The sequence below is a fragment of the Muntiacus reevesi genome, chromosome 2 (genome assembly GCF_963930625.1).
Source record: "Muntiacus reevesi chromosome 2, mMunRee1.1, whole genome shotgun sequence".
Lineage (NCBI taxonomy): Eukaryota > Metazoa > Chordata > Mammalia > Artiodactyla > Cervidae > Muntiacus > Muntiacus reevesi.
Genome location: NC_089250.1, coordinates 192,681,844 through 193,185,505, shown reverse-complemented (window position 1 = coordinate 193,185,505; position 503,662 = coordinate 192,681,844). Strand labels below are relative to the sequence as shown.

At 44.8% G+C, this 503,662-nt stretch overlaps 6 protein-coding genes, 1 long non-coding RNA gene and 1 pseudogene across 20 annotated transcripts; 4 read left to right on the top strand and 4 right to left on the bottom strand.

Annotated features, from left to right (window-relative positions):
* Positions 1 to 16,811: 16,811 nt before the first annotated feature.
* On the bottom strand, positions 16,812 to 17,736 carry LOC136157370 (craniofacial development protein 2-like; annotated as a pseudogene).
* A 32,875-nt stretch (positions 17,737 to 50,611) lies between these two features.
* CEP20 (centrosomal protein 20) lies at positions 50,612 to 65,119 on the top strand. 2 transcript variants are annotated; one of them, XM_065924401.1, is made up of 5 exons: positions 50,612 to 50,699; positions 55,067 to 55,264; positions 57,398 to 57,482; positions 61,261 to 61,397; positions 64,314 to 65,119. In XM_065924401.1, exons 1-5 carry the CDS (start codon positions 50,672 to 50,674, stop codon positions 64,388 to 64,390), a joined length of 525 nt encoding a protein of 174 aa, XP_065780473.1. In that variant the 5' UTR covers positions 50,612 to 50,671; the 3' UTR covers positions 64,391 to 65,119. The 2 variants fall into 2 exon arrangements, with proteins under 2 accessions (XP_065780473.1, XP_065780474.1); XM_065924402.1 differs by lacking the exon at positions 61,261 to 61,397.
* A 6,556-nt stretch (positions 65,120 to 71,675) lies between these two features.
* On the top strand, positions 71,676 to 197,603 carry MYH11 (myosin heavy chain 11). Of its 3 annotated transcripts, XM_065924384.1 has the most exons (43): positions 71,676 to 71,996; positions 88,408 to 88,769; positions 98,232 to 98,388; positions 120,523 to 120,550; positions 131,070 to 131,172; positions 132,742 to 132,762; positions 134,984 to 135,076; positions 136,034 to 136,097; positions 139,121 to 139,219; positions 142,756 to 142,899; positions 152,327 to 152,422; positions 154,312 to 154,430; positions 155,565 to 155,717; positions 156,756 to 156,929; positions 158,063 to 158,236; positions 159,769 to 159,883; positions 162,145 to 162,338; positions 163,707 to 163,828; positions 163,956 to 164,025; positions 164,190 to 164,350; positions 165,722 to 165,830; positions 167,908 to 168,039; positions 168,135 to 168,341; positions 169,645 to 169,782; positions 170,969 to 171,092; positions 171,531 to 171,702; positions 173,152 to 173,364; positions 175,202 to 175,346; positions 178,986 to 179,192; positions 180,728 to 180,832; positions 180,919 to 181,071; positions 181,277 to 181,525; positions 183,505 to 183,717; positions 184,046 to 184,258; positions 184,477 to 184,638; positions 185,473 to 185,601; positions 185,904 to 185,992; positions 186,398 to 186,521; positions 187,001 to 187,209; positions 188,489 to 188,597; positions 188,677 to 188,849; positions 193,661 to 193,699; positions 196,873 to 197,005. In XM_065924384.1, the coding sequence occupies exons 2-42, from the start codon at positions 88,425 to 88,427 to the stop codon at positions 193,689 to 193,691; spliced, it is 5,838 nt and encodes a 1,945-aa protein (XP_065780456.1). In that variant the 5' UTR covers positions 71,676 to 71,996; positions 88,408 to 88,424; the 3' UTR covers positions 193,692 to 193,699; positions 196,873 to 197,005. The 3 variants fall into 3 exon arrangements, with proteins under 3 accessions (XP_065780456.1, XP_065780454.1, XP_065780455.1); XM_065924382.1 differs by lacking the exon at positions 193,661 to 193,699 and having other exon boundaries at positions 71,678 to 71,996; positions 196,873 to 197,603; XM_065924383.1 differs by lacking the exons at positions 132,742 to 132,762; positions 193,661 to 193,699 and having other exon boundaries at positions 71,679 to 71,996; positions 196,873 to 197,603.
* Positions 197,604 to 198,438: 835 nt separating this feature from the next.
* On the bottom strand, positions 198,439 to 237,672 carry NDE1 (nudE neurodevelopment protein 1). Of its 4 annotated transcripts, XM_065924394.1 has the most exons (10): positions 233,809 to 233,888; positions 224,358 to 224,484; positions 222,422 to 222,575; positions 217,902 to 218,050; positions 205,460 to 205,596; positions 203,996 to 204,175; positions 202,699 to 202,790; positions 201,043 to 201,194; positions 200,107 to 200,219; positions 198,439 to 199,580 (listed from the first exon to the last, which is right to left on the bottom strand). In XM_065924394.1, exons 2-9 carry the CDS (start codon positions 224,438 to 224,440, stop codon positions 200,126 to 200,128), a joined length of 1,041 nt encoding a protein of 346 aa, XP_065780466.1. In that variant the 5' UTR covers positions 224,441 to 224,484; positions 233,809 to 233,888; the 3' UTR covers positions 198,439 to 199,580; positions 200,107 to 200,125. The 4 variants fall into 4 exon arrangements, with proteins under 4 accessions (XP_065780466.1, XP_065780465.1, XP_065780464.1 ...); XM_065924393.1 differs by lacking the exon at positions 233,809 to 233,888 and adding an exon at positions 237,556 to 237,672 and having other exon boundaries at positions 198,439 to 200,219; XM_065924392.1 differs by having other exon boundaries at positions 198,440 to 200,219.
* Positions 237,673 to 238,957: 1,285 nt separating this feature from the next.
* On the top strand, positions 238,958 to 305,769 carry MARF1 (meiosis regulator and mRNA stability factor 1). 6 transcript variants are annotated; one of them, XM_065924389.1, is made up of 27 exons: positions 238,958 to 239,040; positions 243,375 to 243,576; positions 245,606 to 246,289; positions 247,075 to 247,249; positions 248,148 to 248,374; positions 249,167 to 249,284; positions 249,857 to 250,029; positions 251,874 to 252,299; positions 252,532 to 252,689; positions 252,778 to 252,936; positions 254,231 to 254,420; positions 255,124 to 255,302; positions 256,899 to 256,979; positions 259,198 to 259,434; positions 259,564 to 259,683; positions 260,364 to 260,542; positions 261,937 to 262,157; positions 262,880 to 263,022; positions 263,194 to 263,327; positions 264,420 to 264,622; positions 265,121 to 265,348; positions 268,552 to 268,782; positions 270,678 to 270,890; positions 271,837 to 271,897; positions 271,982 to 272,107; positions 273,415 to 273,588; positions 305,285 to 305,769. In XM_065924389.1, exons 2-27 carry the CDS (start codon positions 243,433 to 243,435, stop codon positions 305,353 to 305,355), a joined length of 5,055 nt encoding a protein of 1,684 aa, XP_065780461.1. In that variant the 5' UTR covers positions 238,958 to 239,040; positions 243,375 to 243,432; the 3' UTR covers positions 305,356 to 305,769. The 6 variants fall into 6 exon arrangements, with proteins under 6 accessions (XP_065780461.1, XP_065780463.1, XP_065780459.1 ...); XM_065924391.1 differs by lacking the exon at positions 305,285 to 305,769 and adding an exon at positions 275,434 to 278,004 and having other exon boundaries at positions 245,606 to 245,755; XM_065924387.1 differs by lacking the exon at positions 305,285 to 305,769 and adding an exon at positions 275,434 to 278,004 and having other exon boundaries at positions 254,258 to 254,420.
* Positions 289,085 to 435,242, bottom strand: BMERB1 (bMERB domain containing 1). Of its 2 annotated transcripts, none has more exons than XM_065924397.1 (6): positions 435,031 to 435,242; positions 351,918 to 352,041; positions 308,227 to 308,300; positions 300,187 to 300,301; positions 298,789 to 298,871; positions 289,085 to 289,208 (listed from the first exon to the last, which is right to left on the bottom strand). In XM_065924397.1, the coding sequence occupies exons 1-6, from the start codon at positions 435,134 to 435,136 to the stop codon at positions 289,204 to 289,206; spliced, it is 507 nt and encodes a 168-aa protein (XP_065780469.1). In that variant the 5' UTR covers positions 435,137 to 435,242; the 3' UTR covers positions 289,085 to 289,203. The 2 variants fall into 2 exon arrangements, with proteins under 2 accessions (XP_065780469.1, XP_065780468.1); XM_065924396.1 differs by lacking the exon at positions 289,085 to 289,208 and adding an exon at positions 294,695 to 296,229 and having other exon boundaries at positions 435,031 to 435,241.
* A 115-nt stretch (positions 435,243 to 435,357) lies between these two features.
* LOC136158496 (uncharacterized) lies at positions 435,358 to 438,787 on the top strand. The gene is made up of 3 exons (XR_010661348.1): positions 435,358 to 435,489; positions 436,207 to 436,249; positions 437,745 to 438,787. It is a non-coding gene; the product is annotated as an uncharacterized lncRNA (long non-coding RNA).
* A 43,263-nt stretch (positions 438,788 to 482,050) lies between these two features.
* MPV17L (MPV17 mitochondrial inner membrane protein like) lies at positions 482,051 to 488,602 on the bottom strand. 2 transcript variants are annotated; one of them, XM_065924398.1, is made up of 4 exons: positions 488,244 to 488,602; positions 485,023 to 485,093; positions 483,138 to 483,167; positions 482,078 to 483,056 (listed from the first exon to the last, which is right to left on the bottom strand). In XM_065924398.1, the coding sequence occupies exons 1-4, from the start codon at positions 488,551 to 488,553 to the stop codon at positions 482,877 to 482,879; spliced, it is 591 nt and encodes a 196-aa protein (XP_065780470.1). In that variant the 5' UTR covers positions 488,554 to 488,602; the 3' UTR covers positions 482,078 to 482,876. The 2 variants fall into 2 exon arrangements, with proteins under 2 accessions (XP_065780472.1, XP_065780470.1); XM_065924400.1 differs by lacking the exon at positions 485,023 to 485,093 and having other exon boundaries at positions 482,051 to 483,056.
* Between the last annotated feature and the right edge of the window lie 15,060 nt (positions 488,603 to 503,662).

The following is a 503,662-nucleotide window of genomic DNA, read 5'->3' as shown; positions in this document are numbered from 1 at the left end:
AGTGAACAGAACAAAGATCTCTGCCTTCGTGAGAAGCAAGCAGGACAGACCAAACAAATGAGGTTTCTGTTTTCAGGGAGCAGAAACTGGGGGTTAGAGGGATGAGGTAACTTGCCCACGATCCCACAGCTGGGATGTGGCAGAGAGGAGACCCAGGCCTGCTCTTAACTGCCAAGCCCTCCCCACACTTTTTTTTCAGCCACAAACTCAAAAGTCTTCCCCTCCCCTTCTTTCCAACCCCCTTCCTTCCTCTCTGCAGCCCTGGAGCAGTAATGAACACCCTCAGACCCAGAGGCTCTGGGCCCTGGGCCAAACCCGCCCAATGAAAGCTAACAAAATAAATTGACGGTGAAAATGCAGGATCTGAATTTCAAGCATCAGCTGCCCTGGTAGACCATGAGCTCAGTGAATCATATATGAAAAAGGTCAGAGAGATCCTTTTTATTTTCCTCTGGAATCGGAACCTCCTGTTCCTGTTCATTTATTTCACAGGACTTTTAATTATTTGTAATCATCTGATTATTTGCACCGTAGAGGCCTCCCCAGCCATACTGGAAGCTTCCAGCTCCTGCTCTCTCTCACCTGGACTGCTGTACCAGCCTTCTCCCTGGTCTCCCATCCCTGTCCCTCCCCGCTGTGATCAGAGCTCAACACAGCAACTGGGGTGGGGGGGAGGTCCCATTAAACCAAGAAAGCAACACCCTTGCATAAAGTCTCCCTGGCCTCCTATTGTGCTTAGTACAAAAGTCTGTGGGATGTGATCCAGAAATTCCATTTCTGGGTAGACACCCAAAAAAGTGAAAGCAGGAACTTGATATTCACACAGCCATGGTCATAGCAGCATTGTTCACAATAGCCACGAGGTAGAAGCACCCCAATTGTCCATCAACAGATGAATAAAGAAAACGTCATCTACAGGCAATGGAATATTATTCAGCCTTACCAAGGAAAGAAATTTTGACACATGCTATAGGGATGAACTTTGAAGACTTCAGTTCAGTTCAGTTGCTTAGTCGAGTCCGATACTTTGCGACCCCGTGGACTGCAGCACGCCAGGCTTCCCTGTCCATCACCAACTCCCGAAACTTGCTCAACTCATGTCCATCGAGTCAGTGATACCATCCAACCATCTCATCCTCTGTCCTCCCCTTCTCCTGCCTTCAATCTTTCCCAGCATCAGAGTCTTTTCCAGTGAGTCAGTTTTTTGCATCAGGTAGCCAAAGCATTGGAGCTGCAGCTTCAGCTGAAGACATTATGCGAAGTGAAATAGGACAGTCAGAAGAGGAGAAATATTGGATGAGTCCACTTACATGAAGCTCCCAGAGTAGTCAATCTCACCGAGAGAGAGAACGTGAAATGGTGGTTGCCAGGGGTGAGGGATGTGATGGGGACTTGATGTTTAATGGGCACTGAGTTTCTATCTGACAGTTGGGCAACAATATGAGTATAATTAATGCCACAGAATTAACCGTACACTTAAAATGGTCATAAAATTTATCATTTTATGTTGTGTACATTTTACTATGATTAAAAAAAATGTGAGAAAAAGGAACAAAAGAATAATTAAAAAAAAAAAAATCTTGAAATTCCCTGGTGGTTAAGAATCTCAATCTCTTCTAGTAGTTGAGAATCTGCTTGCCAGCACAGGGGACTGTGATTCAGAAATATTCCCCATGCCATTGGGCAACTAAGCCTGTGTACCACACCTCCTGAGTCCAGGCTCTAAAGTCTGTGCTTCTCAACAAGAGAACCCACCACAATGAGAAGCCCGCTCACCTCAACTAGACAATAGCTCCTGCTCGCCAGAATTACAGGAAGCCCATGTGCAGCAGTGAAGACCCAGTGCAGCCAAAAATAAGATAATAAAATTTATTTTAAAAACAGAAAAACAAGCCTACTAGGCCTCTGTGACCTGGTCCTTACCCATCCTTGTCATCTTTTATCTTTTTAAACTTTTGTTTATTTCTGGCTGCACTCTCTGTTGCTGCTCAGGATTTTCTCTGGTTGCAGTGCGCAGGGTTCCCTTGTTATGGTGCGCACACTATCAAGGGTGCACGGGCTTTAGTAGTTGTGGCACGTGGACTCAGCACTTATGACTCCAGGCTCTAGAGCCCAGGCTCAATAGTCGTGGTGCATGGGCTTAGTGGGATGTGGGCTCTTCCTGGATCAGGGATCGAACCTGTGTCTTTTGCATTGGCAGGCAGATTCTTTATCACTCAGCCACCTGGGAAGCCCCCCAATGTCATCCTGAACCCCTTTGTCCTCAGTCACTGTGCTTCTGCAGTCACACTGAGAGCTTTCTGTTTCTTGAACTCCCCACCAAGCTAATCCCACCTCCAGATCTTTCCCCTGGCTGACCCCTCTGCCTGGAACCCCCAGCCTCTGGAGCATCAAGAAGCCTGGGCTCCCCTTAGACAGGCTTAGCCACCATCCCCTCATCTCACCCCTGCTCTAACGCCATCTGAAATTTGTCATTGGTTCTTCCTTCTCCGACAATAAGAGCATGACTTCGTCTTCCTTCCCATTTCAATCAGCAAATATTTATTCCCAGGCTGTGTTCTGGGCAGGAGGTAACAAACTACCGCTAGCCACCTGTTTGTGCAAATAAAGTTTTATTGGAACACAGTCCCACATGTTTTCTTATGGCCATTTCATGCTACAACCCTGGAACTGGGTAGTTGTAACAGAGCCCACGTGGTCATATAGTCTAAAATGCTTACTGCCTGGCTCTTCACCTGAAAAATTTTACCGACCTCTGTTCTAGGAGTTTGGGCTGCATCGGAGAGCAAAATGTACCAAAATCCCCCACCCATACCATGGAGCTGAAATCCTAGTGGGAGAGAGAAGGAGATTTACCTATTTACAAGGCAAATGGGACAATATAATATAGATGACTTAGGATCGTTAAATGCTAAGAAGAAAAATATAAAGTATGGGTCTGGAGAGTGAGTATTTAGATGGAGTGATGCAAGAAGGGGCTTCCCAGGTGGTGCACTGGTAAAGAAGCCACCTGCCAATGCAGGCGACACAGGAGATGTGGGTTCAATCCCCGGGTCGGGAAGATCCTCTGGACGAGGAAATGGCAACCCACTCCAGTATTCTTGCCTGGAAAATTTCATGGACAGAGGAGCCTAGCAGGTTACAGTTCATTGGGTCGCAAAGAGTTGGATGTGACAGAGGAAGCATGATGTGGGAAGAGGGGCCAAGGAAGTGGTATTTAAGTAAATGTACGAAGGGAGAGTGGACATGTGGGTAGCGGTGAATCAAAGGTCTGGGCTGAAGCATGACAGCCAGGGAACAGCAGAGAACCAGTGGGGTTGGAGTGAAGATGAGGCCTGTTCACAAAGGGCCTCAGAGGCCCCAGCTAGGACTTGGGTTATCCTTGGAGTGAAGCAGAAAGTCACGGGAAGGAATTGAGTGGAGGACCTGGAGTGACTTGATTTTTATCAGCATCACTCAGGCTGCTGGGTGGAAAATAGACCGTGATGAAGAATGTCAACTGTCCTATTAGTAAATAAAAAATGTGTGGTCATCGAGCCATCAGCTACTGCAGCCACCTCCAGCTGTGTACCTGGGGGTGGGGGTGGCATTTCAGGGTGGCAAAAAGCTGAATACTGACCCTATCAGTATCCTGTTAATTAAGGTGCCTATCAAAGGAGTGATTTCAAGGAGCCCAGATTCTTGCATCTTCCCATACATAGAGAAGCACTAAATCCCTTAACTTGGGATATCTAGTTTTCTTTAATTTACAGTAATCTTCTGATGTTCAGACTACCTGCCCTTTGTAGCTAAACTTCTATATAACCTGGCTCCTCCCCTGCCTCCCAGGAGCAGTTCTCCTAGGGTTACTTGAGATCTGAAAAATTTCCTCCAAACAAACTGTAACACTCAACGTTGAGACTGCGTGAATTTTTTCCAGTCAACAACTCAAAGAGGTCAAGGAATAAAGGGGTTAATATCAGCCTGGACAGCCAAGTAGACCCGTGGGCCTGTTTTTCTGAAGGCACAGAGTTGAATAATTGTGGACCATTGTATTCAGAACATTTTTACCTGAAGCTCTGTACCTGGCTTGGAACTCAGGGCAGCTCATTGTCTGATTTCTGGAAGAGAGAAAGGCAGGATATTGGTATTCACAGAATTTCAGACTGCGAATTTTCTATAATTTTAGAAAACAGTTTCTCAGCTAGTGAGAAAGTAGCGGTCGCTCAGAGCAGGAGGTCACTATGGCACTCCACAGCTGCAAGTGTCCTTGGAAGAAAAATTATTTCCTGTTACCTCGGCAGCCAGCTTTATCCTGTCTGTTAGCCCAGCCTAAAGAATGACCTGGCTGAGTTTTCCTCTCCCAGGCCGATCCAATTTTTACTTTCTCACAATGAAAGATCATGTACTACATTTAATATTTCTGGCTCTTAAGTGTCTGTTAATCTAGAAGAGTCCCCACTCTTTTATATTAATGAGGGCTTCCCTGGTGTTTCAGACAGTAAAGAATCTGCTTATAATGCAGGAGACCTGGGGTTCAATCCCTGGGTTGGGAAGGTCCCCTGGAGAAGGGAATGGCCACCCGCTCCAATAATCCCATGGATAGAGGAGCCTGGTGGGCTACAGTCCATGGGTTTGCAAAAAGTCAGGCATTACTGAGTAACTAACACTTTCACTCTTATATTAATATACATAAATATAGGTGTGTGTAACATTGTCTTGTTAAAAAGACCAAGACAATTATACTGTAGAATACAACACAGTATTGGATTTCTCCTTTTTCATTTCTTCATTGGCATGGTTTAATGTGTTCCTCTGTCCTTTGTATTTTCTGTAAACTTACAATCTAAAGGAATCAGGTTATTATACATTCTTCCTGGAATAGGAGCTCCTGGGTGAGGGACTATTGACACAAAGGAACACGAGGGAACTTTATGAAATAATGGAACTTTCCTGTGCCTTGAATGCAATGGAAATTACACAGGTGTATATTTGTCAGAACCCATCAAAGTGGATACATCATATGGGTACACTCATATTAAACTATTTATATAATCTGTATAAAAACATCCTTATGAAGTTAGATCTCAATAGAGGAGAAAGAGAATCTGCTTAAAACTCGGCTTCTGCGTGTTCTCTCTCCTAAAACTAAGATACCTAAGAAAGTGCCTGCCTCCAATGTGTTCCCACCTCCCCAATTCTCTTTTTTCCACTGCCGGAAACAAGGCAGTGCTTCTCACTCATCTTGAAACTTACTGAGGTGTGTTGTGAGTGGTGTAAAATCCTGGATGCCGAACAAAGGCATAAAGATAACAGATAACAGTGTGCAGTTGGAAAGGACAGCACCCCCGAGGACCGGATAACAAATCCTTCTGCAATTTAGATGATTTGTTATTTGCTTCCAACCAAGTGAAGGAGGCACTGCACAACTTGTTGGATAATAAATTGTTACAAATAATTTGTGATAACTTCTCATAATGAGATATGTGGCAAATTACCCAGGCTTTCAAACATGGGTGACCTTGGATTACTTAGCTGTTACAAAATTTCCATTCAGGTCTCCTGTTTATGTGAAAAACATTTCTCAGAATTTATTTTATAAAAGCAAAAAAGGGGGGAGGCAATGGCACTTTTTCTAAACTCTGTCGCTTTTCAGCAATAAATAATATCAATCCAGACATGTGTGCATGCTTAGTCGCTTAGTCATGTCCCACTCTTTGCAACCCCATGGTCTGTAGCCCACCAGGCTCCCCTGTCCTTGGGGTTCTCCAGGCAAGAATACTGGAGTGGGTTGCCATTCCCTTCTCCAGGGGATCCTCCTGACCTAGGGAGCAAACCCAGGTCTCCTGCAGTGCAAGCAGATTCTTTACCACTGAGACACCAGAGAAGCCCCTTTTCCATGGACAGATGGACCTAAAATTACTCACCAAAAAATAACTAGCCCATCTCTCTCTTTTAAAAACTCACTAAGGACAAAACATTCTTCTCAGTGTATAACATTACTGATTATAATGTAGTATATTTATGTTAATTTGATCAGTTATATTCCAATAATAGTAGTAATGATAATTTAGAGAAAATTTTTAAAACTTAGAGCCTTATAAACACTGGATAATCTTCAAAATTCTAGTCTTGGGGAAACAGGACTTTAATATATATATTAGCAAATATATATATACACACATATATTAACATATCATAAGCATTTTGTTGCAGGGAAGTTTGATCTGGTGATTAATTTTAAAACTTTTCAAGTATATTATATTAGGATAGAAGTCTGTGAGAGAAATAGAATGGAAATACAAGTTCAAGGAGAAAAAACCTAATAAAATTTCCAACTAAGAGCCTGTTCTTATATTTTTCCCTATGAAATTTTCCATTTATTTCCATAATGCTGTGTGATTATGCTCACGGATTTTAAAAAATAGACAATGATAGATATATTTAAAAGTATGAAGTAAAATTATCTTCTAAAATATCATTTATAATAACTGGGAAATTAAGACTGCAACTGTTTAAACTTACAAAAAACAAATTTCAGACCTAAAGTAAAAATATGCAAGGGGTAAAGAGTTCTTAGAAATTCTTTAAGAAGAAACACATGTAAAATACTTGAGGATCTCTAAACAAGACCTTCTGTCCATCTACTGAGCAGAAACCATGGGCAGGCAAAGTCCTGGAGATCAAGACTGACAGGTTCCTGCTCTCACAGAGATAACATCAAGTAATAAATATAAACAAAGTCAGAAAAACAGCCAGTTTCAGGATTGATACTTTGAAGGGTGCAATAAGTATAACAGACTGTTCCTTGGATAAGGATGAGGGTGGGGTGGAGAGGGAAAGATGGATTGGTGAAGATCTCACAAAGGAACTGACATTTGAACTAAGACCAGAGAAGGGAGGATGTCAGCAACCAGAAAATCTGGGTAAGAGAGATTCACGCTGAGGAAACAGCAAGCGCAGAGGCCCTGTGGCAGAAACAAGCTTGGTGTGTTCCAGTAACAGAGCAGATGCTTGTGGCTGAAGCATGGCGAGCCAGGGAGAGTGTGGGAAAGGTCGGCTGGAGTGTTGTAAGCTCTGCTGAGGTGTTTGAATTTTATTCTGAAGACAACAGGAATCCTTTAGAACAGAGTTTCTCCATTTCCGCTCTATCGACGTTTGGTCCGGATAATTCTTTGTTGTGGCGGCTGTCCTGAGCATCGCAGGATGTCTGACAGCATCCCTGTCTACTACCCACTTGATGTGAGTAGCCCCCTCATCTCACAACCCGTTGTGACAATCAAAAATGTCTCCAGACGTTGCAGACATCCTCTGCGGCAGTGAGGGTGGGGTGGGATATATCCATATAATGTGGTGCTACACAGCCACCAGAAATGGTTGTGCTGGTCTAGAGCTGATGAACAGAAAAACATTCATGACCCCAGCGAGTCATGCCAACCGAATACATTTTATCTCTGCTACCTTCCATTGTCGTTGTTGTTCAGTCGCCTAGTTGTATCTGACTTTTTGTGACCCCATGGACTGTAGCGCGCCAGGCCTCCCTGTCCCTCACCATCTCCCGGAGTTTGCCCAAGTTTATGTTCATTCCATTGGAGATGCCATCGAACCATCTCATCTTCTGATGCCCTCTTCTCTCCTTCTGCCCTCAATCTTTCCCAGCATCACGGACTTTTCTAAGAGTCGACTGTTCGCATCAGATGACCAAAATACTGGAGCTTCAGCTTCAGCATCAGTCCTTCCGATGAGTATTCAGGGTTGATTTCCCTTAAGATTGACTGGTTTGGTCTCCTTGCTGTCCAAGGGACTTTCAGGAGTCTTCTCCAGCACCACAGTTCGAAGACATCAATTCTTTGGTGCTCTGCCTTCTTTACAGTCCAGCTCTCACAACCATACATGACCCCTGGGAAGACCATAACCTTGACTATACAGACCTTTGTCAGCTGAGGAATGTCTCTACTTTTCAACCCACTCTCTGGGGTTGTCATAGCTTTCCTGCCAAGAAGCAATTGTCTTCTGATTTCATGACTGCAGTCACCATCTGCAGTGATTTTAGAGCCCAAGAAGAGGAAATCTGTCACTATTTCCACCTCTTCCCCTTCATTCGCCATGAAGTAATGAGTCCGGATGCCTCCCATAACCTCCCTAAAATGACCACCAAGGAATAAGAAAGGCTTAAACTAATGAGTGAGTGAATTCACTCAGTCGTGTCTGACTCTTTGCGACCCCATGGACTGTAGCATACCAGGCTCCTCTGTCCATGGGATTTTCCAGGCAAGGGTACTAGAATGGGTTGCCATTTCCTTCTCCAGAGGATATTCCCGACCCAGGGATTGAACCTGGGTCTCCCACATTGCAGGCGAATTCTTTACCTTCTGAGCCATCAGGGAAGCCTTAAACGAATGAGGAAAAGGAAAATAGGAGAGGAAACATTAGATGAAAAGTGCTGGCAGAATTTCAGAAAACAGGTGGTAAGTGAATTAGCTGAACACAGAGATGAAGGCCAAGCTAATTTCCACTACAGAAACCAGAGTAGCCTGGGAAACTAAAATGCCCATCACCTATGAAAGCTGGGTTGAGTTGGGACCAGAAGCTGAAGAATTGTGTGGAAGTTGTCATGAGGAGAGGGTGGATTCTTACCACCCTCTGGAGCGGGTGACTTTATCTTTCCCAGCCACAGCATAAAACAGGAAGTTTAGAGAGTCTAGATTTGGGAAGGGACACAGTAGAGGATGAAGTGAATCATGAAACTGAAAACGGGGATGAAGAAAGAGGATACCTAGGAATGGTAAGATTCCCAAGTTCCCATCCCTCCTTGCTCCCACAATGATGACAGGCTTAGACCTCTGAAATAGTCAACATAGGCTCAGTTGTGCTGCAGTAACAAGAATCCCTCAATCTCAGTAGTTTAAAACAGTGTTAGTGTATTGTTTGCTTAAGCTACATCTCCATGTGGGCTGTCTTCACTCCATTTCTTGGAGCAGCCATGATCTGTAGGTGGATGATCACCACGCCAAAGGGAAAAGAGAGCTTCAGGGTCCCACTTAGAGTCATACATGTTTTTTTTTGTTGGGGGGGGAGGATGAAATTTATATGACATAAAATTCACCATGTCAGAATGAACAATTCACTGGTATTTAGGATATTCACAGTGTTGTGTAGCCATCAGATCTATTTAGCTTCAAGCCATTGCCCAAAAGGAAACCCACCCAGGCCCCTCACCCCCTGTCTCTGCAACCATCTGTCTGAATTCTGTGTCTATGGATTGACCTATTCTGGATTATTCTATGTACAGTGTTTGTGCTCAGTTGCTCAGTTGTGTCCAACTCTTTGCGACCCCATGGACTGTAGCCCACCAGGATCTGCTGTCTATGGAATTTTCCAGGCAAAAATACTGGAGTGGGTTGACATTTCCTTCTTGAAGGATCTTCCTGACCCAGGGATCGAGCCCGTGTCTTTTACATCTCCTGCATTGGCAGGCAAATTCTTTACCACTAGCACCACCTAGGAAGTCCTATATACTGTGAATGTTCCTTATATGTAGATTCCATATTTCTGAACTTGTCTTACTAAATTAATTTTATTGAAAGTCGATAGGACTTTCAAGGTCATTGGTGGAGACGAATAGAGTGGCAACAAATTTGAGTTGCTCTACATGGGTGTTCCCAGCTGAAGAGGAAGAAGGCATTTCGGCTCTCACTATAAACAAGTGTCCATGGTATATTTGGTGCCACATTTTGCATTTTCATGCTTTTTTGTTTGTGATTTCGCTGTTTAAAGACTCCTGAGAGTCCCTTGGACTGCAAGGAGATCCAACCAGTCCATCCTAAAGGAAATCCGTCCTGGGTGTTCATTTGAAGGACTGATGCTGAAGCTGAAACTCTAATACTTTGGCCACCTGATGCGAAGAACTGACTCATTTGAAAAGACCCTGATGCTGGGAAAAATTGAAGGTGGGAGAAGGGGACGACAGAGGATGAGATGGTTGGAAGGCATCACCGACTCAATGCACATGAGTTTGAGTAAACTTCGGGAGTTGGCAATGGACAGGGAGGCCTGGCGTGCTGTAGTCCCTGGGGTCGCAAAGAGTTGGACACGACTGAGTGACTGAACTGAACTCGCTGTTTAAAGTGGCCCCAAGTATAGTACTGAAGGCTGCCTAGTGCTCTGAAAAAGTAGATGCATTAGTTAAGCTTTGTCCAGGCATGAGTGCTGCTGGCCATGAGTCTAATGTTAGTGACCCAAAAATATGTATTAAATAAGGTTTCTTTAAAAACAATTGTTTTTAATTTTGGCTACACCATGCAGCTTGCAGGACTTTATTTCCCCAACCAGTGATAGAACCTGAGCCCTCAGCAGTGAAAGCATGGAGTCCTAACTACAGGACGGCCAGGGAATTCCCTAAATAAGATTTCTTTAAAGAGGAACACATTTAAATCAAGATTATGTGTTGATTGGTTCATGAAAATGTTGTGACCAGAGGTTCACAGGAACTGTGTTTCCCTAGGCTCCCAGAGACATTGTAAGAGCCATGAACAATGAAAATCATCAAATGGAATTTATAAATGGAATCATACAATATGTGACCTTTTGCCTGGCTTCTTTCCCTGAGCATGATGTTTTTGAGGTTCACCCACATTGTAGCAAGTGTCTGCATTTCATTCCTTTTGGCATCTGAATAATATTTCATAGCACAGAGATGCTGCACGATGTTTATCATTCATCGGTTGAGCATTTGGACTGTTTCCATCTTTTGGCTGTTGTGAATACCGCTGCTGTCAATGTGTGTATACACCTGTTAGTTTGAATGAGTGTGTGCTAAGTTGCTTCAGTCGTGTCCAACTCTGTGTGAACCTATGGACTGGTGCCTGCCAGGCTCCTCTGTCCATGGGGATTCTCCAGGCAAAAATACTGGAGTGACCACCACAATATTGTAAAGTAGTTAGCCTCCAATTAAAATAAATTTTAAAAATAAATAAATAAGTAAGAAAAAAAAGAAAACAAAACAGCAACCACAGAAAGAATACTGGAGTGGGTTGCCATGCCCTCCTCCAGGGAATCTTCCTGACCCATGGATCGAGCCCCTGTTTTGTGTCTCCTGCGTTAGGAGGTGGGTTCTTTATCAATAGCGCCACCTGGGAAGCCCTTAGTTTGAATACCTGTTTTCAAATATTTTAGGTATATATCCAGGAATGGACTTGCTGGGTCATATGGTTACATGGACATGAACCTGAGCAAACTCTGGGAGATAGTGGAGGACAGGGAAGCCTGGTGTGCTGTAGTCCCTGGGGTCACAGAGTCATATACAACTTAGCGACCGAACAACATGGTACTCCATGTTTAACTTTCTAGGAAACCACAGTTTTCCATAACAGCTAAAACACCTTACATTCCCAGCAGCAATGTTTGAAGGTTCTAATTTCTCCAAAGCTTCATTGTGTGTGGGTGTTAGTGGCTCCAACGTGTCCAACTCTATGCAACCCATGGACTACAGTCCCCCAGTCTCCTTGGTCCATGGAATTCTCTAGGCAAGAATACTGGAGTGGGTAGCCATTCCCATCTCCAGGATCTTCCCGATCCACAAATCCAACCCAGGTCTCTTGCATTGCAGGCAGATTCTTTACCATCTGAGCCACTAGGAAAATCCCATAGCCTCTTTGGTCTCTGGATTTTTTTTTAAATTGTAGCTATCCTAGTGGGTATGTTTGTATTTTCCTCAGTGACTAATGATGTTGAGCATTTTATTATGTGCTTGTTGGCTATTTATAGCTATGTTTTGGAAGAATGTCTAATCAAATTCTTTGTCTATGTTTTAGTTGGGTTGTTTGCATTTTTGTTGCTGTTTTAAGTGTTCTTTATATGGTCTGGATAATAGACCTTTATCAGATAAAGGATTTGCAAATATTTTCTCCCATTTTGTAGGCTGTCTTCTCAGTTTCTTGACGATGTCCTTTGACGCACAAAAGTTTTTAATTTAATGAAATCCAATTTGTCTCTTTTTCTCTTGCTGCTTATGTTTTTGGTGTCATATCTAAGAATCCATTAGCAAACCCAAAATCATAAGGATTCACCCCTATGTTTTCTTCTAAGAGTTTTATAGCTGCAGCTCTTATCTTTAGGTCATTGATCAATTTTGAGTTAATATTTGTATATGGTGTGAGAGAAGCATCCAACTCCAATCTTTTCACATACATATCCATTTGTCCCAGGACTATTTGTTGAAAAGTCTGTTCTTTCCCTCAGTGAATGACCTTGGAATCCTTGTCAAAAATCAGTTGGCCATATATGTATGGGTTTATATCCAGATTCTCAGCTCTATTCGATTGGTGTATATGTCTATACATGGTGTAAATGTCTACTCAATTGGTGTATATGTCTATGTGGTTGTGTCAGGACCACATGGTTTTGATTACTATAGGTCTGTGGTGTTTTAAAAATCAAGAAGAGTCCCTCCTCTTTGTTCTTCTATTACAAGTTTTGATCATTTGTTGCTATTCAGTGTCCTTTGCAATCCCCTGTGAATTTGAGGATTGGCTTTTTCAGTTATGCAAAAAAAGTTCATTAGGATGACCATAGGGGTCACATTGAATCTGTGGACTCTGCTGGGTAGCATTGCCATCTTATCAATATTAAGTCTTCCAATCCATGGACATGAGATGTCTTTCAGTTTATTTAGGTCTTCTTTAATTTTTTCAGCAATATTTCATAGTTTCCAGTGTACAATTCTTAAACCTGCTAAGTTAAATTATTCCTAAGTATTTTTTTTATGCTCTTTCAAATGAAATGGTTGTCTTAATTCTTTTCTCAGATTGTTCACTGCTGGGACATACATTATTTTCACTCATAGCGCCTTGGTTATAGCTACTGACATGGTATAGTCCAACCTCACATACTGGGTGTAGTTGGAAGGAGAGAGACAGAAATATTTTTTTTGTATTTTTTATAATTGCTTTACAATATTGTGTTAGTTTCTGGTGTACAATAAAGTGAATTAGCTACATGCGTACATATATCCCCTCCCACTTGGACCTCCCTCCTACCCCCCCATCGCATCCCACCTAGAGGTCATCACAGGCACCAAACTGAGTTCCCTTAGCTATAACACAGGTTCCCATTAGCTATCTATTTTAATAACACATGGTAGTGTATAAATATGTCAATATTTACTGAGCAACACCAATGACTACCAAGCCTTCAAGGAGGAGATTGCAGAATTCCTCTCCAGGAAGCTGAGTAGCCAAAGAGAAAGACCTACAGACACTGATGTTTGGAGCTCTCCAAAGATGTGGCTGGGTCTCTCTCACCCATCTACAGCAGAACTTGTGTGTGTGTCTGTGTGTGTTGCTCAGCCGTGTCTGACTCTTTGCAGCCCCTTAGATTGTAGCCTACCAGGCTCTTCTATCCATTGGATTCTCCATGCAAGAACACTGGAGTGAGTAGCCATTCCCTTCTCCAGGGAATCTTTCTGACCCAGAGATCAAACTCAGTCTCCCACACTGCGGGCAGATTCTTTACCATCTGATCCACCAGGGAAGTCCCTACAATAGAGCTTATCCGTCTACAAACTTCTCTTCACAGCAGAGCTTTGCATAAGCTTTCAGTGCCTCACTGAAATAAGAACAGACAGCCAGACTCCAACCATCCGAGAAAAGCTTTGATTATAAAAGACAACTCCCAATCAGGAAAAGCAGACTTGAAGAAACAGTGACAATGAGAAGAATGAAGTAAACTTCTAAAAAGCTGCCATAAACATCTTAGAGAGATGATAGATGGTATAGCATTCCCAGAACGGTGCTATCTTTTTTGGGGGTGGGAATTAAAATTTATTTACTATTACTTCTGGTGTTACTATAATATAATTGATATATAGCACTGTATAAATTTAAGTTGTAAAGACCAAGATATCTTTTAATATTCAGGGAACAACAACAACAGAAAGCTCTTGGAAAATCAAGAAACTAAGAAGTAAAAAATATTCAGTGAAACAAAAGAAAGAAAAAAATTGAGGACGTCTTCCAGAGAGAAAAGGAAATAAAGAATATTAGAAGACCACAGCAGAAAGTCCCATATCCAAATAATAAGAATTTGAGAAAAATAAAATTGAGAAAACAAAGGGGAGGAAATTATCAAGAAAATAAGAATTAAAAAAAAAAACTTTGAGACTTTGCTGGTGGTCCAGTGGTTAAGACTCTGAGCTCCCAATGCAGGTGGCCCAGGTTCAATCCTTAGTCAGGGAACTAGATCCTACATGCCGCAACTAAGACCCAGTGCAACGCCTCTCCCAAAAAAACTTCTCAGAACTGACTAGTGACCATTTTTCAGAGTGGTATACTGGAGAGTTTAGGGTGAAATGTCATGATCTCTGTAACTTACTTTAAAATTGTTCAGCAAATCATAATGTGAGAAGTGAAAGTGAAAGTCATGTCTGACTATTTGCAACCCCATGGACGATACAGTCCATGGAATTCTCCAGTCCAGAATACTAGAGTGGGTAGCCTTTCCCTTCTCCAGGGGATCTTCCTGACCCAGGAATCAAACCCGGTCTCCTGCATTGCAGGCGGATTCTTTACCAGTTGAGCCACCAGAGAAGCTACCACATTACACACATCAGAATGGCTGTAATAAAAAGACAATGTCAGAAACAGATATGGCTTGTGGTTTGTCTTTGTTCTTTCCAATTCGTGTCTAACTTCACCCCTGCTCCCCCAACTGCTGGCCTTGCCTGATCGCCAACAACTTTTCAGTTCAGTCGCTCAGTCGTGTCCTACTCTTTGCGACCCCATGAATCGCAGCATGCCAGGCTTCCCTGTCCATCACAAACTCCCGGAGTTTACTCAAACTCTTGTCCATCGAGTCGGTGATGCCATCCAGCCATCTCATCTCTGTCGTCCTCTTCTCCTCCTACCCCCAATCCCTCCCAGCATCAGGGTCTTTTCCAACAAGTCAGCTCTTCCTGTGAGGTGGCCAAAGTATTGGGGTTTCAGCTTCAGCATCAGTCCTTCCAATGAACACCCAGGACTGATCTCCTTTAGGATGGACTGGTTGGATCTCCTTGCAGTCCAAGGGACTCTCAAGAGTTTTCTCCAACACCATAGTTCAAAAGTATGAATTCTTCGGCGCTCAGCTTTCTTCACAGTCCAACTCTCACATCCATACATGACCACTGGAAAAACCATAGCCTTGACTAGACAGACCTTTGTTGGCAAAGTAATGTCTCTGTTTTTTCATATGCTATGTAGGTTGATCATAACTTTCCTTCCAAGGAGTAAGTGTCTTTTAATTTCTTGGCTGCAGTCACCATCTGCAGTGATTTTGGAGCCCCAAAAAATAAAATCTGACACTGTTTCCACTGTCTCCCCATCTATTTCCCGTGAGGTGATGGGACCAGATGCCATGATCTTAGTTTTCTGAATGTTAAGCTTTAAGCCAACTTTTTCACTCTCCTCTTTCACTTTCATCAAGAGGCTTTTTAGTTCCTCTTCACTTTCTGCCATAAGGGTGGTGTCATCTGCATATCTGAGGTTATTGATATTCCTCCCAGCAATCTTGATTCCAGCTTGTGCTTCTTCCAGCCCAGCGTTTCTCATGATGTACTCTGCATATAAGTTAAATAAGCAGGGTGACAATATACAGCCTTGATGTATTCCTTTTCCTATTTGGAACCAGTCTGTTGTTCCATGTCCAGTTCGAACTGTTGCTTCCTGACCTGCATACAGGTTTCTCAAGAGGCAGGTCAGGTGGTCTGGTATTCCCATCTCCTTCGGAATTTTCCACAGTTTATTGTGATCCACACAGTCGAAGGCTTTGGCGTAGTCAATAAAGCAGAAATAGATGTTTTTCTGGAACTCTCTTGCTTTTTTGATGATTCAGCGGATGTTGGCAATTTAATCTCTTGTTCCTCTGCCTTTTCTAAAACCAGCTTGAACATCTGGAAGTTCTCAGATCATGTATTGCTGAAGCCTGGCTTGGAGAATTTTGAGCATTACCTTACTAGCATGTGAGATGAGTGCAATTGTGTGGTAGTTTGAGCATTCTTTGGGATTGCCTTTCTTAGGGATTGGAATGAAAACTGACCTTTTCCAGGTCTGTGGCCACTGCTGAGTTTTCCAAATTTGCTGGCATATTGAGTGCAGCACTTTCACAGCATCATCCTTCAGAATTTGAAATAGCTCAACTGGAATTACATCACATCCACTAGCTTTGTTCGTAGTGATGCTTTCTAAGGCCCACTTGACTTTACATTCCAGGATGTCTGGCTCTAGGTGAGTGATCACACCATTGTGATTATCTGGGTCGTGAAGATCTTTTTTGTACAGTTCTGTATATTCTTGCCACCTCTTCTTAATATCTTCTGCTTCTGTTAGGTCCATACCATTTCTGTCCTTTATTTAGCCCATTTTTGCATGAAATGTTCCCTTGGTATCTCTAATTTTCTTGAAGAGATCTCTAGTCTTTCCCATTCTGTTGTTTTCCTCTATTTCTTTGCATTGATCGCTGAGGAAGGCTTTCTTATCTCTCCTTGCTATTCTTTGGAACTCTGCATTCAAATAGGAGTATCTTTCCTTTTGTCCTTTGCTTTTCGCTTCTCTTCATTTCACAGCTGTTTGTAAGGCCTCCTCAGACAACCATTTTGCCTTTTTGCTTTTCTATTCCACGGGGATGGTCTTGATTCCTGTCTCCTGTACGATGTCACGAACCTCCATCCATAGTTCATCAGGCTCTCTGTCTATCAGATCTAGTCCCTTAAATCTATTTCTCACTTCCACTGTATAGTCATAAGGGATTTGATTTAGGTCATATCTGAATAGTCTAGTGGTTATCCCTACTTTCTTCAGTTTAAGTCTGAATTTGGCAATAAGGAGTTCATGATCTGAGCCACAGTCAGCTCCCAGTCTTGTTTTTGCTGACTGTATAGAGCTTCTCCATCTTTGGCTGCAAAGAATATAAACAATCTGATTTCTGTGTTGACGATCTAGTGATGTCCATGTGTAGAGTCTTCTCTTGTGTTGTTGGAAGAGGGTGTTTGCTATGACCAATGCGTTCTCTTGGCAAAACTCTATTAGCCTTTGCCCTGCTTCATTCTGTACTCCAAGGCCAAATTTGCCTGTTACTCCAGGTGTTTCTTGACTTCCTACTTTTGTATTCCAGTCCCCTATAATGAAAAGGACATTTTTTTGTGTGCTAGTTCTAAAAGGTCTTGTAGGTCTTCATAGAACCGTTCAACTTCAGCTTCTTCAGTGTTACTGGTTGGGGCATAGGCTTGGATTACAGTGATATTGAATGGTTTGCCTTGGAAATGAACAGAGATCATTCTGTCATTTTTGAGATTGCATCTAAGTACTGCATTTCAGACTCTTTTGTTGACAATGATGGCTACTCCATTTCTTCTAAGGGATTCCTGCCCACAGTAGTAGATATAATGGTCATCTGAGTTAAATTCACCCATTCCAGTCCATTTTAGTTTGCTGATTCCTAGAATGTCGACATTCACTCTTGCCATCTCCTGTTTGACCACTTCCAATTTGCCTTGATTCATGGACCTAACATTCCAGGTTCCTATGCAATATTGCTCTTTACAGCATCGGACCTTGCTTCTATCACCAGTCCCATCCACGACTGTGTATTTTTTTGCTTTGGCTCCATCCCTTCATTCTTTCTGGAGTTGTTTCTCCACTGATCTCCAGTAGCATATTGGGCACCTACCGATCTGAGGAGTTCCTCTTTCAGTATCCTATCATTTTGCCTTCTCATACAGTTCATGGGGTTCTCAAGGCAAGCCAACAACTTTAGGCCCATTGAATTCTCCACCAGCTTCCACAGTTTATAAAATTTAATCCCAATAATAAATCCCTTGTTATGAATGGTAAGGACTCTCTGGTTCTGCTTCCCTGATCAAACTCTAATTGAGGGAAACCCATGGGAGCCCAGTGGTTCAGACTCAGAGCTTCCACTGCAGGGGCATGGGTTCAGTCCTTGGTCGAGGTACTAAGATTCCGCATGCTGCATGGTGTGGCCAAAACAAAACAAATTTATAGCACTAACCATCCAATGAAAGGTGGCTGTTTATGCATAGATGCTACTGCTAGCAGACTCTCTGACAGGCCTCACCAGCCACTAGTAATAGGAGGTATTTGGAGGGTGGGGTGTGGAGGTCTAGTGGTAGGGAGACTTTTTACCTATCTGTTTGCATTATTTTTTACCTTGTGATGTGCACATTTTAAAAAACATGCTAGTGGTTAAACATAACATGCATTCAGAAAAAGTGCTGCATGTAGAATTTATGGTGGTATCTCATTGTGGTTTCAATTTGCATTTCCCTGATTACAAATGAGGCTGAGCACTCCCCCAGCCCCCCACCATTTATTACCCATATTGATTTCCTCCTTTTTGCAAGAGCATCTTAAAGCCTCTTGCTATTTTCTACCAACTGTACTTTTCTTAATGATTTGAAGGAGCTCTATTCAGTATAGGCACAAATGTGTTGCTTTTTACATATATTTCAAATATCTTCTACTAGTCCACGGATTTTTTTGACCCTTTTTTGAAGAATGTGTATTTCCTCTTGATAGAGACCCCCACCCTAAATTCATATGTTGAAACTTGAATCCCCAGTGTGGTAGTATTAAGAGGTGGGGCCTTTGGGAAATGATTAAGTCGTGAGCATAGAACCATCATGAATGAAGTTAATGCCTTTATAAAAGAGAAATCCCCACCCCCTGCAAAAAAAAAAAAAAAAGCTTAACTTTAGAATTTCCCTGGCAGTCAAATGGTTAAGACGCTGAGCTTTCACTGCAGAGGACACCAGTTTGATCCCTGGTTGGGGAACTAAGATCCCACATTCCTCACAGCTTGGCCAAAACAAAAATTAAAAACAAAAAAGATTAAACGAGGCCCCAGAGAGCTCCCTTGCCCCTTCCCCCACGTGAGGACACAATGAGACTGTACCACCTATGAACCAGGAAGAGGACCCCTACCAGAGCAGGACCATGCCGGCACCTTGATCTTGAACTTCCCAGCCGCCTGCACTATGAGAAGTCAATTTCTGCTGTTTGTAAGCCACCCGGTCTGTGATATTTTGTTAGAGCAGTATCTGAAGACCAAGACACCTCTTTTCTCAAATGCCACAGACTGTGCATCTTTTTTGACAAACTCTCTCATGAGACTCTAGTAGTCCAGGTGAGAAAGCATAGGGCCACTTTTGAACACAAGTGGCTGTGTTGCTTGTGTTTAGAAGAAGCTGAGTCTGCAAACCCACAGGCACTGATAAAGAGGTCTGTGGGGGAAGCCTTCTCCAGTGCCACACTCTGTTCTCTGCACAGTCCTTTTCTTTTTTTAAATTTGTGGTCATCATTTGTTGTGGTTGTTCAGTCGCCCAGTCGTGTCTGACTCTTTTGCAGCCCCATGGACTGCAGCACGCCAGGCCACTCTGTCCCTCACCATTTATTAAGTTGCAAAGATGCAAGCCCAGTGCTAAGAACTTCATATACTTGGCCTGCTTTCTCTTGTTCACTCCCCCCAGTGACCAGAGTCCATGTACCCATCCAAAGAAGGCACAGTGCCTAAGGCCAGGATACATTGATGGCCTCGGGAAAATGTTTTCATCATTTTAAAATTAGAAGAAAAATAAATATAACCCTGCCTTTATTGTATTTGTCTTTATACCAATTCCATCATAAAATATAGTTTTAGGTTTTTTTTTCCTTTTTTTTTAAATGGAGGAATGTGGCCCAGACAGCAACCTTACAAGGGGGTCATTATTGTTACGCAGTTTACTCAAGGGAGAAAACTCAAGTCTGAGAAGTGACTTGGCCAAGGTCAGACAGCTGGAAAGTGTGGGAACAGGGACTTGAACTCGAGCTCAGGGAACCCAAAAGCTTTCACACTTGGCCACTACCTAAAGGGTCCCCAGGTCAACATTGTCACACCCAGGGTGTGTGCTTGGCTGGAGCTGGGGTGGTATACCCAGGGAAGAGAAGACTTAGAGGAGATTTGATACAGTCTTCAAATATTTGAAAGGCTGTCACGTGGGAAAAGGATTAGCCCTGTTTTTGTGGCTCCTGAAAATGGAGCCGGGATCGGTGGGGTATGGTTGCAGAAAAGCAGATTTCCATCCAGTCACCTGTCAGTAGCAATTTATCCTGAAAACCACAGATGGGAAGTTTGACCCCTGTCCCTGACAAGGAAAGAATTCAAAACAAGGCTGCGTTGGAGAGGATTATTGCCTTGGGAAGGGAGGAGAACAAGATGAACTTTTAGATTCTACATTTGCAGATATTAGAGCTTCGGCAAGTGTAGGTGAGTTGGCATCTTCCCCACTCCTACCCCAATTTGGCCAATCCTTACTGAGGCCTCTCATGCACTAATAGAGGGAGAATAAAAGGAAACAGTCTTTTCAGAAAAGGTATTGACAACATCTGTCAACACTGAGACTGTTCAGACCTTTTAAGTAGCAATACTACATGGAAGAATCTATGCTATGACATAAATGCACGAATATACGAAGACACTTGCTCAAGGGTGTTCACCACAGTGTGTTTATAATAGCACAGTGTTGACTACAGCCTAAATGTCTATCGGAAGAAGACTGGTTGGGCCTCCCCCGGTGGCACGGTGGAGAAGAATCTGCCAATGTAGGGGACCCACAGGTTTTATCCCTGGTCCAGGGAGATTCCACGTGCCTCGGAGCAACTAAGCCTGTGTGCCACAACTACTGAGCCTGAGTGCCTAGAGTCCACGCTCTGCAGCAAGAGAAGCCACCACAATGAGAAGCCCATGAGCCATAATGAAGAGTAGCACTCAGCTGCTGCAACTAGAGAAAGCCTGCTGGAAGTAACAAAGACCCAACACAACCAAAAATAAATTTAAAAAATTGTAAAAAGAAATAATATTACGACAAAAAGGAAATAGACTGGTCAAATAAATGATTATATATGTGTGTGTGTGTGTGTGTGTGTGTGTGTGTGTGTGTGTGCCATACACCTGAAACTAACAACAGTGTAAATCAACTATACTTCCATAAGAAATACACAATTTTTTAAATTAAAAAAATAAATGAATGATGATAAATGATTCATGGATCATACAATTGCATTTAATGCAATACACCTGAAACAAACACAACTATAGTAAGTATAGTAAATCAACTGTACGTCAATTAAAAAAACTACACAGTTTTTTTTTAAAGTTTAAAAAAATGCATGATGATAAATGAGTCATGGATCATACATTGCATTAATGATTCAGTCTCTGTCGTAAGCCCAGTGCTGTGCTGTGCTTAGTCGCTCAGTCATGTCCAGCTCTTTGCGACCCCATGGACTGTAGCCCTCCAGGCTCCTCTGTCCATGGGATTCTCCAGGCAAGAATACTGGAGTGGGTTGCCATGCCCTCCTCCGGGGGATCTTCCTAACTCAGGGATCAAACCCAGTCTCTGGCATTGCAGGTAGATTCTTTACCAGCTGAGCTACCAGGGAAGCCCAGTTGTAAGCCCTAGGGATCCCCAAATGAGCCTGCGTGACAAAGACCCCCTACCCACCCTATGGTGGTCTCCTTTGTGGAGAGTGAGAGGAACACCAGACAATAATCAGACCTATTTAATAAGTAAGTCAAACTGCATGTTAGAAGGTGGTGAGGGTTATGTTGAGAACGTAGGTATATGGGATGGAGGTGGGGAGGGTTGCAGCTTTAAGAAGGTGACCTTAGAGTAATGCTGGAAGCTCGATGGGACAGCTGTCACTTGGCAGAGTCAGTGGGAGAACACCTTTAAAGGGCCTGGCATCCAGCAGGCCTGAGGGACAGTAGCTATTGTTTATTTCAGTCCACAAATTTAATGAGAGCTCACAAAAAGTTTATCTAAGGATGCCTAAAAGTTTGCAAGTGAAGAGTGGGAGGGTTTGGGCTCTGGTGACTGTTTTATCTGCCTCCCCAGAAAGAAGCTGAAACATTTCATCCAAGGGAAGGTTCCTGCCTGTATGTCTTGTTTGCCTGCCTGCCTTTGTAGCAATCCATCCGCCTGCTGTGTTTCTTTCCATCAGTTTCACTGTGCGGAGGAGGCTTCCCAGTTCCCTTGTCCATGATAAAGCCCCAAAGGGCCCCCATTAGGCAATGATGAAGCCACTGGTGTGGTAAGATCTCTCCCTAGACCGGGAGTGACTCAGAAGAAACTCCTTAAACCTCAGGAGTTGGTGCATATCAGCTCATTTCTTCTGAGTTTCAGCAACAGACAGATGGGAGGTACCAAAGTGATCCGTGGCTTGCTCTCCCTGATTCCGAGCAGACCTTATCTAGTGCCTTCTTTTTTTTTAAATACTTATTTATTTGATTGCACTGGGTCTTAATTGTGGCACACAGGATCTTTAGTTGCGGCCTATGGGATCTAGTTCTCTGACCAGGGATCAAACCCTGGGCCTCTTGCTTTGAGTGTGCAGAGTCTAAGCCACTGGACCATCAGGGAAATCCCTCTAGAGCCTTCTAAAAATGGCTCTGGCCTTTTTAGGGTTACAGATAATGGGGTCAGCTCAGGTTTAGGGGTTACATGAAATAGAGAAAGTGGCTCCTTCAAGGGGAGAAGAGACAGATTTCTATAAGTACCCCTCTGAGATCAATAAAGGCCCAATGAGGGGATAAGAAAAGGCTTCCTTGGCACCAAAGACACTGCTCATGGGACAGGAGGGGACACAGTTAGGGTTTTGACACAGAAGAAAGGCGGATGGTGTCCCAGGCAGAGGGCACAGCAAAAAAGAACACAGAGAAGCAGCCTACAATGGAGCATATTCAAGTTGTTCTAAGTAGTTCTTTTTGTCCAGAGCACAGTGATAAAGAAAAGAATAAATAATAGTACTAACATTCACCACATACTCACTATATGCCTGGCAGCATTCTGAACATTCCATCCTCCATCAAATGCCCACCACTATCCTAGCTCTATAGGTGAGGAAATGGAGACAAAGATAGGTTGATGATTTGCCCATTTGTGGCTGAGGGGTTTGAAACATACCACCACCACCAATAATAATAACTGCAATTATCAACTGCCACAGGTCCTTTCCTGCGAGTTGGCCATACCTTCTCTTCTGATCCAACCCTCACTGCCCAAGTGAGGAAAAGGATGCCCCAATCCGTGGAGCTGTTTAAGGGCAGAGCCCAGATGGAAACCCAGAACCAGCTTCTAAGTCCTAGAATGACTTAGAATGAATGTTGAATGACTGTTTCCTTAACTTACAAGCAACAGATGAAGATGTATCTTGTGCATATTCATCTAGCAACTGGGATTTGAAGGGGAAGGAGACAAGAAGCTTACTACCAGCGAGAGTAGGTAATCTGTCTGCTCAGCAAAACCATTGTGAGAAGTGTATTAGAGATTCTTGGACAGTCTGAGTCAGCTGATCTGGAATGGTAGGCTCTGGAATGGTGTTTTCAACAAAAGTGGTCCTAACATCCACTTTATAGGCAGTACAGAAATGTGGCTGATGGACTCTGGAATCAGATGGTGGTGGTGTTCAGTCACTTAGTCGTGTTTGACTTTTTGCAACCTCGTGGATTGTAGTACGCCAGGCTTCCCTATCCTTCACCAACATGGAGATTAAATGAGTGCATTCATTTTAAATGTTTACATCTGTATATAATAAACATTCACTGTTCAGTAATAATCATGCTGGTGATGGGCAACTAGATTTGGGAATCAGCAAGTTAAGAGCCTATAGAAATAATGTAAACTAGCATTTTCCAAATTGTATAGCTGTCCTCTGATGTGAGTGAGAAGAATTGTCTTCAGTCAGTTCAGTGAGTTCAGTCGCTCAGTCATGTCCGACTCTTTGCACCCCCATGAACCACAGCACACCAGGCCTCCCTGTCCATCACCAACTCCTGGAGTCCACCCAAACCCATGTTGATCAAGTCAGTGATGCCATCCAACCATCTCATCCTCTGTCGTCCCCTTCTCCTCCTGTCCTCAATCTTTCCCAGCATCAAGGTCTTTTCCAAAGAGTCAGCTCTTCGCATCAGGTGGCCAAAGTGTTGGAGTTTCAGCTTCAGCATCAGTCCTTCCAATGAACACCCAGGACTGATCTCCTTTAGGATGGACTGGTTGGATCTCCTTGCAGTCCAAGGGACTCTCAAGAGTCTTCTCCATCACTACAGTTTAAAAGCATCAATTCTTCTGCGCTCAGCTTTCTTTATAGTCCAACTCTCACATCCATATATGACCACTGGAAAAACCATAGCCTTGACTAGACGGACCTTTGTTGGCAAAGTAATGTCTCTGCTTTTTAATATGCTGTCTAGGTTGGTCATAACTTTCCTAGAATTGTCTTATCATATATGTTTATCAGTAGGATATTTACTAAACAATAAGAGATGTTTTTATTCTTAGGAAATACAAAGTGAAGTGTTTACTTGTAAAAGAGCACAATGTATGCAACTTATTCTCAAACGGCTCAACAATATATATGCATGTAGATATAGATGATATAATTATATGTGTTATTACTGCTAAGCCATTTGACAGAATATATAGAGTATATTTATTGAGGATATATGAAGGTGAAAGTTTTGGTCGCTCAGTCATGTCTGGCTGTGACCCCATGGACTGTAGCCCACCAGGTTCCTTTGTCTATGGAATTCTCCAGGTAAGAATACTGGAGTGGGTAGCCATTCCCTTTTCCAGGAGATCTTTCGGACCCAGAGATCTAACCTGAGCCTCCTACATTGCAGGCAGATTCTGTACAGTCTGAGCCACCAGGGAAGTCCTGAGGATATATGTGTATGTTATGTATAGAGAGAAGATAGGCATAGATGTGTGTGTGTGTGTGTGTGTGTGTGTATACATACATATATATGTATATGTATTTGAGGGAGAGAGATTGACAGAAAGACTGAGAAAGACAGAGTTGAGAAAATGTAAGAAAATGCTAACAATGAATACATACAGGGGGACTTCCCTGGCTGCTCAGTGGTTAAGACTCCATGCTTCCACTGTAGGGGCACAGGCTCAATCCCTGGTCAAAGGAACTGAGGTCCCGCATGCTGCATGACCTGGCCAAAAAAAAAAAAAAAAAAGGTATATCTAGGTAACAGATATGGAGAAGTTCATTGTGCGCTTGCAATTTTTCCATAAATTGAATTATTTTGTAAAATAAAAAGTAAGAAAAGAATATCTCTTCCTGGAAAATCACAGTGGCTCATTCAAGGCTCTGAGAAGTTCTGTGATAAATAAATTTGCATCTCCTAGTGCTCCCTGAATTTGTGTAACCTGAAAAACTGTTTATTCCTTATTACTTGTAATTCCAGGCAACACTTTGGGCATAGTTTAGGATGATACATGTGGGAATGAAAGGGGGAAAAGATTTAAAAGATGCAATAAAAATACAAACCACAAGACTAGACGCAGTGAATCATGAATTAGGTCTTTGGTTGCTTGAGAGGGTGATGGAGCTGTTGATAAATTCAGCTCCTCTGCTGGATGGGAGTAGGGCCAGGTGAAGAAGGCATTAACTTTTGATGCCTTTACAACCTGCAAGTTGTAAACATGCAAACTTGCATGCAAGTAGAGGCTTTTAGCAGATGGTTGTAAACATGGTCTGGAATTGGACAAAGAAGTCAACTTTCATTCTGGAAATCTGGTAGAGTAAATAGTAGGAATCAAGTGAATGGCTGAGATCATTGAAAGATAGAGGGATAGAGGATGTTTGCTATTTTTTCCTACTTAGCACACAATCCCCCTGCTTCAGCAATGTTAGTTTTCTTTTGCTGTGCTATTCACTCCTCACTGGGAACACTCTTGATAAGACTGTCAATCAAAATGCTTCCCCTCTCTGGACAAGGAGTGAGCATGCGAACCAATCTGGCCAATTATACTCTCTCTCCTGAAAATCTGAATATTGAGCAAAGTGACATCACAATCAAAATTATTTGGATCCAATTTATTTCAAATCATTGCCCTAGAAAGATTGTGCATGTTCATTATCTACGTATCATCTTACCAAAACTGTTTAACTTGGATCTAATTATGAAGGGAAAAGGAAAATGGGACATTCCATTAGACATCTGGCCTGGATTCTCCTGGCAATGTCTTAAAATTTTTTAAAAAGGTGGGGGAGAATTCTCTGGCAACTCAGACTCCACACTTCCACACAGGGGGAATGGCTGTTTGGGGGAACTAAGATCCCACAAGCCAAGTTGTACAACAACAACAACAAAAAAAAATGGTGAAGAGGTCATGCAACACATAGCCTTGATTGAATCCTGAACTGAGAAACAAAATGATACCCAATTATATTAAAAAAAGTCAAAATATCTAAGGAAATTATGAAAGCACTATCTTACCAAATAGACTGTGTCAATAAAAAGATAAAAATTATTAAAAGGAAACAAATAGAAATTCTTGAGTTGAAAAGTTTAATAACTGAAATGAAAACTCACTACAGTGGTTCAAAATCAGATGTGAACAGGCAGAAAAAGAATTGATAAGTTTGGACATGGATAAATTGAGGTTACTTAGATTTTTCCCGACTTAGAAGGAAAAAAATGAAAAGTGAACAGACTTTAAGAGACTTTTGAGACAGCATCAAGTGCACCGAAAAATACATAACGGGAGTCTAAGAAGGAGAGGAGACAGAAAAAGAGGCAGAAAAAATGGTTCAAACATATCCAAAGCTGATGAAAAATGCAGATCTAAACATTCAAGAAGCTCAATGAAACTCAAATAGGATAGACTCAAAGAGATTCACACTGAGTCACATTAAGATCAGACTGTTAAGAAAAAGAATCCTGAAAGCAGAAAGAGGGGAACCACTCATCACATACAAAGGATAGTTAAGGTCAGGAGATGATATCTTCTCAGAAACCATGGAGGCCAGAAGGCAGTGGGGTGACATACGGAAGTGCTGAAAGAAATAAAAAAACCAAACTGTCAGCCAATAATTCTATAATCTGCAAAACTATCCTTCAAAAGTAAAGGAGAAATGAAGCCATTCCCAGAAAAAAATAAATACTAGGGAGAGATCATTGCTGGTAGATCTGACCTGCAATAAATGCTGAAAGGAGTTCTTTAGGCTGAAATTGAAGGACACTAAACAATAATTCAAATCTAAATTACAGGAAAAAAAACACTGGTTAACTACATAAGTAAATTTAAAAGTCAATATTAACATATTTTTACCTTGTTGCTCTTTTTTCCTATGTGATTTAAAAGACAGTAACATAAAATAATAATTAAAAATCTGTATTCATGGGCACACAGTAAAAAAAAAGATGGAATTTGTGCCAATAAGAACATAAAGAATGGAGCTATATAGGAGTAAAAATTTTATATAATATTAAAGCTAAGTTGGGGCTTCCCTGATGACTCAGCTGGTAAAGAATCTGCTTGCAATGTGGGAGACCTGGGTTCAGTCCCTGGGTTGGGAAGATCCCCTGGGGAAGGGAAAGGTTACCTATTCCAGTATTCTGGCCTGGAGAATTCCATGGACTGTATAGTTCATGGGGTCACAAAGAGTTGGACACAACTCAGCGACTTTCACTTCACTTCAAAGTTAAGTCAGTATTAATTCTAACTATATTATTATACATTAATGTTAATTATAACTTCAAGGAAATCACTAAGAAAATAACTGAAAAATACATAGTAAAAGAAAATTAGTACCAATCCTTTTAAACCTTTCAAAAAATAGAAGAGAGGGTGATACTTCCTATTTCATTCTATGAGGCCAGTGTTATCTTGATACCACAGACAGCTAAAGTGATCAAAAGAAAACTATAGCTCACAAGAAAACTAAAACTTCTGCTTTACTGACTACACCAAAGTCTTTGACTGTGTGGATCTCAACAAACTGTTTTCAGTTTCCACAAACTGTGGAAAATTCTTTAAGGGATGGGAATACCAGACCACCTTACCTGCCTCCTGAGAACTCTGTGTGCAGGCCAGAAGCAACAGTGAGAACTGGGTGTAGACTGGTTTCAAATTGGGAAAGGAGTACGTCAAGGCTTATTGTCACTCTGCTTATTTAACTTATATGCAGAGTACATCATGCAAAATGCCGAGCTGGATGAAGCACAAACTGGAATCAAGATTTCTGGGAGAAATATCAATAACCTCAGATATGCAGATGACACCACCTTAATGCAAGAGATCGAAGAACTAAAGAGCCTCTTGATGAAAGTGAAAGAGGAGAGTGTAGAAGCTGGCTTAAAGCTCAACATTCAAAAAAGGAAGATCATGGCATCCAGTCATGGCAAATAGATGGCGGAAACAGTGGCTGATTTTATTATTTTGGGCTCCAAAATCATTGTAGATAGTGACTGCAGCCATGAAATTTAAAGACCCTTGCTCCTTGGAAGAAAAATTATGACCAACCTAGACAGCATATTAAAAAGCAGAAACATTATTTGCCAACAAAAATTCATCTAGTCAAGGCTTTTTTCCAGTAGTTACAAGGTTTTTCCAGTGGTCATGTATGGTTGTGAGAGTTGGACTGTGAAGAAAGCTGAGCACTGAAGAATTGATGCTTTTGAACTGTGGTGTTGATGAAGACTCTTGCGAGCCCCTTGGGTTGCAAGGAGATCCAACCTGTCCATTCTAAAGGAGATCAGTCCTGAGTGTTCGTTGGAAGGATTGATGTTGAAGCTGAAACTCCAATACTTTGGCCACCTGATGCAAAGAACTGACTCATTGGAAAAGACCCTGATGCTTGGAGGGATTGGGGGCAGGAGGAGAAGGGGACGACAGAGGATGAGATGGCTGGATGGCATCACCAACTCAATGGACATGAGTTTGAGCAAGCTTCAGTAGTTGGTGATACACAGGGAAGCCTGGCATGCTACAGTCCATGTGGTCACAAAGAGTCAGGCACGATAGAGTGACTAAACGGAACTCACTAGGACAACTATAATATAAATGAATGGAAAATAACAACATCCTCTTTGACCAGGATGTGAATTGGAGCACAAACACATCTTGCTGACAGAACGTAAAATAGTGTAGCCTCTATGGAAAACAGGGAATTCCCTTGCAGTCCAGTGCCAGGGTCCAGCCCTGGCGGAGTCCAGGGGTTCCCTTCGGATGAGTGGCGTTGGCGAAGAAAAGAAAGCCAGTCAGTCTTGGTTGAGTGCAGGATCAAGACTACTTTATTCTTTTACATCAGTGCTTATATACCCTAAAACCAATAATCCTTTAAAGAGGTTTAAGGAGGGGGGAATGAAGATTGTACCAGGTGCATAATCATGGGTTATATCATAAATAACTTTCCAGAACAGTCAATACCTACACATAACTTTTAACCAATTCAATGGCAACAGCTAGTCAACTGTGAAAAGCCATCTACAAACCTTATCTTGGGAAGCTCAGCCCCGGGTGGACTAGCTCTGGTATGTAATCCTAAGGGTCAGAGGTCTCATGAATTCCCTCCTGATCACACCTTGTAATGGACTCTATCTACTTTTGCTTATAGGATAGATAGGCCTGTTTATTGGGGCCCATGTGCCCCCAGGGACTATGTTGCTGCCATGCAAAGGTTCCAAGGAGGGATTTTAGGTAAGAGTCAGACTAGTTTTTAGGGAACATAGAAAAACACCAAGCATCAGAAGATGAAAGGACGAAGGCCTGGGAGTGGATGGTGGGGCAGTCCGGAGAAACCCCCGGAGGTCTGGATGCCTTTGTGTGCCAGCTCCTTGAACACAGACTTTGTCACGGGCGGGGTTTCTCTCACCAGCTCCCAACAGTCCAGTGATTAAGACTCTACACTCTCAAAAAGGAAAAAAAATAGACTCTACACTCTCACTGCCAAGAGCCTGGGTTCAATCCCTGGCTGGGGAACTAGAATCCCATGAGGCATGTCACAAAAAATATTTTTTTAAATAAAAAAAATTTTGACAGTTCTTCAAAAAGGTAAACAGAGAATTACCATGCCTCCACATGTGCCTGAGAATTGAAAACAGGTGTTCAAGATGCTAACATGTACACAAATGTTTACAGTACCATTATTCATAATACTTCCTTTGTGGCTCAGCCAGTAAGGAGTCTGCCCACAATGCAGAAGACCCAGGTTCAATCCCTGGTTTGGGAGGATCCCCTGGAGAAGGAAATGGCAACCCACTCTAGTGTTCTTGCCTGGAAAATCCCATGTACAGAGGAGCCTGTCACAAAGAGTCAGGCACGACTGAAGTGACTTAGCACATTTGCATGTATAATGGAAAAGATTTGGACAAATTATATATGTATAAAACAGAGTCACTGCTGTAACTTGAAATTAACACAATATTTTAAATCAACTTCACTTTGATTTTTAAAGTCTCGTCAATCAGGAGGATTTTTTTGTTTTGTTTTAGTGAGGGGGTAAGGAGTGGGGTGAAAATAAATTAGACAGATAGTTGCTGATTTGACATGTTCTCCAGTTTACTCTGAAAAATATCTGCCCAAATATGCTCAAAATCCATCTGTCCTCTGAAAAGGACTGAGGGAGATCTTTAACCTAGACAAAACCTTCAGGGACATAATATTTGGACATTTTAAACTGCCCCATAAACTGACATGTATTTCCTATTTGATTGATCATAGACAACAAGACAATTGGCTTTACTACATATTATTTTTACTCAAGAAGGAAAATTTTATACATGTTGTGTACAACTGTTCTTATAAATATTCTGAAGAACCTCTCTTAATCTCAAACAAATTTAATTTGTCATTCAGACGGAGAAGCAATAAAAAAAAAAAATTACTGCTTACAAACACAAAGTTCAAGAAGAGGCCAAATGAAGTACTGCAGCATTCCAGGAAGGGTAAGCAGCAGGACAACCAAAATCCTAACTGAATTTAAACAGGACTCTTGGTTGCAAGAGATTAAAGTTAAAATCACCTTAAACCAAAATGTATTGACTTGTATCTAAAATGTCCAATGGTGGGAGTTCCCTGGAGGTCCAGTGGTTAAGACTTTCAGCTTCCACTGCAGGGAGCACGGGTTCCATCCTTGGTCAGGAACTAAGATCGTGCATGCTGCTTGGCACACCAGAAAAAGAAAGAAAAGAAAAAATGTCCAGTGGAAAATCTGCCTTTAATCGTGTTCCAGAAGCTCCTGGGCTTCCCAGGTGGCGCTAGTGGTAAAGAACCAATCTTCAATGCAGGGGACATAAGAGATGCAAGTTCAATCCCTGGATCGGGAAGATCCCCTGGAGAAGGAGATGGCAACCCGCTCCAGTATTCTTGTCTGGAGAATTCCATAGACAGAGGAGCCTGGTGGGCTACAGTCTATGGAGTCGCAAAGATTTCGACAGGACTGAAGCGACTTACCAGGCACACATCACTTGGTACTGCTTTTCTGTTTGTTCGTGTTGAAAACTAATAAAGGAAACCTCAACTAAAATTAGAGGCGGTAATGACCTGCAAAGGAAACTCTCACATATTACCACTCACCATTATTTGCATACACTGACCTTCATTTACATGCTGCTGCTGCTGCCGCATTGCTTCAGTCGTATCTGACTCTGTGACCCCACAGACCGCAGCCCACCCGGCTCCTCCATCACTGGGATTCTCCAGGCAAGAATACTGGGGTGGGTTGCCATTTCCTACATGCACTGACCTTCATTTCCCTGCCCCGTAGGAAAAAGGGTACATACTTGCACTCCCAGATAGGAAATGCAAGTACTTTACTAGCCCAAGGGAAGCATATCTCCTTATATGCGAAAGTCTAGCCACTGGGAAACATCACAGGTCAGCCAATGAGAAGTCGTTGCCATCTACTTCCCTCCAATGAACTTTCATTGGAACAGCATCTCCCAACCGTCCTACCCACCTTTCCCCTATAAAAGCTGGCTTGCTTCCTTTGTTTTCCCGACATGCCTGTGGTTTGCCATAGATTGTAAGTCTTGAAGTTCAGTTCAGTTCAGTCGCTCAGTTGTGTCCCATTCTTTGCGACCCCATGAACCGCAGCAAACCAGATCTCCCTGTCCATCACCAACTGCCGGAGTCTACCCAAACCCATGTCCGTTGAGTTGGTGATGCCATACAACCATCTCATCCTCTGTCATCCCGTTCTCCTCCCAGCATCAATCTTTCCCAGCATCAGGGTCTTTTCAAATGACTCAGCTCTTTACATCAGGTGGCCAAAGTATTGGAGTTTCAGCTTTAACATCAGTCCTTCCAACAAACACCCAGGACTGATCTCCTTTAGGATGGACTGGCTGGAGCTCCTTGCAGTCCAAGGGACTCTCAAGAGTCTTCTCCAGCATCACAGTTCAAAAGCATCAATTCTTCAGCACTCAGCTTTCTTTATAGTCCAACTCTCACATCCATACATGACGACTGGATAAACCACAGCCTTGACTAGACGGACCTTTGTTGGCAAAGTAATGTCTCTGCTTTTTAATATGTTCTCTAGGTTGGTCATAACTTTCCTTCCAAGGAGTAAGCGTTTTTAATTTCATGACTACAATACCATCTGCAGTGATTTGGAGCCCCCCAAAATAAAGTCTAACACTGTTTCCACTGTTTCCCATCTATTTGCCCTGAAGTGATGGGACCAGATGCCATGATCTTAGTTTTCTGAATGTTGAGCTTTAAGCCAACTTTTTCACTCTCCTCTTTCACTTTCATCAAGAGGCTCTTAAGTTCCTCTTCACTTTCTGCCGTAAGCGTGGTGTCATCTGCATATCTGAGGTTATTGATATTTCTCCCAGAAATCTTGATTCCAGCTTGTGCTTCCTACAGCCCAGCATTTCTCATGATGTACTCTGCATATAAGTTAAATAAGCAGGGTGATGATATACAGCCTCCTTATCCTATTTGGAACCAGTCTATTGTTCCATGTCCAGTTCTAACTGTTGCTTCCTGACCTGTATACAGGTTTATCAAGAGGCAGGTCAGGTGGTCTGGTATTCCCATCTCTTTCAGAATTTTCCACAGTTTTATTGTGATCCACACAGTCAAAGGCTTTGGCATAGTCAATAAAGTAGAAATATATGTTTTTCTGGAACTCTCTTGCTTTTTCGACGATCCAGCAGATGTTGGCAATTTGATCTCTGGTTCCTCTGCCTTTTCTAAAACCATCTTGAACATCTGGAAGTTCACGGTTCAAGTTCAGTTTTTGCTTTTCCCAGATAAACCCATTTTGCTGATAAAACTGGCTGATTTTGGGTTATCAGAACCTGCTCTATCAGGTTCTTCTCACTCGGAGTCAAAGATGACACCTGGCACTTCCAGCTGTATCCTACCCAGCAACCCCAGAAGCAGAGTGCATCCCTTGTCCAGTCGCCCCAGAAATGCTCTGGGCTTGAATCTCATTGGCCCTGCCTGGGTCACATGTCCATTACTGAGCCAATCACTGCGGCTGGTGGAGCCCGACTGAAAGGAGCGGGGAGTACACTGTCCCCTGTTGGTACTTCAGGGAGCTGTCTCTTCTGGAGGAATAGAGGAGGGAAGCTGAGCAGAAACAGCATCACTTAAAGCACAGGACAAGCAAAGTCCTGTATGATCAGTCCCTTCAGATTCACTTTGTGTACTGTCAAATAAGAGAAACAGACCAGTAAAGAAATGGGTGCAAAGACCCCACTGTTCATCGCAGCACTGTTTATAATAGCCAGGACATGGAAGCAACCTAGAGGCCCATCAGCAGATGAATGGATAAGGAAGCTGTGGTACATATACACCATGGAATATTACTCAGCCGTTAAAAAGAATTCATTTGAATCAGTTCTAATGAGATGGATGAAACTGGAGCCCATTATACAGAGTGAAGTAAGCCAGAAAGAAAAAGACCATTACAGTATACTAACACATATATATGGAATTTAGAAAGATGATAATGATAACCCTATATGCAAAACAGAAAAAGAGACACAGAAGTACAGAACAGACTTTTGGACTCTGTGGGAGAAGGCGAGGGCGGGATGTTTAGAGAGAACAGCATCGAAACATGTATATTATCAAGGGTGAAATAGACCACCAGCCCAGGTTGGATGCATGAGACAAGCGCTCGGGGCTGGTGCACTGGGAAGACCCAGAGGGATGGGATGGGGAGGGTGGTGGGAGGGGGGATAGGGATGGGGAACACATGTAAATCCATGGCTGATTCATGTCAATGTATGGCAAAAACCACTACAATATCGTAAAGTTAATTAGCCTCCAACTAATAAAAATAAATGGAAAAAAAAAAAGAAATAAGTGCAAAGAAAGAGTTATTAGTTCATCTTGGTGAATTGAAACCAGACATCACAGCAGATTCACTTTGTGTGTCTCTTCTCTCTGCCTCTGTTACTTGGATCTGCTTTCTCTTCCTCAAATGTGCTCAGTGCTCCACCTCAGGGCCTTTCTAAATGCCACTCCGCGTCCCTGGAATGCGCTTCCTCCACTGTGCCTAGTTAACACCTCCTTACCTTTCAGCTTTCAGGTCAAACATCACACTTCCTCAGGGAAACTGTGGCAGTTATTATCCAAATATGGCCACAGTTAACGTCTTCGATGGCACACACTCTTCTTATGAGGTGCCTTTAACAATCTGCTCATTGAAAAGTGTGGCCTGCGTTCCTTTCCCTTGAATGCAGGTTAGCTTGAGATTGTTGTAGTGAAAAGGACAAAAGAGGAATGAGGGGTTTTTTTTTTTTCCCATTTCCTGAGAACAGTAACATCCAATTAGGATCAAACATTGGGGGACAGTTTACTCCCCCACCTGTCCCTTTCAGTAGGGCTGTAGGGGTTGACTCAAGACCCAGTTCTGGCCAATTAGGATGTTCCAGACACCCCCACCAGCCTCAGTGATTGGCTCAGTAATGAACATGATGAGCCAGGCATCATGTGATAAGGAGTAATGACAGAAATGACCTGGGTCAGAAATGACCCAGGCAGGGCCAATGAGACTCAAGTCCAACAACAAAAGGGGAACAGTGACTAGGCCAGAGAACAAGCACAGACGCGCCTGAAAGAGCAAATCACCCCTAGTTTTACTCTAAGATAATTTTTATTCATTTATGTTTGGCTGTGCTGGGTCTTCGTTGCTGCATGGGCCTTTCTGTAGTTTGCAGTGTGCAGGGGCTGCTCTTTGTGTGATGTTTAGGCTTCTCACTGTGGTCATTTCTCCTGTTGCAGAGCATAGGCTCTAGGCACACAGGCTGAGTGGTTGTGGCACACAGTCTTAGTTGCTCCATGGCATGTGGGATCTTACTGGACCAGGGATTGAACCCGTGTCTCTGCATTGGCAGGCAGATTCTTTACCACTGATCCACCGGGGAAGCCTCCCTAGTTTTACTGTAATACTTTGGCCACCTGATGCAAAGAACTGACTCAGTGGAAAAGACCCTGATACTGGGAAAGATTGAAGGCGGGAGGAGAAGGGGATGACAGAGGATGAGATAGTTGGATGGCATCACCAACTCGATGGACATGAGCTTGAGTAAGCTCTGAAAGTTGGTGATGGACAGGGAGGCCTGGCGTGCTGCAGTCCATGGGGTCGCAAAGAGCCGGACACGACTGAGTGACTGAACTGAACTGAACTGAATCTGTAGTCTGTAACTAGGTTTGCTTTTCCGCAAACTAACCTGACACTATGTAAATTACATCCTGCACCTATAGCCCCCTAACTCTGCATGAGTTATTAATACATCATGCACCTGTTACCCTTTAACTCTACGATAATTACATCCTGTACCTGGTGCTTACCTTCTCCAAGATACCTTTGCAAACCACTCCTTGTAGCTTTTTGGATTTCAGACAAGAATGCAGCAGTACAATAAGCCAGAGACAAATGTAAACAATGACCAGGCTATGGGACTGCCGGACCCAATTACCATGTTACCTGACATCAGCTATGACTGTTTGGAAACAATGCAAAAAGAAGAATGCAAGATCTTTCCTACTTTACTCCTTATCACATACTCTGAGCCCCATCCATATGATCCCCTCAGATTCCCCATGGAGTGGGGCACAGTTCTTGCGGCACTAGCCTGCAGTGTTCTCTCCTTGGCCAGCTGAGGATCAAAGCCATCTTTCTATTTTCTCCAAACTCTCTCTCCGAATTTTTTTTTTTTTTGGCTTTGGTGGGGAGAGAAAGCCTAGATCTTGATGGTAACAAGACAAGTATCAAAGTGACACTACGTGACTTTCAAATTTAGTCACAAGACGTGAAAAGTCTTCCTGATTCTCTTGGGACATTCACTCTTAGAACCCAGTTGTCATGCCATAAGGAAGCAAAAGGACCCTGACAGAGAGGAGCTAGGACTCCCAGCCCAAATCCCTCTAACTCCCAGCTGTCAGCCAGAACCAATGAGCAGCCCAGGTGAGTCAGCCATCCTCAAGAGAATCCTCCAGAACCTTGACAGCAGCAAGGGACAGAAGCCAGACCCTGAAGGTCACGCTTTGGATCCTTCCACTTATATGAAATGTCCAGTTATGAATATCTACAGAACCTGTGATAAGAAATTGTCATATATTGAGATATACAGAAGTCATTCCGGTTTACACATGCTAACTTGAAGTTTCTTTTCTTTAATTTTTCTTGCAGTTGAGTTGATTTACAATGTTGTGTTAGTTTTGGGTGTACAGCAAAGAATCAGTTATACCTATATCCCCTCTTTTTGAGATTCTTTTCCCATTTAGGTCATTACAGAATATTGAGTAGATTTCCCTGTGCTATACAGTAGGTCCTTACCTGTTATCTCTTTTACATACAGTAGTGTGTATATGTCATTCCCAATCCCCCAATTTATGAGTTAACCTGAATTTTATGTTAAAATTTTAGTCTGTTTGTGGCCCATCAAACATACATTGTACATCTGCTTTAATTACTAGAGAAAAGGACATGTTGACCCAAACTAAAGAATATTTATGGTATGGAAAGGGAAATGGCAACACACTCCAGTATTCTTGCCTGGGAAATTTGCGTGGACAGAGGAGCCTGGCAGGCTACAGTCCATGGGGTTGCAAAAGAGTCAGACATGACTTAGCGACTAAACAACAACAACATGGATTTGTCAGTTTCTGTTATGTGAGTACTGTAAGAAGCTAAATAATTAAAAACATTATTTGTGATTAAAAAAAAAGAACATCTATGTTAAAAAATAAAAAATAAATTCCTCTCTTCTTGGGATATCAATGCTTGTCCTCCTCTGATGATAAGACTGCCTTCCCAGGTGCCAAGGTCATGCTGACTCATTGTAAAGTGCTGACTTATGTGTTTCTTTTTTCCTTGAAATGTATCCCTGACCTGTTTAATGTTCTTTGTTCTGGCATGATACAAAACTGCTGGAAACCATGCTTCTCTGGAGCAGTTTATCAGAGTCATCTGGGAATCAGGCTTCCAGACTGGTCCTCAGTTTGGCTCAAATAAAACTCTTTTCTCTTCTTATTTTTGTTGTTCAGTCGCCCAACTGTGTCCAACTCTTTGCGACGCCATGGACTGCAGCATTCCACACCTCCCTGCCCCTCACCATCTCCTGAAGTTTGTCCCAGTTCATGTCTATTCTTATTATAGAATGTTCATTGATTATTTTCATTGATGACACAAAGTAGAGAAGTGATTGCCTGGGGCTGGGGAGAGGGAAGCATGGGGAAGTGACTGCCAGTGAGTACAGGATTTCTTTTTAGGGAAATGAAAACGTCCTGGAATTAGGTAGTGATGATGGCTGTACAACCTTACGAATATACCAAAAACCTCTCAGCCGTATAGTTTGAAATGGTGGATTGTTTAGTATGTAATTTATATCCTTAGGAAAAAAACTGTACTCTTCCATCCCAGGCAAGCTGCCCCAGATGATGCCATGTGGAGCCCAGATTTGGTGGCCACGTTGAATTCTGCCCAAATTGCAGCTTTGTGGGCAAAATAAATGACTGTGGTTGTTTTAAGTCACTAGGTTTTAGGATAGAGTGTTCCAGAATGTCTGAGGCAGAAGCATTCCCTAACCTCCTGCCCAGTCCAGGGCGTGGCCCCTGTTGTCTCTGTTATATTTGGTTGTGCTGTTGTTATAGTACCTATTCAGCTTGTAATTAAATATTTGATTAATTGCTGTCTTCCCCATTGGCCAGTGTGCCCTGGTGCTGTGTTTAGCAAGGATCAGTTCCCAGAGGCGTGTGCACTCATGGTATTTGAGAACCATGTGGCAGACATCAAGCTGGGTAGAAAGCAGGTAGACTTGGCTTTATGGGACCCAGGTGGGCAGGAAGAGGGCGGTCACCTGAGGCCCCTCTCCTACCTGGATGCTGCTGTTGTACTGATAAGTCTCTCTGTTGGCAGCCCTGATAAAAGGACATTTATCAGGAAACATCATATTCATCAGAAAAACATCTCAGAAAAATCCACTCCAGAAGCCAAGCATTTCCGTTCCAATGGACCCATTATCCTTCTTGAGAGAGGAAGGATCTCTGGGAAGATGAGTGCAGTAAATGGGAGCTAACCAAGACATAGCAGGAGTCAGGAAAACTAGGGCAAGACAAAAGCATGGCAAACAGGATTGGCACTTTGAGGTACAAGGGGTGTGCGGTGAAGAGCGAAGAGGGAGGGAGGAAGGTTTTTGAAATGTGCAAGCCAGAGAAAAGAAGAAAAAATCTAGACCCTTCCCTGGCGATCCAGTGGTTGACAGTCTGAGCTTCCAATGTGAGGGGCACCAGTTCAGTTTCTGGTAGGGGAACTGGATTCCACATGCTGTGGGTATTTAAAAAAAAAAAAGAAAGAAAATATCTGGGTGCTTTGTCCTGGGAAACTGTGGTGCAGAGCACAGTCCTCATGCAGTAAATTTTTTAGTGCTGTTTACTAATCCTAGTGGATGATTACTGGCCTTTTTCATTTATCTGTAACGTTTATCCAAGATTACATATCAGAAGTCATCTTGCTATCAGTGTTTAGAAGTCAACCATGATCATCCAAACCATCTGGCCTGTCAGGGTCCCTCTACTCTCCCATCTGACACCGACCCCATAGACTCCAGCCCACCAGGCTTCTCTGTCCCTGGGATTCTCCAGGCAAGAATACTGGAGTGGGTTGCCATTTCCTTCTCTACCCATCTGACACACCAGGCACTGATTCAAGTTATAACTATCAAAAAAAAAAAAGTTATAACTATCAGTTCAGTTCAGTTCAGTCGTTCAGTCATGTCTGACCTTTTGCAACTCCATGAACTGCAGCACACCAGGCCTCCCTGTCCATCACCAACTCCTGAAGCTTGTTCAAACTCATGTCCATCGAGTCGGTGATGCCATCCAACCAACTCGTCTTCTGTCGTCCCCTTTTCCTCCTGCCTTCGATCTTTCCCAGCATGAGGGTCTTTTCCGATGAGTCAGTTCTTCACATCAGGTGGCCAAAGGATTGAAGTTTCAGCTTCAACATCAGTCCTTCCAATGATTGATTTCCTTCAGGATGGACTGGTTGGATCTCTTTGCAGTCCAAGGGACTCTCAAGAGTCTTCTCCAATACCATGGTTTAAAAGCATCAATTCTTCAGTACTCAGCTTTCTTTATAATCCAATTCTCACATCCATACATGACTACTGGAAATATATATATAATATGTGTAACTACTATATATATAATAAATAAAAGTGTATGTAACTATGAAATAGTTAAACTCCTTTATAACTAACATGTCCTGCTTGTCATCTGTCAGCTGTAAGATATTCTGAGTCACTATATCAGAGGTTTATTCCTTTACAGATTTCACTGGCCTAGCTCTGAGGTGGGCATCCTGTTTTTTGAAGACGTACTCAGCCAGAAAGGCCAAGTCCACGCAGTTGTGGAAAGTTACAACTCTACGGTTTCATGTTAGTTATAGTTACTGTGTAATTAGTGCCACTGAATGTAGGTTACTCCAAATAAATAAATCTACCCAAGACTAAATGTAGGTTTGCTTTTTTTTTCTGGTATAATTTGTACTGATATTTGTCATCCCTGTTGAAAGTGTCTTGGTTTGTTTGTGTTTGTTTGTAAGAAAGTGTATTTGAAAATAAAGTCAGTTCCTCCCTCAGTTCCTCTAGTAAAAGATGGCCATATCACCCACATTCCTCCCCACACATCCCAGTATTTCCTCCCCAGGGCCAGGCTAAGTGAACTGGAATTTGGTTTCATACCTGAGGCACTTCAGCATCTCAGAAGGTGGCATAACCTGTCTCACGTGGGTGGTGGGGACTTGTTCTGGTCCACAATGCTCCTTCTCATCCTTCCCAGGTTTCCTCCCAGAGGAGCCTCCAGTTCTCTTGGAGGTCACCCAATGCCTCCTGCCTCTCCAGTTGATTAAACATTTTTTCTGTATCAGTTGATTTTTTTCCAATTACTAAAGAATAAAGACAGTTTTCTTGAAAAACTGTGTTGAGTGCTTATCAGGCATTAGCTAATTAGTAGCCAACATCCCAGGAAGGGGGTATATTATTCATTTTCTATTTAGGGATGAGAAAATTAAGGTTCAGAGAAGTAGAGCTATTTGCCCAAGGCCATGTAACTATCTGGCATTTACACCCAGGTCTGCATTTTAACAGAGACTGTGTAGATAACCAGAACCCTGCAGTGCTGTCCTAGGTGGTTGCAAGTGTACCAGGGATGCGTTTGTAAGAGTGTTGTCAAGAGCCAATACAATGGGGTGATGGAGAGAGATGTCACCTTGCCCTGGCTGAGCTTTTGCTTTGCTTTCTCAGATTCTCTTTGGGAATGAACTTCCTGGGTCTTGTGAAACCTCTATCTTTTGCACTCTCCTTGAGGGAATGAACTTCCTGGGTCTTGTGAAACCTCTAGCTTTTGCACTCTTCTTGCATCCACCATGAAGCCATAAAAGGCTTATTTGGGTTGAGTTACTATTAAGAATACCTTTCTCATCAGACAATGAATCTTTTGAATAGCAAAAACTTCTAAATTGAAAATTTTCTCCTCTTAAAACAATTGTCTCATTGGTACCCATGGGAAAAAAAACAAACTAAAAAATGGATACAAAGAAATATAATGGCCAGTCTTTGGGACTCTCTTCATAAGGTGAAAGCACAGAAATTAAATTTAGGGCAAATTAAAAACCAAACCTGACCTAAATCCCCTATCCCCTCCTCTTACACACTTCTTATCTCTAATAGCCTGTCCCTGATCCTCTAGAAGAGGATCTTTTGGATCTATGGACCCCTGGTTGAAGCCCACTTCCCCTTTCACAAAAGAAACAGATGACCAGAACTTTTCCCAGGTCTTCCTGCAAATGACCAGGATATAGCTCAGCTGAAGGTTGACAGTTGAGATTACATAGATATGATATTAGAGACTGTCTCCTCTAAAGTGAATTGGCCTGAGATTGATTGTACACTCAGAAACAAGGAAAAACATTAATGATAATTACTCTAGACTTCGGATAATAGACAATTACACTCCAAAATGCCTAGGAGAAAACTTGCACTGTCTCTATATCCCTTGAAGATATAAACCAAACCATGTCTTCAAAATATAAATACCCAGGTGGTATCTAAAACCATGCCCACACTTGCTTGAGACTGAATGAGTGAAAGTCGCTCAGTTGTGTCTAACTCTTTGCAACCCGATGGGCTGTAGTCTATGGAATTCTCCAGGTCAGAATACTGGAGTAGGTAGCCTTTCCCTTCTCCAGGGGACCTTCCCAATCCAGGGATCGAACCCAGGTCTCCTTCATTACAGGCAGATTCTTTACCATCTGAGCCACCAGGGAAGCCCAAGAATACTAGAATGGGCAGCCTATCCCTTCTCCAGTGGATCTTCCCAACCCAGAAATCCAACTGGGGTCTCCTGCATTGCAGGCAAATTCTTTACCAGCTGAGCCATCAGGGAAGTCAACTGAATAGAGCGGCTATTTCGTTTATTTATGGTGTTCCGCCCAGCCTGCTGGATCTTAGCTCCTCAACCAGGGACTGAATCCAGGTCCATGGTAGTGAAAGTGCCAAGACCTAACCACTGAATTGCCAGGGAATTCCCTATTTTTTAGGTCTTTTAAAAATACAAACTGAGAGGGAGGCGGGAGGGGGGATCAGGATGGGGAACACATGTAAATCCATGGCTGATTCATGTCAATGTATGGCAAATACCACTACAATATTGTAATTAGCCTCCATCGAATAAAAATAAATGGAAAAAATAAAAATACAAACTGCTGAAAGGGCTCTCTTACCCAAATTCTAGATCACAGCCTCCTTAAGATTATGGTTGACCCTTGAGCAATGTGGGGATTAGGAGCACCAACCCTCCATGAAACTGAAAATCCATGTATAACTTTACACTCATCCCTCGGCACTTGCAGTTTCCCATCCACAGATTCAGCCAACCACAGACAGTGTGGTCCTGTCCAGGACATGGACCTGTGCATTTCAAACCTGTGTTGTTTGAGGGTCAATGTACTTGTCAAAGTCGTCTCCTGTGCCAATTCTTTGCAACTCCATGGACTGTAGTAGCTCGCCAGGCTCCTCTCCAAGATTCTCCAGGCAAGAATACTAGAGTGGGTTGCCATTCTCTTCTCCGGGAAATCTTGCCCGCCCCCACCGCCCTCAGGGATTGAACCTGGGTCTCCTGCATCCCAGGCAGATTCTTTACCGAGTGAGTCACTAGGGAAGCCTGTACTTGTCAAGAACAAATACGAATCTTAAAAATCTTCACAAATATTAACAAAAAGCTTGAAAGTGTGTAGCCTTAACTTATTTATTTTAAAGGAGCCTGTTTATTTTAAACAGCCTGCTTTGGTCATTTCTTAGATTTTCAAACAGTTGCTAATCTGGGAAGGGAGGGAATACAGAAACACAGGAGGAACAGCCAAGTAATATTAGTGAGGCCTTGGGACAGGGTTCTGGTTCCTCCTCAAGGAATACATGTAACAATATCTATGAGTTCTGCAGAACTATGGCCCCCACAGAGGTGGAGGATGGTAGTTCAAGGACAGGCAAAAGATTCCTGGAGCACTGCCCTGTTACCTCACCAGCAACCAATCAGAAGAAAGTCATACATCCTGCAGCCCTCACCCCAAATTTCACCTATAAAACTTCTCCCCCAAACTACTGGGGAATTCAAGGTTTTTGAGCATGAGCCTCACTTGGCTCACTGAACTACAGTGTTTTGGTCACTGAACTCCAGTGTTTTGGTTTGTTGGCCCTACTGTGCTTCAAGCACACAAACATTTTTGGGCAACACTTGGACTTTGCATCAGACTGAACGGTCAAATCTTGATCTAGCTGTCTGACCCATGCAGGTCACTTTGCCTCCTGAAGCCTTGGTTTCCTCATCTCTTTCAATCAGGATAATAATAATACTTACCTTCTGGGATAATGTGAGGATTCAATTATAAGATACACAGAAAATGTCTCAACGGTCTAGAAGAGTATTTGAAAAATAACAGCCACTTCTATCTTTAGCACTGTGCCCAGTGCAAAAATATTGCAGATAAAGACAGTAGCTGTTTTACTCCTTAATAAGTCAGAAAAGAATTTGAATTCCCCTGGAATTCAGACCCATCCCTTTGACTCAGCAGCTTAGGTTCAGATGCCATAGTCTTTGGGGCTGTGAATGGCTTATGTGCAGGCAAGTCATATTTTCAAAAGTTGCCTTGACTTGTCTGTGTTTCTATAAAGTAGCTGTCTCCAATTTGTAAAATTCCATCTCTGCTCCCCACCTCAGCCCCATTCTCTAGACAGCCTTTCCTGCATTTCCTAAGAAAAGGCACCCTACCAGGAGAAAGGTAACTAAACCTTGGTTCAGGGCACTAAACTCTTCTTTTTTAATATTAATTTTTATTTATTTGACTGTGCTGAGTCTTAGTTGCAGCATGTAGTATCTTCAGTCTTTGTTGTGGCATGTGAACTCTTAGTAGCAGCATGTGAGATTTAGTTCCCTGAACAGGGATTGAACCTAGGCCCCTTGTACTGGGAGCTTGGAGTCTTAGCCACTGGACCACCAGGAAAGTCCTGACACTTAATCTTTGGAACTCAACCTGCAACTTTGGTCCAGCTGAGATCCTCTGATAGGATATGACAACAAGAGTTACCTCAAGAATTCCTTAATCCTAAATCCTTTTGGTAAACAAAGCATTGGGTGAATTTACCACTCATCCCTCCAAAAATGTCCTGTTGATGGTGGCATGAGAGTATCATTTTACCTGGCAATTCTGTTTTACTTCCTCTAAAGGACTAACGTTACTTACCACTGCCTCATCTCACACACCCCAAATTCCATTTTAAAATCTCATACATGGCAACGTTTCAATGTGAGAACTATGTATATGCCACAGTGAGAAATCAGGACCTCTGATCTCCATAGGTTCCATGTTCTTCATCCCTCTGAAAGAGGCGGGCTGGGCTGCATTCAGGCTCCACCACTCATAGACAGTTTCTCTGGATCAGTGACTTCTCTGAAACTGTTTCATTTGTAAAATGAGCCATCTTACAGGACTTCATTCATTCAGCCATTCTACAAACATTATTCTACCACAGAGGAGCAAGGTAGGCAAGGTTTCTGTCCTGCAAAGCAGGCCAGCGTGGGCACCAGATGTGAAACAAAGAGTCTCAGTCCAGCCTGTGTAGGTGGAACCGCCACAGTGATGGTGTGGGTGGGGGAATTCTGGGGAGTTCTGAGGATGAGTGTCACCTACCGCTCTCCAGGTGCAACACAGGGAACGCCCTAAACTCCAGAATTGCTGAGTGAGGAGTCATCAGAGAATGTGGGAAGGTAGGGGACCAAGGGCATTCAGATCTATCACTGTTCTCTGGGATTTAGTGGCAGTTTCTCTGACAGCCAGTTTACTAGGAAGTTGATTAGGGAGGGCACTTGGAATCAACACCTAGGGAGGGAGATTGGGAGGGAGAGGGGGAAGTTGGGTTGCTGAAAGTCCTCAGTCTACCACTCAGGAAGCTGTGAAGCTGACAGAATTCCACAGAATTGTCCCAAGTTGGGCTTCAGAGGCTGGACCTTTATACTCCAGCATGGTCCAGGCACTAGAAGTGGTCTGCCCTCAAGAAGGGGACATGGACTTCCCTGGTGGTCCAGTGGTTAAGAATCCACCTACCAATGCAGGGGACACTGGTTCAATTCCGGGTCCAGGAAGATCCCACATGCCCTGAAGCAACTAAGCCATGGAGCCTGTGCTCTAGAACCTGTGCTCTGCAATGAGAGAAGCCCCTGCAGTGAGAAGCCCATGCACTGCAACTAGAGAGTAACTCTCGCTCGCCGCAACTAGAGGAAGCCCATGCACAGCAATGAAGATCCAGAGCAACCAAAAATAAAAACTAAGTAAATAAATAAATAAATATTTTTAAAAAAAGTGCCATGACCTTAAGCCTCCATCTCTACTTGGATGCCTTCTCCTTTCTATATCCCTCCCTTTTCTCGGCCCCTCCCACCCCCAAAAATAGATTTGAGAAGAGAAACCTAGTCTAGTGAACATTCAGGAAGAAAAGAGATTTAAACTGAGATCTGGAGAATGAGTAGAAATCAACTAGAGAGAGAGGAGAGAGAGGGGGAGGAAGTTTTCCGGCCAAGGGAAGGGAATAAACAAAGGTCCAGTAGTAAGAGGGGAGGGGCAAGGGGGTGGCAGGGAGGAAGTGCCTCTTATTCAGGATAACTGAAATTAACTGAGCAGGGGTTGGTGGACTGGAGGTCACTCTGATTCTGCCATCTACCTGAAAGCTACATAAACCATCTAAACCTCAGTTTCTATGTGAACAGGATGAAACAGGATACCTTTCTTTAAATCACTGGTGATTTACTACACACTATCTCCTGGATCATGCTCTTAAAAATTTCTCTCTCTGCACCTTACTGATAATTACATGCATATGTTTGGAGCTCCCTCTTTGGAATGACTGCTTGGTATTCCATTTACTTTAATTTACTTAACCATTCCCCTTACCTTCTTTGGGATTGAAATGAAAACTGACCTTTTCCAGGTCTGTGGCCACTGCTGAGTTTTCCAAATTTGCTGGCATATTGAGTGCAGCACTTTCACAGTGTCATCTTTCAGGATTTGAAATAGCTCAGCTGGAATTCCATCACCTCCACTAGCTTTGTTTGTAGTGATGTTTCCTAAGGCCCACTTGACTTCACATCCCAGGATGTCTGGCTCTAGGTGAGTGATTACACCATCGTGATTATCTGGGTTGTGAAGATCTTTTTTGTACAGTCCTTCTGTGTATTCTTGCCACCTCTTCTTAATATCTTCTGCTTCTGTTAGGTCCATACCATTTATGTTCTTTATTGAGCCTGTCTTTGCATGAAATGTTCCCTTGGTATCTCTAATTTTCTTGAAGAGATCTCTAGTCTTTCCCATTCTATTGTTCTCCTCTAGTTCTTTGCATTGATCACTGAGGAAGACTTTCTTATCTCTCCTTGCTATTCTTTGGAACTCTGCATTCAAATGGGTGTATCTTTCCTATTCTCCTTGCTTTTCACTTCTGTTCTCTTCACAGCTATTTGTAAGGCCTCCTCAGAGAGCCATTTTGCTTTTTTGCATTTCTTTTTCTTGGGGATGGTCTTGATCCCTGTCTTCTGTACAATGTCACGAACTTCCACCCATAATTCATCAGGCAATCTGTCTATCAGATCTAATCCCTTGAATCTATTTCTCACTTCCACTATATAATCATAAGGGACTTGATTTAAATCATACCTGAATGGTCTAGTGGTTTTCCCTACTTTCTTCAATTTAAGTCTGAATTTGGCAATAAGGAATTCATGATCTGAGCCACAATCAACACCCGATCTGTTTTTGCTGACTGTATAGAGCTTCTCCATCTTTGGCTGCAAAGAATATAATCAATCTGATTTTGTTATCAACCATCTAGTGATGTCCATGTGTAGAGTCTTCTCTTGTGTTGTTGGAAGAGGGTGTTTGCTATGACCAGTGCGTTCTTTTGGCAAAACTCTATTAGCCTTTGACCTGCTTCATTCTGTACTCCAAGGCCAAATTTGGAAAACACAGCAGAGGCCATAGGACTGGAAAAGGTCAGTTTTCATTCCAATCCCAAAGAAAGTCAATGCCAAAGAATGTTCAAACTACCACACAATTGCACTCATCTCACACGCTAGTAAAGTAATGCTCAAAATTCTCCAAGGCAGGCTTCAACAGTATGTTAACCATGAACTTCCAGATGTTCAAGCTGGATTTAGAAAAGGCAGAGGAACCAGAGATCAAATTGCCAACATCCGCTGGACCATCGAAAAAGCAAGAGAGTTCCAGAAAAACATCTATTTCTGCTTTGACTATGCCAAAGCCTTTGACTATGTGTATTACAACAAACTGTGGAAAATTCTTAAAGAGACGGGAATACCAGACCACCTGACCTGTCTCTTGAAAAATCTTTATGCAGGTCAGGAAGCAACAGCTAGAACCGGACATGGAATTAGGGAAAGGAGTTCCAATTAGGGAAAGGAATATGTCAAGGTTGTATATTGTCACCCTGTTTATTTAACTAACATGCAGAGTACATCATGAGAAACGCTGGGTTGGAGGTAGCACAAGCTGGAGTCAAGATTGCCGGGAGAAATATCAATAACCTCAGATATGCAGATGACACCACCCTTATGGCAGAAAGAAAGAACTAAAGAGCCTCTCGATGAAATTGAAAGAGGTGAGTAAAAAAGGTGGCTTAAAACTCAACATTCAGAAAACTAAGATCATGGAATCTGGTCCCATCACTTCATGGCAAATAGATGGGGATACAGTGGAAACAGTGACAGACTATTTTTCTGGGCTCCAAAATCACTGCAGATGGTGACTGCAGCCATGAAATTAAAAGATGCTTACTCCTTTGGAAGGAAAGTTATGACCAAGTTAGAGAGCATATTAAAAAGCAGAGACATTACTTTGTCAACAAAGATCCGTCTAGTCAAAGCTATGGTTTTTCCAGTAGTCATGTATGGATGCAAGAGTTGGACTATAAAGAAAGCTGAGCACCGAAGAATTGATGCTTTTAAACTGTGGTGCTGGAGAAGACTCTTGAGAGTCCCTTGGACTGCAAGGAACTCCAGCCAGTCCATCCTGAAGGAAATCAGTACTGAATGTTCATTGGAAGGACTGATGCTGAATCTGAAACTCCAATACATTGGTCACCTGATGCAAAGAACTGACTCATTGGAAAAAAAACTCCCAATGCTGGGAAAGATTGAAGGTGGGAGGAGAAGGGGATGACAGAGGATGGATGAGATGGTTAGATGGCATCACTGACTCAGTGGACATGAGTTTGGGTAAACTCCGGGAGTTGTTGATGGACAGCATGGTCTGGCATGCTCCCTGGAGTCCATGGGGTTGCAAAGAGTCAGACACGACTGAGCAACTGAACTGAACCGATTCCCCTTTCTGATGATATTGTTATTTCTTGCAATTTTTTAAAAGTCAATTAGGTATAACTGTAAGATAGACTCTTAGAATTGAAGGGTCAAAGGATGTGAAAGGTTGATTATGTATTGCGAAAAAGACTTCTGAGAAGGTGGGGCCAGTTTACTTGCCTGCAAGCTAGGTATGGCAATACTTGTTTCCCCACATCCTCACCAACACAGTGTATTACCCAATATCCTCACAGTTTTAAATGAAATTTTACTTTCAATAATTGCTCTATGGGTATCTCTCTCATAGGGCTGTTGGTGAGAACTTAAAGCTCTTAAAGAAGTGCCTGCCACAGAGTGGCAATGCATGTTAACAGTTATTATATGATTACTACTATTAATCACTATCATTTGCCTCTCTCTCTTGAGTTCTTCATCAGTATATTCACAAATATGTTTCTCTGAAGAGCTCAAACATTCTACCTATGGAGTTGGTTAATCTTTATAAATCTCTTCAGGTGCTCACTAGGATTTCAGGCACTGTGGGTGTTACAGAACAGGGAAGTGTGACCCAATAGGACCTTCCTAAGGTTACAGAACAGATCCATGTCCCACGAAGTAAAAATGAATTCAGTATGGAACAGGATTCCTCTAGGTTACAATAACTGTCAAGCTTTTCCTGACTGCCACCCACTTCAAGAAACAACAGCAGGAACCAGAACACAAAATAGACCTGAAACAAAAGTTTCGAAAACAATACGTCTGTCTTCTATTCATCCCATTCCATTTCATTGAAAATATGTTCATTAGGTTATACTAATAGATTTCAAAATCAATTGTTGGGTTAAGACTAGTGATTAAGGGGCACTCTTCTGGGTCATAAATGTTGATCTTCCCGGATATATAACTGGAATCATAGAACCTCACACTCAGTTTTGGGTACATTATTTCCATCTTCCTTCCTTCCTCTCTCTCTCTCTTTCTTGTCCTTCCTCTCTTCCTTTCTCTCTCTCTCTTTCTCTTCCTTTCTCTTTTTCTCTTCCTTCCTCTCTCTCTTTCTCGTCCTTCCTCTCTTTCTTTCTCTCTCGCTTTTTCTCTTTCTCTCTCGCTTTCTCTTCCTCTCTCTCTTTTTCTCTTTCTTCCTATCTTTCTCTCTCTCTTTCTTTTTCTCTCTCTCCTCTCTCTCTCTTCCTCTTCCTTTCTCTTTCTCTTTCTCTTCCTTTCTCTCTCTTCTCTCTTTCTTCCTCTCTTTCTCTTTCTTTCTCTCTCTCTCTCCTTCTCTCTTTCTTTCTCTCTCTCCTTCTCTCTTCCTTCCTCTCTCTCTCTCTCTTCCTTCCTCTCTCTTTCTCTTCCTTCCTCCCTCTCCCTCTCTCTCTCTCTCTCTTTCATTTCCTTGGAATGCTAGAGCTTATTTGTCATCAATCATCTTCACAACTAGTTCTTGGAAACCTTATGTGCACTGTCCAGTATTAAGCGCCAGTGGGGAGAACAGACGTTGAAGAGCAAGAGGCCTCTCCACCATTTGCTGGTGATCTTAGTTATGCCTCTTCAGTCTTTAAACAGTTTCCTGACAGCTCAGTAGGTAAAGAATCTGCCTGCAATGCAGGAGACCCTGGTTTGATTCCTGGGTCGGGAAGATCTGCTGGTGAAGGGATAGGCTACCCACTCCAGTATTCTTGGGCTTCCCTGGTGGCTCAGATGGTAAAGAATCTGCCTGCAATGCAGGAGAGCTGGGTTCGATCCCTGGGTTGGGAAGATCCCCTGGAGAAGGCAGAGGCTATCCACTCTAGTATTCTGGCCTGAAGAATTACATGGACTGTATAGTCAATGGGGTAACAGAGAGTCTGACACGACTGGCCGACTCACTTCACTCCTTTGTGAAGTGGAGTAATCATAAGAGATATCAATGTTAACGCACAAAAAGCTTCAAAGAGTGTCAGGAGCATTGTAAGTCCTTAATATAGTGGTTCTCAAGGTATGATCCCCAAGACGGGCAGCATCAGTATCATCTAGGAGCCTGTCAGAAATGCAGTTCTCGGATCTCACTCCAGATTTATCCAATCAGAAACTTCAGGGATGGGGTCCAGCAATCCATTTTAAGAAAATTTCTAGGTGATTCCCACGCATGCTAAAGTTTAATACATGGTAACTATTAACAACTAGTGCTTGAGGCTGCAGAGACGAGCAGAGGGCAGATACGAAGGGTTTAGTAGCCTATTAAGCCCTAAGGTGCAGCGACATAGTAACGGTTCCTACCGGCCTCAACTCCAACTTCCCCTTCCTACTCCCTCAGCGCCCGCCTAGAGCTCCCGCCTCGCTGATTGGTGGGGTCTCTCTGGATCTTCACCGCCGATCCAACCTCGGAGAGCATAAATGGAGAGAGGCGGAACTAGGCACGGCTAGAGCGGCGCCCCTATTGGCTATAGACCACGGCGGGGACGGAAGTGCGCGTGCGCACAGGCGGGGCGCGCCCCCGGCGGCCGTTGAAAAATGGCGACTGTCGCCGAGTTGAAGGCCGGTGAGTGCGACTGGGAGGTCTACCTGGTGAAATGTGTCGGCCTTCAGTCTGTGAAAAGGATGAGGCGAAAGGAGGACCCGCGGAACACTAAAGTCAGCCTGTTCCAGGGTCGTTCTGCGGCGTCAGGGCCTGCGGAGCATCCGGCGGGTGTGGCGGCTGCACCTCGGGGCTCTAGGGGGTAGGGATGTGGTTGCATGGGGTCTGTTTTTAAACCGACTTTAAACTGGAGGAGGAGCCCCGGGATCCGCGGGTACCTGAGAGGTCTGAAGTGCTGCACCTTGCGGCTCAGGCTCATCTTTCTGGATCCTGCCGGGGGCGAGGCCTTGGACCTGGCCTTTTCCTCCGGACTGCTGATTGCTATACCGAAACAACCACTGTTGGTGTTCGGCCCCAACGTAAACCGTTTCCTTGGCTATCTCCCTGAATCCGTACAACCAGCCGCGAGGTGGGTCACCATTTTCCATGGGGAAAAACTGTAGGTAGAAAGGTGTCTGGCCTGACCATATTCTCCTGTGTTTTTAAGAAAATTTCCACAAAGAGTCGAGTCTTTTAAGCTGAGAACATTTGTATACCGTTAGTTTTGACGCAGATGTCCAGACAAGTAATAGTAATTATGGTTATTAGTCAGGCACTACCCAACCCCTGTGTTACCTAATTGATTTCGTATAACAACTTTATGCCTATTTCAGAGATTAGAAAATTGAGGCGCTGAGAGGTGAAACAGCTCACCCTAAGTAATTTAGCTAGAAAAAGGCAGAGAGTAAGAACTTGGGAGATGCTGCACAGGGTCTGCAGGTTTTCGTTACTGAGTGATACTCAGTATCTGCTAGTAAGACCAGTTCCAGTTTTCGGGAAATTTAGGCTCTAAATCAATGATTCCTAGAGATTTGTTGGAGAAAATGATTTGAGAGTACGATTCAGTTACTATTGATATAAATGTATATTTGTGGCCTCAGGCTGTTGAACAGTCATTAAAAAGGCATACCTTTAGGATTTCCCTGGTGCAGTGACACCACCCCCCTACCCCCCGCCATACACACACTGTGCAGCCGGCACAGGTTCTCTCCCTGGTCAGGGAACTAAGATCACACAGTGGGGCCAAAAAAAAGAGGCACACCTCTATCCACAAGCACACACTCGACATGAGTTGGTGTACCCTCTCCCCAGGAAACACACATCACCTGTAATGTTGCATGCTACTTCTGAGGATTTACAACTAGTAAAGAACCTGCTGCCAATTCAGGAAAGAGATTCAGGTTTGATCCTTGGGTCAGGAAGATCCCCTGGAGGAGGGCATGGCAACCCACTCCAGTGTTCTTGCCTGGAAAATGCCATGGAGAAAGGAGCCTGTAGGCTATGGTTCACAGAGGTGCAGAGAGTCCAATATGACTGAAGTGACTTAGCACACAGCACACTGTGTTTCCTATTGTTTATTATTTTACAATTTTGGTAAAAGATTGTTTAGTCCATGGGGTAGCAAAGAGCCCCACATGACTGAGCGACTTTCACTTTCACCACTTTCACTCCGAGGATATAAACCAGATTAAGAAGCTCTATCTGAAGAAATTGTCATGGTGCAGTGTTTTAATAACCGTGATAGTAGAGTGAAGGTCAGAATGGCATGGAGATTAGGGATGTATTACACAGATATAGGGAGCCCTTTAGGTGTTTTCTGCATTCCTCAGCTCTGAATGTGCCTAGTGTTCAAGAGAAATCTAATGAAAATGTTTGCCAATCATTTATATTACTTGGGCTTTCACCTTTTTAAAGCGCTTTCACTTCACATTTTCCTGCCTTACTTGGTTCTGCCTCTGAGACATAGAGCTCATATTGGAGAAGGCAAGTGAGGCAAGAGTTAGTGATCTAGCTCTGAGGTAGTGATGACATGCAAGGTTCCTAACTCCAAATTCTTTTCCTGGTTATTTTTGTTTTTGGCTGCTCTGGGTCTTCACTGCTGTGTGCGGGCTTTCTCAAGTTGCAGTGAGTGTGTCTAGTTGTGGTGGGCTGGCTTCTCCTTTCTGAGGCTTCTCTAGTTGCAGAGCATGGAATCTAGAGCAGACTCAGTAGTTGTGGCACATGGGCTTAGTTGCCACGTGGCATGTGGAATATTCCTGCCCCAGGGGTCAAACCTGTGTTTCCTGTGGTGGCAGGCAGACTCTTAACCACTGGACCACCAGGGAAGTCCAGCTTCTTAATTCTCATTTCTCTGCTGAATTTGAGGCTATGCTGTATGCATATACAGAGTAATTGGATATGTATAGGGGGGAATCTCTGTTTAATTTCCAAAGATGGAATTAGAGAACAGGGGTTTAGTAATGATTCCAACAGAATAAAACTGTACCTTCCCTTCCCTTCATGGGCCTGTTACACAGTCTGATTGGGTGATAACTACTTTTAACCTCCCTGCAAAGAAAGGTTGAGGAGCTGATCTAAATGTAAAGAGCAAGGAAGGTTAAAGTCTAGTCTAGATTTATCCCTTTAATCATATGACCCAGATTTTTATTGTTTATCAAAGCTTAAAAAAAGTTTCATGTCCATGCCTACATGAATACAGTCCCTGGGCTCCCTTTATGAATTGTCCTTATTGTGGTGTACTTATTTATAGCACAGTACAGTGTTAAACTATATTTATTACACCAGTAGTATACAGCAAGGGGTTTCCCTGGTGACTCAGTAGTAAAGAACCCACCTGCCAATGCAGGAGATTCCAGTTCAGTCCCTGGGTTAGGAAGATCCCCTGGAGAAGGAAATGGCAAACCACTATAGTATTCTTGCCTGGGAAATCCCATGCATAGAGGAGCCTGGCAGGCTTCAGTCTGTAGAGTTGCAGAGAGTCGGACACAGCTGAGCGACTGAGCGCAAGTACACAGCACAGTATTATAAAGCCTTTAGGCAGCATTTACTGAGCTCTTACTCTGTTCTAGGCACTATGGGTGAAATGTGTTGCTTCTCTGGAGTTGTGATTTAGCTGTTAGGGACCACATGGAGGGGAAAAAGTTTTTAGACAACTGTAAGGGATGATGCCAATTCAACCCTATCCATGTTATTATTTATAGCTAAAAGCTCATTATCATAACTACTGATATTTGTAGTAGTGACCCTTGCTCATCAAGGTGTTAGCTTACATTCAGCGTATATATCCCAGATTCCTTAAGATGGCATTGATAAGGCTACATGTTAGACTTCTAACTAGGCTTCAATTTTAAAATGTTACTTTTTTTTTTTAATATTTATTTATTCATTTTTGACTGTGCTGAGTCTGTTGCTGCAGGGGCTTTTCTCTAGTTGTGTGAGAAGAGGGCTGCTCTCCAGATGCGGTGCACAGGCTTCTCACTGCGGTGGTTTCTCTTGTGGAGGCACAGGCTCTAGGGCTTGCAGGCTTCAGTAGTTTTGGCATGTAGGCACGCTAGTTGCGGCTCCTGGGCTCACAGGCTCAGTAGCTGTGGCACATGGGTTTAGTTGCTCTGTGGCCTCCCTTCCTAGATCAGGGATGGAATCCATGTCTCCTGCATTGGCAGACAAGTTCTTCACTAGTGAGCCACAAGGAAGCCCCTAATCTTAAAGAGTTATAAGGCGTTAACTCATAGTTATCTTTAAAAAACAAACAAAACCCAAGAACAAAAGCTCATCTCTTTTGTTCAGAATGGGCCATTTCCCAAGGGTTCCAGGTATCAGTTTTTTACAAAAGACACAACATAATCCTTTTTGGAATGTACTTGTTACTTTCAATTATATACTTTCTAGACCAGAGATTTTTAGTGAAAGATTGAACCTGTCTCTTGGGCTTTCCAGGTGGCTCAGTGGTAGAGAATCCACCTGCAGTGCAGGAAATGTGGGTTGCATCCCTGTGTTGGGAAGGTCTTCTAGAGAAGGAACTGGCAACCCACTCCAGTATCCTTGCCAGGGAAATTCCATGGACAGGGGAGCCTGGCAGGCTATAGTCCATGGGGTCGCAAAAGAGTTGGACACAACTTAGGAAATAAACAGCAACAGAACCTGTCTGCAGTTGACAACTACTCTTGAAAAGATAGGAGACTCTGGGAGACAAGTTCAGGTCCTAGTGAGCTGAGTATAATTCTTCCCCCGTTTTCTCTTCACTAAACCTGTGTATCAGTCTGTAGCCTCTTACAGTGATGCTGTTGGAAAGATAAACTTAACATTTGGTTAACTAAATTAAAGTAGTAAATCATTGCAATTTGGGAACTTTATTTTTTATTGCAAATATGGCTTGTAGCTAATGTGATTATTGTTCAGTTTGTTGTATAGATTGAAAGGGTGTGATATTTTAAACATTTTGTTTTAAAGTTTGCCTAAGAATGGCAAAAATTGATTCTGTAACTGAAACATTAATACTTTATATTAAACAGTTTTAAAGGACACTTTGGAAAAAAGAGGAGTGTTAGGGCATTTAAAAGCAAGGATTCGTGCGGAAGTTTTCAATGCCCTTGATGATGAAAGTGAACCTCGGCCATCATTGTCTCATGAAAACTTTCTAATTAATGAACTAATTCGGGAGTATTTGGAATTCAACAAATACAAGTATACAGCGTCGGTCCTCATAGCAGGTAAGAGGTTATTTATTGTTAATCACCTGTGGTGAAATCTGCCTTTTCCCTTCCCCCAGTTCTCAGAAGGTGTTTAGCCTAGAAATCTAATTCCATTACCAAACGGTGTCATCTGGGACATAAAAATCCCATGGGTTCTTTTCATATCATAGCTTGAACAAGTTCTCATGATGTTTATTGGACTGTAGGAGAAAATGACTAAAGACTTAACCTAGGTGCATACTTTGAAAGTCATAATTTCTGATTTTGAGAATAAACAGTTACTTACATTTTGCCCTATGTGCTGTCAGTCTTTTTCCTATATATATGGTTTAAAAATACACACAGACTTAATATATATATTCTTTATTAAAAAATATAAAACATTGAAGATAAAGCCTCAAAATATTGCTCCCATGTATCGATTAGGCATGTATTCAGATGTATGTAAAAGCATTATATTTAAAAAGGCCTAGATAATCTATAGAAATTTCAAATCACTATGTTGTACACCTCACACTAAAATAATATTGTGAATCAACTAAAATTTAAAAAAGAAAACGATGAGGAAGGTAAACTCCAAGCTCATTCTAGTGATGAGAGGGAGAGAAATGGTACTGGGGGAAGGGGGTCAGCAATTAAAGTGAAATTTACTTTATCTGTTAAATTTTATTTCTTAAGAAAGAAAGCAAAAGAACTAGAAGAGTGTGGACAATAGTCAGGATTGGTATTGCTCCTAGGCTGGGGGAGATGAGGTTGGGAAGATGATCAAAGCACCCTACTTGTACATTACTTGATTCCTTTGTCCAACGTTTAACATATGCTTTAAGACTATTTGGTGCCTTGGAGATACGCCTCATGAAAGAAAAGAGATCATGAAGTAGATTTTGAAAGAATGGATTCCTTATTGTGATGCTGGAACTTTCCATTGGATAGATCTTTTGTTAATATTCTAGGTCTTTTATTTAATGTTAAGTATATACCTTAACTGAATAAAGACTGATGATTTTTATTGGTTTAAGGATCATCAGTGTCAGTATCTTCACTTTCCTCAGTTTGTTATAGATGGCTGTATAATATGTTACTACTCATAAAAGAAGAATGTGAAAATATCATCAATTAGATGTGCTGGACTTGTGGTTACCTAGAATGAAATACAGTGACTGTATTCAAGTTTCTACTTTTAAAAAATTGAGATGTACTTAGCATAAAGATACTTTACCATTTTTAGTATTTGGTCATGTGGATTTTGCCAGATTCACACAGTTGTGTGGCTACCGCCACAGTCACAATATAGAAATGTCTATCACCTCAAAAAAATTCCCTGTGGCCTTTTGTAGACAATTTCTTTGCCTACTCTCAACTCCTGTCAACGTCTGACCTGTTATTTTCTGTACCTGGTCATTTGCCTTTTCCAGAATGTTGCATAAGTGAAACTGTACAGGGTGTAGCATTTTGAATCTGCTTCCTTTCACTCCGCATAACGCATTTGAGACTATGCTGTTGTTTTCCCGCCTAAATAGCTTTCCATTGTATGGCTGTGTTGATGTATCTGTTATCAGCTGATGGACATTCCAGTTGTTTCTAGTTTTTGGCAATTAAGACTGCAGCTGCCATTAACATTCACTTAACGAGGCTTGTCTGAACATTGTTTTCAGTTCTTTTGGGGAAAGAGCTAAGAGTGGCTTTGCTGGGTTGTACATGGTAAGTATCTGCTTACCTTTGTGAGGAAATGCACCATTTTGTTCTCCTGCCAGCGAAGTTCTCCCAGTTGCCCTGAATCCTTGCCAGCACTTCATATTTAGTGTTCATTTTACTTTTAGATTTATTGCTAACAAATGGATATCAGCGCTGTCATGTATTTAATTTGTAGGCTTCTTAGAAAATAGGACTTCTCAAGCCTAGTATATAGAAACAGTCATTTCCCAACTCAAAATTGGGGGATTTAAAAACTGACTTTATATTAAAGATATGCATTTAACAAAGTAGGTATTTTGAAAGTCATAAAATCATAGTTGCATCTGTCTTGGTGTGTGCCATCATCATTCTTCTAAAATCTGAAAAATGTGTATACCTCTTAAGTGTGGTTTTTATAAAAATCCTATTTACTTTTTAGATTAATAAAGCCTCAGTGTTTTGTGATTTTCCCCCCAGAATCTGGTCAACCTGTAGTTCCACTGGACAGACAGTTTCTCATCCATGAACTAAATGCATTTGAAGATTCAAAGGATAATACAATGTAAGAAGTTTTTTTTAAAAAAAATAAGTTTTCAGATATTATTGTATTGGGGTCATAATTGTGTAGTGGTACTTTTATTTCATTTTAATTCATCAGGTATTTATTTGGGTCCAGTGTGTGTCTGACACTGTACCACATCCAAGGGATACAGCAGTAAGTGCTAAGATGCCTGTGGTTTCAGAGGATGAAGTACCCCTGCTTCATTCTGAGGGTTGTGTCTCTTGGCTTCTTGATCCATCCTTTTGTTTTTCATCTGAGGCTTTGCTCTGTCAATTGTTTTCTGCTTCGTATTTAATCTTCATCTTCTGCTTCCTTTATGTCAGCTTAGGAATGTACTTAATTCTCCCCTTTCCCCAAAAAACCTATTTTTACTACTGAAGTTAGTGAAAATCAACCCTCTGTTTTCATTTTGTTAGCTACATTTTTTGCCTTCTGTACATTAAAAATTTTCTCCTCATCATTTATACTGAAATATTTTGCCTTCTCTACATTTGAAATTCTCTCATCATTTATACTGAAACTCTGCTCTTGAGAAAGAGTGACCACTGTCTAATAGTTTCTTAGTTCTTTTTCTACTTTAATGTTTCCTAAACTTTTTCTAGAGGATCCCTGAATGGCAGAAAAAATAATACCTAGGAAACCTGGGAATATAGCTCAAAGTAGTCTCTCCCTAGCAAGAAATTTCTTTGAAATCTTATGTTTCTCATTCTAAAAGTTTATTGAATAATGTTTTCATTCTACTTCGTGATGTAATTGTTTTACCATAAAAACGTTTAAAATGACATGCCAATAAAGTTGAACTCTCCCTCCAATCATTGTGTAAAATGAATGTTCTGGAATCATAGGCTACCTTTAACCGCTACTTTGTATCAAGCCCCCAGCACTGAGAGCGGGAATATACCTATTTCCAATTTGAGAAGCTCAGTTTTACTTGAATTTCTGCAGTGTTTTGTAATATTAACAGCTCTTCCTTAAAACACTTGTTGTCACTTGTCTTTTATGACCCTTGACTGTCTTGGTTTTTCTGTCTCCCTAATGGTCATCTGAATGGTGACTGAACTAACTGACTAACTAGCTAATGGTCATCTCAGTTTCTTCACCAACTCCTGTAGGAAGGTTCTTTTAAATTGTGGGCACTCTCCCCCAAGATTTGTCCTTAACTTTCTTTTCTTCTTGTCCCTCTGCCCACTTTTCTTACCTAGTATTCTTGAGTCCTTAGTGATGCCGCCACACTGGTGACTGTGCCTTTAATCTGACAGATCTCATGAACTGTGGGCACACATTTCTGCTGGTATCTCAAACTTGGTGTGTCTAAAAATCAAGTCCGTTATTTTCATCTCTTCAAACCCCCCTTGTAGCTTCCTCATAGAGCCGTTCAGGTCCTTCCTTATCTCAGAGCTCACGGGTACTTCTGGCTCGTTCTCACTTCTCCACCAGGCACTGTGAGTTTCATCAGTTCTGCCTCTGTGGTTGTGCCTGTCTGTCCTTCACGCCCTGCACCGGGCAGTTCAGGAGGCCTCTTTCCCGTTTCTCTCCAGTCATGTTCTTTTCTGACTCGTGTTTCATGCTGCCAGCAGTTTGCCTTCTGAAAGACACTTATTGCTTTATTTGAAGCATTTCCACTGAGAAGATTTTAGATTTTAAAAAGTAATAAAGTCCATATACCAAGCATTAGGTGTAGGTGCCAGTGGAAGTCTGCAGTAGCACTCAACGGTCAGTAAATATTTTATTTAATATTATTTAATATTAATATAATTAATGATTAATTATAACAATTATTTTATAATTAATATAACAATTATTATAATTAATATAATAATTATTATAATTAATATAATTATTTAATATTAATATTTTTCAGTAAAAGTTTTAAAAATTTCACAAAATATAGGGTAAAGTATTTAATGATCTTATATTAGGTCAAGCCATGACACCAAGTGAGTTTGTGTCAAATTTATGAAGAAAATTAGTTTTTAGAGTTTCTGTTTTTCAAAATTGCAAATAAGGCATTGTGAAGCTGTACTTTAGAAACAATTATCACTATTTTTAACTCTGGATTTTTTAAAAAAGAAACCTGATATTGAAGTTGCAGATTAAATGAACTGGTTATATGTTTTCTCATAACATTTAAAAATAACATTTAAAAATATCTAAATCTTAACTAGATTTTATTGTAAATTTAGCAAATAGAATTTTTTTAATTTAAAAATCCCCTTTGATTAGTTAACATTTGGGGAAACAATGGTTTAAAGTTGACCAAGAGACCTATTTTATATTCCTGGATACTGTTTTTATAAGAGCTGAGGCATTTTATTAAATAGAGAAACCCATTCTCTTGGTTTCCTTGTGGAATGGAAACATTGCTTTTGTGTGCAATTAGTTATTTGTTGCTGTATAATAGATTACCCCAGAATTTGGTGGTTTAATATAGCAGACATTTATTTGTGGTGAGGAATCTGAGAGTGACTTCTGTGGCTTAGCCTCAGTCGTGAGGTTGCAGTTAAGATGTTGGCCGGGGGGCAGTCATTTCAAGTCCTGGCTGGGGCTGGAGGATCCATTTCCATGTGGCTCACTCACATGGCTGTTTGTTGGAGGCCTCAGTTCTTCACTATTCTGTACCTTTCCATAGGACAGCTTGAGTGGCAGCTGACTTCCCCAGAGTGACGGAGAGAGAAGGCAGGGGGATGCCACAGTGCTGTTGATGACCTGGTCTCTGAAGCTGGGAGTGCTGTCCCTCAGTGCCTGACTTAGTTCTAGAAAAAGTGAGTTCAGCTCACACTCAGGAGAGTAAGGCTGCCACATTTTGAAGAGAAAGGATATCATACTTTAAACTATCACACCTGCTAGTAAGTAGATAAAAATCTCAAAAAGACAATCCATTAAATTGATATTTTCTAACTGTGAGATTGGAAACAGGAGAAAACCTCTCTTTACTGTCATCAGAGCAGCTTCCATTGGTGCAGGGGCATCGGGCAGCACACTCCTAGGGAAAAATACAGGACTTGGGGTTCAGGTGTCAAGTTTGCTTACTATCCAAGCAGTCGTCTTGCGAATCCTCTGTGAGATGTGGTTTTCCCATTTATAACTTGGAGATGATGATTATGACATCACAAGATGAGGATAAAGGAAAGGAAAGAATGTAAACTGTAAAGTAGTTTTTAAAATTTTAGTTCTCACCCGACACCTATATGACTTACATTTGTGTACCATTTAATACATGCCAGGCACAGTTATAAACACTTGACATTTATTGACGTATTTGGTCCATGACTGCCCTATGAGTAGAGACTATACTTACCCTCATTTATAGAGGAAGAAACATTTATAAGGCTGGGGATATTAAAAATCTTGCTGAATCTTGAATCCTGTCAAGTGGCAGGGCCAGGATTTAAACCCAGACAAGGATTTATGAGTTCACTAAGTGTGTATTGTATCAGACAGTGTTAGGTAGTGGGAAATCTTATACTGGACTTGGAGTTAAAAAAGAAAAAAAAGCTGATTTCTGTGCATTGATTGAATTTGCTTTTCAGTTTAGATGAAATTTAACTTGTTAACATGTTTCCTATGGATTTTAAAATTATAGAGTCAAATTGTACATTTAAATTTCAAAAAGCATGAACAGTTTGCAATTTAGGTAATAACTATGCAACTTTTTTCTTTTAAGTCTAGTGAATTATTTGGCTATTTTGGTGTCAGAGACTACCTTTTACAGAATAGATATTTTAAAGTTTTTCCTGTTTATGCAAATTAATTGATTTTTATTTTCTTCCTGCTATAGACCTCTTTTATATGGGATTTTAGCTCATTTCTTGCATGGAACTAAGGATGACAACCAAAATACATTTCTGAAAGGGTCTTCATTCCAGCCTCCAAACCCAAATCTTGGCAGACAACCTAGTGGAAGAAAGCAAATGGGTATGAGTTTTCTGAGACTTATCACTCAGCTTTCAGCAAGTCTGTTTTTTTCCTATCTATTTTTACCTTTGAGGTAGTTTTTCCTAAGTTTTTGAGTCATAATTTAATTCCACTTATATCTAGTATAGTTAGCCTGTGTTATTTATCTTCAAGAAAAAACAAAATAGTTTTTGGAAAGACAATCTTGTGAGGAGCAGAGAGAAGACTAGACAAAATTCTTTGATATAATTTCTATAAAGAAGTATTGAAAAACTTGATTTTCACATAGATTTGTACTCTTTGAAGCAGCTTAGATCCTGAGCATCCTGAAGAAAGAGGTTTTTATCAAGTTATCTATTTTTTTCCCTCTCAAACTGAGAAAAGTCAAGATTGCTGAAAATAGAGCAGTCACAGGTTTATGTGTTGTCCTTTGCATTTTCAGGATTCTTTTTTGGTGGGGAGTGGGGTGAATATTCTTTGTGGTAATGTAATTACTCACAAATAAATTCTTGGGAGAACAACTCATATTTCTTTCAAGAATACTTAACTCTTCCAGTGAGCTTTCAGTTGTTTTGATTTTATCAAAACACTAAGACCTCAATTTGATAATCTAAATTGAATAGTTTATAGCTCAGTATTTCCAACTATGGTACAGCTGATCTCTCTTTTTAAGGACAGTCATAGATGGGGCTCAGGCAGCTGATTATCAGAACAAATATGTCTTGACTGTTGAAATAAACTTTTAAGAAACAGCTAAGTGCAGATTGTCTTTTGTAGTTTTTCTAAATTGCCATGAGCGATATTGATCATGTTAAATGTTTGCCATGTCTCTTGAGATCTGAAGGCAACGTGATTTCTTGGAGGTTAGTTCTGCCTTTACTAGGAGTTATCCTTCTGTTTATCTTAGAATTCTGAATTGATGGGATGTTGGAAATCATTCCCATCCCTTATTTTGCAGTTGAGAAAACCAAGCCTAAGAGGCTCACTGCCTGTAGCTGGTCATTTTTAGCAGAATCAGCACCTTTGATTGCCATTCCTGTGCACTTTTCCACTTAAAGAATATGAGAAGTTTTCCTAGTTACTTTTTTAAGTATTGGTAAAGAACTGCCGTTATTGCCTACTATTTGGCAAGAACTTAAAAAGCAAAACCAAGCACCCGGTACAAGAGTAAATCTCTAAACATCAATGATATAATGTAGCATTCCCTCTAACCTCATCTCCTTGCCTCTCCCTAACACCTCGATTTCCCTCTCCTTCACAGAAGGTAGTGCTGTTAGCTTGGTGGGTGTCCTTCAGGGGTCACTTCTATTTATAGGCACTGTTTCTGTACATGTTATCCTACATTTTGTTTTTTCACATGTTATCAATTTATGTAAATCTGCTTCTACCTCATTCTTAAATTCCTGTATAGTCTGTAGTATTCTGTGGTACTACTGCTAATCACTCTTTGCTAATGTACTTTTGTATGTTTTAAATTTCTTGGTTTTACAGTATTCCAGGGTAGTATTAGCATTTCTCTTACGTGCATACCTTGAAGTAAAATTGATTCAAATATTGCATATTAAAAAATGTGGTAGATACTGTCTAATTCTCCTCCAAAAAGGCTTTACCATTTTACGTGTTTACCAAGAATATATGATAATACTAGTTTCTCTATTTAATTGTCACCAGTGGATAGCATATGCATGAACTCTTGTTAGCACAGCAAACCTGTAACGTTGGTATTTTTAGTTGTAGTGGGAGGGGAGCAGAAACAGGAGAGTGCTAGAGAGGATGCAAGAGTCCTGGGGTTACCTTGGCTCCTCCCTGTAGAAAGTGCCAGAGACATCAAAGAATAGAGTTGAGGTCATCAAAGCTTTGGATGCCTGTTCTGTGGAAGACTCAGAAAGGAGGATGCATGCACTAATAGGAGAACAGTGATATTCACAGATGATTTTTCTTGTCAAAAATGTTCTTGGCACAACAGGGACAGTGAAGAATTGTTAACCCCAAATTGCATAAGGTTTCTGTAACATATTTAAGCATCCTATTTACTTTCTCAACAGCAGCTTATTGTGTGAAGGATACATTTTATTTGACAACATTGAGAAAGTTACAAAGATATTAAAATAATTCTTCAGATTAAATAGCTTCTATTGACATAAACTCAATCCAGGTGAAACATAAAACAAACTCTCTTTTGTTTGAAAATGAGTCCAAAGCATGCCATCATGAAAGCACTTTTTTTTTTAAAAGATTTCTTTGTGTTTTTTTGGCTGTGCTGGGTCTTCGCTGCTGCTCCTGGGCTTTCTCTGGTTGCAGCAAGTAGGAGCTGCTCTTCATTGTGGGTGCGCAGGCTCCTCATTGCGGTGGCTTCTCTTGTCGTGGCGCACAGGTTCTAGGTGTGCTGGAGCAGGACTTGTGGCACAAGGGCTTAGTTTCCCCACAACTCAACAAAAATTGCCCTCTTGTTTTTGGCCGAAGACTACTTCCTACAATTTCCGTGGATGGTTTTCTGAGTTTGGTAGGAAGTTTTCTTCTTGCCACAAGAGGGTGCTGCTGGGAGGATTTCTATTTGAAGAAGAGTTTTTTTTTTTTTTTTCTTTTTCTTTTTAGTTAACTTTGGCATCCCTCAAAATACTAATTGAAAATACAGTCCTTTGTTGTGAATTCCAATCCTTACATACAGTGTAAGTTTGTAAGTACTTACCCATGAGTTTACTCCAGGGTGTACTCTTTTCACTTAAAAAAATAATAATAATAAGTCCCTAGTACTAAACATTTCCCATTTCTTCAATAGTGTTTAAAAAAAAAAATCCAACATTTTTTTCACTGTCCTAAGCCATCTAAAGACCTTGTATGAGACAAATATGTAGTACTCTAAAATATGTATAGTTAAGTCTGCCTGCTGCCCATTTTGACTTGGGTGAGCACTGACCTTCGCTTGTATTCTTGCAGAAGACCACTTGCGGAAGGAGCAGGGGAGGGGCACTGATACTGAAAACCTGCACACTTCTCCCTCAGTGAAGAGATGACACTTCCAACTGGGGCATCTTTTATCTTAAACTTGTATGTATTAAATAACTTATTTATTCTCCCAATGTGACCAGAATTCATTGCTAGTATTATACTTTGTAAAAACATGAAGTTTCTACAAAACCTTTAGCCCCTCATGTTTTACTGCATTTGTGAATAAAAGCTAACTCTGTCATCTAGTTTACCAGATTTGACTTGAAAGAAAATGTGTGGTTTTTAGGACGATTTTGAAGGTCCCTAAATCTGTGAGAAGTGAAAGGGGTTTTTTTGTACCCTATAAATTCTTCTAAAGAAAAAAATCAAGTACTTCTAGCTATATGCTCTGTTCTGTTTTTGGCTGTGCTTCGCGGCTTGTGGAATCTTAGTTCCCTGACCACGGATTGAACCTGGGCCCTGGCGCTGAAAGTGCTGAGTCCAAACCACTGTACCTTCAGGGAGTTCCCTGCTCTGTTCTTCACCATGGCATATTAATTAAATTTCTTTCAGGCTGGAATAATGTGGATTTACAGGAAAATGCATTCATTAAAAAAAACCCACACACATTTAAAAGAACACTAAAGCCAGAAAAAACTAATTCCTATAAAGTTTGATTGGGGGGGGGTGAAACTAGCTATTTTTTAGATAACCGTTTTTAAGTAGGTTTAAATATCTGAATTACTATCTAAAATTGAACTTTAAAACTTGGTAACAATGTACTTTTTATTTCCTTAATAAACAATTTTGGCTTCTCCTAGAAGATTTAATTAAAAGGTGGGGGTGGGGGAAAATTCTTTTAATTTTTCTGTAAGTAAAACAAAGAGTTTATTACTTGAAGAATGTGGAATAAGCATGATGAGACAGGCTTTAGGAGAAATACCAGAAAGTACCTTTTAAAAGATGGCATTGTTTATCTTCTTTGTGGCCCTCAGTTGTGCAGTTACCAGATGAGCTCTGAAAGGGCCAACCCTCACTTGCATGGGCTCTGAAAGCCTTCTTAAATGTCATGTTTTATTCCTGGGATAGAAAAGTAGTAAGATTTCTTATAGTGCCATCTCTAAGATGCTTTGATATTTATTGACATTTTTATAAGGTGGAGTCTTCAGGCTGGCTTCACTGAAGCAGCAGATGAGTATAGTAGACAGAACCTGATTGGCACAAAATACAAGGTATCTTCAGAACAAAACTGCATGGGCACCTATACACTGACAACATTTAGCTTAAACATTTTCCATAGGGAGGGTGATAAGGAAGGACTAGCTGGCAAAATTGGCCTTCTTTTGGGGGTGTTGATTCTGTGCTGCTTTTAGAAATTACCAAACCTTTATTTCTGGTGCTAGTCACTAGTCAAGTTTTCAGTGTAAGGAGTTCAATCCTTACAGGTTAACCAAGAATTTTTATCTTAATGCTGAAAACTGTTAAAGAAATTCCCTTAAATCATACTTTACAAGTCAAAAGATTTTTGAGACGCCCTATTAGTGGGCTAAAATTATATATACAGATGTAGAAATATTATAAAGGGCTCATTTCCATTTTTTAAATGAAATCTATAGTACCTGATTACAATGATGAATTCCACTGTATTGTATAGGAGAATGTAACTATCTAAATTTTTCTCAGAGGATTTGGTTTACACCCAGGAATGTTGGCAGTGGACACTGTTTACCTCAGGAATTGCAATCATGCAGGACTAGATTAAGAAAAAGTGCCAGAGTTTGTCATTTTGGATGCAATATGAAATCATCAAAATAGGAGCTAAACAGAATGGTCACGTGTAGTCCATATTGTGTCTGTATGCATTATTCTGTAATTTGTTTGTACCTAGGCAACTTTTATACTTTCAGTGTACCATTTAATAATAAAAAAAAAAAAAGCGGCATGCAAAAGGCGCTCCTATGACTCTTCTGTCATCAAGAGATGTCCACCGGAACCAGAATAAGGCTTGGCGATGGTCCCTTAGGCTTTCTTTGGGGGTCTCCGGCAACCTAGTTGTTGGAGTGAGGATCACTGGCATCAGCCATGTCACCCTGGGATAGTTACTCTTCACCGGGTGGCAGTGGTAGGGGCTGGTGATGTTCTTGTCTGAGGGCACAGTGTCATAATCTGTGGGGCCATATATGGTTTGAAAAAACACATTTAGTGCTACGGGTTGTTTTTGGTTGTGCCTGTGGCTTGCAGGATCTTAGTTCCACGACCAGGGACTGAAGCTGGGCCGTGGCAGTGGCAGCGCCAAGTCCTAACCACCGGACCACCAGGGAATTCCCATATATTCTAGCAGTTTAAATAGGTTCTTGAGCTGAGACACTTAAACTCAAGGAAGGAAAAGATAAACATAGAAGACCTATCAAACTCTTCTCACAAACTCATAAACTAAATTAGTACATCATTGCAGTAATTTTCATGGGGCTGTTAGAAGAACTTATCCACTAGACATGCAGGAGAAGTTTTAGCAGAAAACTTACACAAAAATAGGATGGGAATTGGACTTGAAGAGGAATTTAGGAATAGCAGACATTTAAAACTTTGGCAGTAAAAAAAACTCGTAGCAGCACCAGAGGTGGCTTTTGAAGATGATAAATTTAAGCTTAGCATATATGTTTGCTTAGTATCAACTAACAGCTTTATAATTATGTGCAATAACATATTTGTATATGTCCCACATGCCTGTATGATTATGTAAAATATGATGTGTTCTTTTAACCTAAAGCCAAGTGTACATGAAGGACTAACACTTGTGAGAAGATTCCTTTAAAGGCATTTGGGACAGTGGTTCCCAGCCACTGGGCATTTCATTTTTGTAACAGCCATTTTGCAAGGATTGTGTGGTCTTCATTCATTTTTTAAAAATGAAAGTGAGGTAAAACTACCTTTTGAAAAATAGACAATTTTTAAAAACAGTTTTAGATTCACAGCAGAATTGAGTGTGAGTAAGTGTGAGTAAGTACAGAGTTCTTACACACCCCCCAAAGTGGTACACACTCACAGGCTCCCTGTTAACATATCCCCTGAAAGTGGTACATTTGTTACATTCAATGAACCTACATTGACATATCATTGTTACTCAAAGTCCATAGCTGATGTCAGGGTTCACTCTTGGTGTTGTATAGCCTATGGGTATATATGTCACTGGGCTTCCCTTGTGGCTCAGCTGATAAAGAGTCTTCCTGCAATGCAGGAGACCTGGGTTTGATCCCTGAGTTGGGAAGATCCCCTGGAGAAGGGAAAGGCTACCCACTCCAGTATTCTGGCCTAGAGAATTCCATGGACTATATATATATAGTCCATGGGATTACAAAGAGTCGGACAAGACTGAGCAACTTTCTCTTCACTTCATACATGTCACTACATGCATCCACCCATCATTACAGTATCAGTAATTAAACTGCTATAAAAATCTTTTGCGCTCTGTCTATTCTTCCTTCTTTTATCTCCTCTTAACTCCTGGCCACCAGTGATCTGTTTACGGTCTCCATAGTTTTACCTTTCCAGAATGTTATATAGTTGGACTCATACTGTATGTAGCTTTTTTACACTGTTTTCTTTCACTTAGTAATACTCATTTAAGTTTTGCCCATTCTGTTCATGACTTGAAAGCCCATTTCTGTATAGTGCTGAGTAATACTCTGACATCTGAATGCACCACAGTTTATCTGTTCACTTGCTTAGACGGACTTATCAGTTGCTTCCAAGACTTGCTATTAATGAAGAAAGCTGCTCTACAACTGTGCAGGCTTTAGGACAGACATAGGTTTTCAACTCATTTGAGTAAATCCCAAGGAGTGTGATCTGCTAGGTCATATGGTAAGAACACGTTTACTTTTGTAAGAAACCATAAGACGATTTTTATTGAGAATTTTTGGACCTTTCCTGGTAGAGGTAGAGAATCCAGAGACCTGTGCAGATCTTGAGCTGGATAACCTGACTGCTGAACCACATGCAGGAGCCACGCATCAACCCAGTCTTTGAGGTTATTAAAAGCTGGAGAGACTTACTCACACTTTCAGACTTTTTGAATCTAGTAGTAAAGTCAAAGCTATTTGATTAAAAAAAAAAAAAAAAAAAAACTCTAAAAGAGAGGAATTTCCCCGCTGCCATCTTGTTCCATGAGTTCATGGAAACTCCCAGGACATGTCACCTCACAGGAGCCATGCCAAGGAAACTTACTTGACAGCCCTTAGTCAGTCACAGTTATGTTTTTTCAAAGTAATTTCCCCCCCTCAATCTTTAACTGGCTTTTTGAGCCATGAGAAATAAAACAAAGGCATCTGATTTTGAAGAGTCAAACATCTGAGCTTCTGCGTTAGATAGACATTGAATGACTATTATGTGCAACACATGCGGTCCCTAAGGAGTTCTAGAGTGTACCAGAAATGCCTTCTATAAGGCCATCCCCATGTTGAGGCAAAGATTCTGACCATCTCTGCTTTTCTTTGAGAAACACAGGCTCAGAGGGGTTCACTGACAATCCCGTGGCCCCCTGGTTGGTGCTCAGCAGATAATGAGTTCAAACCCTCAGACTTCTCTACTTTGGACTCCATCACACAGCAGGGTGGGAGTTCCTGCTCCATCATTAGCTAGCTGAGCTAAATTGGCTGGTTATTTCATTCACCAAACCTGGTTCCTCCACAGCAAAAGAGAAAAAAAAAATGTTTAAGCATATACCTCATAGGGTTATTATAAAGACTAGATGAGGTAATGTAGTGCAATTCGGTGTCTGTTATAAAGCCTTCATTTATTAATAGCTTAGTATAATTAATCTCTTAAAAGTTACCAAGTTCTTTAAAGAGTCAGATGCACCGCTTTGGAATACCAATGTGAATGCCTCTGGAAACATGCCGGTTTTCACTCTGAGGTCAGCGAGTTGGACTCTCACAGCCTGCTCTGGATTATCTTTCCAGCATGGGAAGGAGATGATCAACTTCAGTTTTTCCCCCTTCCCCTTCTCTGCTCCACATCAGCTCTGTACTAATGCAGGGACAGTTTCCACTCCTTTTACAGTGTAGACATTACGAGGCACATGGGGAAGCCGCCCATTCATCACTTTCTGAAGAACTTTACCCCTGACATCCCAGTCAGCTGAATACTGGCTGTTGCCGACTCTGACTTAGGCCCATTATGTGGTGTGTGGAGCTGGGCCTGGGTGTTTTAAGGGTGGAAAGCAGGCAAGATGTTGGAGGGATGAGGAAGGGCCAGAGAGGGTCTGAGATGCAGAACTGCAGAGGGGGCTGGCAGCCCGCTGGAAATAGCAGGCAGGACAGGCTCTCATCATTACAAGGTCCTCAAGGCCAAGTGTAACTCTGCTTGGTTTCACGTTCGTTTTGAATAATAGCAGCTAACATGAAGCATTTTACATGGATATATGCTCATTTGGGGCTTCCCTGGTGGCTCAAACGGTAAAGAACCTGCCTGCAATTTCAGGAAACCTGGGTTCAGTCCCCGGGTCAGGAAGCTTCCCTAGAGGAGGGCATGGCAACCCACTCTGTATTCTTGTCTTGCCTGAAGAATTCCATGGAAAGGAGCCTGGTGGGCTACAGTCCATAGGGTTACAAAGAGTTGGACACAACTGAGAACTAACACACATGTTCATTTTACATGGATCTTCTCAAGGACCATTTACAAACAGCTGGGATGTGAAGAAGTGACCGCTGTTCTTCCCATTTTACAGGTAGGGAAACTGAGGCACCAGGTCAAACAACTAGAAAATGGCACTGGCAGATTCCAACTAACCCTAGTGGGGATCTTTAGCCTCAAGGCTAATTCTTGTGGGCATTTCCCCGTAATGCCCCTTGGGAAGTGAATCATGGCAGCTGTGGGCCTCAGACCCAGTGAGGGTTCAGGCAAAACTCTTCACTCCTCCAGGGCCTCAGTTTTCTCACCTGCAAAATGGGGGCATTTAATAAAGGCCTCACCATCACCTGACCTGGTGGCCAAAGGAGAGTTTGTTGGATAAGACTGGGGCGAGTACCAAGCACAGAGCCAGGTAAGGGTCTTCCAACATCTTTAACCCCCTCAGCAAACCCTCTGGTTTAAGCATCTGGGACCAACGTGGGACTTGGGGGGCCACCTCCTTCTGACGCACCCGCAAGCAGAGGGGTCCCCCTCCCACCCCACTGCCCTCAGATGCCGCCCCCCCAACCCCCGCAGGGCGCAGGGAGGCCGCTCGGCACCATATTTAGTCAGGGGGAGCGGGCAGCCCCGAGCTGGTATGCAGCGCTGGGAATTCCTGCAGGAAGGAGCCTGCGCCTGCCCTTTTTGGGTTGTCTCCCGCCCAGCGCCCCCCGCCGCCCGCCGCGCCCGCCCGGGGTGGGAGGACCGGCCGGGAACCTAGGAGTCCGGCCGGGCGGGGAGCGGGGCGCCCAGCTGCCCGTGGGTCCCCGGGCTGGCGCAGGGCCAGCCCAACGCTGCGGCTTCCTTTTATGGCCTGTGTGCGTGCGTGTGACAGAGAGGAGAGGAATGGGGGGAGAAAGGGAGGGCGATCTGGAGCCAGAGACACAGGGACCAGAGACAGAGAGAGACAGTAAGAGACAGCCATGGGCAGAGTGACGGAGACACACAGAATGAAAGGCAGAACCAGACAGACAAACGGTGACGGAGAGACCCGGTGTCAGACACACAGGAGGGGGTGGTGCGGACACGGGGTAAGGGAGTGGTACTGAGAGGGACAGAGACAGGGAGAAAGCTTTCAGGCAGCTTCATTTGCAAGAATTTCTTGGGGAGGGGAGGAGCAGGAGAAGGGCGCTTTCAAAGAGCAGGGAGGCACCCACATTCTTTTTGGATCCTGACATGCACCTTGCAAATTACATAATTACCACACACACACTTCAGCTTCAAACACCGAGGCTCAGAGAGGGGAAGTGACTTGCCTGAGGTCACACAGCCAGCGAATGGGACACCCGGTGCCTGAAGTCACAACAATTGGGTCTTTTTTTTTTTTTTTTTTGCTGTGGGTGGAAGTGGCGATGCCAAGTTGGGAAAAGTAAAAACTTCCCCTTTCCGCACAATTCCCAGCAGAGTTGGGGGCTCCTGCCTTGTACTTTGCAAAGTTCAGAAAATCCCCTTTCCCTGCCCGTCTCGCCCCTTTCCAGGCAGTAGGGGCGAAAAAAATGGGGAGCGGGGAGAGGAGGGGTCGACTCGGACCCCCACAGTTCCTCCCCTGCGGAAGAAGCGGTTAAAGCCTGCGCGGCTGGAACTGACTCAAGGAAGAAATTCTCAAGCATCCCCTAGAGACGCCGAGTGCTCTCCACCCGTTTCTCTAGGGACCCGGAGTCTCCGCGACTGTCTGAGAGCCGGGGTTAGAAAGCCCCGAACGCCTCTGCCCGCTGCGCCCTTCCTGGGGGGCCCCCATCCGGTGCGCCCCTTTATGGGCGTCGCGGCAGGAGCGCGCGAGGCCTGGACCAGAGCGGCGTTTTTCGGGCCCTGCAGGGGGCGCTGCGGAGGGAGCCGCGCGGGACCCATCCCCACCCCGCCCTCCTCGGCGGCCTCTCCTTTCCCACCCGCGGGCAGCTCCGGGTCTATAAAAAGAGGCGTCCCGGGCGAGCGCGGAGATTTGGACGCCCCTGCCTGGGAGGTGTACCAGATCTGAGCTCTCCGTCAAGTTTCTTCTCCGTTCTCCCCCCCAGTTGGAGATCTGTAAGTATGTGGTCCTGCCGCGGACGAAGTTGAGTCGGGGGTTGCAGGATCCTGCAGGGCATCCTATAGGGGCTGGGGAGCCGTGAGGCGCATCTGTTGCCATCCTCTTAAGGACCATTGGGGAGGGGCTGAGGGGGTCACAATTTTCATTTCTCTCTGCCCTGTCATCCTATATTTTCCCCAAATCAGCATCTCCCAAGGTAGCCAATGAGAAGTACCCCCTTGGGGGGTACTTATTAAAGATAATGCCTGGACCCTTCTCCGGTTACTTTAGAATCTTCAGAGAAACTGTACTCTGTGTATATGAGTCCCAGATGACTCTTGTTATGAGGAGACTCTGGGAGATATGCTGCCTTGGAAATATCAAAGATCCAGCTTCCACTGAAAAGTCATTTCCTATCTCATAGGCAGGCAATGTGTGGCTCCAAGTGGAGTTGGAAACATCTGTTTAAAAAACCATGGGCAGAAGGGGGGTGTTTTTCCCCAGTCTAGAGCAGCAGTCCCCAACCTTTTTGGCATCCCCATGGAAGACAATTTTTGATGGATCAGGGTAGGGGATGGTTTCAGGACAATTCAATCACATTACATTTATTGTGCACTTTATTTCTATTATTATTACATTAGCTCCACCTCGGAGCATCAGGCATTAGCTGCTGGAGGTTGGGGGACCCCTGCGCTAGAGGATGCGCTGCTGATAAGCCTTGATCATGATCCATTTGTTACGGTTTGATTTTCTTCCAGACACACACACACCTCCCCCCACCCACCCAAATTTTTAAAAATCTCATCCAGGTTGACCCCAGGGGCCTCAAATACTCAGACGCCAAAGCCCGCACTTGCTTACAGAGTCTGCAAGTGCATTAGGTAAGATGGGGCTGGGCTTTCCTGCAGAACACCCATGTTGCTCTCATGTCCCACCAAGTGGGCAAAGTGAGAGAAAGTGGCTGCCACCGGTTGTCTGCTTTCTGTCTGCACTGGGAGCTGATGGGGATTTGGCTGCCTGAGGAAAGGCACCGTTCAAAACCACACTCATCAAGAAGTAAAAGCAAATATTGAGAAACCCCAGGAGAGGGAGCATTTAGTACAGTATTAAGAACTCATAGATAAATTGCAAACTGACCATTATATACAGAGAAGGAGCTTGCAGAAGCTGAGCTGAAAGTCATTAGATAGCAGTGGGTGAAAGAGGACATTGAAGACCCAGAGAAGTGCAGTTTCCTTGGTGCTTTCCCACTGAGGCAAATTACCATTGATGGAGAGCTTATGCGCCAGGCACTGTAGCAGTGTTTGACTTCATTGACCTCATTTAGTCATTGCAGCATTTTAAGGGAGGCATTCTGATGCCAGTTTAGTGTACAAGATAACTGAGGCTCAGAGAGTTTAAGTAATTTGCCCAATGTCACACAGCTTACAAGTGGTGGATCCCATTCCTGCCAATTCTATACTCCTAACCCCACCAAATTTTTTCTTTACCATGAACAAAAACTTTGTTAGAATCAGGTTTCTGATGGGACCAGATGTGACCAGTAAGGCAAGTGTTTATCATCTCTTTGAAGAAACTATAAACTGACCTTTTGCAAATTTAAAATAAAATGCACTGTTTGTCCCCTGGTGGTATGGTCATCTAGTTGACTAGATTAGATGGGCTGCCATCCCCAGAGTCCAAAAGGTGAACTAGCTGGGCCTTCCTCGAGAAGCTTCTAGGGCTGGTAAACACTGCGTGTTTTATTATCATGTCTGAAATAGACATGTTATTCCGTACAAGGTATTTGTTATGGATTTGTTATCGTTACTTTTCTGTGCGAGGTCTGAGATTGAGGCAAACATGCCCATTTATGGTAGCGTTTTCCACGAGGCCATCCCCAGCCCCCTCGCAAATTAGCCCTGTATTGCAGCTTTGTTGGTCCTGCGTCTGGGGATTTCTCTGCCCTTGTCCTTCCCATTTGGGAACAAGTTGGGGAGTTTGGAGAGGAAGACATTTGGGAGAAAAGGGGGATTAACTTCTCCTGCTCTCTTTTGTTTTGAAGTTTTATTTTTGGGGTGGGAAAGTGGTCTTCTCCTTTCTTCAGCATATTGAATCCAAACAGGTGAATTTTATGCTGTAGACACAACCATGTAACTCTAAACTCAGATACACATTAGATTTTTCTGGCAAACCACATCCAATGTTAAATTCACCAGAGTCCAAGAACATCACAAACAAATGTAGAAATCATCCATGTTGTCCTTCCCAAACCTCAGTTTTCCAGTCTGTGAAATGGGGCTAATGAGACTATTTAACATCTGTTGAATGCTTTTGCTGGGACATCATGCCAAATCCGTTACAGGCATCTTGTCACTAAGTCTTCACAACAACTCTTTGGACTGGATGCTATTATTATTGGTCCTGTTTCACAAATGTGGAGACTGAATAACTTGCTCAAGATAGCTTGACTAGCCGATGAGGAAGACAAGATTTTACAAAACTAGCTCTTTCAAGACTTCAGTGTGTATGGAATTGCCCTGCTGGGAGGATTCAAGGGGATCATGCATATGAAAGATTTAGCATAGTGCTTGGCCCCTGGTGAACTTCCGTGGATGGTTATTTATATGTGATCAGAGACCTTAAAGATTTTGCTCAATGTTGCCCAGAAGTTGCAGAATTTTGGCAGAACCAGGAAACCTATGGTGTAGTCTTTCCATAAAAGAGAAACTTGCCCTTAAATTTCTTGTCTTGACATCTCTTTTCATAAACTCAGTTCCTATTTGGGTAAAGGTAGTGATTAGAATCTTCTGCACTAATATAGATACATTTCCTCATCTGTGTCAGGAACATGACCAGGTATATTGGCCCAGGTATTCTGTGATTTGTGTAGGATCTCTGTGGTGTCCTTGAAGAGCTCACGTGTGAGTGGGAGGAGCCTGTCTGGCTTCCAAGGTGACTCCTTTGACCCCTAGGGTCTCTTCCCTTCACTCTGACCATTAAACTCATTTAACCGTGGCCACACTGGGAGAAAGGCTGAGTCTGCAAAAGGCTACATAGGAATTTGAAGGAACTTTTTGTTTTGCTTTGTTGGAGGATAGTTGACTTTGAAGGAAATTTTGTGAGGGGTCAGATGATAAAGTAAGAAGCTAGCATTGCCTGCTGTTCCTGCAGAGGAAGTCAAGTGTCTCTGACCACATCAGTGATTCGGAGGTGAAAGAGGAATGGTCCTCATCAAAGTCCCTAAGAAAGGGCCATAGGCTTGCCTCTTGTTCACCCGTACAGGCTTGAACTTCCCCCCCGCTGGTGAAGCAGGCAGCAAATGATACAGAATCTCAGAAGGGTTCTGTATCCCTCAGAGCCTGAGACCACTGGGGGTGGTTATAACCCTTCCCTGGTCTCCAGGTAGAATGCCTCTCCAGGTAGAATTCCTGACCTCCTTTGTCCTTCCGCGCCTCTCCACTCTTCCCCATCTTTAGATATAACCATTGTTAATGTATTCCTGAGCATCTTTCCAAAATTTTTCTACGTCAAATCTTCCTTTTTTACACAAATATTGTTGGCTTTGTAAATTAGCTGGTTTTTCACTTTATTGCATATTTTTAACTTTCTATATCAGCATATTGTGTTTTTAACTCACCTGCGTAATATTCTATTATGTGAAAGTATAGCATCTAATCAAGGAGTCAGGAAAAGACTTTGATGCGGGGAAAGATTGAAGGTAAAAGGAGAAGGGGCAAAAGAGGATGAGATGGTTAGATAGCATGACTGACTCAAAGGACATGAATTTGAGCAAACTCCAGGAGATAGTGAAGGACAGGGAAACCTGGCATGCTGCAGTATATGGGGTTGCAAAAAGTTGGACATGACTTAGTGACTGAATAACAAAATAGCCTCTTACTACAACAGCCTCTTGTTGAAATTTACCAGCTTCACTCCACATATAAACAGGGCTTCAGGGACATCTTTGTGTATCTATCTATATCTAATTATATGAGTTTATCTGCAGGATAAATTCCCAGCAATGCAATTGGCTAAGTTAGAGAGCACACACATTTAAAATGGATAGATATTGCTAAACAGTCCTCTAAAGGCACTGTCGATTTAAATTTCTAAAGGACACATAGGAGACTCCATGTATTTTAAGCTGTGCTAAGCCAGAGTTGCAAGAAACAAGACACAATGGGGCTTTTAGGACCAGAAATGGCCAGTTCTCTCTATCCTCAAAGCATCCTCTGTGGGAGCCACCAGACCTCTTGCTGACCAAGTTCTCTTGGTAGGGAGGAAAAATTAATTAGCTTTGATAATTGTAAGAACTTCCTTCTGGAGGTACTTTAAACACAGTGTTCAAATGAGGTAGGCAGATGTCAGAAAGGGGTGCAGCTATGGCGAAGCCACACATGGATAAGTCCGTGCAAGGAAGCCAAGCAAGGATGAGACTTTCTGCTTAGATCAGGTGTCAGATCTGGGTTCAAATCTTGGCTCCAAATTTTACAAGCAAAAGCCTTTACTTTCTGGGACCTCCGTAGCCTTATAGGAATAATCAATAATGCCTACCTCATCGAACACGTAGAAAACATAGCAAGATGGTATATATAAAATAAATAGCCTAGCTCGATGTCCCATGAATAGAAAGGGGAATAGAGGCTTCCCAGGTGGTGCTAGTGGTAAAGGACCCAGCTGCCAATGAAGGAGATGTAAGAGACGCCGGTTTGATCCCTGGGTCGGGAAGAATCCCTGGAAGAGGGCATGGCAACCCACTCCAGTATTCTTGCCTGGAGAATCCCATGGACAGAGGAGCCTGGTGGCTACGGTCCATAGGTCTGCACGGAGTCAGACACAGCTGGGCAACTTAGCACACATAGCACAGTGATAATAGTGCCTGTTATTAATGACAGGTTAAGAGTCCTGGTTGCCCATGGTGACAGTTGCCTGGAGATCTGGGGCATCTGGGGGCCCAGCCCCTCCCCCTGCTTCCCTCTGCACACTGACTCCTCCCTCACCTGGACCAGGTCTTGACCTAGTTTCTTCTCTGCAGAGGTCCTGTCAGCTGGTGGTCTGTGTTCTAGATCAGGCCCAAAAGTTTTCATTTTGCCTGCATGGCGTTTGAAACATGCACTGATTTCGTTTAGGGATGGATATGATGGCTCAGACAGTAAAAGATCCACCTGCAATGCAGGAGACCTGTGTTTGATCCCTGAGTCGGGAAGATCCTCTAGAGAAGGGAATGGCTACCTATTCCAGTATTCTTGCCTAGAGAATTCCAGGGACAGAGGAACCTGGCGGGCTACAGTCCATGGGGTCGCAAAAGAGTCGGATCCAACTAAGCGACTTTACTTTCATTTCATACCTAAATGCAGACTTCCAAGTCTGTTGGATATCTGGCAGTGCAGGGCCCACATCCTCACTCAGACACCCCAGCAGGAGCTGGGAAGCTGCCATGTCTTCTCTGGACAGACCAGAGGGCTCTGTCCAGCCACCTCCAGCCTGGGTCACTCTGCATGGCTCACCTGACCCCAGTGACATTTGAGTTGGTGTCTCTGGTCCAAAATCTTGGCAGTAAAATACTGAGGGTAGCTGTTAACTAGGGCTGATGATGTGCAAATCCTGTTACTGTTTACTCTGGGGAATTTTATTCATTTTTCAATAATACAGAAGCAGAAGGGGCAAGATCTTTTACCCCTGAGTTGCTCTGGGGAAGATAAAACCGGTGCTAAAATAAGCTGAAATAGCTAAACCTTCTCAGTTGGTTCAACTCCAACCTTTTTGATCTGGAATCACAGATAGCACAAAATGTTAGAGCCCTTCCTATTTCTTTCCCCAAGTGAAAAACACAAGGCCCAGAGAGAGAGAGTGACTTGCCCAGAGCCACCCAGTGAGTTCAGCACAGAACTGGGATGTGTAAACCTGTGGTCTTACAGAGGCTAAGAAGAGCTCAAAGAAGGAAGCTGGGTGTTGTTGAGGAAGCCAGGATGTGCAGAGCTGACATATTTGGCTGTGTCAGACGTTGCTGACGCCAACAGTGAAGAATCCTCTGCTTTCATCAAAAGGCTGGATAGCAGCCTTTGATCATGAACTGGACGTAGTATCCATCAGTCCTGGGTAATGAGCCTGAACGTGTCCTCTCAGCTCTCAGAGCTGATGCAGGACATTGGACAGTACAGAATGGGAGGTGGGGGGGATGATGAGGGAGGAGAGCTTGAGAGGAAGAAACCAGGAGAGTGGGTGTCTCCTTGAGGTCTGGCTGTCTGGGCTTCTCTTGTCTGCTCTCCTGTCCTCACCCTCCACATGCATGACCGTCTGTAGCTGGCATTCCAGGTTGGTTGGGACAATCCTCCCCCTAAGGGCCATCCAGCGATCCCTGCAGACATTTTCGGTTGTCACGTCTCAGCGGGGAGGGTGTGCTACCAGCATCGTTTGGGTCAAGACCAGAGATGCTGCGAACAGCCTCACAAGGCACAGGGCAGGCCCCCTCCCTGCAGACTCTGCCTGCCCAGCCCTCCCCCACACTTCCGCCCACCATCCGTCCATCCCACCAGCAAAGAATTATCCAGCCCCAAATGTCAATAGTGCCACCATTTGGAGAGATCCTGCTCTGAATTAAGGACCTCAGCAGGGAGTTGCAGACCACAGTTTCTCTGCATTTAGTTTATGGCGAATCCTATCACTGCAGTGTGTTGTCTGGCCACTGCTGCAGTCTGGCAAGCTGCTTTTCGTTTCCCCCTGTCCTCACCTACTGCCTGACCTGACACTTTTTGCCTGCTTGTCCGCTACCACAAATTTTGAAGGCTCAAGGTTCTGGCTGCACGCTGAGGCGAGTCCTTATAGCAATAAAACCAAGTTACCTGCAGCCTTCAAGTTGCCAAAGATAGATCCAGGCTGTGTCCCGTGTGTGTGCCTGGTTTTCTTTCAGTCCTCAAGTTCTTTCTCTATTTCAAAGAGGGTAGACAGAACAGGAAAGATTACTTGGAAAACATATTTTTAATTCAGATTCTACCATATCTAGCTGTGCCGTGATGGTCAAATTACTGAACTTCTCTGTGCCTCAGCATAATGGTGCCTTGCGTAGCATTTTTGAGGGGTTCAAATGAGATAATAGCTGACAGTCAATTAGAGCAGCTGTGGGACTTCCCCAGTGGTTAAGACTCTGTTCCCATGGCAGAGGGCACAGTTCAATCCCTGCTCAGGAAACTAAGGTCCCCCATGTCGCATGATGTGGCCAAAAAAAAGACAGAGCAGCAGCTCTGATTACTAATATTAGTAATATTAATTGCTAGACTCACCACATTTTCTCAAGGGCAAATCCGTGGGATTTAATTGGTGTTTGGGGTCTGTAATGTTCATGTTTTCAAAGACGTGTGGTCAAAGGACTGAAATAGCTTTCAGATGTCAAGACCTTGGATGTCCTGATGCAAGCTCTCCCTCTAGGTGATGGAGGGAAACGGGCTCAGTTCAGTTCAGTCGCTCAGTCGTGTCCGACTCTTCGCGACCCCCATGAATCGCAGCATGCCAGGCCTCCCTGTCCATCACCAACTCCCAGAGTTTACTCAAACTCAATGGGTAGCACTTCTCAAATGGATAGTGTCTCAACTTCCCTGAATCCTGCACCACCCCCACCCCAAGTATTAATATTTCGAGGGATTCGAGTTCCAAGGAACACACTCTGGGAAACGCCGTTCTAGAGTGAAGCCAAGCTCCTCTTTCCTTTTCTTTCTTCTGACCAAAGCGAATTTCACACATTACAGAGACCTCAGCGACATGGGAAGCAGCCCAGCCTCTCTCTCCTTTTTTTGGACGAAGACCGAATCTTTGCACTTGATCTGTTTGTAATTTTGAGTCCTAGATTAGACAGGGCTCCTGGCAGTGGAAATTCCTATGTCCTTTTGTTTTTCTGCTGTGTTTTTGCTTTTCTTTCTTTTTTTATTTTTTTCTGATTTTTAAGGCAACTCAGCAACATAGAAATTAGGAAGAGCCCCCTTAGTTGTCATGCTTCTCGACACAAATAAAACACATCTCCCGGTCTTCTTGGGTATAATTGGCTACCATTCAAAAACTTCTCTTGATAGTACTTATACTACTCAACTGCACAATTAAGTGGTAAATTTTATTAGGTGGATTTTACCATAATTAAAGGTAAAAAGAAAAAGTTTTCATTGAAGTGTATTTTATATCAGAACAGTACCCATCTTTATAGGTATGCAGCTCGATGAATTTCCACCCATGTAACTGGTACTCAGATTAAGAAACAAAGTTATCAGCTCCATGGACCTCCATCATGTCCTACCCTTCCCGTTACATCTGATGTCTATCACCATAGATTAGATTTGCCTGGTTTTGAATCTCATATACAGGCACGCCTCATTTTATTGTGCTTCACAGATACTGTGGGATTTTTTTTTTCCCTACAAATTAAAGGCTTATGGCAAATCTATGTTCAGCAAGTTGTTGGTGCCATTTTTCCAATACCATTTGCTTACTTGATGTCTCTGTGACACATTTTGGTAATTCTTGTATATTTAAGGTGATTTCATTGTAGTATTTGTTATGTGATCTGTGATCAGTGATCTTTGTCATTGCTACTGTGACTCACTTAAAGCTCAGATGAAAGTAAGAATTTTTTAATGTCATGTATTTTTCATTAAGGTAGACATTAGACATAATTAGACATTAGACATAATGCTATTGCACACTTAATGGACAACAGCATCGTGTAAATGCGACCTTTTTATACACTGGGAAACCAAAGTATCCATGTAACTTGCTTTACTGTGATAGTTACTTTATTGCAATGGTCTGGAACTGAGCCCAAAGCATCTCTGAGTTCTTCCTGTAAACAGAATCACACAGTATGTCTTTCTTGTGTCTGCCTTTTTTTCACACAAGTGTTTGTGTGATTTGTTCTTATCATGATGTGGAGCTGTAGTTTACTTAATTGGGTACCGTTTTGGGGAACAGAGTTTTTAAAAAAATATTATGCACCTTTGTTCAATAGACATCTATTGATTTATTCGGCTTCTCTGGGTGTTAGTTGCAGCATATGGGATCCGGTTCCCTGACCAGGTATCGAACCCAGGCCCCCTGCGTTGGGAGAATGGACCACCCAGGGAAGTGCCCCCAAAGCCTCTTCTAATCTATAGGTTCCCCCCTTTTAAAATGGTTTACCTGTTAAAGAAACTGAGTCATTCATCCTATGCTTACCTTGTGGACTTTGTCACATGCCCGTGACCTTGGTTGGCATGTTCCCTGTGCCCTGCATTTCCCTTAATAGATGTTAGATCCAGAGGCTTCGTCAGTGTCTGTCCCCACCTCACCCCCTTTTTTCTGTAAGAATATTTCACTGGTGGTGGTGCCACTTCCCCAGGCATCCCCTCTGGAGGCACATAACCTCTGATCAGCTTTGTTTTTGCATCATTAAGGTTGCTGAGTAGGTGTAAGTGGTGTTGGCCCGATCCATCCATTGTAAAGTTCTCCATCTGCTATTCAAGCTTCCCAGGGGGTGCTGGTGGTAAAGAACCCACCTGTCATTGCAGGAGACATAAGAGACGCAGGTTTGATCCCTTTGTCAGGAAGATCCCTTGGAGGAGGAAATGTCAACCCACTCCAGTAGTCTTGTCTGGAAAACCCCATGGACAGAAGAGCCTGACAGGCTACAGTTCATGGGATTGTAAAGAGTCAGTTACAACTGAGCACATAGCACATTTGCTTGTCGTCTGATATAATGGAGTGGGTCTGAGACTGTGGACCAGTATCCTCAGCATCACCCGGGAGCCTGTTAGAAATGCAGATCCTTGGGTTCACCCCAGATCTACTGGCTCAGAAGCTCTGGGGTGGGCCCAGGTATCTGTGATTCTACAACCTCCCAGATGAAGCTGATGCACAGGGAAGTTTGAGAACCACTGGTCTGATGTTTTAGCAACTTTTATAGTCATTGCCAAGACCCATTATTTTATTCAGAGTTCCAGAATTGCTACATTCTAGTTTCATCATTTCTTCTACATTTATATAGCAGGAATTCTTCTAAGTAGATGGTAGTATTTTTTTTTAAAGCAGTGAAAAGGCGGGGTGAAGGGAGGATACTGTTGGACTTACTATGTCCCAGGAGAAATTCAATAGCAATTTAAAAATTAAGAGCAACTTTCCTGGGGGTCCAGTGATGAAGACTCCATGTCTCCACTGCAGGGGGGCTTGGGTTCAATCCCTATTTGGGGAATCTGGATCCCACATGCCCGGAGTCACCGCCTCCCAAAAGAATTTATAGTGCAGGAAATTTGATCGTTAAACCTGGAACAGTGTACATTTCCTACAATTTTTTAGTTCACTTTTTGGGATAACTGGAGTGATTTTTTCAGATTTAGAGAATGATTCACTCATTTCTTATTTTATTTTTTTATGAGCTACTAGATCAGGTTGCCCAGGAGAAATAACTAACCTTTCTGAACAAATTAGCTCCCGGTTTTTATTACTGTTATTTTCACCCCAGAAGAGGAAAGCAGGAGTACCTGCCTCTCTGATTTTTGCCTTGGAAAGTCTGCATTTTAGGAGTTGATGGCCCAGTTCCAGGGGACCATCGGTGGGATGTGGACGTTAGTTCACCTCCATGGGATTTGGAGTCTAAGCGTGCAAATTATCTCTTGCCTCTCCTGTACTGACAGGTGGGTTATTTACTACCAGAGCCACCTGGGAAGCCTGAATAACAGATGGAGAACTGTACAATGGATGGATCAGGCCGACACCACCTACCCCTACTCAGTAACCTTACCACTGCAAAAACAAAACTGATCAGAGGTTATGTGCCTCCAGAGGGGGTTCATAGCTCAAAGGAGCTATGAATTGTTTTCTGCTGAAGCAGGGGCGTCAACCACGCAGTATGTCCTTGTGACTATACATCCTCACTCAGCCTGCACCTTAGTTCTTTGGAACCACCAGGGGGTGGGGGAGGAGGGGAGGGTCGGGTTGGAGTAGCTGAGCCCAAGCCAGCGTTCCGAGGGCAGGACAGCTCCTGCAGGTGTGGTCACTAGGGCCACAGTGGGCCTAGGATGGGCCACTGGAAGGTCTGAAAAGAGTCTGCTGCCTCAGCAGCTCATCTCCTAGACATATCTAGACAACAGAATGGAGAATCTGACATTTAATGACTTGATGTTTTAGATAAAGACAGACTTCTTGTCAATTGTTTAGTGACCTTGAGGAAGAATTTTTAGAGAAGCAGAATCAATGTTTTAGTTTCCCTCTCTTTCTTTACCAGTTTTCAAAACAATGGGTTGATTCCCCAGCAGCGTACAAGAATGATCTGTGCTTTGTTTTTTTTTTAACCATGATGAACTTATGGATTTAAACATACTCATCTTTCAACTCTTGTAATTACCTTACTGATGTTCATACTGTCCCATATTTGACCAAATAGAACCCCAGTTTAACATTTTTGCGTATAGTTTTCTAGACTTTAAAAAGTGTATACCTGGATATATAAAATGATAAGACATTCTTCTTTAACTATTTTATTCAGCTTTATTGAGGTATAAACTACATATAGTATTTCTCTAAATTTTTAAAAAATTCACTGATTTTTAAGTGTACAGCCCAATGAATTTGACAATGTATATAGTCATACGATCATCACCATAATCAGGATATAGAATGTTTTCATTGCCCCAGAAGTTCCTTTGTGCCTCTTGGCGAGTCAGTTCCCTCCCCAGCCTGTAACAACTTCTGATCTGTTTTCTGTTGTCACAGTTTTGCCTTTTCCAGATCTCCATATTGGTGGAATAATAGAGTGTGTAGAATTTGGGTTCTACTTCTTTCATTAAGCTTGCTTTTGCAATTCCTCTATTTTATTGTATAATTTGTTCCTTTTTATTTTTGAGTATTCCATTTATTCATATTGGTTTTTGTCATATTGTCTTTGCATGGTCGAAAGTCACCTATTGTACAATTCCATTTATTGCAATGTCCAGAAAAGGCAAATCTATAGCGACAGATAGTAGATTAGTAACTGTCAGGGAGTTGGGAGTAGGAACAGGGACTGACTGCAGACTAGCGTGAGGAAACCCTTTTAGGGATGATGGGAATGCTCCAGAATTTAGCATCATGATAGATGCACAACTCTGTAAATTTACTAAAAATCACTGAATTGTGCATTTACAATGAGAGAATTTCAAAGCATGTAAATGACAAATAGGTTAAGATGAAAGGAAAAAATCCTTATTTTTTATTTTACAAGTCTATAATTTGCATTTTAATTAGAGTCTTTTAATATTCAAAACTTATGGGCAAATCTGTAAACAGCATGAAGTCTATGAATTATCACTTTCATTATTTTTTTTAACATTCTTTTTTTTTTATCTTCTGTTCCATTATGTTTCATCACAGGATATTGAATATCCTGTGCTATACATTAGGACCTTGTTGTTTATCCATTCTGAGTGTGATAATTTGCATCTACCAATCCCAAACTCCCAGTCCATCCCTCTTCCTCCCCACGCCCCCTTGGCAACCGCAAGTCTGTTTTCTTTGTCTATAAGTCTATTTCTATTTTATAGATAGGTTCCTCTGTGCTATATTTTATTCCACATATAAGTGATAGCGTATGGTATTTGTCTTTCTCTTTCTGACTTATCTCACTTAGTATGATAATCTCTAGTTGCATCCATGTTGCTGCAGATGGCAATGTTTCATCCTTTTTTATGGCTCAGTAGTATTCCATATTGTATATACGCACTACATCTTCTCTATCCGTTCATCTGTTGATGAACATTTAGGTTGTTTCCATATTTTAGCTGTTGTGAACTGTGCTGCTAAGAACATAGGGATGCATGTATCTGTATGAATTGTAGTTTTGTCCAGGCATATTCCCAGGAATGGGATTGCTGGATCATTCTGGTTATGACTGCTGTTAATTCTATTTTTAGTTTTCTGAGGAACCTCCATACTATTTTCCACAGTGGCTGCACGAACTTATATTCCCACCAACAGCACGGGGGTTGGGGGCTTGAAAGGGCAAAGCACTGTGTGGTGTATATAAAAGTCTGCATCTTGAATTTCTGGTGGGCTTATAGCATTCTGTTGCCCGGATGATCTGTAATTTAACAAGGCACTTCCTGAAAACTATTTGGATTGCTTGTAGGTTTTGCTGTGCCAAACTGCACTGCAGTGCACATTTTTATACATCTGTTAACACTTGTCTGTTTCCGTAAGCTAAATTGCTAGAAATGGAATTGCAGGTCAAGGGGTATGCATGAATTTTTAGGACTTTTCCATCCATAAGGGCGATGTATGCAGAGCCCCAGCCCCTACTCTTCTGACAACACAGGCATTATCAGTGGTTTTCATCTTAGCCAAGTGGTGAGTGAAAAGCAACATCTCATTGCTTCTCCTTGTAGTTCTCCATTTACTCCTGAGGCTGGACATCTTTTTCTTATGTGAATTGGTTATTTGAAAGCTTTTGTAAACTATCTATTTTTGTTAATCATAAATTTAATAGAAGTTATATAAAACTATATTGGCTTCCCATGTAGCTCAGCTGGTAAAGAATCCACGTGCAATGCAGGAGACCTGGGTTCAATCCCTGGGTTGGGAAGATCCCTTGGAGAAGGGAACAGCTACCCACTCCAGTATTCCGGCCTGGAGAATTCCATGTGGTCGCAAAGAGTCGGACATGACTGAGCAACTTTCACTTTCACTTTCTTTCGTGGGAAAAATGCATAATAGAAAGTGTGCCCATGTTCAAAGTAGCCTTATTCACAATAGAGAAAATGTGGTAGCAACTCAAGTGTCCATCAACAGATGAATGGATAAGCAAAATGTCATATGTCCATACAATGAAATATTATTAAGCCTTAAAAAAGGAGTGAAATTCTGATTCATGCTCCAACATGGATGAACTTTGAAGACATTATACTAAGTGAAATAAGCTGGTGACAAAAGGATAAATACTGATTATTTCACTGACATGAAGTCCTGAGAGTAATGAAATTCATAGAAACATAAAATAGAACAGTGTCTGCCAGTGGCTGGAGGGAGGAGGTAATGAGGAATTAGTGTTTAATGGGTGTGGCGTCTCAGTTTTACAAGATGAAAATAGCTCTGGTGTTGGATGGTGGTGATAATTGCATGACAATATGGATGTACTTAATGTCACTGAAATGAAAATGTGTGAGATAGTAAATCTTATGTATATTTTACTACAAAAAATTAAGAAAAAACTCTTGAAAAGTAAAAATCCCTTCAAAACTGTACTCGATAAGTACATATTTCTCCAGTTATTTTACCTATATGAATTTTAAATATTTTAAAATAAAAATGGGTTATTATACTAGTGCTTTACAATATTCCCTATATTTCATTTTCAAGCAGTTCTATTTAAGCAGTTCTATTCAGATCCAGTTTAAATACCATGCAATTAACCCATTTAAATTGTGCAATTGAATGGCTTTCAGCATATTCACAGAATTGTGTATCCATCACTGCAGTATATTCTAGAACATTTTCATTACCCTAAAAAGAAACCCCACTCCCCTCTACTTCAGTTCAGTTCAGTTCAGTCGCTCAGTCATGTCCAACTCTTTGACTGCAGCACGCCAGGCTTCCCTGTCCATCACCAACTCCCAGAGCTTGCTCAAACTCATGTCCATCAAGTCAGTGATGCCATCCAACCATCTCATCCTCTGTCATCCCCTTCTCCTCCTGCCTTCAATCTTTCCCAGCATCATTGTCTTTTCCAATGAGTCAGTTCTTCACATCAGGTGGCCAAAGTATTGGAGTTTCAGATTCAGCTTCAGTCCTTCCAGTGAATATTCAGGACTGATTTCCTTTAGGATGGACTGGCTGGATCTCCTTGCAGTCCAAGGGACTCTTAAGGGTCTTCTCCAAGACCACACTTCAAAAGGATCAATTCTTCAGTGCTCAGCTTTCTTTATAGTCCAACTCTCTCATCCATTTATGACTACTGGAAAAACCATAGCTTTGATTAGATGGACCTTTGTTGGCAAAGTAATGGCTCTGCTTTTTAATATGCTGTCTAGGTTGGTCATAGCTTATCTTCCAAGGAGTAAGCGTCTTAATTTCACGGCTGCAGTCACCATCTGCAGTGATTTTGGAGCCCAAAAAATAGTCTCTCACTGTTTCCATTGTTTCCCCATCTATTTGCCATGAAGTGATGGGACGGGATACCATGATCTTAGTTTTTTGAATGCTGAGCTTTAAGCCAGCTTTTTCACTCTCCTCTTTCACTTTCATCAAGAGGCTTTTGAGTTTCTCTTCACTTTCTGCCATAAGGGTGGTGTCATCTGCGTATTTGAGGTTATTGATATTTCTCCCAGCAATCTTGTTTCCAGCTTATGCTTCATCCAGCCTGACATTTTGCATGATGTACTCTGCTTATAAGTTAAATAAGCAGGGTGACAATATACAGCCTTGATGTAATCCTTTCCCAATTTGGAACTAGTATGTTGTTCCATGTCTGGTTCTAACTATTGCTTCTTGACCTGCATACAGATTTCTCAGGAGGCAGATAAGGTGGTCTGGTATTCTCATCTCTTGAAGAATTTTCCACAGTTTGTTGTGATCCACACAGTCAAAGACTTTGGCGTAATCAATAAAGCAGAGGTAGATACTTTTCTGGAATTCTCTTACTTTTTCTATGATTCAGTGGGCATTTGCAGTTTGATCCCTCTACTGTCACCCTTTTATTCTCTCCCAGCTGTTGGCAGCCACTAATCTACTTTTTATCTCTGTGGATTTGCCTATTCTGGACGTTCTTATATAAGTGGAATCATATAATACGTGGTCTTCTGTGACTAGATACTTTCACTTAGCATGATGTTTTCAAGATTCATTAACACTCAGTGTATTTCAGTACTCCACTCCTTTTCATGGCTGAGTAATATTCCATTAAATGTATAGGTCACATTTTATTTATCCATTCATCTGTTGATGGACATTTGGGTTTTTCTTCTGTTTTATAGCTATTAGGAAAAATGCTTCTATGAGCACTCACCTGAGTTTTTGTGTGGAAGTATGTTTTCATTTCTCTTGAGTATATACCTTAGAATGTGGTTGTTAGATAATGTGATAAACCTATGTTTAAACATTCGAGGACCGCCCCCTTTTATTTTTACAGTAAACTATAAGACTTGAATTTGTTCCTATGTCAACACATCTAGACATACTTCTCGCGCCTTAACCCCTGGATAGCATTTCATTGTATGAGAATATCATGGTTTACATATTCATGCCATGTTGATGGACTATATGTAGTAGTGCAGATCCTTTTCTGAAGAGCCTTTGGGTCGTTTCCATTTTTTGACAACATAAACCTTCTTGCTGTGAACACCTTTGTGCTTTGTGAGATATTTCTGCAGATTGCATCACCAGACATGGTGAGGTGAAGGTTTTATCTGTCTTTAGGCCAGTCTGGTTCTGGCCTCATTCTGACCCGGTTGCCTTATTCCCTAGGGGACCAACCAGGCACCATGGCGCAGAAGGACCAACTCAGTGATGATGAGAAGTTCCTTTTTGTGGACAAAAACTTCATCAACAACCCAGTGGCTCAGGCTGACTGGGCTGCCAAGAAGCTGGTCTGGGTCCCTTCGGAGAAGCAGGGTTTCGAGGCAGCCAGCATCAAGGAGGAGAAAGGGGATGAGGTGATTGTGGAGCTGGTGGAGAATGGCAAGAAGGTCACAGTTGGCAAAGATGACATCCAGAAGATGAACCCGCCCAAGTTCTCCAAGGTGGAGGACATGGCAGAGCTGACGTGTCTCAACGAAGCCTCTGTGCTGCACAACCTGCGGGAGAGGTACTTCTCGGGACTCATATACGTGAGTATCTTGGGGAAACCAGTCACTTCTTGCTGGTCTCCTGCACCCCTGAGGGAGTGGAGAGGCTTGCAGATGTCTTTGGGGTGCAGTTTGGGAGGCTGAAATTTTCATTGAGGGAGGTTGCATGGTGGGGTGGAATCGTTCAGACCTGGGTTCCCATTCACCCTTGCCCTATCTAGTTCTGTGATGTTGAACAGGTTATTTCACCTATTGAAGTCTCAGTTTTCCCATCTGCAAAATGAGATCACCCTCCCCCCACGTAAATGAGGTCCACAGATCCCATGTGGTCACCTGGTTGCATGGTCCATGCTCAACAGATTTCAGTGAAGTAGTTCCCTGCTCTTCCACCGTCTTGGAAATAAAGGAAAACTCTTAACCTCCTTGGGAAGGCTGATCCATCCTACATCCAAGTAGGTAGGAGACATGAGGATCCTGGCGAGGTTTGGTGGAGGCCTGCCCTGTCACAAGTGGGAATGACTAGATTGGACCTGGATTCCTCTGGGTTGACCGTGCAGGTCAGAGTGAACTAGAGCTGAAGTGGCCAATATGGCAGCCACCGGCCACATGTGGCTAACTAAATTTAGATGTAAAGTAAGTGAAAAGTGAAAGTGTTAGTCTCTCAGTCATGTCTGGCTCTTTGCAATGCCATGGACTTGTCGCTCACTAGGCTCTTCTGTCCATGGAATTCTCCAGGCAAGAATACTGGAGAGCGTAGCCATTCCCTTCTCCAGGGGATCTTCCGGACCCAGGGATCGAACCTGGGTCTCTTGCATTGCAGGCAGATTCTTTACCATCTGAGCCACCTGAGAAGGCCTGATGTAAACTAATTAAGCATCAATATTTAAAAGTTCACTTCTTCCATTGTGCTGGCTACGTGTTAAGTGCCCACCTGACACCCGTGGCTAGTGGCTGCCATATTGGACAGCACAGGTGGAGAACATTCCCATCCTTGCAGAAAGCTCTGTTGGACAGTCTGGACTGGATGATGTGTAACTCAGGGGTACAGATTCTTTGTGGGCTGGACCAGCTCCCTAGGATATAGAAGGACATGGTAGTCCCATCAAGCCAGACTGGTGGACAGAGGGCATCCCACTCCAGCCTTTTGTCTTGCCCCTCAGAAAGTGTACATCAGTCCTTTGGGCAAGTTATTTAATCTCTCTGACATTTTGTTTCCTTCCTTGTAAAATGAATACAAGAATAGTACCTGCCTCATAGAGTGAGTTTGGAGTAGGAAATGGCAATCCACTCTAATATTCTTGCCTGGAAAATTCCACGGACCGAGGAGCCTGGCGGGCTGCAGTCCATGGGGTTGCAAAGAGTCGGACACTACTGAGTGAGTGAGCACGTGTGCATACATGGAGTGGGTTACTCTGAAAAGAAAGCACATGGCGTGCTTCCTGGCATGTTGGAGGCACTCAGCATGTTAGGTATTGTTTTTATTGGTTATGCTCATTTTTGTCATTGCCAGAGAGATGTTCTTGGATTCTTTGCAAACTTAGAGAAACAGTCACCTCTGTCTTGAGGCCCTGCTGGTCTTGCCCTTCATGTTTTGCCACATGAAAATTACAAACCCCCGTTGTCATCTCTAAAAATGTCTTGCAGATTTTTTTTCCTAATTAGGAAAATGAGGCGCATTCATTCCAGAAGATCTGGAAAATTCAGAAAAGCCCAGCAAACACAAGAGTCAATCCTCCCCCAGAGATAACAGCTGATAAGATGCTTATGTTTCTTTGTGAGAATAGTGCATGCTTATATATTGAAAAGGAATGTCCCTGCTGGCTCAGTGGTAAAGAATCCGCCTGCCTATGCAGGAGATGCGGGCTCAACCCCTAGGTCAGGAAGATCCCCTGGAGGAGGAAACAGGCAACCCACTCCAGTGTTCTTGCCTGGGAAATCCCATGGACAGAGAAGCCTGGCAGGTTACAGTCCATGGGGTCGCAAAAGAGTCGTACACGACTTGGCAGCTAAACAACAATGTATTGAAAAGTCTGTGCACACAGGCTGGGACCTGCTCTCTTTCCATGTACAAGTTAGTGATGAACATCCCTACCTCTCACTCATGACCCCAACTGCCCCTTTATGGGCTTTGTGATCTATCCCATGGAGGTACCATAATTAATTACTCTTCACTCAGTCGGTAAAGAATCTGCCTGCAATGCAGAAGACCCGGGTTCAATTCCTGGGTCGGGAAGATCTCCTGGAGAACGAAAGGAAAACCCACTCCAGTATTCTTGCCTGCAAAATCTCATGGACAAAGGGGCCTGGGGGGCTACAATCTATGGAGTTGCAAAGAGTAGGACACGATTTAGCAACTAAACCACATAGATAGTTCAGAGAGAGTTACAATGGGCTTGTTTTTAAGGGTCAAGGGGGAACTGGGAAGCAACTCATAATTCTATACATACCTTCTCTTGATCTCATTTAGTTAACACAGCATCCACTGAATGAAGTATGCTCATCCCATCCTATAGACAAGCAAGCTGTGGCTCAGAGTACTAAACACCCTCCGAGGACAGTCTAAGATGCTCCCTAACTAAGCAGGGAAACTCTCTTTTGTCCCCACCAGTCTTTTGTCCAGACTCCTTGTCTGGAAGCATTCTCAGCCTGGGGCTGTTGGTACAGAGTGGCTTTTCCTAAGGACACCAGCCTGCAGGGAGCTCTAGAGGAACTGGGATCCTGTGGGCCTCCTGTCCAAGATAAGTCATCTTCATCCAGGGAGGTCAAGGACGGGCTTGAATAGGAATCTTTGCCTGCTGTCCTCTGACACAGATGTTTGGGCCCAAAATAGAAACCAGGAAAAATGAGGGGCTTATGAAGGTCCCAAGACCCAGACTGTCTTCTGACAGCAGATTAAAAAAAATGAATCAAATCTTCAAATTCCTGCTGTGCTTCTCCGAACAGATTAGATGAAAAGCCTTTCAGTCTTATGACCACGCGTCTACTCCTGTCTCATTCTTTTCTGGTCAACTTAGTCACTTAACTAGAAATTGTTGTCCGTGACGGAGGAGATAAAAGAGGACGGGGTGGGGGAGCACCCCAAGTTATTCACCCAGCGCATGATGGCGGAAGGCGTGGCCCTTGTTACAGGTGTATGGCAGGTGAAGCCCAGGCAGCTGACCGTGCCTGACTTTGCCCCGGTAATGAAGAGAATGTTCCCTTCCATCCTGCAAGGCTCATCTCAAACAAGGCACTTTTTGCTCAGCCCTGGCAGATGTCTCATCCCCTTGGGTCTAGAAGAGGTAGAAGCCTTAGAGATGCAGGTTCTTTTTTTTTTAATTGGAGGATAATTGCTTTACAATGTTGTGTTAGTTTCTGCTACACAACAGCGTGATTCAGCTCTGTGTATACATATATCCCCTCCCTCTTGAGCCTCCATCCCACCACCCCTATCCCACCCCCTAGGTCATCACAGAGCCCTGAGCTCCCTGAGGTCCCTGTGCCATCCAGCTTCCCACTAGCTGTCTATTTCACACATGGTAGTTCTACTCTGTCCCTTCCTCTGACCTCCCCTTCCCCCGCTACGTCCACATGTCCATCCTCCATATCTAGAGATGCAGGTTCCTGCCTGAGCTGCCCCAGATCATTGATGACACGTGTGGGGCCCCCATGTGGGTCTGATTCCTGGAACAGCACTCCCTTGCTCTTCGGGATGTTGTCACGGGCTGGGTTCTCTCTGCCTGGGATTTTTCGTGGCTCCGTCCCTGGTGTTGGGCTGGAAGATGGGACAAGGGTTTCAGGCAGAGGGAGCTCAGTGAAGATGTGGGCCTTGACTGTACTGGCTGCTGTCCCAAGTCGTTCCCAGTTCTCTCCAGTGAAGTTGAAGCTCACTTCTCACCCAGCACACGAGGCGACCAAGGCAGAGAGATGATGTGACTTACCTGAGAAGGGACAGGATCAGGGCTGTTAAGTGTTGCTGTTCCCTCCTTCCCTCTCTGTGGGGCGCTGAGAGTTACAGGGCCTGGCCCTTGACCTGAGGCTGCTTGATAATTGAGAGGAGGAAGATAAGGTCCATCTGAGCTGCAGATATGTAACATGGATTCTACAGGAATGAATGTGATGAATGGATGAAGTAGGTTAGTCGCTCAGTCGTGTCCTCTGTCCTTTGCAACCTCTGCAACCTTTGCAACCTCATGGACTGTAGCCCACCAGGCTCCTCTATCCATGGAATTCTCCAGGCAAGAATATTGCAGTGAGTAGTCATTCCCTTCTCCAGAGGATCTTTTCTGACCCAGAAATTGAACCCCAGTCTCCTGCATTGCAGGCAAATACTTTACCGTCTGAGCCACCAGGGAAGCCCAGAATGGATGAAGGAAAGGTGGTAAATACACCATACAATATACTAACTCTGCTTTAAAGCAGAAGGAAATCCTGCCATTTGCAACAGCATGGTTGAACCTGGAGGACATTATGCTGAGTGAAAATAGCCAGACAGAGAGGGGCAAATCCTGCAGGATTCCATTTACAGGACAATCTAGAACAGTCAGACTCAGAGAATCAGAATAGAATGCTGTTGCCAGTGGCTGGGGGAGGTGAAAATGGGAATTTTCTTATTTATTTGTGGCTTTTTCTTGTGTCTGTTCATAACTATCTAGTCACTGAGACTTAAAACACTTTTTGAATAGATAACACTTGCAAATATTAAATAAAATATTGAATAGTATATAAGGGTATTTTAGAACTTTTCCTTTCATCCCCATTTCATCATCTTCTGGTTCCCCTCCTTACAGAAACCATGGACACCAGTTCCTCATAGGTCTTCCAGTAGTATTTTATACCCACGTCTCCTGTGTCTCCTACATTGGCAGACAGGTTCTTTACCAGCAGCACCACCTTATATATATACACACACACATATATATATATGCATATGTATGTTCTCAGTCGTGTACGACTCTTTGTAATCCCATGGACAGTAGCCTGCCAGGCTCCTCTGTCCATGGGATTTTCCTGGCAAGAGTACTGGAGTGGGTTGCCATTTCCTCCTCCTGGGAGTCTTCCCGAGCCAGGAGGATCGAACCCATATCTCTTATGTCTCCTGCACTGGCAGGCAGATTCTTTACCACTGAGCCACCTGGGAAGCCCAAAATGTATATGTGTGTGTGTGTGTGTGTGTGTGTGTGTGTATTGGCTGCACTGCCCAGCTTGCCAGATCTTAGTTCCCAACCAGGGATCAAACCCGAGCTCCCTGCAGTAGAAGCATGGAGTCCTAACCACTGGACCAGCAGGGAAGTCCCTATATGTATATTTGTGTGTATGTATTCTTTTTAAGGGCAGTGTGCCATAATTATTGAACTGGTCTCCCTTTGGTGGATATTTAGGTTGTTTCTATTTTTTTTTAATTTTTTTTGCCATTGACATCAAAGCTGTAGCAGATCACATTCTTGGTGGGCCAGGTCTGTCTCTAGAATGTTCAGAAAGCCATGACACTGCACTGCAACCTGTCCACCGTTTTATAGATGAGGAGGATGAGGCTCAGGTCACACAAGAAGTGAGGGCAAGTCTGAGGTTCCGCCTGGGCCTCTGTGACTTAAAGCCTGCTTCTCTTCCACCTTCCCCCACTGTTCCTCATTTCTGCCGGAGGCCTTGGGAGCTCAGGACTCCACGGCTGACCATATAAAGCGTTAGGGAAAAAGTGAAGTCGCTTCCTAATACGGTCACAAGAGGGAAACCCTAGGCCTGCAGCTGGGACCTGCTGGTGGCACAGGGCCCTGAGAGGCCGCTGGGACATGGGAGGCAGGGAATGTTGAAAACCTCTGAACTTGACCAGCTCAGAAGGGGCTCATGGGGATGGGGCGGCAGAAACACAGCCAAGCTCAGGAGGGCTGCGTCAGGTGAGATCAACCAAGCTGGAACAATGGAGGCTGAAGCCCTAGATTCTGAAGCCCAGCCTCTGTGTGGGGTGTGCTGCCATCGACCCAGTCCTTCCCGTTGGGCCATGGTGCCCTGGAAAGATGTGCCGAACTGGACAGAGATTCAGATCTTCCTGGAAGCATGGATTAAGTGCTTGCTGTGTACATCGCACCAGGCAGTGCCCTAGGCAAACAGGAGGAAGGTGATATTTCTCCTTTGGAAGCTGATGATGGAGTTGGGAAAGCCACACCTGTCTCTCTTCCTTCCTTCCTCCATCCCTCCCTCCTTCTCCCTCCCTCCCTCTCTTCCCCCTCCTCCTTTCCCTCAGCAAATATTTACTGGGTGTCTCCTATGTGCCTGGCCCTGTGCTAAGGGCTGGAGATATGATAAGTGCAGCTCACAGTCAAAGAGATGACATTTAGAGTGAGCCCTGAAAGAGCAGATGCAAATGGCTCTGAGAAACTCAGGGGAAAGTGTTCCAAGGAGAGGGAACATTACGTGTGAAGTTTCCAAGGTGGCAAAGTTTTCATCATGAAACAGAGGGAGCATTGGGTGGTCACTAATAGTTATTGAGTCCCTGTTACACACCACCGCCGTGCTGAATGCTCCCCCAGAGCTATCTCACAGCGAACCGATGAAGGAGTGGTTATTAACCCCTGCCCATTTTGCAGGTGAGGATAATCAAGGCTCAGAGAGAAAAAGAAACTTACACAAGGTCACACAGCCAAGACGTAGCAGAGTGAGAGTTACAAATAAGTCCTCAGTGGTCAATTCTATACTCTTAACCACTACCCTTTACTGCCCCTAGTTCCCTGGATGGAGTGATTTGGATTGTAAGTGACACATTCTAGAAATGACATGGTGGTGGCAGTGGGCACAGCCTGGGAAGAGCTGGAGGTGGAGTTCAGGCCTAAAGAGGAGGGAGGGCGTGGCTGACCTTCATTCAAACGATTGACCATTCTTGGGCTCTTACTCCATGGAGGCCCTGAGCTGCGGACCGGGACACACAGGAACAGGAAACACACAGGCCTTGCCCTGGAACAGCTCTGCCACGTGTTCAACAAATGTCTACGGAGCACCTACTGTGTGCAGCCCAGTGCCAGGCCCTGGGTCACAGAGATGAAGCAGCGCTGCCCCTGCTCCAGGGAAGCTTTATAATTAACTGACCCCTCAGGCATTCATTTAGCAGGCATTTGGTGAACACCAACTGTGTCCCTGAACTTGTTAGCACCTTATCTCTTCTCCTGCTGAAGTTTCTTGAGCGCCGCCCCCTCCTCGTGGGTTAGGGCCCTCTCGTCCTTGCTCCCATAATCCACAGGGCTTCATCCTTGTTCTTATGATGTTATTTGGACATCCTCGTCTCCTTTTTGAAGGAGGCTTTTTGAGAGCAGGAATGATCATCAATTTATTTGTTTCCAGCATTTAACACAGACTTGGTATGCAGTCGGTGCTCAATAAGTGGCTGATGGATGTTTAGATAGGACTTGTGGGAACCTGGGAGATTACAGCCTCCCTCTCACCTCCCCCACCCCCAATCCTGTTCCTTTTCAGAAACAGCATTTTCCCCTCACCCTGGATCAACTGTCATCATCATCGCCCCTTAGCAGATGGAGCCCTGGAGGGAGTCCCTCACTCGCCAACCAGCTGCTGCCGTGACTGAAAGCCCTTTGTGGGCAGGTCCTTGGGTGTTTTGTAACACATAAGGCTCTGTAGCCCCAGAGCCTCACACGTGGAATGCATGAATGAATGAGAGACTGAATGAAGAGATGATCGGTTGTTTCTGTGGGACAGGAATAGGTCCACAGCTGATGGACAATGCCCACGCCTCACAGTGGGGGGCTCAGTGCTGGGTGACTTTGATCGAGGTGCCGAACCTCTCCGGTGTTCGCTTTGCTCTGAGTGTAACCCAGGGATGGACTTTCTGTTCCTCCTCCTTTAGTCACTTTCTGGGGGAGTTGGAGGGAAGACGGGCTTGGCGGCCACCGGAGCTTTGGGCAGCACTGATGTTATCGTTTGGGAAAGCAGTTCCTCTGGGACAGGTTGGCGCCTGTCTCCTGGGCTCTGAGCTCAGCCCGTGGGAAAGGCCAGGATACAGTAAAGAGCAGTGGTAATCAGGACCACGCCTCCCCGCCCACAGCACGGAGGGACGTGTGAGCATCTTCATACCCCTTCCTTGTTCTGATCAGTTTCAGATGTTCCTCTGCACTTGGTAGGGCAGGATAATTTTTTTAAACAAATTAATTAAATTTTTTGGCCTTGCTGTGCAGTTTGCTGGATCTTAATTCCTGGACCAGGGATTAAACCCAGGCCCCCAGCAGTGGGAGGTCCTAACCACTGGACCCCCAGGAACTCCCAATTTTTTTTAAATTGTGATAAAATCCATATAACCAATTCATGATCTTAATCAGTTTGAAGGGAACAAGTGGCACTGATAGATTCGCAGTGTAGTCTTACTCCCACTGCTATCTAATTCCAGAACATTTTTATAGACCCCCAGAGAAGCCCATTCCAACTAGCAGTCACTCCCATTCCCCCGTCTCTCCAGTCCCGGGAAACCAGAGACCTGTCTTCTGTCTCTACGGATTTGCCTGTTCTGGACATTTCACTTAAGCGGAACCGTGTGATCCATGACCTTCTGTGTCTGACTTCTTTTGTTCAGTGTACTGTTTTCAAGGTTCATCCATGTTGTAATGGGTAAGTACCATTCCTATTTAAAGACAGGTGTGTTTATCCCCACTTTACAGATGAGGGACTGTGTCCTTTTTCATGATCGAGGAGAGTAGGAACTCTGGGGTAAGAAGTCTTGATTTTAGTTCTGAATTTCCCAGCAGCTGCATGACTTGGTGAGAACTTCACTGAGCCTCAGTTTCCTCATCTGTCAATTGGGCCACAGGGAAATTATAGTACCCCTGTCAGAGGTCTATTGTGAGGATTAAAGAAGACGCCTGTGAAGTGCTTAGCTGTGTGGCTGGTGCATAATAGGTGCTCGAGAAATTGTAGGTGTTATTTAAGCCTGTGAGGCTCAGGGAGATGAAGTGACAGTGGTTGGGAGTGGCCCTGGGGTCTGAACCCAGAACTATTTAAAACCACAGTTATAAATGGTGTCCTGGAAATCCAAGCTTACCCCTTGCTCCTCTCCCCTGTACCTGGGGTCAGTGACGCCAGAAATTCCCACCAGGACGCTGAGCTTCAGTTTGTGTATGTGTGCTCAATTGCTCGGTTGTGTCTGACTCTCTGTGGCCGCATGGACTATAGGTCACCAGGCTCCTCCATCCATGGGATTCTCCAGGCAAGAATACTGGAGTGGGTTGCCATTTCCTCCTCCAGGGAATCTTCCTGACCCAGGGATTGAACCGGCATCTTCTGTGTCTCCTGCATTGCAGGTGGATTCTTTACCGCTTGTACAACCTGTGAAGTTCTGAGCCTCAGTTTCCCCATCTCTAAAATGGGACTCTGAGCACATATGTTCAAGGCTGCCCCTGTGAGAGTGAAGTGAGAAAATGCACACAGTGGCGCTCAGACCATGCAGGCTGTGGTGGGTGGTCACAGACTGGATGTCAGAGCTCTGTCCCTGCCGGGTTCCTGTAGTAAGCTCAGTTCTCTCTTTTGTAGACGTACTCGGGCCTCTTCTGCGTGGTGGTGAACCCGTACAAGCAGCTGCCCATCTACTCGGAGAAGATCATCGAGATGTACAAGGGCAAGAAGCGGCACGAGATGCCACCCCACATCTATGCCATCGCTGACACGGCCTACCGGAGCATGCTGCAAGGTGAGCTGCCTGCAGAGGCACAGAGCTCCTCCTCCTCCAGGGAGCCCACCTGGGCTGCTTACAGTCACTCGCCAGGCCCCTCCTGTCCTGCCCGCCTGCAGTTCTCGCCAAGAATGTGGGGTTTGGCAGGCGGAGCTGGGTAACAGCAGGGCTGTGACTGAAAAAGGGAAAAAACAAGCAGAACAGATGTGTGTGCAGCCCGGGAGAGAAGGGAGGGCAGACAGTTTGGGCAAATACAGGCATGGGCTCGCTGACCCCTGGTTGCCCGAGGCCTGGGTGGGCCAGCCGTCTGGAAGATGATAGGATGCTGTCACCTTGGAAGGGAAGCTGGTGGGGAACGGCCCTGGCGCTGAGCCAACCAGATCTGAATTTGCAGCCAGCTGTCACTCACACCCTGTGGGATCCTGTGCAAATCTTTTCCTCTCCAGCCTCAGTTTCCTCATCTGTAAAAAGGGAGTGAGAGGATCTATCTTGCAGTGTGTTGTACAGTGGTAAAACAGGCTTTTCCACACTGAAGACCTTTGTGTATTACCTCCACATTTATGTATTATTTTTATTACTATCATTAATAACTTCTACTGTGGTAGAACATACATACAGGAGAGTGCAAAAAGTATACAAATTCAGTGTCCAGACTAAAATTAATTTTTACATGCCTACAGTCGTAATCACCACCCAGACCAAGATGGGAAATAGTTCTAGAAAGTTCTCTCATGCCTCCTCCCATAAATGGAATACCTCCTCCTATAAATGGATCTGGCCTTCAGATACAGGAGTTTTTCTGTCCTTACACTTGAGAAAGGGCAACAGGAAAGAGCTTTGGCAGTTTTTAAAGCTGTACACAGTTGTTATGTGATTTTTAGGTGTGAAGAACCTAGAGGTGGTAAGCCGGCAGCTGGTAGGCTGGATCCAGCCCTCAGATAAGTTTGGTTTTTGGTCCACATGGAGTTTTAAGGATACTTTAATTAGTTGCCAACTTTTAAAAATGTGGAGATTGTACATAGAAAGCCCGATTTCTAGGTTATTTTGAAAGTATTGGAACATCTGGCAACATGTGATCCCACCTGTCAGCCCCTCAAAAGGACATATGATTTCTCTAGTTCCTAGTCTTCACCTGGCCTGGTGCACTTGGGTTCACTGCCTGGCTCCTGTGCTTGACTTTGCAACCCCTGGAATAGCTTCCTCCAAGAATGTTCTGAGTTGAGAATTGAAAGGAGCCCAGTTCTGGAAGCTCCTGAGGGCAGGTGTACCTAAGACAAATTACTCTCCCAACTCAAGGTAAAGGGGCTCAGGTAGAAGTTCCCCAAATTACTGACAGGGTTAACCATGCCCCGCAGGTATGATTCAAACTAGACCATTCCAGATGGGTACTACCATTACTTCTAAAGACCAGAATATGGAGCCTTGCAAAGAGGATTGTGTGAGATATAATCTTAGGTTATAAAGTGATGACTCTTGGAGTTAGGTATGTGCTTTTGTGAAAAAAAATCCTTTGTAGTCTGTCCTGATGAAAGAGTATACGATGGTGGTTCACACACCTCTTTGGAAAGCTGAACATCACAAAGTTACAGTGTTCATATCATTTGGGGTGTTTTTGGTACAAGAAGCATAGCAATCAATTAAAATGGCTTAAACAACCGGAATTTATTACCTCATGTAACAAGTGGTCTGGATGTTGATGATTTCAGGCTTAGTTAATTTAGCAGCTCAAAAACAGACTTTTTTGGGATTTTCTTGGCTGCTTCCTCATCATCACAAGATGGCAACCATAGCTCCAGACATCACAGCCTCATGTGATAATATCCAAAAGCATGAAGGAAGTGAAGGGGTAGGTTTTTTCCCTACGTCTCTTTTTTATGAGAGAAGAAAACCTTTTCCAGAAACTCATCAGCAGGCATCCCTTTTGTCTGTTAAGTCTGTTATGTCTTGATCACATGCAAACCTCTAAACCAATCATTGGCAAAGAGGACTGGAACACTTATGATTGGTTTGGACTATTCCTAGTTCTTTTCTGGAGCTGAGGGAGCTCTTTTGTTGTTGTTTAGCTGCTAAGTCATGTCTGACCCTTTTGCAACCCCATGGACTGTAGCCTGCCAGGCTCCTCTGTCCATGGGGTTTCCCAGGCAAGAACACTGGAGGGGGTTGCCATTTCCTTCTCCAGGGGATCTTCCTGACCCAGGGATCGAACTGACATCTCCTGCTTTGGCAGGCAGATTCTTTACGACTGAGCCATCAGGGAAGCCTAAGGGAGCTCTTACTAAGCACGTTTAGGCTGAATACCAGAATGAAAAGGGGAAGAGGGAATGACAGGTGAGCACTGCCATAGTGCTCTTAGAATTTATATATGCAACTTTAAGAAACTTAGGGTTCCCCTGATGCCTCCGCAGGAAAGAATCTGCCTGCAATGCAGGAGACACAGGAGTTGAAGTTTCTATCCCTGGGTTGGAAAGATCCCCTGGAGAAGGAAATGGCAACCCACTCCAGTATTCTTGCCTGAAAAAAAAAATCCTATGGACAGAATTGCCTGGCCAACTACAATCTAAAGGGTCGCAAAGAGTTGGGCATGATTGAGTGACTAAGCACGACAAAAACCCTCTGTTTTATATATTCCATTCTAGAAAAATTGAAACATATATTTAAGCAAAAGAGAATGTACTAGCACCCATAAACCTATCACCAGGGACCATCACCATTAATGTTTGTCTGTGTAACTTTTCATACACTAACTGAGCTGGATGGCATGAAATGAAGGAATTATGACTATCTGAAAATAATTGGTTCCAGAAAAACTTTACTTAAAATGGGAATGTAAATTAAGGGGGAAGAGGTTTTGATGGGCTTAAAAAATGACATTGCAAATTATGAACACAGGCTTATTTATTTTACATGCATTAGGAATTTGGTGGTTATTGCAACTAGATGCTCTAATCCTTAGAAAGAGTATAAAATTAATTCAGAGTTGGGTGTTCTTGCCTTAACTTTTTTTTGGACCAGAACCATGGGAGAGCATGAGACATCATTCTTCATGCCATGCTTGATTTCTGCAGCATGGGATGAGAAGATAATTTTCACAGACTTATTGGAGAAATCACCACTTTTGCCAAGGGTTTTGACTTCTTCGGTGTTTAGCATACTCTCTCAAAGTCCTTGTTGTGTTATCTTTCCTGATGACTCCCTAACGTTTGGCTGTGAAGTGATCTGACACTTTTGGTGGCCTTTCAAACGTCACCCACGTGTGATGCCACACCTTCCGGGAAACAGGCGGTTTTGCAGAGCTGCTGTTTTCTCTTGTGTTTGTATCGAGACGATGGATGTTGACACCCAATAGCTGGCGAGGGGAAGCCTTTGAATTAGAGGACAGCAGGAATGCAGACTAGAGAAAGATGCTTTAGTGGGATCTGGTTTCCCAAATACTTGACTCTTTGAAGAATATTTTTGTGTTGTGATAACTTTGGCCTCCCCAGACAACTTCCCATCCGTGGGGCAACATTATACTCCGTACACAGACCCCCAGGGCAAACACATTTCATTCCTCTTAGGCTCTGCATTTTAACCCACAATTATATAGCGAAATATAAAGTTACCTAGAAATTTTAAACCTCAAGAGAAAAATGCCATCCATAAGCGATAAGCTCTTTTTAAATTAAAGGCTAATCAACAGCTGCTATGTATGCATTTGTTTTGGCCTTACCTGGTGCGTTCTGGCATGAGTGATGACAAACTCTGATGAAAAAAATCTCCAAAAAAAAAAAAAAAATCAAGGAGAAAAACTAAAAGCTTAGGAAAACTCTTTCTTTTTTCTTTATAAAGTGGGAATTTGGTTTTCGTGAAGGAACGCGTGGGGCCGGTTTGTGACTCTGTTGGTGAATGTTGCTGTCCCAGGCTGTCCAGTCACTGGACTGGGATTGCGCTGAACTTTCTGTCTTGTTGGAAGCATTAAGTCAGCAGTTAGGTCTTTCTCTTCAAGTCCTTTATGAAACAGGATGGCGTGTGGAGAGATAGGATCGGGAAAGGGTGGAGAACGCATTCACCGAACACAGAATGAAATGTTTAAAATTTGTCATGTGGACTCTTAAGTTCCCGAGGCCCCCTAAACTCCATGAAACCCACAAACACCACGCTTGTCTGCCTGCTCATCATGGAATCTCTGGGATGTGTGCTGGTGCCTGGTATGGAGTAGCTGCTCAGTTAATATTTGCAATAAATGAAGGAAGAACTCTTAGAGTTGTTGAAAGAAAAGAACCAGGGGCTTCCCTGGTGTTCCAGTGATGAAGACTCCATGCTTCTACTGAAGGGAGTACAGGTTTGACCCCCTAACCAGGGAACTGAGATCCTGTATGCTGCTCAACCCGGCCAAAAAAAAAAAAAAAAAGTTATTTTAATTAAAAACTCTTTTTAAAAAAAGAAAAGCACTGACCAGGGTCAGGATGGGTGGGGTGGGTTGTCCAAGAGTGGTGGGGAGTTACCAAAGCCTCTGTGATGCACTAAGAGGGGAAAGGATAGGGCGGAGCATTCTGGCTGAGAATAGTAACAAGGGAGTTGGGAATATGGGAGGGGATTTCTAAGACATAATTCATTCACAAGCCCCTCCCCAAAGGAAGCCAGGCCCCAGTAGGGAGGAGACAATGAGAGAAGTCAGCATTTAAAATATGTCTTATGTATGTGTATGTGTAAATGATATCATATGTACTTTTTACATTTCCCAATGTTTTTTTGTTTTTGGAGAGATGATAGATTCAAATTCAAAAGCTGACCATTCTCCCTTTCAACCCTTGTGCTCAAGACTCCTAGCCTGCCTCCCCAGAGATAACCATGGGGTTATTATTCTAGTTTATTAGATATTCTTAAATACTCTCCTAGAGATATTTTCTGCACATGTCTGAAGATACACATCCATTTCTCTCTTCCCAAGTTTTCCCCACAAATAGTAACATTTCGTATGCACTGTTCTGCATGCTGCTGGAGTATTAGAGGCCTAAAGGGATTCCTTACTCCTTTTTTACACTTTTAGCTTTCATCTTTATTGAAGGTGTACATGAAGATGATTTAGTCAGTTCCTCGAGGCTTGTTAAGAAAAAATCACTCCTTGGTTGCTTCTCTAATTTCCCCTTCTCCAGGGATAACCATTATCAACTCTTAACTGAATTTTGGGCTTTTAACACTGTAATCTCTAAGAGACTTGAATATATTACTCATATTTTAAATTTCTCCCTCAGTTTTAGGCATTACTTATTGACTTTTCATCATGGAACATGAGCATTTCACTCAATCACCCCCTTGCTTTGTCCTCCGGCCTCCTGCCAACACACACGCAACCATGCCCCACCACATGAGCTCCCAATGTAGTTGCATATTAACTTTGATGAAAGCTCTGTTCAGAGTTTACATTATCATGACTTTGTAGATGCCATTCACAGCTGAGCTCTGCGCTGTCTTATGATGACTTTTCCTCTACAATTTATTCTTTCCCCTGGAGTTAGTAATTGCCTTTTTTTTTTTTTTTCCAACTTGGGTATCTATGTGCCTAATCACTAATTCTACCACAAATTCTCCTTCTAAATGTGTTAATCTTCTTATAATATGTCTTATAATAAAGATATGTGTTCAAGATCGTATTTATAGCTTATTTTTGGAAGTGATTGCTACTGGAGTCTTGACCTGCCCTGGATACCCTCTTGTGACCAGTAGCTGACGTTTGGAATCATCTTTATCATTCTTGGAATTCCTTTGAATGCTCTCTTGGTGGACTGTTTCCTAGTTTCCATGTCGGGGGAGGAGCTAAGACGGCGGAGGACAAGGATGGGGAGACCACTTTCTCCCCTACAAATTCATTGAAAGAACATTTGAACACTGAGCAAACTTCACAAAACAACTTCTGACCTCTAGCAGAAGACATCAGGCGCCCAGAAAAGCAGCCTAGTTTCCATGTCTTCTTCTTCCTTAATTTACTCCCTGTTTAAATGGAGCACCTTCTCTAGCAGCTTCTCAAGAAAGGACATATGTGAGACAACTTAAGATACTGCATATCTGAACATCTTGATGCTTCTCTAATATTTAAGGGAAAGCCTGTGAAAGTGAAGTGCAAGTGTTAGTTATTCAATCCTGTCCAGCTCTTTGCAACCTCAGGCTCCTCTGTCCATGGAAAATTCTCCAGACAAGAATATTGGAGGAGATTGCCATTTCCTTCTCCAGGAGATCTTCCCAACCCAGGAATCAAATCCAGGTCCCCTATATCATAGATGGATTCTTTACCATCTGAGCCAAAAGGGAAGCCTAAGGGATAGTTTAACTGGGTTTACATTTTTAAGCAAGCAGTAATTTTCTTTCCAAATTTTTAAGACATTGCTTCATTAACTTTGAGATTCAGTTTCATTTTGGGGAAGATAAAAGTCGTTCTTATTCTTGATCCTTTGTATGTAACCTTTTTTTTTTTTTTTTCCTCCTTACTCCTTCTCTGGAAGTGTTTTTTTTTTTTTTTATTTTAAATCTTTATCTCCCTGTTCATGATTGGATATGGTGTGGGTCTGTTTTTACTCATTGTGCTGGAGACTTGAGTGGATCCTCATAGTCTATAAATTCCTGTCCTTACATTCTGGGAAATTTTTTTGAATTGTCCTTAATGATTTCTTTTTCTTTGTATTCTCTGTTCTGTTTTTTTCTAGTTGTTTTCTTATTTCTATACTGGAATTCTCAGATTTTTTTTAATAATTTTCATCTCTTTCTCTTGCCCTTTTTATTTTCTAGGCAGTTACCTCAACTTTATCTTATAAACTCTCCATTGAGTTTTCAATTACTACTATCATTCCAAAAAAAAGTTTCCAATAACTTTGTTTTGTTTCCTGAATGTTTCTTTCTTATCAGATCCTTTTTCCATGCACATTCCTTTTCTTAGAGGGTACTTCTCCACATGTAGGCCCCTGTTACCTCTAAGAGGCATATTTGCTTACTTATTTGTTTTAATTTATGTTTGTCTTGTTAGTGACTTTCTTCCAATGCCTGCTGATTCATTGACTGTCCATTCATCTGGGATGCTCTAATGCATGGGCACCAAAAAATTGATGGCAGTTTCATGTTTGCAGGAGAGGCTTGCTGGTGAGGCTGGACTGCTCCATCGAGTGACTCCTAGTGTATCTTTCAGTCTTTTTTCTTGGGCTAGTGAAATTCTTCAGAGAAGTCTTGTACAGTCTTCTGCTTGAAGGGTAAAGATCTATCTACTATCATTTTGGGGCTTCCCGGGTGGCTCAGTGGTAAAAACTTGCCTGCCAATGCAGGAGATGCAGGTGACATGGGTTTGATCCCTGGGTCAGGAAGATCCCCTAGAGGAGGAAATGGCACCTCACTCCACTATTCTTGCCTGGAAAATCCCATAGACAGAGGAGTCTGGTGGGCTACAATCCAGTGCATCACAAAAGGGTCAGACACAACTTAACGACTAAACAACAACAACCATCAGTTTAAGGATCGAGTTGAGAAGAGGATGAGGGTTTCAAACTAGGGGATGAAACTGGCATGTTGTCTTCTTTCCGTTCCTGGTGTCCCCAAGACAGAGACCTTCTATTTCTCCCTCTCCAGAGAACTGATCTGCCCCCTTTGGTGGGCTGTGGGGAGGGCAGTCACTTGGCTGCAGGGAGTATAGATGGTATCTGGAGTGTCTAGCAGCTTCTCAGATGGACATTCAACCAGTCCTTATGTTTCATTGTCCTCCACCCTCTTCCCAAGGCCCCAGGTTGCCCATTACTGAGGTTTGGGCTGGAGGCAGGGGACTCTGCTTCTCCGCTTCCCCACCACCAGCTTAGACGTCTCTCCTGGACTGTCATCACTCATCCCATTTGCTGTTGTGTTGTTCATTCCCAGGTTGTGTTGTTCTCTCCTCTCCCGTTTATTTGGACGGTTTCGTGTGTTTTTGAAAAACCCCTTTGTGCATGTGTGTTCAGTCGTATTCAACTCTTTGCGGCCCCATGAGCTGTAGCCCACCAGGCTCCTCTGTCCGTGGGATTCTCCAGGCAGGAATACTGGAGGGAGTTGCCATGCCCTCCTCTGGGGGATCTTAGCGACCCAGGGGTCAAACCCGCGTCTCTTACATCTCCTGCATTGGCAGGCAGATTCTTTACCACTAGCGCCACCTGGGAAGCCTAAGAAAAATCCCATTCATTTCAGTTCAGTTCAGTCGCTTAGCCGTGTCCGACCCCATGGACTGCAGCACGCCAGGCTTCCCTGTCCTTCACCAACTCCTGTAGCTTGCTCAAACTCATGTCCATTGAGTCGGAGATGCCATCCAACCAACTCACCCTCTGTCGTCCCCTTCTCCTCCCACCTTCAATCTTTCCCAGCATCAGGGTCTTTTCCAGTGAGTCAGTTCTTCGCACCAGGTGGCCAAAGTATTGTAGTTTCAGCTTCAGCATCAGTCTTTCCAATGAATATTCAGGACTGATTTCCTTTAGGATGGACTGAATTGATCTCCTTACAGTCCAAGGGACTCTCAAGAGTCTTCTCTAACACCACAGTTCAAAAGCATCAATTCTTCGGCACTCAGCTTTCTTTATAGTCCAACTCTCACATCTATACATGACTACTGGAAGAACCATAGCTTTGACTAGATGGAACTTTGTCAGCAAAGCAATGTTTCTGCTTTTTAATATGCTGTCTAGGTTAGTCATAACTTTTCTTCCAAGGAACAAGCATCTTAATTTCATGACTGCAGTCACCATCTACAGTGATTTTGAAGCCCAAAAAATAAAGCTTCCCTCATAGCTCAGTTGGTAAAGAATCCTCCTGCAATGCAGGAGACCCTGGGTTGATTCCTGGGTCAGGAAGATCCCCTGGAGAAGGGATAGGCTACCCACTCCAGTATTCTTTGGCTTCCCTTATGGCTCAGCTGGTAAAGAATCCTCCTGCAATGTGGGAGACCTGGGTTTGATCCCTGGGTTGGGAATATCTCCTGAAGTAGGGGAAAGGCTACCCACTCCAGTATTCTGGTCTGGAGGATTCCATGGACTGTATAGTCCATGGGGTCGTGAAGAGTCGAACATGACTGAGTGACTTTCACTCACTTTCAAAACCCCTTTACTGTCATTTTAATGAGGTTTGGGGAAAGAGGAGCGCTAACCGCCTGTGTTCAACGTACTACCTTTTGATGGAAGTTCTTTCACACTCTCGTTTCCAAAGATATGATAATGGATTTTTAAAAAATATTTATTTATCTGTCTGTGCTGGATCTCAGTTGTGGCACTCAAGATCTTTAGTTGCAGCATGCAAAGTCTTAGTTGAGGCATGTGGGATCTAGTTCCCCGACCTGGGATTAAACCTGGCCCCCCTGCATTGGGAGCTCAGAGTCTCAGCCACTGGACCACCAGGAAAGCCCCAGTAGTGGATTTTTATTGCGTGCTTCCTGTGTGCACAGGGCTTTCCAGGAATATTCTGGATTCATCCTCACCGCAGACTGACAAGGCAGACAGGATCAGATCCATATGCTGGTGTTCAATCACTGAGTCGTGTCTAATTCTTTGCAACCCCGTGGACTGTAGCCCTGCAGGCTCCACTGTCCATGGGATTATCCAGGCAAGAATATTGGAGTGGGTTGCCATTTCCTCCTCCAGGGGATCTCCCAACCCAGGGATTGAAGCTGTGTCTCCTGCCTCGGTAGGCAGATTCTTTACCACTGTGCCACCTGGGACCAGATTAGGACCTTTAAAATGAAGCCTAGAAATTATTATGGTGCCTGTGTATGTAATCCAGAATAAAAACAACACTAAACTATAAAGAAAGCCAACAATGTTTTAAATTTTCCCAGAACACTGACCATGATAGTTTTTAAGAAGTAGCAAATATTGACTCTTTTAAAAATTTATTTATTTTTCCCTCCCTCCCTTCCTTCACTCATGGACCTATATTTCCATGACTAGTTGTTGTTCAGTTGCCTCAGTCATGTCCGCCTCTTTGCGACCCCGTAGACTACAACACACCAGACTTCTCTGTCCTTCACCATCTCCCGGAGCTTGCTCAAACTCATGTCCATGGAGTGGGTGATGCCATCCAGCCATCTCTTCTTCTGTTGTCCCCTTCTCCCTCTGCCTTCAATCTTTCCCAGCATCAGGGTCCTTTCCAGTGAGTCAGATCTTTGCAGCAGGTGGCCAAAGTATAGGAGCTTCAGCTTCAGCATCAGTCCTTCCAATGAATATTCAGGATTGCTTTCCTTTAGGACTGACTGGTTTGATCTCCTTGCAGTCCAAGGGACTCTCAAGAGTCTTCTCCAGCATTCACAGCACAAAAGTTATCAATTCTTCAGCGTTCAACCTTCTTTATGGCCCAACTCTCACATCCATACATGACTACTGTGGAAAAACATGACTGGTTAGATAATCCAGTACTGGAGGCAGTTATTAGCCCCATTTTATTGCTGGGGAGACTGAGGCTCAGGGAGGTGAAGAACTTGACGCAGGCGTGTCAGAGCAGATTTGAACTTGGTTTATCAGACTCTGAAGCCCCAGACTTGCTGGACCAAGGTGATGCGGAGCTGTTCCACAGCCCCTCCTGCCCCGCAGAAGGCTGTTTGCCCCTCCCTGTAGGGCTGTCTCCTGCTATCTCAGGGGGTTAGCACTGAGGGCTCAGCATTCGAGAAGCTGGCGTGAGTGACTTCAGCAAATTATAGCATGATGAGTGCGGGGAAAGTGTCAGCAAAGCTTTCCTGACAAAAGCCGGTTTGGATCTCCAGCCTTTTCTCGTGGGTCCCTGGGGTGGGGGAGGGTGTGAAAGGCAGGTGAGATTTCACTCTGAGGATGAGAGCAGCCATCAGGACCTGTCACTGGAAGCGTTGTGTCCGCACCTAATTAGGACTAACTGGCCACTCTAAGGGGATTAAAAAAAAGAACCCCAGACCTTTATCAGCTCAGGCTCTTGGCTGAACCCTCTTTAAGCTGCAGAGAAGTCTGTGGGGGTGGGGAGGTGAGCAGAACGATCCAAACTCAGTTCTCTGCTTTGCAATTTCCCACACTCAGTCTGAACCTTCTGTCCGGGTCAGCAGGCCTTGGGGGGCTGGCCCGTGCTCAACCAGAGGTTCTGTATCTCAGCAGAGACAGGAAGGGCATCTGTGTGCACTCAGCTCGCTGCCCCGTAGGTCCTGCGGCCCTCACCCCTCGCTGGTCCCCTGCAGGACAGACTCTCCGTGTGACAGGCTGACGACAGTGAGGCTCAGAACACCGAGGCGCTGGGCTCCAGAGCTGAGTGTCAAACCTGGCGATGTCACCTTTGGCCATGCTGGAAGCATTTTTTATTTAAAAAAAGATTTTTTTTAAAGCCAATAGTTTTATTATTTTTTTAATTTTTTGGCCACGCCCTGTGACATGTGGGATCTTAGTTCCCCAGCCAGGAATCGAACCTTGGTCCTGCATTGGAAGGGTGGAAGCTTAACCACTGGACCTCCAGGGAATTCCCTTACTGGAAACATTTTATCTTCCCTCTGAAACAGTATGGTATGTTAGATAGTGTAGTGCTGTCAGCCCCATTTAACAGATGAGGAAACTGAGGCTGCTCGTGATAACTCAGAGGGCCAACCAGACAGGGCCAGACAGATGGAGCTGCCAGAGGGACTGGCTTAGGCCTTATAATCAGAAAGGGTTGAACTTGGCCTGAGAGCCTGTCCTCCTGCATCAGACCCGCTGCCATCTATAACCACTTCATAAGCTCACTGTCGTGGAGGATGAAGATGATGGAGCAGTGATAATAATAAAGCTGACAATGATTTCTTGTTATTGAGCTTTGAAATGGGTCTTGGGCCCTTTTTAAGCTCTTTGTGTATCCACTCTCCCTGCATCTTTCTCACATCCTTGCAAAGTGTGGGTTTTTAATCCCTGTCTTCTTGGTAAGGAAGATGATGCTCTGAGTTGCCCAAAAAGTGGAGCCCAGAAGTAATTTCCCAGACATTTTGCTGCAGAGACTGTTCCTGCGACACCCCCCCCCCCCACCAGGGAGGGGACCAGTTGCCTCTCTGCCTCTCAGAGACTTTGCCTCTGCTCTCGGCTCAGCATCTGGCCTGGCGGGGCGAGGGGTGCTGGCAGCTCCATCCGTCTGGCCCCGTCTGGCCGGCCCTCTGAGTTATCACAAGAAGATCACGTTCTTTGGCAGGAAATGAAGAAGAAGTATCATCTGATTCTGATACATGTTTTATGGACAGCCCATGGTGTCTCACACAGCTGGGAGAGAGCTAAGGAGAACTTTTTAATAACCAGTAAATATTGAGTTGGAAAGCAGATACGCTGAGGGGAGTGGACTTGGGAAGCTCTGACTGACACTTAATGGTGACTTGTTCCTCTTGGACTCTGTGCTCTGGCCTTCCCACTGTGTCCTCCCAGCCTCAGAATCTGGCTCTCCATTCCCTTTTTTGTCCAAAAGTGTAGATTAAGGCCCCACTGTGAGGGAACTGTTGTGGGGAGCACAGTCTGTTGAGGGGTGCAGATATTAATCAAATCAAACCACAAATACATGTGCTATGGGGGGAGAGCAGGAGACCCTGGAATCTCCTTAAGCTGGGAGGACAGGGAGGCCTCCTTGAAAGGTAACATGTGGGCTTAAAGGAGTTGATGAGATGCACAAGACTGTGGGGCTGGAGTGGAGAGAAGGATACAGAGACTGGAGGCTGGAGCCAAGGCCCAGGAGACCACCGGGAGAATACTGGTCTTTGTGAACCCACGCCACTCTCGCTGGCCAGATCTGCCTCATGTGGGTCTGGAAGAGTCCTGTTGGGGTCCAGCACAAGCTCTCAGAGTACCCCAGCTTACCCAGAATTTTCCTCCCCATGCTGTTGGGACAGGAGGGTGGAGAGAAGAACTGCATCTACAGCACAGAGGTTTAGGGCATCGCTTTTTTTTCTCCGGGGTGCTATTTATTTTTTAGACTTTTTATTTTGTATTAGGGTATAGCCCATTAACAAACAATGTTGTGATAGTGTGAGGTGAACAGCTAAGGTTCCCAGCCATACATATACATGTATACATTCTCCCCCAAACCCCTGGCTCCCATCCAGGCTGACACATAACACCAGGTAGAGTTCCATGCTGCTATACAGAAGGTCCTTGTCGGTTACCCATTTTAAATATAGGGCATTGCTATATGTGTGCACAGGGCATTGCTTTTGAGCTGGGCTGGAATCCTGGCTCGGCAGATGCGCCCACTTCTCTGTGCCTTGGTTTCCTCACTTGTCCCAACAAGGATGGCACCTGGCCCGGTGGCTGTGTGGGCTGATTCCGACGGTGCCTGGGGAGCGTGGTGCCCAGCAGGGCAGGGCTAGGGCGTGAGCTGTCAGCTCCACGGGGGTGGGGCAGGGGGTCTGGAACTTTCTGCGTCTACCTTGGAGGGTGGCAGGCATCCTTGGAGGGTGGCAGGCATTCGTGGAGGAGCCACCTTTCTGCACTCGGTGGAGGTCAGGCCTCACCCACAGGGGCCTGGAGGTCAGGGGGAGCAGTGACCCCGCTGGAGACAGGGCTTGTCCAACCCCCCACCCCCCGCCGGATCCCACGCACCCTGGCACGGGGAGGCGGGAGGGAAGCAGCCAGCCCAGGCCTCGCTCAGACCCAGCTGGGTTTTCTCCTTTTATAGTCAGCCCGCGGGCCTCTGGCTTCCCCAGCCAGAAACCAAGAGCTGGTGTTGGGATCAGGCCGAAATAGCTGGTCTGTGGGGAGCTGGGCGTCTCCTGGGAGTCTCAGGCCTGATGCGGGGGAGGCGGCGGGGAGCCCTCTCGGTCCTCGGAGAACTGCCCCGCACACCTGCTCATCCAAGGCCAGACCCCGAGGCCCAGGGGACGGAGGAGACGCCGGGGTGTCGGCAGCGGGGGTGGGAGACCAGGTGGTCCCCAGGCTCGGGGCGGGGGGCGGGGCTTAGCCCGCGCGCGGGATGCTGGGATACGGGTCCGCCGGCCATCTCCTCTCCGCTGCGGTGCCCTTTCCCGGCCCTGAGGTGCCGTGGTCCAGGCCCTCCTGATGGGACGCTCCGCCTCCTTGGTGGCTTCTCCCCTGGGGATTCCTCCACATCCTTCTTCATGCAGCTCAGTGGCCACCACAGCTGCTGGGACCTCCTGCCTCTCAGAGTATGTTAAAACAGCTACACTGGGGCGTCCCCGCTGGTCCAGTGGCTAAGACTAGGAGCTCCCAATGCAGGGGGCCCAGGTTCGATCCCTGGTCAGGGAAACTGGCTCCCTCAGGAAAACTAGATCGCACACTCCTCAAGTAAGAGCCTGCATGCCGCAACTAAGACCTGGTGCAGTCAAATCAATAAATAAATATTTTTAAAAAATTTTTTAAAATAAGGTAAAGCAGCTGTACCTTCAGTAGCACGTTGGGCACGTATGCATTGTGGCATTTGCCCACATCTTGCAGTCACTTCTTTGCTTGTCTGACCCTCACACCAGACCATAAGCCTTTCAAAAGCAAAGGCTAGGTCTGTTTAGTAAACTCTCTGTTTCCAGTGCCTGGCACCGAGTAGGCGCTCTGGACTTGTTCGCTGAGTGAAATATGTGAATACAGGAAGAAGCGTTCACCGTGGCTTCAGTCGGAATTGCCTTTCTGAGAGAGAGAGAGAGAAAGATAGTTTGAGATTGATTCAAATCATAAGAATTTCCTGAGTACCTACTATGTGTCACACATTGTCCCTGCCATCTGGGATCAGGCGCAGCCTTTGATCCTCAGGAGCTCAGGGGTTAATAGGAGAAGCTTTAAAAGCAGTTTTTTGAGTAAGCAAAGAAATAATTTCAGGTGGCAAAATTATAAAGTTATTTTCCCCCTAAGGAGAAGATAAAACAGGAAGATGGGATCAAGAGAAATTGAGGGGAGTGGCTATGGGTGTGCAGTAGTCAGAAGTGGCTCCATCTGAGGATATGATATTTGGACTGGGATGTGAAAAGTGAAGGGCTTCCCCAATGGCTCAGTAGTAGAGAATCTGCCTGCCAATGCAGGAGACCCAGGTTTGATTTCTGGGTCGGGAAGAGCCCCTGGAGAAGGAATTGGCAACCCACTCCAGTTTTCTTGCCTGGAGAATTCAATGGACAGAGGAGCCTGGTGGGCTACAGTCCATGGGATCGCAAAGAGTCAGACATGTCTGAGTGACTAAACAACAACAAATAAAAGATGAGAAGGATCTGGTCACATCAAGAAATGGGGAAGAGCTTTAGAGGCAAAAGGAGGAGATAGTGCAAAGGCCCTGAGGCAGGAATGAGTATGATGTATTACAAAAGTGCCAAGAAGGTCACTATGGCTGGGATGTAAGGGGGAGAGGAGTAACCAGATGAGGTTGGAGAGAGAGCGGGAACCTCTCTGTGGACTACTATAAGCCCATTTAATGTTAATAACAAAGACTGTACAACATGGTCAATGTATATAAAGCTAATCACTCAGTCGTTTCTGACTCTTTGTGACCCTATGGACTGTAGCCACAGGTTCCTCTTTCCATATGATTTCCCAGGCAAGAATACTGGAGTGAGTGGCCATTCCCTTCTCTAGCGGATCTTCCCGACCCACGGGTCGAATCTGGGTCTCCTGCATTGCAGGCAGATTCTTTACCACCTGAGCCACCAGGGAAGCCCAAGAAGGAAGCACTGTTAAATGACAAGAACTAAAAAACCATGCCATAGTGTGGTGTCAATTGTGTAAATCACTCTAAACTCCTATAAAAAATAATGAAAAGAAGATATATCTAAATGTTAACCATCACAGGTTAGGGGGATTTTGTATTTGCCAAGCTTTCTTCAGTGGTTGTGTACTAATTTTGTAATATAAATAAAAAGTATTAGTGATTTATTTAAGGGGAAAAAAGTTTCATAACTGTTGAAAAATGAATAGATTCCGTGTGATAACTGCAGTCAGATCTCTTGATTCAGAGATGGTGTAAAAGTAACATTGTATTTTTAAAAAAGTTTTATTCTGGTGTAATTTATATCCCATAAATCAATCCATTTTAAGAACACAATTCACTGGTTATTGGTGAATTTACAAGGTTACACAGCCATCACCACAATCTAAGTGTATCTTTCTATCATCTGGAAAGGAAATCTTGTGCCCTCTTGTAGTCATTCCCTTCCCCACTCCTGGTTCAACACTATCACTAGTCTACTTTCTGTCCCTATAGATTTGCCTCTTCTGCACATTTAGAATAAATGGAATGAATGATACAATATGCAATCCTTTGAGTTTGGCTTCTTTCACATAGCGTAGTATCTTCAAGGTTCATCCATGTTTTAGCCTGTATCAGTGCTCCATTCCTTTTTATGGCTGAATAATATTCCATTGTACAAATAGACCACATTTTGTTTATCCATTTACCAACTGATGGACATTTGTATCATTTGTATTCTTTGGCTATTATAAATAATATAGAGTAGCATAATTTTCACTAAGATGAAAAAGAAGAATTCTGCCTGTCGTATCATAGGAAAATGGTCCATTACCATTCCGAGTAATCCCTTTCTTCTAAAAGGTATTGAGGCAAAAGAATGATCATGATGAGGTTAAGCGCTGCAAGGCAGGGAATCTTTGGACTAATGGAGCTAGGGTCACCACTGGACTGGGTGGTACCTTTATAGATTTAGACAAAGGTACCCCCTGGTGGCTCAGATGGTAAAGGAACCACCTGCAATGCGGGAGACCTGGGTTTGATCCCTGGGTCAGCAAGATCCCCTGGAGAAGGGAATGGCAACCCACTCCAGTATTCTTGCCTGGAGAATTCTTGCATGGACCGAGGAGCCTGGTGGGCTACAGTCCATGGGGTCACAAAGAGTCAGACATGACTGAATGACTAACACTTTTACTTTTACCCCTTTCCTAAGGCACTTTTCTTCCATCTGCTGAAAGATGGTTGTACTAAATATACAGATCTACAGTGACCAGTGTAAATAGTTCCCCCTTAGAGTTATGCACTGTCTGACTTGCACCACTGTCCGTGGCAGGCCTGGCAGGGACATACAATAGAAAGGCCCTCAGCTTAGCTCTAGGGAGGTATGGGGTCAGAGAAAATATTATAGAGGAGGTGACCCTCAGGGTGATATTTCAAGAATCAACTAGAATATATACCCCAAAGAATTGAAAACAGGTGCTCAAACAAAACCTTGTACTTGAATACTCATAGCAGCACTGTTCACAATAGCCAAAAGCTAGTAGAAACAACCCAAAGGCCCATCAATGGATGAGTGGAACCACAAAATGAGATCTGCCCACAATGGAGGACTACTCAGCCATAAAAAGGAATGAAGTTCGGATACATGTTACAATAGGGATGAACCTCAGAAACATCATGCTAAGTGAAAGAAACCAGACACAAAAGACCACTTGTGTTTGTGTTAAATGTTCAGAATAGGTAAATCCATAGAAACAGAGAGCCGATCAGTGGTTGCCAGGGGTTAATGGGTGCAGGGGATGGAGAGTGACTGTTTAATGGGTGTGGGGTTTTATTGGGGGTTGGTGAGAATGTTTGGGAACTAGACAGAGGTGTGAGTTGCACGATTTTGTGAAGGTACTACCTGCCGCTGTGTTGTTCGCTTCTACATGGTTTAATTTATGTTTATGTGATTTTCACCTCATTGGGGTAAAAAAGAAGAAACAGCGTGTGCAAAGCTTGGGTTGGAGGACTTCTTTGCATATTCTTAGAACTCTGCTCTCTTGTGTCAGACATGAGCTCAGGCTCAGGGAAGGAATCAGCTAGAAAGCCCGGGGAAGTTGGTCTCAGGTCAGCAAGCAATACGCACACCGAGCCCCCCTGCCCCTAACTAACCACAACACAGTTAGCTTCCCACGCTTGGAGTGGTGTGTTTCTGATGGGAATGTCTCAGGCTGGAGGTCCCCTGGTAGCGCCCAGCATGGAGCTGCCCTGGCAGCTGCCAAGCCTTCCCCTTGGAGCCACTTCCTCTCCTGGGGACCTGGAGGAAAAGTCTCCAGATAGGCATGGACCCTGTCAATCTCTTGTCTTCTGGGCTCAGGTTTCCCAAGGCTGCTGGAAAGGCCACCTCTGTCCTGAAAGCAGATGGGTGGAGACAGTCCATCATCTGTCTACCTCAAAATCACTCCTTTCTGGCCTTTTGCTTTGACTGATATTGCTGCAGTGACCAATTTAAGCATTTGTCCTTGGGCACACATGTGCGGGTTTCTGATATGGCTGCTCTTGAAATTTGTGGATCAGCCCAAGGTCAGAGGCAGAGGCAGGAGACAGAGCATGTTGGCCTGATGGGAATCAGTGCAGCTGGACCAGAAATGGGACTTTGTGGTGATGGAAAGTTCTCATGCCAAAGGCTGAGCTGCCTCTTTCCTGTGGCCTTTCTCCCTGCAAGGACCTCCCATTGGCCCTCAGCTCAGAGGCCAAACTCGCCTGAGTGGAACCATCCCGAACCCTCTAAAGATAGCCCCTACAGGCAACTGTGGCCCATGAAGGCTCTTTCATTGCAGCACTTGGCCTCTCTAGCCACAGCAGGCAGGCTGAGTTGCCCCATGACATGGGGGATCTTAGTTCCCCAACCAGGGATCAAACCCAAGTCACCTGCATTGGGAGGCAGGTTCTTAACCACTGGACTGCCAGGGAAGTCACTGGTCTCAATTTTTTGCATGTGTGTTGAACTTTCCCATCAAGAAGCTCGTCTTCAGGTTTGGGGTTGGCTTTTTTCAGTGCTTGCCAGACTATACCTTCCCTGTGTGAGGGGCTTAGGGGTTGGGCAATTGACCTCAGTTTCCTGGAAGCTGAGGGAAGTGAGGTCCAGATCTGGATGTTTCTGCTTATGAGGAATTCATAATTCTGTGGGCGCAGAGGCACAAGGAACAAAAGTGCCAGCCTGGGACAGGGCACTCAGGCAACTTAGGGGCTGTGGAAGTGGAGGCGTGTCTTGGTGATGGGTAGGAACCAGTGACAGCTCTAGGATTCCTCTCAAGGGGGGCTTGAAGGCAGTCAGATTATTTGATGGAGACCATGGACCAACAGACTGGTTTCAAGTAGGAAAAGGAGTACGTCAAGGCTGTATATTGTCACCCTGCTTATTTAACTTCTATGCAGAGTACATCATGAGAAACTCTGGGCTGGAAGAGGCACAAGCTGGAATCAAGATTGCTGGGAGAAATATCAATAACCTCAGATATGCAGATGATACCACCCTTATGGCAGAAAGTGAAGAGGAACTAAAAAGACTTGATGAAAGTGAAAGAGGAGAGTGAAAAGGTTGGCTTAAAGCTCAACATTCAGAAAACTAAGATCATGGCATCTGGTCCCATCACTTCATGGGAAATAGATGGGGAAACAGTGGAAGCAGTGTCAGACTTTATTTTTTTGGGCTCCAAAATCACTGCAGATGGTGACTGCAGCCTTGAAATTAAAACATGCTTACTCTTTGGAAGGAAAGTTATGACCAACCTAGATGGCATATTAAAAAACAGAGACATTACTTTGCCAACAAAGGTCTGTCTAATCAAGGCTATGGTTTTTCCAGTGGTCATGTATGGATGTGAGAGTTGGACTGTGAAGAAAGCTGAGCACCGAAAAATTGGTGCTTTTGAACTGTGGTTTTGGAGAAGACTCTTGAGAGTCCCTTGGACTGCAAGGAGATCCAACCAGTCCATCCTAAAGGAGATCAGTCCTGGGTGTTCATTGGAAGGAATGAGGTTGAAGCTGAAACTCCAGTACTTTGGCCACCTCATGCGAAGAGCTGACTCATTGGAAAAGACCCTGATGCTGGGAGGGATTGGAGGCAGGAGGAGAACGGGACGACAGAGGATGAGATGGTTGGATGGCATCACCAACTTGATGGGCATGAGTTTGAGTAAACTTCGGGAGTTGGTGATGGACAGGGAGGCCTGGCGTGCTGTGATTCATGGGGTCGCAGAGTCGGACACGACTGAGCGACTGAACTGAACTGAAATGAACTGAGGGGCTCTTCCTGGGGCTTCTTCTCTCTAGCAAAGCTGACTACTGTGATAGCTTAGGGGTGTTGTCAGAGACTTATAGCCAAGCTGCCTCCTGGTTTCATCGCTATGGGGAAGACTTCTTGGAAGAGGTATTATCTTTGAGACTGAGGGAAGTAGCCAGGAAAGAAGAGAAAGACCTGCTAGGCAACAGGAATGGCCTGAGCAAAGGCACAGAGTGTGATTGGGGGTTGATCTGGGTGGGGTTGCTGGAAACTGAGAGTGAGGGACATAGAGATGCCGAAGCTGGGGAGGTGGGCAGAGCCAGTCATGGGAGGTCTTGATGTCATGTTCAGGAGTCTGGGCCTCATGTAAGAGCCCTGGGGGACATGGACATGTTTAAAAACAACTTAAGATAAAACTTGCATACCCCAAATTCACCCACTGTAAGTGTAAAATGCAGTGAGTTTTAGTAAATTGAGTTATGTAAGCATCACCACAATCCAGTCTCCAAGCCCCCAAATGATCTCTCATACCTGTTTGCAGTCACCCCACTCCAGCCCTCAGTAACCACTAATCTACTTCCTATCTTTATGCATTTACCTCTCCTGCACATTTCATGTAAGTGGAATAATACGATATGTATGCAGCCTTCTGTGGCAGACTTACTTAACACCATGTTTTTGACAGTCATCCACAGTGTAATCTGTATCAGGACTTCATTGTTTTTATGACTGAATAATATTTCATTGGGTGGATAGACCACATCTTATTTATCCATTCACCAGCAGATAGACATGTGGGCTGTTTCCACTTTTTAGTTGGTATGATACCTCTGCTGTGGGCCTTCCTGTGTTAGTCTTATTCTCTTGGGTAGATTTCCAGGAGTGGAATAGCTGGGTCACATGGTAAATTTATGTTTTAACATTTTCAGAGACTTTCAAAGTGGATGAGTGTTGAGGAGCAGAGCGTTCGGGTAGCTCAGCATGTCAGAAAGATCACTCTGAGAATGGCTTTGGAGGAAGACATCCCTAGATCCAGGGAGATCTTTGATCAGGAGAGGCTGAGCGATGTGAAGGTGGGGTCGAAGCCAGGAATGAACTTAAAAGCTGCATCATCATTGCCCAGCAGCAGATGTGCTTTCTCGGTTATGGTTAACTGACCAACGGTTGAAGCCTATCACCTTACCCATGACCCTCATAGGGGATCTCGGCGCCACCGCCTGAGGTCACTTTAAGAGTGAAAGATAATTTGTCACATCTGCTTAATCACATGTAGTTTCACGATGCCCTCTGCGTCCACCAGGGTTCTCTGGTGCTAAGCGACAGAGACCTTATCTTGGAAAGGAATTTCTGGAGGAGTGTTGGGGAGCTCACAAATGAGTGGGAAGAGTGGGGAGCCAGCCTCAGAAAATGTCAGAAACTAGGGGCTGCTTGGGCTCTGCGGGGCAGGAAGTGAGGCCCCCTCAGGGCTCTGCCCACCCTCTGTGCTTCTCCATCCTTGACCCAGGTTGGAGTTTTAGCTCAGAGAATCTGATTGTCACAGCCTGGGAAACATTGTTGCCTCTTGGCTGGGAGAGCTTGTGGGTCAGTCCCACCAAGACAGTACATGATAATGGGAGTGGAGTGGTGCAGGGGACGTGTCTCCTTTTTTGTTGTTGTTCTGTTGGCATGTGGGATCAGAGTTCTCTGATCAGGGATCAAACCTACACCCCTTGCATTGAAAGCTCAGAGTCTTAACCACTGGACCACCAGGGAAGTCCCCTGGACACGTCTCCTTAAGGAACATAGGATACTCTTGCCAGAAGAAGAGGGAAAGCATACTGGATTTTCAAGCCAAAAATGTCCACTGCCAGATAAAGAAACTGAGGCTTGGAGAGGTTAAGAATATTCGCCCAAGGCCACAGAGCTGGGAAGTGGCCAAAAGGAAACCCAGTCTGTCTGGATCCAAAGTCGGTGTTCTGTCTGTGACCTCATCTGTACAGAGTGGGTCTCCTGGGAACCCCCCTCCACTCTGAGTGGGTGGGGCTGGGATGCTCACTGTCTCCTGAATGGGTCAGATTCCAACATCTTTCTGGGGCTGCCTCCAGGGCTTTGTTGCCCTCTTGTCTTTGGTCTTGTCCCCTATGCCCTGGAAAATGAGCTCAGCTGGCCCCTTGTCACCCCCAGAGGGGCCAGGGTATAGGAGCTTAAATGGGAGTCCCGGGCGGCAGCATATCCAGACCCTCAACTCAGAGCTGATTCTAACTCGTGGCTCTTTTTTTTCTTTTTGTTCTCAGATCGGGAGGACCAGTCCATTCTCTGCACGTAAGTGAAGCTGCTTTTTCTTCTGTTTTTTTTTGAGTAAGATCCAACCTATTAAAGAAGAAGGTCCATGAGAACAGGGCTGTTTGATTTGTTTGATGTTCCATGCACCACCCTATCCCCAGCACAGAGCAGTGGTCATGAAACATTTGTTGTACAAATGCTCTGATGCTGAGGCCAGCAGCCCTAAACTGCAGATGATACCTGGTGCCATCTTGTTCTGCACTGCCCCCCTCTTTAAAACCAGCATTTATTGAGCATTCACTGTGTACTAGGCCCTGAACTAAATAATTTACAGACAGAATTGCATGTAAGTCTGTAGTAGCTCTATGAAAGTAGATGGCATCTCCATTAGTGAGGAAGGCTTGGCTTGTGTTAAACTGTTACCCTAAAATTTCACAAGTAGCCACATTGTTCTGTATTTAGTGGTCGGTATCATTATTTCTTTGAAGACCTGGATACATAGTCAGAAGATATGAACTCAGTTTAGAATCACTCAGAGAATTTTCAGGATTCAGGAAAATCTCTCCTGGGGTGGGCAGAATGCAGGTATTGCTCAGAGATAGCCTAGGCTTAGTCCAGACTGTTGCAATAAAGCACATATCAGAGTAAAGCAAGTCACGCAAATTTTTGGGTTTCTCAGTACATATCCAAGTTGTGTTGACACTATATTATAGTCTACTAAGTGTGCGACAGTGTTATATCTAAGAACAACAATGTATACACCTTAATTTAAAAATACCGGTTGCTTGGCATATTACTCAGCTATAAAAAGGAACCCATTTGAGTCAGTTCTAATGAGGTGGATGAACCTCGAGCCCATTATACGGAGTAGTGTGAGTAACAGAAAGAAGGAAAGGGAAAGTCCAGTATCGTATGTTAATGCATATATATGGAATCTAGAAAGACAGTATTGACGATCCTACTTGCAGGTCAGCAAAGGAGACACTGACATTTTGGACACAGTGAGGGAAGGAGAGGATAGGATGATTGGCGAGAATAGCACTGACACATATATATCGCCATATGTCAAATAGATAGCCAGTGGGAGTTTGCTGTGTGATGCAGGGAACACAAAGCCAGTGCTCTGTGATGACCTAGCTGGGTGGGATGGGCAGGGAGGTGAGAAAGGGCTCAAGAAAGAAGGGACATATGTATACCTAATGCTGATTCATGTTGATGTATGGCAAAAACCATCACAATATGAAAAGTAACTGTCTTCTAATTAAAAAAAATACCCATTGCTAAAAAATCTTAGCTATCATCTGAGCCTTCAGGGAGTTGTAATCTTTTTGCAGTAGATGAGATAAAATATCACTGATCACAGATCATCATGACAAATAGAAAAATAAGGAAGCAGTTCAAAATATTATAAGAATTACCAAAAGGTGGCACAAAGATATGGAGTGAACGAACACTGTTGGAGAAATGCTGATGCAAGGTTGCCACAAATATTTAATTTGTGAAAAACATGATATCTGTGAACTGCAATAAAACAATGTGCACTAAAAGTACCTGTAGTGGTCCCTCAAAGATTGCCACCTCCTAATCACCAGAACTCGTGAATGTGTCAGGTGACAAGGCAGAGGAGAATGGAACTTGCTATGGCATTAAGGTTGCTAATCAGCTGATCTTACAACAGGGGGGAGTCTACACCATCCAGGCAAGTCCAGGGTAATCAGAGGGTCCTTACAAGTGGAAGAGGGAGGAATCTGGGGAGTCAGAGGCAGATGCAATGTGAGAAGAACTTCACCCACCATTGCTGGCATTAAAGGTGGAGGAAGCCAAAAATGAAAACAGCTTCTAGACGCTGGAAAAGGCAAGGAAACAGACTCTCCCCTGGTGTTCCTGGAAAGAAACACAACCCTGCTGACATCTTGGTATTAGCTCAGTACCATCCATGTCAGACTTCTGCCCTCCAGAACTGCAGGATAATCAATTTGTGTTGTTTTAAGCCACTGTTTGTGTAATTTGTTAAAGCAGCATTGGGAAACGAATACACCCTCCTTCTTTTGTCCCCCTACACCCACTCCTGTCCTCACTCACTATTCAACAGATTGTATGAGCCAGTTCCACTGGTGATACTTGGCATATAGGAAAGAATCCAAAATAAACTTGACCCCTCTTCTCAAGAGGGAAAACAGCCACTAGAATAATAATTACATTCTTCCCTTTGGTACTGCTTGAATCTGCTGTTTGAGTCTGTGAAAGAACTACCTTTTCAGAAACTTAAAAAATTATTGTTGTTCAATCACTCAACTGTGTCCAACTCTTTGCGGCCCCAAGCACTGCAGCACACCAGGTTTCCTTGTCCTTCACTATATCCCAGAGTTTGCTCAAGCTCATGTTCATTGAGTTGGTAATGCTATCCAGCTATCTCAACCTCTGCCACTCGCTTCTCCTTTTGTCTTCAATCTTTCCCAGCAAATCACTCAAGTAAATGTGTAATTACAAACTGAAAATGACAAAGAATGAGACATGTTTGGAACTAGGAGAATGTGTAAATCAGAGAGATTCTAACTGGGAGAAGGGAAGAGCTTCTTGGAAGAAGTGCTATTTCAGCAGAGACAATGAAGAAAAGAGGGGAAGAGTTTACAGCAAATGCAGAGGCACTGGGATCAGATAGAGTGTGTTTTATTTTAAAAACTTGAGACATCAGTTTGGCCAGAGTGTGTCTCCCAGCAGAAGCCCTCTGTCTGAGAAGAGCCACTATGGGACATCTAGGACTGTGGTTGCAAACCCAAGGGCCAATCAAAGCCAACCAAGTACTGTTAATGTGCGAGAAGGCCTGGGTGTAAGACAGTAGGGGATGGTGGGGAGTGTGGTGAACTGCAGAAGATGACCCATCTGAGGGTTGGGGGCGAGTTGCTATCCCTTTTCTGTTCATTGTTTCCAGGAGAGAAAGTAGGTCCAGTGTTGCCAGACTCTTCTACATTGCAACAGAAGCTGGAAATTTAGGTTTTTAGGTGAAATATTCAATTTTTAAATATTTGCACCTAATTTACATGAACATACATACACAGAGCATCAGCCAAATAAAATCCATGGGTGGGCTGGCTTTGCCAGTGGGGCCGCCTGTTTACAACCTCAATCCCAGAACTTTGGGCCTAGAAAGTTTCTCATAGATGACTGAGCCCTCAGTTCCTGCCATACACACACACTGGTCAGTTACAAGAATTGCAAGAAATTTTCAAAGAGCATCAAAATCTGGAATGATTCGTATAATTTAATATGAAAGTAGATTCAAGTTGACCTCAGAATAATTCATACTATTTAATATGAAAGTAGATTCAAGTTGACCTCAGTAATAATTGTTGTTGTTCAGTCACCTAGTTATGTCTGAGTCCTTGCGACCCAATGGACTGCAGCATGCCAGGCTTCCCTGTTCATCACCAACTCCCTGAGCTTGCTCAAACTCACGTCCATTGAGTCAGTGTTGTCATCCAACTATCTCATCCTCTGCTGCCCCTTTCTCCTCTTGCCCTCAATCTTTCCCAGCATCAGGGTCTTTTCTAATGAGTTGACTCTTCCCATCAGGTTGGTCAAAGTATTGGATCTTCAGCTTCAGCATCAATCCTTCCAATGAATATTCAGGGTTGATTTCCTTTAGGATTGACTGGTTGGATCACCCTGCTGTCCGAGGGACTCTCGAAAGTCTTCTCCAACACCACAGTTCAAAAGCATCAATTCTTTGACACTCAGTCTTCTTTATGGTCCAACTCTCACACCCATACATGACTACTGGAAAAATCACAGCTTTGACTAGATGGACCTTTGTTGACAAAGTGATGTCTCTGCTTTTTAATACACTGTCTAGGTTTGTCATAGCTTTCTTCCAAGGAATAAGCATCTTTTAATTTCATGACTGCAGTCACCATCCATAGTGATTGTGGAGCCCAAGAAAATAAAGTTTGTCACTGTTTACATTTTTCTCCCATCTATTTACTATGAAGTAATGGAACTGGATGCCATGATCTTAGTTTCCTGAAAGTTGAGTTTTAAGCCAGCTTTTTTACTCTCCTTTTTCACTTTCCTCAAGAGGCTCTTTAGTTCCTTTTTGCTTTCTGCCACTAGGGTGGTGTCATCTGCATATCTGAGGTTATTGATATTTCTCCCAGCAATCTTGATTCCAGTTTGTGCTTCATCCAGCCCAGCATTTCACATGATGTACTCTGCATATAAGTTAAATAAGCAGGGTGACAATGTACAGCTTTGACTTACTCTTTTCCCAATTTTGAACCAGTCTGTTGTTCCATGTCTGATTCTCACTGTTGCTTCTTGACCTGCATACAGGTTTCTCAGGAGGCATGTAAGGAGATCTGGTATTCCCATCTCTTTGAGAATTTTCCACAGTTTGTTGTGATCCACACAGTCAAACGTTTTAGCGTAGTCAATGAAGCAGAAGTAGATGTTTTTCTGGGATTCTCTTCCTTTTTTTTTATGATCCAGTGGATGTTGGCAATTTGATCCCTGGTTCATCTGCCTTTTCTAAATCCAGCTTGTACATCTGGAAATTTTTGGTTCACATACTGTTGAAGGCTAGCTTGAAGGATTTTGAGCATTACATTGCTAGTGTGTGAAATGAGCGCAATTGTGTGGGTAGTTTGCACATTCTTTGGCATTGCCCTTCTTTGGGATTTGAATGAAAACTGATCTTTTCCAGTCCTGTGGCCACTGCTGAGTTTTCCAAATTTGCTGGCATATTGAGTGCAGCACTTTCACAACATCATCTTTTAGGATTTGAAATAGCTCAGCTGGAATTTCATCACCTCCACTAGCTTTGTCCGTAGTGATGCTTCCTAAAACCCACTTGACTTCACATTCCAGGATGTCAGGCTCTAGGTGAATGATCACACCATTGTGGTTTTCCAAGTCATTAAGACCTTTTTTTATATAGCTCTTCTGTGTATTCTTGCTACCTCTTCTTAATATCTGCTTCTGTTAGGGCCATACTGTTTCTGTCCTTTATTGTGCCCATATTTGCTTGAAATATTCCCTTGGTCTCTAATTTTTTTTTTTTGAAGAGATATTTAGTCTTTCCCATTTTATTGTTTTCCTCTATTTCTTTGCATTGTTTACTTAACAAAGGCTTTCTTATCTCTCCTTGCTGTTCTTTGGAACTCTGCATTCAGTTCTCTTTGACCTTTCACTTCTCTTACTTTCTCAGCTGTTTGTAAGGCCTCCTCAGATAACCATTTTGCCTTTTTGCATTTCTTTTTCTTGGAGATGGCTTTGGTCATCTCCTATAAAATGATATGAACCTCCATCCATAGTTCTTCAGGCATTCTATCAGATATAACCCTTGAAACTATTTGTCACCTCTACTATATAATCATAAAGTGAAAGTGTTACTTGCTCAGTTGTGTCTGACTCTTTGCAACCCATTCTGTCCATGGGATTTTCCAGGTAAGAATACTACAGTGGGTTGCCATTTCCTTCTCCAAGGGATCTTCTTGACCCACAGATTGAACCTGGGTCTCCTGCATTGCAGATAGATTCTTTACCATCTAAGCCACTGGAGAAACTGGTATAGTCATAAGGAATTTGATTTGGGTCATACCTGAATGATCTAGTGGTTGTTCCCTAGTTTCTTCAATTTAAGCCTGAATTTTGCAACAAGGAGCTCATGATCTGAGTCACAAGCAGGTCCAGGTCTTGTTTTTGCTGACTGTATAGAGCTTCTCCATCTTTGGCTGCAAAGAATGTAACCAATCTAATTTCAGTATTGATCATTTGGTGATGTCCATGTGTAGAGTCATCTCTTGTGTTATCAGAAGAGGATGTATGCTATGACCAGTGCGTTCTCTTGGCAAAACCCTGATGGCCTTTGCCCTGCTTCATTTTGTACTCCAAGACCAAATTTGCCTGTTACTCCAGTCCCCTGTAATGAAAAGGACATCTTTTTTTTTTTTTTTTGGTGTTAGTTCTAGAAGATCTTGTAGGGCTTCATGGAACCATTCAACTTAAACTTCTTTGGCATTACTGGTTGGGGCATAGACTTGGATTACTGTGATATTGAATGGTTTGCCTTGGAAACGAACCAAGATCATTCATTGTTCTTGATATTGCATCCAAGTACTGCATTTCAGACTCTTTTGTTGACTATGAAGGCTACTCCACTTCTTCTAAGGAATTCTTGCCCGTAGTAGTAGATATAATGGTCATCTGAATCAAATTTGCCCATTCCTATCCATTTTGGTTCACTGATTCCTAAAATATCAATGTTCAGTCTTGTCATCTCCTGCTTGACCACATCCAGATTACTGAACCTTCCAGGTTCCTATGCAATATTGTTCCTTATAGCGTCGGACTTTACTTTCACCACCAGGCACATCCACAACTGAACAGTGTTTCTGCTTTGGCCCAGCCTCTTCATTCTTTCTGGAGCTGTTTCTCCGTTCTCCCTCAGTAACATATTGGCCACCTACTAACCTGGGGGTTAGTAGTGTCATATCTTTTTGCCTTTTCATACTGTTTATGGGAGTAGTTAAATGACTTGCCCATAATCACACAGGGCAGAGCAGGGATTTGAACTCAGGAAGTCTGGCCCCGGAGCCCACTGTGTTGCTCTGCTGATTGATGCTGCAGGGGAAAGAGGCACTGCTTTTGCCTGGGGAACTCGAGGCAGTACTCAAAATAAAGGCAGTGCCTAAGGGAGCTTTGCAGGATGTGTAGGAGTTGGACAGCACAAACGCCGGAGAACTTTGCTGCTTACAGGGGTGGGAGTCACACGAGGACTAGGGACTGACAGATTCAGAGACACTTTGGCTTTGCTACCAAGGGCAGACCACAGCTGAAATGACTCAGAAATGGTGTTTCACCGTGGGAGCTAGGACCAACTACCTGATTTGTTAAATGATGCAAAATGAGAAAGCTAAGGCTCTTGTTCAGAAATTATTAAGCAGTTCAAGATCACAACATCAGAGTGTTAAATCAAGCACAGGACCCTCCTTAAGGGGAGTCCCCGTGGAACTGGACAGGTCACACACCCATGAATCCAGCCCAGCTGGGGGCTGAGGGATTAAGCGGCCATTGGGTAGCCTCTTCCAACTGCTGAGCCTGGACTGGTTAAAAGGGCTTGGCAGTAGGGTAATTACAAGGCCAGGAGGCCATATATGGTCATGAGGCCAAGTCTTCCTCAAGGATGAGGGAGCTGGACTCAAAGTCCCCTAAGAAACAGGACGGAGAGACTTCCCTAGTGGTCCAGTGGTTGAGAATCTGTCTGCCAAAGCAGGGGACACAGGTTCAGTCCCTGGTCCAGGAAGATCCCCCCTGCCTCAGGGCAATTAAGCCCATGCACCTCAGCAACTGAAGCCTGCCTGCAGCAGTGAAGACCCAGTGCAGCCTAAAATTAAAAAAAAAAAAAAAAAAATTGGACTGAAGTTTAGGGTGCACTGACCAAGAGGGCATCTTTATTCCCAGAGTCTGGGGTCAGAGCAGCAAAGATATTGATGTTTCTGAAGCAGCCCTGAGTGCATCAATCTTTAGACGCCCATGAGCCTGGAGCTTGGGTTGTTTACTTTGGCAGAACCTCCCAGGACAATTTATTTTTATCAATAAAACTTGGAGACTGTTGAGCCAAGCAGCCACGTGGGGAGAAGCAGGTTCCCAGAGTCTGTGTCTCACTTCCCCCCCTTGTGAGGTGAAAGACCAGGAAATCGTGGCGGGAAAGGGGGGGCTGTAATGATCTGGGGTCAGTGTGTGCACAGCTGTCCTGACTCTTGTCTTGGATCTGAATGGACTCAGGACCAGTTACATAGGCGGTTTCCCACACTCAGATTTTCTCTTTCTTGCTCTGATCAGAACCTAGCCCCCTCAGTTTGGGGTGATGTTTATCAAGGGTTCTGACATTATCCTAAAAGAAGTAATTCACACTAAGGTGTAAATGACTGAGTGGCTTGGCTCATTGGTACCTGTGCAGATTTTCAATAAGGGCCTATTAAGGCAAGTGAAGGCTCCCAGAACATATGGAATAACTCCTTGATGGGTCAGGGCTTTGCTCTGTATTCCTGCATTGCATCCCCTTTTCTCACTTTAAAAATAAAAGGGTAGGGGGCAGAACATGGGCTCTGGCATCAACCTGACCCATGTACAAATCTTACTCCTTTATTTCTGATCTGTGTGATAACATAAATTGTGACCTAGAACACTTCAACTTCTCTGAGCCTCAGTTTCCCCAGGTGGGTGATAGGAATAATCAGTGACTCCTTCATTAGGTTGTTGAATTAAATAAAAAGATTTCTGAGCCCAGTAGCCTAGAGTAGGTCTTCAACAAATATCAATTCCCATTCCCTATTCCTTTCCTCAGACCTTGAAAAGCATGTTCTTAGAGGGTTGGGTCTGTGTCATGGACAGACTTGGCGAAATGTCATAGGAAGAATCCTGATTACATTGGAACCAGAGACCTGATTTCAGTACTGAGGGTGCTCTTGCCTTGGTGTGTGACTTTGGGCAAGTTGCTTACTCACTCTGGTCCCAAGTTCCTATCCTGTAATAACAGGAAAGTGATATGTCCTCCCATCAGGATTGGGGGAGTGGAGGTAAAGGAGATAATGCATGTGAAACAATTAACACAGGGCCTCCACTCCCCCCAAAAATCAATGCTCTCCTTAAATTAAAGAAAAAAAAATTTGGACTCAGTTTTCCTTCTCAAGAAAATGAGGATAGTGCCTCAGTAGCTCCCATCTCAAAAAGTGCCTCTGAGGCCACGTGAAATAATGTGACCATTGGGAATAAAGACCATTAGGAATTGGGTAGTGGACAGTGTTAATACTGCCATGAGATGTGGTGTGATGTTTTAACCTTCCTGGAGACCTCACTCTTGCTTCCTGGACGGTGGCCCATGGGATTGGGTCTGACAGTTCAGGGCATATGTATCTTTTCCTCCCTCCCTCCCTGCCTCCCTGCCTTCTCTCTCTCCTTTCCTTCCTCCACCTTCTTACTTCTCTCCCTTTATCCCTCCCTTTCTCTTTCTCTTTCCTTCTTTTTCCCTTGCTTTCTCCTCAGCCCTCCCTTCTTTCCTCCTTTCCTTCCATGAACAAAGTTATTAATGGGCCCCTGGCAGAGCAAGTTAATTTCTTTTATTATTTTATTTCCTAATTAGGTAAAAAGAACAAGCACCACACTAGCACTGGTGGCGCTGGTTCAGCATGGAGAACCTTGACCCGACCTCAGGGTAGATGAATTCAGACTTTAAAAAAATTAGCGCATTTCAGAATATTCAGTGAGCTCAGCAAATGTGAGTCTAGGCAAAGGAAGGAAAAATAAAAAACAAACAAAAAAAGAAAATCAGAGGAGAGGACAAGAAAGGAGGAAAGATTTAGTTGAGGTCATCTTTCCCTTTTCCTAAGAAGAGTGGGAGTCAGAGGCAGTCTAGAATCCTTTGATTGAACAATTCCATCACTGTGACCTCAGGTGGCCAAGAGAGGTGTAGCTGGTTCAAGAAGCCGTTTTGATTAAAAAAATAAAAATAAAAAACCACTGTTCATATTCTGGGAGCATTCTTTTGATAAGACAAACAACACCCTGCTGATATAAACTTACCAGTCATTTACACTTTAGCACGACTCACTTCAACTAGGTTTATCCTTTGATATTTAGCTGAAATCATTAGCTAGCCACCTGACCCTTCGAGTGAGCTCTCTAGAGGACGAAGGGGCTTATGTGGGTCCAGTGGCTGATGGAATAACCACTTTTATTTCCCTGTTTGTCCTCCTTCTCCTTTCCCCACTTTTTTCTCCTTGTTCTTTTCCTCTTCCTTCTTCTTCTTTGTAAGGGACATTTCTAAAACTTTTACCTTATATCTTAGTACTCTGAGATTACATCCATCCTGGAAGGCAGTCTCTTGCCCGATCTTCTCATCTCTAACAAGGGTAATGATGTCTTTAAAGTAGATAATTTTTAATAAAGCTATTCTGTAGATACTATAATAATGGATACATATCATTATGCAGCTGTCAAAACCCCTAGAATGTGCAACAACAAGAGTGAAGTCTGACATAAACCGTGGGCTTTGGGTGATGATGCACCAAAGTGGGTCCATTGATTGTAGCAAGCGTACCACTCTTGCGGGGGATGTTGATGGTGGGGGAGGTTGTCAAGGGGCAGGGAGATCTAAGAATGCTGTGTACCTCTTGCTCAATTTTGCTGTGAATCTAAAACTTCTCTAAAAAACAAAGTGTTGTTTTTGTTTTTTTTAAGTAGACAGTTCCAAATAAACCTGTTTGGACCTTGGTAGGGAAACTCAGGTTTTCTTTTGCTCTTTTCATCTACATCCTTTCCTGCCTCCCCTCAGGAGGAGTAGATTGAGATAGGAGCAGGATTTGAAGCCCAGTCCAGCTCCCTGCCAGTGGTGGACAAGTCTCCTCCCCTCTGGGAGCCTCAGTTTCCCCATCTGGCAAAGACATGGAGCTGTGGGAGGATGCCACAGAACACCTGATAAGATAAACAACACCCAACTGGTTATTCCATCAGTTGCTAGTGTATTACTGTTCCGGTGGGTCACTGATCTCTTGTCTTTCAGAGGCGAATCCGGAGCTGGGAAAACAGAAAACACCAAGAAAGTCATCCAGTACCTGGCCATGGTGGCCTCCTCCCACAAGGGCAAGAAGGATACAAGCATCACGGTGAGTGGCAGCCCCTGTCGTCTGGCCACAGCTTGGCAGATGGGCCTCGGGCTCGAGGGCTGACCAGGTAGAGAGAGCACCACTGGGAAGGCCAGGGCTCCGCGTTATAAGGACTCAGGACTGTGTTTCCCTGTCCCTCCCCTGACAGATCACTGAAGGGACTTTTCTTCTTCCTGGGTGGTCCTGTTGGGTCTAGGCGATTCCTCACTTTGGCCAGGATCGTCTCCTGTTTTGTGAACTGGGAGGAGGAGTTTTGATTGACATCAAAGCTTCTCGCTTGCGGCATCACTGTCTTTTTGGACTGGATAGTTCTCTGTGGTGGGGCTGTCTTGTGCCCTGGAGGCTTTTTAGCAGCACCCCACTGGAGGCAGGTAGCAGCCCCTCCCCTGAGGTATGACGACCAAGAAAGTCAGGTGCCCTCTGGGGGGTGCAGTCACCCCTGATAGAGAGCCCTGCCTTAACTAAATCGCTGTAATTCCCTAGTGTTGAGGCATACCTGTCCTTCCTCCACACGTGCCTCCAATAGGAACCCCAGGGGATGGAAACATGGGTGTCACTCAGCATCTGAGTTTTGGTCCAGTGCCCTTGACTGAGCAGCTACTGTGTTCTAGGCACTGCTAGTATGGGGCCCATTGATGAGTCTGAGTTATTCTAAACACTGAACTTCCGGACTCATGGGACAGAGAGATCGTAAATCATCAAATAAGGACACAGTTCAATTAAAGAAAAGAAGAGCAGCTTTTTAGAATCTTCCCTTCCTGGGTCCATCCCTCTTTTCCTCCTTGATCTTAGCCTGGCCTCATCTATCTCAGTGGAGGCGACAAGCAATGGGGCTGCTGGAAGGACCTGCCAGCGCCTCACTCCAAAGGTTTGGGGCTGGGTGGGGGGGATGACAAAGTGGAGGCCTGAGGCAGGCTTGGGGTGTCACCAGTTCCTGCCGCTCTGGATCTAGCTTCTGGGGCTCAGAGGCGACACTGGAGAAGCCACAGAGACCAGCCTGTCTGGAGGCCCTTGGGGATCTGGGACGAGCCCCGGTTGTAGCTTGGGGAACTTTCCTGCCGCCAACAGGTGCAGGAAGCCCGAGATCCAGCATCCACACTGCCTCTGGCATGGTGTAAGGAACAAAGAGCCCCAGGGTTTACGTGGCGGCCAAACACTGCCTCCCACTGCCTTGCCTTTCCCTAGAATAGTAAAAGGAAGAAATAATACTAATGACGGATCTTTATCAAGCGTCTACTATGTGCCAGACACTTTTTTTCTCTGCGTGTGAGAAGGTATCTCAGACAGCGTCTCGTCAGATGTAGTTTTAAAGAGTGCACTTTGGTCCCAGCAATTTTAAAAAACCTTTGAAAATGTCTGAATCTCTTAAGAATTTAGAAAAGAAAGCAAGCGAAGCAGAGAGGAAATTGAATCCAAGAAAAGCTGCTGCTTTTCTCAGTTGGAGGATCTTGGAGAATCCAGGCTGTCTGGGGGCGGGGGGAAATTGAAATTGTATATTCTCCAGACCCTGATGTACATGTGATGGAAATAATACTGACGTTTGTTTTATACTGTATTGTTCAACCACAGCAAGGCCCATCTTTTGCCTACGTGAGTAACTGAGAGTGTTTTCCTGGTGTGGACGGGAGGCATGGAGTGTATTTAGATGTGCATGCCCCTGTTGCACCCACTGAGCCCGGTAGCTGACGGTAGACTGGGCTAGATCCCCGAACCTACAAACGCACTGAAATACCGTCCTGCGGGTGTCCGATGCCACCCGGCGGGGTGGGGCGTGTGGGCGCATCGCCACCCGCAGGACTCCCACCGGAATCCCCAGGGTTGTCCTCTAGCCTGGAATGGATTTTCCCCAGTTCAGAACGAACGTCGCCTTACCCTTCCCACCAAGGTGTCCACCACCGAGGTACCCCTGATTGGAAGGCCCTGGAGATGTCTGTCCTGTCTGGTTGAGCTTTTGAGGACCTTCTGGCCCTGAAGCTTTCCTGGCTTGATTGACAGTTAATGGCACCGCTGTGGCATGCCTTTGTCTCCGCGCCCTGCCATCATCCCTGAATTCCTCCCCCGAGGCCTGTTTCCTGTGCACCGGTGTGTCTTCCTCTGCATGTGTGTGCAGTGCGTGTCTGTCTTTGCATGCCGGTTGCTTGACCCAAGGCTCCAGAAACGGAAGTCTTGGGGTTCACGATGCACTAGCTTCGGTGGCACGGTAAGGCCCCAGCTATGCAACGCCCACCCAGGCCCTGCTCAAACCTCTGCATATACAAACTCATCTCTTAACGCAGAGCTTGGGGGGCTGGTGTACGGGTCCCAGCCTGAAAGAGACCCTCAGATCAAGAGGTCCTAGCGTGCCCTAGGGTCACACTCAGTCCATCTTAGTTAGACGTGGGCAGCAGCATCATGAGTGCATCAGAAGGAGAATCAGACTCCTTCTTTGGGATTTGCTCCTGTGTGACTTTGGCCAAGTCGCTTAACTTGTCTGGGTCACTGTCTCATCATCCATAAAATGAGTGGCTTGGATCAGATCTCCTGAGAAGGATCTTTTGGCCCCACCAGCTGGAACTCCTGTTCTAGAAAGGGGACTTTCTCGGGGGATACTGAGACCCCAAGTTTGTATTGACAAAAGTGACCCCTTTAGTCTTCTCCCCACTAGTCAAGCAAAGCCCTCCTTGTAAATTTCCACCATTCCCAATCATGGGGATTCCAGTGTGGCTGTGATTTTCAGAGAGATGACACTTCCTGTCCATCTTCTTTGGAATCTGCAAAGGAGGAGGGCTTGTGTGACTAATAAACACAGAAATAAGTAGTGGCTTCTTGTTCTGTTCCTTTAGGGACAGTCACCCACGGTGCCCTCCTGGTGCACAGCAGAGGGGGAAAAGCCATGCCCTCACCTTCTCTTTCTAGAATGTTTCCCAGGTTCTTTTTAGCCTAGTCCAGTTACCCTAAAAAAAAAAAAAAAAAAAAAAAAAAAAAAAACAGACAGGGGAACCAGCAGAGAAAACAGAAAACCCCTAGGACCCACACTTCCCAGCCTGGCCTGTAAGAGGAGCTGTCGGGAGAGCCGCTGGGCCAGTCTGCAGCTGCCGTGTTGCGGGGCTAGGCAAAGAGCAGCTCATTGCTTCCTGGCATGATTTACCTCATTGGCCCTTTCCTGCCACAATTAATCACGTGACCGCGTTTGTGCACAGGAGCCCCCTCAGAGGGGGCCAGTGGGCTGTGTACAGTCTCAGCTGTGTTTAACCTGATGAATGGAGCTCAGGCAACAACTCGCTTTGAGGCTTTGTTCTGCAGTTGGTTCAAAGTATTCCTGGTGGGTTTTTTGCATTCCTTATTTGTCTTCCCTAGGAGACTTCTGAAAACTGGTCCTGAGAAAGGAAAAATTGCAACTTTAAAAAATGCACTAAAGCCTTCATAAGTGTTGTAGCGGTCTAGCTTGAAGAAGGCTGCTTGTCAAACACCAGCAGCAGCAGGACTGCCATGTACAGTGGGGCAGGTTGTGCACTGCACAATTCCATGGATTCACTATGATGTCAATGACATCCCCGTGTTGTCAGTGCCAGAGTTCAGCATGTCCCATAGATGAGCAGGCCTTATCTTCTAGGGAACAGATGTCGCAGCTGTAACAGAGCTCATCCCTTTGCTTCTCTTCTGAAATCCTCGAGTAAATCTGGACATTAGCATTGGGGTCTCAGAGTGGATAGGTAATAGGACAGGAGAGAACCCATGGTTAAGGGCAGAGTTTTTTGACAACCTCTGTCCAGGGCAGAACCGTCAGTGCCTGCATCACCTTCTCTAATAACTGCATGTGAATGAATTTTAGGGTGAGCTGGAGAAGCAGCTTCTACAAGCAAACCCCATCCTGGAGGCTTTTGGCAATGCCAAAACGGTCAAGAACGACAACTCCTCCCGATTTGTAAGTGGTGAAGCTACATGAGTTTTCTGGAAAAGGCTTGGGTCCCCCGATGTCCCTTCCTGCCTTCTTGAGAACTCAGAGTGCATGTGTGTGCACGGGGTATCTGAGGCTTAAGGGATGGAGGTGTGCGTTGCATTTCGCTCTGTGACTCCAGTCCTGTCTTAAACTGACCACCCTGTGAGTGTTCCAACCTCTCACTCCCTCATTCATTCATTCACTATTCATGTGACAAATATTAATTGAGCACCTGCTGTATACTCAGCTCCCTATTAGAATTTGACATTCATAATTCATTCAATAAACATTTATTGAGCATTGAGCACCTAGTATACAAGTGCTAGACACTTGTATACAATACTCATTCATTTATTCAGCAAAACATGCATTGAGCACCTACTGTGTACTGAGAACTTGCAAGTTTCAACATATTTATTAAGCACTTGTTGTATACATCCATACAGGCATTTTTATACACATCATTCTCTCTCTTCATTTATTTGGATCATTTTTATTAAGTACCTACTGTATATCAGATCTTGAACTGGACTCAGAATCACAGCAAACAATTCAGACATGGTTCCAGTCTTCACAAAGGCCAATAGTCAGTGAGGCAGAACTTCCCACACCAGTTTTCCCAGGCTTCATGGGCCCCTCCCCTTTCTCACTTGAGCCTAACGGGGTCAGGGGAACCCTGAACTTGGGTGGTTGATGATACTTAGACAATAATCATTTTGTTGTACAGAAGAAGTGGGATCTCTGTAGGAGACTAAGAAAGATAATTGCATGAAGAAATTTATAGGAAAGATTGCATCTGAATTCCATTAATGAGGGGGACCATGCTGATTTGTGGGTGCCCCTCCGAATGCTCCCTGATTTCTCTCGCCCTACTTTCCTGCTGCATGGGGTTGAGGGACGAGGCTGGGGACCCCACTGTGAACTGTGTTTTCCTGTTGGCAGGGCAAATTCATCCGCATCAACTTCGATGTCACGGGTTACATCGTGGGAGCCAACATTGAGACATGTATCCTTTGCTGAGCCTGGGCCACCTGGGATCCCCACCCAGGCACCACCCACCTCCTGCCCAGAGCCCCCAGGGGGCCTGAAAGGCACAAGAGCCACCTCTCTCTCCAGCACTTGGGTGCCGTCCAGAACACCTCTTCCTTGGGGTTGCTTTCACTTAAGAGCAAACCTTGTAGTGTGGTGGTCCCTCGGTTTGGGGACCTCAAGCAGCCTGTATTTGATTCTGGGTGGACCTCTCACTAGATGAGTGATCTTGGGCTAATTACTTAACCTCTCTGTGCCTCATCAGTGAAATGGGGATGCTAATAATACCTGCCTCAAGTGAACTGATTCATGTAATGCTCTTAGAGGACTTCCCTGGTGGCTCATTGGTAAAGAATCCACCTGCAAGGCAGGAGACATAGGTTTGATCCCTGGGTCAGGAAGATCCCCTGGAGAAAGGAATGGCAACCCACTCCAGTCTTCTTGCCTGGAGAATCCCATGGACAGAGGAGCCTGGCAGGTTACAGTCCATGGGGTTGCAAAAGAGTTGGACAAGACTGAGCAGCTAATACACTAAAGCTTTTAGAATCATGACAGAATAAAGGCTAGTTAAGTATTGGCTAGAGCTTCCCTGGTGGCTCAGATGGTAAAGAATCTGCCTGCAATGTGAGAGACCTGGGTTTGATTCCTGGGTCAGCAAGATCCCCCGGAGAAGGAAATGACCACCCACTTATCCACAAGTACTTCACTTCATCCTTATCGAGCCAGGGTTCAAGGCCAAGCCCAGACCTCTTGTCCTTCTTAGGAACAGAGCAGCTCCAGCCCACAAATAGGATGTCAGTGGAAATAGAACTCTCCCAGAGGAACTGCCTGCTTCTGGCAAAGAAAACCGGAAGCTGTTTCTGTAAATCTAAGGAATCAGAATTCCACCAGCCCACCAGTGCCCACTCATGCATCCCAGTGGGGGCTCAGGCTATGGCTGGGGTCACCTGACCATGCATCATCCCCACCTCCCCAGAGCTGGGCCAGGACTTAATGAGATAGAGCAGAACACATACTAGTCTCCAGTGGGGGATAAAGAGACCATGAAGAGCCTTGTGTAGGCTCAGAACAGGCACGGCCACCAGCTGAGTTCAGTTTTCCGAAGTTTCTGGATTCAGGAATTACAGATGAGTTTGTGGCCCTAGCCACTCCCTTCTCCTGAGGATCTTCCCAACCCAGGGATTGAACCCTGGTCTCCTGCATTGCAAGCAGATTCTTAACCATCTGAGACACCAGGCAAGTCCACAATTATGAGGCCTTGAGGAGATAAATTAGTGCCCATGACCTGACATAACAAAGCAGGGAGGACACAGTCTAAACCAGTGGATCTGAGGACACAGAGAAGAAATGATTATTCATTCTTTGGTGGTTAGCATCTTGGCAGATTTTTAGTCAAGTAGAACCTAGTGCGGGAAATTCACCTGGTATGACAACCCAGCCACCCGTGTGGCTCCCACCATCCCCATGCCCCCATGGTCTCCACCTCTCCCCCCACAGCAGAACGGCTCTCCTTAGATTAATCAGTGGGCGCGTTTACAATATCCTGAGGCTCGGTTGCTAGTCAGCTGAGTCAAGGTCACTCAGTCAGCCAGAACTGGCACCCAGCTCTCTGAAGCCCAGCCCCTCGGCTGAGGTAGTTTCGGCCACTGCAAACACTTGGCTTCGCGCTTCCTAACTGTGTCCTCCTGGGAAATGAGTCTTCCCCGAGCTTCCCTGGGCCTCGATTTCCCCTGTATTGAAAATGCCAACAATATTCACTCTTAGTTCCTAGAATAGTTTGTGAGGTTTAAATGAGACAATGGAAAAATGGTACAGATGAACCTACTTCCAGGGCAGGAATAGAGATGCAGACAGAGAATGGACAGGTGGACACAGTGGGGGAGAAGAGAGGGTGGGACAAATTGGGAGATTGGGATTGACATATACACACCACCATGTGTAAAATAGGCAGCTAATGGGAACCTGCTGTAAGGCACAGAGAGCTCAGCTCAGTGCCCTGTGAAGAGCCGAGGTGGGTGGGAAGAAGAGCCAAGAGAGAAGAGATATATGTATACTTATAGCTGATTCACTTCGTTGTATAGCAGAAACGAACTCAATATTGTAAAAGCAATTGTATTCCAAGAAAGGAAAGCAAACGAGAAAATGCATGTCAACGTTCAGCACAGGGATTAACAGACCATAGAGGATGTAATAATTTTTACTCTGTAATATCTAAAGACAGTTCACTGTACAGAAGAGAATTTGGTGATGGATGTTGGGGAAACGTCTCATTCATGCCCCTCCCAGAAGTCTTCCATCCTGGAGTCTCTTGACTCCTGTCTTTTTATACTTTTTTAACCCCCTTTGTTCCTCTCATTTCTCTCTGGCACTGGGACCAGCCAGCAGCACCTAGTGGTCTCATTTTGGATCTATGAGCCAGAACTGGAAGGTCAGCTCATGTGGACCAATGGGTTGATCTGCCTCAGCAATCAGAGTCCTCAAAACTCTCCAGGGAGCTTCTCCCAGGTTCTGGAGATTTCCCCTCCAGCAGTTGATGTGCCAGGGCTTGGGGAGGAAGGTCATCTCCCTGCAAGAGAAGCATGTGTGGTATCCCTGGAATTAATTCTGTATTGTTCTTGTTCAGTAGCTCAGTCATATCCAACTCTTTGTGACCCCATAGACTGAAGCACTCCAGGCTCCCCTGTCCTTCACTATCTCCTGGAGTTTGCTCAAATTCATGTCCATTGAATTGGTGATGCCATCTAACCGTCTCATTCTCTGTTGCTCCCTTCTCCTCCTGCCCTCCATCTTTCCCAATATCAGGGTCTTTTCCAGTGAGTCGACTCTTCACATCAGGTGGCCAAAGTATTGGAGCTCCAGCTTCAGCATCTGTCCTTCCCATGAATATTCAGGGTTGGTTTCCTTTGGGATTGACTGGTTTGATCTCCTTGCTGTCCAAGGGACTCTGAAGAGTCTTCTCCAGCATGGCAGTTCTAGAATTCTTAACTCCTCTCAAACCAGATCTGCTGGAAAAGTCACGTGCGATTCGCCAAGCCCGAGACGAGAGGACCTTCCATATCTTTTACTATCTGATTGCTGGAGCCAAGGAGAAGATGCGAAGTAAGTGATTAGCAAGGACGTGTGCTGGGAGACCTTAGCCCTCCATTCCGACATTTTCCAGGGTTAATCGATAACTATTAAAACAGAGTCTGGGATTGTGCCAGGGAAAGAGTTACACATCTCTGGGCAGCATCTCCTCATCTCCTTTGAGTGAGTGAGTGGGGCTTCTGTCAGTCATCTTCATTTACTGAGCATTTACTGTATGGCATAGCAGATGTCAGTTTCAGTTAGGCATGAAATAATTAACTAATTAATAATTAGACTGGATGACGGCAAGTCCAAATAGACACAATCTGTGTCTTCTAGGAGGGGACAATTGCCAGGTACTTGCCTGGTGGCGCAGTGGATAAGAATCTGCCTGCCAATGCAGGGGGCCCAGGTTCGTTCCCTGATCTGGGAAGATCTCATATGCCGTGGAGCAACTAAACCAGTGCTCTGCAACAAAAGCAGCCACCACAATGAGAAGCTGGTGCATCACAACAAAGAGTAGCCCCTGCTCCTGCAACTAGAGAAAGCCCACACACAGCTGCAAAGACCCAGTACAGCCAAAAGTAAATTAAATAAATAATTTTAAAAAGACAGTCGCCATATTTGCAAGTTTATAAAACTTGCAGGTATTTAAGATGCATTCTGAGTTCATAAGGAATTTTGTAGTGGAACCAAGCACTTTTTGTTATACCTGTTTTGAAAGTAACTTTGAAGTGGCCTTTTCGAAGGGCCAGGTCAACTATATTTTTCTATAACGAACCAGATAGTAAATCTCTTAGGCTGTGTAGGCCACATGGTTTTTGTCACAGCCACTCAGCTCTGCCTTTGTAAATGCAGAAGCAGTCGTAGGCAATGCTAGACCAGTGGGCATAGCTGTATTACAGTAGAATTTTACTTATAAAAATAGGAATACGCACTGTGCTGTAGTTTGCTGCTCTCTGTTGTAGGAAAAACAATTTTCACACAGAAACACTATACTGTATGCCAGGATCCTGTAGGAAATTACATATGTTCTAGGCATGCAGAAGAATTCATCTTTACTAACTTACAAGAATATATAAAATTCTGAAAAAAGGAACATACCTGTCAATATAGGTACATAGTATGCTCTACATTATAGTAATAAGTTTAAACCCTAAATTTTAGGAGAACAGTACAAATTTTGCTTCCCATCAGTTTTGTGACCTGGGGTAAGTTATTTTGCTTAGAAAATTACCAAAAGTATGAGTGTACTGGTACCTTTGCTGTGATGAGGTGTATTGTAACCTTCCACCACTAGAGGGAGCAGCATTCATGATTTGATCTTGATACTTGGCATCTGGAGCAATTTTGGGTAAAAGTGGGGAGTGGAATGGATGTTACACAGTGGCAAATAGGTAAACTAGCTGTTACAGCACACATGCTGTGGGGTGGCCCAGAGAGAAATGTTTATATTTTCCTTCCATCTCTGTGCCACCAAAGTCAACAGTCTGGTTGTTTGGGAATGGGTTCAAGTTTTGTGCTCTGCCTCCAGTCTTCCAGAAATAGAGCAGGGATAAGGCTAACTAAAATTCCTAGGAACCACTTGTATACTTGATGATAGGTTTGAGAAGAGGTTAGGGTTTTAGAGAGAATTGAATATTTTAAAAGATATCCTCGGTCTGGATAATGAAATCTTGGCAAAGACTCAGATCCTTGTGACTTTAATCAAGCATTTCAGTTAATCCAAAGGCTTGAGTTAACTGGCATCTTGGGTCAATTTAACCTTGACTTTATCAAGTAGCTTCCAAGTGACTTGACCCATGAAAGCCCTTTGCTTAAAATGTAAAGCATCTTGCTGAATTCCCTCCAAAAGTATAATCAAATCCAGCCTAATTAGCGATTGATCTGGAAGAGGACACTTGATATGTTGGAGTTTGTCATAAAAGCAAATGGTGTAAGAAAAAAGAGAATAAATTATAAATTTGAAGGAGAAAGGGGTGAATAACAACAAAGGAATGTAACTACAGAATACAGCTTTATAGAGAACAATATTTAATAAATGTCATGAGCAGAGAGTTGGCAAATGTTTTTACTAAAGGGCCAAATAGTCCGTATAGATTTTGAGAATCGCATGGTTTTTATTGCAGCTACTCAACACTGGCTGCCATTGTAGCGTGAAAGCAGCCCTAGACAATAGACAAGGAAATGGGGGTGCCTGTGTTTCAATAAAACTTTATTTATAAAGACAACCAGCAGACCAGATATGCCAACCCCTGATATAAGCCTTATCTATTATTACAGGGGCTTCCTAGGTGGTACTGGTCATAAAGAACTCTCCTGCCAGTGCAGGAAACATAAGAGACACGGGTTCAGTCCCTGGGTCAGGAAGATCTCTGGAGCAGGAAATAGCAACCCACTCCAGTATTTTTTCATGAAGAAGCCCATGGACAGAAAAGCTTGGAGGGCTACAGTCCATGGGGTCACAAAGAGCTGGGCATGACTGAAGTAACCTGGCACACAGTGATTGCTAGAAATAGTTTGAGAAGAGGGAGGATGTTGTAAGAGCACTAAATCTTTTTCTATCATAGCAGGAAGTGAATGGGCAGTATCTAACCCATATCTAGAAGTAGCCATTAATATGATATATAAGTATAGTATATAGTAAGCCTATTATATAGAGAAAGAGTGATAACTACCAGGAAAAAACAGTTAAAAGAGATAAAAAGAAGTTACTGTAGGTAACTACCATAGGTAGGAGTTGGAGAAAGGATGGGACAAGCAATGGTATTTTTATTATAAACCTTTTGATACTAATTTATTTTTTTCTCATGAAGTATTTGTTAAGTTTAACGTGTTTTATAAGGATAGGACAAAATCAACTATTACACAACATACATAGAACAAAAATCACAGTGCTAACTAGACACCCAAAAAGATACAGTAAAGTCATATATGGCCAGAGAATTATTTGATTATTAGAGAAGGAAAACTGGCATGCTTCAAGAACAAATGCTGATGAATGTTGCAAAACAAGGGTGCCTTTCTCCTTCCTTGGGATGCTCATGAAATTCCTGTCAAATTCTATTCAACCAGTGATGACCAGAAGCTGCAAGTTGCATTTCTCAGGCTGTTAGTACCAGCTTCATATCTGTAGCTCAGTCACTGATATTTAAAATGTGCATGTTTAATTTTGATAAAAGTTTAATAAATGGATGGATAAAGATTAATCTAACTTTTCAGACAGCTTTGTTCCTGAAGGCAGGTTAGCTTTGGGCAACTAAGCTAAAGATGTCCCTTCCTCTGAGTAGATGCCACCATCCTGTCAGGGGCCACGGCTGAGGAAGTAGGGCCCAGGCTGGATTTCGGTTGCCGGGCATGCTGGGGCGGTGCACAAGCTTCCCCACTGTAAGAGGTGGGTGATGGCTAGTGATCGCTTCTATGCAATGAAACAGAGGAAGCTTTGAACTGTCCAAGTCTCGGGATAGGGAGAGAGATTATGATGGACCAGACCCTTTGTCAGCTTCCTGTCTCCTGTTCAGAGTGGACGTGTCTTTCCTGACCACTGCCCTGTCCTCCTCTCCTTCCAGATGACTTGCTTTTGGAAGGCTTCAACAACTACACGTTCCTCTCCAATGGCTTTGTGCCCATCCCGGCCGCCCAGGACGATGAGATGTTCAATGAGACCGTGGAGGCCATGGCCATCATGGGCTTCACTGAGGAGGAGCAGCTGTGTAAGTCTTTTCACCTTGGCCCGCTCTGGGCTCCTGCTCTGGGTACTGACCCCGAAGATGCTTTATCAAAAGGCCAGGCTCTTGTCCAACTTGTGCAGAGGAATTTGGGCAAAGAACATGAGGTACTAAGGAGAAAAAAAAAATAAAATGAACACACACACACACACACACACACACATGCTGAGGCTGAAGAGCATAGCGAGCAGCGAAGCAGCTTATTTAGGGCAGAGTTGAAAGTTACACACTCAACACAGACTGTAGGTGCCCTCGCACATGAGAGGTGCCCTGCAGGGTTTTTTTTTTGATCCCCCTTTTATTTTTAGCCCTTTGACTAGGTGGGTCTTTTTGATCAGGGGTGGAATATTCATTGAGGGGAAGGTTGAAGTGAGGCCTGGATTGCCTCCAGTAACATCAGTCCCTGGTCCTGAGCATTTGTCTCTCGAAGCCCCTGTACATGAGCCCTAAGAGCTGAATTCCCTTAAATTTTCCTTTACTAGTCAGGCTCCACACGAAAGGGCATGTAGGGTTGTTGGCAACCCTTGCACTTTTACTGCGCATGCTCCACAGTTTTCTTGGTCAGAGGTTCTTGCTCACAGTTACAGAGTTTCTATGCTAATGCTGTTCCTCCATGAAGCATGGCCTGATTAAGTGTAAAATAAGGAGGTGGCTTTGCCTTCTGCCTGATGTCTGTGTTTGAGGAGACCATCCTTGGGCCCAGCCCTGCCTTTCCTGCCTCAGTACCGCTGGAATACGTTAGGGACTTGTCTTTGGTCAGGACAGATTTCTGCTCTCTGAATTCCCCACTCAAAAAAAAAAAAAAGGAAAAGAAGGAAAATTAATATTACTTTGCATGGCTTATTGGTGTCTTAGAAAGGTGGCTGCGTTAGGCCTCATTTGGCTACAACTGACCAAACTGGCTTAAGCATAAAGGAAAATGATTCATTCATGTAGCTGGAAAATTCAGGGATACTGGTTTCATGAACAGCAAATTCTTAGGACTCGAAGAATGTCTTTGGAACTTGGTGTCTCAATAACCTTGTCTTTAAGTAGGTGGTAGTTTCTTGACAACAAAATAGCTGTTGTGGCTCCAGCCCTTACATCCATTGGGTTTATGTCCAGCAGAAATGAGCAGAGTGGATCCCTTGCCTGAGTGCATTAATGAAGTCTCATTGCCTAGGTTGACAGGCATAATCCTGAACTACTCACAATGAGCCAGGGTTGTAGAAAGCTCTATTATGTCTCTTTGTTACAGTCTCTATTCCATTCTTGAAGCTGGAGGTAGAGAGGTTATTGGCCTCATCAAGAACATGTAGGTGGAAGGGAGGGAAAGTAATTGTGATAGCGGGTGTACTTGGGTTCTTCCTGGAAAGGCAGTTCTGGTGATGGGTCAGCATTGATCAATATCATCATACCAAAGACCAAGAAACACATTTGGTCCTCCGACTAGGAAAGCTTATAGAGACGTTCCTGGTTTCCATACTGTGCAAGAAACACTTTTCCTTCTGAATTAAATGTGCCTCAATATTTAAGATTAATCTCTTTGGGAAACACCAGGACAAGACTGGAAATTTTCCTTTTCTTGTCAAGTTCGCACCCTCTTTGAAGCCCCAGAACCATGGCTACAGTTGCCACAATGCAGGGCAACTGCATTTTGCAGGACAGGCAGCTCCTCCAGAGATAACTTGAGGCTGAAAAGCAGGAGGTTCCATGAGTCAGATAACAGATGGGGGGTGTTTGTGGCTTTTGGCTGGGATCCCACTTCAGAATCCAGTGCTAACAGCATCCCTTCCTGAATGACATCAGCCCTCCAAGAATGATTCATTTTATTTGGAACATGAGTTAATTTTACTTCTAATCTTTGCTTTTAAAAAAATACAACTCATGACTAAGTTCTTGCTTTGGGCCAGGTATTTGGTAAATTTTCCATTTTAAAAAGTGTACCAAAAATATACCAGAATGTTCAGTTTTACGTACATAACAAAAAACTGGAACAAGCTAAAATGTTAATTGATAGAAGATTTATTCAATTATTGTTTGACCTTATGAAAGAAAACAATGGGTCCTTTCTGACACTGCCTTATGTGGAAATGCTTCTAATATATTTAAAGTGAAGACATCAGGAGACAAAACCATCTGCTAAGTGCTTTAAAAAAAATTCACATTATTTAATATTGCAACAACCCTAGGAGATGACTATTGTTACCGCAGTTTGCAAATGAAGAAACTGAGGCACAGAGAAACAAAGACACACACAGCAAGAGACACACAGCAAGTCACCGATGGGGCTGGGATTCATTCTTGGGTCTCATGGAATCCCAAACCCCACTTTATGATTTGCTGTGCTGTTTTTGTATGTGGGAAGGTGGGTTTTGTTCTATAAATTAAAAAAAATCTTTGTCAGAACCAAGGTATGGAAAACAAGGTTAGAAGGAACCCAGAATGTTCTACAGTGTGGGCTCGTTTTTTAGACGATAAGTGATACAGAAACCCACCATGAGGTGGTGGTCCCTTCTCTAGTCCTTTTCAGTCCGTCTGATGACTTTCAAAGAGAGGAGCAGTTTGGCATCTACGCAGTCTTCAGCCCCTCCCTGGCACTTGCTCTTCACCCTTTTAACCCTGGAAAGCAGACCCCAGGTCTAGCATCCTGGGCATGTCCCAGCCTCTTGCTAGCATTTGATAATATGATTTATTTTCCATGTATTTATTTTTATAGTGGCCATCTATTTATGGCAAGAAAAGCTGATTTTTCACTTAAGATAAAGTTTCCTACTAAAGTAAATCGTAGGAAAGAGAAGCGAATGTAAGGAAAAGTGTTGAGTGTCGAGAGTATTGGAGAAGGAAATGGCAACACACTCGAGAAGTCTTATCTGGAGAATTCCACGGACAGAGGAGCCTGGCAGGCTACAGTCCGTGGGGTCACAAAAGCCTGGGACACGACTGAGCAACTGAGCACACTTGCAGACAACCTACCTAGTCATTTGAAAAGAAATAAATAATAGAGTAGATGCTATGTCTACAGCATGCTGTGTGCGTACTAAGTCACTTCAGTCCCATTTGACTCTTTGAGACCCCATGTGCTGTAGCCCTCCAGGCTCCTCTGTCCATGGGATTCTCCAGGCAAGAATACTAGAGTGGGTTGCCATTTCCTTCTCCAGGGAATCTTCCCAACCCAGGGATCGAACCCACGTCTCGTACATTTCCTACAATGGGACTGTGGAAATCTACCCTCTGCATAAAAATATTCAGTCAGGGATGATATAGATGAAACCTGAAGCGGCATCAATGGTAAATGACTGACACCTGGAAACAGATCTAGACGGTCTCTGGGAGGATCTCGGGGCGGGGGCACTGGAGTTAGCTGCTGGGAGTTCATGTCCTGGCTGGGTTATTAGCAGCTGTGTGAACTCCCAGCATCTAACTCCAGTGTCCCTACCCTGAGATCCTCCCAGAGGCTGTTTAGATCCATTTCTGGTGTCAGTCATTTACCATTGATGCCACTTCAGGTTTCACCTATATCATCACTGATTGAATATTTTTACGCAGAGGGTAGATTTCCACAGTCCCAATGTAGGAGACGTAGGTCTCCACCTGCCTGCATTGGCAGGTGGGTTCTTTATCACTAGTGCCACCTGGGAAGCCCTGGTATGTCTATAGAGCAAGCATTAAGATGAGGGTGAGGACTTCCCTGGTGGTCCAAGGGCTAAGACTCCACACTCCCAGTGCAGGGGGCCAGGGTTCAATCCCTGGTCCAGGAACTAAAGCCACATGCTGCAACTAAGAGTTTGCATGCCACAACTAAAGATCCCACGTGCTGCAACAAAGATTGAAGATCCCGTGTGGCACAACTCAGACCTGGATAGCCAAAATAAATAATAAAAAAAAAATGTATATATATATACACATAAATATGATTTTAAAATTAAAAAGAAAAAGATGAGGGTGTTCAGGGACTTCTCTGGTGGTTCAGTAGCTAAGACTCCACACTCCTAATGCAGGGGGACTGAGTTTGATCCCCCGTCAAGGAACTAGTTCCCACATGCCACAGCTAAGAGTTTGCATGCTGCTTCTGCACGCCTCAGCTAAAGATCCTTTATGCCATAACTAAAAAAAAAAAAAAAAAAAAAATCCAGCATGCTGAAATGAAGATTGAAGATCCCGCATTCTGCAACTAAGACCCAGTATAGCCAAATAAGTAAATGAATTAAAATAAATAAATACGTTTTAAAAAAGATGAGAGTGGACAAAGGACTGATGCCCATGGGGCGTGGACTTAAACCAGTGTGTATACCAACCCTGATTATAAATCTAAGACTGCTCCCAAGTCTCCCCAGAAAGGTCAAAGGAAAATGGGGAGCTGAGGGTGCTGTCAGGCCTGAGCCCTGGAGCTGCATGAGGGCCCAGGTGACCGCAGTGTAAGACCATCATAATCATGATGACATCATAGCAACTACTGTTTATTGAGCACTGTCTGGGTTTAGCTGCTGTGTGCTGTGCGATGTTAGTAGCTCAGTCATGTCCAACTCTCTGTGACCCCAAGGACTGTAGCCTGCCAGGCTCCTCTGTCCATGGGGATTCTCCAGGCAAGAGTACTGGAGTGGGTTGCCATGCCCTCCCCCAGGGGATCTTCCCAACCCAGGGATCAAACCCAGGTCTCCCGCATTGCAGATGAACTCTTTACCAGCTGAGCTACCGGGGAAGCCCCTGGGTTTAGGTACTATGCATTTAACCCTCATGACAGTCCTATGAAGTAGGTGTTCTTGTGGGCCTTCAGATGGCAAAGTGGGGGCCCAGAGAGGTTAGTACCTGACTTGAAGCCACACAGCTGCTAATAACACAGCCAGGATGTGAAATCCCAGCAACTAACTCCAGCGTTCCTGCCCTCAGATCCTCCCTGAGGCTATCGAGGTCCATTTTCAGATGTCAGTCATTCACAATTGATGCCGCTTCTGGGTTCCACCTATATCATCACTGACTGAATATTTTTATGCAGAGAGTAGCTTTCCACAGGTCCATCCACTCTGGACTTTGTCCTAAACAACAATTTCTGTAAAATCACTAAGTGTGTGTCCTGGTTATACTATTTCAAATAAATTAGTAGAAGTCCCTAACTATGGAAATGTTTTAAAATTTCCTGCGCACTAAGTTGCTTCAGTCATGTCCGACTCCTTGCAACTCCATGGGGTGTAGCCTGCCAGGCTCCTTGGTCCATGGGATTTCCCAGGCAAGGATAATGGAGTAGGTTGCCATTTCCTGCTCCAAGGGATATTCCCAACCCAGGGATCGAACCTGTGTCTCTTAATGTCGCCTGCTTTGGCAGGTGGGTCACCCTCTGCACATACTGTGCGTAGGTGCATTTGTTACATGTTGAGAAACTACTTCTCAGCAGTAAGGGTGGCTTATTCGCTTCCTGTCGTTGTTGTAACAGGTGACCCCCTGCTTGGTGGCTTAAAACAGCAGGAGTTTATTCTCTCAAGGTTCTAGAGGCCAGGAGTCTGAAACCAAGGTGTGGGCAGGGGTGGTTCCTTCCAGGGGTTCTGAGGGAGAATCCATCCCACATCAGTCACCTGTCTTCTGTGGCTGCCAGCAGTCCTCGGCTTGTAGACGCATCACCCCAATCTGCCTTCTTCATGTTTCTTTTGCTACGTTTGTCTTCTCTTCTCTCTGTTATCAGCTCACTTGTGGCTGGATTTAGGACCAGTTTAGTGTTCATCTCTCAGTCATTTCCAACTCTTTGCGACTCCAGAGGAGCCTTCCAGGCTCCTCTGCCCATGGGATTACCCAGGCAAGAATACTAGAGTGGGTTGCCATCCCCTTCTCCAGGGATTGGACTCAGGTCTCCTGCATTTAAAGCCCACCAGTTTAATCTAGGGGCTTCTCAGGTGATGCTGATGGTAAAGAATCCAGCTGCCAGTGCAGGAGACACAGGAGACTCGATTTGATTCCTGGGTGGGGACAATCCCCTGGAGGGGGAAATGACAACCCACTCCATTATTCTTGCCTGGAGAATCCCATGGACAGAAGAGCCTGATGGGCTACAGTCCATGGGGTTGCAGAGAGTGGGACATGATTGAGCATGCGCGTGCACACACACAGTTTAATCTAAGGTGATCTCATTTAATTGCCTCTGCAGGGATCTTTTTTCAAATAAGTTCACATTCGCAGGTTCTGGATGATCACATTTTTGATGACCACCAGTCTACTGCTATTTAGCACCCACTGGGCCAGGCCTGTGACTTGCAGCATCTCTCCTGATATAAATTTCATGAAGCAGGTACTTCTGTTATCTCCCCATCTTGCAGATGGGGAAACTGAGGCTCTGCAAGATGAAGCTAGGATTTGAATTCAGGACATCCTAACACTAGAGTGCATGCTTTCAACCACTGCCGCAGACCCCAGCCCTCGCCACCCGTACCATCTGGGCATCTTGTCCACTTTGCTGCTTTGCTGCCCACCAGCTCTGATGACCTGGGAGTGGTGACTATTCTTTTGTCATTTCTGTGACCATGTTATCTACACAAGAAAATGCAAACTGGCAACACCTGAGTCCACAGAAGAGGTTGACCTCCACATTAAATTTGTTAATTTTATTATTTATTTATTATTAAATTCATTATTTATTTACTTGGCTGTGTTGGGTCTTAGTTGCAACACGTAGGCTCTTAGTTACAGCACGCCAGCTCTCTAGTCGTGGTACACAGGCTTAGTTGCCCCATGTCATGTTGGATCTTAGTTCCCCAACCAAGGATCGAACCCACATTCTTTGCATTGCGAGGTGGATTCTTAACCTATGAACCACTAAGGAAGTCTCCGAGTTGTTAATTTTAAACTTGGTAGACTTCACATGAAAATCTGGGTTTCCCCATCATCTTTGGAAAAAGCAGAAGTCTGGCGGCTCTGGGTTTGCCTCCCTTGTGGCCATGATTGGAGTCGCAGCTGTCGCCTTTCATGCAGGGTTGTGGCCCCCGTGAATCCCTGCAGCCCCCATCAATTTGCTTTTCTCGTTTAGACCAGTGGTTCTCAACCAGGGTTGGGGGGGGGTGGTGGCCCCCAGGGGACAATTGGCAATGTCTGGAGACATTTTTGGTTGTCATAACTTGGGAAAGGGTAACACTGCTGACAGAGTATGAGATGGCTAGATAGCATTGCCGACTCAATGGACATGAATTTTAGCAAACTCTGGGAGATAGTGAAGGACCGCGAAGCCTGACATGCTGCAGTCCGTGGGGTCGCAGAGTCGGACAGGACTTAGCGACTGAACACAGAAACAGCATACTGACATCTAGTGGTTGGACAGCAAGGATGCAGCTGAACATCCTGTAATGATGCACGGGGCACCCCCCACAATCAACTCTCTGAGCCAAACATTCACTAGGGCCCGGGCTGAGAAATCCTGAGTTTCACTGCTTGTGATGCAGGCATTTCAGCAATCCCTCACTTAGACTTTCAGTTTAAGAACTGTGAGTATTGCACCTGATGGTTTATAGAGCCCCTTCATAGATGTTATTAAAGAAACTGCCTCAGCTGTTTCCTTCTGACAGAAACTTTGTTCACTTGAGAGGAAAGTTTCTCCAGTGGTGAGTGGGAGCGCATGGGTGGGTGGTCTAGGCCTTTCTCCTCCTGAGCTGGGCCAGGCTCCCTAACGTGTGAGGACAGTTGTAGTAAAACTTTATTGTGACTCCAAGGACTATACATACAGTCCATGGAAATCTCCAGGTCAGAATACTGGAGTAGGTAGCTGGCCCCTTCTCCAGGGATCCTCCCAACCCAAGGATCGAACCCAGGTCTCCCGCATAGCAGGCGTATTCTTTACCAGCTGAGACACAAAGGAAGTTCAAGAATACTGGAGTGGGTAGCCTATCCCTTCTCCAGTGGATCTTCCCAATCCGGGGATCAAACTGGGGTCTCCCACATTGTAGGCGGATTCTTTACCAACTGAGCTACCAGGGAAGCCCAAAAGGTCCCAAAAGGTTCCAAAAAATTCCCCCCAAAAAAGATTGTCATCCTTAATTTGGCCTGAGGAATCAGAGTAGGCTGGAATCTCTATGTTTTGTTCTTGGAACAGTGATTTCTTCTTGGAAATCCTGGGTGATCTGCACCTCAGGTAATCTAAAGCCAAGTATTTGCATTAATCAATCCTCCATCCATCCATCCATCCATCCATCTCTCCATCCTCCACCTATCTTATTCATCAATCCATTAATTGATCCATCCATCTATTATCTATCCATTCATTAATCCACCCATCATCCATCTTCCTTCCATCCATCCATCCATCCATCCGTTCATTTTCCATCCATCCATCTACCCTCCCTCCCCCATATGTGTCTGGACCCTGGAGAAGGTTTGGGAATATAAAGAAGATAGGACAGTCCCCCACTCTCCAGGAACTCATGGTCTTGAAGGGATTTCAGGCACAGAAACCATTTTGACAGTGACATGGGCTGAGTATGGCATCAGAAGTGTTCCCAGAGTCTGGCAACACACTGTTTTGTCTGGAGATGCCTTGACAACCAGTGGAAAAGAGTCCCCCTTCTTCATCCTAACATGAACGTTTACACACCCAGCCAGAGCATGCTAAGAAGCACAGGGTTTTGTTTTGTCTTTAAATACAGTTTACTGATGTAAAATTTACATTTAGAAGATTGTGTATAAGTGTATATAATTGATCAATTTTTACACACCAAACACACTTGTGTAACTGGTGCCTATTTTAACTCAGAGAACACAAACACCACCAGCCCCCATGAAACTCTTCATGCTCCTTCTTGTAGCTTCCCCAGTCAAGGATAACCACTGTCCCGACTTCCAACGGCATAGATTTGCCTGTTAAATGGATTTATATGGTATGTTCTTGTTTGCATTTGGAGTCCTTCATTCAGTATTCATGTTTGTGAGATACAGTAGGTTTGATTGTTTGTAATTGTTAATCATTAAATCTCCTTGATGTATTGAAGGGCCAGATAGTAAGTATTTCAGCCTTACCAGGTCATACAATCTCTATGGCAACTGTTGAACTCTGCCATTTAGCGTGCAAACAGCTATAGACAGCATGTAAGTGAATGAGTTTGGCTGGGTTCCAATAAAACTTTATTTTCAAGGGCAGGTAATGAGCTGGATTTGGTCCACAGGCTATAGACTGCCATGCCCTCCTGCACAGAATTCCATTGCAGTGCAAGGTTTTTAGCAACAATCCAAAAATATTCTGTTCTGCCCTAGGTGATCTTCTCTCCTCTTAGCAGGGAATTTGGGATGGTTTGACTTTTTCCAGTTGGACACAAGTGAGTGACTGAACCAGATTAGACAAAGGCTCAGAACGGAGTCTCTCTGGGGGAAAGCTGTAGGCCGGCTCCGGGTCCTCAATGACTTACAGACTCCGGATCTTGGTGTTGGCATCCCTGTCTTATCTGGTCTTCTCTCCTCCCTCCAGCCATACTGAGGGTGGTGTCATCTGTCCTGCAACTCGGAAATATTGTCTTCAAGAAGGAAAGAAACACAGATCAGGCTTCCATGCCGGATAACACAGGTGCTTGCTGCTTTTTTGTGTGATAATTGATGACTTTTGGTGATGGGAGGGAAGATCACGCTGTCTTGGTTATTTTTCTGCCTGAGTATATCTGAGGTGTTAATAAGAACTAGACTGGGTTACTATCACTTAATTCTTTTTTCAAACTTTTCACTGCTGAAGATCCTACGTGGAAAATTCTCCAGTCAGAGTGTGGGGGGGGGAAACTAAGTGTTGGATCATACAGAATCCTTAGGGAGTATCTCTTCTAAAACTCCACACTCATTTATTTTGTTAAACAAGTATTTTTGAGCACCTGCCATATGCCGGGCAGTGGGATACAATGAGAAATGAGAAGGAACCACCCCCTTCCTTATGGCATGTGTGGTCTTGTTGGGGAGATAGACCTCACATTTCCCTGAAATGGGGCTGTCAGATAAAACATAGGACACCCAGTGGAATTTGAATTTCAGATAAACACTTCTGATTGTAAGTATGTCCTAGGCAATATTGGGGACATAATTATACTCAAAATTGTTTGTTGCTTATCTGAAATTCAAGTTTCACTGGGTGTCCTATATGTTTTTCCTACATCTGACAGCCCTACCTGCAAATAAAGTGTTTTGTGTTTTGAAATTATGGCCTGGATACCACCCTGCTTGTTGGTGGCTGATTGAAAAGGATGACTTAGGTTCCCACCTTGCTCACCCATGGCCTCAACACCCCTGTCCTAAGCTGTATATTGGGTTGCTTTTCCAAGCTCCCTTTCAAACTGTCAGTTGTTTCTTATGTCTAACACTCCCAAAACTGGAAAGTTAAAGAAATCCTCGCACTGAGGAGAGACCCTTGGGGCAATAGAAACGAAAAGAGCACCTTTGCAAAAAGATGGGGGAAAAAAAATTCTAAAACTACACGATTTATCATCCACCTCACACCATTCCAAACCGTTGTGTACCATTAGTCTTCACATTAAGGAAGCAGCTAATGTTGGATTTTTTTTTTTTTTGAGAAAACCTTTTTAAATGCAGAACTACATGGATACAACAAGAGCCCATATGTCCGCCATTCAGAATGGACATTTGTGAATATTTTTGAATACTTCTTTATCTTTAGACTGAAACAAAACACAGTGTGGAGAAGACTGACATCTCTTATTCTCCCAGCGGGGTCCTGCTCTTCTCCCTGAATCTCCTGGCAGCCACAATTAAACTTTACCACATACCCTTCTGGTCTTATGTTTATGCTTTCACACACATGTATCTGAACAATATACAGTGGTGTTTTGTGAGTGTGATTTTTTTATTTACATGGATGATATCATACTACAAGCATCATCTTACAACTTTTTTTTTCCTAGAGAGAAAATACTTATAAAAATACCATGATATATTTGTTTGCTCCCTTGTGAATAAACATTTAAGTTGTTTCCAATATTTTTCTCTCTAGATATATTGCCACATATATCTCGGAATGGTAGAACAAATGCTTATTGAATTTAACTATATGTCAGGTATATGCCTACCTCATTTAATCCCATTGACAATCAAACAGCATACCACATAAGTGACCATTTTTGCCAGCTAGAGTTTGGGAAGTTAAGCAGTTTTCCTAAAAAATCACATGGCTATGAAGTGGGCAGAGAGCAAGGACCTGAAACTGTCTCTGACCCTAAGCTCCAGTCGGGGCACACCTCCATCCCACCCCATCCTTGCCTCTTTGTAAAACACTGGGGGTGAGGTCACTAATTACAGCAGTTTTTAGAACTCTTTCATGCTATGGTCACCATCATGTTCCATCTCATCAAGAAAAAAACAGTGTATCCACAGATCACAGAGATCCCATGTGATTTGTCTTCTTTTCCAAGCCTTCACTTTTGTGATACATTTAATATGCTTCTTTTCTCCATCCAGCGGCTCAGAAAGTTTGTCACCTCATGGGAATTAATGTGACAGATTTCACCAGATCCATCTTGACCCCACGTATTAAAGTCGGGCGGGATGTGGTACAGAAGGCTCAAACAAAAGAACAGGTAAATGATGCATTTGCCATTTATTCCTGCATTTGTCATTTATTCCTGAAGACTCTTCCATCCATTCACCCTTCCATCCATCCATCTATCCACTGTCCATCCATCCACCCATCCATCCATCCACCCATCCATCCATCCATCCACCCATCCATCCATCCATCCACCCATCCATCCATCCATCCACCCATCCATCCATCCACCCATCCATCCATTCACCCTTCCATCCATCCATCCACCCATCCATCCATCCACCCTTTCATCCATCCACCTATCCATCCACCCATCTACCCACCCACCCATCCATCTATCCACCCATCTACCCATCCACCCATCCATCCATCCACCCATCCATCCATTCACCCTTCCATCCATCCATCCACCCTTCCATCCATCCATCCACCCATCCATCCATCCACCCATCCATCCACCCATCCATCCACCCATCTACCCACCCACCCGTCCATCCCTCCATCCATCCATCTACCCATCCATTCATGCATCTGTTATCTAACCAAACTTGGGTCCATTAATCAACCATGCAGCAAAGCCAATTTGTGGTGAAGGAAAGTACACCATTTACCCAACAAGAACAATGGGTGGCTCATGCTCAAAAGACCTGGACTTCCCGGTGGCTTTCAGGGAAGGACTTTCCCATCCACCCACCCACCCATCCATCCTTTTTCCCCTGTCTGTCAAATACTAGAATAATCAAAGTCTCCTGTCAGGTATTGAAGGTACAGCACTGGCTGAGCAAGAATTATCAGAGTCACTCACTCCAGACCTCATCTTGATCTCTTAGTTGAAGGTATGAGGGCTGACTTAACCTTTGGAAATGTCTCTGGCCCCTTTCTAGAGGCAGGACTGACTGCCTCTAAGTGACCCTGAGATGGAGCAGGCTCCACTCTGTTCCAGGTCCCTCTGATAGGAAGTGACTACTTAGCCACATCGCCATTCCTTAGGTCTAACCACTCTGTCCCTTATTGCCAGTTGTAGAGATGGTATACTTTCCTTTTCTTTGTTTATCTTTTAAGGAGTAACTGTAGGTAGAGGGAATATAAAAATCCAGGACCACCACTCAGGCTCTTGTGAAAACGCAGCCCACTGGGAGTAACCCTGTCCCCTTACCCCCTGCAGGCAGACTTCGCTGTAGAAGCTTTGGCCAAGGCCACTTATGAGCGCCTTTTCCGCTGGATACTTACCCGCGTGAACAAAGCCCTGGACAAGACTCACCGGCAAGGGGCGTCGTTCCTGGGGATCCTGGACATCGCTGGATTTGAGATCTTTGAGGTACAACTTGGCAGGATCGCAATAGACATGGTCCCGGTTCTCTGGAAATTAACTTCCACTTAGAGAAATTCATTATTTTTGGAGAAAGGCAGGCAGCTACTATAGGGTGGGAAGCTGTCTCATGAAGGTTAAATCTCTGAGGGTTTAAGAGACAGAAATCCAGTGGGGAATGTACTGGTTTGTAAACTAAGGCCAGAGGTACAGCTGGATCCAACAGGCAGGACCTGAACTCCTGCCATCTCCTTCTGTCCACTATCTTCCACTTTGGCTTCATTCTCAAGCGGGCTCTTCCCTCATGGTGATAATATGGCTGCCATGGATCCAGACTGCCTCTTAGTTCCAACCAGTTCCAATGCTTTCCAATAGTTCCATCCACATCTGAGTGTCATTGAATCTTACCTGAGTTGGGTCACGTGGTCATCTCAGAGATGTAACTCAGAGATGTAACTGTTTTTAGGGCCTTTCAGTACTTCATAGACTATAAAATGGCTACCAAATCCCACTCCCATGAGTTGGAGGGAAGTTCTCAGTGAAAGAGAGTATGTTAAGATTGACAGATATTCCAAAACATATCTACTATGGAATTACTCCCTCTTTGAGCCTCAATTTTCACATCTGTAATATGGGGATAATGAGGGACTTCCCTGGCAGGCCAGGGGTTAAGACTCCACACTTCCACTGCAGGGGCACAGGTTTGATCCTTCGCTGGGGAACTAAGATCCCATGCCATGGGGGTGTGGCTAAAAAAAATTGAGGTGCTGAAATACCTAACAGTTATTCTGTCTATAAATCATTGTGCAGATGGAGATCAGCATTCTTGAAACCACATGACGTGGGAATAAGTAACTCTTACCAGCCCTCGTGAGCCCCGGGCAGCCTTCACTGGGGCCTGAGCCCTCTCTGGGTGCTGAAATGGCAGAGCAGGCTCGTGGAAAGGGTGTCCGGTGTGGAGCTCTCTCCAGCACCGAGCTCCTCAGGGTCTAAGTCTACTACCTTGGACCGTGATGCTCACGGGTCTCCCTGGTGTTGTGTGCTCAGGTGAACTCGTTCGAGCAGCTGTGTATCAATTATACCAATGAGAAGCTGCAACAGCTCTTCAACCACACCATGTTCATCCTGGAGCAGGAGGAGTATCAGCGCGAGGGCATCGAGTGGAACTTCATCGACTTCGGGCTGGACCTGCAGCCCTGCATTGAGCTCATCGAGCGGCCGGTGAGGCCCCACATCACACACGTGCAGCTGGCACGCAGACCCTGTGCTCGCTCCACTAGGACATGGCTTCCCCAAGTCCTGAAAGGCTGTAAACTGAATCTTTGTGAACTAAATTACCCTGTCCTTTAGCCCACATTTTCCTACTGAAGATGTTTCTTCTTTTTATCCCTCCCCTTTCTTCCCTTCCCCACCATCCCCATCCCTCCCCTTCCCCTCTCTCCAGTCATTCATTCCCAAAGGCAAGGGTCTTGCTTTTGTTTGCTGACCCATCCCAAACTCCTAGAACCATGCACATAGTAGGTGCACAAGAGATCATTATTGAATGACCATTGATTGACCTACATTATTGAATGACCTACTATATGCTCAGTTGTAAAGAATCCACCTGCCAATGAAGGAGATGCAGGTTTGATCCCTGGGTCAGGAAGATCCCCTGGAGAAGGAACTGGCAGCCAGCTCCAGTATCCTTGCCTGGGAAATCCCATAGACCACGGAGCCTGGCAGGCTACGGTCCATGGGGTTGTAAAAGAGTTGGACACAAGTTAGCAACTAAACAGCTATATGCTGGGCCCTCTCTTTAGGGGCTGAGGTGTAACAGTGAACGAGATGGACACAGTCCCTGCCCTCCTGGAGGAGCAGACAATGAAACTAGACAAACAAGAGAAGCAACTGAAACCCCTGAAAAGGACAGAGAGTGGTTTACAGATGCCTGCTTTGGACAGAATAGCCAGGAAAGGCTTCTCTGATCTGAGTCCAAAAAGTAAAGAACATTCCAGCAGAGCAAATGGCATGTGCAGATTTGATGGTGCTCCTGACACCTTAGTTTAAACTGTCTCAGCCATTGGGGAGCACTTTACTCAAAGGAACCCTTAGGTGAATTTATTTGTAAAGAAACACAATTTATCACTAGAAGTGTGAGATCTTTGTGATGTTGTGTATGCTTCCTGGCCCTTGCATCCCTAGTGCTGGTCCATTGGGAACAGAATACTTTGAGGATAGATTGAGGGGGTGGAGATGGAGCGGGTACATTCACCTTTATATGTAAGTAGATACAGTAAGGGAGCCTACACACATGCTTGGGTGGCCAGCCTGAGGCTCGGGTGCCGTTGCTATGATCTGCCTGCCTTCCACAGAACAACCCTCCGGGTGTGTTGGCCCTGCTGGACGAGGAGTGTTGGTTCCCCAAAGCCACAGACAAGTCCTTTGTGGAGAAGCTGTGCTCGGAGCAGGGCAGCCACCCCAAGTTCCAGAAGCCCAAGCAGCTCAAGGACAAAACTGAATTCTCTATCATCCACTACGCCGGAAAGGTACCAGGCCAATGTCCCAGGGGTCCCTTCATCCCAGGGAACCCAGGCAGGATGCTCCAAGTAGGAGCAACTTGGGAGTGGCGGGACCCAGAGGCATCTGGCGCAAGTCAGACCCCAAACGAGCCTTATACACGATTTGTCTAAGCATCAGGAAGGGACAAGATTTAGAGATATAATATATAATGGGCTAATGTATATATAATACCTGTATATTAAGATAGAGAATATATATGCTATAATAGGCTAATATATGTGTTGTATACTATAGGCATATATGAGATATATATTAGAGAGGCCACTAATATGCTCCAGCTGTGGTAACCAGGCTTCCCTTGTGGGTCAGCTGGTAAAGAATCTGCCCACAATGCGGGAGACCTGGGTTTGTTCCCTGGGTTGGGAAGATTCCCTGGAGAAGAGAAAGGCTGCCCACTCCAGTGTTCTGGCCCAGAGAATTCCATGGACAGTCCATGGGGTTGTAAAGAGTCAGACAGGACTGAACAACTTTCACTTTCATGGTAGCCAGGCAGTTCTTTCCTGTATAGACTCTAAGTCCTTCCTGCTACCAGTTAAACCCAACAGGAAGGGCCAGCTGGAATGGGGTGACCAATAAACCCACTTTTGAGTCTAACAGGAATCTCCTTTATCATGGCCTTAGGTTTGCCATTTCCAGTTTGTGCTACTCGGAAATTTGCAATGTCTTCTTTTTCTTCCTTCTCTCCCTTCCTCTCCTTTTCTCCCCTCCGCCCTCCTCCATCATCATTGTCATCACCGTCAACATCATGTCATAGTTCTTAATATACAGGACCTTCCCCTATGCCTCTGGAGAGTCCTGGATCATGTAGAAAAGACATACTTCAGTCTGGCTTGCAGACATTTATTGACTCCCCAGTATATCCACTACATCATAGAAACAGGCAACATTCTAAACCAGGGGTTGGCAAACTACAGCCCAGGTACCAAACCTGGCCCACAGCCTATTTTTATAAATAAAGTTTTATTGGCACATAGCCAAGATCAGACGTGCCCATCACTGTAACAACCCATATTGTGTAAAACCCCACCAGAACTATGATCAGTTCCTTCCATGTCACAGTCAAAATAATAAAATTAAAAAGAGGTCCCAGGTTTAATTTAAAAGCAGATTGTTGTCAAGCCTTTGCTGGATGAGAGGTGAACGTTAAGTGCGAGGGGAGGGTATTCGCCACCATCAAAGCTCTGTACCTTTGGGAAATCTCAGGCATCGTGCTGGGCTCTTAAGGAGGAGGCTGCCAGAGGAAGCTTTCTAGGAGAAGGCAGGGACAGAGACGAGGCTTTCCCAGTAGGTCATGGCTGAGGCCCACTGTGTGCAGGGCCCTTTAAAATTCTGATTTGTTGGTCCCTTCAGTCGTGTTTGTGGATTCCCATCGTGGCAGCTGCTGGTGTTTCCTCTCTGACTTCAGAAGATTCGGGGCAGTGGGGGAAGAGGTCTGGGGCCCCGTCCTTAGTTCAAAACTGAAGCAGAAGCATCTGACCGGTGGGGTGGTCCTTGACAGGTGGACTACAATGCCAGCGCCTGGCTGACCAAGAACATGGACCCGCTGAATGACAATGTGACTTCCCTCCTCAACGCCTCCTCTGACAAGTTTGTGGCCGACCTGTGGAAGGACGGTAAGGCCCTGAGGAGGACTGAACTCCCTCCGGCCCCTCCCCAGCTGCCCCTGATTCCCACAGCTGCTCTCAGGAGGGACGGGTACAAATTCCTGAGCCCCTCAATCCTGCACCTGGGCCCCATGGAGACGGTCCTGAGTCGGGGCTCAGGCGTTGATGGAGGAAATGTCTTAGGAGGTATGTTGGACCAGAGCGCCCCCTTGTGGAGTCCGAGAGACTTAACTGCACTCTCATCTCTGCCATATACCAGCTGTGTGATCTCAGACAAGCCGCTTGACTTTCTTAAGCTTCACTATCCTCTTTGGTGAAAGTGAAAGTCGCTCAGTCGTTTCAGACTCTTTGCAACCCCATGGACTGTAGCCTGCCAGGCTCCTCTGTGCATGGAGTTCTCCAGGCCATGGGGAGCCATTCCCTTCTCAACACAGGGATTGAACCCAGGTCTCCCGCATTACGGGCAGATTCTTTACCCTCTGAGCCACCAGGGAAGCCCAAGAATACTGGAGTGGGCAGCCTATCCCTTCTCCAGCGGATCTTCCCAACCCAGGAATCGAACTGGGGTCTCCTGCATTGCAGGCGGATTCTTTATACCAGCTGGAGTTAGTCTCCCATCTTCCCTAAGATTACTATGAGGGTGAAATTAGATCAGTGGGGCCAAGTTTGAGCATGGATCAAGATCACTGGAAGGCTTGTTAAAACTCATGATCACTGGATCCCATCACCAGAGGGTCTGATTCAGCAGGTCTGGATAGAGCCTGAAAATTCATATTTCTAATAAGTTCCCAGGTGGCGCTAATGCTGCTCGTCTGGGGACCACACTTTTTCCCCCTTAAGAACCAGAGAACAGATAATCCAAGTGAAGTCTAGCACCTGCTGGGCCCACAGTAGGGACTTAGCACACATCGGCCCTGTGATGACTATTAGGTGGTGGACTTTGCTGCTTTTGCTCCTGGGCCTCAGTGCTTACAGCAGATTTCACTCTTGACATGGAGCCTGTGGGTCTAGGGCTTACAGGACTCGCTGCGCTTGCTTTAGGGACAGGGGTCAGTTCTGCCGACATTTACTGAGTGCCAGGGCCCTGGGATGGGGTAACAGCATCTCAACCCAGGTTATATCTCACACCTGGAACTCATGATGAACTCTGAAACTCCTTCCTTCAAGGAGCCACGGTCTTATAGACGAGGCAGACAAGCAAAGACATTATTACATGGCGCCCAACTGAGCACATGGGGCAGAAGTGCTGGGGTCTAATGTCAGTGGGGTTGAACTCCACAACACCGCCAACCAACTGGATACAGTCAACTGTATGTGTGTGTTAGTCACTCAGTCGTGTCCGACTCTTTGTGACCCCATGGACTGTAGCCCACCAGGCTCCTCTGTCCGTGGGATTCTCCAGGCAGGAATGCTGGAGTGGGTGGCCATCTCCTCCCCCAAGGGATCCCTGTTTTATCTTTCTAAGCTCACCTCACCATTCAAAATATTGTATACTTGCACACGTGATCATTGTCTGCCTCCTTCTGTTGGAATATCCATAGAATATGAGCTGGGGTCAGGGGGGTACACAGTGTCTGGGTTTTGTTCATGTCTGTATGCCCAGGGCCTGGCACACGGAAGGCTCTCAATAAATATTTGTTGGTGGATGAAGGATTGAAGGCAGGCAGGGAGGTAAGCCCTTTGCAGACCTTATTCAGTTATTCCTGCCCTAGGAGGTAGATGCTGTTATTACCTCCATTTCCCTGGTGGCTCAGCTGGTAAAGAATCTGCCTGCAATGCCGCAGACCTGAGTTCAATCCCTGGGTTGGGAAGATCCTGTGGAGAAGGGAACAGCTACCCACTCCAGTATTCTGGCCTGGAGAATTCCATGGACTATATAGTCCATGGGGTTGCAAAGAGTCGGACACAACTGAGTGACTTTCACTTTCACAGAAGGAGAAACTGAGGCACAAAACGGCACCAGGTCAAGGCGGTGGCAAAAACAGGATTTACTCCAAAGTCTCTGTGACAGGGTCAGAGAGAATGTGTTCTTTCTGTCATTCAGGAGTTCTCGGGGTCTCAGAAATACGTAATACTTGGAAAGCAACCCCCGACACCTCCCTTTGCCTATCGATAGAGGGGAGGTGTTGGGGGTGGAGGAAAGAATGGGGAGGGGTGCCCCTGAGAATGAGCAGGGGACCTGGTTCTCCACCCTCCGGGCTGGCCCCCTGGCCTGCTGCAGGGGCGCAGAGCCCCTGGGTGGGCTGACGCCACCCTTCATGTGCCCACAGTGGACCGCATCGTGGGGCTGGACCAGATGGCCAAGATGACGGAGAGCTCGCTGCCCAGCGCCTCCAAGACCAAGAAGGGCATGTTCCGCACGGTGGGGCAGCTATACAAGGAGCAGCTGGGGAAGCTGATGACCACGCTGCGCAACACCACGCCCAACTTCGTGCGCTGCATCATCCCCAACCACGAGAAGAGGGTGAGGCCGCCGCCCGGCTCCTCGGGACGCCCGCAGGGTCTGCAGGGAAAGGGGAGGCAGGCCGGGCTGCGGGGGCAGGAGGAAAGCCAGGCCACCCCCTCCCCACCCAGAGGGCTCCATCTGACATGGGTGGGAGACACTCCTTTCTCATCGGAGAGGCAGAAGAAGGCAAGAGACGAAAGGAGAATGCTCCCAGGGACTCTGAGCCCCGGAGTGGCTACACATGGTATCAGATCACTCATTCACTAATATTTACTGTCATATTTACAGTAAACATTATTCAGCTAATATTTGCTGAGCCCCACCCGTGCCGGGTGCTGGGGATTTGGTGCTGGATAGACTGTAGTCCTTGCCGGCAGGTGTCATAACCTAGGGCAGGGGTGCTTCGCTGGGGGGCAATTGTGTGCCCTCCCTTCCCCCAGGGGAGATTTGGCTGTGCCTGGAGACATTTTTAAATTGAGAAGGGGGCTATTACTGGCATGCAGCACACAGAAGCCAGGGATGCTCTAAACATCCCATAGCACATAGAGCTGCTCCCCCTGAAACCACAGAGAATTATCCAGTCCAAGATGTCAGCAGTGCTGAGTTGTGGGAGAGGTGGACACACCAGCTGAGGATGTCATGAGGTAAATTATGAGAATACCAAAGAGCCAGGGCTCCCACTCAAAACTCAGGGCTCAGAGAAAGCTTCCTAAAGGATGTGAACTCAGTGACTTGGAGGGCAGGGAGGAGAGGGCATCTTAGGCAGAGGGACCAGAATAAGCAAAGGCGTGGAGGAGAGACATGAAGGGTCTGGGCGAAGAAACTCCAGGGGGGTCGTTCCGTATTGACGTGTGATGGTGTGCGGCAGGGATGGCGGAGATGAGGCTGGACTGCTGGGCGGGGCTTAGATTGTGGCATTCCTGGGGGTTGACAGGGCTTGGCGCTCCTTCTGTAAGATGTTATCAGGGGGCTTTTAAAAGCAGGGGTATATCATGATCAGATTTGCATTTTAGAAACCAAATGAGGCAATGGGAGAGGCAGGATAGGGTGGGAAAACAGTACAAGGCTACTGTGGTCATCGGGGCAGGAGAAGAGGGAGGCGAGTGGATGGCAGTGGTGAGAGAAGTGGGTGGGTGGGGAGATGTCTGGGAGGTAGGAGCCGTAGAACTGGCGATGTGCAGGAAGCGAGGTGGGGGAGGTGACAAGAAGGAAGCCCCAGGTGATGCTGGTGCCAACAAGAGAGATGGCACAGACCCTCAGCTGAGCTCTCACCTGGTGTCCCTGGTGATCCTGCTGTGGCCTCGCGAGGTGGGTCACCGGGCCTGAGATTCGGGGCTTGCTGCTCCCTGAGGCCCCAGCAGCCCACCGCCCTTTGCATCTTTGCAGTCGGGCAAGCTGGACGCCTTCCTGGTGCTGGAGCAGCTGCGGTGCAACGGGGTCTTGGAAGGCATCCGAATCTGCCGCCAGGGCTTCCCCAACAGGATCGTCTTCCAGGAGTTCCGCCAACGGTGAGCCTGCCGGGCCGGTGCAGGTGGGGTGGGTGTTGGGGGCAGGTGCGGGGAGCAGGCTGGGCGGAGGGACAGACTGATGACAATGGAGATGCGCTCGGCCATGACTTCTGTACTGTGTCTCAAGGTATGAGATCCTGGCCGCGAACGCCATTCCCAAAGGCTTCATGGACGGGAAGCAGGCCTGCATCCTGATGGTGAGCCTGGTCCCCAGCTCCTCCCCAGAAATCTACCTGCAGACCCTGCAGCCTCGAGTGGCATTGCCCACAGCTGCTCCAGGCAGGACCCTCCTTAAACACACTTAACCCCCCACCAAGTGGCAGAGCTGAGAACAGGAACTCTCCTCTCCTTCCTTCCGCAGATCAAAGCCCTGGAACTTGACCCCAACTTATACAGGATCGGGCAGAGCAAAATCTTCTTCCGAACCGGGGTCCTGGCCCACCTGGAAGAGGAGCGAGACTTAAAGATCACCGACGTCATCATGGCCTTCCAGGCGATGTGTCGCGGCTACCTGGCCAGAAAGTAAAGACCTGCATGCTCTCACCTCCCTGCAAACACAGACCAGAAACACAAAATTTCAGGGGTTTTTCTGGCCTCACGTCCTGATTCCCTGATTCTAAGAGGCCATCTGCTCTAAGATGTGTCACTGATTGAATGGCAGCCTTTTCTTGAGGGGGAAGAAATGCTACCACTTTAAAGATACATGCTAGTTACAAGGGCAGGGCAGGAAGGGGTTAAGACCATGGGTCTGAAGAGTCAGATGTGGGTTCTATCCTGGCTTCCCTACTTATTTGCTGAAGAACCTTGAGAAAGTTACTCTACCTCCCTGAGCCTCAGGAAAATAAGTATAATCATTCCTGCCTTGTAAACTTGTTTTAATGAGGGGGAGTCAATGAAATACTGCTTGTTAACAGTTGAGAACAAAGCTGGTTATCATTTAAGAAGTGTGAGAATATGATAAAGCACCCGAGGAAGGTGTATTGGTTTCTATACCCCCATGTCCGAATGGGATTCATAAGGCATGGTCTTGCCCTAATGCTCCCTCTATTTTGAGAAACCAGGGGACTGGGTGAGGGCTAGCGTTCCTCTATGAAACTCATACCCCAAACAGGACTGCAGGGGTTGGTGGAGTAGCTCTAGGCCAGGGCATGTGTCATCAGGAGGTACAGACCACGCACTCATCTGATCGTGTCAAGCTGATTCATTGCCGGGTAGACCCAGGATGGTCAAGGCCAGATCTGGGGAGCTCTTGGTCCAGGAACAGACCTAACCTTTAAGTGTCATGACTAAATTCTCTGTTCCCACTACTCCTACTTCCAGACTGACTGGGGAGATTTTATTCTTCAAGTTCACCCATGTCCAAGGTGGCAGCCGCAGTGGCAGCCACTCAGAGACAAGAGGATGGTGTTCACTCTTCTGTGTTTTTTCGAACCCAACAGCCCTTAAATAGGAGGGGTGCTGGTTCTGTGTCAGGTCTGGGAGTTTAAAATACACCCGAGGAAAGGATTGGTTTTTCAGACACTCAGCTTTGGGGAAGACGTGGTACAGATGAGTGTGTCGGATGCTCCTCAGGAATGGTGTAGCATGGGTTGATTTCCTAGGTGTTACCAGGACCACAGATCTGAATTCAGGGAATTTTGTGAGCCTTGGGTCTTCCTTGTCCATTGAGAAAGGCTCTGGCCTCCAGATGATGTACTTGTACTGATGCTCAGAGCTTGCTGGAGAATCTGGGCTAGAGAGAATGGGGGGATGTCCTTGTGCGAGTCACAAAATCACAAGCCAAACAGACGCGTCCTGCTCCCAGGACGCTGCAGGGCTGGATGCTGTGACAGCGCAGTGAGGTGTGTGTTGGGCCGAGCGGGTCTTCTCACGCCTCCCCTTCCTTCTCCCCAGGGCCTTTGCCAAGAGGCAGCAGCAGCTGACAGCCATGAAGGTGATTCAGAGGAACTGCGCCGCCTACCTCAAGCTGCGGAACTGGCAGTGGTGGCGGCTCTTCACCAAAGTGAGTGCCTCCTCATCCCAAGCCCCCTCCTACCAACCCCCCTCCAAGTCCTGGGTCTTCCCTGGGACGCTGCCCAGGGGGACTGGAGGTGGTGGATAGCAGGCTTGCAACCGAGAGCTCAAAACCAAACCTTCCCCATTGGCGATTCTCTGGGCTTGAGAAGGGCCCCCTCTTTGGCACGTGGGTTACAACCATGACCTTAACCCAGACCCAGAGCACTTCCATCACCACAGGGATCCCTCCTATTGCCCACTTATAGCTCTACCCACTTCCCTCCAAGGCCCCAGCAAGCACAAAGCTGTTCTCCATTTCTATACTTTCGTCATCTCAAGAATATTATATTAACTATATATATTATATATAACTGTGGGTCCCGTAATTATGTCACCATGGCTTCCCTGATAGCTCAGTTGGCAAAGAATCTGCCCGCAATGCGCGAGATCCCAGTTCAATTCCTGGGTCGGGAAGATCCGCTGGAGAAGGGATAGGCTACCCACTCCAGGTGTTGGGCTTCTCTTGTGGCTCAATTGGTTACGAATCTGCCCACAGTGCAGGAGAGCTGGGTTCAATCCCTGGGTTGGGAAGATCTCGTAGAGAAGGGAACAGCTACCCACTCCAGTATTCTGGTCTGGACTGTATAGTCCATGGGGTCACAAAGAGTCGGACACGACTGAGCGACTTTCACTTTGTCACAAGCATCCTTCTCTGGAGAGCCCTGCATCCAGCGTGCTGTGTGTATCCACTGTTTGTTTCTCTGGGTACAGCTTGGTCTTGTAGCATCACTGGCTGTCACGAGCCTTGCTCTGTGGGGACGGACACAGCTTCCTCTTAGGTGCCCTTGAGTGTGTCGATGGGCACAAATCTTTTTTACTGGGCAACTATGTATTGAATGGCCACTGTGCACCAGGCCTGTGCGAAGCGCTGGGGATACCCTGGCTTCATGAATGTTGTAGGTGAGTGGAGGAGTAGACGATAGGTAATCACAGGAAGTGATGCCCTTGGCAGACTGGGATCAGCGCAGGAAGGAAGCTGCAGTGTGTCAGACATGGGTTCCTCTAGTGCCAGGCGGGGCTTGAACACAAGGAGTTAGGAGTCATTGTGGTAAAGAGCAGTGAGGGGAAGCTGCTTTTTGGAAATGTTCATTCCCACCGACCCAACTTCTGGAAAACTCTCCTAAGAAAACCATCTGAAATAAAGAAAATTTAAAAAATGAAGGGCATTCATTTACAAGAGCAAAATTTCAATGCCCAGCCCTGGCAGACTGATTCATAACAGTTCATCCATCAATGGGATAGTTTTCAATCACTAAAAATGATGGTATTTAAAAATCAAGTTGTAATGCTGATGTGACAGCAGAGATGACAATTATCCTGTAGTTTTTTAGTAATAAAAGCAGTACGTAGGGAATTCCCTGATGGTCCAGTGGTTAGGACTCTGTGCTTTCACTGCAGAGGGCCCGGGTTCAATCTCCGGTCCAGAAACTAAGATCCCTCAAGCCTCATGGCATGGCAAAAAAACTTTCTTAATTAAAAAAAAGTACATGTAACACTGGGCAGTGTGGTCTCAGGTGTATTTTTTTAATGTGTAGGACAAAGGGCTAGAAGGACATGCTGATGGTACTAATAACGGGAGGTAGGATGTGGGGGACTTTTCTTTCCTTTTCTCTTTGGAAGGAAACATTATCAGCTTGTCAGCAGCAGTTCTCACTCAGGATGGGGCTAAATGGGGGGAGGCGAGGCTTTCTCCTTTCACTTTGCACCTTTTCCTGTTGCCCTAAGATTTTCGGTCTCAGCACTGTTGATATCTTGGGATGGGTAATTCTGTGTCACGGAGGCTGTCCTGAGAATTCTAGAATGTTGAGCAGCATCTCTGGCCTCTACCCACTAGAGGCCAGTAGCATTCCCCACCCCCCGCAGCTAGTTGTGACAGCTAACGCCGTCCCCAGAAACTGCCACATATCCCCTGAGGGCTGCAGGTGGAGTAAACTGTCCCTGACTGAGAACCATTGACTTACTTACTACGAGAGTGTATCCCCTGTGCCACCGAGACAACTGATGCGCTGACCCTCTGTGCGCAGGTGAAGCCCCTGCTGCAGGTGACTCGGCAGGAGGAGGAGATGCAGGCCAAGGAGGATGAGCTGCAGAAGACCAAGGAGCGGCAGCAGAAGGCCGAGAGCGAACTCAAGGAGCTGGAGCAGAAACACTCGCAGGTACTGGCCCGGGAGCCTGGCTGGGGCTGCAGAGGGCAGGCCGCCCGCCCCCCGCCAAGGGGCTCACCTCCTGTCTCCCCACCCCCTGCCTGCAGCTGACCGAGGAGAAGAACCTGCTGCAGGAGCAGCTGCAGGCAGAGACGGAGCTGTACGCTGAGGCCGAGGAGATGCGAGTCCGGCTAGCAGCCAAGAAGCAGGAGCTGGAGGAGATCCTGCATGAGATGGAGGCCCGCTTGGAGGAGGAGGAAGACCGGGGCCAGCAGCTGCAGGCAGAACGGAAGAAAATGGCCCAGCAGATGCTGGTAAGGCACTGCGGGGGCTGCCCGCGGTGGTGCCGAATCCCTTGAGTCTCCCTGCAGACCTGTGAGGTGCATCTGATGATGTGTGTCCCCGCTGGACTGAGACAGAGACTCAGGCTTGGAGAGGAACAGCCCTCTGCCTACACAGGTCTCCTTGGGAGTCTGCTCTGTCCTACTGTGTGTCCTTCCATGCACAAACATGTCTTCTCCTAATAGCTGCCCTGTGTGAGGGGTAATTGTATCAGTAAGCTACTGCTGCAGAACAAAAAGCACCAAAACTCAGCAGCATAGAAACAATAAGCATTTAGGACTTCTCTGGTGGACCAGTAGTTAGGAATCTGCCTGCCAACGCAGGGGGACACGGGTTCGATCCCTGGTCCAGGAAGATCCCACGTGCTGTGGGGCCTGTGTGCCCCCAACTACTGAGCCGCACTCTAGAGCTCACGAGCTGTAATCGCTGAGCCCACATGCCAGAACTGCTGAAGCCCACATGCCTAGAGCCTATGCTCTGCAACAAGAGGACCCACCGCAATGAGAAGCCCACACACCACAACGAGAGAAAGCTGGACCCAGCACACCCAAAAATAAATAAATTTAAAAGAAATATTTTTTTGTGTAAATGAAATACTAAACATTTAACTCACACAGTCATGACTCTAAGAGTGGCTTAGCTGGGTGATTCTGGCTTAGAGCTTCTCATGAGATTGCAGTCGTGAGGCAGCCTGGGCTGCAGTCATCTGAAGGCTTGACCGGGGCTTGAGGATCCGCTTCCACGGGTGAGTGAGCCATCACTCACGTGGCTGTAGGCAGGAGACCTCAGTTCCTTATTCTGCAGGCTTCTCCACAGCGCTGCTTGAGTGTCCTGACAATATGGCTCTTGCTTTCCCTGGACGGAGTGCATGGAGGGAGAACAGAGGAGAAAGCTGCAATGCCTCTTAGAGCCTAATCTCTGACTTAACACACGCCATCGCTTCCTCTTGGTTTTGTTAGAAGCAAGTCACCAAGTCCAGCTGACACTCAAGGGGAGAAGAATTAGGCTCCACATCTTGAAGGGACGAGTATCAGAGAATTTGTGGGCATATTTTTAAACCATCATGGTATCTATTCTCCCCACTTTCCAGATGGGGAGACTGAGGCTCCACAAAGCAAAGTGGTTTGCCCAAACCTTTTCTTTCTGATGGAAAGAAGCTGCAGAGGACTGCACGGGGCCATCAGGCCCAGCCTCTGTATCCATGAGTCCACAGAGCTCCAGAAGAGTAGATTTTGGGTTAAGCAAGGCTGTAATTCTTTTCCCTCCCCCACAAAGGACCTGGAGGAACAGCTGGAAGAAGAGGAAGCTGCCAGGCAGAAGCTACAACTTGAGAAGGTCACAGCTGAGGCCAAGATCAAGAAACTGGAGGATGATATTCTGGTCATGGATGATCAGAACAATAAACTATCAAAAGTGAGTGGGGTTGGATGTCCCTGGTGGTCCAGTGGTTAGACTCCACTGCATGGGGGAGTTGGTTCGATCCCTAGGCAGGGAACTAAGATCCCACATGCTCTGCGATATGGCCAAATTTTTTTTTTTTTTAAGTGAGAGGGGTTGAGTATTTGCATTAAAATGACAGGCTCATCAGGACTGTGGATACCTTCAGATACCTTCCCTCTTTTAGCCAGGTACAAGGAATTAAAGGCCAACCAAGCAGTTATCTCTGGCATTGATGTAGCGGCCCTGTGACCACTGTCAGGATGCAAGCATACCATGGATGGGGTCCCTGGTGGTCCCAACCGTGCCAGGGCCACCGTGGAGCAAGTGTCAGGACCACCACAACCAATGCAACCCCCAAGTTGTGCAAGGGAGGGTGGGCAATGTGCCTGAGACCAGGGGGCCCCTCTCACATTCTCACCACCCACTTCTAGCTCCTAACAGAGGACCAGCTGTCCTGGCACTGAGGTGCTTCTGGGATGTGAGACTTTCAGCCCCCAAACCAGAAAAGTCCCAAGATGAGCAGGTCACCCTAGTCAGTATCCACTAAGCAGCCCCACTGTGGGTGGACTACCTTTAGTCCTGGATGCCAGCTGGGCACCAGCTGTGAGACAGGCTTGGTGTCAGGGGCAGGGCGTGCACGGTGGAGGAGGACCCAGTCCTCAAGGGGCTTATGTTCTAGAGAGACAACAAGTAGATGATTGTACGAGCAACCACTAATTGCTATCATGATCAGGGTTCTGAAGGAGGTGTTCACCCTCTTATAAGAGCAGAGCATTAGGGGATGGAGGTGGGGCATTCAGGGAAGGCTTCCTGGAGGAGGTGACATTTCAGTGGCAACCTGAAGAACGAGGAGCAGTTAGAGGGAGATGGGGTGGAGGCACATCCCAGGCAGATGGTCCTGCCTGTTTGCAAGAGCCCTGAGGCCTGTGGCAAGAAAGGAAAGAGGCCCCTTGGCTGGGACATGAAGTTGAGGGGAGGGAGGGAGTGGCTGCTCTTTGGAAAGTATTATTGTTGAAGAACTTATTTTTCCTGCTTTAAAACTCTAGGTTGCATTTAGTTATAGCGTGGATTATCCTTTCAACTGCTTATCTGGAAATTACTAACAGTGAAACATAAAGGAAAAAAACTAATGATATTTCTTTCTCTTTTCCCCCAAAAGGAGCGAAAACTCCTTGAAGAGAGGATTAGTGACTTAACAACAAATCTTGCAGAAGAGGAAGAAAAAGCCAAGAATCTTACCAAACTGAAAAACAAGCACGAATCTATGATTTCAGAACTGGAAGGTAAAACGGTTTCCGGCGAGGTTCTGAGGGGGATATTTTACTTTACTTTATTTTTTTTTTTTAACACCCAAACCATATTATATTGGGGTATAGCCAACTAACAATGTGATAGTTTCAGGCGAACAGTGAAGGGGGTTATTTTAAAAGCAGGAGAATAAGACAGGACATTTGAGAGTGGTGGCTTACGGCAGGAAAGGGGCCGTCCTGCCCAGCTGCCTGCTCACCCTTAGGGAACACACACATTCATTCTAGAAGGTGTTTGTCACCAGGGCTGACTTTCCTTCCACAAGACCGTGGTGCGGGTGGGATGGTTACTGTGTGTGTGTGTGTGTGTGTGTGTGTGTGTGTGTGTGTGTGAAGTGCCTGAGCAGGAAGGCTCGTCCTCCAGGGGTTTCTCGGGTCGTGTCCACCCTCTGAAGCGTCCTGGCTTTTTCACAGTGCGGCTGAAGAAGGAGGAGAAGAGCCGGCAGGAGCTGGAGAAGCTCAAGAGGAAGCTGGATGGGGAGGCCAGCGACTTGCACGAGCAGATCGCAGAACTGCAGGCGCAGATCGCGGAGCTCAAGATGCAGCTGGCCAAGAAGGAGGAGGAGCTGCAGGCCGCCCTGGGCAGGTAGAGGCCGCCTGGGGCAGGTCCAGTGTGTGCTCATGCCCCGAGGGCCCCTGTCGATCTGCGGGGGGGCCTGGTCCTCCTCCTCCTCCAGGCAGGCCACCATCTCACATGAAGTGGCCCCGACCTGGCCTCCCAGGTGCCTCTCGGTCCTGCTGACACCTCCAGAACCTCGCCTTTGACCTTCTCTTCCTACGAAGCTCATCCTCTCTACTGCCACTGTGCCCACCTCTTGGGTGCCCATCCTTCGTCATCTGCACCCCAGTCCTGGATTTCTGGTTGTACAAAGAATCTTTTCCATCGACACCACAAACACCATGTGTCTGAGGCTGGGAGGACCCTCCTGTCCCTGGCTGTCTCCTTCTGAGGTCCCTGTTTTTGTGAATGCCAGTCTCCTCCCGAGCTTTCGCCCCCTTCTCTTCCCGACCAGGGTACAGCAGACTCGGCCCGTTCCATGAGGTGTGTCCCCCACTCATTCTTCTGCGCCCCCTTCTCCCAGCTCGGAGCTGGGTTCCCTCTAACAGCCTCCCCCTGGGGGTATCACAGCAGCGACTCACAGTTATTTATTTACCTGCTCTCCGTGTGCTGAGCTCTGCCCAAGAAGTGTCTTTACCGACACCGGGCCAGATGTGCTACTGTACCTCCAGTCACTGAGGAGGAAGCTGGGCCGGGGGGTGAAGGAACCTGGGCCAGTCGCCCAGCTTCTGAGAGACGGGCTGGGAGTCGCTTTCTGCTTGGCCCCCTGGCCAGCTCGCTCTCAGCCGGTTTGTGCCAGGCGACAGCGCTAGGGTGACGGGCCACCTGGTGTCTTCCCTCCGCTGGTCCCTTCCCATCCATCGTGGACAAAACCAGAAGCAGCTCCACCGGGGTCAGGAGGGAGCTCCCTTCCATGCCCTCGGGTCAAGGCTCCCCACCTCCCACCCTGACCTGCAGTCCCCACCCTGACCCGCAGTCACCATCTCCCCTGGTGTTAACATCCCCACCCCCGACAAGCAGTGCCTGGCCAAGCACTCTGCATGGAGCAGAACTCAGACGCTGAGCAAATGGAAGGAAAAACCAGCCAGTAGTTACTGGGGAGGAACACTTGCCTAACACTCAGAAAGCATCCGTTGGGTTCCTGCTGCGGACAAGGCCCCATGCTGCCTGGGACAGTGCAAAGCGCTCTCTCTCTGTGTCTCTGTGTCTTTGCCTCACTTTCACACACACACACACACATGCAGCACGACCTCTTTTCTTACATCAGCCCTTGGAAACTACATCCTGCGTGAACCTGCAAGCAGGCCAGCATGGCAAGAAGGGGTCTTGTGTCTTGGGACCTGAGCAGAACATGTTCCGATATCTGTGGAACCCAAATGACTGCTTCCAGAAAACCATTTTTGGCCACCTCATGGGATGGACAGCAGGGGGCCCGGGACCCCCAGGGTCTTAGTTCTGGTGATCTGTCCCCGGCAGGCTGGACGACGAAATGGCTCAGAAGAACAATGCCCTGAAGAAGATCCGGGAGCTGGAAGGTCACATCTCAGACCTCCAGGAGGACCTGGACTCCGAGCGGGCCGCGAGGAACAAGGCGGAGAAGCAGAAGCGGGACCTGGGGGAGGAGCTGGAGGCACTGAAGACGGAGCTGGAGGACACGCTGGACAGCACGGCCGCCCAGCAGGAGCTCAGGTGAGGCGGCCCCGCCGGCCGGCCGGCCGCTCCATGGGTCGGGACGGTGGGTGGCAAGGGGCAGACCCACACAGATCCTGAGTCACAGGGCTCTTCAGTCCTGACTGCATGTTGCTTTAACTGATATAAGCATGCTTAATTTTTTTTTAATTGTATTGAAATATAGTTGATTTACAATGTCATGTTAGTTTCAGGTGTACACCAAACTGATTCAGTTCTGTTCTTAACAAAAAGAACATCTCAGAAAACTCAGTAATAAATATTTCTTGCTAATTAAGTCACATGGATACCTAAAAGGGTTCTCATATCTTCCTGCCCTGGAGATGATTAGCTACTTGGCATTTGGGAGTTTCCTGTTACCCAAAGAGGGTAATTGGAGAAACTGGATTTTTTTAATTATTTGAAAATACTAATAATTTATTATATTTGATGTTATAAATACAAACATCAAGTCTAAATATAATAAAACATTTTAATATGTCTGAACCGTGAAAACCAACTGGTAAGTTAAGCATGCTTATTTTTTAAATTTATTTATTTTTAATTGAAAGATGATTGCTCTACAATATTGTTTTGGTTTCTGCCATACATCAACGTGAATGGGCCATAGGTATGCATATGGCCTTCTTCTTGAACCTCCCTCCCACCTCCCACCCCATCCTATCCCTCTAGGTTGTTACAGAGCCCCAGTTTGAGTTCCTTGAGTCATAGAGCAAATTCCCACTGGCTATCTATTAGACATATGGCCGTGGATATGTTTCCACGTTACTCTCTCCATTCGTCCTACCCTCTCCTTCACTCACCCCTTCCCGTGTTCATAAGTTTGTTCTCTATGTCTAATCAGGCTTATTTTTTAATCTTGTCTTACATCACAGTAGGAGGATATACTCAATTAGAGAATGACTTGCAAATTATAGGAAAGTTAGATACCAAAAGCATCGACCCCAGTCCCACCACGGTTAACATTTTGGGGAATTTCATTCCTGTCTTTTCCTGAGTGTGTATAAGTTTTGCATTAAATTTTCAAAATAATATTTATCAGATTGGTCTTCACTTGAAGTGTCACTGCTGGCTAACTGACAATACCCAACCAAAAAGCAGAAACAAAGACGGGTCACCTGCCAGATAATGAATGCCAACTTCAGTGAAATGAGGTCATTTATTTATTCAACAGACACACAAGTGTCAAGTGCTGTGCTAACATGGAGATTTACTTCCCACATTTTGGGTTTTGTGCTACATCACTTATCTTGGCCTAGAAGCCAGCACAACTTTCTGCTCCCTTTGCCCTGGCCCAGAGCAGTAGCTCATAGCAGTGAACTCAGGCTATTTGGGTTTAAATTCTTGGTCAGTCACACAATGGTTTTAATACCTTGGACAAGCTGCTTACTCTTTCTTAGCTTTTGTTTCCTCATCTGTAAAACAGAAATAATGATACACTTGCCTCTAAAGGTCACTCTGAATATTCTATCAGATGACATATTCTCAGAACTTAGGTCAGAGCTTGGCATAGAGCATATCCTCAGAAATAAAGCTAATGTTAATATTTACAGAACAGTCTGCAACTCACTTTGCATTCTTCCAACAATATCATGTGTTTTATTTTGTGTATTTGCTTGTCGGCCCTGGGAGATTCTGGGAGGTAGCATGCTCCTCTTTTTTATAGCTACCTGCTTGTTTTGAGGAAATTCCAGGTCCAGAGAGGTTAGGTAACTCACCTGAGGTCACACAGCTTGGGAGGGATAGCGACGAAGACTTCAGTTCCAGGTCCCGGGAGACCCCTGGTTCCTCTGCACCGAGGCAGACCTCTGCCAGCCTCCATGTTCTTCCTGCCCAGGGCCAAGAGGGAGCAGGAGGTGACGATGCTGAAGAAAGCCCTGGACGAGGAGACTCGGTCCCACGAGTCCCAGGTGCAGGAGATGAGGCAGAAGCACACACAGGTGGTGGAGGAGCTCACCGAGCAACTGGAGCAGTTCAAGAGGGTGAGTCTCGATGTGCTTTTGGTGATGACAAAATACAAAGAACGATGTGTCAGCAGCTTCGAGTAACTCCCTGTGAGTGCCTGCACTAAGACCAATAAGAAGCTACAGTGATTCTAATGGGAGTGATGGCACCCAGCATTTATGCTTACTGTATACTATGTTGATTAATCTTTTCCCCCACCCACTGGGATGGGTACACTGACGCCCCTTTGACACAGGAAGGAACTGAGGCCCAGAGTACCTAAAGGTCACACAGCTATTGACAGAGTCCCAGCAGGCTGGCTCTGGCATGCGTGCATGCTCCGTCACTTCAGTCGTGTCCGACTCTGCAACCCCATGGACTGTAGCCCGCCAGGCTCCTCTGTCCATGGGATTCTCCAGGCAAGAATCCTGGAGTGGGTTTCCGTGACCTCCTCCAAAGGATCTTCCCAACCGAGGGATCGAACCCATGTCTCCTGCTTTGGCAGGCAGGTTCTTTACCACCAGAGCCACCTGGGAAGCCCTGGCTCTGGATTCATCTCTTCGCCTCTCCAGGGTAGGGTCTCCACGTAGGCCCTTGTGGATAAGCAGAGTTTAGCAAAAGTCTGGGAAGGTAGCTCAACACTGAGGACAGTCTAGCCATCTTTATTTCTCTGCAGATTGAAGCAAGACTGTCATCATTTGAGTGGCAAGACAGTGCTCCCCGGTGTAGTTTGAGAATGACTAGATCTAATCTTCCTCTGATGCTTGGCTGTTTGGGGGTGCACGGGATCTGAGGCAGTTAACTAGCACTAAAATGCTGTGTATCCGGAACTTCCTCTCGCTTTGGAGAATGTCCTTGTGTTTCATCCCCAGGGAAGAGTTTTTTTAGCTTATGACATCCTGCTAGATGGCTTCTCTAAAGTCTGAATTATACCAAGTCAGTACTGCAGCTTTCCTCCAGAACTTTCTAGATTGAAGGGCCATTGTGTTACCTGAGAATTGTTGGTGTTGGCATTAGTTTCTGTCGCCAGTCAAGATAAATGTTCTTCGGGACTCCCCTGGTGATCCAGTGGCCCAGGCTCTGTGCTCCCAATACTGGGGGCCTGGGTTTGATCCCTGATCAAGGAACTTGATCCCACGTGCCTCAACTGAGAAGATCCCACATACCACAAGAAAGATCCCAGGTGCTGTAACTAAGATCGTGACTCAGCCAAATTCACCAGGGAATCCCAACTAAGACCCAGCTCAGCCAAATCAATAAATATTAAAAAAAAAAAAAAAAAAAGATAAATGTTCTTCCTTGAATTGGTTCAAGGAATCAGTTTGATCAGAATCTCAGAATTTTCTCATATATTTTAATAACGCCAGCAACCCCTTGTACAGCACTGAATATATGCCACTGTTCCAAAGTTTTATGGACACCAGTTCATTTAATCTCGCCCGTGACCTTTGCTAAAATGCACATCTCCAGGCCCCACACTGAAACACACTGTCCCTTACTGAACACCCTCATGCTCCAAGTAAAGAAAAGGCTACCCCTTGTCGCTCATCACGTGGGGTCTGAATATGAACCTTCAGCATTTTGTCAGTTCTTTTGTGTTGGACAAATAAGATCTTTCTAGTTTTATCTATAACATGTATTTCCCCTTTCAATTGTCTTCTTTTTATTATTTTCAGATAATAATAAATATTAATAAATATTTCAGATAATAAGATATAAATAATAATAATAATTTTAAAAAAACTTTTTGACCATGCCCTGTGACATGAGGGATGTTAGTTCCCTGACCAGGGATCAAATCTGAGCTCCTTGCATTGGAAGCATGGAGTCCTAACCCCTGGATCGCCAGGGAAGTTCCCAGAAATTACTTTTTAATTAGTTATTTATTTTGGACTGCGCTGAGTCTTTGCGGCTGCGCTCAGGCTCTCTCTAGTTGCGGCAAGTGGGGGTTCCTCTCTAGTTGCAGTGCGCAGCTTCACATCGTGGTGGCTTCTCTTGTTGCGGAGCACGGGCTCTAGGGCGTGCGAGCTTCAGTGGTTGCGGCTCATGGGCTTAGTTGCCCTGGGCCGTACATGGAGTTCTCCCGGACCAGGGATGGAACCAGTGACCCCTGCACTGGCAGGTGGACTCTTAACCACTGGACCACCAGGAAGTCCCCCAGAAAATTTTATTGTGATCGAAGTTGAATCCAAATGGGCTCTTCCCACCTGATGGAATAATAAGGTACAAGTGTCACTTTCACTGTACATTTGGAAAGCTAACTGACCAGTGCTGAGCCGGGTGGTCGTCCGAGATGAGCAGGTGCTGGGGGCCTCTTTGCAGAGACTCAGATGTTCTGGCCATCCATGCCTGACCCATGTGAACAGGAGGAGGCTGGGAACGCCTGCCCACCATGTCAGGAGCACTGAAAACGGGGCCTATTTTACCTCTAGCAACTTTTCAGATTGTTGGTGAAAACTCATAGCGTTGTTCCTACCTCGACTCCCCTTACACGTGTACAGTGTCACCAGCATTCTGGGAAAAAGGTTTTAGGGGAGCCCAGGTCCCACGAGGTCCCCCAGGGTCCTTGCATATCAACATGCACTATTGCCTTAAGAGGCACTTTGTCCCTGTCTGGAGTCCTGGCAACAGTAAATGGACTTCATCACCAGAGGACTGGCTTCTGAGGGTCCCTGGACACTGCACAGACCTGCCCAGGAGCTGAGGGCAAGCCCACTGTCACTTTCTCCACTCTTGGGACCGACACACTTTTCTCTCTTGCTCCTTTCCTCCTCCTGTAGACCCAGGAGAAGGCCCCTCCTTTCTTCTGCTTTTTCCCCCAAATACTTTTTTTCCTAGAGAAACTCATATGCGTACAAGAGCTGGTTAGATAAAATAGCTTTCTCTAAACTTTCACAGAAATGGCAGTGTACATCCGATGATAAATCAATGGACAATAGGGAGTGGTGGGGACTGGGGCTGAGTGGAATGTGACTGCCCTGCTTACAGGGCCAGCTGCTTCTCTGATCCAACTGATTGCTCTCTTAGAGGAAGGCAAGACCTGTTTCCAGACCTTTACTGTTTTTTTTTTTTTGGAAGTCAGACTTTAAATAGAGGTGCATGCAGCAAAATTCACCAACTTTAAGTGTATATAGTTCAGTGAATTTTGACAAATGATTTAACCACCACTCAGTCATGAAATAGAACATTTAATTTTTCAAATGACAAGCTGGGAACCCAGATTTTTATGCGATGTTTCTTTTTATTTACCTGACTGTGCCAGGTCTTAGTTGTGGCATGCAGGCTCTAGTTCCCCAACCAGGGATCAAACCCGGGCCCCCTGCATGGGGAGTGCTGAGTCCTAGCCACTGGACCACCAGGGACGTCCCTGTGTAATATTTCTTTATTAAAATGTTAAAAGGTATAACATGGATCAAACAGGCTGTAATGGCAGGGTTGATGCAGCCCGGGGGATGCACCCTCTGAGCTTTAGGAAAACAGAATCCAAAAAGTCTTACTGGTGATTGTGTGCTCCTGCCCCGATTGACTGCCCCGAGTCCCTCCCCTGAGCTGGGGAGCACAGGTCCCCGGACCTACCAAGGGAGGGGGAGGCAAAGAGGAAGGTCCCCTGCTAGCACAGGCCCTTATCTGCCAGCCATGGCCCTCACGCCTCCCTCTCCCTCTGCTTCTCTGGCTAGGCCAAGGCCAACCTGGACAAGAACAAGCAGGCGCTGGAGAAAGAGAACGCGGACCTGTCCGGAGAGCTGCGAGTCCTGAGCCAGGCCAAGCAGGAGGTGGAGCACAAGAAGAAGAAGCTGGAAGTGCAGCTGCAGGAGCTGCAGTCCAAGTACAGCGACGGGGAGAGGGTCCGGGCCGAGCTCAACGACAAGGTCCACAAGCTGCAGGTGAGGCGACTTCGTTGGGACCGTCTCTGAAGGATGAGGTTCTGCCAGCGAACGAAGCCTCTGTCCATTTCCTTGCGTTACATTCCTTGGGGAGATGAGATGGTTGCCTTATCAATTTAACCTCTAAAAACTCCTACCTGCTCATTCAAAATGAGTATTTATTGAGTGCCTGCTGTATGCCAGGTGCTGTGTTTGATCCTGAGATACAACAGCAAGGAAGAAGACAAACACTGTCCCTGCCCCCGGAGAACTCCAGCACAGTGCGGGGAAAGACATTAATAACCATGCAGATGAATATGAAATGAGGCTGGGAAGCAGAGACACATACTGCAATGAATATAAATAATACAAGGGCCTGGGCCTGTGGGAGGAGGAGTCAAGGAAGGCTTCCCTAAGAAGGATGTGCAGCCTGACAGATAAGAAGTCTGTCTACTTACAGACAGCGAATAGCATGTGCAAAGGCCCAGGACTGAGTGAGAACTCAGAAGAGATCACGTAAGGCCAGTAGAGCTAGAATGATAAATCTGATGGACGATAGGGGATGGTGGGGACTGGGGCCAAGTGGAGTTTACAGGAAGGGGAAGACATGTAGCACAAAATGGGCCTGGAGTAGGTTGTGGCCAGAAGACACAGGGCCTTTAGGGCCCTGTTATATATGCATATCGGTCTTCACTCTGAGTGATGGGAAACCACTGATGGTTTCAAATTGAAGAATGACATGGTCTGTTGGTCTTTGGTCTTGATTAGCTTTGAACAGACATTTGGACTGACTTTCCATTCATGGAATATGGCCTACCTTTTGATAAATATTTAATGCACTGAGAGCCTGGGCCAAGAGTACAGGACAGTGTGAAGTATGAGTTTTTCCACACATAGCTGAGCACAGGGGGGTTGCTATCCTAACAGAGCATCCTGGAGGAGTGAAGATCATTTATATCCTCACTGTAAATGGGAGGAGGACGGATGGTGGGCTGGCGTTTCTGAAGGGATTTGTTCAGAGATACCAGGGCCTGGAGTAAAAGGCAGAGGAAAGGTAGAGAGCTTTCTACCTTTAGTGCCTGCGACTGTGGTTTTCCTGTAAGGGGCAGTGAAAGGTGAGGAAGAGGGGTGGTGGGGACAGGACCCTTGGATGTGGAGGTGCGCCCTGCAGCCTCTTCCCCCACTTTAGGGACTGGGTAAGTCCAGACCACTGCTCAGTGTCTGGACCCACAGACCTGCTCTTCATGTTTGCCAACTTTGGCAAGGCTCCAGGATCCATGTGGAGGGCTCAGGGCCCAATTAGTACAGTCTAACCACAGTATAACAGGGCTCTCACAGGGTCTCGGAACCAGCATCTACTAGAGATTGCAACTTGTAGGCAATGTCCTTCCTTCCCCTAGGTGACCATGGAGTCACCATCACCAGGCCCCTTAGCTCATGGGAACCTCTCAATGAGTGGACACCCCAAGACCTATCACTGAGTACAGAAAGCCCCTATTACTTAAGGACGATCCTGTCCTGGATGATCCAACTAACCAGTCTCTGGGCACCCACAGAATGAAGTGGAGAGTGTCACGGGGATGCTCAACGAGGCGGAGGGCAAGGCCATCAAACTGGCCAAGGACGTGGCGTCCCTTGGGTCCCAGCTCCAGGACACCCAGGTGGGTATCAGGCCACGTCATCTGGAGGCACCTGGGGTACGGCCTTCATGGGGGTGGGCCTGGACTTCGACGTGTCCTTTTTGTAGGAGCTGCTTCAAGAAGAAACCCGGCAGAAGCTCAACGTGTCCACCAAGCTGCGCCAGCTGGAGGACGAGAAGAACAGCCTGCAGGAGCAGCTGGACGAGGAGATGGAGGCCAAGCAGAACCTGGAGCGCCACATCTCGACCCTGAACATCCAGGTGCCCACTGCGTGTCTTTGCCCCGGAGGGTAGATCAATGGCTCGGATGTGACTGTGGTGGAACGGTGGCACCGTTCTGCTTGACTCACTAGCTCCCCCTGCTGTTGATTTTATTCATTGATGGTCGTGGCTTCTCAGGGACACGGGGGCTGGGACTCCTTTAATCCCACCTCCTCTCATCCCACCCTGGACACTGCCATTTCAGCTCTCCGACTCGAAGAAGAAGCTGCAGGACTTTGCCAGCACCGTGGAATTCCTGGAAGAAGGCAAGAAGAAGTTCCAGAAGGAAATCGAAGGCCTGACCCAGCAGTATGAGGAGAAGGCAGCTGCTTATGACAAACTGGAAAAGACCAAGAACAGGCTTCAGCAGGAGCTGGACGACCTGGTCGTCGATTTGGACAACCAGCGACAACTGGTGTCCAACCTAGAGAAGAAGCAGAAGAAGTTTGATCAGGTGGGGCTGAAGGGCCCTCCCCTCCGCTCACAGACCCTGGCTGGGGGGCAAGGGTCTGGGTCTGCAGAACATCCGGCATGGCTGCTGCGAATGTGGCAGCATCCCATCCTGGCTTTGCTGGGCGCGATGGAAGGCTGGCCGGCTTGGGTGAGGCCCCTCGAGGGGTCAGTGAGGACAGCGGCGAAGCCTCAGTGGCCGTGACTTCCTAGGTTCCACCGCCACCACAAGGGCCATCTAGAAACCCAGTCATGCCTTGAGTTCTAGCCGATGAGGAATGAGGTTTACTGATTTTACTCACTCAGTGAGTATTTGTTGGGTGCCTACTGAGGATTCCAATGAAAGTATCTACCCTTGAAATACCACTGTTCCTTAACATCTCATCACAAAGAATCTTGAGCACACAGCAAAGCAGAAAGGATTGTGCTGTGAACACCTGGACATTCACCACCTTGATTCAATCACTAAGGCCTTACCATACTGACTTGGGGCTTCCCTGGTGGCTCAGATGAAAAAGGATCTGCCTGGAATGCAGGCACCTGGGTTTGATCCCTGCCTGGGTCAGGAAGATTCTCTGGAGAAGGGAATGGCAACCCGCTCCAGTATTCTTGCCTGGAGAATTCCATGGACAGAGGAGCCTGGCAGGCTATAGTCCATGGGGTCACAAAGGGTTGGACATGACTGAATGACTAACACTTCACTGACTTTATTTATCACATGCTTATTTATGAGTGTATTACATGTCTCATTTGTATCTTATCTTTTAGATGCATTTAAAAGCAAATTACAGACAACTGTACATCACCCTCTAGATACCTCCACACTGCATATAAACTAGGGTTCATTTTTCAAAATATTTTTTCTTCCCTTGAAGTAAAATCACATACAATGAAATACATAAATCTTAAGTGTACACTCACTGAGTTCTGATAAATGCATACACCTGTATGACCCAAATCCCTAAATACTACCAGCTTTTAATATGTGTTACTCAGAGTCAGTAAGTATGATTTGGTTTACATGTGACTCAGGATTTATTCCAAAAATCAATTTGGGGATGGAATTTTGGGGTTCTTCTCTTCTCTACCAGCCATCCCTTCTCTGTGCTGACAGCTTGTGAGTGCTTCGTATCTGCTGGTTCCTCATCTGGTCCAGGGTCTGAGACTGCTGTATTATTTTCCCATCACAAACAGTGGAGAGTTTTTGTGTTGACTGCTGTTGGGAGTCCCGGTTACTTGCCCATCTTGGCTGGACTCTGGCAGTCTGGGTTCTGGACGCTACAGTGAATACTGCTCTTTTTGTTGTTGTTATTTAGTCGCTCAGTTGTGTCCAACTCTTTGCGACCCCTTGCACTGGAGCCCACCAGGCTTTTCTGTCCACGGGATTTCCCAGGCAAGGACACTGGAGTGGGTTGCCATTTCCTTCTCCAGGGGATCTCCCTGACCCAGGGATCCAACGCAAATTTCCTGCATTGGCAGGAGGATTCTTTCCCACTGAGCCACCGGGGAAGCCCCTTTTCTATTTCTAAAGATGAGATTAATGTCAGAATGGGGTATTCTTGGAGCTGCCTCTCCAGGCAGAGGGTGTGTGCAGATCCATCCACACACTCACCATTTCCCTACTCAGAGGGTGGCTCAGAGGGTACTTTTGTAAGGGAGTGACTGTGGCCAAGAAATAAGAGAATAACTGGCCTCTGGCAGGATTGTCATGCTGACCTTGGTCACGGCATGTTCTATCCAACATGGGCAGCATTAGTGATTTCTAAGCACAAAGATACGGCCAATGCTGGCTCTGCAGAGCTGACCCAGAAGTTGGCAAGCAGGACTGTTATAAACTATTTGCATAGATATGTAACCTCCTCCCGGCTGCGCACAAGGATGAGTGCGGCTGCACATAAGCCTTCTTCTCCACGTTTGCAGTTAAGTGCAGCCGACCCTGGGGCGTGCCTAGAGCTCACCTCGGGGTCCTTGGCTGTGTTGCAGTTGTTGGCCGAGGAGAAAAACATCTCTTCCAAATATGCGGATGAGAGGGACAGAGCCGAGGCAGAAGCCAGGGAAAAGGAAACCAAAGCCTTGTCGCTGGCGCGGGCCCTTGAGGAAGCCTTGGAAGCCAAAGAGGAGCTCGAGAGGACCAACAAGATGCTCAAAGCCGAGATGGAGGATCTGGTTAGCTCCAAGGACGACGTGGGCAAGAATGTAAGTGGCTCTTCATCGTCTTTGCTTGTCCATGTCCCCCTGCCCCTCTCTGTTAGTTACCAGTCCATGGGTAAAGAAGGGGGCCCCACACCTCATTCATGGTAAGCAATAATCAGGAACTGAAGGGAGTCCCTTGGGCTGATGCAAAGAGGGGGCCTGGTTGGGAACAGCCTTTGGGGGCAGGGTCTGAGTCAAAGGTTCGGAGAGGAAGGCTGTGGTCTGGACTCCTGGTCACGCATCCCAGGGGTATCAAAAGCCACCTCCTGGACCATGATGAGCTGCCCATCACTGGGGGCTGCCCTTCATGACATCACCCCTCACGTCAAAGGTCCATGAGCTGGAGAAGTCCAAGCGGGCCCTGGAGACACAAATGGAGGAGATGAAGACCCAGCTGGAAGAGCTGGAGGATGAGCTGCAGGCGACAGAAGACGCCAAGCTGAGGCTGGAGGTCAACATGCAGGCCCTTAAAGTGCAGTTTGAGCGAGACCTCCAGGCGCGGGACGAGCAGAACGAAGAGAAGCGGAGACAACTCCAGAGGCAGGTAAGCTGTGGGGGCGGAGGGGGAGAGGGGGGAGGGAGCCAGCCGCCATTCCTTCCTTCCACCGCGCCGCCGCTTCTTGGCTTCGGGGAGACTCTGACTTCTCACTTGTGACCCGGGGACGGGCATCCCACCTTCGGTGGTGGTGCAAACCTGGGCCCTGGGGGAAGGGACCCGAGGGGCGGCTCTGCCCCGCAGCACACGTTTCTGGCCTCACGCAGCTCCACGAATACGAGACGGAACTGGAAGACGAGAGAAAGCAACGTGCCCTGGCGGTGGCGGCCAAGAAGAAGCTGGAAGGGGATCTGAAGGACCTGGAACTGCAGGCCGACTCGGCCGTCAAGGGAAGGGAGGAAGCCATCAAGCAGCTGCGAAAACTGCAGGTGGGTGACGCCCCAAGTACCAGGGAGGTTGGGCCCACAGCCGTGGGAGGACGCAGCCTCCTTCTGTCGCTGGTGCCTGGTCACCCGTGCTTTTCCACCACGCTTTTGCTTTGGGGGCTGTTTCCTGCCCTGGGGGCGGAGGTGGCGAGGTCACCCTCCACCTGGTGACCTCCACCCTCCTCCCCAGGCAGAGCAGCCTAGCAACAGCCAAACACTATCCTCAGGTGTTTGGCTGCAGGCTTCCCTGGTGGCCCAGATGGTAAAGAATCTGCCTGTGTAATGCAGGTTCTATCCCTGGGTTGGGAAGACCCCCTGGAGAAGGGAATAGCAACCCACATCAGTGTTCTTGCCTGGAGAATTCCATGGACAGAGGAGCCTGGCGGGCTATACAGTCCATGGGGCTGCTGTGAAGGGTCGGACATGACTGAGAGGCTAACACTCAGACCTCAGCACCGTTTCTTAGGTCTGCGGAGCCCGTCCAGAGCGGTGCCCACAGACAGCCACATGCGGCCAAGGGCTTTGTGGTTAATGGTGGGAAAGCCTAGGCTTCCTTGGTGGCTCAGACGGTCAAGAATCTGCCCGCGATGTGGGAGACCCAGGTTCAATCCCTAGGTTGGGAAGATCCTCTGGAGGAGGAAATGGCAACCCACTCCAGTATTCTTGCCTGGAGAATCCCCTGGACAGAGGAGCTGGCAGGCTACAGTCCACGGGGCTGCGAGGAGTCGGACACGACTGAGTGACTAACACACACTTGGGCCGGCAAAGAAAGGTAATCCGTGCTGCAGGACCCGGTGAGTAAGGACTTCTTAGCTGGTCCTGCCTGTCCTCACGCAGGCTCAGATGAAGGACTTCCAGAGAGAGCTGGAAGATGCCCGCGCCTCCCGGGACGAGATCTTTGCCACAGCCAAAGAGAATGAGAAGAAGGCCAAGAGTTTGGAGGCAGACCTCATGCAGCTACAGGAGGTAAAGCCTTCTCCGTACTGTGGGGGCCCTGACGGGGGGGCCCTGGGCCCCCCAGGCTCAGGTGCCCGCATTCAGCACCCCACAGGCGGGGGGCCCGTAGCACAGGCGTGGAAAGACACAGGGTTTTCTCGCTGACAGATCTGCAGGCCTCCCCCCAAGCTCAGAGGAGGCCATGCCATTTTCAAGGATGGCCGTGAAGACGGCTGGGGGCCTGCTGCTGGGAGTGGGGTGGATGCTTGGGTGTGGCTCAGCCCCTCCTGGCAGGCAACCGGTTTCCTTCCTCCCCACCTCCCACCGTCCAGGATCTAGCGGCGGCCGAGAGGGCTCGCAAGCAGGCAGACCTGGAGAAGGACGAACTGGCCGAGGAGCTGGCCAGCAGCGTGTCGGGAAGGTAGGAGCCGCCTGGGGAGAAAGGGGTCCCTAGGCTCACATGATGAGAGGCAGTCAGTCAGAGGAGGCTTCCTGGACCGCATGCTAAGGCTGAACATGACAGCAAGATCAGCTGAGCTTGTGACAGGGGTCATGGGCTTTTCATATCCTATTTGGGGGTGTAGTCTGGTGGGGACGGGGCATATGGTGACGTCAGGGAGGAGGGAGCTGGTCTTCATCTCAGGCCTGGCTGTGCTGACACCAGCTGGCTCCCTGCTTCCCAGCTGTATGAGTTTGCACAAGTCTCTAAGCCTCTCTGAGTCTCGACTGTAAAAGAGGACGACCCCGAGGCATTGCTCCTCCGAGGGAGAGAGCTGTCTAGGCCTAGGGGAGGCTGGGGGTCCCAGGGCGGCTGCCTTTCCCTTAGGAACACGCTGCAGGATGAGAAGCGCCGCCTGGAGGCTCGCATCGCGCAGCTTGAGGAGGAGCTGGAGGAAGAGCAAGGCAACATGGAGGCCATGAGTGACCGCGTCCGGAAGGCCACGCAGCAGGTGGGGGCCGGAGCAGCCCAGATCCATCCTGGGACGGGCCCCCGTCCCTGCACCAGCCGCCACACTGGTGCCGGACAGGCTCCTGTGTGCCAGGCCCGGGCGGGGCAGGGGGTGAATGAATGAGGCAGGAGAGGAGGGACCCAGCACATCTGCTCCAGAGTGCCCACTCCCTCCTCTCCGGTCACCCCAGCACCCAGCCTGCAGGGCCTCCCGTGGTGGCTCCCTCCAGCAGACAAGGCTGGCCCATGAGGGCTTGGCAGTCTCCTTCCCGCCTTTTCTTTAGCCCCCACCTCTGGACAGTGAGCACCCCTCCACGATGGGCACTGGGGACCCGTCATGGAGCCAGAGTGGCACTGATGTGGCCTGGAAGGGCTGCCCCTGGGCTGAGCCTTGAAGGATGGCTGGGTGCCGGAGGGGAGGGAGGGGGGCTTCCGGGCGCCCTCCACCTGGTGACCTCCATCCTCCACCCTCCTCCCCAGGCGGAGCAGCTCAGCAACGAGCTGGCCACGGAGCGCAGCGCGGCCCAAAAGAATGAGAACGCGCGGCAGCAGCTGGAGCGGCAGAACAAGGAGCTGCGGAGCAAGCTGCAGGAGATGGAGGGGGCAGTCAAGTCCAAGTTCAAGTCCACCATCGCGGCCCTGGAGGCCAAGATTGCACAGCTGGAGGAGCAGGTGGAGCAGGAGGCCAGGTACAGGGCGGGCATCGAGCAGCACCCCAGGGACCACCTGCCTGCCAGCGATCAGTGGGGGCGTGGAGGGGTAGGCCAGCCTCACTGGGCATCAGCTCCAGCTCAGAGGTCCGGCGCGGCAGCTGTGCTGCGTGAACTGAGAGGACACGGGAAGGCGCTGTGCGCCGAATGAGCCTGAGACACTAGCTGCTCTAAGCAGCCGGACTCCTCAGTGGCGTCAGCTGGGCTTCCCGGGAGCTCCCGGGACTTTGCCTAACCCGGGTCTGCAGGCTGTCATGTTAACGGGTGCACCAAACAGCCAGGTCCTCAGCCCTTTCGGCACCCACAGTCACGGGCAGGCTGCTCACTTACACACGGTCCCTGAGCTGAAAGGTCAGGGTCTAGATCCTGACACTGTTTTTGCCTTTTTTTTTGTGGTGACTTTATAGATGAGTCACGTGCCACAACAGTTCACCAATTTAAAGCATACGGCTCTGGGTATGTGTGCTTAGTCGCTCAGTCGTGTCCAACTCTTTGCAATCCCATGGACTGTAGCCCGCCAGGTTCCTCTGCCCGTGGAATCCCCCAGACAAGAATACTGGCGTGGGTAGCCATTCCCTCCTCCAGGGGACCTCCCCAACCCAGGGATCGAGTCCGGGTCTCCCGCATTGCAGGCAGATTCTTTACCATCTGAGCCGCCAGTGCAGTTCAGTGGCTCTCAGTGTACAATTCATCGGCACACATTCACTACAGTCAGCTGTGGCACATTGAGAACCAGTAAGAAGCCCTGTATCCTTAGCCATCACCCTCTATTTCGCATCCCCGGCTCCAGGCAACCACTCATCTACTTTCTGTCTCTATTGTCTATTCTGGACATTTCACAAAGGGGGAGCATACAACACAGTGCTCCTTGTTAAGACTGGTTTTCTTTCACTGAGCATGTTTCCAAGGTTCTCCCACACTGTGGCCAGGTCAGCACGTCATTCCTTTTCATGGACGAATACTGTTCTCAGAATGAGCTCTGATTCGGGCTCAGGACAAGTGCCCACGTGGTGACTTCCCTGGTGGCCCAGTGGTTAAGACTCTGTGCTCCCGATGCGGGGGGGGGGGGGGGACAAGGGTTTGATCCCAAGTCAGAGAACTAGATCCCACATGCCACAGCTAAGACCCAGTGCAGCCAAATAAGTAAATAATTTAATAAAAAAAAAGTGCCCACGTGGGTGATGCTGGTCGGGTTCACGCACTGGCTGCAGGGAGGCCCTCCCCATCTGAACCTTCCCTGCTTGCCCTGTGTGCGCAGAGAGAAACAGGCGGCCGCCAAGTCGCTGAAGCAGAAGGACAAGAAGCTGAAGGAGGCCCTGCTGCAGGTGGAGGATGAGCGCAAGATGGCAGAGCAGTACAAGGAACAGGTAACTGCACCCCGGCCCCCCGCCCAGCCCCGCAGGCCCCGCCACGCACCCGCCTGACCCTCGGGCCGCTCCTTCCCAGGCCGAGAAAGGAAACGTGAGGGTCAGGCAACTCAAGAGGCAGCTGGAGGAGGCGGAGGAGGAGTCCCAGCGCATCAACGCCAACCGCAGGAAGCTGCAGCGCGAGCTGGACGAGGCCACAGAGAGCAACGAGGCCATGGGCCGCGAGGTGACGGCGCTCAAGAGCAAGCTCAGGTGAGGCACCGGCCCCCGGGGGCCTGGGGTTGCGGGCTGGGCGCGCGGGGTGGCCTGGAACACCCACAGTGGCTCAGGGGCCCTCTCCCCGGAGCCGCTCAGCTCATCCAGTATGCAGCACCAGCTGTAGGCAGCACCAGCCTGTGCTGGATGTGGGCGGGGCTCAGGTCACAGGGGCGATGCCTCTGAGCGGCTCCCCTTCCGTTCCAACAACCAGTCCCTTCCCGTCCTCCTGGCGAGGAGCAGGAGAACCAGGCGGTGTTTCCGTCTCCTGAGACCCTTCTTCTCTGTGTCAGGACATCAGCAGACTCCCTTCTGTCTTCCCCTCTCTTCTGCACTTTCTCTTCCCCGCTGTTCCTAACTCAAGTTTCTCTGCCTGATCGCCATCCAGGGCTGAACAACTCTGTTTATCATGGGTTTCCCTGGTAGCTCAGATGGTAAAGAATCTGCTTGCAAAACAGGAGACCCAGGTTTGATCCCTGGGTTGGGAAGATCCCCTGGAGAAGGGCGGGGCAGCCCACTCCAGTATTCTTGCCTGGAACATCCCATGGACAGAGGAGCCTGGTGGGCTAGTCAGTCCAGGGGGTCGCAAAGAGTCGGACGTGACTGAGCGGCTGTCATGGGCTGGCCTGTGCCTGGCAGGACGCTGAGCAGCACCCTGGCCTCCACAAGCTAGACGTGGTGGCACGTCCCCTGATGTCCCCGGGGGTGCTGTTGCCCACAGTCGAGCCCCTCTGCCCTAAGTGGGCGGGGTGGTTTTCTCTCCCACCCCTGAACCTCTGGGCCTGAAGGCAGTAGGTGCTCCCTGCTCCCCAGGGCTCCTTCCAGCCCTGGTCCACCCAGTTCCCTGAAAGGCCTAGCTCCACACTTTCCGTGTCATCCGTCCACACCCGGCAGGCGGGTGATCTAGCCTCAAGTCCAGGACATTCTGTCCTCCAGGGCCCTGCCACTCGCCTGCACTCCTGCTAACTCTCAGCCCTAACCTGACCATCAGGCATCACATCATCAGCCCACCACCACCTTGCTTCAGCTCTCCCCTCTGTCTCCACCGGGGTCTTGCACCCCTCGGCTCATCCTCTCGCAGCCCCACCAACTCCACGGTTACGATCAGCTTCTCCCAACATCCTGCACACTCTGGTCCCTCTTCCTGCTGTGCTGGGCTCACCTGGTTAAAATACAACCCAAATGAAAACCAACTGCCAACCTTCTGCAGCTCAAAGCGGTGTGAGAAAGCCAACAGAAGCGCTGCCACTTCCATTGAGAAATGTGCCATTGAGACGCCAAGCTGACCCCACTTAGTGCTGCCAGGACTTTCCCCTCCCCCGTCCCTCTACCCCTCACCCCTCTTCTCAGCCTCCCCTCCCCCAGCCTCACCCCTCCCCATCTCACCTGCCCCTTCCCATCCTTCCCCCTCCCCTCCCCCACCCTCTCACCCCTCCCCTCCATCAGCCTCACCCCTCCCCCACATCTCACCTCCCCTCCCCCACCCTCTCACCCCTCCTCCACCCTCACCCCTCCCCTTCCCCAGCCTCACCCCCCCCCACCCTCTCACCCCTGCCCTCTCCCCTCACCCCTCCCCTCTCCCCTCACCCCTTCCCCACCCTCTCACCCCTCCCCCTCCCTCTCACCCCTGCCCTCTCCCCTCACCCCTCCCTCACCCTCTCACCTCACTCCCACTTGGGCATCTGCTTTTCACCCTCCCTGAACTTACTACCTCTGCCATCTTCAGTCTCTGCTGATGATTTTGCTTCCTATTTAACTGAAAAATGGAAACCATCATGAAGTATAAACAAGCCCCCACTTCTCCATACTTCCATACATCTGTGCTCATTTCCTCTACTTCCCCCCATTTCTGTGCTCAACTGTCCAGCACCAACTGAAGTCAACCCCACCACTAGACCCCTTACCCTCTTGTTTAACCAAGGATGTTGCTCCTGAAAGTCTTACCCTTCTTTCCTGTAATATATTCTCTCTCCCCGAGTCGCTCCATCAGCCGAACAAACCCAACCCTACTTCCTTGCAGCCTGTCACCATAAAACTCCCAGTTCAGCAGCATGCATTACATACAGCCCATCACGCCTCCTCATGGGGCCTCCTGGCCCCACCCTCACCGGGTGTCCTTCCTACCTTTCTGGCCGTCTTTCACCTCTTCTGCTGGGACCTCATCTTAAAGGCCAATTGCCGTTGGTCTGCCCAGACTGCCACCCTGGTCCTCTCTCCATTTCCACCTCTACTCACTCCTCAGGTGAACCTCAACCAGCCTGGTGGCTTTGGAATTCCATCCACAGCTAGTGACTTCCTAGTTTATCTCCTGCCAGACTTCCTGGGATTCCAGGCTTCCTTGACCTTCCTATTCAATGCCTAACAGGCAGCCTAAACACACCCCAACCTGAGCCCTGACTAAACCCGCTCATCCCCAAACCAGCTCCTTGCATAGTCCTCCTTGGTTCAAAGCTGCTGTTAACCTAGGCCAGAAGCCTTCCTTATTTTTCTCTCCAATACACCATGCATCCGAGCTGTTGAGAAATCGGTCAACTTTCCCTTAAGAAATACTCTGCATCCAGAATCCAACCATTTCTTGCCACCTGGCCCAACCTACCCTCTCCTCCCATCTGGACGACTTTCTCAGCCTCCTCGTGGGCCTCTCGCGTCCATACTGGCCTATGTTCCATTCTCAACACAGAAATGGTGTGGGATCATGCCCCTCCTATGTTTGGAGCCCTCCATGGGCTCCCATCTCGCTCAAAGTAACATCTTGACAACCGTTAGGTCCACTAGGCCCTGCACGATCTCTGTCTTCTGCCTCCTAAAGTACCCCTCCACCTCTTCATCTTCTGCCTCAGGGCCCTTGCAATGGCTGCTGTCTCTGCCTGGAATGCTCTTCCCCCAGCTCATTGCAATAGCTGCCCCCTCCTTCCCTTCCTTCAGGTGTTTACTCATCCATGTGATCAGAACTTCCTGCCTCACTCCCTGCCATTCTCTTCTCTCTTGGCCACCTGTCATCGTGGAACTTGTTATTCTTTTACTTATGTCATATACAGTCTGTCCTCACTCTTGGCCTGCAAGGCCATAAGCACAGAGGCTGTGTCTGCTTATTCATCCCCAGTGTCTGGGCACAGAATAAACCTTCAGTCACTGAGTCAGAGATGATGTTTATCCAACCTCAGCCATTCTCACACCACCTTTCCCATTTTGCCTTAGTCTCTTACCATCTGTACTTTTGTTGACTTGATACTTGCTTTGAAATTTACTGTGTAAATCATACATGTGTCTATTGACAAATGAAACCTATCTCCCCTATGTTGTTAAACCAGGGTCCCCTGCATCAACAGGTCACAATCAAGTTAAACACAGTGAAAACAAAACAACAGTGAGTTCTAGCTATTGTGGCCACAAACTGATGACTGTGACCCAAAGGCCGACTTCTCACTAAAAAGACAATGACAAAAAATGACATTAGCACCAAACAGACTCTTTGACATAATCAGATGTATTTAAAGAGTGGAAAGGGGAATCCCTTTCTCAGGGTGCAATTCAGCAACCCAAGGGCATGCCTGAGGACCCTCTGAAATCACCTGGCATCTCAGCTCCAGACTCTGAGAACCACTCTAGCAGACAAGGGGAAGCCTAAACCCCTGTCACAAGGGGGTAGTGAGCATCTGGCTCGGAGTGCGGGCATTCAGGAAGGAGCACCCTGCCCTGCAGTGACGGACGGGTGGTATGTCCCCACTGCTGGAACCCCCAGAACCCTCTCTGCTGCTGACTGGATGCTGCCCTTCCGTGGACGTGGGCTGAGCAGTGGGGGCCAGTCAGCCACCCCATTTTGTTGTCACTGTCCCTTTCTTGGGACTGATGTCTCTCTTTTTTTTTTTTTTTTTTTTTAATTTTTAAAATCTTTTGGTTGCACTTCGAGGCTTGTGAGATCTTAGTTCCCGGACCAGGGATTGAACCCAGTCCTCGGCAGTGAGAGCTCAGAGTGCCAACTAGACTGCCAGGGAATTCCTAGGACCAGTCGTGCAGCACAAGCCGACCATCCCTTTTGGAATCTGCCCCAGATAACTGACCCTTCTCTGGGCCGTACAGGCCGGTATTAGACCACCCACTTTTTTACAGTTAACATAAGCATACACATACATAGGGGTGGAAGACAGCTCCCACCTTTTCTGCCTTCTCTGAGTTCTCCAAACGTGCAAAAACCCAAGATCAAGCACGAGAGCTGTGAGTGAGTTTCGCAAGCCTAGCCAGCTCCTCAATGAGCAAGGAATTACAATGCACATTTCACACGATTTTACCAGCTAGATACATCGCAACACGAGCCCTCATTAGAGCCTGACCAACGCACCCATCCCTCCCCAGACTGCCAGGCATCTCCACGTGAGCCGCCCAGGTGCCCGCCTCTACCTTCTGGCTATGGGCATGAGAGGCAGTGGAGACAGTCGCGGTAATGAAGCACAGGCTGCTGCAGGCTCCTTGCCTGGAGTTGTTCAGGTTCTGGTGTCACAAGGATCTTCTGGCCTAGCTTACTCAGATTCCTTTACCTCCCATAAGAGAAATGCAGAATGGGAGGAAGCCATGAAGCCTACATTCTTTAAGCTCTGAAGGACAGAGAGTTGCTTTTTAATTGGAAAAAAACAAACCACTCGTCCTTTTGTGCGCCAGCTTCCCTGAGTGCTTGGCGGCTGCAGGCGCTCCGCTGTAAGGGTCCTTAAAAGTGGCTTTAACTACTGAATTGAAGCAGACGCCTTTAATGATTAAACTCGCACCTGAACAGGAGGATGGTAACCACCGGGGCCTCTCTCTCTCTGTTTCAGAGGCCCCCTCCCCCAGGAAGCTCCGCAATGACTCACCAGGTATCATGCCTGCAGCTTCGCAGCTCGTGTGTGCGTGTGTGGCTCCAGGTTCCCCTTTCCTTTCTGCCAACGCGTCCCCCGTCTCCCCGTCCCCCCTTTTGGGGCCCTCCCAAATTTCTGAGATGTCTACAAAGTCCGAAGGCTTAGGGATCTTAGGTTCAGAACGGTCTTTCATCAAAACCAAGATGTACCCAAGACAACCTCTTCACAAAGTCTTCCTTCCTCCCGCTTGGGCGTTTGACATGGCACTGATGTGGCCTGTCACACCGCGTGCTGACAAGTTTGGAGGCTGTCTTGCGTGGCTTGGAGGGTTCTTACTTGGGTGAGGCCACGGCTGGGCCGTGCCCCCTCATCTGGCTCAGGCACCTCGCTGAGCGGAGGCACCAGCACCACCGTCCGGGTACCTTCCTAGAGAATGGCTGCCTTCGGCTGGTCTGGTTCAAGGGTCGGAGTTAGCCAAGCACAGGGTCGTGGCGGCCCCCAGCCACAGGCCCCCTGGGCTGGGGTTTCCACACACGCGTGCGAGCGAACGAGCTCTCATCCCGACGTCTCACCCTCACTAGGGCTGCGTGGGGCTTCAGCGAGGCCGGCCGCTAACCACATCTTGAGCGCACGAGGGCCGGGTCCGGCCGAGTCTTTCCCAGAGGCCTCCCGGGCATGTGTTCACAGACCAGGGATTGGCACCCACGACTCGGGGGGTGCACGGGGCCGTCACAAGACAGGGCCCAGAGGCCTCGGCTTCTCTGGGATTCTAACAACGCCTTCACAAGTGCAGTTGGGCCCCAGGGCCTGGCTCCCCCTCATCTTCTTTGAGGCCCAGCCAGCCCTGCCTTCTGTCCGTCTTCTCTCCTGGAGAAATCTCGGCTTTGCTGTCACTGGAGCAAATACTTTGCTGTCACTTTAAATACTTAAAGCTGGAGGAGGAAGGGCAGGAGCTTTAGGTGGGAGCGTCACGCCTCTGGGGCACTGCTCTTGAGTGGCTCTCCTGCCAGCCCGGGATAAGCTGGGTCCCAGGCTTGACTGGAGTGTAGCCCCATTGGTTGATGGAACCTGAGTCCTTGTAGGGTAGCAGAGCCTACAGGCTCATGCTCATTCCTGGGACGCCAGCAGTGCCTGACATATGTTCCTGAGTCTGTGAACAGAACCCAAATTCTCCAGGATCAGACACTTCAAGCAAATTTTTAGAGGAGTCCCTTGTTCCTTTGGCAGAGATAGCCAGTTATCAACCTTTGCCTAGGATATGAGGCCTGTTTCTTCAAGCAAGGCTCCTGAACCAAAACAGATCAGCTTCAGGCCTGGTGCCCACACAGGGGGGCGTTCCAGGGACCCAGGCATGATTTACTTCTTAAGTCAAAGGAGCATATTGATCAGTTAAACTCCTCTAATTAGCAAATGTGGGCTTCCCAGGTGGCGCTAGTGGTAAAGAACCTGCGTGCCAATGCGGGAGATGTAAGAGACTCATGTTCCATCCCTGGGTCAGGAAGATCCCCTGGAGGAGGGCATGGCAACCCACTCCAGGATTCTTGCCTGGAGAATCCCCATGGTCTGAGGAGTCTGGAGGCTTACAGTTCACGGGCTTGCAAAAGAGTCGGACACGACTAAAGCAACTTAGCACACACGCAGTTAGCAAGTGCAGGCTCTTCTGAGAGGCCAAGGGAAACCGAGGCACCGTTTCCCAGCCCATCCCATCCAGTGTTGAACCTGGAAGGTTAGACGAGGAGGAGAAAGCTGTGTGGACGACTGCTGAGACCTGCATGCCGAGAACACACTGCTAATGAGGAAGAGAATTTTTACAGGTCACCTCCCCGGAGGGAGCGATATAAAGTTACTTTCAAAGGAGCTGGAGACCTAGAAGCTTCCTCTGACGGGAGGAAGGCTGCCCTGAGCCTTCACTTGGCAGTGTCTACCACTTTAAGTATTTATTCCTGATCGCTGTCCCCTTGGGAAGTACCATCTGCCATACCCAATGGGCTGTGCCGGCCTGGTTCCTCCCACCCTTGGACCCCAGATGGCTTGTGCTGGGAAGCCTGTCAGCGATCAGGAATCTCTGGGCCTTGCTTCTGCCTCCTGTCTTACCTGTCTGAGTTGCCCCCTGTGACTAAAGAATCGATGGGCTGGGCTCACCCTCGCGGCTTTCCTTTGTCCAGCCTTTGTGTGGTGAAGTGGATCGTTTTTTGTCGCAAAAGTCTGCTTTCTTCTTAGACATCCTAAAATGAGTTGAGACCGGTCAAACGGGGTCAGGTGGCCAGAGCTCAACATATAACATTATTTGTTGTGGTCGCTGAAAAGAAGGCAAACATTCCTTCCAAATGGTGGAGGTTAAGAGCAGGCGAGTCTGACTTTTCCTCCTCCTGCCCGCCCCCTGCCTTCTTACACAAAGCCTCCCTGCCAGTGACCAGGGCGGGCCCTGGTGGGAACAGGGCATCCAGCGGGACAAAGAGGCGATGGGAGTGGGAAAGAGAGAGGGGAAGGGGCGTCCCACCAGTTAGAGCTAAAAGACACCTTAGATTAACGGGTCTGATGTTTTCTGACAAATATGCACTGAGCACCTGTCCTCTGCCTTGCACGGTGCCTGCCATGGTGAGCACAAAACAGACGAGATCCCTGCCCTGGGGGACTCAGTCCAAGAATTCTGCTCCACGGAAGCAGGGTGTGTTGGTGCCTTTAACCAGACAGCATTCTTCTGACGACCACAGGGACCTCCTTCCCTCTCAAGGCTGCCCTTGTTGGTCACGCTCACTTTCCTCCAATTCAAAACCTAACCCCCTCCCCGCTTTTCCTTCTGCAAAAGAGGAGGTGGGGACACAACAGTTCCCCCCTCATCCCGGCCCCAGAGGGTAGGAATAATCCCACACGGGGAATCACCCCACTTACCTCTTTCCCTTCTTTTCTAAATACAAGTCCAGAGCCGACCAGAAGCCGGTGGGTCAGCAACTGACCAAGCCAGACATTTTTTAAAAGCAGATGGTCCTGCTTTGAAAAACCTATTCTGCCCCCATTGCAGCTGATTAAATGCACCCATACCTCCAGACGGGTCAGGATTTGTTCACTTCCACCTGAATATATTTGCGTCTCATTTGTTCCAAGTCTCTGTTTGGTCTTTGCTCAGTCTGAAAACCTCCTCCAACTTCGCAGATTTCTGTACTTAACAAACATGTGTCTTTAACCCACAGGCGAGGGAACGAGACCTCTTTCGTTCCCACAAGAAGGTCTGGAGGACGTAGAGTTATTGAGAACGCGGACGGTTCTGAGGAGGAAATGGACGCTCGCGATGCCGACTTCAACGGAACCAAAGCCAGTGAATGAATGACTTGCTCAAAACGGGACAGAACCAAACCCAGTGGACTTTGCTTAGCACCGTCTAAATCCATTTTCAAACTCCAAACATCACAGACACCCCTCACGATGAATATAAACACCGCCCTGCATTCAGGGCATCATCTTAAGTTTGGAACGAGGTACCAAAGGCGAAAAATCCAACAGGTGACACAGACACATCCATCCTCTCTGCCAAGAACTGTGCAGAGATTTTTTTGAATTTTTAGAAAAATATATCCACAGTAACTAATCACTGGCAACTTAATTTACATGAAACGGGGAGAAAGTCACCACCAAGATGGGTGCCCCTGCCGCTACTCCCCAGCTTCCCTCACTGTGGACCCTTCCATCGTCCTCGGCTGGGGGCGGGGGCCAGTTTGAGAACTCCTCTTCCCTCCGGTTCCCACGCGTCAGATGCACACAGTTCACTGAGATGAAGCGCCTTCTGTAGTCACGTGAGTTACAAAGGAGACGCCGCGCAAAGGCTAAGAGCAGGAAATTCACACTGTTTTATATGCACTGACTGTACTTAAAGACACCCTCACTAATAAAAGGTTATAAATCACTACAACCGAGTTGGCTTTTCTGTCGCTTTCAAGAGAAAAAGGACAGGACAGGATGGGTCGGGGAGGGAGAGGGGGCAGAGTGGCCTCATTTATGACCATCCTATGAAGTCAGTGGAGCAGGAACTGGCAACCCACTGGCCACAGTATTCTTGTCTGGAAAATCCCAGGGACAGAGGAACCTGGTGGGTTCCAGTCCCTAGGGTTGCAATGAGGCGGATACAACTACATGACTAACGCTTATGAAGTCAGGGTTGTTATTTCATTAAATGGGGAAACTGAGGTCTAGGGAGGTGAGAGGAATTGTCTGACACCCCGCAGCTGGCCAGGGGGAGAGCAGAACCGCAGAGTGAGTCTGAGGGAGGGGCTCTTCCACGCGGGAGGTGAGCAGCTCGAGGCCCAGGGAGCAGGACGGGGCTCAAGAAGAGCATCGCATCAATCAGAACAGCACGTGATGGGGGCTTCTCTGGCTGAGACTTTGCCTTCCAATGCAGGGGGTACGGGTCTGAACCCTGGTCGAGCAAGATCCCACGTGCCTTAGAGCCAAAAAACCCAAGACCTAAGACAGAAGCAATATTGTATGTAACAAGTTCAATAAAGACTTTAAAAATGATCCACATAAAAAATTCTTAAAAAATAAAACGAAACACACAAACCAGGTATGTAGTTAATGTGAAGAATAATAACCGTTCCTTGAATGTTTGAGTTAAAACAGAAGACTTCGCCCAGCAGGGGCTGACAAACTTTTTCTATAGAGGCCTAGAAATGGTCTCTGTCACATTTTGGTGATTTTTTTATTATTATTAAACTATCCTTTAAAAATGTATAAATCGTTCTTGGTGTGAGGGCCATAAAAACCGGGTGTGGGCCCATCCTTTCCTTCACCTGCATGCTCTAGACAGAGATGCCTGGCAAAGGTTCTGCTCGACACAAAACGACTCCAAACTCAGACTCTGTGGGCTCAAACAGACTGAAAAGAAAGGAATCACAGAGAACGAGGACACGCTGAAAGACCAAAGGTCAGATATAGCTTCAACAGGAAATACACGTGTTCCAAACACAACTCTAAGCTGACCTGAAAGGAAATTTTTAAAAAGTAGGTTTTTTTCATTGTCACTTGTTTTAAAAGAAGAAGTTTTTCACCATCGGATGCTCAAACACAGAAGCACTAACCAGCATTTACTGACCACCACAATCTAGCTGAAAGCCAGTTTCTCTTGATTTTATTGTTCTTTTAAAAAAATAAAAGTACATCTTTTACCGATACAGGTTAGAATGTTGCCATGGTAATGAGGTGAGCACTTGAGTTTAATTCTCTGCTGAATTTCAGTAGCACTTAAAAAGTTCTGTTTTTAACTGGGTATTTTTGCTGTTCTTTTGGAAAAATAACTTAGTAACAGAAGGCTGTTAGGCTGCATGCACATGCCTGAATTCACATGTTCTTTTTACTTGTGTCCAGAGTGTGAGGCGGCTGTTCAAAACCAACAGGGAGGAGCCACATGCCGTCTGCATGGAAATCCTGGGCTCGTTTCTTCTTTAATGAGGACGCTCCCAATACAACCCTGGTGGCTTCGTCTTATCTGAAGGTCCCCTTGATTATTTCATCAAGGCTTTACATGAAGTCCTGTTCGCAGGGGCTGCATGGCTAAGGCCATCACACCCCAGAAACCCTCAGAAGCAGAGGTCACTCCCAGACCTGGGTGGGAGGCTCGGGACGAGGATAGGTCTAAAGGCGACACAGATGTTCCACTGACCTGGTCCCCACAAAATTTACACTGAAACTCAAGCATGCGTCTAAAAGCCTCAGTGTCAGGCAGATTAAAAAGTCTTGGAGGTACGCGTGTATAAAATAGAGCTAGTGGGAAGCTGCTATGTAGCCCAGGGAGCTTGGCTCGGTGCTCGGTGATGGCCTAGAGGGGTGGGATGGGCGGCTCAAGAGGGAGGGGTATGCGTACACACGTAGCTGGTTCACTTTGCTGGACGGCAGAAGCTAACCAACACTGTAAAGCAATTATACTCCACTTTAAAAACAGTCTCGGAGGTACACCACACCACAGTTTGAATAAAACGTACGTGCCTGTTCTATTCTCCACCCCGGGCGTGATTTCACTGTCCTGCTGTGCCATAGCGCACTGGAGAGTTTGTTCTGGAAGAAGCACCAGCTGTGGGTGGCAGGGCGCGCCTAGGATGGGCTCGCACTCCACTTCATAGGTGTCTCCGATCATTAAAAACACCTCTCAAGACCAACGGGGACTCAGCTCAGCTGACAAGGATGGGGCAGCCCTGGCACCCACGTTGCCCTTTCCAGAGGGTCAGGGTGGTCCCGGCCCCCGGCTGTACATGCCAGCACGGAGGCCGGGCGTTAAGGGACTGCATTTCCTGCGGCCACCAACCCGGGGCCCCCGGCGATGGCCCTGGTCCCTTGGCTATGTGTGACTGCTTGCTCGTATTTCTCTAACTTAAAAAAAAACAAAAAAAACAACACCCAAAACCTAGTTTAAAGAGGGAAGGAGGGGAAGGGCTCGCCTCGGCTTCCGTGGCTTTCCTAAAGCAACATCTTGACTACACCCTGGGCTGACGGCAGCGACGGCGAGGAAACACTCGATGGCGGCTTCCCAAACTCCAGGCGTTTTCCCAACCTTCAGACAGAGCAAACCAAGTTAAGCGGACATTACAGCTGTTCTAGGCTGGCTAGCGCGGGGCCCACCAAGTTACAAGGGTGAATATCGGGGTCGGGAGCAGGGTCTCCCTGGGTCTCACTGTTCTCTCCTGTGAAATGAAGAAAAGGACACTGGCCATCTAGCGCTCACAGCCCTCCCCCAAAGCCACACAAAAAGCCCAGTCGCAGAAGACCCTCCAAAGAACGCCCCTGGCTAAAGGTTCAGAAGTCACGTGCATGGTGGGGAAAACAAATTTTTCCACTCCTGTCCTCTGTCTGTGCACTGACCACCCCAAATCTACACGGCCCGGGGGCCAGTGAGATGGTGGCACATCTTAGAAAATTCTAGAATCTAGAAGCCACCCTGATTTTTCTTCAGGCCAGAAAATAAATGAAGCTGTTAGAGGTCGGGTTTTTGTTTTCCAATCCGGTGATTGGCTTCAGGAATCCAGTCTGGCTGATTGAGTTTCCTGAAGGTTCTAAAGGGTTAAAAAAAAAATCAAAATCCTCTTCTGGGAGAAGCAGAGCAGTGTTTGAAGCCTGAGTCCCAAACAAGCGATTTATACAAAGGGCCTTCTCACAGCATGAGTGGGAGCTGGGGCTGTAGAGTCAATAAAAACGACCCTCTCCCTGGCCATTAGCCCAAACCAGAAGAGCTCAACTAACTCGGCCTTAAGGGAGAGTGATATGCTGACATAATTCCTGCAACTTTCAAAACAACGCTATTGGCCAGGGGTCAGAGGCTTCCGGCTGGAGTGGACGGGTTCTCCCGACACTGAGGAGGAGCAACGCGAGGCACTGACCCTTTGTCTCCTAGAGGCACGCTGCTGCCGCCCGGCCGCCGGTCCACGCTGTCTCTGCTTCTGCTCCCCCGCCCTGAGGCTGGGCCACTGGCTCGGCTTGGGGACTGATCGTACACGAAGTTCCGGCAGGAAGCAAGTTTGGACTCCAGGGCCTGGAGGGAGAGATGCTTTCATTGCTCAAGTTGAAGACAAGAACCCTTACACCTCTCGTCGGAGCCCATGTTGTTGCTCAGTCGCCCAGTTGTGTCTGACTCTTTGCCACCCCCTGGACCGCAGCACACCAGGCCGCCCTGTCCCTCACCATCCACTGCAGTTTGCCCAAGTTCATGTCCATTGCATCGGTCATGCCATCACTGTGATGATGTGCATGGGCCATCAGAGCCCATTCACATCCTAATAACTTAAGACAGTGGTTCTCAAACCAGAACCACTAGTGTTAGAACCACTATGTTAGAACCCCAAAGTGTGCCCTCCCAACCCCCCCCAAATTCAGTGTACATCCAACTCATACCATCGGCGGTCTAAGATATCTAGCAGCTTCCTGAAAAGTCACTAACCCTACCTATGGTCCAAGTCTGCCTACAAGAAAGAATGAAATTGACTTTTGGAATCATTCACTGTCGCTGTTACCTAGTTATACACACACCAAGTGAGTGGCAGGAGGTTTGAACAAGAATTTGCCACGCTGTAAAGAGACCCTCTGGGAACCAAACGGGCAGAGATCACCCTGGGCTTCTCTATAACCTAACTGTTAAAATCTGTTTGTAAAACAGCAAACCAGAAAACCAAAAGCCAAAAAGAAAAACACAGGAAAGGAGTTGCAGGCTTCTATTAACTCTGAATACACACATTCTGGTCAATGACAGACTGGCAGGATTTAAACTATGTGGCTTTCCATTTTTTTAAAATTTAGAAAGGCATCATTTTTAAAAATAAGAGAAACAACTACAGAGAATAGCTATGTGATTTCTTAAGCACCAAAGACGCCCTCCCTGCAATTAACATAAAACCTGTAAGGTCATGTTCTCTGCCCAGCCTTTCAAGATTTTCTCTTTAACTCCCTGAGAAAATAAAAACCACGTCTGACAAAATATGATTCCCTGGAGGAGGGAATGGCAAACCACTTCAGTATTCTTGCCTCAAGAACTCTATGAACAGTGTGAAAAGGGAAGGCAGTTTTCAATTTTTCTCAGTTTGAAGTAAAATAAAGTAAATAAAGTTTGAAGTAAAATATCATTATTACCATTCAAATTTCCCCAATTGCTGGGGAAAATGGCACAGGGAAAGAACGGTATACCCAGGGATCTAAGGGTGCCTCAGGGTCAGAGCCTGGGTTTGTCTCCCCGAGGGCCTTCCCTGGCAGTCCAGTGGTTAGGACTCTGGGCTTTCACTGCCCAGGGCCTGGGTTCAATCCCTGGTCGCGGAACTAAGACACAAGCCGTGCAGCCAAAACCAACCAAACAAAACTTTAAAAACCAGAACCACCACCCACAGACGCACAGCAATTCTAAGGGACACGAGACGAGCCAGGCCTACACCTGCACTCGTGAAGCCTCTGCCAGAGGGGAAGCGACCACCAAGTTCACGCCTCAAGTCTCCCGAAGACGGAGGACGCCACGTGAACCCCAGGCACCACGCCACGTGATGCCGTCTTACCCCCACTTTCCGCAGCAGGTCTCCCACGATGTTGAGGGCTGATATCCGGGCTGCAGGCGTGAGGGGAGTCCCCCCAGTGGAGTCGTCCAGACCTGTGTGTGTAAAAGGACACACGCGTGACACCGGCACACCCAGAAAGGTCTGCATTATCGTCTCTGAATGTGAAACCCGGAGGTGGGTCCCTGTGCCCTCTGACCCCCAACGCGGCCGTGTTTCAATCACTAGGATGCTGCCGGACATAACGAGAATACCTGACGACCAGCTTCTCGTAGCCTTATGATGACTACACTCAGTATTTATCTTTAGATGCTAATCTTTGTGAAATAAAAAAAAAAAAAAATCAAAGCAAGTCCTCTGAAACTCTGAGGAACTCCATATGGCTAACTAACATTCTCAGCATCTGAACAAGGCCCACTGGTCAGGATTCCACCCCTCGGAGTCCCCTCTCTCTTCTGAGCAGGGCTCACAGAGCTCGGGCATCAGCATCACCCGTCAGAAACGCAGGATCTCAGGGCCCGCCCACACCTGTGGCATCGGAGGCCCAACTGAGGCACGTGCTTAAGGTGGGACCAGATGGGGACCCTGGCAACGGCAGTCTGTGGCTGCCGGGCACAAGCTGAGGGACAGGCCGTATGCGGTGGGGGCAGCCCGGAGCCTGCCCGCCGTCCGCCAGCTGTGCGATGTCAGGCCAGCTCCTCAACCCGGAGTCCCCGTCTCCGCATCCATCACCTGGGGGCAGGGCTTGCATCACTTGCTTCTTGGGCCTCGGTGCAACCCCAAGAAGGTCGTACGGACCCACAGAACACGGCGAGCAGAAGGGCTGGCAGCTCCTGAGTGCTCAGTAACTATTATTATTATTATTTGCTATTAGGTGGCCCAATCAGAGCCCCACAGCTAATCAATCAGCACAGGGGCTGGGCGAGCACTCCATTTCTTGGTTTTGGATGTATTGCTGGACCCACAAAATGTTTTCTCTTGTTACTGAAGTATTTGACTTGGGAGATTCCACATACAACACGAGGACTTCTGGCCTCTGGTCCTCACCAAAGGACCCATACCTCTCGCGGCTGAAGCAGAGAGGCACCGGCCCCTCTGGACGAGACTTCCGTTCTCAGTTTGCCGCAGACCCCACTGCTCCCTGTCGCCTCACATTCAAGAGGCCCCTCCCGCCTGCCGCCTGAGCCTGCCCCTGGGAGCTCCGCCTCTGCTCCCCGCTGCACCGCCTGGCCCCGTTTCTCTCTCACCCGGGAAAGCCTTGTGAAGCCAAGAGAACCCTCCCAACTCCCATCCCCCTTACCACGTCTTAAGGCCCCAGGAGTGTTTAAACTAGAGCTGGGTCCTCGATGAGCTACGGGGGTGGACGGCACGGAGCCAGTGGCCTGGACCCCTGTGTCTATCCTTTCGGCATCCACCGAGCTGGGCATGGGTGTCCTGGGTTTCTCCTGCTTTTGCTGCACAGCTAATTCCTGCCGCAAATCTAGGCGAGGAAAAGGATTCAGGTTAAGTCCTTGTTGTGGATGATGGGGCAGGAGGCAAGGGAGAGCAAGAACCACCACCAGAGTGAGAAACTCCGGTGGAAACCCTGAATGAAGCTGACACACGGGACCTTGCCCAGCAGGCTTGCAAGACCACACAATTTTTCTTTTGAGTAAAAACAAAAAGAATAAAAAAAAATTTTTTTTAAATTATGACTGTACTGTTTCCGGAAAATTCCAATGTATCAGGTTATACAGAGCACCAAGTGAAGACATGCCTTCCCAATCCACCCTCAAATACTCAGCCTTACTCCTGATCACTGTAACATGGGGGTGATTATTTCAATCCTTTTTCTCTGCATTTTCACACATACAGTTTATATATGCGTGTGCATATCTTTTAAGCATATAATTTTATTAAGCATAACTAGAAACATACATCCACTATCTACCTACTTTCCCCCTTCAATGCTATGTCCTAACAAGCTTTCTATGACATTTATATCTGTGTTATGTTTGTTTCAACAATTTAACATTCCACAAAATACATCTATGTAATTTACATAGGCAATTCATTACTGACGGACATTTAGGAACTGTGTTTTAAACTCGATAATTTTTCTTTTTAATCCCTCTTCTACTGGCTACACATTAGAAACCAAATGAATGTTCATAAACAAATAACCAGGACTTTAACAAAATCTCTTCTGAACCCAACTTGGATGACTTGCAAATGTGTTAGAAGGCTGGGGGAATTTCCTGGTGATCCAGTGGTTAGGACTCCACACTTTCACTTGACGAAGGTGTGTGTGTGATTCCTGGCTGGGGATTTAAAAGCCCACGAGCTGCATGGCATGGCCAAATTGAAAAAAAAAGACCTACCTCTAGAAGTGCTCCAAGGAGCAAATGCTGATGGGATTCCTGAGTTCCAAGCTACTTGCATTAGCAACCATCACATTTCAAAAGTAGAGGGCTGGCTAGCAAGTCCATCAGCAGGCATTCCCCCCCCCACAAAACTCCTGCTCCTGCTAAGCATAAAGCTGGTGATGGACTTAAATACCCACTAGGGGTCTTTACAGAGTTGGACATTTGACGCTTCCCAGCACAGGGTAGGAATCAAGCCTCAACCTGCCCAGTGTGATCCCCACTCTTGGACCAGAGCACCAAGAAGGGTGCAGATTTCCAGCAAAGGGTGTGCTGGGCGACACTGTGGGACAGGACACTCTCCGGCCGGGAGAAGGCATGACGCTGGTCAAACCCACGGACCAAAGCCCTGGCCGCCTGACCTCTGGCTTCATCCTTTAGTCGCTGAACAGATTCCAGGAGATTCTCCTTCTCGTCCAGTTCGCTCTCCAGGAAGGCATTTCTTTCGATGGCTTGATTCAAACGCTGTTCAAAGTCCTCCAGCGACATGATCGTGGCCCTGGGTGAGAGAGAAGCAAGGTTGCCCGAGGGAACTAACACATCTGTTATGTACCCGGGAGATGAGACACCCGGGGAGCAGGCCCCGGGTCCCGCAAGTCCTAATCCCAGAGATGAGCAGCCGCTCGACTTCGGGACCAGGCTCTTCACCTGCACAGCCTGTCAGCTCGCGAGGCGCACAAGGCTGTCCCGCGGGTTAACTGAGCATGTCCATACAGCACTTAAAACACGAGCCAGGACCCAATTAGGACCACAGACAGGCCCCGATCCAGTGCCAAGAGCAGCATGTTCCATCTTGTCTCAGACCCATCATGCAGTCAGCATTCAGAACATCCCACTAAGATGCATGTGCAATCTAATAACATGCATTTACATGGCTGAGAGAGGCCTTCTTTATCCCTCAGTTACCTTAACAAGTTAAAAAAGCTCCAAATGCCCAGCCCAGCTGCCCTAACGACCACTTATTTTGGATGGTGTAGGCGGGTCACTGGAATGCCATGTTAAAGGCACTGACAAGCGCAGCAATAAGGGAGTGTGTTTACCTCTGTCGGGGACGTTCCTGGTAGATAAAGATGCGCCTGCCAACGCAGGGGACACAGGTTCAATCACTGGTCCTGGAAGATCCCACAGGCTGCAGAGCAACTAAGCCCAAGTATCACAACTCCTGAGCCCACACTCAAGAGCCCTCACGTCGCAACTGCTGAAGCCCATGCGCCCCAGAGCCCATGCTCCACGCAACACGAGAAGCCACCACGACGAGCATCTTCATCATAATGAAGAGTAGCCTCTGCTCGCTGCAACTAGAGAAGGCCTGCACGTGGCAATGAAGACCCGATGCAACCAAAAAAAATTATCTTTAACTCTGTTTGGACAAGCTGCGTTCTCTGGGACTCAGTTTCCTCACATGCAAAGCAGAGGTGCCAGGGCAGTAACAGGACCTCCGCAAGGAGTGGGGGAAGTGGAGTAACACGCAAAACACACAACAGATGCTTCACAGATAAATCCAGCAATTCTTCTCACTGATTCCACGTTTCTCTCCAAAAGACCTTTCACATTCCCGGAATTGTATCTCATGGTGATTAAAAAGGTCTGGAATGAAGCCCTCCTGGCTCTAACATGTAAGGCTATCTAAGTGTTCTTAAGGAACTTGACCTCTCTGGGCCTCCAGGCCTTCAACAGTTAAGTGAGAGTCAATCATTCATTTCATCTATCAACAGATGAATGCATAAAGAAGCCATGGTACATATATACGGTGGAATATTACTCAGCCATGAAAAGGAGCGCATTTGAGTCAATTTCTAATGAGATGGATGAACCTAGCACCTGTTATACAGAGTGAAATAGGTCAGAAAGAGAAAAATAAATATCATATATTAACACATACATATGGAATCTATAATGACAGTACTGATGAACCTATTGGCAGGGCAGCAATGGGGACGCAAACATAGAGAACGGACTTCTGGACACTGGGTGCGGGGTAGGAAGGAGAGGGTGGGACGGGCGGGGAGACCATAGCATGGAAATATACACACGAACACGTGAAAAACACAGAGCCAGTGGGGATTTGCTCTATGACTCGGGGAACTCAAACTGGGGCTCCGGGACAACCCAGAGGGGTGGTGTGGGGAGGGAGGGGATACATGTATGCCTACAGCTGATCCACGTAGATGTATGGCAGAAACAAACACAATATTGTAATCATGCTTCAATTAAAAACAAATTTAAAAAACCATTCATCTCTTCAGCACTGCCTACTAAGTCCAGATTGAGTCCTAATGTAGGAACTAATGTTCCCACCTCAAAGCGTCTTCTGAAGTAAAGAAGATAAAGTTACCAAAAATGCCTGATTAAAAACAATAAAGGGATGATATTTATGAATACAAGATGGGAAACAGTTAAAATGACCCTAAGGCTGGCATGTCAAACAACAACAAAGATGCTACAGCTAGGAATTCATGTAACAACAAACGTCTAAGACTTAAGGCCACAGAGGTGTACTGAAATGCAAACATATGCTATTTATGAGGAGGAAGACCCCAAATCATAAAGAAATCAATTCTCTGTAAGTTATCTAACAAAGTTTAGCACCATCCTAATAAAAATACAGGCTTCCCAGGTGGCGCTAGGGACAAAGAACCTGCCTGCTAATGCTGGAGACATCAGAGACACAAGTTCGATCCCTTGGTTGGGAAGATCCCCTGGAGGAGGGCATGGCAACCCACTCCAGTGTTCTCGCCTGGAGAATCCCATGGACGGAGAAGCCTGGCGGGCTACAGTCCATGGGGTTGCACAGAGTCGGACTCCGACTGAGTGACTATCACTCACACTCAGCATTTAACAAAAATACGAACAGGCTTTTATTCAGGGTCTAGGCACAGGGGGACTGATTTGAAAAGTGATGAGATAACGAAACAAGAATGGCCAGGAGCAGAATGTCAGTTGGAAAAAAAAGAATGAGACCTTGGTATTTGTTACAACATGGATGGACTTAGAAAGTATTAAATCAGAGACAGACAAGTATCACATATTTCACTTACATGCAGAACCTAAAACATATTAATAAATGAATAAACACAGCAAAACAGGGTTACAGATACAGAGATTAAACAGGTGGTTGCCAGAAGGGAGGGGGTTCGAGGAGGAGAAAAACAGGTGAGGTAGATTGAAAGTGAAAGTGTTCATCGCTCAGTTGTGTCCGACTCTTTGCAACCCCATGGAGCGTAGCCCGCCAGGCTCCTCTGTCCATGGGATTCTCCAGGCAAGAATACTGGAATGGGTTGCCATTCCCTTCTCCAGGGAATCTTCCCAACCAAGGGATCAAACACAGGTCTCCTGCATTGCAGGCAGATTCTTTACCAACTGAGCCATCAGGGAAGCTAGATTAAAAGGGACAAAGTTCCAGTAGCAAAATAAATGTCATAGGTATGAAATATACAGTGCAGGGAATACAGTTAATAACCATGAAGCATCTTTGCTTGGTGACAGATAAAGTAGACGTCTTATGGCCATCATTTTGAAATGTATAGAAATACTGAATCACTATGTTATATAATAGTAACTGACACAGTAGGTCAATTATATTTCAAAACAAACGGATTTAAAAAAGGGATCATATTTGTGGTTTTAGGGGCCAAGGGAACTGGATGAAGATGTCAAACGTACAAACTTTTAGCTAAAACATAAATAACTACTAAGAACACAACATGCACATAATGATAATTAACACCAGTGTATCTTATTTATGAAAGTTGTTAACAGGCTAAATCCTAAGAGTTCTTATCAGGAAAAAAAAATTTTTTTTCCCATTTTTTAAATGTTGTATCTATAAGAGATGATGGGTATTCACTAAACATATTGTGATAACCATTTCATTATGTATGTAAGTCAAATCCTTGAGCTATATACCCTTAAACTTATACAGTGCTATATGTCAATTATATCTCAATAACAATGAAAGAAAAAAAATGGCCAGGAGAACTGTGAAAGAGAAGAGATCAGGGAAGCTAGTTTCACCAAAAACAAAGAACATGTTATTACGAAGCCTCAGTAATGAAGAGGGCTGCAGTGCGCAAGTTATAAGACCAGACAGGTCAAAGAGAACCAAAGGTCCAGAAATAGATCCAAATGCATATGAGAATTTAATTTATGATAAAGGTGGCATCACAAATCATGAAAAAGACAGCTGGTTCAATTTTAGGTCTGGGGACTACCAGGCAGCCACCTGGAAAAAATTAATGTTGGATCTAATGTTGCACCCTAAGATGAACTTCAACTGGATCAAAAACTTAAACTCACTAATTGGTCAAAATCTACCACTGGCTTCTGGAATGCCAGAGAAATGAAGACCAATTTCAGTGGCATTTCTGGCATTCCTGAACTTATGTGGATCAATAACCACCTGCCGGTATACACTCAGTTTGACTGGGTAATATCAGCAGGCATAGCACTTTGGTCTACTGTTACTTTGTGAATATTTGCTCTCAATTAAAGGTAAATATACTAGTTGTCACCTGAGCGACAAATAGCTCTATGTGCTTTATACACTGAAATTCTGTCAACTGATACATAAAAGCTTATCTATTTTATAAGAGTAAAATCCATAAAAGCATATTTATTATAGTAAAATGCTACAATACATAATGACTATGAAAGCAGTTAATCTCACAGACAGTTATGAGAAACTGAAAACAGGAAAGCAGAAAAATAGGTTTTCAGTAAATATTCATATTAAGAGATACATTTTCTCTTCAATAGAGGAGATTAAGAAGAGGTAGCAAGAATACACAGAAGAACTGTACAAAAAAGGGCTTAATGACCCGGATAACCACGATGGTGTGATCCCTCACTTAGAGCCAGATATCCTGAAATGTGAAGACAAGTGGGTCTTGGGAAGCATTACTGCAAAGCTAGTGGAGGTGACAGAATTCTAGCTAAGCTATTCCAAATCCTAAAAGATGATGCTGTTAAAGTGCTGCATTCAATACGTCAGCAAATTTGGAAAATTCAACAGCGGCCCCAGTACTGGAAAAGGTCAGTTTTCATTCCAATCACAAAGAAGGGCAATGCCAAAGAACGTTCTAACTACCGCACAACTGCACTCATTTCACATGCTAGCAAGGTAATGCTCAAAATTCTCCAAGGTAGGCTTCAACAGTATGTGAACTGAGAACTTACAGACATACAAGCTGGAATCAGAAAAGGCAGAGAAACCAGAGACCAAATTGCCAACATCTGTTTGATCACAGAGAAAGCAAGGGAATTCCAGAAAAACATCTACTTCTGCTTCATTGACAATGATAAAGCCTTTGACTATGTAGATTACAACAACTGTGGAAAACTCTTAAAGAGATGGGAATACCAGACCACCTTACCTAGCTCCTGAGAAACCTCTATGTGGGTCAAGTAGCAATAGTTAGAACCTTACATGGAACAAAGGAGTGGTTAAACTTGGGAAAGGAGTAACATAAGGCTTTATATTGTCACCCTGTTTATTTAAATTATATGCAGAGTACATCATGTGAAATGCTGGGCTGGATGAATCACAGGTTGAAATCAAGATTGCTGGGAGAGATATCAACAATCTCAGATATGCAGATGTTGCCATTCTAATGGCAGGAAGTGAAGAGGAACTAAACAGCCTCTTGATGAGAGTGAAAAAGGAGTGAAAAAGCTGGCTTAAAACTCAACAGTCAAAAAACTAAGATCCTGGTATCCGGTTCTATCACTTCATGACAAATAGAAGGGGAAAAAGTGGAAGCGGTGACAGACTTTGTTTTCTTGGACTCCAAAATCACTGTGGATGGTGACTGCAGCTATGAAATTAAAAGACGCTTGCTCCCTAAAAGGAAAGCTATGACAAGCCTAGACAGTGTATTAAAAAGCAGAGACATCACTTTGCCGACAAAGGTCCATATAATCAAAGCTATGGCTTTTCCAGTAGTCATGTATGGGTGTAAAAGTAGGACCATAAAGAAAGCTAAGTGCTGAAGAATTGACTCAATGGACATGAATCTGAGCAAACTCCGGGAGCCAGTGAAGGACAGGGAAGCCATAAGGTGGCAAAGTGTCGGACACGAATGAGCGACTGAACAACAAGATTTCCTGAATCATTCAAGGTTACCCTTTCACAAGGTCACCCTCTACTCAAAGTGCTATTTAATATTACAGACATACAAGCTGGAGGGACCAAAATAAATAAATAGTTGTTTGTGCTAAGTTGTTAGTGCTAAGAAATTACTATTCTTGCAGTAGACAGTCAAATTTTTCACACATAACTACTAAAAATTTATAATAATATTGGAAAGTTTTAAAGTGGGTTTTTGTTTTTTTTTTAAATACAACTTCAGCATTCCAGAACTTAATTCATTCTAAAATGATGATTTGGGTCTCTACCTGTTAGGGAATTTAAATAAATGGTTTTGTTTAGGCTTCAAAGACAAAGCAGAACAGACCTCTGACTTTGCTTCTAAGCTGCCTGGACACAGCCCTGACTGTCTGCTATGAGTGCAAGAAGACAGGAGACCAATCTTGAAATTGTTGCGCCCGTGAGGGGTCTTGGCCCATCAAGCCCCAGGCTTAACAACATTCCAAGTTTTACAAGAGAGAACAAACAGCATTAACATGAAACCAGGGCTGCAATTTGCTCACAGATTGATGATGAGGTCAGTTTGCGTCCTGGGATTATAAGCGCGAACCCCGAACTGCAATATTTGAAGTCTCACCCAGAGTGGACACACTGCCTGCGCCCTTTCCCCAACTGGGGCTCCAGATGTGCTGTCACGAGACTTCCCAGCAGTGTAGGAGTCTGGATGTCGGTCAAAACCCAGCACAGTAGCCTCTGCTGTGTCTGTTTCTCTTTTCTTTTAATGTTAGTATACTGAAAGTAAGCTAGATAACCTCTAATAAATATTGGTATGGTTTATTTGTATATAACAAGTGGCTTATTTCGTTAACAAATCTTCGAGCCTGAGACAAAAGTGAAAACTTCTGGCAAAACACTACCACATCTGATGGTAACATTCAACTATTCACCATTTGTAACTTTATTCCTACTCTGTCTCAGGTATTCCTTTGGAAAAGATGTAAGGATTCTTTACATACTCTAATGTACTATCTACAGATTATAAAATAAAGTCAAGCATGTATCTGCTGATACTTTTTATGTGGACCCATCTTTATATTTAGAAATGTCTCTTAATAGTAGGATTCCCTCATGGCTCAGATGGTAAAGAATCTGCCTGCAATGCAGGAGATCTGTGTTCGACCCCTGGGTCGGGAAGATCCTCTGGAGAAGGAAATGGCAACCCACTCCAGGATTCTTGCCTGGAGAATTCCATGGACAGAGGAGCCTGGAGGGCTACAGTCCGTGAGGTCACAAAGAGTCACACACGACTGAGCAACTAACACTCACTCACATTCAGCATTTATATAAACTATGAATCCAATGCATCTTCAGGAGAGAAAAAGAGAAAGAGAAAGGGAGAAGAACACTAGATGAAAATATAACTAACTGCTTTATAAACCTTGGATTGCAGACAAATTTGCCTACATAGAAATCCAAGTAACTTTCAACAGTAACGTATGCAACAGACAAAGATGGAAGACAGATGAGAAACTCCCCAACGCTTTAAATTCTCATCGTAGACAAATATACAAACATCCCCTGAAACTGATGAGAAAAAATAACTAGCAACCCAATCTGAAACTAGGCAAAGATAAACAGAGTTCACAGAAAAAGAAATAAAACAGTTATTAAACACATGAAAAGGAACTCAAGGTCATTCATAATCCAGAAACGTACCTATTTGTCACCTATTACACTGGCAGAAATCCAAAGCTTGAAAAATGCTGTTAGTGAAGCCAGTTGGAAAACAGAGACTTACACAGGTGTTGGGATGTGAACTGGTACCACGACAGAGCACAACCAGGGAAAAACTGTCAAAATTACACGCATATATCCTCTGACTCGGGAATCCCACTTCTGGAAATTTACTCTACAGACATTCACTGTGCAAGCAGTGAGTATCATTCACTACAGCAACGCTTATCACCGCAAAAGAATGGAAATGCAGCAAATATCCATCCACAGGGGGACAGATAAATAAATTATTATGTGTCATACAATACTAACCATACAATAAAATAGTATGCGCTTGGGAAGAAACCAACAACAACAAAGAATGCTCTGTGTCCTATCACAGAAAGACCTCCAAGATCTATTATGTGACAAGGCACTAGTACAATATGTACAATAGTGGGTACAGAATGCTCTTTTGTGGAAAAAGAAAGGAGGGAGTGGGGGGAATAATACAAATTTCTGTTTTTATTTGCTTGAATTTGAATTTCAGAACGCTAGCCCTCTGTCTGGTATTTCTGAATCACGTGAATGCACTCTCTCTTTGTGACAGGCTGCATGACAGCCCCCAATTCTTCACCCTCCCTCTATCCACACCCTTGCTTCAGCCCCACTGTGGGTGGAATGTACTTTCCCAGCCCTTAATGTGGCTTGGCCGTGTGACTTGTTTTCATCAATGAGTGGAAATGGTCGCATGCCAGGGGCTTGCCAGAAATCAGAACATACTATAAAGGCCACTGTACCAAGTCATTATGGAAACTGGAAGTGTTAGTCGCTCAGCTGCATCCAACACTTTGTGACCCCATGGACTATAGCCCGCCAGACTCTTCTGTCCATGGAATTCTCCAGGCAAGAATACTGGAGAGGGTTGCTATTCCCTTCTCCAGGGGATCTTCCCAACCCAGGGATCGAACCCAGGTTTCCCACATTGCAGGCAGATTCTTTACTGTCTGAGCCACCGGGGAATCTCTAGTCATTATGTTGTTGGCTGTAATTCACAAATCATACACTGGGTCAGAAGAGAAAAGAATCCTGCATTAGATTCCAGAATATACTCAGCTCTCCACACCTGTGGGTGGCACATCCTTGGATTCAACAAACTGCAAATCAAAAATTCTGTAAAAAAAAAAAAACAACAAAATCCAGAAAGTTCCAAAAAGCAAAACTTGAATTTGCCGCTCACTGGCAACTGTTTATGGAGCTTTTGATTGACTGTATTGTGTGTGTTTAATCGCTCAGTCATGTCCAACTCTTTGCAACCCCATGGACTGTAGCCTGCCAGGCTCCTCTGTCCATGGGATTTTCCAAGGAAGAACACTGGAGTGGGTTGCCATTTCCTCATTCAAGGAATCTTCCTAATCTAGGGATAAAACCTGTGTCTCCCATGTTTCCTGCACTGCAGGTGGGTTCTTTATTGCTGAGTCAGCAGTCTTGGGTTGTATTAGGTATTATAATTAACCTAGACATAATTTAAAGTATATGGAAGGCTACACGTAAGTTATACGCAAATACTATACTATTTCATTTAAGGGATTTGAGTATCCACAAAGTCTGGTATCCTCAAGGGTCCTGGAACCAATTCCCCCATGGATACCAAGAGACAACTGAATGAAAGGTTAACATGTGACAGAGATATGCTTTCAGAGGAAAACAGATGAAGTATTTAACACAAAGTACTGCCACAAGTGGCTATCTACCTAATGAAAATAAAATAGGACACACATTTATACTAGATACAAAAATAAATGCCAGGTGGATTAAAAGCATAAGTTAAAATAATTAAAAAAAAAAAACTTTCAAAAAAATTAAAGAGAATAAATACATTATCAAATGATCAATGGACTTCCCGGGTAATACAATGGATAAGAATCTACCTGCCAATGAAGGGGACACAGGTTCGATTCCTGGTCTGGGAAGATTCCGCATGTTGGGGAGCAACTGAGCCTGTGCATTGCAACTACTGAGGCTGCGTGCCTAGAGCCCGTGCTCCACAAGAAAAGACATCGCAATGAGAGGCTTGCGCACTGCAAGGAGAGTAGCTCCCCTCTGTCCGCCAGTCACTTGCTGCAAACAGAGAAAGCCTGTGCACAGTGAAGACCCAGCCCAACCGAAAATAAAAAAAAAACAATCAAGGGGATCTCCATAGTGAAGCCTGTAAATCTAGAAGCAATAAAAGGAGACATAACTGATGACCTAAGAAAGAAAAATATCTGTATGGAAAATCATACCACAAAGTCAACAGACAAAAGTTTATTCTGCAAAATATGTTTTCAAGACAGGACAAAAGATCAGTGGCAAAAATACATAAAGAACTTTTACAAATGAATTAAAAAAAAAACAGTTCCACTTCTGCTAATACTAAGGTAGCTTGTATCAAACCAAATGTCGTAGATTACAACTACAAACTCTGGGTAAAAGAAGAAAAACAATGATCTAACAGCCCTGGCAAAAGCTGGAAGGAAGCCAACACATGGAAGGAACAGAAGTGACTGGATCCTATATCTTTATAAGCTCTGTGTCTATGGCTTGGGTGATAAAAATCTACCACCTTGGGGGAGTCCCTAGTTCTGCATATAAACTCTTCCCCCATCTCTGACTGATCCAAACCATGCAGACATGAAGCAGCCTAATTAAAAGAATCAGATTTCAGCTATTTCCCAAAAAGGGGAGACAGAGTTTAGAGTGTGAGTTCAGCATACTTAATAAACAAACAAAAACATAACAGAATCCATAGCTTCTGTAACACATCATTCATAATGTCCAGAATGTAATCCAAATGACTAGACAAATGAAGAGCAAGAAACTGTGACCCAAAACTCAAGAGAAAAGGTGATTACAGGAAATCAACCCTGAGGTAACCCAGATGTTATAATTACCAGAAAAGGATCTTAAAGAAGCTATTGTAACAATGCTCAAGGATGTGAAGAAATAAATCTCAATAAAGCAATGGGAAATTTTAGATCTGAAGATAAAGTACCTAAAATAAAGCAGTACTGGAACTGACTTCCCACCAGAACTGGAGGAGGGAAGAAGGAGTCAGTGGACCTGAAACCAGATCAATAGAAATGATCAAATTTGAGGAACCAAGAAAAATAAAATTAAGAAAAGATATGAACAGAGCATCAGGGAACTGCATGACGATATGAAAAGGATCAACATGTGCGTCGCTGGTGTTCCAGAAGGACAGGAGAGAAAGAATGGGGCAGCAAAAACACTTGAGGAAATAATGACCAAAGTTAAGCTTGGCAAAAGATAAAAACCAAAGAAGCCCAGCAACCCCCATCAGGAAAAATACATACAAAACCTAGGAACATCACACTCAAACTGCTAAAAACCAAAAATAAAGTGAAACTCTTGAGAGCAGCCAGAGAAAAACACTAGGTTATAAACAGTGGAGTGACTATTAGGGTTACCACTAGCTTCTAACCCCCAGTAAGGAGTTCAAAAGACACCAGAACATCTTTAATGCGCTGAAAGAGAAGAGAACCAAACCAAACCCTGTCAACCTGAATTCCATATCCAGCGAAAATTTCCTTTACGAATGAAGGCAAAAGAAGGACATTTTCAGAAAAACTACAGAGAGGAGAATTCACCATTAGCAAACCTGCACCACAAGAAATCCTAAGGGAAGTTCTTCAAGCTGAAGGCAAATGATAACCAGAGGGAAACTTCAGGAAGGAATGAACCAGAAACCATAAACATACGGGTAAATATAAAAGGGTATCTTTTTCATCTTTCTTTCATGCATTAAAGCTATAGCATAAAGTTTGAGGGCAGTAAGTGAAAGTCTAAGGTTTTGAGACTGTTACATTTGGTTCACAGTTAACTAACTAGATTGAAAAGCTGAGCATTCAGTTCAGTTTGGACTGAAAAATTGTCCAAACTGATGGAACCATACACTCCTTATGATCGATGCATGTTGCTGTAATTTACATCTAAATGTTTTAAAGTGCTTTCTTAAAAAAAAAAAGCACCTGGCTCACAGTAGTTATTCAATTACTGTTATTTATTATTGTTAGTAATCTGCTAACTATAGAACATTGGTTTAAGAAATATTGTCTTATCACTGAAAGCAACGCAGATGTCCATCAACAGATGGATGGATAAAGATGTGGTATATATGTACAATGGAATATTACTCAGCCATAAAAAAGAACGAATTTGAGTCAGTTCTAACGAGGTGGATGAACCTAGAGTCTCTTATACAGAGTGAAGTAAGTCAGAAAGAGAAAAACAAATACTGCATATTAACGCAAACATATGGAATCTAGAAAAATGGTATTGATAAACCTATTTGCAGGGAAGGAATGGAGACGCAGATGTAGAGAATGGACTTGGGGACACAGTGGGGGAGGGAGAGAGTGAGACGAATGGAGAAAGTGGCATCAACACATATACACCGTCAGGTGCAAGATGGATAGCTGGTGAGCAGCTGCTATATAGCACAGCCTGGCGCTCCGTGATGACCTAGAGGGGTGGGATGGGGGGACGGGAGAGGGGGAATATATATATAAAAATATATACATAATTACGGCTGAGTTATTCTGTGGTGGAAGCCGGCACAATATTGTAAAGATTAAAAAACAAAGAAAGAAATACCGTCTTATCTCAGGGCCAACTGAGCACACGCTTGTCCTTCCGCCCAGAATATTCTCACCCCGTACTCTTCCCCCGGATAATGCTGAGGCATCCCTCGGTCTTAGCCTAAACGGCATTTCCTTAGAGAAGCCTTGCCCAGCATCCTCCCAGCAACGGACAGATGAACATCTCGGATCACACGCCCCCACAGCACCCTGGACCTGCAGCACTTCCGCTTGTTGTCCGTTTCCCACGAGGCTGCAGAGCCAAGGGCCCTGGCTCTGCCCTCTGCTGAACCCCCTACCCTCGACACAGTGTCTGGGACCCAGAGACAGGAGGACCCCAGAGCTCCCTTCTCCTTCCCCTCACACCGTTTGGCTCTTTCCAGGTCGTCGTTGGCTTGCTCCAGCTCTCTGATGTACTTCTGCAGTTTATCTTTAATGGCTTTCGTCTGGGCAAGGTCATCCTCCAAGGCTGAGATCTGCCGGTAGCCTTCAGAATGCTGTGTTTTAAACTTCTCCTGAAGGACAGAATTGACACTGAGTGAATGACTTAAGACTCGCAACAAGGATGTTTATTTCCTTTCCCCGTCATCTCCTTAGGATGTTGAAGGTCAATCCTGGGACGTACTCTCTCCCATTGCGATGCACGTGTATGGTTCCTAGCCACTGAGCATCCGTTCCTCCCCTCTGCACAGCCCGCCGGCACCCCAATTTCTTGAGGACCTCTCAGAGCCTCCACCACGGCCAGGGGACAAGCCTAAGCTCAGTCAGGAGAACCTTCTGTCCACAGACATGGGCTCTTAAGCAAGTGAGGGATGATGGGGGGAGCCAGGAGCTGTCCAGTTCCAAGTGCTTCCTGAGCATCTGTCTGCACCTGGCCCCCTCCCACAATGGTCCCTGCCGCCTCTGGTGTCCAGAAGCCCCCAACCATCTTAAGCAGTCATTCTGTGCAAGGTATCCACAGCCATAGAAAGCATCATCAACCTCTCTGAGCCTGACCCGCAAGAACAATACTGACGCCCTTCACGTGACATCCCTGGGTTACAGGGACAAGATCAGGAATCCCAGTGACTTTGGTGCTCATGCCTCACAGTCAGAGCAGGACTGTGTTCAATGACTGCTCTGACTTTGTGACCCAGGACGCTCTCCCGGTGGCATGGGGTATTTAGAAGGAACCTGGGCACCTCTGGGGAGGGGGGGAGAGCAGGGAGGCAGGGGGAGGAAGGAGGAAGGGAAGAGAAGAAGGAAAAAGCCATAACTGTTGCTTTTACCAAAAGAAGCTTAGTGACCTGGCCGGTGCTTTCCGAGGCAAGGAACAGCCCAGACGAGTTCTCAAGAATCTGCTGGCCCCAGTGACAGCAGCTAACGTGTACTGTGGGCTTCCCTGGCGGCTCAGTGGTAAATAACCCACGCCAAGCAGGAGATGGAGGTTCGATCCCTGGGTCGGGAAGATCCCCTGGAGCAGGAAATGGCAACCCACTCCAGTATTCTTGCCTGGAGAAGTCCATGGACAGAGGAGCCTGGCGGGCTACCGTCCACGGGGTCTCAGCGACTAAACGGCAACATTTACCACAGGCTACTCTGCGCGAGCCTCTGGGCTCAGGACACCCCTCCCGCTGCCTGACTGAACGCCATTTCCGAGGTGTGAGAACTGAGGCTCAGGCCCATCGTCAGCCCAGAGTCACCGGGAGCAAACAGCTGAGCCAAGACCCATCCTGGGCCACCTGGGCTCGTGATCGTGGAACGACAAGGCTCAATGGCCCTGGACCACGTCCACCTAGGTTCACAGAGGAACTGATCACACGCGTGTGCATACACACTCACACACTCCCATGCTCTCCCTGTCTGGCTCCGTTTTCAAATTATTGTCTGTCGTCCAACAACCTCACCAGCCTTCCCCCGTCTACACAGAGGAATGAAGACACTCCCTGCCCACAAGAAAGGCCTGAGCCTAATTTGAAAGTTAAAAACAAGCCAACTCCTGTCTTTCCTCAGTCAGTCCGTACACAAAGCTGTTGCTAAGAACAGTGTGGAGGCTCTGGGGAGGGTGAGGTAATGGTACCCGGGGCCAGAAAGGCGTGGCCAGAGCCTCCGTGAGAGGAGAAGGGCCTCAGGACAGACAAACAGACGTTACAGGGCAGGGGTGTCCGTCCTCAGCCACTCAGTCTCCTCAGATGCTCTGCTTCCTGGCTGTGAGCACGGGAAGCATCTCAACTCCGACAAGCAGGGGCCGAGCCGGCCCAGGCTCGGGCCAATTCCGAGGCGTGGCTCTGATTGCGTCCACCCTTGGCCTGGGTGCACCCCCCAAAAAAAACAGGAGGGTACAGGATCCCAGGTCATTAACCTCAATTTCTACGCGGGTTCCCAAAGGACGCGGTTAACAGGGCTTGTCCACCAGCACAGAGATTCAAATGATGTCCTTTGAACGTGGGGACATGAAAAAGCTGTTGGGCTTTCATCTGGGGCTAATTATAATAAACTGTCAGCTGATGGAGGCATCAATAGACACTCTGTTGGATCCCTTACAAGCTTTTTTATTCATCTTGCGATGAATAAGCCAGTTGTCAAGGAGTCCGACTCAGTTGAAGACTTTTCTCTTTGGTGACAGAAATATGTCCCGCGGGCCGTTTTTCACTCCGAGGTCGTCCCCTTCCTCTCCCTGTGGCTCACAAACCTCACAGAGAGGTCTTCTGCCAGTTCAAGGGCTTAGTCTGGAAGTGGCTAATTACTTAGCAAATGCACATTTACCAGGATCTGTGCAAGTCCTCCTAACCTCTCCAAACCATGGTTCAAACCACCAGTCTTCTGGCCCTGAGTCCCCTTCAATGTAAAAGCTGTAATGGTACCCCAGTGCCCAGGGCAGTGGTCAGGCTGTTAACAAAGTGACGTGGGCCAGGTGTAACCCACAGATGACACTCAGCCCCCGATGTCAGAGTTGGGGAGATGGGGGGGACAGTAGCTAGGACTGGGGTGACCTTGCTCTAAGCAACCATGACTCTGCCTTTTGCAGGTATGGACGAAGGCCAGGCTGGGGTGGCAAGAGCCACCAGAGGAAGATCAAAGGAAACTGGAAATCCAAGTTCTTACAAGAAGCCTCACAATTCTGAATGTAGATATTAAATATTTTTTTTAAAAAACCATTAAAGAGATAAATGTTACTATCAAAAGAATTCTGAACCATAAGCAAACCTTCACCTCTAGTTAACAGCCTACTGCAATATTTACAGGGAAGCATACAGAAGTTGGTGATTCACTTTGAAATGCCTGGGAAGACAGATTGATGGATGGACAGATAATAAAGAGCAAGTTTGGCAGAGGTCGTTGGCAGAGCCGAGGTGGTGGATATACAGGTGTTCATTGGGAAATTCTTTCAACCGGACCGTGTGCTTGAAAGCTTTCATGATAAAATGTTGAGTGAAAACTACCAAAGGCTTAAGCGAACCACATCTATGGGCCAGACTGACCTGTGGATGGCTAGCCTGGGTTCTGTGGTCTACATCATTAAAGCTCTGAGTTCACCACTCAGCTTCCAAAGTCTGTGGGGTCTTTCCTCCACTACACCTCACCCCTCAATCCCCAATCCATCTGCTGGCCCCACTTTCTCCTGTGTGCTAGTAAACCCAGATTCCCAAGGTCCACTTGACGTTCACTCTTGCCTGTGTCTGAGCATCGTTTCGCTAAATGCTTCCAGCTGTTAGGCCTGTCTTCCCCACGAGGCTTCCAGGAGCCACGGGCACACTTCTTTCCTGCGCATCACACCTAGCCCTGGGCTCACACTGCAGGACCTTGGCTGTTTCCCCCTTGGCTCATCAAAATAAATAGGAGCAGCTCTGTTTAAAAAAAAAGAAATTAAGAAAGAAAAAAAAGGGACACTCAGGCCCGCTGGAGCCCCACCCAGGCTTCCTGAGAACCAGAATCTCAGGGCGGGGTGGGGCCAGGCCCATCTGATGTTTACAAAGCCGGCCAGGTGACCCTGCCTGGCAGGGCGAGCCGAGAGCCATCTCCAAGGCCAAGGTAACACTTCGCGAACGTCTGCTAACTTACAGAGGGTTCAGTCTTTACTTCTCAGAGCAGTGGTTCTCCAGATACTCAGCAATGTCTGCAGGTATTTCTGTGGTCGCCACCTGAGACAGGAGGTGCTACTGGTGTCTAGTGGGTGCAGACCAGGGATGCTGTTGAACACCCCGCAATGTAAAACTCGGCCCTGGCAACAGAGTCATGTGGCTTCAAATGTCAAGAGAGCCCGGGCTGAGGAGCCTGAGTTCTGCCCAACAGAACTTTCCACAATGATGGAAACGTTCTACAGCCTCTACATTCACACTGACACCCACTAGGGACGTATGGCTACTGAGCACTTGAGAGGTGGCTAGTAAGATTGAGGAATTAAACTGCTGTTTATTTTACTTTCATTAAACTTAAAATGTCAATTGCCACACGTGGCATTCCGGACAGCATAACCCTGGGCCTTATAACAATCACCAATTCCAGCCATGATCCATACTCTAGAAAAGCCTACCTTCCACATGTGCTGTGGGATTGCTAAGCATGGCCACCGGACACGTGTGAGACCTGTCTTCAGTTCAATTCAGTTCACTCACTCAGTCGTGTCTGACTCTTTGCAACCCCATGGACTGCAGCACGCCAGGCCTCCCTGTCCACCACCAACTCCTGGAGTTTACGCAAACTCATGTCCATGGAGTCGGTGATGCCATCCAACCATCTCATCCTCTGTCTCTTACAGGGGCATTGGGAGCTCAAGGGCCCCTCGTGCCTGCAGTTCTGGGGGCGGGAGGGAGCCTGGGCCAGGGCCACACCCACAGGCTCCCTTCTCTGGTCACGGGTGCGGACGGCCACCCACACACCTGGCTGTGCCTCCCCTCACCCCTCACCTTGATGGTCTCCAGCTCCATGCGAAGGTGGTTGTTTTCCATCAGCAGGTCCCTGTTTTTGCTCTCAGTTTGCTGCAGCTGGGTCTCCAGTTCTGCCTCGTATTCCCGGCTTTCCTCCTGGAATTCCCGGAGCTCCTCTTGCGTGTTCTCTGCCCTATGGGATTCCCAGATGTCAGCTCATCACTGAGGGCTTACACGTTGCTGAGTCTCAGATGCGGATCTGCTCTTTATTCAACTGCCTTTTGAGGCAGGGACTGTCATGACCCGCATGATACAGATGATGAGGTCATCTGTCTCAAGGTCCTCCCAGGCAGCGCTAGTGGTGAAGAACCCACCTGCCAATGCAGGAGACCTAAGAGACGCAGGTTCGGTCCCTGAGTCAGGAAGACCCCCTGGAGGAGGGCACGACAAGCCACTCCAGTACTCTTACCTGGAGGATCCTGTGAACAGAGGAGCCTGGCGGGCCACAGTCCATGGGGTACAAAGAGTTGGACATGACTGAAGCGACCGAGCACACACACGCACGTCTCAAGGTCAAATGAGTCAGAGACAGAACGTGCAGCCGCGCCCACGTGTGTCCGACCACAGCCCTTTCTTAACCAACCCACCGTCCACTCATTCATTCAATGTGTATCTTCTGGGACCCAACATACAGTAAATATACCTCAGACTATATACTCTCTGCGGAGTTATTTACAAGCAGAAACTGGACATAATACAAAGGTTCACTTACCATGCCACTATCTAGGGTCCCTGGCTCCATATCCCAAACACCCAATTCTGGCTTCTCAATCCTTAAAATTCAAAACTTTTTTTAAAAAAACAAGTCCTTCCCTGGTGGCTCAGATGGTAGAGCATCTGCCTGCAAAGCAGGAGACTTCAGTTCGATCCCTTGGTCAGGAAGATTCCCCTGGAGAAGGAAATGGCAACCCACTCCAGCATCCTTGCCTGGAAAATCCCATGGACGGAGGAGCCTGGTAGGCTACAGTCCATGGGGTCGCAAAGAGTTGGACAAGACTGAGCGACTTCACTTTCACTTTAAATCAAACTAAGAATAAAGAGCTTGAACAAGAGCCTTAGAGGGGCTAGAATAAGGCCTGCCCAAGCAGATTGCAAGAATCCATGAGAAACAATGAAAGAAACAATGTTAAGCACACCCACAGCTCCCAGATAGGGACACTGAAATTTAAAAGCTTGTAACAACCTAGACTGCTAGATTAGGGAGTTCTCTCCCACACACCAAGGGCTGACCAGATAAGGCATCCAGGAGTTGATAAAACACTGCCACAATTTGATACTCTCTAAAAATGTGTTAAATTCAAATCATATTCATTCCTAAGCTGTCACACCCTATTAATAGAGGGGTACAGATCATTGGGATATGCCAATACCTAAGATTAAAAAAGTCTGAATGTTTAGTTTTTCATAGTTTACTTATCTTGAAGAGTATAACTATGGAGGAACTAAGGTGATTGGCAGTGGAAAGAATCAGAACATGAGAAATTCCTTAAAAATTTACTGACTTAAATAATTTTGCCTATGTTACAAAATAGCAACAATAAAAAGAATAAAAAGAAACCATTTACACTTAGACAAAGAAATAGACAAACAAAAAACTCTGCCAGAAGATAAACTGGGAAGTAACCCAGCCCTATGCTTAGGACCCTAGGCTTTGGGGTCCAAATCCCAGGTCTGCCACCCCCGCCTCCCCCCACCCCGGTTGTGTGACTTTTAGACAAATTACTTGCTGTCACTGAGGCTCAGTCCCCCATTTGTAAAATGGGGTGAGAATGGTTTCTCCACGGGCCACCATAGAGATTTAATTGAGATGATGTATGTTCAGTTCTTCACAGGGCTTGGCACACAGCAGGCCCACAGAAATGTTCGAGGCCATCACTGTGGGAAGAAAACTCAAGGTGAGCTTGGGAGAACTGACCTCTGCTTGTAGGTCATAGCCAGGTCTTTCCAATAGTTGGCTTCCTCCTCCTCGGAGCTGAAGGTCTTGCCCGAGTCCGCCATTGTGGAAAAGAGGGTAAGTGGTCACTCCTCTTGGTGCATAATGTCTAGGAGAGAAAGTTTCAAAGCTATTACCTACATCTGGTTAAACAGCTGATCTTTAATAGAGGTGGGGAAAAATTCCTGAACTTTATGTTGGATTAAATGTGGCAAAAAAAAAAAAAAAAAAAAAAGCCAAAAAACTTAAAAACTAAACCCAGACAGACTATAGTCCATTATTTACATTACATTCACTACATTATATTACAATATGTTACATTCCATGGATGGATACACCTACCAAGATTTGCTGATTTTATTACATTGGAGAGAAGGGGAGAGCAGGGCAGCTTAGGGGTTCTAACTTAGACAACCAGATGCCGCCACCATCTCCATCGCCACGGATGGAGAATGTCAGAAGGGAAGTCTGAAGGGTGAGGGGATACTTGACACCAGCTTCGGACACTTTTAGTTGGATTGGACTGTGATCCATCAAGATGTAACACCGGATCTGAAACTCGGGGTGAAGTCCGGGCTAACAACAGAAATTTAAGAGTCATGAGTTTGTAGCTGGTTCTTCCCTTTTTCTTGTGACGGAATCATTGAAGAATCCACTGGGGATTATTTATGGAACTCTGAGGAGTGCCAGTATCTGAACGCTGAGCAAAGAAAGAACCAGTGATGGAAGGAGACAGGAAAAACAAGTGCAAGAGTTGAGAACCAGAAGAGGGACTACACTGGGAGGAGACAGTTTCAAGGGGAAAATGGGGAATGAATGGTCCATGGTATCCGAGATGCAGATGAGTTCTGGAAAATATCCACCCACGAGACTTGGTGAAATGTTGGTCACTGGTGATGTAAGCAAGAATGGTTTCAACACTGGGAGGAGGGATAGAGGGGGCGGAGGAGTGACTGGGAGGCAAGGAAGAGGAAGTAGACAGGATTTTGGAGAACTGGGTGTGAGAAGAAAGGAGACAAATTGGACAGAGTCCCTTGGACAGCAAGCAGATCAAACCAGTCAATCCTAAAGGAAATCAACCCTGAATATTCACTGGAAGGACTGAAGCGGAAGCCCCAATACTTTGGCCACCTGATGCGAAAAGCCGATTCATTGGAAAAGACCCTGATGCTGGGAAAGATTGAAGGCAGGAGGAGAAGGGGATGACAGAGGATGAAATGGTTGGATGGCATCACTGACTCAATGCACATGAGTTTGAGCAAACTCCGGGAGATAGTGAAGGACAGAGAAGCCTGGATTGCTGCAGTCCATGGGTTGGCAAAGAGTCGAACTCTACTGAACAACAGAGGGGAGTGGTGATAAGGGCCTGAGTCTCTGAGGACGCTGAGCTATCCAGAGCAGAGGTCAGGAACAGATTTCTATTAACACTTATCAGTCCTTGGACTCCTTGCTGATAGCGCTTTTCAATGTAATAGCTTATTTTCTCAATTTGTTTAAGACTCTGTCAAAAGGTTATTAGGAATTCAAATGAGATTCCTCCAAAGTCCCTTCTTCCCTTCAAGATAGCTCATGGTTCTGTCTTTGGGGACAAAAGAAGGAACACAACCCCCAACTCTGCAAGACATAACTAACAAGCCGAATCTAGGTAAAAAGTACAAATCATTCCGCTAAATACGTCAGTTTTGACATGGACATGATCATAAACCAGGTGGGTCCCTGGTAGAAACTGAACAACTATACCTGCATCTGAGTAAAGCACTTGCTGACAACTCTACATCTGTCAGGACCTCTCCCTATTCACATCTCTCCCTTCAAATTTCTCGCCCTTCCCTGATTCAGAAAAAACATGCCATGTCCCCACCCACTCCCTTCTGGGGAACAGAGTTTCTCTGAGAGCTTGATCAAAGCAGAGAAGCTAGAGGGAGCAGAAAGTTGTTAACTTGATTTTCCCCCAGTCCAGCATCCCTTCTTCCATCTTTCTATAATAGCACCCCAATGTCATCTTGGGGGAACCAACTCTACACTCCTTCCATGGGGCTCAGGTGGACTTGTTATCAGCCTCTGCACCCAGGAGATGGCATGTGACTACTCGTGCCTCAGTAACAGGCTCAGGGGTGGGACTATCCCAAAGCTGAGCCCAATGACAAGGGTGGGTCTAACTCAAGTTGAACCAATGACAAGGATCAGCCTAACTCAAGTTAAGCCAACGACTGGATCAGACATGGGCCTAACTCAGGCTGAACGGGTTACAAGGATGGGCCTAACATTAATTTTAAACAAAACATTAATTTTACATTATGTACATCCTGACATGATGGACTAAAGATACAGTATCACTTATGGTGGTATTCCTAGCAAAAATGTATAAACTGGATATAATCAAGAAGAAATGTTTTTTAAAAAACTAAATTAAAGAATATTCTACTAAATAACCAGCTTATACTTGTAAAACTTTCAGATTAAAGAAAACTAAAGAAACATGCAAAACACATGATCTTGGGTTGGATCCTGGTTGAGTAAATTTTTTTTTCCTCTACAAAGGACAGTTTTGAGACAATTTGTAAGATTTGAAAAGTCTGAAGATTAGATAATAACATTATATCAATGTTAATTTCCTGAGTTTGATCATTGTGGTTAAGTAACTGTTTACTTAAGAAAAAGTTTTTGTTTTTTAGGAAATGCACACTAGAATATTTATGGATAATGGGACATTATATATGCAATGTAATCTAAAAAGATTCAGAAAAAATATGTATACAGAAAATGATAAAGCAAATATGTTAGTATGTTAACATTTGGAGAATCTGAGTGAAAGGGAAATGGAAATTCTTTGTGCTATTTTGCAAATTTTCTGTAAATCTAAAGTTATTTCAAAATAAAAAGTTAAATCTTAAAAAAAAAAAAAAAAAAAAAAAAAAGGATGGGCCTAACCCCAGCTGAGCCAATGATTGGTTCAAGGATAGACCTAATCCAAGCTGAGATAGTGAGTGTCCAGGCACAGGCCTTTGAAAGAGCTATCAAGAAAGAAACTCTGTGAAGGTGTAACTAACCTTACTATAAAGATAATTTCACAATATATACATGTCTCAAATCACCATGTGCTACACCTTAAACTTACACCATATGAAATGTCAATTTTATCTCCGTAAAGCCAGGATCCATGGTGGGAGGAGTGGAGAAGAAACTCTCTTTCCATTAGGGTTCATGGTGGTCATCTCTCTATCACAAGAGAGGCGCTTGCCTGAGAACGAAGCCAAAACAGGAAAGCAGGGCCAAGAGGTGGACACCTGGGTCCAGTCATCCCCGACTGAAGGTGAGGAGGGGTAATCAGCTTCCTTTCTTGGTTGTACCAGTTAGGCTTGGATTTCTGCTACCAGAGAGGCCTAATGAACGTTTGGAGTGAACGATCTTGTCTGCTGAAAGTGGAAAGGATAAGAGCACCTAGAGTGTAGATAATAGTAATTACCACAGTGACAGGCAAGGGCAAACCTAATTCTGGTAATCCCTGCTCAAGCCTCAAGCTCTAATGAGCCCTGGGCTCATCTAGTATGAGGTCACCAGACAAACGTCTACAGTGTTCAGAGCCCAGAGCCCACGCAATCGTGACTGAGTGCCGCGTGGCCACTGATGATCGTGTGGACAGTCGCAACCGCACGGCATGGGGGGAACTCTGTGTACAGGAGGGTGAGAAAGTCAGGAACCAGGAACAGTGAATGTATACTGACTTTTCCTGCTGCTTGGGAAAAGCTCATGTTCAAGTTCATCATCATGACTCCCTGCCTGCTTCTCTAAACATTTCCTACAGCCCTGCCCCTCACCTGCTCACGCTGTAGTCACACTGCCTTCTTTCTGTTCCTTGAACATACCAGCATTCTCCCACCTCAGGGTCTTTGCACTGGCTGCTCTCTCTGCCTGGAATGCACCTCATTCAGATCTCTGCCCGCAGATTCCTTTCTTGCCATTTAGACCTCAGCTGAACTGTCTTCCCCAGAGAAACCTTCTCTGAAGATCCCCCCAAATACCTCCTCCAGCCCTTCACTGCCACATTAATCCCGGCTTCATTTTATTTCATCACTTTATGAGTTGTGTTTCTGTTTTATCTGAAAAAGTTGGCTTAAAACTCAACATTCAAAAAACGCAGATCATGGCATCCGGTCCCATCACTTCATGGAAAATAGAAGGGGAAACAATGGAAACAATGACAGACTTTATTTTCTTGGGCTCCAAAATCACCACAGATGGTGACTGCAGACATGAAATTAAAAGATGCTCCTTGGAAGAAAAGCTATGACAAACCTAGACAGCGTATTAAAAAGCAGAAATATTACTTTGCCAACAAAGGTCCGTCTAGTCAAAGCTATGGTTTTTTCCAACAGTCACGTTCAGGTGTGAGAGTTGGACTATAAAGAAGGCTGAGCACCAAAGAATTGATGCTTTTGAACTGTGGTGTTGGAGAAGACTCTTGAGAGTCCCTTGGACTGCAAGGAGATCAAACCAGTCAATCCTAAAGGAAGTCAACCCTGAACATTCATTGGAAGGACTGATGCTGAAGCTCCAATACTTTGGCCACCTGATGCAAAGAGCTGACTCATTAGGAAAGACCCTGATGCTGGCAAAGATTGAAGGCGGGAGGAGAAGGGGACGACAGGGGACGACAGGGGATGAGATGGTTGGATGGCATCACCGACTCAATGGACCGGAGTTTGAAAAAGCTCCAGGAGATGGTGAAGGACAGGGAAGCCTGGCGTGCCATGGGGTTCGCAGAGTCAGACACAACTGAGTGACTGAACAGCAACAACTGGAATATCAGTTTTGAGCACAGGGACCCTCACCATCGGTTTTTTTAAAATTCCCAATGCCGTGAACAGTGTCTGGCATATAACAGGCATTCAATAAATGCTTGCAGAAGGAAAAAACACAGGGGAACATAGAGATTGACCACTCGCTGGAAGGGGATGTGAGATTAAGAAAAAGAAGCAAGAGACCCTCTGAAGGCTAGTTTCCATAAATCTTTAGGATACTTAATGTGTATCTGCATGCTCAGTCGTTCAGTCATGTCTGACTCTTTGCAACCCCATGGACTATGGCCCTCCAGGAGCCTCTGTCCATGGGACTGTCCAGTCAAGAACACTGTGTGGTTTCCCATTTCCTTCTCCAGGAGATCTTCCTGATCCAGGGATCGATCCTGTCTCTTGCGTCGTCTGTATCAGCAGGCAGATTCTTTACCACTGTGCCACCTAGGAAACCACCATACCACACCTGATCTTAGCCAAATGGCCGAGAAAGGTACTTAATAGGATGGGGAAAAACCTTTCTTGCTTAGCACCCGAGTGGCATCTCATTGATGGGAAGGGGCTGAAGGAAAGGGTGTCATGTTGGAAACTACTCACTTCCCAGGTTTACATGATAAGGAATATTCAATACAGTTACTGGAGTTTTAATAACCTTCATCCTGCAGTCTTACCACGGATGAGTTTTAGAAAAGGGCACTGTGATCATGGCCAGCGAGGCTTAGAATTTAAGCCTCAGTAAAGAAATGAAATTGAGATGTTTTAGGAGGCGTTTCCACTGTGGCTCTAATTACAAACCCTGCATTTTAAAAACACCCCTTAGGGAAGAAGAAGATGATGCTCAAGGCTAAGAGGAAAGAAATAATAGATCAACTTCACTTTCTTATGAAACACCACACTTAAAAATCTAAACCTTTCTTTTTTTCCACTTGAAAATATCTCAGAGAAGTTCTAACCTCGCAGTCTTGTCTGCCAGACAGCAGGCAAGATGACTGGCAAAGGTTCCCCTTTCCTGCATTATTTACTCAAGTTTATCATCATCTTCTGTTTGTGGGGTGCTAGGCATTTAATATGTCATTTCCAAACAACTTGACTCTTTCTGTTTACCTCTAAGATGCTGGAGAGAGACAGTGTGTGTGTGTACACGCGCACGTGCTAAGTCACTTCAATTGTGTCTAACTCTTTCTGATCCTATGGACTGTAGCCCGCCAGGCTCCTCCTCTGTCCATGGGATTCTCCAGGCAAGAATACTGGAGTGGGTTGCCATGCCCTCCTCCAGGGGCTCTTCCTGACCCAGGGATTGGTAAGGCAATCACTGGGCTTCTTGGGAAGCTGGAGCAGAAATGTTACATGTCTTGACCATCTCCATAGATGCAAAGGAGTGACAGAGGCAAACGAGACCCAAGTGCAAGGGAGACTTTGAATTCAAATTCAAGGTCTTCTTGGGGTTGCCGATAGACTGCACAGAAGTCAGATTCCGTTTTGGAGCCATGTGGTCTTTCAAAAAGCACTGTGACAGGCAGGTGTCAGTGAGTAGTCATAGCATACACAACTTTGTACCCACTGTCTTCAAACTGGATACTGCATGCGTTTATTGCATCTGTATCAAGGGATCTGGCTTGCTAACTTGCATTCTCAGTACACCATCCTGCCGCATCCTGTCCCAGCAGCTCTGTGGGCAAACCGCTGGGGACCTCAAATGTATGTGCTACAGCGTGCAAGCACAAAGTGGGATCTAGTGGTCCCACAGGCATTTATTTTCTGTTATGGATAACTTAGATCTGTTACTCTTACAAAAGCATTTCAGCAAGCTTTTTTTTTTTTTTTTGGCATGTTTTCCATGATTAAACTTATTAGGGAAGTCTGAAAACACACTTGAGACACACACCTTTGATTTCAAAACTCTAGAAAAGACAAAGCAGTCTTTCTCAGCTCTCCTCTGACTGAAGAAAGCCAGCACAGCTGGTCAGGAGCAATCCACACCTACAAACCATCAGGGATTAATTTCTCCACCCCAACCACACTCCTTCCCAATCAAAACACATGGGCGAGGAGGAGAAAGAAGCTGCCAAAGGCCAGTACAGGCTCCCACAGCTTCCACTTTATGACGCAGGCTTTACATTTTGCATAAGTGACATCACTGGGGCAAAATCAGTCAAGAGTCAGCAAGTCTGACTTCTGTCTCGGTGCTTTCAAAGTCTGAAATGATCTACCCACAAAAAAACCTCAGCAGGCATGCAAGGACATATGCTCAAGGGTGTATGCCATCACTGAGGGTAATGATGAGGGGGAGCTGGAGAAACTTAACTGAAGACTGATCAGAAATCTGTGCAGTTAAGAAGAATTAAAAGTAATGATATGGAAGAAAGTTTATGTTAAGAAAGTGCCATTTTTCTAGTGTATAGCACATAGAACTCTGCTCAATGTTATGTGACAGCCTGGATAGGAGGGGGGTTTGGGGAGAATGGCTACACGTACATGTATGGCTGAATCCCTTCGCTGTTCAGCTGAGACTACCACAACGCTGTTAACTGAGTCTACCTCAATACAAAATAAAAAGTTTAAAGTGTAAAAAAAAGAGAAAAAAAGGTGCCATTTTTGTTTGCAAATGTACCTTCCGCTGTGTACACAAACAGAAAAGGGTATGGAAAGAAGTACTAGAATGGGATTAAGGCAGACACTAAGATGAGAACTTGTTCCTGACACCTACTACAATAAATGTTTTTCACAATAAGCATATATTGCTTTTGAAATCTTAAGGAGCTTAAAAGTGAACAACAACAAAAAAACCAGAAAGCTACTGTCCAAGGAGAATTTTATGCTACTGAACCAAGATGCCAGGGAAGGAGCTTTTCCTACAGTGGTCTCTTCCTTTCCAAACATTTCCCAACACCTACTAAGTACTGCTGAGCACATCAGACCCGAAGCACCTAGAGCAGGACTAGGTGCAAACATTGCACAAGCTGCAGACAAAGCTTTCTGTCTACCAGCACGGTCCTGTTAGGGAATTATCTTATGAGCAAAAGGAGTGCAAACTCTCTGGCCTCACAGGTTCTAAAGCAAAAGAACACATTCCAGAAACAAAAATAACATCCTAACAGAATAAACGAAGTTAAGAAACTATTATCCAAAATGGGATAAAAGACACCAACCAGAGGCCTCTGACACTGTAGGAGCATGGATCATCTGCATCTAATCTGACACAAAAGACACACCAAGAGGAAAGATTTAAGTTTCAGAAGTGGTGAAATACCCATGGTGGCGGTTGGGAGGGGGGGGGGGTCAGAGATTAGATTACAAGTGGCTCTGAGAGTCCCCGGGCTCCAATTACCCTTCAAAGGACCCTACCCACCTCCTATGCTTCCCCAGTGGCTCAGATGGTAAAGAATCCGCCTGCAATTTGGGAGATTTGGGTTGGATTCTCGGGTTGGGAAGATCCCCTGGAGAAGGAAACGGCAACCCACTTCAGTATTCCTGCCTGGAGACTCCCATGGACAGAGGAGCCTGGTGAGTTACAGTCCATCGGGTCGCAAAGATGTGGACTCAACTGAAGCAACTTAGCACACAGCATGCACAAGCAACTCACACACACACACACACACACACACACACACACACACATCCTACAATGCCATCCTTTCCTAGAATACATCAACAAAACTCACAGAGAAAATCAGAAATTTCTGTCCAGCACAGGCTGCATAGGCCATTTCTTTAGAAAGGAATTTAAAGGGACCTAAAAGTAGAGAAAGGCACAATCAGGTACAAACCCTGGACCAAGAAATCAGGGAAGGTCAAGCCCTCAGGAGACAGTGGACTTGAGAGGACTGGAGAAGACAACCTTAGGTTCCCCCCCCAAAAGCAGTGTCCAAAGGGGTTTCCTATGACCTTAGAGAGGCAGGTAAGCCCAGCCACCGCATTCAAGCTCTAGAAGAAGCGTTTTCATCCTTTATCCGATCTTTCCCCAAAGTGCTGTTAGAGGAAATCTGAACCGTCCTGCAGCAGAGATCTGAGAAAGGCGGAGGGAACAAGATCGTTCCAAACACGTTCCCAAAGGGAGGGGAGTGCCAAGGAGGGGGGAGGTTTTTGGAAAAAGGCCTCCTCCGAGGGTGGCAGCGGGGTGGGGACGTGGGCGAGAATGGGGGCGGCGGGGGGCTACAAGGACGGAGAAGGAGGTGGGGGCAGCAGGAGGAAAGGGCGAGGGCTGCGGGGCAGAAAACTGAGCGAGAAGGGAGACCAGGGGACTCGAGGAAGGATGTCGGGGTGCCGGGGGTGGGGTGGTGGAAAGGAACAGGGCAGAGCAACCGGGCTCCGGGGACCCGGGACGAGCAGGGCAGAAGGGCCGAGGAAATCAAGCAAGGAGGAGAGCGCAGAAAGAGAAAGAAAGGACACAAGGGTGGGAAGGCACAAAGTTAGGAAGGGAGGCTCCGGAGAAGCGCGATTTTTCGAGCCCAGCGCCCGGGAAGAGACGCCCAAGTGAGGGGCGCGCCAAGTTCCCTGCACGGCGGCGGCCAGGGGTCCCGAGAGAGCGGCGGGCGCCGGGCGGGGAGAAGAGTTTCCCCGCGGCCGTGGCGATGATGAGGACGGCGGCGGCAGCAGCCTCCGAGCAACCCCTACCCCAGGGGCCGCAGCTCCGCACTTACCGGCTCCGGCTCTGCGGACCAGCGGCGGCGGCGGCGGCGGCGGGAGGCGGTGCAGCCCCCGGCCTCTGGCCGCCGCCCCCGCCCCCGCGTCCGCGGCCGGCGTCATCCATTGGCTGCCGCGCCCCGGGACCGCGTCCGCCGCGGCCAATCAGCGCCGAGCAGCGCCTTTTGGAAACTTTTTTCCCAGGTCCCGGGCGCGGCGCGGCCACGCGGCGGCCCGAGGCGGGCTGGCGGGAGGGGTTCTGGGAGGCTCCGGCTGCTGGGCAGGGTTCTGGCCGGGCTTGGAGGCTGCGGGCTGCTCCCTAGACACCGGGGGAACGGGCTTGGACTTGCGGGCCATTTCAAGAAATTATGACTCGCTGCCCTTGACCCCGATTGCATTTTTCTGTTCTTGGATTTCTCCGAAAGCAGATAGAAGAACAAAGAACTACGTCCGCTTAGAGTAAGCAATGTCCCAGATCCTTCCCAGAACTTTACAACCAATATAAAAATTTCGACATCATTATCTTCTTCAAAGGCAGCAAAGCTCCTTTATAGGAGTTTGTTTTGGGGCCTGGCCTTGAATCCTAGCTCTGCCCCTTAGTAGCTGTATGATCTTGAGCAAGTTCAGTCAGTTCGGCCGCTCAGCCATGATGGATTCTTTGCGACCCCATGGACTGCAACACGCCAGACCTCCCGTCCATCGCCAGCTCCCGGAGTTTACTCAAACTCATGTCCATTTAGTGGGTGATGCCATCCAACCATCTCATCCTCGGTCGTCCCATTCTCCTCCTGCCTTCAGTCGTTTCCAGCGTCAGGGTCTTTTCCAATGAGTCAGTTCTTCACATCAGGTGGCCAAAGTATTGAAGCTTCAGCATCAGTGAATATTCAGGACTGACTTCCTTTAGGATTGACTGATTTGGTTAGGGCAAGTTAACTCTCTGTGATTTACTTTCCTCATCTATAAAATGGAATTCATGACAGGATTCTACCCCTAGGATTATGCAGAGATGAAATGGGTTCACTTAGCATTTGTAAAACGTTTAGGACAGTGCCTCAGCACATAGTTAAGTACAATCTATGCAGGAGTAGAAGGGGGCAACAGAGGATGAGATGGTTGGATAGCACTATCAACTCGATGGACATGAGGCTGAGCAAACTCTGGGAGATAGTGAAGGACAGGGAAGCCTGGCATTCTGCAGTCCACAGGGTGGCAAAGAGTTGGACACAACTGACGAACCAAACAACAAAAAATGTAGGTAGTGATCATGATTGTTATTACTGGTCCCTGGTAGCTGAGTAAATAATCTGTCTGCAATGCAGGACACCCAGGTTCGATTCCTGGCTGGGGAAGATCCCTTGGAGAAGGAAATGGCAACCTGCTCCAGTACTCTTGCCTGGGAAATCCAATGGGCAGAGAAGCCTGATGGGCTACAGTCCATGGGGTGGCAAGCGACAGACACCACTTTGTGACTAAACCACCACCGTCTGTGTCAGGCATAATACTAATTTCTTGATGTGGGTTTCGCAGCAGTCCTACTTGTTCACCAAGTAGGTTTATAAATTTTTACTGAGCGCTCACTTATAGCACAATAAGTGTCAGACAAGACACCTGTTTTCAAAGGGCTTGTAGTATTAAGGACACTAAATCAGCAAACAGAAAATGTGAATTAATTTCAGATGCTAATTAGTGCTGTGACTAAAGCAAGGTCATGTAATAGAAAGGGGCTGGGAGAGGTCCCTTCAGATAGAATGTCAGGGAAGGCCACTATACCAGGTTACAATGGAGCTGAGACCCAGATGATGAGAACCACAGGTAAGAACTTTTATTGTCTTCATTTTAAAGATGAGAAAGCAAAAGTGTAGGAAGTTTAAATGCATTGTCCAAGGTCTCAACAATAACAAATAGTCAATAACAAATCAGGCTGTAAGGCTGGGTATGTTTGACTCCTAACCAGTGTTCTTTGTCACGATACTGGAGGCAGAGAGATCTTGGCTACTTTGAGGCCTCCAACTAGACATGGAATCCCTCCTGTATCCCTGTCATGGTTAAGAATGGCCTTGAATTCCTCTTTGTTGTTAAGTCACTCAGTCATTTCCACCTCTTTAGCGACCCCATGGGCTGTAGCCCACCAAGCTCCTCTGTCCATAGGATTCTCCAGGCAAGAATACTGGAGATATATATAGCTCCAGTATATATAGGTTGCCTTTTCCTCCTCCAAGGGGTCTTTCAGACCCAGGGATGGATCCTGTGTCTTGGGGTCTCCTGCATTGCAGGCAGATTCTTTTACCTCTGAGACACCAGGAAAACCCTAATTCTTCTTTGACTCCTTGCTAGTTCCTGAAAGCAGCTCAGAGACACAAAAGGGATCTACCACCTACATCAACAGCGTTAAGAAAGGTATCAAAATGTGTTTTAGGAAACATCCATCCTGACCCCAGATGCTAATAAATGATTTGCATCCTCTTGTCACTTTTGCTCTGTCCTTTCCAGAACCTCACCATTCTGTGAGGTTTCTGGGAGAGAATAATCACCACCACGCCCACCCCCTCCCCAACTATTTAACATAAACTGAAACACACGTTGATGAACTTATCAGTACTGACTAAATGACATTATCATTTAAACTACTTGGTTTTCAATTTTCTTCATTTTTCCATTAAATAAAAGGAAAAAGACATTGAAGTGATTATCATTAAACTTCTCTCAGGAATATGTTTAGGTAAATGGGTTTGTTATTGGGTAAAACCTTGAAAAAAATGAAAGGGAAATTTTGATATACTTAAAAACTTTGTTCTCTTTGTTCAGTTTGTTTTCCTTGGAGCGTTCAGACATTACTGAGCAGAAAGCTGGGTTTCTCTTGCTTAAATCCTTCCATCATAATTTATCATTTCAAAACACTAACCATAACATAGAAGTAGCTGGAGGAGAAACGCCTTTTGTGGCAGCTAGATTAATTTAGGAGCTGGATTGAATGTAACAGCCATTGAAATTGCACAAAAGTAAATCTTAATCTTGGTTTCATAAACATGAAGATTATAATATGGACAGGGCAGGTAACTGAGAGGTACTCTTACTTTCTATTCAAAGAGTTTGCCCATCAAAGAAATAGATTCACAGAGGCTGTGCTTGAGAAAACATTTTTTTTTTTTCTTTTTTTTCTTTTTTTTTTTTCCAATGAGTCAGTTCTTCGCATCAGGTGGCCAAAGTATTGGAGCAAAACATATCTTAAGAAAAATGTTAAAAAAAAAAAACAAACCCTTTCACAAGCATCAAATTACATGTTAATGCATAATTGTGTTTCCAAGGGTGAGTGTAGTTTAGGCTAGTTTTCTATAGGAAATAATAAAGAGTTATGTCTTTAAAAACTATTTGTAATTCAAACTTTTCATTAGCCTTCCATTTAGTATGATTGGTTTGTTTTTATTTACTGAATTTTATTTACCTGTTAACACCAGGCACAGCTCTGGCAATGTCAGACATGTGTCTGCTCTTTATTTTATGGCTAAACCTTTTTTTTAAAGCAATTAAAAATTTCACAATTATTTGGCTTCCTTTTATATTTTTAGTTAATACTATCTGTATTCAGAGATACTCACTAGAAAGAATAGAAAGGAAGGAAAAAAATACCTCTTTGAGAAGCGAATTTTTTGGTACTCTGAAAAAAACGCTAGAAACAGGGTTGCTTTTCATCAGTCCTAATTCCCACTTGGAGAATGCTCCCCACACACAGATACAATGAAGATTTACTCAGCAGTAATAAATACCTGAGCAGGCAGATGATGTGTGAACTTGTCATCGGCCCTCTGGAAAATGGACTACCAGTACAAAGGTTTCTTCAGCCACGTGTTTGATCTTGCCCTCCACAATGCCTGTCTACAAAAAAAAAAAAGTCTACAAGGATGTATTAGCTTCCCCTGAAATCTCCCCTATTTAACGTGGATTGCCTAATGAGGTTGCCTCACATTACATACTTCAGGGAGAAAAAAGTTCTCTTTTGGCCATTTTTAACCTACTGATCCTTTTGCAAGGTTAACCTGTTTCTTAGCAAACTTCAGACATAAACTTTTACGCTGCAGTCGACTACTGCATCCTAAACTATGTCTAGATTTAAATATGTGCTTTGTTTTTCTCCTAATTTGCAACAGGAAATAGTGAACAGCTGACAGTTTCAGAAATGTATGTTTTGCCTACGTAAAAGAAAAAAAATTTTTTTATAATTTCAAATAAAAGTAAAGAATGTGCAGCCAAAAAACCCAAAACACCGCCGCCCCCCCCCCAAAAAACCCCCCCAAACACGGCAAATCTAGCCACTAAAACATAGACTGTTCCTGGCTTCACAAGGCTTTTGCAGTTATAAAAGTATTCATTTGTAACGAGCTTTGGACCAGAACTTTAAAAGAATCTTTTTTTTTTTTTTACTTAAGTCACGAGGACCTCTTAGTTGTTGGTGACACAATCCAGCCTAGTCTTCGTACAGGCTTTATTTTTGCCAGCCGGATCACAACTTCCCGAGGAGCCCTGCCGGCCCGAAGGACCTCGCGGGAAGCCCAGCTGGCAGTTATTTTTATTTTTTTCCGCTCACCACTAGGTTGCACTAGATGAAGGACGCTATAACAAACAGGCGTCATTTAGTTTAGTTTTTCTTTTTTTTAATAGGACCATCACGTGACAAGAGCGAGTAAGAGAAAAAATGCCAAACGATCGGGTTTTTCTTCGAAATCCCTCTTAAATCGCCTTCCCTCAAAAGACCGAAAGAGCTGAATGGTATCAAATCCCGGTTCGCAGGTTTTTTCCCCGGGTTCCGCCTCACAAGCACGCTAATTCTCTTCTTTGGGGTTCCGTTCCACGCCACAACGATAAGCCAGGATCAAAGCCTCCATAAACTGGGGGTTTTCGCCAAAAAAGCCGAGGTAGCCCCCCGGGAAGGTCCCTATTTAGAGGTTTATCGGGAGGGGACTGAGCCTGACGAGGCTGCAGGGCCGCGAGGCCCCGCCCCCCCCGGGGTTCCCAGCACGCCCCGCGCGGCGAGGACGCGGCAGCGGGGGAGGGGCGGAGGAAGGGGCGGAGCCATGGGGAAAGAAGGGCGTCGGTTTTGCGACAGGGGCGGTGCGGTGCGGAAGCGGAAGTGGAGGGTGCGCTTGGCGGCGGCGGCGGGAGCTGCGGAGTCGGGAATCAAAACAAAGGGCCTGGGGGGGCGGGGGGAAGGCGGCGGGGCCGGAATGTGAGCGGAGGTGGGGCCGGCGGCTGAGGTGAGTTTGCTGGCCACGCTGGGAACTTGTCCCCGACGCGCTTCATGCTCTGGGCACCAGGCTGGAACGGGGGAGTGTGTCCCCTCCTTCTCCTGCTTATTGCCAGCGGGGGTGGGGGAGGTTGGCTAGACTGAGGAGAAGCCATGGGACCCACCCGTCCGGCCCCCGCCGGAGGTTCGGGTTGCCTCCCTTTCTGGTCAGTTCACGGCTGTCATTGCAGCGTTGCTGCTACCCTTTGGGGGTGTTTGGCTCCCTGACTACACTTGTCTCATTTCTCTCTTGAGGGCCCTTCAGGTGTGGAGAGCCACCTTTCTAGAGGAGTGTGCACTGTTGGAAGTTTAAGAGAGGAAGAGAAGGGGTAGTGTTTTTGCATCCACCTCTAACGTTTTGCACCCCCCTCGGTTTATCAACACTCCCTAGAGTGCAGCCTTTGGCTTGACCTAGAGCACTGAGTTGTCTTAGGGTTGAATCAGTTCCACAGATTGTATTGTGGCACTGTGACAGACTTTTTAGTTTCCGTGGCACCTTTCTGATACTACTTAGAGCTTTCCAGTTACATCTTTTGCACTTTCCAACATCTGAGTATAAATATTCTGTTTTGCATACAAGGAAGTTGAGACCTAAAGTATCGTCCTAGACCTTTATTAAACTCTTCATTTAAGAATTACTGATGTGTGCCAGACAGTGCCCTAGGTGCAGGAAATACAATAATGAATAAAAAACAAGAACAACTCATGATCCATAAGTAAATACTATCCTGGAGTTTATATGTAAGTGAGGGAGACATAATAAAAGCAAGCAAATGAGATAATTTTAGAAAGACGAGCTGTGAAAAGCAACAGAAAAACTCAGGCATGGGATGGGGTAGTACTGGGTGTTGAGGACTAGATCAGGTGTGAAGAGAAGGCCATTGCTAAGTTTTCTGCTTCATTGGTGTCATTTAATCCTATGAAGATGCTGCTGTTATTAGGCCTATTTTACACCTGGGATCTGAGATTCAGAGAACTTGTGCGTTGTCCAGATCTGCACAGATGGGAAGCAACAGAATTGGGGATTAATATGAGGACAGTCTGACGTCAGAGTCTGCTCTCAAGCACTATATGAATTGCTTGAAGACTAAGAGATAGTGGCAGGAGTGAGACTCTCACTCAAATGACGAAACAGAAGTTGCTTTGACCACCAAGTCGCTGTGACTAAATTACTTATCATTCCCAGGAGCATTTAGGAAAATTTCTGGGTGCACATTTGTACTAATATATTTTACTTTCTTTTGCTTGTACTGGACGATACCAAAGGTACCTTGGTTGTGTGGGAAGAAGTGGATAAGCCTGGTTCTGTCCCTTTTCTATTAATAATTGTGTGATCTTGGGCAAATTCCAAAACTTCATTAAACCTCTCTCTGTTGTTCAGACAGTAAGTTGTGTCTGACTCTTTTGTGACCCCATGGACTGTAGCCAGGCTTCTCTCTCCATGGTATTTCCCAGGCAATAACACGGCAGTGGGTTGCCGTTTGCTTCTTTAGGGGATCTTCCTGACCCAGGTATCGAACCAGTGTCTCCTGCATTGGCATGCAGATTCTTTACCGCTGAGCCACCAGGGAAACAAGCCTCTTTTTCCTCATTAAAAAGGTGGCCGATTTCTCCCTTGGCTTTCACACACATTTACTGTGGGGAAAAAAGATGACATAAATGGATTGCATTTTCTGGTTGTTTCCATCACTGTATCCCTTGTGCTAAGCACAAGCCTACTACTTAGCAGATACTAAGTAAATGTTTGCTGAATGAGGAAATAAATGATCTTAAAGAAAAATGCTTTAGTTAGCTTCCTCTCAGAATTCGCCTTGAAGAAGCATGAGAGAGCATGTCGATGTTGTGTGTATCCCGAATATCCCAAATTCTTAGGCTCTAGAGAGGAGATTGTTGGGGTATATGAGGTCTGTATTTGATAGAAAGGACAAGTACCATAGTTTATCACCATTGTTGCAGTAACTTCATCTCTGTCTCCAGATTAGCTCTGGGTTTTGTAGATGAATATCTGCTTTATTCATTCCCTCATTCAACAAATATTTACTTAGTATATACTATGTAGAAGGCCGTGCTTGGCACAGGCCGTTTGGTAATGAAGACAAACAGATGGTGGGGTCCTTTATCTGGTTTTGTTTTCTCCACAGTAATGCTGTGAGGTGGACAGGGGAGAAATTATGGCACATTTGACAGAGGAAGAAAATAAAACTTGAGAAGTTTTGTAGTTTCCACATAAGGGCCAAATTGTAAATATTTTTGGCTCTGTGGGCTGTGTAGTCTCTATTGCAGAGAATCAGCTCCACAGTTGTAGTGCAAACACAGCCATAGAACTTAAATAAACATGGCTGTGTCTCAAAACTATTCATAGACGTCGAAATCTGAATTTCATATAACTTCGTCACAAAATACAATTATTCTCTTGATTTTTCCCCAAGGATTGAAAAATGTGAACTATATTCTTAGTTCGCAGGCCATTTAAATACAAGCAGTGGGCTGGTTTGGGCTATTAATTTTAGGCCATAGTTTGCCTCCTCCCGCTTTATGTGATCGGTTTTCCTGTAGCTTAGACATAGTGCTTATACGGACATAGTGCTCATAATGGCCACAGAAGTGACTTCTCTCCTCTCACCGTACTATGTAGATGTTTAAATCTCTTGATAAGAAAATCTTATCAGAGAAAGAGCTAAAGGAAATTCTTTTCTATATGCCCAGAAATTTCTGAAAGATAAATTAATGACCTCAAAATGGCCATTGTCGGTAAGAGGAGGTGGTGGTTGGGGTTTGGTGACGAGGGCTTGGAGATGAGGTTCAGTCGTCCTTATCACTGGCAGGCTGCCTCCATGCCCAATGGCTGATATTGATTGCATCTGCTTTTATTGTACTGTTTCAAGATCATAGGGTGTTGCTCTGGAGTAGATACAGCCCATCTGGGACTTGAGATGTGTCTGCTGGATTTTTGGTGGCATAGCAGATTCTACTTTCATAATAAGCAAACTGAGAAGTTGGTTCGATTTGTTCTGTAGCCGAATCAAATTCAGAGTCCACAGAGGTCACTTAATTTGGACCGTCCATACTCAATATCAAAGACACAGTGAGATAAGTTGCTCTGAAATCAGTTTCACAATCTTACATAATTGAGAATGCGGACATGTAGTGGTTCTTTTATTCAAATTACGTGCTCTCTCCTGTTAACTTTTTTACTGTCCCAAGTAGAGTCTTTAGGGAGGGATAGTAAAGAAGAATTAAGAAACACTATATATAGTCTACTCGGTGCTGGAGGACCTTGGCTCCAGCTCAGTGAAGAGGAGGGAGTATGCAGGTGTCCAGGATGCTGCAACCTCTCTCATGCATGGCCAGAAAGAGGGTCATCGAGAGTTCATTTTTGTTTGGAAAGCTAGGAAACATAAGAAATGGAAGATGATAAATTTTTTTTTAAGTCAAATTGATATAGTTAGAATTCATGTATAAATAGTCAACCAAGTTCACCAGTTTTAGTAAGCTGTGATATGCTTTGTTGCCAGGTTTCCTGGTGGCTCAGATGGTAAAGCGTCTGCCTGCCAATGTAGGAAACCCGGCTTCGATCCCTTGTCGGGAAGATCCCCTGGAGAAGGGTATGGCAGTCCACTCCAGCATTCTTGCCTGGAAAATCCCATGGATGGAGGAGTCTGGCAGGTTATAGTCCATGGGGTTGCAAAGAGCCAGCAGGACTAAGGGACTGACACTTTCACTTTTACAATATCCTTTGATAGCCATTCTACTTTTGTTCCTTAAGGTCTGACTTGTTGGGAACCATTGCACCATAATTTTTTTTTCTTAACTTGGAAGACAATTACATTTTTACTTTCCCACATAACTCATCATGGATATGAGTGGGTAAATCTTGTATCCCCATCAGGAAAGTGTAGCACTCCTGAGTGGCTGTTAAATCCTATGGAAGACTCGGTCTTTGGTCCCAGTGCTAAAAGCACCCAGATTTGGTTGCATTAGCCCTGTTTGAAATGACCTGTGCCCCATAAATGTGCTTCCCTTGTGGCTCAGTAGTAAAGAATCCACCTGCAATGCAGGAGACACAGGTTCAATTCCTGGGTTAGAAAGATACCCTGGAGAAGGAAAAGGCAACCCACCCCAGTATTCTTACCTAGGAAATCCCAGGAACAGAGGAGCCTGGTGGGCTACAGTCTGTGGGTTCGCAGAAGTGGGGCACAACTTAATGACTGAACAGAAATGATGCACCGTAAGTGTAGTCTCATATTTCAGTAGTAAAATCTGTACTTACACAGATGAGTAACGCTGAAACCTCACTCTTTACAGGGTGGAAGAATGAAAGAAAAGAAAGATGAAAGGATGTTGAACCGCTCCGCATGGCTGTATGATGGAAGGAAACGGAGCTGAGAACCCCTGCAGTAGAACAATTGGATGGCTTCAACAAGATAATGATGCTAAGCCATGGCTTTGGAAATTCTCTAACTGCTTTTCTCGTCCTGAGCAAACATTGCCACTTAGTCCCCAAACGGTAACTGTGTGCAAGACTAAGGACAGAGCAAATTTCTTGTGCAAATAGATGAGCAGTCTGTCTGGTCTGGGGCAGTCTCTCGCCCTGGAGTCTGGGCTGAGTTTTCCCTTGTGTCCTGCTTGTATTACTTCTTATAGCACATTATTGTAATTCCTGACTCAGTGAGGGTACAAGTTTTTTAAATTCTGTACTAATGAGTAACATTAGATGCTTGAAAGGTGTGATGTTGAAATTTGGGAAAGATTTGTTTCTCATAGATTCCAAAGTCATAGATTCCAAAGACAAAAATCCACATTTTAGAATAAAATGGGAAGAAAGTACGAAATAGATTTTTTTTTACTGTAACCTTCTGAATTTTGTGTCTTAAAATCACGGAAAGATTGTATGACCTTGTTGATGATCTTTTTCTGTTCAGGATTTCTCTTGAATATTTAAATATATTTGGGACTTCCTTTTTTTGTCTTTTCATAACGATGTTGACTTTATCTGACTTCATTTGCTGGATCATGTTATCACCTTTTTTTTTTTCCTCTTGTACTTGGGGATTAAATGAGACTTTACTATGAATTTATAATCAATTCCCTGTCACCTCCACATTTTCTTTACATAGCTGCCTTTGTTGCATGGCATCAGTAACTGAAGTTATTTCAGAAGAATTTTAGTTCAGGGACAGTGCATGGAGGGCTGGCAGCTTCAGGCAGGGGTCCAGGGTGGCAGACCTGTGGCCTAAAGGAGTCACTTGACCCAGAAGTGCACTGTCACCTTTCCAGATGCAGAGTATCGATTTTGTCACTGGCACCCAGAATTGAAGACATTCAGGAAGATAGACTCACAGTAACCCTGCCCACGAGAGCCAGATCTAAATCCATCAGCATGCCAATGAGTTCATTTCCAGCCTGAATTGTAATTCCCACAAGGGTAGAACGCACTACTTTTTGACTGGTCAGACCATCGCTATTATCTCCCTTTTAGGGAAAATCTTAACTGAAAGTCCAAATTTCTCCCATATGAATATACTCTCCCAGGTGAGTGTAAAATCAGCAGAAGGAGTGAAATCATTGCAGCCAGATGGACCCTTCTGTGCTCTAAGGGATGAGTATGTCTCAGTCACTGTATCAGGGCGTCCTCTTCATCTTAATTGTGTCTTCACTCAGCCAATAAAAGCCGTTGATTGGTTGGACACCCCCCTACCCCACCCCGCTGCACCGCCTTTCAGTGGCCTGGTATTCTGCTGAGCGCTTTAGGTGCACTGTTTCATTTTATCCTTCTCACAAATGTAGTAGGTACATTCTGTTCCCAACTGAAGGATGATAGGATTGAAGCGTGGAGAGATGAGGTTAAGTCACTTACCCAAGGTCATCAAACTATTTAGTATCACATTCAAACCCAGGTCTCCACACCAGGGCTATGCTATAATCTTAATAAATGGACCAGCCCCAAGTGTCTATGTTGGAGACATATGATAAACTATTTCTCTTATGTCTGTTTCCCAGGTGGTTTCCTTATTACTCGAGTTCTTTCCACTGGCTACAAAAGAGTTGTTGGCGTTATGGCTTTAGGTCGTGATGTCCCATGGTTTGCTAAATGTCATTTAGCAAACTACTAAATTTTTAGTATTTTCCTTAAAGCACTTTGCTCATGAGCTGTCTTTAGTGAATACTGTTGTGTCTGTGTTGTTTTTCATACCACCTGTTTTGTCTGCAGAAGACACTGAGAGGCAAGGGGAAGTTATCAAAGGGACGCCAGTGAGACACGGATGGTTAACCAGGCTTGTTAAATATGTGAACAGACCTCCTCCCCCAGTCTCTTAAAATTCAGGAGGGACACAGTCTTAATTTTAGTTGTCTGTTTCAGTGTCCACCTCCCATTGAAGAACGCTCCTGGTTTTAGCTGCCATTCTGTTTGTATGGTTAAGATCGAGTGATGTAAATAAGGTTTGAACAGTGTTCATTTTTAATGTAGTCAGTGTGAGTAACCCCAAGTCACCGGCCTCATAAAATTAACTTGTGTTCTGGTTTTCTTTCCTCAGAAAGATTACATGGAGAACAAGAAAGTTGCTGTGGAACTAAAGGATGTACCATCTCCCCTTCATGCTGGCTCTAAACTTTTCCCAGCAGTCCCACTTCCAGACATCCACTCTCTTCAGCAACCTAAAGTACAGCTTTCAGCTGTCCCCAAAGTAAGCTGCTGTGCCCATCGCACTAATGACCCTTCCACTTCGCCAGTGCGTTTTGGTGGTGGCAGTGGCGGAGGGACTGGTAGCTTGGTTCCCCCGGGCGCCCTGTTAGACTCGCAGAGCACCAGGACGATCACGTGTCAGGTAGGGTCAGGGCTTGCTTTCCAGTCTGCACCTCCACTGCAGAACGCCTCAGCTAGGAACACCTTGGCCAGCGTTGCAAGCGACTTTCCCAGCATGTGTCTAGAAAGTAACCTCTCCTCCTGCAAGCACCTGCCCTGTTGTGGGAAGCTGCACTTCCAGTCGTGCCATGGTAACGCGCACAAGCTGCATCAGTTTCCAGCTCTCCAGGGCTATTCTTCCTCTGCGGGCTATTTCCCCTGTTCTGATTTCACAAGTGGGGCTCCCGGGCACTTGGAAGAACACATTTCACAGTCGGAGCTCACGCCTCACTTATGCACCAACTCTTTGCACCTAAATGTGGTACCTCCAGTTTGTTTAAAGGGCTCACTTTACTGCGAAGACTGTCTCAACAAGGTTTGTATCTTTTTATTTGTTATGTTGGGTGCAGCTAAGGTTTGAGGAATGACTTTTTAAAAATAAAATGACTTTATTTTTAAAAAAAAAATCTTGAAAAAAAAGACAAAAAACAATCTTGGTTTTGTGTTTGGGGTTGAAGACTCTTTCATGATGTGGCTTTCTCCCCATCAGCATAACTTCTTGTGGTTCAGAAAGAAAGCAGAGGGTACAGTGGGAGGGACTGTTCAGAAAAGTCTAGTGTAGTTATTCAGTTCATGCTTTTAGGGTCTCCTATAATAAATCTGTTTCCTACATGGGAGCCTAGCTTGGCAAAGACTTGCACTCTCTTGTTTTTAAAGTCTGGGGCACAACTGGAATTTCTTATAGCTAATTCTCACCTGATACATAGACTCATTCATGTAATATAGATGGCTGCCTGTTGTCCTTTTGTAGTAATTGGGGGAGCTTGAAATTTGGCCTCCGTCACACCTGGGGCTCAAGTAAAGACTTTAACTTCCTGTTTTTGTGAAGTGTGTCTGAGGGTTTCTACTGTAACAGACACATACCCCAGAATGTAAAGGTCTAATTGTGTGAATATCTTCCCTGATCATTTCAGGTCACTTTGAAGTGAGTTTATGCTTTGGTAGTTCTGGGAAAGGTGATTTGAAAATATATTTTATCAGAGGTTAGCAGGTGGAAAGGAGAAACACTTAGAATATATTTTCAGCTGCTGTGTGTAACTCTTAAGTTCTGAAATAATGTATCTGAAACCTCCTCCTCTTTTTAAAAAAATTTTAAAACAGCCGGCAAGAAATAGTATAATTGATGCTGCTAAAGTCTGGCCAAATATACCACCTCCAAATACTCAGACTGCACCTGTTACTGTTCCTCTGTGTAATGGCTGTGGAACCAAAGGAACAGGAAAGGAGACCACGCTATTATTGGCGACCACTCTAGGCAAAGCCGCTTCGAAATTTGGTAAATGACAGTATTGTATAAAATGCATATTTAAAGTTTTCAATACCTGATACTAACACTGAATTTAACTGCCTTTAAAAGATTCCTTGGGGTTCTGGAACTCCTATATATGTGAGTCTCCCATTTCCATCTCTTGGTAAAAATCTTCTTACTCTTATAGACCAGTAGGTCAGTTGCCATTTATGTTGAGCTGGGGCTATTTGAGATCAGAAACTGTATATAGAAAAATGGGGAGTATATGAGGAGAAATGAGTGCTGGAAGGGACTTGGTGTCAGCTTAGGTTCATAATCCCACTTGTTTGTTGTATGTTGCCCAGAGATAATTAGTATTTAGAAATGGCTGACCAAAAAAACAGTATTTGAAAACCTAAGATCATTTCCCCCAAAAGTAGCTGTTATGATATTTTATCTTGTAAAAATATTTTTTCAAAAGTTGGATCAGATGTTCCTGCAGTGTTAAAAGCCATTAAAAGTCACGGGCTATAACACCTTCCCCGTTCGTTTTCACTGCTCTCCCACGTTGAGTGAAGTGTGGGCCCAGCATGACGGCAGGCCCCAGAGGGCAGTGTCCAGTCACCTGTGTATTAGTGCTGAGGGGCATGCCTGGTCAGTGTGAGGGTGGCTCACGCTTTGTGATGGATTGATTGTGCGCCTAAAGTAAATTGACTTTTGGATTTGTTCTCTCCTGAAAAAGGAATTAGCACTTAGAGATACTTTGGCAACTTGGGGTTGTCTGTCTTACTGGGCCAGCCAGTGAGGTCAGCATCCTTAAATTTAACATCAATCTGTAATTTCATTTTCCTGCCCCTGGGAGAATGTTATCTTTATTACCTGTTATCTTTAATATCTTAACCTGTTTTTTTGCTGTGTGTAATCAAAGGTGTTCACATTTCTCAAGGGTCACCAGAAGTTACGCTGGCCGGACAGATGCTAGAGAACTTACCCCCCATTGGGGTTTTTTGGGATATTGAAAACTGCTCAGTCCCTTCTGGCCGCTCAGCTACTGCAGTTGTACAGAGAATCCGGGAGAAGTTTTTTAAAGGCCACAGAGAAGCAGAATTCATTTGTGTATGTGATATCAGTAAAGAAAATAAAGAAGTTATTCAAGAGCTGAATAATTGCCAGGTAAAAAAAAAAGAAAAAAGAATTTTTATCTGTCTCAGTAGAAGAATAAGCACATGATTTTTTTTTAAGAACTACAGTTGAAAATTTGTTATTAATAATATGTTTGTGCTAAGTTTATAAATAAAATAGGAAAAGATGATTTCTTTAAGCAGCTGAAATCATTTCATCATGTCTGATTTTTTAGCAAGTCTGCTTACACGTGACTAGTGCTTTCCTAGCAGAGTGATTCCATGTGTATCATTTCCTTTGATTTTCATAACTGCTCTGTGAATGCTCATAGGGTTTATTATTTGGAATTTACAAATGAAAGGGCCCAAGAGGTTAAGCAACTTTTTCAAGATCACATGGCCAGTAAGTGGATGAACTTGGATTTAAATCCAGATTGTCCCCAAAGTCTGTTCTTTTAAGCTGGAAGCTAATAACATCAAACACAGCCCCGAGTCTTACCTTAATCATATATCAAATCTCTGCCACCCACACATTGTTGGCAAAAGATGCTAGAGAGAGCTAATTTAACTACTTCAGATTTCACTTTCTATTCTGAAAGGGGGATGGATGAAGTACAAAAGCAGATTAGAGAAGAAAGTAGGGATAATAATGAATCTAGTTAATTTGTCTGGAGAACTGAATGTGAAATTATTGAGATTTGATTGTAATTTTTTTTTCCCCATCCCTGAGTGGCAATAGAAATCAAAGGTTCCTCAAGAACTGTCTATTAAGATGTGGGCAGAATGTGTAGTGATTTTCTAACCTCAGCTCTTTCTCATTTGTCCTTATTATAAATTAATGCAGGTAACCGTTGCCCACATCAATGCTACTGCAAAGAATGCTGCTGATGACAAGCTCCGCCAGAGCCTCCGAAGGTTTGCAAATACTCACACCGCTCCCGCCACTGTGGTTCTTGTGTCAAGTAAGTGTAGAAACATCTGCTAATTTCAGCTAAACTCTCTATGTGTGAATTACCATAGAAGCCAGAATATGTTAAAATAAAGTGTGCCCCCAAAGATGCTGAAATACATGGGACATGCTTATGCTTATCTTTGAAAACTGTTTTTTAAAAAAAAAAATCTACATGGATTTCTGTATTTTTCTCCTGGGAATTTGAGTAAGGATTCTTGCAAAGCCAAGTATGTTAAAGAAAATGTAATTTTTCTTTCTTTCTTTTTTTTTTTTAACTCCTGGGCCCTGTTTTGCTTATTTAAAAGAAAAATCCAAGATGAAATTGGGGCTCCCCAGCACATTAATATTTGTTCCTTTTTACTACTAAAAGTAATGTGTCTTGGGGTTCAGCATGAGTCTGTGGTAAAATTGTCTTACCACGTTAATTCTTCTGACTTGAAATGTGTTCCTATTCTAAAGGGGTCGGGGGGCCACTTTGAATACAGTCCTGCTGTTCCTTCTCAGTGGGTGTTACTGGAGTTGCCTGCCTGTCAAGTGTTTCTAATCTGTGGAGATGGGGGTGGGCTGTACCCTGTCTTTCAGCTGATGTCAATTTCGCATTGGAACTTAGTGACCTGAGACACAGGCATGGTTTCCATATAATTTTGGTCCACAAAAACCAGGCCTCAGAAGCACTGCTGCATCACGCCAACGAGCTGATCAGATTTGAAGAATTCATTTCTGACCTGCCCCCCAGGTTACCACTGAAAATGCCAGTAAGTGGGTTTGCGTTCTTTCTGCTGTAGTCTAGTTAAGATTGTGGAGACTTAAGACAGTCCTCCATAATGGGTGTCCAAGCCCAGATGAGGGTGTTCTTTGTAGTAGGCTGGCTAGATTCTGAAATAGGCCTAGAAACTTTCCATTCTCTTATAAATATACAGAGAACTGATGTGTGTGAATTTTTTTGTTGTGTTTTCATTTTTTTGTTTGTGCTGCGTCTTTGTTGCTGCTCTCGGGCTTTCTCTAGTTGCAGCGAGCGGGGGCTGCTCTGTTGCAGTGCATGGGCTTCTCATCGTGGTGGCTTCTCTTGTTTCGGCGCACAGGCTTAGTTGCTCCATGGCATGTGAAATCTTCCTGGAGCAGGCATTAAACCCATATCCCCTGCATTGGCAGGCAGATACTTATCCATTGTACCACCAGGGAAACCCAGTGTGTGAATTTTGGTTTTATATTTTCCAAAATATCACAGGAAACTGACTTTTAGATTCACCTTACTGACAAGCACTTGCCAGTTAGCAGTGTTTTGTGTCAGGTGTATGGCAGTAATGGAATGAGAGTTACTACTGTTTTTGCCCAAGTTTTAAGGGTAAAGAATATGATGATGGTTTGCATATCTTGGTGTGGTTGGAGTCAAATAAGCAGAATGACTGTACAGTTGCGGCACTTAATCTTGAAGCTCCAGCTGGCCTCTGAGCCTGTCTCCTCTGCTGGCAGACCCTGCCATGCGCGAGCACAGCCAGCAGTAGTGGGCACTACACCTGTCACCCTGATAAGCCACTAACAGGAGAATGTGCACTGTTTCCAGCAGAACGAACATTTCTCACAGTCTTGATTCAGGATAAGATGTTTACTGGGACACTGAACTTGTGTTTAAGCTGTTTGGAGAATACATGTGGCTTCCCTGGTGGATCAGATGGTAAAGAATCCGCCTGCATTGCGGGAGACTCGAGTTCCATCCCCAGGTCAGGAAGATCCCCTGGAGAAGGGAACGGCAACCCACTCCAGTATTCTTGCCTGGAGAATCCCCTGAACAGAGGAGCCTGGTGGCTGCAGTCCCTGGGGTCACAATTGGTCACGACTGAGCAACTAACACACGTTAATAATAATAGAAAGGAGCTGTAGTGTGGATGGCCCAGAAGGGTAGGCAGTCCCATTCGTGAAATACAATTTTCACATACTTTAATAACTTGAGAGTTACGGAAGCACTTTAGGAATGATCTCACCCAACCTCCTCATTTTAGTGAGGAGGAAGTCAGCCCTTTGGGAAAAAAAGCAAGCCACTGGAGGTCCCACCGTGATTGTCTCCAGATTCAGGCGCTTGCAGTGCTTGTCCCTCTGCACCCCAGATACCCGAGATTAAACACATGCTTGGGATGGTCTGCAGTTGGCAATACCTGTTTCAAGCTTTGGAGCTGCACCGCTAATTCACTTTTGTTAGTATTCCTTATTTCTCCTGGCTGTAGCTACATTTCCTCCCTCTGCTTCTGTTTGGCACTCCCTGTTTTAATCTGGAAGGCCTTTAAGTCAAATGTAGTATCTTAGGTGAGAGGTTACCCATGGTAGAGATCCTTATTCCTTATGATTAAAAAAAACCAAACCTGATTATTCAGAACATTAAATCTTGCCACATAGTTTTTCTAATTCACCAGAGTGATTATTTTAGATACATTTCTTCTTTTTTCCTTCCTCTGTGTTTTTCAGTCTAGGTATGTGTACCCTTTCCCATGGAACTCTCTGTTCTCCCTCCCCTGAGATCACTGTAGTTTGGAGATCATTGTTCTTTGTAATTGAGTGTGGGCCCCTGAGTCCACCTGTTTTAACACTTTGTCTGTGTCCACAGTGCCACACTCTGCTCTATGTTTATAACCTACCAGCCAACAAAGACGGCAAGAGCATCAGCAACAGGCTCAGACGCCTGTCCGATAACTGTGGCGGGAAAGTGCTGAACATCACAGGCTGCAGCGCCATCCTCCGCTTCATAAACCGAGACAGCGCGGAACGGGCTCTGAAGCGAATGGAAAATGAAGATGTCTTTGGTAACAGGATCATCGTGTCATTTACTCCAAAAAGCGGTGAACTCTGTGAAACCAAGAGTTCAAATGCAATTGCTGATAAAGTGAAGTCTCCTAAGAAACTTAAGAATCCAAAACTGTGCCTCATCAAAGATATAAGTGAGTCACCTTCCAGTGCCAAAGCTACACCTGGAAAAGGGTCGCAGGCAAATTCTGGATCTGCTCCCAAAAACACCAATGTGAAAAGTTTACAGGTAATTGTGACACCTCTTGCTTCCTGAAGTTTATGCTAGGTTTGCTTTCATGGTCTCTCCGTCTCTCTCTCGTGAGTCTCTCTCAAAAGACTCACCTGCTTTTGGTGTGTCTGTATTTTTTTTTGCTTTCCTACGTTTTTGAGGCTGTTTGAAGACAGGTGTTTCCTGTACAAGGTCTGAGACATCTTGGAGACTTTAACTATTAAACTCCCTTGCTCTTGTCTTTCTTAAGGAGCTGTGCCGCCTGGAGTCGAAGACCGGCACTCGAAGCAGTGAGCCCCAGCAAGGCCACCTGAGGCCGGGGGTGCCTCCTCACAGAAATTTAAGTGCTGCAGCGCCCGCACCTAAAACCCCAGGGTTGGCAGAATCTGTTTACAAAACCAATCCCAAGTAGGTCCCGTTACTCTCCCTCGTAGCTGCTTGTCTTGATGTGAAGGGAAACAGGTGACCTCTTGCCTGCAATGTTTCTCTCCACCAGGAAAGAGAACCTCAGCGCCCGCAGTGTTACCAGTTCTCCTGTGGAGAGAAAAGAGAAAGAGGAGACTCTGTTTCAAGTGAGTTACCCGTCTGCTTTTAGCAAGTTGATCGCATCCAGGCAAGTGAGTCCCCTGCTCACGGCTCAGCCTTGGTCTTCTCGGTGAGTGGGTCTTGATCCGTGGAGTGGTTGTATGCAGTAGAAGGGCTTATGAAGTAATCTGTTTATTGAACAGAATTCAAGCAATACAGAAGTGCATAATTAAACGAGGAACCTTAGTACTACGTATAAAACAGGTAACTAATGAGAGCCTACTGTACAGCACAAGGAACCCTACTCAATGCTCTTGGTAACCTAAACGGGAAGGAAATCCAAAATGAGGGATGGCTGACCCTGCTGTACGGTAGAAACTTAACACGTGTTGTAAAGCAACCTTACTTCTCCAGTAGAAATTTATAGTAAAAATTTTAAAAATCGAAAATGTTTGAACCATAAAAAATAATAAAAGTAAAAGAGAAAGCTTCCACCGCTCTTCTACCAGTTCCCTTTCCCTCAGGTAACACTTGGGGGCATTGTTTCTTGCCTTTTTCCATCCTCCATGCGGGAGTCACAGTAAGCTGAGGTCAGAGAAGCCTGTCCTGGAGTCCTTGGCCAGTGATGGGGGGCACATTAAGGTGTCCTTACTACGTCCTTATCACTTCATCACTTCATCAGACTGAGAAAGAGGCCCAAACTGACATGCATTGGTTCTTTTTATTCATAGGGTAATTATTGGAAGCTGTTAGGGAAAGGAAGGTCTCTGTAAACCACTGTAACCATCTGTGTAACACCTTATTTAAGCTTTCTGAATTTACTCTGAGTAAGTCTGGAAGCTCGGAGAACAGAAGGAGCCCTAAGGCCATGTTAGGCCTCATGAGCTCCTGCTAGCATTGTATTTATTCTGCTGGGTTGGTGAAAACTCACTGTTGAAAGTGACTTTGAACCTGTAAAATGGCATCTGCAAATTGATGTAAAAGTTTTCCTCCCAGGGAGAAAAGCCGAAACATATAAGCAAGAATATCTGGCTTTTTCAGAGCAGGGGAGAGGGTAAATGGCTGACGTTAGTATCACAGGCTGATTTCCTAAGAATAAATACCCAAAGTGGAAAATGGATTCATCAACCCTGCCTGTAATTTCTGCCTTTAGTTTTAAATAATCCAACAAAAGAATGTTTGATGTTAAGTAAAATTTTTGTTGTTGTTGTTAATCAGGGTGTCAACAGATAGTACTTCTGACAATGAGTCTAATCAGTGTGATGTTTTAAGAAAAAGCACGTTTGAGAATCAAACTGTATTTTGGAAAACAGTTTTTAATGTAGTTTCAAGCAAAGCTAAATGACATAAACTGAATAAGTAGAATAACAGTTTTAAAACATTTTTAAACAGTTTTTAAGCCTCACTCCATACGTTTTAAGCAGGAGTCTGTCTCCAAACCTCTTAAACAGAGCATCCCCGCTTGCTTTCAACGCTGCGCACTCGAGCGTTGGTGCCGACTGCCCAGACCCATTCGCGCATGGTGTTGACGTCCAGATCAGTAACCTGGACTACAGGTTGTCCCGGAAGGAGCTGCAGCAGCTCATGCAGGAAGCATTTTCTAGGCACGGCAAGGTAACCTTTTCACTCTCTCTCTTGCCTTTGTTGTACTCCTTGCTGCATTTCAAGATGAGCGCACTTGACTCAGCACACATAGCCACAGGCAGGCTTTAAGCGTTGCTTCAGGATTTTGAATGCCTTCTTTTATACCCAGGTCGCCTTGTGCTGGTGCTGTATGTTCAGTTTTTAGGATGCGGCCCCAGGGAGCAAGAAGCCTGGGAGAGACATACTTGTGGTCCCGGGCAGGGATTTAAGTGGCTCTTGGGGAAATAAAACACTGATGGATTTTAGTTAGCTCCAGCTGCTAAAATACAGAAACAGGATTCTAAAATGATGTTGACTGTTTTTGTTTGTTCATCTTACAGTGTCCGATTCAGTTTTTGGGTGCAGGTTGCTAAAACGTGCACCTTTTGCTGGTTCTTAACCTGGCTCTGCCCCAGTTGGGCAGGATCTGGAGCAGACCCAGTGTGTCTTGGCCCCTGAGCCTGCCTTGGAGAGATCTGTGTGCCAGAGCTCAGGCCGGCCAGGCTGGTGTCATGTCCCTGCAGGTCACCCGTCCTAGCTTGCTTCCGTTGTGGTTGGCGGAAGTGCAGAGTGCAGACAGGTTCCCTCATGGCAGCACTGAAGTCCCCAAGCGAGTTCCTGAGTGATTGACCTTCAGTTTCAAGAGGACACGGTTCTGGTAGATCGGCATTCTGTTTTCTTCTTACTGCTGCAGGTGAAGAGCGTTGAGCTCAGCCCCCATACAGATTATCAGCTCAAAGCTGTGGTTCAGATGGAGAACTTACAAGAAGCTATTGGTGCGGTGAATAGCCTCCACAGATACAAAATTGGCAGCAAGAAAATCCTGGTCTCACTTGCCACAGGAGCTGCTAATAAATCACTCTCTTTACTGAGGTAAAGAACAAGCCACTTATTTCAAAAATGTTATTTTTGGGCCAGAAACAATTTTAGAAATAATAAAAATAGATTTTATCCCATCCCCAACCCTCTTGTGATGCTTACATATGCAGTGATGCTTGTTCCCCCCTCCTTTGATAGAGTTAGAAATAAGGTAGGCGTTAGTAATAAGCTAACTAGAATAATTTACTCTTGTTCAAGTCATTAATCAAGATGAATCTTAGCTTAAATTTGGCAGGCATTTAAGAGTAAAATAATATGCCACATATCCAGAACAGGTTCTAAAAATAGTGGACCTCTACCGCAAAAGTTTATAAGCCTAGAAAGTCTGGAATACTACCTTCCAATTTTAGTAGAAGGTAGATTTGTCTGTAAGGGGCAAATCTACAAAGTTCTCCACTCTCAATTTGCAGATTCATCTTCAATGTTAAATAGACACCCAGCCCCATATATCTACATTATAATTAGATTAATCCAAGGGATCTGGTGATGGTTTTATTCATGATATGCTTCTGACATAGAACACTGTTTAAGTTTTAGGTGTACAGCATAATGATTTGCACTCCAGTAACTAATATACTGTTGTAGGTCAATTATACTTCAAAAAACAAGCAAACTCACAGAAAAAAGTGATTAGCTTTGTAGTTACTGGAGGTGGGGGGTGGGGAGTAACTGAATGAAGGTGGTCAAAAGGTACAAACTTCCAGTTATAAGATAATGCAAGTACCAGGAATGTAATGTACAACATGACTAATACTGTTAATACTGCTGTCATACATGAAAGTTGTTAGGAGAGTATATCAGAGGAGTTCTCATCACAAGAGGGAACATTCTTTTTTTGTTTTGTATCTGTATGAGATGATGGATGTTCACTTAACTGATTGTGGTAATCATTTCACAACGTACACAAGTCAAAACTTCACCATTATTTCAAGTAATTTTTTAAATTTCCTTGAATAAAAATAATACTCATTGAAGAAAATTTGGAAATTTCAGAAACATAAAAGAAGCTGAGGAACAGAAGAATCATCCATAATCCTGTGACTCAAAGCCAGCCACTTTTTTTTAAAATTATGTATTTATTTGATTGCACAGGATCTTAATTGCTGCATGCAGGCTTTTCATTGAGGCATGTGGGATCTGGGTCCCTGACCAGGGCTTGAACTTGGGCCCCTTGCATTGGGAGTGCAGAGTCTTAGCCACTAGACCACCAGGGAAGTCCCTCAAAGCCAGTCACTCTTAAAGTGTATTCAGTTGTATATCCTCAGCTGTGGGGAGTCCTCTCCCATCTCTCTGATAGAACTACAGTGTGGCAGGAGACAGGCTCATCTGCCCTTTGCTTTCTGATACACAGGTGTGGAAAGCTCTGCTTGAGTCTGATAAAAGTCCTAGTGTATAATTAAATATTCTTTAATTGCCATGTTCCTAAAGTCCATCCTTTTAAGTTTTTCCGGAAGCTCAAACTCTGAGAATAAATGAGTGTATTTATTTTGTGTACACATTGTGTTAATTAAATGAACTCTTGTTTTTAAAAACAACATGGAAAGAGAGGAAGACATCTGTTCTCTAATGGGCTAACCGCTTTTCTTGCAGCGCAGAAACAATGTCCATTCTTCAGGATGCTCCTGCCTGTTGTCTGCCTCTTTTTAAATTTACAGATATCTATGAAAAAAAGTAAGTGAAGGCTGTTGTTTTCATTGATCCAGCCAGTGCTGATGGGAGACTTACCCTGGTGGCAACTCTTAGGGAGCCAGTGGAGGAAATAAGACCAAGACAGTGGTGTTCAGATTGAAAGTCCAGTTTTAAAAACACACATTTTAAAAACGTCTTTTATTTTTAGTAAATTTAGACCTCAGTCCCTAAAGCTGTACTTGTATCTTTTCCACTTGGCTGATTTCTTCTGTTAATCATTGAGTGAACGTTTTCAGGCACCTTCTAGGCTGTAAGCTCTGGGACAGCGGGCACTGGATCAGACCTGAGTCTTCAGTGCTCAGCGCTCAGCAGACACTCAGCAAATGCCAGTGGAGCGAAAGGCTCTGGAGGGTGCAGAGCTGGGAAGACAGCCCGTTTCTTTGAGTGGGGGGGAGGGTAATGACTGGAAGGGAAAAAGACAGTCACCATTTATTGTATAGAACAAAGAAAACTGTCCTTACAAAGGAGAAAATGCTTTGAGGTTACAGAGGGTGCAAGGAACCAGGAGCTTGGCCGTGATCGATCGCATGGGTAGTGGAAGCCACTGAAGTGTCAGAGAAAGGAGGGGAGAGGGTAGGTGTGGTGGTGAGAAGGCTTCAGGCAGGTGTGGTGTCTGAGCTGGAGTGAACGGAACTGGGGGAGAGGGGGACATGGAACGTGGGCACCAGTCCCAGCTCTAAGCAGACACTGTCAGAAGAGAGGAACTAGACACCACAGAAGTTTCAGATGTCAGTGAAATAGGGCTTAGTAACTAGTTTTATGTAGCAGGCAAGGTTAAAAATAGAGGTCAGTTTGATTCTGAGTTTTTTGCCCCAGATGACTGAGGGAAAGGTTATATGGTTAAGCTGGAATAGAAAAGAAATAAAGCTTGTTGAGGAGGTACAGTAAGTTTTTAATCTTGGCTTCGAGCATCCAAATTTTAGGGAGTAATTGGAATGTCTGGGAAGAGTGTTCAGGGGATCTTCTACACATGTGGAGTCTCCTTCAAGAAAGAAGTCAGCTCTGAAGATACGGCAGTTGTTTGCCTAAAGATGAGCTTGGAACACCTGGGAACAGATCAGCTCAGAGGAATGGAAGGAGAGCCAGAGAGAGGGCAGCACTGGGTGGAATGGCAGTAGGGACTGGAAGCTGGTGGGAACCCAGAGGCCAGAGTGCTATCAGGGGAGCGGGGACAGCCTGAGAAGGTGGTGTGAGGTTTGGAGCGGAGGAGGAGGCAGCCTCTGGTGACTCAGAAGCTGACGCCGAGGAGTCCTGTGGAGAAAATCCTGGAGGGAACAGGGTGGCAGACTGCATGGTGAAACAGCAGAGGCGGCTCTCGAGAGACCAGCTGTCTCCATTTCAGAGAAGATGCAAGAGCTCCAGACTGAGCGAGCAGAGAGGAGACTGGGCTTCCGTGGAGCGGGGCAGTGTGGGGGGTGGGGACTGGGGCTTGAGACATGTTTGCAGGGAGATCTGAGCGTGCAGACAGGGCCCTGGGAGGAGACCGTCAGAGCAGATAACCCTGAACAATCACTTACTGTGTGCTGCGTGCTCTCCATATACACCATGTGTAACCCCCGTGTCAGCTCCATGATGTAGGGATTGTCACCCCGTTTTACAGACGGGCAAACTGAGGTGTAGGTTGCTTGTATAACTTGACTAAGGTCTTAACGGTAGAATCAGGATTTGAACTCACATCTGTCTGCCTTCAGCTCCTGCGCCTTTGGGTTGCAGTTGTGAAAGACACCGGTCAGAGTGGTGACTGGGGAGTCCAGTCTAGTGTAGATCAGGAGACTGAAGCATAGTGGACGTGAGGAGTAGCTGGAAAGGGGAATACCTCTGAGGGAGGGGAGCAGAGATGATGAGAGGTAATAGGGATTTAGAAGTGAAGGGGAGGCCAAGTTGACAGGGGTTATGGCAGATAGCTTTCAGAAATTGAGGTGAGGTATTTACAGAGACTGTGGGGTCGGAGGGTACGTACCAAAGGATACATATAATCACTGTAATGGGCAGTGGGCCCGGGATGATGGCAAGGAGTGCCAAGTGTTACTGGTTTGTTGGTGAATGAATTTATAATAGAATTATCCCAGTTTTATTTTTTGAAGAGACAGGGATCTGTTCTTGGTTAGAGCTTTATCTAAACAGGTCAGGCATTTCTCTACAGTTGAAGAAAAATATTCTCTTTAAGTCCGCATCTCTCTCTCTTTTTCCTTGTTTCTAGGTTTGGACACAGGTTGAATGTGTCGGATCTGTATAAACTAACAGACACGGTTGCAATCCGTGAACAAGGAAATGGCAGGCTGGTGTGTCTCTTACCCAGCAGTCAGGCCCGCCAGAGCCCCTTGGGGTCTTCCCAGTCTCACGACGGTTCCTCGACAAACTGCAGCCCAATTATATTTGAAGAGTTAGAATATCACGAGCCTGTCTGCAGGCAGCACTGTCCCAACAAGGATTTCAGGTATGTTACGCATTTCCTTTGAGAAATAATCATTCTATAAAAGGTTGTGGAGCATCTGTTAGAATTACCTTGGGAATGTCTTAGACCACTGAGATTGCCAGCTTTCTGTTTCTGTTCTCTTTTCCGCAGTGAACACGAATTTGATCCAGACTCTTACAAGATCCCTTTTGTGATTCTCTCTCTGAAGACATTTGCGCCCCAGGTCCATAGTCTTCTGCAGACACACGAGGGCACCGTGCCTTTATTAAGGTGACTGTCACAGCCACTGTGAAGCCTTCGTTCTCTTTCTAGAAGGTCTGCCCTCTACCTGTGCCTCTCCCGGAGCACGCACTGTACCAGGCTTCAGCCTAATCTTTTTAGCTACCACTGGTAGTCGAAGTGTATCTAACATGGGATCCTTTCACTTGATATTTCAACAAGAACATTTCCTGTTTGTGCTGAATTTTAGAAACATCAGCATGAGTGGGGCAGATTCTCCTCCACAGAGAAGAGATAGTTGGAAGTACTGTGAGAAGGTACACAGTTTCAAATAGTGGTAGATTGCAACATATAAGGGAGAAAAGTATTCTTCACTAGCCCATTTAACCACATCATGGGCAACATGGTAGGCTTAATAGAGGGGCCAGCATGGTAGCAAGTTGCTGTAAAGCCACTGAACAATATGTTTAGAGGAGCTTGAACTTGGAACCTGGTTACCTTACTTTTAATCCCCTCTGCTAGAAAATTGCCCGGAATTTTTGGTACCATCAGAATGCATCAGAGAGAGAGAGTGATCACCTCTCTAGGACTTCATTTGAACTTTCAAAGCCAGACCATGGGCATCTTAGCAGAAATTATTTATTAATGGATGTGTTAAAAGCAGCCGTCTGTTTGCCAGGTGCTCTGTTTTTTCATTATTTTAATTAACCTTTTCCCCTGCCCCACTTCAGTTTTCCAGATTGTTATGCCGCAGAGTTTGGTGAACTGGAAATAGTGCAGGAAAACCGAGGCGGGGGCGTCCCCTTGGAACACCTCATCACCTGCGTGCCAGGTGTGAACATCGCTACCGCACAGAATGGCGTCAAAGTAGTTAAGTGGATTCACAACAAGCCCCCACCTCCAAACACAGGTAGGTTTCAGGTATTTGGTCCTTTCAAGTCACGGTCTACTGCAGTACAGGCTGCTGGCCTTTCTCTCAAATGGCAGCACTGTGTGCCCATCATAAAGCAGCATGGTTGTCTCGTTTAATCTTTTAAAAACTCCAAAGTGCTGACGGTTTGGCAGAACTAGACTTTTGGAAAGTACCGACATAAATTATTTTTTTAAAAACTTTTTCTTCAACCCAGATTCCACAGTTACAAAACTTCTCTAGTTATCTAATTTTGTTAAGCTTGTTTGGCTTGCCTTTTAAAAATCTTTTCAGATCTTTGAAGTATCTGTGAGTATTTACTCCAGCAATTTATTCTGAATGACGTTTTTGACTTTGATCAATGGAAAAATAGATTTAACTCTTTAAGTGTCAGGGACCAGGGCCTTTGCTCTGGGAGGTGCATCAGATTCTGGGCTTCGGCTACCCAGGAGCTGCAGGTGTCTGATCCTGTTCCCTGAGCACAGCACTGTTACATCGGCCCCAAAACTTCCTCCTCGTCTCCTCCCACCTTTCCCTGCCCCTTCCCTGTAGGAAGAAAGGTCAGGATTACGAGGGAGCTGTTTGTACCGGAGCCTCTCCCCTCAGGCGCACACCCTTTGGGTCCCCATGTTGTGCTGTTTCCTTCCTCCTTTCCCCTGTGTCATTAGCCCACTAGTCCCTTACAAAGGCTTCCATCTGATTATTTATACTTTTATAAATAATCAGTGTCTTAATTATATGCACATTCAAGATAAATTCTAAAACCTGTTTCTTAGTTTTATCTCATGCTAGTTCTACATCATTGCCTTCCATGATTTTCTGGGTAACATTTGCAGCCCCTCTCTGGGTTAATTAGGCCCTTCTGGGCTACCTGCTTAACCATTTGTAACTTTGTTTCTGTGGGAAAGTATGTTAGTGAAGACCTTACAAATGGTTCTTTGACATACAACCATTTAAGCTGGAAACTTCCTCGGTATCTACTCGTCCCTTTTTTTTTTGTTTTAACTGAAACTAATTTATTTGGAATCCCAATTTTTTCCCGGAAACTTAATTTATTTTTAATTGAAGCAAACTTGCTTCACAGTATGGTGTTGGCCTTTACCATACTACTCTTCGTTTAAGTTCTCACTTAACTTAAGTGAAGTATGAAGAAGTATGCTTCACTTTGGCAAGAAGCAGTGGGAAGGCATTTGCCAGTCTGTAAAGAAGTTGGGTTATCCTGTTACATAGGACCTGAGTTCAGCAGTGGGGAAGTGACACGACTGTTTGCTCTTGTGCACTGTCCTTACTGAGTTCACACGGGGAACGCGAAGGTTAGTTATTTCTCTTTCTGCTGCTGCAGTCATGCTTTATGTCTTTTGCATGTTCCTGTTTTCTCCCCAAATATGTATTAGACCCTTGGCTTCTGCGTTCTAAAAGTCCTGTGGGTAACCCCCAGCTGATCCAGTTCAGTAGAGAAGTGATCGATCTATTGAAGAACCAACCATCCTGTGTCATACCGATTAGTAACTTCATCCCATCTTACCATCATCATTTTGCAAAGCAGTGCCGGGTATCCGACTATGGCTATTCCAAGCTGATTGAATTATTAGAAGCAGTGCCTCATGTGTTGCAGGTAAGGAGTGCTGAGAGTTCATTTGTTTAACAGTGGAAATGTCCCGCTGTGGCTTTGACTTTCTCTGCCAAAGAAACAGGGCAGCTGGTAACTTAATTCCTAAGAAGTCAACTCAGAGCAAAGCATCCTGTAAAAACTTTGTTTATACACGTGTGTGTCTTCTCAGTTGTTCAGAAAGCTTGAGTTTCCACCTAAAAGGAACTCTTAAGTGCGCTGAGGAGTACTTCCCTTCTCACCTCTATAGACTGCCCTCCTTCCTCCTAGCGCAGTCCTCTCTCACTCTTCCATAGGAGCTGCTGTAACACGGACTTCCTTTTCTCATGAAGGAGTTCAAGATCAGTTCCTGGACTGGAGCCTGACAGTGCTTCCTAAGGAGTCTTTGCCTATTAACCTACAGTGTGATAACAGCTTCCCACTTGTAAACACGGCCTGCAAAATTTGAGCTGTCTTTTAGAGACAAAATCAGTTGCCCAGGCTGATAACATGTGACTGTTTAGGAAAGAGTGTGCAAGGACAGAAAAGGGATCCCAGGCATGTGAGCAGTTGTTCATTCTGACACCTACACTTCATTTATCTACCTGTGTTTCAAAGTGCAGATTTCGTATATAGAAGGATTTGTACCCTGAGGGCGGTAACAGGAGAGAGAGCGCAAGCCGTCAAAAAGAGAGTCAGGCTCTGCCAAGGTCTTAGGAGTGTAAATAACCCAAGCATCTGGTTTGCAGATTCTTGGAATGGGCTCCAAACGTCTGCTGACCCTTACCCACAGGGCCCAGGTGAAGCGCTTTACTCAGGATCTACTCAAACTTCTCAAATCCCAAGCCAGCAAACAAGTCATTGTGAGAGAATTTGCACAGGCTTATCATTGGTGAGTTGAGAAGAGAAAAAAGTAAAAGCAAATATTTTAAGACGCTTGTTCTTCTGAATTTAAGAATAATGATCGAAGTTTTTCATTTAGCATTCTTTGGAAAAAACTTAAAAAGTGATTTTGGCAAGTACTGCTTCTCATTCTTCACCCATCTCCATGATTAAAACCTAGGTGTTTCTCAAAGGACTGGGATGTCACTGAATATGGTGTTTGTGAGTTGATTGATATCCTATCAGAGATCCCAGATACCACCATCTGCTTGTCCCAACAAGATAGTGAAGCAGTGATTTGCATCCCCAGGAGAGGTACGTGCCTTACATTTGCTGGAAGGAGGTCGTCTTCGGTGGTTACTGTGACAGGGAATCACACAGTGATGCTCTCATCTCCTCCTCGTGGTTCCTGGAGATGCCATGGAAACTGCAGCGTGAACTCTGCACTGCCAGGGAGTGGATCCTGGCTCCTTCAGAGTAGGGGAAGGCACTTGTTGAGAAGAAAAGCAGGCTGTTTTTTCAGAATTCACTCTAAGGGAAAAGGGGGGCATAACCAGCACTTTTTAAAAATGTCTCCTTTAGCCTGTCTGTGGCTGCTTCTGCTGTAATTACCCACCTGAGTCAGCTACCTGGCTGTTGCTTGTCTGATTTTTCACTCTTAAGATGTTTTCCTCTGCACACCTGAGAAGGAAAAAAGACACAAATGAATGTTTGATCTTTCACATTTTGCTAGTTCCAGCTGAAGTCTGAGATGGGAACTAGGAAGAGTTAAATCTGTGCACAGTCATTTTCTTCCACTCATGTTGATCTGTGGAACATTCTTAAACTGAGCTCTTGTAGGACACTGATGTCCATGAAATCATACTGTTCCAAAGCTAAAATGACTGTGGCCAGTGTTTCTCTAATCCTAATTTAAAATTTAATAGAAACATACATCTAAAACATTTCTCCCCTGTATTTTTGTTAAACTTTTGGTGCCTGTTGCTACTCGTAATTTTAACTGAAGGGCAGGTGAATAAACAAAGTATGTGAATATTCAGAAGTGTGATTTAGTAAAATAATTTCTAGATTACTTTTTCAAGTACAGAGATATGTATGTGTGTCATGTTCATATATATGGAGTGGGTGTGGGGAGGCGGAGGGGCTAGAGAGATTATTTCTAGCTTGTGAGATGAAGTCACATAGGTGTGTATGTGTGCATGTGTGTATCATGAGTTCCTGGTGTTCTGCCCTTGACCAAATTTGAAAACCATCTGGAAAGAGAGAAGAGAGTGTTTTAGGTTGTGTTTGGAAGGCAAAGATGGTATCTCTTATAGTCTAGTGCATAGGACTGACTACACTAATAATGTGAATACAAATAGGTTGAAGATAATTGTGGTTTGTGGGTTTTTTGTTTTGTTTTTTAAGAACGTACTCAGGATGAAATAGAAAGGACAAAACAGTTCTCCAAAGATGTTGTGGATTTGCTGCGGCATCAACCCCATTTCCGGATGCCCTTTAATAAGTTTATCCCCTCTTACCATCACCACTTTGGCCGGCAGTGCAAACTTGCATACTATGGTTTTACCAAACTACTTGAACTTTTTGAAGCCATACCTGATATTTTACAAGTAAGTGAAGAAATTCTATCTTTCAGAACAGTATGGGGAGAATAAAAAAAAATCCAGGCCTTTTTGCCTTGGAAGTGGGAGTTATAAAACAGGATGAAAATTTGCGCAACTGAGCGCACACACTTGTTTTGGCTGCAGCGTGCAGCATGTGGGATCCTAGTTCCCCAGCCAGCGATCACACTTGCGTTCCCTGCCTGGAAAGTGTGGTGTCTTAACCTCTGGACCACTGAGGAAGTCCCTGCTAGCACCATTATTGACCCGCACAGTGCTTAAAAATTCTGTGTGTGTGTGATAAAATACACATTACCTATCTGCCTGTTTTTAAGTGTACAGTTCAGCAGTGTTAGATATCCTCATGTTGTGCAACCAATTTCCAGAACTTTCTAATCCTGCAAAACTGAAACTGGACAGAAGTGCTTCTTAGTTCTTGATTGTGTATATTCTCATGCCAGTTTATCCCATGAACATTCTCTCTTTCCTCCTCCTGTGTTTTCCAAGGTATTAGAATGTGGAGAAGAGAAGATCCTCACTTTGACAGAGGTTGAACGATTCAAAGCTTTAGCTGCTCAGTTCGTTAAACTCCTTCGGTCCCAAAAAGATAACTGCCTTATGATGACAGATCTGCTTAAGGAATACGCTAAGACTTTTGGTTACACATTTCGTCTCCAAGACTACGATGTCAGCTCAGTTTCAGCTTTAACACAGAAACTCTGCCATGTCGTAAAGGTAGCGGGATTATTTTCTTTCACAGAGTGAGATTTGTGGTGGTATAATCCTCATTGGGATATTTGCATGTGATTTAGTGTTTTGGTATTTATACCTTCCTCTGCTTTCTACTGTTTTGCAACATGTTCTGTGTTGTTAATACCTTATTGGGTCATAAGAGATGACTTGGTAGGTTAGCTTCTTGGGATTGCCTTTGTGAGTCTATTAGCAGCCTCCCCAAAGTAACATCTGTGAACTGACGCAATCACCCGTTTATCCCAGGGTGTTTATTCTCAGGTGTCTTAATCCTGCTGACCTGAAGTTGGATCCTTCTACACAGATCTTTGTCTATGAAGTTTTGGGGAGACTGAAATCACAGCTGTCTTCTCCTTTCCAGGTTCTTTTTCTTTAAGATCCATCTCGCTGATAGCCTTTTTTTTTTCTTATTAATTTTTATTGGGAGTATAGTTTTGCTTTCCAATGTGTGTTACTTTCTGTTCTATAGCCTTTCCTTCTGAACTTACAGAGTAGATTTAGGAGCAGTCTGGGGCCCAGAGTTGCCTTGAGTGCTGGTGAGGCTGACTTAGAGAGGGTGGCTGCCTCTTCCTCCCTGGCCTGCGCTGTGTCAACCCTCCAGCCCTGGGCAAAGCGGCCAGACAGTTTGCAGACTGCCCCTGTCCCAGAACCAAGAAAACTCACTGCAAGAAGGAAGAAATGGAAGGAAAACGTGTGAAGTGGCGGCCGCCCCAGTCACAGCTGTGGGAGGAGTCCGTTCTGTGCCGGGCAGTTAGCGGAGGCAGACCCTTCACAGGAGGCAGGGAAGCAGCAGCTGAGAACAGAAAGGACTCTGGAGGGGGGAATGGCCAAGGCCAAGGAGGAGGAATGGCTGGCAGCACCTCCTCATGCTCCCAAGAGAGGGCGGGTGCAGCAGGAGTCTCGTGAGCTTGGGGCCAACCTGAGTGCAGGCAGGTACAGGTGCCACCGGCCAGAGCAGGAGCAGTGTCGGGGTGGCATGAGATGGAAGCCACGCGGAGTGGGCTGAGCAATGAGGAGGCACGACATCGGTAGCAGGTAACGGACAGCTTTTTGGCGTGTTTGCTTGGATGGAGAAGAGCGAGAGACCGTGGTGCTCAGTGAGCCAGTAAGAGCTCGGGCCCATCGTCTTTCCAGTCGTGGAGGCTTGGCGTGTTTGAGAGCTGCCACAGAGGAGCTGCCTGAGAGAGGCCGACTCAGGAGAGGAGGGGTGATGGGGTGGGGGTCCCGAGGAGGCCAGAATTGTGGGCATTGGCATTCCGTGGAGAGAGGCACGTCTCTGAGGTTAATATTTTGACAGAAGGGAAGCAGGGTGGGGCAGCTGCAGATGTGGGCGAGTCTGGTGTGTGTCACCAGGCCAAGGAGGGAGTCCCCTTCTGAGAGCTGTTCTCTGTTACATGCAAGGTGAGTGCAGCTGCTTAGAGATGGGGGGAGAGACGCTTCAAGGTGGGATTTTGCCAGAGGGGTGCAATGAAAAGGCCTAGGGACAAAGGAGTGTAGAGTATTGACAAGAATGTTAATGAACTAATGGCCTGCCAGTGCCAAGATGGATTAAAGAGCAAAGTGAAGAAAGCTGAGGGCTCCTGAACAGGATGAAATAGGAGTCTGTGGTGGCAGAGCTGAAGAAGCGTAAGAGTTGAGCATTCACGTCACCTTCTTGTTTCCCACCCCAGTGTCGGGATGCGTGTGTATGGTGGGCGGGGGCGGTTGAATGAGTGATTCTGGAAGTGGGCAGTGGTAAGGTCGCCACTGTGGCCTGGATTGGGGTCTGGAGTGGAACAGAGTAGAAGAGTATATCTTTGGAGATAAGAACGTGGAGAAACTGAAAGCCCTGTTGTGAGACAGGCCCCCAAGTGTTCCTCTGCTCAGGACAATGGCAGTGGTGGTGTTCAGTGGACTGAAGACCCTAGGCCATGACCACCACCCGTGATGAAGGAGGGCCAGCAGCTGGGGCATCAGGTGTGAGCGGTGAAGCCGGGGAAGACGGCAGCAGCTCCAGCGCCGCCCCAGCTGTGCCCTGCGGTCTCCTGGGGGTTTCTGGGAAACGCCAAGGCCTCTCATTCTTAGAGAATGAGGCCAAGTGTGTTTTGAGCCTTGGCATTTTTGATAAGCTCACTAGGTGATTCCAGGGTGTAGCCTAGATCAGGAATCCTTAATAATGATCTGGGCAGATAATCTGAGAAGATAACTGAGTCCCCTGGACCTGAATCTGAATCCATAACCACAGTGAGTGGAGTCGGAGTCCACCCACCGGCCTCCTGTCCTGTCTCTGGGTGGGCGTCGGCACCAAAGATACACTGGATTGGACTGGCTCGCCAAGTACTGCCCCCATGCTCTCTGCCTGTGAGGGACCAGTGCCCCTGATCTTGACCATGGTGCTGGCTGGAAGTCAGCTAAAGGGGAAAACAGCCAGAACGGTGGGCAGTGGTTCTCCTGCCAATGCCTAAGCAGTGTGTGTCCTGGAGCTCTGCCTGCTTTCACTCCAGGCATGACTCACGTCACAGACTCACCCCCTGACCAAGGCCTGCAGGTCTCAGTCACCAAATGCCTATTTCTTCACATGCTGTTTGGTCCCCAAATGATAACCTGTGTCTCTTTCACAAGGTTTTCCCCCCTGTGCAGTGAATCAGTTAAACCCTTTATCTCCTTGAGAATCTGAAAAAAAAATTGTGAAGTGGACATCCAGTCAGATGTGAAAGCATCAGTGGTTTTTTCATCACTGATGCACTAGAGGAATGCTGCTTGCGTTTGGACAGAGAACGCCTTCTGTCACCTCCTGTGTCCAGTCCCTGGGACACACCCTTGGGGCAAGTCGCATGCAGAGCAGCTCTGTGGAGGGTCACTGCAGTCTCACCAGCCCCTGCTCCCTGAGAACACCAACCCTTAATCCATAACCTTGTGCTAGTGGGTATCAGCGGGCTGGCCTCCTCTTCTCTTGGAGGAGTGGTGGTGTCCATGGGTGTTTCTGGTTATGGCCTAGCAGAGCAGGAGAGAACAGGTTCTGCTGCAGCTGGTCCACAGTGTTGGTCTGGGGTCCCCAAGAACTTGCAGCAAACCCGTTCAGTGTACTTCAGTTTTGCAGAAAAATGAATCTTTCTCTGATGCTCTCACTTGCCAGTCTGAAACCAGATGGAAAGGGTGTGACTCGATCCATCTCTGAGTCCTGAAGAGTGCATTCTTATTTCCCCCAGGTTGCTGACATGGAATCTGGCAAGCAGATTCAGCTGATCAACCGCAAGTCTCTGCGTGCTCTCACTGCCCAGCTGCTAGTATTGTTGATGTCTTGGGAGGGAACCACCCATCTTTCTGTCGATGAGCTCAAGAGACACTATGAAAGCACCCACAGCACTCCTCTCAACCCTTGTGAATATGGGTTCATGACCTTGACCGAACTTCTGAAGAGTCTGCCTTACTTAGTTGAGGTATGAATGGTAATGATTCTGGAACTACCATAATGAAAATCACTCTATTGGGTATTTCTCAATCACAGAATGGTCCAGATCAGACTGATCGGTGGTTTTATAGATGAGCAGAGGCCTTGGCAGGTGCAGGCATTCTGCCCAAGCAAGTGACAAGCCGGGACAAGAGCCCCGGCCTCTGGATCCTTGGACTGAGGTGCCTTTTTCCTGTGCTGGGCTGGATGCTGCTGCTGTCACCTCTTTCTGAATTAGATGGCTTATGTGATAGCTTCAGGTCACTTCCCAGTCAGAGGCAGGTCAGAAAGGAAGGTTGACTGGATGGTCACCAGGTGGCCACTTATTTCCTAGGAAAAATAAGTAAGATCCCAGTAAAAAGATCAAATTGACTCCAGATTTTTAAGAAATTAAAACTTAGACCAATTAACACGAATTTTCGAGACTGAAGATCACTGAAATTTTACTACTGACAAAAGGCACCAGGGGGACTTCCCTGGCAGTCCAATGGTTAGGGCTTTGAGCTTCCACTGCAGGGGGTGTGCTCAGGAAAAGTATGATCCTTGCATGCCCCGAGGTATGGCCAAAACCCCCAAAACCCCAAAGGCACCAGAACTAGATGGGTTAAGAACTGAGTTTCAGCTCACCTAAAGAAGAAATAACTCCAACTTTTTAAAAACCTCTTCTAGGTCACCTGGAAAAAAAAAAAAAGGAAGCACACCACTTCTTTTATGAACCTAAAGTAACTTTAATACCAGAAACCTAATATAGTCCCCCCAAAGAGATTGTTTCTAACTAGGATATTAACTAAATCAGCAATGTAAGAAAATGATTGTTGCCATATAACCACGAGATTGATAATTAAATAACTTAAAAGCTCTCTCCTTGGGCAAACATTAATCAAGCTCCCTTGACCACCTTCTAGACCATACCTGGTGAGCCTGCTCACCCAGTTTGGAGAGAACTTCCTGCCATTGTTATTTCATCATCCTAGCCTGCCTTCTGAAAGATTTCTGTTAGGTCTGTTTGACAAGAATTCCCCCTGCTCTGGGTGTCCCTCTCAGCCCCCATGGCTATAAATCCACACTCTTGTGAATTTCCTATCTGAAAAGGACACCCAGGCCTTCCCAGGTGGCGCTCGCGGTAAAGAATCAGCCTGTTAGTTCAGGAAAGGCAAGAGAGGTGGGCTCAATTCCTGGGTCAGGAAGCTCCCCTAGAGTAGGAAATGGCAACCCGCTCTTGCCTGCAGAATTCCGTGGACAGAGGAGCCTGGCGGGCTACAGTCCAAGGGGTCACAAAAGGGTTGGACACACATCAAAACAAGTGTGAACTAATGTATGAACACTAGTTATATGACGTTCCAGGACAAAAGGCTTTCCCTGGCCAGCTAAGGCTGGGAAAGATCCCTTCTCTCAGAGATACCAAGGAGGGCAGGTTAAAGACTGAAAGTCTTATGTAAAGAGATTTATTTACTTTCTTGAGGACAGAAGAGTTTTGTGCTTTTGTTGTTTAAAGGACACTGAAGTCGTCGCCCTGCACCCCAGGGTCCCTGGGGAGATGAGGGTGGGTGGCCTCAGTCCCCACTGTCCGCTGCCACTCTGTTCTGCGGGTCCGCTCTCCCTCTTCACTGCCTCCTTTCATTGAGTTTACCAGTTTCCATGCTTTCTGACATACCATTTCTTCAGACGTCTGCTGCCGGATACCTGCAGACAGAATTAGAGTTTGCTCAAGGCTATAGTCCTCTCTTGGAGGAGATCCTTGAATCAGACTCCCCTCCTCCCTGACCTGTGACCCATTTTCAAGTTTGACTTGGCATCTCTCTTCACTCTCAGAGACCCTCTCTCCCAGGAGGCAGAATCTGTCACTCTGGAAGTTTCTAATACTGCTGTTTTCTCCTGGACCAGGTTTTTACTAATGACAAGACAGAGGAGTGTGTGAAGCTCACAAGTCTCTATTTGTTTGCCAAGAATGTTCGGTCTTTGCTTCATACTTACCACTACCAGCAGCTTTTCCTTCATGAATTTTCCATGGCCTATACCAAGTATGTCGGAGAAACACTGCAGCCCAAGACATACGGCTTCGGTAGTGTGGAGGAGCTGTTGGGAGCCATCCCACAGGTGGGCGTTTTCTGAGTTTCTTGAAGGGTGTCCTCTCTTGGACAGAATGAAAAGGCAGGCATTTTGAACTAACATACATACTGTTGGCCGAAAAAAAAAGAATGATTTTAGTGTTTCTTCTTCATTTTGCAAATCTTTGTTAAAATCATCAGAGGAGGACCAGGCATGGGCCCACCCCTAGGCCCAGGGATCCCAGAGCAGAGTCCTCAGGATGTGCAGAAGCTGATTAACCATATGATGAAGAGGGGAGGGGGCGGGCATTGTGCACAGGGGCAGAGCAGTGAGAAGCCGGGGGGGAGCAGTGGTGCCTCAGTTATGGAGGCGGGGACTCCGTGGGGAGAGGGCAGGAGCCTGGGGTTGCTGTCCATGGAGGAGTGGGGAGAACCAGGAGGGGAGGAGGAGCCTGTCATTTGAAGTGGGAGAGGACACGAGGCTGGGACAGCTGGAGAGCCGAGGTGAGGGACTTGGTGGCAGAAGCACGTGAGGAGAAGCGCTGGGAACCACGGGCCACTGCCGCCCCTTTCTTGGCAGAGGCGGGGGCAGCATGATTAGGTAGGGGTCTTTGTTTTAGGTTTAGTGAGCTTTTAGCTCAAGGGGCATGGGGGAGCCATTCATTCTTTTTAAGGTAAACATAGTATCTGGAGAAGCTGGTCAGAGCTCCCATGTGAGAACCAACTTCATTTATATACCAGAGCTGGTATTTGGGAGGTGATGTCTTTAGAGCCATAAGGAGTGAAACTGAATCTCATGATTTCTAAGACTACACAGCTTTTTATAAGGGGCGTGTGTCTCCATCTTCTGTTGCTTTAAAACAAAGTGCTGAAAAATTTTTTGTGGCATTACTTTTTAAATCCTAGTATGTTTAAGTATGTTACCAAATATATAACTTTAGGGTTTATTTCCTCTCCTTTTCCACTTCATAACCAATAGTATGTCTTGTGTGCAGGTGGTCTGGATAAAAGGACATGGTCATAAGAGAATTGTAGTGTTAAAAAATGACATGAAAAGTAAGTACGCCCCATCCATGCCCCTTTCACAAGCCCTGGGTCTCTCACCTGCTCCCCCTCTGATGGGTGTTTTCTGTCCTCCAGGTCGCGTGAGTTCACTCGGTCTTCCCCCTGCCAGTCACGAGACCCAACCCTCAGCTCCCGAGCGCATCCTGGAGGTGCCCGAGTCTCCCCCGGCCTCGGAACTCAGACTCGGAGTGGGTGGCGACGGTGAGAGAGGGAAAACCAAAGCTGGTGACGTTTCCAGGACAGGGCTTGGGGTGGAGTCAGAGTGGGTCAGGGGAAAGGACGACACGCAGGGCCATCTTCCTTCTTTAAAGGGAAGCGTTGGTACATTTCCCAAAGGAGCCCGGTGTTTGGTTAATAACACAGAAAACTGGCCTGCATTTGACGGCCGACCAGTTAAGGCTCTCGAAGGCTATTGGCAGCCCCTGTCACGACAGTATGGCAGACCTGTTCAGATGTTAAAGCAATTCTGACGCTTGTTAAAATATTTGAAGACAGTTGCAGTGGGATCAGCTCTGCTGCCCTCGGAAAGGGAGATGGAGCTTAGCTCTTCAGGCAAGGACCAGTGATGCTTACAGTCAAGGAGCAGAGCCAGGGCATCGGTGACCGGGAAACTCCCAAGAGATGTTAGGCTCGGGGGATTCCGGCCGACCTGAGAGGGTTCTTAGACCCCAAAGGTTGGGGTTGGGTGGAATGAGGAGCTTGATGAGATATCAAGGATGAGGGGATTCCTCTAAACTGACTCCCCAAGATTCTTTCCAAGAGTGGGCAGGGCAAGGACACAGAAGGCTAAGGTCAGGGGCTGGCGGGGAAGGGGGCTGCGGAACCTGACCCCTGACTGAAGTTGTGTCGGGGAGTCTGGGTCGTAGGACTTCCCTGGGAAAGAGTTGACAGGAACGCAGTAGTGTTACTGAGGAGTATCCTCGAGGCACCCTGACTTTATGTGGCGCTTTCTGTGTACGAGGTGGGGATCAGCTCCCTTGACTTGTGCGCCCATTGCCACTTTATCTTAGGGCTCTGCGAGTCGCTTTAAATAGTTGCAGGCTCTGCTGTGCCCTATGTTGATCGGGTGATCAGCCCTGGAGTGGTTTACAGTTCCACAAAGCACCTGGATGTAGCACGTCCTCTCAGGCTGTCAGCACAGCCTTCAGCGGTCACCTCCATCCTAACCAAGACCTGAAATTCCAGAAGTAGCTGCTTACCTGAGAGCGCGCAGTGAGGCAGCAACAGAACTGGGACCCAAGTCCTCTAATTCTGAATGTTTGCTCCTTTCAAGTGCTTGCTGTGGGCTTTTTAATTGTGAACACAAATCGGGCGATCCTGGCTGCGGCATTTCACTTACCAAAGAGAGGACTCAGACTTTTCTGTTAATTGGTTTTTTTTTTTTTTAACCTTGCGTTCTTGAGTACTTCCTGACCTCAGGGAGTCAGGGAGAAGGCGAGCCTCAGGCATGGGCTGCAGCCGCCTCGTCCTGAGCAGCCCCCCTCCCGCCCCCGCCCGCCTTCCCCCAGGGCCCCCCCATCCTGCGGAGCAGGAGCTACTGCGCCTGACCAACGACTCCCCGGTGGACCTCCTGTGCGCGCCCGTCCCCTCCTGCCTGCCGTCCCCGCAGCTGAGGCCGGATCCCGTGGTCCTCCAGGCTGCCGATCTCATCTGGTTTGAGGAGCACCCTCAGGAGCCTTCAGGTAGGAGACTCTGTGTCACTGCAGGGGCGGGTTCTCTGTGGCTTTAGGCAAACAGCGAGCACTTCACGGCAAGATGTTAACTGCTTGATGCAAGTAGGGAGCGACTCTACCTTTTCAGGCATAAAATACCTGTGAGGATTATTCCAGACCCTTTTCCTGTCAGCTTTCCTGCGGGGCTGGGCTCACAGCCTGAGGTGCTGGCGAAGCAGCAGGCCAGGGCTCCGACAGTGGACTTGAGGGCACTGCAGCTGGGCTGGAGGGCCCGGGCTGTGCTCCCCACTTTGTAAATCACAGCAGCTCCAGGGGCAACCCCTGCCGGTCACCAGACACGAGCTGAAGGTCTCAGGGTCCTGGGGCTCCAGGGGGCTGTGAGTAGGGGAGGGAGGGGACATCTGCGGCTTGAAGCCCGGCTTGTGCCACAGCCAGAGGTGGCCCGGGCCCCAGGCTGGCCGGCCAGGAAGGGGCAGAGCCAGGACTGGAACCCCGGTCTCTCGTCTTTGTGCCGTATTGCCTGCCCCCGAGAGGCTGGCCCGCCTGCTGTGTCCGAGGAGGGCCTTCCCCCAGCGTCTCCTCTGTCGTGAGGGGTCCTTCCCTGCCCTGCTGACGCTGCTGACCACAGTCCTCAATCTTCTTACCAGCCTCTGGCCCCGTCTCCCAGAGAAAGAACCTGAAAGAGGCTGTTTGTCTGGAAGATGGGTAGGGAGACGTGAACCTCCCTGGCTGCTGGGTGGACCTGGGCTGTGGCGACAGCAGGGGTGGTGTCCCTACAAGTGTAGACTTGATAGGAAATTGATGGTAGCTCTTCCATGGGTGTAACCTTGGTGTGTATAGCATACTGAGTTCAGCCATCCCCGTGTGATGGGGAGAGAAATAATCTTGAGTGGTGTTGGCAGGTCTGTCCATCATTTCTCCCCGAGAGTATAAGCCTGAGAGCTGAGCCGAGGCTCTGCGTCCCTGCCGTCACTCTGGGCCTCTGTGAACGTTGGGTGTGGGAGCCCCTTGCACACACAATGGGAGCCCGAGGTACAGGACACATCTCTTCCAAATGGCGTGACTGTCCACACAGCAGGCTAATCATCGGTACTTGCGGCTCAACCAGAGAAAGACAGTCTCTGGGCGCTGCAGGACAACCGGGCTGCTTCTCTTCCTGGAATTTAAAAAATAGATGTTTGTGTGTTTATTTGGCTGTGTCGGGTCTTAGTTGTGGCACGCGGGATCATCACTGCATCGTGCAGGACCCTCCGTTGTGGCGCCCGGACTCTAGTTGTGGTGCAAGGGCTCAGGAGCTCCATGGCCTGTGGGATCCCAGTTCCCCGAGCAGGGGTCAGAGCTGCGTCCCCTGCAGTGCCAGGGGGATTCTCAACCACTGGACCCCCACGGAAGTCCCTCCTCCTGGCTTTCTGAGGGTACTTCTGACTCTGTGTGGTTCTCGCCTTATCTCTGCCTGCCCGTGCGCCTCCCTCCCCCACCTTAGATCCCTTGAGAGCAGGAGGATGTACCAGGGCCCTTTTGGTCTGGAAGTCTTTAGGTCACATGTGGCTTTCTGGGTCCTCCACTACCTGACAGAGAATGAATGGGCAGAAAAACGTATTTTTAAACCGTGACGGCCCATTGATTTGTAGCCCAAAATGAGTCTCTGAAGTTTTGTTATTCAAGGAAGAGCAGAGACGCGGTTTTTAAATGCTTGACTTAAGTGATACTTGGTATTGGCCACAGAGCTAAGGTGTGAATTAGAGCATGTGTGTGACGATCGGGGATTAATTTTTTGAGAAATGAGAGGAACTGAGAACCAGCACTGCTGGCGGGTCCTAGAGCTGAATGTGTTTTGCTTCCCTGTGTTTACAGAAATTATGATTTTAAACCAAGAAGAGAAAATTGAAATTCCAGTACCAATAAAGAACGAAAACCTGCCCCCTGATCCGAGCTCACCCGGCGTGTTGGCAGCTGTCCCAGCGCCTCCCAGCCCCTCCTCGGAAACCCCAGAGTCGCTGCTCAGCAAGGACCCCATGGAAAGCCCAGCCAAAAAGCAACCCAAAAATAGAGTAAAATTGGCAGCCAACTTTTCCTTTGCACCTATAACCAAGCTTTGAGTCTCGTTTTGAACATAGAATTAGGATGGGAAAACACTGTCTGATTCTGCACACAAAAGCAGGTTCAAAAAGCAACCTTTTCTGTTTTCCCCCTAGAAGCCACTTACTTCATCTTTAGACATGTTCTGTATGTTTTATTTCTTTTACATTGAAAGCGGCTTTAAGCTAAAGTTTTTCTTTCTTTTCTTTTTCTCCCCCACTTGTTTGGGAAAAAAAAAAATATCCTGGCATTTGTTAAAGAATCCTTAATATATTTTAACAAATTTTTCTTAATTATTATAAAGTATAATGAATGGTGTTCCGTAAGAAGACAGCAGGGAGAACTCAGCTCGAAGGAAGTGGTCTTACTTCCATCAAGCCACGCCAGTGGTAAAATCTTACATGTAGCATACCGTAGTCTCTAAGCCTGTGTTTACTGATGTGTTCAGACAGTATTAATCAAATGCATGAGATGATAATGAAGCGAAAGTCTGTTTGGTGATCCTGCGTGATCACTCACTGAAGAGGGTGGGCAAGGCAGGAGGAGTGTATGTCCTGGTTGGATGCGAAGGCTCCTGGCTTCCATGTGACTTGTAAGTGTGCCTTGTTTTTTTATTTAGCTATGTCTGTAGTTGACAAATGTGGCTTCCTCTCAAATTTTTTAAAATGTTTCCACTTTGGGGTTCCATTGAGCTTTCTAGAAAGTCAAGGATGTTTTAAGCTTCCCTTTTATGTTGAGTTCCAGTTTGACATGGATTAGGTTAAGGAAAAGAAGATGGTCTTGGTGTCATGAATTTAAAGTCAGCATTTGAATTCCAACACACATTATTGTGTGTCGAGAGGCAGCATTGGGAAGAGAGTCTGATTTTCTAGAATATGCATCAAATGCATAAATTACAAATCAGAGGTGAGGAGGGAGGTGCTTTTGACAGGAACGGTATTGATGCTCTTTCCACTAGGAAGAGGCAGAAATTCTATCTGTACATAGGAAGGCCAAGGTTGATCAACTTAACCTTGTGTTCGTAACTTTAAGGCTGGTTTTGATAGCTGGGAAGCTTTGTGTGCATGTGACTGTGTGTGTGTTAACTCAGTGTCTTTTAATAGCGTCTGCTTTTACTGTTACTTCTCGCTGTTGGAAGCATGTTTGGGTTTGTTTTTTTTTGTGGTGTCTGATGTTGGCATTTATGGAAAGCCAGCCTTTGAGGGAGCACTGCCCTGTGGAGTGACCTTCGCCTTGAGGTGGCTGAGGCATCCGGTGACTGGCGGCCTCTTACGCCTCCTGGAGAAACCTGACATTTACAATGGGTTGTATTTGTTGGGCAAAAAGGCGGATTCATTCATAGAGCAGCAAAAAACCTGTTGGCATAAGGTCTTCCACTAGTTAGATGGTTTCTTTTGGGGAAATGATTCTATTTTGTAACTTCTAGAAAGCCAGAAAATGGGCTCTGATTTCATAGCCAGCATTTTGATAAAATGCCACAAAATAAGGGCTATTGAGAGATTTTTTACAAGTAAGACTTTTTGTTCCCCAAATCTTTTCAGTGAAGCCAACGAGTCCCAGTTGTCAGCACTCAGCCCCGACCAAGATGGAGCGGGCCTGGGAAAGCCTTGTAGGCATCGTGGCACTCAGTCTTCCTGAAGGCATGTCCTCTACAGACATAGTGTGACAGTCAGTGAAATGCAGAGGTGCACTTTTTTTTAGAAAGCTTTTTAAACATTATGATGAAGGTGGCGTTGAGAACATCAGTGGCCTTATTCTAAGATTTTGTAAGGCTGAATTTGCACATGTGGACTTTAGTTTTGCTTGAAGGTAGAGAAAGTGGACTTTAAAAATGCCCAAGGCACCATTACAAGTCACTTGGAACAGCCTCAAAGAGCAGCTTCTTTGGGCACCAGACAAAGAGACGAGTTGTGCGCTGTTGTGTGGGTGTGGTCGAACCATTCACTGGAGTTGCCAGGAGCCTGGGACGGGTGCATGACTCTTTTAACAGTCGCCCTTTGAAGATGTGCGAAGCTCATGGTGTCCGTAATGTACTTCACAACGGCCAGTCCAGTTGCTATCTATTTTTTTATCTAGAGGCTTAATTGATGTGACAAAATGACGTATGAGAATTAAGACAATGAAATACTTTATTTCTGGGTGGAAAGAATATATCAGATTTATCTGTTTAAAAAAAAAAGTTATCACCAAAACCCCCTTTCCCATCTTGCACTGTTTGTTTTGAATTGATTTGGGGGGAAGAGATGTTTTTCTCAACTGTCTACTTTGTTTGAACACTTCTTTTGTGGTTCAAGTGCTGTTTTGTGTGTTGGGACCAAACAGTTGTCAATAAACTTTAAAAGCAAGCATCACACTTGAGTTCCCCAAGTGAATGTTCTGTTCGTTTGGGGCGGGGAGGGATTGTACCCCAGTTCTGTCAGCTTCTCATCCCCTCTGGGAATCTCTGAAGTGGGAAGTAGATGGGTCTGGCATCGTGGAGCCCCTTTGAGTTTGGCATCCTGCCCCAACAGGTGGCTGGACTATTGGCGCTTTGTGGTCAGGACCCGCCGGGGTTTCCAGCCTCACTCCAGCTTATAATCATGTGAGGAAAATAGAATAATCACAAAATACCCTCTGGTTATAAAACTTGGGAACTGTCTCCCTGGGAAAGAAATGCATTTTGCAGACATCCTTGGTTTTGGTCACTGCCAGGCTTGCTTTTTGAATAAGCCTATATAGAAAAGATTTCTTCCACCATTATGAAGCCCTTTTCCTGAGACCACTGTTCCTCCCCACCCACCCATCCACCCCCCTTTCAGGATTTTGAAAAGGACGCAGAAGAGACTTGAACTTCTAGGTAAATTGATTCTTGATGAAGGGCAGTTTTTTTAAAGTTCAACACTAATGGTCTCTTAAAAACCTTTGGCGGTCCTTTCAAAACACCTTTCACTGTAGCCAGTTTTTGCCGGAAAACTTGAGAGGCCACTGTGCCCCTTTAGTCGGGGCAAGGGAATTTGGAAACGTCTCGATTGGTGGTTGAAACAGGGCATCACATTCATCTTGGTTGTATTTCCCACCTGGAAATGGCAGCCTAGCAGACACAGTCAGAGTGGAAGCAGACCCATCCACACGGGAGACGGATGTGACTTTCTAGCACTGACTGCGATGTGCAGCTGACCTGTGTGTTGCCTCTTCCGTGAGGAGCCTCGTGCTTTGAAACTTCGCTTCTCTGGTTTCCAGCTGCTTCGTACGGGCAGGGTCCGAGTCATCAGACCATCAAAAGCATCCCAGCCCCCACCCCCACCCCCCCATAGCAGTGACCTGCCATAGCTCCCGTCTGCACTGGGGACAAGTCACATAGTGGCTCTAGGACTCCGGAGAAGCAGGAACACGACTCTGCCCTATAAACCAGCGGTCAGCAGGGTCTCCATCACTGTGTTACTTGACCTCACACCCGCCTGTGTGGCTGTACTTCAGACTCATACATCCAGTCGCTCGCCAGTCTCCCAGCTACGTGTGTGCTTACAGCATCAGCCTGGTCTAACTCACTCTTGGGGGAGATGCAGTGGAGACGGATCCAAGGGGCTTGTTTGGATTAGTACTTGCAAGGCCCTTGAGTGTGGAGTCTTTCCCAGCAGAGTTCTAGTCCCTCCCTGGAGGTAGGCAGCCTTGGGGCACAGCTTAGGTGGAAATATGAGACCTGGATGCCCTTGGGCTTCACTGGTGGCTCAGACAGTAAAGAATCTGCCTGCAATGCAGGAAACCCGGGTGGATTGGGAAGATCCCCCAGAGAAGGGAATGGCTACCCACTCCAGTATTCTTGCCTGGAGAATCCCATGGACAGAGGAGCCTGGCAGGCTACAGTCCATGGGGTCGCAAAGACTCAGACATCAACACCTCACACTTTGGCTGCCTCTGGGAGGCAGGCGACAAATTACAGAACTGGTGGGAAAGCAAGCCCCTCAATTTTCAGGCATGTGGGACAAGATCAGAGATTGAGGGCCAGACCTTCCATCAGTGAGATGAAGAGAACGAGCCACAGGTCCTGGGAAGGAAGGATTTGGAAATGGGGAGTTCAGGGTCCAGAGGAGGAAAGGGGAAGAAACATCTGTAGTTGAGGCTAAGGACCCAGCCACTGGGCCCCTCATTCCATGCTGGTGAACCAGTTAGGGGCGCTGCAGAGGTCAGGGGGGCCCTTCCACCTCTGCTGAAAGTCTTCCTGATGCAGGGGCTGGTGTGAGAGAACTGCCCCCCGCGCCCCCTTTCTCCCTGCAGACCTTAGTCACGGTGAGTGCAGACAGACCCACCCACAGGCTGCAGAGGCCCCGCCCTCGGTGTTGGCTGAGTCTGGTGTGTCTGGGCCAGACATGGAATCAAGAAAGACATTTCAGAAAATAAATCTGTGTTCTAAAATAGAACCCTGTTTCACTTCTGTACATGGGGACACCGATGCTGTTTTGCGCATGGATTCTGAGGACTGGCCCCTGCTGACCCTCCTCTTTGCCCTCCCGCCCCGACTGAGGGCCCCAGATTCTGTGGGCTGTCAGCTGGAAGCCACCCCAGAGGCTGGCCACATGGACCTCCCCAGAATGGCAGCTCAGTTCAAGCCAGCAATGAGAATTTCCAGTCCCCTAAGAGGGAGCCTTGTATGATGTAATCTAATCAAGGAAATGACTTCCCAGCATCTTTGCCAAATTCCATCAGTCAGAATCAAGCTGTAGTGCCCATTGATGAATTTTCATAGACAATTTGTTTATGTTTGATGAATTTGAGTCAGTGACTGACATCAGAGGTCCAGCTCCCAGTGCGAGAGGAAAGGGGTGCCCTGGCTCAACCTTCCAAGGGTCAACAAACAAACTTCGAAGCTGCAAGCCTCCGTCCCCATGCTGAGGTTACAAATGGGGAGAGTGAGGCTGGAAGCGGTGAGCCATTGCCCCAGCTACTCCATGGCATAGCTGGGCCGGAGTCCCTGGTCTGCACACCTCCCAGGTCTTGTCTTTACTGAGCCCCACTCCATCCCAGGCACTGCGCCAGGTGTGGGGACCCTGGTGAGTAAGAGGAGGGCCCAGTCATATTTCCCTGCCTCCTTGACAGCAGCAGGACTCTGGGCTCAAACAGGAAGACCCTTCTGGGTGGTGGTTCTCAGATCAGAGAGTGCATTAGAATCACCAGGGAAACGTTTAAAATGTGGGCTGTCGGCTAAAACTGAGACAGGTTGGGACCTGAGACCACCCTGACCCCCACCAGAGTGCTTGCAAGTGCCCCTGGAAACAGAATGCAAGGAAACTGTAAGGGACTAATACTTTGGCCCCCTGATGGGAAGAGTCGACTCATTGGAAAAGACCCTGATGCTGGATAAGATTGAGAGCAGGAGGAGAAGGGGCAACAGAGGGTGAGATGGTTGGATGGCATCACTGACTTGATGGACATGAGTTTGAGCAAGCTCCGGGAGATGGTGAAGGACTGGGAAGCCTGGCATGCTGCAGTCCATGCGGTCGCAAAGAGTCAGACACGACTTGGCAACTCCACAACAAGCGACAATGACTGAAAGCAGTCAGGGTAATTATGAACAATAAGGTGTAGAAAGGCCACATGGGCGTCCCTGGTGGCTCAGACCGTAAAGAATCTGCCTGCAGTGTGAGAGACCTGGGTTCGATCCCTGGGTTGGGAAGGTCCCCTGGAGAAGGGAACAGCTTCCCATTCCAGTATTCTTGCCTAGAGAATTCCATGGAAAAAGGAGACTGGCAGGCTACAATCCATGGGGTCGAAAAGAGTCAGATATGACTGAGCGACTTTCATTAACTCACTTATTATTAGTACTTTCCAGGTGGCACTAGTGGTAAAGAACCTGCCTATCAATGAGAGAGATGCAAGAGATGTGGGTTCGGTCCCTGGGTTGGGAAGATCCCCTGGAGACGGAAATGGCAACCCAGTCCAGTATTCTTGCCTGGAAAGCCCCTGGACAGAGGAGCCTGGTGGGTCACAAGAGTCAGATACAACTTAGTCACTAAATCACCACTTGGTGGCTCAGTGGTTAGGATTCCAAGTTTTCACTGCTGTGTCCTGCATTCAATCCCTGGTTGGGGACCTGAGATCCCACAAGCTGCAAGTTCAGTTCAGTCACTCAGTCATGTCCGACTCTGCGACCCCATGGACTGCAGCACGCCAGGCCTCCCTGTCCATCACCAACTCCTGGAGTTTACTCAAACTCATGTCCATTGAGTCAGTGATGCCATCCAACCATCTCATCCTCTGTGATCCCCTTCTCCTGCCCTCAATCTTTTCCAGCATCAGGGTCATTTCCAATGAGTCAGTTCTTTGCATCAGGTGGCCAAAGTATTGGAGCTTCAGCTTCAGCATTAGTCCTTCCAATGAATATTCAAGACGGATTTCCTTTAGGATGGGCTGGATGAATCTCCTTGCAGTCCTAGGGACTCTCAAGAGTCTTCTCCAGCACCACAGTTGAAAAGCATCAATTCTTTGGTGTTCAGCTTTCTTTATAGTCAAACTCTCACATCCATACATGACTACTGGAAAAACCATGGCTTTGACTAGATGGACCTTTGTTGGCTGCAAGATACAGCCACAAAAGAAGAAAAGATTTCAAAATAAAAATTTCATCTTAACCTGGCTAAACAGGCTCTAGAGCCTTTCTGGGGGTTGAGGTCTCAGAGTGGGGCAGTTAAGTCAGAGCTGACTGGCCCAGGGCAATGATGTGCTTGGAGCCTGAAGCCACAGAAATGCTTTCTTAGGGGCTTCTTCCCTCCAAATGCAGACTGTGGTTTCCGTGGGTAGAGAGTTGCTGTTCTAACCTCAGCAAACAAACAGCTGTGGGCAGAGCAAGTCAAGAGCCAGGTAGGGGCACTGAGTCAGACCAAGGGCTCTGAGATCTGTCCAGACTTCAGTGAGCTCGCTGATGACCTTAGCAAATCTCTGCCCTGCTCCGAAAGCCTGTTTTTTATTTTTTATTTTTTTGGTGGGGGGGTGGGGCAGGTGGGTGATGCTGCTTGTTGTGTGGTATGTGGGATACAGGATCTTGGTTCCCCAACCAGGGATCAAACCTGCGCCCCATGCAGTGGAAGCTCAGAGTCTTAACCACTAGACTTCCAGGGAAGTCTAATTTCTTCTTCTCTAAAATGCTGCAGACATGTGTTTTTAACTTCCCAGCATCTCTTCTGTCCTCTTCTGACACAACTGGGCTGACATCACTGCCTCCTCTCCAAATCAGCCTCTGGACCCCAGCTCGGCTGAGAGTGATCGGCACCCTCTGCTCCAGCAAGTGATTCGGGACTGGCATGTGACTCCGACTCCAGGCTGGCCTTCTTGTTGAAATCGCTGGATTTTTCCTCCAGGAGGCTTGGGGAATGTAATCTGGGAGCTTGATAGCTGGACATAACCAGCATGGAGAAGTAGCAAAACATGGAAAACAGGTCCAGGTGATTTCCTTTGAATCCCTGGACCTGCTAGTACCTTAGATTTTAGGACATCTCAGCTCAGAAGCCAGGAATGAAAGGTTGTTGCTGAACGATAAGACGCGGGATTCTTGGCCTCCGGAGGAGACGAATTCAATCCGGGGCCAGAGACGAGGCTGGATCGCTCAGAGCTTTTGTGTAATAAAGTTTTATTAAAGTATAAAGGAGATAGAGAAAGCTTCTGACATAGGCATCAGAAGGGGGCAAAAGAGTACCCCCCTCCTAGTCTTTAGCTGTATGTTATATAGTCACTCACAGTCTGTTAATGAAAAGAAAGGAATGTCGTAAAATCTAGAATGGCACCAGATAATTCATCCCAGGCCATAAAACTATTGACTTGAATCTTGTAGAAGGGCAGAATACCAACAAATAGTTCCGTTTACATAGATTAGGGGAACAATATCTGAGTAAGTAAGTTAGGCCGTTTGGCAGAACCAACTTGAATATAGAGTCTGGGGTTCATTAACATAGCTTAAGACAACATTTCCATACGAAAAAGAAATGTATTGGTTAACTCAAGGTTTGAGAGTAGTTAGCTTTAGGTGAGACCAGGTGTCATGGCAACACAGAATGTTAAGAGAAACCTCCTTTTAAATTTGTATAGAGAAGGAAAAACAGATCGCTGGTTTGTTCTTTCCTGCCGGTTAAGAGAGATAAGATGTCTGGCACTTACAGCCTCTTTCCTCCATTTGGAGACCCCTGGCCTTCCTGCCTGTTACCCTCTCAGGAAGCACCCTTATGTTTTGCCAGCTTGGCTTCAATTTTGGTCTTCTACAACCAAAAAGAACTGTTAAAAATGAGACAACAGGGACTTCAGGACTGGTGGTGCTGTGGACAGGAATCCGCTTGCCAATGCAGGGGACTCCGGTTCAAGCCCTGACCCGGGAAGATCCCACATGCCTCAGAGCAACTAAGCCTGCAGGCCCCAACAACTGAGCCCACACTCTAAAGACCCTGAGCCTCAACTACTGAAGCTCCCGCGCCTAGAACCGGTGCTCTGCAACAAGAGAAGCCTGACCACGGCAACTTGAGAGTAGACCCCCCCTCGCTGCAACTAGAGAAAGCCTGCATACAGCAGCGAAGACCCAGTGTAGCCAAAAGGTAAATTAAAAACAAAAAAAGAAGACAACAGGCCCTTAATGGAATACTTAGCTAAGCCCAATGTCACCAAAGCAAGTCTTGGAATAAAAAGCTGGTTATCAGGAATTGTCACCTTGATGCCAAGCAGGGTCCTGTGGGGCTCCTAGGCACAAAGCCGGTGTCCCCCATTTCTTCGAATATAGGAAACAGCTTTCATTCAGCCTCCATGACCTTCCCTGAGTTCTAAATGGCAGATGCGAACAGTTGTTAATCAAGGGAGGAGCGGCCAAGAAACCACCTGTGGCAGGTTTAAAGCGATCAGAGGTAAGGAGACCTGACCACCTGAGGCTGAGCTGTGCTCAGTCGCTCAGTCCGACTCTTTGCGACCCCATGGGCTGTAGCCCGCCAGGCTCCTCTGTCCACGGGATTCTCTAGGCAAGGATACTGGAGGGGGTTGCCATGCCCTCCTCCAGGGGATCTTCCCAACCCAGGGATCAAATCCAGGTCTCCCACATTGCAGGCAGGTTCTTTATGTCTGAACCAGAAGGGAAGCCCAATCTTGTCAGCAACCCCACCCTTTGAAACTTTGCAGAAGAAAGAATACCTTGATCCTTACCACATACCTCAGCCTGACTCTACAACCTCTCGCTGTTCCAAGGGTGGTTGTTTAGTCGCTCAGTTGTGTCTGACTCTTTGTGACCCCATGGACGGCAGCACACCAGGCCTCCCTGTCCTTCACTATCTCCCGGAGTTTGCTCAAACCCATGTCCATTGAGTCAGAGATGCCATCCAACCATCTCATCCTCTGCTGCCCTCTTCATTCTGCCCTCAATCATTCCCAGCATCAGGGTCTTTTCCAATGAGTTGGCTCTTCGCATTAGGTGACCAAAGTATTGGAGCTTAAGCATCAGTCCTTCCAGTAAATATTTAGGATTGATTTCCTTTAGGATTGACTGGTTAGATCTCCTTGCTGTCCAAATAACTCCCAAGAGTCTTCTCCAGCACCAGAATTTGAAAGGAGACCTGCGCACACGTAAATCTTGTCAGCAACCCCACCCTTGAACTATTGCTATAAGACTCCTCCCGGGTTGGGACACACAGTTTTGAAAGGCACGAGCCCACTGTGTCCCCTGTTGCCCAGCAAAGCAATAAGGTTATTCTTTTCTACTTCACCCAAACCTCTGGGATTCGATTCAGCATCACTTTCCGGGGCTGATTCCACGTGGAGCTGGCAGAACTAGAGGGAGGGGACAGGTGTGGGGAGGACGTGAGGGGTGTGTAGAGTGAGGGGCGGGGGGCAGTCAGGGTCGGATGTGAGTGCACGCCCGGGACACTGCGGACACTGGGGAAGCACGTGGAACCGAGTTCAGTGGACACTTAGGTTACGGCAGCTTTTGTCACCCTGCAGTGTGTCCCTGGCTCTGCTCACCGTCAGCTTCATGAGGGCAGGACCCAGGTTGGGCTTGCTTGCTACGTGCAGATGTGGGCAACACTCATCCACTTCACTGCATGGTTTGCTCCAACCCCTTCCCATGAACCGTCTCGTTTAACCCTCCATGGTTCTCTCCATTTCACAGATCTGGACACTGAGGCCCAGAGAGGTGAAGGAACCACCCCAGCTCACACAGGGAGTGTTGAGTGGGGATCTTAACCCTGGCAGGCTGGAGCCCTCTGCCAGTGTCTAGCTTCTCTTCCCTGCGGTTAATCCTGCAGTGGGTTTTGTTCAGATTTAACATCGGATAGGGGGCCTCTTCCACCCTCCTGTTAGACACCAGTCTCCCTCCCTAGAACGTCAGGTACCTGAAGACAGGACTACCCCTGTTCATCGCTGTGTTCCCTGGTACCTGCCAAGGATTGCATTCACAAGTGGAATTCACGAACGCATGAACAGAAAAGCGACAGGACATTTGCACCTCAAACCAGCTTTCCTGAGTGTCTCACCCCAGCCCCTGGTGCCCACTCAGCGGTCCTGGGTCTCAGCAGGTGGCCTTGGGCATGTTCTAACTGCTTCTTCTCGAGCTGCAGATGAGCTCAGTCATTGAGCCCCTGCAGCCCAGGGCTGTCCAGCCAGCACGGAATGGAAAGGTTCGTAAGGGGCTCAGCGACTGCTGGCATGGCCATGAGTCACCTCTAATTGAGTACAGCTCAACAGGGAACGGAGTGATGGTCATGCTGGGATTAGAAATGAGAAAGAAACATCCCATGCTTGAGTCTCATCCAACTCTCAAACTCAAGCCCTGGTTCTACACCTACATGCTGTGTGACCTTGGGCTAGTCACTTCCCCTCTCTGAGCCTCAGTTCCCCATCTGCCAAATACAGGTGGTGAGCCCTCCGTCTGATGAGAAAGAGTGTAAGGGAGCATTCCCCTGCCTGATGCATCGGGCTTCCATGCCAGCACCTTGCTAAAATGCTCACAGCAATCCCATGCTGTTGCAAAGTCCTGTGGGCCATTTTCACAGAGTTCTTAAGGTCTCACAACCTCTAGGTCAAGCTGGATGCCGTGTCCCATGCCCTCCTGGACACTGCCTAGTGTTTCCAGATGCTCCTACTCCGTTTATTCCCTTAAATGCTGGTGTGAGCAAGGGTCTGAAGCTGGAGGAGCGATGAGAAGGGAGGTGGGAGAGACACGCAGGGGATGGAGTGAGGCTTTGAAATCCAGGTCCAAGTCCTGAGACTGTGAGGATGGAGGGAAAGGCGCGGGAGACTTGGAAGCAGCACACCTGGTTAGATTTTCTCTTTGAGATCATTTTGACTTCAGAGAGTGGCGCACAGGTAGACCAGGGAAAGGCTGGTAGATCTGAGAAGTTCTTGGCACAAGAAGAATGTGTGAAGGTCCAGGAGAGATGCCAACAGAGAGCGTGGCAAGAACCAAAAAACACCAAAGGATCTTTCTGCAGCCCCAGGTCAAAGAGGGGCCCCAGCAAGCAGGTGGGATGAGGCCAGGGATGTGGGAAGGGGCCAGATCTGATTGGGCCTTTGAAACCAGGTGAAAGGACACGGATGTTGTCCTCAAGGCCTTGGAAATGGTTTTAAAGAGGAAAATGACAATTAGGTGTGCATTATTCAGAAAACCACTTGGCCCCTGTGTGGAGAACGGCCAGTGATAAGGAGGCTAGTTATGAAACCACTGCAATTGACCAAGAAAAGCTGAAGTGGCAACACTGGGTGATGGGAAGATGGAGGTGTGGAAAGATTCTAGAGAAGTTTAGGAGTTGACGTTAAAGACGTGGGGCTTCCCTGGTGGCTCAGACAATAAAGAATCTGCCTGCAATGCAGGAGACCCGGGTTCGATCCCTGGGTTGGGGCGATCCCTTGGAGAAGGAAATAGCAACCCACTCTAGTATTCTTTCCTGAAGAATCCCATGGACAGAGGAACCTAGTGGGTTACAGTCCCTGGGGTCGTAAAAGAGTCAGAAATGACTTAGCGACTAAACAACAAGCTAAAGACAATTGCATGGATGTGAGGAGGAAGAAAAGAGTCAAGGACAAGTTCTAGGATAATCTTGGCTATTTGGTGGTGCCCTTTTCTGAGATGGAAAAGCAGAGGAAGCTGAGGCACTTTAGGATGGGGGTTGGCTGACATTTTCTTAAACGACCAGAGAGCAAATGTTTTAGGATTTGCAGGCCATTTGGTCTCTTGCCACAGTTCAGTTCAGTTCATTTCAGTTGCTCAGTCGTATCCGAGTCTTTGCGACCCTATGGACTGCAGCATGCCAGGCCCCCGTCCATCACCAACTCCTGGAGCTTGCTCAAACTCAGGTCCATTGAGTTGGTGATGCCATCCAACCATTTCACCCTCTGTCGTCCCCTTCCGCTCCTGCCTTCAATCTTTCCTAGCATCAGGGTCTTTTCCAATGAGTCCGTTCTTCACATCAGGCAGCCAAAGTACTGGAGCTTCAGCTTCAGCATCAATCCTTCCAATGAATATTCAGGACTGATTTCCTTTAGGATTGACTGGTTTGATCTCCTTGCTGTCCAAGGGAGTTTCAAGAGTCTTCTCCAACACCACAGTTCAAAAGCATCAATTCTTCAGCACTCAGCTTTCTTTATGGATTTCTCTTTTTCTTTCTCTTTCTTTTTTTCCTCTTTTTAAATTTTTTTCTTTTTTAAAAATTTCTTTTTTTCTCTTATTTATAAATGTCTTTCTCTTGCCAAAACCACTTAAGACTTTATTGCTGCAGCACAAAAGCAGCCGTAGACGATACACAAAAGCATTTGGTTATATTCCAATACAACTTAATTTACAAAAACAGTTGGTGGGCTGGTTTGCCACCCCTGTTTAGGACATGTCTTTTTCGGTGTGCCTGCTCCAGATCTGAATGAAGACCCTCAGGAAGAAGGGGTCTGAGTGTAGGAGAAAGGTCTAGGTGCATAAAAGAGCTTAGGAGTGGTCAGAGAGCCATCTAAGAGCAGGTGGCTGAGGCTGTGGGTGGGGAGAGAATGCTGAGGGCCAGGCCCTGAGGGCAGGAAATGATAAAGGAGACTGGAGAGAGGTGGGAAGTACACCTAGACAGTGGGGTGTGTTGGCAGTCAAGTCAGGCAGACAGCTGGCAGGAGGACTGATGTGCCAGTTGGATTCAGATGAGGGGTGTCAGAATATGCCACTCAAAACACAACCCTTCAGCATAAGGATTATTTCAAGCTAAAGGCTATTGAGAAACAGCAGATGCACAAAAAGCTCTAAACACAAGGTAAAAATTTTCATTTTATAAAACAAATCTCCATTTATAAAGTGAAAGTGAAAGTCATTCAGTCGTGTCTGACTCTGTGACCCCATGGACTATACAGTCCATGGAATTCTCCAGGCCAGAACACTGGAGTGGGTAGCCGTTCCCTTCTCCAGGGGATCTTCCCAACCCAGTGATGGAATCCAGGTCTCCCACATGGCAGGCAGATTCTTTACCAGCTGAGCCACCAGGGAAGCCCTCCATTTATAAGGAAATTCCCATTTGTGGAAGGTATCTTCCTCTTCCAGCCCAAGAAGAGGCAGATTTCCAGGGAGAAGGCAGGACTTCAATCTGCATAATAAACAACCCTTGTTTACCATACTTTTCCTGGTCATCTTCCCATAATTTGTCTCCTCTGCCCAGAAGCCCCAAACCCCTTTCCTTTGGTTTTTACCTTGTTGTTGTTGTTGTTGTTCAGTTTCTAAGCCGTGTCCAACTCTTGGCTACCCCATGAACTGCAGTCTGCCAGGCTTCCCTATTTTAGCTTAAGGTTTGTTTTAGCCTAAGATGGTACATAAACCCACATTCTAACCACCTCTTGGCACTACTCATTGCTGGGTTATGCACAATGCACGTGTTAATAAACTTCTCTTGTTTTTCTCTTGTTAATCTGTCTTTGGCCAGTCTCACTGACAGGGTCCCCATTGCAGAACCTAAAAGGGTTAAAGGAATGGGACTTCCCTGATGGTTCAGTGGTTTGGACTCCACAGTCCAATGCAGGGGCCATGGGTTCGATCCCTGGTTGGAAAATGAGAAACTGCATGCCTCATGGCACAGTCAAAAGATTAGATAGACAGATGGTAGATAGACAGATGACAGAGAAATAAAAGATTAAAGGTAGATGTTTCTCTCCCCTATGTGACCAAAAGGTTGCATTTCAGCAAGAGGGGTCAGTGACAAGAGTGACAGAAGCCAGATGAGAATAGTTTGAGGAGGGAGCTGGAGATGAGGAAAGCAGAGAGAGCAAGATGATGACAGTTCTCAACAAGTCAGGTGTAGAGAAGGTGTAGAGAAATGTGTGAACTGCCAGGAAAGATGGAAGAGAGGGTTTTTTGTTTATTAACAGGAGAGATTTGCTTAAATGTTGATGGGGAGAGAAATGATGATTGACGCTACAAGAAGGGATGAGGGGATGAATGCCCAGCCAGCCATTAACTGGTCATGGCACCAAGGACCACTTCGTCATCTACAGAGCGGAAGTAATAACAAAAGCAGATAGGGTAGGGGCTCCTTGGAGAAAGAGAACCAGGCATGGCTTTCCTGACATAGGAGAGCTCATTTTGGCTTAAGTCATTTTGTGATCCAAGCCTGGCCACAATGCTTACCCATGAACAGGTCCCAGGAATCAATGCTCTTAAGGGGACAGAAGAAGATAGAACAAAGAAAAGGCAGTCAAACAATGGTGCAGTGATAAAGCAGAATCCTAGTTCCTCCTCAAGGGATGTGCATAATCTGATATGGTCCCTGATTTCTGCAGGAACTAAGGCCCCCACCCAGGTGGAGGATGGAATTATGAGGTTGATTATAATTTCAGATTTCAGTCAGCTAAGGCTTGGACTCTGTTGACCTTGGCCACAATTCTATGGTGAAGTCTTCTAAAACCCCTTTATAAATATGCATGTACCCTTAGCTTTAAACCTCCGCAGTTTTGCTACTGGGAAGGCACTGCTTGGGGAAATATCCCCAGTGTTCTGTGTTGTTGTTCAGTCAATAAGTTGTGTCTGATTCTTTGTGACCCCATGGACTTCAGCACACCAGGCTTCCCTATCCTTCACCATCTCCAGGAGTTTACTCAAATTCATGTCAGTTGAGTTGGTGATGCCATCCAACCATCTCATCCTCTGTCACCCCTTCTCCTCCTGCCAGTATCAGGGTCTTTTCCAATGAGTCGGCTTCTCACATCAGATGGTCAAACTATTGGAGCTTCAGCTTCAGCGTCAGTCCTTCCAATGAATATTCAGGGTGAATTTCACTTAGAATTGACTAGTTTAATCTCCTTGCAGTTCAAAGGATTTTCAACAGTCTTCTCCAGCATCACAATTTGAAAGCATCAATTCTTCAGCACTCAGCCTTCTTGAAGATCAAATTCTCATGTCTGCACATAACTGCTGGAAAAAACGAAACCATATCTTTGACTGTATAGACTTTTGTTGGCAAAGGGATGTCTCTGCTTTTTAATACACTGTCTAGGTTTGTCATAGCTTTTCTTCCAATGAGCAAGCATTTTTTAACTTCATGGCTGTAGTCACTGTCAGCAGTGGTTTTGGAGCCCAAGAAAATAAAATCTGTCACTATTTCCACTGTTTCCCCTTCTATTTGCAATGAAGTGATGGGACCAGATGCCATGATTTTAGTTTTTTGAATGCTTTTAAGCCAGCTTTTCCACTCTCTTCTTTCACCCTCATCAAGAGGCTCTTAAGTTCCTCTTCACTTTCTGCCATTGAAGTGGTGTCATCTGCATATCTGAGGTCGTTGATATTTCTCCTGGCCATCTTGGTTCCAGCTTGTGATTCATCCAGCCCAGCATTTCACATGATGTACTCTGCATAGGAGTTAAATAAGCAGGGTGACAGTATACAGCCGTGACTTACTCCTTTCCCAGTTCTGAAGCAGTCTGTTGGTCCATGTCCAGTTCTAACGGTTGCTAAGTCTTGACCTGCATACAGGTTTCTCAGGAGACAAGGTAAGGTGGTCTGGTATTCCCATCTCTTTCAGAATTTTCCACAGTTTGTTGTATCCACACAAAGGTTTTAGCATAGTCAATGAAGCAGATGTTTTTCTGGAATTCTCTTGCTTTTTCTATGATCCAGTGGATGTTGGCAATTTGATCTCTGGTTCATCTGCCTTTTCTAAATCCAGCTTGTACATCTGGAAGTTCTTGGTTCAGGTACTGCTGAAGCCTAGCTTGAAGGAGTTTGAGCATTACCTTGTTAGCAGGTGAAATGAGCACAATTGTATGGTAGTTTGAGCATTCTTTGGCATTGCCTTTCTTTGGGATTGGAATGAAAAACGACCTTTTCCAGTCCTGTGACCACTGCTGAATTTTCCAAATTCACTGACATATTGAGTGCAGCATTTAACAGCAGGCAGCCTGTTGCAAGTAATAAATCTTTCCTTCTCCTGATCTTTGGCTTGGTTGTGTCTATTGACTCCACACCCACCAAGAAGAGAACCCAGTTTTCAGATACAGTTAAGTCACCTGCATACAAAAGTTCAAGTTGTGAAATTTCAAAGAATGTGAACGTGAATGCGGAACCTACTAATGAAGACCTATGGAATTGGAGGCCCAGAGAAAGGACAAAGAGAGACAAGAGGAAAAGGAAGTAACTGAAGAACCAAAGAGATTCATGATGCAGGAAATGGCAAGATTTTATTTGCGGTACAGGACCCAAACATAGAATGATAGCCAATTTTGCTAGTTGGGTACGTAGATTTACTTTGTTGGACTTACAAAAAATTGGACTCATGAGCACGCTCTTGGAACTGAACTTATTTATATGTACCAGTGAAGTACATATGAAGACTTATTTTACCAATAATAGTATCTGCCTCATGGTGTTGATGTGAAAGGCAAGTGAGAAAATATGCATACATGCTCAGTGCACAGTGACAGACTTTCAATAAATGTGTCTCCAGCTATCATTGTCCCCTTTCCCCAACTGACCCCCAAAAGGAGTGAGTCTCAGGTATGGGACCCTGAAACCTACAAATTTTCCCAGCTTTGCAGGCAGCCCTGGGGATCTGGGAGCATATCGAACAATTACTTTCTTCTGCTCTTCTGTGAAAACCTCAATAAATGATGTGGGTCTTTTTTTTTTTTTTGCTTAAAAAAAATCAATAGCAATGACAGGAACATAAGTTAGATGTACCCCAGAGCTCAGTGGGTGTACTAGAGGCAGGATTTTTATGAGGGTTTCGATCTTTTTTTGGCTTGTTGGAATGGTGAGTGACTGCTGTCTAATTGGTCTAAGGTCAGGCCTTCCAGACACACATTTTCTACCCGGAAGGGAGAGAGGTAGACCCTTTTCAGCCTAAGTGTTTATTGCAGGAGTGGGAAGCACCTGTGTAGTGGGTTAAATAGTGTCCCCCTGAAACCAAGCAGGACCCTATGCACCTCCTGGGCCTGGAAGCCTTTCTGTCCCATTTCTTGTTTGTAGGGAATAGATTCCAGCTTCCATGACCTTCCCTGAATTCCAAAGGGCAGATTGGAACTGTTGCTAACCAGGGAAGGGGGGGACGCAGAGACAAGAGAAGAGCAGCCCTGAAACAATAACACAGCCTTGGGGGCAGGTCCTGGTTCTGGGGTACACAGGGGATACACCTAACAGTATCTTTGAGCTCTTTTCAGAACTAAAACTCCAAAATGGAAGATGTTAGCATTCTTCATTCCAGAGAAGACCACCTGAGGCCAGGTTAAAGGAACCAGAGCAGCTCATCAGATTACCTAAGATTAAGCGTGTAGGCCCTGCCCACACCCTAATCTCATCAGCAGCCCTGTCCTTGAACCACTGCTATAAAACCCAATTTTTGAGGGCAGGCGCCCACTGTGTCCCCCTTTGCCTGGCAAAGCAATAAAGCTATTCTTTTCTATGGCACCCAAAACTCTGCTCCGAGATTTGATTCAACTCCACTGCCCAGAGGCCAAGTTTTCAGCATCACCCCTGCCCCAAATTCATGGCCACTTGCCATCTCAGAATCTGAACTTATTTGGAAACAGGGTCTATGAGAAGTTGTTAAGGACTGTGATGCAATCATCCCAGATTTGGTGTCATACAGGCATACGGATGAGCTGTCCACTCTCTGTGCATCTCTAATGTAACTGTGCGCACGCTCACTCAGTCATGTCTGACTCTATGCCACCATGGACTGTGGCCTGCCAGGCTCCTCTGTCCATGGGATTCTCCAGGCAAGAATACTGGAGTGGATTGCCACGCCCTTCTCCAGCAGATCTTCCCTACCCAGGGATCGAACCTGTGTCTCTTATGTCTCCTGCACTGGCAGGCAGGTTCTTTAACACTAGCGCCCCCTGGGAAGGTCCCTAAATCCAGTGACTGGTGTCCTCACAAGAAGAGAGGACCTGAGACACAGACAGAGGGGGCTGTAGAAGAGCTAAAGATTGGAGTGATAAAGTCAAGGATTACCAGGGGCCACCAGGAGCTGGAAGAGGCAAGGAAGCATTCTTCCCAAGAGCCTTGAGAGAGAGCACAGTCCCGAGGACACTGGCTGCTGGCCTCCAGAACTGTGAGACCATCACTTTCTGTTGTTTAAACCCCGCTGGTCGAGGAATACATTATGGCAGCCCTAGGAAGACGGGCTTCGTGCTTGGTCTAGGGCAGTGTCCCTGAGGCCAGGTGATGGAAATGGCAGCGACCTGAGGGAGCCTCTTCATCTGCAGAATAGAAAGTGGTGAGTGGGAGCATGCTCCCACCGGGAGGGGCCATCACACTCAAAGACATTTTGTGTCAATTCCAAAGCAGCTGTGACTAGAAAGACCTTCACTTTTTTTTTTTTCTTTTTTTGATTTACAAATATTTTGAAAAAATGTGACCCATGTAAATTAGAACCTTACTTCTAGGAGTCTGTGCTAAGGAAAAATCAGAAATTCAGATGAAGTTTTACCCAACACCCTCCCCCCCCATCCCACCTCCACCCCCCAGGATGTTTATCCTGACATTACTTATAAAACTGAAAAACTAGAAACAGCTTAAATGTTTAATACGGGAGGGTCTGGTTAGATAAATTACAGTATATCCACAAGATGGATTACTAAGCAGCCATTGTAAATATTCATGAAGTGTTTAATGTTTACAAAGAGCTTTTAATGATGTGGCAGAACGATAGTGATCCTATGATACGTGGAAAAAGAAAACTGTTATAGAATGATACAACAGAATGACAATCATGAAAAAAAAGTGCATAAAAAAAGACAGAGAGGACATATGCCAAAATGTCAGAGTAGGTGGAGAAATATTGGAAGTTTAAAAAAACAAAAAAACTTTTTTATACTTTTGGTACTTTGTAAATGATTAACTATGTACATGGGTAAGTTACTTCTGTAGTCAAGAATAAAGTAAAAACTTTAAAAATACTGTGTACGTGGTTTCCAGTTTTATTGTCTCCAATGGATGACTGCACATCAGCGAAATCTGGAGTTATGCTAACTACTTAGGCCGGTCACGACACACAGACACGTACAAAGAGGTCACACGGGCTGTGCCGGGCTGGCTGTAGCAAATGTACATCAAGTAACACAGGTGGAATTTTTCAGGCTGGTTAAAATACACCACCGAATGACTGGACACGGTTGGGTCAGGCCGCCTCTCCCGCCTGCCACTGATGTTTGCAGAGGTCTGTGTGTTAGGCCGGTGAGTGGCGTCCTGCCGGCACACCATCCAGCCGGCGGGCCCCGGAGGGTGGAGAGTAAGTACGTCTGCTCTGGGTCTGTTCTCATCTTCCCTGGCCTCGGGTTGGAGCTCCCAGCTCTCTGCTACCTCTTCCAAGCACTGGGAGCCCTCCGGCCGGGGTCCCCATCCCCACACACCTGGATCGGACGTGGCCAAGGAAGAACCAAGAGCGGACAGACACAGTCCCGATGTGAGCCGCGCCCAGACACCGGAGGGGAGGGAGCGGGAGACGTGACGACGACCACACACAAGCTCAGTCTTTCCAGATGGGCCCTCTGCGTCTCCACAGACACGTGGGCTGCGTGGAGCCCTCCAGGGCCCAAACCCCTGGGAGAGGAAAGAGAACGGGGGAGACAGGACCGTCTGGGGCAGCCTGACAGCAGAGCTAGGAGAGCAGCTAGGGGAAGCGTCCAGCGTGGCACCGGACTGCTGTAAAGTCACAACTGTACACACCTGGGGATCATGCCCCCTCTCCCAATTCATTCGCATGGTGGGTGAGATACAGCTAGCTAGAAGTGGAGATAATACTTTTTTCAAGGGAGGACCTTTCCTGGTGGTTGGATAAACAGGGAGACAGACTCCTGGGTTCGGCATGCTCTGGGGAGGGCCATGCGACGGTGAGGGACTCCCTATCGCTACACTCTGTACAGGGTGGCTGGGCTCTTGGCGGCGGTCACGGGCTTGCCTTCAACCCCTTCTGCCTTGGAGAGCTCTTGGGCCCCGGTGAAATGGGGGCTCTGAAGACAAGAGGGTGGGAGGGGGTCCCCGTGGCCCTGGGGGCACCCCGCGTGAGGGCTACATGATGCTGCACTGCGCGGCCCCGCAGCAATCCTTGATGAGCGCCAGCCCCGTCTTGGCCACTGTGGGCTTGCTAGGCGGGGGCTCTGCTTTCTTCTCTGCTCGGGAGCCTGCAGGAAGTGGGGGGGCAGGGAGGGGAAACAGGAGAGAAGGAGGGGAAACAGGAGAGAAGGAGAGGTGAGGTGAGGAGAACCCTGACCGTCTGCAGCCGCAGGTCCACCCCAACCCCAGCCAGGCCCCGCCCCAAGGCCACACAGGTGAAGTCTGGGGAGCTGACATGCATTTTATATGGTCCTGGTGACGGTTCCCACCTCCCTGGAGGTCCAGCGGCTTTCAGGCCTTGGCTTCTAGCTACAGCTTTGAGCCCTTCTCCTGTTCTGTTCTCCTCATTGTTGTTATCTACCAAGCCCAGCACCGGGTCTGTCATCCAAGAAGTATCTGACTGAGAAATAAGAAGTCACTTCCATCAGAGGGCTACCTGTCAGTTCTAGAAAATGCTCACGCATTATCGCCTGTCATTCTCCGTTCTTGCTCCTTCTGGAATGCCTCTTAGATGTCAGTTTAACCTTATTATTCTTATTATTCCATGCTTCATAACTTCACTTTCACATTTCCCATCTGTTTGTCTCTTGGTGCTGCATTCTGGGGTAGTTTTCTCAGCTCTGTCTTCCAATTATATGAATCCTCCCTTCAGCTGTGTCTTTGTGTTTAATCCATTGAGTTTTCACTTCAGTGAGAAAAAATTTTTTTTTTCTTTTTTTGCCAGGCAGCTTGTGGAATTTTAGTTCTGCAGTCAGTGACTGAAGCTGGGCCCTTGGCAGTGACAACACAAAGTCCTAGCCCTTGGACCATCGGGGAATTCTTCAGACAGTAATTTTTTAGAAGACTAACTGCTAATTTACCTCTTCTTTTTTTCATAGCATCTTGCTATTTCATTTTGATTATTATTCCTTCTCTTATCTCGTTAGTCATTGTAAACACACACTATCTCTTTTAGATATTGTCTTATTTCTGGAGGACAGACATTATCTTTTGTTGCATCTATGGACTCCTTTCAATGGTGTTTCCATTCTTCATTGGTTTTAAATTTTTTATTGAGAGATCATCTACATGGGAGTTGTTTTTAATCTGTGGGCTGTGTTATGGGAGCTGAGGGGTCTCTGTTGAGCAACTTTACATTTGCTTTGCTGGGGTTCCAGAGATTTCACTGGTTTTAGATTAGTTTTAATTTTTCATCTTGGGATTCCAGCCCATCAATGATGTATATTTGGACCCAACACTTGCATGTACTACAGGCTTGGTGTTTTGATTTCTGGCTGGGATTCTTTTTTCTATTCATAATCTTACACAGAAGACAAGTTTCCTTGCTTGTTTCCTTTTCCACACTGTTAGGTGGTGTTTCTCTAATTTGCCTTTCATGGAAGAGACAGTCTATTGAAGATGCTGGATTTAGGCAAAAACCATGTGCCTTGTGATGTTAGGGGCCTGCAGAAGGACCAGGGCCCTTCTCTTTCTTTATTCCTTCACACAGTACAAATGTGTTTTCGTGGAATGTTATTAATGGATAGTTAGGGAAAAACTGGGTTTGTGGCTTCAGTTGGTAGTGGCAGCTTCTAGGTCTTGTCTTCACAACAAGACTGTCCATCGCTTTTCCTCTGATAACAGTTCATGCCCCTGTGGCTATAGGGGTGGGCATGTAACCCAGATCCAGAAAATCAAAAACTTCCCAGCCCCTTCGTGAGAGTGATGGGCCTAGCAGGTGGGAACGTGATCCAAGAAAGGCTGGTCAGAATCTTACACATTTAGACACCAGTCATTGCCTTGCTTCTGCTAAGTTATGGTCCTGGACTTCTGGCCCCAGGAAGGCCTGTGTAGGAGGAGGAAATGAAGCTAACATGACAAGAGGTGCCAAGTGGATAACCAGAAGAAGAGCAAGGGTGTCCAGTCCCTGAAGCCCTGGCTCCCCCTGCTCTTTCTCCAGCAAATCACCTTTTATTGCCAGGGCCAGTTTGAATCAGGCACCCATTTCTTATAACTCAAAGTGGTCTCACTGGACCAACAAGGAAAGGAGAAGGCAGTTCCTATCCAGCAGGACTGGTTATCACTTTAATATGCTAATGGGTATTGGAAGCCTACAAAGAGTGGTCAAGTGCACAGCATTTCCCAAACTTATTTCACCCAGAACCCTTTTTGCTCTGAGTATCTTGTGAGGCTGGTATTCTGAGAAGCAAACTTCTGCCTTTGTTCCTCCAGCGATTCCAACTCCAACAGAGGCCAGAGTTCCCTGAGCCTTAGTTCCCACCTTCTTGCCTCAGGGGCCACCCAACTCCTTCTATGAAATGCACCAAATCGTATGAGCAAGGATTAGCTACCAGCACTAGCTACACCATTTGCAGGACTCAGTGCAAAATGAAAAGGCAGGGCCTCTTGCTGGAAAATTCTTAAGACTTCCGAGACAGCAATAGTAGGACATGAAAGCAAGCACAGTGCTCCTCTAGGTGTGGGGCCCTGGGCTTCCTCACCCGTGAAGCTGGCCCTGCCTGCTGCCACCCTCTGCTCAAGTCTGAGCTCTAGAAAGCATTTTTGTTGTGTCCCCTTGGCTTCCAGACCTCATTTAAATTTCCCTTTCTCTTGGATGCGGGAGGAGAAGGAATAATGTATGCACTCACTGGCTGAAGATCTGGCTACTTTGTCTAGAGGTTTTAACTTGATTCTCAGAAAATCGGCCATTTCCTTATCTTCTTCTTGCTCCCTGTGAAGATAGATGTGTAAAGACAGGAAAGAACAGTAAGCTAGGAGAGCATCAAGGAACTGATAAAATGAGGCAAGAGTGTGGGATCATGTATCAGACTTTATGGATGGTGCGTGTATGTTGCTGTGTGTTATATGTGGGTGGTACACATATGCTGATGTCTATTGTGTGTGGCTGGTGCATGTGTTATGTGTGGATGGTACACATGTGTTACATGTGGGTGGTACATGTGTGTTATGTTGTGTGTGTGGGTGGTGTGCACATGTTGTTATGTGTGTACAGTGGGTGGGTGTGTGTTGTTTGATGAATCTTCTCTGAAGCAGAAACACATATCAGTGATGGAGTAAATGCCCACGCCCGCTGGTGTGAGGCCCTAGGGCAGAGGCCGGGGTGTTACAGGACCCAGCCTCCTTGCCAGAGATTTAGTGAGCTGGGCAATCCCTCTCCTGATCCTGCACCTTTAAGTTACCCTAGACAAAGAATGTGGCAGGTCTCAGAAGGCAAGCCGTCTCAGCTCTCCCAAGGGTCACCATAAGCAAAGCCAATGGTCCGAGCCTGGCTGAACTGGGCAAATTGCATCCTAGCAGCCTTGGAGGACTCGGGAGGTCACAGAGAATTAAAGGGAAGTTGTCCTCTGGTGTGGAAGGGGCCCTTTGAGCCTCTCCCCTGTGGATGTCTCTCAAGGCTTTGCTCCAGCACAAAAAAATTCGAGAATCAACACTGGCATCTTTCGTGCCCTCTGGTCCCCTGCAGAGGCTTCAGGTGCACTGCGGCTCCAGGGCCCCTGGTTGACCAGATCAACGGAGCAGGGGCATCTGCAAATAGGAGACCCTGAAGGCTAGGGAGGGGCATCAGAGGCCCCCAGGAGACAGGAAGGAAGAGAACAGAGCTGGGAAGTGGGGAGGGTGGGTGAGGAAGCAGGTTAGGACAGAGGGCAGAGTTTCTGTAGAAACGAATAGAAGTTTCTGGAAAAGGTGCCTTGACGAGTTGGGAGAAAATTCAGTAAAAAGAAGGTGTAGGAAGCGCTTCCATGTGCTCTGTGATGTAATTCTTCCCTGGCCACCTCAGATGACATTCACTTAAGATCCATAGGCCTTTACAAAACTTTTTGGAGCTCGATTTAAGTTTCTCTTGAATAGGCCGTGGGGCCTCAGGCCAGAAGGATTCATCAGGATCTAGTGTTTGGGGAGCATTTGGCCAGGCCATGCCCGTTGCAAAGCTGTGAGTCTGGGAGCAGATGACAGGCTTTGGAAGGAAGCTGAGCTGGATTCTAACAGCCCCAGCCCCGCGCCCAGGGGACACACTGCCCACTTACCTTAACCGCTCGACCTCTGCGTCGTCCACCAGGAAGTCTCTCTTCTGCACCAGTTTGTGGATCTTCTGGATGAGCTCATCTTCCCTCTGCTTCTGCAACTTGGTTTTTTCTTTTTCTGGGAAGAAGAACACATTAGCAGAGACAGTTTGAGTGTAACTGAGTCTGAGGGGCCAGGGTTGGAATCCTGGCTTGACCATTTAACTTGCTGGATGAACCTGGAAAGGCAACTGGATTGGTTCAAGCTTCTGTTTCCTCCTCTGGAAACTACACAGCAAGGCTTGAATGTGAGAACGTGGGGATCTTAGTAAATGACTTGGCACAGAGCTGGCCCGTGGTGGATGCGTGCTAAATGATATTGATGCTGCAAGGGGGCCCTGAAGAAGGCCGAGGGGAGAAGGACACAGGTCGGGTGCAGGAGGTGACTATTCTAAAGTGAGGCTTACCCAACCCGTCAGAAGAAAAGCACCCACACTTTCCCAACCTTTTCCAAATACCAAGGGCTAGAGCATCATAGCAGAGACAAAACAACGAGGGGTGGACATGAAGACTGATACAACCAGAATGGCAGAAACCTAACCCTGCATTGGCTCCCTCTGCTCAGACCCCTTTAGAAAATAAAACTCATGGGGCAGCTTGTCCCTCTGCCAGTTCAAACAAACTGTCACTGACTATTTCCTCTAGATCTGGAGGCAGAACCAGAGACAAAGCAAAAATAATATTTAGGTCAGAGAGAAAATTGGTTTCTTTCACTAATCAGAGGGGAGCAAGGAATTGGGAGCTAGCAGCCCCTGTATTCCTGCTCATCCTTGCTGTGCTGATGATGGTAATGGGTCCCGAAGTCTGATTCTGCAAATCACTCATCAGCATCACAGAGCATCCTTGCCTTCTGCAGGTGGATTAACCACAGCGCCCTTGGACTCAGGGAGTGGTGTCACTGTCCTTTCCGAGTTACCAGCAGCAGCCCTCCAACACTCCCCTGTCCTCTGCCAGGCCCCAGATCTTACACCAGAGTCACATGGCTACGGGTAGAGGCCCCAGGAACTCACTCACCTTCCCCCTCAAGGTATCCATCCCCACTATCTCTTGCCTGTTCAGGCATCTCCCAGCTTCCCCAGATACTCAGCTGCAGCCCTCTGCTCAGGGCCCTCAGCCCCATCATAAACCCACAGGAGAGGCCACCTACTCAAAGGGGTCTGTCTCACCTTGCAAACCAGTTACTGACCCAGGCCTCCATACCACCAGCCAGTGCTGCTCACCTGCTTGTGTGTATGGCATGCCCTGCTGGCCAGCATCTCTCACCTGCCTCCAGGTACTACCTACCTGCCTTAAGCCCCACCCACCTACCTGCAGACTCCACCCACCTACCTGTAGGAATCATCCATTTACCTGCTGGTATCACTCACCTGCCTGCAAGCATCACCCATCTGCTTCCAGGCACCACTCACCTATCTACTGGTACTTTTGTGCCACTCAGCCATCTATTACTACTTTTGTTTCCCAGCATCACCCACCCACTTGCCAACTTTATTCCCTGCGGGCATCACACATCTGATTCCTAGTATCTTCAGGGGCTTGCCGAAGTGGCCCTCCAACTTGCTTCTCATCTCTTCCAGCACACCTCCTTAGCCCAGGCCACCATCATCTCTCCCTGGACCATGCCAGGACCTGCTAACTGTAGACTAAGTTGGTCTGTAGACCTTATCACAACTGGGAGACCTCACCATAAAATCACAATCCTGGCTTGATGTCCCACCTCCTCCTCTTCTTGGCGGTGTGACTCTAGGCACATTCCTCAACCTCTCTGAGCATCCAGTCTCTCAATAGAAACAGTCATAAAGTTGTTGCAAGTTTTAAGAGAGAGAAGTCAAAACACTAGGCTCCCTGCCTGGTACACAGTTAGGGTTCATGAACAGTCAGCTACTATTATCATAGGCTCTTATTTTACATGATCACTTTTGCTTTCATGATTAAAGGCTCGCTAGATTACATATTTACCGAACCAGGTACAAAAGAAATACTTAATGAAGGAAAAGCAAGTCTCATGGCATAAGAAGCAGGCAAAAGTAAGTGCTTAATAAATGGCAACAATTATCATCATATTTGTATTACCATGTATTACATTTTCATTTAATCTGGGTTTATCAACCTTGGCACTGCTGACATTTGAGGCTGGACCATTCTCTGTCATGGCCGGAGCACTGTAGGACGTTGAGTGGCATCCCTGACCTCCGCCCACTAGATGCCAGGAGAGCCCCCTCTCCTAGTGGTGACCACCAAGTGGGTCTCCTGACAAGGCCAGTGTCCTCTGTGGGGCAAATCACCCTGGCTGATGGCTGATAATTACTAAATTCTTTCCAACAACTCTATGAGGGAGGCACAATTTTTATTCTGGTTTTTTTTTTTTTTTTTGAGACACTATTTTTATGTCCAAGGGGAGGGTACCATGGCCTCCAAAGCCAAGTCTAAGCATTCCCAGCCCAGAGGGGCTGGTGGCGGCAGGGGAGGTGGGTGAGACATCTTAGCTTGTCCCTGAGAAGCCCTGAGGGTGTGGAGGGCCCCAGCTGTTCTCTCTCATCATGTGTGTGTGAAGTCACTCAGTCGTGATAGACTCTTTGCCACCCCATGGACTGTAGCCCGCCAGGTTCCCCTGTCCATAGGACTCTCCAGGCAAGAATACTGGAATGGGTTGCCATTTCCCTCTCCAGGGGATCTTCCTGACCCAGGAATCGAACTCGAGTCTCTTAGGTCTCTTGCATTGGCAGGCGGGTTCTTTACCACTAGCGCCATCTCCCTGGTAGTTCAGACAGCGAAGACTCTGCCTGCAATGCAGTTCGATCTCTGGGTCCAGAAGATTCCCTGGGGGAGGGAATGGCAACCCACTCTAGTATTCTTGCCTGGAGAATCCCTGGGACAGAGGAACTGGGCAGGCTACAGTCCATGGGGTCACAAAGAGTCAGATGTGATTGAGTGGCTTTGTCTTATCATAAAGAGCTGAATTATTTTCTGACCCTGGCAGGAGAAGCAAGATTTTCTTGGCCTTTCAGTCCTCTCTTTACTTATTATTTTTATTGCCGTATGACTGGGCACATTGGGTTGTTTTCTCCTAAACCCACCTAAGTCCATCTAGAAACCTGGCACTGGTCCAAGGAATACACAGAAATGCTCTTAACAACAAGGAGTCAGAGGACACAGTGGGGAGAGGTGAACAGCAAGGCAGGAGAGGAAAGGGAACTTTAACATCTGCATTTCTTCAGGGAAGTGACTGGGAAGATGCCGTTTCCTAGGAGAATCAGTGGAGGTTGGGGGGAGGACCTGGGCTCTTTTGCTAAGTGACCCATTGACCTTATGTGTTTCTCTGCAGGACTGCCGACGGCATTTTAAGCAGAAAACATCCTTCAGCGGGGACTGTCCCTTCCATGAAGGTTTAGCATTCCTGGTTTCTGCCCATTGAGTGTCAGTACTGATCTCATTATTATTTAAACTTTTTTTGAATGAATTTTGGTATTCTAAATATTACATGAAAATATGATTGCTGAATTTCTCATGTTTCAGCTGAGCACCTTTTTCTTCTCACTCTAATCCCAGTCCTGGTCAGTGAAGCAGCCCAGGTTTTGTGTCCACCAAAGACCCCCAGCTTCCACACATTTCCCACCCATGCTCTAGAGGCTGCCATGGCCCCCGGTGAAGCCCCTCTGGGCTGGGGAGGCCTTGGCTGGCCACACCCTCGTGTCTCCTTTGCCCCAGGGCCATCCATGTGTCCTGCCGAGCTAAGACTGGGCTCTGGGAATTCTCCCTCTCAAAAGAGAAACAACCCATGCTGGGCCCATCATAGCCCCCTGGGAAGTTGAAAATTGGGATATAGAGTCGGGCTCTTGGGTGGAAAAATCATGGAAGGGAGATGAAGTTGTAACTGAGCAGGACCCTCTGGGGCCTTCTTGGGACAGACACCCCTCTCCCACACCGCCCACATCCTCTGCTTCAGCTCCTATCTGAAGTCCCCTAGATAACAGTATCTGATGCACATTTCCTGAGTTGTTTTACAGAGGCTAAAACCCCCCACCAAATGGGACATGTTAACTACTTGATGGACATGAGCCTGTAGCCCCCAGGCCTCCTGGAGCCTAAAGATTGACAGTGTTAACCCCTGGGACACTGCCCTGTGACCTCAGCATCAGCCAATCAGAGAACTGTGCACGAGCCAATCACAGACCCTGGGATGCCCCTCCCTCACCTGGGCTTCAGGAATGCTTTGCTGAAACCCATGGAGGAGCGCTGGTATTCTGAGCACCAGCTGTCCTGGGCTCCTTGCTTGTCCCTGCAATAAACACTGCCCTTCCCTTCCCCACCACCAGGTGTCAGCAGGCGGGCTTCACGGCACAGGGGCAAGTGGACCCATGTGTGGTTTGGTAACAGTGGCCTTGCTTGGCTCATGCGCTAGAGGGAAGAGGGAAAGAGCTCCAAAATGGACAGTGAGAGAGAGCAGGGGCCAAGAATATTCCACAGCTTTCCTGATTCTGGTTCCGAACCCTCGTGAGGTTGGGCTGAGCTCTCTGCCTGTATTAGGATAAACAGTACTCCTGTTGTTCAGTCGTATCCGAGTCTTTGCAACCCCATGGACTGCAGCATGCCAGGCCTCTCTGTCCCTCACCATCTCCCAAAGTTTGCCCAAGTTCATTGCATCAGTGATGCCGTCCAGCCGTCTCATCCTCTGAAGCCCTCTTCTCCTTTTGGCCACCCCTAATTTTATCTGGAAATACCCCACTTGGGAATAGGGTTTTTGTGGATGTAATTAGTTAAGATGAGGTCATACTCATTCAGATGAGCCCTTAATCCAATAATTAGTATTCTTATCAGAGGAGATGAGGACTTTCCTGGTGGGCCAGTGGCTAAGACTCTGCCCTCCCAGTGCAGTGCAGGGGGCCCAGGTTTGATCCCTGGTTGGGGAAGTAGTTCCCACATGCCAGAACAAAGGTGGGAGATCCTGCGTGCTACAACTAAGACCTGGTGCAGCCAAAACAAATATATATATATATATATATTTTTTTTAATATTATTTTATTTTATATTATATATTTATTTTATATATTATTTCTTTTAGAAAAAGAAGAGGAGATGACACAGAGATACACAAAGAGAGGAGGGCCACGACAGAGGCAGACACTAGAATAAGGCAGCTACAAGCCAAGAAGCCAGGATTGATGGAAACCCCATCAGAAGCTGGAAGACGTAAAGAGGGATTTTCTTCTCTAGGCTCCGGTGGCGGGAGCATGGTCCTAAAGTTCTATTATTTCGCAGTAAACAGGAAGGGTTAATTATGACTCCCTGCTGAATCTGTTCCTATCTCTTTAACCCTTGTTTGCCTCTTTTTTTTATTATAAGCATACATAATGGCTTGCCTCAGGAAACCCTGCTGCCTCTGCCGAACTGTTAAACTAAAATAACCCTGTCCACCTGTAGATGGCAGAAAGAAGGAAAGAAATTAACACACCCCACCCTGCCTGAGGTTTGCCATTCGAAGAGATAGTTGCAGGAATTAAATGGTTTTTTTGTTTCCTCACCTCCTCCCATCTCTGATCAATGAAAGAACCTGACTCCAGACCCTGCTCAATGGTTATTTTGAGACGCTAGCCTGCCACCTTCTCTGTCAGCCGGCTCCCGAATAAAGTCCCTTACCTGTCTTAACACCTCGTCTCAGATTTATGGGCCTATCGTGCGACAAGTAGAGTGAACTTGGACTCCATGTCACCATAACAATCGATTTTAGAACATTTTAATTGCCTCGAGAAGAAGCCCCACAGCCAGAGCTGTCACTTCCCCTTTTCTTAAAATTCTATTTATTTATTATCATTATTTATTTTGGGGGGCTGTGCCACACAGCATGTGGGATCTTAGTTCTTCAACCAGAGATCAAACTCACACCCCCTGCATTGGATGCCAGGAGTCTTAATCACTAGACCAGCAAGTCCTGTCACCCCCTTTCAATTAGGGCTGGCTACTCACTTGTGTCCTCCCTGGGCCTGCCGAATACCTGGCACCTACTGAAAGTGGTATTCACTCAGCCACGGCCGACTCTTTGTGACCCCATAAACTGCAGCCCGCCAGGCTCCTCTGTCCATGGGATTCTCCAGGCAAGAATACCGGAGTGGGTTGCCATTCCCTTCTCCAGGGAATCTCACACTGTAGGCAGATTCTCTACCATCGGAGCTACCAGGGAAGCCCTAGTAGTTACTCATTAAAGCAACTAGTAGTTGCTCATTAAAGCAATGATGCCAGAAGAGTCTATAATCATTGCACACACTCCTCTTAGAATAAGGTATGTTTGCTATCTTATATCTCAGGGCACATCCACAACAACCGTGTACATGCCTCATGGTTTGTTTCATTTTGCAGACAAGGAATTTAAAGCTCAGGAAATCAAGGTGCTCAATGAAGGTCATTTAGCTGGCAATCCTGGCTTCAAACCCAGATCTCTGGGTTTTAAAGTGTTTCTCAGGGGGCAATTTCCCACCTCCCTAGCCAGGGGATATCTGGCAACATCTGCAGAGATTTTTAGAGACTTTACAGCATTATAAAATCCAAAAATTATTAAATCAAAGTGTGAGTTGGGGATTGTCTGTATGTTGAGAAGTATAAGTGCCCCCAGAGGTATCTAACTCAGCTTGGATGGGCAAGGAAGGCGTTCTTTGGGAAACGGGTCAAAGAAGCTATGACCTGAAGGATGAGAAGGATGTGTTAGGTTAACGACAAGCTGTGTTGTGCTTAGGCACCCAGTCCTGTCCAACTCTTTGCGGCCCCATGGATTGTAGCCCACCAGCCCCCTTTATCCATGGGGATTCTCCAGGCAAGAATACAGGAGTGGGGTTGCCATGCCCTCCTCCAGGGGATCTTCCCAACCCAGGGATCAAACCCAGGTCTCTCACACTGCAGGCAGATTGAGCCACCAGGAAACTCAGGTTAATGATAACAACAACAACAACAATAATAATAATAATACGTGCGTGCTAAGTTGCTTCAGTTGTGTCTGGCTCTTGTGCAACCCTATGGACTGCAGCCTGCCAGGTTCCTCTGTCCATGGGATTCTCCAGGCAAAAATACTCTAGTGGGTGGCTGTGCCCTCCTCCAGGGGACCTTCCCGACCCAGGGATCGAACCTGCATCTCTTGAGTCTTCTGCATTGGCAGGCAGGTTCTTTACCATTAGCGCCACCTGGGAAGCCCAATAACAACAGCGCTAATTTGTTAAGCACTTAAATAGGATGTTGTTGTTGCTTAGTTGCTAAGTCATGTCTGATTCTTTGAGACCTCGTGGACTGTAGCCTGCTAGGTCCTCTGTCAGTGGGATTTTCTAGGCAGGAATATTGGAGTGGGTTGCCATTTCCTTCTCCAGGGGATCTTCCTGACCCATGGATCGAACCCAAGTCTTCTACTTGCAGGCAGATTCTTTACCACTGAGCTACCTTAGACACCTACTAAGCACTTTACATGTTTTGTCCCCTTCGTCAATCTCAAAACAAGCCTCTGAGACAGACAGTATGATTGTCCCAGATTATAGATGAAGAAACTGAATTGTAGTGAAATAACTTGCCCAAGGACACATGATTAATAAATGACAGATGTAGGTTTGACTCCAAAATCAGAGCTTGTAACCACCATACTCTACCTATTCCCAAACAGGATAATAAGAGATAATAAGAGTAATCATTGCTAATATTTGCTGGACTCTTTGGACCAGCCATCAAGCTAAGCACGTGGTTTGCATTGCTTCATTCATCACAATAACATTTACACCCAATGAATTAGGTACTATTACTATTCCTACCCCATTTTCAGAGGAGGAGAGATTGAATCTCAGAGAGGTAACATGACTTGCCCAAGGTCAAGGAGATGGGCAGAATTAGGACTTGAACAAAGTCAGCCTCATGCAGAGTTGGTTGAATCACACGATCTGGAAGTTGGAAAGTTGCAAGAATGAGGCTGCGCTAGGGTCTTCCAGACAGGGACTCTGAGCAGCTGTCTGGCGGAGGTGGGGTGCCCATGGTTACCTGGGATGGCGACCAAGTTCTGCAGCTCCTGCTTCAAGTCCATGATGTCATTGCAGAGTTGGATGTCATCCATCCTGGGGAGAGAGGACACCGCACGACCACAGGTTACATCGACAGAACATTCTACATCCTGAGCACCACCCCAGCTTCAAACAAAGAGGACGGGTGGTAGGGTTTTGTCCTCTGTAAAGATCACACAGGCTCTTTACAAGTTTTCCATCAAAATAACCAGACAAAAACTGCCCATTCTCCCACAACTCAGGAATGATCACAGTTAATAACACCTTGATAGAGTTTCTTCCAGTCTTTGTGTGCCTGGTTTTTGTTGGCTTACATGAGCGACTTCATGTCATAGGGTCAGTGTTTTCCTTTTTCACCTATGTGAAAAGCTTTTAAACATCACGGAAATTAATGGCACAGACAGAAAATCTTCCCCTATCCTTTGGAGAAAACCATCGTCAAGGGTTTCTTACCTATCCCTCTAGATTAAAAAAAATGTTTACCAAATACAACATCATTCATGTACAAAAACATTTTGCAATTAGCTTTTTTGTCTTGAGCATATTACTGTGTCAGGACATGCATTTCTCCTCACGTTTTTTCTCCTCATTTTTAATGACTGTATGGTATTCTGATACATTGATAAACAGTGATTTATTTAAGCATTGTCCCCCATTCATAGACATTAGACTTATTTCCAGATATATTCTAGGATAGATTACTAGAAATAAAGGAATTCCTAGCAAATTAATTCCTAGAAATCCAGTTGGAGGGTTAAGTGACATGAACTCTTGCATTTTGATAGGAATTTCCAAATTGTCCTCCAAAGGGACTGTGCATGATAGTCCCAGCAACAGTGTAAAAAGAAGATCACCCCTATAACCTCAGCAATTGGGCTGCACACACAATTTTGCATTATGTGGTCTAATTTCATGTGTGTGTATTGCAATATTAGCTCATCTCACTGTGAATGATGTTTGTAACAGCTATCTGGAATTCTACCAAGTAGATTTATCAGGGTGGTTTTAATTATGCCCTTAATCTTGATTATTTAGATTATTTTTCAGGTTGCTTGTATTTTAGCCACTGTAGGATTCACCTAAGGCTTTTCTTTCATGTTGGATTGTTTGGGGTGGGAGCTACTGATCCTCAGAAGTAGAACCACTGAATCCAAAGGGCATGACATGTCTGTGACCCGAGACATATTTTCAAGTAGCTTCCCCATTGGGCGTGTTGTGTGCCTTCATTCTGCATGTCTTTATTGAGCATTTACTGTGTTCGCCACTGTCATAGGCTTCAGGGATGTACCAGCCTCCCCTGCCCTCATTACTGAAATTTAATCTGGGGAGACAGAGGGTAAACACAAATACAATAAAACATCAGATGCACCAAAGAAGAGTAAAGCAGGTGGAGGGATGGAGTGGACCGGTTTGGCCACATCCACTTTCTGTCCCAGGAAGAGATAGAGAGAAGCATGAATATTCTCAAAGGGTTCATCTGAGTCTACACAGCAAGCGTAGGTGGGGCCAGAAGTAGAGATCGACTGGTCCGAGTTCACCGATCTTTCTGCTTCCTTCTGGGGTGTCTTTGTCAAGAACTTGATCTCCATTCAGAAGTGGCATCCACAGACCAGCTTGAGGCCCCCTGCCCTTCGCTGGCCAAGAATGGCCCAAATGACCCATTCCAACCGCACCATCCCAGCTTTCAGGAAAAGTGGCAGGAATGTCTCTCTTCAGCCTCCATCTCCTGCTCCTGTTGCCAGAGCCACTCCAAGCGATTGTCAAATCCTGCCCTGGAATGTCCTAGCAAGTGGCAGCAGCCACGAATGAGCATGGGGGCTTCGCTAGAAGGGTACAAGCTGTTCCCCTGGGTTCCTATCCGCGATGTTCCAACCAGAGGTGCTCCAGAATCCTTCTCTACACGGAGCGTGGAGATCGGGCTACATCAGTGGTTTTTTTTTTCCTTAGGGGAACAGTTCATAGGTATTTATTGTGTATTAAGGGGCGAGGGCAGCATAGCCATCTGACAGTGGATTCTGATGACAATTCTCTGTTCCTTGTCTGTGGCAATAAGCCCAGGTATGACATTTTTTTTTTTGTCTTTGAAGTCTGAATGTGATCTGATCAGATTTTTGTTTGATCAATTTATCTTAATTGGAGGATAATTACTTTAATATATTGTGATGGTCTTTGCCATATATCAACATGAATTTGCCGCAGGATTACACGTGTCCCCCCATCTTCAACCAGCCCTCCCATCTCCCTCCCCACCATCCCCCTGGGTTGTCCCAGAGCACTGGCTTTGCATGCCGGGCTTCATGCATTGAACTCGCACTGGTCATCTATACTGGTCATTTTACATACAGTAATATACACATTTCAATGCTATCCTCTCAAGTCATCCCACCCTTGCCTTCTCCCACTGCATCCGAAAGTCTGTCCTTTACATCTGTGCTTTCTTTGCTGCCCTGCACATAGGGTCATTGGTACCGTCTTTCTAAATTCCATACATATGCGCTAATATGCAGTATTTGTCTTTCTCTTTCTGACTTCCCTTTAATAGGCTCCAGGTTCATCCACCTCACTAGAACTGACTCAAATGTGTTCCTTTTTATAACTGAGCAATACGCCATTGTGTATATCAATGGTTCTCAATGGGGACGATTTTGGTCTCCAGGGGCATCTGGCAATGTCTGGGGATTCATTTGCTGTTATCACTGGATGCGCGTGGAGACTGCTACTGGCATCTAGCGGGTAGAAGCCAGGGATGTTGTGAAACATCCCACAATGCACAGGGCTGCCTCGGTAGGGAATTACCTGGTTCAAAATGCCAAGCGTGAAGTTGAGAAATCTTGGGTTGTAACCACAGAATTGACATAGGTATCTGATGGACAATTTTTGAAAGATGAGAGAAGGAAAGATGGTGAAAGGAACAAAACAGCGACAGGTAATGATAGAAGCAGGGTTTCCCTGGTGGCTCAGCCATAATAAAGAACCCGCCTGTGATTGTAGGAGATGCAGATTCGATCCCTGGGTCAGGAAGATCCCCTAGAGAAGGAAAACGCAATCTGCTCCAGTATTCCTTTATTTTTTATTGGAGAATAATTGCTTTACAGAATTTTGTTTTCTGTCAAACCTCAACAAGTATCAGCCATAGGTATACATATATCTCTTCCCTTTTGAACCTCCCTCCTAACTCCCTCCCCATCCCACCCCTCTAGGTTGATACAGAGTCCCTGTTTGAGTTTCCTGAGCCAGACAGAAAATTCCTGTTGGCTATCTATTTTACATATGATAATGTACGTTTCCATGTTACTCTTCCCATACATCTCACCCTCTCCTCCCCTCTCCCCATGTCCATAAGTCTATTCTTTATGTCTGTTTCTCCACTGCTGCCCTGTAAATAAATTCTTCAGTACCATTTTTCTAGATTTCGTATATATGCGTTAGAATACGATATTTATCCTTCTCTTTCTGACTCACTTCACTCTGTATAATAGGTTCTAGGTTCACTCACCTCATCAGAACTGACTCAAATGCTTTCCTTTTTATGGCTGAGTAATATTCCATTGTGTATATGTACCACTACTTCTCTATCCATTCATCTGTCGATGGGCATCTAGGTTGCTTCCATGTTCTAGCTATTGTAAATAGCGCTGCAACGAACAATGGGATACAGGTGTATTTTTCAACCCTGATTGTCTCAGGGTATATGCCTAGAAGTGGGATTGCTGGGTCATATTGTGGTTTTATTCCTAGTTTTTTAAGGAATCTCCATACCACCTTCCACAGTAGCTGTATCAGTTTACATTCCCACAAATAATGCAAGAGCATTCCCTTTTCTCCACACCCTCTCCAGAATTTATTGTTTGTAGACTTTTTGATGATGGTCATTCTGACCAGTGTCAGTGATATCTCATTGTGGTTTGGATTTGTATTTCTCTAATGAGAGATGTTGAGCATCTTTTCATTTGTTTGTTAGCCATCTGCTTCAGTATTCTTGCCTGGGAAATCCCACGGACAAAGGAACCTACAGTCCATGGGGTTGCAAAAGAGTCGGACATGACTTAGCCATTAGTAACAACAATGTCAGAAGCAAGAGTATTAGCACCAGACATCTCTAGCTCAAAGGGGCTGAGTGCCAGAGGCTTTTCTCACTTTCCTCATCTTTGAAATTGAATTATAATGGTATAGCTGTCCAGGATTACTATGCAGGTCAGGCATCGAGCATGTGCCTGGGATGTACATAGCACAATGCTCAGTAAATGGTATCTGTCACTATTAATAGCTGTTAGAAAGAGGCAGGAGGGAAAAGAAAGAGAAAATGATGCTGGACAAGCAGTTATTTGGCAAATGGAGCCCACATCCTCAAACTTCTTGAAAAACAAACCTATTTTGATTATATTCCTCTCTATTAAAAATTTTAAAATAAAATTTTTGTTGATGTTTGACAGAAAACAACAAAATTCTGTTAAGCAAGTATCCTTCAATTAAAAAAATAAATAAAGTTGGAAAAAAAAAGAAGAGGAGGAAAGTATTTTTTAAAATAGAATTCTTATTTGGTTTTTGGGCAGAGTCCTAATAACTGCAGAAATTTTGAAAAATATAAACAAGGACAAATAAGGAAACTAAAATTACACATAACCTTGATCCATGTGCACCCAGAAGCCACTGTTCCATCCTGAGTGTTGCGGTGGACTTCACGCTAGTCTTTTGCCTTCATGTAACTCAGATCTGGGGGATTTGCCCTGGTGGGGGGGGGTGGACCTTCACCCTTTATCCATCTAGAACCTGGACTTAGCATGGTTTTGAGTCCTCCTGAGTCTATCTAAATCCCTGACATGTTAACAAACAAGGTGAAATTCTTGGGAAGCTCTCACAGGCAGGCAGACATGCATCAGAACCCCGTGAAGAAGAAGGAAATGGCAACCTACTCCAGTATTCTTGCCTGGAGAATCCCATGGGCAGAGGAGCCTGGCGGGCTACAGTCCATGGGGTCACAGAGAGTTGGACACGACTGAGCGACAAAGCACAGCACAGTATCTCTTCACACAATTCATTTCCAAGCGTCACACAAGAGACCGCTCCTGGGCCCTAGAAGGGGTCCCTCTTCCTAAAACAATGTGAGTCTTGAATGCTAACCCTTCATACTCCTGAAGCTGCTACAGCCACTGCGGTGAGGGTGGCACAGATGTTCGGATTACTTGTAGCTGAAGACACTATCACCAATACATGTATGTGGACATGTGCATTTTTAATTAAAGTAGGACCAAAATAAACATGCATATACCCATGCTCATTGTGGGCATTACATCAAGTTGATTATCCAACGTCAAATAACATTATTCAAAATACATTTAACTAGTTCATGCAAAGCACTTTTGAAGCTTGGCTGGAACTTCAAACAAGCCCCATTAGTTCAGTTCTCTGCATGCATAGTGCTGAACCCTGGAAATGGAACTCTGCTGCCAACAGCTCGTTCTAGAGAGAGATGTCATTTCTGAGAACCTGACTGATGGAGGAAGGAAAAGAAAGTCAGCCCATGTCATCACGTGTCTCAACCTTTCAAGCTGGGATGATGGAGAAAATTGGTCATTTTACCAGCTCTGGGCGTGGAGAGGTGAATAGGCTCTGTCAGAATAATAATGCTGCTGCTTTACAAAATCTCTCTGCAAATGACATGGTCTGGAGCCTAATGGAAACCCAGCAGAGACCAACATGTGAAGGCAGAGGCAGCCTGACAGAGGAAAGGGTTGACTTTTTAAGGGAGTATTTACTTGGCTTCTTCCTTGGGCTTCCGTAGTGGCTCAGATGGTAAAGAATCTGCCTACAATACAGGAGACCTGGGTTCGATCCCTGTGTCAGGAAGATCCCCTGGAGAAGGCTATCTGCTCCAGTATTCTTTCCTGAATCCCATGGACAGAGAAACCCGGCAGGCCACAGTTCATGGAATCGCCAAGAGTCAGACACGAGTGAGCAACTAACACAACACTCTGCAAGCTGTGGATGCAGTGGACAACTTGGGATGGGTAAGAAGAAATAATATCTGGGACGTGGAGCCCTACCATTAACCTCCTCCAGGACTAAAGGGAAAACTCTGGTTTTTCATACACGCTACACTGGCGACTCCAAATGCATGGGTTTTCTCACACAAGGCACTTCTTCAATTCTTGGTGGACACCAACCAGGTGTCCCATCATTGAACTCAATCTGATATTCACTACCTGGAGTGAGCCGAGACCTCACAGATCAAGGGCTCAGTCCCGTCAGACTCAGAGACCAACTGCAATTTGGACCACTTCAACTTCTGACCAACTGGCTATGAATTGGGGGCTCCCATGATCCCCTTCCCTGGGTTCTATAATTTGCCAGAACCATTCAAAACTCAGAATTACATGTACATACATTTGCTAGCTTATTATAAATGATATTTTAAAAGGTACGGATGAACAGCCAGAAGAAGAGGTACACAGGGTAAGGTATGGGGAAGAGGGTGGGAGTTCCAGGCCCTCCCCAGGGCAGGCCACTCTCCCATCAACTCCATGTGTTCACCAACCTGGAGGCCCTCTAAACATCACAAGAGGTTTTATGAGGCTTTATCATGGAGGCATGATCAATTATTAACAATCAATGATTGTGAAGATCAGGCTCCACAATCTCCCCAGAGAATTCAGGGGTTGTGCCGCAAGTTACAAGCCTCTAAGCAAGCCTTGGTCTTTCTGTGGAACAGCTCCCAGCCCAAAGCCACTGAGGCATCTCATCAGCATGAGAAATGACACTCATTACTCAGGAAAATTCCCAGGATCTAAGAAGCTCCTGTGTCAAGGAACAAATGCTCCCCAAAAGATGCTCCCAGCATCCCTGTCACTCAGGAAGTAACTAGCATTTCAGGAGCTCTGTCAGGAACTTGGCGCAAAGACCAGGATATGGAAAAGGAATTAAAGAACCTCTTGATAAAGGTAAGGAGAGTGAAAAAGCTGGCTTGAAACTCAACATTCAAAAAACTAAGATCATGGCATCCAGTCTCATCACTTGGGCTAATAGACAGGGAAACAATGGAAATAGTGACAGACTTTTTATTTTCTTGGGCTCCAAAATCACTGTGGATGGTGACTGCAGCCATGAAATTAAAAGACGCTTGTTCCTTGGAAGAAAAGCTATGACCAACCCAGACAGCATATTAAAAAGGAGAGACATTACTTTGTCAACAAAGGCCTGTATAGTCAAAACTATGGTTTTTCCAGTAGTCATGTACGGATGTGAGAGCTGGACCATAAATAAGGCCGAGTGCTGAAGAATTGATGCTTTCGATCTGTGGTGCTGGAGAAGACTCTTGAGAGTCTCTTGAACTGCAAGGAGATCAAACTGGTCAGTCCTAAAGGAAATCAACCCTGAATATTCATTGGAAGGACTGATACTGAAGCTGAAGCTCCAATACTTTGGCCACCTGATGCAAAGAACTGACTCAGTTGAAAACACCCTGATGCTGGGAAAGATTGAAGGCAGGAGGAGAAGGGGGCGACAGAGGACGAGATGGTTGGATGGCATCATTGACTCAATGCACACGAATGCGAGTAAACCTCAGGAGAGAGTGAGGACAGGGAAGCCTGGCATGCTGCGGTTCATGGGGTCACAAAGAGTCAGACACGACTTAGCGACTGCACAACAACACCACCGCCACCAGATATATTGCTTATTAAACCATAATGACTCTGGGCAAATCATTCATCTCCCCACAATTCTGCTTCCTCACATAGAGGATGAGAGGCTTCAAATGTGAAACAGAGTACCTCCTGCCACATCAGTAAAGAAGGGTGTCACGGTCACCAGCTATGGCAGCCCCATAGTGTGAGCCGGCGAGCCCAAAGAGAATTCAGGAAGGAGAAGAATACCTACAATCTGGCAGCTATTGAGCTGCTGCCACGGTGAACACTATGTGAGCAGAGGAGTTGGGGGAGGAGGATCTTAGAAGACAGGTTGCTGGCCCCAGATAGCTGAGGTGCATGTTTTTATTTAATTTAATTTTAATTAAATATTTGATTTATTAAAATATTTATTTATATAAAAAAAGAGCTCTCTTTTTCTGTGCACTCACCTTACACATGTGAAAGAAACAATTTCAGCAAGCCCAGACTCTTGTATCTTCCCATGCTTAGAAAAGCGCTACATTCCTTAACTTGAGATATCTGGCTTTCCTTAATTAACAATAATCTTTTGATGTTCAGACTACCTGCTCCTTGCTGCAAATGTTTGATGTTTAGACTCCTCCCCTCACCTTCTCAGAAGAGTTCTTCCACGGTCACTTGAGATGCTGCTTCCCAGGCTTGAAGTCCTAAAAATTCCCACCAAATAAAATATAACTCAATTTCTATTTTTAAATTAAAAAAATAAAATTTCTATGTAAGTTGACACAAGATCCAGGGAGCCCTGTTCTTCCGGCACATAGAGGTGATGGCGCACGCATTAGACCCAGCTGGACCTGAGTAGGATGGGGTCCCCTGTTGACCAGCTACATGACTTGTGCGAGTCCTTCCACTGTGCTCTCATTGTTGAAGAAGAATCTTACCTTTATCTTTCATTCTTCTGTTAGGCAGTTAGAATAGGGAAAAAGAGTCCAAAATGGCGGTGGCTAAAAGACCTGGAAGGGAAAGCCCGCGAAAATAGAACAAAGGAAGGTCCGAGGACCGGAGTGAGAACCTCAGGTAAAACAAACAACGCTCCAGCCTAAGCCCAATTTACATAAGGCAGGCCCAGGGGCAGAGAAACATATAAAAAGAGGAGCCAAAGCCCTCTTCGAACCCTTTTTTGCTCCCTCTCTCTCCCACGCGATGGGGCGATCTTCTCTTCGCGTCTTTGGATCCACGTGCCCTCACGCCTCACAGATGGATTTTCCTGCTATTATCTAAATAAACTGAGCTGTAACACTGATTTATTTAAGAGCTATAACACGGTCCATTCGAGACCTGAGAGCTATAACACGGTCTGTCCTCCGAGAGCTGTGATCTGCCAAGGGGCTTTAATGTCCGTCACTCCAAATTTTTGTTGTGACGAGACAAAGAACCGAGGAGCATACACTCGCGTGACACTTCTATGAAGAATGAAATCAGCTTACAGGTGTAGAGCGGGCGGCCCTGTGCTCAGCACGTCTGTAATAGGTACGGGGAAAGGTTACTTCTGTCCACCCCTCTGCCCTGAGTACGGTGGCGAGCTGGTAGGCTGCCACTCGCTCAGACACTCCTGAAAACTCTCAGCCATTATTCCTGCATCAAAGAATGAGCCTCACTTTCTCTGCTATTTCAATTTCCTCCAACCTAATGGCACTGACATGATGAATGTGTGTGTCTGTTTGGCAATCTTGGATTAATGAGTTTAAACACTGTCCCTGGGGGAGAATAAGTGTTGAGACCTCTCCAGGGAAACCGCGGTCTCAGCCCTCTCAGCATCACGTAAGCTGGGACCAGCGAGGTGCCTGCCACGCAGGCTCAGGTGACACATCCATCACATGGAGGCCTTTAGGACACGTCACTGAAGGCCAGTTTTCTCCTTGCGGCACATCTGTGGTCTGCATTTTAACTGGTTTCTTCCTCGATTGTAATCAGGCCCTCATTTGGGAGATGACACTGTTCCTAAAAGAATGTCACCTCCCTCAAGCATGAATTACTCTTCTCTCCCTCAGGGGTTTTCCAGATGTTCTCTGCTTTGATTCAGAAAATTTACTAACACTGAAAAACTCATCGAGCTGAACTCTTGGGGTTTGTGCTGAGAAATGGAATATTTCCTGCCATATAAGTAAACAAAGGTGTCATCATCATCAGTGATTGCAGCCCGTCATTGTGAGCCGGTGAGCCCTAAGGAAACTCAGGAAGGAAAAGAATATCAGCAACCATCAGACTACAGCCACTCCCCAGGGTAAGCCCTGAGGAAAGGACGCTCAAGATGTGAAAACAAAGGACCCTGACCCCAGATAGCTGAGGTGCATATCAAAGGAATAATTTCAGTGAGTCTAGACTCTAGCATCTTCCTATACAGAGAAAAATGCTCAATTCCTTGATTTAGGATATCTGGTTTTCTTAATTAACAATATAATTTTTTGATGTTCAGACTACCTGCCTTTTTTTTTTTTTTTTTTTTTTACAAAATTTCTATATAACCTGGCTCATCCCCTTACCTCCTCAAAGCTCTCAGGGTTACTTGAGATGTTGTCTGCTGGGCTCGATGTCCTAAAAATTCCCACTGAATAAAACAACTGTCTTTAGGTTGTGCATACTTTTACAAGTCAACAGTGCCACATGTCAATTACAAGTTTCTATGAAAAAATTACCAACAATATTGTTTTACTTTTGTTTTAGATCTAAAAGGGAAGTTTTGGTTTTTCAGCAATCATATACATATCATAGAAATACAACCTCATGGAAAAATGTCAAACAACAAAGAAGTATAATTGTAGCTGGCATTTATTAATGTTTTCATACTATTGGGGCCAGGTTCTAGTGTAAGCATTTTGTACAAATCACCTCAATTAACTTTCACAGCAACCCTATGAGGTGCAGAATGGAATACTTCCTGCCATATCAGTAAACAAAGGATGTCACAGTCATCAGCAATTGTAGCTACCATGGATGATGAGCAGGTGAGCCCTGAGGGAACTCAGGAAGGAAAGAATACCAGCCATCTAGCAGCCACTGGACCACACCCACTCCAGACGGTGAGCCCTGAGAACTCGGGACATGAAAACAGAGGAAACTGGCCCCAGATAGCTGAGGAACATATCAAAGGAATGATTTCAGTGACCCAGATTCTTACATCTTCCCATACATGGAAAAGTGATACATTCCTTAACTTGGGATGTCTGGTTTTCTTTGATTCCCAGTCATCTCTTGACAATCAGACTACCTGCCCTCCTTTGCAAAACTTCTATATAATTTGGCTCCCCTTGCTTGCCTCCTCAGAGCAGTTCTCTCAGGGCTACTTGAGATGCTGCCTCCTGGGCCTGAAGTCCTGAAAATCCCCACCGAATGAACACATAATGCAACTTTTAGGTTATGACTGTTTTTTTAAGTCTACAGAGGTGAGCATTATTATCAGCATCAGGAACCTGAACCTGGGCAGACTGACCTCTCAGGTGGGAATGTTAACGTCCCATCCCATATGGTGGTTGGAGTTGAGGGAAGACAGAGACCAGAGTAGTTTGGGGGGAGGTTCCTCAGCAGAGGCTGCCATTTATGGGAGGGGTACAACCTGGCCGGTCACAGAGAAGAGTGCCAGGCACTCAGGCAGAGGGCGAGCTCAAACACTGTCTGTAGAAAGGAGTGTGGTGTCTGTGTTATGTGACAAGAAAGAATCCACCAAAATAGGACACGCTGGTCACCAGTCATTATGAAGGATTTGACATGGGAGCCATCTGAGGTTGGCTATGTGTCTATGAAAGCCAGGGTGGCTGACCTGGTGATCAGCGTGTACACTCCAAGGAGGAACAGCATCCTCAATCTGAACTTTCTGTTTAAGGCACTCAAGAAACTTCCTGGAAGATATGTTTGCTCTTGAATCTCCAGCAGGGTTGACCAACTATGACCCATGGGCCAAACCTGCCTGCTTTGTTGGAATCCACGAATAAGAATAGATTTTACTTTTAAATAGAAAAAAAAGAAGAAGAACATATCTGGACACACGAACATTATATGAAATTCAGGGTTCAGTGTCTTATTAGCTTGGTGCAAAAGTAATTGTGGTTTTGCATTGTTGAAATTTGCTGTTTGATATTAAAATACATTCTTAATAAATGTGGTTATGTTATACACCATTTTAATGTGTTTTTTTTTTTCCTAATGATTTATTCAGTTCAGTTCAGTTCAGTCACTCAGTCGTGTCTGACTCTTTGCGACCCCATGAATTGCAGCACACCAGGCCTCCCTGTCCATCACAAACTCCCGGAGCTTACTCAAACTCATGCCCATAGAGTCGGTGATGCCATCCAACCATCTCATCCTCTGTCATCCCCTTCTCCTCCTGCCCCCAGTCCCTCCCAGCATCAGGGTCTTTTCCAGTGAGTCAACTCTTTGGCATGAGGTGGCCAAAGTATTGGAGTTTCAGCTTCAGCATCAGTCCTTCCAATGAATACCCAGGACTGATTTCCTTCAGGATGGACTGATTGGATCTCCTTGCAGTCCAAGGGACTCTCAAGAGTCTTCTCCAACACCACAGTTCAAAAGCATCAATTTTTCAGCTTTCTTCACAGTCCAACTCTCACATCCATACATGACCACTGGAAAAACCATAGCCTTGACCAGATAGACCTTTGTTGGCAAAGTAATGTCTCTGCTTTTTAATATGCTATCTGGATTGGTCATATACTTGCTGTTTATTTTATATTTTAGCCTATGGAAACAATGTTAGACAAAAAGCAAATTTGAGCGATTTTCTTACTGGAGTTCAAAATGGGTCGTAAAGCAGCAGAGACAACTCGCAACATCAACAACACATTTAGCCCAGGAACTGCTAACAAACATACAGTGCAGCAGAGGATCAAGAAGTTTTGCAAAGGAGACGAGAGTCTTGAAGACGAGGAGCACAGTGGCCAGCCATCAAAAGTTGACAAAGACAATCGACAGTCACTGTCAAAGCTGATCCTCTTACAACTATATGAGAAGTTGCCAAAGAACTCAACGTGGACCATTCTATGGTTGTTTGGAATTTGAAGCAAATTGGAAAGGTGAAAAAGCTTGGTAAGTGGGTGCCTTAAGAGCTGACTGCAAATCAAAAAAATCATCATTTTGAAGTGTCATCTTCTCTTATTCTATGCAGCAGCAGTGAACCATTTCTCAATCAGACTGTGATGTGCAATAAAAAGTGGATTTTATATGACAACAGGCAACAACCACCTCAGTGGTTGGACTGAGAAGAAGCTCCAAAGCCAAACTTGCACCAAAAAAAGGTCATGGTCACTGCTTGGTGATCTGCTGCCAGTCTGATACACTACAGCTTTCTGAATCCTGGGGAAACCATTACATCTGAGAAGAATGCTCAGCAAATAGATGAGATGCACTGAAAACTGAAACACCTGCAACCAGTATTGGTCCACAGAAAGGGCCGGATTCCTCTCCATGACAACACCCAACTGCACATCACGCAACCAACACTTCAAAAGTTGAGTGAATTGGGTTACAAAGTTTTCCTCATCCACCATATGCACCTCACCTCTCACCAATGGATTACCACTTTTTCAGGCATCTCCACAACTTTTTGCAGAGAAAATGCTTCCACAACTAGCAGGATGCAGAAAATGCTTTCCAAAAGTTAGTTGAATCTTGAAGTATACATTTTTATGCTACAGGGATAAACTTATTTCTCATTGGCAAAAATGTGTTGATTGTATGACTCTTATTTTGATTAATAAAGATGTGTTTGAGCCTAGTTACAATGATTTAAAATTCATGGTCCAAAACCACAATTACTTTTGTACCAAGCTAATATTAAAAATGTTTTATTGGAACACAGCTGTGCCCATTCATTTACCTACTATCTGTGACTGCTTTCACCCTATAACAGCCTAGCTGAGTAATTGTGACAGAGACCATATGGCTCAAAATTGAAAATTTTTACTAATTGGTCCTTTATAGAAAAATTTGGGGGTGGGTGGTGTGAGGGGGGGGTTCAAGAGGGAGGGGATATATGTATACTTATGGCTGATTCATATTGTTGTACTGAAAAAACCAACAAAACATTGTAAAGCAATTATCCTCCAATTAAAAATAAGCTTAAAAAAAGAAAAAAGAAAAATTCTGTCCTGATCCTACTCTTTGGAAAAAAGAAAAAACATGGAAAGGAATCAGAGACTAACCTTGTTCTTGGAGCTGAAAGAGGTCCCACACTAAATGGATGAAGAAGTAAATGCCCACAGAGGGGAATATTGATCACTGAGTCATTGATTTGCTGACTTGTCTAACAAATCAATCATTCACACAAGGGGTCCCCAACCTCTGGGTGTTGGATTGGTACCTCCTGTCAGATCAGTGGCAGCTTTAGATTAGAAATAGAGTATACAATAAATGTAATGCACTTACATCATCCAACCCCTGCCCCCCTTCCATGGAAAAATTGTCTTCCATGAAAACTGGTCCCTGGTGTCAAAAACATTGGGAACCACTGTTCTAGACAACCTAGATGAAAGCCTACTGTATGCAGGCCTCCCAACTCAATTTACATTTTGGAAAAACGCCAGAAATCAAGCCAGCTAAGATTCCTGGCTGTGAGGAGGGACCTCAGGCTCTCACCCACCTGCCGCGTTGATTCAGGACACAGCCCGCTTTCTCCTCTAGACTCCAGCAAGGAATTGGGCTGCACCCAGTGTACATGAGGTTGGCCGACAGATTTCCTGCAGCACCTGCTGATGTGATTTGGAAGTTTCTGCAACACCATTAATCCTTCACATCCTTCCCTTCACTGAAGGCAATACTAAGTTTTGCCACTTTATTTTCTACTTTTATCCCCCCAATCTCTTGCCTGTGTTACAGAGAGGAACTGACTCCATGTTGCATCTGTTTCTTTTACTTTAACCTTTGCTTCCCATTTTTTATGTTCACTAAAAGGACACTGTCCATATATAATGGCCTGCCTTGGGGAACCTTCTCCCTCTGCCTGAATTTTAAACCAAAATCCCTTCGTTCAGGACCCTGAACACCTGTGGATGGCTACAGGAAGGAAGAAATTAACACATCTCCTCCCAAGATTGGCCATGCCAGGAGATATTTGTGAGATTAATGGTCTTTTTATTTTACTGCCTCACCTCTCCCTTCTCTATTCTATAAAAGAACCTGGCATCCAGACCGCAAAAGGTGGTTATTTTGAGACATTAGTCTACCACATTCTTGGTCTGCTGGCTTTCCAAATAAAGTCATATTCTTTGCCTCAACACCCTGTCTCTTGGTTAATTGGCCTGTTGTACAGTGAGCAGAGCAAGCTTGGACTCAGTAACACCTAGAGAGTGCCAACATGGAAACATGGGAGTCATCCCCTTGGATGGCTCAGAAAGCTGTGCAGGTTCTGGTCCTGGATTTCCCTAATCCTAGCCCTGAGGGCCTCGGCTGAGTGGTCCACAAAGAATTAAAGATGCTGGGACATTCCTGGTGATCCAGTGGTTAAGATTCCATGATTTCAATGCAGGGGGCATGGGCTCTATTCTATCTCTGGTTGGGAAACAAAAATCCCGTGTGCTGTGCTGTGCTACCCATTTGACAAAAATATGAAAAGAAAAGAAAGAAAGAATTAAAGATGTGGACAAAGATTAAACTCCAAGTAGGTAAGTTAGAGAGATGGAAGGGAAAGTTAGAAGGAAGAGGAGGAAAAGGAGGAGGGGAAGTGGGGGAGAAAGGGGAGGAAAAGGATGGGGGTGGGAGGGGGAGGAAAGAGGAGGGGAGAGAAAAGGAAACACCATGAATGTCCAACAATACAGCATCAGTTACATATATTACTTTCCAACAATACAAGGAACAACTCTGCAACCATTTAAAAGTTATTGCTGGCTAGCCTGCGGTAGTTTCTCCAGAGATACAACCAACACACAATGGATGTGATAAGTCATGGAGGGTTCCCAGGTTCAGCAAATAACAACACAAGGGTGCCAGTTACATTCGAATTTCAGATAAATAAGGAATCATTTTTAGCATAAGGATGCCCTGTGCAATCTTTGGAACATACCTATACTCAAAAATGAGCTATTTAAAGTCCTAAAAGATGAGGCTGTAAAAGTGCTGCACTCAACATGTCAACAAATTTGGAAAGCTCAGCAGTGGCCACAAGACTGGAAAAGGCCAATTTTCATTCCAATCCCAAAGAAAGGCAATGCCAAAGAATGTTCAAACTACCATACAATTGCACTCATTTCACATGCTAGCAACGTAACGCTCAAAATTCTTTAAGCTAGGCTTTAACAGTCTATGAACTGAGAACTTCCAGATGTACAAGCTGGATTTAGAAAAGGCATAGGTACCAGAGATCAAATCGCCAACATCCACCGGATCACAGAAAAAGCAAGAGATTTCCAGAAAAACATCTGTTTCACTGACTGAGCTAAAGCCTTTGACTGTGTGGATCACAAGAAACTCTGAAAAATTCTTAAAGACATGGCAATACCAGACCACCTTACCAGTCTCCTGAGAAACCTGTATGCAGATCAAGAAGCAACAGTTAGAACTGGACATGGAACAATGGATTGGTTCAAAATTGGGAAAGGAGTATGTCATGGCTATATATTGTTACTCTGCCCATTTAACATATACGCAAACTGTGTGTGAGAGAGAGAGAGAGAGAGAGAGAGAGTCACTCAGTCTTGTCTGACTCTTTGTGATCCCATGGACAGTAGCCCACCAGGCTCCTCTGCCCATGGAATTCTCCAGGCAAGAATACTGGAGTGGGTAACGATTCCCTTCTTTAGGGGATCTTCCTGACCCAGGGATCAAACCTGCATCTCCTGCATTGCAGGTAGATTCTTTACCATCTGAGCCACCAAGGAAGCCTAATATGCAGGGTACATCATGTGAAATGCCTGGCTCTCACAAGCCGGAATCATGGTTGCTGGGAGAAATATCAACAACCTCAGATATGCAGATGATACCACTCTAATGGCAGAAAGTGAAGAGGAACTAAAGAGCCTCTTGATGAGGGTGAAAGAGAAAAGTGAAAAAGCTGGTTTGAAACTCAACATTCAAAAAACTAAGATTGTGGCATCCGGTCCCACTGTTTCATGGCAAATAGATAGGGAAAAAGTGGAAACAGTTACAGATTGTATTTTCTTAGGCCCCCAAATCACTGTGAACAGTGACTGCAGCCATGAAATTAAAAGATGCTTGCTCTCTGGAAGAAAAGCTATCACAAACCTAGACAGCATATTAAAAAGCAAAGACATCACTTTGCTGACAAAGGTCCGTCTAATCAAAGCTGTGGTTTTTCCGGTAGTCAGGTAGGGATGTGAGAGCTGGACCATCAAGAAGGCTAAGCAACACAGAACTGATGCTTTTGAATTGTGGTGCTGGGGAGAAGACTCTTGAGAGTCCCTTGGACAGCAGGGAGATCAAGCCAGTCAATCGTAAAGGAAATCAATCCTGAATATTCATTGGAAAGACTGATGCTGAAGCTGAAGCTCCAATACTTGGGTCACCTGATGTGAAGAGTCAACTCACTGGAAAAGACACTGATGCTGGGAAAGACTGAAGGCAGGAAGAGAAGGGGACAATAGAGGATGAGATGATTGGATGGCATCACCTACTCAATGGACAAAAGTGTGAGCAAATTCTGGGAGACAGTGAGGACAGGGAAGCCTGGCGTGCTGCAGTTCATGAGGTTGCAAAGAGTTGGACACATCTGAGCAACTGAACAACAACAATACTCAATATGATGTCACTGATCTGAAATTCAGATCTAACTGGGTGTCCTTCACTTTCTCTGCAATCCTACAAGAAGAGGGAGGCCAGAGTTTGGATTTCAGCCCCATCATCTGAGCCATCATTAGTCCAAAAGGCCTGCTGCATGCAGGGCTGGTGGGACACCGTCTGCAGCCACAATAGTTAGAAGAGTGGCTGCATCTCAGCCTGATGCCTCTCCATTCCCCCTGGACGGTCCTCCTAGTGATGTGGGAGCTTGAGAAGACACAAGAAGAAATAGCAAAGGCAGCCAAGGGACTGATGGGAGGAGACAACTGGGTACAACATGGAAACACATGTCAAGGGCTTTGAAAATATTTAAACTCTAGTCTAGTGATTTCCATTTCTAGGATTTCATCTTAGGGAGATAATTACGGGTGCCATAAAAATGTAGCTACGATTATGTGCAATAGAGTCTTGTTTGCATCAGTAAAACACTGGAAGCAACATAACTGTCGACAACAATAGAGGGCTGCTTAAATAAAGGAAGGGATAGGGGCATAATGGAATTCTCCCCGGGTATTAAACATGATGCTCAGAAGAGATGTTATTGATACAAGAGAATGAACCATACCAAAGAGCAGTTAAGAAACATTAGGACCCAATTTTGCAAAGTACAGATGCTTAGACAAAAGACAGGGCGACTCCACTAAAAATGTTACAATGATTATTTTGAGGGATTTTCTTTTTTGACTGTGGCACAGGCTTGCAGGTTCCTAGCTCCCTGATCAGGGACTGAATCCATGCCCTCGGCAGAGAAACCATGGAGTCCTAACCACAGGAAAGTCAGGGAATTTCCCTAGAGGACTTTTTATTTCCTTCATTTGCCTTGTATTTTAAATTTGTTTGTTTTTACAATATGCATGCGTTATCTGGATGATTTTGAAAGGGTTTTGTTTTAAATTCCCATGGGCCAGTCTTGGGTCCCTGCAGCCATGGCAGAAACCGCTCTGTGCCCTCGTCTTTAGAGCCTCATTTCTGACCATAGAGCCGGTGTTCCTAGGAGCCCGCCTGCTGGCCTGTGTGATCCTGGTGCATCCTCAAGCCTTTGCTCCTTTCAAGGTGTCCCCCACTCAGGAAACCTCTGTCTCTAACTCCTATGCAGCCTTCAGGGCAGCCCCAGCATCTCCTTCCAGGGTCTTCAAGATGCTCCAACATGGCATCACGTCCTCTTCCTTCAGTTCCACAGCCCGTCACTCCCCTGATAATCATCTGGGCACTTGTGTTTCTCCCTGAAGAGACTGTGCACCCTTTAAGGGGTTTGCCTCTTCCCCCTGTGATTCTAGCACATCACACGTGCCTGACACATCGCATTAAATCCGTGATGAAGAGAGGAAGGCAAGCTGGTGGGCGGACATGGAGTACACACCGTCCCAGATCTTTATGGAAGCAGGGCCTCAGGACTGCCAGTGCAGATGGAAAATTCTCAAATCCCGTGATAGAGACCCCACGAGAGCGAGAGCATCCATCAATGGCGGTGAGTCACCCCCCAGAGAAATCCAATTAAACATCCGGATTTCAAGTGATCTTGCTTTGCATTCAGCTATCAATACAGTTTCTATTCTGAGCTCTCAGCATTTGGGCCTCCTGTGCCTTCCATTGTCTGATCGCTGCTGAGTTCCTGCCAGAAGCGACCACGTCTTCTCCCCTAAGCTTCTTCCCTCCCAGCTTCCAAGTTCATCTGTCCCTCATGCTGACGCTGACAAAAGCGAACATGCATTTGAGTACTTCCCAGGAGTCAGCAACAGGGTCTAGACCCATCTCTTCAAATCTTCACCATCTATAGGGCAGGTATGATCATTCTCAACTTTAAAGAAGGCTCAGAGAGGTTAAGTACATCACCCAAGATCACACAGATGGCAAAGGATGAAGGCAAGATTTGAAAAAAAAGACAATCTGACTCCAAAGCCCTGACAATCACCACTATTACAAGCTGGCTAGAAATGTGACCCCAATAAACCAGGTTGTTCCCTTCTACCCCGGTACCCCCGTCCTCTGCCCCAGCCTTGCTGTCAGGAGCCTTTAAAAATACTTTCAACCAGTGTATGTTCCAAGATGTAGGTTTTCTTGGGGGATGGCTTTAGCCCCACCCCATAATTTCCATTAGCCCTCAAATCCACTTCAATATTTTAAAATATTTTTGAGGGATGGGGAATACATGTAAATCCAAGGCTGATTCATGTCAATGTATGGCAAAAACTACTACAATATTGTAAAGTAATTAGCCTCCAACTAATAAAAATAAATGGAAAAAAAAATATTTTGGAAAAACAAACCAAAATAAACATCAAAATGTTTTTGAGATGGACAATCAACCTTTTCCCCAGTTTTGTGTAAAGTTAAAAAAAAAAAAAAACCACTTGGGAGAAAATCATGCACTTTTTACTGATCTCTTGCTGCTATTTGGTTGCTCAGTTGTGTCTGGCTCTTTGCAATCCCATAGACTGTGGGCCACCAGGCTCCTCTGTCCATGGGATTTCCCAGGCAAGAACAGGGGAGTGGGTTGCCATTTTCTTCTCCAGGGGATCTTCCTGACCCACGAACCTGCATCTCCTGTGTGGCAGGCAGATCCTTCACCACAGTGCCACCTGGGAAGCCCCACTGAACTCCAATCAATAGAAAACTGTGGGTCTGCTATTGCGAACGCAGCCTTCGGATAAATCCCCTGACTCTTCCTCGTGATCGCTGACCCGAAGCCCCTCCTATACAGGAGTTCTAAAGCTGTCATTCCTTTCCTCTGAGTATCTAACAACTGAAGGAAAAAAAGCTTAGAAACACAGTTTGTTAAACCCAAGTCCCAGGAAAGTCTCCCTGCCTGAAAGGTAGCCTATGGCTTTGGCCACACTGTCCATTCTCTTAGCTTAGCTCTGCTCCTCCTAGGAAAACACCCAGCATCCCTCTATAAGCCCTGGGTTAGCTACAACCACCACCCACAATTTCCTTTGGATACTCGGTACTATCAGAAGAGATCTGCTTTTGAGGGAAAGCAAATTAACATTTAAATGACTCTCATGTTTGTTCAGGACCAGTGATTAGTGGTCTTCTTTCTATGGAAGCAGGATCCTAGTGATTTGGCAAACCACATAGAAGCTGAAGGTTTCCTCTGCTGTATCCTCCAGGACAGAGTAGGGGTATAATTAGCTGGTGCTCCGTCAAGTACGACTCTTCGAGAACCCCTGGACTGTAGCCCGCCACGTTCCTCTGACCATGGAATTCTCCAGGCAAGAATAATGGAGTGGGTAGCCTTTCTTGTCTCCAGGGGATCTTCCCAAGCCAGGGATCAAACCTGGGTCTCCTGCATTGGCAGGTGGATTCTTTACCACTGAGCTGCCAGGGAAGCCAATGATGATTTCAGCTACCATTTATTTAGAATTTACTGTGTGACGGGTGTCTGTTAAATGCTTTATACAGATTATCTCAGTTAATTCTTACATGGGTTATAATAACTCTTCAAGGTGGATACTATGAGACCATCTCTCTTTTAGAGATGAGCATCTTGTAGCTTCTAGAGTTTAAAGTGGTTTGAGCAGAATCGCACAGCCAGTTAAATGGTGGAGCCAGGGTGCCAATGTAGGTAGTACCACCTGGGTACTCATGTTAAGGCAGTGAGAAGCCTCTCCTTTACTGTTCTAAGAAATTCAACACTTTATTAAATTATTAAGTGAAAGTCGCTCAGTCGTGTCTGACTCCATAGACTAATACAGTCCATGGAATTCTCTAGGCCAGAATACTGGAGTGGGTAGCCTTTCCCTTCTCCAGGGCATCTTCCTGACTCAAAAAGTGAACTGGGGTCTCCCGCAATGCAGGCAGATTCTTTACCAGCTGAGCCACAAGGGAAGGATTAAGAAATACAGCACAACCCTCTTCAAAAATACAAAAATCCTATAGACAGCATGACTCACTCTATTTTGAAGGCTGTTTACAGACCATCTACTTGACTCACAGATGACTCTTTGGCTTGTAACTGAGCAGGACCCTAAGGAGCCATTCCAAAACAGACCATCTCTTTTCTTTTTTTTTTTTCTTTCTGGCTGTGCTGGGTCTTCACTGAGGCTCATGGGCTCAGTTGCCCCGCAGGATATGGGATCTTAGTTCTGCAAGCAGGTATTGAACCCACTTCCCCTGCACTGAAAGGCAGATTCTTAGCCAGTGGACTCATACGGAAGTCCCTCCACCTGACTCTCGGATAAAGTAAAACTTTAGCCCCCTAGGCCTTCCACAAATCCCAAAGAATAAATTTAATCAGATAATTGCGAAAATGCAGAAACAAAGGAAAACAAGCAAGACAAAATGATAATAGTTTAACCATTAAACAAAGTCAAGAACCTTTAGTTCCTTCTCTTGAACTATATACAGATAATATTCTGAGCCATACCCTTGAGATGTTTTGCAAACACTGAATCCTCCACCAGGTGGAAGAAGTTAACTGCTTGCTGCCCACAAGCATGTAAATTTCTCAGACCAGTTGAAACCAGAAAGTTGATGTTGACTTCTGATTACCTCACCACCAACCAATCAGAAGAATGTCCACAAGCTGATCACACACCCCACAACTGCCCTCCCCCGCCCTGTCTTTAATAACCTTTTTCAGAAAGGCCTTGGGGCATTCAGGCCTTTTAAGCACTAGCTGCTCTGGACACCTTGCTTGGCACCTGCAATACATGCCACTTTCCTTCATCATGACCTGGTGTCAGTAGACTGGCTTTACCACCCAAGGGCGGGGAGTCTCACTCTTACGATGGACAAAAGCTGGAATTTTTGGTTGTTCAATATCCAAACTCTAGTTTTAGGGGAACTCTTCATTGTGTGAGTGCTCATTGGAGAAATTAAAAAAGGAAGCACTCCTTCTTCACACTCAGCCAACCAGAAGATGCTGCCCAAGACCACTGAACAAATGACGCAGAGAAAGGATGGTGAGGCTGGATCTGTGATATCCAGCAACAGTGGTGGTGGCATTCTGGCCAGACTGGTCCTGTGGCCAGCCTCTGGAGCCCTTTGGGTTCTGACCCATTTTCTAGATTCCCTTTGGTTCTATGAGCCCCTTGCCCACCCTATGCCACCCTAAGCCTTCCAGTAAATCCTTTTCTGTGCATGAGTCAGGCAGTGTTTTCTGTTGTTTGCAACCAAGAGCTGGAACTGAGACAAGCTTCTCTCTGAAGTGGCTCCTGCCTCTGAGGGGAGGGTTGACGGGGACAACTTTCTCACCTTAGATCACTTTAGCGAGCCTGTAACACCTTCTGTGGATACCTGGATAGTTTGCCCCTTAATTCAGTTCTGGACAAAAAGATACCAGTAAGAGGTATTAAGAAAAACTTAGGATAAGATTTGGGCTTGTGTTAGGTACTTTGGAGGATGGTTTAAAGGAAGTGGCGTTTACTCAGGACTGGATGTCATCAGCAAGTGGGGGGATTCTTATATTTTGATAGGGTATCTTAACAATCCTTATATCAAAGTGAGAAGAACAGTGAGACTAAAGTTTCCATTGGTAAAGAAGCAGTTGCAGTCACTAAGATGAGCCCAGGTTATGGAGATACTTGGTCATTTTTTTATAGTTTGGACAATGTTCCCATCCTATTCATTTTCAGACACTTGTGAAGTTGTCTTGTTTTGGTCTTGACCTATCTTAGTCTTAAGATGGCCTCATCTGATACTGGTGAGCTGCAAAACCATTTATGTTCAACACAATGTCCTGGCCAAGGGAGCAGGTAACATATGAAAGTATGAAATCCTTGACTCCGGGGACCAGTCCCACCCACTTTTGTCTTCCCTGCAGTGCTCAGCATGGTGCCTGGCACATAGAATATCCTCTGTAACCGTGGAGCAACTGAGACCGCATGCCACAGCTAAAGTGTCCATGCGCCACGTCAAAAATTTCCTCATGATGCAATGAAGATCCCACGTGCCGCAACTAAGACCCAACAGAACCAAATGAATTAATTTAAAAAAAAAAGGATGTTCTCTCTGAATGCTGGCTGAGCTCAATTACAGGCCCAGGGAACTCAGGACCTGGCTCGATGAGGACCATGCTGAAATATGGTTTCCATATAAATGTGGTTTCAGTGTAAACATGTGACTCATGCATGCATGCAGGCTAAGTCGCTTCAGTTGTGTCCAACTCTTTGCAACCCTATGGACTGTAGTCGGCCAGGTTCCCTTGTCCATGGGGTTCTCCAGGCATAAATACTGGAGTGGGCTGCCATGCCCCGCCTCCAGGGGAGCTTTCCGACCCAAGGATCAAACCAGTGTCTCTTATGTCTCCTGTATTGGCAGGCGGGTTCTTTACCAGTGGTGCCACCTGGGAAGCCCAAGACTCATATACATACAGAATGAACACTTGTCAAAAATGTATTTAACCCACTAAAGAGGGAACCAGTTAGATGGTAAAACTCATTCCCAGAGCATTTAAGGAACTGGACTTATGGGTACTCTTTAATAAGAATCTTAGAATAAGATTGCCAGGTTAGATAGACAGTTGGTTGACAGCCTCTAGGGCAATGAAACCATCACTTTGAGGGTTACCCTTTTGCATGGACAAAATCTACATGTCAACATGTAATTTCATGGTGTCAGCGCTCTAATCAAATCGTAAACAATAACCCAGTCAAGTACGGACACCCTCCCAGATGATTACACAACATTAACACTTGGGCACATTGTTAAACAGTGTCCCAGGATGACATGGAAAGAACATGTTTGCCCCATCCCCTTCCTTTATTTACGATTTTTAGTTAATTTTTCTTTTAAAAGCATAATAAAAGATTCTCGTGGCTTCTTAGGAACACATTCAGCTGACTTTTTTTTTCACTACTTCATATTTGCAGTGGTATCATGGCTAATATTCACTGAATAGATACTATACATTAGACACTATGATAATTTTTTTTTTTTAATTTTAAAAAAATTTTTACTTTTTTTGGTCATGCTGAGTGGCTTGTGGGATCTTAGTTCCCTGACCAGGGATCAAACCTGGGGCAGGGCAGTGAAAACGCCAAGTCCTTACCACTGGACCACCAGAGAATTCCCATGATAGCTACTCTATATGGCTTAGCTCATTTACTTTTCACCAAAAAATCCCTAGAAGGTAATTCATTCGGAGGAAAACAAGTGTGGTATAATAAAAAGTATATATTTGGTCTTTGTTTCTGCTTCCTGGCACAGAACTCCTAAAAACTCATAGAATTTCCTGAGTGATGTGTTATTCATAATAATATTCATAATAATCTCCTCTGATTATTATGCTGGCATAAACACCTGAGTTTATGCCAGCATGACTCAGGTGGGGCCCCTAGGTAGCTTCAGGTTGGGGCTAGTCACCATGTAAGCAGATAGGGTAGGGGGCGCCCTGGAGAAAGAGAATCAAGCATGGTTTTCTTGACAGAAGAGAAGCCATTTTTGACTAAAGCCATTTTGCGATCTAAGCCTGGCGACAATGCTTGTCATTAAACAGGTCTCAGTAATTAATGATCTTAAGGCAACAAAAGACTGCAGAGACAAATGGCTGTTATCAGGCAAGAGAAAAGAAACCCAGTTCTGTTTCAGTGGTAAAGATTAGCCTGATACAACCAACCACCAGCTCTACTGGAAACTAAGGGATAATGATGTTGACCTTTTCTGATCCTCATGACTCCAGTATCAACTAAAGCTTGGACTCTCCCCTTCATGAAATATGCATGTGCCCTTAGCTTAAAATGTCCCCAGTTCTGCTGTTTAGGGAGACACTGCTTTGGGAATGATCCCCAACGCTCTCCTTACTTGCTGCAAGTAATAAATCCTTCTGTCTCCCAACCTTTGGCTTGGTTGTGATTTTTTGGCTTTGAAACAGGAGGGAAAGGGGGCTGGACACAACATTTAAAAGAATGGCACAGCCATAGGACATGACAATAAGTGGTTAGAACTAACTAGACCCAAGGTGGCAGAAAAATTCAACTTCCACCAGTCCTTGAGCCTCAGTGCACACTCATTCTAACACATCAGCAAGCTATTTTATAAATGACATTCCCGCAGGTGCCGTGACAGTTCCAAGGCTGAACAAAAAGTGAGCAGTGGCACAGTTCCTGGAAATTCCCACACCTTCCCCCAAATAGCCAGAGTACCCCTCCCACTAATTAGCCTATGAAGTTGTTGCTGTTTAATCACTAAGTCATGTCAGACTCTTTGCCACCCTATGGACTGCAGCACATCAGGCTTCCCTGTCCTTCACTATCTCCCAGAGTTTGCTCAAACTCAGGTCCATTGACTTGGTGATGCCTTTCAACCATCTCATCCTGTGTCGTCCCCTTCCCCTCCTGCCCCCAATCCCTCCCAGCATCAGGGTCTTTTCCAATGAGTCAGCTCTTTGCATCAGGTGACCCAAGTATTGGAGTTTCAGCTTCAGTATCAGTCCTTCCAATGAATATTCAGGGTTGATTTGCTTTAGGACTTTGCTGCTGCTGCTACTGCTAAGTCGCTTCAGTTGTGTCTGACTCTGTGCGACCCCATAGACGGCAGCCCACCAGGCTCCCCCATCACTGGGATTCTCCAGGCAAGAACACTGGAGTGGGTTGCCATTTCCTTCTCCAATGCATGAAAGTTTAAAAGTGAAAGTGAAGTCGCTCAGTCGAGTCCGACTCTTAGAGACCCCACGGACTGCAGCCCATCGGACTTTACCCACTCCTAAAAAAACTGACAACCCCTGTACCCTGATGCCTCTAGCCTTCCAAGAGGTCCCACACTCTGTCTGTGAAGTGTATTTCTCTCTAAATAAATCCACTTCTTATTCACCATTTTGTCTCTCCCTGAATTCTTCCTGCAATGAGACATTAAGAAGCTGAGTTTCAATAAGTCCCGAAACCAGGTGTCTAATCTCAATTAAAAGACCATGAGTTTCTGGTCTTTTAATCTGAGCCACACGGTTTCAGCTTGATACCCACCAAGAGGAGAACTCAGTTTTTCGGGTAATAACCAAGAAGACCAAACATGGGATTAGAAGGTAGATGCTTCCATCCCCACCCACCCCCACATCTCTGGAGAGAAGAGGTGTGATGCAGATTGAGTTATAGAAACTGGCACATGTACACTTACACCTGATTCACATGGTTGTATGGCAGAAACCAACACAATATTGTAAAGCAATTACCCTCCAAATAAGAATAAATTTTAAAAAACTGTTAACAGTGAGATTTGTGGGGGTTCTGGTTTGGGGGACACAGTGATCTGCTGAGAAGGTGTGCCCATAAGGGAGTGGAAGTTCTACATGCTCACCCCCTCCCCCTACACTTTGCCCAAATGGAGCTCCTTCATCTGGTTCTTCCAAAACTGGAGCCTTTATTTTCTTATTTTTTTATAGTCTTTATAATAAACCTGTAAATGTAAGTAAAATGTTTTCCTGAGTTCCATGAATCATTTCAGCAGATGATCAAACCTTGTGTATATGTGTGGGATGGTCATAGAAACCCCCAAATTTTTAGTTGGCTGGGCAGAAGTGTGGGTGGCCTGGGACTTGTGACAGGCATCTGAAGGCTGTCATGTGGGATGAAGCCCTTTAAGTGGTAGGATCAGATCTCAACTCCAGGTCAGCACGTAATTGGATTATTGGATATCCAGTTGGTGTTAGGGAATTGGAAAACTGATGTGTAAAGCTGACACATATTTGGTGTCAGAAACAGTGATAAAGTTAGTTTCTGTATCAGAACCCACAAAATAGAGGCTGGTCCAGTGGCTGAGCCCACATCACACATCTAGACCTAAGTCAGTCTGTATTTACGGGAACCCAGTGTTGAAGATGGAGAAAGAAATGGCACCCCACTTCAGTATTCTTGCCTAGAGAATCCCGTGGATAGAGGAACCTGGTGGGCTGCTGTCCATAGGGTCGCACAGAGTCAGACACGGCTGAGGCGACCTAGCAGCCTCAGCAGCAGCAGCAGTGTTGAAGAATCCTAACACACGCCAATCGCAATCCTCCAACGCAGCTACAGCGTACATGTGCGCTCAGTCACTTCAGTCGTGTCCGACTCTTTGAGTCCATAGACTGTAGCCCGCTAGGCTCTTCTATCCATGGGGATTCTCCAGGCAAGAATATTGGGGTGGGTTGCCATTTCCTCCTCCAGGGGATCTTCCCAACCAGGGATTGAACTCGCATCTCCTGCACTGCAGGCAGATTCTTTATTATCTGAGCCACTTGGGAAGGCCAGGTCCATCAGTATCATTTTTTAATTTTTAACATTAGAAAACTTTAATATAAAATTTTTACAGAACCATAAACAGAAGAACCAATATTTTTCCTTTTTAAAAGACATGAAAATAAATTCTTAATGCTTTCCTGCTGCTACTGCTGCTGCTAAGTCGCTTTCCTAAATATTACCTAAAATCATTCCAACAGGTACCCTACCTCGGGAAAAACTGGACCAAATGAATCAAAGTCCCACAGCCAAGATCTCAACCCAGGTCGCATCTCCAAGTCCAGTGCTGCTGATCGCTTGAGCACGCCCTGGCTCAGGTTAACAGTGTCGGGGGAACAGGCAGAGATAACAGAGTCCAGGCAGACGACAGATGGCCAGAAGGCTTACTCCTCCAGGCAGTTAATGAAACCATGGGCAAGGATCCCTGAATTTAATCACCAGGGCACCTAGCAGACCTACTCTAAATTGTTCTAGGAGCAGATGGAGTTTTGCCTCCAGAACAGCTCAAGGCCATTTATGGTGACCTAAGAGGCAGTGTTAGCACTCAGAGACAGTGGAACAGCCCTGGATAATCAGCAACTTTAAGGGGGAAGGACGATGCAGAGGTCCCTTGCCATCAGCCAGCATAGTTCAAGTCAAGCTAAAATGCCAGTCTATTCAGGCTTTTCTAAAGTGTTGCTTTCAAAGTGAAATGTAGATCTCACTTTATGCCTGTGCTCAATCAGTTGTGCCTGACTCTGCGACCCCATGGACTGCAGCACGCCAGGCTTTCCTGTCCTTCACCATCTCCTGGAGTTTGCTCAAACTCATGTCCATTGAGTCAGCGATGCCATCCAACCATCTCATCTTCTGTTGCCCCCTTCTCCTCTTAAACAATTACTACCCTTAAATCCCAGAATCCCTTGTAGTTCAGTAAAGAAGTTCAGAAATCCCACATCTTCCAACTCTCGGCTTGCTCAAGTGATTTCTTAAAATTAAAAAAGAGACCCTATGTTGGTTTTTAGGGGTCAAAAACAGGTGGGCAATGGAATGAATTGAAAGTGATCATTACTGAGTGATTATAAATTCTGCCTCTGGTTAAGTGCCTTTAGAAAGCTTATAAATGTAAATTTCTTGATAAACACAGGACTGCTTTCAATTAAAGGCTTAATCAATGAACTTCTATAATGGATGTGATGATGAGGACAACAGATGGCACTGGGGTTCTCGGACACCCTGGGAGGCCACAAACATACATTTCATTTTGATTCTGATCACGAGCTAAGCTACAGGAGAGAGAGGTACTTACTGCTGTGCCAACATGGGCACATTTTATACCTTCACTCCATTTCATCATTAAAAAATATGGCAAGAAAGCAAGATGAGTCATCTGCAAGCAGCTGACAGACACTTAGGTTCGATTTCATTCAGGGAAGAGATGAAGGAACGGACATGGAAGGTATGGGGAGAATCATCCAAAGTGTTTTCAAACTCTCAATGGCCAAGCCACACTCTGGACTGATTAACTCCAAATCTGGAAGTGAGACCCAGGCATCAGCATCTTCTCTAAAGCTCTCCAAGTGATTCCTTGGCTCTGAGTGAGTCAAGGTTGAGCCAGTGATTTGAGGAGAACGGCCAGCCTAGAGCAAGACAGACAAGTTTCACGGCCTCCAGCCACTGGCTGCTTCTGTAAAGCTTCTCGATGTGTATCTTTGCTTAAAAAATTATTTTACTTATTTATTTTTGGCTGGGCTGGGTCTCTGTTGCTGCACATAGGCTTTCTCTAGTTGTGGCAAGCAGGGGCTACTCTCAGGTTGCAGAGTGTGAGCTTCTCACTGTGGGGGCTCCCCCACAGAAGCTGCAGAGCATGGGGTGGACAGCTGGCAGGCTTCAGGAGTTGCAGCACGTGGGGTTCAGCAGTTTCTGTTCCCAGGTTCCAGAGAGTAGGTTCAATAGTTGTGGCGCAGGGGCTTAGGTATGCCATGGCACGTGGAATCGTCCTGGATCAGAGATCGAACTTGCGTCTCCTGCATGGGCAGGCGGATTCTTTACCACTAAGCCAGCAAGGGAGTCCTCTTGATGGGTTATCAAGGCTCAACTGGGGAAGCAGAACCACCATGAGTTAAGGGGCAAGGGATGCATTATAGGAATTAGATTGGCCACAATCGTGGGAGCAGCCAGTGAGGTGGAGGTCAGGGGAGGGAAGGTGAGGACCAGAGGAGACAGCGGGCCGCCCATCTGAGAGATCAGGCGTGTGCATCTGGTTATGGTGGGGCTGCAAAGGGGGGCAGGTCTATGCAAGTCTGCTGCCTTGTCTGCCCCGTATCTAGAAGACATGGGGCCACGTTTGGTCAGCAGGTCAGACAGTCCAGAAGACAAGCTGGACAGGAAGCGGCGGACAGTGAGGATGAGCCGGAACCACCTTCATGCTCTAACCATGGCTGCCCTCAAAGGGTCAACACTGCTGCTTCCCTACTGCCTCCCGGAATCTCCCGTTTTTATTTTTAGTTTTTCATCATTATAGCTAACATTTATTGCATACTTTATAACAAGTCTGAGAGTACTGTTCTAAGTGCTTTTAGATTTAATTTCTTCTTTTTTTTATAATGCCCACCTTTCTTATTTAGTATCACAGCATTAGCGATAATGATTACAGTAAATTTTTTTTTTTTTGGAGTATAGTTGCTTTATAGTCCTGTGTTATTTTCTGCTGTATAGCAAAGTGAATCAGCCATGCGTATACACAGAGCTGCTCCTCCTTGGATTTCCTTCCCATTTGGGGTCACCAGAGAGCACTGAGGAGATTTCCCAGTGCGACACAGTCAAGTTCTCATCAATTATCTGTTTTGTCTCCCACCTTTTACTTGGAACCATACAGGGAAAGGGATTCTGGGAAGCAGAGCTCTTAGCATAGTTAAGTTTTTTTTAATTTATTTTATTTATTTAGTTGTGCTGGGTCTTAGTTGCAACACGTGGGATCTAGTTCCTTGACCAGGGATTGAACTCAGGGCACCCTGCATTGGGAACACAGAGCTTTAGCCACCAGACCACCAGGGAAGTCCTTTTTTTTTTTTTTTAATTTTATTTCATAGTTAAGTTTTCAATAGAACTTTTCAGCACAGACTAGAAGGAATAAAGATAGTTTAGTAAAAGTGTCAGAAGTCAGAGGAATGTTAGTACCTTAATATTTGGTACCCAAATTCCTCTTAGGGAGGAAATGTTTTTTTCTGGGAATCATAGTTTAACAAACTCTTGGGGTAGTGTTCCCGAGAGCCCAGGCACCTTTAGGTGCCATGGCTTCTCAGAAGAGCATGAAATTGCTCTTCGTGGGGCAGGAAGAGGCATGTGTCTTAATGGGGATGGAGGGAGCTGAGAAAAACAAGAACAAGGGAGGAGATGAGACTGGCTCAAGAAAAAGAACTACCTTGTGCAGGCTGATGAAAAAGACCTTATTAGCCAGGAATATAAAATGTGGATTTTTAAATAGTTTGTAAACAGCTCGGTGCCACCCACTCTGTGATCCTTAGTTCTACAACTCCTCAAATGACCTGTGGGAGTATCAGGCTTTGTTTTGATTTGTTGTTATGGAAACTGAAGCATCTGCATTGCACATCCACACAGATGGTGGTATAGAACCCAGGAAACCAAACCCAAGGGCAGAGAGGATATAAGAGGGAACCTGCTAGGTATTCAGTGACCACTGTCACAGATTCTGGTTTTCCCCAGGCTGTGGCATCATGAGTGGGAGGTACTTCTCCAAGGGTCTGGAGAGTAGGTACCCAGGGTAGAAGAAGATGTGGCATCTTACACAGACCCAGTTCAGCAGGGCAGCCTAAGGAGCAGACTGGGATGTCTTAGCCAAGTTCATTCTCTGCTTTTGAGGACCCTAGTCTCTCTCGTTTGCTGCTCTTAAGGCAGTGGTGCTGTCTTTCCCACCAAAGTATGGTTTTCTCTACTCATCCACAGTCTTTGGTTTCCAAATCTCCCATCAGTTCAGTTCAATTGCTCAGTCGTGTCCGACTCGGTGACCCCATGAATGAGAGCACGCCAGGCCTCCCTGTCCATCACAAACTCCCGGAGTTTACTCAAACTCATGCCCATCGAGTCGGTGATGCCATTCAGCCATCTCATCCTCTGTCATCCCCTTCTCCTCCTGCCTCCAATCCCTCCCAGCATCAGGGTCTTTTCCAATGAGTCAACTCTTCACATGAGGTGGCCAAAGTATTGGAGTTTCAGCTTCAGCATCAGTCCTTTCAATGAACACCCAGGACTGATCTCCTTTAGGATGGACTGGTTGGATCTCCTTGCAGTCCAAGGGACTCTCAAGAGTCTTCTCCAACACCACAGTTCAAAAGCATCAATTCTTTGGCGCTCAGCTTTCTTCACAGTCCAACTCTCACATCCATACATAACCACTTGAAAAACCATAGCCTTGACTAGATGGACCTTTGTTGGCAAAGTAATGTCTCTGCTTTTTAATTATGCTACCTAGGTTGGTCATAACTTTCCTTCCAAGGAGTAAGTGTCTTTTAATTTCATGACTGCAGTCACCATCTGCAGTGATTTTTGGAGCCCAAAAAATAAAGTCTGACACTGTCTCCCCATCTATTTCCCATGAAGTGATGGGACCAGACGCCATGATCTTATTTTTCTGAATGTTGAGCTTTAAGCTAACTTTTTCACTCTCCTCTTTCACTTTCATCAAGAGGCTTTTTAGTTCCTCTTCACTTTCTGCCATAAGGGTGGTGTCATCTGCATATCTGAGGTTATTGATATTTCTCCTGGCAATCTTGATTCCAGCTTATGTTTCCTCCAGCCCAGAGTTTCTCATGATGTACTCTGCATATAAGTTAAATAAGCAGGGTGACAAATCTCCCATCACCTAACCACAAAAAGGCTTCCTTAGTGGCTCAGATGGTAAAGAATTTGCCTGCCACTCAGGAGAGCTGGGTTCAACCCCTGGGTCGGGAAGATCCCCTGGAGAAGGGAATGGCAACCCACTCCAGTATTCTTGTTGGAGAATTCCATGGACAGAGGAGCCTGGAGGACTACAGTCCATGGGGTCACAGAATGACTAGCACTCTTGTTTACTTTCATCACCTAACTGGTCCAGTCTCTCCGTACTCCAGGAGAGAGACTCTGATCGGCCCAGGCTAAGCCAATCTGGACCAGGGAGCTCTGGCCTGGAAGAGGGGAGTTAAGAGAGGCCAGAACCCCCCACATGCGGAGCTGATTCTCTAAGGAGGGGCAGTGGGGCTGGGAGGCAACCACTGGTGCTTCATAAACTGCCAGCTCTGAGTTAAGCTACTGGAGCTAGAATCTCATCCCTCCTCATTCTTAGCTTAATCTCCTCATTTGTAAAATGTGACTCATTAGTACCTGCCTCATCAGGTTGCCATGAAGATGAAACCCAGTGATCCATTGAAAAAATTTAGCATTGTGCCTGGCACATGTATACGCTCAAGATTCATTAGATGAATTAGTAATGACAGCATTGAGAATTGATCACAGCATCTCAGCACTCCAGCCCTTCACCCATCTGAAGCTTCCATCTTTTACTCTGGACATCTCCAGATTTTGTCTCCTCTGCTGGACTGTTAGGGCAAGTCCTCATAAGTATTATTCACTGCATGTGCTTACTGAATAAAGGAAGGAATAAATAAGTGCTTGGATATCCCTATGTATGGAAACTCATGACCTCCCAAGGTTCCAACTTTAGTAATTCCAAGTATTTGCTGAGGCCCCGCTTATGCTGGGATGGTTAACTGGATTCTCTGCAGCATTTGTGATTCTAGTTCCACAAAGAAGAAACCAACTCGCTCCTCTACGTGACAGTCCTTCAGATGTTTTAAAACGAATCTCAGATGCCCTTGCATCACCTCCTCTCCAGTCTGTATGTACCTTCCTATCATGGAAGAGACCTTCATTCCACCCTCCAATCTCCTCCCTTCTCCTGTGTGCCCTCTTCAAAATAAATAGGCTACTACTAAAAGTCAAGCACATGAGCCGGATGTCTGCTCTTACCAAGCATATGTTAATTTCCAAACTCAATTTCTTCCTGAAAGAAAAGAAAGTAACATTTAATGAGCATTTATATTGTGGTAGGCACTATTTGTATGTGGGGGGCACTTAATAACATGATCGCTTTTACTCCTCAAAATCACCCTAGGAGAGGTTAGTTAGCTGCATCGCCATTTGATGAATGAGTTAGCCAAGGCTCAGAGAGGTTAAGGTATCTGTTCAAGATTGCACATCATACAAATGGCAGAGTTAGAATTCAAAGGTAGGTGTAATATCATCTAGAGAAAGTTACAGGCCTTTCCTTTTATCAGAAAATAACTGTCAAAGAACCAAGACATTTAGTAATGAAGGGAAAAAAAAAAAACAACAACAACAGGCTGTCTTTCCTCTGGCAGGACCCAAACTGGAAGGATCTTAGATTTTCCTAATCTAATTTGAAACCCCTGAAGAGTTTAGGGGACTAAGGACAGAAGGACAAGAGTTCCAGGCCAGAATTCCAAGAGGAAAGATCTATGTAACTGATCACTCAAGGACTAGCAGCCAATTAAACAAAGAAAAAGATATAGATCAGGATACTGTCTTAACGAGTAGCTATGGCGACGTCCCTAGTGGACCAGTGGTTACGACCTCGCCTTCCATTGCAGGGGATGTAGGTTCAATCAGGTAGCTAAGATCCCACATGCCTCCTGGCTAAAAAGCCAAAACATAAAACAGAAGCAATACTGTAACAAACTCAATAAAAGACTTAAACAAAATGAGTGGCTATGTTGTGTAGACCCAGAACAAGAAGGCAAATCTACTAAGGTATATTTTTTCCCTTCCTGTTTCTCTTTTGAGCAGCCTGTCCTGAAGATGTCAATGGGGGCTGGTTGTTATCTGAAGAGAAATGAGGCACAGGCAAGCATTATCTGATTTGGGGCTAAGTGCAGAGCGAAGAGCCGAGTCCTCAATTGAGATCATCAAGTGATACGGACAAGCAGCTCTCAACCCCAGCTGCCACTCACATCAGGCTTCCAGAGACAAGCAAAGAGCGGGGAAAACCCTGCATTGTCAGGCACGCATGACTGAGCCTGTGCACTCTATCTGTCTCGTAAGATGCTTTTTCCTTGGGAGATTTCAAAGATGAACACTCAGCATCAGATGAAGCGACGCAGGTTCTCTATGTGGTGTATGTTGTCTTCCCCTCAGCTCCACCGTGCCATAGACATCCCTTGTCACGGCTGCTGCCACCCTGGGAGTCCAGTTCTGCACTTGGCCCTGAAATGAATTGCCATGGTCTCTTAAGGTGGTCAGCTGAACAATGTCCCTCCAAGATATCCCCACCCTAACTCCCAGAACTTAACACATTACCCTAGACTGCAAGTGGAACCCTGCAGGTGTGATTCAATTAGGGATCTTGGGAGGGGGAGGTTATCTTGGATTATACAGGTGGGCTGATGCCAGCAGAGATTGGATGGTACCACTTGTGGTTTTTGAAGATGGAGGAAGGGACCACCAGCAGGGAACGTAAGACATGAGGCTCTGGAAGTGGGAAAGAGCTCGGAAAAGGATCCTCCCCTTGGAAAATGAGTCTCCAGGAGAAGCTTGGCCCCACCAACACTTCGATGGCAGAAACCCACTGCAGACTTCTGGTCTCTAGAATGACAAGAGAATAGGTGTGGAGGTGTTGGTTTCTTTGGCTTTGTCATATAGCTTACAGGGTCTTAATTACCTAATGGGGATGGAACCCAGGCCCCGGGCCATGAAAGTGCAAAGCCCTAACCACTGACCACCAGGAAGTCCCCCGTGTGTTAAGTCACCAACTTGGTATCGTTTGTTACAGCGGCCACAGGAAGCTCATACGCTTTGTAAAGTGCACTGGAAGCTGCCGCACCATGGCCTCCCTCTGTAGGAATCCTGTGGATGGAACAACTGGAAATGAGTCCAGCACTAAAAACAAGGGAAGTCAAGCCCTTGCTCATTTATTAGGTATAATTTCATGGAGCATCTACTCTGAGATGGGCCACGTGTTGGGTGCTGCCTACACTGTGAGGAGTTTAAATGGCTCAGCCTGTATCCTCATCAAGGCTGAGGGGAGCAGGAGAGAGATGGAGAACACGAACTTGCATGATAAGCACAGATTCATAAATGGAGGAAAAAAGACCTTGGTGACCGGGACAGGACGGGACCCAGACTGGAAAGTGCTGGGAAGGCTTTCCCTAGGAAATGACCCTGGATCTGAGCCCTGGGGGCAGGGGGAGAGTTAACCAGGTGGGAGCGGGAAGTGGGGGGGCATCTAGATAGAAAGAACAGCCCGGATGAAGGCTGCCGTGGAAGAGGAGGGACTTAAAGGAGGTCCATTGTGAGCAGAGGTGGGGGCCACAGGGTGAGAATGGATGAAGATGAGAAGGTGGGAGACGGGGTGGGAACAGACTGATGTGAACATTCTGGAATATGCTTCCTGATGTGAGAGTTTCTTCCGTGATGAGGGTGATGCTCTACAAAGAAGAACGGCTTTCTACTAGGATAGCCATTAGCCAGAATTGACTAAGGAGCGTTTGAAATGTGGCTAAGACTACTCAAGGACTGCGTTTTGAGTTTTATTTAATTGTAACTAATTTACTTGGGGCTTCCCTGGTTGCTCTGCTGGTAAAGAATCCCCCTGCAATGCAGGAGACCTGGGTTCAATTCCTGGGTTGGGAAGATCCCCTGGAGGAGGGCATGGCAACCCACTCCAGTATTCTCACCTGGAGCGTCCCATGGACAGAGGAGTCTGGTGGGCTACAGTCCATAGGATTGAAAAATGTGGGACATGACTAAGCAGAGCACACAGTAATTTAAGTTGAAATAGTCACATGGGGCTCATGCATACCCAATTATACACAACAGTTCTAGGCTGGACAGAGATATTGATAGATAGATAGACAAATAGATAGATATAACCTTATAAGGATTTACAGGATTATAGAGGCTAAGTCCCAAGATCTGTATGTCGCCAACCTGGAGACCCAGGAGAACCAAAAGCATAAGTCCCAGTCCAAAGCTGGCAAGTGCCACACCGAAAATGAGTTGATTTTTCAGTTCAAGTCCAAAGGTAGGAGGAAAGATTGACACCCCAGCTCATGCAGTCAGACAGGCAAAGTACCTTCTTGCTTCCTGCACTTCTCAGTTCTTCAATGGATTGGGTGAGGCCAACCCACCTCGGGGAGGTGCAATGTGGATGTGAGAGTTGGACTATAAAGAAAGCTGAGCGCTGAAGAATTGATGCTTTTGAAATGTGGTGTTGGAGAAGACTCTAGAGAGTCCCCGGGACTGCAAGGAGATCCAACCAGTCCATCCTAAAGGAGATCAGTCCTGGGTGTTCATTGGAAGGACTGATGCTGAAGCTGAAACTCCAATACTTTGGCCACCTGATGCTAAGAGCTGACTCATTGGAAAAGACCCTGATGCTGGGAAAGATTGAGGGCAGGAGAAGCAGGGGACAACAGAGGATAAGATGGTTGGATGGCATCACCGACTCAATGGACATGGGTTTGGGTGGACTCCAGGAGTTGGTGATGGACAGAGAGGCCTGGTGTGCTGTGGTTCATGGGGTCGCAAAGAGTCGGACACGACTGAGCGACTGAACTGAACTGACCTGCTTTACTTTACTCAACTCTGTGGTTGTTTTTCAGTCGCTCAGTCGTATCCGACTCTTTGCGACCCCATGAATCGCAGCACACCAGGCTTCCCTGTCCATCACCAGCTCCCGGAGTTTGCTCAAACTCATGTCCATCAAGTCAGTGATGCCATCCAGCCATCTCTTCCTCTGTCATCCCCTTCTCCTCCTGCCTTTCCCAGCATCAGGGTATTTTCTAATGAGTCAAGTCTGTGGGTTTAAATGTTAATTTTATCCAGAAACATCTTCACAGGCACACCCAAGATAATGTTTAAACAGGCATCTGGGTGCCCCAGAGCCCAGTTAAGTTGACACATAAAAGTAACCATCATAAGAACCTAATACAGGGTTCCGCTTCCCAGCTCAGCAGAGCCCAGGGGAGATCCTTGGGGCCAAGGGCATGAAACCCTTTATGGTAAGACAGTCAAAGAACTCAGAGAGAAGATCTTCCTTTCCCAAAGCTTGTTCTGACTTTGAGAGGCAACAAGGAGCAGCAGACGCCTATCCAATGGGGTATATTTTTTCTCTATTTGATCAGCCAGGTCCCTACCCTCATCCCTACCTCTGCATACACTTAGGAATTCAGGAGGGTCCTTCCATTCAGAGGTCTCACCTGGAACACTCACGCTCTATCCTCTTCAGTCATCTTTTTTCATCTTCCCTTAAGGCCTCCTTCCTTTTTCGTTTCCCAGCTCCTCACACTCTGGTATATTTTGTCCAAGACAAATTGCTTTTTAGATCTTCTGCAATTAAAGGCATCTCTTCCCACCACCTGATATGCACAGTGGCTCCGGCAACGGTGACCTGTTCTTAGGAGGGACGCTATTTAAAACCCAGGGTGCAACCAGAGTGACGCAGAACTGCCAAACGTGGCTGAGAAGTGTCAAGTTACATAAATGCACATGCTTCCTTTTGCCTTTGGCTTGAAGCTTTTCCTAACAGGCTTCAGGATTATCAGCTCATTAAAGGTAAAAAGGAGGCAGGGGTACCAAAATTTTTTAAAATAACAACAATAATAAAGTCGAGTCCCCAGAGCAGAGTTGGACTTGATGGGTAAGAGTCACTCCCAGATCTTAGGGGAAAGAAGTGGTTTTCTGGGTCTTCTCTGAAGCTAACTAAGCAGCCCTCATCCTTTTCCCTCAAGGCATGGTATTTAACAGTTAGAGGAGGGAAGGGAATCTTGGCTTGCCTGTAACCTAGGAAGAGCCCCCTACTTTCACATGTCCTCTCTTTCCATCCCTTGCGACAATGCTGTCAGGGAAGCATCAACATCCCATTGACCAGAGGGGAAAACTGAGGCTGGAATAGGGCAAGATTTGCTCCAGTACCCAGAGTCAATAAGAAATAGAACTGGGGTTCAAAACCAGCTGAGAGACCCCATAGCTTGATGGTTGAAATCATAGACTCTGGACTCAGAGTGCCGGGTTATATCACTGTCTGCTGTTTCATGGACGCTGAACAATCCTGGCAAGTTACTCGATCTCTCTGAGCATTAATTTCCTCATCTATAAAAAGGGCAGGGAGGGTGTTGTAGGTCGATTAAGTTGTAGTGAGGAAAGCACTTAGAACACGGCCCAACAGAGCAAGTATTTGAAAAGTTGCTGTTTACAACTCATGAACCCTCTACCACCATACCCTGAGTCTCTTCCAGGTTCTAGGGCCCCAGGGCTTCACCACACTTGTTCTTCTTTTTCTTTTTATTTTTTTTTAACTTTTATTGGAGTATAGTTGCTCTACAGGAAATGGACCCTGAATAGTCATTGGAAGGACTGATGCTAAAGTTGAAGCTACAGTCCTTTGGTCACCTGATGTGAAGAGCCAGCTCACTGGAAAAGACCCTGATGCTGGGAAAGATTGAGGGCAAAAGGAGAAGAAGGTGGCAGAGGATGAGATGGTTGGATAGCATCACCAACTTAATGAACATGCGTTTAAGCAAATCCCAGGAGACGATGAAGGACAGGGAAGCCTGGCATGCTGCAGTCCATGGGGTTGCAAAGAGTCCGACACAAGTGAACAATAGCAACAGTTGCTTTATGACGTTGTGTTGATTTCTACTATACAGCAAAGTGAATCAACTACACATATACATACGTCCCCTCTCTTTTGGACTTCCTCCCCATTTAGGTAACCTCAGAGCACTGAGTAAAATTTCCTGTGCTATAAATAGGTTCTCATGATCTATTTTATACATAGTATCAATAAAGTGTATATGTCAATCTCAAGCTCCCAATTCATCCTGCCCCCTCCTTCTCCCCCTGGTATCCGCAGGCTTGTTCTCTACATCTGTGTCTCTATTTCTGCTCAGTCCTTCTTAATAAAACGAAGTTACTGGGGTCCAAGCCCAGAGTCTGGAGATACTGGAACTCAAGGACTGTGCTCCTGAAATCTATCCTTCACACACCCATCTCTTCTGCCTGCTGCAGCTCTGACTCTTATTAATTAGAAGATACTGCTGCCCAGAGCACAGTGTAAAATGAAGATAACCACCCCCTCCCTCACCTCCGAAGATACTTAGTTATCTGAAACCCAGATAAACAGCAGGACCAGGCTTGCAGAGATGATGCGGAAGAGCTGAGGCGGGCCGGCAGGGGCTGCAGGAGGAGTTACGGAAAGCTGATGGTGTGAGTCAGTGCCGGAATCAAGAGTGAGAAAATCAATCTGGGGCTGTTGACAGCCTCCGCAGGCCAGGATGGCGAGAGGCATGGGGACCAGGCGCAGTGGGAGGGAATGGCAGGTGGGTGGCACTGGGGGGTCAAGGGCGGAACAAAGGAGGCTTCAAGTTTCACCTCCTGGACATTTGCCACCAATTAAAGAGGTGTTTTCGTGATACTGAGGTGTTTATTGCCCCTTTCAAATAAAGCTCATAAAATTGCCAGATTTCAAGAGGGAGATCTCTAAACGCCAGTTAAGAACTTGGAAAGCAGGAGACCAGTGAAGGGAAAACATTCAGAGCAGATGCACCCGGTGCTGTGGTGGAGACATGTGCCCGCTGGGGTCACTCATAGCCCTTCTCTGAACCTGACCCTGTGAGCCTTATTTAGGGTGAGCAGGTATGCTGGGGGCGCACCCGATGGGTCCTTCCATTAGCAAGCACTTATTACAGGTTATATGATAATGTGGCATAGGGCTCCGCAAAGGCCTTACCCACAGTGAGGGTTCTATAAATGTTGACTCTTGTGGTCCCCAAGACCCTTAGAGGAACACGGCACTACTGCAAATTCCCAGCAGGCTGACTTGAAAACCTTGACTAAGTTGGAGCTCATTTTAGGCTTCAAATAAATCACTTCTCTCCAGAGAAAGGGTATGAAAAAGTCCAAAGCCTGATGCATCAGAGTCATTTCTGTTTCCGTCCAATTGCATTCAAGATGGTGGAACAAGATGACACCCAGCGTGGGATTGGGGGCCTCCAAGCAGGAGTCTGCCTTTGCATTCCAGAAGAGTGAGGCGAAGAGAAAAGGCGTCCTTCTGCTGGGAATAAGGGTTCAGGGCTCTGCCCCTCGGAAAGACACCTTGAGTTCAAATCCCAGTTCCACCTCTACAAGCTGGTGACCTTGATAAAGTTATTTCACCTCTATAATTGCAGTCTTCTCATTGGTAAAGTAGAAGGAATAGAACCCACTCCCTCAGAGTGGGTTTATGAGGATTCAAGAAGTTAAAATAAGTGAGCAAATGTGTACAACACACACAGCATTTGTGTAGTGTATCAGTACCTGAGGGAAACAGTTCTTCGGAAAGCTGTCGGGTGCCAAGGACACAGACAACGACAGGAGAGAGCTAGTATGATGCTGAGCCCCTTCCCATGAGTTCATGTTAGTTCCCGGGGAGGGGCAGGGAGGCAGAACTCGCAAAAGCCGTGAGTCCCAGAGGAGAGGGCAAGACCCAGAGAGAAAACGGAAACCCACGAAGGGACAATGCTGATCTTCGGGAGTGCTGGGACAGCAGCCTCTAGATCCAGAAAGAGTCAGCACAGCAGGAGATAGGAAAGTGAGAAGACACTCTCTGCCATGAAATATGATCTGACTCACACAGGCTCCAGGGGAGCGGAGGGGTAGTGACTTGATTACTTCCGAGCAGGTGTGACAAAACCAATCTCGTCCTGGTTATTACAGTGGCAGTTATTGGGGCTGTTTCAGTCAAGGGCTGTCACATTCCTCTCACTTGGAGCTTCCCACCTGAGCCTGTAAATGCTTAGTACAGTCTAAAATTCTATTTCCCCCATATCCTATGCAAAGGGGTCTCATGTGTGTGTGTGTGTGTGTGTGTGTGTGTGTGTATGTGTGAGGGGAAGCTATTGGGGTAAGGATGGAGTGTGAAAAAACAATTTTTCCACATTCATCAAATACTAATTGGCCTAATAAGTGCTGGGCATTGTTCAAGATTCTGGGAAAATCAACAGAGAAGACTATGGATCAGATCTCTGCCCTCAAGAACTTACACTCTTCAAGGTATCATCTTGGGAAATACACTCAGAGCTTCCTTTCTTCCTTCATTCTTTCCTTCCCTCCTTCCTTCACTCATTCACTCACTTAATAAAAACTCTGGGCTCAGACTGCATCCTACCTTAGCTACTTATTAGCTAAAGCAACCTCAGGTAAGTTTCTTAACCTCCAATTCCTTCTCTAAAATGCAGACAAGACTGGGACCCACCTATACCTTAAACCCTGTAGCAGTATGAAGGCCTGGCTTTGAGAAAGAACCAGGAAACCAAATTCCAAAAGGGTTGACACCCAGCCCTTTAGCCCAGGAGGTCACAGATGATGGATGAGGTGTTTGTCCAGGTCTGAGTGGGCAATGATTTCTACCTGGCCATCTCAGAGTCCACTGTGCATCTCTGAGATCAATCAAGTTCTGTGCCTCCAGGCAAGGCTACATAGTCTAAAGGTGGGGCTTGGGGGGGAAACCCTCATTGTTATTCACCGCTGTCTGCAGGCTGCTAGCAAGACTTCCAAGGGCCAAGAAGCCAGCCCCTCCCTGGGAGCATGTCACTGAGCCTCCGAAATATGTCCTGACAGCACTGACATCCTTCTGTATCTTTCAGATAATTTGATTTATTCAAGTGTCTACTGTTGACATTTGTCTCTAAGCGATCAGACTCACGAGCACGATGGGGAAATTTAGTGAGGTCACAAGTCAAGAGCTTACGCAGGCCTGGCCCATGACTGGAGCTTGCATGTTGGCCTATCATGTCTCTGAGCACTTGGTGTGCGTGTGCCAGATGTGGGGATAACATGTACACACACACACACACACACACACACACACACAATGCAAAGGCCAGGAAATGCTCAGTGAGAGCCATCGTTGCAAAAGCAACCTTGGCCCCTCTGAGCACCTGCAGGCTGAAGACAGCCCTTCGGCACTTTAAAGCAGAGCTCACGTTCTCTGTCTCCTTTCTGTTTAAAACACGGGGAGTGTATTGGCAACGCTAGTAATCTTTTTTAAATTGGGGTATAGTCGCTTTATAATGCTGTATTTGTTTCTGCTGTATAACAACACGAATCAGTTATATGTATACATATATCCCCTTGAGGACCTCCCTCCCCCTAATCCCACTCCGCTCGGTCACCACAGAGCGCCGAGCTGTGTTCCCTGTGCTAAGCTTCAGGTTCCCACTAGCTATCTATTTTACACATGGTAGTATCTGTACTGGGCTTCCCTCGTAGCTCAGTCGGTAAAGAATCTGCCTGCAATGCAGGAGACCTGGGTTCGATTCCTGTGTCGGGAAGATCCCCTGGAGAAGGAAATGGCAACCCACTCCAGTATCCTTGCCTGGAAAATCCCATGGACAGAGGAGCCTGGCGGGCTACAGTCCATGGGGTCTCAAAGAATTGGACACGATTCTTAGCGACTAAACCACCACCACCAGTATATATATGCCATTCTGATCTCTTGATTCATCTCACCCTTAGTGATATGTTTTTAATGTTAGAAAAAATCTGTAGATAAGAACAGAAGCTTAATTATAATTTTAGAACCAAATATAAGTTCTATGCTCTTTGAGAATGTAAACAATAAAAATAGAAAGAAAAAAAAAAACCCAAGAAAGCAAGACCCAGACAGTAATTCAATAATCTTTTATAGGGTTTTATATTGACTAACAGTTATATACTAAGAAACAGGGCATCCCAGGAGGCACCAGAGGTAAAGAATCCACCTGCCAATGCAGGAGATGCAAGGGATGCAGGTTCAATCCCTGGGTTAGGAAGATCGTCTGGAGGAAGAAATGCCACTCCAGTATTTCTTGCCTGTAAAATTCCATGCACAGAGGAGGCTAGCAGGTTGCAGTCCCTGGGATCGCAAAGAGGCGGACATGACTACATGAGTGAGCACACAGGAATGAGAAATAGAGGAATAGATACCCACTTCTCGAGGCAGCAGTGAGAATGTGCCCAGCACACAGTTATAACCAGTAAATGTCAGGTTCCCGGGCAGCCTTCCCCTCCTCACTCCTTCCTTTTCTTGGCCACTTCCCCCAAGCACTTACATAAACCTGAGCTCAGATTCCCGTCGGACCAAGACTTCCCGGAGACGCTGGATTTTCGCCATCTCCAGTTCGATCTCCTCCGGTCTCATGGTTGTCTCTGCCATGGAGATGATGTCCAGCTGATCTGTGCAGGAGACATAAAATGCAGGCGTCAAGACCCCCAGGGCTGTATGGCTTTTCAAGAATTCTCTTTGGGACAATCCCCGCCTTGCTCCAGGGACCTTCGCACCCCAAGAAGGCACACAGATCTCTGCCAGTGTTCCAAGTCTGTATTTGTGAGCGGGGCCCTTTAGAAACTAGAAAGCACGTTTCCATGGGAACCGTGTTACAAGGCAGGAGGAGGCTCAGGCGGGGTCACCCAACCTGTTCAAGGTTATAACGTGCCCTTGGCAGTCCCCGCCTGGTCCCAGCTTCTGCGTCTCGGTCCCTTTGACCATGGCCGTTCATCCTGTCCCAGTCTCCAGGCAGAAAAATGGGTGTGATAATTACTTTTAGCAATACCATTAATCATTATCTTATAGGAATACTAAGTAATATAAGTAATAGTAACATGAAATGATACAAGTTTGTTGTAGAAAACTTAGATAATAGAGATAAGCATAGAATGGGGTAAAATGTCATCTACAACCTCTCTGCCCAGAGGGAACTACATTTTGATGGACATTCTTCTGACCTTATATTGACAGTTATATATATAGTCATATAAGTAAAGCCATATATCAAAAAAATATAAGACCATATATATGCCACACACACATAGAACCATATAATTACCAAACATATAGAAAGACACTACAATCGTGTGTGTGTGTGTGTGTGTGTGTGTGTGCGCGTGCACACACGCACTCAGTCTGTGTCCAACTCTTTGTGACCCCATGGACTGTAACTTGCCAGACTCCTCTGTTCATGGGATTTTCCAAGTAAGAATACTGGAGTGGGTTGCCACTTCCTCCTCCAGGGGATTTTCCCGACTCAGGGATCAAATCCATGTCTCCTATATTGGCAGGCAGATTCTTTACCAACTGCATCACATGGGAAGCCCTTACATATATATGCCTGTATACAAATATATCTGCATGCATGTATGTATATACGCCCCCTTCATGGATCACAGCCTTGTTATGGCAAAGGGGCTTGTGTAATTCAATGAAGCTACGAGCCATGCTGTGCAGAGCCACCCAAGTTGGATGGGTCATAGTGAAGAGTTCTGACGAGATGTTGTCCACTGGAGCACATGGTATTCTTGCCTGGAGAACCCCATGGACACGGGGTATGAAAAGTATGAAAAGGCAAAATGATATGATGCTGGAAGATGAGCGCCCCCAGGTCAAGAAGGCATCCAAAATGCTACTGAGGAAGAGCGGGAGCCAATTATTACATGAATTTGAGCACAATTCTGGGAGACAGTGGAGGACAGAGGAGCCTGGCATACTACAGTCCCTGGGGTTGCAATGAGTCAGACATAACAGCGACTGAACAACAGTGTATATATGCATGTATACTAGTTCACTAGGGCTACCATAACAAAACAACAGAAGCTGCGTAGCTTAAACTATAGACATTTATTGTCTTCTGGTTTTGGAGGCTAGAAGTTCCAGATCAAGGTCTGGCAGGGTGAGCGTCTGGTCAAAACTTCCTGGCTTGCAGATGGCCACCTTCTCACTGTACCCACATGGCCTCTTTGTGTGCATGCAGAGAGAAGTCTCTGGAGTCTCTTCTTAGAAAGACACTAACCCTATGAGATCAGGGCTCCACTTTTAATGACCTCATTTAATATCAGTTCTGAGCACCGAAGAATCGATGCTTTTAAACTGTGATGCTGGAGAAGACTCTTGAGGGTCCCTTGGACTGGTCCCAGACCAGTCAATCCTAAAGGAAATCAACCTTGAACATTCATTGGAAGGACTAATGCTGAAGCAGAAGCTTCAATCCTTTGGCCACCTGATGCGGAGAGCCGACTCACTGGAAAAGACCCTAATGCTGGGAAAGATTGAAGGTAGAAGAAGAAGCGGGTGACAGAGGATGAGATGGTTGGATGGCATCACTGAATCAACAGACATGAGTTTGAGCAAACTCCGGGAGACGGTGAAATACATGGAAATCTGATGTGCTGCAGTCCATGGGGTTGCAAAGAGTTGAATAGGACTTAGTCATTGAACAACAGCTTTCCCATCTCCAAATCAGCCTCACTGGGGATTAGGGCTCCAACATAGGAATTTGTGGGGGATATAAACATTCAATCCATAACACTATGCATGTATGTGGATCTATGTATAAACATATCTCTTCAAATACTGATGTTAACTTTTTTATGTACATTCTTCCAATGCATACATATGGTAATTTATGTGATTATATATGTTATATATGTAGTATGCATATATAGGGTGATACATATGGTTTTATATATATGTGTGTTTTATATGTATAATGTTATAAATATACATGTGCATTTTTTTTAAAGAGTGCAAAAACACATATCTAGATGCGAGTAGACCAAAAACAAGAATTAAATGGGGAAAATATTTCCAGTACAGATGACAAAGAATTGATAACTTCACTATGAAATGTATGAAATGTAATAGCTTTACCTGTTAAAATGATAAAAGCACAAACATTCCAATAAACAAATGAAGGGCAGAAAACAAGAAAACTTTGAAGACTTAATGCAAAAAAAAAACAAATTACAAAAAAAAAAAAAAGATGCGAGTAGTTCAAGATGTTATGTGCATATATACATATGCACACATGCACAAACTAAGTCATTCAGTCATGTCCGACTCTTTGTGACCCTATGGACTGTCTCCCTCCAGGCTCCTCTGTCCAAGGGATTCTCCAGGCAAGAACTGGTGTGGGTTGCTGTGTTCTCCTCCAGGGATCTTTCCGACCCAGGGATTGAACCCGCATTTCACTTATGTATCCTGCATTGGCAGGTGGGTTCTTTACCACTAGAGTCACCTAGGAAGCCCTATATATATATATATATGTGCGCACACACACGCACACACACACACACACACATACCATCATGAAGGTCTGGTTTTTTAATATAAAGTTAGGGTCTCACCATTTTATTACCTGCTCATTTCACTGAACATTCCATGAGCATTTCCACACGTCCTTGGATGCTCTTCCTCAGCAGCAGTGTGAAAGGCTGTGTGCTTTGCTATTTGTGGCTGTGTCATGAATCACTTCACCAACCCCCAGACACTTAGGTTGTTTGCCATTTCCCACACTAGAAGCAGCGCTGGGATGAGCATTCTCAGAGATAAATCTCTGCATGCATCCAAGAGGTGCCTTTAGGCCACATTTCCAGAGTGAATGGCTGGGTTTTAAAGGATGCAATAGTCTGACGACCCTTCATCGGTAGAGGAGACATAGGGGAGGGAATGTTCCCGCTTTCCTCTGAAGCCAACATCGCGTTCCCTGCATCTGCTAACTCCTTCCACCTTGGGCTGTTGTGAGGATTGAATTAACAGAGACACACCATGGTTGATGCACAGTTACGATTACCTTTGTTATCACCATGCTCTGCCACAGCATCTCTCTCTCTCATTTTTTTTTTGTTGTTGTTGTTGTTGTTGCAGGATGTGAATCTTGCAGCATACAACCTCTTAGTTGCGGCATGTGGGATCCAGTTCCCTGACTAGGGATTGAGCCTGGACCCCTTGCATCGGGAGCATGGAGTCTTAGTCACTGGGCTACCAGAGAGGCCCCGCACCATCTCTTTTTAATCCTTACCACAAGCCAGAAGGATTGGGATGTTCTCATTCTTAACAAACACTTTTCCTTGTTTGTGATTCCTTATTTGTTGGCTCAAAGCTGGTAAGAGAAGGGGCTGAGCCTCTCAAACACAGACTCTTTGTCTCGTCAAGGCCGCCCCTTCCCCACACGGGTATGCTGAGTCCAACAGCCCCATCTGTTCACACCTGGAGTCTGGGATGGTATCTCTCCTGTGGCTACCACAAACCGGGTCCTCAGGACAACAGGAGCTTATTCTTCTCACTGTGATTAAATATTAGTGAATTAGATAGTGTCTGGAGGCCAGAGGCAGGTCTGTTTTCTCCAAAGGCTCAGGCGGGCAGCGCCCTCCTCACCTCTTCCAGATCCTGGTGTCTCCTGGCAGCCCTTGGCTTGTGGCAGCATCGCTCCGACCTCTGCCTGTTTCCCTGTCGCCTTCTCCCACGTGGCTCTGCGTGTCCTTCTCAGCCCTCTTCTGTCTCACTGGCCCACCCTAATTCAGTGTGATCTCATTCTAATCTTCAATTATCCCTGCAAAGCCCTTATTTCAAGAGACCTTATTTCACATTCTGAGATATGATATGCATTTTGGAAGGACACTATTTAGTCCACTACAGTGATGAATGGCCACAAGCTTGCAAGCTCCCTGACAGCGATGTCACTATCTCCAATAACTTTGGTCACTGAACATGGCCTGGATGGAAGCAGCAAGAGTCCCAGGAAGCAGTCAGGGGTGGTGAGGATGAGGAGGGCATGGTGAAAACCAACTGGGGGCCAGAGTTAAAGATCTTTGAACTGAGGCCAATCACCAGTTTCATGATCGTCTGTGAGCCTTTAAACCTCTTACTTTAAACCTCTTAGTATCATGTTCTACCTTTACAAAATGGGATTTAACAGCTATCATGTGCTAAACTGTGCTAGAGGCTTTATGTGTACAATCTCATCTAATCTCTATTTAATAGAGGATGTATCTGAAGCTTAGAGGAGGAAAGTGACTTGGCCAACATCACGTAACCAGAATGCTACAGAAACAGAATTCAAATCTAGCCTCTCTCTCTTTTCCCTAGCCACATGCCTTTACCGCATTATGCAGCCTTCGGATAAGGGTTAAATGAACCTACGGATGCAAAGGTGCATAGTTAACCATTCCGAAGATGTGAGTTATCCTCATTTCTCAGCCATCATGGTTCAGACGGGCAACCTGATTTCCACAGGACACACGCTGAAAATGGCAACACACCCTGGGGTGAAGTGTGGGACAGAGAAAATTAATCACACCCCATGGATTGGCATTTTACCTCCATCCTCAGGGAAGGACAGAGGCGGTGGCAATGCCAGGCTCCAGGTGCTGAGATGAACATTTAGCTTTGACTTGGGGCAGAGGATAACACTGATCCTTCTGTTGAAAAGTCCGGCTCATAAGATGCTTTCCTTCCCCTGGAGAAAGAAGCAAAGCCTAGAGTTCAAATCAGGACAGAACAGTTCGAATCCTTTCTCTATGCCAAGGCACTATTGTTGTTCAGTTAAGTTGTGTCCGACTCTTTGTGACCCCATGGACTGCAGCACACTTGGCATCCCTCTCCTTCACCATCTCCTGGAGTTTGCTCAAAATCATGTCCATTGAGTCGGTGATGCCATCCAACCATCTCATCCTCTGTTGTCCCCTTCTCCTTCTGCCTTCAATCTTTCCCAGCATCAGGGTCTTTTCCAATAAGTCAGTTCTTCACACAGGTGGCCAAAGGATTGGAGCTTCAGCTTCAGCCTTGGTTCTTCCAATGAATATTCAGGGTTGATTTCCTTCAGGATTGACTGGTTTGATCTCCTTGCTATCCCAGGGACTCTTAAGAGTCTTCTCCAGCACTACAATTCAAAAGCATCAATTCTTTGGCACTCAACCTTTTTTGTTGTCCAGCTTTCACACCCATACATGACTACTGGAAAAAAACATAGCTCTGACTATATAGACTTTTGTTGGCAAAGTCTTGCTAGGCTCATTACAAGTCTCATCTCATTTAATTTTCACAACACCTTAGGTGAGGGATTAACTAGCTATGACTATGGGCCAAAGCCATTCCCCTCCTTGATGTTGCAAATAAAGTTTTATTGGAATACTGGCCATGCTCATTCATCTATATATTGTTTATGGCTGCTTTTGCATTATACCAATAGGATGAGTAGCTGTAACAAAGACTGCATGACCCACATAACCTCAAATATTTACAGAAAAAGTTTGCCAACCCCTGCCCTAGATGGTAGATGCTATCATTCCCTTAATTTAAAGGTTTAAAAAAACACACACACATTTAGACAGTAACAATAATAGCTAACATTTATTCAGCACTTATTATATGCTAGGATCAAATCACCTCATTTAACTCCCAAAATAGCCCTGGGTGATAAAAAATGTTTGCATCCCCCTTTCACAGATGAGCAGGTCAAGGCTCAAGAAAAGGAGAAAGTGGTGGGGGTCAAGATTTAAAACCAGACCTGTCCTGCTCCAAAATCATTATTGCCATCAAGTCTATTCACTTAAGAACTACCTCCCCACTTAAGAAGTATCATCATCAGCTTAACAATACAGAAAACTGAGTCGGTTTTATTGCCCTAGATATATGGAGAGTAGCTGTTTTTTAATTGCATTTGAAAAATTATTGGAGTATAATTGCTTTACAGGGTTGTGTTAGCTTCTGGTGTACAACACAGTGAATCAGTTACAGGTATACATATATCTCCTCCCTCCCACTCCTTCCCCCCTCCCCACCCCGCTAGGTCATTACAGAGCACCGAGCTGAGCTCCCTGTGGTTTATAGCAGGTTCCCAATAGCTAGCCATCACACGCATGGTGGTGTATATATGTCAACGAAGAGGAGCTGTTTTAAAGATTTAGCAGGTGATTATCTGGGGAGCTCTACCCCAGGAATTAGGATACATGCGGGTTGAGGGGCAGGGGTCATGTCCAAGGACCTTCATGCAGGAGGTCTTCAGACCAGACCCTGAGAAATGTGGGTACAAGATGTCAGTAAGTGAATATCATGCATGGTCGGTTTCTTTCAGTCTGACCTTGTGTGACAGAACTAGCATGATGGAAACCTCGGCAACATTCTCCAGCTAGAAGGAAGGCAACCAACAGCTGGATGTGTCCACGAGGAAAAATCCTAGAAGGAGACGGATAAGCATGTCAGGGCAGCTAGAGAAGATGGCTGCTACAAGGATCTAAGAGGGAGCAAGGCATGGTTGTTTAGAAAAGCGGAGCACTGAGGCACAGAAGTCCCCAGGGCTCCAACTGCCGTGGCTGTCACTCAGCTTAAAGCAGCTGAGTCACTTCTGGGGGATGAAGCAGCTAAATCCATCTTTTTTATCCCCAAATGCCACACCAGGAAGGCTCACGCCTCATGAGCACAGCAGCGCTGGCAAACCAGAGCTGAGCACTGAGCCCTGGACATGACTGGGATGTTCTTGCAGGTTTCATCATTTATCCTGAAAACGTAAAGCTACCTGGGGACAGGGTGGCGATGGTGGGCATGGCAAGTGAGGGCTGACAGTCTCCTAGAAATTTATAATTTAAATCTAGAGAGAAAGGAGACTGCTGGGGACCAAAAGAGAAATCTTCCCTGGTCAGTCGTCTCCAGCCATGGGTCACAACATGAATCTAAGTCCAGGGTCCCCTGGGCAATATCCACTTCTGTTTCTGCTTCCTCATTCCATGTACCCAGAGCTCTCACATATGAAGCATCACTAGGAGTCTAGCACTAACTCATCCTGCTCCTAAGTACCTTGGCAGGTAGGTACACTCATTATCACCCTCTCTTTATAGGTTAATAAGATGAGGCTCAGAAAGAACATAAGTGATTGGCCAAAGTCATTCAACCAGTGAATGGCACAGACCCAGGTCTGTCTGATTCCAAAGCCCAGGCTGTAGGTCAAAGGGCTACAGGATAGCATTTCCAAAACCTCAATCACTGCACACAATTCACCACATTCACCACTTTCCAGGTGGCACTAACGGTAAAGAATCTGCCTGCCAATGCAGGAGACTCAGGTTCAACCCCTGGGTTGGGAAGATCCTCTGGAGGAGGAAATGACAACCCACTACAGTATTCTTGCCTGGAAAATTCCAAGGACAGAGGAGCCTGGCAGGCTACATACAGTTCACGGGGCCACAGAGTCGGACATGACTAAGTGACTGAACACACACATACATATTATGTTAGGGACTGAATGCTTGTGTCCTCCCCTCACCCTGCCAAGGGCCTATGCTGACACCCTAACTCTGAGTGTGATGGTGTCTGGAGGTGGAGTACTTGCGAGGTAATCAGGGTTATAGAGGTCACAAGGGTGGGGCCCCCATAACGGATTAGTGCCCTCTTATGAAGAAGCACCAGAGCTTGCTTCCTGTCTCTGTTGTTCACCATGTAAGAACACAAGACAGTCATCTACAAACCAGAAATCGAGTCCTTACCAAACACCAGATCTGCCAGTGCCTTGATCTTGGACTTCCCAGCCTTTAGAACTGTGAGAAATAACTGTTGTTTAAGTCACTCAGTCTATGACACTTTGTTTTAGCAGCCTGAGCTAAGATACTAACTATACCATCATGTATTCAATATTTCTTTACGCTGATTTTTTTCACTCATATAAACTCCTTAAAGGAAACTGTATTATCATATCCATAAATAATGCCAATATCACTTAGTATAGTTAGAAAATAGTCATAACAATAAGTCCAATGGAAATAAAGTGATGTTATCAAATTCTGACTAAATACTATAGCCTGGTTAGAGCTCAGATTGAAAGCCTAACTTTTCTTTCTTAACCATGTAGATTAGTAAGTACTACATAGTTAGCAAGTACTGGAGAGGTGTTAAAGACAAACCACCAAACTGAGGTTTCTTCTTTGACAATCGTAAAGGTCAATTTCAAAAGAGAGTATAGGAGATACTATGGGCTCAGTTCCAGACTACCGCAATAAAGTAAGTATCTCAATAAAACAAGTCACACAAAGTTTTTGGTTTCTCAGTGCACATAAGAATTTCATTTGCGCTTTACTGTAATCAAATGTGCAAGAGCATTTTGTCTAAAAAAAAAGGAAAACAATGTATGCACCTTAATTTAAAAATACTTGATGGCTAAAAAATGCTAACCATCATCTGAGCCTTCCATGAGTCATAATCTTTCTGCTGGTGGAGGGTTTGAAATGTGAGAATTACCAAGACGTGACACAGAGACACGAAGTGAGCAAATGCTATTGGAAAGCTGGCAAAATAGACTTGTTTGACACAAAGATGCCATAAAACTTCAGTTTGTAAAAAACACAATATCTGGGAAGCACAATAAATTGAGGTATGCCTGTAATTTTCCTGCAACCTAATTCATTGTGGTTTTGTTACTGAACTCAGATCTAGCTGCTTGCCACTTAGAAGCCATTAAAGAAGCCAGATTGGAGAAAGGAAAGCTTGCTTTATTTTGGATGCCGGCAACCAGAGGGGAGGGTGGATACCTGTCCAAAGGCTGACTTCCCCCCTTCACCCAACAGTCAGTGGGCAACAGATTTTATAGACAGAGGGGGCTTCGTGCAGAAATAGCACAGTCAACTCTGACAGTCATCTTGAAACGGGTCATCAGTGGTCTGACCAGCATCATTTTGATTATTTTAGGTATAATTCCTTCAGCTCCAGGGCTGGTGTGTTTCCACGTCCCTGTGGCCAGTTCTCAAAGCTGTGGCAGCTTTTTCATGGCTAGAGTCTGGTCATCATGTAGCTAACTTCTTCCACTGGGTGGAGATTTCAGTATCTATAAGACAGCTCACAGGATATGGCTTAGAACATGGTCTATAGCCCACGAGAAGGAAATAAAGGTCCTTGACTGTGCTTAATGACTACATTATTAACTGGTTTCCTTTGTTTCTGCCTTTTCTCACTTTTCTGATTAAACTTATTCTTTCGCTAAAGCTTTTCCACAGACAACAGACAGGTTGAGGACATGGGGGACAATGGCCATAGCGTTTCAGTTTGAGGCTAAGAGCATCTGGGTCTCAGAGGGCACCCTTCCTACCCCCTGGGAAAGCTTCTGTAGAATCGAATTCCAGTTCCTTTGGTTGGAAGGGACTTAGAGGTCCTCATCTCCATGTCTGACAGGATGTGGAAGGACATGGCACGATTTGGTTCTGAGGGTCCCTCAACAAACAGCAGTGGGCTCAATCTCTTGAGTTCTCACTGGAAATTAAATGAGAATTGAGGCGTGAAGGCAAGTGTGTCAAATTTTTCACCCAAAGATGAATCAGCCATTTAGAGCCATTATTTCAACCCGGCTCATATCATAGAAGCAATTTAATGATGGTTGACGTATTCATTTCAGTCCCACAAACACTTACTAGGCATCCGGCATCCTTAGAACATCCTCAAAAGGACACATGAGAGAATGGGCCTTTGGAGAACAGGGGAGCCTGGAGGTAAGCATCAGAGGACAACCACATTCAACCTAGTATGTCCTTTTCTATTGTGTGAATAGATGTGGACCATTTTTTTTAAAGTCTTTATTGAATTTACCACCATATTGCTTTTGTTTTGGTTTTTTGGCCACGAGGCATTAGGATCTTAGCTTCCCCACGCACCCAGGGATCAAATCTGTACTCTCCACATTGGAAGGCAAAGTCTTAATCACTGGGACACCAGGGAAGAACCTAACACCAGGAGAGAAACTATTTGAATTTTTTAATAAGCTTTTTTCAAATTCTGGAATAAATTTTTATTTATAGAAAAGTTGCAAAGACACTACAGAGAATTGCTATCTGCCCTTCCCCTATTGCCCACCATTGTTAATATGACTGACGTGGGTGTGGTTTACTGTTTTTATTGTTGTTGTTTAGTCACTAAGTCATGTCCGACTCTTTTGCAACCCCATGAACTGTAGCCCACCAGGCTCCTCTGTCCATGGGATTTCCCAGTAAGAATACTGGAGTGGGTTGCCATTTCCTTCTCCAAGGGATGTTCCCCACCCAGGGACTGAGCTGAGGCAGGAGGCAGGTAAGCACCCCTCCACCAGGGCAAAGCTATTGGAGATTCAGTCCCTGTGGATCAAAACTCCAAGAAGAAAATAGCAGGACAATTAAGGGAGGAGGCTGGGCCCCGCCTAGACCACGTATTTCTCATTCCTGAAGTCACAAGACCTCCTCGACCACACATGCACAGAAAGGCTCCTTGGAGACCAAAGGCGAGTTATGCTAAGGGACGTGCTGCCCAGACACCTTTTCGGTAAAATCCGTCTTGGCTAAGAGATGCGTGCGCACACATGGGAGGATCCTGCGATACACCAAATATGGACAGTGAACCAGAGAAATCCAAATGATTGGCCAAAGGAAACCCGGAAGAAATGCCTCATAAAAGTGATTCGAGCTGCCACGAGGGTGCAACTCAGCGACTCTCTCTCCCTGAGACCGCTCGTGTGTCTATCCATATGTCCTGTACTATTTTTCCTCTCAATAAACACTTTACCTGTTTCACCACTTTCCATCTTTGTGGGAATTCTTTTCTGCAAAGCCGAAGGGCCAGGGCCCTTGTCACTGACCACTGATCTAGGGACCAGGATTTGGTGCTTTCGCCGACACAACCCGGCCTCAGTCACTGGCTGGGAACCGCAGCCACTGCAGGCCGAGGCCACCCAAGATCATATCCCATGTCTTCTGCATAGGCAGGCGGATTCTTTACCACTGAGTGACCAAAGAAGCCCGATTCACTGTTAACTGTGTTGTTTGAACGCTTACCATGGCAGGTGTGACCTAATGAAAACATTAAAGAAACAGAAAAAGCTGTTGGGTGCAGGTACTGTGAGAGCCGGGTGAGCCCTCAAAGACGGCCCATGAGAGGGGCCGTTATGGGCATGAACTTTTCAGGTGTCGTGACTACCTCCCAGGCTGACCTTGGTCCCATCAATTGATGAGTCTGGGCCTCAGTTTCTTCATCTGCCAAATGGGGACAATCACTCATCTCTCAGCTGATCTTCATGCCAGGCATACAGAAACTTCTCTGTAATATTTGCTCTTATTATTCATTTAATAAATATCAGTGAAAAACTGCTTCATGCCAGATCCTGCTCCAAATAATGGGGATGAAACAAAACAGACAAAACCCTTGTTCTCGTCAAGCTGACCTTCTAGGAAGGGGCTTATGTGTCAGGGAGAAAAGTCATTAGCTCACAGCTTTCCCCTGATGGTAGGTTTGGACAGATTCCAGTTCAAGTCCTGGCTCAACCAGTCACTGTGTGATCTGGACCACGTTACTGATTCTTCCCAAGACTCAGTTTCCTCCTCTGTGAAATGGGACAGTAACTCCTACCTCACAGAGTTTCTGCTCTGGAGATGAAGATGACAGGTCAAGTGTTTGATGCAGTGCCTGGGTGTGATAAAGGGTGGTCAGTATCATTTTTACTACTCACACCTGTCCTTTCCCTGGAAAAGTCAGACCACTGTGGGGGAGGAGACAAGGTCAGGATCATCAGATCTGGAGAACGAGGGCCTGCTGATCATTTAGACTCCCGCCTGCTCCTCAGGGTCTCAGCGGTAAAGAATCTGCCTGCAGTGCAGGAGATGCATGTTCAATCCCCGGGTCAGGAAGATCCCCTGGAGGCGGGCATGGCAACCCACTCCAGTATTCTTGCCTGGGAAATCCCATGGACAGAGAAGCCTGGTGGGCTACAATCCATAGAGTCACAAAGAGTTGGAGACGACTGAAGCAACCAGGCATGCACGCACACACACATCACCCTGAATGAAGGGTCCAAGAATGGCCCGGCTTCCCTCCGCCAAGGAGCCAGGTCCTTTAGCTTGCCACCCTGGGTCCCCACGGGCACATCTTCCTGGTATTGACCAGAGGGAGAGTTTTAAATACCAGGGAAGGATATCTGAGCCCCATTACTGGGGAACAGATATCCTGATGCATTTCAAAGGCTCCTGGTGATACCCCAGCCTTTTACTGTCATCAATCATTCATGGAGGATAGAAGCTCATTTCAACCCCTCAAACGTCCTAGTATGGGATGTATCAAGCATCTCGCCTTCTCGCTATGAAGTGAATATAATGGAAACAGTCAATTGCTCTTAATGAGTCACCATTTCCCAAGAAGATGAAGTAACTGCTTTTAATTCAGACGCTCCGTATCCTCCCCCTCTGCCTTGTGAATAAGGATGCCTCTGGGTCCTGCGAGTAATCATACCTCCTTCTGCACACCGCCTTCTCATATGTAATGCCTCTTTATAATCACAATCACTCCACAGAAAGGTTTTGCAGCTGAAGAAACTGATCTGCCTTCAAATCGTGACCATGGTTATTATTCTCTAATGGGACTTCGGGTATGTTTTTTTTTTTAGCTTCTCTGAGTTTCTATTTTCTCAGCCACATCTGCCTTGTCTGAGGTCAGGAAAGGAGTTAGGGAGAAGGTCTGATCAGCAACAGGGTTAAGAAACAGGCTCTGGAGTCAGGTCGACTTGGGTTTAAGTCTTGGCTCTGCCTCCTTCTAGCTGCTGCCCTTCAACTCTCTCAGCTTCAGTTTCTTTTTTCTTAACTTTATTTATTTTCGGCTGTGCTGGGGCTTCGATGCTGCGCTCGGGCTTTCTCTAGTTGCAGAGAGCAAGGTTCTCGTGGCGGTGGTTTCTCTTGCTGCGGTGCACGGGCTTAGTTGCTCAGAGGCACGTGAGATCTTCCTGCACCAGGAATCAAACCTGCATACCCTATGTTGGAAGGCAGATTCTTAACCACTGGACCACCAGGGAAGTCCCAAAGCCTCAGTTCCCTTATCTATAAATTGAGGGTAAGGACATAGCCATGAAATTAAAAGATGCTTGCTCCTTGGAAGAAAAGCTATGACCAACCTAGATGGCATATTAAAAAGCAGAGGCATTACTTTGCCAATAAAGGTCCATCTAGTCAAAGCTGTGGTTTTTCCAGTAGTCATGTGTGGATGTGAAAGTTGGACTATAAAGAAAACTGAGCACTGAAGAACTGATGCTTTTGAACTGTGGTGTTGGAGAAGACTCTTGAGAGTCCCTTGGACTGCAAGGAGATCAAACCAGTCCATTCTAAAGGAAATCAGTCCTGAATATTCATTGGAAGGACTGATGCTGAAGCTGAAACTCCAATCATCTGGCCACCTGATGTGAAGAACTGACTCATTGGAAAAGGCCCTGATGCTGGGAAAGATTGAAGGTGAGAAGAGAAGGGGATGACAGAGGATGAGATGGTTGGATGGCATCACCAGCTCGATAGACATGAGTTTGAGCAAGCTCTGGGAGTTGGACAGGGAAGCCTGGCATGCTGCAGTCCATGGGGTCACTAAGAGTTGGACATGACTGAGCAACTGAACTGAACTGAAGGACACAGAATGTGGGAACCTCTGAAGGCTCATTCTGAAAGCTCAGAAACCAAAGGGAAAGCAAGGGTTTCACCTCCTCTCTGCTCCACAGCCTCTGAGCTCTCTGCTGGGACTGAGTTTCTTTACCATCAGCACTACTGACATGTGGGGCCGCTCATTCTCAGCCGGGGGCCGTCCTGTCCACTGGAGGATGTTCAGCAGCATCCTTCGCCTCTACACGCTTCCAGTAGCATCCTCCCACCCACCCAAAGTGTCTTCACATACTTGTGAATGTCGACACAGGAGACAAACTCACTCCCTTCTCCCTGAAAACTAGTGATGTAGACACACTCAACCGTGCTCTTGGGATCACAGATATGAGATCCATGTGCTGCTGCTAAGTTGCTTCAGTCATGTCTGATTCCTTGCAGCCCCATGGACTGTAGCCCCCCAGGTTCCTCTGTCCATGGGAACGCCCAGGCAAGAATATTGGAGTGGGTTACCATTTCCTTCTCCAGAGGATCTGCCCAACCCAAGGATCAAACCTGCACCTCTTATGTCTCCTGCATTGGCAGGCAGGTTCTTTACCACTAGCGCTGACTGGGAAGCCCAGAGACCCACATGGATGTGGTTCAAAGTTCATTTCCCAGGACTTCCCTGGTGGTCCAGTGGTTAAGACTCCATGCTTCCAATGCAGAGGGTGCAAGTTCAATCCCTCATCAGGGAACTAAGATTCCACATGCCACATCATGGCTCAGCCAAAAGATTTTTAAAAAAATTCATTTCCCTGGACCTCTCAGGAGTCTACTGAATCAGAATCTCTCTGGAGGAGGTCCCCCCAATCTGTATGTCATTAAGGTGATTTCTTCATTCATTTCTTTGTTTCCTGAAATGAGAGAGTGGTGGAATCCACAGCAAGGGGTCATTATGAAGACTGACTGAGGGGATGCATAGAGCCCGTAGCACAGTGTACTCAATCAATGTGAGCTCTTTCATCACAGAAGCGCTGGTCTGGACAAAGAGGAACATGGAGGACTCCAGACTTGGGGGAAGAACAGGAAAAACGTGGGCAGTGGTAATGGCCACTGGTTCAAATGCCAGCTGAGAACTGTAACTAATAAGTTACGGGTGACACAAGGGAGACCATGCAAGCCACACAGGGGCTTTGCTCTGTAGATAATCACTTCTCACGTTGACCTCATGCTCAACTGCCTCCCCAGCCAAAACTCACTGTCAATAAAAGGCAAGAGGTGAAAAAGTAAAAAAAAAAAAAATCAGTCTAAGTTGTTCATTGCTGCCTTTGAAAACGACCACAAATTTACTGGCTTAAAAGAATGCAAATGTACTGCTTTATCTTTCTGGAGTCAGAGGTTTGACATAAGTCTCACTTGTTCTAGCTTCTAGTGGTCACCGACACTCCTTGGTTAATAGCCACCTCCTCCATTTTCAAAGCCAGCCACGACAGGAGTCCTTTTCATGGGACATCTCTCTGATCCTTCTTAGTTCTTCACATCTCTCTCTGACTCAGTCAAGAAAGGCTCTCTCATCTTAAGGGCTCATGTGATTAGTCCATTGTAATCCATTATAATCTCTTCCTTCTCAAAGTCTGTACCTTAATTCCACCTGCAACAATAATTCCTGTTTGCTGTATGAGGTAACATATTCATAGGTTCTGAAGATAGGAGTGTAGGCATCTTTTGGGGACCATTATTCAGTAAATCACAGTCTATATAATAGAGGAGACCAGATAAACCAACTGTGGAGAGTCCCAGAGTGGAGTCATCATCATCCTCACAGGCAAAATCTGTGGTCTGTAGAAAGGGACCTAGTCCCATTGAAGGAAGTAGGGCAACCAAGCAGTAAGACTGCCCTCCTGCTCACTGGGGATCATCCACCCCACCCAGCTCACGCCAGCAGCCATCACACAACAAACACCCTCAGCTGACAGCATGACAAGTCGAAATGTCGGTTCTGCCCCTTACTGGCTTGTGACCCTGGACAAGATGCTTACATTCTCTGAGATTTTACTTTTTCACTTGTAAAGTGTGTCTAACTACCCTAGCTTGCAATATTCGTTCATTCCATAATAACTATCTGCAAGGCTGGTAAGCTGGTCATGTGACCTTTCCCCCTGTCAAGGTCCATCATTAGTAAAATGGGGATAATAATATAGATTACTCATTGGCTATGGTGATGGTTGAATGATAGGCTGTGTGCAAGGCTCTTAAGGTGGCACCTGGTACATCATAAGGAGAGCGAGGTTGTCAGCGATCACGACTACTATCACCATCAGCATCGCCACCCTCATCATCATTACCATCATTATCATCTTCTGCATCATCATGATCATCATCATCCCTGCAATCACTACTATCATCATCGCTACCATCACCGCCATCATCCCTACCTTCATCACCATCATCATCACCACCATCACCATCAGAAGCAGCAGCAACCTCAAAAGAGAAACCAGACCATCTCAGACCAACACCACAGCTGAAGCTGGAGACAGGGAAGGACAGAAGAGATCAGCCCCAGGAGCTCCTGCCCCAGCTATACCTCCCTCCCCAGAACTCCCTTCAATGGGAATGCCCTACCTCTGACACCATCCCATTCCATGCTTACCTAAGGAAAACAAGAAGCAGTATGTCCCACCAGCATCGTCCACAAAACGAGCCCTAGGTCTGGAGGGAAGGGGATGGGAGGTGATATTAAGGTAATGGAAAAAAAAAAAAATTTAAGCAACTATTCTAGAATAAGGGCTTCCCTGGTAGCTCAAAAGGTAAAGACTCTGCCTGCAATGCAGGAGACCCGGGTTCGATCCCTGGGTTGGGAAGATCCCCTGGAGAAGGAAATGGCAATCCACTCCACTTTTCTTGCCTGGAGAATCCGATGGACAGAGGAGCCTGGCAGGTAACAGTCCCTGGGATCACGAATATTATCCTTCAAGAAATCACCTCAGAATGCTTCTAATAATCCTAACATTCCTCAAGCCTTTTAAAACTTTTATTAGACTCTTATATTATGATTCAGTCCTTTCTGGAATAAGGAGAGGAATCAATAAGCAAACTATTCTTTGATCACTGCTTTCAAATAAATTTATGAGCCATTCCAGAAAAAACAGTTTAACACACCTATATTCACTTTTTTATATTCACAAGATTTGATTACCTACTTTATTTGCACCACCTGGATCAGAAGGACTTTTCCAAAAATGAAACTCCCTCTCCAAGAAGAAAGTTGCTTATCCCCATTAAGGGTGCTCACAAGACCTCAACATGGATTGGGATTGTGGTTCCCAAGAGAGGTTTCCATTTGAATAATGCGTGTGCAATACTTCCAGAGTGGGGCTTGAAGGAGGGTGACACATGAGTTCTGGCAGTTTATTTAACAATCTGTAATGTCATATTTTCCCTTCCAAGTGACCCTCAATGAGTCACCAAGTGGCTCTGTCATACCCAAGCAGAAGGGCTCAGCTTGGTTCCTGAGGTCCTCTGAGACCCTACCAGAGAACAAAGCATTCTCTCTAACTCAGAGGGAACTGTTAAGAATGCTGAATTAAAACCATGGAAATCAATAACCCTATAATAACAATAATGTAACTGTCCAATTAAAACTGCATAAACAACTAATGCTGTTTGGCACTTCTGTAGGTTCATCCTACTATTCAAAGTTCTTTTTTTTTTTTTTTAATGTCCTCCAGCCCTGAAATCTCAGAACAACTTCATGAATATGGACAATTATGAATCTACCCTGAGCTGTGAATCATGCATCTTTTAGTAAGGCTCCCTAACACTTCCAATTTTCAAACCAATTCAGAAGTAAGCGGAGGGCCCGGGTCACGCAAGGGTGGGTAGAGAACCAGATGGTGCCACTTAAAAGCCCGCTTGGTGGACTGGTATGATTGGAATCTAGAGGAATGTAAATTGAGACTGTCTAAAGTAATATTTCAGTTTTTAAAAATTGCTTAGCCTTAAAATCACGTGGCTCATTTCATCTCTCACTGCCTGGAAACTTAACTGGAGACATAAACTGCTTGGAGAACATAATTTTAACTCAGAAAGTTTGCGAATGAGGGACAGCCTAGGATAAATCCTTATCTGAGTGGTTTGGCTGGGATTCAGGATGTTCGAGGGTCAAAGAAAACCAGCCAGGGAAGCCTGTTTATGGGCTGTGTGAGAGCATGAGTGGGTCAAGTTCAGTGTTCACCAACAGGGTTGTAAACTGGGAAACCAGAGGGAGTCGGATTATGGCAGAAGAAGAAAAGACACAAACACTGAAATGGACTTGCCAGGTTGAAAGTCCAGTAGGAGAGGTAAGATAAAATCCTAAACAGAAAGGTCACAGGCAAAAACATCAGGACTGGAAATACTTAGTTTGCTTTTTTTTTTCTTTTTATGAAAGTTCACACTTTGTCCACATTTCCTTGGTTTTTACCTATTGTCCTCTTTTTTTGTGTTTCAGGATCCCATCCAGGACATTTAGTCATCATGTCTCCTTAGGTTTCTCTTGGTGGAGACAGTTTCTCAGAGTGTCCTTGTTTGTTTGTTTTTTTCAAAAAGTAATATGTATTTATTTATTTGGCTGCACCAGATCTTCATTGCAGCATGTAGGATCTAGTTCCCTGAGCAGGTACCGAACAAGAGACTCTGAAGTGCTAAGTCTTAGCACCTGGCTCACCTTTGGGAAGGAAGTCCCAAAATGTCCTTGCTTATGATGACGACCTTGACAATTTTAAGGAGTACTCGTCAGGTGTTTTGCTCAATGTCCCTCCACTGGGATCTGCCTGATGTTTCTCTGATGACTGGACTGGGGCTATGGGTTTTTGGAGGAAGATCATAGAGCGAGAGTGCCACTATCCTTGCCTTCTATCAAGGGCACATACTCTAAAGCTTACTCTCGATCAAGGTCACTCTTGATGCTGACCCTGATCTCATAACTGAGGTCATGTTTATTAGGTTTCTCCCCCTACCTCTTTCCATACCATCCTCTTTGGAAGGACATCAATAAGCACAGCCCACATTCACAGGATGGGGAGTTATGCCCACTTCCTTAAGGGCAGAATATGGTATTATTTTTATAAATAGAAAAAAAAATTCCTACATTGGAAGATGAAGAGGATCACAAGCCAGTGGATCACAAACACGGAACTTCTTGCATGTCCCAGCCAGAATTGGGGGTGTGGCTAGGGCCAGCAACCCTGTAAGAGATTCAAAATCAGAGCATTCGAGTTCAAGCATCAATGTGGCTTCAAAAAAGCTGAAGATGCCAAAAAACTGGACACAAAAGCTAGTCAAGATTTCAGCCAGTTGAGATTTATTTCATAAGCATGGAGTATTATTCTCCCTGGCATCCCTTTTGAACATGCCAGGCTCAACCCCTGAGAAGGGGGTAGTTCTTCTGTGGGACCTTGGGCAAATGACATAGCCTCAAAAGGTCTGCGGGGCTCTTCATATACTCAACATACCTACCCTAGGCCAAACAATGTTCTAGGCTCTAGGTACAGAGATACCCAGCACTCATCTCAGTGGGGAAGATGGGCTGCAAGTAAACAGCCTCTAAGTCAACTGGACTATGTGGAGAGTAAAATGTGGTTATGGGCTGGTAAGCAATTGATGGCGGCTCCTTCAAACAGTATGGGTGGGGAAGACCTCTTTGAGAAAGTGACATCTGAGCTGACATTAAATGATCCAGAGGAGCTGGCCTGGGAAGACAGAAGGAAAGGATGTTACCATCAGATGGAACAGCAAGTGCAGGAGCCGTGAGACAGGAACAAACTTGATGTTCATGAACAGAGAGAAGGTCAGCGTGGGTGGAACAAAATGAGGATGTGACATGATGGTGAGGCAGGAAGGGGCCAGATAATGCAAGGCTGGTGGAAAGCTGGATTTTGTTCCCAATGACTGACCTACAGAAGGATTCTAAGCAGGGGAGAGATGAGATTGCTGTCTTCTGTGAGAGAGGGTGTAAAGGTGGGGAGCAGGCATAGAGGTAGGAAGATCAGCTTCCTGCAACTGCCTCAGAGAGTTGGAGGATTAAATGCAGCATAATGTATGCCAAGTGCTCAATCGAGGGCTCAGTCATGGCAAGAGATCGATAAACACAATAAAATAAAATAAAATGCAATCAATAAGCACACAACTGCAGTTATGCAGATACCAGCTGCTTCTTCCAGCTCAGCCACGGTCGCCTCTGTAGCTCCCACTCTCCATGGACTTTTGCAGAAGGTGATTCAGCCCTACAGTTGCTGCCTGTCCTGTTTCCACAGATAGAGCTGTCTGATCTGGGGTGTGGCAGATAGGTGGCCGGGAGGTTGAGCATTTGGGGGACACACACACACAGAGGCGCATAAGATGGGGACTGAAACATTGGGCTAGGCCCCAGTTAGGAATGGAGTGTGTTCTGAGGGTCCTTTGTGAAGGATAGGAGAATATGTCACCCCAAAACACGTCCTTTTCCCATAAGGATTATTTTGAGTTGAAAGCAATTGAGGAAAAAAAAAGGTACAAGAAAAGCTCCCTACCCTCTTCAATTTGCCTAAAAGCAGGATATCAATTTATAATAAAGGTTATAAATTGTATAATGTTTATATATATATATATACCTAGAATATATATACAGAAGGAAATGGCAACCCACTCCAGTATTCTTGCCTGGAGAATCCCAGGGACAGGGGAGCCTGGTGGACTGTTGTCTATGGGGTTGCACAGGGTCGGACACGACTGAAGCAGCTTAGTAGCAGCAGCAGCATACCTAGTACATATAATGGTATATATCATATATACTTTTATAAATTGTATAGAGATAATAAATTAAATTTATTATAAGTTATAATAAAGGTTATACATTTATAAAATCATAAATCTCCCTTCTGTACCAGGAAGGAGAGAAATTAATCAGTGGAAACAACTCTAGATCTCCATCAGCCTGGAGATGTCTCCAGAGCAATCTACACAACAAACTTAAAGACTAACCAATCCTTATCCTCCATTACTTTCCCCCATCTACCTACCTTCCCATTAGAAATTCAAAGTTCCTTCTCTTGTCTTGTCACTTCCCTAAAAATGTATCGTTCTGTGAAGATTCTGTATCAGCCCGAGTTCTAACCACCCTGATGAGCTACTCATCATTGAGTGCTCCCAGGTACATGTGTGATGGCACATGTTAAGAAACCTGGCTGTTTTTCTGTTTTGTCAGTTTCATTTACAGGGCTGCCACCAGGGAGTCTGAGATGGACAGAGGAAAACGCTTTTCTCCCCTTTCCAACACTTGTGGGCACCGCCAAATTGGGGGCAAGTAACTAAGGGCCACATGCTTGTCTGGCAGAAGAGAGGGGAAAAAGATGCTGAATCTGGAGTGGGTTGCTGAGGGCAAAAGAAAAACAAGATCAGAATGAAGCTGTCCCAAGGGATAACCTGGAGGTGATAAATGATATTTGGGGAAAGGTAGGAAAAATTAGACTCTGTGGTGTGGAAAGGAGCAGAGGAAACAGTCATCAAAAATAATTAAAAAAAAAATAAATAAATAAAATTCAAACATAAAAAAAAAAAAAAAAAAAAAACGGACCACCAGCCCAGGTGGGATACATGAGTCAGGTGCTCAGGCCTGGTGCACTGGGAGGACCCTAAGGAGTCGGGTGGGGAGGGAGGTGGGAGGGGGGATCGGGATGGGGAATACGTGTAACTATATGGCTGATTCACGTCAATGTATGTCAAAACCCACTGAAATGTTGTAAAGTGATTGGCCTCCAACTAATAAAATAATTAAAAAAAAAATAAATAAATAAAATTCAAACATAAAAAAAAAAAAAAAAAAAAAGAAACAGTCATCAATACCCCCAAGACTGGAAAACGCCACCATGAGTCACCAAGAGCCCACGTCAGGAAACAGCTATTTTGAGCTTGGTGAGAGAGTGTGGCACTGTCTGCTTTTACTGAGAAGATGAGTGAGTGGCTGAGCCAGGACGTTAGCTATTCATATCACTGCTTCCCCGAAACAGAATCTCAATCAACTGAGTGCTGAGAGTCTAGACCACCTGATTGCATAGAAAATGAAATCTAAAACATTCAGTAGCTTTGGGTTTGTCAAGCCTAGAAAGTCTGCTCCAGGAGAAGCTGGAACCTGCAGAGAGAATCTGCCAAAGGGAAGGCAGGCATCCCTTTCAGAAGACGGGGTGTGAGGAGCAATTTCCTGCTCCGCGCAGCTCGCCCACCCACTTTGTTCAAGGCATTTCGATTCTAAATGTCGCACTGTGATGTTCCCAGTGGCCATTTGTTGATTTTTGCCTCCCAGCACCCAGTCACCTTTCCTTGGTAAGTGGACTCCCATTTTAGTTGGGAATCTGATGCAGGCAACACTCCTGGGTCTTGAGGATTCTTGGGGCTGACCCTGCCTGGGTGTGGTGTTCTGTTCCCCCAGGCGCGGAGCTGGTTCAGATGGACATGAAGCTCCATAACAAAACACAGGTAATTAGGTCCCGAGCTTTTGTGTAAACTTGTTTCTGCTGGCCATGGACCAATCATCACATGGATCCTGAGAGCAAATCTTCACGGAAGGAAGACGAGCCAAGAGATGGAGAGAGACAGAGGAACCCTGGATCAACTTCTCCTGGAGGAACAGAACCTGGTGCATCCTCTTTGCTTAAGCAGTTTGAGTTTTCTGTTGCATATAACCTAGACAGTCACACAAATACTCCACATCTTCTAACAGAAATGTATAAGAAGGAGCAGCAGAGGGTGAAAAGACTGCTGTGGTAATAGGGCTGTGGATCCAGGGCAGTCCTTGTGTTTCCCCTTGTCCATAGTAAAAAATGCCAACACAACTCTTTCCTAGGCCAGGGGTCACAAACACAGCCCAAGGACCAAATTCAGCCCACCACTGTATTTGTATAGCCTGTGAGCTAAGGATGGTTTTTACATTTTTTTAAAATATTGGGGGAAAAAATCAAAAGAAAACAAATAGTTTGTGACATGTGAAAAGTACACAAAATTCACATTTCAGTGTCCCTAAATAAAGCTTTATTGGAATGAAGCCATTTCCATTTGTTTATGTATTATCTACGGCTGCTTTCACACTACAACAGAGCTGAATGGTTGGAATAGAGACCATCTGGCTTCAAAGACAAAAATATTTACTACTAGCCTGTTAAGAGAAGGTTTGCAGACCTCTGTCCTAAAGGATCCTTTAGACAAAAGAGATTCTGTAACTTGCCTTTTATAAACTAGGCTATTAGGAGGTTTAAGTTCCAAACTTAAGCAGAGAAACGTGTTCAAAAGATTGGCTTTTCTTGCCAAGTAAAAAAATGAAGAAAAGAATTGCTAATTATTTGCAGAAACTTGTTTAGAAGAAACTCCATGTTAAGGTTATAAACCAGAAGTACTACTCAGAACTCAAAAAATCATCCCAAAGGCAAGAGCAATGATACATTCAATTTCGGTAATGATTATTTTCCCATAACTGTGAAAAGTCTATTTCTAGCAACTTCTACTTTTTTTTAATAATCCAAAAACTAATATAAGCCATAACTGAAATGAACTTTAGAGTAAGAAGAACAATAGCTATTATTTATTAAGCCTTTACTACCAGGCAGAGTCTGAACATTTTACTTACATTCACACATTTAATGGTCCCAACCACCTTACAGGGTAGATATTATTATTCTACCTATTTGGCAGATGAATAAACTAAGGCACAGAGGCAGGTTGAGTAATTTGCCTACAGTCACACAGCCAGCAAACACTGGGGCCAGGATTCAAACCCCTATAAACTGGTCCCCTAAATTGGACTACACGGTGGGGTAGACTATCTCAGCTTTATTTAAAGACACATTTAAAAATATTAATTTATTTGGCTGCGTTGGGTCTTAGTCACGGTGGGGTAGACTATCTCAGCTTTATTTAAAGACACATTTAAAAATACTAGTTTATTTGGCTGCGTTGGGTCTTAGTCGCGGCCTGCAGCGTCTCTATTTTCATTGTGAGGGGTCTTTCCTTGTGAGATCCCTCACAGTGCTGGCTCTCTTCTTGCAGAGCACAGGTTCCAGAGCTCAAAGTCTTCAGTGGTTGCAGGGCGGAGGCTTAGTGGCTCTGCAGCATGTGGAATCTTAGTTCCCCAACCGGGAATCAAACCCATGTCCCCTGCATTGCAAGGCAGATTTTTTAACCACTGGACCACCAGGGAAGTCCCAATCTCAGCTTTATTTAAAAGAGATGAGGGGGGATTTCTGGGACCCTGCAGTGCTTAGGACTCAGTGCTTTCACTGCTGGGGCCCAGGTTCAATCTCTTGATTGGGGAATGGGGAACTAAAATTTCACAAGCTGAATTTACTATTATTTTTTTCAAAAAAAAAAAAAAAAATAGATGAAGGTAATGAGATTCCACCTGATGAGAAAAAATTCATATTTTATGGCAAGACAAGAAAATTTAAACGTAAGATTGTTCTCTGCCCGTTTGGGCCTCCTCCCTACCCTTGAGTATGTGTTGTGTATTTGCACTAATCACACCTCCTTGGGAAACAAACTCCCTTCTTTATCTTGTCAGGGTTGTCAGGGCCATGATGACCCACGACCTGCTACTCACTGCTTGTGTAGATCTGGATTGTGTAAACCGTCAGTAATGCATCATTTGATGTTTAATTTTCCTAACTGTGCTCTGACCACTAACAGCAGAACATTCCCCAGAGCTTTCTAAAAGACTGTCTCCCAGGTTATCACCCTCAGGTTGACTCCAGTAGAATTTCCCACCTTTTTCTTAGACTATTGATTACTTTTTCATCAACGCACTACAGTCTGAACTTTAATTAGTAGCACAATGCAGCACACACTTTTCTTTCTTAACTTCTTAGAAGTCCAGCTTTTCTGGAAAATGTCTTTTCTCTGAGCCTTCCACTTGGTCATGTTCAGACAACATAAGCCCCGCCCCTCTCCAGTCTCCCACATCTGATTGGCCCAGGTGTGGACATCTGACCCACGTGGACCAATAGGCTCCTTCTGTGAGACTTTGGTACTGAGATTATGATTCCAGCCTCAATCTAACTGCTGTCTTAAAACAGAAGCCTGGTAGGGACTTCTCTGGTGGTCCAGTGGCTAAGACTCCAAGCTCCCAATGTAGGGGCCCCAGGTTAGACCCCTGGTCGGGGAACTAAATCCCACAGGCCACAACTAAGACCCAGAGCAACCAAATAATAAATATTAAAACAACAACAACATAAGCTGTTTGCCACAAGTTCCGCAAACCAGAAAAAGCCCCTCTGCAGTGTGAGACAAATGAGAGAGCTATAAAGAGAAAGGGACGTGGAGGAAGGGAGCTCCCTGATTCACAACACATTCTAGTCCCTTCCTGAATTCCAGCTCTTCTCCACCCTGGGTTTTGTGAGGCACCCCCGTGATGGCTAATTTTAGTGTCAACTTGAGTGGGCCACTGTGCCCTGATTAAACATTATTTCTGGGTGTGTCTGTGAGGGTGTTTCTGGATGAGATTAGCATTTGAATGGGTGGACTCAGTAAAGTAGATTGCCCCCCCTCCCCCATGAGGGCTGGCAGCATTCAGTTCCCGGAAGACCTGAATAGAGCAAAGGGCAGAAGAAAAGAGGTGCTCACCTCTTTTTTCCCTGCTTCACTGATTGAGCTGGGAGGTCTCCTCTCAGTCTCCTGCCCTCCGACTGGTATTCCTATCGTCGGCTTCCTGGGTTCTGAAGCTTCCTCCATGCTCAGACTGGTTTTCTTGAGTTCTCCAGCTTGCAGACAGCAGATCATGAGAATTCTCAGCTTCCATCATCACTCGAACCAATTCTTTACAACTCTTTTTTAAAATATATATTTCCTAATGAGTTTCTCTGGAGAATCCTAATGCCAGAATCCTAACCCAGAATCCTTAAATAATATTCCCCTTTGGCTAACTGAATGGGTTTCAATTACCTACAACCAAAAGAATCCTCAAACGTACCCCAATGAAGGGAAAAACACTCCACTCTTCCAGTTTTCATATTCTCTGAATCATCAGCATGGGCCTCTGAAATAATGGGTTTGCTGGATTTCTAATTATTTCCTTAGTTGTGCACTAACTAGGTCAGCTCCCAGGAATCACTCACTGGTTTGTAGGCAGAAGGACTAGCTGAAGATGCCTAAAATGCTGTATTAGATGGGCAGGGAGTCAACAAATTGGTTTTGGGCTTCAGTTTACTTTTTCTTATTATCTGTGACTTCTTGTTTTCCTCTGAAAAGATGCATTCTTCTCCATCTCCCTCCAATGAAACAGCTTGAAATGGCAGTTTTACCTGGGATGAAGCTGAGGGAGGGAGATAAACAGTGTCTCAGAACCAGTTGCTGAAATGACTCTCATCTTCATCGTGCTCACTCTGTCGTGTCCTACATCTTTGTGACCACGTGGACTGTACCCCGCCAGGCTCCTGTGTCCATGGAATTCTCCAGGCAAGGATACTGGAGTGGGCTGCCATTTCCTCCTCCAGGGGATCTTCCTGACCTAGGGATCGAACCCACTTCTCTTTCAGTTTCCTGGACTGGCAGGAGGATTCTTTACCACTGTGCCAAATGACTGGGGTAAAAGTAAAAGGCAGTTGCCTAATTTCCTCATAAGTCACATTTCTGAAGGTAGAAATGGTTTGGAGAAAATCCAAATGCTTCTCTGAGAAGATTAAGCAAGTGAGATAAAAGAAAGTGATGGCTTCCCAGGGTGGTAGTAATTGGTATTTGAATGGGTGTGATGATTCCCTTATAAGACGGGCAATATGAGGACCTGAATGGCCAGGAGATTTGCTAACTGATGGCAAGGTCAAAATCAAGCCTCTGACCTTGAATTCAGTGGCCTCTGAATTACATCAGTTCTTTCCCCAGCCAGCATCTGTGTTTTGATTTCCATCTGGGGGACTGGGCATGTGATCCAGAACCTGGCCAACCAAAATATTCCACCACCACCTCTTACCCTCTCTCCTGCCATAGTAATCGTTCAGGTCTGGGCAAATTAGTCAAGTTGGAGTCATGAGATTAAAATCAACCCTGAATACTCATTGGAAGGACTGATGCTAAAGCTGAAGCTCCAGTATTTTGGTCATCTGATACCAACAGCCAACTCATTGGAAAAGTCCCTGATGTTGGGAAAGATTGAGGGCAGAAGGAGAAGAGGGCAAGAGAGGATGAGATGACTGGATGGCATCACTGATGCAATGGACATGAACTTGGGCACATTTCAGGGGATGCTGAGGGAGGTCTAGCCTGCTGCCGTCCATGAGGTTGCAAAGAGTCGGACACGACTGGGCGACTGAACGATAATAACACAGATATTGCTTCTTAGACGTAATGCTATTGCACAGTTTACAGGCTATGTTGCTGTGTATGCTTAGTCGCTCAGTCATGTCTGACTCGTTGCAACCCTATCGACTGTAGTCCACCAGGCTCCTCTGTCCATGGGGAGTCTCCAGGCAAGAACACTGGAGTGTGTTGCCATGTTCTCCTCCAGGGGCTCTTCCCAACCCAGGGATTGAACCCAAGTCTCCTACATTGCAGGCGGGTTCTTTACTGTCTGAGCCACCGGAGAAGCCCTTACAGACTAGGGTATAATGTAAACATAATCTTGATATGCACTTGGAAACCAAAAACTCACTTTATTGCGATCTTCACTTTATTATGGTGGTCTGGAACCCAAACTGCAGTATCTCCAAGGTGTGCCTGTACTTCTAAATCATATTCCAAAATCATCCACTGCCTGCCGTCTCATGACTCGTCTGCAGCCCGTCATCTGAACAATGTGTAGAGCCACCACGGTTCCACTCGTAACCCCTGACAATCCACTCTTCACGCAGCAACCAAGGTGAGGGCAATAGGGAGCCATAGAAAGAACACGAGCAGAAAGGGGCAGCCTCCTGTTAGGACAAGAATCTCTACTTTGCCCACAGATCACCTTTAACTATGTCTCGGCTGGGACACTGAAGTTATTTGCTGGGTGTTTGTTCTAAGAGTACTCCAGCGGGATTCTGCAGGGGTTGGCAGAGCCGCCCAGGTCACTCAGGATTAACTGCAGGGAATGACGATTTGTGTTTTGCCTGTGTCTTCCTTCAATTCTTTTCCTTGATTTAATTGTTGGCTGCAGAGCAGGAGGGATCTCAGTTCCCAGACCAGGGATGGATGTGCCCCTTGCAGTGAAGGGCATGGAGGGAGTCTTAACCATTAGATTGCTAGGGAAGTCTCGTTCCTTGGATTCTTCAGCAGTTGGGACAGGGGAACACACTCAGGGCTAAACTTTCCATTCAGTTCAGCCAAAGTATGCTTGGGGCTTCCTTTGGGCAAGGCCACTGCTGGATGTGGGAGGTTTGCAGGATAGACAAGAGAGTGTCCTGGAGTAGAGGGGCTTTGAAGCCCATGGGGGAAGGAGAAACTCATGAGAGGAAACGCATGTAGAAAAAATATTTCAGTCGTCCAAAAGTAAAAATGGTGAAAGAAGCCAGACACAGAAGCCACACAGCGTATGGCTCCATTCATATGAAATATCGAGAATAGGTAAATCCACAGAGACAGAAAGATTATTCTAGGGGCTGGGGGAGGGGGTGGGTGACTGCTGAATGGGTGTGGGTTTCAGGTGACAAAAATATTTTGGGACTAATTAGAGGCAATGGTTGCAGACATTATGAACATACTAAATACCACGGAATAATACATTTTATTTTATGTTTTAAATTTATTTATTTTAATTGGAGGCTAATTACTTTACAACACTGTAGTGGTTTTTGCCATACATTGCCATACATTCATGATTGCCATGAATCAGCCATGGGTGTACATGTGTTCCCCATCCTGAACCCCACTCCCACCTCCCTCCCCATCCCATCCCTCTGGGTCATCCCAGTGCACCAGCCCTGAGCACCCTGTCTCATGCATCGAACCTGGACTGGTGATCTATTTCACATATGGTAATATACATGTTTCAATGTTATTCTCTCAAATCATCCCACCCTCACCTTCTCCCACAGAGTCCAAAAGTCTGTTCTTTACATCTGTGTCTCTTTTGCTGTCTTGCATATAGGGTCATTGTTACCATCTTTCTAAATTCCATATATATCCGCTAATATACTGCACTGGTGTGTTTCTTTCTGACTTACTTCCTTCTGTATAATAGGCTCCAGTTTCATCTACCTCATTAGAACTGATTCATATGCCTTCTTTTTAAAAGCTGAGTAATATTCCATTGTGTATATGTACCACAGCTTTCTTATTCATTCGTCTGCTGATGGACATCTAGGTTGCTTCCATGTCCTGGTTATTGTAAGCAGTGCTGCGATGAACACTGGGGTGCACGTGTCTTTTTCTATTCTGGTTTCCTCGGTTTGTATGCCCAGCAGTAGGATAAACATTTTTAAACGGTTAATTTTCTGGGACTTCTCTGGTGGTTCAGTGGTTAAGACTCTGTGCTGCCAATGCAAGGGGTGCTGGCTCACCCCTGGTTGGGGAACTAAGATCTCACAGGCTGCGTGGCACAGTCAAAAGTGTGCCACATCCTAAATAAATCTTAACTTATTTCACACATTTAATAAATATGCTAAATATATAAATTAAATAGAAAATTAAATAATTGTATATTTAATATTAATTTGATAAATCAAAACATTAAAAATAAATAAATTAAAAATAAAAACACATCTTAAATAAACAAGATGGTTACTTTTCTGAACCACTTGGCTGTATAGCAGAAATCAACACAACACTGTAAATCAACCATACTTCAGTTTTTTTATTTTTATTTTTTTATACTTCAGTTTTTTAAATGGCTAATTTTATGTGAATTTTATCTCAATTAAAAAAAATCAAGAACATAATTCTAGCCAGAAAGATATCAAAGACTTCATAGCAGGGGTGGCTTTGGAACTAGACCATGAAGGATGGGTTGGGTCTTGTCCTGTGGAGACTGGGAGGCAGAAGAGGGTGAAGGAGATTTTCGAGGTCTAGTAAAAGGCTACTGCATCACTGTCAGTCAATGTTACATTAGCCCTGCTCGGAGATGCGAAGGCCAGGCCCAGAAAGAGGAAGTGACTTGTTTAAGGAGGCACAGGTGGCAAGTAGCAGAGAACTGGGAATCAAACTCCTATTAGTCCACTCTTAACCCTGCTAAAGTGTCTCTAGAAGAGGGAAGAGCATAGACTCTCAAATAAATTAGAAGAATTTATCAAGGGGTGGGGGGAGTTAAAATGGGTGAAAGTGGTCAAAAGAACAAACTTCCACTTAGAAAATAAATAAGTCCTGGGGATGCAATGTACAACATAATGAACATTGCTAATAGCGCTGGATTGCATATGTGAAAGTTGCTAACAGCATAGATCTTACAAGTTCTCACCACAAGGGAAAAATGTATAACAGTGTGGTGATAGAAGTTAACTAGATTTCTGGTAGTGATCATTTAGCAATCAATATATACAAATACCGAATCACTGTGTTGCACACCTGAAACTCATATATTTCAGGTGTATCACAATTTTAAAAAAAGACCTTATAATCAGATGTTAGCCCACTAGGACATATACTCATGACAACATTCTTTATAACAGTGAAACATTGGCAATGTCAGATGTTCAGCTCTGTAGGGGCTGGTTAAAATTAAGTTATTGAAGAACATTGATAAGTCGAGGATGCAAACACAGTATAATGCTAAAAAGGCAAGACATGAAAAAATAAATAGGTATTAGTTGCACTGGAAAAAATATAGGGAAAACTTACTAGAAAAACATGCATTACACTGTTGATTTTCTTTGAAAGGCAGAAATGTGTATCAGTTTTTCCTACCTATATATGTATGCGAAAGTGAAGTGAAAGTGTTAGTCGCTCAGTCATGTCCAACCCTTTGAGACCCCATGGACTGTAGCCAGCCAGGCTCCTCTTTTTGTGGAATTCTCCAGGCAAGAATACTGGAGTAGGTAGCCATTCCCTTCTCCAGGAGATCTTCTGCACCCAGGGATCAAACCCAGGTGTCCGGCATCGCAGGCAGATTCTTTCCCACCTGAGCCACTAAGGAAGCCCATAAATGTATATGCATATATACACATATCTGTGTGTGTATTTGTTTGTTTGTTCAGTTGCTCAGTCGTGTCAGACTCTTTGTGATCCCATGGACTGCAGTACAACAGGCCTCCCTGTCCTTCACCATCTCCTGGAGCTTGTGCAAACTCATGTCCACTGAGTCAGTGATGATAATTTTTCCATGTCTATAAAATGAAGGAAATAATTTAAGGACCTCTCTCCTCAATTTGTTATAAATACCAAGTGAGATATTGCATATAAATCTTAAAGCACAGTATCTGGTATGGGACAAATGCTCAGTAAATTATTACTATTATGTATATGTATTAATTCTGTAACTAGAAATGCAAGCTACTTTTAAAGCCTACAGAATCTTTTTTTTTTCCATTTATTTTTATTAGTTGGAGGCTAATTACTTTACAATATTGCAGTGGTTTTTGCCATACATTGACATGAATCAGCCATGGATTTACATGTGTTCCCCATCCCGATCCCCCCTCCCCCCTCCCTCCCCATCCCATCCCTCTGGGTCTTCCCAGTGCCCCAGCCCTGAGCACTTGTCTTCTGCATCCAACCTGGGCTGGTGATCTGTTGCACCCTTGATAGTATACTTGTTTCAATGCTATTCTCTCAGAACATCCCACCCTTGCCTTCTCCCACAGAGTTCAAAAGTCTGTTCTGTACATCTGTATCTCTTTTTCTGTTTTGCGTATAGAGTTATCGTTACCATCTTTGTAAATTCCATATATATGTGTTAGTATACTGTATTGGTCTTTATCTTTCTGGCTTACTTCACTCTGTATAATGGACTCCAGTTTCATCCATCTCATTAGAACTGATTCAAATGAATTCTTTTTAATGGCTGAGTAATATTCCATGGTGTATATGTACCACAGCTTCCTTATCCATTCGTCTGCTGATGGGCATCTAGGTTGCTTCCATGTCCTGGCTATTATAAACAGTGCTGCGATGAACATTGGGGTGCACGTGTCTCTTTCAGATCTGGATTCCTCAGTGTGTATGCCCAGGAGTGGGATTGCTGGGCCATATGGCAGTTCTATTTCCAGTTTTTTAAGAAATCTCCACACTGTTCTCCATAGTGGCTGTACTAGTTTGCATTCCCACCAACAGTGTAAGAGGGTTCCCTTTTCTCCACACCCTCTCCAGTATTTATTTCTTATAGACTTTTGGATAGCAGCCATTCTGACTGGCGTGTAATGGTACCTCATTGAGATTTTGATTTGCATTTCTCTGATAATGAGTGATGTTGAGCATCTTTTCATGTGTTTGTAAGCCATCTGTATGTCTTCTTTGGAGAAATGTCTGTTTAGTTCTTTGGCCCATTTTTTGATTGGGTCATTTATTTTTCTGGAATTGAGTTGCAGGAGTTGCTTGTATATTTTTGAGATTAATCCTTTGTCTGTTTCTTCATTTGCTATTATTTTCTCCCATTCTGAAGGCTGTCTTTTGAGTTTTTTCAAAACATAGGGGACAAAAAAAAAACACACAAAAAATAGGGGACTCCTACATCACAGCCCCTAGAAGTTGTCTCCCTTCGCTCCCTGTCAGTGGTATCCTCCTCCAGGTGTGAAACTGGAGGGAGCAGTGAGTCATGGGCTGTTTCCTCTGCTGCCCTTGAAATATGGGCTGGCCTCCATCCATGCTGCTCTTCGTGGAAAGTAACCAGCTTCTTTCTCTCTCTTTCTTAACACTGTTAGTTTCAGATGTACAGCAGAGTGATCCATTTATACATATACACATATCCATTCTTTTCCTATATCAGTTATTGTAGGATATTTAGTAGCGTTCCCTGTGCTATACAGTAGGTCTTTGTTGGCTATCTGTTTTACATATAGCACTGTGCATACATCAATCCCAACCTCCCAATTTATCCCTCTACCCAACCTTTCTCCTTTGGTAACTATAAATTTGCTTTTGAAGTCTATGAATCAGTTTCTATTTTATAAACAAGCCCATTTGTATTATCTTTTTAGATTCCACATATAAGTAATATCATATATTTGTCTTTGATTTACTTCACTTAATTTGATAAGGTCTAGGTCCATCTATGTTGCCGCAAATGGCATTATTTCATTCTTTTTATGGCTGAATAATATTCCATTGTGTATATGTATATCTTCTTTATTCATTTCTCTGTTGATGGGCATTTAGGCTGCTTTCCTGTCTTGGCTATTGTAAGTAGTGCTGCAATGAACACTACAGTGCATGTATCTTTTCAAATTATGCAAGCAGCTTCTTAACACACTAGGTTCAGCCTTCCCTACCAGGCTCCTCTTCCAGAGGATACCAACCAATCGATAGAGATTGACGAGATTCAAAAACATTTTCTCTCTACTCCCAGCCCTGGCAGCAGGAACAGCATCTCTGCTCACCTCTTGGGGTCCTATTTCAGGCATGCATATCAAGGCTCCCAAGTTAGTCCATATGCTGGGTAGAGACTTTTTCCCTTAGAGACAGAGAAGATGGTGCCTTAGCACCATCTCACACCTCTGGATGGTCCCTATGATCGGGACCTGAGTTCCTTTTCTCCTTCTCTTAAGACTGGTTCTTACTCAAGATCACTCTGCCCTTGGTGCAGACTGGGGAATTGCAGGTATCTTGCCAAATTAATGGTGATGCATCGTATCCTGCATATCCTGAAAGTTCTGACTTTCACAGAAGATCTGTTTGAGGGTCCTGATGATATTGCATAACTACACAAGCAATACACGAACTAATACTCATTGTAGAAAATTCAAATAATCTAGAACTATGTTAAGAAAAGCAAAAAGTTTCTCTGACACCTCTCCTTCAGCCCCACCCCTCTCTCCAGAGGTAACCAACCACTGGGAATGGACACAAATTTTCATTACTAGACACAATGCTTTAATGAAATTCTGTTACAGAGAACTTCATGCATTTGTGCAAATATTTGCATAACACAGATTCCTAAAAGTGAAATACCCAGATTAAAGGTTTGCTCATTTAAGCTATTGCTAAATACTGCCAAAGTGCCTTTCCAAAAGGTCAAATGAATTTCCAAGTTCGGCCTTTCAAGTCGGGGCTGACCTCTTAAGATTTAACAAATAATTATAGTAGGTGATTGGGGGAAAGTATTTTAAGTTTGCTTTAATCCCAGTGTTTTTCTTCCTTTCAAGAGGCCTCTACAAAGAGATTAATATTTATAGAGTGGGCATGCTCTCTATCTCGAACTTCAATGTAAGACAGAAGAGATACCTGTGTGGTTGACCTGAAGGAAAGTGCAGTGAAAAGCACTGCACAAAACTACCACCGCCCAAGTGAGAAGCGGTCATGGTCCAATCACATTTGATTTCAAAGCACAAACTAATGTTTGTTTCATATAATCTGCAGAGCCATAGGGTAAGTTCCTATTTTTACTTTTATTTTACAGATGAAGTAATTAAGAGTGTAAAAAGTTAAGTGACTGCCAAGGTCCCAGTTAGAAAAAGAACAACAACATGAACTCAGATCAGTTCAGTTCAGTCGCTCAGTTGTGTCCGACTCTTTGTGACCCTTCAACTCTAAAAGCCATGCTCTTAGCCACATACAGGCTACTTATCCACCATATTAGATAACCTCAACCTATAACAAGCACTCTTCTCCATCATCAGAAATCCTAATTCAGTTGGTCATGGTATTTGACAAAATGCAACATCACCACTGTTACCAGTGGTGATGATAACAGAATGAGCCACTGCAATAAGACAAGGAAAAATAAGTATAAGAAACAGAATCAAAAAAAAAAAAAAAAAGAAAGAAACAGAATCACACAGTATTAATTTTCAGATTCTGTGATTGTCCACACAGAAAATTCAAGAGTGTCTATAAACTACTTAAGCTAAAACTTCTGGTTATAAGATTAACATCCAAAATCAATAAAATTTCTATACTACAATAAAATTAATTAAAAATCATAATAGCCAATAAAACAAAATATAAGAATGACTTTAACGAAATATATGAAATTTTTGCAGAGAAAATAATAAAAGTTTATTGAAGGACATAAAGAGAAGACCCAAATAAATGGAAATACATACCATGGCCATGGATGAGAAGACTTGTATCATAAATGTTAATTCTCCTCAGATAGCAAAATTATATTGTGCAGTAGTAATTAACACAGGGTGGAACTGACATATGGATGGACAAATAGAAAGCTGTAACAGGAAAAGGAAGTCTAGGAACAGACCTATATGCATATGGAAATGTGCTAAAGGCAGGAGGTTACATTACAAATTAGTGGAGACAGGGTAGACTATTCCCTAGTACTGGGGAAACTTGTCATCATGTGGAAAAAGTAAAATTAGATAGCTATTTCATGCTATGTATCAATGTGTGTGCACATTAAGTCACTTCAGTCATGTCCAATTGCTTGTGACCCCATGGACAGTATGCAGCCCACCAGGCTCCTCTGCCCGTGGGATTCTCCAGGCAAGAATACTGGAGTGGGTTGCCATGCCCTCCTCTAGATTTTCCCAACCCAGGGATTGAACCTGGGTTTCCTGTGTCTCCTGAATTGACAAGCAGGTTCTTTACCACTAGTGCCACCTGAAAAGTCCCCATATATCAACAGTTCTTGAGAATTTTCTGAAAATTATTGGGAACCCAAATAGCTTTTGTTTAAACTGTACCTATCAATATTTACTATATAATAAATTAAAACTCAGAAATTTTAGAAATATTTACTATTTCATTTAAAAATAATCACTATAAATTCTATAATTTATAGCAAATCTATAATTGCTATACACGTTAACATAAATAGCATATTTTTAATGAAAAAAACTCTTTTCCAAAAAAATACCATCAATGAGTGCCATTGTTTTACATTTTTGCAAATCTAATATCTGGCTGGATTCTTATATCTGGGTCTACATTCAGTCTGTTGTGATATATTCTTTTGGTTGGAGTATAGAAAGAAGATCCAGGCTCACACAGATACATGGTTAGTAAAAGGAGGAGGGTTTGAATAGCCTTTTCAGATTACTGTGAATTTATTTTTTACTACACCAAAACTCACAGTGGAGTAGATTTTTCTAGGTAAGCCTCAATGTTGCAATATGGAATCTAAAACTTTTATCAGTGAACTTTTTATACTCTGATACATTAAAAAATCCACTGGTCTAACACTTGAAAAGATCTTTTAACCAAACATGATTTTGTAATATCATATATTAGTCACTTAGAAAATACTGGTTCATTGAGTTAGGCTAATCTTCCAAATGTTGGCATGTTTTATCACAAAAATTACATTAATTTAATTACTACTGATATCACCAGAAAAGTCTTGTATTGGGAAGCTGTCAAATTCATGGTAACAGATGCAAGTTTTCCAAAATCCTAATCATCTACTGAAAGCTCAAGTTGTATCACTGGCAACAGATACTGTCAGTTGTTTTCCTTGAAGTGACAGGCTCACTTCACTCATTTTTGAGAAACTGACAAACACTCAAGCCTAAAAAAATGACAGTAGAAAACACATTTATTCTTTCAAGTAAAAATTATGTTCTGTGAGAAGAAAAGGCTTATGTGTACTTCCCATCCTGTCATCCAGAATATTTTTTTAAATGGGAAATACTAGAATATATATATTTGCTAATATTTTTTTAAAAAGAGGGATAAGTCAAAATCCAGTTTTAAGTATTTACTGAGACTTCTCTGGTGGTTCAGTAGCTAAGACTCTGCATTCGCAAAGCAGGGGGCCCGGGATCATCGCCTGGTCAGGGAACTAGATCTCATATGCCACAACTAAGACCAGTGCAGCCAAATAAACAAGGAAATAATATTTTTAAAAAATTTACTGGTGGGAGAGTAAATGGAGGAGAAGAGAGAGGAATGAAAGCTAAACTTTTCTGCTGTATTTTGATTGAAGTTTTGACTTTGCAAATGTGAATATTTTAAATAACTAATAAACAAAATAAAAATGAAAAATAAAAATTAAAGCATGTACTCAAGAGTCAAGAGCAGATAAAATTAATAATTCTTATTGCTTCATCAAAACATTCTTAAGTATAACTGATGCTTGTTTTTAACTTATCAGTGCATGACAGTGAAGTATATAATGATTACCAATAGAACCGGGTGCATATTTAAGCCCGAACACATCCATAATTAACTTAAGTGTAAACGGTCTAAATATATCAACTAAAGGACAAAGGCTGGCAGAGTGGATAGAAAATAATGATCCAATAATATGTTATCTAAAAGAAAAAGCGCAAGTGATAGTCGCTTACTTGTGTCCGACTCTTTGCGACCCCATGGATTGTAGCCCACCAGGCTCCTCTGTCCATGGAGTTTTCCAGGCAAGAATACTAGAGTGGGTAGCCATTCCCTTCTTCAGGGGATCGTCCCAAACCAGGGATCGTCTCCTGCATGGCAGGTGAATTCTTTACTATCTGAACCACGAGGGAAGTCCTATCTATAAGAAAACCACTTCAAATATTGGTGGACTGAAAGTAGACAGAAAAAGATTATACAAACATTAGCCAAAAAAGGAGTGGCTATACTAATAGCAGATAAAGTAGATTTCAGAACAAAGAACATAGTAAGAGGGACATTATATAATTATAAAAGGATTGGTCCACCAAGAAGACACTGCAATCATGTTTATGCACCAAACAGAAGCAGACTGATAGAACTGAAAGAATATATAGACAAATACACATTTTTTAAAAATTCACAATTATAATTTATTACTTCAACACTCCACTGCCAGCAACTGATAGAATTACTAGACAGAAAATCAGCAAGGATATAAAATAATTGAATAGCACTATTAACTAATTCAACTGATATCTATGGAACACTTTACTGAACAATAGTAGAACACACATTTTTCCCCACGTGCCCAGGGAATCCTTTGAGCAGGCTCTGGGAGTTGGTGTTGGACAGGGAAGCCTGGCATGCTGTAGTCCATGGGGCTGCAGGGTCAGACATGACTCAGCGACTGAACTGAACTGAAGGAATGTTAAGACAGAACATATCCTGGTCCCCTAAACAAATATTAAATTTAAAAGAACTAAAATCACACAAATTATGTTCTCAGACCATAATGGAATCAAGCCAGGAATCAATGACAGAAATGTAACCAAAATCTCCCCAAACTTGGAGACTAAACAACATACATATAAAAAGTCTTCGAGTTAAAGAAATTGCAAAGGAAAATTTTTTTAAAGAATCAAATGAAAATGAAAATATGACTTACTAAAATAAATGAAATGAAGCTAAAGTATACTGAGATGGAAATTTATAGTACTAAATACTCACATTAGAAAAGAAGAAAGGTCTCAAATCAATAACAGAAGTTCCCACGTCAAGAAACTAAAATAATAGTAAAATAAACACAGAATGCGGAAGGAAGGAAATAATAAAGAGCAGAAATCAGTGACACCAAAACCAGCAAAAATAATAGAGAACAACAATGAAACAAAACTCTAATCCTTATCCCCCAAGATCAACAAAAATTATAAACTTTTAGGAGAATGACGAACATAAAAAGAGAGAAGACACAAATCACCAATATCAAATGAAATGGGATAGCTCTACACATTGTGTAGCCATTAAATAAATAATAAAGGAATACTACAAACAACTTTGCATTTAGAACTTTGACCACTTAGAAGAAGCATAAAATAGCTTGGCACTCCAATACTCTGGCCGCCTGATGCAAAGAGCTGACTCGGAAAAGACCCTGATGCTGGGAAAGACCGAGGGCAGGAGAAGAAGGGGAATACAGAGGATGAGATGGTAGGTTGGCATCATTGACTCAATGGATATGAGTTTAAGCTAGCTCCAGGAGATAGTGAAGGACAGGGAAGCCTGCAGTCCATGGAACTGCAAAGAGTCAGACATTACTTAACGACTGAACAACATCTTACAAAGCTAAATATGCACTTCGTGTGACTTGAAAATTGCACCCTTTGGTATTTATCCCAGAAAAATGAAAACTTATATTCACACTAAAAAATTATACACGTGTTCATAGCAGCTTTATTCATAATAGACCCAAACTGGAAACCATGCAGATATCCTTCAATGGATGAACCAAACTGTTGTACATCCATCTATGAAATGCTACTCAGCCAGCAGAAAGAATGAATGGTTGATACATGCAATAGCTTGGATAGATCTCAAGACAAATATGGTGACTGAAAAAATGATAAACTCAGATGCTTATATACCGTATGATTCCACTTATATAACATTCTTGAAATGATAAAATGGAAATAGAAAATGATTAGCAGGTGTCAGGGATTGAGTGGGGGAGAGTAACTGTTGTCATTAAAGTAATGGAACAAGGGGTCCCTATGATGGAGCTATTCTGTGTCTCAACTGTGGTGTGGCTGCACAGATCTATGCATATGATAAAACGATATAGAACTAAATACGTACACACACAAGAGCACACAAACCTGGGGAAATCTGAATAATGTCAATGGGTTGTATCAATGCCAATTTTCTGCATGTGATATTGTACTACGCAAAATGTTACTGCTGAGGGAAAACAGGTGAGAAGTAGACAGAGATGCCTCTAGTATTTCTTGCAACTGTATGCAATCTACAATTATCTCAATATACAATGTTAAAAAAGAAGACAGACCACAGACTTAAGATGTGATGTTTATCACACACAAAAGATCAGGAACCAAATGTAAAGAATGCCCATGAAAATGAGAACACAATAGTAAACAAACAAACAAACAAAAAATGCAAAAGGATATGAACTAAGAATTCACAGAAAAGGAAACTCATATATCCAGTAAACAGAGGAAAAGATGTTTAACTTCACTGATAATCAGGAAAAGGCAAAAATAAAATAACAAAACTCATTTCACACTCACCAGATTGGCAAACTTCTCACAGTCTTGATAGTTTATGGGTGTTTGGTATGGATGCAAGGAAATGGCAACTCATACCCTGCTGGGAAGGGTGTAAATTTATACGATCACAGTTGGACAACAATTTGACAATGTTTATTAAAATCGAAAGCGTGCATACTGTTTGCTTCATGCTTCCACTTCTAGATAAGTACCCAGTATAAACTCTTGCTCCTGAGCTCAAAAAACTATTTATACCAGAGTGGCCGTGACAGCAGTGTTTGGAAACAGTGACAAATTGAAAACAACCTATATGTTATCAATAGGACACTGGTTGAAGAATCTGTAGTATGTTCCTATATTACAAATACTTTGAACAGTTCAAAAAAATAAAAGAATTGATCTACACATATCCGCATGCATAAGTCCTGAAAACATAACGCTTAGTGGTAAAAACAAGAGATAAATGGACATGTACAGGGTAATACCACATCGTATGTGTGTATACACATACGATAAAGTAAAAACTCAAACACGTGGTTAAGAGGGACTCATATTATTTCACAATGAGGTCACTCCTGGAAAGGAAGAGAACTAAAGAAGGATTTTCAGCTGAATCTTTAGGTGTTGTTCTTTTGTTTGCTTGCTTTAAAATTGATTTAAGTAAAGATCTTGGCACTGGTCAATCCTGGAAGGTGGATACAAAAGTGTTAGCCTTTTTTCTGTGCTAGCTTTACACCTGAAATTAAAGCACACACAGAAAGAACCCAAGTGTGCTCCGTGATGTTGGGGCACACCCATACTTGGAGACCTGGCTCCAGGATGAATCAGTATCACTGCTAAGGCAGGTGCATCATGAGAAGCAGGAGCAGGAGTGGGGTGGGGGCTCAGAGGAGAAGGAGGAGGGATGGCTTTCCCTGTTTATATTCCCCTTAAGTAGCATCATTTCAAGAATATTTAAGGTGATAAGTTACTATAAACACTGTTAAGGCTGCGATGACATATATTCAAGGAGGCTGCGAGAAAGCACAGCTCAGGCTGTCGGTGTTTCATGAGACAAGAGTAGGTGGTTAAAGAGAATCCCTTTTCATCCTCCTGCTGGTGTCCAGGCTGTTCACCCTTCATGTCAGGATCTGGCTACACTTCTGCTGTGGGGGCTTCCCTGGGGGCGCAGTGGTAAAGAACCTGCCTGCAATGCAGGAGACACAGGAAACGCGGGATCAATCCCAGGGTTAGGAAGATCCCCTGGAGAAGGAAATGGTAACCCACTCCAGTATTCTTGCCTGGAAAATCCCATGGACAGAGGAGCCTGGCGGGCTACAGTCCATGGGGCCGCAAGAGTCAGACACGACTTGGCGACTAAACCACGACCACCACATTTCTGCTGTTGCTTGAACAGCTGCTAAATGGATACCTTTTAGGCTATTTCAGAGATGCTGACTTTCACAATACAGTTGCCCTCACTGTCCTCAGGTCTGGCATCTGCAGATCCAGAAGGCTGGCATAAGGACTTGAGCGCACTCAGACGTGGGTAACAGTAGGGGCCCTGGAACAAATCTCCAGGGGTCCCATTTGGAAGCACAGGATATCACTCCTATCACTGGAATCAGGATGACATTTTCCCTCCTCCCCACATCAGTGTCTTGTCGTCAGGATTTCTTGTCCCGAGCACTGGTGACATGTGCGGCCAAATGGATCATCACTGGGGAGAAAGGAGCTGTCCCAGGCACTGAAGGAGGTTCAGCAGCATCCCTGGGCTCTTCTACTAGATGCCAGACACACCCCCACCACCCCAGTTATGACAGTGAAGAATGTCTCTGCTGGATTTCCTTGGTGATCCAGTAGCTTCCCTGGAGGCTCAGATGGTAAAGAATCTGCCTGCAATGCAGGAGGCCTGGGTTCAACCCCTGGGTCAGGAAGATTCCGTGGAGAAGGAAATGGCAACCCACTCCAGTGTTCTTGCCTGGAGAACCCCATGGACAGAGGAGCCTGGGGGGCCACAGTCTGTAGGGTCACACAGAGTCTGAAGCCACTGAGCGCGCACACACTAAGTACCTAAGACTCTGTGCTCCCCTACAGGGGACCCGGGTTCAGTTCCTGGTCAGGGAACTAGATGCCGCACGCCGCAACTAAGACCTGGGGCAGACAAATAAATTAATTAAATTGATAAATACTTTAAAAAACGAACATCTCCAGATGTTGCCAGATGTCCCCTGGGGCACCAAATCAGCCCTGGCTGAGAACCACTGCTCCCGGGACTGGCCCAATGCGCAGTCACTGGGATGCAGGTCGGCGGGCTTGGTCGTGTGCAGGACGCTCAGAAATCTTCTTCACCAAGGCAGACAAAACCTGCCTCATTAAATGAAAGTTTCCCCGGCAGTTTCTCTCTCACAGATCCGTTATGCTGCACCTTATGTTTTTAAAGGAAATATGCTGGCCTTCCAGAACCATTTCCAGTTTTTGAAACTCTTCTGCGGTCACATGTTTACAGGCAGAGCCAGACTCATTTGGGGATGACGCTGCATGGTTTAAGAATCTTGTGCTGCCTGGGGACTGGCCTCCACGTCTCAGCTATCTCACATCTGGCAACAGAAGGGCTGAGCGAGTCCAGCGCACATCACTCCTGACTAATCTTTTAGAATCAATATACTGAGTCACTCAGTACCTGACATTTACTTGTACAGTACCCTCCTTAAAAACATGATTTATTTATTCATTTTCCAATTGCTTCTTCTCTCTCCATCTCCCAGTGAACTAAATATCTGTGCTCAAGCCTCAGGGACCTTCTCTCAAATATTCCATCCAGGCTGCATATATACATATATGACTACAGTGAGAATCTATTTAATTATTTTGGTCGCACTGCATGTGGGATCTTAGTTCCTTGATCAGGGATCGAACCTGCAGCCCCTGCACTGCAAGCTGGAGTCTTAACCACTGGACCATTAGGGAAGTCCCTAGGCTGCTTCTACTTCTATCCATGCTGTTTCTTCCTCTGGAAACAGACTCCCTCTCCCCAATTCCTCTCCTAGGCCATCCAGTCATGTAACCTCATGGCATCTCGGACTTGAGGTTGCCAGGTTTAGCAAATAAAAATACAGGGTGCCCAATTAGTGCTAATATCAAACAAATAAGCAAAAATTTGAGTATAAGCATATCCTCAATATTGCACAGGACAAACTTATACTTAAAAAAATTATTTGTTGTTTATCTGAAGTTCAAAGTTAACCAGCATTTTATCTGGCAATCCTACCTGGACTTCTCCTTTGAAGCACTTACCACAGGTGGAAATTATAGTTTTGTTTGTGTGGTTAGCTCCATGAGGGCAATGAGCAGGTTTGTTTTGTTTCTGTTATTTATTTATTTATTATTAAATATATAAATTATTATATATATAATTTATTAAAATTATAAATATTATTTACTTATTTCTCCCCTGTTTTATTTCGGGCTCTGAGCACCAAGCTTTGAGCATAGACAGCCGGGAATGAACTCTGATAGGTGAATGGATAAGCATGTGAAGGAAGGAGGGAAGAAGAGAGAAAAGAAAAGCTAGATAGGAACAGAACCCATGAAGGGCATGTTCTCTTGTTAATGAGCCTGTTTTAGGTCTTGGGAAGCACCATACTTCTTTGTACTTCTGCAACTTTGTCTGTTCCCTTCCTCATCTGGTTAATGAACCCTGGGTCTGGGGTCCCTGGACTGGATCAGAACCTCTGTGCTCCCAATATACCCAGATCTTCCCTCTGATGAAGCACTTACCATGTTATATAACTATCTGCTAATATATCTGTCTACCTCTCACTAGCCCATAAATTTCTTGAGGGCAGGCATGATGTCTCATTCATCTTGGAAACCATGTAACTAGGCAAAGCTGGTAAATATCTAACCAATGTTCACTGACATGTTGAGATATCAAGCTGACTGCCTAGTCTTAATGTAGCCACGAGTAACAACCCCTGCTTCTACCCTTGGCCATCTTCAGGCTGGTCCTGGCACACCATCACATCAAAAACAAATTAACAAAAAGAAAATGAAAAACAAAACCAGCAAACTGTTCCCTAAAAGTAAGTAATGTCCTTTTATTTTTAACTGAAGGTTTTATTGGGAGATAGCTATTTTGCTCATCCCAGATTCCTAAATGTTCTCTTGATTTGCATCTTTTCTCCTTATATACCCTTTAATCCTCCCTGAATCTTTTATTCTTCTCCCTCTGTCTGGCCACACTGGCTCCAGGGTCCTCACATACCTACCCCATCCCATTACCTGTAGTTTGTGGGTTCTTTCTCTTAGGTACGGCTGTTTAGTCCTCTCTGGACTTTTTCCATGTGCATCCCACTCAGAGAATCCTCAACCCACTCAGAGAATTATTCTTGGGAAATCAACTTCCTTAAAAGTTAGAGAAGGATAGGGGAATTTTAAATCAGTAATTTAATTATGGCTTCCTGTCACACCAGAAGATGGCACATTCCATCACAGAGTAGGACTGGGGTTAAAGTAGAAAATCATGCTAATTCAGTGCAGAGAATGTAAGCTTTCTAGAGTCAAGGCCAGAACTACTGAGAAGTGAGATGCGACGAGAGGGAAACCAATAGCAGGAAAGGAGACCTGAGAAGAAAGTGATGAGATTCTGAAGGCCAGAAGTTCTGATGTTTAGAGGCTCTTAAACATCTCCCCTTTACCTAAAAATGATGGTGCCTCCTCTCTTAGGATGTTTCCTGCTAGTGCTCTTGTGATTTCTTTTCTGTATGGGGCACTTGAGCCTGATGACACCTTACCAGAGTAGAGAGGAGGCCACGAGGTAAAGAGCCTGGAGCACTTCCAAGGAATACGTCTGAAAACGTACATTCTCATTCTACTCTTCCCTTCTACTTTTGGTGTTAGAGGCATATTGTATAATTTTTGTAGCTTCCTGCTGTATTGACCCTTTCATCATTATAAACGTCCCTCTTTGTCTCCAGTAACATTTTTTGTCTTAAAATCTATTTTGTTCATCATCAGTATAACCACTCCTGATCTCTATGCTTGCATGGTATATATTTTTCTATCTTTTTATTTTCAACCTATTTGTGCCTTTGAGTCTAAAAGGTGTCTCTTTGGGGCAGTATTTAGTTGGATCCTATTCTTCTAAAACCAAGTCTGATAATCTCTGCTTTTTGAATGTTGTGTTTAATCAATTTACACTTAATGTAATTGTTGATATGGTTGTATTTACCCTTGTCATTTTATTTGTTTTCTACATGCCCCATGTCTTTCTTGTTCCCTTGCTCCTCTTTTATTAACTTCTATATTAAATTGATATTTTTTACCTAACAATTTTAATTATTTTGTTTCTTTTTTCTTTCTACTACATTATTTTGAGTTATATCCTTAGTGGTTGCTCTGGAGTTCCTTTCAACTTTTAATTCTCATAAAAATCCTAGAATTTTGCATTAGTGAATTTCATCATTTATTTGAGAGATCAATTGTTTTATTCTATGAAGGTTTATCAAACACCTACATGTGTCAGACCCTGTTAAAGACATAAGGGACTCAGAGGACAGCTACAGGATTTTGGGGGCTTCCCTGGTGGCTCAGATGGTAAAGTATCCGCCTGCAATGCTGGAGACCTGGGTTCAATCCCCTGATTGGGAAGATCCTCTGGAGAAGGGAATGGCAACCCATTCCAGTATTCTTGCCTGGAGAGTTCCATGGACAGAGGAGCCTGGTGGGCTACAGTACACAGGGTCACAAAGAGTCAGACACAACTGAGCACTGAGCGACTAACACACATAAACACACATTGTTTTATTTCATGAAGGTTTATCAAACATCTACATGTGTCAGACCGTGTGACAGACACAGGGGACTCAGAGATGAATGGGTCATGGCTTCTGCCCCCAAAAGAGGCAAGACAAGAAAAGTCAGCTGTTATGATGCGTGTGATTAGTGCAACATTGCAGAGGATGCATGGGGTAATAGCTTATGTCCACAAGCACCAAAAGGAGACAAGTCCATTCAATCTATAGGAGTCCGAAAATGCTTCCAAGAAAGCAAGAAGCCTGAGTTGTTTATTGAAGAATGAGTAGGAGTTATCTGGTCAGAAAAGTGGGAACCAGGGCTTCCAGAAGGAAGGAACAACCTGAACCAAAGCCTGGAGGCATGACAGACTGTGAGCCTTGAAAGTAACACATGGAGGCGAGGGCAGCTAGATCAAAGATCCTAGCTGGGCATGCAGAGGGAGAAAAGCTAGAAAGACAGACTGCTACACCGTCAAAAAAGGAATTTAGCTTCATCCTAAAGGCAGTGGTGAATTCCAGATGGATTTAAGCAATGGATCATACTTGCATTCTGGAAAATGACTGTTGATTATTTGGAAGACCCATGAGACAAGATACAACCAGAGGTGAGAATCAGGAAGGTAATGGGGACTGTTGATGAGGAAATAGTTTCAGTTCAGTTCAGTTGCTCAGTCGCATCCTCAACTCTTTGCAACCGACCCCATGGACTGCAGCATGCCAGGCCTTCCTGTCCATCACCAACTCCCAGAGTTTACTCAGATTCACGCCCATTGAGTCAGTGATACCATCCAACCATCTCATCCTCTGTCATCCCCTTCTCCTCCTGCCTTCAATCTTTCCCAGCATCAAGGTCTTTTCAAATGAGTCAGTTCTTTGCATCAGGTGGCCAAAGTATTGGAGTTTCAGATTCAGCATCAGTCCTTCCAATGAATATTCAGGATTGATTTCAGTTTAAGGGTGAAAAGAAACTAGAACCAAGGTAATCTGATTCCCAAGGTAACTGCTTTTTCCACTACATCATGTTGGCTTCAAATTAATGATGTTTCCTTTCTGCCTCAAATTAAGAAATTTTAATTTAGTACCAAAATAAACCCCACAAAATGAATTCAGACTTACGTATCTCTCACATAAGTTAACCACACTCAAAAATGAGAGGAAAAATACTAAAAGAGTTTTTCTTCCCATGTGCTAAGTTCTATGACTTGATTAAACTCAAGTATATTTTGTATTTTCAAGATAAATATTGGGCCCCTCCATTTTTAATAACAATTTTAAAACAGAAATATGCAATTTCCTAACTCCTAAAGACTGACTTGATATTAATCGAATAATGACTATTTCTCTGACACTCAGAGCACAATTTCTCAGAGAACTTCAATTCAATCTATGATATTTATTCGGGACATACTTGGCATATGGAATCATTCAAATAGCAGTAGAGGTAAACTAAAATACATAAAATCCAGCACCTCGGATCAAAGAATTTTCAGTCTCATATAAGAGGGTCTTTTTGTAATCTCATGATTGTTTTTGATGTCCCCCCGAAATTGAATGCCTTTAATTCAGCAATGCCACTTAAAATACTTTTATTCATATGTAAAAATGAAAGATATTGATTGTAGCATTGTTTATAACAGTAAAAGTATGAAGTAGCCTAAATGTTCATTAATAGGGAATGGTTGGATGTACCTAGACATTGGTAAGTTATCCAATCATCAGAAAGGATGAGACAGTTCTGTATTATTGACATAGGGAAATGGCCATGATACGCTGTGAAAAAACTAGGCTATGTTTAGTACCTACAATATGATTCCCTTTATTATAAAATACATATGTAAATATATGTGTCAACAGACTGAAAAGATAGACGTCAAATCTGATGGTAGCTTGAGAGTGGGATATGGCTTTTGCTTTCTACTTTTTACACTTCTGTCTGAGTTTTCATAATGAGCAGATATGCCTTTAAAAAGACTTTTTAAAAGCTTATTGACAGTATCTGTGCAAACCCTGCTATAAATGGCCACTCAATTACTTCAGTCTCTTACATCTCAGCCACCCGAAGAGAAAGACAAATGTCAACTTGATTAGCCAAAAATTGCTATAAAGAATAGTCAGTGAAGTAAGTCATACAGAGAAAGAGAAATATCGTATGACATCACTTCTATGTGGAATCTAAAAAGAAATAATACAAATGAACTTACAAAACAGAAACACACTCACAGACTTAGAGAACGAACTTCTGGTTGCCAGTGGTGGGAGGGATGAGGGGAAGGGATAGTTAGGGAGTTTGGAATGGACATGCACACACTGCTGTGTTTAAAATGGATAGCCAGCAAGGACCTACTGTATAGCACATGGACCTCTGCTCAATGTTATGTGGCAGCCTGGATGGGAGGGGGGTTCTGGGGGAGAATGGATACATGTATATATATATGGCTGAGTCCCTTCCCTGTTTCTGAAACTATCACAACATACCCCAATACAAAATTAAAAGTTGTTTCTTAAAAAAACAGTCAGATGTTCAACTACGGCCTTTTCAGAGACACTGTGGCAAAGTTTGGCCAGAGGTTTCGGCTTCCTGGCTTCAGTATATACGCTAAATATTTTGTTGGTGACTACCATTCTAAAGTAAATGTCTTAAAACAAAGCTGTTTGCTATCTTAATATCTAGTTAACACTAGCACTGCTTTGTTGATTTGCATTCAATATGCCAGCTTCATTCTATATTTTTCTTTTCCTTTTTTTAAAAATTCTATTTATTTTTGACCAAACTGGGTCTTCGTGGCTTCATGCAGGTTTTCTCTAATTGTGGCAAGTAGGGGCTACTCTCTAGTTGCGTTGCATGGACTTCTCATCGCAGTGGTTTCTCTTGCTGTGGAGCACAGACTCGAGAGCATGGGCTCAGTACTTGTAGCACATGAGCTTAGTTGCCCATGGCATGTGGGATCTTCCTGGACCAGAGATCAAATCCATGCCCCCTATATTGACAGGTGGATTCTTAACTACTGGACTACCAGGGAAGTCCTATATTTTTCTTTTCTGGGGCCACGTTCTTGCAAAAGTCACTCTCAGTATGGCTTTTTAAATTTATTTTTATTTGACTGTGCCAGCTCTCAGATGAGGCACACAGGCTCTTCCATCTCCATTGTGGTATATGGGTTCTTTTAGTTGCAGCCAATGGGATCTAGTTCCCCAACTGGGGATTGAACCTGGGCCCCCCCACCCCACCCCTGCCCCATATTGGGAGCTCAGAGTTTTAGCTACTGGGACCATGTGGAGAAGTCCCCCACAGTGCCTGACTTTTAATGCTATGAATAAGGAGGGGACAACCAGTTCTATTGTTCACGAGGGGGAAGCTATGGCCTTCTCAACCCTTGGAATCTTCATAAAACAAGCAGTAGTAGAAGGGTGACCAACCACTCTGACTTACTTGGGAACAATGGTTTCCCAGCATGCGGGACTTAGCAGGAGTAAAATCAGGACACTCCCAGGCAAATCAGGATGTTGAACACCCTGGCAGTGGAATACCCTAGTGGTGGCCACTGTTGGGTATTTTTTCAGACAGCATTTTTCTACTCAAGACTTCTTCATTAAAAGAGATTATTGATGTTACAGGGCCCATGTGAGTGATTTCTCACAAAATACTCTTTATAACCAAATTCCATCAAATGAATCGCTGCTATGTTCAAAGATGGCCTTTCAAATGGGATCTCCTGAGTGTTGCTCTCCATTTCCCCTGCTTAGTCCTTCAGCAAGTTCACAGGAAAATAGAGTAGCAATCTTGATCCTATAACTTAAAGCAAAGTCATTTATAGTCATTAGCCCCACGCATATCTCCAGAGAGTAGAATCTTTAACTGGATGGGGGTGGTGTCCAGGCACAGGTGGTTTTATGATGTGGCAAGAGGAGAGAAACTGACCCAATGGAAGACAGGTAGGTTTGGAAACGTGACTGTTCTTCTTGGTCCTTATAGTTTGAGAAGAACTTGTTAGAACACTCAGGCTTCAGTGCTCTGCACCAAAGGAGTTAATCATACATATGTCATGGCTAGGCTTATCATGATTACAAGTTAGAGGAGAAAAGTCAGTTAAGTATTAGCAGAATGATGCTAAATTTTGATCCAGGAGTCTGATTTTAGTAAAGCTTGACTTTGCAAAATATGCTTAAACGTATTATTTTGTTGTTCAGTTGTTTGGTCATGTTCCACTCTTTGCGACCCCATGGGCTACAACACGCCAGGCTTCCCTGTCCTCCACTATCTCCCAGAGTCTTATATACTACATGCATTTATTATTTTCACATAAAGGAATGGAAATTCATTTTGCAAGTTCATTTTCTTTTGAGACTTTAAAAACACTTTGAGATCACAAAAAGACTCTCTTCTATGAGACTGAAAATTCTTTGATCCAAGATGCCATGTAAACATTTTACATATTGTGGGTTTCCTCTGCTGCTGTGTGAATGGTACCACACACTTAGTATGTCCTTAATAAATATCCTAGACTAAGCTGAAGTGCTCTGAGACTGAGTTATTATTATTCAATTAATACCAAGTCAGGTTTTAGGAGTTAGGAAATTTCATATTTCTGTTTTAAAAATGGAGGGACCTGGAACTTCCCTGGTGGTTCAGAGGCTAAGACTCTTAAGCTTCCAATCCAAGGGGCCCAGATTCAATCCCTGGTCAGGGAACTAGATCCCACATGCCACAACTAAAACTGGCACAGCCAAATAGACAAATAAAAATACATATTTTAAAGTGGAGGGACCTAATATTTTTCTTGAAAATGAAAAATACACTTGAATTTAATCAAGTCATAGAACTTAGCACATGGGAAGGAAAACTCTTTTAGTATTTTTCCCCTCATTTTTTAAGGTAATTAACTTTATCATACATTCCAGTCTTGAAAGTGAGTGACAGCTCATATTTGACCCCTGGGAAGGAAGAGAAAACTTAGTACTATATCTCTAGCTTTTACTCATTCCCACAAAACATGAATGAGGAGCTTCCCTGGCGGTTCAGTGGTAAGGAATCTGCCTGTCAATGCAGAAGACACGGGTTTGATCCCTGGGTTGGGAAGATCCCACATGCTGCAGGGCAGCTAAGCCCAGGCACTGCAACTCCTGATGCCCGGGCACCCTAGAGCCTGTGCTCCACAACAGAAGAAGCCAGCACGATGAGAAGCCCATGAATGGAAACCAGAGAGCAGCCCCCGCTCACCGCAACTAGAGAAACGCCCTCGCAGCAACACAGCACAGCCTATATATACATATATATATGTATTTTAATTTTCCATATAAGCTATCGACAGAAAAATCTTTCTGGATTGGATATCACAAAGCTAAAAAAAAAAAAAAAGAAAAAAAAAACCCACAACTTATAACGGCATTCTAGAAGGAACTCTTTTGTATGGCAAAAACCACTACAATATTGTAAAGTAATTAGCCTCCAACGAATAAAAATAAATGGAAAAAAATACAAAAAATAAATAAATATATAAACTATTGGGGAAAAATGTTAATAGTCACACACTGACCAGGTTCACTGGCCTAGTTCTTTGCCTCTTTTCCCTCCCTCGTTTAAATGAAGTTTTCATTTTGGAATAATTTTAAATTTACAGAAAAGTTGCAATAATACAGAGGCCCCAAGTACCTTTAACTCAGGTGCCCTCACTGTTAACATCTTACCAAATGATGTATGTTTGTCAAAATTAAGAATTTGACATGGGTACGTTGCTGTTGTTACTCAGTCACTAAGCTGTGTCTGACTCTTTGTGACCCCCATGGACGGCAGCACAGCAGGCTTCCCTGTCCTTCACTATCTCCCGGAGCTTGCTCAAACTCATGTTCATTGAGTTGGTGATGCCATCCGACCACCTCATCCTCTATCGCCCACTTCTCTTCCTGTCCTCAACATTTCCCAGCATCAATGAGTTGGCTCTTTGTATCAGGTGGCCAAAGCAATGGACCTTCAGCTTCAGCATCAGTCCATGCTGCTGCTGCTGCTAAGTCGCTTCAGTCGTGTCCGACTCTGTGCGACCCCATAGATGGCAGCCCACCAGGCTCCTCTGTCCCTGGGACTCTCCAGGCAAGAACACTGGAGTGGGTTGCCATTTCCTTCTTCAATGCATGCATGCATGCATGCTAAGTCGCTTCAGTTGTGTCTGACTCTGTGAAACCCTACGGACGGCAGCCCACCAGGCTCCTCTGTCCACAGAATCTTCTAGGCAAGAATACTGGATCACTTCATGGGTATAATACTATTCACTAAATCACAGGTTTGATCTGAATTTACTAGCCTATTTTTGTTTATTTTATTTTTTTTTTTTGAGTTCTGCTGGGATTTATTTTTTTTTTAATTTTTTTATTAGTTGGAGGCTAATTGCTTCACAACATTTCAGTGGACTTTGTCATAGCCTATTTTTAAATTAGGTATATCCAATGTACAGTATTATAGGTATATCACATGGTGATTCATAATTTTTAAAGAACTTTTAAAAGTAGAATTTTTCTACGGAGTAGAACTGTAAACTCCATTTACAGTTATTACAAAATACTGACTATTCCCTGTGCTGTACAATATATCCCTGTAGCTCCTTTATTTTATACGTAACAGTTTGTACCTCTTCATCCTCTATCCCTGTCTTGCTCCTCCCGGATTCCCTTTCCTCAGGGGTAACCACTAGTTTGTTCTCTGTATCTGTGTGTCTGTTTTCTTTTTGTCACACTTACTAGTTTGCTTTATTTTTTTAGATTCCACAGTTTTTCCACTAATTTCTTTTCTTTTCTGTTCCAGGATCCAATCCAGCATCCCATACTGCTTTTTAAAAAAAATATTAAAAATTTTTTTCAAATGTTTTATTGGTTTCTGCCATATAACAATACAAATCAGCCATAATTATACATACATCCCCTCCCTCTTTAGCCTCCCTCCCCTCCACTCATCCCATCCTTCCAGGTCATCACAGAACCCCAGACTGGGCTCCCTATGCTACACAGCAACTTCTCACCAGCTGTCCATCATACACCTGAGAGTGTACATATGCTGATGCTACTTTCTCCCTTTGTCTCACTCCCTCCTCCCCCACGGTGTCCACAAGTCCATTCTCTACATGGGGGTCTCCATTCCTTCCCTGCAAATAAGTTCATCAATATCATTTTTCTAGATTCCACATCTATGCATTAAAATACTATATTTGTTTTTCTCTAATTACTTCACTTTGTATAACAGGCTCTAGGTTCATCCATCTCACTAGAACTGACTCAAATTCACTCTTTTATGGCTGCATAATATTCCATTGTATATATGTACCACATCTCCTTTGTCCATTCATCTATTGACGAACACCTAGGTTGCTTCCATGTCCTGGATATTGTAAACAATGATGCTCTGAACGTTGGGGTACATATGTCTTTTTTGATTACCACATTGTCTTTTTTTTTTTTTTTTAATAATTTCTTTCTTTTTGGCTATGCCAGGTCTTAGTTGTAGCACTCGGGATCTTCAATCTTCGTTGTGGCATGGAGGATCTCTTTTTGTTGCAGCATGCAAATTCTTAGTTGGAGCATTTGAATTCTTACTTGCAGCATATGGGATCTAGTTCCCATTGGGAACTAGATCCCTGATCAAGGATGGAACCTGGGCCCCCTGCATTGGGAGAGCAGAGTCTTAGCCATTGGACTACCAGGGAAATCCTCCACATTTCTTTCAGCATCACTTCCGGTGGCTCAGAGGGTAAAAGCATCTGCCTGCAATGCGGGAGACCCAGGTTCAATCCCTGGGTTGGGAAGATCCCCTGGAGAAGGAAATGGCAACCCATTCCAGTATTCTTGCCTGGAGAATTCCATGGACAGAGGAGCCTGGTAGGCTACAGTCCATAGGGTCGCAAAGAGTTGGACACGACTGAGCAACTTCATTTTCTTTCTTTGTTAAGTAGTCAGAGCCTACCTTATTGTCATGAGGACAACCAGCCTCAGCCCCATTTCCTCATTGGAGTGTGTTAAAAATAAAGCAACAGGGTCCAAATGGAGTTGCTTTTGCTAAGCTCCACGTCACTGAGACGACTTCATTACAAATTCTCTCCCAGAAATGGAATCTTAAACCAGTCGATCAGGAATCCCCTGATCAGCATTTATTAGTAATCTGCCTGCTAGACCCCTGCTACCCTCATAAGACAAGCAACTTTGCAATAATAACCAACACACTCTTTGGCCCAGCGCACTGTCTCGTTCCTGCTCCCTTCTGCCCACAAAATCTCTTGCCTTGGATGGTCCTTTGGAGATCCTTTCTATTTGCTAGGCTGGGTGTTGCCCGATTCATGAACGGTTGAAGAAAACCAAAAAGACCTTTAAAATGCACTCAGTTGAATTTTAACGAGTGTATTCTGGCATTGAACACATTTATTTATTCTTTATTCATTCAACAGATATTAATGGAGCCCTTGCCAAGTGCTGGGCAAATAAAGCAGGTATGATCCCTCTGCTAACAGAATTGAGGGAAAATAGACAGTAATGATGTGATGGGAAAGCAAACAGTGTGCAAAGAGAGAAGGGTGATGAGCTGGGGGGCTAAGGTCAGGGGAAGCCTGCTTGAAGCATTGATATTTGAGATCTAAAAGTATGAGAAAGAGAAGTTCACCAGAGGAGAAAGCAGAGAATCCAGGGGAAGAATAGCTTCCCCATCTGAAGCTAAACACGCAAGACAGCAAAACACACACGAGAGGACTCAGGTGAGGCTGATGAAAGACAGAGAAGATGCCCTGTTATTTACAAAACAAAGGCTGCAACTGACAACTGCACGCTCATTGTTTTTTCCTCTGTGTCCCTACAGCACGAGGTCATGCTTTACCACGAGCTGGTTGGGGCCATCATCTCTCTAGCAGGGAGTTCCTTGAAAGAAGCATCTCTGCTTTGCTCATCTCCATTTCCTTCCCCATCCTCAGTGCCAAGCAGAGCCATTGCACAAAAAGCATAAAAATGTGTGTTTGTTGAACCAGATTAGACTTCCCGTTCCAGTCTATTCTCTTTACTTTTGCTCCAAACTCTATGTTGTTCAGTCGCTCAGTTGTGTCCACCTCTTTGAGACGCCGTGGACTGCAGCACACCAGGTTCCCTGTCCTTCACCATTTCCTGGAGTCTGCTCAAACTCCATTGCTCAAACGTCCATTGAATCAGTGATGCCATCCAGCCATCTCATCCTCTGTCGCCCCCTTCTCCTCCTGCCCTTTGTCAAGCATTATTTTCTCTAAAACTTCTACTTCTCACTTGCTCTGAACTGCACGTGGCTCTGTCTGAAGACAACCTCCATTCAAACACTAAACAGAAAAGAACTCTCTTCCTCCACAGGGAGGGGGTGTACCCCCAAGACAATAGAGACGTGTGGTGAGAGGAACCAGATTCTAAAACGTGATTTGTTTCTCATTGAGAAGCATGATTTAGAGGAAGGGGGAAGGAGAAAGGGGAAGGAGAGAAGCGAGGAAGAGCAAAGGGGCCTCTGAAAGATGCGCTCAGGGGTTCTCTGAGGTTGGCAGGATTATTTTATTTCTCTGGATGTGCCTAGTCTTAGTTGTGGCATTTTTGGTTGCCGTGGGCAGAATCTTTGGTTGTGGCGTGTGGAATCTATTTCCCCGAGCAGGGATTGAACCCAGGCCCCTACATTTGAAGTGTGGAGTCTTAGTCACTGGACCACGAGAGAAGTCCCAGCAGGATTATTTTAAATGACATTGTCTCTCTTTCATAATCTTAAGTACTTTTGAACTTCAAAACTTATGAGCAGGCCTTCCCCAGTGGCTCATTGATAAAGAATCTGCCTACCAGTGCAGGAGACACGGCTTGATCCCTGATCCAGGAAGATCCTACATGTCAAGGAACAACTAAGTCCTGGCACCTCAACTACTAAGCCTGTGCTCGACAGCCCAGGAGCTGCAACTACTGAAGCCCGCAGGCCCTAGAGCCTGTGCTCCACAACAAGAGAAGTCACCACAATGAGAAGCCCGCACACTGCAACTAGAGAGTAGCCACCGCTCTCTGCAACTAGAGAAAGTCCTTGCAGCAATGAAGACCCAGCACAGCCAAAAATAAATAAAAATTCAAAAAAAAACCACATAACTTGTAAGCATTATCCCCCTAATTGTCAGAATAAAAACAAATTAGTTATTTTTGTTGGAGAGGGATTTATCTCCAGGGGGATTTTGCTCTGCAAGCTGCATTGTCTCTCTGCTCATAAGGCCTCCATCGTATTTCCAAGGGAGAACATGCCTCACTCACGGAATGCTGTCCAGTGGGATCAGCAATCAAGACAATGCCCTTCTCAGCCAAGGGCTGGGTCCTGATCTAGCTAGGCCAACATACACATGCCACGTTCTGGCTACATTTGGCTTTGTTTTCTTTTTTTAATTTTTATTTATTTTTCTGTGCCAGGTCTTAGTTACGGCATATGTGATCTTTAGTTGCAGCATGTGAACTCTTCAGTGGAAGCATGTGGAATCTAGTTCCCCAACCCGGGATGGGACCTGGCTCTTCCAAGTGACATTCAGCCACATTTTGGTCCCAGAGCTTGTCTTGGGATAGGATGGATGCACTGCCCTGAGAGCAGAAGTTGCTAGCGTCAATATTTGCAGAAGCCACTAGGATGCAGGAAGAGCGTATAGGTTAGCGTGCCCTTTATAGGTTCTCATCTGGAGGGTTTTCACACACAGGCGGTGGGACTATTTTCAAGCCGGAGAACTGACTGGTTAACTCAGAGATTTTTCTCTTTGTCCTCTTCTGGGTATTTGAATCTTGAGCACAATGTCCCAGGGATGCAAAGCACTGGGTCTGATTCAGCCTGATGATAGTGCCCTGAATTATCTGCCACTTGAAACTTAATAGTCATCGCAGATCCTCATCTTTTAAGGAAGGCCTGGCTATTTAGCTCTTTTGATTCTGGAAGGATTTTGACACGCGGTCAAATAAATTCCCCCTTTCTCCTTGAGTTCTTGTGTTTTTCAAATTTAATCCACAGTAAGGCATACAGAGTGACCCGGAATCTATAATCACACATAGGCATAAGTGAGGGAAACACGGCACAAAATATTTACCATTAGCACCTTAGAGGCATTCTTATATTTTCTAGTCTCCTCTATTTCATTTTTAAAATTCTAGTTGTGACCTCTTGAACTGACTAATGGGTTGCTCCCACACTTGGAAAGCCTCAGAATTTCCCAAAGTCAATTTCTCATTTGCAAACAATCCCATCTCTTGTGTGTGAAACAAAGAAACGAAAAACAACAATTAAAAAAGGAGCAAATTAAAAGGAACGCTGATCCATACAAATTTTTCTCTTGGGCACTGAACTCTGTCTAGCTACAGGATCAACTCTGGGAACAAAAAGCCAGCAAGTGCTGGTTTTGAAGAACAGAATTAATCACAGCCAGAACTTTCTCCTCCAGCAGCAATCAAGAAGTCAGGTGTGACCCTACCCTCTTTTACATGCCTGTTGATTGTCTAGACCACAGAGCCACAACCCTGCAGGCCACAGCTTGACTTGAGTTAAGGAAAGGCCTCCACATTTTTAAATGATTGAGTGGGGGGGGAGCAAAATAATAGTATTCCATGACACAGAAAAATTATGTGAAATTCGTATTTCAGTGACTATAAACAAAATTATAAGGAGCACATTCATATCCATTCATTTAGGCATTCACCTATGGCAGCTTTGGGGCCACAACAGTAAACAGAAACTATATGACCCACAAAGTCTAAAACATTTACTATCTATCCCCGTACAGAAAAAAATCTGCAGACACTTGATCTAAGCACTACAGGGAGACTGAGAATGCAGTTAAGGCATGATTCCTGCTCTAAAGATGAGAACCCTTGCGGCTGACACAAATCAAAGACAACTAGACATCATATTGCACAGAACGGAGAAAGCATACCAGGTCAAATGGAAGGAATTCTTCAAACGAAGAGGCAACATGGAAGGTGTGAGGGCTTCCAGAGAAGGTGAGGCTGGAACCTTGGGTGATTTCTGAATTTCTATGCAGGAAGGGCTTGGAGGTGGCGCTGGTGGTAAAGAATCCACCTGCCAAGGCTGGAGACACAGGAGATGTGGGTTTGATCCCTGGGTTGGGAAGATCCCCTGGAGGAGGAAATGGCAATTTACCCCAGTGTTCTTGCCTAGAGAATCCCATGGACAGAGGAGCCTGGCAGGCTACAGTCTGTGGTGTCACAAAGAGTCAGACATGACTGAAGTACACACACACCTACAGAAGGGGGGTGTCTATTGTGTAAATCAAGTGTAGGTGTGAGCAAAGCAGGGAGGCAAAAGGACGTGCCATGAGGAAAGGTAGATGAAGTCTCAGGGGGCATTCCCTGGTGTTCCAGGGGCTAAGATTCCCAGTGCAGGGGGCCTGGGTTCGATTCCTGGTGGGGGAACTAGATCCCACAAGCTGCAACTAAAGAGTTCGCAAGCCACCAACTAAGAACTGGTACAGCCAGATAAATTTTCTAAAAAATCAAGTCTAAGCAGAAAGGAAGGAGGAGGGTGGAGTGGCCCAAGAATGGAATAGCCACCATAATGACAACCAGGATAATAGCAGCTCCCACGATCCAGGCTTTATCCTGCGCTGGGCACCGTGTTCAAAGCCTGAAGGTGTTCACTCACTGCATGCTAGCCCTAAGTGTGTGTGGAGGGGGGACAGATCACCCCATTTCACAGACAAGGATGTGAAGGAGACCAATCTAACCAGAGCAGGAGGGCATTTTAGAGCCTTGGGGAGGAATAAGGCTCATCTGGGAGGGAAGGTGGTGGTGGTGGTGTTTAGTCACTAAGTCATGTCTGACTCGCGACATCATGGACCACAGCATGTCTGGCTTCCCTGTAACTTCACTGTCTCCCAGAGTTTGCTCAGACTCATGTCCACTGAGTCGGTGATGCCATCCAACCATCTCATCCTCTGTCGTCCCCTTCTCCTCCTGCCCTCAATCTTTCCCAGCATCAGGGTCTTTTCCAGTGAATCAGCTTTTTGCATCAGGTGGCCAAAGTATTGGAGTTTCAGCTTTAGCATCAGTCCTTCCAATGAATATTCAGGGTTGATTTCCTTTAGGATTGACTGGTTTGATCTCTCTGCAGTCCAAGGGACTCTCAAGAGTCTTCTCTAGCACCACAGTTTGAAAGCATCAATTCTGTGGCACTCAGCCTTCTTTATGGTCCAACTCTCACATCCTATATGACTACTGCAAAAATCATAGCTTTGACTACATGGGCTTTTATTGGCAAAGTGATGTCTTTCTTTTTAATATGCCATCTAGATTTGTCATAGCTTTTCTTCCAAGCAGCAAGCATCTTTTAATTTCATGGCTCCAGTCAGAGAGTAGATGGAGATTATGCAGGCTGCAGGAGACCAGGCAGAACGTCTTAAAACCAATTAAAAAATGAAAACAAAGAACCGACAAAATACAGTAGAGGAGCATCTTATGGGCATTGGAGGTCATGGGAAGTTTTTGTGAAAGGGAAAGATGGGCTGAAGAAGTGATGAACACACTGGTCAATAGCAGAGCAGGCAGAACTGAGACCAGAGGCCAGAGCCAAAGGCAGGAGACTTCCTGTATCCATGGAGATCTGCTCCATGCATCAGCCTAGTAAGGATTCCTACAGTCAAGAAATCTACAGTACAACCTTTCACCCAGCAGTTTCCAAACTTAACTGACCACATCCTGCGTTTAGTTGCTCAGTCATGTCTGATTCTTTGCGACCCTATGGATTGTAGGCCACCATGCTTCTCTGTCCATGGGATTCTCCAAGCAAGAATACTGGAGTGGGTAGCCATTTCCTTTTCCAAGGGATTTTCCCAAGCCAAGGATCGAATTTGGGTCTTCCGCAGGAAGGCAGATCCTTTACCAGCTGAGCCACCTCCCTTTTTCTTAGAAAACCTATCAACAGCTGCTATTCTTCAGAACACAGCTTAGAAAATGCTGCCTTCAAGAAAAGACCTACAGTCACCTGAGAAACCTCTGTATTAGACAGTGGGCATCCAGATGTCTGACATTGTTAAGTGTGGCAAAAAGACGAATGGTGACATGATTTCTATCTTTAAATCTTGCTGCTGCTAAGTTCCTTAGTGGAGAGGCCAGAGCTTTATACCAGCCTGTGCCCAGGGGGTAAGCCATCTCACACCAAGGGGTTTAGACTCACTGGTCAGGTTCAAACTACTTTATTTTTAGATAACAGAAATGGCAGCTGAGTAAATATTGTAAAACTAGATATCTGATCCTGGTCCCACAGAGGACAAAGTAATTTCTCTTTCAAGGCTATTTTTAGAAACTGGTTAGCTGCTTGCCTAAGATCTCTACCTCCCTAGGAAGCGAAGCATCTTTTCTCAGTTGCTAAGGAATCAAATACCTTGAGGTGTGGAATTCCCAGTGTGTGCCAGTCCCTGTGTTAACAGCCTTTTCTTTGAAAGGCAGGTTGGTAGTTATCAATCATGGGATGATATAGTAATGACCCTGAATTTAATATATATGCATATACATGCATGTGTATATGTGTATGTATTTGCTACACACACATATGTGCGTGTGCGGGCTCAGCCACTTCAGTCGTGTCTGACTATTTGCCACCCCAAGGACTATAGCCCGCCAGGCTCCTCTGTCTATGGATTTTTCCAGGCAAGAATACTGGAGTGGGTTGCCATTCCCTTCTCCAGGGGATCTTCCCAACCCAGGGATCGAATGCATGTTTCCTGTTACAGGTGGATTCTTTACCTGCTGAGCCATCAGAAAAGCCCACATACATATATAATATATGTTTATTAAACATACAGGTGTGTTGTTGTTTAGTCACTAAGTTGTATCCGACTCTTTTGTGACCCCATGGACTGTAGTCTGCCTAGATCCTCTGTCCATGGAATTTCCCAGGCAAGAATACTAGAGTGGGTTGCCATTTTCTTCTCCTGGGGATCTTTTGAACCAGGGAACAAACTCATGTCTCCTGCTTGCCAGATGGATTCTTTACTACTGAGCCACCAGTTAAGCCCCTTATATATGTGTGCATGTTTACACACACACACACACACACACACACACACACATATATGTAGTTAGGTAGTGGACAATATTAGTTGGCAGAGAAGCTAAATGGGTAAAAAGCAAGGGCTGGATTTACCCACTCAGAGCTTCAATCAAGCTGTACGTCTGTATAATATTTTAAAAAGTCAATAAAACACCCACCATTTGGCATCAAGAGATGAACATCTGGGTAATTAATAGACTGAATTTTAAGGCATTTTCAGTGTCCCTCTGGACTCCATGTTTTCAAATCCAGGCTTTCACTGGATCAGATTTCATTTGAAATCATTTTCTACAATAAAAGATACTTTTCTTTACTGTAACTCTTGAAAACTAGTAGCTTTCTTTGTGTTTGCAAATGCTGATTAATGAAGAATCTGAATTCACATCACCTCTCTGCAGAAAGCGTGTAGATAAGGTTGAAGCCCATAAGTGTTCCAGTGAAACACTCCAAGCGGTCTACAGGTCACCTTGGCCAGGCTCTCTGATTCTAGTCTTTCCTTGTCTCTGAGCTATTTTACAACACCATGAGTAGCAGGTAACTGGTAAAAACTCAAAAATAATTCTCATGCACATCCACATTACTTCCTTCTCCTTCATGAAAAACTCTGCACCTTCATTTCAATATTTCTGACCCATAAGTAGGTCCATCCTTCAGATTCTTTTGAATCAGCTATAACATCTACAAGGTTTCCTTCACTGATTGAGTAGAATTGAATCTTTTTTAAAAAATAGAGAAGACGTGGATTTATTGAGTGAGAAACACACTCCATAGACAGAGTGTGGGCCATCACAGAAGGCGAGAACAGCCAGAATAAAATCTTTAACACGTGTTCATTTTTATATATTTGGGATAATCATGATTCCACCTTGTTCTGAAAATTATCCTTGAACAGTAACACTAATATTTTTCTGCATTCCCCTGCCCCAGCAGAACTACGGGTGAATTTCTGCTGCAGCTGATACATTGTCATAGGGTAGCAGGCTGCTTCTGTGGGAAATGCATTAGCTAATGGATAATTATCTTTTCTAAATGCAGGGTATTGTGTTTCCTTCTTCAAAAAAGCAGCTAAATTAATAGAGCAATGGGTCCACCACACACAGGTTATGTACCTCTCCATCTGTGACAAATTTTTGAATAACAGTTGCTAATAATAATAGCAAGAGCATCTTTTGTGTTCGGAAATGGATGACTGATCCAGGACAACAGGACAGAGGGGATAAATTGTTTTCCCAAGAGCAATGATGGAGTCACAATTTAGGAGTGAGTCATTTATTTTACTGAAAGCTTTCAGGTGTTGGCCATCATGATCTAGGAGAGAAAGCAAGGGAACTCTTGCTTATGAGCTGGTTTTGATTATACAGAATAAGTGGGTTCAAGTTCTACTTCTGCTACTGCCTAGCTTGAGCACTTGGGAAAATGATCTTCCTTCTGGGCGAGGGGTTTCCAATCCACTCACAAAGGAGGCGGGGGGGTGGGCTAATCATATTAAAAGTTACTTTCGGGGGCAGGGGGCGGTTTCTAATCTACAGCCAGAGTTGGGGATCACACAGGAACTAGCCTCTCCCCGATAATAACAATTCTTATTCTGTGCCCTTTGAGACACCATAGAAGCAACTGGGTATGAACAGAGACACATACAGACACAGTCCTTTTTAAACTGTATTTTAATATTTATTTATTTTGGCGTGCTGAGTCTTCACTGAGGTGCAATGACTTCTCTAGTTGCGGTGTGAGGCCCTAGCTGCCCCATTGCATGTGGGATCTTAGTCGCCGACCAGGAATCAAACCCACATCCCCCGCACTGGCAGGCAGATTTTTAGCCACTGGAGAAGTCCCCACGCTGGCCTTCTTAAGAGGAGGAAGAGATACTTGAATCACCAGGGACACCTGATTTCTGAGTACACTTCTATGTTAAGAACTTCATCTAAGTGTCACTTATATGTGGAGTCTAATATATGACACAAATGAACTTATCTATGAGACAGAAACAGACTCAGACATAGAGAACAGACTTGAGGTTGCCAAGAAGGGGAGGGGAGGGCGGTAGGATGGATTGGGAGTTTGGGGATTAGCAGATGCAAAGTACTATACAGAATGGATAAACAACAAGGTCCTACTGCATAGCACAGGGAACTATATTCAATATCCTGTGACACCATAATGGAAAAGAATGTGTGTGTGTGTATATATATATGTATAACCATCACTGTGCTGTATAGTAAAAATCAACACATTGTAAATCAATTAAGCTTCAATAAAACAAATTTTTAAAAATTAAAAAAAAAAAAAAATCCTGGATCTAAACACATTCATAGGAGAACCAGGCATTCTTTTTCCTCCCCCACCCCGCCCAGAGAAGTGTTCACTTCGGTTTGCAAAAACTGAGATGTCATCTGTCACCTGGCATCTTCTACTTTCCTGGTCCCTTTCATAACTGTCTGGGCACTCTTTGGGGTGGTAATAAACAAGAAATGGTCAGTCTCTGGACACAGATAATGGTCCAGAGAAACAGAGTGTCACTGTTCTCCGGGCTGGCATAAATCCCTCTCTGGTAGCAGAGTTAAGGACTATGATTTGAAGGGTATTTCTAGTCATCTACCTGAGGCATTTTCTTTTGTAAGTGAAAGTGACAATTTCTCCTTCACTCCAATCTGTAGGAAGTAGAAATCTTCCAGGGGAAGAATGCCTGAGGAAAATCAAACCCATCCTACATGGGGAGAGGGATGCTTCAGGAAGCTCATAACCTTGTTTCTCCTGGCTTAACGCTGAGCGCACACTATTGTCAGCGCTTTGTGTGCGTGGACTGAGACACATCTGGAGGGAAAGAGGAAAGAAACCTAGGAGTTGACCTAGGAGTCAAGATGAAGAGATGAGATAGGAAAACTCTTTGGACTCTTCTACTCTACATTATAAAACGAGAGCAACAGCATCAAAAAAAAGAATTAGACCTGATCAGTGGTTCTCAGCTGGGGAAGTTCTGCCCCTATTGGGGACATCCGGCAATGTCTGGAGTCATTTTTGTTGTCACCTGGAGACGGTGGGGAAGGTGCCCTTGGCATTGAGTGGGTAGAAACCAGAATGCAGCTTAGCATCCAAAAATAAGCAGAACAGTTCCCTCAACACGGAGCTACCCAGCCCCAAATGTCAGTATCACTAGTGAAGTTCTCTCGCACCTGTCAGGACAGCTATCATTGAACAGACAAGAAATAACAAGTGTTGGTGAGGGGGTGGGGAAAAGAGAACCCTCGTGCACTGTAGGCGGGAATGCAAACTGGTGCAGCCATTGTGGAAAACAGAATGGAAGTTCCTGAAGAAATTAAAAATAGAACTACCTAGACAGTGTATTAAAAAGCAGAGACATCGTTTTGCCAACAAAGGTCCAGGCAGTCAGAGCTATGGTCTTCCCAGTAGTCATGTACAGATGTGAGAGTTGGGCCATGAAGAAGGCTGAGCGCCAAAGAATTGATGATTTCAAACTGTGGTACTGGATAAGACTCTTGAGAGTCCCTTGGACTGCAAGGAGAAAAAACCAGTCAATCCTAAAGGAAATCAACCCTGAATATTCATTGGAAGAACTGATGCTGAAGTTGAAGCTCCAATACTTTGGCCACCTGATGCAAAGAGCTGACTCACTGGAAAAGACCCTGATGCTGGGAAAGATTGAAGGCAAAAGGAGAAGGGGATGACAGAGGATAAGATGGCTGGATGGCATCACCGACTCAATGGACATGAATTTGAGCAAACTCTGGAAGACAGTGAAGGATAGGGGAGCCTGGCATGCTGCGGTCCATGGGATCACAAAGAGCTGGACATGACTAAGCAACTGAACAACAATAATTACAGATGAGTGAGCGAAGGCTCAGAGGCCTTATAACCAGCCTTAGATCAACCAGTTAGTAAATGGGAGACAGGACCTATGAACCCTGACCCCTGGATAGGAATTCATGTATTTAATGATCACAAAATGTTGATTTCCTAAATTGACTGTCTTATTTACTTGAAATTATAAAGTTCAAGGAAAGGCAGGATCCAGAAAAGAGTCAGGGGAGGGTGAAACTGCCAGAGAATGTAGAAATCAAAAATATCTCTGTATCTTCCTCAAAAAGTCAAACATAGAATTACCAATGGCCCAGCACCTCCACTCCTGGGTATATACCCCACGGAACTTTCTTAATCTTTATTTATTTGTCTGCATCAGGTCTCAGTTGCAGCATGCAGGATCTTTCATTGAAGCATGAAGGCTTCTCTCTAGTGAGCTGCTCTGTGGCATGTGGGATCTTAGATCCCCAACCAGGAATCAAACCCATATTTCCTGCCAGGGAAGTCCCTACACCAAAGAATTTAAAACAGGTACTCAAACAAATACTCATTCACAAATGTCTATAATAGCATTATTCACATGGTCAAAAGGTGGAAGCAACCCAAATACCCATCAACTGATGAATGAATGAAAAGTGTAGTGTATTCATAAGTGAAATATTTATAAAAAGGAATGACATGCTGACAACTGCTACAACATGGATGAAACTTGAAAATATGATGCTAAGTGAAAGAATTAGCACATCGTATGTTTCCATGTATATTGAACATCCAGAATAGGTAAATCCAATGACACAGAAAACAGTAGGAGAAAAGGTATGGGGGGAGGGACTGTTTCATGGGTACGGAGTCTCCTTTGAGGGCGAAGAAATGTTTCGTAACTAGACATAGTGATGGCTGCACAACACTATGAATGTCTGTGCTCATGTGCAGTCGTGTCTGACTCTTCGAGACCCCATGGACTGTAGCCCACCAGGCTCCTCTGTCCATGGATCTCCCAGACAAAAATACTGGAATGGGGTGCCATTTTCCTCCCCCCGGGGATCTCCCCGACCCAGGGATTGAACCCACGTCTCCTGCGTTGCAGGCAGATTCTTTTACCACTGAGCCACCAGGGAAGCCCAGGAATACCCTAAGTGCCACTGAACTGTACGCTTGAAGATGGTTAAGGGTTAATTTTATGGTCTGTGAAATTGACCTTAGTAAATGAAATCTCCATCTCAGTAGAGAAGAAACACACAAAGCCAACTTGGTCCTGGCTTTGGATAAGCATTTGAGAAAGTAAGCCCCGCCACAAGGCAGAGCGGATCCCTGCAAAAGCAGACCTCTAAGCGCCTGGATCCCAGCCCAGCTGCCTTACCCCTGCTAGGCTGCTCTTTCAGTGTCACTCACACTGGTTTTAATGTGCACGGGGGACACCTTCCCTGCATCTATCAAACAGGTTGAGGATGGATGGATTGTGTAGCGGTAGACAGTGGGCCTCCAGCATTCACAATGCACCACAAACAGTGGGTGAAATGGTCTCATCAGGAGTGCTGGGTGTGGAAGAACCAAATGGAACCAAAATGAAAATAATTTAAGCACAGCTGTTCCTTGTCACAATGATAGCCACTTTTAAGAGTCACCTGCTAAAAGCATTTCATCCCTGGAGTAGGGCCTGGACAAATTTCTAGCTCTCAGCTGTCTTAATTCCTGAATTGAGGAGAGTACTAAAGACCGAATATTTATGTCCTGCTCCAATTCATACATGAAAATCTAAACCCCCAGTGTGATGGTGTTAGGAGATAGGGCCTTTGGGAGGTGATTAGGTCATGGGGGTGGAGCCCTCATGAATGGGATTAGTGACCTTATATCAGAGATCCCGGAGAGCCCATTCACTCCCTTTCTCTATGTAAGGACAGTCATCTCTGAACCAGGAAGCCCCTACCAGGCACTGTCTGCCAGGGCCTTGATCTTGGACTTCCTAGCCTCCAGGATGTGAGAGAGAAACTGCTGTTGTTTGTAAGCTCCCAGACTAGGGTCTTCTGTCACAGCAGCAGGGATGGACCAAGACAGAGGGGTATAAACACAGGAAGAAAAGCATGAAGGAAGGAACGACTGCTTCAGCCCTTCCTCTGCTTATTGTGGCCTGTTTCCCAAATTTCTCTCTAGGACCAGGATTATGGAGAGAGTTATTTCTTTTTCTTTAGCCCTTACATCACTAGGAGAAAGATGGCACAGGGGAACTGCAATGGGAGAAGGACTAAGGGGGAATGGTCAGCATAGTGACCACCCAGATCTTTAAAATAGGTTTCCATGCACTATTTCAGGTGCCTTTCCCTTTAAAACTACGGAAAGCCAGAGTAATTTAATACGGTTAAACACTTACCAGTAACTAAAGGGAAACTCATTGGAAAAGATTCTTATGCTGGGAAAGATTGAGGGCAGGAAGAGAAGAGGACGACAGAGGATGAGATGGTTGGATGACATCACCGACTCAATGGACATGGGTTTGACCAAACTTCAGGAGATGGTGAAGGACAGGGAAGCCTGGCATGCTGTAGTCTATGGGGTCGCAAAGAGTCGGACATGACTGAAGTGACGTAGCATGCATGCACACATATATGTGTATGTCTGTGTGTATACATATATATGCATACAGAGAGAAAAATAAAAATCTTGGCCCACTAATCAGTGGAGAAGGGATTTGAATCTAGGACCATAAAATGTCCATAACTTTCCCTTTTGTTCAGTCGCTCAGTCATGTCTGATTCTTTGTGACCTTATGGACTGTTGCCAACCAGGCTCCTCTGTCCATGATATCCTCCAGCAAGAATACTGGAGTGGATTTCCATGCACTCCTCCAGGGTTTCTTCACGACCCAGGGATCAAGCCCGAGTCTCTTATATTTCCTGCACTGGCAGGCAGGTTCTTTACCCCTGGCACCACCAGAAAAACCCGCACATATATACAGATACACACAATGCTTTATCTTGTAGTGAGGATTAGATCAGATAAAACTCTGTCTCCTCAATTCTGTGACCCACTTTCTGCTCCTACATTTTAGCATTTTTAAAAATATTTATATGGCTGCCCTGGGTCTTAGTTGCAGCATACAGGATCCTCATAGCGGCATACTGGGATCTTTATTTTCTTTAAAGTGAGGGTTATTTCTAGACTCTCAATTCTTTTTTAAAAATATGTATTTATGTATTTGGCTGCACGGGGACTTGGTTGTGGCATGTAGGATCTTTAGTTGCAGCATGCGAACTCTGAGGTGCGGCATGTGGGATCTAGTTCCCTGACCAGGGATCAAACCTGTGCCCCCTGCATTGGGAGCTCAGAGTCTCAGCCACTGGACCACAAGGGAAGGCCCTGTCTTAGCATTTCTGAAGTTAGGATGCCCCTTTCCCATTCCACAAACACATAATGTAACATCAATGTGTACATTTGATAATACTGCAAGTGAATTTTTTGTGTGTGTTTTTTCTCCTTTTGTGTTGGACTCTCTATTGCCCCCTCCTCTCTCTGCCCCTCACGCCAGCCCTGTCACCCCACCTTTCGGTAGGCAACCCACAGTAACAACTTGCTCTGCATTTTTCCGTGTTGTTCTCCATACAAATAAAATCACACACGTGGGAGTTCCCTGGTGGCCTAATGATTAGGATTCCTGGCTTTCACTGCCAAGGCCGTGAATCCTAGTCCAGGAATCGTAATCTTGCAAGCCACCTAGTATAGCCAAAAAAAGAAAAAATCACACACACACCACACACACGGATGCATACATTATATGTGTGCTACATACAGAGACAGATTTTGTTTTACAAAAATGAGATTCTCTTACATTCATTTTCCATGAAGTCATTTTTCTCCCTTAATAATGCCTCTAAGACAAGTATTATTGCTCTAATTTATTCCTTTTTAACTGCTCCCTACATTTCACAGTGGATGAACAATCATTTATTCAACCAATCTTCTACTCTTGGGCCTTCATTGTGTTCAGTGTTTTGGGTTTTGGTTTTTTGTACATATGCCCTTATATACTGGTGCCTCTTTTTCTACTGGGTAGAGTCCCAGGAGTCAGACTGCTGGGTCAAAGCGTATGAGTATTTTAAACTTTAATAGATGTTATCCAATTGCCTGCTTCCCAGGTGGCACAGTGGTAAAGAATCTACCTGTGCAGGAGACAAAAAAGATGCAAGTTCGATCCCTGGGAACGGAAGATGCCCTGGAGTAGGAAATGGCAACTCACTCTAGTATTCTTGCCTGGAAAATTCCACGGACAGAGGAGCTGGTGGGCTACAGTCCATGGGGTCCCAGAGAGTGGGACACGACTGAACACACTAACACACAAACACATCCGACTGCTTTCCCCAAAGGCTGGTACACTCAACAGTTTCACCAACAGGGTCTAAGATGACTCTGTTCTCTGTAAGAAATTAAAAGGACTTTTAATGGACCAGTAAATTTAATGCTGCCATGCTGATTTTTATTTCTGTTGCTCCTGAAAGATGTGATTGACTATGAATGGTGCGTCCCACCTTTGCGGACATCTAAGAATCAAGGAGGGGCTTCCCGGGTGACTCAGAGGGTAAAAGAATCTGCCTGCAATGCAAGAGACTTAATTACAATACCTGGGTTGGGAAGATCCCCTGAAGGAGGACATAGAAACTCACTCTAGTATTTCTGTCTAGAGAATAACGTGGACAGAGGAGCCTGGTGGGCTACAGTCCATGGACTTGCAAAGAGTCAGAAGCAACTGAGTCTAGCATGCACGCAAGAATCAAGGAGATATGGTATAAATGTCAATCACCTCGCCCAGCCTACACCCATTGGGGCATTCACTATGCACTGCCAGTTCACAATCATGGTACCTGTTCCTACTGTTTTGTATCCGATCTGAAAATCTTGCCTCTTTCCCTCAAAGCGGGAAAGCAAGAAGGCTCCACCACCAGCAGCCCCAGGAACCGAGAGATGGGCAGGTGACAGATCAACGCTCCAGCTCACTTTATTTTTTAGTTTGATGATTCTGAACGTTTACAAAACAGGATTAAATCATTTGCTTCTCAGTCTTTGTGGATTAAACAGCTGCCCAATTCAGCAACTGGTGATTTCTTTTAATGTGAGGCTTCCAAGTGCTGGGCCATGTGGTTGACACCGAGGGAGCATTCAGCAGAGAATCTGACACACGGAGTGTGTGTGGTCATGGCACTTGCAGGAAGACAGAATCAAGTAATTGCACTCAGGCTAGCCCATAAAACTTGGTTTGACCCTATTAGGACTCAACTTCTCAAGGGCCTGCAAAATATGCCTGTGGAAAAACAATGAAATTCATCTCTTGACAACATTTAGCTACAAGGGCATCCGGTCAGCAAGCCGACAGAATTCTGTTTCTGAAGGACTAGGAGCCTTGGTTTTGCAAGGCTTGGTCCTTTGGTTCTGCATCCTTGGAAACAGAAACTGTTCCTGAAGATGTTTTTTCAACTTTATCGAGCTATACTTGACAAAAATATGTTTGTTTGTTTTTTTAATTTGGTCATGACACTCAGCATGTGGGATCTTAGTTCCCTGACCAGGGATCAAACCTGTGCTTCCTGCATTGGAAGTACAGAGTCTTAACCACTGGACCACCAGCGAAGTCATCCAAAAGTAAGATACTCAAAGTATACATTGTAGTGACTCAAAACAGGTAAATACTGTGAAAAGAGTCTCACTATCTAGTAAATTAACACATCTATCACCTCAAGTATTTATTTGTTAATTTTTTGGTGAGGACATTTAAGTCCTAATCTCTCAGCAAATTTCAGTTACATAATTCAGTATAATCAACTCCAATCATCATATTTCATATTGGATCCTCAGACCTCATTCATTTCATACTTGAAAGCTAGCACCCTTTCACCAAACTCTTCCCATTTCCCTCCTCCCCCAGCCCATGACAACCACTCTTCTATTTTCTGTGTCCATGAGTTTGATTGTTTTTTAAAGATTCCACATAAGTGATATCATGCAGTATTTGTCTTTCTCTCTCTACCTTGTCAATTAGCAAAATGCCCTCAAGTTCCATTCCTGCTGTCACAAATGGAAGGATACCCTTCTTTCTCACGGCTGAATAATTTTTGTTGTTATTGTTCAGTCGCTGAGTCATGTCGACTCTTTGCAACCCCATGGACTGCAGCACGCTGGGCTTCCCTGCCCTTCACTATCTCCCGGAGTTTGCTCAAATTTGTGTCCATTGAGTCAATGATGCCATCCAACCATCACATCCTCTGTTGCCCCTTCTCCTGCCTTCAATCTTCCCCACACATCAGGGCTTTTTCCAATGAGCCAGCTCTTCGCATCAGGTAGCCAAAGTATTGGAGCTTCAACTTCAGCATCAGTCCTTCCAATGAATATTCACGGTTGATTTCCTTTAGGATTGACTGGTTTGATACTCCTTGCTTTCCAAGAGACCCTCAAGAGTTTTCTGCAGCACCACAATTTGAAAGTATCAATTCTTTGGCACTCACCCTTCTTTATGATTCAACTCTCATATCTATACATTACTGGAAAAACCACAGCTTTGACTGGACGGAACTTTGTCAGCAAAGTGATGTTTCTGCTTTTTAATATGCTGTGTAGATTTGTCAGGAGCAAACATCTTTCCTTCCCAGGAGCAAGTGGCTTTTAATTTCATGACTGCAGTTACCATCTGCAGTGATTTTGGAGTCCAAGAAAATAAAATCTCTCACTGCTTCCACCTTATCCCCTTCTACATGCCACGAAGTGATGGGACTAGATGTCATGATCTTAAGTTTTCTTAATGTTGAGTTTCAAGCCAGCTTTTTCACTCTCATCTTTCAGCCTCATCAAGAGGCTCTTTAGTTCCTCTTCACTTTCTGTCATTAGAGTGGTGTCATCTGCATATCTGAGGCTGTTGATATTTCTTCTGCCAATCTTGATTTCAGCTTGTGATTTATCCAGTCTGGCATTTCACATGATGTACTCTGCATATAAGTTAAATACTCAGGGTGACAATGTACAGCCTTGATGTACTCCTTCCCAATTTTGAAGCAGTCCACTGTTCCATGTCCAGTTGTAACTGCTGCTTCTTGACCTGCATACAGGTTTCTCAGGAGACAGGTAAGGTGGTCTGGTATTCCCATCTCTTTAAGAATTTTCCATTGCACACAACACATCTTTATCATTCATCCACTGATAGATACTTAGGTTGTTTCCATGTCTTGGCTAGTTTGAATAATGCTGTTACAAATATGCAGGTGCAGAGGACTCTTTGATATACTACTTTCATTTACTTCAGGAATATCCAGAAGAGAGATGGCTGGATCATTGGTAGTTCTACTTTACCAGAAGACCTTAAGTTATCTGAAGGCATAAACAATATATGTCTTACTCAAAGTGCTACTATACTTTCAAGGACTTAGCACAATTATCTGGCATATGAGGCTACCATTAAATACATATTCAAAGAATGAAGAAATGAATAGATGAATGGAAAAATACATGAATGGATGACTTACCTATTTAGGAATTTAAAAAATATTTATTTACTTACTTGTTTCATTGGGTCTTAGTTGTGGCTCATGGGCTTAATTGCCCTGTGATAGGTAGGATCTTAGTTCCCTGACCAGGGATCAAACCCGCATCCCTTGCCCCGGAAGGTGGATTCTTAAACACTGGACCATCAGGGAAGTCCCCTGTTTGGAAATTTTAAATGAACCGAGTGATTGGCCTCATGCGTTTAGTTATTTTCCACCTCGGATTTTATGAAATCCAGACATACTCGTCACCATCTTGTGATGCAACTGTTGTTTGTGTCATCCAAACAAATATGCCCCCGGACACCCTGGTCCAGTGCAAACAGCCTGAACTGTCGTGTTCTCGCTCAGCCTGTACAGGCTGCATTCTTTCCCTGGGGTGAGTCCTTAACCTATTTCCCACTTTCAAAGGGCCACGACACCTCCTGCTCTTTGTCCTTTTTGTAAAGAGTAAGTTAGAAAACACGGGGGAAGTATAAATTGGAAAGTGCTGTAAAGGTAAGAGGCCATGACTATTACTTTTCCCCAAACTCATAATCCATGCACCTTTTTAAACCCTATTGAGAGCGAGAGTAAGCAGAACTGATGCTTATGTAAATTCCTAAGACCTCAGGCTAACAACAGTTATTTCCCACCTGTAGCTCTGTCGATGCTTAGAAGAGCCTCTTTCTTTCCTCTCTGGAATCAATCACCAATGTTTTCTCCCTTCCAGGTGTCGGGTTAGCCCCTTCCTCCCAACCGACAGCCCAGTCTTGTGACGTCATGACCGTGCGCGCATGCGTGCTCAGTGGCTTAGACGTGTCCAGTTCTTTGCAATCCCATGAACTGTAGCTCGCCCGGTTCCTCTGTGCATGGAGTTTCCCAGGCAAGAATACTGGAGCAGGCTGCCGTTTTATCAGATGATTCCAAAACACACCAGGTTGATCTTCAGCTGCCCCAGAGTTCCTGCTCTTTCATCCAGTCTACAACAACTGCCAGATAAGTCTTCCTAAGATGCCACTTTCTTTACCTCTGCCCCTTGTCCTGCAGTGGCTCCAAACAGCCTGGCAGTCTTAATCTGCTCAAATCTGCTGCTACTGCTGCTAAGTCGCTTCAGTCGTGTCCGACTCTGTGCGACCCCATAGACGGCAGCATGCCAGGTTTCCTGTCCTTCACTATCTCCTAGAGTCTGCTCAGACTCACGTCCATTGAGTTGATGATGTCATCCAACCATCTCATCCTTTGTCATCCCCTTCTCCTCCTGCCTTCAATCTTTCCCAGCATCAGGGTCTTTTCCAATGAGTTGGCTCTTCGAATCAAATGGCCAAAGTATTAGAGCTTCAGTTTCAGCATCAGTTCTTCTAGTGAATATCAGAGTTGATTTCCTTACTCAGGCCTCTGAAATTTACGGCACACTGGATCTATAATCATCATTGTGGTAGGTGGAATCTTTCATTGCAGCATGTGGGATCTAGTTCCTTGACCAGAGATGGAACTGGGCTCCCTACATTAGGGGTTCAGAGTCTTAGCCACTGGACCACTGGAAAAATCCTCCACCTGTCTTGTCTCTCTCAAGCATGACTGATCCATCTGCAGTTCCTAGGTCAAATGTGCTGTTTCATGTCTGTCTACACATGTGCTGTTCCCTCTGCCTGGAATGCTGTTCCCTCCAGTCAGTGATTAAATACTCTTCACCTTTTCAGCCTGCTTCAAATGTCCTTTTCTCTTCCAGACCCCAGAACCATCCCTTGGTTTGACCACGTGGACCTATCATATATTTGTTACCATACTGTATAACCTATACCTGTGTTTAAAGAGTTCTTTCTTCTCCATTTTTTAAATTGGTTTTTTTACCATGCCACACAGCTTGGGGGATCTTAGTTTCCTGACCAGGGATCGAACCCAGGCACTTGACAGCAAGAACGCTGAGTTCTAACCACTGGACCACCAGGAAATTCCCATCTCAATCATTTCTAAGTGTTCAGTGGTATCAAGTACATTCCCATTTTATGGATGAAGAGACTGAGGTCCAGGGAAGTTAGGCAACTTGCCCAAGATTACAGTGTTGGAATATAGCCCACCTGAGAACTCCTTAATGGTGAGGTCTGGGTCGTCTTCGTTTGCTGATACATAGAAGGGGGTCAAGCCCATTGGGTGAGTGAACAGTGAAGGAATGAATGAACTGTATGGTAAGCATCTTTGGAGGGGCTTGGTGAGTGACATTCTGAAAGACTATGCTAAAAGAGCCTCCACCTGTGCTGATCTCCAGCTCTCAGGCCCATCCAGGGAGCAAGTGATTCATTCGTGTGAACCAGAATGATCCTGAGGTTTCTTTACAGGAAAAAAAAAAGCTGGCATCAATACATGGACTCTGGCCTTTGGGATCTCTGCCTCCCTGTCTGGGGCTGGCAGTTCACCCGAAATGCCCTTCTCTCTCTTCACCACCTGAAACCCTGCTCAGCCTTCAGGTCCAGGGCAGACACTCCTCCTTGCTGTCATACTGGAGCCCCAGGAAGAGCCAACTCTTCTGTTCACTTTCTACTTGTACCTTCATTTAGCATCTGTTCCATACTGTTTATACACATAAATAACATGTGTATTATTATGTAGCTGAAGCACCAATACTTTGGTCACCTGATTCGAAGAACTGACTTCTGGAAAAGACCCTGATGCTGGGAAAGACTGAAGGCAGGAGGAGAAGGGGACGACAGAGGATGAGATGGTTGGATGGCATCACCGATTTGATGGACATGAGTTTGAGCAAGCTCCAGGAGTTGGTGATGGGCAGGGAGGTCTGGCGTGCTGTAGTCCATGGGGTCGCAGAGTCGGACACAACTGAGTGACTGAACTGATACACATAAATCGTGGTGTTCTTCACGTTTATGAACCCCCAAATCTGTAAGCTTCTTATGACTGGGAGCTGTATTTCATCTCTGATCTCTGCAATTTTGAGCATGGTGCCACAAATAACAGACACTGGCTAGGAACGTTCAAAGTCAGACAGAGCGACAATCAGGCTCCAGCTCTGCCACTCACTGGCTTTGTGACCTTTAGTTTTCTTAACTTCCTTACGCCTCAGTTTCCCCACCTACAAAAGGGGAATTACAATCAACTGACCCAACAGAATCTAATAAGCTCGAGTTCATAGCTAAGGCTCATTAACTACTATTATTATTAATAAGTATTTAATAATTAATCAAGACCAAGAATAGGGATAATGGATTTTTCCTCCAATGGACACATAGGAAGGAAATGTAAAAATGAAACTTAAGAGAATAAACAGAGCAATGTAAATAAGTGACTTTGTTCAGAGTACATATTAGCTAGTATCGTACTCATAATCTTCATATCCTGCTATTCATGTTTCCTGCAATAAGTTACACAATCAGTTGCCTCTCCAGGCAGAAAGCAGGGGCTGGCACACCTCTGAGAACTTAAGCCAGGGCACGCGTGCCAAGTCGCTTCAGTTGTGTCTGACTCTTTGCAACCCCATGGACTCCTCTGTCCATGGAATTTTCCAGGCAAGAATACTGGAGTGGGTTGCCATCTTCTCCTCCAGGGGATCTTTCCAACCCAGGGATCGAGCCCTCATCTCTTACGTCTCCTGCATTGGTGGGTGGGTTCTTGACCACTAGCGCCATGGGGGAAGAACCTGGGGCTCAATCTCCCAAAAGGCAGTCCAGGCCCCTGTACCCTGGTCATACCTTCCACACTAAGGAAACTCCCATCACTTATCCAAATGGGGTTGATAAAGAAGGAACCTGGGACTATGGCAAAGGATAATGACATTGATCGCCACTTGCCCCCTGTGGTCTTATACTCCAGCCAGTAGCCGCTGTGCCCTTTTACAAACAAAAACCAGGACTTCCCTGCTGGTCCAGTGGTTAAGACTTTGCCTTCCAGGGCACAGGTGCAGGTCTGATCCCTGGTGGCGGGGCTAAAATCCCCCACGCTTTGCAGCCAAAAAAACTAAAACATAAAACAGAAGCAATAGTGTAACAGCTTCAATAAAGACTTTAAAAAAAATGGTCCAGGTCAAAAAAAAAAAATCTTAAGAAAAAAATGAGCCAGTTGATGTTAACCTCAAGCTTAACAATCAGCAGCAGCTTCTCCTGCAATGGGCATAAAATCTGTAATTTTTTTTTTTTTTAACCACAACCTACAAGCTTCTACCCAATCTGGCTCCTCTCTGATTTATCTCCACTCTCTTCCCTGACTCTCTGGGTTCCAGCCACCCTGGCCTTCTGACTCTTCTGCTAATATAGCAAGGGCCTTTCCATTTGCTTCCTGGATCCCTGACATTTACATGACAAAATGTCACCTCCTTAGAAAAGCATTTCCCGACCACTGGATGGGAAATATCCCTCCTCTACTAATCCTCTTTTTTTCAGTATTTATTTATTTGACTGCAGGCGGGATCTTCATTGCGGTGTGCAGGCTCTCTACTTGCGCTTGCAGGCTCAGTAGCTGCGAGTGGGGGCTTAGCTGCCCCATGGTATGTGGGGTCCTAGTTCCCCAACCAGGAATCAAACTCACACCCCCTGCATTGCAAGGCAGATCCTTAACCACTGGACCACAAGGGACGTCCCTCCCCTATTAATTCTCAGGTAACCCATCATCATCTGGACATCGTTTATTTATGTATTATCTGACATCTTCACTCCCAGCCCATTTCCAGGTTCCCCCTAGAACAGAAGCTCCATGCAGGCAGGAACCTTGCCTGTCCTGCTCCATATTGTACTCGCAGCCCCCAGAACACTACCTGGGACTTATAAAGCAGCTAATACTTATTTATTGAATAAATAAATGAGGATGGGAGAGCAGATTATGGTTAGTTTTCACCTTTTATTTTTATATTTCAGATGAATTTGAATTTTTATAAAGTACATGTGTAAAAAAAAAAGAAATAAGGCTAAAGCAAAATAAAGTTGAAATAATACAATTAGCATATTTAATCAAACAGATGAAACACGGACTCTTCCCCAAGAATATATTACATAGATTGCCAGCAATTCATAGTATTCGGTCTCCTCACTGTTTATTAAACCTAAAACATTGGTCAGTTTAATGATCTGTTTGCCAGTCAGCACACACCCTTGGATTTTTAAATAACTGTCATCTCTCCTGGGTTTATAGAAAGATTATCATTTGAGCTTTCCACTTCAGTCCAATCTCCTCCTCACAGCACATTTATTTCCACCTCTATGCCTCTGCCAATTCTGTTATCTCTCCTGCCATCTCCTACCCGCTGTGCCACCCTCCCCCCCACAATTCCCCTGTTCAAAATCTTGATCATCCTTTAAGGCACGCTCAAATCTGTCAAGAACTGGCCATAACCGTGCTTTTAAAAAGCACTATGCTTTGTCAAAAGGCACCTTATCTTTGTGTCTCCCTCAATTAATTACAGTTGGTTGAAAGCAATATTTTTATATATCTAACCACACTGACATGTCACTACACATTTTCCAACTGAGTAAAAAAAGGGGGAAAAAAAAACTACTCACTTCTAGTGGAAAAATGCTGTCAAAGTTGGATAGGAGCAATTTAGACTCTTCTCAAAGGAGAAAATACTAGGTGATTTCCAAGGGCGTGAAAGCCACTTCTGACATCTTCCAGTGAGGAAGACAGTAGTATCTATACAACCCTTACCTAGAATTTACAAAGAAAAGGACACAAGGAAAAACAGACCAGCAGACTGGAATCATCTCCACCAGTGCTGTTGGGTGCCAAGCACTGTGTTAACTGCATTACACACAGTATCTCATTTAATCCTCCCAACAGCCTAAAGTGGTCCCTATTACCCTGCTGGATGAAGACATTCAGAGTATGTGACTATCAGGTGACTCTCTAGCCAGACAGAGTAACCGGAGGCTCCTCACCCATCTCTTGTCCTTTAAAAAAAAAAAATCAACAACCTCATATACATAGATGATACTATCTTTATGGTAGAAAGTGAAGAGGAACTAAAGAGTCTCTTGATGAAGGTGAAAGAGAAGAGTGAAAAAGCTGGCTTAAAACTCAACATTCAAAAAATTTTGTTTTTTGAATGGCATCCAGTCCCATCACTTAGTGGCAAATGGGAAAAAATGAAAACAGTGACAGACTTTATTTTCTTGGGCTCCAAAATCACTGCAGACTCTGACTGCAGCCACAAAATTAAAAGAAACTTGCTCCTTGGAAGAAAAGCTATGACAAACATAGACACATAGACAGCATATTGAAAAGCAGAGACATCACTTTGCTGACATAGGTCAAAGCTATGGTTTTTCCAGTAGTCAAGCACGGATGTAAGAGTTAGACCATAAAGAAGGCTAAGCACCAAAGAATGGATACTTTCCAACTGTGGTGCTGCAGAAGACTCTTGAGAGTCCCTTGGACAGCAAGATCAAACCAGTCAATCCTAAAGGAAATCAATCCTGAATATTCATTGGAGGGACTGTTGCTGAAGTTGAAGCTCCAATACTTTGGCCACCTGATGCGAAGAGCTGACTTATTGGAAAAAACCCTGATGCTGGGAAAGATTGAGGGCATGAGAAGGGGCGACAGAGGATGAGATGGTTGGATGGCATCATTGACTCAATGGACATGAGTTTAAGCAAACTCCAGGAGATAGTGAAGGACAGGAAAACCTGAGGTATTGCAGTCCTTGGGGTCAAAAATAGTTGGACATGACTTAGCAATTGAACAACAGATGTATATATGTGACTTTGGTGACGGCTCAATGGTAAAGAATCCACCTGCCAATGCAGGAGACATACATTCGATCCCTGGGTTGGGAAGATCCCCTGGAGAAGGAAATGTCAATCCACTATGGTATCCCTGCCTGGAAAATTCCACGGACACAGAAGCCTGGTGGACTGCAGTCCACAGGGTTGCAAAGAGTCAAACATGACTGAAGCGACTGAGCATGAGCGTATATATGTCAGTTCCAATCTCCCAATTCATCCCATCCCTCTCCCCTTCCCCCACTGTGTCCACATGTCTGTATTCCTGCCCTGCATATAGGTTCATCTGTACCCTTTTATTAGATTCCATATATATGTGTTAACATATTTTTCTCTTTCTATCTGGTTTTGCTCTGTATGACAGACTCTAGGTCTGTCCACATCACTACAAATGACACAATTTCATTCCTTTTTAATGGCTGAATGATATTCCAAGGTAGATATGTACTATATCTTATCTTATGCAGCATTATTTACAATAGCCAGGAAATGGAAGCAACCTAAATGTCTATTGACAGATGAATGTATAAAGAAGACGCAGTACATATGTACAATGGAATATTACTCAGTCCTCTTCTAGCCAAAAAATGTACACTCTGCCCACTCTTCTCGTTTGAGGAGCCAGTTCAAGGATGTGGCCTTGAGACAGTAGGGTGTTGTTGGCACCATCTGGACACACGACTGAACCCCATTTAGGCTTCTATATAAACTCTTGAGAATCTGGAAGGTGGGTACAATGACCTACTGTTTTGCAGCGCCCAAGACAAGTCTCATGTGTAAGTTCTCTTGTTATTAAACCTGCCCCCTACCAATCTGGAATGGCCGCCTCTTTCTTTGGCCTCCACTTGCCCTCTGTGTAAACGGCCAGTTTCAGATTTCACCCAGGAAGTTCCCAAGGGTTCAAACCAACACATTTCCATTTTATAGATGAGACAGATGACTCACAGAACGGCTCAGCAATTGTCCCTGGGTGACGAAGGAACAAAGTGTCAGAGCTGGTTTGTATCCATGTCACTTGACTCTTGCTTACTGTACTGTACATATCTTCTACCGAAAAACTATAGCTAACAGTAACAATGGGCTTCCTCTATGGCTCAGTGGTAAAGAACCCACCTACCAGTGCAGGGGACGTGGGGTTGGATCCCTGGGTCAGGAAGATCTCCTGGAGGAGGGCATGGCAACCTACTTCAATATTCTAGCCTGGGAAATCACATGGACAGAGAGGCCTACAGTTCATGGGGTCGCAAAGAGTTGGACATGACTTAGCAACTAAACAACAACAACCACCAACAGTAAAGACAACAATTAATACAACCTTAACTGAAAATAACCAGTCTTGCAATTTTTTCCACCCTTTTTCAAGTTTTTTTAAGTAACACCTACACCAATGCAGGAGACGTAAGAGACACAGGTTCGATCCCTGGGTCAGGAAGATCCCCTGAAGGAGGGCATGGCAATCCACTCCAGTATTCTTGCCTGGAGAATCCCATGGATAGAGGATGCTAGAGGGCTAGAGTCCACAGGGTCACAAAGAGTCAGACACGACTAAAGCGACTTAGCAAGCACGCACTCCGTGTTTAACATACAGAGCACATCTTCTTTTTAATGGGCCTCTCTTTTTTTCTCCAGCATTTCGTGCATGACAACGTTGACTTGGCAATTGTTATGCCACAGAATCAATTTTACTAATTTTCACACATCGTTAATAAATTAATGGAGGCCCCAGATGTTATGGAATGGATACATAGATCCCCTAGGGATAGCATCAAAAAAAAAAAAAAATTAAAAAGCCACTTTAATAATAGTAATAATAAAAAGTCAGGCCACAGATGAGAGCCTAGAGATCAAAGCCTGCAAACAATCCCAAATTTAAGATTCAAAAGTGAAAATCTGAATCAGTGCTTTAAGAAGCTTTTGAATTTGAATAAGTAAGAATGGAAAAAAATGATTTGGGGATCAACACCAAAAGCAGATCAGAAACTGTGGTCCTGTATTTGAATGAGAAAAGAGTCAGAATCTTCAACGGTTTGGAAGAGAGAGGATGAGGAAGCCTTTTGGCCAAGCCTTTAACAGTTTGCAATCTAAGACTGAGAAGTACAAAAATTTCAGGAGTGAAAACGCTACCAACTGAGCTTCCATTGTAATTTTCCCATATGCTTGAAACTTTTCCTAATAAAATGGTTAGAAAGTAAAAAACCATAAGAGAATTATCAGGGACCTGGCCAACATTGCAATTTTAGTCCACAATGTTGCTTTATATAATACTTTGCAAAGGATAGAAGCAGGTTCTTTCCACAGATGTAGTAATAAAATAATGGAAGCAGCTAATATATTTCGCACTTACCTTAAACTCTATGTACATCATCTTATTGAATGTTCACAATTAAGCTACAAGGTAGGTTCTATTAGCATCTCCATTTCAGAGAAGGGAGGCAGAGAGAGGCTTAAAAGATGTGACTAGTCACAAATTCAGTTATACAGCCAGCAAAGGGGCAGACCCAGGATTCAAACCCAGGACTTCTTTTCTGCACAGATTCAGTTTTCTTTCAAGGCCCCCATAACCAACAGGCTGCTACAAACTCGCAAAAGCTCCAAATGTGGGACTTCCCTGGTGGTTCAGTGGTTAAGACTCTGAGTTCCCAATGCATAGGGCATAGGTTTGATCCCTGGTCTGGGAACTAACAGTCTGCATGCCACTGGGCCAGGCTGGGGTGGGGGTGCAGGTGGAGGGCAAAAAAAAAAAAAAAAAAAATCACCAAATGTGTTCTGAGGCTCTCTCAACAGATTTACAAAGCTTCCAGGAAACCTGATGGCAAAATACCTTCATGTAAAAAGCAGACAGGGGCTCAGGGGCCCAACAAACCTGAGTTCAAATCCTGACTCTGCCTCTTAATCCCATTACCAAAGCAAGCCCCAGTTTTTCCCTCTGTGCAAGGGGAGTCATAAGTCATAATATTCCTCTTAAGGAGGCTGTTCTAGGGATTGCATGAGAGGATGGATTTAAAGTTCTTAGCACAGGCAAGACCTAATACATGGCAATCCATCAACAAAAGGCAGCCATTGTGGGTATCATGTGGAGCTTGCAGGGAGACCAGAGACCCTCAGCTCTGCTGTTATGCTAAAGTACCAAAGCCACAGGGTTCTGAAAGGATGAAACAGGAGGAAGAACCCAGATTTTTAAAAGGAGACAGAAAAGGAGAGAGGCTGGACACTCTCCGGGTTTCAGGTGGAGAACTATGACATTGGTTGTGATTTCTATTTGAACCCATGAAAACCAGAGTACAGTTGAGCCATTCTAAAAAGATCTAAATCTGTAATTACAGCTATGGAGAAAGCACACACACACACACAATCTTCTATCAGGTGAAGACAGGAAAAGAGCATATTCACAATATTTTGATTCAACACTGCTCAGCGCCACCGCAGGAAGCCGAGGGTCCTTGAGAAGGGCGAGAGGGCCTTTCCCAGCCCGAAGGATGAAGTACAAGGGCAGGGAGACCATGAAGCGCCCCGGATTTGCAAGGAGGTCTAGTGACCCTAGGGCCCCTGCAGCTGCCTCTATACTTTAAGGGCAAGAGTTTCAACTACAGCATCCTATTCATTAAGCACAAAAATCCTTAGTTTATTTGTTAATGCGGTTGACCCCAAAATACCGTAGAGAAAAGCAGCAAATATTTACAATCGGTCCGTTTCCGAACTGCCTTCTAGGATTGTACCCAAAGCAGAAAGACTCTGAGTCCAGCGAGAACGGGGAAGGGCGTGCACAGGGTTAACCCTCCCCCTAACCCTTTCCCTCCCACTCGCGACCCCGGAGAAAGCGGGGGAAAGAAACGCTGGGAATTTCAGGTGTGCCCTGAACCTCGCGCCGACGGAGAAGCAAAAGCAGAAACCCAGCGGACACTCCCCCCTCTCCGGGTCCGTGGGCGCTTTCCAGGATGGTCCAAGGCTCCAGCCCGCCCTAGCGCATCCCGGGCGGAGAAAAGACCTTCCTCGCTCGGCTTGTGGTAAAGATCCTACTTTCCAAAACCAGCAGCGAGCTTGGATCCGGTGACTCCCGCGGCCACCCCACGCTCCCGGCTCAGCTGCCTGGAGATTTCCGAGCCTCCCGGAGAAACCCAGTCCGGAGGGTCCCCCTTTTGTTCGCGGGAGAGCGCGTCGCAGCGCTGCGCATTCCCCTCCAGCGACTAATAAAGCCCCGCTGCGGGGGCGCTCCCCTCGGTCCGCTCCCTGCCAACCCGGCGCTCCCGCGACCACCCGCTCCGGCGCACCGATCCCCAACTGTCCCACCCACCCCGCCCGAGTACTCACTTCTCCCCAGTCCCTCCGCTTTCCACGCCGTCTCCTCCACCGCCCCATAGCGCCTCAGCGGCTTCTCCGCTTCCAGATGGATGGACAAAGATTGCTTCAACTCCATCGCTGATCCCCGCGGGCAGGTCGACCGGCTTCCCTCTACTCCATCCCTGCCGCGGGCTGCAGGGAGGGAGGCGGCTCCAGCCAGCAGCGTTTTAAGGGGCCGGGCGCTGGTGACGCGGTTCCATCTCTTCCGCCGCCAGAGCCGGGGAGCGCCGACTGGTACCCGGGGAGGGTGGGGAGGCGGGGAAAAGGATGAGGGCGCATGCGCAGTGAAGGCTTTGGCGGAGAGCCTGGGGGCTGGGTAGAAAGAAAAGGGGGCAGATGATAACTCGAAGAAGAACAACAAAAACAACAACTAAAATAGAACCAACCTAAAGGAAGTGAAAACAAGGCAGCAGCCCCCCACTGGAGCAGGTGGCGATGCTTTGCATGGGGCTGGCGCTGCGAGTGGCTTGTGATATGTCAGCGTGCTGCTAGGCTTTGAGTGGGATTTGTGAGAGCATTTCTATCTGTGGGCGATGGATCCATCTTTGTGGCGAGTGCGCGGAAGCGTGAGTGTGGACCTGGATCTGTGTGTTCTGTGCCTGTGAGAATCTCTGTAGTTTGCATTTATGTGTATTTTGAATTTGAATGTAAAATGGGACAGTCTTCTCTCCCAGTGCCTGTGTCCACCCTGAAGGTGTTTGCATGGACTTGAGAGGCATAAAAATATTTTGGACACCAGTATAGCAAAGCTATTTAGAACATGAGTCTTTACTTCCCAGAAACCCAGGGGTTGCTATCAGCATGGCAGCATTAAAAGTACAAAGTAAAATCCACAACTAGATGGATTTTTTAAATAGTAATATTTATTGAATGATGGCTAGGGGCTAAACACTCCCCAAGAACTCTGTGAAACAGATACTGTTTTGTTAGCTTTGTTTTATAGAGGATGAAACTGAGATGCAGAAAGATTAATTTATTTGCCCAAATTCCCATACTTACCAAGTGGTCTGGTGAGCACTTGAATCTAGACTTAGCCCCTTTATTGTCCTGACCTTCTTAACTGCACAGGTATGTAGCTTTGTATGGGGAAGGGAGAGGACCTATAGGACACGGGTTGATTATCTGTTGTTTGTTCTTATTTTTAAGATGTAATCGGGGGTGATTTTCAGGATCCACATGGCTCATGGAGGTATGAAAAAGGCCCAGCCTTTTAAGAAAATGATTTATCAACTGGTAACAAGTCATTAAAAATTCATAATCAATGAAAAAACTTCTAAATAGCTCATGAGAGAAAAAGGAAATAATGAAAATCATAAAATATTTAGACCTGGATAAGCATGAGAGTATCATATATCAAAACTTGTAAGTTTTGATGTAAGTAAATGTATAGCCTTAAGTGCATGCCTTTAAAAATGTAAGGCTGAAAATAAATGGGTTAGGATGAATAGGTAAGCAAAACATGGCCTTTCCATACAGTGGAATACTGTTCAGCCTTTAAAAATGAAAGGAATTCTGTAATATGCTACAACATGGATGGAACTTGAGGATATAAAGCTGAGTGAAATAAGCCAGTCAAAGAAAGAAAAGTACTGTATGATTCCATTTATGTGAGGTGCCTAAGGCAGTCTCAATCGCTGGAACAGAAAGTAAAATAGAAGTTGCCCGAGGCTGGGAGGAGGGAAGAATGGGGAGTTTTATTTATTGGGTATAGATTTGCAGTATTACAGATGAAAAGAGTTATAAATTAAATTAAATTAAATTAAAAAGAATGGGGGTGATGCACAACAGTGTGAAAATAGTTAATACCACTGAGTTTATACATTTAAAACTGGTTGAACTGGTTTTAAAAAATGGTTAAATGTTAGATGTCCATCGACAGATGAATGGATAAAGAAGTTGTGGTACATATACACAATGGAATATTACTCAGCCATAAAAAGGAATGCATTTGAGTCAGTTCTAATGAGGTGGATGAACCTAAAACCTAATACAGAGTGAAGTGAGTCAGAAAGAGAAAGATAAATATCATATTCTAAAGCATATGTATGGAATCCAGAAAAATGGTACTGAAGAATTTATTTACAGGGCAGCAATGGAGAAACAGACATAGGGAATAGATGTGGACATGGGGAGAAGGGAGGAGAGGGTGAGATGTATGGAAAGAGTAACAAGGAAACTTGCATTACCATATGTAAAATAGGTAGCCAACAAGAATTTGCTGCATGGCTCAGGAAACTCAAACAAGGACTCTGTATCAACCTAGAGGGGTGGGATGGGGAGGGAGTTGGGAGGGAGTTTCAAAAGGGTGGGGATATATGTATACCTGTGGCTGATTCATGTTGGGGTGTGACAGAAAACAAAATTCTGTAAAGCAATTATCCTTCAATAAAAAAATAAATAAATTTTTAAAAATGGTTAAATGTTAAACTGAAAAGACTGTAAGAAAAAAGAACAGATAAAACGTAAGTGGAGTAGAAAAAAATAATAGTGATAAAAACATAAATTAAGGAAATATTACATCGGTGCAAAAGTAATTGTAGTTTGGCATTGTTGAATTTCACTGTTTGATATTAGAAAACATTCGCAAATAAATGTGGTTATATTATACATTATTTTAATGTGCATTTCTAGCTTTATTTTTTTTGCTAATGACTTATTGCCTGTCTATTTTATATTTATTTTAGACTAGGGAAGTGATGTTAGACACAAAGAAAACTGGAGTGATTTTTCTTATTCAAGTTCAAAATGGGTCATTCATAAAGCAATGGAGACAAGCCCCAACATCAGTAACACATTTGGCCCAGGAATGGCTAACGTACAGTGCTATGGTGGTTCAAGTTTTGCAAAAGAGACAAGCACCTTGAAGATGAGGAATGCAGTGGCTGGCCATCAGAAGTTGCAATGACCAATTGAGAGGATCATCAAAGCTCATCCTCTTACAACTACAAGAGAAATTGCTGAAGAACTCAATGTGGACCATTCTATGGTCTTTTGGCATTTGGAGCAAATTGAAAAGGTGAAAAAACTTGATGAGTGGGTGCCTCGTGAGCTGACCTCAGTACAAAAAAAATCATTTTGTTGTCTTTTCTTATTCTACGTAACAACAACAAACCATTTCTTGATCAGATTGGACATGCAGCGAAAAGTGGATTTTTTATACAATAACCAGCAATGACCAGCTCAGTGGTTGGACAAAGAAGAAACTCCAAAGCATTCCTCAGAGCCAAACGCACCAAAAAAAGGTCATGGTCACTGTTTGGTGGTCTGCTGCCAGTCTGATCCACTACAGCTTTCTGAATCCCAGTGAAACCTTTACATCTGAGAAGTATGCTCAGCAAATCGATGAGATGCACCCAAAACTGCAACGTGTGCAGCTGGCATGGGTCAACAGAAAGGGCCCAATTCTTTTCCATGACGGTGCTTGACCACACATTGCACTTCCAATGTTTCAAAAATAGAATAAATTGGGCTACGAAGTGTTGCCTCATCCATCGTATTCACCTCAGCTCTTGCAAACTAACTGCAACCTTTTCAACCATCTCAACAACTTTTAGCAGGGAAAATGCTTCAACAACCAACCAGAGGCAGAAAATGTTTTCCAAGAGTTCTTCGAATCCCAAAGCACAGATTTTTACACTACAGGAATAGACAAATTTATTTCTCATTGGCAAAAATGTGTTGATTGTAATGGTTCTTGTTTTGATTAATAAAGATGCGTTTGAGCCTAGTTATAATGATTTAAAATTCACCATCCAAAACCATAGTTACTTTTGTACCAACCTAGTAGAAAACCAAGGAGTAGTAAAGAGGATGTCTAACTGAAAAGCTGATTCCTTGGGAGGAAAGAACTATTAAAGAAGGTAAACCTTCTGAGACTCGTCAGACAAAGCACTCGTGAATAATAAGAAGAAAAGAGAGATGTAATATGAATATAGGAAAATTTTTAAAACTTAGTGGAAATGGGTGATTCTCGGGTATTCCCCAGCAGTCTAATGGTTAGGACTTCATGGATTCACTGCTGAGGACCGGGCTTCAACCCCTGCTCAGGGAACTAAGATCCCACATTCCATGGGGCAACTCAACCCATGTGTCACAACTCCTGAAGCCTGGGCGCCACAACTAGAGTCCATGCATGGCAACGAAAGATCCACGTGAGACAACTAAGACCCAACAGTCCAGTAAATTCTCTCTCAAAAAGTAAACCGTCAAAGTGCAGTTAAGAAGTATAAATGCAAACTGCTAACCACTGCAAAATCTGAATTGTTATTGTAGAAATTAATTTTTCTCCTCAGTCCCACAAAGGCAACAGGGTCGAATCATTTATTGGTGAGTTTTACTAAATAACAGATAATCCTTATTTTATAAAAATTGTTTCAGAGCTCATCTTATGAGGACATTATGACCTTGATATTAAAGCCAGATTAAAATGCCACATGAAAAAGTCCTAAAGTGATCTCACCTAGCTATAAGAATTCTAAATAAAAATACATCATGAACAAATAGGGTTTATTTCCAAAATGGAGTAATGACCTGAAAGAAAAAATCTATTGATATGATGTGTCATATTAACAGATCAAAGGAGAAAGCTGTTTGACCATCTGAATGAATGTAGAAGAAGCATCTGAAAAATTAGCAGTCACATGCTTGTTCTTGCACTTAGCAAATGAAGAATAGAAGATCATTTCCTTCACTTTCTAAAAAGTAACTATCATAAATCAATAGCAATCATCACAATTACTGTTGAACCTCTAATAGCATCCTTATTAAGGTCAGGAACAAAAGAAGTATGCTCTTAATCCCCACTTCTGAGAGGTACTAGCTTGGCACAAAATAAGAAAATAAATGGGGTATAAGAACTGAAACAGAAAACAAAGCTGCTTTTTCAGACAGTATAATTATCTATATAAAAATGCAAGCAAATCCACATATAAGCTACTAAAATGAATAACATCAGGTTTGGGGGAAACAAACATAAAAGCGTAGTAGTTTTCTGTAATTATTAATCAGACTTAAAATATAATCATAATACCAAAAAATCATTGAGAAGAAAATTACTATTTCATGTCACCGGGGACAATTAATTAACTTTTTTATCTGGTACTGTTAAGCAAAATAAAAATGAACTGAAAAGAAATGAAGAGATAGGTATGCCATGTTCAAGGTTACAAAGATTAGGTATCAAAGAGATGACAATTCTCTTCAGTGCCATTCAGTTGAAATCTCAATAGTGAATAGGATTTTAAAATAAACTTCGACTTCTAGATTGGCTACAGTGCCTTAGAAACAATATAATAGAAAGCAATTTTTATTTTAATCCTTATCACTTTGTAATTTTGGCCCCATCCTTTTCTGGCCATCTTTGTTAATAAATATCACAACGTAAAACATAAAATAAAACATAAACTTTGACAAGCTGACCCTAAAATTATGTGAAAAAATGAAGGGCGAAGAACAGGCAAGGCAATGACAAAGAACATAAGACAGGGAGCACTTAACTCCCAGGTAACTAAACCTTTTTAAAAAAAAATAATTTACTGATTTGGCTATGCTGGGTCTCCGTTGCTGCGTTCGGGCTTTCTCTAGTTGCAGTGAGCAGGGGCTGCTCTCTAATAGCACTGTGTGGGCTTCTCTTGTTGCTGAGCATGGGCTCGGAAGTTGTGGTCCACAGGCTTAGGTGCCCTGTTTCACGTAGGATCTTCCTGGACCAGCGATTGAACCCATGTTCCCTGCATTGGCAGGCAGATTCTTAACCACTGGACCATCAGGAAAGTCCCTGTTAAACTTAAATTATTGTCATAAGGCCTAAGAAGAAAATTGAGAGCCCCCATTTGGACCTGCATGTATCTGGAAAGTTGATATATGACAGGGGAGGCATTACAAATCAGTACAAAAAGGATGAACTATTCTATAAATGGTGCTGAGACATTTGCCTACGCAAATGGAAAACTAAAATAAATATCACACCTTAAATTTCCTATCACATTTCTTCCTGGGTGGCTCAGATTGTAAAGAATCAGCCTGCAATGCAGGACATCTGGGTAGGATCCCTGGGTGGGGAAGATCCCCTGGAGAAGGAAATGGCAGCCCACTCCACTATTCTTGCCTGGGGAATCCCATGGATGGAGGAGCCTGGCAGGATACTGTCCATGGGGTCACACAGAGTCAGACACGACTGAGCGATTAACACCTTGACTTTCATACTTCCCATCACACATACACACCCAGAAATTCCAGGTTGATTAAAGACCTAAATGAGAAACGCAAAATTTTTAAAATTTATAATGTAGAAGAATACCTTGATTATTTTGCAATGGAAGAATATATTAAGACTTCCCCCAAAAAAACACAAACCTTAAAGAAAAATATTAATCATTTGACTATGTTAAAAGTTTTTGAGGTGAAATTCACAAAACATAAAATTAACTATTTTAAAGCAACCAAGTCAAGGTATTGTACCTTCACAATGCGGTATAACCACCACCTCTATCTAGTTAGAAAACACCACATGACCTTTAAGGAAACCACCATGTCCTTTAAGCAGTTACCCCACTTTCCCCACTCCCTTCAGTCTCTGGAAAGTACCAGTCCTTTCTTTTGGCATAAACTTACTTTTTCTGGGTATTTCACATAGCATCATACATGTGACCTTTTGTATCTGGCTTCTTTTACTTAGCTACTTTTAAGGTTCATCCAAAGTTGTAGTCACTATCAATGCTTCACTCCTTTTCATGGCTGAATAGTATATCACTGTATGAATATATCTAAATTTGTTCATCCCTTCATCCACTGATGGTTGTTTGGGTTTTTTCACCTTTTGGCTAGTGTGAACGGTATTCATATGAACATTTGTATACAAGTATCTGTTTGGGTATCTGTTTTCAATTCTTTGGGGTATACACTGAAGAGTGGAATTGCTGTGCCATGCGGTAAATTGCATGTTTAACTTGTTAAGTACCCTCCAAACTGTTTGCCATGGTGGTTGAACTATTTTACATTCCCACCAGAAATGTATGAGGGATCCTACATCTCCACATTCTCACTAGCACTTTTATATTTTGTTTTTGAGCTTATAGCTACAACAGTGGGAAAGGTCAAACTACTACCAACAAAATGGATGAATCTTGCAGGCTTAACATTAAACAAAAGAAATCAGATGCAGAATTAATACTAAATGATTCCATTCATATAAAGTTCAGAAACAGGTGAAATTTATCTACAGTGATAAATGTCACATAGTGCTTGCTTTTGGGGTAGTACTGAATGGGAAACTAAATGAGGGGGAGCTTATTGAAATGTTAGAAATGTACCATCTGGCTGATGATGTACTATGAGTGTATGAATACATAGACTTGGGGGAGGGGGGAGGAAGAGATGACATTTAAGATATATGCCCTTTACTGTGTGAAAATTATATCTTAATACAAAACACTAAATAAAAGCTTTAGGGAATTTTATCATGTTATGCTCTTTACTCTTCTGTAGGTTGAAATAGTACATGATTTTTTAAAAAACAAGAAGAAGCAAAGAAAAGCTGGCCAGACCTATTGGACTCATTGATTCAACCCCTGAGAATCTAACCTAAGAAATAAATGATTTTTCCAGTAAGTCATGTATGGTTGTGAGAGTTGGACCATAAAGAAGGCTGAGTACCGAAGAATGGATGCTTTTGAACTGTGGTGTTGAAGAAGACTCTTGAGAGTCTCTTGGACTGCAAGGAGATCAAACCAGTCAATCCTAAAGGAAATCAACCCTGAATCTTCAATTGGAAGGACCGATGCTGAAGTTGAAGCTCCATTACTTTGCCCACCTGATGCGAAGAGCCAGCTCTTTGGAAAAGACCCTGATGCTGGGAAAGATTAAAGGCAGGAGGAGAAGGAGATGACGGAGAATGAGATAGTTGGATGGCATCACCGACTCGGTGGACATGAGTTTGAGCAAACTCTGGGAGATGATGAAGGACAGGGAAGCCTGGTGTGCTGCAGTCCATGGGGTCACAAAGTGTATGAAATGACTGAGGGACTGAACAGCAACAGCAACAAAAAATACTTACCAATAAGGCATTTCTTATAATTTATGTAAAATGTGGGAAAACTAGGATAAGTCTAATATCCTACAAGAAGACATGGCTAAATAAATTATGGAATGCATGCAATGGAACACGGTATACTTTAAAAAAAATTATATTCATAGAGAGTTTGAAATGTCATGGCAAAGAAACCATTATAACACAATGTTAATCAGAGCATCAGAGTAAAAGTAGAATACAAATTGTAATAGAAAGGATGCGCTGTTATTCTTGATCTTTGGTTAAGGCTAAATGTACACTGTGATCTTGATCATACTAGTATTTCATAAAAATTATAGAAATAAAATGAAACAAATACTTGGATCCCAAGTTTTTAATGTGTCCATATACACACACATATATACATGTATCTAATAAAACACTGAAATGACATATGCCAAATTGTTGATACTACCTATGAACAGCCAGGTAATAAATAATGTTTTCTTTGAATTCTTCAATATCCCTACAAGATATATATATTACTTTTATAATGGGAAAAAATCAATATGTTTTTAATGCATGGAAAATAAAAGGACAAAAAGAAAGAAAAAGAAAAGGACAAGGAATAAATGCATGAAAGTGTTAACAAGGGTTGTTTCTAAGATTTGAGATTTGTCAGAGATGTCTTCCTTCTTAATTTTCTGAATTTTCCATCCACCATACACTCAGTTAGTGTATAGGCGGTTAGAAAATTCAGAAAACTCATACTGTGCATTTTATCATTCAAAAAGGAATAAATTCCGTCCCTAAGACTGTGAGTAATGCAATTCTGTAATCTTAGAGGACAAAACCATCGGTGCCACAGCGGTGCCTAGAAGCCTGTCTGTTTGCATTAGTTCAGGGTAATAATGCTTCAAGTTCAATAACTGGCTGAAGTAACCATCTGCATGGAATTAAGTGGCTATTCCAGCCCTGGCTTCTCATCCTGGCTCTGTGCCTTGCTCTGCTGGGAATGCCAAAGGCTCAGAGGGATGCTAGATGATTACAAAGAGCCAGGGCAGCAGGGGCCAATGCAGCATACTTTTACAACTGTCATTTAGGCTGATTGAGGGAGAAAATAATGCAATATCATCTTGATAATTTGATACTTTATCCAGCATGTTGACAATTTCAAATGTCCATGACACTGAGCTTATCAGAATAGCATGGTTTTCAAAAATACAGGCTTTGAAATCTGGAGGATCTCAGTTCAAGCCCTGACTCAGCCACCTGCCACCTGTGTGACCCTGTGTGACATGTCACAATCTCTCTAAGCTTTACTTTCTTCATCTTTAAAATTCTAATGACATTATTTAACCCATGATATTGTTGTAATGACAGCACAATGTCGTTGTTATTGTTATTATTATTGCATTGTGCTGGCTGATGTTTTGAGCCCTGATATTTTGGGTATTTACCAAATGAAGTGTCCAAGCCCAAAGCAGAAACCTATCAAAACAACACTTGAGTGGAGAAACTGGAACCTTCATACATTGTTGGCGGATATGTACAATGGTGCGGCCACTTTGGAAGACAGTCTGGCAGTTTTTCAAAAGGGTGAACACAGTTATCACGTGATCCAGCAATTCCACTCCTGGGTATAGACCCTTGAGAAGTGAAAGATACATCCACACAAAAACTGGTTTGAGGGCTTTCCTGGTGGTCCAGTGGTAAAGAATCGATCTGTCAATGTAGGAGACACAGGTTTGATCCCTGATTAGGGAAGATCTTCCATATGCTAAGCCCATGCACTGCAACTATTGAGCCTGTGGTCTAGAGCCCAGGAGCCACAACAGCTCAGCCCATGTGTCACAACTACTGAAGCTGGTGCACCTAGAACCCGATCCTCTCAATGAGAGAAGCCCCTGCAATGAGAAGCCCGTGCACCACACTTGCTGCAACTAGAAAAAAGCCTGCACAGCAATGAAGACCCAGCACAGCCAAAAGTAAACGAATGAATAAAATTATTTTTTTAAAAACTTGTTTGAACAAATGTTCACAGCAGCATTATTTACGAAAGCCAAAAACAGTGAAAACAACCTAAATGTCCATCAACTGATGAATGATAAATAAAATGTGGTATACTCCTGCAGGTGGAATGATGTTTGGCAATAAAAAGGGATGAAGCATTGATACATGCTGCAACATGGATAAATCTTGAAAACATGCTAAGTGAAAGAAAGCAGCCATAATACACCATAAATTATATAATCACATTTATATAAATTGTCTAGAATCTATATGTACAGATAAAACACCATCCGTAGCAAATCTATAGAAATAAAGTAGGTTAGTGGTTGCGTAAGGCTGGGGGTGAGGGAGAATAGGTGAAGATAATGATTGCTGAAGAGTACAGGGTTTCTTTGTAGGTGAAAATATCCTAAAATTGTGATGTTGACAGGACTTTCCTAGCAGTCCAGTGGTTAAGATTCTGAGCTTCCAATGCAGGGGGCAAGGCTTCAACTCTCAAGAGTCAGGAAACTATGATTCCATGTGCTGCATGGTGTAGCCAAAAATAATTAAAAAAAATTTTTTTTAATAAACTTTATGGGATAGGGAAATCTGAAGAAGAATAGGAGCCATCTGGTCTCTTCTAAGCCCTGGAAGGTGGAGAGCGTGTTTTACCAAGGATGGCAGCATTTTAAAAGAAACATTGCATTATTTCAAAGAAGTTCCATTTTTCACTGTGCTCTAGTATGCTAAGCTGCTTCAGTTACGTCCAGCTCTTTGCAGCCCCGTGGACTGTAGCCCACCAAGCGCCTCTGCCCATGGGCTTCTCCAGGCCAGAACACTGGAGCGGGTTGCCATGTCCTCCTCCAGGGGGTCTTCCCCACTCAGGGATCGAACCCACACATCTTAGTCTCCTGCGTTGGGAGGTGGGGATCTTTACCACCAGCACCACCTGGGAAGCCCTCTATTTCCCACACTAAAACACAAAAGTACTCTTGCATAAAAATTAGAAGAGTATTATTTGCAAAAATTCAGAGAATACATGTAACTTGCAATACAAATTTACATGTCATAAGTATATAACTTTTAAGTATACAATTTATTTGAATTTAATAGGTATTAATGTATTTTATATTACTGGGGTAAGAGTAAGGAAATTTCTAGACAGTTTAATTCTAAAATAATTGGTTTTTTGCATAGTTTTAAAGTAGTTCTACAACTGAAGAGCTATTTCACAACATATAAGACATGTTTTGTCATTTACAAATGTATCCAGAGTAACTATAGTAAGGGCTACTCGGCAGTCTTCTAGATGAGCTTCAACATTACTTATGGTGGAAGACGAGTGTTTCAGAAAATCTTTGAGAAAACAAACCTTGAAGGAAGAGAGAAAAGTTTATTATTCATGAAATATTGATAATCTTCACTTAATAATGTGTTACTCTGTACTGTAGTGAATATACAGCATGTATTCTCTGAATATTTGCAAATAATACCCTTTTAATTTTTATGCAAACCAAACAATAACAATAAAATTGTTACAATGGTTGCATAACTCTAAGAATATACTAAAAACCATTGACTTATGTAAACTATTATCCAAAGAAATGACATTGAGTGGGATTTAACTATTTAAATCACAACGCATCCAGTTCAATCGCTCAGTCATGTCCAACTCTTTGCGACCCCATGGACTGCAGCACGCCAGGCTTCCCTGTCCATCACCAACTCCCAGAGCTTGCTCAAAGTCATGTCCATAGAGTCGGTGATACCATCCAACCAACTGATCCTCTGTCGTCCCCTTTTCCTGCCTTCAATCTTTCCCAGCATCAGGGTCTTTTCCAATGAGTCAGTTCTTTGCATCAGGTGGCCAAATTATTGGAGTTTCAGCTTCAGCATCAGTCCTTCCAATGAATATTCAGGACTGACTTCCTTTGGGATTGATTGGTTTGATCTCCTTGCAGTCCAAGAGACTCTCAAGAATCTTCTCCAACACCACAGTTCAAAAGCATCAGTTCTTTGGGGCTCAGCTTTCTTTATACTCCAACTCTCACATCCATACATGACTACTGGAAAAACCACAGCTTTGACTAGACAGACTTTTGTTGGCAAAGTAATGTCTCTGCTTTTTAATATGCTGTCTAGGTTGGTCATAGCTTTTCTTCCAAGGAGCAAGCTTCTTTTAATTTCATGGCTGCTGTATTTTGGAGCCCAAGATATTAATGCCTGTCAGTGTTTCCATTGTTTCTGCATCTATTTGCCATGAACACACACATTGTCATGAGGTTAGTGAAACGACTAAGGCCAGCCTGTGCAGCCAACCAGTGGAGAATTCCAGGGATTTGACCACATGATCCAGATCTGTCCTGGTCCTACCTGGGATTTGGCATTACCTGACAGTGTTTGCCCTTTCCAGCCTGTTTGGGTTTTTTTCATGTTTTTTTCCATGATGTTACAGGGTCATGACTATAGTTCCCTGTGCTGTACAGAATGACCTTGTTGTTTATCCTTCCTATATTTAATAGTTGCATCTGCTATTCCCATATGCTAACTCCCACTCCATCCATCCCCTGTCAGCTTGTGTATTGATGGACATCACTTGAGGTCCTTTAGCAACTGGAATTTCCAAAACAATGACAGTAATTCCAGGACAGTGATTCCCCCAGTTAGTGGCTTAATTATATGCGCCTGATTCAGAAAGGCTCTGGAAACACCTTCCCACCCTCAACAGCCCACCCCTACAACACTTCTGTGTCCCACTTACTCTCTACTTTGGCCAGCATTATTCTAGGGCTTTAGTGAATTAGCCGTTTTGCTACTAGCATATAGGTTATATGTCAGGAGAACTACAGCTATACTTCTGCATCTGGCAGAGAGAATAAAAGTTTCAATTGTACAAATGAATATGTGAAAGAACATCAAGAGGATCATTTCCTGTTCCCATGATATGTTTTTTGTTCCATTTTAAAGCATGGAGAAAGGGGGAAGACATGGGGATGGAGATGCTTTCATAGTGTTCAAGCTCTTTTTATTCACACAAAATGGGTTCCCCCCTCCCAACAGCCCCAATTTCTCCTAATGGATCAGTCTTTATTAAAGCATATCATTTATCAGCCTTGTCTCTCTTTGATTCCTGGAAAACATTCAGAAAATCAGAAATACTTCAAGGAAAGAAATTATTAGCCATTTAAGTGGAATGCCCCTCATAACCGGTATGGCGCTATGGCTTGAATTCCAGCTGAGTCACATCCTGTTGGTCACACACTGTGATTATAGAATCAGTGGAAGAGCCAGAGAGGAATTGATCTGTGTTCCAGTGAAAAGCCCAATGCAGAGGGAAAAGTAAATCTCCCAGGGTCTCAAAGAAATAAGAGTTGCTTCTAGAATGTGAGAATTCTAGAAATTGTGATTAGCATGAGAAGAAATAAGACTCAGAAAAGAAAGTTTTAGAGGGCTTTCCTGGTGGTCCAGTGATTAAGAATCTACTTGCTAATGCAGGGGATACAGGTTTGATCCTTGATTCAGGAAGATTCCACGTGCCACAGGGCAACTCAGCCCGTGAGCCCCAACTACTGAAGCCTGAGTGTCTAGAGCCCATGGCTCTGCAACAAGAGAGGCCACCACAATGAAAAGCGCGTGCACTGTAACAAAGACCCAGCATGGACAAAAATAAATTGTTCTTTTTTAAAAAGGAAAAGAAAGTTCTAGAGGTTAAAACCATAGCTGGAAGTCAGGCTGCCTGAGTGAAGATTCTGACTCCAGGTTTGGTAGCTATTTACACTAGACCAACTACAGAAGCTCTCCAAGAGACTGTTTGCTTTCCTATAAACTAGGGTTGATTATGAAGCATGCTTATCACAGCATGTGGCATTGAATAAATATTCAATAAATGCCATTTATTACTATTGATGTTATTGTTGTCATTACTTGAAGTTAAAAGTTGGCTTCTGGGTTCTCAGCCTGGTCGTTAGGCTGACTGTTGCCCCTCCTTGCCTGAATAAAGGTAACCTACTCCTGTTGAGGTCGTCTTTCCTTTTCTGCCTTGGCCCTAACTATACCTTACATTCTTGGCGCTGAAACCCGGGATGGGGTGAGGCACTCATCTCACTCTCACTCTGTCACTCTCCCTCCCTCTCATTGTTTTCCCTTTTCCTGGAGTCTGGAAGTATGAACATCTGTGGAGCTCACTTTTCTGCCAGGGTTCTTAAGTTCCCCTTGGGGATGCTTAGTGCCTTCATGAGCGATGCAAGCCTTGTGCTAAGGTTTTATTGGTGCTTTGCATACCCCCAGGCCTCGGCTCTACCCCCTTTCCCTCTCTCTCTCTCTCTCTCTCTCTCTCTGACGACCTCCGGAATAGGGAACTCTTGCCATTCGACTGCTCTACATGCAACACTCCACTCAAGTCAGTCCCTAGATTAAGGTAAGATCCAGACGGTGTTCTAGAGTCGCCCTAGAGCTCAGTCCTCTCCGGGTCCCAGGGACCCCCGGCCCAGGGCCACTCTAGGCGACAGTGGGGGACTCTCCACCTCGACACAGAGCTCTCTTCTCATAACTCCTGTTGCAACTTTGGGCAATGACTCAACCAACCAATAGGAACCTCTACTTGCCTTTCAATTATGGGGTCTGGCCAATCTGTCCCAAAAGATTCCCCTCTGATCTGTGTTCTCAAAAATATCAAACCACTCTCACTCACTGAACTCAAAGCTAACCACTTAAAACAACTCTGTACACAGATTTGGCCTCAATACCAATTAGACAACCAAGACCGCTGGCCTGAATTTGACACGTTTGACTTTAACATTCTTCAAAAATCTCACCAACTTCCTTAAATGGAATGGCAAGTGGTCGAATATCCCATATGCCCAAGCCTTTTGGGCACTTTGGAGCAGACCCTCCCTATGCCAGGCCTGCTCCACCCACGAGATCCTTCTACGCACCTTGCCTCCCAAGCAAAAGGGCTCTTCTTCCTCGACTAACCAAGGACCGCGACCTTCCACACCCCCGGAGTTCGACTCCATGGATGAGTCCCCTCCCTACCCACCACCCAGCCAACCCTCTCCTTCCCCTTCATCCAACTCACCTACTGACCCTAAACCTCTCCTGACTCCCCCTCGACCCCGCTAATCCATCTCCCTGACTTCCCCCCCCCCCCGCCACATGGTCATGTACCCAACATAAAAAAAAAAAAAAAAAGTTGGCTTCTGTGTTGTGCTGTGTTCATTAAAATATCAAGATCATTCTCATATTCATCCTAGAATATGCAGCTCTAGGTAGTCATTACCTTTGTCATACTAATATTCCTAAGTTTACAGACTCCTTCCAGGGAGATCAGTACTATTCAGTACTAAAACTTTCCTAAACTGATGGCTGGGGCTTCCCCAGTGCTCAGAGGTAAAGAATCTGCCTGCCAATGCAAAAGACATGGGTTTGATCTCTGGCTCGAGAAGATCCCCTCGAGAAGGAAATGGCAACCTACTCCAGTGTTCTTACTGGGATAATCCCATGGACAGAGGAGCCTGGTGGGCTATAGTCCATCCATAGGGTCATATGACTAAGAGTTAGACATGACTAAGCAATTGGGCACGCACACATACACACAAATTGATGGTTAGCAAATATCTTGGAGTTCCACAGATGAGGAATCTCAGAAAGCACTAAAAGAAATTCAAAGAAGGACTGGAAAATGCAACAGTTAGACCACATTGCACGGTTCCTGCACAGTCCAGAAGCTACTCTGTGCCAGCTATTTGGCAAAGCAGCTGTCACTTACACAAGCAAGGCAGATTCCCAGGCAGAATCAGACACCTCATCAAGCAGAGCTGGGATTAACACTGCTCCTTCTCTCATCAAAACTGGGGTATATTATTGGCTTGTTCCATTTGTGTATTTCTTTCTTTTTGATTTGTTCCCTCTGTAATGTTTGTGATCAGTATCTTAAGATGGCATCATTGAGACTTCCCTGGTGGTCTGAGACTCTGTGATCCCAGTGCTGGGGGCCCAGGTTTAATCCCTGGTTGGGGACCTAGATCCCACATGATGCAACTGAAGATCCTGTATGCCACAATGAAGATCAAAGATCCTACATGCTGCAACTAAGAGCCGGTACAGCTAAATTAATTAACTAATTATGTGTTTTTAAAAAGAAGATGTCACTTTCATAAAGCAAATCTGGGATTTTAGTGTTTCATTTCTATAACAAAATTGTATATCATGAATTTCTAATACACATAAATACAAGACACACTTGGGACATGTCAGTGGGCATGTAAAGAATAATACTTGTAGGGTAAACTGATAAGAAACATCAACAAACTCAGATATTCAGATGATACCACTCTAATGGCAGAAAGTGAAGAGGAAGTAAAAAGACTCTTGATGAGGGTGAAGGAGCACAGTGAAAGAGACAGCTTAAGACTAAATATTAAAAAACTAAGATCAAGGCATCCAGCCCCATTACTTCATGGCAAATAGAAGGGGAAAATGTGGAAGTAATGACAAATTTCCTCTTCTTGGGCTCCAAAATCACTGTGGACAGTGACTGCAGCCATGAAATCAGAAGACAATTGCTTCTTGGCAGAAAAGCCATGACAAACCTAGACAGAGTATTGAAAAGTAGAGACATTATTCTGCCAACAAAGGTTCATATTGTCAAGGCCATAGTCTTCCCAGTGGTCATGTATGGTTGTGAGAGCTGGACCATAAAAAAAGGCAGAGCACCAAAGAATTGATGTCTTCAAACTGTGGTGCTGCAGAAGACTCTTGAAAATCCCTTGGACAGCTATGGGATCAAACCCCAGTCAATTTTAAGGGAGATTAACCCTGAATATTCACTGGAAGGACTGATGCTGAAGCTGAAGCTCCAGTATTTTGGTCATCTGATGCGAACAGATGTCTCATTGAAAAAGTCCCTGATGCTGGGGAAGATTGAGGGCAGAAGGAGACGAGGGCATCAGAGGATGAGATGGCTGAATGGCAACACCAATGCAACGAACAAGAACTTGGGCAAACTTTAGGAGACGGTGAGGGACATGGTGGCCTGGCGTACAGTCCATGGGGTCGCAAAGAGTTGGACACGACTGGAGTAATTGAACAACAGCAGAATAATAAGAAACTTGAGTGCTGCCATCCCAGCTCCACCACTTACTAGCTACATGACCTTGGACAAGTGCTGCTAACTCACTTCAGTTGTGTCCAATTGTCCATGGACTGTCCATGGGATTCTCCAAGCAAGAATACTGGAGTGGGTTGTTATGCCCACTGTCAGGGGATCTTCCATACCCAGGGACTGAACCCATGTCTCTTGCGTCTCCTGCATGGGCAGGCGGGTTCTTTACCACTAGCACCACTTATTCCCTCTTTATTCTGCTGGAAATGCTCTAAGATCCCCAGTGGCCTTTTTTGGGTCATATCCAATAGCTTCTTTCCAGTCATCACCCTATTTAATCTCTCCAAAATTATATAACTTTGTGGAGCAGAGTCTAGTCCAAACTCCCTCCCCACCCAGCTTCCAGGACCTGCTCCCTCGTGTTCTCTCTGGTTCCCACTCCTGCTGTTCCGGCCTCCACGGCTGTTCTCTTCACAGGCTGTTTCCCCATCCCGAGCTCCCTTAGTTACGGTTCCCAATGTTTATCCCTTTGCATCTCCTCTTCTCTCTTTTCACCTCTTCTCAGTTAAACCTGTCTTTTGTTCAGTCTCCATCTCCAGCTTCTGAACTTCTCCCTTGTATTTCTACCCTCCTTTTGGAAATAGCAAGCAGTCTTAGGGAAAATAGATAAAAGAGGGAAATGGATTTGGAAGAGGAAATAGAGTTCAAGAGAGTTCCAGAAGGCACGTTGTGTATTCCTTTTAAAGGAGGTTTGCTGTTGTTTAGTTGATTAGTCCTGTCCAAATCTTTTGCGACCCCATGGACTGTAGCCCACCGGGCTCTTCTGTCCGTGGGATTTCCCAGGCAAGACTACTAGAGTGGGTTGCCATTTCCTTCTCCAAGGGATCTTCCCGACCCAGGGATCAAACCCACATCTCCTGCATTGGCAGGTGGATTCTTTACTACTGAGTCACTAGCGAAGCTATATTGGGAGAAGGAGGAGTCTGAAAAAAAGGTCACAGGATTGTGTGGATACTCCCTCTCCACTTCTGTTTTGAGAACAGACATTTATTGAGTGGTACTATATATGAAATTAAAAGACACTTACTCCTTGGAAGAAAACCTATGACCAACCTAGACAGCATACTAAAAAGCAGAGAGATATTACTTTGCCAACAAAGGTCCATCTAGTCAAAGCTATGGTTTTTCCAGTAGTCATGTATGGATGTGAGAGTTGGACTGTAAAGAAGGCTGAGCCCCAAAGAATTGATGCTTTTGAACTGTCACGTTAGAGAAGACTCTTGAGAGTCCCTTGGACTGCAAGGAGATCCAACCAGTCCATCCTGAAGGAAATCAGTCCTGAATATTCACTGGAAGGGCTGATGCTCAAGCTGAAGCTCCAATACTTTGGCCACCTGATGCAAATAACTGATTCATTGGAAAAGATCCTGATGCTGGGAAGGATTGAAGGCAGGAGGAGAAGGGGATGACAGAGGATGAGATGGTTGGATGACATCATTGGCTCAATGGACATGAGTTTGAGTAAGCTCTGGGAGTTGGTGATGGACAGGGAAGCCTGGCATGCTGCAGTCTGTGTGGTTGCAAAGAGTTGGACACGACTGAGCCATTAACCTGAATTGAACTGATGTACCAAGCACTTTAAAAGACTCACCTTTCTTAACTCTACACTCTGAACAATGTCCCTTGAGATCAGAACTTGCAGCTACAGAGAGGTTGTAGCATGCTAGTAAGTGGTGGATCCTGCATTCAATCTCAGTTGGCCAGTCAGGGTCCAAGCACTTAACCACAATTCCACATCTCCTCTCAAAGCCTTCCTTTCTTCTCCAGGAATCACCATGGGAATATCTTGGAGAAGAGGTTTATAACCTCTACCCAAATATGTTCATAACCAGACTCCCTGAATTTCCCCTCAAACCTGCTCCACCTCAATTAGAAATCTCAGATTTAGCCTCCATATCTTACTCTTGAAGGTTTTCCTGGTGGCTCAGACAGTAAAGAATCTGTCAGCAGTGCAAGAGACCTGGATTCAATCCCTGCATCAGGAAAATCCTCTGCAAGAGGGAATGGCAACCCACTCCAGTATTCTTGCTGGGGAAATCCCAGGGACAGAGGAGCCTGGCAGGCTACAGTCCACTGGGTCTCAAAGACTCAGACATGACTGAGCAACTAACACATACACCTTACTCTTAAATACTCCACACTCTTTCACACCTAGTCAATCAACAAATCCTGAAGATTCTACCCCGGAAATCTCTCCCAAATCCAATTACCCCTTCATCCTCACTGCCTTGCTCTAGCTCAAGGCTGCATTGCCTTTTGCCTAGACTATTGCAAAAAAACATCTTTTCTGGGTTTTTGCCCACTGGAGATCATTATCCACATTGCTTCTAAAATTATCTTTAAAACACACAGACACAATACCACTCTTTTGCTTAAAAACCTCTACTGGATTTCTGCTGCCTGCAGAGTAATTTACATAGCAGTCTCCTTGGCTTTGAGGACAATCAGGTTATTCCCAACTTCCTGAGATTATCAAGAAAACTGTGAGAAGAGTCTTGCAGTTACAGCTCTATGTTGTTCAGTTGCTCAGATGTGTCCAACTCTTTGCTACCCCATGGACTGCAGCATACCAGGCTTCCCTGTCCTTCACCATCTCCTGGAGTTTGCACAAACTCATGTCCATTGAGTCGGTGATGCCATCCAACCATCTCATCCTCTGTAGATGTCACTTATTCCCTTAGGATGAAATCCTTAAAGTGAAACTGCCAAATCAGAGGATAGGCACATTGTCAAAGGCATTTGATACCTGTCATTAAGCTGCTGTCCAGAAATGTCATACTTAAGTTATACTCACCAGAAGTGTGTACTACAACTTACTAGAATTCATATGTTTTCACAGAGTGAAAATGTGTCCTGTTCATTTTCAAATCATCAGAGTTAGAATACTGAATGGCACATGGTACTCAGCAAATGTTTGCTGAATGAATGAATGAACTGAATAAACAGAAAAGTCCATTAAATGTTCCCTGTTGCATGTCTGAGGTTATTGATATTTCTCCTGGCAACCTTGATTCCAACTTGTGCTTCCTCCAGTCCAGCGTTTTTCATGATGTATTCTGCATATAAGTTACATAAGCAGGGTGACAATATACAGCCTCGATATACTCCTTTTCCGATTTGGAACCAGTCTGTTGTTCCATATCCAATTCTAACTGTTGCTTCCTGACCTGCATATAGGTTTCTCAAGAGGCAGGTCAGGTGGTCTGGTATTCCCATCTCTTTCAGAATTTTCCACAGTTTATTGTGATCCACACAGTCAAAAGCTTTGGCATAGTCAATAAAGCAGAAATAGATGTTTTTCTGGAACTCTCTTGCTTTTTCTATGATCCAGCGGATGTTGGCAATTTGATCTCTGGTTCCTCTGCCTTTTCTAAACCCAGCTTGAACATGTGGAAGTTTACAGTTCACTAAACCTAAAAAGTCTCTTGATGAAAGTGAAAGAGGAGAGTGACAAAGTTGGCTTAAAGCTCAACATTCAAAAAACTAAGGTCATGGCATCTGGTCCCATTACTTCATGGCAAACAGATGGGGAAACAGTGGAAACAGTGGCTGACTTTATTTTTGGGGTTTCCAAAATCACTGCAGATGGGGATTGCAGTCATGAAATTAAAAGGCGTTTACTCCTTGGAAGGAAAGTTATGATCAACCTAGATAGCATATTAAAAAGCAGAGACATTACTTTGCCAACAAAGGTCCATCTAGTCAAGGCTATGGTTTTTCCAGTGGTCACGTATGGATGTGAGAGTTGGACTGTGAAGAAAGCCGAGCACTGAAAAATTGATGCTTTTGAACTGTGGTGTTGGAGAAGACTCTTGAGAGTCCTTTGGACTGCAAGGAATTCCAACCAGTCCATCCTAAAGGAGATCAGTCCTGGGTGTTCATCGAAAGGATTGATGCTGAAGCTGAAACTCCAATACTTTGGCCACCTCATCTAAAGAGTTGACTCATTGGAAAAACCCTGATGCTGGGGAGGGATTGGAGGCAGGAGGAGAAGGGACGACAGAGGATGAGATGGCTGGATGGCATCACCGACTCGATGGACATGAGTTTGAGTAAAGTCTGAGAGTTGGTGATGGACAGGGAGGCCTGGCATGCTGCGATTCATGGGGTCGCAAAGAGTTGGACACAACTGAGCGACTGAACTGAACTGAACTGATGTATGTCTAGCTTAAACTAAATATATCATAACAACTGTTAGATACTGCCTAAACCTGTTTCATGTAGGATTGATCCATTAGCATCCTTGTGCACATGGGACTGATATTTATGGGATGCTCCACAATTGTACTTCATCCAGGAAACAAATTCTTCCATCCTATTCATATACATTACATATATCCAGACTCCATCTTAATTTCTTCAATTTTCCATCATCACCTACACAGGTTAGATGCTATCTGAAAAGGAGTTACCCTAAATGGTAAAATGAGTTAAAAGGACGCTAAAAGTTCACAGGGGCATTCCTGGTGGCTCCATGGTAAAGAATCCACCTGGCAATGCAGGAGATTCGGGTTCGATCCCTGGGTCGGAAGATTCCGTGGAGAAGGGAATGGCAATCCACTCTAGCATTCTTGCCTGGGAAATCCCATGGACAGTGGAGCCTGGCAGGCTACAGTCCATAGGGTTGCAAAGGAGTCAGACCCAACTTAGCAACTAAACAACAAACAAAAGTTCACAAATTTGTATTTCCAGATGGGTAGCCATTCCCTTCTCCAGGGGATCTTCCCAACCAAGGGATCAAACTCGGGTCTCCTGCATTGCAGGGAGATTCTTTACTGTGTGAGCCACCAGTGAGGAGTGGAGGCGGCATAAGATTAGAGGTAGAGACATCAGTTGGGAAAGTCTAATTGTAAAATATATAAATGCTTCCCAAATTTTAACATGTTTAAAATCCAGATGATCCGGGGACCATCTTGTTAGGTCCGGGGACCTAACAATTTCCAGATTGTTAGATGTTCTCAAGTGATGTCAAGGCTGCTCATCCTGGGACCACAGTTTGAGTAGCAAGACTTTACATGAGAGACAATGAGGGCTTGAAACAGTGGCAGCAGAATCAACAGGAAGATACTAAAGAGAGCTATTAAAGAGACAGGACTTGTTGACTGAGCTACCTAGGCAACTTGAGCATGAGGCAGGCACACTGAGTTGACATAGCTCCTGAGAATGGTACAGAAGGGATGTTCGAATTAATTGGTGCAACTTTGCTTTAGAGTGATAGTTTTTTGAAAATAACTCCCAGATAACTAACCCTTATGTTATCTTTAAGAAGATCCATGGAGATATTGGAACCCTCCAGTTAAGATTCTTTGGCAGTACAAATTTTTCTGAAGCACAAAGTAAGACGAAATACAAAGCATTTACTCAGCATATACTATGAGCCAGTCACTGCATGCCTCTGCATGTTATTCCCTCTCCTGAAATATCTCCATGCCCACAAGACACACATACACACACACACACACACACACACACACACACACACACACACACACACACACACATGAACTGACCATTTCTTCCTTTGTGTCACTGTAGTATCTTTCATATACTTCTTATCACACTGCTGAGGGCAATTCTAGTCATACAATCCCAGAAAGAGTGTGGGTTTTTTAATGAATCAAACTTCAGTTCGAATTGGGCTTCCCTGGTGGCTCAACTGGTAAAGAGTCCGTCTGCAACGTGTGAGACACGGGTTCGATCCCTGGATTTGGAAGATCCCCTGGAGAAGGGAAAGGTTACCCACTCCAATTTTCTGACCTGGAGAATTCCCTGGATTGTATAGTCCTTGGGTCGCAAAGAGTCGGACACGACTGAGCGACTTTCACTTCACCGTTCAAATTATAGCTCTGCCATGTACTGGGTTGATGATGAAGACAAATCCCTTCGTTTCCTCAGCTATAAAAACAGAGTTGCCGGGACTTCCGTGATGGTGCAGTGGGTGAGATTCCATGCTCCCAAAGCAGGGGGCCCAGGGTTTGATCCCTAGTCAGGGCACTAAATCCCACATTCTGCAACTAAAAGACCCTGCATGCTGCAATTAAAGATCCCATGTGGCCAAATATATATATATATATATATATATATATATATATATATATATATATATAATGGAGGCGTTATCTGCTGTGAGGTCATGTGTATCCTTTAAGATGCTTTCTTTGGAATAATGGGAGACCTAATTCACCATGGTTTGAATAATAAAGAGAACCTTTCAGTTATTGAAACAGAAAAGCCCAGAGGTAAAGCAGGCTTTGAAACAGGCTGGTGTAAAGATTAAGAAATCACCAGGGTTTTTCTGAGATTCTTTCAATGATACACGCCTCTTCCCGTGCCCTTCATGCTAGTAAAAACCATTACAGCAGTTCTAGGGTTCACATCCGTATTAATACCCCAACTGGAAAATAAGAGAACGCCTTTGTTTGCCTTTCCCAGCTCAAGTGAGGAGTATCACTCTCCTAACACCTAATTGGGCCACTGCAGGTCACATGACCACCCCTGAACCAATCACTGTAATCAGAGGCAGGAGATGTGCTGATTGGCTTCCCCTTGAGCAGGCGCTCCACCCTTTGGGCTGAGAGTGGAACCACCGTTCCTGAGGCTCTCTACGAGGAAATTGGGAGCCATGGGGAAGGAGGGTGGAGAATGGATGCTGGAGAGGCCGCCGAACTATTGGCTACACCACGCCCATTCATACATTATATAAAGGACATGGCGCACATGTCCTTTATATAATGGTAGCTGTAAGTGGTAGCTGTAAGTGGTATGTAAGTGGTAGCTGTAATTCGCTTGTAAGTCTGTCTACTGGGCCATAAACAAGCTGCAAATGAGGACCTTCTCTCACCTCAGGCATCCCTCATACCTAGCACAGCACCTGGGACATACCATAAATATTTGTTGAACTAATGTTAATGGTTGGAATGGGAAATGCAAAGTGATAAATTACAGATATTATAGATTATAGAAATTATAAATTATAGAAATGATTTCAACAAGGAAAAAGGATTGCATGACTTCAGGAAATATGAAAACACACACTCTTGTTGTTCCACAGCATTAATAAGATAACCAAGCTGGTTATAGTTGAATTACAGACTAGAGTTAAAACTGGAATATGTTCCAGTACATATTTTGTGTATGTATGTTCAATCACTCAGCCATGTCCAAATCTTTTGTGACCCTATGGACTGTAGCCCGCCAGACTTCTCTGTCCATGGGACTTCCCAGGCAAGAATACTGGAGTGAGCTGCCATTTCCCTTTTACCACTGAGCCACCTGAAGAACTGATACATATTTTAGGGGTCTGCTATAATTTTTGGTCAATTCAGAAAAGAAATGCTAAGTAAAGGTCATTATCTGCTTATAGGAAAACAAGTTTCAAGAGGATGGCTGATCTATTTTATTATTTTGCAGATCTTCAGAATCAGTGTCAATTAAAAAGATACTAACATTGATTAATCCAATTATGTGCCAGTAGCTGTCCTTCAAGCTTTCACAAATGTCATCTCATTTAATCCTGAGTAAATTGAGGCGGTGAAAGGTAATCTCCTAACCCAGGATCACACAACTAGTAAATAAAGACCCAGGTGCTGAGAGGCACGTCCCTCAAAATCACTCTACTCATTACCAGAAAAGATTTCCTTGCATAGACTTCAGGGACTTTACAAAGGAAATATTGGATTACTGCAATGTGACTCATCAGCCCAATTTAATATTACCTATTCATTATAATGCGATGATGCTTGCATAACAGAGAATGCTGTTGTGTTTCTATTTGTATTTGTATTCTGTTGTGGCTCTGTAGCAGCCATACGTAAATCACAGGACCCCTGAACATAGGCTAATTCCATGACCTACAAACGCAATCAATATTAAGAGCAGTTTTAATTGCTCATATTTATGTGTTGAAAATACACGGTCTAATTTTGGTCAGTGGTAGCATCTAGGTAATGCTGACTCAGAAGGGACACATTTGTTGTTGCCATGAGAAGTGGAAAAGCTGAATCACAGTGTACCACAGAAAATGTTACCACTATTAATATAACATGTGCTGAACAGTGAACAAGATGGAATCAGACCATCTCTGACCAATAGATTCATCCTTCTACCAGGAGACAGATCCAAGAAATGTCATGGTCCTATGTCCCTATGTTGTATTATGTTCTCTATCAACTAAGCTAATTATTAGTGTGTGGTTTTCTGGTCAACAGGGCTTCCCAGGTGGTGCTAGTGGTAAAGAACCTTTCTGCTAATGCAGGAGACATAACATGCTGAGCGATTGAGCATGCATACACAAAATATGTACTGGAATATATTCCAATTTTAATCCCAGACTGTAATTCAGTCTGGTTAGATCCCTAGGTCGGGAAGATCCCTTAGAGGAGGGCATGGCAACAACCCACTCTAGTATTCTTGCCTGGAAAATCCCATGGACAGAGGAACCTGGTGGGCTACAGTCCATGAGGTCACAAAGGGTCAGACACGACTGAAGCGACTTAGCACACCCAGCATATTGGCCAACATCGCCAGTGTGGTGTATCATCTGAAAAAGGATTGCAAACTCAGGGTCTTCAAGGGCCTACATTGGGCAGGTTGTAAGAGAGTAGAGAATGAAGCCTATAGTGAACGATCTAATGGAAGCAGATACTGTAATACAATGCTCAATAGAGGACTATAGCAATCAGAGGATCTCATCTACCAGGAGATGCCAGAGACCCAGATTTTTAACATGTAAGTTCCAACGTCTCCAAACCTTGTGATTGCCATAAAAAGCACTCTTGTTGGCCAGATTTGTCCGTTCTCCGCTGCATGCCTTTGTTAAAAGACTTCTAGTTCACCTCTCATTTCTTCTATCTTATGGAAGGCTGAACTTGCTTGGGTTCCAGTTTTTATTTATTTACTTATTATTTGTTGCTACACTGGTTCTTTGTAGCTGCAGATGGGCGTCTCATTGCAGTGGCTTCTCTTGATGTGGATCATGGGCTTCAGTAGTTGTGACTCCTGGGTTTAGTTGCCCTGCAGCACATAGGATCTTCCTGCAGGAGGGATCAAACCCATGTCCCCTGCGATGGCAGATGGATTCTTAACCACTGGGCCACCAGGAAAGTCCCCAGTTTTCTTTTTGAGATAAGAGTATCTAATATATGAATGGGAATGACTAGAGATCTCTTCAAGAAAATTAGAGATACCAAGGGAACATTTCATACAAAGATGGGCTCAATAAAGAGCAGAAATGGTATGAACCTAACAGAAACAGAAGATATTAAGAAGAGGTGGCAAGAATACACAGAAGAACGGTACAAAAAAGATCTTCATGATCCAGATAATCATGATGGTGTGATCACTCACACTCACCTAGAGCCAGACATCCTGGAATGTGAAGTCAAGTGGGCCTTAGGAAGCATCACTATGAAGAAAGCTAGTGGAGGTAATGGAATTTCAGTTGTGCTATTTCAAATCTTGAAAGATGATGCTGTTAAAGTGCTGCACTCAATATGTCAGCAAATTTGGTAAACTCAGCAGTGGCCACAAGACTGGAAAAGGTCAGTTTTCCTTCTAATCCCAAAGAAAGGTAATGCCAAAGAATGCTCAAACTACTGCAAAATTGCAATCATCTCACACGCTAGTAAAGAAATGCCCAAAATTCTCCAGGCCTGGCTTCAGCAATATATGAACCATGAACTTCCAGATGTCCAAGCTGGTTTTAGAAAAGGCAGAGGAACCAGAGATCAAATTGCCAACATCCGCTGGATCATAGAAAAAGAAAGAGAGTTCCAGAAAAACATCTATTTCTGCTTTATTGACTATGCCAAAGTCTTTGACTATGTGGATCAAAATAAACTGTGGAAAATTCTGAAAGAGATGGGAATATCAGACCACCTGACCTGCCTCTTGAGAAACCTATATGCAGGTCAGGAAGCAACAGTTAGAACTGGACATGGAACAACAGATGGGTTCCAAATAGGAAAAGGAGTACATCAAGGCTGCATATTGTCACCCTGCTTATTTAACTTATATGCAGAGTACATCTTGAGAAATGCTGGACTGGAGGAAGCACAAGCTGGAATCAAGATTGCCGGGAGAAATATCAATAACCTCAGATATGCAGATGACACCACCCTTATGGCAGAAAGTGAAGAAGAACTAAAGAGCCTGTTGATGAAAGTGAAAGAGGAGAGGGAAAAAGTTGGCTTAAAGCTCAACATCCAGAAAAGTAAGATCATGGCATGTGGTCCCATCACTTCATGGCAAATAGATGGGTAAACAGTGGAAACAGTGTCAGACTTTATTTTTGGGGGCTCCAAAATCACTGCAGGTGGTGATTGCAGCCACGAAATTAAAAGATGCTTACTTCTTGGAAGGAAAGTTATGATAAATCTAGACAGCATATTAAAAAGCAGAGACATTACTTTGCCAACAAAGGTCCATCTAGTCAAGGCTATGGTTTATCCAGTGGTCATGTATGGATGTGAGAGTTGGACTATAAAGAAAGCTGAGCACTGAAGAATTGATGCTTTTGAACTGTGGTATTGGAGAAGGCTCTTAAGGGTCACTTGGACTGCAAGGAGATCCAACCAGTCCATCCTAAAGGAGATCAGTCCTGGGTGTTCATTGAAAGGACTGATGTTGAAGCTGAAACTCCAATACATTGACCACTTGATGTGAAGAGCTGACTCATTTGGAAACACCCTGATGCTGGGAAAGATTGAGGACAGGAGGAGAAGGGGACGACGGAGGATGAGATGGTTGGATGGCATCACCGACTCAGTGGACATGGGTTTGGGTGAACTCCGGGAGTTGGTGATGGACAGGGAGTCCTGGCATGCTGCAGTTCATGGGGTCACAAGGAGTTGGACACGACTGAGTGACTGAACTGAACTGAACATATGCTATAGTTGTCTATTTGCCAACATCTGTTGAATCACAGAAAAAACAAGAGAGTTCCAGAAAAACATCTACTTCTGCTTTATTGACTATGCCAAAGCCTTTGAGTTTGTGGATCACAACAAACTGTAGAAAATTCTGAAAGAGAGGGGAATACCAGACCACCTGACTTGCCTCCTGAGAAATCTGTATGCAGGTCAAGAAGCAACAGTTAGAACTGGACATGAAATAACAGACTGGTTCCAAATCAGGAAAGGAGTACATCAAGCCTGTATATTGTCACCCTCCTTATTTAACTTATACGCAGAGTACATCATGTGAAATGCCAGGCTGGATGAAGCACAAGCTGGAATCAAGATTGCTGCAAGAAATATCAATGACTTCAGATATGAAGATGATACTACTTTCATGGCAGAAAGCAAAGAACTAAAGGGCCTCTTGATGAAAGTTAAAGAAGAGAGTGAAAAAGTTTAACTTAAAACTCAACATTCAAAAAACTAAGATCCTGGCATCTGGTCCCATCACTTCATGGCAAATAGATGGGGAAACAATGGAAACAGTGACAGACTTCATTTTCTTGGGTTCCAAAATCACTGCAGATGGTGACTACAGCCATGAAATTAAAAGACTTGGAAGACTTGCTTCTTGGAAGAAAAACTATGACCAATCTAGACAGCATATTAAAAAGCAGAAACATTACTTTGCCAACAAAGGTCTATCTAGTCAAAGCTATGGTTTTCCCAGTAGTCATGTATGGATGTGAGAGTTGGACCATAAAGAAAGCTGAGTGCCGAAAAATTGATGCTTTTGAACTGTGGTATTGGAGAAGACTCTTGAGGGCCCCTTGGACTGCAAGGATATCAAACCAGTCAATCCCAAAGGAAATCAGTCCTGAATAGTCATTGGAAGGATGAATGCTGAAGCTGAAACTCCAATACTTTGGCCATCTCATGCGAAGAGTTGACTCATTGGAAAAGACCCTGATGCTGGGAGGGATTAGCAACAGGAGGAGAAGGGGACAACAGAGGATGAGATGGTCGGATGGCATCACTGACTTGATGGACATGAGTTTGAGTAAACTCTGGGAGTTGGTGATGGACAGGGAAGCCTGGCATGCTGCAGTCCATGGGGTCACAAAGAGTCAGATACAACCAAGTGACTGAACTGTCTGAGACATTGAGAAGTTAAATCAATTCATTTTATTATTTTTATACAATGTTAAAGGTTACACTCAATTTACAGTTATTACAAAATATTGCCATATTCCCCATGTTGTACAAGGCATCCTTGTACTCTTCCTTACATCCAATATTTTGAACCTCCCAGTACTCAACTCCTATGTTGCTCAACTCACACCCCGGTAACCACTAGTTAGAGTTTGTTCTCTATATCTTTGAGTCTGCTTCTTTTTTGTTATATTCACTAGTTTGTTGTAGTGTTTAGATTCCACATATGAGTGACAGCATACAGTATTTGCCTTTCTCTATCTGACTGATTTCACTTAACATAATGCCTTCTGAGGGCTTCCCAGGTGGCGCTAGTGGTAAAGAACCCCCACCTGCCAATGCAGGAGATATAAGAGACACAGGTTCAATCCCTGGGTCAGGAAGATCCCTTGGAGGAGGGCATGGCAACCCATTCCAGTATTCCTGCCTAGAGAATCCCATGGACAGAGGAACCTGGTGGGCTACAGTCCACGGGGTCACAAAGATTTGGAACATGACTGAGGCAACTGTCCAGGCGCAACACCTTCCATCCATGTTGCTGCAAATGTCAAATTTTCATTCTTTTTTCTGGCTGAGTAGTTTTCTATTGCATACCACACCTTCTTCATCCGTTGATGGACACTTAGGTTATTTCCATATCTTGGCTATTGTAAATAATGCCATTTTAAAATAAAGTATTTCTGTTTATGGTCTTCATTTATTTACTCAATCACAGTATCTATTTAGTACCCATTATAGTATATTTCTGGGAGCTCAGGATACATCAGTCAGCAAGGTAGACAAAGAACCTTGCACTCCTGGAGCTTGGGGAAAGAGAAGGGTAGAAATATTCAATAAGCAACAAACATAATAAATAAGTAAACTATATAGGACAGAAGATATTACATGCTATGGAAAAATGAAGTAGAGCCAAGTCAGCAGGATTGGGTGGGGGGTGGGGAATAAATAGAAAAGGTGTGGGGGGGGGTGTTGGTGACAATTTTAACCAGAGTGGTAGGGATAAACCTTATTGAGAAGATGCATTTAAGCAAAGAATTGAAGGAGTTAAGGGGGTTGGCCATGAAATTATCAAAGAGAAGAGCCAGTGCAAGCGTCCTGCAGTCTCCAGCCTCCATGAGGGTGACCCCTGCCTCCTGGGGTTCACGCCCTTGAGGGCTGGATTTAGAAGAGAGGAGAAGAAAGTATGGTGGAAGTGAAAGTGTGTGTCTTGAAAACTAAGTCACAAAAGGCCTGTGTTGGGGTTTTCTCGAGTGCTCTTACTCTGAGTTGGATCTCACTCTAGGGAAAGCCATGTTGGGAGCTTCTCAATGGAGGGGTTCTTGTGGGGATGAACCGAGGCCTCCAGCCAATAGCCAGATGAACAAGTTTGGAAGCAGATCCTCCAGCCCATCAAGTCTTCTTCACCGAAGACTGTAATCTCATGAGAGATCTGGAGCCCACACTACTCAGCTAAGCCACCCCCAGGTTCCTGAGCCACGGAAACTCTGTTAGATAATGTATGGTTTTTGTTTTAATTACACTTTGGGGTAATATGTTACACAACAGCAACTGAATAATATAGACCTGAAAGCAAGACTGTGCCTGGAGAATGTGAGGCAGAGAGGGAAGTGGTAGGACCTGAGCACAGAAGGTCAAAGTCAAGGTCAAAGTGTGGTAGGATCTCCAGGCTTCTATAAGAGTCCTGGCTGTTCCTCAGAGTGGGGTGGAAGCCACTGACAGGGTCATTCTCAGAGGAGTGACATGAGATGACTAACTGGTTTGACGACTGAAAAAGAAGGTATGATTTTTTTTAAGCACTATATAATAAATTATTTCATATTCATGATAATTCAGAAAAACTCTCCTTTTTTTTCTCCTCCCTTGCCTCCAATTTCTGACCTTGATTATCCTGTCAGCCCTGTGTTTTCACCCAGGTCTTCCTTGGATTTTTCAAGTTGGTCTTACATTCTAGCATCCTCCATGTCTGGAAACCACATCCTTCTCCCTTCAGGCATGCATCCAGAAACAATATTTTGGATCCTGCCTGACATCAGCAGAGCTATTTTTAAACCTTTGTAAAACCCAGACACTCTTTCTTTTAGAGGATTACCCTACAGTGTATCAAACATATTGAAATGCACCCACATCCCACATTTAATATAAATTATATACTTATGAGAATTGAATTTTTACATATATATATGTATATATATATATATACACTGCCTATATTTTTTAGGCATTGCCTATACATTTTAATTATGTATATACTTAAAAGACATAATATACTTATGAAAATTGAGTTGCAAATGACTGACCAACATTATATTCCTTTTTAAAGACATTTAAACTTATTCATTTTGATTTGCTAAGATTCTTTTTTGTATTTTGAAGCCTTATCTATGTATTTATAGACATATATGTATATATACATGCATGTATATGTGTATACACACACACACACACACACGTTTCAAAGATCTTTATAGACCCTTAAAGGTCAAAGACCCTAACTGCTGTGCCTCTGTGTGTGTGTGTGTGTGTGTGTGTGTGTGTGTGTGTGTGTGTGTGCGCGCGCGCGCGCTAAGTCATACTTCAGTCGTGTCCAACTCTTTGCAGCCCTATGGACTATAGCCCGCCAGTCTCCTCTATTCATGGGATTTTCTCCTCAAGAATATTGGAGTGGGTTGCCATGCCCTCCAGGGAATCTTCCCGACCCCAGGGATCGAATCTACATCTCCTGCATCTCCTGCGTTGGTAGGCAGATTCTTTACCGCTGAGCTGTCTGGGAAGCCCTAAATTGTGTGATACTGACTATAAATCCTCTGAGAGTCAGGGAGAAAAGAAAGCATAACAAAAGCCAGAACTGGCAGAGATGACTTTACGGCAAGGCGTCTGGGGTGGGGCTTTGATCACCAACTTTAAAATAGAGTAGGTGCTCTGTTCAACATTTGTTGAATAAATGGATAAATGCATGAATGAGCAGTAAGTACTATCGTGAATTTTTAGTCCTCTACCACCATTTATCATATCCATGGCCCTACCCTGTCCCAGCAGCTCAGAGGAAGTAAGATACAGTTTTTTAAAAAATGCTGATAATCCAGAAGTCAGTCAATTATTAACTTGGATTTGGAAACAGTCTTTGGAAACCAATCGTAGAAGGATTTTCAAAAGCTCTTACAGTCCAAAAACTAACTTCTATTTTGAGTATTTTTTTAAAATATATTTGAGTATTTGAGAATTGAAAGTCAAGTCCCTCAGGGCTCACAGCATAAAGTTTCTGCAATGATTGATAGATTTGTGAAGAACAAATGAAGAGTCAGATGACCTTGCCCTGGGGGATAGATTCCTTAACAGAGGGAAAGCTGCAGGGGGAGCGGAGTCCCTCGGGTTGGAGAGATGGCTTGGAGGGTTGAGTCAGCACAGAAAGGCCTCCAGCCTCTCTGGGGCAAGCACTGGACCTCATCGGCAAAGGGGAACCAGTTCAAAGCTCACAAATCACCCAAGTCACTGCCTAAGCCAAGTCCAGCCTGGGTCCACACCCAGGAGCTCTGTGTTAGCCCTCCCCAATGCCCGCATGTTCATTTTCCAGCCAGCCAGACTCATCTGTGGCTCAGACAAGATCCAGCCCTCTAAATTATCCTGTGTGTAGGTATTCTTTGGCAGCCCAGTGGTTAGGACTCCACGCTTCACTGTAGAGGTCATGGGTTCGATCCCTGGCTGGGGAACTAGGATCCCACAACATGCCAGCATGGCCAAAATAAGTAAATGAATTATTCTGTGTACATAAGCCTATTTTCCTTAATCCTGGGTAGAGAACGGAAGGGAAAGCCTTGCCATTCTGATTGAAGCCAGGATGGGGATGAATATGAACCTAGGAAATAAAAAAAAACAACAACTTTTTTTTTCAACTTTGATTAACAAGTAGAATTTGGATAAAAAGAAGGCAAGGACACAACATCCTAGGATATGACATGCAAGCAAACGGGACAACATGGGAACCAGTCTGTAGCGGGGAAAGCACAGTGGGGAGTGACAGATAAACTGGTGTTCACTTTTACTTTCTACACATTTGCATTTGGGACTTCTCCGGGAGTCCAGTAGCTAAGACGAAAGGCCTGCAATGCAGGGGGCCCAGGTTCGATCCCTGGTTGGGGAACTAGATCTCACATGCCACAATTAAGAGTTCACATGCCACAACTAAAGATCCTGCATGCTGCAGCTAAGACTCAGCACAGCCAAATAAATAAATATAAATAAAATTTGCCTCCCCTAGCTTTTGCTACACAATGGACTACTTTATACACCTTTTTTCTTCTTTTTATTTTTTACAGAGTGAAATCATTTTCAGTTCTTCAGAGCAAAGCATAATTGCTCCAAATTGTTAAGAAATTACTCTCGATGTATATATTGCTCCTTAAAATTTCTTCCAGAGGGTAAAATAAATTACTTTCGTTCATTAACTCTTTTCAGAGGTTTCACACATCACCTGCAGGAGATTCTCTAACACTGTTCTCACAGATTCATTATTGGCCAAAAGCCTGGAAATCCTGGTTCACTTTAGCAATACTTATCATTATAGAGCAAAAACAGTCTGCAAAAACTTGGCATGTTACAATTTTTGCCTAGTGGGTTTATATCTTACTGTTCAGTATATTAATACTTCTTGTCCCTTTACTAAGTCCTCTAAATATTATAAAACATTTTTTCTGACACTCAACCCATGTATAAACTGACTTTTTCCCACTTCCCTTTAGTAGCAAAAAATTAAAGTAAAATTGGTCAAAATGTGCAAGAACCTTTAATGACACACCATTTTCCCCCTTAAGAACATTCTTCTAATCTTCCATTTAGAGACCTGTGATTGAAGAAGTGAACAGGGAATATTTTTACTTTGGTTCAGTAGCTTCTGTTTCAACTTTCCAATTTATTAATATAACCCTTATGCAGAAGCCATTCAGAAAGAATGACCCGTGAAAATTTAACAAACGTGAACTTTACATGTAACTTGATTTCATCTGTTCTATAGCTATTCAAATTCTAGAACTAAAAGCTAAGTGCTGGGTACAAGGAAGGGAATTCCATCTCCCACCCTCCAAGTTACCTTCCTATATATTAGGAATCTAAAATATATAATAGAATCTAATATGTTTATATTAATTTTTATATAAAATTAATTTATAATATTATATATATAATATAATTCCCACTATATTCACAACATCTTGATTATAATATTGAAAAACCTAAAGGGATTTGATGAGAATGTAAATCAGCACAGTCACTGTGGAAAACAGTATGAAGTTCCTTAAAAAAAAACTAAAAAATAGAGTTACTATATGATCCAGCAATCCCACTCCTGGACATATATCTGGAGAAAATTTAATTTGAAAAGATACATGCACGCTAGTGTTCACAGCAGGGCTGTTTCCAACAGCCAAGACATGGAAGCAACCTAAGTGCCCATCAGCAGAGGAAAGGATAAAGAAGATGTGGTATATATATTTTGTTGATGTTGTTGTTGCTCAGTCGCTAAGTCATGTCTGACTCTTTGTGACCCCCATGGACTGCAGCCCACTAAGCTCTGTTTATCTCCAGGCAAGAATACTGGAGTGAGTAGCCATTCCCTTCTCCAGGGGATCTTCCTGACCCAAGGATGGAACTGGGGTCTCCTCCATTGCAGATGGATTCTTTGCCGTCTAAGCCACCAGAGTTTGCTCAAATTCACGTCCGTTCCACTGTGTATGGCATACTACTCAGGCATAAAAAAGATTAAATAATACCATTTTCAGCAACAGGGATGGACCTAGGGATTATCATACTAAGTGAAATAAGTCAGATGGAGAAAAACACCACATGATACCACTTACATGTGGAATCTAAAATATAATACAGACGAAAGTATTTACAAAACAGAAATAGACTCACAGACATAGAAGACAAACATGGTTACCAAAGGGGAAGGGGTGGGAGGGGTAAATTAGGAGCTTGACATTAGCAGATGCACACTGTGCTGTGTGTGTTTAGTCGCTCAGTCATATCCAACTCTTTGCCACCCCTTAGACTGCAGCCCACCAGGTTCTTCTGTCCACGGGGATTCTCCAGGCAAGAATACTGGAGTGGGTTGCCATGCCCTCCTCCAGGGGATCTTCCCAACCCAGGGATCGAACCCAGCTCTCCCGCATTGCAGAGATACACACTACTATATATAAAATAGATAACCAACGAGGAGCTACTACATCACACTGACTACACAGCACAGGAAACTATATTCAATATTCTGTAATAAATCCTAATGGGAAGAATATGAAAAAGAACATACACATATATATGTATATAAATGGAATCACTTTACTGTACATGAGAAACTAACACAGCATTGTAAGTCAACTGTACTTCAATGAAAAAAAATTTATGTTTTAAAACAAAAGCAGGATACAAATTCTGTTCAAGTTCCCATAGATTATAAACCAAGAGACACTGGAACATATCCAGGGACATAAAACAAGGTACAAAATTTTTTCTTGGTCTAAAGGTATTGAAATCATACACAATATGTTCTTTTATCAGTGTGGAATTATGTTAGAAATCAATATCAAAAGATAATTTTAAATAACCTACATATTTTCAAGTGCAATGTGACATTTACCAAGAGAAATCTTTGACTTAGCCACAGTAGAACAGTTAGTCACTTAGTCATGTCCAGCTCTTTGCAACCCCACAGACTATAACCCGCCAGGATCCTCTGTCCATGGGATTCTCCAAGCAAGAATACTGGAGTGGGTTGTCATTCTCTTTTCCAGGGGATCTTCCTGATGCAGGCATCGAACCCAGGTCTCCTGCATTGCAGGAAGATTCTTAACCATCTGAGCTATCAGGAAGCTTAGCCATGGAAAGCCTCAGTAAAGTTAAGACTGGAAAAACAGAGGGTGATTGCAGAGAAGAAAGCATTTAAATGAGAAATTAATATCAAAGACACTTTAAAAACTCGACATATTTGGAAATTAAATGTCCACTTTTAAATAGTGGTTGTATCTAAGAAGCCACAACAAGGAAAATTTTAAAATATTTGCAACAGAATAAATATGAAAAGAGCACTTATCAGAATTCATTGCATATGGCTGAATCTGCTCAGTGCTGAATGAGGTATGAAAACAAATAATGGATACTAGCATAAAATTTTGTGAAATTTGAACAAAATCCATACTTTTGTTAGTAATACTATACCTCAAGTTAATTTCCTGGTTTTTTTTTTACACAACATAGCCATTTCTTTATAGTCTCAGAATTGGATCAGAAGTTTCAAGCCTCATTCAAAATCTTTTAAAATCTTTAAGACAATAATCTTTCTAGACTTTTAGCAATAATACTAGATACCAGAATAAATGAAACTATATCAACGTTTTGAGTGAATGTAAACTAGAAATCTACCATTCTATTCATATTTAGTCAAACAAGTAGAACCAGAATGTCATAAATGTTTTAGCTAGGCAAAAATTCATAAGTTTTCTGAAATATATATTCTACTATACATGCTATTTATATATGATAAAATCTTGAGAAAGACAAAAAGAGATGGAGAAATTGGAAAACAAGGACCTACTACATAGCACTGGGAACTATGTTCAATATTCCGTAATAAACCATAATGGAAAGAATATGAAAAAAAATATGTGTGTATATGTATATAAACTGAATCACTTTTCTGTATACCAGAAACTAATACAGCATTGTAAATCAACTATACTTCAATAAAAAATTTTCAATAAAGAATAAAGTTTAAAAACAAAACAATAAGGTAAAGAAAGGGACCTGAAAGGAAGATGCAGTGATACAGAAAGGGGAGCCATGGAAAAATCTAACGTGACCCCGAGGCATGTGAGTACATACACTTATTCACAAATGTCTACATTTGCTGAAGTCAACTCCAGAACAAAGCAACATGGTTTTCAAATACATACTTGCAGTTCCTTCATGGACTGTGTTCAGGGAAATCTATTTCAGTCAACACAGTAGGAAAGGATTTAAATCAGGAAGAAAGAAATGAGTGAAAAAAAAAAAAAAAAGAAATGAGTGGACTCCAGGCCAAAGGAGCCACAAGAACATGGGATGGTGGAAAAAGCACCTTCAGTAATTTTTCAGCTGAAGCTCAAGTTGGCCTCCTCAATATTAATAAGAGGAATCTTAATAACACATTTTCCCCTATTTAATGCTCAAAAAGAATAGCTCTTGAGAAGTCAGTTGGGAACGACACCAATTCTAAATTTTCAGCTCTATCAGAGTACACACATTCATAGCATGTAGACCAAACATTTGGTAGAATTCAGTAAGTGACAGAGAGCACACATTAGATAAGGACAACCTGTATCTCAATCCAGAGTAAAGACATAAATCTCAAATTTGCAGTAAAGATGATTAGGAAAGATTAAGGGTATAAATCTCATTTCCTTTACATATTTCCCAGAATATTCATACCACCAATAACACAAAACAGTAATTTTCTGTATTTAATTAAAATTCATTTATTTTTCATATACATTAAATCACATTACCCTAAAAATTTAATATACATAAAATTTTAATTTAGAAATGAAGCAACCAGTGGTGTTTTTGCAACCCGTTCCACACAGAATATGAAGAGTACTCTGGCTCCATGGTTAAGAGGGGTGAGAGACTGAAAAGTGTGAGAAGATGAACAAATAGTTCTTTGTCATGAATATTAAAAAGGCAATATTCAGACACAGCAGGTGTCTGACCTCAGTACTGAGGTCAGTTATCCATCACACTGACCGAGTCCTTCACTAGGAAGCATCATCAAACACTGTGATACACTCAGCTCCGAAATGGCTTTTAATCTAACGGCAATCAATTCTCAGTCCCCAACATTCACAGAATTCACAACATACATACTCCATCCACTGCCAACCTAAAGTAGAAATACATCCAGTTCTGTTCTTTGGCAATTATTTGGTTACCTGACTGAATTTCCATTTCCAGGTCATATATGGAGGCTGGGGAATAGGTGTGTATAACCACCTGTGTATGCTTAGTCACTCAGTCGTGTCCGACTCTCTGCAACCCCATGGACTGTAGCCCGCCAGGCTCCTCTCTCCAAGGGATTCTCCAGGTAAGAATACTGGAGTGGGTTGCCATGCCCTCCCCCAGGGGATCTTCCCAACCCAGGGATCGAACCTAGGTCTCCCACATTGCAGGCAGATTCTTTACCACCTGAGCCATCAGGGAAGTCCAAGAATACTGGAGTGGGTAGCCTATCCCTTCTCCAGGGGATCTTCCTGACCCAGGAATTGAACTGGGGTCTCCTGCATTGCAGGCAGATTCTTTACCAGCTGAGACCAGGGAAGCCCCTATATAACCACCTACATATTATGATTTCAGGGGCCCCAGAAATTAATGTCCAGAGTAAATCTGTAACAGTTGTGAGTTGGGTGTCTAAGCCACAAACTATGAAATATTCACATAAATATTCATATACATAAACAGGAGGCATTATGCAGGGTTCTCTGGAGAAATAGAACCGATAGGATTGTGTATATAGAGAGAAAAGGAGATTTATTATAAGGAATTGGCTCACATGATGATGGACACAGGTCCCAAACTGCACGGTGGGTCAGCAAGCTGGAAGCCCAGGAGAGGCAACACTTTAGTTCCAGCCTGAGTCTGAAGGCCTGAAAGCAAGGCAAGCTGATGCGTAGCTCTCATCTGAAGGCTGACAGACTCCAGACACAGGAAGAGCCAATGTTTTGAGTCCAAAGGTAGGAAAAAAGGTCAGTGTTCAAGTTTGAAGGCAGTCAGGCAGTAAGAATGCTATCACTCAGGATGAGGCCAGGCCTTTTGTTCTATTTAGGCCTTCAACTGATTGGACGAGGCCCACCCACATTAGGGAGGGCAATCTGCTTGACTTAGTCTACAATATGCATGTTACTCTCATCCAAAAACACCTTCAGAGAAACACCTAGAATAATGTTTGACCAAATATCTGGGCACCTCATGGCCCAGTCAAGTTGACACATAAAAATTAACCATCACAAAAGGGCCTCCCTCATAGCTCAGCTGGTAAAGAATCTGCCTGCAATGCAGGAGACCCTGGTTCAATTCCTGGATTGAGAAGATCCGCTGGAGAAGGCATAGGCTACCCACTGTAGTATTCTTGGGCTTTCCTTGTGGCTCAGCTGGTAAAGAATCCGCCTGCAATGTGGGAGACCTGGGTTCAATCCTTGAGTTGGGAAGAATCCCCAGAGAAGGAAAGGCTACCCACTCCAGTATTCTGGCCTAGAGAATCCATGGACTGTATAGTCCATGGGGTCACAAAGAGTTGGACATGACTGAGTGACTTTCACTTTCTTTCAATGGTAGTTTACTGGTTTGAAGGAGGCCCAACTACCTTGATTCTACTCAATTCTTTTTCTTTTTCTTTCTTTATTTTTGGCTATGTTGGGTCTTTGTTGCTGTGCAGGCTTTCTCTAGTTGCAGTAAGTGGGGGCTACTCTCTAGCTGCGGTGAGCGGATTTCTCATTGCAGTGGCTTCTCTTGTGGAGCATGCGCTTTGGGCATGGGCTCAGTAGTCATGGCATGTGGGCTTAGTTACTCCAGGGCATGCGGAATCTTCCCGGACCAGGGACTGAATCCATATCTCCCACACTGGCAGGTGGATTCTTAACCACTGGACCACCAGGGAAGTCTTATGCATTTCTTAAAGACAAACAATCCAATCGTTAGGGAGTTAGAGAGATGTATGAAGAGATGGTTTTCAGGGGGTGTGTGCAAGTTGGACCAGGGGCATTAAAGCCTACAGGTCCTCACCATCTCCGAGAAAACACACTTTTCTGGGCCTGGGACCAAAGTAGGTGAAGGTCTGAGCTGTATCCAGCTTAAGACAGGATAGCTACCTGCACACAGTGATGAAAATGAAAGGGTCATCCATCCAGACCGCTCAGCAGCAGTCTAGAGGCAGAAAACAGTTGAGAAATCCACAAATTACATTCATTCATTCAATAGTGTTACAGAGCTTCTGCTCCATGCCAAACACTGTGCTAGACATTTCAGAAACAAGTATAAATAAGAACTATATTCTTCCTTTCAGAAATTCATTCCAGTAGGGATTATAAATATGCAAACAGATAATGATCATCCATTGTGAAAGTTCACAATAAATTGCAATGATCTCTGCCCAGCTGGTTTTAATTCAGTGGGAAGTAGACCACATAATGTAAAGTGTATCAGAAATCTTCTGCCAAAACATACCCTGTTCTCTCCACTCCCACCCACCCACCCAGCAATAGTTCCCTAAAACTCCATCCAGAGATTCGTTTTCATCAGTAATTTAAAAAGCAAAGCAAAACTCAACTAGAAAGGCTGTCATCACATCTTAGTAAATTAGTTTAATAAACCTACTCTTCTAAATGTAGCTGAAATCATTCACATGAAGAGAATGGGAGATTTGAGAGGTGAGGAAAAGAAATGAGAACTGATTTGGAAGATACAGCACTAAGCCAGAGAGAATGTGGGCTTCCCCAGTGGCTCAGCGGTAAAGAATCCTCCTGCAATGCAGGAGCTACAGGAGATGTGGGTTCAATCCTTGGATCAAAGAGATCTGCTAGAGGAGGGCATGGCAACCCACTCCAGTATTCTTGCCTGGAGAATCCCATGGGCAGAGGATGCTAGAAGGCTACAGTCTATAGCGTCGCAAAGAATTGGACACGACTAAATCAACAGCACGCATGCACAGAGAGAATGCAGAGAACAGGCATCCAGAGATAAAAGAGGATTTCAGAAAAGAAAAGGGATGCTTCAAGGTCAAAATCTTTGGGCACAAGAACCTATTAAATTTCTAATACTTTCAGAAGATGAACCTAATTTCAGATGGAACCTGCCTCCAAAATGTTTACTCACTTCAAAATTCTCCCAAGGGCTGAACTTCCTCCTTTTTCTTTCTCCAGAAGGAAGACAAGACCCAAAGAGCAAGCTCTGAGTCATGGCTGTCATGTCACTGAACGGTGTGGTCTCTAACTTCATCACAGTTTCCTGTCCCCTAGGAGTGTCTGGGTGGTCAGGTTTGTGCAGGAATGAAGGATAGAAGAGGGCTTGTTATAGCCATTTGACAGAGAGAAAGGAAGGTGTGGATAAATAAAGATTTAAGGAAAGACAGACTTATAATAGAGAAGCGAACTAAAAAAAGATAAGCTTCTGATATATGCCCATAATGTTAATCAGTTATTAACTATACACTTGGTTGACTATGGTTTATAATAACTTGAAATTTCAAGTACAACGTTTACTGTGAAACCAGATTTCCCATTTCACTTATTCACCACTGACAATATTAAAAGAAATTTCTTCAATAGGTTTAAAATTGTATTTTCTATGACTTGGTTTCTTTAGATTCTAAGCATTATAGGCAAAACTATTGGCTAGATTTAAGTATAGCCAATAAAAGGTCAAGATCTTCAGGCACAAAAAATCCATTAATGTTCTAATACTTTCAGAAGATGAACCTAATTTCAGCTGAAAGCTGCCTCCAGAATATATGGTTAAGTATGTTCTGGGTATAATTTGTCTTGGCAAACAGTGTAGAAATTCATATGAAACTCTACTGAACTAACAGTAAGTTGCCCACCTAGAAAAAAATAAATTTTCAATAGCTTCAAAAGAATCCTAAAGGATGACAATCCTTGGAAGAGAAATAAAATATGGATGAGTTAGAAATTGTGGTTCTGGACTGTTATTTAGTTGCTAAGTCATGTCCAACTGTTTTGCAAGCCCATGGACTGTAGCCCATCAGGCTCCTCTGTCCACGGGATTCTCCAGGCAAGAATACTGGAGTGGGTTGCCATTTCCTCCTCCAGGGCATCTTCCCAATCCAGGGATCGAACCTGCGTCTCCTGCACTTAGATATAACCTGAAATAGCAAAGTTAAATTTCTACATCTATATGTTTTATAGTGAAAGAAACAGAACAAAATTTTCTTAAAAGTAATAAATCCAAATTGTAATTATTAATGAAGTATTAGAACGTGAAAAATGTTTTCCTCTTTGAGTTATCTTTTAGTAGCTCTAATTCCTTTCCTCCATTGGACAGTTTCCTTATTTTGGATCCCCCAAAAATCAGTGCCAATAAGATAAAGTTTTCCTAAAGCACCCTTCATTTTTATGAACCCTTAAGTGCCAAATTTCACTCACGGTATACTGGGCAAATCAATCACTTTGTCTATTGAATCTCCTTAGTGATAGATTTTGAGGAAAACATTTTTCCATGCTACTCTCACACATGGCTTCAGAAAATTTTCAATTCAGTCGCTCAGTCATGTCATAAGTATATGACTTAAGTATATTATTTACTTGAATTTAATAGATACTAATGTATTTTACATTACTGGGGCAAGAGTAAGGAAATTTCTAGACAGTTTAATTCTAAAATAATTGGTTTGTGTAGTTTTAAAGTAGTTCATACAACTGAAGAGCTATTTCACAACATATAAGACATGTTTTGTCATTTAAAAATGTATCCAGAGTAACTATAGTAAGGGCTATTTGGAAGTTTTCTAGATGAACTTTAATATTACTTATGGTGGAAGAATAGTGTTTGGGAAAAGATTTGAGAAAACAAACCTTGGAGGAAGAAAGAAAAGCTTATCATTCATAAAAGTTTGATATCTTTACTTAATAGTGTGTTACTCTGTACTGTAGAGAATATATGGCATGTATTCTCTGAATATTTGCAAATAATACCTTTTTAATTTTTATGCAAACCAAACAATAACAATAATAATAAAATAAAATTATACAATGTACAACTGTAAAGCTGTAAAATAAATGTAAAATTGTAAAATAAAATTATACAATGGTTGCATAACTCTAAGAACATACTAAAAACCACTGAATTATTTAAATTATTATCCAAAGAAATGACATTGAGTGGCATTTAACCTTTTAAATCACAACACACTCAGTTCAGTTCAGTTGCTCAGTCGTGTCCAACTCTTTGCAACTCCAAGACTGCAGCACACCAGACTTCCCTGTCCATCAGCAATTCCTGGAGCTTGTTCAAACCCACGTTCATTGAGTTGGTAATGCCATCCAACCATCTCATTGTCTGTTGTCCCCTTCGCCTCCTGCCTTCAATCTTGCCCACCATCAGGGTCTTTTCCAATGAGTCAGTTCTTCGCAGCAGGTGGACAAAGGATTGGAGCTTCAGCTTCAACATCAGTCCTTCCAATGAACACCCAGGACTAATATTCTTTAGGATTGACTGGTTTGATCTCCTTGCAGTCCAAGGGACTCTCCAGAGTCTTCTCCAACACCACAGTTCAAAAGCATCAATTCTTCGGTGCTCAGCTTTCTTTATGATCCAACTCTCACATCCATACATGACTACTGGAAAAAACCATAGCTTTGACTAGATGAACTTTTGCTGGCGGAAAATTTTAAACACATGCAAACTCTCACATTGCCTAATTCTTTCTCACCAAACCAACTATGATATAGATAAAATGGAGTAACTTTCATTAATTTTCCTACAAGTGAAAAAGATTGATAGGTTGCAAATTATGCATGTTTTCAATTACAAGTAAGCTAGACAGAAGCATCTACATTATTCAAAGTTAACAAATGGTTATGACTATTTCTCTCTATGTTAGAAGTTACATGCTTTTTTTTTCCTTTGCTCTCTCCTTCAAGATCACATCTCATCCTGGGACTTCCCTTGTGGTCCAGGGACTAGGACTCCATGCACCCAATGCAGGGGGCCCAAGTTCAATCCCTGGGCAGGGAACCAGATCCCACATGCTGCAACTAAGAGTTTGCATGCTGCAACTAAGGATTCCATATGCCTCAACTAAACATCCCAAGTGCTACAACTAGGATCAGGGCAGCCAAATAAAAAATATTAAAAAAAAAAAAAAAAAAGAACTCATCTGATCCTACCATCACCACTCCAGTTCACAGACCCTCAGTCTCTGATGCCATCTTTCAACATCCAGCTGTGGCATCTCTTCCATGGAGCCTCCCCAGATTGCTCAGGCACCATGAGCAATTTTAAAAGCTTATGTGCTTCCCTGGTGGTTCAAACGGTAGAGTCTTCCTGCAATGCGAGAGACCCGGCTTCAATCCCTGGGTCAGAAAGACCCCCTGGAGAAGGAAATGGCAACCCACTCCAGTATCCTTGCCTGGAGAATCCCATGGACAGAGGAGCCTGGCGGGCTACAGTCCATGGGGTTGCAAAGAGTCGGACACAAGTGAGAAAGTTCACTTTCACTTTTTACTGCTTATGTCACCAGCCTATGGCTGGGTGGCATTACTAAGAATAGTCAAGCTTTCTGTTGACCACTTGTCATGGAGGCTGTTCAGGTACTGAATGGAGAATTGGATTAGATCTCCTGAGAACCTGATTATCATTTTTTTATACTTGCAACTAGATCAAGAACTTCTTTTTTAATTTTTAAAAAATATTTATTTACTTAGCTGCACTGGTCTTAGTAATGGCATGTGGGATCTTTGTAGCATCATGAGGGATCTTTTGTTGTGGTACATGGACTCTCTAGTGGCACGCAGCCTCAGTAGTTGCAGTGCTTGGGCTTAGTTGCTCTGTGGCTTGTGGGGTCTTTAGTTCCTCAGCCAAGGATTGAACCCATGTCCCCTGCATTGGTAGGTGAATTCTTAACCACTGGGCCACCAGGGATGTCCCCAAGACCATGGACTTCTTTTAACAGTTATCGCATGCTGTTTTTCCTCTTCACATCCTACAGTGGCCATTTAACAACCTTTATTATTTACATGAGGGTTATGAAGTTTTATCTACTACGGTTATCCTAGTGGACTGTGAAACAGGTTGCATCCACTCGTGTAGAAGGAAAAGATCTCCCCTGAATTGAGAATTCATTTTTCAGTTATCTGGGTAAAAGGCCTATGTCTGAAACTGGAAATGGAAACCAGGAAAGTCAAGACTGGGCACCCTTGATTTTAATGGTAGCAGGGCCAGGAAGACAGCTCCCTGGGGGTGGCGGCCATGGCATCATTATAAGGCGACTATGAAAGAGTCAGAAAAGGAGGGAAATTGGCTAGGTGCCATTACAGCTACAGGGCAAATACCCCAAAGGCCTGGACCCAGGATCAGAAAGCAGTAGTCTGTAAGCTTTGAAAACAAATGTCTTGACATCCTCCAAATTTCCCTTTTGTTTCCTACATGTATTAGGTGAAGTTGTTTTGAAAACCCAGTCTTCTTTAGCTCTGTCATGGGAAATGAATGAAAGGTTTTGCCTTTACCTGAGCAACAGGGAGCCAGAAAAGAGGGCCAAGGGACAACACACAAGCTTGTCAAACAAACCTCACGGGGGACTTCCCTGATGGTCCAGTGGTCAGGACTCCACACTTCCAAAGCAGAGGACGTGAGTACGTTCCCTGGTTGGAGAACTAAGAGTCCGCACGCTGCGAGGCACGGCCAAAAATAATGATTAAAAAAAAAAGAGAGAGAGAAGAAGAAGCCTTATGGAATGGAGAAATTTGAAAGAAGAATAGCATCCATCTGGCCTATTCTAAACCCTGGAAGGTCAAGAGCGTGTTTTATCAAGGAGGGCAGCATTTTAAAACAAACATTGCATTATTTCAAATGAGTTCCATTTCTCACACTAAAGCACAAAAAAACTCTTGAGAAAAATTAAAACGGTATTATTTGAAAAAATTCAGAGAATACATGCTACATATCTCTGCAGTATGGAGTAACACATCATTGAGTCAAGATTATCAAACTTTTATGAATAATAAGCTTTTTGCCCTTCCCCCAAGGTTTGTTTTCTCAAACGTTTTCCCAAACACTACTCTTCCATCATAAGTAGTGCTGAAGCTGATCTAGAACACTGTCAAACAGCCCTTACTATAGTTACTCTGGATATGCTTTTTTTTTTAACTAGATAAATTGATTGATCGATCTCTAGTTGTGGCTTGTGGGTTCCAGAGCGTGGGCTCAGTAATTGTAGAACAAGGTAGGGCTTAGCTGCCCCTCAGCATGTGGTATCTTCCCAGACCAGGGATTGAACCTATGTCCCCTGCATTGGCAGGTCTTAACTATTGACCACCAGGGAAGTCCTGGACATACTTTTTAAATGATAAAACATGTCTTACATGTTGTGAAATAGCTCTTCTGTTGTATGAACTACTTTTAAAACTATACAAAACACCGATTATTTTAGAATTAAACTCTCTAGAAATGTCCTTACTCTTGCCCCAATAATGTAAAATATATTAATATCTATTAGATTCAAATAAATCATATACTTAAAAGTCATATATTTATGACATATAAATTTAAATTACAAGTTATATAAATTATATGCTTAAATATTTAGGCAAACAAGCTTAAATTAATCTTAAATATAAAGTCTCAAGATAAATATATTAACATCGCAATGTTTCACATCTTTAAATTTGTGAAACACTCCATTGGAAACAACAGAATAGTGATGCAATTCTTGGATGAAAATTGCTAAAACTTCTTAAAATAGTCATGTAATTTTTAAATCCACTGATTTTGAAGATAGAAATAAAAAACTGGATTGAGTTTCTCATGTCAACCTTAAAAATTACCTGTAAAGACTTACGTTAAAGGAGTAATTAAAAAAAAATATATCATCAGTGTGAATTCTTTCTTCCAGAAGAAAACTTGTTCATTTTTTTTAGAAACTTCATTCAATATATTTCTTTTTAAAGCCAAATATTTTGTACATTTCATATATCTAGGAAATGGGATATTTAACTAAGTGAACATGCTAAAAACTAAAAAATATTAACCAAAAAAAAAAAACCTTAAAAACTATAAAAATAGAAAACATCAGTAAAATATACTCAATTCAGAACCCCTGATCATACACTATTTTTTATTATATAAAACGTACTTGCAGAGCTTTAATATTAGTATAACAATAAATTATTATACAATATTTTGGAGGGGAAACCTGTTTATTCAAACTTTCTGATTGAATTTGGTGTAAACAAAAATTTACTGTAAGGACTATTTTTGGTATAAAAAATAATCTGATCCAAAAGTGTTTAGGAGACAACCTGAGATTTTTAGAAGAGATGTATACCATCAAAATGGGGGTTTTCTACATCAACCAGCAATGAAATATCAGACCAGAAATAGTAGTGATTATAAAATGCCACTTTGCCACTATCATTGATATTAACCAAGGTAGTAGAGGAGTCAAAGTGGAGTAGGAAATGGCAACCCGCTCCAGAATTCTTGCCTGGAAACTTCCATAGAGAGACGAGCCTGGCAGGCTACAGTCCATGGGGTCGCAAAGAGCCGGACACGACTGAGCACCACCACCATTAGAGAAGTGAAGATATTAGAGAATTAACACCTTCAGATTAGAATGGGGAAAAAAAGGATATTTGGATAAAACTGAAAGCTAGCATTGCTAATTAAGAAGCAGTCAGGTCTATAGGAAAGTGAATCTTCAAAAGGGAGCAGGTAACTGGTAAGCAGAGTATTTTATCTGCAGGCAATTCGCTGTGTTTAAGGGGCAAAAATGAGTCCCTTTCAGGGAGTTCTTGACTTGTCATTTCTCTGGGGGCCTTTCAACTTCATGTGTCCCCTTTGTACGGCGGAAAGTAAAAGCTGATTTGAAGGTGCCATCACCATCCTGTTGTGAAAAGCAGAGGAACGTGGCCCAAAGAAAACCACAGAGTCCAGTGTAAGCTGTTCGCCAGCGAACGGGGATGAGGCTGAAGTTGGCCAGCTGTAACAGAGAGAACACACCTGTGAGGGCTCCGTGTAAACCAAACCCGCGAATTAGCATTCTTAGCAGCTTGCAACTCACCTGTACAAAAGGCCAGTACATCAGACCACTCTGGAATAAAGGAAAACTTTATTAGGATGCTTTTAAATTGCACAAAGTCATCACGCAGTTTGTTCTGTGTGTGTGAGTGTTAGTTGCTTAGTCGTGTCCAACTCTTTGCAACCCCCTAGACTGAAGCCCACTAGGCCCCTCTGTCCATGGGATTCTCCAGGCAAGAACACTGGAATGGGTTGCCATTTCTTTCTCCAAAAGGAACTAAAGAAAGAAAGTGAAGTCACTCGGTCATGTCCGACTCTTTGCAACCCCATGGACTGTAGCCTACCAGGCTCCTGCATCCATGGAATTTTCCAGGCAGGAGTACTGCAGTGGGTTGACCCTTCCTTCTCCAAGTTTGTTCTAAAAAATATTTTAAAAAAACCAGCCACCAGACCAATAAATAAATAAATAAATAAATAAATAAAAAGATGAAACAATGGTTTAAAAAAGAAAACACCAGGCAGGAAGAATGTGGAGGCGGTAGTATATTTCAGACTAAGCAGATTAAATTAGACTACTCATGGTCTCTCAAGTGGAAGAGGGTGGGAAGTTATACAGAAAGTTGTTAGGCACAGGAATAAAGACTTTTATTAGTTATAGTCATAGATCTAGACTATACAAAAGTCTACCTTAATGAGGACCAATTCTGGAAGACAACTGCTTTCAAATCATTGTTAACAACATATATTTATATATTGCAGTTTTCCTGTTTGCTCACGCAAATGATCCAGGGAAATACCGATAAAACACAGGATCATCTATGAATTTTTGAAACCACAGACCAAACCCACTTCATGGTGATTTTCTAATAATGTATTCTAGCTACTTCACGCTAGAGAATAAGTTTAGTTTTCAAGATGGATTTATTTTAACAGGCTTTAACCTGTTGGTTCGGGTTTCCCAGGTAACAGTGGCAAAGAATCCGCCTTCCAATTCAGGAGACACAGGTTCGATCCCTGAGTTGGGAAGATTCCCTAGAGAAGGAAAGGGCAACCCACTCCAGTATTCTTGCCTGGGAAATCCCATGGACAGAGGAGGCCGGCGGGCTACAGTCCACGGAGTGGCAAAAGAGTCAGACATGACTTAGCGATTAAACAACTGAGTATACAGTACAAGAGGTGACTTGTTTCAAGCCCTGGAATAACCCTGAGAAACATTTTCCTTTTCTGTAAATACCATTGTGAAGTTAAGAAGATTCCTTTCATAGGGACTCAGCAGAATGCATACCTGGAAACATCGGCTCTAAACGTGGCAATGATTCCATTAAGCCACTCACATTCTACTATTCCTATTTTGCAAAATAACCTCTTTGACTCCAAAAAATCACTGTAATCACCAACAAGAATAAATATAAGAATGTCAGAAATCATTGTGAACACTGAATAAAATTCAGAGACACATACAGACATTCTTAAAGCCTCTCCTTCAACCATTAAAACAAATCTAAAATTCATGAAAACATTGTGCCCTTGTGTCAACCATCTGGAGCCCTAATTTAAGAATTTTTTTTTTCATTTATTTTTATTAGTTGGAGGATAATTACTTTACAATATTGTATTGGGTTTTGTCATACATTGACATGAATCAGTCATGGATTTACATGTATTCCCCATTTTTATTTAAATGTGTTTTATGTTAAAAAGATACAAAAAAGGACTTCCACGAATCTGCCTTCCAGTTCAGGGATGAAGTTTCAGTCCCTAACGGGGAACTAAAATCTCACATGCCTCGAGGAAACTAAGCCTGCACACCACAATGAAAGATCCCGAGTGCAGAAACTAAGGCACAACACAGCCAAATAAATAAATATTAAAAAAAAAAAAAAAAGATACAGAAAGATCATGGTTGTATTTTCAAAAGTCTGTCTTACCTTATACGTATTCCAGAATTTCTGTCTCATGTCCAAAAATATGTCATCCTTTCCCTGGAGAATACTCATACCTATTTGCAAAAACACACACCAAAAGAATTTTAATAAGATTCAATAGGAAGAATACTGTGTAACCGTTCACCTTCAAGTTTTCTATTCCAATATGCACGGTGACCACTGCTATCACTCACTCAGTATGTCCCATCTGACCCAACAGAGAAAACAGAAGATAATCTGCATGCTAAAACTGGATACATTTTAAAGTGATGATTAATATGAAGTGACAATAGCAGGGTATGAGGTTATAGCAGAATTATTTAAAAAAAAAAACTGTAAGAGAATTCACAAAAACCTCAATATAATCATAGTGGGACTATTGGTGACATTTTTCCTCTCCTTTCAAAAGATTTTTTGAAATTCTTAAATTTTTTAAAAATTAATTTCCTCCTTTTACAGAAAGGCTGCCAGACCCTAGGTGTTCTAGAACTTCAGATTTCCCATCTAAAGAGGCTTTCGAATTGGAATTTGAAATCAGAACATCAATTTAATGCTCCTAAAAACATGTGGAAACCTTTGATGTTCAACAACCCTGAAAAAGAAGTCAGGGGAAAAGAATAAAATCCTCTTATTTTAGGAAGGGTGTAAAAATAAGGGTGCTTTAAAAATTCTCCCCCAACTCTGATTAGGAGGAAGGGGAAATAAAATATTTTAAGTCAATTGCAGCGGATTCTTAGAACAGGACTTACAAGAAAACTGAGCCCAATATTGGTAATACTGCACTCCATCTACACAGCCGTAACTAAGGGCTAAGCACTTTATGTGCTTTCTTTCATAAGCCTGGGCTGAGGATGGTCAAGTTACAAAGGAGGAAAAGCACTCGGGAGGCTGATAGTGATCCAAGTGCAACCCAGGTGTGGATCCTGAACCAGATCTCATAATCACAGCTATTCTAGCTTCCAAGGGAGCCCCAGCATAAAGGATCATCTAAGACAGGCAATTTCCAAGTCTAAAGAGCCTTGAACAGACATGCAACCTACCCCAATCCTACCTCCCCCACTTCATTTTTACAGGAGGAAAGGGAAGTAGGGTCCAGAAATGTGAAAAGAAAAACAAAGAAGCCGTGTGGGCAGGAATCTGTTCTGGGGTCCTAGGGCTTGACCCACACGCCCCAGCAGCCCTGTCACTCTAGCATCTTTCTGGTTTCAGGCATACTGACATTCCCCAGGGAGATGAAGACCATGCCATGAATTGCGTTTGTTTCGGGCAAATCATTTTTCTCCTATGAGCCTCAGTTTCCATGTGTGTGTGTCTGTGTGTGTGTGTGTTAGTCACTCATTTGTGTCCGACTCTTTGTGACCACATAGACTGCAGCCCGCCAGGCTCTTCCGCCCATAGTATCCTCCAGGCAAGAGTACTGGGCTGGGTTGCCATTCCCTTCTCCAGGGGATCTTTCCGACCCAGGGATCAAACCCAGGTCTCCTGCATTGCAGGCAGATTCCATACTGTCTGAGCCACCAGGAAAGCCACTTCCTCATGTGTAACATGGGAATGATGGTACCTGCCTCTCTGGGGTTTTTGAGAATTAAACAGGAATCTGAGTCCCAAAAGCCAACACCGCCGCCCTCCACCCCATCACCATAGTGCAAGGCCACTGCAGCAACAGGTCCGAGGAAAGTTGACAAACCTGGCCTGGATGTCACACCCTGGGATAAGGCACAGATCTTCTCATAAACCAGGCAGCTCCCGCTCTCAGGTCCTCTAGGCTCTGACCTCACGGACGCTATCAACCGTGTGGCTGGCACTGTATCAGGCGTGATTCCTGTGGAATTTGTGAGCGACACTGGTCCTCAAAATGAGATCCATGGGGCAGTGCGGGTTCCTTCAAAGTGGTAACTTGATCACTTCGACCAGGTTTAGAAGAAAGTACCAAGAGGCACTGACAAGACCCCTTGCGGGGGGAATCTGTGATCCCCAATGCCAACGCCAGGCCCAGGATCCTTGAATTTTCTTAATGGATGGGTGCCCGTCCCTTGCTCACTCCTTTCCAGGTGATAGAAAACGCTAAGATGAAGGCCAGAGCCCTCTCCACTGTTTTAGAATTTTAGGGTTCTAAGAAAGGTTCCCAAAGTTAGGTCCTCAGGCTCCGTGGGGCACTTTCTGGGGGGGTGGCTCCCTGCACCCTCACAGGTTCAGAGTCCTCTCATCACAGGGGTCTCATTACTTCTCACATTTTCTGTGGGTTTTGATGTGGGGATGGGACTCTCTTTAGGTAAACCTTGTTACAAAAGCAGGAGAATGGCCCTGAGCACACATTCTGGGGGGAAACGGGTGGGACCCGGAGGCTCAGATGGTAAAGAATCTGCCTGCAATGCAGGAGACCTGGCTTCGATCCCTGCGTTCGGGCAGATCCCCTGGAGAAGGAATTGGCAACCCACTCCAGTATTCTTGCCTGGAGAATCCCATGGACAGAGGAGCCTGGGGAGGCTACAGTCCATGGGTCACAAAGAGTCGGACAGGACTGAGTGACCAACAGGTGAACACTTCGGCGGGACCTCAGGTTCCCCCGTCTCTGCCCAGACCATCCTGAATCCCCTCACATTTTGTTTTCGTGTTGGAAAGGGTTATCCCTCCAGAGGAAACGAGGCCCCCAGCCCCAGGCGTGAATTTTCCCAGGAGCAGGACCGCCTGCTCCTACCCTCCCCGGACCGTCCCACCCCCACGCCCCCAACCTTGTCATAGGGGTCGCAGCGGCTGTGGGAACCAGCTGGGGGTCTCCTTGATACTTCCGTGGATCTTTTTTTTTCAGGGGAAAAAATGGATCTCCATTCCTGCCTCCCCCAGTTCCGGCCTACGTACACCCCAGGCTCCCTGAAACTTCCAGCCCTAGACTATTTGCAACCCCAGTGTCCCAAACGAGCCCCTCGCGCCCTAATCCCAGGCGTCTCCAGCAATCACGCCTCAAGTTCTTTCCCCTCAACCCCCTTAATCCGCGGTGCCCAGACTTCTCGGTCCTCACACCTCGATCTCCCGCTCTCGCCCCGACCCTCCCAGTCTCCTAACCCTTGGCCCCCACGGGAGGGTTTCCAGCCCCAGCCTCCTCCCCACAGAGCCCCAGGCTCCTGCTCCGTCCCAGCCCCAGGAAGCCCCTGCCTCCAGCCCCCCAGTTCCGGATCCGACCCCGTCCCCCAGCTCCGCCTCCAGGCCCCCGCCCGGCTCCTCACCGGCGTAGAAGGTGGAGACGTACACCGGCCCGCCCAGCGCCTGGTCGCACAGCACCTTGGCCAGGATAGTGCGCGGCGCGCGCCCAGGCAGCGTGCGCTCCAGCAGGCGCAGCCACACGTAGTTGAAGTTCGCGTGGAAGGCCACGGCCACGGTAGCCACGTGCTGCGTATGTTGCCAGTCGGCCGGGCCGCCCCGCAGCAGCTGCTGCAGCGCGTCGCCGCCCGAGAAGAACCCGGCGTAAAGCAGTACGTTCGCTGGCCAAGGGTAACGCCCGGCGGCGCGCGTGAGCGCCTGCCACCAGCGCACCATGCCGGTTCCCAAGGCGCCCCACGAACGCAGGCCGCTGGCTCCCTGGTCTCCACCCTCCGCCCGGGCAGCCCGCGCGCCGCCTCCAGCACCTACCTCCTCCCGATGCTCGAAGGCGATTGGGCGCCCCGCGCACACCCAACCCCCGCCGGCCAATCCCGTGGCCCCTGGCGATCCTGGGGGCTGAGCTTTTGATGTGCGGTGGGTCCACAAATGCTTGATCCCCTTGCAAGAAACACCCAGAACAGGCAAATCCATTCGGACGGTAGACCAGTCAGGGGCTGGGCGATGGCGCGGAGCGGGCGGGGGTGCGAAGTGACTGCTAATCGGCTGCGGGGTTCTTTTGTGGCTTGATGAAATATCTAGTAATTAGGTAATGGTAGCGATTGCTTGGTAACGAAAACCATTGAATGAATTGTGAATTGTGTGGCATGTGAATTATACCTCAAAAACAAACAAACAAAAAGTTTAAAAAAGAAGGAGAAGCTTGGGGATAAGTGGGCATACCAAAAACTCGATTACCAAGGTGGCGGTGTATTTTAAATGTTTTACATGCAAGAGTTTCACAGTTTCGACACATACAGTGCACTGACTATGTACCAGTCTTTGGAGACAATGTCGGAAATTAACCTCTGAGGCCTTTCCTGAATGTGAGGTGGGATTCGATCCTCTTCAGAGACTGTGCCTCAATGAATATTGCCTCCCAAAACATATGCTGAGTTCCCAGAAGCAGGGGGTCATTGGAAACTCAAACAGCAGGTGTAACCTCTGACCTCATGGAAGTCATTTTCTCTTCTTTTTCTCCATTTTGCCTTCCTCCGTGGTCACATCCTATTCCATTTTCGTTTTCTCTCTTTCTCTCTTCTGTTTACCCTATTTCAGTTAATTATTAATTTTTTATTGTTAACTTTTCATTTTTGAAATAATGCCAGACTTTTTGAAATGTTGCAAAAGTAGTACAGAGTTCCCGTACACTCTTCACCCAAGCTTCCCCAGATATTGACATCTTACATAACCATAGTACAATTGTCAGAACAAGAAAACAGGCACTGATGTAATGTCCCACCTACAGACTTTATTCAAATTACTGCCAATTGCCCCACTAACGTCCTTTTACAAGGACTAGCATTCAATCCCGGATCACTTTGCATTGCATTGAATTGTCACAGAGCACCTTGGTCGCCAGTGAGGGGCATTAACCAGTTGTCTTACAGTTTGTTCCTCAATTTGTCAACCCTACTTTATGGGCTGAATTGTGTCCCACAAATTCATTTGTTGAGGCCCTAACCCCTAGTACCTCAGAATGTGGCTGTCTTTGGAGAAAGGGCCTTAAAAGAGGTGGTTAAGTTCAAATGGGGCCCTTGGGCTAGGCCCCGATCCAATCTGACTGGTGTCCTAATAAGAGGAGGAAATCTGGACACAGGAAGAGACACGAGACCAGTGCATGCCCAGAGGGAAGGTCGTGTAAGGGCAGGGTGAGAAGGGGGCCACCTACAAGCAAAGGAGACAGGCTTCAGGAAAACTAAGACAGCTGACACTTTGACCTTGGACTTCCAGCCTCCAGAACCGTGAGAAAAGAAATTGTTTAACCCACCTAGTCTGGTATTTTGTTCTGGCAGCCCTAGCCGACCAATCCACCCATTCTCTTCAGTTCTTGGGATTCTGCCAATTTCCATGTCCTTTGACCTTTGCTATCTGCTCATGTACTGATCTCCATCCCTTCGTGCTCCTTGTCCTTGCTACTGGTTCCAAGTAAATCTTCTGACAGACTTGTCTCCACTTGGCAGACTCCTGCCATGCACCTTTGTTTGTTTATTACTTAAATTCCCCTTGTGTTCTTTTCCTATTGTTGCTGTGACAAGTTACCACAAATCTGCTGTCTTAGAGGTTTGGAGGTCCGAAGTCTAAAATGGACCCGCCGACCACCTTCCCTCCAGATGCCCCAGAAGAGAATCCATCTCCCTGCCTTTTCCAGCTTCTAGAGGCCCTCTGCATTCCTGGATGGCTCCTTCCTCTGTCTTCAAAGTCAGTTTCGTAGCATCTTCCAGTCTCTCTTTCTGTCATTCTATCATCACATAGTCTTTTCTGACTCTGACCCATCTATTCTTCCTCTTAGAAGCACCCTGCTGATCACATTCATCCTACCTGGATAATGCAGTTTAACCTCCACGTATCTTACCTGTCTGACTCTGCAACCTTAGGGACTGTAGCCTGCCAGGCTCCTCTGTCCATGGGATTTCCCAGGCAAGACTACCAAAGTGGGTTGCCATTTCCTACTCCAGGGGATCTTACTGACCCAGGAATCAAACCCTTGTCTCTTTTGTCCTGCATTGGCAGACGGATGTTTTACCACTGCAACACCTGGGACATCTTTGGAGGGCTATTATTCATGTCTTACTTCTCTGTAATCCTTTCGATCACTAACAACAATTGATCACATCAGCTGAAATCAAAGGACCCATATCTCAACAAACTGCGATAGGACCAGCTGTTAACCCAGGCAATCTTTCATTCATTCATTCAGTTGATCAATATTTATTGAGCACGGTTATGGGCCAGGCACTAAACTATGGGTTTGTGGCATGGATTTATGTTCACAATGATTTTTTTCTTAAAAAGAAAAAAATCTAATTCCTGCCTAAATGAGAGGAAATTGTGGTCTTCATTAAGAAAAAAAAGGAACTCATCCTCATGACTCCTACACAATTCCCTTAACCAAATTTGTTAGAGAGAAAAATAGAGCAAAATTGTGGAAATTTTCTGAAAAGTAAGGTAGGGGAGGGATTAGGGTTTCCAGGTAAAATGTAGGCTGCCCATTTAATTTTGAATTTCATATGAACAATGAATCATTGTTAGTGTAAGTATACCCTGGCGCAGTATTTGGGCATGCTTACACTAAAAAATTTTAACTGTTCATCTGAAATTTGAAGTGAATTGAGCAGCCTGTACCTTTATTTTTAATTTTTTTTGGACGGGGCCACACCCTGTGGCTTACGGGGTCTTAGTTCCCTGCCCAGGGATTGAACCTGGGCCTGGGAAGTGAAAGTGCTGAGTCCTAACCACTGGACCTCCAGGGAACTCCCAAGGGCATCCTGTTTTGTTTTTTAAAATATTTCTTTCTTTATTTGACTGTGCTTAGTTGTGGTGTGTGGGATCCAGTTCCCTGACCAGGGATTGAACGTGGGCCCCTGCACTGGGAGTGCGGAGTCTTAGCCGTCGGACCAGCAGGGAAGTCCGGACATCCTGTGTTTTTAAAATACAGCGATTGGCCCTCAGATTGGGAGAAAATAATAGCAAATGAGGAAACAGACAAAGGATTAATCTCAAAAATATACAAGCAACTCCTGAAGCTCAATTCCAGAAAAATAAATGACCCAATCAAAAAATGGGCCAAAGAACTAAACAGACATTTCTCCAAAGAAGACATACAGACGGCTAACAAACACATGAAAAGATGCTCAACATCACTCATCATCAGAGAAATGCAAATCAAAACCACAACGAGGTACCATTACACGCCAGTCAGGATGGCTGCTATCCAAAAGTCTACAAGCAATAAATGCTGGAGAGGGTGTGGAGAAAAGGGAACCCTCTTACACTGTTGGTGGGAATGCAAACTAGTACAGCCACTATGGAGAACAGTGTGGAGATTTCTTAAAAAACTGGAATTAGAACTGCCATATGACCCAGCAATCCCACTTCTGGGCATACACACCGAGGAAACCAGATCTGAAAGAGACACGTGCACCCCAGTGTTCATTGCAGCACTATTTATAATAGCCAGGACATGGAAGCAACCTAGATGCCCATCAGCAGACGAATGGATAAGGAAGCTGTGGTACATATACACCATGGAATATTACTCAGCCGTTAAAAAGAATTCATTTGAATCAGTTCTAATGAGATGGATGAAACTGGAGCCCATTATACAGAGTGAGGTGAGCCAGAAAGATAAAGAACATTACAGTATACTAACACATATATATGGAATTTAGAAAGATGGTAACGATAACCCTATATGCAAAACAGAAAAAGAGACACAGAAGTACAGTACAGACTTTTGAACTCTGTGGGAGAAGGTGAGGGTGGGATGTTTCGAAAGAACAGTATGTATATTATCTATGGTGAAACAGACCACCAGCCCAGGTGGGATGCATGAGACAAGTGCTCGGGCCTGGTGGGCTGGGAAGACCCAGAGGAGTCGGGGGGAGAGGGAGGTGGGAGGGGGGATCGGGATGGGGAATACGTGTAACTCTATGGCTGATTCATATCAATGTATGACAAAACCCACTGAAATGTTGTGAAGTAATTAGCCTTCAACTAATAATAAAAAAAAAAAACAAACCAGGAGGGGGTACTGATACAAGGGCAAATGTAATTATTAGATAGGATGAGAAATAAAAGAGGTTTTCTGAGATACTTGAAAAAAAATAAAAAATAAAAGTTAAAAAAATACAGCGATTGGGACTGACATTCTTGGAGAGCTCACTGCATGTGTCAGTTTTCTATTAACCACTTTAATACATGAATTCTTTTTCTACTCACAGAAAGCTAGCGAAGCTGAGGATTGGTAACAACCTATATAGAGGCAAATATCCTCCAAAATCTATGGTGATGTTTATGAAGGAGCTCAACGTATTTACTTAATGGGAGTTGAAAGGAAGAGCAATGAATATTTTGAAAGTTGAGATGGTTTAATGTAGACTGGTATATACTTGTCTCTTCTTAAAAGCAATAAAAAAAAAAAAAATGCAGCAGTTAAAGACAATCTAATTTGGTAAAAATGCTAAAGAACCTGCCTGGCCTTCAAAGGAGAAGAGATGCTGTGAGATAAATTAATTTATTCCATTGACGTTTCATCATCTGTGCAAGCTGTGATTCCGAGCCCTCTGGCAACAATGAATTAACAGGTTTACGGGATGGTAACATCCCTGAACAGTGGAGGATAACCAGGGAATGTAGTGCTGAGTTAAAATGGAAGAGTTTTGTTAGGAGTTCTTTCAGCAGGGAGTAAAGTACTGAAGTGGGAACTGAGCTTCAATTTACAACTAAGGATCACATTAAACACACATTAAGATTACAGGGAAGCTTATTGTAACCATTATTATTTCATTTTATTTAAATGAATGGGGGCTTAATAAGAACCATCAAGTGGGCTGCAATGACTAAAATCTTCTATCTTCTTTCACTAATCTGGAAATTTCTGACAAAAGTTTACTGTGCTGAACAAGCTCCAAGACCAACAGGTCTGTTTTCCACTGAACGAAGGAAGCAATCAGCTTCAAAACAAAAAACCCATGACCTTGAGAAAAGGTCATGGAAGTTCCTCCAGTTCCTTCAACATCACCTCTGAGACATCTTTTGTTTCTGAGGGTGTGGGTACTAAGCCAGAGACTGACTCCTTCTCACCTGAAATGAGGTTGGTAACAAAAACTCCCATCTAATCCTCTTTCTTTCAACATTTTCTCACCCACCCACCCCTTCAGTCCAGATCCCTTCATTCTTAAAAAATGATTATTTATCTATTTTTGGCTGCACTGGGTCTCCATTGCTTTGGGCTTTCTCCAGCCGTGGCGAGCAGGGGCTACACTCTAGTTGCGATGTGAGGGCTTCTCCTTGCAGTGACTTTTGTTGCAGTGCAAGGGGGCTCTAGGGTGGATGGGCTCCAGTAGTTATGGCTCGAGGGGTTAGCTGCCAGAGACACGTGGCATTTCCCCAGATCAGGGATGGAGCCCATGTCCCCTACATTAGCAGGTGAATTCTTAACCACTGGACCACCAGAGTCCATTCTTTTTTCTTTAATATTTATTTTTATTTATTTATTTATTTGGCCACAACAGTTCTTAGTTGCAGCACACGGGATCATTGATCTTCCTTGGGTTGTGCAGGAGCTTTTAGCTGAGGCATGTAGGGTCTAGTTCCCTGACCAGGGATTGAACCCAGGTCCCCTGCATTGGGATCACAGTCTTAGCCACTGGACTACCAGGGAAGTACCCCCAGACCCCTTCCTTCTTAATGGAATTTCTCCAGCCTTGATCTGAATGGAAGGGGTTGCTTTGATTTGAAGCTGGGTATGCCCAGTAAACACAAGGTTTTTGTTTAGTGTGGTTACAGATGAATAAAAAGAGCTGTGCTTTGTGTAAATGTTAATATCATTTTCTTTTCTAAAAATTACTTTTCTTTGGATGGGTTTCAGTGGGTGGGGTTGAAACGATGGAGGTGGGGGTAGGGGGTACCACCACTGCTGATGCCCTACTGTTACCGAAAGGTATGCATGGGGGTCTGGTTGCAGACCGCTCAAAAGCCAGTAAACAAGCCAGGTTGATGGAAAGGAAATTTTGTTTTATTTCAGATGCTGGCAACTGGGGTTTGGGAGAGGAGTGGGCGGGGGGAGGAGAGGGAGAGTGGCGGACAGCTGTCCAAAGGCCGATTCCCCCCACAACCCCGACAAGCAGAGGGTGAGAGCTTTCACAGACAGATTTGGGGAGTGGGGTGGAGGTTGTATGCAGAAACAGCACAGTCATCTCTAACAGTCATGTTCAGTTGGTCGTCAGTGGCCTGACTGGCATCATCTTAGTTGCTTTAGGTCCAGTTAATCTTCAGTTCCGGGGCGCACTTGTTCCCATTTCTTTGCAGCCAGTTCTCAGAATTGTGCGGCTCACGTCCTGGGTACAGTCTGCTCATCACATAGTTAACTTCTCTACCTGGTGTTTTGGTACCTATAAGACTGCTCACAGGATATGGCTCAGAATATTATCTCTAGCCCTTGAAGAAGAACTAAAGGTCCTTGACTAGAATTAATGACAACATTATTATTATTTAGTCTCCTTTGACTGTTTTCATTTGAGCATTTCTCACTTCTCTGATTAAACTTGTTCTTTGATTAAAGTTTTCTACAGGCAAAAGGCAGGCAGAAGATATGGTAGGGGGGGCAAGGATCATAGAGTCCTGCTCCATTTCACTACATGAATGTCCATAGAAAAAGAACGGGTACTCTAGCTGAAAAAGTTCCAGACAGGAGGTTAGAAGGAGGAAGATACAAGCCTAGTTCCAACCAGAGCCTTAATTGCTCCTGTTAGCAGAAATGATATGCAGCAATCCCATCATGAAATCATTGCATGTCAACTCTAATGAAGAAAAACCATGCCTAAGAAATCTGCTTCAGACTTCCCTGGTGGTCCGGTGGTTAAGAATCTGCCTACAAATACAGAGGATGTGGGTTCAATACCTGGTCTGGGAAAATTCCACATGCCTTGGGGCAACTAAGCCCAGCACTCCACAACTACTGACCCCATGCACTGCAACTACTGAAGCCCATGCCTTCTAAAGTCTATGCCCCACAACAAGAGAAGCCACTGCAATGAGAAGCCCATGTACCGCAAAGCAGAGTTGTCCCTGCTTGCCACAACTAGAGAAAGCCCATATGCAGCAACGAAGACCCAAAACAGCCATAAATAAATAAATTTATATATGCATAAAAAGAATTCTGTCTCTATGACCTAGGCAACTCTTACTCCCTTGACATTGGCACCAGTTATCTGAAAGCGCTTGGTTCCATATGATCGTTTTCAGACCCTCTTAATGTTGTTGGATGGATGGATGTGAGAGTTGGACTATCATTATGTTGGATAGTACAGACTATCGACTGTATAAAGAATTGTTAGTGGTAAATTCAAATGATGAGGGATTGAATACAAGAGAACCCTAAAGAATACAGAAATAACAGAAAAAAGAACCAGCCACTCCTCCTAGGACTGAGATAAAACACCTCTGGGGCTGAAATCCTGATCTTATTGGGAGGGCAGCCCTCCCAATAAGGCATTGAATGGCAGAGAAGTCAGCTGCTCTAAGGACCTGCCAGCCAGTGGAATTTGCTGGAGATCTGCCTTCTAGGGTAAACTGTTGTGGGACCTCATCGGAGGTTTGTTGTTTAGCTGCCCAGTCGTGTCTGAATCTTTGCAACTCCATGGACTGTAGACTGCCAGGCTCCTCTGTCCATGGGATTTTCTAGGCGAGAATATTGGAATGGGTTGCCATTTCCTTCTCCAGAGGATCTTCCTGACCCAGGGATGGAACCCACGTCTCCTGCATTGCAGGCAGATTCTTTACTGCTGAGCCACCAGAAAAACCACCAGAGTGAGTACCAGGGTGTGATACAGTGATTTTCTTAAGCATTAAAAAAAAAATTATTTATGTAATTTGGCTGTGCAGCATAGGGGATCTTAGTTCCCCAACCAGGGATTGAACCCCACCCCCTTCATTGAGTGAGCGGAGTCTTAATCACAGACCTCCAGGGAAGTCCAAACAATATAGTGATCTATAATAAGAACTATTTATTTGATCTGTGTCCCATTTCTGGCACAGAGTACCTAAAATGCTTGGATTTCCTGAGTGATTACAGCAATGCGAGCATCACTTTGTTATAATATTTGGTCTACAATTTTGTACTCTGTGCCTGAAATAGCTTCTGAGTCCTCAAACTGAAAGGAGAAGTGTCTAGTTATTTGCAACAAGCCCCTTTCAACTACAACTGAGTTTAAGTTAATGAGGCAACTTTTGGACTGCCTTTAAGTACGGACTTGTTGCCAGGGGAAATCAATTGCGACATTAGAGGGTCGGGACTTTTAGCCCCGCCCCCACCTCCAGGGAGGGCGCCGAGGACTGGAGGTTGAAGCAATCACCAGTGATTTAATCAATTGTGCCTTTGTAATGTAACGCTTCCATAAAATCCCTAGAGGATAGGATTCAGAGAGCTTTTGGGTTGGTGGACATGTGGCGATCTGGGGAAGAGTGCCTCCTTTCCCAGGGCATGGAAGCGTCAAGCCCCGACCCACATACCCTGCTCTCTGCACCTTCTCCATCTGGCTATTCCTGAGCTGTGACAAACCTAGATGGTATATTAAAAAGCAGAGACATTACTTTGCTGACCAAGGTCTGCCTACTCAAAACTATGGTTTTTTCTAGTAGTCATGTATGGATGTGAGAGTTGGACCATAAAGAAAGCTGAGCACCGAAGAATTGATGCTTTTGAACTGTGGTGTTGGAGGAAACTCTTGAGAGTCCCTTGGACAGTAGGGAGATCCAACCAATCAAACCTAAAGGAAATCCGTACTGAATATTCATTGGAAGGACTGATGCTGAAGCTGAAGCTCCAATCCGTTGTCCACCTGCTGCGAAGGACTGACTCATTGGAAAAGACCCTGATGCTGGGCAAGACTGAAGGCAGGTGGAGAAGGGGATGGAAGATAAGATGGTTGGATGACATCACTGACTCGGTGGACATGAATTTGTGTAGACTCCAGGAAATTGGTGATGGACAGGGAAACTGGCATGTCACAAAGAGTCGGATGCGACTGAGCGACTGAACTGAACTGATTCCTGAATTATATCCTTTTATGATAAACTAGTATCCTAGCAAGTAAAATGTTTCTCTGAGTTCTATAAGTCACTCTAGCAAATTAATCAGATCCAAGGAGGAGGTTGTGAGAAACTCCGATTTATATCCGGTTGGTCAGGAACATAGGGAAACAACCTGGATTCGGGGTTGGTGTCTGAAGTGGGAGGAACTCTTGGCGGACTGAGGCCTTAACCTATGGGATCTGATATTTGCCAGGTAGTGTCAGAATTAAATTATTGGACATCACACCCAGCTGATGTCATAGAACCGCTAGGTGAGTGGGAAACCCTCACATGTGGTAGAAGCGAAGTCGTGTTATATCCGCAGTAAAGTGTCGAGGGTAGGGGAGACAAAGAATGAGTTTTTCCTGACATCTAGGGGAAGCTGCTCCCCGCAGCAGCAAGAACCTAGAAGCAAACGCTTTCCTCTTGTAATGTCTCTCTGGCGCCCTCTACTGACAAAATGTAGCATAACATTGTGTCAAGCTGTCAAAGGAGACATAAAGGGCCCAGATCCATCTTTGCAAACCAGGCAAAAAGAATTGATTTGGAGCAAGGAGATTATAAATTAACAAGTAGCACAAATATTTGGGCTTTCCTCATAGCTCAGTCGGTAAGGAATCTGCCTTCAATGCAGGACACCAGGGTTCGATTCCTGGGTCGGGAAGACCCTCTGGAGAAGGAAATGGCAACCCAATCCTGTATTCTTGCCTGGAGAATTCCCTGGACAGAGGAGCCTGGCGGGCTACAGTCCATGAGATCCAAAGAGTCGGACACAACTTAGCGACTAAACCACCACCAACAACACAAGTACTATTTAATGTTCTCCTTTCAAGTGACTCTACAACATGTGTGGAAAACAAATCGAATTAAGAAAATCAACATTCTACAGCTAAGCAGCTTCTGATTTTAATTATTTTTAATAGCCTTTTCCATGTATTCATATGTTCCTGCTGTTGCTTAGTTGCTAAGTCATGTCCAAGTCTTTTTCAACCCCATGGACTGTAGACCACCAGGCTCCTCCGTCCATGGAATTTCCCAGGCAAGAATCCTGGAGTGGGTTGCCATCTCCTTCTCCAGGGGATCTGCACAAGCCAGCGATCGAACCCACATCTCTTACGTCTCCTGGGTCGGCAAGTGGGTTTTTTACCACTGAGCCACGAGGGAAACCCATGTATTCATATACTTTTCCTTAAAAAAATAGGCTTATAATATACATGGTGTTTTCTTAGATATCTTTTTGAGTCAACATATCATCTCTTCATGTCAATAAGTAGGTTATCTACATCATTGTTTGGAAAGGTGTGTTTCGACCAAGTTTACCACAATTACCAATTTTTCATTATATTATCGAATATGTAGATCATTTAAAATATTTCATTATAAAAAATGCTGATATGACATTCTTATAGTTAAACCTTTAACTTAATGATTTTTTTAGCTTAAATTTCTGGGAGCAGAATTTTGGGGACAAAAGATATGTATATTTTAGGTTTTTCTATAGTTATTACTGAATTGCAAACTGCACTCCGTTGAATGTAACTGAAATCTATAAAAGGTGTCATAACAATTTTTTTTCCATTTATTTTTATTCATTGGAGGCTAATTACTTTACAATATTGTAGTGGTTTTTGCCATACATTGACATGAATCAGCCATGGATTTACATGTGTTCCCCATCCCGATCCCGTGTCATAACAATTTGAAATTCAACCAGTAATGCATGAGAGTATTTCTTCTACTCTAAGTAATAGCAGATTAACATTATTAGCAAAAAAAAAAAAACCACACACACACTTAATTTGACAGGCAAAAATCTCACTTGATTTTTGCACTTTTTAATCACTAGTAATGTTGACACTTTTTCATGTGTATCATCGTCTGCACACGTTTTTCTTTTTTTATATTGTCTGTTAATGTCGTGGTTCATTTTTCTTTTGGGGTACACAACGAAAGAGTCGGACATGACTTAGCGACTGAACAACAACAACAAATGTTAGAGAAGGCTGAATTCTTTCATAAAATACAAATCTGAGACACATGAAAGGTAAAATTACCATTTTGTACTATTTCACCTCTTTACAATGTCACCTAAAATTTCAATATACTCTAAAATCCTACTTAGAACATCTTAAACAAAAAGAAAAGAACATCTTAAACATACATTAAATCATAGTTTGAAATCTTAGTAAAGGGATGTCCCTGGTGGTCCAGTGGCTAAAACTCCATGCTCCCAACGCAGGGGACCCAGGTTGGATCCCTGATCAGGGAACTAGACCCCACATGCTGCAATTAAAGAGTTCATAGGCTTCAACTGAAGACCCCAAGTGCTGCAACCAAGACCCAGCATAGTCAAAATAAATACATAAATATTAAAAAAAAATTAAATACAATGCTAGTGAATTTTTTTTTCTTATGGCTGCATCAATGTTAAAATATCTGCTTCACATTTTCTAAGACTTCATCCCCAATGCTTCTCCAGTGATGATTAGCTGATGGTCAAATGTGAATTTCTAGAGATGCTCAAACATCAAAGAAGAGTCCTTTAGGTAACAGAAATGCTTGGAAACGTCTTCCTCAGGGTCTTAACTATTAGTAAACTGTTGGTAGTAGTAAGTTGGTTTTGCTTAATTTTCTTCTATTTCCAGCTAGTTATCACTGAATAGATATTTCCAATGTTTTAGAACAAAGATTTCAAATTTACAGCCTGAGGCATGAATTCATTCATAATTTACTTTCTTTTATGATATCTAAAACAAATATAGAGCCACTTGTTACTATCCCATTCCTAAAGAATGTTAAGATCCACAAAAGCAGAGGCTTAATCTCTTTTAAGGACTTCCTGGTGGTACAGTGGATAAGAATCTACCCACCACTGCAGGAGACACGGGTTTGATCCCTGGTTCAGGAAGATTCCACATGCCCCAGAACAACTACACCCGTGCTCCACAACTACAAAGCCCGAGAGCTGCAACTACTGGAGCCCCTGTGCCTGGAGCCTATACTCCACAAGAGAAGCCCCCGCTTGCTACAGCTAGAGAAAGCCTTCTCACAGCAACGAAGACCAAGTGCAACCAAAAATAAATAAATACATTTTAAAAAATCTCTTTCAATCATTGTATTCCTGATTCCTGGAATACTGCCTGGCATACAGTGGACTCTCAGAAAATATTTGTTGAATCAAGGCATTCAGTAACTACTCATTGAACTCCATCCTAGATATTGGCTTGCCCAGACTTGGGAGGTAAAAATCGCCGCTTGGAAGATGAAGTGTCTTTAAGTTCCAGGGGACAGTGAAGGACAGGGAAGCCTGGCATGCTGAAGTCCATGGGGTGCAAAGAGTCAGACACAACTTAGCAAGTGAGCAATAAATAAATCCATTAAAACCAGACTGAAAATAATGGAAATGTTTAGAAATAAAATCTGCACATCGTACCAGTATGTAGATTCATCATTCACTCATCCATTCCTTCCACAATATTTTTTTAGAGCTTACCTGCTAGTCCTTGCGGACAAAATAAGATTAAGACAGACTCCATCTTTACAGAAATTGCATTCGTAGTCTATCAGGGAAGACAGGCATTAAATAACTAATTAATTACAGTTATGCTAAGTACATTGAAAGAGACACATAGGTGCCTGTAAGTACAGACGACATTGCCCAAAGAATGACAGCCGAGACCAAAGAGGTTGAAAAGGGTAATACCATACCTATGGGTCATGTGAAGGACACACGCTTTATTCTAGCAGCAAGGAAGGCTTATAAGCAGAGGATCCAGGTTCTCTGTTTAACAGAGAACAGAGTTGTTAACAGAGAGCTTGCATTGTTACTGATGGCAAGTTTGAGTACCTGCTGCATGGTAAGGCCAAATAAACATCAACTTCAGAGTTTACATCAGAGAAAAGCCTATTGCAGGGCCAAGCTTGGAGACCGGGTGGCTCATGTCCTCCCTCAAAACCTGAGCTCCCCAAAGGGTTTCAGGGAAGCCCCCACCCCTACCTCCCTCAACCCCCCACCCCACCCCACCCCACCCCACCCCACCCAACACCATTCAGCTTGCCAGATCTTAGTTTCCAGATCAAGGATTGAACCCTGGCCCTCAGCAGTGCAAGTGTGGAGTCCTAACCACTAGACCAACAGGAAAATTCCACAGTAAAGCCTTTTCAAAGGCAAACTGAGGACTTCCCTGGTGGCCCATAGTCTAAGACACTTCACTACCAATGCAGGGGCCCTGGGTTTGATCTCTGGTCAGAGAACTAGCTCCTGAATGCCACACTAACAATCCTGCAAGCTGCAAGTAAAAATATTCAGCATGCTGCAAGTGAAAATATTTGGAGTGCTGCAACTAAGACCTGGCACAGCCAAATAAATAAATATTTTTAAAAATACAGAACATTTCTATCACCCTCAAAAGTCCCCTAGTACCCCCATGCACTCAATTCCCTTTGACCCCTTGTTGTTATTTAGTTGCTCAGTCGTGTCTGACTCTTTTGTAACCCCATGGGCTTAACCCCCCAGGTTCCTCTGTCCATGGGATTTCCCAGGTAAGAATACTGGAGTGGGTTGCTATTTCCTTCTCCAGAGGATCTTCCTGACCCAGGGATCAAACCTGAGTCTCCTGCATTGGCAGGCAGATTCTTTGACCCCTGAGCCACTGGGGAAACCCTTTGACCTCTGGCCCCAGGCTTTCTGTCATTATAGATGAGTCTGCATTGTCTAGAATTTCATATCAATGAAATCACAACATATATATGCAGTCTACATTAATTTGTGTTTGGCTTCTTTCACTCAGCTTAATGTTTCTGAGATTCATTTATGACAGTGATCAGCAAACTATAGCCTGTGGGCCAAATCTTGCCTACTGCCTGTTTATTTAAAGACCCAAGAGCTAAGAATGGCTTTATATGTTCAAATGACTTTAACAAATCAGAATAAGAATATGTCATGATATTAAAATTATATCAAATTAAAAATTCAGTGCCTATAAATAAAGTTTTATTGGGACACTGTCATAACTCATTTCTTTATGTACTATCTGTGGCTACATTGATGCTACATAGAGCTGAGTAGCTGCAACAGAGACAAATGGTCCACAAAGCTTAAAATACTTTCTCTCTAGCACTTGACAGAAAAGTTTGCTAATCCCTACTCTATGCTATTCCATATATCAGTGCTTTATTCCTTTTTATGGTTGTATAATATTCCACTCCATTGTATGGCCGGACCACAATCTATTTCTGTTGATGGACATTTGGAGTTTCTCCTAACTGTCCTTATTCCGTATACCACATGTTCTGATCTTTTTTTATTCCACTTGATTTTTTTAAAATTGCTAGATATGACCCAGTAAACTGATTTCACAACCCATTAATGAGGTGACTCTCAGTTTGAAAAACAAGACGAGATGTTAAGTGAATAATGGAGGATGAGAATGTATAGAATAAGGAAAGGACTTTCGGGATGAGTGCTGAGGAAATCCAACAATTATATGTTAGGTAGAGAAAGAAGGACTGAGAAAGGGCAGAGAGGAGAGGACAACCAAGAGAGTTTGATCCTTTAGGAAGCAAGAAAAGTCTCAATTGCAAAAGGAGGGTGATTATCTGGATCCGATGTAGCTGAGACATCAGGTAAAATGGACTGAGAAGATTCTATGGGTGGACAAGATTCGCTTGGGCAAAGGCAGCTAAAACTAGAATGAAATGAGTTGGTCGGACT

Bases quoted from the DNA above. Each gene is read 5' to 3' on its own strand.
- CEP20 (XM_065924401.1), top strand. From the start codon at position 50,672: ATGGCGACTGTCGCCGAGTTGAAGGCCG. The intron at 55,265-57,397 runs GTAAGAGGTTAT...TTTTCCCCCCAG, and splicing joins AGCGTCGGTCCTCATAGCAG to AATCTGGTCAACCTGTAGTT. The intron at 57,483-61,260 runs GTAAGAAGTTTT...TTCCTGCTATAG, and splicing joins GATTCAAAGGATAATACAAT to ACCTCTTTTATATGGGATTT.
- MYH11 (XM_065924382.1), top strand. From the start codon at position 88,425: ATGGCGCAGAAGGACCAACTCAGTGATGATGAGAAGTTCCTTTTTGTG. The intron at 171,093-171,530 runs GTAAAACGGTTT...GCTTTTTCACAG, and splicing joins TATGATTTCAGAACTGGAAG to TGCGGCTGAAGAAGGAGGAG. The intron at 188,850-196,872 runs GTGAGGCACCGG...TTTAACCCACAG, and splicing joins GCGCTCAAGAGCAAGCTCAG to GCGAGGGAACGAGACCTCTT.
- NDE1 (XM_065924393.1), bottom strand. From the start codon at position 224,440: ATGGCGGACTCGGGCAAGACCTTCAGCTCCGAGGAGGAGGAAGCCAAC. The intron at 222,576-224,357 runs GTCAGTTCTCCC...GGAATCCCATAG, and splicing joins GCTATGACCTACAAGCAGAG to GGCAGAGAACACGCAAGAGG. The intron at 200,220-201,042 runs GTCAGTGCCTCG...CTCTGTCTGAAG, and splicing joins GTGCCTCTAGGAGACAAAGG to GTTGGGAAAACGCCTGGAGT.
- MARF1 (XM_065924385.1), top strand. From the start codon at position 243,433: ATGATGGAAGGAAACGGAGCTGAGAACCCCTGCAGTAGAACAATTGGA. The intron at 259,435-259,563 runs GTATGTTACGCA...TCTTTTCCGCAG, and splicing joins TGTCCCAACAAGGATTTCAG to TGAACACGAATTTGATCCAG. The intron at 268,783-270,677 runs GTATGAATGGTA...CTCCTGGACCAG, and splicing joins GTCTGCCTTACTTAGTTGAG to GTTTTTACTAATGACAAGAC.
- BMERB1 (XM_065924396.1), bottom strand. From the start codon at position 435,136: ATGGAGTTGAAGCAATCTTTGTCCATCCATCTGGAAGCGGAGAAGCCG. The intron at 308,301-351,917 runs GTAAGTGCTTGG...CTCTCTCCCCAG, and splicing joins GAATCTGAGCTCAGGTTTAT to GATGGATGACATCCAACTCT. The intron at 296,230-298,788 runs GTGAGTGCATAC...CACTTCCTGCAG, and splicing joins AGTAGCCAGATCTTCAGCCA to GCTCCCGAGCAGAGAAGAAA.
- MPV17L (XM_065924398.1), bottom strand. From the start codon at position 488,553: ATGGTGCGCTGGTGGCAGGCGCTCACGCGCGCCGCCGGGCGTTACCCT. The intron at 485,094-488,243 runs GTGAGGAGCCGG...TTTTGCAAATAG, and splicing joins CGTCTCCACCTTCTACGCCG to GTATGAGTATTCTCCAGGGA. The intron at 483,168-485,022 runs GTAAGACAGACT...CCTTTATTCCAG, and splicing joins AATTCTGGAATACGTATAAG to AGTGGTCTGATGTACTGGCC.